General features: G+C 44.1%; 6 protein-coding genes and 1 non-coding gene across 9 annotated transcripts; 3 read left to right on the forward strand and 4 right to left on the reverse strand.

Annotated features, from left to right (window-relative positions):
* Nucleotides 1–9,968: 9,968 nt before the first annotated feature.
* APLF (aprataxin and PNKP like factor) lies at nt 9,969–379,956 on the reverse strand. Of its 2 annotated transcripts, XM_068232306.1 has the most exons (11): nt 379,772–379,956; nt 351,963–352,034; nt 286,428–286,597; nt 259,231–259,399; nt 216,331–216,457; nt 170,716–170,858; nt 132,638–132,951; nt 77,860–77,985; nt 32,478–32,524; nt 25,197–25,229; nt 9,970–10,346 (listed from the first exon to the last, which is right to left on the reverse strand). In XM_068232306.1, the coding sequence occupies exons 1-11, from the start codon at nt 379,862–379,864 to the stop codon at nt 10,144–10,146; spliced, it is 1,497 nt and encodes a 498-aa protein (XP_068088407.1). In that variant the 5' UTR covers nt 379,865–379,956; the 3' UTR covers nt 9,970–10,143. The 2 variants fall into 2 exon arrangements, with proteins under 2 accessions (XP_068088408.1, XP_068088407.1); XM_068232307.1 differs by lacking the exons at nt 351,963–352,034; nt 379,772–379,956 and adding an exon at nt 298,747–298,860 and having other exon boundaries at nt 9,969–10,346.
* On the forward strand, nt 93,444–93,515 carry TRNAP-AGG (transfer RNA proline (anticodon AGG)). The gene has a single exon. It is a non-coding gene; the product is annotated as a tRNA-Pro (tRNA).
* Nucleotides 353,186–356,480, forward strand: LOC137504205 (uncharacterized). Its single transcript, XM_068232304.1, has 3 exons — nt 353,186–353,421; nt 354,898–355,060; nt 355,239–356,480. Exons 1-3 carry the CDS (start codon nt 353,235–353,237, stop codon nt 356,137–356,139), a joined length of 1,251 nt encoding a protein of 416 aa, XP_068088405.1. The 5' UTR covers nt 353,186–353,234; the 3' UTR covers nt 356,140–356,480.
* LOC137504206 (putative nuclease HARBI1) lies at nt 353,938–359,404 on the reverse strand. Its single transcript, XM_068232305.1, has 3 exons — nt 358,741–359,404; nt 358,545–358,646; nt 353,938–354,850 (listed from the first exon to the last, which is right to left on the reverse strand). Exons 1-3 carry the CDS (start codon nt 358,953–358,955, stop codon nt 353,965–353,967), a joined length of 1,203 nt encoding a protein of 400 aa, XP_068088406.1. The 5' UTR covers nt 358,956–359,404; the 3' UTR covers nt 353,938–353,964.
* Nucleotides 379,957–382,779: 2,823 nt separating the features above from the next.
* Nucleotides 382,780–411,809, forward strand: FBXO48 (F-box protein 48). Of its 2 annotated transcripts, none has more exons than XM_068279596.1 (3): nt 382,780–382,939; nt 407,245–407,529; nt 411,064–411,809. In XM_068279596.1, the coding sequence occupies exons 2-3, from the start codon at nt 407,263–407,265 to the stop codon at nt 411,250–411,252; spliced, it is 456 nt and encodes a 151-aa protein (XP_068135697.1). In that variant the 5' UTR covers nt 382,780–382,939; nt 407,245–407,262; the 3' UTR covers nt 411,253–411,809. The 2 variants fall into 2 exon arrangements, with proteins under 2 accessions (XP_068135697.1, XP_068135696.1); XM_068279595.1 differs by lacking the exon at nt 382,780–382,939 and adding an exon at nt 399,470–399,534.
* A 17,821-nt stretch (nt 411,810–429,630) lies between these two features.
* Nucleotides 429,631–477,495, reverse strand: PLEK (pleckstrin). Its single transcript, XM_068279597.1, has 9 exons — nt 477,429–477,495; nt 453,773–453,925; nt 445,592–445,773; nt 444,522–444,613; nt 441,428–441,612; nt 441,133–441,237; nt 433,650–433,733; nt 431,806–431,872; nt 429,631–429,952 (listed from the first exon to the last, which is right to left on the reverse strand). The coding sequence occupies exons 1-9, from the start codon at nt 477,474–477,476 to the stop codon at nt 429,813–429,815; spliced, it is 1,056 nt and encodes a 351-aa protein (XP_068135698.1). The 5' UTR covers nt 477,477–477,495; the 3' UTR covers nt 429,631–429,812.
* Nucleotides 477,496–503,323: 25,828 nt separating this feature from the next.
* On the reverse strand, nt 503,324–554,296 carry CNRIP1 (cannabinoid receptor interacting protein 1). Its single transcript, XM_068279598.1, has 3 exons — nt 553,862–554,296; nt 541,942–542,086; nt 503,324–505,117 (listed from the first exon to the last, which is right to left on the reverse strand). Exons 1-3 carry the CDS (start codon nt 554,038–554,040, stop codon nt 504,953–504,955), a joined length of 489 nt encoding a protein of 162 aa, XP_068135699.1. The 5' UTR covers nt 554,041–554,296; the 3' UTR covers nt 503,324–504,952.
* Nucleotides 554,297–576,716: the final 22,420 nt, after the last annotated feature.

Here is a 576,716-nt window from a genome sequence, read left to right on the forward strand (position 1 = left end):
CTGAAGCCCCTGATGGTGGCAGATTGGAATGGCAGTGACAGCGCTGGAACAAGGGGAGCATGAGAGGAACAAAAAGGTTCTATAGGACCCAGAGCCTTCATTCTTCTCAGGCAAGTCTCTGTTTGTTGTTGTTTTTTTAGGCAATTTACCTGGGCCTAACAGGTGGTGGGGGGGGGGGGGGCTGACATTTTTTCCCTCTCATCTTGAATGTTTTTTACACTAGCTTGCATTTTGCTACAGTCAGTGTCACTACTGGTAGCGTTAGAACATAAATGGACCCTACAGAGGATGCACAAGTAGAGGTAGTCCACCTCCTTCAGGATGACATATGTATCAAGGGTTGCGGTGTCTCTCAACATAGTCTCAGGGCTCGTTTCCACTATCGCGAATCTGCATGCGTTTAACGCATGCAGATCCGCACATGTAATACAAGTGGATGGGCCTGTTTCCACTGTAGCGTTGTTGAGGTGCGTTTTTTTCAGCGTGAAAAAAACGCACAAAAGAGCCAACGATTTCGCCTGCGTCGGGAATCCGTGCGAATCGCCGCTAATGTATTTAATAGTAAAAACGCATGCGTTTGTTACATGCGTTTTTACCCGCGATTTCGCGTGCGATTTCGCACCTTTTTCAATTTTATTTAGCCCTGGCAGTGTCATGGTTAATTTCGCATGGCACCCTGCCATGCGAAATCGCATGCGAAATCGCGGGTAAAAACGCATGTGGAAACGCATCCGCATGCGTTTTTACAAGCGTCGGAATGCGGCCGAAATCGCGTCGCAACAGTGGAAACGAGCCCTCAAGGATTTTGAGGAGATTCAAGGAGATGGGCAGTTAAAGCCCTATACCAGTGACCACCATTTAATATCTGGCATGCTTTTTTGCTGTCAATTAGATCTGATGGGTTTTGATGATGCTACTTTGACCAGTTACTCAACCTTTTCACTCAGCGCCTTTTCTACAGCCTGGGTTCTCAACAGGGGGGGGGCACATACCCCTGAGGGTAGTTGCGTTACTTTCAGGGGGTACTTGAACTTGTTAAAGTCTGTCTATTATTATTATTTAGTATTTATATAGCGCCGACATCTTCCGCAGCGCTGTACAAAGTATACACATATAGTCTAATCACTAACTGTCCCTCAGAGGAGCTCACAATCTAATCCCTGCCATAGTCATAGGTCTATGTATGTATTGTGTAGTGTAGTCTAGGGCCAATTTTCAGGGGGAAGCCAATTAACTTATCTGTATGTTTTTGGGATGTGGGAGGAAACCAGAGTGCCCGGAGAAAACCCACACAGACACGGGGAGAACATACAAACTCCTTGCAGATGTTGACCTGATCTACCACATCGGCCCAAGATTTCCCAGCAGGCATAATCAAAATCGTTTGAATCATGCATAATCAAAATTCGACAATTACTTTTCATCAGATTCAATAAAATTATCGAACTGGATGGTCGATTGGGCCACAAAAATCGATAGATGTATGGCCATCTTTAGATTCACTAATAGTTACAGACTACCCAGCAAGCTCATGGTGAACGAAAACTCATTGGAGTGTGTAAGGGGCTACTCCATAGAGCCACATTAATCCATGCCATGCACTGATTAGGATCAACCAAACCAAAACAGTCTGTATGCATGTTGGATTATTGTGGCTCTGCACAATTAACAAGCTGACACATTGCATTCCAGCAGTTCTGGAGGTGTGTCTAGATTACAGGGATAATTTGCATATTCAGTAGTGATGCATCATGGGAGACATCATATGCTCGCTCCAACCTTAATTATTGCAAATTCCTACTGTTTTAAGAATGCAAACTTTTGTTTTTCTTTTAGATTCATCAATGTCCTACATTTTTAAAGATTTATAACAGCCATTCAAAGCTATTGATCCCATTCAGCTTGTTAGTTGTTCATACCCATCTACAAAGTAGCCATGTCATTAATATTGTTGCTCCTAGAGTCAAGATTTTGCGCGTGAGAAGCCATCACTGTGAGTCTGAAGATGGGATTCCCATAAACACTGTATGAAGAGTATCTATAAAATGATAAAGCTTCCAAAAGGCAAAGTAATCTCTGATCTGGGCAGCTGCTGCAAGTCATCCTGAGCAGCTACTGCAACATTGATATTGACCTGAGGAATAGGGTTGAAACACATTGTCCACATTGTTCCCAATAAAGTAATTTTCCTGTTTTTATTTGTGTTACTAGTGAGGTAAGTGCTCCTTAAAGGGATACTGTAGGGGGGGTCGGGGGAAAATGAGTTGAACTTACCCAGGGCTTCTAATGATCCCCTGCAGACATACCGTACCCGCGCAGCCACTCCCCAATGCTCCGGCCCCGCCTCCAGTTCACTTCTGGAATTTCTGACTTTAAAGTCAGAAAACCACTGCGCCTGCGTTGCCATGTCCTCGACCCCGCTGATGTCATCAAGAGCGCACAGCGCAGGCCCACTATGGTCTGTGTCTGCGCAGTACACTCCTGGTGACATCAGCGGGAGCAAGGACACGGCAACGCAGGCACAGTGGTTTTCTGACTTTAAAGTCAGAAATTCCAGAAGTGAACTGGAGGCGGGGCCAGAGCATCGGTGAGTGGCTGCGCCAACACAGGATGTCTGCGGGCGACCATTAGAAGCCCCGGGTAAGTTCAGCTCATTTTCCCCCGACCCCCCTACAGTATCCCTTTAACATTTTCAATTTTTCTTTATTGTTTTATCATTTTCGGATGCTTCCTCCCATCGTACTTTTAGGTAATTGTGGTCTTCTTCGTTTTCACTTCTGTAAAAGGATCGCTCGTATATTTATACAATACAGTGCAATAACATTTGTAAAGCGCTTTTTTTTTTTTACCTTCGGACTCAAAGCACATAGATATGTCTCAGATCAGTACAGGGTTGCAGGCTGGACTGTGCTACAGAGGAAATAGTCAGGTGTTCATAAATGAACAGGTGCTTTTTCAGTTTAGACTTACATGCTTCCAGGGATGGAGATGTCCTGATTGAGTGTGGCAGGGAGTACCAAACTGTAGGGGCAGCATGGCAGAAGGCTCTGTCTCCCTGAAGCTCCAGGGAGTGCCTTTTATTTAATTATATTATTCCAGTCATATTTATTATTAGTCGTCTGCAAACAACAAGTGAAGAAGACAGATTTTATTTCCCCAAGCTTGGAGCTCTCTCCAGAGGGCGACTGCAGCAATCATATCAAATAGGCTTGTTGCTTGTGAGGAAAGCTATGGTACGTCTTGAAACAATATTAAAAAGCAAAAGCTGTTTTCAGCAGAGATGACTATAGTAGTTACGTGTTTTTTTTTACATTAGTAGCATACTGTACAGCTGTGAGGGATGAACTATAAATAAGACTATGCTTCGAAAAATGGATGCTTTTAAATTGCCATGTTAGAGGAAATCACAGAGCATTCCCGGAGCTGCAAAACGGTAATCAGTCAGTATGATAAGAAATGCATCCAGAGAGATTACTAGAAGGGCTCATAGTAAGACTAAGACACAGATACTTTAACCAGAAAAAAAATTCCTGGAGAATAGCCTGATGCTGGGAAAAGACAAATGGAAAAGGGAGGAAGCAGAAGACGTTAATATGAATAGACAGCATTACATAAGCTTTGACCATTCCCATGGAAAAGTGTAAACAAACACTGGATGACAGATAATCCTTGGGCACTAAATGCATAACGTTACCAAGAGTCGTCAAATTAAATAAGAGGTATGAATGGAGTGATAACTAGACTGAAAAAAAAAAAAAAACAGGCCTACAAATGGAAACAGGACTTTGCAGAGGACTATATAAATATATCCTGAAGATCAAGAATTGAAATCTATAAGATCTGAAGTATAATAGTTTTTGAGAAAAATGCAAAATTATTGTCTTAGTGTTTATCGAAATACATAGATCAGGGCTTACCAACCATGTCCTCAAGTACCACCAACAGTGCATGTTTTGCAGAAAACTACAAACATTCACAGGTGAGGCAATTAGTGTCTCAGCAGAGCTGATTAGTAACCTCTGTGGATTTCCACAAAACATGCACTGTTGGTGGTACTTGAGGACAGGGTTGGGGAACCCTGTCATAGATAATCAAGTCCATAAAAGCATCATCAAAAAACGAATCTCACAATGTGAACCTGGTCAGTAGATGCAATACACTAGTTTGATTCCATAATGAAAATGATTAATGACAGTGTGTTTTGTGTGTTCACTTCTTGCGAGGTCCAGTTAAAGGTAAAGAATGTGTCAGAAATTTCAGATATGGGACCACGGCCATGCATACAGCAAAATTCATGTTATCCAGCACTGAGGGGTATTGGCTGATGCCGGATAAGTGTGCTTTCTGGTTGCTTGAGACTTGATGTTAAATATAGGCCTAGCTGATCATGTATTATACTCCACTCTCTATACCCCCACACTATCCACTTACCCCCACACTCTCTAGAACCTCACACTCTAAATTCCACATTCTGCTAGTTGCCTCACCTGTCTGTACTGCTGGTGGCCTCTGTCCTCTTTCTGCTGGTGGCCTGTGTCTTTAGATGGGCTCTGTCCTGCTTGGTTGCTTCTGCAAGCAATCCTGGTGCCTGGAAGAAGTCTGCAGGGCATAGGCAAGATGTCTGCAACAAGTTTCAGACATGGGGCCTAGCCGCGAGCTGAAGCCAGGGCCTCGACTTTTTACTGTAGCTGCGAATGGTGGCAGCCCGGATAGGAGTTTTGCCTAAAAGTTTCTCCAAGGCTTGTGAGAGGTGACAGAGGTGGTGGAGCTTTGGACTCCTGCCTTTTGCAGTGCTTTACTTGCAAATAGGCTAGGACACTTGCTGTGTTTGCTGTTGAGTCTCAAGCAGCTGCCAGTTTCTTGAGGCTTCAAGCTAGTTGGATTCTGGATAACGGGTGTCTTGCTGTACTTCCACAACTTTGACAGTCCATAATGCAGAGGATTATCCAATAGCCCCCAGAGCCGGGACAAGGTCCTCCAGCACCCAAGGCTGAGACACCAAAGTACGCCCCTCCATCCCTCCCACCCCAGCCGTCACACACTGATTGCTATTAGACTAGGCTGACCATGCGTCCTCTTTTGCCCGGACAGGTCCACTTTTTCAGACCTGCCCGGGCTGTCCTACCGGATTTCTGAAATGTCCGGTGAAGTAAAGAGAGCCAAAGACACTTGCAGAGATCCATTGGGCTGAGATGAGCCGAACACTGCGAGCCAGCGACAGAAGAACCGCTTGCAGAGATCCACTGAGGCTGAGATGAGCCGAATACTGCAAGCCCAAGCAGCAGAAGAACCGCTTGCAGAGAATCTCTGCAAACGGTTCTTCTGCCTTGGGCTCGCAGTATTCGACTCATCTCAGCCTCAGTGGATCTCTGCAAGCTGTTCTTCTGCAGCTTGGGCTCAGCTGCAGGAGAAGTGAGCTAGGAAGTGCCGACAGCTAGGGGAGGAGGCGGAAACAAGCCAGTGGCAATAACACACAGGCTGTGTGTGAAAGCAAGTCATCGGAATGCCGGGGATAAGATAAGGAAGCCTCAGATGGGAGGGGGAGAAGAAATGTGGACAGCCTGACACAGGACAGAGAGAGGAGGCTGAGATTGGAGGGGGGAGAGGTGAGCTGACAATAGAGGAAGAAGGGTGAACAGACAGAAGCAGAGTGCAGCCTCAGCCACTACTAGTGTCCTGCATGCTGTGCACTGTGTAGAAACCTCCAAGCCCTTGCCAGCCACAGTACTTCTACACAAGCTGGACACTTGTTAGACACCCTGTATACATGCTTGTTATATGCTATTCAACCTGTAATGTCTTAAAAAAAAAGTCCTCTTGTCTCCTGTTGCAGCCAAGTTTTATTCTCGCAAGTCGATGTCCCTGGCCATGCGCATCTACGTTCGCGTTCCCTTCGCCATGAGTGTCCTGCGCGGGTGCAGTGCAAGGTTTTCTCGTACTGTGCAGGATGCTCTTGGTGATGGGAGTTTGAATGAGGACATTTGTGTGGCCAGGGGCAGTGGACAATGACTTGCAAGTCCGCAAGAACAAAACTTAGCTGCGGCGGGGGACTGGTGGATCGTTCAGAGACGGCGTGTGCCCACGGAGGCTGCAGGGGGCTGGCAGAAGCTCCAGGTAAGTGAAACTTTTTTTAAAGACATTACAGGTTTCCTTTAAAGGAATTTTGAGATGTTTAATAGTTTTCTTTTCATACTTGGGGCTTCCACCAGCTCCATGAGGTGCGTGGACTCCCTTGCCTTCTTCTCCAGCCACTCTGTTATCTTATTATCCCCTCCACTAATCTGTCCAGTCGCACTCTTTGCGTTGGTGACTTGGTCAAAGGAGAACAAGGGAGGTATATTTAGGCAGCCGCACGCAGCATGGGGGAAAGAGCATTTTGTGGGGAAATGTGCTGCCAATCTCATTGCATTTGTGGGGAAATGTGCTGCCAATCTCATTGCATTTGTGGGGAAATGTGCTGCCAATCTCATTGCATTTGTGGGGAAATGTGCTGCCAATCTCATAGCATTTGTGGGGAAATGTGCTGCCAATCTCATTGCATTTGTGGGGAAATGTGCTGCCAATAAGATTGCATTTGTGGGGAAATGTGCTGCCAATAAGATTGCATTTGTGGGGAAATGTGCTGCCAATTAGATTGCATTAGTGGGGAAATCTGCTGCCAATAAGATTGCATTAGTGGGGAAATCTGCTGCCAATCTTATTGCATTTGTGGGGAAATATGCTGCCAATCTCATTGCATTTTGTGGGGAAATATTCTGCGAATCTGATTGCATTTTGTGGTCGGCCGGCCTCCGCCATGTGGTCTGGAAAAAAAAAAACTACCCTCCATGCCTGCGAAGTTGGACAGCACACTGCTAAGGTCTTGTATATTTGGCCCCACCGATGACCACGCTCACATGCTGTTGTGATCGTCCTCTTTTTTGGAAATCAAAATATGGTCACCCTATATTAGACTAATAGGTGCCACAGGGCCCACAACCTCCCCAACACCTTAATATCTAGTTATCTGGCTTGCAGTCACTGTCATGTATCCCCTTTTCTTATTTCTTTCTGCTTCAAACACAATTAGGAATAACAGCTGAATGAATTCTGCGCCCCCTCTTACACTGCGCCCTGAGGCTGGAGCCTCTCCAGCCTATGCTTCGGCCTGGCCCTGATAGCCCCTAATTACATTTAAGTGCCCACACTTCTAGTTTGAGAAGGGAGTTGAGTAATACAATCACCTGTAGCTATATTTCTAGTGACCAGCCACACACGAGTACAGTGGTGACTGCGATTTTTTTGAGGTTTTCATTAGATGACAGTGGATATTGAGATGTGGCCTTATTATATTGGTTATGCTTGTATGAGCTACCAATCAGGTACAAGAATACCTTACCCCGTCATTATTCAAACTAAGAAGTAAATGGTAAGCGTACAGTCCAAAAAATGCTTGGCTTAACCAGGGCTGCAGGACTGGGCTGGCCAGCCAATTCACACTCAAGATGGTCATTGTTAAGGTGCCCATTAACTATGCAGTTTTACTGAATGATCGATCTTCCAATCAACTGGATAGTGTTGATGGTGCCAGTCGACAGCAAACAACTGATTAATCAATTGTGTCATTGATCGGTTTTCCCGATCAATTCCATATGAAAATAAGGGATAGGGTATTGTTTTCCCATTTATGGAGCGATCAATTCCTTCCAATCGCAGTTATCGGATCGGAAGGTCGATCTCTTGCTATAATTGTACTGTTAATGGAAACCTTTAGGCAAATAATTCTGCCTTGCAAGCACATTTTTCCAGCCTTTAATTGGGCCAATCAAATGCAGTTTGTGTATTTTCACTGGTCCCACTCCAAGCTGCAAACACTTAGTTATCAGCATGCAAGTTACAATTATTTGCACTTCATTGAGCACCACTATTAAAGGCAAGTAAAAAGTTAAGGCGCCCAAAAATATTTAAAAACATTATTAAAACCAGTTTAAAAAGAAGAGGTAGTGGTTGGCTTACCTCTCCTGTAGATAATAGTGGCAGAATGACTAAAGAGGAATTTGAAAAAAAAATATTTCACAGAAATTGGTCAGACAATGCGGTTCACAGGCGTCCCCCAGCATCCTCAGGTTAATACTCTTGACCTGGCCCAATACTATTGACCTGAGGAAGTGGGGAACGCCCGCATAAAAGCAGGGCAGGTTTAAGCAACAATGGGGCCCCAGGGCAAAATAAACCTGGGGGGGGGGGGCCCCAACAGATTCCCCGGAACAAAAATCGGCATTAAGGGACCTTTTTTGCAGCTGGTATAGTCAGGGTGTGAAGCCCCAATCGGTCGGACCTCCACATTCTGGCTATCCCAGCCTGCATGGGGGACAAGGGGTTAAAAAGTTTCAGGAGGGGGGACCCCACATAATTTAAAAAAAAAAAATTCCCACACTAAACAAATTTTTTTTTGGGGAAAATAGGAAAAAATGCCAGGGATCTTCATACAGCCATATTGCGGCTGTATAGCGATCCCTGGCCAAAGGGCTGAGGCTGCGTATAGACCCCCTGGAAACCTCGTCAGGAAATTTATTGCGCTTTCGTTTGATGCATGTAAAATTACACTACTGTTAGGTTTGCTACTAAAAGTGACATTTACCGCATTTAAAAGTATACTTTTTTCCTTCTAAAGTTTTAAAATCGATTTTCTCAAAAACTATAAGGTCTTTTTGAAAAATAGTTTTTTTCCTCTTATTCCTAATGATCTCCTTAACATATCCTGCAAATTTAGGGTTTCTAGCATTTAAGGTGGAATTGCTATTAACCATTAAATTCGGCAGGTTTTTAAATGTGTATTTTTTTTCCTTTGAAACTTTAAAATCGATTTTCTCAAAAACTATAAGGCCGATTTGAAAAAAAAAATTTCCTCTTGTAGCCACTGGGGGCCCCTACAAGCTCTGGGGCCCTGGGGCAGCTGCCTCCTTTGCCTCTATGGTAGCGCCGGCCCTGCATAAAAGATGTTGTCTGAACCTATTTTTGTGAAATAAACTTTTGAATGTTTACAAAGTCGCTATGCCTCTATCTTTCAGCTGTTACTGTTTTACACCTCAGTTAGGAGGTTGTTGGAGTTTTTTTTTTTTTTGTTGTTTTATGTAATTTTCTTTTGGGGGCCTCCCTAATTATCAGGAGTGCGACTATCGAGGATCCTCACAAAGAAGCAGCGGCAGGAAATTCTCTGCAAACCTTATTGGTGGTTGCATGTCTATTGCAATGTAAAAAGTGAGTAATCCTCTTTATCCAAAAATCTTCTGGTACATTGACATAATGCACTATTGGATAATGTTTTTTTTATTGCCTGTGTGTTTTTTTCAGAATTGCTGTGTCTGTCCTCCTTCAAAACTACTGAAGGAACAAACTGTGTTACTGTATCACATCACAATCACAGCAAGAAGTGGAACTCATGTTTCTATCTGTAATATAATTTTCCATTATCAATGTCTATCCCCTAATATTCATCTGTCAGTGATATCTGGGTGCGGCATCCTCTTTCCCCATAAGATGAGCAGCACACAGCACAGCCCAGCCTTTCTGCTCACACTGCTCTCAATCCATACCAACTGCTGAAGATGGTCACTTTGTGCTGCAGGTTTTCAGCTTAAAGAAAATTGTGACATGATGAGACAGACATGTGTATGTGCAGTAGCAAGGGGAAAGCAGGGGATAGGTTAATAAAGAGGTCAATAGTTCATATATTTTAGCACTCTGAGACATGGGACAGATCTTTCATTGAGCTGAGACAAAACAATAGATCTACTTTTTTAGATTTTTAAACACAAAAACTGTGGGCTATCTGAAAGTCATTTTTAGGCGTAGGAGGGCAGATACAATTGTTTATCCCATGACTTTAATCCCATGACTTTATTTTCACATAAGTTTCACTTAAAGTACTGTAAGCAATCACATATAGAACACACATAAAATAATTAAACCTTTTCTAATCATTCTTTTTATTATGCTATTTCATTATCAAACTGTAAAGCAGAAATCTTGTACCTTCAGCAAAATTATTTATCTGTAAACTTAACAGTAAAAAGGAACATATTATAAAGCTCTATGATAAGATCTGCTATAAATTCTTTTGTACATTTACACACAATAAAAAGTGGCTAAAAAAATGAGTAGTTAGTGTTTTCCTTTAACAAATTTCTTTGCTTCGTGTAAAAGGTCTTTTATGTCTTCGCTGTCTTTCTCCTGGGAATCTGGCATCCAGTCAGAATCCTCATCTGTGTAATCTTCCTCCTCCTCGTCATCAATGAAGCTGTCCTCCAGGTCATAATCATTGGCTTCTCCATCATCATCACTGGTATTATCCAGAACACTCTTCCCTAAAGACAAAAAAAACAAACATATGTCAGTAAATGTGACATAGGGTCCAGTCAAATTTGGGCCTAATGACTTGGGGGAAAGAGGACTGTACACAGCAGTGGCAACATCTGAGTCAAGTGTGTCTGCACCAATACAGTGTACGGGTGTGTGGCCACATGGGACAAGGAAGCATTTATCTGAACAACTGACGGCAGACATGGTGGTCTAATGCAACAACTGGCACATCCCATGTAAATTCTTTAATGTTTCATATAAAATCTTATGCCAGTGTTTCGGAATCTCACAGGGTCCCTTTGTCAAGGCGACATTTGCTCAGTGCAACCATCTGTCCCCTACATACAGAGACTATGAATTAACCCCCTTGGCAGTATGAAAAATACCGCCAGGGGGCAGCGCAGCAGTTTTTTTTTTTTTTTTTTTAAATCATGTAGCGAGCCCAGGGCTCGCTACATGATAGCCGCTGCTCAGCGGCATCCCCCCAGCCCCGCCGATCGCCTCCGGCGATAGGCGATCAAGAAATTCCGTTCAAAGAACGGGATTTCCTGGAGGGCTTCCCCCGTCGCCATGGCGACGGGGCGGGATGACGTCACCGACGTCGGGATGTCATTGGGAGACCCGATCCACCCCTTGGCGCTGCCTGGCACTGATTGGCCAGGCAGCGCAGGGGTCTGGGGGGGGCACGCGCCGCACCGAATAGCGGCGATCGGGCGCGCGGCGGCGATCGGGGAGCTGGCGCAGCTAGCAAAGTGCTAGCTGCGTCTAGCAAAAAAAAAAATTATGTAAATCGGCCCAGTAGGGCCTGAGCGGCACCCTCCGGCGGCTTGCTATGGAGGTTAAGTCGTTGTCCGGGTGAATCAACTCTAAGCACTCACTTCTAGTGATATGCACAATACGAGTGGCTGCAACGGGACGTGGTGGTATGTCAGTAGTTAGTGGATCAGAAATGAAAAACTAACTATAACAAGTAACTTGTCTATATATCTTATCTAAAGTTTAGATAGTTTACACAGCAAATCTAGCTGCAAACAGTTTCAACAGTATATGATTATTTCTTCCTGTGATACAATGAGGGCAGCTATGTTATGTTTGTGATCATTACACACAGACAAGCTGTTCTGCATCTCCATCCTTCAGCCTGTGAAAACTCCACTCCCCTCTCCTCCTCTCTCCACCCCCTTGCCTCAGAAATCTCTGGCAGGTAATGCCCCTTCTCCTTAGGGAAAAACCTTATCCCTAGGCTGAGCTCCCATGAGCACTTTCTACATGGGACTCGGAATGCCTAGCCGCTGGAGGAGCTGTGGGCGAGGCTTGTTTAGTTTATAGGGAATTAGGGTATAAAAAAATTAATAAAGTATTTGGCTTGAGGAATGCCCTATAAACTATATGTAAGGTGCACAATTATGCAATGAGTAAAAGTTTATCTCAGATCTACTTTAACTTCTTCCTTCCTATCCTAGTAATCTACAAAATGGAGGGTGAGAAAAAAACTCTGACCTCTTCATGGTCAATGAGATTATGACCCCTATTCATTTAACTTTTTTTCCTGAGATTTCTCCCAGGAGATAATTTTTCCTCTTACCTTAAAGGATACATGTAGCATAAAAAAAGCGCCACAAATGAGTACTCACCTGAATAGAGTGAAGCCTCAAGATAATCCAGAGGCTTCCCATGTCCTCCTCCACTGGCCGTTCCAGCGATGTCTTCTCCACAAAACCATTGACAACCCTTTGTAGACAGCTTGCACCGATAGGGTCTTGCCTTTTTCCGCTGAAGCCCAAGTGGGTCTGTGCTGCTGTGCAGGCACAGTGCAGCAGCAAGCCGGAGAAGGCTAAGCAGAGGAGGATGGGGAAGTCTCTGGAGGATGGGGAAGTCTCTGGAGGATACAGAGGCTTCTCTCTCCAGAGCCAAGTATCTAAATTCTCCATTTGCAAACCTCACGTTTGCTTTAAAAAAAAAAAAAAAAAAACAACTCGGTGGCCAAACAAGAAGCTACATTGAATTAATTGCAATGGTTTTCCTCAGTGGTGAAATATCTTCCCCCATGGAAATGTTTATGAATATTAAGCAGCTCTACTCATGGATTTCTATACCAAACAACCAAAAAGAGAAAATACATTTCAGAGGAACAACTGTCTCCATAGGAATAAGCTGGTCTTGCAAGGAGAAAGGCTGCAGCCCTGCTCTGTGATTACTCCTCTCCCTCTGCACATAATGGCAGTTTGGGCTGCAATCCTCTTTTTCACTTCATATGTGAAAGGGCAGTACTTATCTTATTCAGCGAGAAGAGGGTGCTATGATGGATACAGGGAGACATAGGCAGCACCAATTTTAGCAGATTCTAGTAGACTAAAGAGCCCTTTCACAAAGGGTCCACTACGTTGTGATAAGATCACAATGCAACATAGTCAAAAAGTCCATTGCCTGGTAATGCAGACCAAGAAAGTATGCCTCACTGCCACTGTAAACACACACCTTACCCGATAAACAGACAGCATGCTGTGTGTTACTGCATTGGAACCCGCTGTACCGCACTCGATGTGAAAGCACCATAAGAATATCAATGCATCACACTGTGATGATATTGTCCGTTGTGACACAACAATGGACTCTGTGTGAAAAGGTCCTAAAGAAACCGAGGTCTTGCGTACGTTAAAAAGGGGCGCTGGGAAAAAAGGGCGCCGGGTTTTTAACGATAAGCAGGGATAACGTTTAAAATTGTATTGTACTGTATTTCGTTTAAAATTAATGTTTTTTAAAGTTATAAATCATTAAATAATGTGCATTAAATCGGCAATTGTAAAAACGTTAATCTTTCGTTTAAATTGTGAAACGTATAATAATGTTTAAAAAAAGAATTACTAAGTAACCCTCCCTGTACCTACCCCTAACCCCTAGACCCCCCTGTTAGTGCCTAAACCTAAGACCCCCCTGTTGGTGCCTAAACCTAAGACCCCCCTGTTAGTGCCTAAACCTAAGACCCCCCTGTTGGTGCCTAAACCTAAGACCCCCCTGTTGGTGCCTAAACCTAAGACCCCCCTGTTGGTGCCTAAACCTAAAACCCCCTGTTGGTGCCTAAACCTAAGACCCCCCTGTTGGTGCCTAAACCTAAGACCCCCCTGTTGGTTGTTTCGTTTAAAAATAATGTAAAAAAAAAAAAAAAAGGACTGTTTTTCGTTTAAAAATTATGTTTGGAAAAAAATATTGTACTGTTTTTCGTTTAAAAATAATATTTAAAAATGTATAAATCATTAAATAATGTGTAATCATGAGAAACAGTAATAAAACATTAAGTCTCCGGGCGCTGCTTTTAAAACGTTAGTTTTCTCCGGCGCCCTTTTTTCCTATCGGGCGCCCATTAAACGATATTTATTATAGGAGTGAATGGCGGCGCCCGATTTGTCCACTAGCCTCAGGCGCCCGAATTTCCTGTTTCCTGTTCAAAGATCCCTAGAGGTCTGACCATCCCATAGGGACTTTTAAAAAAATGCACAACATTAATCATGACACATAAAAAATTCCCATTAATGTTTGTCCCTTTCATCTGGTGGACCACATGTCACCTCTAAGAATGCTTGATCAGTTTTGGCAGCTTAGACATAAAAATGTGCCCATTTTCGCAGAAATTAATGTACTTTTGCCTTGTTCACTCTTGACGTCTACTTTCACCAGGATACCCGGATATCATTCAAACTTTTGCCTTTTTTGTTACCCAGCCGGGGGGCGGGGCATGGTGTGAATGTTTTTTGACAGGAGGATATCTGCTTTCACAATCACCATGCATCGAGAATTATTTTCTTCACCAGTTTAGCATGATTATTATTTGTGGAAATCAGTTGCCTTTTCTCATGGCCTGTTTTGCTCCTCTCGTCATCCTCTGCGATGCTTGTGGCGGTGGTGGTGCCAGGTCTCCCCTGTTGCTTTCTGTGAGGATATTCTAGCTAAGCTTAGAGACAGAAAGTGGTCTGATCCTCGATCCAGGATGCTATATTAGAGGTCACGAAGAACATGATTATGTTTGTTTTGACAAAGAAGTTGGATAATGATGAGTATCTTCACCAACATAATCTCCCAGAGAGAAAGAAACGCACTAGAGAGGTTAAAAAAGGAGCGATCCCTAAAGGGCTGATAAGGGGGGTTCCTTGGTGTTACAAGAAAATAATAAGTATGAGGCACTGAGACATACAGTATAAACCACTACCAGGTAATCCTTTACTGAGGATAAAGGATGAGATTTATGGTTTTGTGACTGCAATTTATGATGGGATTATCTCGAAATCATTACATGCAGCTTTGATCAAAGATAACTATCGAGTCCCAATTTTATACACTCTACCAAACATGCATAAAGGTGCTGCTCATCCTCCAGGGAGACCCATTGTCTAGGCAGTGAACTCCCTGATGGAACCATTAAGAATCTAGATAAACAGTGTATTGCAACCAATGGTTAACTCAAACTTTTTATGCCTATAGGATACCATGCATTTTTTTTTAATCATCTAGATGATGTGGACATCTTGGACGTTAGGTATCTAGTGAGTCTTGATGTGGTGAGTTTATACACCAACATACCATATCGAGAAGAATTGGATTGAAGAAGCACTTCATTCTCTGGAATAATTTGATGTTGCCTTTAAATGCCAACTACTTGAATTGTGTTTAAAATCAAACTATTTAATTGTACAGAAGGATTTCTATGTACAGATTAGAGATATCACAATGGAGGTCCCTATGCTCCAGCATTGGTTAACATCTTCATGGTGGGGGTTTGAGTCCAGGTATATTTTGAGTAATGATATTTTTAAACAATTCAGGAAAAGCTATTACCATTATAAAGATGATCTAATGTGTTGGTGGACAGGGCCGGAGGAAGCTTTGAATATGTTTTTACTGGACGCAACCTTTGCCATGAAACAATTAAATTTACACTGAAAACTCTACTTTTAAGACAATGACATTTGGTTGAAAGAGGGGGTACTGCAAACAGATTTGTTTTGGGAAAGAACAGAAATAATGCATTGTTGGCAAGCAGTTGCCTCCCCAGACCATTGATCTGCGGGTTACCAAAAAGTCAGTTCATAAGAGCAAGGAGAATTAACTCTGATGATGAGACTTATTGGTGCCAGGCAGATCGATTGATTAAAGATTTTGTGTCAAAAGGCTAAGAGAAAAGGGATGTGATAGCTACAGCAGCGATGGTTGCTTCACTAGACAGAAAAGATTTAAGGGAGTGAGTAGTTATGCTGGGGATACATGGTACGTTTCTGTACCGTGTATCCAACAGCTGATCCGGGGCCAACTGATAATATTCAGCTGGTCCGATCACGCTGCTCGACCCCCGCACGCTCGATCCCTGCTGGTGGACAATGGCAGGGAATCGAGCAGCTGTTAAGAAGCACCGACGGAGACGAGCGGTAATCGATCCGTGGGGACGCGGCGGGAGTCGATCCGGCAGTCGACCCGTGTATTCCCAGCACATGAGAGGATCAAACCAGGGAGGTGCAACTGATTTTCACAAACAATAATCATGCTAAATTGGTTAAGAAAGCATTCCCAATGCATGGGCAATTTGGAAGCAGATCCCTTCCTTTCAAAAATCTTTTATCCTTACCCCCTACAAAAAAAGTAAATGTTTGAAGGATATCCTGGTGAAAGCAGACATTAAGGGGTGGATTCACAAACCTTAACGTCTTTGACCAGCGTGAGTTAAATCCCCTTGCGCGGGCTAATAAATTATAGCGACTTAATGACATCGCTGTGCACGTTACGCGCACTAGTGGCATCTTAGCATGAGTAACTAAGCAACGGCCGATGCTTATATTAGTCGCATGGTAGTGATGTATCGCTACCAAGATACTTCACTAGCATGGCCGCTATTATGACATAGTAGCGGCCATGCTAGTAAAGTATCACAGTAGCAATACATCACTACTGCACGGCTATTGTAAGTATTGACAGTTGCTTAGTTAAGCATGCTATGCTGTCACTAGCACACGTACGCTACACGTGTATAGCGATGTTTATTAGCACGCAAGGGGATATAACTCGTGCTGTTCAAGTGTGTTAAGGTTAGTGAATCAAACCCTAAGAGTGAACATGTTTGAGCTGCCAAAACTGGAGAAAGCATCAGTGGATGAAGGCATGGACTGTGAAACTGCTGTCCTGATAAGGTAAAGGCGGTGGATAGATAAGTTAAATACTCTTACCCCTAATGAAGACTAGTTCCCATATTTAGCATTTCTCTCCTTTCTTGTCCTCCTAGACCTGGGGGTAGTTAGTTCCTCCGTCCCCAGGTGGCAGTGCTGGGGGTCCCCGAACGGTGGCCATGTAAATATTTGCCTTCCCTGGCTCCAGTGCAGGCACAGTAGCGGCATTTCGCCTGCGCAGTAGAGCGGACCCAATCAGGATTGCCTATTTCCGTCTGGCCCTGAGCGCAGAGCCGCTACTGTGCCTGCGCTGGAGCAGGTAAATATTGCAGGCACTACTGTGCCTTTAGGGGGCCCAGCGCTGCCACCAAGGGACGAAGGAGGACGGAGGAAGCCTCAATAGGATCCAGAGGCTTAGCCCTCCTGAAGTATGTTTTTAAAGTTACAGGTCCTCTTAAAAACTGTGCCTACCCCATCCCCTCCTGTGGGGGGGCGGGGGGGGGGGGGTGTTTGTTAATTTGTATGAGATATAATAATGTCATTTGATAGGCTAGTCAGCACTTGACAAAGGCCTGCGTGCCGAAAGGTTGTGCTTGGCTGTGGCTATGGTACCACTAATGAAACTGAAAAATGTAAAGGTGCGCATTAATGGTACAATCTCCAGGGTGACTGTCCATCTGATCAAATTGCTGCAATTGATCGGAAGCAATCGTTCGAATCCAGCAATGGAGGGAAAATGATAAGCAATTTGATCAGACTAATAGAATTGATCCAAACTTTGGATCCACAGAACGATCATTTATTGGCAATCGTCAAAATAAATGATACCCGATCCGAATGATCATAAAGTTTATTGTTGTGGAGACTGTACTGTTAATAGGCACGCCAAGGTATATATGTAGCTTAAAGAGGAACTTTAGTGAAAAGGGGAACAAAAATAAGTTAATACATTGCAAAGTGACGAGTCAAAAATTAGAAGAAAACGATATTCGCCATGTAATATGGTCATATTGTTTGATCCACAACCAGCCTGCACGTCATAATCTTTACTAATAGCAGACATGAAGAAAAAACAAACAGCACCAACTGTTATTGTCTATAACCACAACCCCTAACAATGCAATAGGTTAAAAGTTTTTTTTTATATATAGATACACATATGCATGATGGAGATACTGGTCGCTTGACAGTAGAAAAAAGCTGTTATTTCCCACAATGCAACAAGGCTCACAGACAGGCAACGGTCAGGAACTAGGTCCTGACATCACACTGTGGGTGGGGTTTTACCACAATATCAGCCATACAGACCCCCCCCCCCCCCCCCCCCCCCCCATGATCTATTTGAGAAAAGGTAAAGATTTCTCATGGGAAAGCGGGTATCAGCTTCCAATTGGGCTAATGTTCAATCCTTGGTTACGGTTCCTCTTTAAGTTATCACATCATAAATTTAGATCTGTATCTAGAGTTGACTTTTAACTAATAAGATGTAAAGACAATTCAACATTAAATGGTTAGTAGAGCAAACACTGAAAGACCTCACCCACGGCTATATCATGCTTGACATTTATTAAACGCCTACTCTCAGTGTGCCACACGAGCCATGATTACATCACATAAACTATAATCCCTTGTAAATTTCATTCATGAAGGACTGCAGCTGATAACATTGATGAACAAACAGGATATGCACATTCCTACGCTATTTATTTTCAAGATATTCCAAAGCAGAGCTAACGAACAGCGCCATTTCCTGATGAGAGGATGACGGGGAATGAAGCGTTAATTGTACATAAACAACGACGGGGTATAATTACGACAGATCGTTTCCACGTCAAACAAAGATAGGCATCACCCCAAGCTGAGCTCTGTTTTCTTTTCTATGACGCACATTCGCATTCAAGTGTATCTGGATGGCAAATCATTAAAAAAATGACAGAGGTTCCAAATACCGCCATTATACTATTTTGGTACGGGCGATGGAATCACCCCAAAAAATTATAAGAATAAGTTAAAAAATAATAATAATAACGTAAGAAATATCTTTAAATGGCGTAAGATATAAATTAGCTTAGTAAAAGAATCTTTATTAATGTTTGCTAATAGTAAAAGCTTATAGGAAGATTACAAAGCGCAAGCCAAGAAAATTACCTGTTCAACTCCATCATAAAAGGACCATTAAATCAGACCTAAACTGTGAATTTTAAATTAGAAAACAGAGTGTGACTTCGTAGTTGGCCGTATAAGTGTGCCCCCTGCTTACCAGCAACAAAGGACTGCAGTGTTCATTACCAAAGGAGCAGCATGGTAGATTTGTAAGGTCCGGTATTGTGGATGGCACTCTGCTGCCCTCATTACTACTTCCATGGAGAACCATGTGTTCGGTTTGGCCAGGTGATACATATGTAAGTCTCTGCAAATCTATCAGCTGACCAAAGAAATCAAATGATACTCTATGAGTTGTACTACACATGACTGCCAGTCCCCCCCCCCCCCCTTCCACAGTATAGGAAGCCAGAAAAAAAAACCCCACGAGGTATAGGTATCCAGAGTAAGAAAACAGATTGCACTCACCATTTCAGCCTCCCTGCATCTTAAGCTTCTTCTACTCAGTGCCACCTAGCAACGTTCATGGTTGCAGCCACCATCTCTCTTCATGGGACTCTCCAGCTCATATTGATGTAGATGAGTCCTATAATGAGAGACGCCGGCTGCAGCTATGGAGACTGTCTCGGATCAACGCTGGGGAGAAGAAGCTGAGCCTGCAAGGGAACCTGGAGAGGTAAAGTCCACTCGAAACTCTGCATTTACCACGGCTAGGGGAGGATTGGCACTCGTGGGGGCACCTCTGAGTTCCCTCACAGCTATGCACTCAGAGGCTGGTGCCTCTGGAGCCACTCCCTTGGCCTAGAGACTGGTGCCTATGGAGCCACTCCTTCGGCCTGGAGGCTGGTGCCTATGGAGCCACTCCCTCGGCCTGGATCTGCTAGTAGGGGCAGCTTATCAGCAAAATTCAATTTTCTTGAGCAAAAGTGGTTAGTACCACCCATGCTGGCAAAGTGAATTCCATTTCTATACTACAGGTGCAGGACAGGTAACATGTACTGGTACATTGTCATGCCTATAATTTATGTATGTGCCTAATGGGAATTACAACCTAGAAAACTTGTTGGAGGCGCCCAGAATATAATTATCTTAAATCATAAAGTATAGGAATAATCCGGTCTTACCTCCATAAACGGACAAACCATATAAGTAAACGTTTTTAATGATGCACAAAAAAGACAACGCATTTCACAGGTACTGACCCACTTACTCAGGTCAATAACAAAGTGCCTAAGTCTGCAGCAGTCACAGCTGTGGGCGCCCACAGCTGTGACTGCTACAGACTTAGGCACTTTGTTATTGACCTGAGGAAGTGGGCCAGTACCCGTGAAACGAGTTATCTTTTTTGTGTCCGTTTATGGAGGTAAGATTGAATTACTCCTATACTTCATGATTTACGATAATTATATTCTGAGCGCCTCCAACAAGAGTTCTTAGTTGTAGTCCAACCCTTCGGGGTAGTGTATGGTACACCACGTGTCCAAATACCTAAGGAGAGCGACCGACCAGAACCTGCCAAGCGGATCTGGGATACCGAACGGGAACGGTTAATTTCCCATAAGCTGCCGGTGGTTGCAGGAGTGCAACCCACCCTTGCGAGCATATCTTACTCATACCAATTTTACCTAACGATACTGCACCATCGGGGTCTTGGTCTCTCTCGTGGCAGAGCCTTGGTGGTTGGTGTCTCAACCACCAGGAATCATCCCATTTTCCTAACGGAAATTGTCATCTTGCTTCTGATTTCAGCACTATGAAAATCAGACAGCTGTGAAAACAGCCAGTTATCTGATGTAATCAAAAGAGACATGTCCTCTCTTAATAGTTTGCAGAAGAGAGACATAAGAAAACTGCCATTTTGAGGAAAATACTGTAAACTGAGTGGCAGCATTTCATGGATTCCTACACAGGGTTGTCTACAATATTCAGTTCGGGATTTCTGTGTGAAAGACAATGCTATTGTAATCAACAAGCGCATGCAGTCTGAGAACTGAAAAGGAACTTGTGCATTGGAAATGGGGCCTAAGGATCTCATCTGATTGACCCGCTCACCAAGTGCAACCAAAGGGAGCAAGCAGTAGCAGACGTTTGGGAAGCCTATCTGACCCTTGCAAAAGATATTGTCTGTCATGTGACTTCTCAGAACTGCTTATATTCACTTATCAACTTTGCTGCTATTACAATTTGACGTTTACCACTTCCCAACCACAGTTTTTTTTCTCCCTTAAAGGGACCCTGAGCAGAAATGGCAAATTTAACTCATCTGGGGCTTCCTCCATTCCCTCGTAGTCCATGAGGTTCCTCTGCGTCCTCTGGGCTCCTTACATTCTACCGCTGGTGGCTCCATTAGCCCGGTAACTTTGCGAGGAGTCCTGCTCAACTGCGTATGAGCAGCCCCTCTGTACCCCCATCTCACTCGTGTGCCTGTCATCATGTGCACGTGCGGTTCGTGAAAGAATACAATACTGTTACAGTCTAAGTAGTGTTACTGAAATTTGGCTGTCACCACACTTCAGAACCCAGAAATGTGGACAGGATAAGGTGGAGTTCACTTATTTGCACTTCACGAGACTCATTTATTCTGGTTGGACTCCATGGACGAATATCTTTTTTTTCAACCAAACTATGTAACGAATATGCTCCTGCCGGGCCCAGATCTATATACCGTTGCATCTCCAATGCAGTGGAGCTAAGCCGTGGAGGATGCACAATGGTAAAGTAGTGGGAATGTGTCGACATACATGTGACGGGGCCCAGTATAGGACACGCTGTGAATGCACCATAATGCATCTGGTGTAGAGGAAACCTAGCCTGAAAGTGTTTATCTGAACTCCTCAGCTACTGCAGGCTGTTCCTCTCCTCTGGCAGGCCCACCTCTAGTTTGCACTTGGCTCCTCCCCTCCAGACAGAAAATCCCAGTGCTTGCCACGCCCCTGCTCATAAAGTTGGATAGTGTTGCATTAGACTATTGGGTTTATTTGTAGGAGTGCACAGAAGTGTATCATTTCTATTTCGTAAATTTTCTCCACTGCCAGACGACGACTTCTTTTTTTTTTTTTTTACATGACTGCTAATATAAGCTATCACAGTTCTTATTCACTAGCTCTATGCTCGATCATAGATGTATTGGTTCTAATAGAATTAATGTAGCTGAACTATCCAGAACGGTACAGAAAGATTCCCTTATTTTTCACTTGACTGCTTCTGTGAAATGCAATTATTAAAGTGTACTTGAACTTGGGCTCCAATTTGTTAATTTGCTAACTTGTTGTTTTTAATTCACTTGTCTGACTTTGTTATAACACAGAATGAGCAGTCTACTGTTCAAAGCACCAAGTTACATCAACGGAGGTTTGCTGTTACCAGGCGCACAGGACCATTCTCTTGCCATTTCTCCCCCACACTGTGTCATGACAGAGATTTATCTGTACAGTATGTGATTTAGTTGTGCTCAGTTTCCTTGCTGAGCTTCCATGACCACTCTTACTAATGATATGTTAATGGGAAAAAAAATATCTGTGCACACCAATGATAACAAAACAAATGCACACAAGGCGTGATAGATGCTATAATTATATTAAAAATGCATAGAAATATGTACAAAATATGCATATATAATAAATAACATAGATATGCTGAGCAAAGCTACATAGACAAGGTGTTCCTACATCATGTATATCATGCAAAAAAAGCAACATACGTACACATGCACGCGTTAAAGGGAACCTGAGGTGAGAGGGATATGTAGACTGCCATATTTATTTCCTTGTAAACAATACCAATTACCTGGCATTCCTGTTCCTCTTCTGAAATAAGTAGTGTCTGAATCAAAACCCTGGAACAAGCATACGGCTAATCCAGTGAAACCTGAGTCAGCTGAGTCAGAGTATCTGATCTACTGCATGGCTAAAAGAATTAGAGACACAGAATCAGGACTGCCGGGCAACTGGTTTTGTTTAAAAGGAAATAAATATGGCAGCCTCCATATCCCTCTCACCTCGGGTTCCCTTTAAATACATCACTCTATTGGGCATAGGATATAGCAACAGAAATTAGGTCATAATATATGTACTTACAGAGAACTGTAGTGAAAAATATGTCATGAATACAATTATTTTTTTACAACATTATTTATTGTTGATTTATAAAGAGGGAACATATTAATTTATAAAGTATTTAGTCATTGTAAGATCTTTCCACGCCCTGATATTTATCACTGTTGGCGACATCTTCAGTCCTGTGAGGTGATCTCTTCGGAATGCTTGTTCTGAAGCAAGTACAAAATATATCTGGTCTCCCACAATGCTCTGGGAGGAGAGTTCCACATACCTTAACAGCCTAGGCTAAACGTCATCAAGAAGGCAGGGCTACATACCAATATACAAAAATGTAGCTATAGGAAGTGTTTCTGATGCTAAAATTACCATAATTGGGTATCCTGAATAATACACTACATTCTAATATTTGTAACTACAGTGCCTCTTAAAGATATTCTGTAACAACATTTTCAGCCTTATTTCTTCTAGCCTATAAGTTCCTATACCTGTTCTAATGTGGTCTGGATTACTGCAACCTTTTCTAGTTGCACTGTCTCTGTAATATTAGCAGTTTCAGCTGATAGCTGGTAAGGCCCTGGGCTCAATTGAAAGTTTCAGATAACAGATACACCTATAATGCACAATAAAAAAAAAAGTCACCACTACACACAGCACACCTTACAGAAACATCTGAATAGTTGCTGTATGTATTAAGATAGATTAAAAAACCAGTCCAGCAAAAAAATGCCTAAAATAGCTTTTCCATCTGTTTACTGCTTGTGTGTGCATTTGTACTCTGTTTTTTTCCACGACATACTGTTTGTTATTTACATCTGTACTACCCAGTACCACCTTGACTGTATAGCTTTGCTTAGCACAACATTGCTAAGAAGTGCTGATTATATATATATATAGCATTTATGTGTGCACAGATTTTCTTCACTAACTTGATGTTTGATCCTTGATGAGGTATTTTTTCTGTAATGCCCATGTTTGACATGTAAGCCATCTGTTTATTCTGGATTCATGGTGTGTGGTCCTTACCTAGTTTTTAATACCACTTAAAGGAATACTATTAAAGTATCTAAATTTCTGGAAGCAGCATTAATCAATATGGCAATATGAGTCAGAACGAACACAGCATATGTTTCTGCTGTGCAGTGTGTCTTTTTTTAGTATACCTTGCAGACAGCGTCCCCTGAACAAACTGACGGCGACGGGTTTTTGGGGCAGACCATTATGCTAGAGGTGATGCCTCTTGCAGAGTGCAGCTGTGGATTAGACTGTTTTATGCTCCCAAACTTCAGTGCAAGTTATGCAGCATGTTACTATGAGGAGGGAGAGGCAACAGCTCTGCCTCCCTCTCACTCCAAGTCTGCCCGGCCAATAACATCATGCTTACTTGTCCCCTTCTGTTTGCGTGTGAAGAGAATCGTCAGAAGTTTCCCTTCACACTAGTGAAGCCCGGTTCATGAGGGATTGGCTCATTTGAGCCGGTTCTTTCCTGTGAGTCGAGTGATCCGACTCATCACACTGAACCGAATCAGTTCAGTGGATGAGTAAGGATTCCTTTCTCATCCACTTGACTGATTCGGTTCAGTGTCTTTCTCATCCACTGAACTGATTCGGTTCAGTGTAATGAGTCGGATCACTCGACTCACAGGAAAGAACCGGCTCAAATGAGCCAATCCCTCATGAACCGGGCTTCACTAGTGTGAAGGGAAACTTCTGACGATTCTCTTCACACGCAAACAGAAGGGGACAAGTAAGCATGATGTTATTGGCCGGGCAGACTTGGAGTGAGAGGGAGGGAGAGCTGTTGTCTCTCCCTACACATAATAACATGCTGCATAACTTGCACTGAAGTTGGGGAGCATAAAACAGTATAATCCACAGCTGCACTCGGCAAGAGGCATCACCTCTAGCATAATGGTCTGCCCCAAAAACCCGTCGCCGTCAGTTTGTTCAGGGGACGCAGTCTGCAAGGTATACTAAAAAAAGACACACTGCACAGCAGAAACATATGCTGTGTTCGTTCTGACTCATATTGCCATATTGATTAATGCTGCTTCCAGAAATTGAGATACTTTAATAATATTCCTTTAATGATTTAACAGCTGTTGAAGGTAGTTCTGGACCAACAAGACATGCCCAGTGTTGGAGAGGCTCTTCAGCATATAATATCATGTTATACTGGGAAGAGGGTCCTGATTGTATTTTGTTAGACATGCTTTCATGTGCCTGGCAGTGTGAATTAAATTGGATAATAATGAACAATTAATATTGACGGAGATAGGTACACATATAGATAGAATGGCTGTTGCTGACGGACAATAAACCTGGGGCAAGCACTGATCATTAATTACTTTGGTTATCTGGTTTTAAGATCACCTAGTTAACATATTATCAGCCCTTCCAGCTTTAGAAACCACAGGTAAAATTAATAGGTTATACGAGAAGTCTAACCAGTTGGGCCACTGGAATGTATAGAAGTGCTTTTGCATATTAAGTAGCATGAATGCAGCAAGCCATTAGATTTATCACTGAATACAGACGCGAAGCTTACCTTTCTTTTTATTTCTTTTTCTTAGCCGTCTGCCTGGAAAAGTCAAAAACAAAAAGCAAATATAGCAGATGAAATCAGCTTACTCACATCTTGTACAGGAATAGACATAGCATTGGCCTCAATTCACTAAGCTTATCTCCTGTCTTTAATAACGGTTCTAGAGTTGTTACCATGGTGATAAGGCATGTAGTATTCAGGAAACATTTTGTCCTCAATTCACTAAGCTTATCTCCTGCCTTTAATAACGTTTCTATAGTTATCACCATGGTGATGAGGCATGTTGTATTCAGTAAACATTTTACCTCAGGCAAACCTAAAGTTAACTCTTCTGTCTTCAAGTTAACTCTTCAATCCTTAAAATAACTCCACAGTTAAAGACAGGCTGTTTATTAACTGCGTGTGAAAATAACTACAGAGGAGATAAATTAACTACAGAGGAGGTAAATTATCTACAGAAGAGGTAACTTAAGGAATGAAGAGATAAGATAACTCTCTTACTATGTGGAGGCAAGTTTTCTCTTGCCTTATTATCTCCAGCATGATCTTAGTGAATTGAGGCCTTTACCTCAGGCAAACCTAAAGTTAACTCTTCTGTCTTTAAGATAACTCTCCAATCCTTAAACTCCAGAGTTAAAGACAGGCTGTTAATTAACTGCGTGTGAAAAAAACTACAGAGGAGGTAAATTAACTACAGAGGAGGTAAATTAACTACAGAGGAGGTAAATTAACTACAGAGGAGGTAACTTAAGGAGAGATAAGATAACCCTCTCACTGTGTGGAGGTAAGTTTTCTCTTGCCTTATTATTTCCAGCATGACCTTAGTGAATTGAGGCCATTGTCTCCCAAAAAATGTAGGACAATGTGAAAATAGAGACAGAAAGAGAATGTGATGAGTTGCAAATCACATAAAACATACATTATATTGAAAACAGTACAAAGACAACATAGCAAAAAATAAATCTGAGAATTTCTGTTGTTTTGTGAAAAACAAGCGGATTATGGTTTTGATGCCAGCAACACATTTTAAAAAGTGGGGAGAAGGGCCAAAAAGAAAAATCTAGCTGAACATCTCACCTAATCAGTCTAATTGGCAACATGTCTGTGGCACAACTGGATATAAAAAAGCATCCCAGATAGGTGGGGTCTCTCAGTCTTTCAGAAGGAAAAATGGGCAATGGGCATGAGTAACCCACTCTGAGAAATCTTGTGCAAGCAAATGGTACAAAAATTTAAGAATAAAGTTCCTCTGTGAAACCGCAAATTTGGTAATTTCATCATCCACAGTTTATAATATTGTTATTGTTACGAAAATCCAAAGAAATGTATGCAAGGTCATGGCCAAAAGCCAATATTGGATGGCCGTGATCTTTGGGCACTTAGGTGGCTGCATTAAAACCGGACACATCTCTAAATTTGAAATGACTGCATTGGCTCAAGAACACTTCTGAAATCCATTATCTGTGAACACAGTTAATCACTGCATCAAAAAATGCAGGTCATGCGTACAGTTTATAAGGTCTCTTTAAGAAGAGCATTGCATCATTTGATTGTGCATATATACTGTACAACCAACTAGACATAGGTTTAATGGGTGGCTAACCCACATTATTACAACAGGATGGCTCCAAAGTAAAATAATCTGTGTGTTAAGATGGCCTGCGTCATTGCAGAATTGTTTTCTATTGAAATATTTAGTGCATTACTGTATGAAACAGAAAAGTATGACAAAGTAGACTCCAAACTTTTTAGCAGCTGAAAAGGAAAGCAAACTTTTTCCACTCAAGGGAAAGATGTCTGTTTCAAACACTATTTGTCACTTTGAACACAGTTGCTACTTTTACAAGTGCCAGTTGCATAGACATGCATGGTTTGGCTCTTTTTTTCAATGATGAATGGTTTGGTTATTTCCTGTGAGTGGCAGTTCCATTTATTCAAGAGAAAGGTGAATGACGATACAAATTGCAACCTCAAGAAAGATGACCAGGACAAGGCATGTCTAGGAATTGTGAGTAAAGCTGCATACAGTCTAATGTTGCCTGAAACTACCCGTATATTCCGGTGTATAAGACGACTGGGCATATAAGACGACCCCCCAACTTTTCCAGTCAAAATATAGAGTTTGGGATATACTCACCAACGCACGCCAAATAAAAATAAAAAAAAACATCATATATTGGTGCTATGTACGAACAGATACTGGTGCTGTACTGTATGTGGTATGTATATAACCGTATATAGGCGATTGACTGTTTGGATTGGTCAACTCTCCTTTTCTACCTGTCTATCAAAACGATATGGAAGAATAGATTGCGCTGTGCCTGTAAAATACACCTCTTTCACCCTTCTGGCCCAACCTTGTATACTATTTACCTCCTTCTCTGCCTCTCAGATCTCGCACATGTGCGCCTGCACCGCTTCACTACAGTCCTCAGCAGAGAGATCTGAGAGTCGGTAAAAGGATAGGGTGTATCACCCTGCATCAATGACACCCGGCGTAAAAGACAACCCCTGACTTTTCAGAAGATTTTCAAGGGTCAAAAAGTAGTCTTATATGCCAGAATATACTGTAAATGTTTCCAGTGAAAGCTTATAGTCAGTACAGACGGTCCCTTTCCTCAACCCTCCCCCTTCAGCAATTGGCTGTACAGGATTTAGGTGGAAAATGAATCTTGCTGAGCAAGCGTGTCTGCACAGACATTACTACAATGTGCACATGGCATTAGGAGAGAGGGCAGAAAAGGTATTTTGTGAGTTCATTAATAGTTTATGTTGCCTTTAATAGGAATACATTTTTTTTTAGTATAGGTTTTATTAATTGGGCTCATCAGTAAATGGCAAATTTTATTACAGGTAGTCCCCGACTTATGAACACCTGATTTACAAACGACCCGCTGATACAAATGGCCCAAAAATGTGAAATTTGATTCTGTGGAAACAAGTCCAACATTTTTCTTTATAAAATGCTAAGAATTTTTTTTAAACTGGTAAAATTACATTTTGCTGCAGTATATTGAGGGTACAGGGAGAAGGGGAGAGGGGGACACTGAAGGCATGGGGGAACAGAAGTGACATAGAGGGGGACAATGGAGGCACAGGGGGGCATAGAGGAGGTACAAGGGACAGAGATGGCACAGTGTTTCGACTTATGGACACATTCAGGTTAAGAACGAACCTACAGTCCCTATTTAGGTAGTTATCTAGGCACTACATGTACATTTTTTTAATCACTAGCATATAAAATAACACCAATAAATGTGTCTTTTTTGTGCTCCTTCTGTTAATCTGATTGGTTAAAGAAATTTTAAGTTGAAAATAAAACTGAAGGGATAATTATTTATTAAAACATAAAGCAGAGGTCTATTATTTCTTAAAAAAAATAACAAAATAAAGAGAACCTAACCAATCATTGAGTAGGCATGGAACTGTATATACTCAGTGTTTATCTCATCATGTCACATGTTAATTCAGGTACACTTTAATGCCTGTAAGTAGAAAGACTGGCTGCTTTACTATTGGAGTAAAAAGGTCTCTAACATTGCAAGGCAAAGGCTCTTGACCTGGTAGCAGATGACTGGACCCTATTATTCTCTGTGTATACTACTTTACTACAATGCAGTGACACAAGGCTCACAAAACTTCCCAATCAAACCAGCAGGTGGAGCTCTAGATAAACAGCAGGTGTACATTTGTGATAACTTACAGTATGATCCTTTTAGTTTGTGTATTAATGTATTTTTAAAGTACAGTAAAACTCCACTTTTGTTGAGACATAAGTAAACCCTTCAGTTCATTTGTACACTTCACTAGGATAAATGGAGAAAACGAATTCAGTTTGCTTTCATAGTATTGTGCACAGAAATACACACTCTCCATAAAAACCCCACTAGACAGTCAGACAAATTGTCAAAGCTGCTGTCAATCACAGAGAGAGAGAGAGAGAGAGAGAGAGAGAGAGAGAGAGAGAGAGAGAGAGAGAGAGACTTTATAGCAATTTTGATAAGCAAAAGTTTTATGTCCCTACTAATCCTAATAAAAATGAAGCCATCACTAGGTAGTATGGCAGCCTCGGCTCTTGGTTTTCGGACTTTTTCTCCTCCTAGTCTCACCATAACCCCCCCCCCCCCCCCTTCCAGAACCTGTGTGAGCCAAAATCAATTCCGGGTACAACTCCTTTGTACTTGGCAAAATAAATGATTCTGGTGTATTGCAAGACATTTCATTAGCCTTCCTCACACTCTTATATAAAATATTCTGAGCACATACAGCACTCTTGCACAAACAGCAACAAAAATGCAATACTGTATTTAATAAAAAAGAAAAAAAATCTGCCCTTAAAGGGGACCCGAAGAGAGAGGGATATGGAGGCTGACATGTTTTGTTTCCTTTTAAATAACGCACATTGCCTGGCTGTCCTACTGACCATCTGCTTCTAATACTGTAAGCCATAGACCCTGAACAAACATGCAGATCAGATCTCTATGACAAAATCTGACAAGATTAACTTCATGCTTGTTTCAGGTATGTGATTTACACCCTAGTGACTAGAAAGATCAGAAGCACTGCCAGGCAACTAGTGTTGTTTAAAAGGAAATACATATGGCAGCCTCCATAGATCTCACAGCTCAGTTTCCTTTTTAAAGCAGATCCAAATGCATCGCGTATACCTAGCATAAGGGGTCAGGTCTCTCACACCTATAGGCTATTAAAAAGTACATTCCTGTATGTGGATATTTATTTATTTTGCAGACAAAAAGAAACAAAGAATAGTACAATAAAATTCAAAAGAGAAGGTAGAGAATTATTTACATAAAATGAAAATAATATACAAGTGGTAATGTATTTATTCTTGGAAATGAGTAAAGAAACTACGCTTCAAGTTGGAAGCACTGCTGATAGAAAATGATTTATTCCTTTTAATTATACCTATAGAAGATATATTTTGGGAGTTAGATCTCTAAAACCTGCTTAAGAAAAATCGTCAGGTCTCAGTTTGTGTTCCTGACAATGAGATAATTATTTCTTCTAAGCAGCTGTGGATTAATACAGAAGGGAAGAGTGAACACGAGTCCCGGACACTCCATCATCTGAGGAAGCATGGAAATTGCCGATACACGGGGGAAAGGAGGCCGGGGAGTTCATTCTATGTCATTATAGATAGATTAGCCAGTCTGGTGGAACGAGATGACTGCTCCTCGGTCTAAAGGACGTAACGTCAACATCAGAACTGCCGTGTTAGCCCACATATCTCAGTCTCCAGGCTGGGGACAGAATAATGTTTCTGTCACTCTATGGAAATGGCAAACGGCAATATTTCCAGAATGGTTTGAAGATTAATCCCCAGAATTCTTGAAAAACACACCATATATTTAAAAGGCAAACAAAACAGATCCATGCTGCAGAAACCAAACATGGGGCATGAGGCTGCAACGCCCCGCCCTTTTGGTAATGGGCATTATGGGAAGATAAGGGGTGATGTTCTCATGATGTTATATATAAATTTATTCTACATACATATTCTGGGGGAGAGACGCAAAAAGAATTGTGCTAGAAAAACAGAATTACAGCTTAGATTGTTTTTTTTTTTTTTACTTAAAGGAACACTATCAATTAACATTTTTTTTTAACCTGGGTTGGAGAGAGTTCCTTAAGTGCTGGTAAATAATGATGTATACATTTCATTTGCTTATCCCTTTTGTTTACTGTAACAAACTCCTTTGACACTGAACTGACGGCAGTCTGCTCAATTCTGACGGAAAACTGAACCATGAGGGGAGGGGGAATTCAGTCACAGTGTATCTGTTAACTCTCTGTGTAACTCTGTGTGTGAGAGAAAGCTCTCAGAAGCTGCTTGTGTTTCTTACCTGTCTGCAGAAGAGCAGAGGAAATGTAACTTGTTATAAACATTTGTAATTGTCTGTGACTCCACAGCTTTTCATACTTTTTTTTGCTTTCAGAGAAAAATACTCTGTAGTCTGATATGCAAAAAAACAACAACACTGGCTGTGCATTGAAGCAGACACCCCTTTTGCAAATGATTTGTCTCAATAGAGCTAAATCCTACACACAATGAATTCAAGCTGTTGCCTCTGATATTTAAAGGGAACCTTAACTGGCGAGGAAAAATTAATTCACTTACCTGGGGGCTTTCCCAAGCCTCCTGCAGCCGTCCGATGCCCGCGCCGGTCCTTCGGTGCCCTCCGGTCTCCCTCCGCCGCTAAGTTTCGTTTTCGGACGACTGCCAGTCGTCCTCGGGCCTCTTCCGCATTCTTCGTCGTAAACTGCAGTAAAGCGCGTCCGCATGACGCCAAACGCGTCATGTGCATGGCGCTTTACTGCAGTTTACGACGAGGAATGCGGAAGTGGCCCGAGGACGACTGGCAGTCGTCCGAAAACGAAACTTAGCGGCGGAGGGAGACCGGAGGGCACCGAAGGACCGGCGCGGGCACCGGACGGCTGCAGGAGGCTTGGGAAAGCCCCCAGGTAAGTGAATTTATTTTTCCTCGCCAGTTAAGGTTCCCTTTAACATGAAAAGTTAGAAAATGTTTACACAGCTACTTAGACATTATTTGTACATTGTCATTTTAGAACACTTAGGTATTGATGGTGTTCCTTAAACCCTTAGGTCCCTTTCACACCCAGGCCCTTTCCGGCGGCATTCTGCTAATTGGCGATCAGCAAAGTGCTGTAGTACACTTAAATCTATGGGATTACACACACTGTGGCATGACTGCGATTCCCGCTGATCACAGATGTGCTGCATGCATAATTTTCCGGATGATTGTTTTGCAATTCTCATCCATTGGAGTGAAAATTGCAAAACATAATTGCGTCAAATTCCTGGAACATCTCAATGCAAAATCGCAATTGCAACCACTAGGGGACTGCAATCCCGTTTTGTAATTCCAAGTGCGAACAGGGCCTTACACGTCTGTGGACAATCTATAAGTGTTCAGTGTTTTCACAAACGCCACGGATGTCTAAAGGCATTTTAGTACAAAACGAATTCTGCCTACAGCGGAAGTCCATAGGTTTTGTTTTGTTCCCCAATACCCTTTTGCTACTGACGTCTAAAAGGTGTTTAGTTCAAAGTTTTGGTCCAGTGTCAACTTTCTACTTTGCTTGAAATATGGAAATAATTCTAAGGTGATGGTAATGAAGGTAGACGCCTCCCTAGCTCCCCTAGTGACAGATGCAGAGTGCTGTGTGTGTAATGTACAGTGCTGGACGCATACATCAGTAACATCAGGTCACTGGAGTAGACACATGTCAGAAATACATTACCTGGTGGTTGGGTGTGCTTGTATTCTAGCTTGTGCTGCGGATTCTTCCTGCAAGAAGAGCAATACATCTGCAATTACCATAGTTCATGCTGATTCACAGACTATTCATAGACTGAACTGCAGCACTAATCACTGCTATAAGAATTTGTTAGAATAAAATTGGGGCTATTACTATTAGCCCTTCTCAAAGGTATAGTAAAAATAAAATAGAACTTTTATTCAATGTAAGATAAAACTAGACTGATAAACATACTCTTCCACCATTCTAAATCAATTTACATTTTAAAGGGGAGTTACTTTCACCTCTAGCACTGGATCCATATAATAGGATGCACATGATATGAACGGACCAGAATGCATACAAGTCTGGTAGGGAGAGGAGAAGTCTCTCTCAACCCACCAGCAAGGTTACCTTATGCAAAGCAACAGCCAAAGTGTGGTACTAGAAACTCTTCGAAAGACAACAAGACACAGAGATTTCGGGAGCCTGATATCGTGTAGTACCGTCAGTATGGAGGAGAAATTGTATATAACATTCAAAGATGCTCACAAAGGTGGATTGCAGAAGGTGCAACCACTCGTACAAGCATGTGGAGAGGTACCGTCCCAACTCGGCCTTTGTGAGAAGATATGGTGGTCGCTGCTCCAGAAAAAATATGGTCTTTGCCTCTCAAACTGGGAGGTCAAGGACTAAGTATACTATTCATCAGGGGGTTACTTATATATATTAGGGGAATGTAGGAGGCACCCAAGGAATAACAACCTGTTGTAGAGGTAAGAGTATCCTACCTTAAAGTTGTCACATTCAAGAATGCACATTTTTGATACAAGTATAACGTTTTTATTGTGCACATCAGACAAAGCGTTTCGATGCAACAAACAGCTTCATCAGGTCAAGTTCAAGTGCCTGTGGGGTATGACGATATCATATGGCCATTTAAACCGGACCCCTGACAGCGACCAATTACAGGCACTCAGGGCTGATTATATCGTCATACCCCACAGACACTTGAACTTGACCTGATGAAGCGGTTTGTTGCCGCGAAACGCGCTGTCTGATGTGCACAATAAAAAAGTTATACTTGCATCAAAAACTTTAAGGTAGGATACTCTTACCTCTATAACAGATTGTTATTCCTTGGGCGCCTCCTACATTCACCTAAAGTGTGGTACTAGGTTGCCATTGAAAATACACAATCCAGTTAATCACACATAACAGATTCAAAATAAGGGGCCTTATGCAATTACCTTTTTCTCCTGAGTTTTCTCCAAAGTGATAGTTTCAAACTTGTCAATAAAATGCATTTTAAACCTCCAACAAGCAAAAATAAAACTCAAAATAATTTTGATATTTTTCTTCTTCTTTTTGGTACTTTTTTTATTACAACATGCTGACAACTTATTTTAAATGGAAGATAAAAAATTAACTCCTAGGAGAAACCTCAGAAGAAAAAGTCTTTTGCATATGATCCAAGGTGAGCTGCGTTCAGGAGCCAGAGGTTAGTAATTTCTCCCCTTGGTCCTAAATATAATCACCCAAGCTCACCCTTCTCCCAGATAATATTATAAACACCCCAATCACAAAATTTCAACATGTTTCGCCAAAATATAAATATAAGGAAAAATAATACAGTGCTGTGCTAATGCGGTACAGCATAGTAGCAAGCTAACTGCCCAAGTCTACTTAAACCAAATTCTCCTCATTATTTTATGTATTTTTTTAAATAAGAAATTGTTACAGATCACTGTTCTAAAAGATCCTTGAGTCTGTTTACTTGGTAAACCCATGCCAAAAGTAAAATCACATGTGCAGAGAGTATTGAACCATTATTTGACGGCGGCGCAATGTCTGATTGCCAAGAATTGGCGGGATAGACATCCCCCCAGTTTTTCAGAGCTGCTTAATAGATTCTCTTATATATGTTACGGCCAGAACCCGTAGTGTGGCCACTTCGCGTTCTGGCCAGCCACTTCGGGTTCTGGCCGGCCAATGTGCGAAGTGGCCGCAGCGGAGCGGCCAATGTCAAAAATGTAATTACTACACTAAGCTACAATGTATTTGACGGCCGTCTCGCTGCGGCCAAATGTATAACAACTTGCTCCTCCAAATTCCACCTTCACGAAAGCACACTGCCAGCCAGGGGACCTTGTGGTTGGAGGCCATCTTGTCTGAGCTGAAACAAAGGACACATGGCTAGCGGCCATCTTGATCGGCCATCTTGTCAGAACTGAACAAAGGACATTTTCCATGTTGCTTGGATTTTAAACTTTGCTGAAACTGAACAAAAGGAACTCTACAAGTTTTCCCAGAACGGACATATTTCCACAAACCCTAAGTATTTTCTCCTTTTTTATTTCATACTAGCTATTAATGTTTCCATAATTTTTGATTTTAATAATTGTCTGTATATATTAATTATTTATATTGCCGTGAATAAAAGACTTTATCAAAGTCATTCACTGTTCCACTACCCTGCTTATCAGCCGCACAACTGAACCAGACTTCTGAAGAGACGCTACTATTGTTGAGATCTAGACAGAATAGAGTGCGTTTAACCGTTTTTATTTGCAGGTCGAGAAATAACCAGTTAGTGAGTTCCTCTGTCTCAGAAAACAGAGGTGGTGGCAGTTATACCCTGAAATAGTGTGTAAAGTTGTAATTACCGTACCTCACAGGCTCCCTTCTGGTTTGTCTGCGGCCAATTCCCAACGGATTCTACGCATTGACTGCGACCAGGGTTCGAACGATCCGTGCGCTGGCACCGATTGGAAGGCATTTGACCACTATGGCTCCTGTGACATATACTATATAAGGTTTTAGCTGCCATCTCAGTAGGGAAAATATCCCTTCAATTTGTATACTGAAATATCACTTCTGGGTGATCTGACATTTTATTTTCTCAAAAAATGATTGTTAAAGTTTACAGTTTAAAATAGCAGCAAGATAATCAAGGGCTTTAAGATTTATACAATGAAAAAAATAATTGCAACTAAAATAATATACAAGGTATTAAAGTGTACCTAAAGTGACAGTGAGCATGATAAGATGAACCTGTACATAGACTGTAGTACTAATCTTGAAAAAGTAAATGTGGTCATGGGGTCAAGTATTATGCATATAATTTAGTTTTCAAATAGAACCATAGGTGACTCAAAGGCTAAATAGAAAAAAGACTATTATGTACACTGTAAAACACATTACATACTACACACATGGTGGCAGTAGCCTGAGTGGTCACATTATGGCCCTTACACAGAGGCAATAGATCCCCAGGCATACCATTTTTTTTTAATGCTTTGGGACTTTTTACAATTCTTTGTGCATGATTCCAGTGCAGCAGATACTATGATCTCCAGAGATGTATGACAAGTGATGAACCACGTCAAATGTTGAGTTCTGCTCTCCTAATAAAGTGAAGGTTTTTTTTTCCACGAAAATAGTCGAGTCCTCGATGTGTTCACCGCTTTTTTCAATGTCGTAAGATTTAAAAAAATGTACCCCCTGGAATCATGAGAAATCATTTAAAGGACATCTGAAGCAAAAATAAAATAATGAAATAAACAATTGTATCTATCTTCCTTCTCCTAAAAATGACTTTTTAAGATATTCCACAGTTTTATTTTATGTTTAAATCTACTTTTTAAGTTTTAACAGTTTTATTGTTTTTGCTGTATGACACATTCATTGAAGTATGCCAGAGCTAAAATCTATGAACTATTTACTATTTTTAAAATCTCTTTCCTGCTCTCAGAAGCCATTTTCTGCTAGGAAAGTGTTTTATAGTTGTAATTTCTTATCAGTAAGGGTCACACTGTAGTCACTTCCTGTCTGAGTCAGGACTGAGTCAGCCACTTACATACTTGATATTTAACTCTTTCAGGCAGAGAAAGAAAAAAAAGGAACACAGTATAGTTATTAGTTTGCTGGGCACTGTACATACAAATGTCTAATCTCATCATGTCACACATCACGTCAGGTATCCTTTTAGTTTTTCTCTCCAAAGTGGGGATTTACTTCAACCCAATAAGTAGTTGATACCCCATTATCCACGAGAAATCTTTACCTTTTCTTGAGTAGATCATCAAGTACAGTAGGTCTGTATGGCTGATATTGTGGTGAAACCCCTCCCACAGTGTGATGTCAACAATAGGGCTGCTCAAATCCGGATCCGGAAGATACCTGGATAGTTGCTATCCGGATATCTCCCAGTAAACCTGTGCAGGGTGGTCAATCTTACCTGTCTGACGTCTTCTTCATCCGCCCCTCGCCGCCTCCCACGATGCACTCCACGCGTGTCACGTGATTACAAACACTTCCTCCTTCAACCCGGAAGGAGGAAGTGTTTGTAATCACGTGGCCCTAGCTTGGACCGCATCGTGGGAGGCGCCGAGGGACAGACCGAAGAAGATGTCAGACAGGTAAGATTGACCCCCCCGCCCAGGTTTACTGGGAGATATCCGGACAGCAACTATCCGGATGTCTACCGGATCGGTTTTGAGCAGCCCTGGTCAACACACTACATAATACCCCACAACTACCTAAAAACGCACTTATACAAACGTTCTTCAAAAACACATTGCATGAAGCATAAAAACGACGCACTGAACCACATTTCATAAAATGCATAAATGTGCTTGTTAGGTTTTTTATGTGTTTTTCAATGGTAAAATCGGGAAGGAGTCTGACTCCACAACCTTTGCATATATCTGTAGGGTAAGGAATGCCTGAAATTCACTTGTGTATTGAGAAATCTCAAGAGCTCCTCAATTTAAAACTCTATCCATCTGTTTAATAGGATCTGAGTTCCTCATCATAATAATAGGAAACACAATCTCATACATATTACCCATAAATGAATGTGTAGGTAGCAGCTGACATTAAATTGCCCATGTTATGATATGGTAAATATGAACACGGCTTGCAATAACAACACACATAATAAGCACGCTGATTTTGCAGTCTCTTCCAGGAAGTACTGTGCTTTATACATATTGTACATTAAAAGGATGTATAGGTAAATAATGACCAATACCAATAATAATTTGTTCTACAACAACATGTGCATGCTCCAATGTTACAGCAGGATGTTATTCTTCAGCCAATTGTGAAACATTGAAGCGGACTGAAACCCAGAACTTCCTCTCTGCTATAAAACAGCAGCTTAATAACCTTTACAGAGAAACATTTATTAGTAGCAGCCCACAGAACTCCTACTGAGATTCTGCAGAGTGGTTACTTCCTGGTTTCATGGGAGCACAGAAACAGTTAACCTCCTGTGTTTACATATAGCCTGTCTGAATGGCACACCCACAGGCACAGATAAGACAGAGGTGACAGCTCAAATTACAGAGGCTTATTATTTCCAGGTAAGGGAGAATTAGAGAGGCTTTTATCTCTAGATACACACAGGGTGGGTTTCTCTGAGTTTCTCTTCTCTCCTGTGAAAGTCTGCTTACATAGGAGAGAAGCGCCATTGTGGCATAATGCGCACACACAGAGCACTCTTGGCTGCGTACGCCTGCGCACAACTGCCCGACTCTGGATGACCTGGACTCGGCTGCACGGAGGAATTACGGTATGAATGAGGGGGAAGGAGGAGAACATTTTTAGGTTAATGTTGGCCTCTGGTATCCTTTAAGTCAGGCATGTGTACGAGGCTGAAGAGCTTTGGTCTGCTTTAAGTAAATAGTAAGGTTTGAGTGTTTTAAGTTTGATTTAATGAAGCCGGCTGGCTTTAAACATCTGAAAGGAAGCAGCAGTTTGGTGGTCATAAAACAATAAATTCTATGTGATGCAGCCGTAAAGCCAACATAAATCCTCTATCTAATAAATCCAGCAATGACAAGAATGTGCTTGGTGTTGCCGAAAGTTCCAGGGAGCCTGGCTATTAAATAAGGCTGCATGAACAGTGCAGATATTTGGTTGCCTTCCATCACATCATCTAATTCTATAAGACTGATAACTCATGTAAGTAGCTATTAATAATTGATGTGGTTTCCAGTGTTATTCAATATGGTTTGTTACAGATAATCCTCCTTTTAGACTACCACCTGGTCTTCTAGCGCTGACTTCTGTATGACCAGGAAACCCAGATTCTTAAAGCAATATAACAGGGATACAGAGGCCCCAGAATAATAAAAATGTCTAAAAAGTTTAAAATTTGTGGAGGCAGTGGTAGACTTACCTCCTCCAAACAGACACAAGATATGCCAAATTTAGCAGTTTAGTCTTACAGAGGCGCTTGGCCCAGCTACAGACCTGGACTGTACCTACTCCTACCTATTGCCTGAAGAAGCGGAGTCATACCTGTGAAATGCATAGCATTTCCCCTTGGAGTATGTAAATAAATTTGTTCTGCTAAACTTTGTTGGCATATCTGCCTCCACAAATTTAAAACTTTTTAGACATTTTTATTCTTCTGGCGCCTCTGTATCCCTGTTACATTGTTTTAAGTCCACCCTTGGTGGAGGAGTGTCATCCCCTTTTCTCCTAATCTACAGAGAGCGACTGCTTAATCCTGAGTGGAGTCAGGTCTAATCTCCCCACCTGCTGTTACAGTGGTTGCCTTTGAGGTAACCCTGCTTTGTGAGTATATTTGTATTTCTCTATCAACTTCATCCCATATTACCAGTACATACTACACTATATTTGGCTCTAGGTGTCCCTATCTTTATTTAAATTCTTAAAGGAATTGCATACTTACACCCTTCATTTTGCGTTGCCGGTTACCAGGTTAGTGTGGGAGGTTCAAGCTTTGGATAGCAACTAATAACTCCCCTACCTAACCTTAACCCCTCCTTCCTCGCTTCACACCCGCTATTGGTAGCCGCAGGAACCGTAGCCGGCAGCCTTGGCGCCAGCTATTTAGCGCACGCCCATTTTTGGTCACACTTCTTTTAGCTGCTCCTCATTCAAAACCCCATAGCCATGCATGGCACGACTAGAGGTATTTGGATGTGTAATCGTGCTGCACAAGTGTTGGCGTCCATCTCAGAGACGGACACTGGGCTCCAGTGGAATCCCGGCCTTACACTGATGAAAACTATTAAGGTAGCCATACACTGGTCGATTTGCCATCAGATTCGACCAACAGACAGATCCCTATCTGATCGAATCTGATCAGAGAGGGATCGTATGGCTACCTTTACTGCAAACAGATTGTGAACCGATTTCAGCCTGAAACCGATCACAATCTGTTGTGGTGGTGCTGCCGCCGTTCCCCCCAGCCCGCATACATTACCTGCTCCGCCAGCGCGAGTCCTGGGTCTCCGCTCTTCTTCTCCGTCTCCGCTCTGGTCTGCTCTGGTCTCCGGCATGCTTCCCTTCTTACTGTCTGGGGGAAGTTTAAACAGTAGAGCGCCCTCTACTGTTTAAACTTCCTGCCGGGACAGGAAGAAGGGAAGCATGCCGGAGACCAGAGCAGACCAGAGCGGAGACAGAGAAGAGCGGAGACCCGGGAGTCGCGCCGGCGGAGCAGGTAATGTATGCGGCTCTATTGCGTCGGTCGTCGGGCACTCGAACGCCACTAGCGATGCGCTCTTTACCCGAGGGCGATCGACGGTTATTTTCCGCACGGCGCGACCGACGGGATCGGACGGAATGGATCAAAATTCGGCGTGTAGCGTGAACGATTGGCAGCAGATTCGATCCCAGTGATCGAATCTGCTGTCGAAATGGGCGCAAATCGAGCCAGTGTATGGCCACCTTTACTGTTTATGAGGGAGGTGAAGGAGGGTCAACACATTGATCATGAGTTCAACACTCTACTCATTCCACTATGGCTTCGTCAGGAAACTCAAACCAGAGTCAGAGCTCATTCACACAATTGTCAATTGTTCATCCAATTAATGATTGTTATTATGTTATTACATAATATTTCTAGTGGCAATATTTTGGAGTTCGGTGGAATCTCCAAAGCCACTTAGTGGCTCTTGCATTATCTCACCCAATGTTGTTAATGATGTGTGAATCAATCTTGATGAATTATAACAAGTTTATGGCATGTTTTTTTTAAAGAGTGTTACAGTATGTGCATTGATTTTTTTAAGATGTATTAATAAATATGTGGTTTTATACTAACATGACATATGACTCATTATATTTTTGATGACCCTAAAAACTGACCGCTATTAAGGTTGAGGCGATCTACTGGGAAACATCTTGTTAAAATATTCTCACATTTGCTGATTCAAAATGATCTATGAATTTTTTCTATACAAATGGCCCGGAGCAGTGGTTTCCCAGTGGGTCATCTAAACCATACTAGCTCGGCCTTCTTCACCCTGAATCTAACAATTAGAATGGTAAAGCCCTCAAACTTTGCAGTGCTCCATAGAAATGAATAGGCATGCCAATACCCAAGCTAAGCTGCCTTTTCATATGTTGGTCTAGTTTGATAATACTGTATTTTTCAGCATATAAGAAGCTCCATCTCCCCTAAAAATGGGGAGAAAAATCAGTACGTCTTATATGTCAAATACAGGGAGTACCCGGCTTACGAATGCCTGCTGATACGAACCCCCAAGCCGCTGCAATGTCAGGGACTCCCTGTATTGTCCCACTGTGTCCTCCTCTGCCTCTTGTGTGTCCTCCTCCGTTCCTCATACACAAATGCAAGCAGCGGCAGCACAGCTCACCTCATATAGGTTTCTGCGGTGGTCAAAGACAACTCCTTCACTGCTCCCCTAGTGCTGGCTTCTGCTGATGACGCTATCAGCAGAAGCTGGTACTAGAGGAGCAGTGAGAGGTCTCTGATCGCCGCCGGAGTCTATGGACGAGCTGAGCCATGCTGCCGCTGCTTGCATTTATGCATGGGGAGGAGAGGAGACATGGGGGGTGGAGGAAACATGGAGGAGCAGAGCACACATGGGGGACAAGAGGGGACACATGGGGACAGGAGGGGAAACACGGGGAACAGAAGGGAACAGGAGGGAACACAGAAGGACAAATAAGGGACAGAAGGGGACACAGGGGAAACATTTACAAGATGCTCCTGAACCATGGACGCACCAGGTTTAGCATATTTTTTCCTGTTTTTTTGGCCCTCTAAACCTAGGTGTGTCTTTTAGTACGGAGCAGCTTATATGTCGTAAAATACAGAATATCATTCTTTGCGCAGCTACCTAAGATCTAACCAGTCTTAACCTTTCAAGGGGATAGAACCCCAAGGCCAGGTGTTCACAGTTTCTATAGCATTTTTATTATTACACATTATATAGTGCTAACACATCTTACATAAAGCTTTGCAGAGTACATACAGCTATTCACATCATTGTTCCTAGGAAGATCTTATCATCTGTTTAAAAATACTTACACAGTAACAACTTCATTATGAATTCATAGCTGATTTTTTTCCCCCTGGCATTTGTCCTTACAATTGTGCTAGATCCACAGATGTGCTATTGAGCAGGTGATAAGTACAGCAAACCTTTCAGTACAGAGTGTCTCATCAGAGATGTACAATATTTACAGCAGTAACATTGGGGGACATTTATCAACAGTGTCTGAGACAAAATATTGGTAGATTTTTAGAAATCCGTGCAGAACGGTCTCAGACATCTTAAAAAAATCACTAGATCATGGCGGATTCCATCTTAAGCTGTTTTAAAATAGGAGTTAAAAGCAGAGAATCAGCAGCACCACGCCAGTGAAATTTAAAGAGGAACTCCAGTGAAAATAAAAAAGTGCTTAATCCTCTATAATAAAACCTAACTGTCGCTGCGTCCCATCCTTGCACTTCCTGTGTGTGTGTCCCGTGTTTTGCGCTACTGCGCATGTGCAGGGAGGGACGCAGAGACTGAGGAAAGCTGAGGGAGGACAGGCACGCGGCGCGCGCATGCAACGGGGACTGCGGCGGTCACGGGGAGAGTGAGAGGGAAGGAAGGGGAGGGGAGTGGAGGAGAGGGGAGGGGATTCAACACAGACCTAGAGCCTGTTTTGAAACGAGCTTAGGTCTTCTAGTTTTTACAATAATTATGTATAAATGATTTAGTTAGTGTTTGCTCATTGTAAAATCATTCCTCTCCCTGATTTACATTCTGACATTTATCACATGGTGACATTTTTACTGCTGGCAGGTGATGTCAGTGGATGAAGCTGCTGCTAGCTCTTTTTGGCAGTTGGAAACAGCTGTTATTCCTCACAATGCAACATGGCTCCCACAGTGTGATGTCAGGAACTCAAAGCTGTGAGGTGCTGACATCACACTGTGGGAGAGGTTTCACCACAAAATCAGCCATACAGAGCCCCCTCATGATCCGTTTGAGGAAAATAATAGATTTCTCATGGGAAAGGGGGTATTAGCTACTGACTGGGATGAACTTAAAATCTTGGTTACGGTTTATCTTTAAAGTGAATGTTTACCCATTTAAAAATAAAAAAGTCAGATACTCACCTAAGGAGAGGGAAGGCTCGGTCCTAATGAGCCTTCCCTCTCCTCTCCCGGTGCCCGGTCCCGCGCAGGATCCCCCGTAGCAGTATTCGACCAGTTTGGTCAAATACTGCCACTTCCGCTGCCGAAGGGATGTTTCGGAAGCCTTCGGGAGCATTCGGGCTCCCGAGGACGGGGCCGCTCCATAGTACGCATGCGCGAGCCCCCTCTATGACGCACTCGCGCGTACGTAGTATGGAGCGGCCCGTCTTCGGAAGCCCGAGTGCTCCTGAAGACCTCCGAAGTCCCTGCGGCGGCGGACGCGAACGGGGGAGCCAGCGCAGCACCGAGGGCACCGGGAGAGGAGAGGGAAGGCTCATTAGGACCGAGCGTTCCCTCTCCTTAGGTGAGTAACTGACTTTTTTATTTTTAGACTGGTACCCATTGGCTTTAAAGCTCTTTAATGCATGAAATGAGAGGTAGCCCACAGCGACAGATGCTGCTTCGGAAGTACAGTGGGTTGCAAAAGTATTCGGCCCCCTTGAAGTTTTCCACATTTAGTCATATTACTGCCACAAACATGAATCAATTTTATTGGAATTCCACGTGAAAGACCAATACAAAGTGGTGTACACGTGAGAAGTGGAACGAAAATCATACATGATTCCAAACATTTTTTTAAAATAAATAACTGCAAAGTGGGGTGTGCGTAATTATTCAGCCCCCTGAGTCAATACTTTGTAAAACCACCTTCTGCTGCAATTACAGCTGCCAGTCTTTTAGGGTATGTCTCTACCAGCTTTGTACATCAAACACGAAAATCAAACACCTTATCCCAGCTGAAGACCTACCTGCCCTGGTTCATGCATTTGTATCCTCCCGCCTAGACTACTGCAACGCCCTGTTCATCGGATCTACAGATAAGGCTCTGCGCCCCTTACAGCTAGTACAGAATGCTGCAGCCAGACTCCTAGCCAATGCCCCCCGCAGCTCACACATCACCCCAGTACTGCAAACTCTTCACTGGTTGCCAGTAAAATGGAGAATCAATTTTAAGATCTGCCTGCTGACATTCAAGGCTCTACACCACATGGGACCCAAATACATAGCGGATCTATTGGAACTTTATGCCCCTTCACGCACCCTCCGCTCTGCCAACAAGATGAAGCTGGTTATTCCCAGGATACACTTAACATTTGGTGCTCGGGGCTTTTCCTACGCAGCCCCTACTCTATGGAACTCACTTCCACAATCAGTACGAGAGGCTCCTTCTCTGGACAGCTTTAAAAAAAGGCTAAAAACTCACCTCTTTTCCCGAGCCTTTGAGACTGCATAATGCAGGGTCGCAGCGCTTTGAGTCCCCAGGGAGAAAAGCGCTATATAAATATTATTGTTATTGTTATCATTGTTATTGTTACATCTAGAGACTGAAATCCTTGCCCATTCTTCTTTGCAAAACAACTCCATCTCAGTCAGATTAGATAGTGTTTGTGAACAGCAGTTTTCAGATCTTGCCACAGATTCTCAATTGGATTTAGATCTGGACTTTGACTGGGCCATTCTAACACATGGATATGTTTTGTTTTAAACCATTCCATTGTTGCCCTGGCTTTATGTTTAGGGTCGTTGTCCTGCAGGAAGGTGAACCTCCGCCCCAGTCTCAAGTCTTTTGCAGACTCCAAGAGGTTTTCTTCCAAGATTGCCCTGTATTTGGCTCCATCCATCTTCCCATCAACTCTGACCAGCTTCCCTGCCCCTGCTGAAGAGAAGCACCACCAGAGCATAATGCTGCCACCACCATATTGGACAGTGGGGATGGTGTATTCAGAGTGATGTGCAGTGTTAGTTTTCCGCCACACATAGCGTTTTGCATTTTGGCCAAAAAGTTCCATTTTGGTCTCATCTGACCAGAGCACTTTATTCCATTTGTTTGCTGTGGGGACCCACATGGCTTGTGGCAAACTGCAAACGGGACTTCTTATGCTTTTCTGTTAACAATGGCTTTCTTCTTGCTACTCTTCCATAAAGGCCAACTTTGTGCAGTGCACAACTAATAGTTGTCCTATGGACAGATTCCCCCACCTGAGCTGTAGATCTCTGCAGCTCATCCAGAGTTACCATGGGCCTCTTGACTGCATTTCTGATCAGCACTCTCCTTGTTCGGCCTGTGAGTTTAGGTGGACGGCCTTGTCTTGGTAGGTTTACAGTTGTGCCATACTCCTTCCATTTCTGAATGATCACTTGAACAGTGCTCCGTGGGATGTTCAAGGCTTTGGAAATATTTTTGTAACCTAAGCTTGCTTTAAATTTCTCAATAACTTTATCCCTGACCCGTCTGGTGTGTTCTTTGGACTTCATGGTGTTTGTGCTCCCAATATTCTCTTAGACAACCTCTGAGGCCGTCACAGAGCAGCTGTATTTGTACTGACATTAGATTACACACAGGTGCACTCTATTTAGTCATTAGCACTCATCAGGCAATGTCTATGGGCAACTGACTGCACTCAGACCAAGGGGGCTGAATAATTACGCACACACCACTTTGCAGTTATTTATTTTTAAAAAATGTTTGGAATCATGAACGATTTTCGTTCCACTTCTCACGTGTACACCACTTTGTATTGGTCTTTCACGTGGAATTCCAATGAAATTGATTCATGTTTGTGGCAGTAATGTGACAAAATGTGGAATACTTTTGCAAGCCACTGTATGTTACTTCTTCAAGCTGTGTAGGCACTCTCTGAACAGTTACAAACATCACAGGCATTAAAATACCCCCTCCACCTGTGGTGACATGGACTAATCAGAACCAATAAAAACTTGGTACAAACTGTCAGCCCATCACAGCACAAGGAATAATGAGAGGTCCTGATGGGGAACTTAAAGAAAACCTGTAACTAAAAAAATTTCCCCTGGGGGGTACTCACCTTGGGTGGGGGAAGCCTCCGGATCCTATTGAGGATTCCCCCTGTCCTCCTGTGTCCCCCGGCGGTCTCGCTATGCCCCTCCGAACAGCAGGGATGTAAATATTTACCTTCCCGGCCCAGCGCAGGCGCAGTATCAGCTCTCCGCTCTGAAATAGGCGGAAATAGACTATCACTGTCGGTCCACTCCACTGAACAGGCGCAAGTCTCCTGCGCCTGAGTAGTAGAGCGGACCCGACAGAGATCGGCTATTTCGCAACAGCGCCCCCGCTGGAGCCAGGGAAGGTAAATATATCAAGCCTTGTCAGGCTTGTCGAGCCCGGATTGCAGGTTGGTTCGGGGGAGCCAGTGATGGATTGCCTGCAGCTACAGGGGAGGGGGAAGCCTCATTGGGACCCTGAGGCTTCCCCCTCTTGAGGTGAGTACCCCCCAGGGTAACTACTTTCTGTTACAGAGTCTCTTTAAATGGAAATCCGCAGCCATTATATACAAGAGTTCAAAAAACATTACAGTCCCTATAAACTATATGTAAGGGGCACAATTATGCAATGAATAAAAGTTTATCTCGGATCCACTTTAACTATAGTGCAGTTCTAGAAATTCACACTAAACTGCCACTATTAAGTAGGGTATAAGAATTTTCTTATTATCATGCAGCAGCAGTAGTGGGTTGGCACACGTAAATAAATACACGTGGAGAAAGCGACTTAGATTGCGGTGTGCAGACTCTCAGCGTGCTCTGAGTCATGGCAAAGTATTGCAGCAACAAGAAGACACAATGAAAGGCTCAGCACTGCTAACGTTGGTTTATTGCTGATGCACTCCAGACGGCACCCACTGCTCATTCCACATCCCCTTCACCATGTACACGATAAGTATCAACTTAAATGTTATTTGTATTACACGATGTGAACTTTATTGATAAGAATCAAATGTAAGTGCATCAGCAATAAACCAACGTTAGCAGTGCTGAGCCTTTCATTCTTGTTGCTGCATTTCTTATTATCATGCTGGTTACAACTGAAGAAAACACTGTCAGTAATGCTTTGATAAATCTGGCCCTCTGTCCCTTACCATAGAGAATACAGAGCTCTACAGTAAGGTGAATGCAGCTCAAAAAAGCTACAGATACATCTAACATTTTCCTTGTCAAGTGCTCGTATTTGAATTGGAAACAGGCCTTGGAATAGGAATTTGAATTGGAAACATAGAGCACAAGCTCTATGTTCACCATTTTTGGCAAAGTTTGTGGCCCAATAAAATAAAATTGTCCAATTTTATGCCAATTGGATAAAAGCAATCAGTTGTACAGAAAAATTTAAATATGTTCTCAATCATTCAAGAAATAAATTGTCAGGTTTTCTTTTTTTAATATACTGGTAAGTCTCAGTATCAGGAGTGGTGGATTTGTTTTATCAATTGTTATTAAAATTGAATGGTCTAGGGTAGATTGTCAATTTATTGATGTATAGACCTAAGCAATTTTATCACTTTTCAATGAAAAATGTAACGTGTGTGATACATTGGTCAGATTTGTCAAATGTTGCAATCAATCTGGAAAAAAATTATTGTAATTCTTGAACTGAAAAGAAATATAAAGGTGAGGTGTGTTGCCACCTTGAAATGCCACACTCACCATTTCTAGTTCAGCTCTATACAATACAAGGATCTAAGAAAATTGCTGATGCAGGCTCTAAACCCAGTAATTCTGTAGCCATGCAATACCAGCATAAGCTATTGTCATTAGCAGTAAGCAGGAGGATTAGCCATACTATGGCAGGGGGAAAAAAACACATATAAGTAGATACATACTTGATCTACTTACATAACACATGTATTGTACTGTCAACGTTTTGATTTCAGTGAATTTTATATAGTAAATTAAGAGAATTCTGTTCCTGGTGGGAACCATGTCTTTTGCCCACAGTTTGAGGGTAAATACTGATGTCATTTCTTTCTTTCCTCAACTTTTTTCTTTTCTCCTCCAATCCTGAGTCACCTCAGCCTTGCTTGTAAACACAAGTGAGCAGAGGATCATGTTTCAGCTAGGCAGGGAAATAAAGGGAAGAGGAAGAATATATCATAGATAAAAAGAACCCCCAAGCATGCAACTGAATGGCAATGGCTATTAAAGGGCCAGTGCTCCTAAGGTATGTGATAACTCCAAACCATAACAGCAGAAAAAGTTTTGAAAGTTTTGAGTGCAGGATTAGCATCTTTATCACTTAACACACTCAGACCAGTTGCTGTTGAAATGTTGAAATTTGATTTTTATGGTGAATATCCCGCTTTAAGAGGGAATGCTACATGGGAGTGACAGTCTGCTGTAGTCATTTGATGAGTGGCAACTGTGTAAAACAAAAAAACAAAAACAAAAAAACAAGGAATATCAGCGTTGGATCATTATTTTTTTGGTAAAGTGGATGCTGAATATATTTGGATTAAGTGGCAGAAGACTAGACTTTTCTGAGGCAGCTCCAATATGAGGACAAGGGGGTGAAACCAAGAACAGATTTATGGCAAGGTAATCATTGTCTATCCACTATGCAGTCTTATCTGAAACCTTTTATTTCAGTGAAAGGTGTGCTTTAAAGTAAAACATTACTTTGGTAGCACTGATCCACTAATATTTTAATATAAGTGGACAAGTTAACTAGTTCCTGCGTTTAGTACAGTATATGTACACCCCTTGAGACTTCATCTTAGCCTCCGGGCATGCGCTCCAATGTATGTTTTCGTCAGTATCCGTTACTACATTGATCTGTGAATGGGAACAGATATCCCCAAAGCCGATCAAAGTGCCTGTAATCAATTATCACCGGCATCAGTAAGATGCTGGTGTTCATTAACAAAGTGGAAGTAAAAACACACACATTACTTCCTGTGTACTGTGAACAGCAAAGTGTGTGTGTGTGTGTGTGGCATCTAGTGGCCAACTAGAAAAAAAACACACCTACATACATTAAATTAAAATAAATATATCCCCCATTAGTTAGCCCCACACGTAACACACTTAAAAAAAATACATAGTTACCTTAGGGACTCAACCTTTTTATATGTATTTCATGAGGGTATATTACTGTTATTTTTGCAAATAAGGGTTTGTAATTCGTGATAAAGTGTAAATGAACAACAAAACTGAAAAAATAGACCTTTATTTCCAAATAAAATATTGTCGCCATACATTGTACTAGGCACATAATTTAAACATTGTGATAGCTGGGACAAATGGGCAAATAAAATGTGTGGGTTTTATCCACAGCAGCACATTTTATTTTAAAACTATAATGGCTGGAAACTAAGAAATAATGGATAGTTTCCATTTTTTCTTATTATTCCTGTTAAAATGCATATAGAATAAAATATTTTTTAGAAAAAAGTACCACCCAAAAAAAGCCTAATTGGTGGTGAAAAAAACCAAGGTATAGATCATTTCGCTGTGATAAGCAGTGATAAAGTTAATGGCGAATGAATGTGAGGAGGAGTGCTTAAAGGTGAATACTGCTCTGGTCCACAAGGAGAACACAAACTTGTAGTGGTCAAGTGATTAACCACTTTACCCCCACGCGTACGAATTTCTCCGTCCATTTTTCAATCCTTTAACCCCCAGGGACGGAGAAATCCGTACTTTCCGCGTTCCCGCCGCTGTCCGCACTCCCACTCGTAAACACGCCGCCCGCCGCTAGTAAACACGCCGCCGCCCGTTTGCCCGGAGATCAATGAACGGGAAAATCCATTCCCGTTCGTTGATCTAAGCCCCGCAATGATCCGCTGCTCTCCGATGGGCAGCGCGATCATTGTGAAAAACACACACTTACCCAGCCTCCAAGTAGTTCCTCCAAGCTTCCGGAAGGACGCTTGGAGGTCGCATTAAAATAAAAAGTTACTGTGGCCATCTTGTGGCCAAATAGTAAAACTACACCCTAAACATTTTTCCCATACAAATAAATTACTTTTACACAAAAAAATTAACTCATTACCTCCCACACTCCCAATTCTTTTTCTTGTAATTAAAAAAAATTAAAAAATGTACAATTAAAAAAAAAAACACATAAATAGTTACCTTAGGGACTGAACTTTTTAAATATTTATGTCAGGAGGGTACAACACTGTTACTTTATAAACTATGGGCTTGTAATTAGGGATGGACGCAAAACTGAAAAAAATGCACCTTTATTTCCAAATAAAATATTGGCGCCAAACATTGTGATAGGGGCATAATTTAAACGGTTTTATAACCGGGACAAAAGGGCAAATACATTTCATAGGTTTTAATTACAGTAGCATGCATTATTTAAAAACTATAATGGCCGAAAACTGAAAAATAATTAATTTTTTTCCCACATTTTTCCTATTTTCCCATTAAAACACATTTAGAATAAAATAATTCTTGGCATAATGTCCCACCTAAAGAAAGCCTAATTGGTGGCGGAAAAAACAAGATATAGTTAATTTCATTGCGATAAATAATAATAAAATTATAGACGAATGAGTGGAAGGAGCGCTGAAAGGTGAAAATTGCTCTGGTGGTCAGGGGGTAAAACCCCTCAGTGGTGAAGTGGTTAAAGAAACTGTACTTGTAAAGTAGATTATAACAACATGTGGTAAAATCACAGCTCAATTACATTCAAAAACACATTTTACAAAGTACAAACCAGTAATGGCTCACACACAGGTACATGAAATGGCTTATTGGCAATTATATTTAATACATGTTTCTCTTTTAAGCTAAACACAGATATTGTTGAGAGCACTCTACTATTTGTTGATTTAACGGAAATCATTGGATGTACTAAGGGCTTCCAGACAATCTAGCTACCGTAAATGCTGCTGTTTTTTGTGTTATTTTCTGTCTCAGAAACCATCATTCTGATTTGCTGAAATTATACACTTGTCGTCATTGTTCAAATGGCAATAAAACAAGACTGGAAAAAATAATTTCATTCAGAATAAAAGAGAATGTGAATGGTCATTTTTTTCATAGTTCTTCAGGTACAAATGGATAACATTTGACTGGCATTTGATTCTGATGGATCAGTAAAGTAGTGAGGCCCTATTCACTTATCATTCCATTGCTTTCTTTATTGGCTGGGACTGGAAAATCAAGGTGCACACAAGTATGATTCCTCCTGCCCATGGCAAGTTGTGGCACTTCCTGTTACTTTATATTGATCAACTGATGCCAAATCTACATGGGGTGACATGCACAATTAGTCAATATTTACTACCATGTGCGTTTATTTAACAGCTGATAGAACAAACATCTGTCATTTATGATCAGTAGATGTCATCATGTAGATCATGTGAATTCCGGCTTGTTTGTACAAGGTGTAAATTAGTCCTAGTGAAGAATCATCTGTGCGGACGATGGGGGAGGGTGGTTCAGAGATTTCCAGCACTGACAAGATGCATGTATTTTCTAATGGGTGCACCGGCGTACCTACCGGGGATGCGACCCCCTCAGCTGCAGGGGGGCCCGGGGCTGCTCTGGGGCCCGCTCACTGTGCGTGGGGGGAGCGCTGCTCTGGACCCCCCAGCAAGGTGCTCAACTGGCCGCAGCGTCTAATAGACGCTGCGCCAGTTCATTCCCCGCTGCCCCGCTACAGCAGCCTGCATAGTCTCCGGCAGGCAGAGCAGGGCTACGGCAAGATGGCCGCCGAAGAAGCCCTGCACTGGAGACTATTTGTGTCTCTAGTACAGGGCTTCGGCAGCCATCTTGCTGTAGCCCTGCACTCTGCCTGTCAGCGCGGGAGATGTGCTGCAGGAGGACTCGGGGAGCTGCGAGCCAGATGCCGGGAGAGGAGAAGACTTCTGTCAGGTTACAGGTAAGTGAATTGTTTTTTTTTCACAGGTGCATTTTTTTTCTAGTGTCTGCTGCCTACATTGTGATTTTCAGGTGTCTGCTGCCCACATTGTGATTTTCAGGTGTCTGCTGCCCACATTGTGATTTTCTGGTGTCTGCTGCCCACATTGTGATTTTCAGGTGTCTGCTGCCCACATTGTGATTTTCTGGTGTCTGCTGCCCACATTGTGATTTTCAGGTGTCTGCTGCCCACATTGTGATTTTCTGGTGTCTGCTGCCCACATTGTGATTTTCAGGTGTCTGCTGCCCACATTACGATTTTCTGGTCACTGCTGCCCACATTGCGATTTTCAGGTGTCTGCTGCCCACATTGTGATTTTCTGGTCACTGCTGCCCACATTGCGATTTTCTGGTGACTGCTGCCCACATAAGGATTTTCTGGTGACTGCTGCCCACATTGCGATTTTCTGGTGTCTGCTGCCCACATTACGATATTCTGGTGACTGACTGCTGCCCACATTAGGATTTTCTGGTGACTGCTGCCCACATTACGATATTCTGGTGACTGCTGCCCACATTAGGATTTTCTGGCGACTGATGCCCACATTGCGATTTTCTGGTGACTGCTGCCCACATGGCGATTTTCTGGTGACTGCTGCCCACATTGCGATTTTCTGGTGAACTCTGCCCACATTACGATTTTCTGGCCCACATTATGATTTTCTGGTGAACACTGCCCACATTACGATTGTCTGGTGAATGCTGTCCACGTTACGATTTTCTGGTGAACGCTGCCCACATTACGATTTTCTGGCCCACATTACGATTTTCTGGTGAACACTGCCCACGTTACGATTGTCTGGTGAATGCTGTCCATGTTACAATTTTCTGGTGAACGCTGCCCACATTACGATTTTCTGGTGAACTCTGCCCACTTTACGATTTTCTGTCCCACATTACGATATTCTGGTGAACGCTGCCCACATTACGATTGTCTGGTGAATGCTGTCCACGTTACGATTTTCTGGTGAACGCTGCCCACATTACGATTTTCTGGCCCACATTACGATTTTCTGGTGAACACTGCCCACGTTACGATTGTCTGGTGAATGCTGTCCATGTTACAATTTTCTGGTGAACGCTGCCCACATTACGATTTTCTGGTGAACTCTGCCCACTTTACGATTTTCTGTCCCACATTACGATATTCTGGTGAACGCTGCCCACATTACGATTGTCTGGTGAATGCTGTCCACGTTACAATTTTCTGGTGACTGCTGCTCACGTTACGATTTTCTGGTGACTGGTGCCCACATTACGATTTTCTGGTGAACTCGGCCCACATTATGATTTTCTAAAGGCCCACATTACGATTTTCTGGTGAACTCTGCCCACATTACGATTTTCTGGCCCACATTACGATTGTCTGGTAAAATGCTGCCCACTTTACAATTAATTTACAGTGAAACGCTGCCCCATTACGATTATTTGGCACCTATGGGGGGGGCCCCATCCAAATATTCGCAGGGGGGCCCAGTGATTTCTAGTTACGCCCCTGAATGGGTGATATATGGGCAAGAACAGAAGTCTTTCCATCTTACAGTTCACTATGCCATGTACGAGGATTAACAAAGACCTAGAAACTGGTATTGTAATTAGCATTTTTTTCTGTGGGCCAAATACAGAATTTTTTCTAGCGCCAAATACAGAATACCGCAGGGGCCAAAAAGCAGGTTCACTATAACCGAAGTTTTATTAAATTCAGGTTTTCTATACCAGGCATTACTGCCTTATACTTAGAATGACATATAGCCCGGACCTGGACATGTAGTTTACTATACCCGAAGTTCTACTATATCAGTCAGATACTATCAGAGTCTTACTATAATGGCCATTCCCCAGTGAACTGGTGATTTATATTCCCGTTCAATCTCCAAGTCTACATTCAGGTACTATAAGAAAAACATAAATTACATTTAATTATTCCGTATTTAATAATACACTGGTGGTAGTCTCATCTGTGAAGTTTTACCATGTCAAAGATGCCATTAACCACCTACATCAGATTTTAATCATGCCGCATACATGTGCATATTAAAGTAAAGCCAATCATATTTTATAATAGTAATATTTTTCACCAACAAAATTGTATACTGCCTACTCTGTAGTGGTTACAACAACGACGAAATATTTATAAAGTGATTTTCTCCTGTGGGACCCAAAGCGCATAAGCTTGTCTCAGATCAGTACATAGTGTTGTGTACAGGGAAAAAGTTACGTGATCTTAAATGCCAGACTAAACAGGTGGCTTTACAATTTTGATTTAAACGTGTCCAGGGTTGGAGCTGTCTCGAATAAGTTTTGCAAGGCATTCCACAGGGTAGGGGCAGCATGACAGAAAGCTCTGGCTCCAAAAGGTTTTTAGTTGAACTCTGGGGTTAGTCATTTTTTTAACTTAATAAAAACAAATAAAACATACAATTTGACCAAAGATGTTCCACAAACAGAGCTGGGGACCACTCGTACCAAAATAAAAGACCACCTTAGTATTTCCCAACCCCCAGCATGGAAAACCCCAGCACTAGTGCCTAGTTTATCCACATAAGCAACATAAGCTTGTCACAAACATTTCATTTTACTGAGCTGAGATTAAAATAAATAAATAAATAAATCACTTTTAATCTAATCTGGTCAGTGGCTGCAATACAAGTCAATGGTGACTACTTTTTTGTCCAGTGCTGTGTGACCCGCCATTCAAGTGAATGGTGCTGCAGATCACCTCTTTAGGATAATAATGGAAGGCCATCAAAACAGGATTGTCCAGTAATTATTCAAATCATCCCTTTATACATATAGAAATCTTAAAGGGGTGATCTGATTTGTAAAGCAATAAAGTAGCAATCAGTCTTGCACCTTTTTTTAATCAATGGTCCCTAAAAGATAGGCACTTGAGAGGATGTGCAGCCACCCAACAAGGTTTCTTGGTAAGCACCATGGCCATACCTCTCAACTTTGTGAGATGAGAAAGCGGGACACTTAAGCCATGCCCCTGCCACACCCCTGATCACGCCCCATCACACCCCTAGTCACGCATACCATAAAGATTTCATAAGAAAAATATGTTGTTTTATAATTCAAACCATAGTGGTTCTCTCTATCCTGGTTCATTTTCCTTCATATTAACATTTTAAAATTAGTAATATATCGATTTAAAGGATGGGAATAAAGTTTAGAGTAAATCAAACATTTTTTGGCAGAGAAATACATATATTTACACATAGAAAGAAGGACAAAGTCCTGAAAGAGGGACAAATGAGGAGGAAAGAGGAGGAAAGAGGGACAGAGGGACAGGGCTTCCAAAGAGGGACTGTCCCTCCGAAAGAGGGACAGTAGGGAGCTATGCATGGCCCTTCTTCAATGCACTTTTTCTCTTAAAATTTCTCCTATGATATACTGTATTTTTACACCTTATCAATAAAATTAAGCTGCCAGCAAGCAAGAGAGTACTTTTTCACCTATCGGTACGTTAATTAATTAAAAAATTTAAACAGAACATACAATATCTCCTAGGAAAAAACTTGTGAATTGAATAAGGGCCCATGATTCATAAAAGGTTACTCTAGGCCAGTGTTTCACAGCATTATCATATAATGTACTGTACTCCTATTTAGGATGGTTTTTACCACATATGTAATTGTTGTTGAGTACTCCATAGTTGTGAAATAAGTATTTGCACACATTTACATAAAGTGAACCTGAACTCTTGCACAGGACACAAGGAAAACATAAGAGAAATGCACCCTCTTCATGACCAAAATTGAAGAGGAATACCTCAATGCATGTGGCATAAAACCCATGGCCTACTTCCGCTTCATTGATGATATTTTAATCATCTGGTCCGCAAGTGAGGATGATCTTCTCCAGTTCCACAGGAACCTCAATGCCTTCCATCCTACAATGAAATTGAAACTTACCTACTCTCACACAGAGATTAACTTTCTGGACACCACCATATTCATCAGGTGTAACAACATACAAACCTCTGTGTATCGCAAACCTACAGACAGTCCCACATACCTAAGATATGACAGTTTTCATCCCAAGCACATTAAGAACTCTATAATTTACAGCCAAGCTATAAGGTACAACCGGATTTGTTCTGACAGGATGGACAGAGACAAGCACCAGGATCGCCTTAAGAACTGTAACGATTGTGGAACTTTCTCCGTGATCAGCGCACAACGCGTGCGCTGATACGGCGGAAATCCTCCACAAGCATATAATTGCAGGAACCCAGCAAAAGGTGCTATGCACCCGTAGAGGGAAATTCCTGTCGGCAGATGGCGCTGGGGAGTGCAGAGGAACCAATCCTCTGTACCTCCACAAATGCCAGACAGGAATTGTACGAAGCGCAGAACGCAATCGCAAGAGAAGCGATTGCGAATGAGAACGAACAAAGGGACAGGTTGTATGTGTGTGCGCCAATCTAGTTGCCACCCCGCACACACAACAGCAGATACGAAACAGAAACGCAACCGCAAGAAAGGCGATTGCCAGAAGTAACACAAGGCTATAGCAAGGCAGAAACGAGAGTAGCAAAGGCACAGCAAATCATACAACGAGAAGGTAAAGAAAACAACAAACGTTAACTGAACGCGAACACCGCACTCCTTCGCAACAGTGCACGCGTTCGTGCGCGGTCCCCGCGTGATAAGCACAACAGGGACAAGCACGCCTAACTAACCACTGACAGACAAACATAAAACAGGGGACGCGAGCGCTTGCTTAACGGTACCTCACCGAGCCTCCAGCAAGTGTTCGTAGCAGACAAGACAGACACACGAAAACAGGGAAAAGCGAGAGATAGGATCCACAGCACTAGCGAAAGTGGCTAGCGCGATCCAGGAAGACAGAACAGAAGGATCCACAGCACTAGCGCAGGATGCCAGTGCGATCCAGGTAGACAGAACAGAAGGATCCACAGCACTAGCGCAAGGCGAGTGCGATCCAGGAAGGCAGAACAGAAGGATCCACAGCACTAGCGCAAGGCGAGTGCGATCCAGGAAGACAGAACAGAAGGATCCACAGCACTAGCGCAGGATGCTAGTGCGATCCAGGTACAGATCAGAAGGGGCTACCAATAACAACCGTGGTTCCGGTTAGCACCCAGACACACAGAACGATTTCCTGTCGACTACCGCTGGGACAGGACAATCGCAACAGACAAACAAAACAGATAAGCAAACCTAACTGCACTAGAGAAACCAGCCTAGCGCAGTTTCAGGAATTACTCTAAGCTGATCTTCAAACAATGAGCAAGGCTGACACTCTCCAGAGTGTTTCACAGGAAGGAATCCTTATGACCAGCCAAGCATTGTGGGAAACACATAGTACTTATAGTACACGCCTCCAATGAATGTGGCCAGGCAATTTGCATGACAACGTATGCAAATTCCTCAGCAAGCACAAGCTGCAAAACTGACAGAAGCTCTTATTTCCAGAGTCCTGCAGCATGCAAACCTAAACAATGGTCAAAAAGCTGCCTGCCTGCACAGGCAGCTGAGCAAATCATTACAAGAACACTTTCATTAAACAAGGTTACAGTCCTCCTATGGCTGAGGCCCAAATCAAAAGCCAGCATCATCCCCAGAACTGAACTCCTGAAATATAAGCAAAACCAGAAAGAGGAACATGTCCCTTTGGTTGTCACCTACAACCCACACCTGGAAATCTTAAGGAGGATTGCTAAGGAACTTCATCCCATTTTACACAAGGATCACAGACTGAGAACGATATTCCCTAAACCTCCACTCTTGTCATATCGGCAACCACACAATCTAAAACAGATGTTTGTCAGAAGTTCTTTGAATAGGCCTCAACAAAACGGAACATCACCCTGCCGACAAAAAATATGTGGGACCTGCAGACACATTTACTCCACTGACAGGTTAACGATACCAGGTTCACAACAGGAATACAGAGTACAAGGCACATTGTCCTGTGGTTCCACCAATCTGGTATATCTGATCATGTGTGCTCAATGCCCCAATGTTATGTACGTGGGAGAAACTGGACAAACTCTGCGCAAACGTATGAATGGACACAGGCACACTATTAATGATACCAAATCTGGACTCCCAGTTGCTACACACTTTCGGTCCAACGGACACAGCATGGATGATCTTCGTGTCACTGCCCTGAAGGGTGGCTTCAAAACGTCAAATGATCGATTAATAGCAGAAACAAAATGTATAAATTGGTTCAAAGCTGTGGAGAAGGGTTTAAAGACAACAACTTTTTATATTGGTATGAGGCTGATGATATTTGAACTTTCTCAGCCATCCTAGCTGAACTTGTGAACTAAGAATTTACGATACCTCTGGGTCAATCCTAATCCCAGGTCTGTGAGCATCGAGTAAACAAGGATCCTTATCTCAGCTAACAACCTCTAACCCCATTTGGATGGTCTGTTTGAATTAAGGCATCTTAATGACATGTATTTATGCTTGAAAAAAATATCTGTTTTCCCTTTTGATGTTGCATGTATAAAGCTGTCTGTACCACCAGCTTGCAAACTAACAGGATATAAGCCCGACGAAGGCTGCAAGGCCGAAAGCTTGCTTATGTTTATTCATTTTTAGTTAGCCAATAAATGGTATGATCCTGATTTATAACTTTGTATTTAAAGAGTTTAGCCTGTGTAATTCCCCCTCATTTGTGTCTATTCCCTAGTTTTTGATCCTCCCTTGTGTCACATTACTGCCTATGGCAGATAAGCCCATTTGAAAGTACAGGCTGTAAACAATATTCCATGAATCAGGAAGTAGAAACAGTGCAGATTTATTTTAGGATTCAGTATCAGCTGTACCAAAGAAATGTTTTTTGTTTTTAGGTTATTATGCTGCTGTGTATCTTTTAGAGCAGAGAGGACATTCTGTGCTCAGGTCCACTTAAGATTTATATTTTTTATTTTTTAAGTTTTAAATGTAACATATCTATATTACCATTACAATTTAATCTCTCCCTGAGTACATTGTCTAAACCAGTGTTTCTCATTATTACTGAATGTACAGTACCTCATTATTGACTAGCCGTCAAGCCCGTTACATTAGGCAGCGGCTGTGACCCGTGCTCGACCTCCACTTGCGCTCGCCCGCCCGAAGCCACAACCTCTACTCAGCTGCGGCCCTGCGTCTGCGCAGTATGGCCAGCGGCACACACTGATGCAGGTGAACGCAGACACCTGGTGTCTTATTAGGTTGGAGGGTGTTTGCCAAAAACACCATGTTGTCAATAACACCAAGTCAAGTACTCCTTGACACCTACATATTTGTAAGATTTACACATTTTTGAATCCCCAAACTGAACCTATAAACCCATCCTGAGTAACCCCAGGGGTACATGTATCATGTGTCCAGAACCTAGGGTCTAAACCTATACAGAAAATCTGTCAAACCCACAACCTATCTGTAAGAGTCACATTATAACAGCTGTAAAATCAGCATCCAAGGGATGACCTACATGTTCTTGATAATTGCAGGATGTTCTTTCCCTCTTTTATCAAAGAATCCACAATCTTCTCTTTAATAAGAACACACTGAACTAAGCTGCCAAAGTGATAATAAAAAAAAAGTTTTAAAGATGTGAAAGAAAAAGGACAATCCTTGTAACCTTGCTACTGTGAAAAGACAGTTATGTGGCAGCAAAGTCAAATAAGATAATTAAGCAGGGATATGCACATTCATTGATGTAGGTCAGGTCATGTTACAGATAATGAAGATAACTTTCACAAAAAATAATAAAAAATTTAAAAAATTCCCACGTTTAGACACAGCATTTTTCTATTAGGAAAAAAAAATGAAATGAAATGAAGTTAGATATTTACCCAAGTAGTGGAAAGCCTCCGGATGGTCCAGAGACTTTCCAAATCCTTCTCGAGCCCACCACTGCTGCCAGGACCATCTTCTCCTTGTGGCTATGTTCACGTCCAATTATGAGGTTCTCTGTACTGGGCATGCATAAAATGCTTTGAGCAATTTGTCTAGCCGTGACAATTTGGCCCTCCTCAGGCTGGTTTCAGACAACAGAGTGGCGGCAGCGGTGTAGCGCGCACCACACCGACAAAAACAGGCCTTCAGGGATTACCGTGTTAATATGCAGCAATTCCCTCCTGGCCAAAAGCCAAACTGGAAGTAACGCTCGCTTGTGTTCACTTCTCGTTTCAGAAATACCGAAGTGCACAGAAGCGGATTGTAAAAAATACGGCTCCGCACATGTGCGATGCACTGCCACCGCCATCATTTTTAACATCCCTGCGTTGCCATAGACTTACATGGCTCCCAGTCCATCGCAGATTGCTGCATAACCCAGCGGTAACGTAGATCTATCCGAGCCTCGGGATGTGGCGAAAATGTTACTTCCATCGGGTCATGCCGTACCGCAGCAGTATCAAAGTCCCCAAAGACTTTCATTGTCCTGCAGTGCGGTGCAGTAAAATTACCGCACCGACCTGCCCCAGTGTGAAAGGGCCCTCCAAGTAGCACTTTTTCTAGCTTCTTGCACCTCACCCTGGACCCTGGGGGGAGTTGGGAATGTCTATAAAGCTAAGTAAGATTTGAGGCGCATGGCACTGATGGATTTATCAATAAGTTTATACAGGTGCAGTGGAAAATTGGGGCATTTTGTGGGGAGATAAAGAGCAGACACTCGCCTATAGAAGAAAGGCTCTAGATCTCATAGAGCACAGGTGTTAAACACAAGGCCCATGTGCAAAATGCGGCCATCATTGCCATTTTATGCGGCCCTTGAGAGAAGTATTTCTGATTGAAACATTAGCTTGAGCCGGGGTGCAGGAATAACTCAATAACTCATGGGAACCACCCACCCCCCCCTGACAAAATTAGCATCGGGCTCACTCCATGGATCCAAACCCTGCCCAACACCCCTCCCCGCTGTAACTGGTAAGACGCACACACCTATACACTTCAACCACCACCACCTCCCCACACAGTAGGGTAGTGCTGCAAAGCAGTGTAATATTTACCTGCTCCAGTGCTGCATTGTGTCTCTTCTGTTCTTCCTGGCAGTCACTCACTCTGTGCTTCCATATCACTTCCTCCTCAAGAACAAGAGGTATGCAACATAGAGCGTGTGGCTGCAGGGAAGAAGAAGAGACCGGAAGCAGCACTGGAACAGGTATAGTTTGAAACTGTTCAATTACGTTAAATCGTAAAAAAAAAAAAATTGTCCTGCGACTTAAGACTATGTTTTAGATTTTGGTCCTTAATGTGATTTGAGTTTGACACCCCTGTCATATTGCCTTCCTGATCTTATCTCAGTCCACTCAGCGCTGTCCTCTGGTCAAATTTACCGCCTTCAGGAACCCTTGGAAACACTTGTGTCTCCGGAGTGCTTCCAAAGACAGGTTGCTCTATACTGCACATGGGAGATCCAGAGCCTTACCTCTATGAGACCCAGAGCCTTACCACTCAATAAGTGAGTATCTGCCTTATTTATCCACAGTTGCTTCATTATCACTTTAAAATGTCAAGTGTGGCACCAGATCCATTGGCCACGTCTACTTTCTGACTACAAAGCTAATATAATTTTACAGGGATAACACTTAATTAAAGTGACCCCTAACTATAACTGCAAGATAAACAGAGCATGTAAGAATAACAACTGCAGTCTTGAGTTTACCTGTTGGTTAGAGAAGCATCCACAGATATTATGTACTGTATTGAATGTACTGCAATAGCTAAGGAAAACACTAGATGGCACCATATATTATTAGCATTCTATAGTGCTACTGTTTGTCTATCTTATGTTTCCTGTTTATTCCATGGAGTGATGTATAGTGTGTGTGACTTATAAAGAACTGCAATGACTTTTATTTTATGTGACCCTTAAAGCGGAATGAAACCCAGCATTTCTTCTTTGCTCTAAAAAATATTTACAGCTTATTATATACTACCACCATTTCTTTTAAACTAGAACAGCATTCAATTAGTTTTAAGCCCAATCTACACGATACGATTCTTTATACGATCCGATTAAATCCGACATGTCCGATCAGGATTCGATTAGATTCAATTCGATTTGCCATTGCAAAACAATGGCAAATCGAATTGAATCGAATCGAATCCTGATCGGACATGTTGGATTTAATCGGATCGTAAATAGAATCGTAATCGAATCGTATAAAGAATCATATCGTGTAGATTGGGCTTAACACATGTCTTGAAAGTTCAGTGCTGAGAAATCTGGACGCATCCAAAGTTGAGATAATGTTATCTTGTGTTTACTTAATTGTATCAAGTGAGGAATGTGTCACATTCTCTGGCTGTGCAGAAGCACCTGGACACAGACAGAAACTCAAAGCATTTCTGCCTTCAATACAAGATGAATAAAACCAGTTATGAATAAAATGCAAAGACAGTGACCAGGCTAAATCCAAGCCGTAATTAATACAAACAAGATATTTATTGGTCTCCAAATATAGCACTATATTTGGAGACCAATAAATATCTTGTTTGTATTAATTACGGCTTGGATTTAGCCTGGTCATTGTTGTGAGGATAGTAGATCCACCCACCCCCTCCTTTTAAACGGATTTTAACTTATCTTATCCTGTTTTGGCGCCTCTATTTCACCAGTTTTATTCATATCTTGTCCACCCTAGGTGGAGGGGAGTATCCCCATTTTCTTTCTATAGAGAGCGACTTTTTATACCTGAGTGGGGTCATAATTCTCCCCACCTGCTATTTCAGTGGTCGCCTGCGTGGTGACCCACACTTGTGAGTATATTCTCAATTACATTTTTTCCCATATTGGTCAAACATACTACACCAGATTTGGCTCTCGGTCTTTGTTTCCTGTCTTTTAAAAATGCAAAGACAGCTCTCAAAGGAAAAAACTGTACTTTTGGAAACTTGTAATTTCTAAATGAATAATAATACTTATGCACAAATGCAAATATGATAACCATATGACATATAAAAAGTAGGAAAACATGTTTTTATTGAATAGTATGTCAGGGTTTTATACCGCTTTAAAGGGATACTGTAGGGGTGTCGGAAGAAAATGAGTTGAACTTACCCGGAGCTTCTAATGGTCCCCCGCAGACATCCTGTGCCCGCGCAGCCACTCACTGATGCTCCGACCCCGCCTCCGGTTCACTTCTGGAATTTCAGACTTTAAAGTCTGAAAACAACTGTGCCTGTGTTGCTGTGTCCTCACTCCCGCTGATGGCACCAGGAGCGTACTGTGCAGGCCCAGTATGGTCTGGGCCTGCGCAGTATGCTCCTGGTGACATCAGGGGAAGCGAGGACACAGCAACACAGGCACAGTGGTTTTCAGACTTTAAAGTCTGAAATTCCAGAAGTGAACTGGAGGCGGAGCTGGAGCATCAGTGAGTGGCTACACGGGCACAGGATGTCTGCGTGGGACCATTAGAAGCCCCAGGTAACTTCAACTCATTTTCCCCCGACCCCCCTACAGTATCCCTTTAAGTCTGGAAAATAACACCAGGTATATCAATTATTTTGATCAACCTAATGACTTTCATTGAATATAATTCTATTGTCCACAGCATGCCTGATCAATACACTTTTGACTGAGGTCAGGCAGTTTTTCATTGGAACGTGTGATTGGACATGTGAGTAAATCTGCATCCAGCAGGTGGGAGAAAAGTGGTGGGGATTGAGGGTCAGATAGCATTGTACTGAATGAAACTCTGCAACACGAGCAGTACAATTGCGTCTTGTTGCTGTTTTGATAAAGAGACGGGGATGAGCTGTCTGATAATGCCTTTAAAGCAAATCTGAAGCCACCATGAAAAAAAAAGATAAATACTTATTTACCGTAGATAGAAGGATGGGGTGGAGGCACCCAAAATATATGGGTGTTAAACCTTTAAAACATAATGTATAAATGAGAGGTAATTGCTTACCTCTCCAGAAGATACAGATGCCAGTTTAACTGGAAAAATACTTATTAAAAAAATAGACACCGCGTTTCACTGTCATGGCCCGCTTCCTCTGGTCAATACAAAAAGTCAAAAAATGCTTTAGCAGCATAAGGAGTAAAGTGTAGGTGCCTCTATTCTACTCACCTATGTAGAGGGAAGGCTCTGGATACCATAGATCCTTCCTGGTCCCTTCTCCGTGCCCTTGGTCCAGCACTGTCCTCCCGTGAAAGTCCATGCCTTCAGGACTCCTCGGAAGGTTTCTGAAGAACTTGCATCCCCGAGGGCTTCCAAAAAACGGGCACATGGTACTGTGCATGCACATGCAAAGACTCGCGTGTGTGCAGTATGGATCCACTCACCTTTGGAAGTACTCAGGCACCAAAGTACTTCTGAAGCTTTCATGTGGACCCCAGAAGGCATAGGCAAAATGGGCCCTTATTCAATTAAAGTTTTCTACTGAGGTTTCACCTGGGAGATCATTTTTGATCTTCTCTTTAAAGTGGACCTGACCTTTTGCACAGGACAGAAGGAGAACAGAGAAATGCATCCTGTATGTATTTAGAGAGTTTAGCCTGTCTAATCCCCCTCATCTGTGCCTAATCACAAGTAGTAATTTGATCACTGCCCTGTGTCAGCTGACTGCCACAGCAGATAAGCTAATTTGAAAGCACTGGATGCTTCCAAGAAAGCAGGAAGTAGAAAAACTGCAGACTTATTGAGCAATTTGTATCAGCTGTAACAAAGAGATGTTTTTCTGTAAAGGTTATTATGCGTTTTTTGTATCTTTTAGAGAACAGAGGAAGTTCTGAGTTCAGGTCCGCTTTAAAAGAACTTTTAAGGACTTAGCGATAGAACAAATACCAATAAGTAGGTGAAAAAGGACAAACAAAATTATTTGTATTGATTTCTTTCTAGCTGGTTGCTTAGAAGCCATTTTATTGAAGAGGTACAGTATGAAATATCACTTAGGAGAAAACATGTATTGTATGTGGGCCCATGTTTGTTCCATACAGAGATATACCTCTCTTTCTATCTTTCTTTCTGGGTGAGTCAACTAAATCTTAACACTAGTCAATTAACAGACAGCGTTATTAAATGACACTAGATCAGTGTATCATAGCAGTACAAGAGCATATGCATTTGTCACATACCTTGACATTTCTCCATTACATTTCTAATGAAATCTAATTAAGATTGATTGCCCAAGGTGGTCGGTAAATGATCACTACTAGACTGATTTCCTAGCAGGAAGGGGATTGATCGCCTGCCGTAGCAGGCTCTTACTGACCCATGTATGATTGTGATTGCTTAAAGAGACTCTGTAACATTAAAAAGATCCCCTGGGGGGTACTCACCTCGGGTGGGGGAAGCCTCCGGATCCTAATGAGGCTTCCCACGCCGTCCTCTGTCCCACGGGGGTCTCGCCGCAGCCCTCCGAACAGCCGGCGACTGTGCCGACTGTCAGTTCAATATTTACCTTTGCTGGCTCCAGCGGGGGCGCTGTGGCGACTTTCTGCACGGAAATAGACGGAAATACCCGATCTCCGTCGGGTCCGCTCTACTGCGCAGGCGCCGGAAACTTGCGCCTGCGCAGTAGAGCAGACCCGACGGTGATCGGGTATTTCCGCCTACTTCGGCGCCGAGAGGCATCAGAGCGCCTGCGCAGGAGCCAGGAAGGTAAATATTGCGTCACAGCTGTACGGAGGGCTACAGCGAGACCCCCGAGGGACGCAGGACGGCGTGGGAAGCCTCATTAGGATCCTGAGGCTTCCCCCACCCGAGGTGAGTACCCCCCAGGGGCCGTTTTGTCGTTACAGTTCCTCTTTAAAGGACCTCTATCGCAAAAATCTTAAAATTTTAAATGCATGTAAACATATACAAATAAAAAGTACGTTTCTTCCAGAGTAAAATGAGCCATAAATTACTTTTATCCTATGTTGCTGTCACTTACAGTAAGCAGTAGAAATCTGACATTACCGACAAATTTTGGACTAGCCCATCTTCTCAAGGGGGGGTTCTCAGGGTTTTCTTTATTTTTAAAAGCACTTAGTGAATGGCAGTTGCTCCGTCCAACTGGCAAAAAAGTGTGCAGCGAGCAGGGAGGCTAGCCAGTATCTTTGCATACATCTTTTTCAGGGAATGTCTTTGTAAATAATAAAGGCCATGCTGAGAATCCCCTACGGAGAGGTGGACTAGCCCAAAATCTGTCGGTATTGCCAGATTTCTAATACTTACTGTAAGTGACAGCAACATATGAGAGAAGTAATTTATGGCTAATTTTACTCTGGAAGAAATGAACTTCTTATTTGTATGCATTTTAAATTTTAAGATTTTCGTGACAGTTCCTCTTTAAAAAGGAACTGTAACCAAGGATTGAAGTTCATCCCAAGCAATAGCTGACCCCCCATCCCCCTACCTTTCCCACAAGAAATCCTATCTTTAACTTTCCTCAAATAGATCATCAAGGAAGTCCGTATGGCTGATATTGTGGTGAAACCCCTCCCACAGTGTGATGTCAGGACCTAGGTCCTCACACTTTCCTGTCTGTGAGCCTTGTTGCATTGTGGGAAATAACTGCTTCTTCCACCTGCCGAGCAAGCAATATCTCCCCCAGTGCATATGTATATCTATAAACCCCCCCCCCCCCCCCCCCTAAGTCTGCCAGTAGTAAAGCTGATTGTGGGCAGGCTGTCTGTGGATCAAATGGAATATGGAGGAATATCAATCATTTCTTGCTCTCTCTTCTTTCTTATAATTTCTCACTTTGCAATGTAGCGATTTATTTTTTTCTCCTTTTTGGTAAAACTCCTCTTAAAATGATAAATGGGAAGGATGAAATTTAAAAAGGAAGGGGTTCCTCCTGACACAGGTGCACTTCCTTTTTACACTCTTAGGGCCAGTTCACGCAGGCGACTGCTGGCAGAGCATTTAGACGATGCTAAAGCATTTGATATCAGTCATTCTGTAATTGCATTTCGTTATGAGCCCCTAGGGGGGCACAGAACCACAAATGCAACGTCTGCCAAACGCTACATGGAGCATCAGGAATTGACTGCAACATTTGCACAGTCCCCTGCAAACAGTAAGCACATTGAGATGAATGCTCCCATTCATCTAGATGTGGGATGTAGACCAGGGCCAGGCCAAGGTAGAGGCGAGAAAGGCTCCAGCCTCAGGGCGCAGTGTAAGAGGGGGGCGCACAACTCACTCAGCTATCATTCCCCTATTGTGTTTGAAGCAGAGAGAAATAAGAAAAGGGTATACAGGGCAGTGACTGCAAGCCAGATAACTAGAAATTAAGGTGTTGAGGAGGTTGGGGGCCCTGGGGTGCCACCTAGGGCCCATTCACACTGGCAATCGCAGAACGGTAGTGCTTAGTGCTGGCGTTTTGCATGGGTGATTGTACCGCGATTAACACGGTAAAATCACTGTACACTCTCGCGATTAATGCTTTTTAAGCACTGTATCACGATCACTCTAGAATCGCGGTAAAATGCTGCAAGCACCATGTTTGGCAATTGCTGCCTATCGCGAATCGCCCGCAATCTACGACAATCCTGGCATTGAGATCACTGCCATTAGTTAGTATTGCGCTAGCTATTTAAAAAGCACTATTGCATCGGCGATTAGTGGGAAACATCCCCTAATTGCCCCAGTGTGAATGGGCCCTTATGCTGGGAATACGGTTCGTTTCTGCCGTGCGTTTCTCCTCTCGATCGTTTTTGCAGCTCGATTCTGCAGTTGATTCTCTTATCTTCCGCTCGTTTTTCTTATCTTTTTCCATTCACTTCTATCAGAAATCGAGCGGCGAGAGAATCGAAAGGCAGATCAGACATTTTGGAAATTATCTATCGAACCATCTAATCACCTAAAAAAACACACCGTGTATTCCCAGCATTAGTCTAATAGCAATCAGTGTGTGACAGCTGGTGTGGGATGGATGGAGGGGTGCACTTTGGTGTCTCAGCCGTGGGTGCTGGAGGACCTTGTCGGAGCCCCGGCTCTGGCGTGGACTATCCCAGTGGTAAATGTCTCCCATGGCCACCAGCAATAATGTGAGCCAACCTATAGTAACAGTAGTACTTATTATAAAGATCCCTCCTGTCGGTAGCGGCAGAGCTGCAACCGAGCAGCTTTGATTTTCACTGCCTGCATTTGGTTGCTTGGTTTTGATTGCATTTGCAATGAGTCTCATTGCTATTTGCAATCACGCTGCAGTTCAGAGTAGCTTAGGATGTTTTCATGAATCCGCCTAAGGCTTGCTGCAGTTGAACTGCAGCCAGACAGCTGTGGATTTCTTACATGCATGTGATTGCATAATCTGGCATGTATATGTAATGAGAATCCTTTCTATTTATAGGCAGCTGGCAGCCTTCAATCAGTGTAACACAGGATAGCATGATTACTATTCTGCTGCGTGGGAACTTGCATGTCTGCTCTCATTGGCTGATATCCATAGAAAAACCTGCCTCTTATCTCAGACCTCGTCCGACATAGCGTACAGCTTGCCTTAGTTGTCCCTGGGTTCATGGTGTGAAAGTTGTATATTGTATTGCATTATCTTGCCTTGCCTGCCTGGACGTTCACTGCACCCATGAGGCCTTTATCTTCAAGTTAGTGGGAAACTGTCTTCACCACGTTGGTGACTGGTAGTATTCCTGCTTGCTCTGTTCCTGTGGACGTGGTTGTAGCAGCGGTTGCTATTAGTTAAGCTCCTACTTGTTTGTCTTGTCCGTGCCAGTGTGGATGTTTGCTATTGCTGGGCAAACAATCCTTCTGTCTATCTGTCCCTGCTAATCCTGTTCCTGTGGACGTAGCTATAGGCTGCGGTTGCTATTAGTTATGCTCCTACTTGTTTGTCTTATCCTTGTCAGTGTGAATGTTTGCTATCGCTGGGGCAGTGATTAGATTGGCATGCATTCAGTCTGTCTCTCTGTTGTCTGTCTTTATTACTCAGTGTGTTGGACATCTGAGATTCAGGGCTGCGGTTGCCCTGAGCAATCAATGTGTTTTGTTTGCTGACAAGCATTCCGTCTGTCTGTCTGCTGGCTTGTGTGTTGGTCAGAGGCTCAGGGCTGCGGTCGCCCTGAGCAACCATTGTGTCTTGTTTATTTGTGGCGGTTATCGGAAGCTCAGAGCTGCGGTTGCTCTGACCAATCTTTCTCCTTTGTTCATGGCTCCTGGTGTGATCTGTGTGACATCCTCCACAAGAGCATTCTGCTCTACTATCTAATATCACCCAGTTGCTTGTTTTTATCGTAATTTGGGCTCCGCCTTTTGATAGTGCTGCTACAGCTGTAATTCCCATTACAGCGTATGACGGCGCCTGGTGTGCCCAAATTTCCAGTGCTGTTTTTGCCTGACTCACTGAAGCCACCCGCATACCCATACATTTATATGCACCCCTGCCTGCCTTCCCATTAACCTTCTTATTTTTTTCTTTATGTTCCCTGCTTCTCCCCCTTCCCCAAAAAAAACAAAACAAACAAACAAAAACAAACAAAAAAACAACAATATCTTAATATGCAAATCTTTCAGTCCCCACCTCATTACATGTGTTCTCTGCTGCTCCTACAAATATGTCTTCTGCTACCCTCACTCTCTCCAATGAGTGCTCCACTTCATTATATATGCTCAGCTCCCCATCTACCGCATGTGTGTTTCATGCTGGCCTTTGTAAGTGTGCTCATCCTCCAATCCAATCAAGAGGGTATGGTACCACAGTGTGCTCCAACACTATTTTTATGTACACACAGGTCATCGGTAAATGTTGAGACACCTACAGACATTGGTAGCTATGACTTTTAAAGACATTATTATGACATTGCTGCAGAAAAGTTGTTATCCTAATTTTTGTTCCCTGCCTTTTTAAAAAAAACTGTTGACAGTTCACCACTTACTTTTGTAGCATTTCACGCCACTAACTGGACTTTTAACTGCTCAAATTTCAATAAAAAAGGTGGAAAAATTGGGGTGTCCTAAAACTTTTGACGGGCTACGTAACTGAAATAATGGAAGATATGATAAGTGAGGATTCCAATGCTCAATTGCAAACTATGCTCTAATTTTAACACTTTTAAAGTGAACTTGAAGCCGCTCAGTTCCTCACCGTATCCCTGGGCTGCTCCTGTCTCCCACTGGATGGCCGGTACTCAGCCTGAGTCACGCATGCTCCCATGGCCAGGAGCGTGACTGGGGTGTACGTGGCCTGCCCACACGTGCGCGACGAAGCACAACAGAATACGAGCTATCCAACAGGGGACAGGAGAGGCCAGGGGAGAAAGCAAGAGACCGAGCGGCCTCAAGGTGGATGTAGGAAACCCAGGGTGAGTATAAAAACTGAGACTTATTTTGACTCAGGTGCTCTTTGGGGCAAAAATATATTGCATCAAAACACATCTACACCACAGTAAAGTGCCCGGATTTATTATTATTGATTTAAAAAGTGCCAACATGTTCCATATATATAATATGCCAAGGAATCTACATTGAATGTAGAATGGCTCTTTTAGATAGAAGTCTCAAGAAAATGTATTCTGAAATGAAACATAACTTTGGTCATTTCTTCTGTAAACAGTGAAATGACCTACCCTGAACTTCACAAGAATTTTTTTTTATACGCGAACAAATGCCAGCTTGCGCACTAAGTATCCAGTCATTCTAAACAGGAGATATTTAAAGTCCAGAAGTGGTTTGATGTGAACAGAAACAGACCCGGATAAACACTGTCAGTTGAGCAACCACTGTCTTGTTTCCATAAAACAGCAGAAGTCACGAAGAACAAACACGTTCTCTTCTCATGGTTTATTTGCTTGCGCACGAATGTTTCTCAAAACAAAAATATGTACAAACTTTAAAGAAAAAGAAAAGGAAGAAAGAAAGGTCACTCTTTAGATCTAGTTTATATTGCATCCATTGCGATAGGCTTTGCAGAATTGCAATGACGTGGACTTTGTCACAGAAATTCAATACTGCTGTTCACATTAATGCAAACAAACTACATGTAATGCAATGTGATAGGCAAGCACACTACATGTGATGCAATGTTGTAGACAAACACACTGCATGTGATGCAATGTGATAAGCAAACACACGCATATGATCGCGCGCAAACCTCTGCTTATCACACGGAGTAACCTCTAGCACGTGCAAAAGGTTTGCGCGCGGCAGATCTTGTGATAACTGCTGTGAATCGACCTCTACATGTGATGCAACGTGATAAGCAAACAAACTACATGTGATGCAATGTGATAGGCAAACACACCACATGTGATGCAACGTGATAGGCAAACACTCTACATGTGATGCAAAGTCATGACCTACAGGTACAGTGTACAACAGTGTTAGCTCGCACTATCCGTCACCCTCTGAATGAAAGGAACGCAATTGCAGGAGACTCAGGAGGAAGCCACTGCTGACAGCAAGGCCCCCCTCCTGTGCTATAATACAGGGAGCTGACAGCATAGAGCCTCAGTGGGCATGTACATTTTAAAAGCGAGAAGCACAGCAGCGAGGGAGCTTGTGGTCTCCATGTGGCTTAGGCGTTTTGCTAGGCATACTGTATGTGGACATTTCCACATGGAATGCTGGCACTGTGAATACCTTGGGGAGAGTGGGAAAACTCTTTATGGCTGAGCAGAGAGGGTGCCGCGGGCGCTGCATTTAGAGCTAATGGCTCAGCCGAAAGCCTTTTTTCAGTTGGGGGGGGGGGGGGGGGAACTACACCTTTAAGCTAAATGGTACTGTCCAAACTTTTTTAATAAAACTAGATAAAAGGCCAGCCCTTTAAAACACGGGCGCTAGGCCTTGGATTCAACCCCCCACCGACATGTTTGCGACCCACACGCCTGCCTGTCCTCCTCTGCTCTCTGCAGTCCGTCCGTCTGCTGAGCATACGCGCCAGGCACAACGCATGCACACAGGAGGACAGAGTAAGAGGGATTTCATTATATAGGATATTGACTCACTGAATGCTCTACAGCAGGGGTCTCAAACTCAATTTACCTGGGGGCCGCAGGAGGCAAAGTCAGGATGAGGCTGGGCCGCATAAGGAATTTCACAATCGCGGTGCATCGCTGCCTCTGCCTGCCCCTCTCACTCTTCCTTCACAGAGAGGGGCAGGGAGAGGCGGCGATCCATGCGGCGATTGACGTCAGGAGGGGCAGAGCTGAAGCTGAAAGTTCTGCCCCTTCCAGGAAATGCCGGCGGATTGCCCCCCGGGCGATTTGGGGGCTCTGCAGCACTCGTTTAGCGGCGGCGATGCGTCGATTACTTGGGAGCACTGAAGCGAACTATAAGGAAGATTTTGCCGGCGAGGGCCACAAAATATTGTATCGCGGGCCGCGAGTTGGAGACCCCTGCTCTACAGGATCTTCTCCAAAAATTAGCATATTGTGATAAAGTTCATTATTTTCTGTAATGTACTGATAAACATTAGACTTTCATATATTTTAGATTCCAATACACACAACTGAAGTAGTTCAAGCCTTTTATTGTTTTAATATTGATGATTTTGGCATACAGCTCATGAAAACCCAAATTTCCCATCTCAAAAAATTAGCATATTTCATCCGACCAATAAAATAAGTGTTTTTAAAACAAAAAAAGTCAACCTTCAAATAATTATGTTCAGTTATGCACTCAATACTTGGTCGGGAATCCTTTTGCAGAAATGACTGCTTCAATGCGGCGTGGCATGGAGGCAACCAGCCTGTGGCACTGCTCAGGTGTTTTGGAGGCCCAGGATGCTTCGATAGCGGCCTTAAGCTCATCCAGAGTGTTGGGTCTTGCGTCTCAACTTTCTCTTCACAATATCCCACAGAATCTCTATGGGGTTCAGGTCAGGAGAGTTGGCAGGCCAATTGAGCACAGTAATACCAGTAATACTATGTTTAGTAAACCATTTACCAGTGGTTTTGCCACTGTGAGCAGGTGTCAGGTCATGCTGAAAAATGAAATCTTCATCTCCATAAAGCTTTTCAGCAGATGGAAGCATGAACCCACTTTTGAACCAGAAACAGAGGCAGAAGCGCCTGACCTGGGCTAAAGAGAAGTAGCACTGGACTGTTGCTCAGTGGTCCAAAGTACTTTTTTCGGATGAAAGCAACTTTTACATGTCATTCGGAAATCAAGGTGCCAGAGTCTGGAGGAAGACTGGGGAGAGGGAAATGCCAAAATGCCTGAAGTCCAGTGTCAAGTACCCACAGTCAGTGATGGTCTGGGGTGCCATGTCAGCTGCTGGTGTTGGTCCACTGTGTTTTATCAAGGGCAGGGTCAATGCAGCTAGCTATCATGAGATTTTGGAGCACTTCATGCTTCCATCTGCTGAAAAGCTTTATGGAGATGAAGATTTCATTTTTCAGCACAACCTGGCACCTGCTCACAGTGCCAAAACCACTGGTAATTGGTTTACTGACCATGGTATTACTGTGCTCAATTGGCCTGCCAACTCTCCTGACCTGAACCCCATAGAGAATCTGTGGGATATTGTGAAGAGAAAGTTGAGAGACGCAAGACCCAACACTCTGGATGAGCTTAAGGCCGCTATCGAAGCATCCTGGGCCTCCATAACACCTGAGCAGTGCCACAGGCTGATTGCCTCCATGCCACGCCGCATTGAAGCAGTAATTTCTGCAAAAGGATTCCCGACCAAGTATTGAGTGCATAACTAAACATAATTATTTGAAGGTTGACTTTTTTTGTTTTAAAAACATTTTCTTTTATTGGTCGGATGAAATATGCTAATTTTTTGAGATGGGAATTTTGGGTTTTCAAGAGCTGTATGCCAAAATCATCAATATTAAAACAATAAGAGGCTTGAGCTACTTCAGTTGTGTGTATTTGAATCTAAAATATATGAAAGTCTAATGTTTATCAGTACATTACAGAAAATAATGAACTTTATCACAATATGCTAATTTTTTGAGAAGATGCTGTATATGGCTGCTGTAACAACGTGTGTTTTAAAAAAAAAAAAAAAACCAATGTCTTTATACTGTAATCCTTTAATCTCCTGGGTGGTATGCCCAACACAGTGTAGGGCTGCAATTCACCTCACCGCTGGCAATCACAGCGATTCTGGCTGACTCCGTGTCCCCTTGTGGCGTAAGTGTGAAATTACCACCGGGAGACTTGGGCGCAGGATAAAGCCAATATACAGCTTACCTCCTGGTCCTGCACAAGTCCCGGCGGCAATAATTACTATTCCCCCTCCAGGTCCACATGGATGGTGGGGAATGATGTAATTTAGCTTCCAGCTATTGCTGGAGGCCGAATTACAGTGTTTTAAAATTAACTTCAGCTCCGTCTTCTGCCGCCACAGAAGTTACTCAGTGTGCGCCGCTATAGCCGTAATTCCTATTGTGGTCTATGGTGGCGCCAGCTGCGCCCAAATCTCCTGTGCTGTATAGGCCATGTTCACCCCTGTGTGTCTCCCGCTCCCCCATATATCTCACCTTTGGGGACAGAAGGGGACACACTGGGGACACAATAAGTGGGGAAGAACATCTACAAGAGGTTTCTGGAACATGGATGGACCAGGCTTAGCACATTTTTTTTCCCCTGGTTTTTGCCCTCTAAACTTAGGTGCGCCTTATATTCTGAAGCATCTTATATGCAAAAAAATACTCTATATCTTCATTCATATTTGAGCAAAATGTTTCTGTTTGTGATTATTAAACGTAATTATATTTTGACATGATTTTGTGTTTCAAGCTTTTATTATACTCAAAATGTATACTAGACACTTCGCTTGACACATTTTGGTACGTTACAGGAAAAAAAGGCTATGAAAATTAACCACTTCACAACTGAGGGGGTTTTGCCACTTGAGCATCCGAGCAATTTTTACCTTTCAGTGGTCCTTCCATTCATTCGCCAATAACTGTATCACTACTTATCACAATTAAATGAACTATATCTTGTTTTTTTGCCACCAATTAGGCTTTCTTTGGGTGGTACATTATGCCAAGAATTATTTTATTCAAAATGTTTAACGGGAAAATAAGAAAAAAAATTGGAAAAAAATAATGTTTCAGTTTTCGGCCATTATAGTTTTTAAATAATACATGCTACCGTAATTAAAATCCATGTACCGTATTTTCCGCCATATAAGATGCACTTTTTCTCAATGTCAGGGAATCCCCGACTTCCGAACCGCCGACCTGCCGCCACGTCGGGGATTCCCTGCCTCTATGTACCTGCTGCCCGTGTGCCTCGCTCTCTCCCCTGTGCTTTAGCAATGATCGGGCAGCCCGGCTTACTTCAAACATTGACATCAGTAGAGGCGAGAAATAGCTGGCACTGCCGCGATTTGCAAACATTTATTGAACAACTGAATGCATCAAAGGTGTAGCGGAACCATCACAAACAATGAGGCATCAAACAGTGAGGTATGAAACATACCATAAAGGTGGCTGGATAGTGTAATGGTTATGGGCTCTGCCTATGATGTAGGAGTTCTGGGTTCAAATCCTGGCTCTTCCTACTCAGTAAGCCAGCACCTATTCAGTAAGGAGTTCATTGGGCAAGATTCCTCAACACTGTTACTGCCTACTGAGTGCGCTCTAGTGGCTGCCTCGCAAGCGCTTTGAATCAGACAGGAGAAAGGCGCTATACAAAAAAAGGAATTATTATTATTATAAAGATGTACAGAGGCACGTGGTGGTACAGTGGGTGCAGGGTACAGAAGGAGCCTGACGGCAAAGGCTGTACCTGGTACAGCCTCCGTGGAAGCACAGCATTGTGCGAAACGGCCGTCAGGCACCTCCTGTACCCTGCACCCACCGTACCAACACGTGCCTCTGTACATCTTAATGGTATGTTTGATACCTCACTGTTTGCTGCCTCATTGTTTGTGATGGATCCACTACACCTTTTATGCATTCAGTTGTTCAATAAATGTTTGCAAATCGCAGCAGTGCCAGCTATTTCTCACCTCTACAGATGCCTAGGTTATGGACTATTTTTGCTAGAGCACGCTGTGGGCATCCATTAGACACGTGGCATACCACTACTTTGCACAGCTCAACATTAATGCCCTATGGCTGTAGTGCCAACCTACTGCTAACTTTTTTATTTACTTCAAACATTCCCCCGGGACAGCAGACATGGAGTCTCCTGCGTGCCCAGCTCCCTCCCTGTTTGTAACCGTTACCCCCTTCTCTGCTGACCCCCCCCCCCCCCCATGTGCTGAAGTGATCTGCAGCCCGGCTTACTTTAGTCCATGCGCCCGGGTATTGCCGACATCCGAGTCCCCGCATGGCTAGCTCTAGTGAAACTGATTGCATCATCAGTACAAGACTTTCACTAGAGCTAGCTGCGGGGGGACTCGGATGTCGGCAATGCCTGGGCGCATGGACTGAAGTAAGCCGGGCTGCCGATCACTTAAGCACTACGGGGGGTAGTGGTTACAAACAGGGAGAGAACTGGGCACGCAGGGGACTCCATGTTTGCTGTCCCAGGGGAATGTTTGAAGTAAGCTGCCCAGCACCAGAGACAAATGAGGGACTGAAGAGGGCACAGGAGGACACATAAGGGGAGAGTGGAAGACCCTTAAAGCGACACAGGAGGACACATAAGGAACACAGGGGGACTCCAGAGGACACATAAGGGACACAGGAGGACTCCAGAGGACACATTAGGGACACAGAAGGACACCATTTGGGGGGGAACATGTACTAGATGCTCCTGGAACATGCGCGCACAAGGTTTAGTATATACATTTTTTTTACCTGGATTTGACCTCTAAAACTGGGTGCGTCTTATATTCCGGAGCGTCTAATACGGCGGAAAATACGGTAATTTATTAATCCATTTGTACCGGTTATTACACGGTTTAAATTATGTCCCTATCACAATATCTTATATGGAAATAAAGGAGCATTTTTTCAGTTTTGCGTTCATCACTATTAACAAGCCCATAATTAAAAAAATAACAGTAATATACCCTCTTGACATACATATTAAAAAAGTTCAGTCCCTAAGGCAACTATTTATGCATTTTTTTTATTGTCAATTTTTTTTTTCATTACAAATAAAAATGTTTGGGTACCTTAGGGAGAGTGTGGCAGGGAAATGGTTATTTTTTAAAGTAAAAAAAAAATGCTTTTAATGAACAAAAAAGTTTTTTGATGTAATTTTACTATTTGGCCACAACATGGCCTCAGTGCTTTTTAATGTTTTTTTTTTTTTTTTTAAACTATGTACGCTTACAGGAAGTGTACTGAGGATTTTTTCACAATGATCATGCGGCTTCTCATAGAAGCTGCCGATCATTGCTACGGGGAGTTAGATCAATAAATGGGAACTGCGTTCTCATTCATTAATCTCTGGGCAAGGGGGCGGCAACATGAACGAGCAGGGGAGCGTGTGCATGAGCGAGCAGGAATGCGGACAGCGGCTGTGGGAGTACCTATATCTACACTCCAGGCACGGAAGTACCGTTTAAAGGGGCGTAGATATACTGTACAGGGGCGGGGAAGTGGTTAACTGGATCACTTTTTGCACAGAAATCCAGCAGAATCTGAACGCCAGGTAGGTTAAAGGAGTCATCAGGCAAAAAAAAAAAAAAAAAGAATGAGCTTCACTTACCTGGGGCTTCTACCAGCCCCATGCAGCCATCCTGTGCCCTCGTAGTCACTTACTTCTGCTCTGGTCCCCCTCCGTCAGCTAGTTTCGTTTTTGCCGACCTCGGGGTCGGCGGGCCGCATTGCGTACATTTTTACGCATTCCCACTGGTGCAGTAACATTAACACATACATTTTTACGCGTTAGCGGTTCAACGCGTAAAAATGTACGCATGGAACCACTCACACGTAAAAATGTATGTGTTAATGTTACTGCACCAGCGGGAATGCGTAAAAATGTACGCAATGTGTCCCGCCGACCCCGAGGTCAGCGAAAACTAAACTAGCTGCCGGAGGGAGACCAGAGCAGAAGTAAGTGACTACGAGGGCACAGGATGGCTGCATGGGGCTGGTAGAAGCCCCAGGTAAGTGAAACTCATTTTTTTTTTTGCCTGATGACTCCTCTAAACAACCATTTTGTGTTTCTGAGGAAAAAAGAAGATAAGTTAGCTCTCTATTAGGTACTGACTTTATAATGCTTTTGTTTCTATATACTGTACAAGCAGAGATCTAGAACTAGCATTAGTCTTCAAGCCCAATGTGAGATGATTACACAATACATTATACATCCTAGAAGAGAAGCTGAGTGATTGCTACTTGCAGTGTCACTGTTGAATAAAGTTGAATAAAGCTGTGTACATAATGAGGCATCCTTCTGTCAGAGTACATGAAGACAAGCAGTTTTGCTCTTACCTGTAACAGTCAATTCCATAGGGACACTCGGGACGATCATCAGCGTCATCCTGACTGCCACTCTCTGCCACATGATAATCGCTGTCTCCAGGATGACTAAACTCCTCAAAGTGAACAGGATTCTTCCTATAAAGATAACAAGGAATCAGTCTGAGCTTAACTATTTAAGCAGATGTGATTACTATTGCATTATTAGAATGCAGGGGCGTAACAATAGACCCTGCAAGGGATGTAGCTGCAGGGAAGGGGGTGGGGGGTCAGAAGCCTCAGGGGGCCCCATGGGGGGAGAAGTTTCTTTTCCCTGTCCTGAGAGACTGACAACTAAAGGCAAGAAGAGATATAAACGTTCTGCTCTCTGCAAAATTGTTCTAATGAATGCATCTGCTCAGCCACTGATGAGGAATCATACAAAGATTTGTAGACAGTCCCTATTCAGTAGGGTCTAGTGTACAGCACTTCTCTACCCCATCCTTTGTACAAGTGCTGTGTACTGTAGTGATGCTTGAGGAGTCTGGGCACTGAGGGAAAAAACGTTCTGCTCTCTGCACAATTCTTCTAATGACTGCATCTACTCAGCCACTGATTACAAATCATACAAAGTTTTGTAGACAGTCCCTATTTAGTGTGCAGCAGGCTCTTGTGTACAAAGCCCTGCCTCCAACCTCTCTACCACTCCCCAAGCACTGTGTACTGTAGTGATGCTGGAGAAGTCTGCAGAGCCAGTTCTGCTTCATCAGAGGTGGACAAAGTGAGTGTAATAAGCCGAGGTTGAGAGCACTCTCGTCTGTTGGTTTTCTGTATGCATTTTCTGCACACCATGTGTAAAAACATGCACGTTTTATCACCGAAGCTAATGTAATTGATAGAAAAAATGCGTGCAGTGTTTCACTGCTGTTTTTATCTGCATGGGGAAAACACTTTCAAGTGTGCACTAGCCAACTGAATAACATTGGTTCTCAGGTTACCTGTGCAGAATGTGGAGCGCATCCAAAGTTTTGCAGGGGGGCCCAGTGATTTCTAGTTAAGCCCGTTGGAATGTTTAATTCATATAGCATCAACACCTTCCATGGTATTATACAGAGTAACAGACAATAGTGGGCAGCATAAATACATATACAGAAAAACCCCTGCTATCTGGAACTCGGGAATCCAGCAGTCTCAACCAACCGGCATGCCGGAAGGAAGAACAGGGGGCGGAACTTTAGTGATTTCCAGGGCTTTGCACACCAGAAGCAGGCTCAACCAACCAACCAACATGCCTGAGAAGGAAACCGGGGATTAGAATTGTAGTGTTTACCATAGCTTTGCGCAGAAGAAGCAACTTAAAAAACCTCCACTCTTCTATACTTTCTGCAGCTCCCAGTCCATGTATGGCTCCCAGCGTGTAACCTGACCTGCATTGGGTCACATGCATGCTTCGGGAGTCGCACACACAGGATGCAGCAAAGCAGCTGCAAGAAGTGTAGAAGTGGCTGAATAGAGTACTGGTTAAGGGAACTGCCTTTGACATGGGAGACCAGGGTTTGAATCCTGGCTAGGGTCAGTACCTATTCAGTAAGGAGTTCAAGGCATGACTCCCTAACACTGCAGGGTGGCCTCTTGAGCGCGTCCCAGTGGCTGCAGCTTTTGAACGCTTTGAGTCAGACAGGAGAAAAGCGCTATACAAATGTTTGAATTATTATGTTCGGATTATTAAGATGGCACCCAGAGGATTTGTAAATTTCTTATGCTGCACACAGCTCTGCACGGGAAGGGGGGGGGGGGGGGGGGGGGGGGGCGAGGTTAGTGTTATTTTAGAGCCGGTGTACCAAAAAAATCAACATATATTGTAAAAGCAGCATACATAGAATCAGTGTCCCCTTGCTCGTTTCGCTCGCTGGGCTGCAGGCTTGGTCCTCGCTTCGCTCAGACAACTTTTTATTCTAACTCTATGTCCACTTGGCTAGTGGACATTGCACACCAGGACCCAGGCTGCTAACTCTGGTTGCAAGGTTAGTGCTGATGATCAGTATTATGGGGTTAAGATATGGCATGCATGACTTTGCACATGCTCAGTAGCATTTATATGCTATTTTGATGGGTATGCTGAAATGTTGGTACAACGGTTCTTGACTTCTCAAGCAAACAGCACAAACACATATTGGCTTCAGGCAATCCCTGTCTGTGCCGATAATGGGGGTCTTACTGTATAGCTTATGTACAATACATTCAAATATACAGGACCACAAGTACAAAATACAAAAATACTTCATGTGCAGTATAAAAACATCAAGCAATACAGACATACCGTATATTCCGGCGTATAAGTCGACTGGGCGCAAAAGACGAGACCCCAACTTTTCCAGTTAAAATATAGAGTTTGGGATATACTCGCCGTATAAGACTACCCTTCTTCCAACGCACACCAAATAAAAATTAAAAAAACATCATATACTGGTGCTATGTATGAACAGATACTGGTGCTGTACTGTATGTAGGGTTGCCGCGATATACCGGTATTACGGTATATCACGGTTTCAATGTGCATGGTAATCATACCATGCACATTTGCAAAATACCGGTTTTTCCCGTTGCCTTTCGCAGCTTCCGCATCGCCGCCACTTCCGCATCGCCGCCACTGCCGCTGTTCACATTTCCCTGTCTACCTCCATGAAAAGCAAGCTCCCGAAGCTATTTTCTGGTTGCGGGAGGCTTGCTGATGCACTGCGCAGGTGCCGGATGGGATGCGCGTCCTATGATGACGCACCTGGAACGCAGAGACTGCTTCCCCATCGGCTGGAGCGCACACGCAGCAGAAGAGCGAGAGCAGTGATTGGCTCAGTAACGGGGCTCCTGTCCCGCCCATCACGGCCAATCAAGAGACAGCCTTTGAATTAAAATCTGCCTCTTCAGTATTGCGCGCTGAAGCGCTGAATGTTCTCTGATATCCCTATGCCATTCTTCATTATCCTGCTGCCACTCAATGCCCGGTCCAAGCTCTACAAACAGTACTGGTAAGCTGGGCAAATTTTAGGCAGTATTACATCGCCGGCACTCTTTCTTTCCACTTGTGCCACCTATGACTGCCTACACCTATCCCTGGCTACCTATGCTACGGCCACCTATGACTGCCTACACCTATCCCTGGCTACCTATGCTACGGCCACCTATGACTGCCTACACCTATCCCTGGCTACCTATGCTACGGCCACCTATGACTGCCTACACCTATCCCTGGCTACCTATGCTACGGCCACCTACTACTGCCTGCACCCTATCTCTGGCTACCTATGCTGCGGCCACCTACTACCAGCTACACATATTCCTGGCTACCTATGCTACGGCCTCCTACTACTGCCTACACACTATCCCTGGCTACCTATGCTACAGCCACCTACTACTGCCTGCACCCTATCTCTGGCTACCTATGCTGCGGCCATCTACTACCAGCTACACATATTCCTGGCTACCTATGCTACGGCCTCCTACTACTGCCTACACACTATCCCTGGCTACCTATGCTACAACCACCTACTACTGCCTACACCCTATTCCTGGCTACCTATGCTACAGCCACCTACTACTGCCTGCACCCTATCCTTGGCTACCTATGCTGCGGCCACCTACTACTAGCTACATGTATTCCTGGCTACCTATGCTACGGCCTCGAGTCCTACTACTGCCTACACCCTATCCCTGGCTACCTATGCTTGGGCCACCTACTACTGGCTACACCTATCCCTGGCTACCTATGCTAACGCCACCTATCCTGCCTACACCTATCCCTGGCTACCTATGCTACCGCCACCTATCCTGCCTACACCTATCCCTGGCTACCTATGCTATGGCCACCTACTACTGCCTACACCCTATCCCTGGCTACCTATGCTGCCAGCACCTACTACCAGCTACACTTATTCCTGGCTACCTATGCTACGGCCACCTACTACACCCTATCCCTGGCTACCTATGCTACGGCCACCTACTACTGGCTACACCCTATCCCTGGCTACCTATGCTACGGCCACCTACTACTGCCTACACCCTATCCCTGGCTACCTATGCTATGGCCACCTACTACTGGCTACACTTATTCCTGGCTACCTATGCTACGGCCACCTACTACTGGCTACACCTATGTCTTACGCCACCAGGACTTTTGCAGGAGCAGGGTGAGCCATTTTACAGTTCCAGAGGGAGTGGGGAACCCCACACTGGGGTGGACCGGCACATTATTTAATGTAAGGGGGGGGGGGTCCCGGGTCCAAATAATTGTATAATACCGTATACCGTAATACCGTCATACCGTGGTATTTTTTTTTACGGTTATCATACCGTGGAATTTCATACCGTTGCAACCCTAACTGTATGTGGAACCTAGTATATAACAGTATATACGCGATTGACTGGTTGGATTGGTCAACTCTCCCTCTCCCTAAGTGGACTGGTCAGCTCTCCTTGTCTACCTGTTTATCAGAGCGGTATGGAAGAATAGATTGCATGGTGCTCATAAAACACGCCTCTTTCACCCGTCTGGCCCACCCTTGTATCCTATTTACCTCCTTCTCTGCCTCTCAGATATCGCACATGTGCGCCTGCGCCACTTCACTACTGTCCTCAGCAGCGAGATCTGAGATGCGGTAACAGGATAGGGTGCATCACCCGGCATCAATGACATCCGGCGTATAAGACGACCCCTGACTTTTCAGAAGATTTTCAAGGGTTAAAAAGTAGTCTTATACGCCAGAATATACAGTATATTTATTTGAGAGAATAAAGTCAGCAGAGTTGAGAAACACTATGGGGAAGACTCTGTCCCAGAGACCTTAGAGAGTAGCAGGTGGAAAGACTAGGCATGGTGGTATGGAATCTAGCGGATGAGACAGTGAGTTTTGACATTTTATGCAGATTTCTCTGAAAGAGATTCTAGGCTTAGAGCATAGTGGCCAAGGTGTGGTAGGGAGTTCAAAAGGAGAGGCAAAACTTGTGAGAAGTTCCAGATGTGAGTGTGAGGAGGGGACAAAACTAGAGGAACAGGAGGGTCTCATGCGAGGATCGAAGGTTGCTGGTGGGATGGTATCTGGAAATGAGTGAGGAAATGCATGGAGGAGACAATGTGCAGAGAGCTGTGTAAGGCGTCGTTCAGATCATTTAGCGCCTATGGCTGTGCGATCGGAATGCAACACGTACGATCCAAGCCATCTGCGCAACTATGCGCTGCTGATCCCATTCACTACGATGAATGGATCTGCGGTGCGATTCCCGAAAAAATGCTTTCAGCAGTGCGATAGCGCATTGCACTAGTACGCAGCACATATGATGGGAACGGAAGAAAGGCTTTCTAAGCCCTTCTACCGTTCTTGCGTGTCACACACTATACGCACTGCCAATAGTCTGAATGAGGCCTAAGAGTGTTAGGGTTTGATTTGCATCCCGTGGGTAACTAGCAACTAGAGGAGGAACTGGCAGAGAAAGGCAGAATCATGGCGGCAGGAAGAGAGGTGGATGAAATCAGCAGCAGAGTATTAGTAAACTGCACTTCCAGGTCCTCTGCTATATAAAAAAGAGTTTAGGGAAATCGCTAGCAATTGGAAGTGGTCCCAAATGCTCAAAAAAAACCAAAACGCTCTAGTGGGTTCCAGCCCTAAGGGCTGGTTCACACTGGGGGCTATTGAGCTGCACTTGCCGTTCATTAGCGATCGGCAAAGCAGTAGCGCAGTGTCACCCTATAAGGGATTTCTCACGATAACATTAAGATTTCTAGGAAATCAAAATATTGCTCCAATTACTATTTTTCAGAGCTATGCAGCTTAACCCCCAGAGACCCAAATTTAGAAAAAAACTTAAAAATTTTTTTACGAACGTTCACATGTTGTTATAGGAGGCTTGTGATCCTTAAATTAGTGGTTTTTTTTTATTTTGACATTTTAGTAACTTTTGGGGAGGATGTTGTAAAATTGCAACGCTGGGCCTGTAAGGTAGCAGAATTTCAATAGTGTCACTCTCTCTCTGAACACATGTAAGGAATAATTAAAAGTTTATTTGTACTTTACAGCTTATAAAGAAAGACCCACCTAAGTTTATGTATATACACAACAACAATAGTGTAATAAAGAAAAAAGTAATTTTTATTATCAATTTAATACAAAAAATGAGTATCATAAAAAAAATTGGACCCAGACTATGGGCTTGATTCACTAAACCATGAAAACACATAGCACAGCCTTTTTCACACCTTTTTTTTGCGTTTTTGCACTAACGTGAATTTGTTTGTGTGTAAACGTTATTTTTTTGCGCTTAGCGCTAAAACGCAAATTTTTCCCTGTGAAGCGCCCATTGACTTCTATCAGCGGTAATCAAGAAATTTCATGTTTTTGCACAAAAAAATTCATGTTAGCGCAAATACGGGCAAAAACGGCAACGCTATGAAATAGCACTAGTGCAAAAATAGCACTTGTGCTATCTTCATAGCACGGTTTTGTGAATCGAGCCCTATATGTGCATGTTTTATTTGTTCATTTATTCAGTTATGGTAGTTCCAAAAACAGTTATTTTGCTCTGAAAAGCAGAGGCGAACATTGCACTTCCTGCAAAGTGTGTTGGTATAGCCTTTTGCACAGTGTCGGCACCGTCCTCTATCGGCTTTGATGGGAAAATGTCCAATCATGTCCTTGCAAACTTCCTTTGGAGGGTGTGCATTTTACTTTTTGGCTGTCATGGCAGCTGAAGAACCTCCATCATCTGTAAACTGCCTCTTTTGGAAAGCCAAGGTGCCCCCTCTTGATGAAACTGGGCTTGCAGATGGTCGCCCTCGCTTTGACACTGACCCAGCCGTTCCGATCAGGATAAGAGAAGATGCCAACTGGGCCTGAAACATTCTCCTGTTTAGCATCTGTTTCTTTGGGATATCCAAAGCTTTGCAGTCCCTTTTGTACAGGAGCCAAGCATTGATCACAGCTAGGATAATGGTGTGCCAGAAGATGTAAAGGTACCAGCGGCAGGACTTCAGTGGAAACTTGTATTTTGCTGCAAATGAGTAACAAATCCACTCCGCCCATGAATTTGTTATAGGCAGCCACGATATAAGGCCTCTCAACTTCAACAAATCTTTTGGCAGTTTTGTCCCAGCGTTGAATCTTCTCCACTGGTTGTGGGCCAGCAAAGGAAGACACAAGTGTAACCTGTCTGTTGTCAAACCATTTCACAGCACAAAATGTTGTGATTTGACTCCACTCTGACATCAAAGCTTCCTCTTCCCTTTTTCTTCAAGCTTTTCTCATCCTCAAGATTACAGTTTGGAAGGCGCACTTGTCTAGCTGTTCCTGTGTAATGAATTCCACAATCCAGCAGCCTAACTATCAATGGGATGCTGGTGAAAAAGTTGTCTGCGTAGATCTTGTAGTTGCGACTATGTGGAAGTGTGGAAGCAAGTTTCATCACAACATCCCCTGATAGTCCAAGTTCAGATCTTGCCCGTATTCCATTCACACTGCCTTGGTACACATCAAAATCACAAAGTATACCAGAGATTCCAGTCCTTGCCCACAGCTTGAACCCCCATGGGTTTGGCTTGCCACGCATGTACTGTTTGATGCTGCTGAATCTCCCCCTGAAAGGGATCATCATTTCATCAACAGAGTTATGTTCTTCAGGGACCACTTTTAGGCATTTCTCTCTGAAAGCATCAAGCCATGGTCTGAGTTTCCAGAGTTTGTCACTTTTTTGTTCCATCTCAGACACGGTTAGATTGTTCACAAAATGTAATGATGTCAACAGAGACTGGAATCTGTTTCGTGACATTACATCAGCGACAGGACTGTATCTTGTGTCTGCTTCCTAGTACATACGGACTCCAGGCATTTGGACAAGACCCATCTTCAGATACATGCCAATCATCTGCTCTATTTCCTTTGTGTTTGTGTTTATAGATGATCCTTTCTTCTGAAAACTGTACTGATTTGTGTTATCTGCCAGAGCGTTGATCATATCTTCTGTCACAAACTTCTGAAAGTACTCCAGTGGTGTGCAGAGGGAATGGACATCATTACTGACATCCTGACCAGAAAAATCAGTACTGGGAGAGATGAAATTCTTTTTCAGCCATCGATATCTGTCACGGGGCCCAGTCTTGGCATCAGGATGTTCTGCCTCTGTTGGGATGATTTGAACATCAGAAGTTAGGTGGTCATCGGGTAATTTATTTTCCTTGTCCACTTCACCGATAACTCCATATTCCTCTTCGTCACTTGAATCTGTGCACACTATACATGATTTGGTTTTTCTTGGTTTCAGACATTCTGAAAGTTGAAAGAAAAGCTAAGTAACTACAAAGCAAATTAACTAATTATTCTAATGCAAAGATTCACATGTTCCTAAAACTTCACACTTTCCATTCCACAACTTCTATCAAGTAGACCTATTGTTCAATTAGACATGCAAACACTGTAATCCTCACCTCCTAGAGATGTATCACCTTCTCAAGTTTAAAGTGCAGACAAAACCTTGCTATCACTTTGACCCACTGTTGTAAAATTACAACATAGAAATAACCAGCTCTAAATCTCTTAAAATCAGTATATTCAATGATGTCATAAAATCTGCATGATCTACACATATGAATGATCACATAAAAAAATATTTCAAGCTTTTTACTTACTTTAAGTCCTGATGTATCCCGTCCAAAACAACAAGATGATGTACTCTAAAGCAGGCAACAGGGTTGTATGACTTCATGGCCAGATAAACAGACCTATTTACACATTCAACCATCCAATGGTGTTGCAGAACTGAACAATAGGTTCTATTAGTAATGTACATGAAGTTTTAAAAAGAAAAAAATGGGGGAGGGTTTATTTTTGTAGCCTTAAATGTGATGTTGTAATATTACAACACTGGGTCTCTGGGGGTTAAAGCTGCTTTCACACTTACAGTGTCACCATGTGTTGCGGTACTATCCCCCGCCGCAGTTCTTTGCAAGGTTTGTATACGATTGCAGCACAACGTAGTGCAACGGAATGAACACAATTGCTGCAAGCCTGCTGCAAACTCTGCAGTGCATTGCCACATAATACGTGCCTCCCACACGGATTATGAAGCAAAGCAAATCTATGGTGACGTGTTAGGTATAAACAAGTGATCGCAGTAGCATCTCAGGTTCCATACTTACCTGGAGCTTCCTTAAAGAAGAGGTCGGAAGAAAATAAAGATTTACTTACCTGGGGCTTCCTCTAACCCCTGGTAGGTGTCCTGTGCCCTCACCCCAGCTCAGCTCCCAGCCGGTGGCTCGGGGTCCCCTCCATTGCAGATGCTGACCTCACCAGATCGGCATCTACTGGGCCTGTGACCACAATGACGTGGTCTGGAATTGCACTGTGCAGGCGCAGTAGTTCTGAGCCTGCGCAGAACACTCCAGACCACGTGAGCGTGGCTGTGAGCGGTGCTCGCGCAGGCGAATTAGATGCCGGTTGGCATCTGTAACGGAGGGGACACCGGCTGGAAGCAGAGCTGTGGCGAGGAACATATCGGCTGCCAGGGGCTGGAGGAAGCCACGGGTAACTAGATTTTTTTTTTTTAACTCTTCACATCTGTCCTTTAAAGTGTACCTGAGATGAGTGATTATAAAGAAAATATACATACCTGGGGCTTGAATAAGAGTTAAACGTGTGAAAGATTACATATTTTCAAGTAAATCGTATGACCAATAGAATCACAGACGTACTCCACACTGCAACAACAATAAGGTACAGAAAAGCTCTGCCTTATTTCAGAAATGCAAAAACTCCATTCTGTAGACAGTTTAGTTTTTCAAAAGTATTATAACTTTTGAAAATCAGACTTAACAGCTAGAATAGATAAAAATGTCACAATGACCTACAAACATTGGGAATGATGGACATAAGCTCCTGTACTACTGGGGGACTTGCTATTACAGCTACAGAGGAATCGCCTGACTGCATTAACATTATAGCAGATTCGGTAGCGGCAGGAGCCCTGCTGTTGATTGCTGACATATTGGTGACATTGAAGGAGCAGCTTTATTTCTCAGTGAGAAAACTTAAAGAGACTCCGTAACAAAAATTGCATCCTGTTTTTTATCATCCTACAAGTTCCAAAAGCTATTCTAATGTGTTCTGGCTTACTGCAGCACTTTGTACTATCACAGTCTCTGTAATAAATCAACTTATCTCTCTCTTGTCAGACTTGTCAGGCCTGTGTCTGGAAGGCTGCCAAGTTCTTCAGTGTTGTGGTTCTGCTATAAACTCCCCCTTCCAGGCCCCTCTATGCACACTGCCTGTGTGTTATTTAGATTAGAGCAGCTTCTCTCTTCTCTCTTATCTTTTACAAGCTGGATAAATCATCCTCTGAGCTGGCTGGGCTTTCATATAGTGAGGAATTACAGACAAGGGCAAAGCTGTTTGCAGGAAGAAAAGAGCAGCCTGAAACTTCAGTGCATGAGAGATGCAGGGGGGAAAAAACACACAAATGATCTCTTGAGATTCAAAAGGAAGGCTGTATACAGCCTGCTTGTGTATGGATGTATTATCTATGTGTGGACATACTGTACATCAACCTGTACATCAGCAACCTACTTCCTGTTTTGGTGGCCATTTTGTTTGTTTATAAACAAACTTTTTAAAACTGTTTTTAACCACTTTTAATGCGGCGGGGAGCGGCAAAATTGTGACAGAGGGTAATAGGAGATGTCCCCTAACGCACTGGTATGTTTACTTTTGTGTGATTTTAACAATACAGATTCTCTTTAAGGCAACATAGCAATAGGAAGTGTATGGTCCAAGTAATGCACAAGAAAACCACAGTCAGGTCCATAAATATTGGGACATCGACACAATTCTAACATTTTTGGCTCTATACACAACCACAATAGATTCAAAATGAAACAAACACAATGTTCTTTAACTGTAGACTATCAGCTTAAATTTTAGGGAATTACAACAGTTTGCCTATGTGCCTCCCACTTGTTAAGGGACCAAAAGTAATGGGACAGAATAATAATTGTAAACCAAACTTTCACTTTTTAATACTTGGTTGCAAATCCTTTGTAGTCAATTACAGTCTGGAACAAATAGACACACCAGACGCTGGGTTTCATCCCTGGTGATGCTCTGCCTGGTCTCTAATGCAACGGTCTTCAGTTCCTTCTTGTTCTTGGTGCATTTTCAGGAGTCGAGTGCTGCGTGGATGCGGGTGAACGGCGTCCACCCACTTTTTCTTCAGCGTGGACGCCGTTCACCCTGGCTTGTGTGGAGGGTAGCAGCGCAGAGAAAGCGAGCTATGGGGACAGCGGGGAAGGGCGGACATCTCCCCCCCTTCCCTCACCTTCGTGCTCGCCTTCCTGCCTCTCCCCTCCGGTGTTTTGAAATGTCGGGCCCGGCGGCTAAAGTGGGCGGAGACTTTCCGCCTTCTTCCAGCCGCAAGGGACGCTCCGCTCTGTGTGCGGCTAGAAGACCAGACTAGCCGCACACAGAGCGGAGCGTCCCTTGCGACTGGAACGCGGTAAGTCTCCGCCCACTTTAGCCGCTGGGCCCGACATTTCAAAACACTGGAGGGGAGAGGCAGGAAGGGGAGCATGAAGGTGAGGGAAGGGGGGGGGGAGGGGGGGAGATGTCCGCCCTTCCCCGCTGTCCCCATAGCTCGCCTTCTCTGCGCTGCTCCCCTCCTGCTGGGGGCACACCTGGCTACCTGGGCACATTTACCCCTGCCTACATATACTGGGCACATATACCCCCTGGCTACATATACTGGGCACATATACCCCTGCCTACATATACTGGGGACATATACCCCTGCCTACATATACTGGGGACATATACCCCTGCCTACATATACTAGGCACATATACCCCTGCCTACATGTACTGGGCACATATACCCCTGGCTACATATACTGGGCACATATACCCGTGACTACATATACTGGGCACATATACCCCTGGCTACATATACTGGGCACATATACCCCTGGCTACATATACTGGGCACATATACCCCTGGCTACATATACTGGGCACATATACCCCTGGCTACATATACTGGGCACATATACCCCTGGCTACATATACTGGGCACATATACCCCCTGCCTACATATACTGGGCACATATACCCCTGCCTACATATACTGGGGACATATACCCCTGCCTACATATACTGGGCACAGATACCCCTGCCTACATATACTGGGGACATATACCCCTGCCTACATATACTGGGCACATATCCCACTGGCTACATATACTGGGCACATATACCTCTGCCTATATATACTGGGCACATATCCCACTGGCTATATATATACTGGGCACATATCCCACTGGCTATATATACTGGGCACATATACCCCTGCCTATATATACTGGGCACATATACCCCTGCCTATATATACTGGGCACATATACCGCTGGGCCCGACATTTCAAAACACTGGAGGGGAGAGGCAGGAAGGGGAGCATGAAGGTGAGGGAAGGGGGGGGGGAGGGGGGGAGATGTCCGCCCTTCCCCGCTGTCCCCATAGCTCGCCTTCTCTGCGCTGCTCCCCTCCTGCTGGGGGCACACCTGGCTACCTGGGCACATTTACCCCTGCCTACATATACTGGGCACATATACCCCCTGGCTATATATACTGGGCACATATACCTCTAGCTACATATACTGGGCACATATACCCCTGGCTATATATACTGGGCACATATACCCCTGGCTACATATACTGGGCAACTATACCTCTGGCTACATATACTGGGGACTACTATACTTATGGCTACTTATACTGGGGACACCTATAGACCTGGCTACCTGGGGGTACCTATTTTGGGGGAACTGCTGTCAGATTATTTGCATTTTTGTGGAACCGCTGTTATGTATTTTGGGGAACAGCTGCCAGATTATGTGTATGTTAGGAGAACGGCTGCTGCCAGATTACGTGTATTTTGGGGAACTGCTGCCAGATTGTGTATGTTTGGGGGACCACTACTGCCAGATTATATGTCCTTCGGGTGATCCGCTGCCAGGTTTCGAGTATTTTGGGGAACTGCTTCCAAATGATGTGTATGTTGGTGGAACTGCTGCTGCCACATTGTCTATTTTTGGGGGACCACTTCCATATTATCTGTATTTTGGAGGAACTTCTACCAGATTATGTGTCTTTTTGGTGAAATGCTGTCAGATTACATCTATTTTTGGGGGATACACTACGGCAGAGCTCAAACTTCCTTGGCAGACCTTTTACATCACTGCTAAGGTCATGTATATTTGGCCCCACCCATGACCACGCCCACGGTGTGCTTGGCCACACCCATTTTTGGAGCGCCGCAGGGGTTCTCCAAGTGAGTCCACTCACTTCTTTTCCCAGGACTAGACCCCTGGGCATTTTCCCTTCAGATTTGTCTATAGCAAGTGAAATGCATGCTCAATCGGATTCAGGTCAGGCGATTGACTTGGCCATTGCATAACATTCCACTTTTTTCCCTTCAAAAACTCTTTGGCTGTTTTTGCAGTATGCTTTGGGTCATTGTCCATCTGCCCTGTGAAGCGTTGTCCAATGAGTTCTGAAGCATTTGGCTGCGTTAGGCAGTCGCAAAATAGTTAAAGGGAAGCAGAGGTGAGAGGGATATGGAGGCTAACCAATATAAAAATGACTGCAGGCCTCAGGTTCTGGTCAATATCATACGGGGAGTCACAGATAAAGGCAGGCGGTTCATCAAGCCTCCCATAGCATAATGTCCATACACATACAATCCAAATCTGGACTCGTCCCTTTTAAGCGAATCTTCAATTTTTTTTATTGTCATTCCAACAAGCGGTGATACAGCAACAAACAAGCACCGTGCTTGTTTGTTGCTGTATCATCGCTTGTTGGAATGACAAGGAAAAATAAAAAATTGAAGATTCGCTTAAAAAGGGTTGAGTCCAGATTTTGATTGTATGTGTAGGGATATGGAGGCTGCCATATTTATTTACTTTTAAACAATTAGGCTGGGTTCACATTGGAGCGCATCCGCTCCTGCGCTGCATTCTGCTCCGTAAAAGCGGAAGGATCGTGCATGTCGGGAACGTCCGCACCAGTAAGCGGAACGCAGGGAGCGGAAGGAAGTGCAACACAGCAATGTGAACTTTCCCATCGGGAAAGCATTGCTTCCTCTGCTGCGTTCCCCTCATCGGAGCGGAACGTAAGCTATTTAGGCTCCAATGTGAACCGAGCCTAAGGGCCCATTCACACTTACAATCGCAGAACGCCGGCGATTACCGCCGGCGTTCTGCGGGAGTGATTTTCCCGCGATTAGCGCGGAAAAATCACTGGACACTGCGGCGGTTTTGGAGCGATCGCGATTAGCGTGCTATGCACGCTAATCACGATCGCAAATCGCGGAACGCTCGTCGCCGGCAAACCGCTGCATGCAACGCGGTTGCGGTTATCGCTAACCGCAACCGCGGCAGTGAGAACACGGCCACTGGCTACAATGTGTAGCGGTTCTTGCAGAACCGCTAGCGGTTTGCCGCGAGCGGGAATCGTGCGATTCCCGCTCAGGTGTGAATGGGCCCTAACAGTTACCTAGCTGTCCTGCTGATCCTGCGTCTCTAATACTTTTAGCCACAGCCCCTGAACAAGCATGCAGCAGATCAGGTACTCTGACTCAGGTTCTAATAGAATAGCTACATGCTTGTTCCAGGGTTTTGACTCTGACACTATTTATGCCAGAAGATTAACAAGGTTGCCAGGCATGTGGCATTGTTTAACAGGAAATAAATATGGCAGCCTCCATATCCTCTCACCTCGGCTTCCCTTTAAGCAGGCTATACACCTACACAGTTTTCCACCCAATTTTCCAAAAATGATTGATTCCTTTTCTAAAAAGAATCAATTCAGAAGGAATCGATTCTTGCCGTACACTACACATACATTTCCAATAGATTCCAGCAGGGAATCTATGCAAAATCAGACTGCAGAATTGCTCTGTTCGATGCAGTGCACCGCTATGGGCCATCGATCTACCAATGCTCTCGTCCCGACCCCGATCGATCTAAATTTTCCATCCTGTCTGATCAATACTTTTGATCAATTGTGTCTTAAAATTAATCAAAAATTGATTGCGCTGACATTTTGAGAAATTGATTACCAGCAGATGATTCGAATCTTCAGGGAATCAAAAGAGAAAAATCGATGAACATTTGGTAACCTTAACTTAAACACCTAAACCCTTATACCTATCCAAAGGGATAATTTGAAGGAAAAAAAACAAAAACAAGAAAGAGTCATCAATTTAACAAAAAATTATCTTGAAATCTTGAAAGTTTTGTAACATTTTCACATTTTGTACCTGTCAATCCACTATCCTGGCTGCACAGGTAAAACATATGTGAAAGTGGTCTGAAAAAAATCCGCTAAATACAAACTCTAGAAAACAGTTTTACAGTGAGTTTTGAATGCATATGTTCAGCAGATCCTGTCTTTTCTACAGTCTCACCATTTCTGACTTTCTCCTGTTCTCTAGTGGCTTCAAGCACTATTCGTTTGCTGTACACTGTAATTTAACACTACAGTACTGCTGATGTGGCGTTCACATTTACATCTGGATGAAATGCAAGAGGCTGGCTCGTTGGTCTAGGGGTATGATTCTCGCTTAGGGTGCGAGAGGTCCCGGGTTCAAATCCCGGACGAGCCCAATTTTATTTTATAGTAAACTTCAGACATTATACTTTACATGCGTAATCCTGTTGAATTGCAGTTTTATGAAGTGGCTTTATTACATTTCATCAGGATATTCCAGTTTGATTCTGCACTAATGCAAACTGAGCAGGTTCATAATTGTGACCATTACATACAGGTAGTCCCTGGTTAACGAACGAGATAGGGACTGTAGGTTCGTTCTTAACCTGAATCTGTTCTTAAGTCAGAACATTGTGCCATCTCTGTCCCCTGTACCTCCTCTGTGTTACCAGTGTCCCCCTCTGTGTCTCCTCTGTCCTTTGTACCTGTTTATACAAGTTGAAAAGCCAATTTTTCTTTGATTTTTTTAAAATCGATTTTCTCAAAAACAACAAGTCCAATTTGAATTTTTTTTGACTTGTTCCCATGGAAACAGGGAATCCATGCCGTTCGTATCGGAGGGTCGTTCATAAGTTGGTCGTTCGTAAATCGGGGACTACCTGTAATGTGTTTTGTCTTGAACTTAAGATGGCCATAGACTTGTTGATTTTCCCTGTCGATTGCTGGCTAATCTTATAAAGGATGCCATTAACAATGTGATTCCTTGGCCGAGCAATCAATCAGAAACAATCATTCAGCCCCAGCAACGGAAGGATAGCCGCTATCCAAATAAATCAGAGAAATCGAATCAATCTTAAAACCGGATTGATGTGATCGATATTACAGTTGAATCGGAGAATAGATTGTACAAAGGATTATATATTTAATGGTCACCTTATTTGGCAGATGGGATAAAATCTGCCAGAAATCTATATTCCAACATGTTGGATTGGTCGTAATTTTGATAGATTTTCAGCATAAATCCATCAAAATTATTGATCTGACCTGAAAGATCTCAATCAATCAGTGGCAGGGCAGGAGTGGAGGTAGATCTAACCAAAGCACAATTAAAGGAGAACCTACCTGAGAGGGATGGGGAGTCTGCCATATAGATTTCCTTTTAAACAATACTAGTTGCTTGGCTGATCTCTTATGCATAAGTAGTGTCTGACTCGCACATCTAAAACATGCATGCGGCGAATGCAGTCATACTTCGTGGGATGGTTTATATGTTGGTACTGAAGTGATTAAAGGGAACCTGAAGCAATAAGTGTATGGAGGGTGACATATATATTTCCTTTTAAACAATACCAGTTGCCTGGCGGCCCTGCTGATCTATCTGAAGACAAAAAGGATCAAATCGAGAGTCCCAATAGTGTTTTATTGTTGGTAGGTGAACAATGGGTAAGTATTTCTTGCTCCGCTACACTCTGCAATGCATTTCGCAGGTCTGTAGCCCGCTTCCTCAAGCAAAGTACAAGAGAGGAGAAGCTGGATGCGTGCCAGGATGTGTAATAGACAGACAGAGGCGCTTTTACACGTCTTTTTAATAATACAAGTTGTGTAATTTGTGGGGAGACAAGTCCACCAATACCGCCCAGTTTTAAGCTGATTTTAATATAATTTTATCCTTCGCTGGCACCTCTGTATACAACAATACAACAAACCGCTGATCTATTTGGCTGCAGTAGTGTCTGAATCACACCTGAAACAAACCAATCCTGTCACATCTGACAATCAGTCAGAAACATCTGATTTGAATGCTTGTTCAGGGTCTATAGCTAAAAGTATTAGAGGGAGAGGATCAGCAGGACTGCCAGGAAGCCAGTATTGCTTAAAAGGAAATCAATATGGCAGCCTCTATATACCTCTTGCTCCGGTCCCTCGCATTGACTTCGTTTCGATTTCAGTGAAAGAGTTAGTCGCCAGCCACTGCACCACGCAGCCCTGGCCACGTGCATCCTGGATCATGCTCCTGCGTGGGCACAGGGCAGCTTCAGAAGGGCTGGTAGAAGCCCCAGGTAAGCGAAACTCTTTTTTTTATGTTCACTTTAGGTTCTCTTTAAGTGAGTCTCTAAGTCAGCTGTGATAACTTGTCAGCTGTGTGTCTACTTCAAATTGTCTTTCAGACAAATATATTAGAATTCATGCGACATCACATGTTTTATTTCATACTCAAGGTTCTACACACACTTGCACCATGCTCAATAAGCGTCTCACATCGCTCTGCATTGCTGCTAATGCTGTGGGAGGAGAGGTCAGTATGGGTCCTAGGTGGAGGGAGAGGTCACTGGGGGTGCTGGGGGAGGGAGAGGTCAGTTTAGGTGCTGAGGAAGTTAGTATGGGTGCTGCTGGGGACAGGAAGGCTGCGGCTGGGGGTGGGAAAGGTCAATGTGGGTGCTGGGGAAGGGAGAGGTCAGTGTGGATGCACGGGGAGGCAGGATCATCGCAGCGCTAATGCTGGGGAGGGAGAGGTCAGTATGGGTCCTAGCTGGAGGGAGAGGTCACTGTGGGTGCAAGGTTGAGGGAGAGGTCACTGTGAATGCTGGGGGGAGGGAGAGGTCACTGCTGTCAGAGAGACACCATCTTACCTGCTCCCACACAGCTGCAGGGAGGGTTACACTAGGATTCCTGTATGGGACCTCTTTAAAGGGAATCTGAAGTGGAAATAAACTATATATAATGATTTGTATGTGTAGTACTGCTAAGAAATAAAACATTAGCACAGATATGAGTCTCATATTGTTTCCAGTACAGGAAGACCTAAGTAACTTAATGAGAACCCGAGGTGGGATTTTATTATGCTAGTGGGGCACAGAGGCTGGTTGTGCACACTATCACCAGCTTCTGTTGCTTCATGGTGTGCCTCCAGGACCCCCCTGCGCGCCGCTATACCCCCACAGTGCTGGCGACAATGTTTACCTAAGCGCTGTCTGTCAGCGCCGCTCCCCCGCCTCCTCCTTATCGGCGCTACCCGCCTGTGTCCCTTCCCTCCGGCTGATTGGAGGGAAGTGATGCGTCGGATAGCGCCGATGTGGAGGAGGCGGGGGAGCGGCGCTGATAGACAGCGCTTAGATAAACATTGCGCTGGCGACACGCTGCGTGTCGCCAGCACTGCGGGGGTATAGCGGCGCACAGGGGGGTCTTTGAGCCACACCATGGGGCAACAGAGGCTGGTGTTACTGTGCACAACCAGCCTCTGTGCCCCACTAGCATAATAAATTCCCACCTCTTCTCTTTAAGTTGTTCTCTATGTAAAAGGGCTCCTGTGAGCTCTGCGACTTTAGAACGTCGTGTACAGCACTGTTTTTGAAGCACTTATCTCAACTGTCTCTCTTTGTTTCTTCCTTGTTTATGGTTTTTCGGCAGAGAAAAGTTCAAAGGGTCATTAGCCTGCTCTGTGAAATCATTTAAAATGCTGAGTGTAGTGTGGAAACTGCAATTATTAGAGAATGATGCAATGTTATAAAAAATACAGCAAAGAGGTCGGCACCAGTCCAGGATTCCAAATCTTTATCTTTATTTAGGACGTATCCAGTATAAAAGTATACATGTGCATACTGATGAACATGTATACTTTTGTACTGGATACGTCCTAAATAAAGATAAAGATTTGGAATCCTGGACTGGTGCAGACCTCTTTGCTGTACATTGTGGGCTTTGCTGACCTGACCATGCACAGTCCGGAGATCGGTGGGTTGAGCGGTGTCAACACAAACTTCATTGTTATAAAAAAAATACCTGAAAATAAAAATATGACACTATTTTCTTTGCTACTAATGTTCTATTAATTATCCGTCCTACACAACCAATTCATTATATCATGAGGTTTTTTTCGCTTCACTGTCACTTTAACCCGAAGTGTCCCAGATGGGAGAGGAGCTTCCTGTGGGTTGTGGGCGAGGCTTCCTGCATGCGGTGGGTGGAGCTTATTGAGGCCAGGGCTTCCTTTTCACATCCAAAGGGGCCTTTTAAATGGATATTTAAAAAGAGGGGGAGGGGATGCCAGGCCCCCACATGTGCCTGCATCCCACAGCCCTGTTCCTTCTCAAAATCTTATTAGAATGACCTGGGAGGGGGAGATGTGAATTGTACAGTATATACAGTAGAGTCCCGGTCCCGCCATTCTCAATCAACCGGCTGATGGTGATGAGCCCGAATTTCGCATAATCATAATTTTGCATCATAATTTGCAATTAGGATGCAAAATCACAATGTGAAATTTCGGGAAAAGTCGTAATTCATTTTGCATGTAAACATAATCAGGGATCATCATTTCACTGAATTTTTTCTGAGTTTAAAAAACCTTTTTTCCTTTGCATTTTTTTTAAATCAATTTTTTCAAAAACTACATGGTCTTTTTGCAAAATTCTTTTCGACTTATTGCTACTATTACCCTTAACATACCTAGCAATTTTGGTGACAACATGTATGGGGGCTTTGCTACTGACAGCTAAAGTCGGCACAAAATTACATGAAATTTACGCAAAATTACGAAGGGATTACATGAAATCAATCGAATGTCCAAATCATAATTACGTATGGGTGTAATTGCGAATATTTACGTTTAATTTCACATCATTGTAATTAGCAGAATATGATCATCACTCTCGGCTGTTAGCGGGGGAGCCAAGGGGGGCGTGTCTCACTCATTATCAAAAATCATTTACCAGAGCGCTGGGCGCCAGTCCTCTTCCCTTACACAGCTGCTCTGCTGCATCCTCCGTATGCTTCTGATGTGTGTCACCTGACCTGCATCAGGTCATGTGACACATCAGAAACCGTGCTAAGAACGCAGTAAAACAGCTGCAGGAAGTGAGGAGGTTTCTGCTGCGTGCTATGCATGTTACAGGGCCAGAGTTAGGACACATACGACACTGGGCTACCTCTACGCGGTGTATCTGACTACGCAAGAGACTTTATTCTTGAAACGAAAATCCCAGCTTTTAATTTAGCTGTAGGGACAGCATTGATTGCTGCATGATTTTTGTAAGTGGATTCGCATGAGGATTTGCACGAGTGTGCGGAGGTTTATTTTGATGTTTTGCTGTTCTCTTACACAGCTGCTCTGCTGCATCCTCCATATGCTTCTGATGTGTGTCACCTGCCCCACATCAGGTCATGTGACACATCATTAGCTGTGCTGAGAATGCAGTAAAACAGCTGCAGGAAGTGAAGAGGACCAGTGCCCAGAGTGGTTTCCGCTGCGTGCTGCTCTGCGGGGGAAGTTAGTGTTGCATTTGGGCCCCTATTGCTTGAATTCTCAAGTAACTAGAAATTACACATATCCAGCATCAGGCAATCCCCGCCTGTGCTGGATAACTGACACTTTACTGTAACTTCTTAGCAAAACACACACAGTGTATTAATAGTTCCCTGGAGGTAAAAAAAAGAAAAAAAAGCCAGAAAACAACAAAATAGAAAAAAGGTGAGAAAAAAAAGATCACATAAAAAGGGGGATGGTTATACGGACAACCTGTAGGAAGCTGCAAAACTAAACATTATTTAAAAATAAACTCTGCATTGCATCTCAGAATATAAATGCACTGCTATATTCTGAAAGTGAGGACTTCACTAAAAGTACTGTGGATGTTTCCTTCCCTATAAAAGGTTTTCTTCTTCCTATTCCAGTCAGTTGAAAACGTTGATATTTGACCATAGTGTAGTCTTTCTGCACCTCTGCTCAGCCTCGCTTCTAACTATCACTTTAACCCCTTCCTTTTCATGAGTCATACTGTCTGCTGTTCTCAGGCTCCCTCTGTACAGCATGGAACATGTGGAAATTTCTCAGCAGATTTCTATTATAATTTCCTTACATGGCAGTAAAAGGATCTCTCCTACCTATCCTCCGCCTTCTCCTCTCCATTAGACACAATGGCCATATGCAATTCACTTTTTCTCCCGAGTTTTCTCCTAGGAGATGATTTTTCACCTTGTGTTTCACATAATTTTTCAGCCCTTTGCAAATGAAAAAGTATGAAAAAGTAGGTAAAAACATACTATCTAAATTATTTTGAGTATTTCTTTCCTGCTAGTGGGTTAAAAGCTATTTTAGTGACACGTTTGAAAATATCACCTAGGAGAAAACTCAGGAGAGAAAGTTAATTGCATATGGGCCCATGTTCAGTAGTGAGCCCAGCAGCATTCCTGTATAGCGATCACAATGACAGTCACAAAAGCAAGCGCTACAAATAATTTCTAATAACATTTATCTGCAAGGCCGGCTTTACTTCTCGGGAACCTATAGGCAAAGACTTTCTGGCACCCTAAACTCTGCTCTCTGCCGAATCCACACAACCAAAATCCCAATATAAACAAGAGTTTTCCATTCTAACCACACCCCAAGTGTGCTGACTGCATCTGTAGTCTGCCTGGACCCGCTGTCGCCTCTCTTCTTCTTCTTCCCCTGCTCAGCATTAGTGTTATCCGGATCATGAACGATTCGGATCTTTGATCCGAATCTCTTTTGTGAGTCGAATCATCCAAATCATCAAAATGAGTGATTCAGATCACAAAGGGGGCGGGGCCAGGAGCGAAACGCCCCCCTCAGCGGGCAGCGGGGTCCTGGAAGCAGAGCAGAGATGGATCGCTCTGTTGGAGGGAAGCCAGAGACAGGTGGTGGTGGTAGTGTGATGGTCTGGGGTTGTTTTGCTGCTTCAGGACCTGAAAGGCTTGCTGTGATAGATGGAACCATGAATTCTACTGTCTACCAAAAAATACTGAAGGAGAATGTCTGACCATCTGTTCGTCAACTCAAGCTGAAGCGATCTTGGGTGCTGCAGCAGGACAATGACCCAAAACACACCAGCAAATCCACCTCTGAATGGCTGAAGAAAAACAAAATGAAGACTTTGGAGTGGCCTAGTCAAAGTCCTGATCTGAATCCTATTGAGATGTTGTGGCATGACCTTAAAAAGGCGGTTCAAGTTAGAAAACCCTCAAATAAAGCTGAATTACAACAATTCTGCAAAGATGAGTGGGCCAAAATTCCTCCAGAGCGCTGTAAAACACTCGTTGCAAGTTATCGCAAACACTTGATTGCAGTTATTGCTGCTAAGGGTGGCCCAACCAGTTATTAGGTTCAGGGGGCAATTTCTTTTTCACACAGGGCCATGTAGATTTGGAGTTTTTTTTCTCACTAAATAATAAAAACCATCATTTAAAACTGCATTTTGTGTTCAATTATGTTATCTTTGACTAATAGTTAACGGTTTTTGATGAGCAGAAACATTTAAGTGTGACAAACATGCAAAAGAATAAGAAATCAGGAAGGGGGCAAATAGTTTTTCACACCACTGTATAGGTGAAATATATGTAAAGCATATGATTGCAGCATGTGGGTAATGTGTGCAAACAAACACTTCTGCTCTCTGCTCGCCCATCCTCCCTTCTCTGTCCACCTTCTCCCCTTCTCTGTGTGTCCACCCCCTCCCCTTCTCTGCCCACCGCATGGAAACTCCTGTCCTGCTAGTCATTTCACCCCCCCCCCCCCAATGCTTCCCTAGTAAAATGATCCGAGATTCGGATCAAAGATCCAGATCTTTTCAATGATCCGATTCGAACCATCCAAATCATTCAAAAGATCCGAACTTCCCATCTCTACTCAGCATACTACCAGCATTCACAATCCTGGAGCTGCGCTGACAGCACTGTCCCCTGGGCATATAGAGCTGGATGGCTGGACTGATGGGACTGCCCATCTATCCCACCTTCCAGCTCTCTATTCTCCCTCAGCAGAGACCAGCCTTCAGAGGAAACATAGAGTGCTGGAAAGGTGGGTTGGATGGGAATCCCTATCCAGTCCATGCATCCAATTCTGTATGCTATGAGAGCAGTGATGCCAGTTCAGGCTTCAGGGTGGTGAGTGCGGAGTCGCAACTCCAAGACAGCCGCCTCTTAGCACACTGGTACTCCTAGGCTCACGACTAGTGCTTGGGCCGGCCATTTACATCTATAAATATTTTAGATTGGTAACACATTGTGTAGAGAAGACAAGACACAGAACATTTATATTCTCCTGGCGGACTCAAAGTGCATCAGATCATGGCTGCAGGCACCTAGGGCGGCGTTCGCAACCGGAATCATTAGGCAGCCTTGCCTAAGACTCCATTACTGTTTTACATACTGGCTTGAGCTGGGATTCGAACCTTCGAACCCTTACCAGTATGCTATCCTGCTGACTTAGGATTAAAAGATACACGAGGCGAATCTTTATTAATAATTGGATGCTATATTAGTGTGTGGGGAGGTGTGCAGGCTCTTATCGCACCTCCGTTGTGGCCACGTCCACCTCCATTTATTGGTAAAAGTCTCTAGTATTCTCCTGTAGGTCGGTGCGGTCGGCGCTCTTCGACACAGACATGCATGGCTGCACATGCGCAGTATATTAGGTCGGCACCTTGTGACCGCATTCCTCACGCGCCTCCTATGTGCACCAGTGGGGGGTGGGGCCACATGATGCTGACCTTACATACTGCACATGCGCAGCCATGTATGCCCGGGTCAAAGGACGCCGACCACACCCACCTATGGGATAATACTGGAGACTTTTGCCAATAAACAGAGGGGGGCACAGCCACAAGGGAGGTGAGGTAAGAGTCTAAACACCTCCTTACACACTAATATAGCATCTGTTTTTAAATAACCATTTGTTCCAGGTATCCTTTAACAAAGCAGAAAGCACACCCTGCATGTATAATGGGTTGCCCCATGTAATTGTATATTTATTGTATGTTTATGCACTAGGTTTAGAGATACAAGGATTTTAAAACCATTACCCACTAATAATATTATTTTCTTAAACCTGTTCACTTTAAAACAAGCTTTATTATTACAACAGGATTCCCTTTAAATGTTGAAAAATGAAATGCGTTAGCAAGAGAGTTGCTCAATCATTTTTATTGTTCCTTTAAGCATCTGCAAAAATAAAAAAATAATGGTTCAACTAAATAAGACAGGCATTGATCTACATTTATATATGGCACTCTTCTTACACTGGCAAAAGAAAACCTGCTGACTACAACCACATTTTATGTTGTTGTCCTTGTTGTAAAAATCAATATAGTAATATTCCAGGTTGGAGAAAGGATTATGAATCCAGAAAGCCTATTCCTACTGAGCTGCCTATCTATAAGCACACATCTTCACGTGTCTAATAAAGATTCGGAAATTTTTGCTACATCAGCGCTGGTAGGCTTTTAAGAACATATAAAGAGTTAAACCGCCAAATGCTGCATGCGCGGAATGGAGCCGGAAAGAGATAGAAATGTCTGCTGCCATGTGCGTGGATTGGAACTACTTACATCATTAATATTATGAAAGGTATTCATGTTTCATGTTACTGTTTGGGTACCACTGACTTAGGTTAACATTGATGCTCTTCCCTATATTTTCAAGCATTTTGAAGATTAGCAAGGAAATAAACGTATATATCCTTTGTAAGGTCTAGACCAGCCTTTCTCAACGTTTTTACCCTGGAGGAACCCTGCAAATACTTTTTGGATCCCAAGGAACCCCTGCAAGCAATTTTTGGATCCCAAGGAACCCCTGATTTTATTCTGCCGGTGGCATGGTCTTTAAAAGTGGGCTGTTTATGCCACTACCCCCTATTACAGTGCCCTTCTTTATAAGGTCTCCTTATTCTAGTGCTTTTTATCAATGTGCTCATTATTATTCTGACAACCAATTTAGTGCTTCTTTTCACAGCACCCCTATTATTGTGTGCTATCTATGATACTTACCACAACCCCCATTAAAGGGAAAAATGCCAAGGAACCCCTGCAAAGTACTCAAGGAACCCTGGTTGAGAAAGCCTGCTCTAGACTAATGGTGATTAATGAATTGACACTGTATCTTTGGATTTTAGGTGCCTATGGAGTAGCCCTATTGTATCAAAATAGGCTATTTTGTACACTTGATATGTATCCCTGCATCATGTAAAAATGTATCTGATGATTCATGTCTCACCTTTCCCTTCCTTCCCTTGCACTATTGCTGATGATTGTTGTACTTTATATTTTGTGCACAAAATTCAATAAAAACTTACCTGTTAAAAAAATAAATAAATTTAATGTTACTGTACACAATACAGCTGTACATTGTATCACACGCAGCTTGCCACTGGGTTCTATAGTGCTGTAACAGCCGACATCTGCGATTTAATGCACCGAGATGCACATGCAGTGTGTAGGGAACGCATGCACGAAACTGTGTTTGTGCATACATTGTGCAAATTTCTCCCAAAACTGACTACAGCGGGGGACATCAGACTGAGAATTACTGACATGTTTTCATTATACCCTGTAAATTGCTGCAGGAAATATCACAGCATAATTTCATTGTGTGTAGCTGGCACCGAACATCAAAAGCTGCTGATCAGAGAGTGGCATCAGGGAAACACAGAGCTCCCTCTAGTGGCTCATCTACAAATATCTCTACTATAGTGGCAGAAACCCAAGGTCAAGTTAAAAAACAAAAACAGATAGATAGATAGATAGATAGATAGATAGATAGATAGATAGATAGATAGATAGATAGATAGATACACACATACACAGTTAGGTCCATAAATATTTGGACAGAGACATCTTATTTCTAATTATGATTTTGTACATTACTACAATGGATTTTAAATGAAACAACCCAGATGGAGTTGAACAAAGTAAACAAAACAATTAAATAAAACGTTAGGCAACTAAAGCATTTTTTAACACAACCCCTTTATTTCAGGGGCTCAAAAGTAATTGGACAAATCAAACAATGGGAAATAAAAATTTGAAATACTAATACTTGATTGAAAACTATTTACTGACAATGACAGCCTGAAGATGGACATCACCAGATGCTGGGTTTCCTCCTTTATAATTCTCTGCCACAAGAGCTGTTAAAACAGCACAGGAGATTTGAGCGCAGCCGGCGTCACCATAAGCCGTAATAGGAATTATGGCTATAGCCAAGTCTAAAGATGGAGTTCAAATTACTTTTAAAACACTGTCATTGGGCCGCCAGCAATAGCTGGAAGCCGATTTACATAATTCCCTACTATCCACAGCAACCAAGAGGGAATGGTAATTAGTGCCGCCTGGACTTGTGCAGGAGCAGGTTAAGCCGTATATCGGCTTTATCCTGCACCCAAATCTGGCGGCTGTTTTATAGGTATGCCTCTGCCAAGCCTTTACAGCAGCGGCTTTCAGTTGATGTTTATTGGTGGGCCTTTCTGCCTGAAGTTTGGTCTTTAAAAAGTGAAATGCATGCTCAATTGGGTAAAGATCAGGTTACTGACTTGGCCTTTCAAGAATTTTTCACTTCTTTGATTTAATGAACTCCTGAGATGCTTTGGCTGTATATTTTGGGTCATTGTCCATCTGTATCATGAAATGCCACCCAATCAATTTGACTGTATTTAGCTTGATTTGAGCAGACAGTACGTCTCTGAACTTCTCAGAATTAATGCAGTTGCTTCTGTCCTGTGTCACATCATCAATATATACTAGTGTCCCAGTGCCACTGGCAGTCATGCACACCCAAGCCATCACACTGCCTCCACCGTGTTTTACACATGATGTTGTATGCTTTGGATAATGAGCTGTTCCACGCTTTCTCCATACTTTTTTCTTGCCATCATTCTGGTAGAGGTTGATCTTCATTTCATATATCCAAAGAAAGTTTTTTTCCAGAACTGTGCTTGCTTTTTTAGATGTTCTTTAGCAAAGTCCAATCAAGTCTTTCTATTCTTGAGGCTTATGAGTGGCTTGCACCTTGCAGTGCATCCTCTGTATTTACTTTCATGCAGTCTTCTCTTTATGGTAGACTTAGATATTGATACGCCTACCCCCTGGAGAGTGTTGATCTTTTGGTTGGCTGCTGTGAAGGCAGTTTCTCTTCACCATGGAAATTAATCTGCAATCGTCCACCACTGTTGTCTTCCATGGATGTCCAAGTCTTTTTGCGTTGCCGAGTTCACCAGTGCTTGCTTTTTTTCCTTGGGATGTACCAAACTGTAAATTTTGCCACTCGTTATAAGGTAGCAATTTTTTTTTCTGTTTTTGCAGCTTATGGATGGCTTTTTTCACCTGCATGGAAAAGCTAATTTAACCGCATGTTGTCTGTTCACAGCAAAACTTTCCACATGCAAGCACCACATCTCAAATCAATCAGGCCTTTTATCTGCTTAATTAATAATGACATAACAACAGAATCACCCCCACCTGTCCCTGATATAGCCTTTGAGTCAATTGTCCAATTACTTTTGAGCCCCTGAAATGAAGGGATTCTGTAAAAAATGCTATAGTTGCCTCAAATTTTTATGCAAAATAGAGAAAGACTGGGTCTCGACCTGGATTTTCAGGCCAATTGACCGATTTTATTTTGCAAATACCACAGTGCAAAAGCACAACGTTGCGACCTGATGGTCTTTTTCAAATGCTTGAAAAAGACCATCAGGTTGAAACGTTGTGCTTTTGCACTGTGGTATTTGCAAAATAAAATCGGCCAATTGGCCTAAAAATCCAGGTCGAGACCCAGTCTTTCTCTATTTTGGACTGTTGCTACACACCCTGGTGGATACGGGTGTGGACTGGTTGACTCCCTGATGCTGTGTTGAGCTTGGGTTGCAGCATTAAGGTTTTATATATAAAATAGGGAGATCACCACTGCATCTTATATTCCAAATACAGCAAATGCCCAACATACGAACACCTGTTGTAACGAACTGCCGACCCGCCGCAATGTCTGGGACTCCCTGTAGTGTCCCCGTGTCCTCCTCTGCACACAGGGGGAGGGGAGAGACATGGGGGAAAGAAGGGGACATATGAGGGACAGAAAGGGACACAGGAGGACACATGGGGACGCAAGAGGTACAAGGGGGACACAATAATTGGGGGAGAACATCTACAAGACGTTCCTGGAACATGGACACACCAGGTTTAATATATTTTTCCCTGTTTCTTGCCCTCTAAACCTAGGAGCGTTTTACAGTCCGGAGCGTCTTATATTCCAAAAATACAGTATTTTTTCCATCTTACAACAGAAGGTATTTGAGAAGGAAGATTTTTATTTTATATTTCATTTTAGTAAGGAAACTGTGGTAACATTTTAGTAAGGAGGCTTTTTGATCCCTTTCAGCCTTGTACACATTCCTAGGAGTTCTGGTTCACCATGAGCTTGCTGGGTAATCTGTAACTCTGGGTATTTCATGTTCTACCCCAAAGAGCCATATTAATCCATGCCATGCACTGATGAGGATCAACCAATCTGAAACAGTCTGTATGCATGTTGGATCAGCTTGGCTGTATAATTTTAACAAGCTGACACATCATTGCATTCCAGCGATTCTGGGACAACTATCAGGGACAACCAATGGATGATTTGCACATCGGTCAGTGATGCATTGTGGGACACCTCAGAGCTCACTCCATCCTGAATGATCGCAAATAACTTCTGTTTTAAGAAGGCAAACTTCTATTATGCATAGCATTTTAGTAAGGAGGCTTTTTGATTCCTTTCAGCCCCTTACAGACTCCTGGGAGTTCAGGTTCACTATGAGCTTGCTGGGCAATCTGTAACTCTGTTTGTTCTCTGTAACAATTAATCACTCACCTGAAAAATATACAGAGCAAGTGTTCTGGCTTTTCTGATTTCCTTACTTGAAGTATGATATCCAGAGGGTCAACATTATAACAAGTCAACAAACATATTGTGAAAAGAAATCAGCAAAGCCAGCTTCCCCATTTCCCTTATGACATGTTTCCGTTAGTTTTCAATCTTCTCACTAAAGCAAATCTCCAATCAAATTAACGAAGAACCTGTCGTGAGAAGCATTATCAATCCAAAAGGTTATTCTGTAGAGTGCCTCAATCTTCTAGCATGTTAATGGGAATAGGCCTGTTGGGGAGATGCCTCAATCCTTATCTGAAAGTCCATAAACAATTTATGGAAGAGAGAGAAACATTTTGCCAAATAAAATCACTTTATAAAGTAACTGTAAGGCTCCCTGCAAACTGCAAATCTGTTTTGCGATTCGAATTCCGTTTCCGATTTGCAATTCCGATTTTCCCTGAATGCAATCAACAGAAAAACGGAGGAAAAAATGCAGCATGCAGTAACAATTAAAAATCGGAATCGGATGTAAAAAAACGATTAAAAATCGAAATTAGGAATCAGAATCACTTTATTCGCCAAGTGCGACAGGCGCCGCACCCGGAATTATTTGTGGACACAGGCATATTGGCAAGTGCAAACAGTGCAAGTAACACTACACATAGTACAATTTATAGAGAAACATTAACATAGCAAAAATTACACATAGAGCGGTTGTCCCCCTATTATGCAAGGATGAACATGAGAGACAGCCTATGGGCACGCATTCGTACACTAGTGCCCCGAGGTGCTGAAGGGGATTAGGAGATGACATTGAAGAGAAGGTCTAAGTTGAGGAGAGTGATTGCTTGAGGGAAGAATGTGTTCCTACGCCTGGTGGTTTTGGTGTATATGGACCTATAGCGACGTCCCGAGCGGAGGGGACTGAAGAAGTGATTGCCAGGGTGGGCGGGGTCGAGTAAAATTCTATTTGCCCTGGTCCTCATTCTGGATGTGTGTAGAAGGTCCAAGGGTGGCAGGGGCGACCCAATGATCTTCTCAGCCACGTTGATGACTCTCTGGAGTTTGAGCCTATCCTTTGCATTTGCCCCCGAGTACCAGACAATGATGGAGGAGCAAAGGACAGATTCGATGGTCGCCGTATAGAAACTGGTCAGTAGCTCCCTGGGCATTCCAAACTTCCTCAGTTGCCTCAGGAAGAACAATCTCTGCTGGGCCTTCTTTTGGGTTGTGGAGGTATTTACATCCCATCTCAAGTTCTCCGTGATGGTGGTGCCTAGGAACCGTGCGCTATGTACCCTGGTGACTTCGGTACCATCAATGATGACCGGGCTGGGTGGTGGAGCGTTCCTTCTGAAGTTCACTATCAGTTCCACCGTTTTTGCCATGTTTAGTACAAGTTTGTTGTCTGAGCACCATCTGAGAATCTGCTCAATCTCGCTGTGATATTCCAGCTCCGCTTTGTCGCCAATGAGTCCTACGATTGTGGTATCATCCGCAAACTTAATGACCTTGACGGTATCCGCAGAGGAGGTGCAGATGTTTGTATAAAGGAAGAAGAGCATCGGTGACAGTACACACCCTTGCGGGGCGCCTGTGTTTGTGGTTCTTACACTGGAGGAGCAGCCTCCTAGTCTCACTAGTTGTGTCCTGTTCGTAAGGAAGTCCTTGATCCAGGTGCAAAGGGTTTGGTCAACACCGAGCCGTTCCAGGTCATCGTGCAGAATGTTTGGGCAGATGATGTTGAACGCGGAACTGAAGTCCAGGAGGAGGATCCTTGCGTAGGTCTTCGGTTTATCCAGGTGTTCTGTGATATGTGCAAGGCAGATATTACTGGCGTCTTCCACAGACCGGTTTGCCCTGTACGCAAATTGCAGAGGATCCAATAGGGTGGCAGTGTAAAGTTTCAGGTAGGAGAGAACCAGTCTTTCGAAGGTCTTCATGATAATCGGGGTTAGGGCAACGGGTCTAAAGTTGTTTAGGTCCGTGACTCCTGGCTTCTTGGGGACCGGGATGATGTCAGCTTTTTTGAAGCAGGAGGGAACTTTGCCCAGCTCCAGGGATCTGTTAAAAATGGAAGTGAGGATCGGGGCTAACTGCCCCGCACATGTTTTTAGACAGGATGGGGATATGACATCTGGGCCTGAGGCCTTCTTAGTGTTTAGCTTCCGGAGGTGCCACAGCACATCGGTCTCCTGGACTGTTACCCGTGTTGGGGGAGCATGGCTCGCTTGTAGAGGAGAGGAGGGGGGAGGATGCTTGGGTGAGGTCGTTTGATCCGCAGGGTGGGTGGGCTGGGCCTCGAACCTGCAATAGAATTTGTTGAGATCCTCCACTAGTGCAGTGCTCGGAAGTATGTGTTGAGGAGGGGGCTTGAAGTTGGTGGCTGCCCTTAGGCCTTTCCAGACCTCTCGGACATTGTTGGACTGGAGGTTATGACTCAGCTTGTTGGAGTAGTCTCTCTTTGCCACCTTCAACTCTCTTTTCAAGGTGTTCCTGGCCTCCCTGAAGCTCTCAGGAGTTCCAGATTTGTGAGCTTCCTCTTTTATCCTCCGGAGCTTGCGTAGCCTTCCGTTAAACCAGGGCTTGTTATTCGGGAAGACCTTGACGGTTGTCGCTGGGATGCATGTCTCCTCGCAGAATCTAATGTAGGAGGTGACATTCTCTGACCATTCCTCCAGGCAGGGAGCTTCCAGGACTGACCAATCGGTGCTGTCGAAGCAGGCCTGGAGTTGCCCCTTCGCCTCCTCTGTCCACTTCTTCACAGACCTGACTAGCGGCTTTGTGGTTTCAAGGTGTCTTCTATAGGTGGGGATCATGTGGATTAGGTAGTGATCGCACGCAGTGTGCAGGGAGCCTTAAGGTGGCCATACATCATACAATCTTTTTTTCACGTTGAGAATTACATTACCTTTTATAGATTGATTTTAAATGACTCACAAGGTGAGTAAAAAATAACTATTTTTACTTACCTGGGGCTTGTTCCAGCCCCTACAAGTCCCGTGTGTCCTTCGCCGCAGCGCAAGTCTTTTCCTGTCTCCTGCCGGCATCCTCTGAAGATCACCGACCCCCGGGTAGGTCGGCATCTTCTGCACATACGTGTGTCGCGCGCAAAGGCATCACCGAGAGCATACCGGTCCTGTGCAGTAGTACTGTGCAAGGGCAATATGATCCTGGTGACATGCACAGAAAATGCCAACCCCCAAATGGATCATCAGAGGATGTGGGTGAGAGATAGGAGAAGGCCGGAGCTGCGGCGAGGGACACAAGTGACTTGTAGGGGCTGGAAAAAGCACTAGGTAAGTCAAAATAGTTATTTTTACTCACCTCGTGAGTCCTTTAAAGAGAACCCGAGGAGGGTTTAAAGAATATTATCTGCATACAGAGGCTGGATCTGCCTATACAGCCCAGCCTCTGTTGCTATCCCAAACCCCCCTAAGGTCCCCCTGCACTCTGCAATCCCTCATAAATCACAGCCACGCTGCTGACAAACAGCTTGTCAGAGCTGGCTGTGTTTATCTCTATAGTGTCAGTCTGCTGCTCTCCCCGCCTCCTGCAGAACTCAAGTCCCCGCCTGCATCCCTTCCCTCCCTGCTGATTGGAGGGAAGGGACGGGGGCAGGGACCGGAGCTATGCAGGAGGCGGGGGAGCAGCTGAGACTGACACTACAGATGTAAACACAGCCTCACAGCATGGCTGTGATTTATGAGGGATTGCAGAGTGCAGGGGGGCCTTAGTGGGGTTTGGGATAGCAACAGAGGCTGGGCTGTATAGGCAGATCCAGCCTCTGTATGCAGATAACATTCTTTAAACACACCTCGGGTTCTCTTTAACATTTGAGAATTTGACCATGTATAACACACCTGTGTTACATTTTCCCCCAATTATGATATAATGTAAACTCAAAAAAATGCTTGGGTCTTTAAATCAACAAACTAATCTATGGGCTGGTGCACACCAGATTCGCTTCTGAGCGCTTTTTAAAACGCCAGCGCTTGGCTAATGTATTTGTATGGGATGGATCACACCAGAGCGATGTGATTTTTTCCCAAACGTGGGTTCTGCATTTCTGAGGCGATTCACCCTCAATGTTAAGTATAGGAAAAGTGGAAAATTGCTCTAAAAATGCTATGCAGAGTGTTTTTCCAAGCTTTTTTTTTTTTTTTTTGCAAAAGCTGTTCACTTCCAGCTCAAACTGTACAAAAAATAAGAAATCTCTTTACCAAAAATGCTCAAAAAAAATCGCTAGGCAAAACTAAAACATCACTGGGCACATGCCTGGAATCCCTATAAAAAAGTTGCTTCTAAAAACGCTTAGCGTTTGTGATTATGATAGCGATTTTTGGTGTGCACTAGCCCCATCACAAACCATTCAATTTCCCAACGATTGTAACGGTAAAAAAAATGGAATTTCGATCAGATTTTCCGTTTCCCTGTACAACTGATCAGGTATCTCGATTTGCTGTAAAATCGAATCTTTTGAATGTATCATGTTTGGCCACCTTTACAGTAGGTTGCACTCAGTCTCTAAAACTAAAAACAGGCTTGATAAAAGCCACTGAATACAAACAAGTCCAGATGAACAACTGCAATCTGCAAATGACATATAGCAATTCATTATATACTGCAACACCACAGTTCTTCAAAACACTGTACAGACTGCAAAAAAAATGAGTGCGCCTGTAGCATTGGTAGTGGCAGGGACGCCCGTGTGCCCGCCCATAGAATATGGAGACGCTCAAGCAGCGTAGGTTAATACTAGCACGCGCCCGCCAAGCGTGGTTCTGTTAACGTAGCATGCGCTGTTCTCTAACGCACAATCCTTGTAAGTGCAGCGCCATGTGTTTGTAACACCATCGCGATACTTCACTAGTGCAGCTGCAACTATGTTAATTAATGTAGTAAGGGCCACGCTAGTGAAGTATCCTAGTTGCGCTACAAACACATCGCACGGCACATACAGGCATCGTGTGTTAGAGAAGAGCACACGCTATGCTAACAGGACCGCACTTAGCGTGCACACGCTAGTGTTAACCCCCACTGCTTAAAGGAAAACTGTAGTGAGAGGTATATGGAGGCTGCCATATTGATTTCCTTTTAAGCAATACCAGTTGCCTGGCAGCCCTGCTCAGCTTTCTGCCTGCAGTAGTGTGAATCACACCAGAAACAAGCATGCAGCTAATCTTGTCAGATCTGACAAAAATGTCAAAAACACCTGATCTGCTGCATGCTTGTTTGGGGTCTAGGGTTAAAAGTATTGGAGGCAGAGGATCAGCAGGACAGCCAGGCAACTGGTGTTGCTTAAAAGGAAATAATTATGGCACCCTCCATATACCTCTCACTACCATTCTCCTTTAAGCAAGGTTGCTTTAATAAATCAGGCCCTAAAATTTTTCGAATAACGTTGAAACCACAGAATGGTTTGCGTAAGACTGATATATGTTAAAACCAACCTTAGCAAAATCATAATTACACATGAATAGCAAGATTATTGGGCTAGAAAACATAAATAAAGCCATACAGAATTGTATGTAACAGTCTGTAAGTGCTGTGAACTAAGAAAGTCACCCATGGACTGATTGATGCTACTAGCGTCAGTGCACAGCGTGTGACACACCACTCCAGTGATGCCAGTTACGGTAATCACTCACTATTCTTCACAGTCAGATGACACCTTATCCACCCAGCACAGAGCATGCTTCTGACAGATCATCCTGTATGTCATCCCTCTGAGCTAGATTACGTGATGCTTATCAATTATTGCATATACTGTTTTCATGCTGCCCATCAGTCTCTGATGCTCTATTATCTACACTGAATATTATCACTAAGCACAAAGATGTCAGGAGAAAATAAACCGCCAATGTCTTCAGAATTATCTGAACTGAGAAGGGGTTTGATTGCTGTCAGTTCTGTGTTGTGAATGGTGCTGTAACATATGTAGCACCATCCTCTCATTCAAGTGCTCCCAGGGATCCCTGCTGTAATCAGACGAAATCTTCGACTGACTAGAACAGTGGTCCTCAAACTAAGGCCTGTGGGCCGAATGCGGTCCCCTGAGGTTTTTTACCAGCCCCACACACAGAAAATGTATTACTTATAGATGCGGTCAGCTACATCTTTAAATATTGGTGGTCCGCATATGGAATAGCAGTGCTGGCACCACCCATCCACATGTAAGCCAGAAAGCAGTTATTTTGCTTGTTTGCAATCAAATTCCACATCAGGTGATACTGCTGTCCACTGCAGGTTGTCACCTGGGTATGCTTCAGTCTCTGGCCCGCAAAAACTTCTACATCATTTTATGTACTGTATACTCCGGCCCCCCAGTATGTTGATGTTGACCCGGCCCTCGACCCAAAACGTTTGGGGACCCCTGGACTAGAACTTTGATTTTGGGTAGAGAAAAAGTGGCATTTATCTTCCCTAGCAATGCCCCCGACCATGACCCCTTGTACTGCTGTAATTTAGTAACCTGTTGGAAAAAAAGAAAAAGCCAACGCATAACTCACCTACTCCAGGTTCCCTTCCCTGTCTTTTCCGCCCTGTCAGCTCTCTTGTTCCGCTGCCGTGTCCTCTTGTATCTGCCGGCATCTTCACCACTATGACACTGACTCAGTAACCTGCAGTACTTCCGAGTTAGCACCATAGAGGTGAAGATGTCGGCAGATACGACATGACACGGAGGCAGAACAGGAGAGCTGACAGGGAGGAAAAGTCAGCAAAGGGAACCCGGAAGTAGGTGAGTTATGCTGTGGCTTTTTTTTTTTTCCTTTACAGATTCCTAAATATGCAGTTCAGGGGTACTTTAAAGAGGAACTTTAACCCAGGACTTAACGTCATCCCAATCAGTAGCCAATACCCCCCTTCACATGAGAAATCATTTCTCACATAGAGCAATAGGGGGGTCTGTATGGCTGATATTGTGGTGAAACCCCTCCCACAGCATGATGTCATGACCATGGTCCTGAAAATTTGATGTCTGTGAACCTCATTGCATTGTGGGAAATAACTGCTTTTTTCAACTGCCAAGCAAGTGAGAACTCTCAGTAAGGGCTCAGTCACACTATAAGCGCTTTTCTGAGCGCTAGCGATTGATTAGCGCTTTCTGAGTGCTTTTTAAAAATCACTCCCATTCACTTTCATTAAAATCGAGGCAAAAATCACTGCGATTGCATATGCGTAAAATCGCAGCGATTTTTACTGCGATTTTAATAAAAGTGAATTGGAGCAATTTTTAAAAAGCGCTATTCAATCACCAGCGCTCAGAAAAGCGCTTATAGTGTGGCTGAGCCCTAAACGAACATGGCAGAACTAAAGATCTTGCCACCAGCGATACATTTCAGAATGTAAATCAGGGAGAGGAAAGATCTTACAATGGGCAACCACTGACTAAATAATCTATAAATTAATATTGTAAACAATAAGCAAATATATTCTTTATGTTATTTTTACTACAGTTCCTCTTTAAACATCATCTTTCTTAAAGGGTACCTCAAGGAGAAAAAAGTGCTCAATTTGGGTACTTACCTCGATAGAGGGAATACTCTGGATCCTCCAGAGGCTTCCCCCTTGCTGTTCCAGCACTGGGAACCCCCGAACCTTGTCGTCGAGAACTTGTCATCGTTGCAAGTCCACACTGCACAGGTGGCTCGTGCTTGACACAGAACTGAATGGGCTCGGCTTTTTCCGCCAATCCCAAGCTGAGGCTACATGCTTCTGCGCAGGCATGACACGCCCTGTGCAGTGCCCCCGTTCTAATATGGTGGCGCAGCTGCAAGATTCAGGGGTGCCACCGCAGGAACGGCCAGGTGGGGGGTTGCAGTGGGAGCCTCTGGAGAATACAAAGGCTTCCCTCTACCAAGGTAACTATGAATTTTCTGATTTTCAATGTCACAGGTTTGCTTTAAAGCGCACCTGAACTGAGAGGGATTTGGAGACTGACATATTTATTTCCTTGTAACACAAATTGCCTGGATTTCCGGCTTTATGGGCCCATTCACACTAGAGCCCTTTGCCGGCGATTTCGGCAAAACGCTCAAGCGCTAGCGCTTTTGAAAGCGCTAGTGCTATAAGACCCTATGGGTCCGTTCTTACTTGGGCGATTTGCGTTAATTGCCGGCGATTAACGCAAATCAGCAAACGCAAACGTGTAGCTTGCACCATTTTTAGGAGATTTCCCGGCGATCGCGTTTCAGTGCTATAGAAGCACTAAACGCGATAGCGTAAAAATCGCTGCAGTGTCCAGTGATTTTTTTCCGCGTGAAATTGCAGAAAAATCATTCCCGCAAAACGCAGGCGGCAACCGCCGGCGTTTGCACTTTTAATTGTGAATGGGCACTAATACTTTTAGCCATAGACCCTGAACAAACATGCAGATCAGGTGCAATGACTTAAGTCTGACTGGATTAGATTCATGTTTGTTTCAGGTGTGTGATTCAGGCACTACTACAGCCAAGGAGATCAGCAGGACAGACAGGCAACTTGTATTGTTTATAAGGAAATATGGCAGCCTCCATATTTCTCTCAGGTCAGGTGTAATTTAAAGTGTACCTGAACTGCCGTTTGGCATGATGAGCTAAACACAGGCACATATAGTACTAGTCCTACTACATAATTGCCTGAAGTACCTATTTTCCAGCACTGCAAGTGTTAAAAAAAACTCGAGCTGTTATCTATGCAAATGAACTTGACAAACAGAATGCCAAATACAGTCCCATGTCCTGGAAAGTAAACAGAAGGCAACACACTTTTATATGGAAATGCAACAAAGTATTTTAGAGTTCAACGGGTCATTTGGACTTTTTGTTTTTCTGCTGAATGAAGCAAGATTTTACATCAGACTGTCATGGTTGCTGTTTAGAATGAAGTCTTAAAAGTGCAGCCCTTAAACTGAAAATAAAAATATGAAATTCTGTTCTAGGTTACTAATGTTCTATTTTTTTTTTTTAACAGTAAAGTTTTTTTTTTAACATTACAACACAGTGTGATAGAACAGTAAGATACAGTTGTGGTTATCATAACATGACAATCCATCAGAGAAATTCCTGATACAAAGCCTCTTAAATGTCAAGTATAGTACAGTTACATAGACACCGTTATAGTATCAAGTTAGTGTTACAAATTGGGTTGCCAGTATTTTACCATTAGTACTAAACATACAACAAATTATCTCACAAGTTTATTTTCAGTTCATGTCTGCTTTACCTGAAGTAGCATGTAATATGATGAGACAAGCATGTATGGGAAGTTCTAGTCCTACTTACCACCAGGCTGTGTTCCTTTTTTGTATATTTTTTACTCACTGTAATGGCTAGAATTCGGAACTTAAAACGTTTTGTTTCTCTGCAGTCAGACGGTGGTGAAATTCTGACTGGTAACTAATTGCAGTTCATAAATTACTTGTGTAGCTAGGAACACTTTTGAGTTTGGAGAACAGATAAGGATCAAGTAGTTCAAGAGCACAGAGCTGCAGTGCAAGAAAACATGACTGAAGAATAAAAGAGCATGAAGGACTTGTTTGGAGTGAATTGCCTGCTAAGATACTATAACCCCTTATCATGGGCTTGATAAAGAAACTAGCCTTCAATTCAAAAAGAATACCTGACAGCAAAGTAGCTCTCATATTAGGCAGGTATGAGTCCTGTAACTATGGTTATTATTTGTGACGCATAATAAAATCAACCAACACATATAATATAATAAATCAATGTTAAACAGCATTTTAAAAGTGCCCCTTGCATGGCCACCATGTCTAGGTATCACGAAGATCACTAAAGGCCCCTTCACAGACTGAAGTAACTGGGACTATGTCACCTTAAAGTGGTTCTCTGAAGACTGATAAGAGAGATAGAACAGGTACTGCAGCGACCCAGCGTAAATTGTAGATGCTGATGTTATAGGTGTATGGAGGCAAACAACCAGGTAGCTGTATATCAAGGGTTGTGTGCTCAAGCCTAGAAACAGTCAAGTAACAATAGTAGATAAGAGAGCAGGCTGGCACTTGCAACTTCCAAAGATAAAACAGCTTTATTATTCCAGTTGATACAATAAACTCATGCAGCTATACAATAGCATCGCTTGCCTACCCGGTTTCCAGTGGCTGTGGGGTGAGGTGGGGGCGGTAGGGCCGCCTAACGACCGTTCCGCTCGTATGAGCGTCTTCAGAGTGTTCTGCGCAGAACACTCTGAAGACGCTCATACAAGCAAAAGGGTCGTTAGGCGGCCCCACCGCCCCCACCTCACCCCACAGCCACTGGAAACCGGGTAGGCAAGCGATGCTATTGTATAGCTGCATGAGTTTATTGTATCAGCTGGAATAATAAAGCTGTTTTATCTTTGGAAGTTGCAAGTGCCAGCCTGCTCTCTTCTCATCTACTAAAGGGGTTCTCTTGAACTTTAAAAAAACAAAAACTGCAACTTACCTGGGGCTTCTATCGGCCCCCTGCAGCTGGAATGTCCCGTGCCGTCCTCCTCCGATGCGCCGCTCCCTGCCGCCGGCACCGGTGTAACTATTCATCTAACTAGACGAATAAAAGTGCGGCTGCGTGGCCATGGTACAGGAAAACTTCGTACTGCACCTGCGCAGTAAACTCCCGCTGGCACACGCGGCCACGGCCGCACATCTATTCATCTAGCTAGACAAATAATTACACCGGGACCAGCGGCGGGGAATGGTGCATCGTAGGAGGACGGCACGGGACATTCCAGCTGCAGGGGGCCGATAGAAGCCTCATGTAAGTGGCAGTTTTTGTTTTTTAAAACTTCAAGAGAACCCCTTTAAAGGACTCCTGAGATGAACAGGTTAATCTATCTTTACTTACCTGGGGCTTCTTCAAGCCCCTAGAAATCATTTTGGTCCCTCGCCGCAGCTCCGGCCCTTCTCGGTGTCCCGTTGGCAGCCCGTAAAGATCGCTGACCCATCGGCGGGTCTGCACTTCTGTGCATGTGCAGGCGAGCACCTAAACGCGAATGCGCTCACGTCATCTGGCGCGTACAGCCCATTGTGATGTGGATGCGTACACGGCCATGCATGTGCAGAAGCACCGATCCCCTGATTGAGCTGCGGCAAGGGTCCAAAATTACTTCTATGGGCTGGAAAAAGCCCCAGGTAAATAAAGATAGATTAACCTGTTTTCCTATCATTCTCACCTCGGGCTCCCTTTTAGAGCTATTTGACCTAGCAGGTCAGATAACTTCCACTAGAGATGGCATATGAATGGCAGGAGGGACCAAGGACTGGAAAGGATCTTTGATATCCAGAGCCCTTCCTATTAGTAGGTATGTATCTAACCTGAAGTGAGTTTCCTCATGTCAGGTTCCCTTTAAAGTAACTTCATATAAACATAATAATGCTTTCTTGAACCATTCAGAAAGCTGTCAAATGCAGCACTGGTTCTCCAGAAAAGTAAACAGAAGTCAATACACTTTAACCGGTTCAGCGCCGCAGTGCCGAAAATCTCATGCATCCGAGCAACGTTCACCTCCCATTCATTCGCCTATAACTTTATTGCTACTTATCACAATGAATTGATCTATATCTTGTTTTTTCCGCAACTAATTAGGCTTTCTTTGGGTAGTACATTTTGCTAAGAATTATTTTTTTCTAAATCCATTTTAACAGGAAAATTAAGAAAGAAATGAAAAAAATTCATTATTTCTCAGTTTTTGGCCATTATAGTTTGAAATTAATATACGCTACCGTAATTAAAACCCATGTATTTTATTTGTCCATCTGTCCCATTAATTACACAATTTAAACAATGTCCCTATCACAATTTATGGTGCCGATATTTCATTTAGAAATAAAGGTGCATTTTTTCAATTTGCGTCCATCACTATTTATAAGCTTATAATCTTAAATAATATAATAACATACTCTCTTGACATGTATATTTAAAAAAGTTTAGACCCTTGGGTAACTATTTATGTTTTTTTTTTTTTTTTAATTGTTTTTTTTTTATTTAATTTTTTAATAAAAAATGTATGTGGGTAATTTTTGGTGTGGGAGGGAAACTGCTTATTTTACATGTAAAACAAGCAAATTCTTTAAAGAGGAACTGAACTCAAAAAAAGTCACTAAATTGAGCCTCCTTGTCCCTTGAAATTACTAATTAGATGCAAAACACTTGTGAAGGGCAATATAAATATATATATATTTGTGGAATACAACTGTGAGTACAAGGGATTTTTTGAGAATGGCAGGCTCCATTTTGCAGCTCTCACTCCATGGGAGGTGCAGGATCTGATTCTGTGGGAGGTGTTACTGTAAGAGTGACAGTAGTAGGACATGCCCGTTCACGCCCACAAAATGAGATTTACAGCCCAGTGTCATGAGGTCATCATCAGTCGCCCTGTTACAGGAAACTGACAGCTGTGGCTTCTGCTGCTGCCCTGCACTGTACTGGCACACTCTCTGCTCCAGGAAGTGAAGAGTTAGTCACACAGCAGCAGGGTGTGCTAACCTATGAGACCTCTGAAGACACAGCATAGTGATGTATGACAGTCATACACACCCTGCTGCTGTGTGACTAGCTCTTCACTTCCTGGAGCAGAGAGTGTGCCAGCAGCTACAGAAGACAGCATCTAGGAGACCACCTAGCTGCCAGATATAATCCCCCTGAACTCAATCTGGGAGTGGGCAGGGTAACTGACATAGCAGGGGATTCCCTCTGAACACTGCATACTAGGAGGGGTTAGCTGACATAACAGGGGATTCCCCCTATCACTCTACCGGCAAGCTCACATAAGAGGGGATTCCCTTTGAACGCTGCATTCTGGGAGGGGGTAGCTGACATAACAGGGGATTCCCCCTATCATTCTACCGGCAGGCTCACATAAGAGGGGATTCCCTCTGAACACTGCATACTGGGAGATGGTATCTGACATAACAGGGGATTCCCCCTATCATTCTACCAGCAGGCTCACATAAGAGGGGATTCCCTCTGAACTCTGCATTCCGGGAGGTGGTAGCTGACATAACAGGGGATTCCCCCTATCATTCTACCGGCAAGCTCACATAAGAGGGGATTCCCTCTGAACACTGCATACTGGGAGATGGTATCTGACATAACAGGGGATTCCCCCTATCATTCTACCGGCAGGCTCACATAAGAGGGGATTCCCTTTGAACGCTGCTTTCTGGGAGGGGGTAGCTGACATAACAGGGGATTCCCCCTATCATTCTACCAGCAGGCTCACATAAGAGGGGATTCCCTCTGAACTCTGCATTCTGGGAGGGGGTGGCTGACATAACAGGGGATTCCCCCTATCATTCTACCAGCAGGCTCACATAAGAGGGGATTCCCTCTGAACTCTGCATTCTGGGAGGGGGTAGCTGACATAACAGGGGATTCCCCCTATCATTCTACCGGCAGGCTCACATAAGAGGGGATTCCCTCTGAACTCTGCATTCCGGGAGAGGGTAGCTGACATAACAGGGGATTCCCCCTATCATTCTACCCACTGGGGAGGACAAGGGCAGCAGGCTCACATAAGAGGGGATTCCCCCTGAACTCTGCATTCCGGGAGGTAGTAGCTGACATAACAGGGGATTCCCCCTATCATTCTACCGGCAGGCTCACATAAGAGAGGATTCCCTTTGAATGCTGCATTCTGGGAGGGGGTAGCTGACATAACAGGGGATTCCCCCTATCATTCTACCGGCAGGCTCACATAAGAGGGGATTCCCTCTGAACACTGCATACTGGGAGATGGTATCTGACATAACAGGGGATTCCCCCTATCATTCTACCAGCAGGCTCACATAAGAGGGGATTCCCTCTGAACTCTGCATTCCGGGAGGTGGTAGCTGACATAACAGGGGATTCCCCCTATCATTCTACCGGCAAGCTCACATAAGAGGGGATTCCCTCTGAACACTGCATACTGGGAGATGGTATCTGACATAACAGGGGATTCCCCCTATCATTCTACCGGCAGGCTCACATAAGAGGGGATTCCCTTTGAACGCTGCTTTCTGGGAGGGGGTAGCTGACATAACAGGGGATTCCCCCTATCATTCTACCAGCAGGCTCACATAAGAGGGGATTCCCTCTGAACTCTGCATTCTGGGAGGGGGTGGCTGACATAACAGGGGATTCCCCCTATCATTCTACCAGCAGGCTCACATAAGAGGGGATTCCCTCTGAACTCTGCATTCTGGGAGGGGGTAGCTGACATAACAGGGGATTCCCCCTATCATTCTACCGGCAGGCTCACATAAGAGGGGATTCCCTCTGAACTCTGCATTCTGGGAGGGGGTAGCTGACATAACAGGGGATTCCCCCTATCATTCTACCCACTGGGGAGGACAAGGGCAGCAGGCTCACATAAGAGGGGATTCCCCCTGAACTCTGCATTCCGGGAGGTAGTAGCTGACATAACAGGGGATTCCCCCTATCATTCTACCGGCAGGCTCACATAAGAGAGGATTCCCTTTGAATGCTGCATTCTGGGAGGGGGTAGCTGACATAACAGGGGATTCCCCCTATCATTCTACCGGCAGGCTCACATAAGAGGGGATTCCCTCTGAACACTGCATACTGGGAGATGGTATCTGACATAACAGGGGATTCCCCCTATCATTCTACCAGCAGGCTCACATAAGAGGGGATTCCCTCTAAACTCTGCATTCCGGGAGGTGGTAGCTGACATAACAGGGGATTCCCCCTATCATTCTACCGGCAAGCTCACATAAGAGGGGATTCCCTCTGAACACTGCATACTGGGAGATGGTATCTGACATAACAGGGGATTCCCCCTATCATTCTACCGGCAGGCTCACATAAGAGGGGATTCCCTTTGAACGCTGCATTCTGGGAGGGGGTAGCTGACATAACAGGGGATTCCCCCTATCATTCTACCAGCAGGCTCACATAAGAGGGGATTCCCTCTGAACTCTGCATTCTGGGAGGGGGTGGCTGACATAACAGGGGATTCCCCCTATCATTCTACCAGCAGGCTCACATAAGAGGGGATTCCCTCTGAACTCTGCATTCCGGGAGAGGGTAGCTGACATAACAGGGGATTCCCCCTATCATTCTACCGGCAGGCTCACATAAGAGGGGATTCCCTCTGAACTCTGCATTCCGGGAGAGGGTAGCTGACATAACAGGGGATTCCCCCTATCATTCTACCCACTGGGGAGGACAAGGGCAGCAGGCTCACATAAGAGGGGATTCCCCCTGAACTCTGCATTCCGGGAGGTAGTAGCTGACATAACAGGGGATTCCCCCTATCATTCTACCGGCAGGCTCACATAAGAGAGGATTCCCTTTGAATGCTGCATTCTGGGAGGGGGTAGCTGACATAACAGGGGATTCCCCCTATCATTCTACCGGTAAGCTCACATAAGAGGGGATTCCTTTTGAATGCTGCATTCTGGGAGGGGGTAGCTGACATAACAGGGGATTCCCCCTATCATAGTGGTTGGCTCTCTCGCCTTGCAGCGCTGGGTCCCTGGTTCAAATCCCAGCCAGGGCACTATCTGCAAAGAGTTTGTATGTTCTCTCCGTGTCTGCGTGGGTTTCCTCCAGGTACTCCGGTTTCCTCCCACATTCCAAAAAACATACGGATAAGTTAATTGGCTCCCCCTAAAAATTGACCCTAGACTACAGTACATACACTACATAATATAGACATATGGCAATGGTAGGGATTAGATTGTGAGCTCCTTTGAGGGACAGTTAGTGACAAGATATATATATACATTGTACAGCGCTGCGTAATATGTCGGCGCTATATAAATACTAAATAATAATAATCATTTTACCCACTGGGGAGGACAAGGGGCAGGCTCACATAAGAGGGGATTCCCTTTGAACTCTGCATTCTGGGAGAGGGCTGACACAGTACATTTATACATTGCAGCGGCGGGGGTTTCGTCGTCTTGTCGCTCGTTCACAATTTGGCTGCCGTACCGCCGCACACCCAACCAACCAACTTCGGCCCGACATCTTCCAGCATGTGCAATCGACAGTGCGGCCAATTTCTGTCACGAAATTGGTCGCTTTGTTGGTCGGGCATGCACTTGGCAGCAACAATTTTCATCCAATTAATTTATAATAATCAAATTGGATGGTTGATTGCTTGGTTGGTCGGCAAATGTATGGGCCCCTTTACAGCTGTTCAGTGCAGAATTGTAACAAATGGCCTGGTCACTGGAAGGAAGAGGGGGAGGGAGGGGTTAACACGGTGGTCCTGAAGTGGTTAATAAAAAAGTACCCAGTTGGAAATGTGTCCATGTTCATTTTTTATTTGTAATAAAAACAACTTTTTTTTATTCTTTCACTTTACACTGCTGAGATGTGTGTATCTAAACTTACAGGGGTTTGGGGAGGTCACACCCTCTGAGCTCTCCTACCCTCACCCCCTCTAACCTCTCGTACCGCCCCCCCCCCCCCCCCGACCTCTCCTACCCTCACCCCCTCTGACCTCTCCTATCATCATCCCTCTGACCTCTCCTACCCTCACCCCCTCTAACCTTTCATATCACCCCCCCCCCCCCTCTGAGCTCTCCTATCGCCCCCCCCTCTGAACTCTCCTATCGCCCCCCCCCCTCTGAGCTCTCCTACCCTCACACCCTCTGACCTCTCCTACCCTCACGTATCACCCCCCCCTCTGACCTCTCCTACCCTCACCCCCTCTAACCTCTCGTATCAGCCACCCTCTGAGCTCTCCTACCCTTACACCCTCTGACATCTCCTACCCTCACCCCCACTAACCTCTCGTATCAGCCACCCTCTGAGCTCTCCTACCCTCACACCCTCTGACCTCTCCTACCCTCACCCCCTCTAACCTCTCATATCGCCCCCCCTCTGAGCTCTCCTACCCTCACCCCCTCTGACCTCCTATCATCATCCCTCTGACCTTTCCTACCCTCACCCCCTCTGACCTCACCTATCATCATCCCTCTGACCTCTCCTTTCGCCTCCCCTCTGACCTCTCCTACAATCACCCCCTCTGACCTTTCCTATCATCCCTCTGACCTCTCCTCTTGCCCCCCCCCCCCCCGACCTCTCCGACCCTCACCCCCTCTGACCTCTTGTATTGGCCACATGGTGCACATACTGTACAGGATGCTGATGACACAAACATTTGCATACTTGACAGGGACAGCAAGTACCACTTGTAGATGCTGCTGATGTTAAATCAAGTCGCATACGCTTGACAATATCTGGCCACCTGTCTTTATCAGTCTCTGCAGATTGAACACCAGTAAAAATGCTTGGCATGGCATCTTCACTCAAATTCCAGCGTGTTCCAGTCCAGGTATAGCAATTGGAAGGAAAATTATTAGAGCACAGGCGATGAGTATTCCCCGGTTGGTCATCTGCATTTTTTTTGCTAACATGAGCCAAGTGTTGTTTTGGAACTCCTAGGGCTGTAAGCCACCGGTGGAGCCTTTACTTATTCCTTGTAAACGTATGCATGATGCTATATGAGAACTTCTCTTTCTTTCCACTCACGCTGGTACATCCTATTATGAAACACTTTGGCATGATTTCTGTAAAAAAAAAAAAAAAAAAAATTTGAAAACAGTACTTTTCTATAATGAACAGAATAAGTGCAGTGCATCCAAAAACAATTCACTTCAACCCCCCTTCCCTTCGGGAAAGACATGATCAGAGTTACAAAGTCTCATAAAGGTGGCCATACATTAGAAGATTATGGGCAGATGCGACCAAGAGACAAATTTATCTCGAATCGGATTAGAGATACACTTGTCTCTTGGTCGAATCTGCCCATATACTGCAGGCCGATTCCCGTCCGATTTCAGCATGAAATTATCAGGGAATCGGCTGAACCCACCGCGTCCACCCGGCCGTAGTTTGTGCATTTCTACATTACCTGTCCTGTAGCAGCTTCCGCACGGTGTCAGTCCATCTCGCCGGGTAACAGCCGCATACACCCTAGCGGCGCATAGCGTCTGCCCATACAACAAAGGCCGATTCCCGTCCAGATTTTAGTACAAAATCTCTTGAGAATCGGCGTTGTGAAGCTGAATTGCTTCTCTCCATTATTAAAAGTTGTCCCATGCAGTATACTTTATGGTTGTCTGCCGGTGGCTCTGAACTCCCTCCTAATACACACACCACCCCTGGTTGCCGGCATAATGTGGACCTGTGTGCAACCACACACTTGTGCCCAGGTGTATGACAGGAAACACTTGTGATGCGTGTATGTGGATGGTGTACCTTACTTGCAGCGGGCAGTGACAGGTCACGTATACCGCACTGAGCACATTTTACACTAGGGGAGGGGGGCATCACCAGGGGTTCCGTCGGGTTGGACGTCACGATATCCCACTATATAACTGCTGCTCACCAGATTGTGCTAGTTGGCCCTACATCTTCCAGCATGCCTGATCGATAGAAGCAACACAAAATTGGTCGCATCGCATGCTCTTGGTGCCACCAATCTTCATCCCATTCTAATAATGTAATCAGATGGTTGAATGATTGCCAACATTCCAGATGTATGGCCACCTCTACACAATGCACACATGTAAACCAGTTATGAAATGCTACAATTATCTCCCACACGACACGTCTGCAACTGACAATGCATTCGAAATTCACCAAATACTACCACATATTACACAATTAATAAATTCTACCCATGATTTGTAAGACAAATGACATAAGATAAATGCAGTTCAACTACCATACCACATACAAAGCAAAGCCATGCAATGTAGCCTACAACTATCCAATGCAATGCATGTCAGAGCACCACTCAAATAATTCTTTTCAACCAAAATAGAAGTACCATCAACTATTCATTAATATGACATGCAAAAAAAAATCAAATAAACATCAACTACAATTGCAATCCACCGATAAACGCAACAAAAGAAATGCTGCTATATCGACAGACATAAACCGACTTATGCAAAGTAGTGTACACACCACATATACAATGCAATTAGAACTGCTATACTCTTCCCAAAAAGAGAATTACTAATAGCCGAAGGTATTAGTAATTGTGTTTGTAGGCTGTGTAGAGCAGTTTTAATTGCGTTGTATATGAGGTGTGTACACTACTTTGCATAAATGAATTGATGCTTGTACTTTGTGTCAGTAGCTGCATTTCTTTTGATGAGATGAAAGTAATAGCTGAACAGAACAAAGGTGGGGGATAAGTCTTTCTCCTGATTATGCTCTATTATGGACACCCATGCTGTTCTAAAGAAATCCCAGAAATTGCAGAAAGCGGGAATTTGCTTCATGCAAAGCCTTTGGATGAGGCTCTAAGGCTGCACACACATACATGCTGAACTGCACACTACACCATGTGCTACTGTGTACCACAGACTCACCATTTGGGGGGGGGGGGGGGGGAGAATAAAGTTGATATGCAGCACAATGTTCAATAAACAAAGAGCAGTCAGGATGGCTCAATTTCTTTCTAATACTCATGGCTACAATCATACACTATCCAGCACAGGAAAAAACAAAGTACAATATAACAATAGCATGCCTTGCAGCGCTGGGTCCCCTGGTTTGATTTCCATCCAGGTCAACATCTGCAACATCTGACACACACAGAGCAGGCACAGAGACACAGGCAGAGAGCTGGCACAGAGACACAGGCAGAGAGCTGGCACAGAGACAGAGAGAGGGCACAGAGACAGAGCTGGCACACAGACAGAGCTGACACACACAGAGTGGGCACAGAGACAGAGCTGGTGCGCAGAGACAGGGAGATAAATAAATAAATCTAACATGTCCATTACCTCCTACTGGGCTCACTCCTGGCCTTTCTCCTTGAGTCTGATGTCTGTTAGGCTCCCTGTAATGCTGTCAGCATGGCTCTTTGCTGGTTTCTTGGATGCAGGCACCTATCTCCACTTTCTATCTCCTCTGGTCTCTGTGCTGTGCAGGGGGAGGAAAATCTTTCACTCCCAGACATGTGCAGATCTGTCACCAGCGTCTGCTGGGCTTTCTCTGTTCTCCATTGTCCCTCCACTAGTCTTCTCAAGCTCGTCTCTGCAAAATCTTCTATGCTCTCTCTCTCTCTCCAGCTTCCTCCAGTGTGTAATCTGATGACCCTCCTTGCGTCTCTCCCTCCTCTCCACTCCTCTGGTCATCGGCCTTATCTAGCCCATCTCCGGTGCTCTGCTTCCTTATCTGTCTTTCTTCACAGGCTTGAGACTTCACAGGAGGCGCCTACTGATGACGCACAGTGTGTCAACAGCACAGGCAGCAGGAACTCTCGCAGGGATTGACCTGCAGGGCGTATTTTGCATAAGCAGAAAGAAGCTTTCCCAGTGATCTTTGCAGCTTGCCCTGCAGTTAGCACGTGACTTGCCGAGGCAACTGACGTCACAGGGGGCGGGGCTAAGTAATTTATTACATATTATACAGTTATTTACATCTTTTTGTACATTTATTGTACATTTTTTGACTGCAATTTCTAACAGGGATTTCAATGCTCTTTTTTCAGTTTCTGAGTTCAGTTCCACTTTAATTAAAAATGTATGTGGGTGCAGTTTACTATTTGGCCACAAGATGGCCACAGTGAGAAAAGTCCTGGATGCGAACGATCTCGCATCCAGGAACCAAAATTCAGAGGAGTTGTTTCCTGGGGGCAGAAATACCACGCTCTCTGGAGAGAAAGCGTCTGTATTTCTGCGGGGAAGTTAGATCGGTGAATGGGAATTATATTCCCATTCACTGATCGGGGGGCTAGCGGCGGGCGCGCGCCCGATCGCGCGCACCACGCATTGAAAGCAGCAGTGCCTTTCTGGACGAGAAAGCTCGTCCAGAAAGGCCGAACTGGTTAATTTGCCTAAACATTCATGATAACACTAAAGTGGTAAAAAGCTGAGCTAATTTTCTGGTTTCCCTGAAAGTTAAAATAAGAATTGGAGACACCAGGCAAGTTCTGTTTACCATTGCTGCTACAGATATAATTAAACATCTATTGAGGGTTTTTTTTTTCAGTTCAGGTTTGCTTTAAAGCTGTAATCTGTTACAAAACTCTATAACTAGTCTGTGAGTTCTAACCAATTAGAAACTTGTATAATGCAAGTGAAACTTGAAAAAATAGAATGTCGTGCAAAAGTTCATTTATTTCAGTGCACCCGCAGCTGAACTCTGGTCCCCTACCTTTTGTGTCCCTACCTCTCCCTCTAGAATGTAAGCCTTCGGGCAGGGTCCTCCTCCTACCTGATGTGTCCTACCTGATCATGCACCTCTGTGCACCCATGCTATGCATTTGAGTGAACTCAACTTGCCTAATCTCCATGCTCCCATCCAGTGACTGACTAAGCATTACCTTGTACTCATACTGTGATCTGGTTTTTGTTGTATTCCTGTACAGGGAGTGCAGAATTATTAGGCAAGTTGTATTTTTGAGGAATAATTTAATTATTGAACAACAACCATGTTCTCAATGAACCCAAAAAACTCAATATCAAAGTTGAATATTTTTGAAAGTAGTTTTTAGTTTGTTTTTAGTTTTAGCTATTTTAGGGGGATGTCTGTGTGTGCAAGTGACTATTACTGTGCATAATTATTAGGCAACTTAACAAAAAGCAAATATATACCCATTTCAATTATTTATTTTTACCAGTGAAACCAATATAACATCTCAACATTCACAAATATACATTTCTGACATTCAAAAACAAAACAAAAACAAATCAGTGACCAATATAGCCACCTTTGTTTGCAAGGATACTCAAAAGCCTGCCATCCATGGATTCTGTCAGTGTTTTGATCTGTTCAACATTGCGTGCAGCAGCAACCACAGCCTCCCAGACACTGTTCAGAGAGGTGTACTGTTTTCCCTACTTGTAAATCTCACATTTTATGATGGACCACAGGTTCTCAATGGGGTTCAGATCAGGTGAACAAGGAGGCCATGTCATTAGTTTTTCTTCTTTTATACCCTTTCTTGCCAGCCACGCTGTGGAGTACTTGGACGCGTGTGATGGAGCATTGTCCTGCATGAAAATCAATCATGTTTTTCTTGAAGGATGCAGACTTCTTCCTGTACCACTGCTTGAAGAAGGTGTCTTCCAGAAACTGGCAGTAGGACTGGGAGTTGAGCTTGACTCCATCGTCAACCCGAAAATGCCCCACAAGTTCATCTTTGATGATACCAGCCCAAACCAGTACTCCACCTCCACCTTGCTGGCGTCTGAGTAGGACTGGAGCTCTCTGCCCTTTACCAATCCAGCCACGGGCCCATCCATCTGGCCCATCAAGACTCACTCTCATTTCATCAGTCCATAAAACCTTAGAAAAATCAGTCTTGAGATATTTCTTGGCCCAGTCTTGACGTTTCAGCTTGTGTGTCTTGTTCAGTGGTGGTCGTCTTTCAGCCTATCTTACCTTGGCCATGTCTCTGAGTATTGCACACCTTGTGCTTTTGGGCACTCCAGTGATGTTGAAGTTCTGAAATATGGCCAAACTGGTGGCAAGTGGCATCTTGGCAGCTGCACGCTTGACTTTTCTCAGTTCATGGGCAGTCATTTTGCGCCTTGGTTTTTCCACACGCATCTTGCGACCCTGTTGACTATTTTGAATGAAACGCTTGATTGTTCGATGATCATGCTTCAGAAGCTTTGCAATTTTAAGAGTGCTGCATCCCTCTGCAAGATATCTCACTATTTTTGACTTTTCTGAGCCTGTCAAGTCCTTCTTTTGACCCATTTTGCCAAAGGAAAGGAAGTTGCCTAATAATTATGCACACCTGATATAGGGTGTTGATGTCATTAGACCACACCCCTTCTCATTACAGAGATGCACATCACCTAATATGCTTAATTGGTAGTAGGCTTTCGAGCCTATAAAGCTTGGAGTAAGACAACATGCATAAAGAGGATGATGTGGTCAAAATACTCATTTGCCTAATAATTCTGCACTCCCTGTATTGTCGTATTGCTGTAGGTCACCCCTAAATATTGTCTGTAATCTAAACTAATGTCCAGCGCTGCGTAATATGTTGGCGCTTTATAAATACAATAAATAAATACATTCAACTTAAAAGGTTAAACGAATATATGAAATAGTTTCATTACATGCAAAGCGAGATATTTCAAGCCTTTATTTGTTATCATTTTGATGATTATGGCTTACAGCTTATGAAAAACCCCAAATCAAAATCTCAGACCATTAGAATATTGTGAAAATGTTCAGTATTATAGGCTCAGACTCTAAAGAGCTAATGAATCCAAAACAACTGCAAAGGGTTCCTATTTCATTTCTTAGTTTCACAATTTGAGTTGAATTCTGAAATAAATGGACTTCTGCACAATATTCTAATTTTTTGAGTTTCACCTCTAGAGTATTGCTTAGAACATCAGATGCAGCCACAAAGAAATGACAAATGCAAGCTGAAAAATCAAAAATGGTTCCATGGCTATGTAGGTCTCTTCTATGTTATTAGTCTTATCTTTCCTTGAAGTTTAATTTAGTTTACCACATATATAGTATAGCGCCTTATGGAGTTGTCATCGTCTGCTTGACATTTAAGGTACCCCTTTGCATCCTGACTGCTGCCTGGAGAAAGGTCAGGTGGTCATCCTTCATGCTTACTATGTATAACGGTATCTTTATCCTTCAGCAAACACTCAGTCATGCCTCTGAGTATTTTTTGCCCTAAAGCTTTATTACTAAGCCAATCCAGGAAAGTAGTAAAAAAATAAATCAGTAAAATGTAAAGTCTCAAAAGAAAAATATAACAAAACCAACAATAAGGTCTATATAATAATAAGGAAAGACAGACATTAGCTTTGTGCAATTAAATAGAAATAAGAACGATGTGAAGCGAACCATGTCGCCTGGGGGCAGAGATAAAACAGTACAGCCTCCAACAAAGACAAAAAATCAATACGTCAGATGTTTGGGCCTTAAAGTTCCATGGAGCCATTTAAGAGATGCACAAAAAATCAACATACAAACACAAATCTGAAGTCCACAGTCCATGGATTCTCTTTAAAAGGAACATTGAACATAGAAAAAGATTGTAGATGTTTAACAGGACATCAGACAATTTTTTTTCTGCCACATATAGTTGTGCTCCACCACCAAAGTGATGGCACTCAGCATGTGGCCTAAGGAATCTAACACACAAATGAATTTCTCCAGCTGTCAGAATATCCAGGTATGCGTTTATCGCAGACGAAAAAAATACACACCTGAGGTTCCCTTAAAGTGCACCCGAGGCGAAGCTCGGGTCAAAAGTCAAAAATGTACCTAAGAAGAGGAAAGCCTCTGGGTCCTGTAGAGGCTTCCTAAGCTATCCTACAGTATACCGTTACAGAGTGTGGATCCCCCACCGGAATCCAACAAGCTTTAGTCAGATTCTAAGCTCCTGACGGAGATCGTCTACATGAGTGTGGCCATACTGCACCTGTGCGAGCTCAACCGTGCCTACGCAGTGAGCTGGAGCTGCTTGTGCATAAGCGATTCTGTGGTAGTGTGCAGGCACTGCCATGCTTGCAATGGTACAGCGCACCTACGCTCGTGCAAGGAAAGAAAAGCGTGGCCACGATGTGCAGAGATGAGGGAACTGGTGAAGTTCCTGAGGAAGAGGTGGGAAGCCTCTGGAGCAGGCTTTCTCAAGCAGGGTTCCTTGACTACTCTGCAGGGGTTTCTCTGCATTTTCCTCCAACGTTGGGGAAGTATAATAGCGCACATTATAATAGGGGGTACCTTAAACAGAACCACTAAATTGGGGGTAAGGAGACAGTATAATGAGTCGCAGTGTAATAGGGGGTAGTGAAATAAACAGCCTAACCTACTTTTAAAGATCATGCCTCCTGAAAAATACATGCAGGGGTTCCTCGAGATCAAAACATTGTTTGCAGGGGTTCCTTGAGATCCAAAAGTTATTTGCAGGGTTCCTCCAGGGTAAAATGGTTGAGAAAGGCTGCTCTGGAGGATTCAGAGGTGTCCCTTTCCTTAGGTATTTGAATTTTGACCCGAGGTTTAGGCCAGTCTTCCACTTTTTGGATTGAGACCCCCTCATCTTCCTGAACAAAGACTTTTTAGGGCTGTCCACCCCACAGCTTCTGAATACCACCCTGATAATTAGGTAGTTTCCCTCTAAGGATGTTCCTATAAATATTCTATATTTTAGCACCTAGAGTGGGCAGGATATAGCGGGCTAGAGATCCCAGCCTGCAACGCTCTGATAGGGGTTTAATAAAGTTTGGAGAGAAGTAAGGTCTCAATTAGTTAGGAAGATGACAAGGGCCCTGAGGGACACTTACTGGAGAGGCACGTATAACATCTTCTCTCTCCAGAGAATAGGTTTGAACCATCGAATCCAGTTATGCTCCAGGTTAGGTTTGTGTTTCTTTAATGCATACAGTGCCATATATTCATTCGTTGCCAATCATTGCAAAATTCTTTTTTTTTTTTTTTTACCTGGCTGTCTGGGTTTACAATGCTGACTTTCTTAAATGTCTGATACTAGTTGGCTAGGCTGAACCACTTCTGCTTTCTGTCCAAATTCCTCCCCAGCCTTTTCAGGAGAGCAAAAGAGATTACATTACCACCCTCCTCCCTGTGCTCCACAGGTGGGAGAAGGGGGTGTGGCAGGTCAGGCAATAGATATATGCAGAGGAAGAAAGTCTCACCTAACACATTAAATCTCCCCCCCCAAAAAAGGAACCTTGAACAATATAGTTCACAATTAACTTACCGGTAGCAGTTTTCTGCATACATGCAAGGAACTCTGCGGTTTGGAGCTTGCTGTGCATTCTGTGGCTTTGGTGCTTGCTGTGTGATCTTTGGTAATTCTGGGTCCTCATTCTGAGCTGGCCTTGAGCTTGATGGTTTGCAGGGTCGAGTAGAGGCACTTCCAGAAGGCATGTCCTCATCCTCCAACTCAATGGTGGGTGACAGGTCAGGTGTGCATTCCTCAGCTTCCTCTTCCATTTCTATGTCATTGTCAGCTACATTTTCAGGTGGGCCTGCAGTAGCTGTGTCAATGTCCAAGGAACTTCCAGGCGAAACCTTCCAATAGAAAATAAAAATATAATATAGTAAAACCTCCGTTATCCAGAGCTCAGGTAACCAGAAGTCTTAAACAACCAGAAAAAAAGTTCAGGCCGTGCAGGATGTATAAATCTACTTTTACATTTCTTTATACATTAACCACTTCACCCCGAAGACGTTTTTACCCTAACGGACGAGAGCGATTTTCACCTTTCAGTGCTCATCCCTTTAATTTGCCAATAGCTTAATCACTACTAATCACAATGAAATGATCTATATCTTGTTTTTTTTACAACAAATTGGGCTTTTTGGGGTTGATATTTGTTTTCAGTAATTACTTTATTTTCTATGCATTTTAAAGGGAAAAACAAGGAAAAAACGGAAAAAAAACCACTATTTCTCCAATTTCATCTCCTATAGTTTTTATATAAACACTGCTACTGTGCATAAAACCCGCACACTTTATCTGCCTATTTGTCCTGGATATCACAAGATTTTAATTATGTCCCTAGTACAAAGTATGGTGACAGTATATTATTTGGAAATAAAGGTGTATTTTTTCTATGGTGATTTTTTCCCCCACTATTTTCACGTGCACGCGCACAGCGGCAGCAGCACTGCCTGACTTATAAAAACGTCCTGGAGCCGTTAGGAGGCTCTAGCCGGATGTTTTTATAAGTCAGCTTGTCATTAAGTGGTTAACCCTCCTGGCGGTTTGCAAAAAAATCGCCAGGGGGCAGCAAATCTTTTTTTTTAAATTTTTTTTTTTTTTTCATGTAGCGAGACAAAGTCTCGCTACATGATAGCCGCTGCTCAGCGGCATCCCCCCAGCCCCTCCGATCGCCGCCGGCGATCGGAGATCCGGAGATCCCGTTCAAAGAACGGGATCTCCCGGAGGGCTTCCCCCGTCGCCATGGCGACGGGGCGGGATGACGTCACCAACGTCATCGACGTCGTGACGTCAAAGGGGATTCCGATCCACCCCATAGAGCTGCCTGGCACTGATTGGCCAGGCAGCGCACGGGGTCTGGGGGGGGGGGGGCGGCTGCGGCGCGACGGATAGCGGCGGATCGGCAGGTAGCGGCGGCGATCGGGCACTGCACGCAGCTAGCAAAGTGCTAGCTGCGTGCAGCAAAAAAAAAATTATGCAAATCGGCCCAGCGGGGCCTGAGCGGTGCCTTCCGGCGGCATAGCCCGAACTCAGTTCGGGCTTACCGCCAGGAAGGTTAATAAACCTCTGTTACATTAAGTCAAGTCTGTCATTTGTCCTTATTTGTTTTTAATTACTGTATTTCAACATGAATACAATTTATAGTAAGTATACAGTGTGGGGTATAGTATGGTTTTTAGCTAGGCCTAATTTTAACATTGACTCTTAAAGGATACCCAAACTGACATGTGACATGATGAGGTAGACATGTGTATGTACAGTGCCTAGCACACAAATAACTATGCTGTGTTCCTTTTTTTCTTTCACTGCCTGAAAGAGTTAAATATCAGGTATGTAAGTGGCGGACTCTGTCCTGACTCAGACAGAAAGTGACTAAAGTGTGACCCTCACTGATAAGAAATTCCAACTATAAAACACTTTCCTAGCAGAAAATGGCTTCTGAGAGCAAGAAAGAGATAAAAAGGGAAATTTCTTATCAGTGTGGGTCACACTGTAGTCACTTCCTGTCTGAGTCAGGACAGAGTCAGCCACTTACATGCCTGATATTCAACTCTTTCGAGTAGAGAAAGAAAAAAAGGAACACAGCAGTTATTTGTGTTCTAGGCACTGTACATACACATGTCTACCTCATCATGTCACATGTCAGTTCGGGTATCCTTTAAGCAACTAGAAACTACACTTATCCGGCATCAGCCAATCCCAGTTCATGCTGGATACTGGGGGTTTTACCGTATAAGCATTGCAGTGTTTTCCCCAGGCTCTTTTAGCCGGGTGCTCCACCCGGCTAGTTTGGTGACCACCCTGCTGTCATCAGCTTACCTTCCCCTTTTTCTGTAAGCAGAATTGTACAGAGAAGCACTCTGTACAAGGCGCTGCATTCTCTAATTGAGCCACATCCAGCAACTTTTTCGGCTGGAAAAAAATTCTGGGGAGAACACTGCATTGTTTGAAAATTCAATTCTCTACAAAAATACCTCTTTACTGTGTCAAAACAGTTGTGAAAAAAAGAGCAGATTTATCAAACCCAGTGCAAGGAGTAGAGCAAAACTGATAAAAACGTGGAGCAGGTGCCCAGATCAAGCACTGTGGTTGACTGCTTCTTTTCTCTTATTTGAATAAAGCTGACACAATTGCAGTGACCATTAAAGGCAGATGTCAATCAGTCTGTTGGGGAAAAAAGAACTGGTGTGAATTAATGGATGTTTAAAGCAAAACCTATGTTAAAAATAACCCTAATAACATGAATTGATGTACAGATTAAGAATGGTTGAGATGCAAGCAATAAATTGATGCTGAATTCGGAAAATTTTAATGCAAATTGAAGCAGCTTGGAAAGGAAGAAAGCCATGTGAAATTCAAATCGGTCCATATTCCATTTTCAAGCTGCATAAATTTACATAAAATTTAGCATAATTTGGCACCAACTTTGAATTATTTGCATCTTATTGAAAATCCCTAACCTGTACATTCAGATTATGAGTTATTAAGATCACTTTTGACAAAAGCTGGCTTTCTACATCTATATATATAAATATATATATATATATATATACATAAATATATATATATATATATATATATATATATATATATATATATATATACACACACACACACACACACACACACACACACACACATATTATATATATTATATATATATATATATATATATATATATATATACATATATATATAGATATATATATAGATTTATTTGTGTGTGTGTGTGTGTGTGTGTGTAAATGCCTTGACCAATTTCAACAAAACTTGGTATACAGATCCTTTACTATCTGCTGCACACCTGGGTGGAGCTATTAACAACCAATCAGATTTCACCCATTCATGTCAATGGAAAAAAAAATGTAAAGGGCATCCATTCTCACAGTAATCAAGCCAGAGTCTTCAAACTTGGCACAGTTGGTCACTTGGTGAACGAGGTTACAAATCCAGGAAAAGTGGGTAGAGCATATAACAGCCAATCAAATTTCAGCCATTCATTTTCAATGGGAAAATGTAATCTGCAGCCATTCTTAGACTGTTAATCGCAGGGTTTTCAAACATGACACAGTTGGTCCCTGGGATTAATATTCAGGAAAGTGGGTGGAGCCTACAAGAGCCAATCAAAATTCACCTATTGATTTTCAAGAGGAATATTTAAACTGCTGCCATTCTTACACTGTTAATGGCAGCGGCTTCAAACTTGCTACAGTGGGTCATTGGGTGCCTGGGGTTCAAATTCACTAAAGGAGGCAGAGCCACAAACAGCCAATCAGATTTGTTTCATTTCAGTGGGAAAATGCAAATTATTGATGCCAAGGATCCCAAAGCTCATAAACTTGGTCATTGAGTGACTGTATGTCAAAGTTAGAAACAGTGGGCATAGCCAAAAACTACTAACTTTTTACATGGGAAAATAGAAACTGCAGCCATTCTTACACTGTTAACAGCAGGGTTCTCAAACTTGATAAATATTTATAAAAGTGGGTGGCGCCTACAACAGTAAATTAAAATTCACCTATTGATTTTGAAGGGCAGTGGCGTAGCTAAGGAGCTGTGGGCGCCAATGCAAGTTTTACAATGGGGCCCCCCTAGCACTCTATACATAACAATTGATACGACGCACCAAAACCTGCCAATGGCAACTACAGTGTCAGAGGTGCAAGAAGGGGATGGGGAACAGTTTGTTAATGATTACCACTAATCAAAGTGACTGTGGTTCAAATTCATTAAAGGAGGCGGACCCACAAACAGTCAATCAGATTTCTTAGCTGGATAAACTACTTCCATTCACACAATTTTGATGCCAGGAACCTGAAAACTTACAAACTTGGTCATTGAGTGACTGTGTGTCAAGGTTACAAAAAGTGAGCTGAGCCAAATACAAATTTCACTGGGAAAATGTAATCTGCAGAATTTCTTACACTGTTAATGGCAGGGTTCTTAACCACTTTGGTACCAGCAGCCTCTGCCCACTTAAGGACCAGAGGCTGCTGGTACTGTAAAACGGCGCTTCCCGATGAATCGCCGCAAACATCCGCCGCTCTGTGCCCACTGCAGGCTCCACTCTCTGCTGTTTCTATGACAGCAGAGCGCTGTGCACCGGTCAGGAGCTGCTTTCATTGGCTCCTGACCCTGTCAATCAATGTAAGCCAATGGGATTGGCTTACAGTGATGACAGGGCCAGGAGCCAATGAAAATGGCTCCTGCCCGGCTCGCACTGCTCTGCTGTCTGATCGGCGGTAAACGGCGGATACGTGGAGTCAATGCGACGTAGAGTTTAAGTCCAGTCAGGGGCGCAGCACCACCTGCTGGACGTAGATTCGTACTACGTTGGTCCGGATTTGGTTAAACTTTGCACAGTTGGTCGCTGGGTGACTGAGATAAATATTCAGAAAAGTGGGTGGAGACTACAAAAGCCAAGCAAAATTCACCTATTGATTTTCAAGGGGAATATTTAAATTGCTGCCATTCTTGCACTGTTAATGGTACAAGCCTCAAACCTGGTACAATTGGTCAATGGGTGACTGTGGTTCAAATTCAGAAAAGGGGGTGAAGCCACAAACAGCCAATCAGATTTGTTTCATTTCAATGGGAAAATACAAATTTCTTATGCCAAGGACCCCAAAGCTCACAAACTTGGTCATTGACTGTTTGTGTGTTAGGGTTAGAAAAAGTGGGCAGAGCCAACAGCAGCTAAATACATACCCGGGCAACACCGGGTTATCAGCTAGTTTGACATAAATAAATATGTTTTTCCCCAACAGGTAGAGGAACATCTTGGCTTTATTAGTTTAGTTCATTTTAACGCTGCATAAATTATGTAACCCGATTTATCCCTGTGTTCACCCCCAGCTGAGAGGAATCCACCAGACACTGACTCAAATGCGAATATCAAGAATGTATTTGTGACCTAACAATGGTCAACTGGTAACCTTACTCAACCAGTAACAACCCTCAACACAAATATATATATTCTTGTCACAATACAAGTCAGATAACTCTTCTCTTCACAGCTGGTGCACCAGCAAAAGCTGCGGAATGAAAATCACGTTACTTATACAAAATTGAGCTACAACATATCTATCACTTCTTACAATCATCAACCACTACTCAATACAACACTTGTTATCATGCTGATGTATAGGGCCTTGGGTAAGAACAGGTCTACTGAGCAATTTAAGTTCTATATAGTCCCTTGTTACCAAGTCCAAGCTATAATGCTCAGCAAAACCTTAGGGTGTTAATGTTTCTCTTTTGCTGTGGTACTGAAGCAACTTTTACCTTCCTTTGTTGGTCTATGACACTGAGATGATTTACACTGTTTTGGCTCAGAAAATTTCTCAGACTCTCTATGTATTGTGGACCCCAAATGAAATAATAATAAAACAAAATTAAAATAATAAAAGAAACAGATAAGGGATAAAAGAAACAAATGCACCCAGCTATAGCACCAATATCTCTCTGTAGCAAGATCACTCTCTCTTTTTGCTGTTTAAATTTCACACTCAACAAACTTCCAGCTTAAGCAATTGCAATACTTGAATCACCAACTCTGTTTGACTCCTTTTCTCTATCAGGTGCTATTTTCCTTTTTACTGCAGTTCTCTTTAGTGTCACTGGATGCAGCGTGACTCCATCACAAATCTTCTTCTTTTCTGCTGACAGGTTAACAGAACTTGTTATGTTAAACTGACGGGTTCTCTTTATCTCCAAAGCTCTTTCTCTCTCTCACTCTTTTGCAGGCCTTGCACTTAGGTAGAACAGATATCACTTAGGATTCACTTAAATATCAGGCTGTTGGTACATAGACTGAGAAACTGATACAGGCTATATGTCTCTGGATCACAATCACTACTAGCGGCTGAGCTATACATCAAATGAGGGGCTGGACAGAGGCCATTTACTCTCTGGTGATAAAGTTCACTCACACTGGCTGTAACTTGGGCACAGTCTTTGTTTCTTTAGGCAATACAGTGCTAGATTGCAGAAATGAACTGTTTTTCATCACAAAGTTACTGTCTTTTTAAGAATATATCAAGCAGGCAGATTCTAATCTCACCATGTTGATCAGAGGATAAATTCAGTATGCTGTGGTTAGCTGTCACTTTTTCCTTAGACAACCATCACTGAATTCTGGCCCTCTTTTCACCTTGTGCTGGCTACTACACTGATCACAGTCTGTGGCAAAGTCGCAATGCTTATACTCATCTGTCTCAACAGTGTCTCTCTCTCGCTCTCTCTCTCTCTGCACTGGCTTGGATCTGGCCTGATGTCTCTTTAACGCTTTCAGTTGCCACCTGGTCTCTGTCACTTCTGACTAGGCTCTCTCCTGTGTGTGTCCAGTTAGCTGCCGCCGGGCCCCCGTTCTGCCTCATGGGGTGGCTGCTACGGCTGCTCCTCTGCAGGCCTCCGCCCCCCTCGCTCACTGCTGCTTGACTGAACTGCGCTGTGAGGAGAACTGGTTATAACCAGTTCCCTCAGCCTGTGTCTCGCGCCACTCTGCCCACTGCGCCTGCGCTGTCCCCCCACTCTGTTTGCGCAGTGTTTCTGGAAGGTTCCCTGCTTTGTATATATGGTCGCCTAGCAACCCAGTACATGTGACCAAATGCGCGCTTAAGGCCTCTTTGCGCCGTTTTAGTTCCACAATGCAAATTTTCAAGGCGAAATTTAGCCTAACATGCTAATATTACATTACACATGTAAAATACATTTCCACATCACACTCTGATCTCTTAAAGAGTAACTGTTAGCCCCCAAAGTGAAATTTAAATCTGTACAGCAATGTTTTATTTAGTATTAAACTGATCAAAAAAGCCAATGCAGAACTTAAAAATCTATATAATTTTGCTACTATGTAGCCTTTTTCCCAAGCTAACGACGCAAAGCCGCATATCAGATACTATTGACAAGCATGCAGAGCATGCCTATGTCTGCCCTCTCCCCCTCTCCCCCCCAGGACCAGGTGCCGATCTATTTGCACCACAAACAGCTGACCGCTCTGACAGGGAGACAGAGCGGCAGCACTTCCAGCCGGAGCACCGCAGAGCAGCCAGCGCCGTGCATCTCTCACATGTGATTCTCTCACATGTGACTCGGCGCTGGCTGCTCTGCGGTGCTCCGGCTGGAAGTGCTGCCGCACTGTCTCCCTGTCAGACCGGTCAGCTGTTTGTGGTGCAAATAGATCGGCACCTGGTCCTGGGGGGGAGAGGGGGAGAGGGCAGACATAGGCATGCTCTGCATGCTTGTCAATAGTATCTGATATGCGGCTTTGCGTCGTTAGCTTGGGAAAAAGGCTACATAGTAGCAAAATTATATAGATTTTTAAGTTCTGCATTGGCTTTTTTGATCAGTTTAATACTAAATAAAACATTGCTGTACAGATTTAAATTTCACTTTGGGGGCTAACAGTTACTCTTTAAAGGGCTAAAAAACTTGCAAAAAATTGCATAAACTGCAAATTATTTGCAAGTCATTGGTCATGGCTAGTAGAGATATAATTTATGATAATAAGGATTTGACTAATCTCGGTTTCCTTAGTTGTGATGTGTACATTTTCTAATTCATGTTTTCAGTCTCTCCTGAGAGCAAAAGGAAATCCATGGTTCTGTGCTCTGCAATTGTCTTCCTCAGCGTATTTGATGATGACTGTTGGCTTTCCGTAAATGTTAGTACTGTGTCCCTCCCCATTGTGCGATTAGCAAATTAAATAATAAATATTGCTGGTTCTGTGCCCAACTTACTAAAAAGCTGCTCTAGGTTAACTAAAAGCCAGAATCCTCTAATCCTGTCACGAATATCACATGAATAGAAAAAACATGTGATGAATAGAAGCACTTTAGTAAGGAAGGTGGACAGAATCTCTATTTAGGACTGGGATTAGTCACAGATGAGGGGAAATTAGACAGGCTAAACTCTCTAAATACAAACAGGGTGAATTTCTCTACGTTTTTCTTCTGTCCTGTGCAAGAGATCAGGTACACTTTAATTAAGAGCCATAGGCTGTGATCTAGGATGGTGAAGATGGGACGGAAGACCTCTGTTGGGAATACAATACTTCTGGAGTCACTAAGATATAAATAGTTAATAATCCAGCCCAATGATGTCTATCAATGTCCCTAGCAACTTTAGATGGATCAACTCTATAATATTCTATAAATGATGCTCATTATACTAACAAAGGTCATTTTATGATGAAGCATTATGAGACCTGAAGACAAGTAGTCATTAAAATGTAAACCTTTAGAACTGCCTGTCATAATTAATTTCTTTTAGTCTCTAAGCCTTTTTGCACTAAACATATCCAACTCAAGGCAATACTGTTGTCTGAAGAACAAATGCCTCCTCCATCCCCCATCCACGGAATCTAAGGATAATCGAAAACAATGGATAAGTGGACACAGGATAAGCACATGAGATGAGAGTAGATGTGACTGCTTAACTACAGCAGAGGACTTGGCGGCGCAGAAGCCAGTTTGTATGGACAATTTAGAGCATAAAAGAGCTCTGTATTTGGGGTGAGGCCTCCACTATTATACAAAGGTCATGATATCTGGCTTTTTTATGAGATTTCTGGGTACATGGAAGCAACACTTGAAGTATGGGGCTCACGTAATAGTTTCTATACAACACAGCAAACTCCTATTCTATATAACATGTTTATTTCAGCACACATTAACTAGCTAACATCTGAGGGGGTTTTCCCCTTTAGGACCAGAGCAATGTTCACCTTTCAGCACTCCTCCTTTTCTTCGCCAATAACTTTATCACTACTAATCGCAACAAAATGATCTATGCCTTGTTTTTTCGCCACTAATAACAATTATTTTATTCTAAATGCATTTTAATGGGAAAAATAAGAAAAAAAATTGAAAAAAAATCATTTTTTTCTCAGGTTTCAGTCATAGTTTTAAAATACTACATGCTACCGTAATTAATAACCATGTATTTTATTTGCCCATTTGTCCCAGCTATTACAGCGTTTAAATTATGTCTCTAGCACAATGTATGGCGACAATATTTTATTTGGAAAAAATATAAACTCTTGACATATATATTAAAAAGTTCCTAAGTTATCTATTTATGGGGTTTTTTTTATGTCACTTTTTTCTTTATTAATGTTTTTATTTTGGCAACTATGGGAGGGGAGGCAAGGGCTTAATTACGGATCTATTTAGTGTATTTTTCTTTATAGGGAACTTTTAAGTTGTAATTTTACATTGTGGCAACTAGATTTAGTTTGAATGAACTTCTGACGGTGTATATGTTACAGCCAGAACCCGAAGTTTGGCCACTTTGAGTTCTAGCCGGCCACTTCGGGTTCTGGCCGGTCGATGTGCGAAGTGGCCGCGGTGCGGCCAATTTTAGAAATGAAATGATTCCAGTAAGATTAATGTATGTTCTGGCCGTCTCGCTGCGGCCAAATGTTTCAAAAGTGAGTTCATTTAATGAAATGAAGCCGGCAGGCAATGTAACAGATGAAGCCGTCGGCTTCAGCTCTCTCTCCTCCCCCTGCCTCTCTCTCTCTCCTATACAATACTGGGCAGCCAGCGGGAACATGCGTGTCCCCCCAGAGTCGTTCGGCGCAACAGGGAATCCTGCTGTTCGTTCCTGTAGAGCGGGTGCTGGCAGAAGCAATGTCTGCAGCCTCCCCGCTCTGCTGCCCTGGCGTGACGAACAACTCTCGGGGACACGCGTGTGTCCTGCCCGGTGTTCTATAGGAGAGAGAGAGGCAGTGGGAGGAGAGAAAGCTGAAGCCGGAGCTTATTTGTTACATTGCCACCGGCTTCATTTCATTAAATGAACTCACTTTTTAAACATTTGGCCGCAGCGAGACGGCCAGAACATACATGGAATCATTTCATTTCTAACATTGGCCGTGGACACTTCGCACATTGACCGGCCAGAACTGGACGTGGCCGACCAAAACGCAAAGTGGCCAAACTTCGGGTTCTGGCCGTAACATATACATGTTACAGGAAGTAACGTGTGTTCGCAATAGCTTCATTTTTGTCAATGAATGCCGATGTCTCATTGATGCCGGTATTAATTGATTTCGGGGACTTAGATCAGTGATTGGGAACTGTGTTCAATGATCTGTACACTGAAGGATCGTGATGAAAACAGCGTATGGGAGCCGACGAGAGCACGCACAGCGACAATAGACTAATATCTATGACCCCGGGACTTCAGATGAAGTCCTGCAGGGTGTAGATATACCGCTCACGGGGCGCTAACTAGTTAATTTCTCCTTATTGGTATCAGAGAAAGTTAAAAGAGTTACAGATTTCATGCAAATTGTATCCAACTGGAATTGGGCCAATGAGATTCATGTCCTGTTGAACCTGGTTGGCTCAATTCCAAGATGCATACACGTGGAATGCAAGCTGGAATTATTTTCTTCTCATTGACTATCTCTAATTAGCATAAAGAAGGAGGGATTGAAGTGTGGCATCTATTGAGGGGTGTAGCAAGCTCCAAAGATGTAAAACTGGCCCATCAAGTAGTGGGGAAAAAGAATAACAATTCAGTCATATCAACTTGCAGTTTCTCACCAGGTAGAGCAGATAAAATGCTGAGGTTTCCCCATCCAAAAGCTGCATTATGACTCCTGCAGCCATTTTAGTACAGTATTGTGTGGCCTCTCACACCATTGTCTAATGACAAAGCACAATGGAGCTGCTATGTCGAGGTGCTTGTGCACATACATGTAGCAGCTGAACTGTTTTCCCAATTTCTAATTGAGAATCACTTCCAATTCAGCCATGGCAGCTATCATACCTATTTAAGCGCTGGAGTTTGGTCACTCGTGGCCTAGGTCACTTGTGCCATTTCATTCCTAAGTGCCATTTATTACAAAGTGCTTTACAACTTACCAAGAATTTACCCAGAAATTCAAACAGGATTCAACAGCCACAGGACTCTGCTGGAAACTACTACTCTGCATCCACAACTGCCTCCAATGCAATTGCTAAAAATGCCACTGCTGGACATATGTTGCACAGCCAAGTAGACTCTGCTTCTTTATTTACACAGGTTTGCTTGCACTACCTGCATACTCATATAAACTGTTTAGTGGTTGGAAACTTCCTGGTTATAATCAGAGACTATTACCATGTTTACTGCACTTTTTCTTATGTTCTGCCTGTCTGCAAACATCTACAAGTTGCATTGCAATATGCATCCTCCCAATGTACCTCACTCCATATTCATTTCACCTGCTCTGCTTTCCTCACCTTACTCAGCTTCTCATGAACTGCTAGCTCTCCTGAAATCTCTCTCTCCCTCCAGCAGCTCAAAAACCTCACAAACATTTAAATCCCATTCACATTTGCTTACTCTCTCCCTCCTACTCTTACTTGCAGCTGGTGATATATCACCCAATCCTGGGCCACAGCCTGCTGCCAGACAAGCATCCTCTGCTGACCTGCTTCATACACTTGACAGCCCTCTGTCCACAAATAACCTCAACACCTATCCTCGCCCCAACCTTATTTCCATCCATCCCACCCACAAACACATACTCCCCCTACCCTGCGGTCTCTGGAATGCCAGATCCGTCCACAACAAACTTACAGCAGTCCACGACCTCTTCCTCTCCAAATCCCTCACCATCCTCGCACTCACTGAGACATGGCTCACCCCCTCTGACTCTGCCGCAGAGGCTGCCCTCTCCTACGGGGGGCTTCACCTCAGTCACACCCCCAGACCAGACAACAGGACCTGGGGAGGGGTGGGTTTGTTCCTCTCCCCATCCTGCACCTTCCGTGTCCTCACCTCACCTACCTCTCTACAATTCACATCATTTGAGGCCCACACCATCCGCCTCTACCACCCCCTTCCTGCCATTGTTGCGGTCTTATACCGCCCTCCAGGCTCCACCCTACAATTTCTTGATGACCTTGCCTCCTGGCTCCCTCACAACCTCTCCTCTGACCTCCCCACCATCATCCTTGGGGATTTCAATATTCCCATCGATGAAGCCCAGAGCTCCGCTGTGACCCGGCTACTCACCATTGCCAACTCACTTGGACTAGTACAACACGCCAACACCCCCACTCACACTGCAGGTCACACTCTCGACCCTATATTCACTAAATCCACCACCATTGCAGACCTTGACATCGCACCCTTTCCACCCTCAGACCATCACCTTCTCACCTTCAACCTCCTCACGGAAGGCACCTCCAAATTACCCACCCACCCACCTGGTCGATGGCAGTGAGACCTACGCAAGCTCAACCCTAGTGTCCTTGCTGACCCCCTCCATGCCCTCTCCTCCACTCTCCCCACCCTAACCTGTCCTAATCTTGCTGCAGCTCAGTATCGCCAAACTCTCTCATCAGCCCTAGAGAAAGCTGCTCCACCAATATTTCGCCGCAACCGACCCCTAACCCCCGGCCATGGAGCACTACCCATACTTACAAACTCCAGAGGAAAACGCGCCACTGAACGGAAATGGAGAAAAACTAAACTTAACCAGGATTTCCTACAGTACTAGACCAACCTACTGCAGTTCCACACTGCCCTTGCTCATGCGAAGCAGGAATACTTTACCAACCTCATCGGAGCACAAGCTTCCAACCCCCGGCGTCTTTTTGCCACTTTCAACTGCCTGCTCAACCCCCCCCACCCTCCGTTTCCTCCCTCTCTGCCACAGATTTAGCCACCCACTTCACCAACAAAATTGTCTCCATCCGCCAGGAAATATCCAATCTCAAATCTTCACCTCCCACCCCCTCCCAATCAGCTCCTCCTCCACCCTATCCTCCCCTCACATCCTTCACTCCTACTACCACCGAGGAAGTCAACCACCTACTGCAGACTTCCCATACCACTACTTCCCCCCTTGATCCCATCCCTTCTGATTTACTCCAGCCTCACTTCACGGAATTGGCCCCAGTCCTCACTACCCTGTTCAACCTCTCCCTATCCACAGGCACCTTCCCCTCAGACTTCAAGCAGGCCACTGTACTACCCCTGCTCAAGAAACCCTCCCTCGACCCCTCGTTACCCTCCAACTACCGTCCTATCTCCCTCCTCCCCTTTGCCTCAAAACTCCTGGAGCGTCTGGTTCACAAACGCCTGACCCAGTACCTCAATGCCAACTCACTGCTAGACCCACTGCAATCTGGATTTCGGCCTGCCCACTCAACCGAAACTGCTCTCACCAAAGTGGTTAACGACCTTGCCTTAGCTAAAGCTGAAGGTAAATACTCCATTCTCCTCCTCCTTGACCTTTCAGCAGCTTTTGACGCAGTAGATCATCCCCTACTCCTCCAGTCCCTCTGATCATTGAGCATTCACAATCTCGCCCTGTCCTGGCTTTCAACCTACCTCTCCAACCGCTCCTTCACGACCGCCTTCAATGAGTCCTCGTCCACCCCCAAACTACCTCTCGGTGGGAGTCCCCCAAGGTTCGGTCCTTGGCTCCCTACTGTTCACCCTATACACATCCTCCATTGGCAAGGTTATCTCCTCCATGGGTTTTAACTATCATCTGTATGCAGATGACACAGAGATCTACCTCCACACCCCTGACATATCCACCACTACCACGGACAAGGTCTCCTCCTGCCTATCAGCCATCTCCTCCTGGATGTCCGCTAGGTTCCTGAAACTAAATCTAGACAAAACGGAATTTATGATCTTCCCACCTTGGCCATCCACAAACCTCCCAGATGTGCATGTCACTGGTAACCACACTACCATTCGCCCTACCTCTCAAGCCCGCTGTCTGGGTGTGACCCTGGACTCCGCACTCTCCTTCACTTCCCACATCCAAAACCTCACAAAGTCCTGCAACTTCCACCTTCGTAACATCTGTAAGATTCGCCCTTTCCTGACCTCTGCCACCACCAAACTCCTCATCCATGTCCTCAAAGTTTCCCGCCTTGACTACTGCAATGCCCTGCTGTCTGGTCTCCCTATGACCCGAACAGCCCCACTGCAGTCCATCATGAATGCGGCAGCCAGAATTATCCACTGCTCCCATCGCTCCACCACGGCAGATCCCCTCCTAGAATCCCTCCACTGGCTTCCTATCCAGTCCAGAATCAGATTCAAAATACTGTGTCTGACCTACAAATCTGTCCACAAAACCTGTCCAACCTACATTTCCGATCTCACTCAGAAGTACACACCTAGCCGCTCACTCCGCTCTTCCAATGAACTTCGCCTAACCTCCTCCTCCCCCCCCCCCCCCCCGCATCACCCTGTCCCATGCACGCCTCCAGGACTTCTCAAGAGCTGCTCCAACACTATGGAACTCCCTACCTCCACCCATTAGGGCAGCCCCCTCCTTCAACATCTTCAAGAAAGCCCTCAAAACTCACCTTTTCACTCTGGCCTACTACCCCTCACAAGTGCTTTAAACCCACAGCTGAACTCTGGTCCCCTACCGTTCATGTCCTTACCTCTCCCTCTAGATTGAGGGGGGTGGGACAGGTTTGGGGGTGGAGTGTGGCCAGATGTTACTGCTGTTACTGCTGTCTGTCACCCCCCTTGCTAGCGTATCATAGGTAGACCAATCATATAATTGAACACCCTCAATTCAACACTTTCGGTGGGAAGTGATTTCTAGTCAGCGATTAAAGGGACACTGTAGGGGGGTCGGGGGGAAATGAGTTGAAGTTACCTTGGGCTTCTAATGGTCCCCTGCAGACGTCCTGTGTCCGCGCAGCCACTCCCCAATGCTTCGGCCCCGCCTCCAGTTCACTTCTGGAATTTCAGACTTTAAAGTCTGAAAACCACTGCACCTCCGTTGTTGTGTCCTCACTCCCGCTGATGGCACCAGGAGCATAGTGCGCAGGCCCAGCATGGTCCGTGCCTGCGCCGTGCGCTCCTGGTGACATCAGGGGAAGCGAGGACACGGCAACGCAGGCACAGTGGTTTTCAGACTTTAAAGTCTGAAATTCTATAAGTGAACCGGAGGCGGGGCTGGAGTATCGGTGAGTGGCTGCGCAGGGGACCATTAGAATCACCGGGTAACTTCAACTAATTTTCCCCCGACCCCCCCCTAAAGAATCCCTTTAAATTGCCTAGCTATTAAAACTATTAAAACAAACTTAAACCAAAACATGTTATTAGTACAATAATGGGCATAGTTTCATCTCTACAGAAATATTGCAAGATTATGTTGGGACCCGGTGGCACACATTCATTTTAGGTGTTGGCACCAGAGGTTGGCTTCATGGTTTTGAGTTTGAGATCGGCAAACATTATATGCCTGCTTAAGTTGCCCACATCCACCCGTCATATAATAATGATAGCAGAAATCACCACTGTGAGCTGCAAATCCATAATGGTTTGCCCAGTATATCTCCATTCTCCCTTTTATGAACTATCCAAATCCTCAACACCACCATTCCTATAAGGCACCAGCATGACATCAAAAAAATGCTTATAGCTTGACTTTACTTGACACATTGATAGCTATAACCCAGCCCCCAGCTCCCCCTCCCCGATCCAGGGCCCCAGCCTGCCTAGGCGCCTATCTATGCCTCACCAGCATTTACTTTTGTCTTGTTTCTCTGTTTTGTACTACTGCTGAGCTGTTTGTACAAAAAATAATTCACTGTACAAACCCCTGTACTTGGCGAATAAACCGGATTCTGATTCTGATCGAAAAAACAGAGAGAGGAAGTAGACAGAATAGCTATATATGATGTAATAATAGCGTTGGGTACCACGTTACAGTGAAAATAACTATCGATTGTGAAAACATGAACTCTGAAAACTGCAGCATCAGCAAGTTTAGCCAGCTTAATCTATCCACAAGAACAGATTTATTTGTAACCAACCAGCAATTTTATTGGTGGCTGCGAGCCTGCGATAATAGCTTTTTCTGCGCTTCTATATTGGAGCTTCTACTTTAAAGCAACAGTGGGAGGTCTGGATGAATAGAAGATATAGCAACATATACAGCGAAAGGCCACACTGGAAGGAGACCCAAATGGCAGTTAGTTGGAGAAGGCAGATGATGAAAGCCAGACAATTGTCTATAGAAAAGTTATAGCTCTGTGTGAGGCAAAGGGATGCTAGCCAAGAATCTCAAGGCAAAGGTGAAAATTAGGCAGGAATCTGTAAAAAGGTTCCAGGATATTTTTCCACAACATGTCACTACAGGGTACCTATTGCACATATCGATCGCGGGTGAAGCCAGCCCGGAACATGCTCGCTGTCTGGGCGGACTGCTGCAACACCCGCAAGTAACAAGGCACTTGGATTTCCTGTGTAGAGCCCGCGTTTGCCACAGAGTGTGGGGGACCCGCAGGCCAGCGGACTCTTAAGGTAACCTGTGCCGGTCTTCTTTCTGCTGCTATATAGCGCAAACACTGTTGGAACCTGCTGTATAGAGATGCGGATGCCGCTATAGCTGACATCCATGGTGCCTGCAAATGTGCCTATTGGACTTTGTCTGCTGCATCGGCTTAAATAGTGCTGGGGAACTGTGTGCTATGCTTGAAATCCATTGAAGGTAGATGTTGTGATAACATTGGCCCTAAGCCCATCTGGAACTCTAGGAATAAGCGTAACTTGCCTATACATCTGCAACAAGTTCAAGTGCACTCTAGCTGGTAGTGAGCTGTATAAATTGTCTAGGCTGTATAGAGCATCAAGGTAGTCAGCTTGAAAATGTACCAATTGGTTCAACTGTTGATGCTGTGGTGTAGGATGTGTTATTGCAGTGGTCTGTAAGTTCAGCATTTGCTCTGTGTGATTGGCAGTATGTTTATGAGGAGGTGTGGGGGCGCCACGGGGTCTTCAAGGTTTTTATTGCTTTTAATTTTGAGCACCGTGATATTTGTGACCAATAAAGCATTATATTTTTTCTAGGATCAGTGAGGCCTCTAAAAGCTTTTTTGTCCTTTGTAATTGTTTAACCACTTGCCGACTGCCCACAGTCGATGGGCGGCGGCAAGGGCTGGGCCCAAACGACCGCAATACGCCCATCGGCAGCAGCGGGCGTGGTTATGCGGCGATCGAGTCACGCAATCTGCCGCCGGCGACAGGCTACGCCCACCTGGCGCAGTAACCCGCCGGCCGTTTGGAAGCGCCGGCGGGTTATTAGCTGCTCGATCGCCGCATACAAAGTGTATAATACTCTTTGTAATATATACAAAGCGTATTATACAGGCTGCCTCCTGTCCTGGTGGTCCCAGTGATCGAGGGACCACCAGGGCAGGCTGCAGCCCCCCCAGGTAAGCACCCAAGCACACTGATCTCCCCCCTTCCCTCTGATCGCCCACAGCACACCTCAGACCTCCCCCCTGCCCACCCCCCAGACCCCTGTTTGCACCCAATCACCCCCCTAATCACCCATCAATCACTCCCTGTCACTATCTGTCAACGCTATTTTTTTGATTAGGTCCTAAACTGCCCCCTGGGGGCTCCTGATCACCCCCCCCCCCACACACACACACACACTCTCAGATCCTCCCCAGACCCTGCCCAGACACCCCCCTGTGTACTGTATACATCTATCCTCCCCTGTAATCACTTGTCAATCACCCGTCAATCCTCACCTGTCACTGCCACCCATCAGATCAGACCCTAACCTGCCTCTTACGGGCATCTGATCACCCACCCACACCATCAGATCGCCCGCAGACCCACCCTCAGATCACCTCCAAAGTGCATTGTTCACATCTGTTCTGCCATCTAATCACCCACTGATCACCTATCAATCACCCCCTGTCACTGCTACCCATCAGATCAGACCCCTATCTGCCCCTAGGGCACCCAATCACCCGCCCACACCCTCACAACGACCTCAGACCCCCCAGACCTCCCCCCCTGTGTTACAGTATTCTCTCCTGTAATCACCTGTCAATCATCACGTCACCCCCTGTCACTGCCACCCATCAGATCAGACCCTAACCTGCCTCTAATCACCCACCTGCCATCTAATCACCCACTGATCACCCATCAATCACCCCCTGTCACTGCTACCCATCAGATCAGACCCCTATCTGCCCCTAGGGCACCCAATCACACGCCCACACCCTCAGAACGCCCTCAGACCCCCCCCCACCCTGTGTACTGTATACATCTATTCTCCCCTGTAATCACCTGTCAATCACCCATCAATCACCCGTCACTACTGATCACCCAACCCAATCATCCCCTGTCACTGCTACCCATCAGATCAGACCCTAATCTGCCCCTTGGGCACCCAATCACCCGCCCACACCCTCAGAACGCCCTCAGACCCCAGCCCTGATCACCTCGCCAGTGCATTGCTTGCATCTATTCCCCCCTCTAATCACACCTTGAGACACCCATCAATCACCTCCTGTCACCCCCTAGCAGACCTACCCATCAGATCAGGCCCTAATTTGCCCCGTGTGGGCTCCTGATCACTCGGCCAAACCCTCAGATCCCCCTCAGACCCCCTTCCGATCACCTCCCCAGTGCATTGATTGCATCTATTTTCCCCTCTAATCACCCCCTGAGACACCCATCAATTACCGTATTTTTCAGACCATAAGACGCACTTTTTCTCCCCCAAAAATGGGGAGAAAAAGTGAGTGCGTCTTATGGTCTGAATGCTAACTTTGCTTCCCCCCCTCCGCCAATCACAAATAACTGCCGCCGCCCCTGCTAATGCTGGACACCAGCCAGCCTACCTCAACTCATGTCCCAGAGATCATCTCCAGCCTCGAGCCTAGGCTTTCACAAGCGGTCCCATTTTTCTTGCGCATCCAGCTCTTGTCCTCTGGCTGCTGCTAGCGGCGATCGGGTTAATCCACGTGCAGCTCCATGTTATGCCTGCATTGCCGTCCTCTGGCTGCTGCTGGCAGCGATCGGGTTAATCCTCGTGCAGCTCCATGTTATGCCTGCATTGCCGTCCTCTGGCTGTTGCTGGCGGCGATCGGGTTAATCCACGTGCTGGGTCAATGTTATTTTTGCATCGCCGTCCACTGGCTGCTGCTGCTGGCGGCAATCCGGTTATTCCACGTGCTGGCTCGCATCGGGCAGTACCGGCAGTGTCGGATGTGCAGTAGCCGCGTTCTCTCCTGGCCGCTATTGTAACAGCGTGTGGCTGTTACACGCCGCTCATATATCGGGACTACTTCCGGTATGTGAGCGGCATGTAACAGCCACACGCTGTTACAATAGCGTACACCCCCTCTATTGCCGGCCATGCTCGCAAAGTACTTCGGGCTCCCAGGAGAGAACGCGGCTACTGCACATCCGACACTGCTGGTATTGCCCGATGCGAGCCAGCACGTGGAATAACCGGATCGCCGCCACCAGCAGCCAGAGGACGGCGATGCAAAAATAACATTGACCCAGCACGTGGATTAACCCGATCGCCGCCAGCAACAGCCAGAGGACGGTGATGCAGAAATAACATGGAGCTGCACGAAGATTAACCCGATCGCCGCCAGCAGCAGCCAGAGGATGGCGATGCAGGCATAACCTGGAGCCTGGAGCTTGTGAGTGAGTACACCTATGCCTGGCTACCTACACTGCAGGCAACTATGCCTGGCTACCTACACTGCAGGCAACTATGCCTGGCTACCTACACTGCAGGCAACTATGCCTGGCTAACTACACTGCAGGCAACTATGCCTGGCTAACTACACTGCAGGCAACTATGCCTGGCTACCTACACTGCAGGCAACTATGCCTGGCTACCTACACTGCAGGCAACTATGCCTGGCTACCTACACTGCAGGCAACTATGCCTGGCTACCTACACTGCAGGCAACTATGCCTGGCTAACTACACTGCAGGCAACCATGCCTGGCTAACTACACTGCAGGCAACTATGCCTGGCTAACTACACTGCAGGCAACTATGCCTGGCTACACTGCAGGCAACTATGCCTGGCTACACTGCAGGCAACTATGCCTGGCTACACTGCAGGTAACTATGCCTGGCTACACTGCAGGCAACTATGCCTGGCTACCTATACTGGAGGGGAACCTATGCCTGACTACACATACTGTGGAGACCTATGCCTGGCTTCCTTGTTGCCTCAGGCAGCAAAAAGTTGAGAACCAGCCCTCCAACTCCTGCTCCAGAAGATGCCCCTGTATCAGACGCACCAGGGTTAGTATAATTTTTTTCCCCCTGGATTTTGTCCTCAAAACCCAGGTGCGTCTTATGGTCAGGTGCGTCTTATAGTCCGAAAAATACGGTACCTCCTGTCACCCCCCTAGCACTCCTATCCATCAGATCAGGCCCTAATCTGCCCCCTGCCGGCTTCTGATCACCCAGCCAAACCCACACCCGACCCACCACAGTGACAGAATTTTTTTTTCTGATCACTGCTGGTCTCTACGACTTAATTGTGGCTGAGACCAACCGTTATGCTACACAATACGCAACCGCCAATCCCAGAAGCTACCATGCCCAGCCTTTTCGGTGGAAACCACTCCAAGTTTCCGAACGTAACATTTTTTGGGGCCTTCTCCTTAACATGGGTCTAGTCAAAAGGAATGTATTGCGGTCTTATTGGTCTACGCACTCAATACATCACATGCCCATGTTCTCTGCTGCCATGTCCAGGTCACGATTTGAGAACATCCCGCGCTTCCTGCACTTCAGTGCCAATACAACCTGCCATCTAAGAGGCCACCCTGCTTATGACCGGTTCCACAAAATTCGCCCCCTCATAGTCCACCATCAAAATTTGCAGATGCTTATACCCCTGAACAGTCATTTTGAGGCATTTGGTTTCCAGACTACTCACAGTTTTGGGCCCCTAAAATGTCAGGGCAGTATAGGAACCTCACAAGTGACCCCATTTTAGAGAAAAGACACCCCAAGGTATTCCGTTAGGTGTATGACGAGTTCATAGAAGATTTTATTTTTTGTCAAAAGTTAAAAATTGATTTTTATAGTTTTTTTCACAAAGTGTCATTTTCCACTAACTTGTGACAAAAAATAAATTCTTCTATGAACTCACCATACACCTAACGGAATACCTTGGGGGTCACTTGTGGGGTTCCTATACTGCCCTGGCATTTTAGGGGCCCTAAAGCGTGAGGAGTAGTCTAGAAACCAAATGCCTCAAAATGACCTGTGAATAGGACGTTGGGCCCCTTAGCGCACCTAGGCTGCAAAAAAGTGTCACACATGTGGTATCGCCGTACTCAGAAGTAATATAATGTTTTTTGGGGTGTATTTTTACACATACCCATGCTGGGTGGGAGAAATCTCTCTGTAAATGGACAATTGTGTGTAAAAAAAATCAAAACATTGTCATTTACAGAGATATTTCTCCCACCCAGCATGTGTATATGTAAAAATACACCACAAAACACATTATACTACTTCTTCTGAGTACGGTGGTACAACGTGTGGCACTTTTTTGCAGCCTAACTGCGTTTAGGGGCCCAAAGTCCAATGAGTACCTTTAGGATTTCACAGGTCATTTTGAGACATTTGGTTTCAAGACTACTCCTCACGGTTTAGGGCCCCTAAAATGCCAGGGCAGTAAAGGAACCCCACAAGTGACCCCATTTTAGAAAGAAGACACCCCAAGGTATTCTGTTAGGTGTATGACAAGTTCATAGAAGATTTTATTTTTTGTCACAAGGTAGCGGAAATTGATTTTTAATTTTTTTTTTCACAAAGTGTCAATTTCCGCTAACTTGTGACAAAAAAAAAAATCTTCTATGAACTCACCATACTCCTAACAGAATTCCTTGTGGTGTTGTCTTTCTACAATGCAGTCACTTGTGGGGTTCCTAAACTGCCCTGGCATTTTAGGGGCCCTAAACCGTGAGGAGTAGTCTTGATACCAAATGTCTCAAAATGACCTGTGAAATCCTAAAGGTACTCATTGGACTTTGGGCCCCTCAGCGCAGTTAGGGTGCAAAAAAGTACCACACGTGGTATCGCTGTACTCAGGAGAAGTAGTATAATATGTTTTGGGGTGTATTTTACACATACCCATGCTGGGTGGGAGAAATCTCTCTGTAAATGGACAATTGTGTGTGTAAAAAAAAAATCTAAACATTGTCATTTACAGAGATATGTCTCCAACCCAGCATGGGTATGTGTAAAAATACACCCCAAAACACATTATACTACTTCTCCTGAGTACGGCAATACCACATGTGTGGCACTTTTTTGCAGCCTAACTGCGCTAAGAGGCCCAAAGTCCAATGAGCACCTTTAGGCTTTACAGGGGTGCTTACAATTTAGCACCCCCCAAAATGCCAGGACAGTAAACACACCCCACAAATGACCCCATTTTGAAAAGTAGACACTTCATTTTTTTTGTCACAAGTTAGCAGAAATGGAAACACTTTTTTTTGTCTCAAAGTGTCATTTTCCGCTAACTTGTGACAAAAAATAAAATCTTCTATGAACTCACCATGCCTCTCAGTGAATCCTTTGGGATGTCTTCTTTCCAAAATGGGGTCATTTGCGCAGTATTTATACTATTCTGGAATTTTAGCACCTCATGAAACCTGACAGGTGCTCAGAAAAGTCAGAGATGCTTCAAAATGGGAAAATTCACGTTTTGCACCATAGTTTGTAAACGCTATAACTTTTACCCAAACCAATAAATATACACTGAATGGATTTTTTTTTTATCAAAGACATTTAGCACAATAAATTTGGAAAAAAAATGTATACAGAAATTTTACTTTATTTGAAAAATGTCAGCACAGAAAGTAAAAAAAATCATTTTTTTGACAAAATTCATGTCTTTTTTGATGAGTATAATAAAAAGTAAAACTCGCAGCAGCAATCAAATAGCACCAAAAGAGAGCTGTATTAGTGACAAGAAAAGGAGGTAAAATTCATTTAGATAGTAGGTTGTATGACCGAGCAATAAACCGTGAAAGCTGCAGTGGTCTGAATGGAGAAAGAGGCTCTGGTCCTTAAGGGGCGAATGTAACTGAGCTATAATACTGTTGGTGGTGCCAACCTTTTTGGATTTGCTGGATACTTGGCCCCTGAAGGTACCAGAGGGCCGGTCTAGGCACACCTTTTATTTTACACTCATGAGGGCTCCTTCTACATACAAGGTCTGGACAATAAAACTTGGTATGCATATCCCTTACAGATATGTTATGTGGGTCTCAGCCCGCCACCCGCTCACCTGGGCGGAACCACAAACCGCAAATTAGATTTCATCGACGTCAAATGGGAACATTTCAAAGGGTTGCCATTCTCACAGTATAAAAAGCTGTCCCCAGTTTTGCACAGTTGGTCATTTGGTGGTTGAGGTTAAAAATTCAGGGAAAGTGGGTGGAGCATAAAACAGCCAATCAAATTTCAGCCATTAATTTTAAGTAGGAAAATGTAAACTGCAGCCATTCTTACCCTGTTATCAGAATAAGAATCGCTTTTATTTCGCCAAGCATGACTGGGTCGTGCCCGGAATTGGGCTTGGCACAACGGATACAAGGCGTACACATAGAAACGTAAGAGACATCAGGACATAGAACATAGTAGACATCACTTCATCGCATAAACATAACCATAAACCACAAACATAACCATAAACCACAATTTCCATCACTTCATCACAAACATAACCATAAACCACAGTTTTCCATAACCGGGTGGGTTACATGCCTAAAGTCAGCGTGGAGGAGCAGGGGCAGCCTAAGGGGGGAGAGCATGAGCAGATTTTATTGCGTTCAGCAAATTTACCGCTGAGGGGAAGAAGCTGTTTTTGTGTCTCGTGGTCTTTGTAGCGATGGACCGATACCTCCGCCCCACTGGGAGCTGACTGAAAAACTGGTGGCCAGGGTGGGAGGGATCGTTTGCAATCTTCAGTGCTCTGGAGCGTAATCTGGCATTATAGAGGGAGTCCAGGGCAGGAAGTTGGTTCCCGATGATCCTTTCCGCTGACCTGATGACCCTCTGTAGTTTGCGTCTGTCGCTATCAGTGGAGCCAGCATGCCAGACAAGGATGGAGGAGCAGAGGACAGATTCAATGGTTGCGGTATAGAAGCTCCTCAGGAGTTTTTGGGACATGCCGAACTTCCTCAGTTGGCGTAGGAAGTAGAGTGTCTGCTGGGCTTTCCTCTGGGTGGAGACAGTGTTTGCCTTCCACTTCAGGGTATTGGAGATGGTGGTGCCCAGGAAGCGTACACAGGGTACTCTTTCCACCACCATCCCTCCAGTATGCAGTGGAGGCGGGGTGGAGGCGTGCTTCCTAAAGTCAATGATAATCTCAACAGTTTTTTTATTGTTGAGGACCAGCTTGTTCTCCCTGCACCAGTGGCAAATCCTGTCAACCTGCTGGCGGTATTCCTGCTCATCATTGTTGGAGATCAGGTCGACTATGGTGGTATCATCTGCAAATTTTATTACCTTGACAGAATTTGCCGAGGATCTGCAATTGTTCGTGTACAGGGAGAACAGGTATGGTGACAAGATGCAGCCTTGTGGGGCCCCTGTGTTGGTGATCTTTGGTTGCGAGGAGGTGGAGCCCAGCTTGACAACCTGAGATCTGTTTGTAATGAAGTCTATGATCCACAGTTGAAGAGTGGGGAGGACCTCGAGCTCAGCCAGATTCTCTTGTATTATATGGGGGCTAATGGTGTTAAACGCCGAGCTGAAGTCGAGCAGGAGGACCCTGGCATATGAATTTGGTTTGTCAAGGTGATTGAAGGCAGTAAATTAAACATGCTCAGCCAAGCCAACCATGCATGCGCAAATGTACATTGTAAGTGATCTACCTAGCATCCAAACTCTGTACTTTCTTTGAGTAAGTTACTTTGGCTATTTGAGGCTTTGACTTTTTCAACTGAAGGCCTAACAATAGTTTTCCGAAGCAGAGAACATCATTAGTTTCCTATCTATCAGACAAGTCTACAAGATGTAACAGTCCCCCCATGTTTATTTCACATTTTCTAAGAAAAAGGCTAACATTTCCATTCTCCTGCTGCTGTCTCAGAACCCTCTGCCCTGCGGTCATTATTAACCTATTCAGTTTTATTGGAAGGCGTGTGAACTTCCCTTTCTATGCTTTTTATCTGTTATCCAATCTAATGCCTCCCTGATGGTATGTTTCTATCTAGCATTTCTATGTTGATCACGTATGTCAGCAGAAATCAGTTGAAGGGAATGGAAATAGTGTTTCTATCAAACGGAGTGTCGCGATTGCTAAGATGCAACGTGGTAATTTGTCTCGTTCTGTCTTGTGTGGTTTGTAAGGCTTTCAAGTCAGATCAGTCATATAATGGCAGCCATAGAGACAGACTATTTACTGCGTGACATTTCAGCTACCCACACACCACTGGATTACATCAGTTTACTCTTAGATTGGGCCAAAAAAAGGGAAATGGCTCCACCAATATAATAATTATGTTTTAAATCTTTAAAGCGTGCAGCTTACTAGTTAAAGTGTACCTGAGGGGACATGTGACTTGATGAGACAAACATGTGTATGTACAGTGCAAAACATGAATAACCAGGTTGTTTTACATGTTTTATTTTGCTGCAAAAAAAAAAGTTGATTTTTTTAGGCTTGAAAGTGACAGCTTCTGTCTTGTTCTTGTCAGGAATATAGCAAACTTCACTGTTAAGCAAATTAAAGCCATAAAAGTTTTCCTGGCAGAATTCAACTTCTGGGAGCAGATGGAGATAGGAAAAAGTCAATAGTTCATGTATTTTAACTCTGGGACTCTTAATAGGCTGCCACTGAGCAGAGACAACAAAACATTCAATCTACTTTGTAAATGTTTCAAATAAAACCGTGGGATACCATAAAAAGTCATTTTTAGGATTAGGAGGATTAATACAATTGTTAATCTCAAAAGTTTATTTTTCCCTCGGGTTCACTTTAAATCATTTAATAAGAAGAAGAAAAGAAAGGAGTGCTTCTGCACCACAATATATAAAGTTACAAAATCCTTTGATATAACTAATTACAAAAGCATACTAAAAGGAATTCAATTTAAGAAAGAAAAACGTGGACAGCACTGGTATAAATGATACAGGTTGCCGAACAAGATTATAACCAGCAGTAAAATAATGATCATCAAGGCACTAAACTATGGAAAAATAATGAAATGTGACTAATATCAGAGTGTCAAACCTTGTACAGAGATATGTAGAATATTAAATTACACCAGCTGCTACATGAGTGTAGTGTGTGAAGATTTACATCTGTTTCACACGGGCAATAAACCCAGCGTTCATCGTCCAAGCTGCTACTGGTGATATAGCAGTACACTGCAGCCACCTGCCTCTATACAGCTCCAGGTCCTCCGTTCCTCATGGCCTCTGTACTTCCTCATTACTGGTTGTTACTGCAACCCAAGCGGCACACACGCAGTAGTGAGGAAATACGGAGGCCACAAGGAACGGAAGAGCTGTATAGCAGCAGGCGGTCGCAGTGTCCTGCTATACTGACAAGCGGCTGCAGGAGGAGAAGAGCAGAGCGTCTGCATCAACAGGTCCAGAGCGAAGGGGAAAGGAGTATGGCAGCAGGATCAGGTGGGAGCTGAAGTGTTAGTGTAGTGTTAGTGCTTTACAGTGTAGTGTAGTGTAGTGTTAGTGCAGTGTACATTTGAGTGTAGTGTTAATGTAGTGCAGTTCTGTGTAGCTTAGCTGGTGAGTGCAGCAGGGGTTAGTGTAGTGTAGTGTAACCGGTGCGTGCAGCAGGGGTAAGTGTAGTGTAGCTCAGATAAAGTAGCTTAGAGACAGCCTAGGGGGTAGGGGAAAAGGTCCATAAGATGCCCCTGTACCATTGGCTCTCCAGGTTTTGTATTTTTTTTCCCTAATTTTTCCCCTCTAAACCTGGGTATGTCTTAATGTCCAAAAAATATGGTAAATTTGACAGCCTTATAGCCCTCTCACTTCAGATGTCCTTTAAAGGGACTCCGAGCAGTGCAGAAACTATGGAAAGATGCATATCATTTTAAAGCTGTCTTTCTCCTCTTTCCAATGATATATAAATCGCCGCCCTACGCATTTTAATTTTCGCTATTTTCGCGATTGAAATTGCCGTGGCCGTTATTTCGATCGCTAAAATAGAGAAAACTAAAAGGCGTAGGGCGACGATTTAGGGGTCGTCTGCTGAATGGAGCTGCTGACTTTGAGAAAAAGTCGTCCTGTGTAAAACAATGTAACTATGGAAAGATGGATATCATTTTAAAGCTCTCTTTCTCCTCTTTCTGACGACCCCTAAATCGTCACCCTACGCCTTTTAGTTTTCTCTATTTTCGTGATCGAAATCGCAGCCGCGGCAATTTCAATCACGAAAATAGCGAAAACTAAAATGCGTAGGGCGGCGATTTATATATCATTGGAAAGAGGAGAAAGACAGCTTTAAAATGATATGCATCTTTCCATAGTTTTTGCACTGCTCGGAGTCCCTTTAAGTATAATACTAATATAGAGGAGTGTTTGAAAACAATCACTAGAAAAGTACCGTATATACTCGGATACAAGTTGAGAAATTTAGGACTAACTCATAGTATAAAAGTGTGTGTGTGTGTGTGTGTGTGGGGGGGGTGGACTTATACATGAGTAGTCCTAAATTTAACAACTTACAACCAAAATGAGAGGGCACCTTTCTCTCTCTCCCTCCCTATACAGTGCACTAGTGGCCGGGTATTGAGATCCTCCGTAATCCCCGAAGCAGAAGTTAAGTGGTTGCCGGGGACTTTAATCCTCCCTCCCTCCATCACCCGAAGTGCAGCCGCCTCTCTCTAACCTCCCCGTGTGTAATTTAAAGCAGCGAAAAATCGCAGCAGAAGCAAAGTCATTTCCCTTCCAGCTGGAGGGGAAATGACTTCGCTTCTGCTGCGATGTTTCACTGCATTCAATTACACACAGGGAGGTTAGTGAGAGGCGGCTGCACTTCCAGCTGGAAGGGAAATGACTTCGCTTCTGCTGCGATGTTTCGCTGCATTCAATTACACACAGGGAGGTTAGAGAGAGGCGGCTGCACTTCGGGTGATGGAGGGAGGGAGGATTAAAGTCCCCGGCAACCACTTCACTTCTGCTGCGGGGATTACGGAGGATCTCAATACCCGGCCACTAGTTCACTGCAGGGAGGGAGGGAGAGAAAGGTGCCCTCTCATTTTGGTTATAAGTTGTTAAATTTAGGACTACTCATGTATAAGTCCAACCCCCACTTTTATACTATGAGTTATTCCTAAATTTCTCGACTTGTATCCGAGTATATACGGTACTTTTCTAGTGATTGTTTTCAAACACTCCTCTATATTAGTATTATACTTAAAGGACATCTGAAGTGAGAGGGCTATAAGGCTGTCAAATTTACCATATTTTTTGGACATTAAGACATACCCAGGTTTAGAGGGGAAAAATTAGGGGAAAAAAATACACAACCTGGAGAGCCAATGGTGCAGGGGCATCTTATGGACCTTTTCCCCTACCCCCTAGGCTGTCTCTAAGCTACTTTATCTGAGCTACACTACACTTACCCCTGCTGCACCCACCAGTTACACTACACTACACTAACCCCTGCTGCACCCACCAGTTACACTACACTACACTACACTAACCCCTGCTACACTCACCAGCTAAGCTACACAGAACTGCACTACATTAACACTACACTAAAATGTACACTGCACTAACACTACACTACACTACACTGTAAAGCACTAACACTACACTAACACTTCAGCTCCCACCTGATCCTGCTGCCATACTCCTTTCCCCTTCGCTCTGGACCTGTTGATGCAGACGCTCTGCTTTTCTCCTCCTGCAGCCGCTTGTCAGTATAGCAGGACACTGCGACCGCCTGCTGCTATACAGCTCTTCTGTTCCTTGTGGCCTCCGTATTTCCTCACTACTGGTTATTATTTCAACTCCAGAAGCACATGTATGCCACAAATCATGCCTGACCCTGGTGCATGTGTGCCGCTTGGGTTGCAGTAACAACCAGTAATGAGAAAGTACAGAGGCCATGAGGAACGGAGGACCCGGAGCTGTATAGAGGCAGGTGGCCGCAGTGTACTGCTATCACCAGTAGCAGCTTGGACGATGAACGCTGGGTTTATTGCCCATGTGAAACAGATGTAACTCTTCACACACTACACTCATATGTAGCAGCTGGTGTAATTTAATATTCTACATATCTCTGTACAAGGTTTGACACTCTGATATTAGTCACATTTCATTATTTTTCCATAGTTTAGTGCCTTAATGATCATTATTTTACTGCTGGTTATACTCTTGTTCGGCAACCTGTATCATTTACACCAGTGCTGTCCAACTTCGTGGCCATGGAGGGCCGTTTTTTTCCAGGCCACATGGTGGAGGGCCGGCAGACCCCCCCAACCCCTACCCCCACCGGGGGAGGGGAGAAAAAAAATCTAGCAGCAGTTTCCCCACAAAATGCAATTAGATTGGGAGCAGATTTACCCACAAAATGCAATCACGATTGGCTGCAGATTTATCCACGAAATGCAGTCAGATCGGCTGCTATAATGTAAACTTACAGCCCCCCTCCGCTCTCCTCCCCTTGTTCCCCCCGTGCTGCCGCCGCTTCACCTCAGATAAGGGGCAAACTGGAGATAGCAACCAGCCAGACCAGCGCACGGCAGCCGTGCAGTGAATTTAAAGGGAACCAGAGAGGAACGTAAGAAAAAAAAAATAAGAAGCTTTTATACATACCTGGGGCTTCTTCCAGCCCCAGAAGCCTGGATCGCTCCCACGCCGCCATCCTCCGCTTCCTGGATCGTCGGTACCGGGTCCCGTCACTTCCGGCGGACGCGGCCAATTGTCCGCATCACAGGGGCTCCCTCCATACCCGTACACATGCGGCTGCGCAGTAAGCAGCCTCACGCGTACGTATATGGAGGGAGCCCCGTGTGATGCGGACAATTGGCTGCGTCTGCCGGCCGACTGGCGGCCATGACGGGACTCGGTACCGGTGGATCCAGGCAGCAAAGGACGGCGGCGTGGGAGCGATCCAGGCGTATGGGGCTGGAGGAAGCCCCATGTATGTATAGAATATTTTCGTGGGGCTTCTGGTTCCCTTTAAATGCAGGAAGTGACATCATCGGTCACGTCCAGCATTTAAAGTCCTTCGTGCGGTTGCCGTGCGCTGGTCTGGCTGGTTCCCATCTCCTGCTTGCCGCCAATCTGAGGTGAGGGGGGAACGAGGGGAGCGAAGCGGAAGGGGGCTGTAAATTTACATTATAGCAGCCGAGGCATGGGGGAAAATGTTTAAAAAAAAAAGTCCCGCCAGTTGAACAGCACTGATTTACACCATGCTGTCAAAGTTTTTTTTTTTTCTCAATTGAATTCCTTTTAGTATGCTTTTGTATTCAGCTATATCAAAGGATTTTGTAACATTATATATTTTGGTGCAGAAGAACTCCTTTTCTTCTTCTTATTAAATAATTTAAAGTGAACCCGAGGTGAAAATAAACTTTTGAGCAGAGGCGGCCTTAGGGTATGCGGGGCCTGGGGCGAGTGTCATATGCGGGGCCTAGAGACACAGATATGCTGTGTGTATGAATGTATATATGTAATGGTTAACACTCTCGCATAGCAGCGCTGGGTCCACAGTTCGAATCCCAGCCAGGCCAACATCAGCAAGGAGTTTGTATGTTCCCCCCGCCTTCGTATGTTTCTGCTAGGTACTCTGGTTATGAATGATAGGATTACATTGTGAGCCCCTCTGAGGACAGTCAGTGACATGACTATGTACTCTGTAAAGTGCTGCAGAAGATGTCAGTGCTATATAAATACATAATAATAATATGGTAGGACATTATACTATGACTATGGTAGGATTAGATTGTGAGCTCCTCTGAGGACAGTAGGTGACATGGCAATGTACTCTGTAATGTGCTGCAGAAGATGTCAGTGCTATATAAATACATAATAATAATATGGTAGGACATTAGACTATGACTATGGTAGGATTAGATTGTGAGCTCCTCTGAGGACAGTCAGTTACATGACTATGTACTCTGTAATGCGCTGCAGAAGATGTCAGTGCTATATACATACTTTGGATCACCCTGAGCTGCGTGGTTACTCTATATAAATACATAATAATAATATGATAGGACATTACACTGTGAATATGGTAGGATTAGATTGTGAGCTCCTCTGAGGACAGTCAGTCACATGACTATGTACTCTGTAATGTGCTGCAGAAGAGGTCAGTGCTATATAAATACATAATAATATGGTAGGATATTAGACTATGACTATGGTAGGATTAGAGTGTGAGCTCCTCTGAGGACAGTCGGTGACATGACTATGTATTCTGTAATGTGCTGCAGAAGAGGTCAGAGCTATATAAATATATAAAACCAATATAGTAGGACATTAGGCTGAATACATAATGTGGAAACATACGGTGGGAGACGCATTGGGGTGGGAACACGGAGATGCACAGAATGCAAGAAAAACATATGTGTTCATGTCAGTTTTCTTTAAAAAAAATTAAGAGCATTTTTACAATAACAGATTTGAATCAGACTATAGAGAATACTCAATAAAAGTGACATGATTGTCAGAAAATAAACCAGAATATTTGGGAGAAAAAGATCATTACTGCAGTTACTCACACAAGCTTCCTTTTCTCTCTGTGGAACCACTGATCCCAGCAACTCCAGTCTGCACCACAGACACCTGCAGCACATCTTCTCCACTTTCATCCCCTCAGACTTCAATTCAGCAGCAGCACTCGCTTTCCTCCTTCCCTGTCACCAGCATGGGTGAGCCTGTTCCTCTCGCTGCTGTCTCTGAGGCTGGCTCCCCCCTGTCCTAGTCACGGCTGGCTGATCAGCTTCCTCCTCTGCCCCGCGCTTCAAGCTGCACACTTGGAATGTGTGTCAGCTCCTCGTCATGATCTCCTGCCTCTCGCATCTCTCCCCTCGCTCTTCCCGCCATGCCACACTCAAAAGAGACGTCAGGTCAGCGTAAGCACGCTTGACGCTGACATCTGTGTAGAAGATTACACTGTAAGCCTGGGGAGGGAGGAGGAGGAGTTGCCGAACAGCACTCGTAGCTGTTCTAATTAAATGATGCACTTTGGCAGCCGCAGGAGTCAGGACATCATATAATTCAGAAATCCGAGGCTCCTGCAGAGGCTGCGGGGCCTCTTCAGGTGCGGGGCCTGGGGCGGTTGCCCCACTTGCCCCCCCCCCCCCTAAAGGCCGGCTCTGCTTTTGAGATTAACAATTGTATTAATTCTCCTAATCCTAAAAATGACCTTTTAAAGGGAAGGTTCAGGGAGGGATAAAAAAAAAATAAAAATCCATATCCACTTACCTGGGGCTTCCTCCAGCCTGTGGAACCTATAGCCCGTGGAAGGCAGGAGGTGCCCTCGCGGCAGCTCCGCAGGCTCCCGGTGGTCTCCGGTGGCCGACCCAACCTGGCCAGGTCGGGCTCTTCTGCGCTTCAACGACGGGCTCTTCTGCGTTCCACGCGGGCGCGCTGACGTCATTGGACGTCCTCTGGGCTGTACTGCGCAGGCGCAGAACTACTGCGCCTGCGCAATACAGCCCGGAGGACGTCCGATGACGTCAGCGCGCCCCGTGAGGCGCAGATTGGAGCGCAGAAGAGCCCGACCTGGCAGCCGGGCATGGCCAAGTCGGGTCGGCCACCGGAGACGACCGGGAGCCTCCGGAGCGGCGGCGAGGGCACCTCCTGCCTTCCACGGGCTGGAGGAAGCCCCAGGTAAGTGGATATGGATTTTTTTTATCCCTCCCTGAACCTTCCCTTTAAGGTATCCCACGGTTTTATTTTATATTTAGACATTCACAAAGTAGATTGAATGCTTTGTTGTCTCTGCTCAGTGGCAGCCAATTAAGAGTCCCAGAGTTAAAATACATGAACTATTGACTTTTTCCTATCTCCATCTGCTCCCAGAAGCTGAATTCTGCCAGGAAAACATTTATGGCTGTAATTTGCTTAACAGTGATGTTTGCTATATTCCTGACAAGAACAAGACAGAAGCTGTCACTTTCAAGCCTAAAAATAAACTCTGTTAGGCAGCAAAATAAACATGTAAAACAACCTGGTTATTAATGTTTTGCTATTTACATACACATGTTTGTCTCATGTCACATGTCCCCTGCACGCTTTAAAGATTTAGAACATAATTATTATATTGGTGGTGCCGTTTCCCTTCTAACCAATCTAACAGTAAACTGATGTAATCCAGTGGTGTGTGGGTAGCAGTGGCTGCCATTATATGACTGATCTGACTTGAAAGCCTTACAAACCACACAAGACAGAACGAGACAAATTACCACGTTGCATCTTAGCAATTGCGACACTCCGTTTGATAGAAACACTATTTCCATTCCCTTCAACTGATTTCTGCTGACATACGTGATCAACATAGAAATGCTAGATAGAAACATACCATCAGGGAGGCATTAGATTGGATAACAGATAAAAAGCATAGAAAAGGGAAGTTCACGCGCCTTCCAATAAAACTGAATAGGTTAATAATGACCGCAGGGCAGAGGGTTCTAAGACAGCAGCAGGAGAATGGAAATGTTAGCCTTTTTCCTAGAACATGTTAAATTAACATGGGGGGACTGGTACATCTTGTAGACTTGTCTGACTCAGGAGACATCAGAAACTAATGATGTTCTCTGCTATGGAAAACTAATGTTAGGCTTTGAGTTGAACAAGACAAAGCCTCAAAAAGCCAAAGTAACTTACTCAAAGAAAGTACAGAGTTTAGATGCTAGGTAGATCACTTTCAATGTACATTTGTGCATGCATGGTTGGCTTGGCTGAGCAGGTTTAATTTCCTGCCAATAACAGGGTAAGAATGGCTGGTTTACATTTTCCTACTTAAAGAAAACCTGAACTGAAAATTAAAAGTCAAAATAAACATACTTAAGTCATACTTACCTCCTGTGTAGTCTACTCCTCAATCTATTTTTCCTCTCCTGCGTCCTGTTTGTCCACTGTGATCAATGGAATTCTCCGTCCTCCATTTTGAAAATGGCTATTACCCCATAACCGCTTCCTGGTCAGCACACTGTTAAACTGTAACATAGCCCACTTGAGCCATAGGGAAACATGGACACATCAGTTCTCCTCTCAGCTGTAACTGACAGCAACTGATATATAACTGACAGCAACTGATATATTTCAGTTCTGACAAAATGTTGTCAGAACTGGAAGGGATCACTGTAAGAAGAAAATGGTGAGTTTCTGAGAGGAACTGATAGCAAGGTAACTATGTAATGTTCATTCGAAGTTAGCTCATGTGTTTATTTTAAATAATTTTACTCAGTACAGGTTCTCTTTAAAATGAATGGCTGAAATTTGATTGGCTGTTTTATGCTCCACCCACTTTCCCTGAATTTTTAACCTCGGCCAACAAATGACCAACTGTGCTAAGTTGGGGACAGCTTTTTATACTGTGAGAATGGCAACCCTTTGAAATTTTCCCATTGACGTCGATGAAATCTAATTTGCTGTTTGTGGTTCCTCCAAGGTGAGCGGGCCGAGACCCACAACATATCTGTAAGGGTTCTGCATACCAAGTTTTATTGTCCAGACCTGTATGTAGAAGGAGCACTCATGAGTGTAATGTAAGAGGTGTGCCTAGACCTGCACTCTGGTACCTTCAGGGGCCAAGTATCCAGCAAATCCAAAAAGGTTGGCACCACCAACAGTATTATAGCTCAGTTACATTTATTAAGTGCAAAAAGAAAAACACCAGACTTTAACAGTGACAGGCCGCTGTTTCGGACTTTCATCTTTTCTCAAGCAGCTCCACTGTACGCAGCTTGAGAAAGGATGAAAATCCAAAACAGCAGTCTGTCACTGCTAAAGTCTTGTGTTTTTCTTATTGCACTTAATAAATGTAACTGCGCTATAATACTGTTGGTGGTGCCGACCTTTTTGGACTTTGCTAGCTGCGTGTACAAACCGATCGCCGCCGCTCTGCGCCGATTCGCCGCTACCCGCCACGCTGCCCCCCCCCCCCCCTGTGCAGCCTGGCCAATCACCACCAGGCAGCGCTAAGGGGTGGATCGGGACTCCCTCCGACGCCATGACGTGGATGACGTCATCCCGATCGTCGCCATGGCGACGGGGGAAGCCAAACAGGAAATCCCGTTCTGAACGGGATTTCCTGTTTGCTCTAATCGTTTAATAAACCGCCAGGGAGGTTAATACCAAGTTTTATTGAAGCTGGTCAAGGCATTTTTGAGTGATGGCTGCGAACGCACGCACGCACGCACACACACACGTGTCCAATTTTATATATATATATATATATATATATATATATATATATATATATATATATATATATATATATATATATATATATATATATATATATATATATATATACACAGGATCTTCTCAAAAAATTAGCATACTGTGATAAAGTTCATTATTTTCTGTAATGTACTGATAAACATAAGACTGTCATATATTTTAGATTCAAATACACACAACTGAAGTAGTTCAAGCCTTTTATTGTTTTAATATTGATGATTTTGGCATACAGCTCATGAAAACCCAAAATTCCTATCTCAAAAAATTAGCATATTTCATCCGACTAATAAAAGAAAAGTGTTTTTAAAACAAAAAAAGTCAACCTTCAAATAATTATGTTCAGTTATGCACTCAATACTTGGTCGGGAATCCTTTTGCAGAAATGACTGCTTCAATGTGGCGTGGCATGGAAGCAATCAGCCTGTGGCACTGCTCAGGTGTTATGGAGGCCCAGGATGCTTCAATAGCGGCCTTAAGCTCATCCAGAGTGTTGGGTCTTGCGTCTCTCAACTTTCTCTTCACAATACCCCACAGATTCTCTATGGGGTTCAGATCAGGAGAGTTGGCAGGCCAATTGAGCACAGTAATACCATGGTCAGTAAACTATTTACCAGTGGTTTTGGCACTGTGAGCAGGTGCCAAGTCGTGCTGAAAAATTAAATCTTCATCTCCATAAAGCTTTTCAGCAGATGGAAGCATAAAGTGCTCCAAAATCTCCTGATAGCTAGCTGCATTGACCCTGCCCTTGATAAAACACAGTGGACCAACACCACCAGCTGACATAGCACGCCAGACCATCACTGACTGTGGGTACTGGACACTTGACCTTAGGCATTTTGGCATTTCCCTCTCCCCAGTCTTCCTCCAGACTCTGGCACCTTGATTTCCAAATGACATGTAAAAGTTGCTTTCATCTGAAAAAAGTACTTTGGACCACTGAGCAACAGTCCAGTGCTGCTTCTCTGTAGCCCAGGTCAGGCGCCTCTGCCGCTGTTTCTGATTCAAAAGGGGGTTCATGCTTCCATCTGCTGAAAAGCTTTATGGAGATGAAGATTTCATTTTTCAGCACAACCTGGCACCTGCTCACAGTGCCAAAACCACTGGTAAATGGTTTACTGACCATGGTATTACTGTGCTCAATTGGCCTGCCAACTCTCCTGATCTGAACCCCATAGAGAATCTGTGGGGTATTGTGAAGAGAAAGTTGAGAGACGCAAGACCCAACACTCTGGATGAGCTTAAAGGGGAACTGAAGAGAGAGGTATATGGAGGCTGTCATGTTTATTTCCTTTTAGACAATACCAGTTGCCTGGCAGCCCTGCTGATCCTCTGCCTCTAATACTATTAGCCTTAGCCCCTGAACAAGCATGCAGCAGATCAGGTGTTTCAGTGGTTCAGACTTATAAGTCTGATCTGACAAGACTAGCTGCATGCTTGTTTCTGGTTTTAATCAGATACTACTGCAGAGAAAGAGACCAGCAGGGCTGCCAGGCAACTGGTATTGATTAAAAGGAAATAAACATGACAGCCTCCATATACCTCTTACTTCAGTTCCCCTTTAAGGCCGCTATTGAAGCATCCTGGGCCTCCATAACACCTGAGCAGTGCCACAGGCTGATTGCCTCCATGCCACGCCGCATTGAAGCAGTCATTTCTGCCAAACGATTCCCGACCAAGTATTGAGTGCATAACTGAACATAATTATTTGAAGGTTGACTTTTTTTGTTTTAAAAACACTTTTTTTTTATTGGTCGGATGAAATATGCTAAATTTTTGAGATAGGAAATTTGGGTTTTCATGAGCTGTATGCCAAAATCATCAATATTAAAACAATAAAAGGCTTAAACTACTTCAGTTGTGTGTAATGAATCTAAAATATATGAAAGCCTAATGTTTATCAGTACATTACAGAAAATAATCAACTTTATCACAATATGCTAATTTTTGAGAAGATCCTGTATATATATATATATATATATATATATATATATATATATATATATATATATATATATATATATATATGGATTCCTTTATCCAGGATGGAAGCCAGAAGAATGTATATGCAATGTACTAAAGTGTGTGTATTTGATTCTACTGAGGCATCTAATAAATGACATTCAAAACAGTCTGCTTTAAGAGATGTCCGACACTGTATAATACTCTATTGCAACTATTGGAATGTCATTTTCGATACCTATCCCGCATTCCGTCCCTGACAAGACACTCACTGACGCCAGGAGACTGATTGCTTGTTTGAGTTCTCTTAGAAGTCTTGTAACACAAAGCACATAAAAAGCAAAGAAGTCATTGCTTTACGGATGGACCTATTCAGGAAAAACCTGCAACAAGCAGTTATGACATACGGTGCAAATGATAAAAGTATCAACAGAGCCTGTGATAAAAGTTCAGCAACAATAGGTTACCTCTGATCGCAGAGCAGCCTTACTTTTCTTCTTAGAGCCTTCCTCATCTTCTTTTGATTTCCTTGTGGGGGTCGGCTTTTTTTCTGTCACACTTTCCACCGGCTTCTGGAACCTATTCGCTGTTACATTCCTTCTCTTTTTTCCTAAAAAAAAAAAATGCATTCAATGTTAGTGAAAAACGGATTGCAGCCGTTTTGCCGATCGCATCAGCATCGCGATTTACATGTTAATTGGCCACATCAGGTCCCGTTTGTCGAGGTTTGTTCACAGAAATTTGTTGCACTGGATTTGCATGTCTGGAATAAACAAATTAAGTAGGTTTGCTTTATGTTGTGAAGACTGCAACTACAAATATTACTATTCCAGCTCTAGAGATGTTCAGCTATACATCATGGATGCAGAGTCATAAATACAGTCTGCTGTCGGGTCAAGAGTTGGCCATACAGGGTGAATATCTATATCCAGATCTGGGCCCAGATGCAATTCCCATTTTCTCCTTAGTTTTCTCCAGGTAGATATTTTTACACCTTGTCAATTTAACTACCTTTTAAACTTCCAGCAAGCAAGAAAATGCAAAATATTTATTTGATAGTACTTTTTTTTATTTGTGAATTTGCTGTAAAGTCATTTGAAAGACCAGATTAAAAAGTATCACCTAGAAGAAAACTCAGGAGAAAAAAAGAATTGCATATGGACCGGATATCTGCAGTTTAGCTGTTCACATCTTAGATAGCTACATAGTTTGGTTGAAAAAAAAGACATCTGTCTATTAAAAACACTGTACTGCACCCTCACTTACTCCAGCTGATACAGGGAAAAAAAAAACATTACAAGGCTCGGGACAATTAGCCTTAGGCCCCAGTCACACATGAGCGTTTTGCCGGCGATTTCGGAAAAACGCTCAAACGCTAGCGCTTTTGAAAGCGCTAGTGTAATTAAACCCTATGGGCCCATTCTTATTTGGGCGATTTGCGCTAATCACCGCAAATCGCCCAAAATCGCAAAACGCAAAAGCTTCGCCTGCACCATTTTCAGGTGATTTCCCGGTGATAGCGTTTCAGTGCTACAAAAGCGCTAAACGCGATCGCGGAAAAAACGCTGCAGTGTTCAGTGATTTTTCCGCTGAAAAATCACTCATGCAAGGCGTTTTGTGCTTTCAAGTGTGAATGGGCCCTCAAAGGTTAACCAAGGCTGATTTTTATGTAAACATCCGATACATACCTACGAAGAGGGAAGCCTCTGGATCCTCCAGAAACTTCCCGTGTCTTCCTCGCCTTCACCGTTGCCGAGATCGGACCCCCGAAACACATCTGACAAGAGCTTGTCATGGCCGTGGTCTCCGCCATGTAAAAGCCCTGCCATACTGCACCTGCATGCGTATGGCTGCGCCTGCACAGTGAGCTGGAGCCCCTCATCCACGAGCAGCACCATGCTACTGTGCAGGTGCAGCCATACTCATGCGTGTTCAGCACAGCCCCGCTTGTGCACAGCAGAGACCGCATACGCAAACTTCAAGAGGATCCCGGGCAGAGGTCTGGAGGAGGACACAGGAAGCCTCTCGAGGATCCAACCTCTTGCTAGGTAAGTGTCTGTTTTTCCTAATCCACCTCGGGTTTTGTTTAAAAGGGGAAAAGATTCCTTCCAGGTGCCAATACAACAATTATCTAGTAATTATAGCGGTAGATGTCCTTCAATGCAAGGAAAGCATCCAAGTCCCCTTTAAATATTTTGAATCTTACAGAAAACAAAAAACACAGGGAGACCGGGAGCCTGATCTGGTGTAATAACGTCAAGCCACTGGGTGGCGTATGTGGATAAGGAGAGATATATATACTCACAAACACGGGTTTGCTCAACAGGCAACCACTATTCAAACAGGTGGGGAAGCACCGTTCCCACTCGGCCTTGCTTCCGACAAGGGATTGGTCGCATCTCCAGTGGAAAAAATAGTGCCCTGGGAGATTATCCAAGGGTACTAACGGGGGGGGGGGGGGGGGGGGGTGGATTTCAAGTAGGAGCATACTTGATGTTTTTATTCATAGGCATTAGAGTAGAAAGAAAATAACTTTCCTACCTTGAACAATGATATTCGAGTCAAAATAGGGGTATAACTTCTCAATTTTTTATGGAGATATGTACAATAACGATAAAAAGTTGAGACGTTTTACCCCTTTTTCGACTCAAGTATCATTGTTCAAGGTAGGAAAGTTATTCCCTTTAACCACTTTACCCCCACAGGTACGGATATCTCCGTCTCTTTTTCCACCCTGTCATTACCAGGGATGGAGATATCCGCACCTCCCGCTGCTGTCCGCGCTCCCGCTCGCTCGTGCACGCCGCCGCCCACTCGCCCGGAGATAAATGAACGGGAAAAACGTTCCCGTTTGTTGATCTAAGCCCCCGCAATGATCAGCTGCTTCTATGAGAAGCAGCGAGATCATTGGGAAAAAAAAAAACAATTTCCCAGCCTCATAACACTTCCTGCAAGCGTACTTCCTGTATGCTTGCAGGTGGCATAAACTAAAAGTTGGTACATGAAAGAATCGCTGTGCACCTTCCTCTTGTAATGCTTTTTATTCAAGCCTTCGCCAACAGCCAGCAATATGACATGAGAAACAAGAGTTGTCAAACCTGGATCCACAGAAGTGCAGAGGTGAGTAGGGAAGAGGTGACCGGGGGATGTGTGGACGGCACTACAGCCGTTTCATGCTGTCTGGCGCTTGCTCACGTGCGTATGTCCAGGACTAGAAGGTTTAGGTGCCTAAAACTCTAGTGTATAGAGGAGCTCATGTATCCTACTAACTTGCATACTCCAGATGTGGCATAAAGGTAACCTTTTACTACTCCATCTCTCAACACTAACCCTCTCTAATCAATGCCTAACCCTAGCCAATAACACAAACCTCTGACCTTAACCAACACTCACCTTCTGTAGCCTTCAACCCCCATCTCTGAATCCACACCAGTGGGGAAAATCTTAACAGCTGGCATTTCACCTATACTATAGTTTACTCAACTGCATGCAGCCAAATGGAAGGCACAGAGATTAGGGTGTTTGATTCTTAGTACAATTCAATATTTCATCGGACTTGTGTTGACACAGCTGATGTATTAAAGTGGCCACTAACGATCCAATTTCTAGCAAAAAAATCGTTCGAGCAATCCGATAATTCTGATCAGAAGAAAAATCATTCACTACACCATCAACAGACCAATCTTTGCTTCCTATCTATCACAACCAACAAGAAAATACAAATTTTGGTTTGACGAAAAGCCAATCAGACGACTAATTTTATAATCGTTTGTGTCCATCAACGGAGATTGTTTATAACCAATCTGTTCAGAATTTCTGATCACTTGAAAGATTTTTTTGCTAGAAATTGGACCATTAGTGGCCCCCTTTACATGCAGGGCTGTGAAGTCTGTACATAAATCATTCGACTCCAACTCAGACTCCTCAGTTTATGAAACTATCAACTCCAACCGACTCCAGGTACCCAAAATAACTCTTACTCCAACTCCTTAATCTAATGCTTACCAGGGCTGTGGATTTGGTACAAAAATCATCTGACTCCGACTCCTTAGTTCATGAAACCACCGACTCTAATTCCGACTCCCTATACCCAAAATTGCTCTGACTCTAACTCCTCAACTTCAACTCCACAGCCCTGTTTACACATCGTAGAAATTGCATAGTGGGTATGGTGCTTTAAAGGAGATCCAATTAACATGTAGAATTACTGCCCACTGATGTATTTATACAGTATGAATGTGTCATATTGACAACAAGGAGCTTGCAGATGAAGCTGTTGGGCAAAGAAACTAATAGGCTCATCCTCAGTTTACAGTCTTGCAACTGAACCCAATGAACAGACAGTGCAAATCGAGGAATTTCAATTCACCAACTCATCGTATCAGGAAACCTTTTTATTCCTATCTTTTCAGTCTTATTATTTGACATGAAAACGAACCGAGGGAACATATCCCTTCATGATGAATTAGGGTTAAAAGGTCAAAGAAAAAACATATTTTGCAATGCATTCGTAGGTGCACAAAACAGGAAACTTAGGAAAAGTATTTAATTCACTTGAAAAATGTATGATAAAAGGTCTTGTAGAGTTTAAAGCACAGAATAAACAGCAGCAGAAGAATACAGCATCACCTTATTTATCGGGAAAACGATCAATGTAATGAAATGTGTTTACTGTCGGCTATGTACATTGTTGGTAATGGTCAACTCTTCCTAGCAATGTATGAAAGAAGCTCTATTACTAGAACGATAAAAGTGAAATGGAATAAATTGGCACAGAAATGCTGAGAAAAACAAACCCGGGTCCTCGGAAAATACAGCAGCAACAGAATTCACAACACAAATACTTTATACAGAGAGACAAAGCATGAAAACTTCCGTCAAGAACAGAATCTCTCCACGAGAGAGAAACTAATTTTTAGGCTAGTTTTCACAGCTCAACTTTTATAGCATGGACTTTGACTGATATCAAACCTAAAATAAACTGGAAATAAACAGATGGTAAAGTTCATGCACACTAGCGGGGAAAGTCAATGAGATGCAAGCTGCATACATTTTCACCATCCTTTCTCAGTATGAAATTATTTTTATCTCACTGACCATCCCTCTATAGACTAGCTGGTAGAATTATTTAGACTCACAGGAGAAATAGATCTGCTTAAAGTGGATCAGAGATAAACTTTTAATCATTGCATAATTGTGTTCTTTTCATATAGTTTATAGGGCATTCCTCAAGCCAAATACTTTTTTGTTTTGTTTTAATACTCTAATTCCCTATAAACTAAACAAGCCTCGCCCACAGCTTTTTAGAGTGCCTTGGCACTGTAGTAAGGGCCTGTGGGAGCTCAGTCTGGGCAGGAGGAGGAGGAGGCGGTTACTAGCCTGAGATTTCAGAGGCAGAGGGGAGGAGAGAGAAGGAGAGGGGACTGAATGTCACATTACACACAGGCAAGCTGATAGCATCTCCAGCCCTCGGCCTGTGACAAACAGAACATGGCTGTCCTCATTGTATCACAGGAATAAATAATCATAAACTATTGAAGCTGTTTGCATCTAAACTTTAGATAAGATATATAGACAAGTTACTTGTTATAGTTAGTTTTTCATCTCAGATCCGCTTTAAACAGGAACCGTGACCAAGAATTGAACTTCATCCCAATCAGTAGCTGATACCCCCTTTCCCATGACAAATCTTTACCTTTTCTCAAACGGATCATCATGGCTTTTGTGATGAAACCCCTCCCACAGTGTGATGTCAGGACCATAGTGCTCACATCACACTGTGGGAGCAATGTTGCATTGTGGGAAATAACAGTTGTTTCCAACTGCCAAAAAAGCAAGCAGCAGTTACTTCCAGGGACATCACCTACCAGCAGTAAAAATGCCACCATGTGATAAATGTCAGAATGTAAATCAGGGAGAGGAAAGATTTTACAATGGGCAAACACTGACTAATTCAAGTATACATATTTATTGTAAAAATTAAGCACTTTTGTTCATTATGTTATTTTCACTGGAGTTCCTCTCTAAACCTATCAGTATGTAATACGGCTAGTGAATACGGATGGGGATTTGACATCAGTTTGCTTCCTGTTTACATTCAGTTTTACATAGGTTGCTGTTTAAAGTGAACCAGAGACGAAGCACCCTCATTGATTTTACCATATATATCAGTGGGAACATTAGAGAAAACACCTACCCTGCTCTCTGTTTCATCCTTCACTACTCAGACTGCTTGTTATCAGCCCTGATAAAATCTCCGACTGAGCATTCAGTCTGGCTTTGCTCAGGAATCATTATAGCTGAGTCTGTCTACTCTGATGTCTTTTCAAGCCCAAGCCTGCCCCCTTCTGGCTCTGCTTTCCTGTTCTGTATATTTGCAGCATCACAGAGAGCTGTAATGAGATGGGAGGAGCTGCTAATGGAAGGGTATATTGAAAAATGTTTTTAGAAATGGTGATTTCATTTTGCACACAGCCCACTAAATAATATGCTTTTCAGAGGTTTGCGCGCGATCACGTGCGCTTTTCACATGAAAAGCACTTGTGAAACCTCTGCTTATCACGCGAAGTCACACTGTTCACGTGAAAACATCGGCACGCGCCAGATCACGTGATAACTGCTGTTTTCACGCTTTTGTGGATCGAGCCCATTGTGTGTAGATTTTAGCTACGTTTGGAATGTCTCATTTGCAGAGGTGAATCTCTGCAGTCTGACATGCTAAGAACAGTGTAATACTGAAGCAGAGTTATAAGCAATGGCTCTGATATCAGGTTTTACACGCTACAAATGTTTATGTTGCACATAAGATACATTTTATCTGCTTTCTGCAGAGAGCTCTCAGAGACAGGTAGTGAGAGCTTTCTCTCAGACACAGGGTTAACCACTTCACCCCAAAGGGGTTTTTACCCTAACGGACAAGAGCGATTTTCACCTTTCAGTGCTCATCCCTTTCATTTGCCAATAGCTTAATCACTACTAATCACAATGAAATGATCTACCGTATATCTTGTTTTTTTCACCACCAATTAGGCTTTTTGGGGTTGACATTTGTTTTCAGTAATTACTTTATTTTCTATGCATTTTAAAGGGAAAAACAAGGAAAAGATACACTAGTTTTCCAATTTCATCCCCTACAGTTTTAATATAAACACTGCTACCGTACATGAAACCCACACATTTTATCTGCCTATTTGTCCTGGTTATCACAAGATTTTAATTATGTCCCTAGTACAAAGTATGGTGACAGTATATTATTTGAAAATAAAGGTGTATTTTTTCTATGGTGTTTTCTTTTCACTAATCTCACATGCATGCGCGGAAGCGGGAACACACGTGCAGAGTGCAGCAGCGCTGTTTGACTTATAAAAACGTCCTGGAGCCGGCTACTAGGCTACTAAACCAAAAAGTTCAGGCAACTGCAATTGTTTAAAATGGAATGAAGATGGGAGCTTCCGTATTCCTCTCACTTAAGGTTCCGTTATTTTTTAAATAGTAAATTTTATTTAAAGTGTTCCCGATGCAACATGTGACATAATAAGTTAAACGTGTGTGTACAGTACAAAACAATAACCAGGCTGTTTTACTGGTTTTGTTTTGCTGCCTGAGGGCTTGATTCACAAAAAAGTGCTAACTGTTAGCACAGCCGTTTTTGCGCGAATTTTCGCTTTTGCCCCCGATAGCCCTACAATTTTCCGCGTCCCCTTGTGCTTCCGCTTAGCGAGAAGCACAAGGAGAAAAAAAAAACAAAGGTGGCCATCTTGTGGCCAAATAGTAAAACTACATCTACATATTTTTTACATTACAATTTACACATATAATAATATTAAAAATTAACTGTTTATTTCCCACACCAAAATATTATCCAAATAAATTTTTTAACGGAAAAAAAAAATTACGCATCTACAATGCGTGCAGGAGCCGTTCTCCTGCACGCGTTTTACTAGCCTGCAGCTGTCGTCGGGAACCTGCGGTGCGACGCTGAGTAGCAGCGGTAGTATCAATTAACCTGACGGGGAAACGCAGATTCCCAACAATAAAATGCGCCGGGATGCGTCGTACCGCAACGCATCGAAACGCAGCGTCGGGTGTGAAAGGTAAAATGAAAGTCTATGGACTTTCCTTTTACCTTCGTTAACGCAAAGTATAGACTTTGCGTTAAAACGCTGAAAAGGGGCTCTGGTGTGAAAGAGCCCTAAGGGTCTGAACTTTTTAAATATGCATTTGAAGGGGGTATACTACGAACATTTTTTAAAGGGATACTGTAGGGGGGTCTGGGGAAAATGAGCTGAACTTACCCGGGGCTTCTAATGGTCCCCCGCAGACATCCTGTGTTGGCGCAGCCACTCCCCAATGCTCCGGCCCCGCCTCCGGTTCACTTCTAAAATTTCTGACTTTAAAGTCAGAAAACCACTGCGCCTGCGTTGCCGTGTCCTCGCTCCCGCTGATGTCACCAGGAGTGTACTGCGCAGACACAAACCATACTGGGCCTGTGCTGTGCGCTCTTGATGACATCAGCGGGATCGAGGACACGGCAACACAGGCGCAGTGGTTTTCTGACTTTAAAGTCAGAAATTCCAGAAGTGAACTGGAGGCGGGGCCGGAGCATCGGTGAGCGGCTGCGCGGGCACAGGATGTCTGCGGGGGACCTTTAGAAGCCCCGGGTAAGTTCAGCTCATTTTACCCCGACCCCCCTACAGTATCCCTTTAAATTATAAGCTTGTAAATAGTGATGGACGCAAAATGGAAAAAATGCACCTTTATTTCCAAATAAAATATTGGCGCCATACATTGTGATAGGGACAAAATGTAAATGGTGTCATAACCGAGACAAACGGGCAAATAAAATACATAGTTTTTAATTATGGTAGCGTGGATTATTGTAAAGCTATAATGGCCGAAAACTGAGAAATAATAAATTCTTTCCATTTTTTTCTTATTAATCCTGTTAAAATGCATTTATAAAAAAATAATTCTTAGCAAAATGCACCACAGAAAGAAAGCCTAATTAGTGGCGGAAAAAACAAGATATAGCTCAATAAAGTGTGATAAGTAGTGATAAAGTTATTAGCGAATGAATGGGAGGTGAAAATTGCTCTGATGCTCAAGGTGAAAAATCCCTACAGGCTGAAATGGTTAAACAAACACTGAGCACAGAGCAGTTAATTTATTTAGCAGCTATTTGTGGAATAAAGGCTTTTCACTGTGTGCTGTGCAAGAGTTAGAGTCTTTTTTTATTTATTTATTTATTTTTAAGTAGGTGCCACAACTCTCTCCAGCTCTTATCCTCTTTAAAATACCACTATCAGAAAAAATTGTAAATGCTAAAACACATTTACACACACATATAAGATGTACATTTCTCTGAAAGTAAAATGTACTATAAGCTAGGTTTCCCTTGCGCTGCTGTTACTTACAGTAGGTAGTACAAATCTGACAGATTTTGGTCTATCTCCTCATGGGGGATTCCCAGTATTACCTTTATTCTTTACAAAAGCACCCCCTGTAAAAGGAGATGTACAATGCTGCCAGTCGGCCTGAGCAGTTCCGCTGCTGGAGTAACAGGCTACAACTGTCCACAGTAGAGCCTGCAAGGCTGCAGGGGGCCTCACAGAACCTCACAGTTTGCAAAAAAAAAACGTCGCGAGCGGCACATTTATACTGTAAGACCTCTGACATATATTATTTTGATGACTAAATACTCTAGCCATTAACTCACTATAGTGCCACTTTAAATGCTGTAACCTGATTTGATTGAGATAATGGTTGCAAACTTTTGTCGCCTGTGGACAGAATTTTTTTCATAAACAATCCAAGAATGCTGGACAAGAATGCAGGACAACTCCTGATTGCTTAATGACGCAATCAGGTGAAGCCCCCTAGTGGAGTCTCCTCCTGACCTTGTCATTACGTGACGCATGAGAAGCCGCCGGGCAAACAGTGAACGGAGAGAGAGGACGGGCCGCACAGCTTCCGGGCAGCATGATGGGACGTTACACCACAATGGAATAGGTGAGACGTCCCTGATGTGGCCTCCGCTGCGCGTACTCTGCTTAAGGAACGGGCAGCAGAAGAGGTAGTACTAGCTTTGTGACATCATCATGGCGGATGTTCATATCGGCGGGTCGTTCGTAAGTCGGGCGTTCGCAAGTTGGGGAATACGTGTGTGTGTGTGTATATATACAGTATATATATATATATATATATATATATATATATATATATATATATACACACACACACACACACACACACACACACACACGAATATATATATATATGGGCAACCTTGTTAATCCTCATGATTTTCCTATATAAATCGTTGGTTGTTACGATAAAAAATGTCAGTTAAATATATCATATAGAAGACACACACACACAGTGATATTTGAGAAGTGAGATGAAGTTTATTGAATTTACAGAAAGTGTGCAATAATTGTTTAAACAAGATTAAGCAGGTGCATACATTTGAGCACCACAAAAAAGAAATGAAATCAATATTTAGTAAATCCTCCTTTTGCAGAAATGTCAGCCTCTAAACGCTTCCTGTAGGTTCCAATGAGAGTCTGGATTCTAGTTGAAGGTACTTTGGACCATTCCTCTTTACAAAACATCTCTAGGTCATTCAGATTTGATGGCTTCCGAGCATGGAGAGCTCTCTTTAACTCACACCACAAATGTATTAATTATATTCAGGTCTGGGGACTGAGATGGCCATTCCAGAACGTTGTACTTTGCTCATCTGCATGAATGCCTTAGTGGATTTTGAGCAGTATTTAGGGTCATTGTCTTTTTGAAAGATCCAGCCCCGGCGCAGCTTCAGCTTTGTCACCGATTCCTGGACATTGGTCTCCAGAATCTGTTGATACTGAGTGGAATCCATGCATCCCTCAACTTTTACAAGATTCCCAGTCCCTGCACTGGCCACACAGCCCCATAGCATGATGGAACCACCACATTTTAATGTAGGTAGCAGGTGTTTTTCTTGGAATGCTCGGTTCTTTTTCCTAGATGCATAACGCCCCTTGTTATGCCCAAATAACTAAATTTTAGTTTCATCAGTCCACAGCATCTTATTCCAAAATGAAGCTGGCTTGTCCAAATGTGCTTTAGCATACCTCAAGCGGCTCTGTTTGTGCTGTGGGTGAAGAAAAGGCTTCCTTTGCATCACTCTCGCATACAGCATCTCCTTGTGTACCGAATGGTTGAACAATGCACCATGACTCCATCTGCAGCAAGATGATGTTGTAGGTCTTTGGTGCTGGTCTATGGGTTGACTGACTGTTCTCGCCATTTGTGGCTTCTGTTTATCTGAGATTTGTCTTTGTCTGCCACTTCGAGCCTTAACTTGAACTGAGCCTGTGGTCTTCCATTTCCTCAATATGTTGCTAACTGTGGAAACAGACAGCTGAAATCTCTGAGACAGCTTTCTGTAAACTGGGTTGCAGATCGGGGATCTGCTAAATCATCTTGTAGCTACCTCCAATAAAATCGAGCTATCACATACTTTAGGAGCACTGGCCCTTTAAGTGCCATTGCCAGTTGCATGCTGGGGGTCTTTTTATCTATAATACATTCCACCTCTTCCCTTTAGTTCCCCCTCCTTCTAATGACATAAGACAGTGAACTTCTTCCTAGTATACACCTCAGTGGGAGTGTCTGAACACTCTGGGAGGAGGGCGGGTAACGAGTAGACAATTAGCAAGAGAAGAAAAGTGAGGGAGGAAATTATGTCAGGAGGTCAAAGGTAACAAAGGTGGAAACTGCCTAGAATTGGATTCTATGCTTTTCCTTTAGACTATTCACAGGAATCATAACATGGACAGTGCAATACATCTGTTATGCAAGTAGAACTAGTATTTATCTACGTATATATGTTTTTTATTTCTGGGTTAGCATGGGTGACTTGTGTCAATTTAAAGTGAACCTCCAGACTAAAAATCTACTCAGCAGCTCTGAAAAGGCTTGGTGTTTCTTTAACAGTTTCACAGCATCAGAACTTTGTTTTTCTTACATAAGCCTTATTTTTTGCTGCACAAAAGCTTAAGCTCCGCCCCATCACAGAAAACTGCTCGGGCTTTTTTTCCCTGATGCTGTGCAAAGCATGATGGGATTTCCTATGTTGTTATTCACGTTACCTAGCAACTGTGAGGGGTGATCAGCACACAGGACCGTTATAACTGTGTCTCATGCTTCCTGTCACCTCCTTTCAACCAAAAATATGGCTGCCCTCATGAAATCAAACATTTGCCTGTTCTTTTAAAACAAGGTGGGTAAGAGATTATATTACCTATCTATTTTAATTAACATAACTAATGTAACTTAATGACAGTATGTTTAGGCTGAAGTTCCTCTTTAAAGACTACCACGTAAAAATGGAGGAAAAGAAAACAGTAAAAAAAAGTGAAATTGCAACCATGCTGTCTATATAATGTTTTACAACTGTGTAAAGAGTCTACAATTTAGGGCTTAGAAGTATAAGCATATCCTCTCCACATCTCGCCTGGTACAGATATGAGAGCTTATCAGCTCAACTGTGTAATCAACACAAATATCTGCTAGAAACATTTGTCACAAGAGATCTGCTGGACCACGCTTGCGCAATAAGTCCCAACTGTCAGAATTACCAAGTCGTCTAGCGGAAGATCCAGGCGGCGTGGGAAGGGGGCTGGAGGAAGCCCCAGGTATATGTATATGTGTGTATATATGTATGTGTGTGTGTGTGTGTGTGTGTGTGTGTATATGTGTGTGTGTGTGTGTGTGTGTGTGTGTGTGTATATGTGTGTGTGTGTATATGTGTGTGTGTGTATATGTGTGTGTGTGTATGTGTGTGTGTGTGTGTGTGTGTGTGTGTGTGTGTGTGTGTGTGTGTGTGTGTGTGTGTGTGTGTGTGTGTGTGTGTGTGTGTGTGTGTGTGTGTGTGTGTGTGTGTGTGTGTGTGTGTGTGTGTGTGTGTGTGTGTGCCGCATTCGATTCCCCGCTCGTCCCCGCCGGCGCCGCTTACCTTCCGCTCGATCCCCTGCCATTGTCCCCTCGCGGGGAGCGAGCAGGGAATCGGCGGTGCGGAGATCCGTCCTGTCGGATCTTATCAATCGAGCCGCATCAGCGGCTCGATTGATAAGGAGCATCGCGGCCGCATCTACTCGTGTAGATGCGGCTTTAGACTTTCATATATTTTAGATTCAAATACACACAACTGAAGTAGTTTGAGCCTTTTATTGTTTTAATATTGATGATTTTGGCATACAGCTTATGAAAACCCAAATTTCCTATCTCAAAAAATTAGCATATTTCATCCGACCAATAAAAGAAAAGTGTTTTTAAAACAAAAAAAGTCAACCTTCAAATAATTATGTTCAGTTATGCACTCAATACTTGGTTGGGAATCATTTTGCAGAAATGACTGCTTCAATGCGGCGTGGCATGGAGGCAATCAGCCTGTGGCACTGCTCAGGTGTTATGGAGGCCCAAGATGCTTCGATAGCGGCCTTAAGCTCATCCAGAGTGTTGGGTCTTGCGTCTCTTAAGCTACGCCTACACGTAGCGATCCGGCGGCATTTTGGCTTATCAATAATATCCGACCGGACGGATCTCCCCACCGCCGATTCCCTGTTCGTTCCCCACGAGGGGACAATGGCAGGGAATCGAGCGGAAGATAAGCGGCGCAGAGGGCGGATCGAATCCGACACACCCGCGGGCAAGCGGGGACGCGGCGGGTACACGCGGGGATGCGGAAGAGGCGATCCGGCTGCTAATCGAGCCGCCGGATCGCTCCGTGTAGATGAAGTTTTAACTTTCTCTTAACTTTCTCTTCACAATATCCCACAAATTCTCTATGGGGTACAGGTCAGAAGAGTTGGCAGGCCAATTGAGCACAGTAATACCATGGTCAGTAAACTATTTACCAGTGGTTTTGGCACTGTGAGCAGGTGCCAGGTCATGCTGAAAAATGAAATCTTCATCTCCATAAAGCTTTTCAGCAGATAGAAGCATGAACCCACTTATGAACCAAAAACAGCGGCAGAAGTGCCTGACCTGGGCTACAGAGAAGCAGCACTGGATTGTTGCTCAGTGGTCCAAAGTACTTTTTTCAGATGAAAGCAACTTTTACGTGTCATTCGGAAATCAAGGTGCCAGAGTCTGGAGGAAGACTGGGGAGAGGGAAATGCCAAAATGCCTGAAGTTCAGTGTCAAGTACCCAGTCAGTGATGGTCTGGAGCGCCATGTTAGCTGCTGCTGTTGGTCCACTGTGTCTTATCAAGGGCAGGGTCAATGCAGCTAGCTATCAGGAGATTTTGGAGCACTTCATGCTTCCATCTGCTAAAAAGCTTTATGGAGATGAAGATTTCATTTTTCAGCACGACCTGGCACCTGCTCACAGTGCAAAAATCACTGGTAAATGGTTTACTGACCATGTATTACTGTGCTCAATTGGCCTGCCAACTCTTCTGACCTGAACCCCATAGAGAATCTGTGGGATATTGTGAAGAGAAAGTTGAGAGACGCAAGAATAAATCTCGCTTCAGACCTCAGAGTTAGCAGGGGCATGTGTGCCCCTGCTAAAACGCCGCTATACCATGGCTTAACGGGGGTCCCTTCACCCCCAAATCCCCCTCCGTAATGCGGGGGGGGCGCTTCCTGGTTGGGGCAGGGCTAACCGCCGCAGCCCTGCCTCACGCGCGTCTGTCAGCGCGTATCTCCGCCTCTCCCCCACCCCTCTCAGTCTTTCTTCACTGAGAGGGGCGGGGGAGAGGCGGCGATGCGCCGCTGACAGACGCGACTGGAGGCAGGGCTGCAGCCGTTAGCCCTGCCTCCAGGAGCGACCAAATGCACGACCAAGTCGTGCTGGGGTGGGTTTGGGGGTGAAGGGACCCCCTTTGTGCGGCGCGATAGCGGCGGTTTAGCAGGGGCACACGTGCCCCTGCTAACTTTGAGCTCTGAAGCGAGATTTATTCTCGCTTCAGAGTCTCTTTAAAACAATAAAAGGCTTGAACTACATCAGTTGTGTGTATTTGAATTTAAAATATATGAAAGTCTAATGTTTATCAATACATTACAGAAAATAATGAACTTTATCACAGTATGCTAATTTTTTGAGAAGATCCTTTTTTATTTTTTTTAATCATCTCAGGTTTACTTTAAACAATTGCAATAATCCTTCTACTCCTAAAAAACAATTATTTTCAATATCCCATGGTTTTATTTTAAATTTAAACATTTACAAAGTAGATAGAATGTTTTATTGTGTCTGCTCAATGGCAGTCTATTAAGCATCCCAGAGTTAAAATACTTTAAAAAAAAGTAACATTCAGAGTCAAAATAAGGTTTAAAAAGCTTCTTAAATTTCATTGTACTGTGCACACTTGACAACGCGTTTCACGGCCAGCTCCGCTTCTTCAGGTCAATAAAAGTGGCTAAAGTCTAGCGTGTGAGGTCATGAGCGCCATATTGATTAACCCTCCTGGCGGTCTATTAGAGACCGCCAGGGGGCAGCACAGCACTATTTTTTAATTTTTTTTAAAATCATGTAGCGAGCCGGAGGCGATCGAAGCGGGCAGGGGGATGCCGCTGTACAGCAGTGTACAGCGGCATCCCCCCGCCCGCTTCGATCGCCTCCGGCGATCTTTGATCAGGAGATCCCGTTCAAAGAACGGGATTTCCTGAAGGGCTTTCCATGGCGACGGGGCGGGATGACATCAAGTCCCGATCCACCCCTCAGCGCTGCCTGGCACTGATTGGCCAGGCAGCGCACGGGGTCTGGGGGGGGGGGGGGGGGGGAGGGCGGCACGGCGATCAGCGGCGATCGAGTGCAGGGCGACGGTGATCGGAATGCACACGCAGCTAGCAAAGTGCTAGCTGGGCGTTGCAAAAAAAAAGTGAGTAAATCAGCCCAGCAGGGCCTGAAAAATCCTCCTGCGCGGCATAGCCCGAGCTCAGCTCGGGCTTACCGCCAGGAAGGTTAAGAAGCTTTTTAAACCTTACTTTGACTCTGAATGTTAATTCTTTAAAGGACTACTGTAAAGGGTGGGGGGAAAAAAAGAGTTGAACTTACCTGGGGCTTCTAAATGGTCCCCCGCAGACGTCCTGTGCCCACCTGCAGCCACTCACCGATGCTCCGGTCCCCGCCTCCGATTCACTTCCGAAATGTCAGACTTTAAAGTCGGAAAACCACTGTGCGTGCGCGGCTGTGTCCTCGCTCCCGCTGACGTCACCAGGAGTGTATTGCACAGGCCCCGCTGACATCACCAGGAGCATACTGTGCAGGCACAGTCTGTACTGGGCCTGCGCAATACACCCCAGGTGACGTCAGCAGGAGCGAGGGCACGGGCGTGCAGGCGCAGTGGTTTTCTGACTTTAAAGTCGAAAATTCCAGAAGTGAATCGGAGGCGGGGACCGGAGAATCGGTGAGTGGCTGCGTGGGCACTGGAAGTCTGTGGGGGACCATTAGAAGCCACAGGTAAGTTCAACTCTTTTTTCCCCCTAAGCCCCTACAGTACTCCTTTAACCAGTTCACCCCCAAGTGGTTTTTACCCTAACGGACCAGAGCAAATTTCACCTGTCAGTGCTCCTCCCTTTTATTCCCTAATAACTTTATTACTACTTATCACAACAAAATTATCTATACCTCGTTTTTTTTCGCCACCAATTAGGCTTTCTGTAGGTAGTACATTTTGCTAAGAATTTTTTTTATTCTAAATGTGTTTTAACGGGAAAAATAAGAAAATAATGGAAAAAAATTCATTATTTCTCAGTTTTTGGCCACAGTTTTAAAATGAAATGTTCTCCTGTGGTTAAAACCGACACATTTTGTTTGCCCAGTTGTCCGATTATTAAACCGTTTAATTTATGTCCCTATCACAATGTATGGCGACAATATATAATATGGAAATATAGGCGCTATTTTTCTGTTTTGTCCGGTCCATAATTACAAGCCCCTATGTAGTAAAGTTATAGTAATATTCCCTAATAAAATATAAAAGCTGAGTCCCTAAATTACTATTTATGTATTTTTTTTTTACTTTTTTTACAAGTTTTTTTTTCTTGGGGGGGGGGGGGGGGCTTTGGAAGCATAAGTTATTTATTTTATTAATATTGTGTATAAATGTATGTGTATGTGCCTGTATGTGTAATTTTATTTTGGCCACAAGATGGCGCTAGGGAACACATTCCCATTTAATAGGAAGGGTTCACTTTTTTTTTTTTTACATTTGGTTACACTGTGACGGCTTCCTGTTTTATGAATGGACATGCCGCTGTTCGCGGTCACGTCCTATCATTCCAGGAATTGCGATTGGGTAGAGGACCGCTCAGTCCTCTTCCCCAATCACGGAACGCGGTGATCCGACGGTAAACTGCAGCAGGAGCGGCGCGCACACGTGCGGATCGGCAGCAGTAGTGAGCGACTTATTAAAACGTCCTGTTGCCGTTAACAGGGTAAAACAGGACGTTTTAATAAGTCAGATTGCCGTTAATAGGTTAAAGGTAGGAGTACTGGCACTTTTTTAACCTTAGTCCATTTACTATTAATACACAGTCTGGCTTGTTTGAGACTACGGGCGCCCAACAAAGTAAACATGGAGATATACGTGATACACATGTGACATGTATGGATTGTGTGTAAGGATTATATAGTGAAATTACTATTCACATCCCATCTCACCTATAAAGTTACACTTGAGCCCTGGAGTTACCCTCCGGCCTCTGAAATGACTCCGGAGTTAAATGTAGGTCAGCATAACACGTTTGTTCCATTGCAGTTCCACCTTTATCTTGTTCTAACCGGTTTTATCTGGTCTTTGCAGAGTACATTGTCATACTACATGAAGTCTGAAAACACACTGTCCATTGCTTGTGCACGAGGTGTCCACGCTTGGCTGTGTTGTATCGTGCAGAAGCAGATATCATAGGTTTGTACAGTACTGTGATCACGGGCCTATGACAGCAACCGTATATGTGCTTGCGTGTGTTATGGTTTAGGGGGTATAATTGGGTTGAGAAAACACATGGACTCCGGGACTTTTCTGCTGAGACCAACAGACGTGTTGGATTTTGTCTCCAGGTGTTTCCCCTATGGAAGATTGATGGAGTCCCCTCTTCCTTGGGTGATGTTGCTACACTTGGTAAGAATGTTGATGCATGCTTACTCGTAATTATTAACCTTTAAACTATGCTTCTGCAAATACCTTCTTAAAGATACATTTATAACAGAATTATAGAACAATAAATACTATTATTGTTTGAATTATTCAGGTTTGCCTATATTTCTTTTTAACCTACTATAAGTAGTGTTCGCTTTGTAGCAGGGTTTAAAAACCCTATGTTTTGGGGCAAAACCGTTTTGTAAAATGGATACTATGTTCTAAAATCAAGTTGGCAGGGAAAGTAAAAATGTCTTTTTGGGGGGGGGGGGGGGGGGCAGGAGCCTGCCACAGGATCACCGCTCCACACAAATCTGCACTTCATGCCCCTACGGCAGAGTGCACCGGGTCATATGCATAGGCCCCACCCCCTCCTACTCTCTGCTGAACAGGAAGATGGATGCAAGGTGCAAGGTGGATGGTCAGCTCAGTTTTTTCTTTTTACAAAGAAGAGAACATATTGCATCTCTGAAAGAGGACTTTTATATCTGCTGAGTGACTTGTAAGGGGATTGATGGGGATGCAGAGAAGATCACGAGAGGATTGGATTTGCTTTACATCAGTTACTGCAGAACAGAAGCAGGACTAAACCACCAAATAAATGCCACGCTATTTCTTAGACCTGTGTAGGAACTCAGTGGCAGAGCTTTTTATTTGTATTGAGGATTTTTTATGAGCTGATGGTAAATAAATAACTTTTAAAGCATCTGGTCAGCATACATTTGAAAACGCTGCGCGCTAAATTAGGTGCGGCATTAAACAAAAAAAAAACACCACATGATAATTTAGAATTTAATTTCGGTAGCAGAATATCGGTAACATTACTGATATTCTGCAACCTGTTTCATATAACGAAATATTGTCATATATACCAATATTTCACTATGGGTCTAACCTCTCCCTACTCTCACACAGAACCCTCCCCTCCTCCCCCGGCTTTGCGCCTGCTGTTTTTAGTCGCAGTTCTCACAGCTAGCATCCCCGGCACCTGCTGTTTAGCGGGTGCTAATTGTTGGCCATGCTATCATTAACTGCTCTGTTTGGTCAGGAACCCACATACTGGCCACTACCTGCACCGCTTACTGTCTGTGCTATAGGCTGCCATCTCATTGGAAGGTTTAGTCTGTGCTTATATCCTTGCAGTCTGAATGGCAGGATGTTGCACTCCAAGCAGCTAAAAATAGCTACTAACTCCTCAGCTCAGCTGCTACTGGTTAAGTGATGAAATAATTACCATCATAGCACCAATGAAGAACAAATACAGCAATTGAAGGAGGGCTCTAGATAGCGTACTGGTTAAGAGAGGCATTTTTGATGTAGGGTTTGAGCCCTTGACCAGGGTTCGAATTCTGGCTCAGGCACAACGGTAAGTAGCTGCAGCTCTAATGCTGGGCATACACGGAAAGGAGGGAGGCTTATCAATTAAGCCTGATGGCTCGATTGATAAGATCCAACCTGTCCGATACCCCACCGGATCGATAGTGCGCTCAATACCAGCGGGGAGAACAATGGGAGAAACGAGCGGCTGATTAGCAGGCGCCCGCGGGGACAAGTGGGGATCGATCCGCGCGGAGGCATCGAGCCAGCGGCTCGATCCGGCGCATAATCTATGCCGTGTATGCCCAGCATAAAAGTGCTTTGAGACTGCGAGGACAACAGCGCGATATGAATGTTATGAGTCTTGTGTTGTCTTGACTAGAAGGGGAATTTTTTCCACAACACAAATAGAGTTTTACCTCACCTGCCACAAATTATCAGGAGCCAGAATATCTACAAAAAGAAAACAGTGCTTTCCAACAACTGCAACAGGTCCAACTATTCTTTAGGGAACTCAGTGGAAATTATATCTCGACATCATACAGAGGATGAAAGCCAAGTGTGGTCAGAAGCAATGACACGGACAGGATCGGAGCAATAAGATTCATCCTGAAGGCACGGTGTCCTAGATATGCCACTGCAGAGAATGCAGAAAATACGCCCTGGGGAACCCGTGACATATGGATAAGATGGACTGTAAAGAGACAGGAATATGCAGTGTACAGGCAGGAAGGAACAGAAAGGTTTTGGAGGTCTCACGTGGATCTCCTCCTCAGCATGTCTCCACACACCTGATTACCTTAATGGACAGCCTCTATGGACCTCAATGTATATGACCTACAATGTCATTTCAGGAAAAAACAACAATATTACTGGCTTTAGTGAACCATAATTTAAAGGCAACCACAGGTACAAAATATCATGAAAGGAATAAGAAATCTTATGAGGTTATTCAGCAAATTCTAACAATCTAAACTAAAAAAAAGAAAGCTAAAGTAAAATCACACCAAGGTATGCAGAATAACATTATGTACATTTGTTTTTACAGCATTTTTTTTGTATTGCTTCTGCCTGAATACTCAGGAAGATGGATACAGGGACGCCCCCGGCAACAAGCGTTCCCTGATTCCTCTTCCTGTCAAGGTATGTTGCGTGGAGTTGTCAAGGGTCTTAAAGAGAAACTCCGACCAAGAATTGAACTTTATCCCAATCAGTATCTGATACCCCCTTTTACATGAGAAACCTATTCCTTTTCACAAACAAACCGTCAGGGGGCGCTGTATGGCTGATATTGTGGTGAAGCCCCTCCCACAAGAAACAAGAAAAGTATGTACTCTTGGCAGTTTCCGGTCTGTGGACCTTGCTGCATTGTGGGAAATAGCTATTTACAGCTGTTTCCAACTGCCAAAAAAGCATGCAGCAGCTATATCATCTGCCAACAGTAAATATGTCACCATGTAATAAATGTCAGAATGTAAATCAGGGATTTAAAAGATTTAACAATGGGCAAACATTGACTAAATCATTTATACATAATTATTGTAAAAATGAAGCACTTTTTTTTTATTACATTACTTTTCACTGGAGTTTATCAGGGGCACTATGGTGAAAAAATTTAAACTTTTAAATATGTGCAAACATAAACAAATAAGAAGTATGTTTTTTCTAGAGTAAAATGAGCCATAAATTACTTTTCTCCTATGTTGCTGCCACTTACAGTAGGTAGTAGAAATCTGACAGAAGTGACAGGTATTGGGCTAGTCCATCTCTTCATAGGGGATTCTCAGGGATTTATTTATTTACAAAAGCACTTGGTGAATGGCAGTTGCTCTGTCCAACTGCCAAAAAACTGTGTAGCGAGCAGGGAAGCTGGCCAGCATCATTGTTTAAGGGCCCATTCACACTTGAGCGGGAATCGCGCGATTCCCGCTCAAGGCAAACCGCTAGCAGTTTTTTTAAAAACCGCAGCGTGTAACACATGGCAGTGTTCTCACTGCCACATTTGAGGTTAGCGATACGTCTCCCGTGATTTTTCTGCGTTAATCGCGGGAAAATCACTCCCGCAGTTTTGCGATTTTAGATGTGAAAGGGGCCTAAATCCTTTTTAGGAAATATATGTATCCTATATAATACAACCCCTGTGTCTATGCGTCCTGTCCCTATGTGTGCGTGTCCCTGCTTCCAGACTTGACAGTTTGCTGTCTGTGAACCTCATTGCATTGTGGGAAATAACAGCCTTTACCAACTGCCAAGTAAGCAACATTTCCCTGTGTGCATATACTGCAGACAGCGGTGGACGTAGCCTAGCACCCATTTTTGAATGGGCGGGGGTTTTTTTTACTAGTAAAGAATAAAAGCCTTGCTGAGAATCCCCTATAAAGAGATGGACTAGTCCAAAACCTGTCACTTCTGTCAGATTTCTACTACCTACTGTAAGTGACAGCAACATAGGAGAAAAGGAATTTCTGGCTCATTTTATTCTGGAAAAAAAGTACTTATTTGTCTATGTTTGCACATATTTTACATTTTACAATTTTTCGCCCTAGTGCCGCTTTAAAGATCTGATCCGCCGTGACGGTTGTTCTTGCCACGTGTTGCTAAACGTCATTCATGTGATTGCACGCCTGTATCCACGTCGCGAGATTGCGGAAATGATCGTTCAAGAAAATTGCCAGCAACATGGGCCTTTACAGACATAAAAAGACCATCAGGCGATCAGACCAAAACTGTGAGTAAAGTGGATATCTATAACCACTAGCATACAGCCCAATCTAATCTTTATCCTTTATCATCTCGGGATTCCACCCACCCCCGGTGCAGGTAACCAGAGAGTGCTCCTACCCCCAGAATAGGTAGTTAGGGTGCCCTGCTATAGGTCGCCAGAGGGCCCTCCATCCCCTATGCAGAGTGCGCTCCATTTCTATGCTGAGATCGCACTCTGTCATCATGTGACAGACATGGATCTTGGCATAGTGATGGGGCCCCAGGAGGACACAGAGAAGACTGACTGCTGCGGTCAAGGTTAGTGATCTTACAGCTCCACTGCGCTCTCTGCAATTGGCATTCCTGGTCTCCACGGGTGTAGCTCGGGGTAACCGCTAATTGCAGGGAAAAGTAGCCCCGAGTTACACTCAGGAATACCGCCAGGGGGGTTAAAAGTACTGTACACTAAAAATGTTACCAGTCACCATATCTGAACTTTTTAGTGCTTTAGCAGCATCATACTCCCCTATGCACAAACTGCTTTGTAAAACTACAACCAACCAACCCCCCTCCCCTTTCCCCCTCCTTGGAAAAAAAATGCCATTCTAATATAGATCTGCAGTGAGCATATTTGTTTTATTTTTATTATCAAGTTTGTGCTATCATGCCGCACAGAACCAGCAGGAAGGCAGGACCGGAATTGGGGGACCTCAAACTGCTGGTATTCAGCTTCACAGGTATATCACCATGAATCTCAGACAGGTTTACACAACACTAAGTTCAAACAGCAGCTTCTGTCTTACTTCCCCCCAGCATCATTATCAGTTACAAAGAGCTGGAGTTATTGAATATTAATAGGACGGGAGTCATGGTTTTCTATATACAGTACAATGAGATGTAAATGCAGAAACCTTCCTGTCCATTATACATTTCCCAGCGCTTGAAATCTCTTCCACTTATAACGTGAACATGTGACATATCTGTCTAATGCTGCTGGATGGTCTCAAGTGCCCGGATTAATAAGGTATTTATACTGTATGTAGGTGTAAAAGCCACAAAAAACTAAGCCTCATTGAACAGCCGTCATAATTTCCCCCCTTTACTCAGATGACTCAGCCTACTTGGTTACATTATGCAGACAAGCATTATTCTGGGCGGCATAATTTTAAAGACTTCCAAGAACTCCGTAGCTACTTTCTGCAAGACTTTGTGTTGCTCAGCAAAATAAATTAGGAGAATCGATCATGATGACAAGTAAGCTCTCCTAACATCTCAGTGCAAGTAGGCGAGCTGCTAGAGAAGGCTGGTAATTACATGCTATGAAGAAGCCTTCTCTGCTACGCTACGAGCATGTCTGAGAACAACCGTGGTCACGACTCCACATAGGTATGGAACCAATAAGCTATTCTGCTTCTTCCCAGGATGTGCTATTTATATCGAGAAGCTGAGAACACAACTTCAGGTAAAATACAGAAACTGGCTAATATACTTGCTTTGCCAACAGCCATTTACCTATTTCGTACTTTTGTGTCACGTTTCAGTACACGGCACAGAAAATAAAGCATTCTCCAGCAGAATATTGCTTCCTTAGGACATTAGATGGTCATTACAAACACCAAGAGGTAAAAAGATTAAAAATCTGTCTATACAAAGACAGACGTGAGCTGATGGTACAATACAGGCCAATCTGATTGTAATGTTTATATGCTTGCATTGAAATCCCCCCCCCCCTAATCTTCCTTAGTTCTTGAGGCCCCTACAGAGATTTGGCAGCAAAGCGACTCTCCTGTCCCAGACGGATCTTCTCAGTGACCTGGTGCATATTATTATGTAATAACATCAGCACCAGGTCATGGAGGAGAGGTGCCCTTATGAGGATAAAGTTGGGAATGCAAAGACCAATGGAGACACGCACTGGCGAGGACAGGTGAGTCACTACACTGACGAGAACTGAGCAGGAGTCTTGGAACCAAAATAAAGTTGAGAGAGAGTCCTGGGGAGTACAGAAGCCAGATAGAGGTGGCCCTGGAGGTAAAATTAGTCAAAAATAAAGTGCACCTATTTCTGCTTATGGTGGTGGTGGGGAACGGGACTTCCACGTTAAATGTGCTCAGGGTGATCACTGTAATTAGAATCATCCCTGCATGCAGTGGATGAATGTTCAGCCATGCAGGACTTTAGCCAAGCAGGCAGGATACATCTTGCAGTGAAGTGATAGGGAGACAGAAGTGAGAGACCATCCAAAGAAACAAAATGGAAGTCAATTGTGAAAATCCAGTGTGGTTGGTTGGTTTATCCAAGGAGGATTATGCAGTAGAGATTAGCAAAAGGAGATGTAGTATGGAGCAAGGCTGGCCTGCTTATTAACCCCTTTTCCATTCATCCTTATGAGAGGACAGTAGGGCCCAACATTAGGATAGGCATAAAGTAGCCTAACACAAGAATCATCGCTTCCTACCATGAAGCCTTGAAGCCTTGGTGAGACCAGTAGTTCTTTTTAAGAGGGAATGCAAGTTTTTGCACCAACCACTGCTGCAAAACCTGAGCCAGCTCTAGCCAGGCAGGAACAGAGAACATTTCCTCGTAGATGAGTAACACAGAGGAAGCCTAACTGTAATCCATCTTCAATCCCAGCCACAAGAACTTGCTTCAACATAAAACTACATTTGAAACTTTTGATTTCTATTCAACACGTAATGCATAGAGATTCCTTTTACCACTCGTGGGTATGCCCCATGACATTGGCAGTGGAAACTAAACTACTGCACAACAACTAATTGTAACACTGCCTGGCGTATAGTCTCATATACTGGTACGCTACAACACAAAGCTGGTGCCAGGGCCAACAATCAAAATTCATGCAGACGATGTCTTTATCTCATGCTACTCACAGCGGTGGCACTACAATGGAGCACTGCCCCCACCCCCAGAATGCCCCACTTCCCTGCTTAGTAACATTCAGTTAACTGTTTCCAAGCTCCAGCAGCGTACACTGAACAGGATGGGGTCTGTAAAAAACTCTCCATGTCAGTCTATGTAAGTAAACTGAGGGTCTTATCCATTTGCCATAAATACTTCACAATCCTTGCAAGATCCCTTGTAAATAATGCATCTGGATGACACTTATATTTGCAAAAAAAAAAAAAAAAAGTCTTCACCTCCTCCAGGAAGTCTGAAAAATGCTTAGTAGCAGAAAGCTTACGGTTTTCTTTTAAATTAGCCAATCAATGGTATTATCCTGATTCAAAACTTCCTGTCTTTGAAACTCAAGCTCTAGTCTGCAGTGATGCTTACTATATATATATCTTATACTAAGATAAGGAATTAAACACACAGTGTTTCTCTCCCTCCTGCCTCTTCTCCCTCCCCGTGCTTGTAGAGTTGAGACACAAGCTGGGGGCTGGAATGATTGGTCTGTGATCTGTCCACGCAGGATCAGCTTGCTAGCAAAGAAGGATTAAAGCATGGCAGCAAACTATCCAACTCCATCTTCAGGTAACTTGTCTGAGTTCTATTTGTAATGTTTATATTCAGTTCTTATAATTGCTGGACTAGTTAGCCTTCATTTTATCACCAGAGTTAGGCAATAAATATTTAAAACTCGCCATACAAACATAAATTTTAATCCCTTAATTTTAAACCCCTACCAGCCAACCATCATGCTCCCTTTGTATCCCTACCCCCTTACCCCCCCCCTCCCCCCCAAAAAAAAGAAAGAAGAAAAGCACTGCAGCTGGACCAACCAGTGGCTACTCGCAGGGCTAAGGTTATGGTGGCTGACACAGGTCTGCACATTAATCCAATACTTGGATAGATCATACTGGAACCAGCCATGGGTCCTTGGTAAGGAACCTGCTGGATACTTTGGAAAAAACCACTTGTACTAACTTTTTTGATTTGTGATGTGCTGTTGGTCATCAGACCCTTAGTCAAAGAATTACAAGGATGTGGATCACCTAACCAATCAAATACTCAGTAGTTGAAGGTACTACAGGTAGAGGGTTAATAAACACCAAACTGAGTCCTTTACAGAATATATAAGATTTAGAAACATGCAGTCTCGTTCTTTTGGGATTGAACATTCTCCAGCAATCATCTCTAGCCTTTACATGGCCTTTCTGTGCAGATTAAGGGATTTACAGGAAGACGCTCTTTGTCACATGAATATGCTGATCACAGGTTTGATGCACATATTATAATCCTCTGTTGCCTGAAATATGACTTCCTGGAAACCTGCAGGGAAGGGCATAAACTTAGTTTGAATTTTGAGGAGTGCAAATACAGTGGTTTGAAGTTTTCCGCATTTTGACATATTACTGCCACAAACATGAATCAATTTTATTAAAATTCCACGTGAAAGACCAATACAAAGTGGTGTACACGTGAGAAGTGGGACAAAAATCATACATGATTCCAAACATTTTTTTTACAAATAAATAACTGCAAAGTGGGGTGTGTGTAATTATTCAGCCCCTTTGGTCCGAGTGCAGTCAGTTGCCCATAGACATTGCCTGATGAGTGCTAATGACTAAATAGAGTGCATCTGTGTGTAATCTAATGTCAGTACTAATACAGCTGCTCGGTGATGGCCTCAGAGGTTGTCTAAGAGAATATTGGGAGCAACAACAACATGAAGTCCAAAGAACACACCAGACAGGTCAGAGATGAAGTTATTGAGAAATTTAAAGCCGGCTTAGGCTACAAAAAGATTTCCAAAGCCTTAAACATCCCACGAGCACTGTTCAAGTGATCATTCAGAAATTGAAGGAGTATGGCACAACTGTAAACCTACCAAGATAAGGCCGTCCACCTAAACTCACAGGCCGAATAAGGAGAGCGCTGATCAGAAATGCAGTCAAGAGGCCTATGGTGACTCTGGACGAGCTGCAGAGATCTACAGCTCAGGTGGGGGAATCTGTCCATAGGACAATTATTTGTCGTGCACTGCACAAAGTTGGCATTTATGGAAGAGTGGCAAGAAGAAAGCCATTGTTAACAGAAAAGCATAAGAAGTCCCATTTGCAGCTTGCCACAAGCTATGTGGGGGACACAGCAAACATGTGGAAGAAGGTACTTTGGTCAGATGAGACCAAAATGGAACTTTTTGGCCAAAATGCAAAACGCTATGTGTGGCGGAAAACTAACACTGCACATCACTCTGAACCCACCATACCTCTTGGAGTCTGCAAAAGACTTGAGACTGGGGCGGTGGTTCACCTTCCAGCAGGACAAGGACCCTAAACATAAAGCCAGGGCAACAATGGAATGGTTTAAAACAAAACATATCCATGTGTTAGAATGGCCCAGTCAAAGTCCAGATCTAAATCCAATCAAGAATCTGTGGCAAGATCTGAAAACTGCTGTTCACAAACGCTGTCCATCTAATCTGACTGAGCTGGAGCCATTTTACAAAGAAGAATGGGCAAAGATTTCAGTCTCTAGATGTGCAAAACTGGTAGAGACATACTCTAAAAGACTGGCAGCTGTAATTGCAGCAAAAGGTGGTTCTACAAAGTATTGACTCAGGGGGCTAAATAATTACACACACCCCACTTTGCAGTTATTTTTTTTTTTAAATATTTGGAACCATGTATGATTTTCGTTCCACTTCGCACATGTACACCACTTTGTATTGGTCTTTCACGTGGAATTCCAATAAAAATGATTCATGTTAGTGGCAGTAATATGACAAAATGTGGAAAACTTCAAGGAGGCCGAATACTTTTGCAAACACTGTAAAACTAATTCTGCGGTCATCTCCAATATTTGTCAGAGTATAGGAAAACATTCTGTGAAATCCGTCTGCAACCCTTCAGTAAGAAGCGATTATGGTGGCACCATGTGTACATTTCAAGTGTCAATGAAGGCAAATCTGTACTCAGCAGCATAAAGTCCTCTGCTAAATTCCAGCACTCCCTCCTAGACTCAGATCTTCTTACCAAAGTTTTCTTAAAATAAATAAATAAATGTTCATCTAATAAAAATGTTCCACTTCTTTGTTTAAAGTGAGTCCTAAGGAAAGGGAGGGCTATGAGTCCTATAGAGCCTTCCAATTCCTACTACGGTCCCTTCATTCTAGCACTGTGCCCCCCGTTAGCAGTCTCTGACCGATAGCTCTCTGCCGCTGTGGGAGACTTTGGAAGTCTTCAGAGACGTGCATGCATTCTCATGCAACCGTGCACGTGCAGTACGGAGCCGCCCATCTTTGGGAGTACTCAGGCTCCTGAACACTTCCAAAGCCTTCCGCTGTGGGGGATTTGAACGGGAGAGCCAGCGTTGGAACTAGTGGACTGCAAGAGGAACGGGGAGGCTCTATAGGACCCAGAGCCTTCTCTCTCCATAGGTATGTGTTTTTTGTTTTTGTTTTGTTCAGACTCCCTTTAAAGTACAAGTGACATGAGAGAGATATGGAGGCTGCCATATTTGTTTCTTTTTAAACAATGCACATTTCCTGGCTGTCCTGCTGATCCTCTGCCTTCAACTTTTGGTCTTGACTGTCTTTTGGTCGTAGACCCTGAACAAGCATGCCGATTAGTTGTTTGACTTAAGTTGACTGTATTTGCCACATGCTTGTTTCAGGTGTGTGATGCAGACACTACTGACCAGAGAGATCAGCAGGACTGCCAGGCAACTGGTACTGCTTAAAAGGAAATAAATATGGCAGCCTCCATATCCCTCTTGGGTCAGTTGTCCTTTACAATTTTTAAGCCTCGAATAGCACTATCATAACATCACATTTAAAAAAAAAAATTGGCACAGATGTTGCTCACTATCGGACAATAAAATTTGCTGGACTGCACTACCATAAATCCTCTCAAGTAGAGTTCAAAAGCCCCATTACCTACAAAATGCTAATAACGGCAGGGACGTAACTTGACTTGATAGGGCCCCCTGCAAAAATGATAGCATGGGGCCCCCTTGGACCCCAAACCCCACATGATCGGGAGTCGGGGAATGGCAGCAGAGAGTGTTCTACTGTGAAGCAGTATCTGGAAGATGGAAAAAATTACACATGCTCCTGCACAAGGTTTTTGTGAGCAAATGGGGAGGTTTCTTTGCCAATTGGCTGCACTTGCGGTTGGGGAGAGGAAGGAGGAGGGGCACCCAAAGCCTTCGGGCCTCCCTACGATGGCAGGGGTCCCATGGATAACAGCGAAAGTGGTGGCCAGGTGTTGATGGAACGCTGTTCTCAACTATTTCCTATGTGGCGTGCCACTATTAAAGTGGTGATCTTCACTGGGCTTCATAAAGTGGTAATCAAGTCTGATGACTTCATAAATGTGGCAATCAGCATAAAACTGCTGATAAATAATAGCCCTTATTAAATAGTCCTATTAAATATCCCTATTAAAAGTGGCAGTCACAATGAAAAGATGATACTCTCCAGCCGATTGTGAACTTTATAAATGTCACAATCTGAAACTATATTAGATAAAATAAAAGCATTTTTTGGTGGATTAACCCTTATTTCTGCATACGTATGTACACGCCCCGCGCAGCATATCATTGCCGCTATGGGGTGAATAGTTTTGGTGCTCGTCGCTGAGCTCCAAAACAACCTGCTTCGCTATTTCTGTACAAACAAGGCGGTATTTTCAATAATAAGAAATAGATGTGCTTACTATCTAAGGCATAGATGTCAAACTTGGCTGCAGGCCAAATCTGGCCTTCAGTGTCATCAAATTTGGCCTGCAAGTGGTTTCCCCACTTTGAATTATATTTGGCCTGTGAGCACCTGAGCACTAAGCGTATATGGAACAGTGAAGGGCGGGGGGAGGTATAAGACACCAGAAAACTGTGTAGGAAAGGGAGAGGGGCCATTAGAAACCAGGGAACTGTTTAAGGGAGGGAGGTGGCCACTAGACATCGAGATTGGCCGGTGACTTGGTCCCAGTTTTACATTTTATCCAATTGTGAATTTGAGTTTGACACCCCTGATCTAAGGTCATTTAAGATCAATTACTGCACTGGCTGAGTAGACAGGGGAGTAATGAATAACCTGCGAGGGTTGGACAGCATTTGGCTTTGCAAAGAATTGGAATGCAAGATGTGGTGGGGTTCACTTCAATTCTGCCTGTAAGACTCTCTAATTCTGATGGTGCTGGTTGGTGAACAAAAGCCATCTAAAACCAAAGTAAACCTTCAACATTTTTGTCGGGTTTAGATAGAGTGAGCAATGGTTAGAACTCCTTTTAGTGTTTTGGTGTGTTATTGTCAAATGGGTAGATTTTCCCTTATTTTCTGTGTGTTGTAAAAGCCACGAGTGAGACAGGAATAGAGGTATATTTCCACAATTGTACTCACATATCATAATAAACACCTTTCAGACCAATCTCACTCAAAAGTAATATGACATAAGGAACAGCAGGGGACACATGGCATTAAGCGATACAGCACTAGCAGTTCAATCAATGCACAACAGATTTTTATTTTCTAAAGCTTTACATTGATTGACTGGGTGATGTAGCAGATAATTGTTCACCACCCACCATATTTCAAATTGGCAATGGATGATTGATTGCTACCCATGTGGGACAATTAACTCAAATTAAAGCCAGATCAAGTAATGTCTTACCGAATATTTTTTTTACTGGAGTGATACATATTTCACATTATTATATTCTATTTTTCATGGTAGTTATGATTGAACACATATCAAGCAATGCAGCCATTGTACAATAATATGAGATTCTTTTTCTAAAGACATCATTGTCAAGGCAAAAAGAAAAATCTGGATAGGGTATATGCATGGGATGCAGACAGGGCCACTATTCAGTTAACTTTTCTCTTGAGTTTTTTCCCAGGAGATATTGTCCCACCTTATCAATAAAATACATTTTAGGACCACAGCAAGTTATAAAATACTCCGAATAAACAGGATCAAGCTGTTGTTGTCAAGGAGTCCCACCAAGAGAGTTAATGTACACCTGAACTGACCCCAAAATTGCTTAACTACATGACAGTGCAAGTATTAAAGAGACACTGAAGCGAAAAAAATATATGATATAATGAATTGGTTGTGTACTATAAATAATTACTAGAAGATTAGCAGCAAAGAAAATATTCTCATATTTTTATTTTCAGGTATATAGTGTTTTTTTGTACCACTGCATCATTCTATAATATGTGCAGATTACACAACACTCAGCATTCAAAATGATTATTTCAGAGCAGTCTGTGAACTAATGACCTCTCCTCTGGAAGAGAAAAAGAAAATTGTTCACGAACAGTTGAGATAATAAAAGTCAGAAGACAGCCCACTCCAGGACTTTGAAAGTCATAGAGCTTAATGGCTTTTTTGCATAGAGATAACAACTGGAGTTTCTTAACTCCTTCTGTATTGGAAACAACTAGACTGATGTACCTGATCTTAATGTTTTATTTCTTAGCTGTACTACACATACAAATCATAATATCATCATTTTTTTTTCGCTTCAGTGTCTCTTTAACCTGCTGGGCGGTATGGACGAGCACAGCTCGTCCATTACTGCCGGAGGCTGGCGCTCAGGCCCTGCTGGGCCGATTTTAATGAAATAAAAAGGAGCACACGCAGCCGGCACTTTGCCAGCCGTGTGCGCTACCTGATCGCCGCCGCAGGGCGGCAATCCGCCGCGTGGAGCGGCGAAAGAGGGTCCCCCCAGCCGCCCGAGCCCAGCGCAGCCGGACCAAACAGTTCCAGCCAGCGCTAAGGGCTGGATCGGAGGCGGCTGACGTCAGGACGTCGGCTGACGTCCATGACGTCACTCCGCTCGTCGCCGTGGCGACGAGGAAAGCATAGCAAGAAGGGCCGCTCATCGCGGCCTTTCTTGGTACTTCTGATTGCCGGAGGCGATCAGAAGTACGCATTCGGAGCGCCCTCTAGTGGGCTTTCATGCAGCCAACTTTCAGTTGGCTGCATGCAATAGTTTTTTTTTTTATTAAAAAAAAAAACGTCCGGTCGCCAGCCTGGCGATCTTAATAGAATGCCAGGCTGGTTAAGGGGTTCTGATACTTACAGGACCCCCTGTTTGGAGTTTGTTAAGGTGTCCTAATGATGTGAATTTCTCTGTGAAGGTTCTCATTTATCCAGGTCACAGTATATTCTAAAGCAGACATTTAATTATTCCTGCAGAGGAATGTCCTCCTTTAGAAGAGTCCTAGGCATTATGTAAGTATGGGTCATCTGATTACTGCAGCTTATAGTTTAACTGACATCATTATGCAAATTTTCATTTCTTAAATGGACTCTGGAAAGAGTCCTGAACTGGGCTGCATCAAAGGGCTTCATATTAAAAGATCATATGGCCCTTCTTGGTGTAGAAATCAGCTAACATTTAACCATTAATCCTGATCTCCTTTACATTTGCTACTTGGCGACTAAAAGAATAATTAATGAGAAATGGGGAACAAAAGCAGTCCCGGATGATGAGGAGTGGAGAAACAGATGTTGAGAACTTCTAGAAACTAAAATTAATTACTCAGTCCCTTTCAGCACTACATGGGAAAGTATTAAACATATTTGGGATAGAATAAGAATAAAAAATAATTAAAACTGAATTGAAATTAACTATAATAAAAGCTAGCTATGCTTGATTTGAAGCAAGCTATCTTTTCCGCTCTCTACTTCCATTTCTCCCTTTTCCCTCCTTTTCTTTTCTGGAAGAAATTGAATGCCCAGCTCTAAGAGCCTGCTAATGAACCTATTACCCAAGCTGGGCCAATATAGGTCTTCAATTCAATTGAGAGTTTGAACAGAAAAAAAAATTACTTACATTGCTAAAGGTGTGTACAGTTGTGTCTCTAAAATGTCTAGACAAACCATCATTGTTCAGTGTTCCCCACAGAAATTTTTCCAGGCGGATGGCATGAAAAAGCAGCTGGGTGGGGCGTGACAGGAGACTGTAGGGCCAGCACTTCTCTAGGTGAGCCAATGACAGCTGGTGCTCTCAAAAATTAGCCGAGTGGAGCACCGGGCTAAGAAAGCCTGGGGAGAACACTGTTGTTCATTACTGACAAATGATGCCGAAAGCCTCCTTCTCTGTTTAGGAATGGATATATCATTTTCCCATAGTTCTTCCACGAGTTTTCTTCTCTGTTCTAAATGTGCACCGCACCATTCTAAGAATAATGTCCTATTTCTATCTGGTGTAGACAGACTGCAGAGTTATCCCTCCTATTTTGTGTTTTAGTTCATGTTGATGAACTTTACACTACATCACAAAACATGTTGAGTGTACAGTTGTTTGTAGCTTGTATACATTATACAGTAGCTGATGCACAATTAAGCATCTTTTGTAGGTAGGTACTAATACACCAAAGGAAAAATATGAGTTTTTACTGATACCTGATACTCTTGTATTGTTTATTATTTGATAGACTTCATATAAGGTTGAAGTACTTTGTTTATGAATTTGTAAATTGAGTGTTATGTTGTGCTTCTTTTTGCTAGTACATGATTAAAGTTTTGCCTTATCGTGCACATTCATTTGATTGGCTGTTTACGTGTGCCAGTGGCTGGAAGGTGTACTGGTTAAGGACTCTGCCTCTTACACAGATAGACCTGGATTTGAATCTTGACTCCCTAACACTGCTACTGCCTACTGAGCATGCCCCTAGTGGCTGCAGCTCAAGTGCTTTGAGTCCGCCAAGAGAAAAGCTAAATATAATTGTTAAAATTATAAGCAAAATATGGAAGTGGATTTGTCAAGGGCTGGCATATGTGCTGTAAACAGAAGATATACCATAAGACAGCTGATTCCAAAAGTACAAAATATAGTTTATTAGGATCAATAAATCATACTAACACTAATACAAAAATAAAAAAAATATATATAAAAACGCATTGGATGGCCACCGGCCACGCATCCAGCACACACCACACACTCAGGTGCACCTCACCACCACACCTAGGGACCACAGCTGTGTAAATCGCCAAAGTATAATGATCAGGTCATTAATATAGAAAACTCAGCAAACACCATCCAACAATTGCATATGAGGCTTGAGGTATACATTCCAACACCAGTAGGAATAAGAGCAGTCAATGCAGTGATTAGTAGCAATAGCAGCCACAAAACAGTGGGTTAAGTCTGTAAAAAAGCTTAAAGCATCTCACAGTAGCTCAGCCATGCATGGATTGGCATATCAAACTGCAGTTTCCACATACAGAACAATAGAGCATAGATCAGTCTCACCAGAGTCCAACAATGTTGTGGATTGCCCACAGTGGCCCAGATGCTTCAATAGACAAACATCATGCGGCCATGAAAGCACGTACAAAGATCCAGGCTTGGGAGGCAGTAGGGTGTGCTGGAATAACCTCAGTGTGAGGAGCAGGAGACACGGGGAAATGCAGTGGCTGCCTGGGTAATGACCACTGGCATTATGCCAGGTACGTTGGAGCGGACCTTTTTACATCCCCGTGCCATGCCGATTGAAACAGATTGATGTGGCGTCCCATGGAGGGGAGCAGCACGCGACAGTTTTGCCGGCTACCAGCTTCTTCAGGGTGGGCGTGGAATGCAATATTAATGTTATTTGTTTTGTTTTGTAAATTTTTTTTTTACTACCTCTAAATCTAAAGCCCCCTTTCCTTTTTTGGGTATTCTCCCATATGTGTCATATAAATGCATAAATATAAGAAACATAATAACCTGTAACTGTATCACTAGATCTGCTGGATAAAATTTTAGAGGAAAGAAATTCACTTTTGCGACCATGACGGCTAACAAAAGTGTTTGCCTGCAAAAGAGGAAGAATTGTCAACAACACCCCCCATCCCCCCCTAAGGAAATGCACGGACATTCGCAGAAGGATGTGCATGGTGACAGGGAAACTTCAAGGACATGAGCCTCACATCCTTGAGGCACTATAGGACAAAAAACAGTGTGCGAGTCTTACGCCCTGGCAGAATAACTGTTTAAAGGGATGGGACTAAAACAACAAAATACACATACCTGGGGCTTCCTCAATCCCGCTCTAGGCTGATCACTCCCACGCCGTCCTCATCCGTTCATCAGCGATTGGCCCCGGAAAGTCCTCCGTTCAGGGGCCAACTGAGCATGCCAGGCCTGGCCGCGCACACGCTCCTGCCGCATTCTGCTGCAGAACGCTTCCAGCGTCGGGAGCAAGTCGGGGAAGTGCGCCTGCCTGCACTGCACCTGCGCCAACTGCCCCCGACTGGAGGACATGGAGTTGGACAGTGTGGAAGCGATCAGCCTGGAGGGGGCTGGAAGGAGCCCCAGGTACCGTGTCTCCCCAAAAATAAGACACGGTCTTATATTAATTTTTGTTCCAAAAGATGTGCTAGGGCTTATTTTCAGAGGATGTCTTATTTTTGGTGGAAACACTGGTAGTTTTCCTATACAAAATGTATATACTACATGCCTTGCTGAAACACAAGCAGCATACACAGAGCTTCTGGTTTGCAGATATTGGCTCTCACGTACAAGAAACTGATAATGGGTTAAGCTGTGTGTCTTGGGAAGAGGTGAAGTGCTGCTGATGCTTATCACCATAGATGAGGAGGGATGGCTCCAACAAATTGCCTGACACATATACAGGACTGTAGAGCTCACATTATACTGCTGCTCTCCTGTATCCAGACTTTGTATTGAGCGTGACTTGCTGCTGTCATGCGGGCTGCTACTACGGCTTACATTCGGGGGATGTCTTATATTTAAAGCATGCTAGGAATTCCTGCTAGGGCTTATTCTCAGGGGATGTCTTACTTTAGGGGAAACACGGTATGTATAATTTTTTATGTGGCCCCTGCTCAGGTACACTTTAAGGGACCAGTGCATAACAATCCAAAAGAGGTTACATCTTATACACACACTAGATAAATGTCACTGATGACCAGCAACAGTTCACAAGCACAATGAACGATCTCGGTAGATACATTCATTGGATTATGAATGGGAGGCTCTAAATAGGTAATTATGTTTTTTTTAAGTCACTCGCCTCAGATGTCCTTTAAGTTATTTCTTGCACTAAAGTACCGCTTCCCGCAGGTGTAACTGAAGTCTTGTTGGCTGTGTGAAGATAACGAATGGCTGGTGCCATGTGAGTGCCTCATCACAAGCATACACAGGGCTGGGCACATGCTCTGTGCTATAATAACACCATTATTCTATATTATGCACACGCAACATGCTTTGCTAAACAAATATTGAACTAATGAGGGAAAGACACAGTAGTGAAGCAATACGCACAGCAAGAATATTAATGATGCTTAAAGAATGTCAGCGTCGGCATCTCCTGATCAGGACCATTAGCTTTATTTCTCTGAAATCAGGGCGACCAATGTTCTAAATAAAGAAAAAGGTGACAGAATAATATAGACTGATGCTCAACATAGATTTATTTCTCTGCCCTCGCAACTCTGTGGGTATAAATAAAACACACTGCCAAGCTAGCTAACACTGGCCAATCTGTATTAGAGGCTAATTAGAATTCTGTTTTAATGGGCAATTAGGCAGCTGAAATTAACAGTCAGAGCACACAGCTCTTCAGGCTCTTCAGTAACAAGTTATGTTTGCCTCCAGGGAACCTTGGTCACCCACGTGTTGAAAGACTGTCGTTCCGGACCCTGGTGCTCAACCTGTAGCCCCAGGAATGCATACAATCCCCCCCCCTCCACCTTAAGTACTTGTTCCACCACCCCAAATATTGAATTTACAACTCATGAGAACAATAATGACAGATCCATCACGCACTAACAGATTCATCAGGCCTAAAATGTTAAAGATATATTTTTTATCACTAAAAAATGCCAGATATGGATGAAATGAAAGTCTGGTCTACACCAAGACATATATGAGAGGTGTACTCATCCAACATCAGTGTCCGCCCCAAAATATGGTTTCCGGCTGTGTGGCATGAAAAAGTAGCTGGGTGGGCTGTGAGGGGGAATGCAGGGCTGGTACAACTCTGCTTACAGTATAGGAGGATGACAAGGAGGTGAGCCGACGACAGCCGGGTGCCTACCAAAATTAGTAAAGTCTACTACATAAGTGATCTACAGTACACACAGGAACTACATATAGTTACTCAGTCCCAATCAGTAGTCCATATATCTTCTCAAATCCAAGCGATATAAACATCAGCAATCCTCATAAAAAGAAAGAGAACAAAAAATGCACATAAAAGTCCCATCAGCACATTTGCATTTATATACAGTAGGTCCTATAAACTCCCGCGTTGGTGTAAATCAGTGCATAACACACAACTCCTCCACCGAATTGAACAAACAAATACGACAGTCCACTACTGTCAAACTGACAAAGCTGTCTTCCATCCAACTGACAGAGAGCTGTCTACTGCTATCCAACTGACAGAGAGCTGTCTACTACTATCCAACTGACAAAGAGCTGTCTACTACTATCCAACTGACGGAGAGCTGTCTACTGCCATCCAACTGACAGAAAGCTGTATACTGCTATCCAACTGACAGAACTGTCTACTGCCATCCAACTGACAGAGAGCTGTCTACTACTATCAAACTGACAGAGAACAGCGTTCTCCCCAGAAATTTTTCCCAGCTGGGTGGCATGAAAAAGTAGCCGCTTACAGCATAGGAGGAGGATAAGGAGGCGAACCGATGACAGCCGGATGCTTAATAAGATTAGCCGAGTGGAGCGCCCAGCTAAAAGAACCTGGGGAGAGCATGAAGAGCTCACATCTCTGCTGTGGTGATATTATCCTATTTTCACCTGAAGAACATCGCAAAAATCAAGCACCTCATCCCCCAAGAAGATCCACCAAACTTAGTTCATGCCTTCATTACATCCCGACTGGACTGTTGCAATGCTCTCTACACCAGCCTTCCAAAAAAAGGACTTGTACCGCCTACAGCTGACACAGAATACTGCTGCCAGACTGTTAACCAACCAACCCCGTCACTGCCACATAACGCTAGTCCTGCACTCCCTTCACTGGCTACCTATAAAATGGAGGGTCCTATTCAAGATCGGCCTTCTGACATTTAAATTACTAAATAATCTGGGCCCTGGATACATGAAAGAAATGTTACAGCTGCATAGCAATCCCTGCAATCTCAGATCCACAGGTTCTAATAATCTAGTTATACCCAGAGTCCACTTGGAAACTTTTGGTCCCAGAGCCTCCTGTCATGCTGCTCCTATGTTTTGGAACTCCTTACCTCAGCAGATCAGGACAGCTCCATCCCTGGACGTGTTTAAATCCAGACTGAAAACGCACCTGTTCAGTTTGGCATTTGCAGAATTATAACTTTTGTTGTGTAAATACGTCATCCTACTACCAACTACTGAATCTGAGAGAGTATAAGCGCTTTAAGTCTTAGGCCCCGTTCACATTACAAACGCGGACGGGCACGCACGCGAAACGCAACGCGTACGAACGCACGCCATCCGCGTTTGTATGCGTTGCGTGGCTGATCCCACCACTGAACGCATGCAGTGCGAACATCAGACATTGCACTCTATGCAATGTCTGATGTCGTGCGTGTCGGCCACCTGCACGCGTTTCCAAAACGCGGCTGGAAACGCGTGCAGTGTGAACGGGGCCTTATGGGAGAAAAGCACTATAGAAATGTTATTGTATTGTAAGAGGGACCATCAGAAAGCTTATACTGACAAAGATCCAAAAACTAGAAAAACTACATAAACAATTCCAAGACTCCTAAATATTTAAATAACTATTCTCAGCATGCCAAGACCTACGTAGCCTTCTGCTGTCGGTATGAAAATAACATCAAAAAAACTAACTCTTTAAAATATTCCCAGAGTAATAAAGCAGAGAAGTTTTTACCCAACATGATCAACCATAGACATGCCATTGCATTACCCATCCAATTACTAAAGTCAAAATCTTAAACCGCAAATCCATAGCTAATGCCTTTAGTGTTTACTATACTCCATAATATAATCTACAAAAGGATACATTGACACCCACCCCCACTATAATTAACAATTACCTTTCAGCCATAGACCTCCCTCTCCAAACTGAACAATTAGACAGTATAAAGTGAACCTCCAGACTAAAAATCTACTCAGCAGCAATGAAAAGGCTTTGTGTTTCTTTAACAGTTTCACAGCATCAGAACTTTGTTTTTCTTACCAAAGCCTCATTTTTAGCTGCTCAAAAGCGAAGCTCCACCCCATCAAAGAAAACTTCCCGGGCATTTTTCCCCTGATGCTGTGCAATGCATGATGAGATTTCTGATGTTGTTGTTCCTTTTGCCTGGCAACTGGGAGGGGTGATCATGACACAGGACAGTTGGAACGGTGTCTCATGCTCCGTCACCTCCTTTCAACCAAAAAGATGGTTGCCCTCATGAAATCACAAACATTTTCCTGTTCTTTTAAAACAGTGTGGGTAAGAGATTATATTACTATTTTAATTAGCATAACTAATGTAACTTAATGACAGTATGTTTGTTTAGGCTGAAATTCCTCTTTAAAGAGAATCTGTATTGTTAAAATCGCACAAAAGTAAACATACCAGTGCGTTAGGGGGCATCTCCTATTCCCCTCTGTCACAATTTCGCCGCTCCCCGCCGCATTAAAAGTGGTTAAAAACAGTTTTAAAAAGTTTGTTTATAAACAAACAAAATGGCCACCAAAACAGGAAGTAGGTTGATGTACAGTATGTCCACACATAGAAAATACATCCATACACAAGCAGGCTGTATACAGCATTCCTTTTGAATCTCAAGAGATCATTTGTGTGTTTCTTTCCCCCCTGAGGGGGGAGTGCATAGCAGAACCACAACACTGAAGAACTTGGCAGCCTTCCAGACACAGGCCGACAAGTCTGACAAGGGAAAGATACATTGATTTATTACAGAGACTGTGATAGTACAAAGTGCTGCAGTAAGCCAGAACACATTAGAATAGCTTTTGGAACTTGTAGGATGATAAAAAACAGGATGCAATTTTTGTTACGGAGTCTCTTTAAGTGAGAACAATAATAACCATTTCAGACATGATCCTTTTACGTTTTCAATTTGTTACAGGTAATGTTCTCAGAGTTGTTGTTTTTTTAAATTTAGATGGCAAACTCCAATGAGACAACACATTCTGCAGATCTGGTATGCAAATTCAGCCTCAGAAGAAGCTATGCCTTTGCAAAACTGCCATCTGACTGTGCACCCTTGGCGCCCGCCGCCACATTTCCGAACCTAGTGAGCTCAAAACCCAGTATCCATATGGTCTTAATGAGGATTATAATTATGGGTGTTTTTTGAATTGAAATGATGTCTAATACATTTGTTCTGTTTGTCTTTCATTATTGGATTTTTAGATTTTGACAACATATTATCTCAATAGTGTGTTCCAATTGTCCATTGGGATTGGGTAAGTATAGGGGGATCATAACGCTTATATGTGTAAACTCTCTTTCTCCCTTTTTGTGGAGTCTTGACATTCTGTAAGTAAGTAGCAGGGTTTAACCCTTTATATATTCTCTTCCTTCCATCACATTTGCATGACACGGTTTTGGTGGTTTCACTTTTTAAGTTTTTGAGTGGTTGATCTTTGCCATCTAACCGACTCCCAACACAGATTTGACCCTATTTGACCAGCTCTCTTCCTATATTTATTTTAGTGATACTTGTAATTGTGTTTTTTGATTAGGGGTCCGTGAGTAAGTAGACAAGACAAGACAAATAACATTTATATTGCGCTTTTCTCCTTGCGGACTCAAAGCGCCAGAGCAGAGCAGCAGCCACTAGGGCGCGCTCTATTGGCAGTAGCAGTGTAAGGGAGACTTGCCAAAGGTCTCCTACTGAATTAGTGCTGGCTTACTGAACAGGCAGAGACGAGATTCGAACCCTGGTCTCCTGTGTCAGAGGCAGAGCCCTTAACCATTACACCTTCAGCCAACAGCAGATGCTTGAAATTGGTCTAATCCTTTTTAGCGTAGTTTTGTGCTGTGAGGTGAAGGTTGCATAACAAATACAAATTCTCTTGTCCTATAGTATCAAATACTCTTCCTTGTTGTAAAACAAGTTCGTTGCAGGATGCTTTGGACTTTAATTCTGGTGGCGTTTCCTCTATTTGACCACAAGATGTCCTCAGCAGAATCAAACATCATTTACCCAAAGACTTTCACTTTTATGTATTTTGCATACAAAATGATGTGCATATATAATGGAAACACCTAACATTTTGGCATCATAATCTTTGAACATGTTTTAGCAATCAAAACTTGACATGTTCAATGTTTTTTTGTTTATTATTTTTGTTATTTGATATGTTTAATTAAAATAATTGTTTTTTTGCAGATATTTAAACCAAAGTTGGTTATAATTTATAAAAAAGGCAGATCTCTCAGACTTTCAAAGAGGCCAAATTGTTGGTGCTCGTATGGTAGGCGCTACTGTAACAGAAACTGCCCGAATGCTTGGCATTTCAAGAGGTACTGTCTCAAAAGTAATGACTGCCTTTGAAAGAGAAGGAAAAACGCCCTCAGCAAAGCACAGTTGTGGCCGAAACTCAAAGTTGTCTGAGAGAGAGCGTTGGACTCTAAATCGAATTGTTAGAAAAGCTTGCAAGACCACAGCTCCTAAAATCACTACAGAGCTGAATGAACTACAGAACCCAGTTTCCACAAAAACTGTACATTGGGAACTGCACAAATCTGGATTCCACGGAAGAACTGCAATTAGAAAACCTCTGCTCTCAAAGACAAATGTTTCAAAGCGTTTAGAGTGGTGTAGAAAGCACCAGAATTGGTCCCTGGAGCAGTGGAAAAATGTGATTTTCTCTGACGAATCATCGTTTACCTTATTTCCGACCTCCGGCCGAGTGGAGACAGCCGAAATCCGGCAGGCCAATGATCTCCCTTCATGGAAGAATTAACAGCCGAGACTATTTAAGAATTTTGGGCGACCAAATTCATCCTATGGTTCAAGAACTGTTTCCGGAGGGGAATGCCATCTTTCAAGATGATAATGCCCCAATCCATGCAGCTAGAATTGTTAAAGAATGGCATGAGGAACATTCTACTGAAGTTGAGCATCTCATCTGGCCACCACAATCCCCAGACCTCAACATTATTGAGCATTTATAGTCGTTTTTAGAGATTCAAGTAAGAAGTCGATTTCCACCGCCATCGTCTCTAAAAGAACTGGAGGGTGTTTTAACTGAAGAATGGGCTAAAATTCCTTTGGAAACAATTCACAATTTGTATGAATCAATACCTCGGAGAATTGAGGCTGTGATTGCCGCAAAAGGTGGACCTACACTATATTAAAATATATTTTGTTGATTTTCAAGCTGTTTCCATTATTTTGTCCAACCCCTGTATTTCTGGGCATTTGCTTTACTGCAGTACTGTGCCACTGTAAAATATCAAGCAGCACATTTTTATTTGATGTGTAACTTGTCTGGCACACTCTTCATTTATTTACTCGGGAATGCGACCTTTTGGTCGCATACCCTGAGCATTAGGACCCAGTAGCCAGGCGCTGACGTCAGCGCCTTGCCGCTGTTGGTCTAGTACGTGGCCACGTACTACTTCATTGCGCAGCGGATCACTGCCCATCCACCTTCTTTTTAAACAGTATCTTGATACTCGCCCAGTAGCCTCCATTGAAGCAGAAGCTGTCTGTGAGCGCGTAAGGCGGACATTCTCCGCTTCCCAGTCCACCCACCCCAGGGTAAGCCTGATCCACACTTGAATTTGGCACAGATACGGCACATATTACTAGCAGTGTCTTTCTTTTCACTTAGTGATTTCTGTTTACCAATGTGATTTATACAGTGCGGTAGCCATTTTCACTATTGTATTTTGGCTTTGTGATTTTGCACATATTGTTATTTGCACAATTTTAACATTCCCGGTTTTACAGTGTGACACTATTGTATACGCTGTGTCTTATACACAGTGTTTACACTTGATGGTTTTTCTTGTTATATCCAATATTTTTTTTTGAGCAGCTTCACTTGACTGCACAGCACTTTTTTGCTATAGAGTGATACCACACATAGCATCCTTTTTGGCTTTCTGAGGGTGATTTTTAGACATTATCTTTATAATTATTGATCATTATTAGGGCCCATTCTCACTTAAAATCGCAAAACGGCAGCGCTTAGCGCTACCGTTTTGCGCAGTTATTTTACCGTGATTAGTGCGGTAAACCCCCCATTCACACTTCCGCAATCGCAGTCAGCACTTTAATAGCACTGTACTGCGATCGCTCCCGAATCGCGAAAAAATGCTGCATGCTACGCGTTTGCGATTGGCGTTAATCGCAGAACACTGCCATAGAGTAATTAAGCACTAGCGCTTTAAAAAGTGCTAGCGCTTTAGCGATTAGCGGGAATCGCCCGCTAATCGCCTAAGTGTGAAAGGGCCCTAAGTGGAATATAGGGATTATAGAGTACACTCAGATTATGAAGATCTTTTAATATTGTTTTTAATTACTTGTATCTTTGGTAAAAATGACAATTTTGGTATACTTGGATCCGCAGTTTGAAGTCATCTTTTCACTAGGGCTATTTTTTTATTATTTCTTGTAACACACACTGCAGATCTGGTGTGCACATTCAGCCTGAGAAGAAGCTATGCTTTTGCAAAACGGTCATCAGGCCAAGCACCCTTGGCACCCGCCACCACACTTCCGAATCTAGTATCACCTACCACAGTAAGTGTAATTTGCCACTTTGCAAGTTGTGTATTAAATTTATGCTGCTATTGCACAAGCACTTTATTGGTGAAATAAAGAAACTCAATAGTACCAGGCATCTCTCTGCCTTCATCTTGCATTCAAGAACTGTTGCTTTGTCTAGAGCACATTGAGTATAAATGGGATTGTTACTACACATTTGATCCAAGGCTTATGCAAGGAGAAGACTGGTAGTCTGCTAATAGAGTCACATGACCTCATAGGTGAGTATGAGAGGAGTTTTAGTAGAATAAGAGGTACATCTTCAGGTTAGGTATGAGAGGTTTGTGGGATTTAAAAAAATTATCTGCCCAAGTATATACATATATGCTAAGGACATTAACCTGAGAGCTCCTGAGTGGTTTGGCACATTAACTAAACTGCTGCTGTAAGGAATGGATAGGCACTGGACATAAAGTGTGTGGCGCGGGGGGCTGACAGTGGTGCAGAGGGCTGTGCTTCAGATGGAAACATGTCCTTGTGTCCCTTCTTTTATATGAAAAACCGCCTCCGGTAAACTTTAAGGTAGACATTAAATAGTAAATAATGTTATTTTTGATAAGATTATTGAAAGAAAAAAAAATCATATTTAATCAATCCTCGTTTACCGCACAGAGGTGCTCATTCAATACTTGGATTGGATACAGCTTTTTTGAACTCCTGTATAGCCTGAGGAAGCGGTGCTGTGGCCCGCGAAACGCGTTGCATCTTTAGGAGTTACACTGTTTAATAAATGCATTCTACTCTACCTCAGAGTTTTGTTTTCCACTGCTAGAGGGAGGTAAGTCCACCTTACCTTCCCTCTTTTTACTGTTTTTAAATAATAGTGTTTTTACTCTTTTTGGCGCCTCTGTTCTATCTGCGTTTGATACATATTACTGACTCATGGAGTTGGCTCTTCTCTATCCAGCTGTATGCTTACATCAGTACTACAGGTAGCCCCTGGCTAGCGAACGAGATGGGACTGTAGGTTCGTTCTTAACCTGAATCCGTCTGACATAAAATTCAATAAAAAAGTATTTTCCTAGTTTTTATTACCCATATAGGTTTATCACATTTGCTTTTGTGCACAAGTAACATTGTCTTTTTACAAGTACCCAAAAGTACAGTTTATGTGCTCTGAAAGCTGCCACTGCATTTTATTGCAGCTAGTGATCACTTCTCAGCTTTTTCTGGTTCTCAGCACAGCTGTTTCGGCAGTTTGCTAATGTTTACTAAATGTATCTGCATAAGGAATGTAAACAAAAGATAATTTTATCACTTCTTCGGGTGTGGACAGAAGCTTTCCATTGAAGCAAGAAGCTTTCCACTGAAGCAAGAAGCTTTAAACTGAAGAACAGTTGTTAACTGTTTGAATGCTGTTCTGCTACAATGTTTTTCTCTTCCCCAGCCCAGTCTATAAGGAGGTAGGAAAAGCTACAAACAGCCCCCCACCCCCCATTATTATTTTTTATTTAGTGTCAATATATTTCGTAGTGCTGTACATCTTCTGTAGCACTGTCCCAGGATGTGCCCCCTCATGTGCTTCCCCAGCCCAATCAATAATGAATAGTACAGGTGCAGCAGCAGTGTTTGTCTCACCTTCCCACCAACACTGTGCATCTTCCTCTCCGCTTCCCACTCGCTCTAGTGCCTGCCATCCCCTCCTGCGTTGGATGTAATCAGGTGCATGCAGGAGATGCCGGAACTAGAGCGAGCAATCCATAGTGTTGGTGAGAGAAGCACTGCTTCTGCTGCGTCTATATTCCCATTATAGATTGGGTTGGAGAGCACACAAAGGGGGGCAGGGTATTGAAGCAACGGGATCAGCGGGTCGTTCCTATGTCGGGCGTTTGTAAGATGAGGGAAGTCCCTGTATACTGACAAATGGCCTCTTGTATAGTCACAGATCACCCCAATAGAAGTGTTACTGTAAACAATTCAAAACCATGATCAACACAGAAATGTACATTTCCTGTTTTGCTAATGCACCGATTTCAAATTCACCTGCTCAAACACAGCAAAAATAGGTACTATAAGAGCACTTTAAAAACAATAATCTGCCATACAAAAATCATTTTCTAAGAAAGCATTTTAAAACACAGCAGTACTACTTTTCCTTGAAATAAAAAAAAAAGTTATAAATGGCTACGTGTTGACTAAGATTGAAGACCTATATAACTCCCAAGAAACATAACAAATCCGATTACCAAGAAGCCCATACACCAGATAATTACTGCAGACCTGCAGCATTCACAAGATCTGAACACAAATCAGGTTTCTCTATAATCTCGCAGCTTCCTGTAATAACCACTCACCTGATTTAATGACAGATGATGGGAGACCCTGTATGGGGAGGTCTCCCTGCAGCATCCAGCTGGGAAGATTACGTTTCCTCTGAGCTGGTTGTGATTGTCGTTCGTCAGTTTTATCGCGTAGACTGGACTGAAATAAAAAGAATACAGCCATGTATTAATTCACCACAGTTATGTACCATAAGTCACAATAAGCACAACAATTCTACTATTGTTCAAATCTTCACAGACCAGAGGTATAGGAATCTAACCAAAGTCCCTAGCTCTTCGTTAATTAACCATCTGCCAACTAACTGATAAGCAGTTTCTGGTTTTCATAAATTAAAGTGAGAGGAATACGGAGGCTGCCATCTTTATTCTTTAATAAACATTGCCAGTTGCCTGACTTCCATGCTAATGCTCTGCCTTTAATACCTTAAAGGGGTTCTTTTGACCTCTAAAAAAAAAAAAAAAATTGCCACTTATCTGGGGCTTCTATCGGCCCATACAGCTGAAAAGTCCCGCGCTGTCCTCTTCCGGTGCACCATTCCCCACTGCCGGCATCGGTGTAATTATTCGTCTAACTAGACGAATAGAAGTGTGGCTGCGCGGCCGTGGCAGTACAAAGGCGCAGTACAAAGTTTTCCTGTGCAGTAAGCTCCCGCTGACTAGCATGCTAGCTCCTGCTGACTAGCGTGCTAGCTCCTGCTGACTAGCGTGCTAGCTCCCGCTGACTAGCGTTCTAGCTCCCGCTGACTAGCGTGCTAGCTCCCGCGTTCCCACGGCCCCGCTGCTGCACTTCTATTCATATAGTTAGACGTAATTACACCGATGCTGGTGGCGGGGAACAGTACATCGGAAAAGGACAGCGCAGGACTTTCCAGCTGCTGGAGGCCGATAGAAGCCCCAGGTAAGTGGCAGTTTTTGTTTTTTAAAACGTCAACAGAAACCCTTTAAAGAGAACCCGAGGTGAGAGGGATAAGGAGGCTGACCTGTTTATTTCCTTTGCACATTGCCTGCTGATCCTCTGCCTCTACTACTGTCAGCCATAGACCCTGAACAAGCATGCAGATATCTATGACAAATCTGACAAGATTAGCTGCATGCTTGTTTCAGGTGTGTGATTTTGGCCCTACTGACCAGAAATATCAGCAGGACAGTCAGGCAACTGGTATTGTTTAAAAGGAAATAAATATGGCAGCTTCCATAGGTCTCACACCTTGGGTTCCTTTTAAGTCACTGACCCAGAATAAGCACGCAGATCAGATGATTTGACTCTGGTCTGACTCCGCTTGCTGCATTTTTTTTTTTGCTAACTTGGGTCAGTGCAAATTTGAGCATTAGGAGAATCTTTAGTACAATGCCACAATTGCTGTAGCACAATGGCGATGAAAAGGATCCCTTAGCGCCCTTTTACACCGGCGCGGCAGATTTCCACACTGCTACCTCAGCTTAATGTAACTCTGTGGGGTAGTTCATACTTCCCATGCTGCGGTACCCTGCGCCGGAGGTGCCCCATCTAATGCTAGTGCAGAACTATGTTACTGTGCGGCTCCTGTGGCGATCTGCGTCGGCTCGGAAATCCTGTTACTCTATGGCGACGCAGGGTCTTTAAAAAACTTGAAGTCGCAATGTGCCTATTTTTACAATACGCTTCTGTGCACTTCCGCATAGCTGAAGCAGGAAGTGACCGCAAGCGCGCGTCCCATCCTGCTTAGACGATTGCCAGACAAGGAACACCGTGTACTAACGCAGTGTTCCCTGAAAGCCTGTTTTTTGCGGTGTGATACGATACGACAGGTGCAATGCACCGCATCGCTGACGCCAATATACAGACTGAAACCAGCCGCATACATCACGCCAAGCATACTACCTGCTGGAATCTATTGTAAATTGCTGTGCAGTGTACGGTTGTAATCGATTCCTTTTGAATTCATTCTTTTCAGAAAGGAATCGATTATTTTGGAATTCCTCTCAACTCTCCTCATGTCCCTCACCGTTTCGCTTCCCTCCGCTCACAATGGCATCCAGTGTTGTACTGCCGTTCGTATCGGGTTCCAGTTTGACGACGTCATGAAGCCGGGAACTGGTACTTGCAGCAGTGCAATGCTGGATGCTGTGCTGAAGAGAAGGAAGAAGCTCCTCGCTGGAACTAAGGGAAGTGAGTCATACTTATGGTACCACTTATTTTGGCGTATAGGGCTGGAGATGAGACCACCAGACATCAGGGAAGCTTATGGTGATTGCTAGACACCAGGAAAAATATACAGGGGACCACCAGACACCAGGCAAACATATAGAAAACCACTAGATAGAAGGTAAACATATAGTGGAAAAATCTATAGAGGATCTCTAGACGCTAGGGAAATATATATAGGGGACGACTAGACATCAGGTAAAATATAAATGACCACTAGACCCCATGGGAAAATATAGGGGACCACTAGACCAGAGGGAAACATACAGAGGACAACTAGACATAATGAGCCCACTAGACAACAGGCAAACATATAGAGAACAACTAGATATAAGGTAAACATATAATAGAAAAATATATAGGTGACCTCTAGACATCAAGGAAAATCTATAGGGGATCTCTAGACACTAGGGAAAAATATATAGGGGACGACTAGACATCAGTTAAAAATATAGAGGACCACTAGACCCCATGGAAAAATACAAGAGAACCAGTAGACCAGAGGGAAACATATAGAGGACAAGTAGACATAAGGAGACCACTTGACACCAGAGAAACATATAGGGTACATCTAGACACCAGAAATACTTTTAGGGTACCACTAGACACTAGGAGGGAAATGTATGGGGGTTCTCAAGACACCAGCTAAATATATGGGGAGCCACTTCCCAGGAAAGCATATGAGGACCTCTAAACCACCAAGGAAATATATGGGGGACACCTCAACAACCAAGGAAACATACGGACAATCACTAGAACACCAAGGAAGCTTATGGGGAACCCCTAGACCACCAGTGAAACATATGGGGGGCCCCTAGACTACCAGGGAAATGAATAGGGGCCTCTAGACTACCGGGGAGATCTGTATAACGGATGCATGTGTGAGTACAGTCTGTGCAGGCCCAATATTATTATTATTATTATAATTATTGTAGTGATAAAGTACCAACATATTACAGTGATGGACAATAAACAGGGGCCCAGCAATTCAAGTCCGAGTTAGTCCATGGAACGGGTGTCATTGGTGGGGTTGAAAGATCAAAAAGGGCACACTTAACCACTTGAGGACCGTGGGCTTTACCCCCCTTAAGGACCGGCCACTTTTTTTCCATTCAGACCACTGCAGCTTTCACGGTTTATTGCTCGCTCATACAACCTACCACCTAAATGAATTTTGGCTCCTTTTCTTCTCACTAATAAAGCTTTCTTTTGGTGCTATTTGATGGCTGCTGCGATTTTTACTTTTTATTATATTCATCAAAAAAGACATGAATTTTGGCAAAAAAATGATTTTTTTTACTTTCTGTGCTGACATTTTTCAAATAAAGTAAAATTTCTGTATACATGTAGCGCGAAAAATGTGGACAAACATGTTTTTGATAAAAAAAAAACCATTCAGTGTATATTTATTGGTTTGGGTAAAAGTTATAGCGTTTACAAACTATGGTGCAAAAAATGAATTTTCCCATTTTCAAGCATCTATGACTTTTCTGACCCCCTGTCATGTTTCATGAGGGGCTAGAATTCCAGGATAGTATAAATACCCCCCAAATGACCCCATTTTGGAAAGAAGACATCCCAAAGTATTCACTGAGAGGCATAGTGAGTTCATAGAAGATATTATTTTTTGTCACAAGTAAGCGGAAAATGACACTTTGTGACCAAAAAAAAAAAAAAAGTTTCCATTTCTTCTAACTTGCGACAAAAAAAAATAAAATCTGCCACGGACTCACCATGCCCCTCTCTAAATACCTTGAAGTGTCTACTTTCCAAAATGGGGTCATTTGTGGGGTGTGTTTACTGTCCTGGCATTTTGGGGGGTGCCTAATTGTAAGCACCCCTGTAAAGCCTAAAGGTGCTCATTGGACTTTGGACCCCTTAGCGCAGTTAGGCTGCAAAAAAGTGCCACACATGTGGTATTGCCGTACTCAGGAGAAGTAGTACAATGTGTTTTTAGGTGTATTTTTACACATACCCATGCTGGGTGGGAGAAATATCTCTGTAAATGACAATCTTTTGATTTTTTTTTTACACACAATTGTCCATTTACAGAGATATTTCTCCCACCCAGCATGGGTATGTGTAAAAATACACCCCAAAACACATTGTACTACTTCTCCCGAGTACGGCGATACCACATGTGTGGCACTTTTTTGCACCCTAACTGCGCTAAGGGGCCCAAAGTCCAATGAGTACCTTTAGGATTTCACAGGTCATTTTTGTTTCAAGACTACTCCTCACGGTTTAGGGCCCCTAAAATGCCAGGGCAGTATAGGAACCCCACTAATGACCCCATTTTAGAAAGAAGACACCCCAAGGTATTCCGTTAGGAGTATGTTGAGTTCATAGAAGATTTTATTTTTGTCACAAGTTAGCGGAAATTGATTTTAATTGTTTTTTTTTTCACAAAGTGTCATTTTCCGCTTACTTGTGACAAAAAATAAAATTTTCTATGAAATCACCATAGTCCTAACAGAATACCTTTGGGTATCTTCTTTCTAGAATGGGGTCATTTGTGGGGTTCCTATACTGCCCTGGCATTTTAGGGGCCCTAAACCGTGAGGAGTAGTCTTGAAACCAACAATGTCGCAAAATGACCTGTGAAATCCTAAAGGTACTCATTGGACTTTGGGCCCCTTAGCGCACTTAGGGTGTAAAAAAAGTGCCACACATGTGGTACCGCCGTACTCAGGAGAAGTAGTATAATGTGTTTTGTGGTGTATTTTTACACATACCCATGCTGGGTGGGAGAAATATCTCTGTAAATGACAATCTTTTGATTTTTTTTTACACACAATTGTCCATTTACAGAGATATTTCTCCCACCCAGCATGGGTATGTGTAAAAATACACCCCAAAACACATTGTACTACTTGTCCTGAGTACGGCGATACCACATGTGACACTTTTTTGCAGCCTAGGTGCGCTAAGGGGCCCAACGTCCTATTCACAGGTCATTTTGAGGCATTTGTTTTGTAGACTACTCCTCACGGTTTAGGGCCCCTAAAATGCCAGGGCAGTATAGGAACCCCACAAGTGACCCCATTTTAGAAAGAAGACACCCCAAGGTATTCCGTTAGGAGTATGGTGAGTTCATAGAAGATTTTATTTTTTGTCACAAGTTAGTGAAAAATGACACTTTGTGAAAAAAAATAAATCAATTTCCGCTAACTTTTAACAAAAAATAAAATCTTCTATGAACTCGTTATACACCTAACAGAATACCTTGGGGTGTCTTTTTTTCTAAAATGGGGTCACTTGTGGGGTTCCTATACCGCCCTGGCATTTTACGGGCCCAAAACCGTGAGTAGTCTGGAAACCAAATGTCTCAAAATGACTGTTCAGGGGTATAAGCATCTGAAAATTTTGATGACAGGTGGTCTATGAGGGGGCGAATTTTGTGGAACCGGTCATAAGCAGGGTGGCCTTTTAGATGACAGGTTGTATTGGGCCTGATCTGATGGATAGGAGTGCTAGGGGGTGACAGGAGGTGATTGATGGGTGTCTCAGGGGGTGGTATGAGGGGAAAATAGATGCAATCAATACACTGGGGAGGTGATCGGAAGGGGGTCTGAGGGGGATCTGAGGGTTTGGCCGAGTGATCAGGAGCCCACATGGGGCAAATTAGGGCCTGATCTGATGGGTAGGTGTGCTAGGGGGTGACAGGAGGTGATTGATGGGTATCTCAAGGTGTGATTAGAGGGGGGAATAGATGCAAGCAATGCACTGGCGAGGTGATCAGGGCTGGGGTCTGAGGGCATTCTGAGGGTATGGGCGGGTGATTGAGTGCCCTATGGGGCAGATAGGGGTCTAATCTGATGGGTAGCAGTGACAGGGGGTGATTGATGGGTAATTAGTGGGTGTTTGGAGGAGAGAACAGATGTAAACACTGCACTTGGGAGGTGATCTGATGTCGGATCTGCGGGCGATCTATTGGTGTGGGTGGGTGATCAGATTGCCTGCAAGGGGCAGGTTAGGGGCTGATTGATGGGTGGCAGTGACAGGGGGTGATTGATGGGTGATTGACAGGTGATCAGGGGGGATAGATGCATACAGTACATGGGGGGGGGGGGGGTCTGGGGAGAATCTGAGGGGTGGGGGGGGGGTGATCAGGAGGGAGCAGGGGGCAGGGGGGGATAAAAAAAAATAGCGTTGACAGATAGTGACAGGGAGTGATTGATGGGTGATTAGGGGGGTGATAGGGTGTAAACATGGGTCTGGGGGTGGGCAGGGGGGGGGTCTGAGGGGTGCTGTGGGCGATCAGGGGGCGGGGGGGGGAAATCAGTGTGCTTGGTGCAGACTAGGGTGGCTGCAGCCTGCCCTGGTGGTCCCTCGGACACTGGGACCACCAGGGCAGGAGGCAGCCTGTATAATACACTTTGTAAACATTACAAAGTGTATTATACACTTTGTATGCGGCGATCGTCGGTTTAACATCCCGCCGGCGCTTCCGTATAGCCGCGGGATGTTGCGGTGGGTGAGCGGCGTCAGGAGCCGGCGGAGGATCGCGTCACGGATGACGCGATCGCTCCGCCCATGCCCTTACAAGGACCGCCGCCTCTGTGGGTGAGCCGGTCCTTAAGGGCTCCACTTCCCGGCCGCCCCTGTGCGTTAGGAGGTCGGGAAGTGGTTAAAGAGAACCCGAGGTGGGTTTGAAGAATATTATCTGCATACAGAGGCTTGATCTGCCTATACAGCCCAGCCTCTGTTGCTATCCCAAACCCCCCCCAAGGTCCCCCTGCACTCAGCAATCCCTCATAAATCACAGCCACGCTGCTGACAAACAGCTTGTCAGAGCTGGCTGTGTTAATCTCTATAGTGTCAGTCTGCTGCTCTCCCCGCCTCCTGCAGAACTCCAGTCCCCGCATGCATCCCTTCCCTCCCTGCTGATTGGAGGGAAGGGACAGGGGCAGGGACCGGAGCTATGCAGGAGGCGGGGGAGCAGCTGAGACTGACACTACAGATGTAAAGACAGCCTCACAGCACGGCTGTGATTTATGAGGGATTGCAGAGTGCATGGGGACCTTAGTGGGGTTTGGGATAGCAACAGAGGCTGTGCTGTATAGGCAGATCCAGCCTCTGTATGCAGATAACATTCTTTAAACACACTTTGGGTTCTCTTTAAGGGGGGGAGGGGACCCGGCCAAAGCCTTACAATCTAAAGGGAGGGGGAGTACAGTTGAATAAAGCCCTCATGCATTAGGGTTTACATGAAGGATGAAGGCAATGTATGTCAATGGGCATGGGGCTGTTCTTTTGAGCATTAATACGCACAGAAAAAATATTACAGACTGAAACAGCTCATCAATTTTCAATGGGCTGTCAGTTGTAAAGCGATTTGTGTACATTTGCGTGCAGTAATCCAGACACGAATGGACCTCATGGAAATTGACCTTACTTTAGAGCTTGCTAAAAACTAGGAAGCTTTAGGAAATGTCCCATTTTAATTTTGAATATGGTACTTCATATTTTTTCTACTTTCAAAATAAATAAAGATATTTTTACTTTTTTTTATTATTATTATTATTATTACTACACCTAATGCATAACACAAATCTGAAATCCTCAAGAGCCCTTGCATACTTCCTCTTAGATGCTAATGACCAGGTTTTGGTAATCATCGAATTATAATGCCTTCCGAGGCACTGAGCCAGAAAAAGTATGCAGATTAGATGCTCTGACTCTCTTAGCTGCAAATATATTCCACATCTCAGGCTCGAAAACTGCTAGTGCCAAAAGCTTTCCACTATTGCCAGGCAACCATTTTTTTTCCTTTCTTTTTTTTTTTTGAAAATAAACTTGGCAGCCCTCAAATTCTCATCAGTTCATGTTATCCTTTCATTGCAAAATATTTAATTTAATTAGTAATGGGACGAATCAAAAATTCCTTGAATCCAAAAACATCCTCTATTTTCTTGAGGCCCCTTTCACACTGGCACGCTGCGTTAACCCTGTTTTGCCGTAGGGTAACGCTTCACCAATAAAAGTCTATGGGACATTTCATACCTGTGTGTTGCGATGCACTAGAAGTCTCCTATTTAAAGTGTAACTGTAACCAAGAATTGAACTTCATCCCAATCAGTAACTGATTCCCCTTTTCTCAAACAGATCATCAAGGTGCTCTGTGTGACTTATAATGTGGTGAAACCCTCCCACAGTGTGATGTAAGCATTTAGCTACTGACATCCCACTGTGGAAGTCTAGTTGCATGAAAATAACAGCCGTTTTCAACTGCCAAAAATGCAGCATCTCCTTCAAGAGATCACCTGCCAGCAGTAAAGATGTCGCCATGTGAAACATTTTATGATGTAAATCAGGGAGAGGAAAGATTTTACAATGGGCAATCACTGACTAAATCCTTTAGAAATACTTATTGAAAAAATAAAGTACCGGTACTTTTTTTCATTACATTATTTTCACTGCAGTTCTTTAACCTCTTGCCGACCGCGTCACGCCGATGGGCGTGGCCGCGGCGGCAGCCCCGGACCGCCTAACGCAGATTGGCGTAAAGTCCTGGGGCTCTGTTTTGTAAGAGATCGTGTGCAGGCTGCGCGCGCATCTCCTGCTTGGGGGGCAGAGCTCCGTCCCACCTTCAGTCTCCGAGTGGCTATTGCTGCTCGGGAGACTGTTAGACGGCGTGATCGACGTCTATTTACATGGTGCAGCGCTGCAATTAGCAGAAGCGCTGCACTGGGGACAGCCGTGTGACACGAGGGTATTTAAAGAAACAGGGTTTAAAAAAAAAAAAGGCAACACTAATATATATTTAAAAAAAAATTAACATGGGGGAGCGATCAGACCCCACCAACAGAGGGCTCTGTTGGTGGGGTGAAAAGGGGGGGGGATCACTTGTGTGCTGTGTTGTGCGGCCCTGCAGCTTGGCCTTAAAGCTGCAGTGGCCAATTTTACTAAAAATGGCCTGGTCACTAGGGGGGGTTTAGCCCTGCAGTCCTCAAGAGGTTAACGCATGGGCAATGCAGGAGCAGTAGAACGTTAGTGGCCAATATGCACAAAAGTCAAGCAAGTATGTGGCGATTCACATTTTAAAAAAAAGTGTGGTGTTAGTGGTGCGGCACGCAAGCCCGGAAGCGTATTTTTTCAATACACGTCCGCGCAATTCTTATTTTGGCCAAAGGGAGTGAGCGCTAGAGAGTCTCACTTCTTACCTGCAGCCAGAATGTAGATTATCATACACTGCTGCAGTAATCTCCAAAGACTTTCTTTTGATGTTTTGCGGTGCGATCAGCCGTTCACACAGCATTAAAACTGCAGGTCAGCGGTGTGAAACTGGCCTGAATCTTTCAAATCTCACATCTAATGAACTCCTGTACATAAGAATTGTGTGATCCCTGTAAGAATAGTAGTTAGATTAAAAGTATACTATACTAAGTCTAGCTACTATTCTTAAACGCATAACACAATTCTTATGTACAGGATTCGTTAAGATTTAGGCTGCTTTCACAGTGGGACGTTACAGGCGCACGTTAGAGCAGCCTGTAACGCAGCCCAACTCACAGTAATGAAAAATCAATGGGCTGTTCACAGTGCCCATGTTGCGTTACAGTGTAACACTGGTCGTTGAAAGAAAGTGCAGCATGCTGTGCATTATGCGTGGTTTTAGTCGCGTTAGACTGTTTGCACATGCTCAGTAATGTATGTTTTTTTAATTTTTTCGTGCAGGAGAGGAGGAGGGGAGAGTCCGCTATTATGGCTAGCCCCATGGCTAATTAATATTCACTGCACTGCAGTGTTTACTTCCTGGAGCGTCCGCTTATTGGCTTGCGGGACCACGTGATGCGGAGTGTTCCATTCACGTGGTCTCCGCAGTCTATAGAACAAAAACAGCGCACCAAGAGCCGCATAACGCGGCTCAATCTGGCGTCCACATTTACCACCACCATGCGTTGCATTAGGGGACGTTATGCGACCTTAACGTCCCCTGCAACGCAACGTCCAAGTGTGAAAGAGCCCTTAAGGTTCAAAAGATTCAAGAAAATCGAAAATCATTTTGGATTCGGATTAAAGGACATTTGGGATCCCCACCCCATCTCTAAATTTTATCTGCTCAACAATTATTAGGTTTTATTTATATAGCACCAGCATCTTCCATAGTGCTGTACATAGTACGAAAACATACAATAAGGAGGATACATGAGCAGTTCAACACACTGTACAATCAGGGCATCCAGCAACACAAGTACAAATACATTTAATTGATGTGTAGTTTGAAAACATCACCAATGCACGTTCATTTGGTAAAATGTAGGAGGAAAAAACAAAATCAGGAAACACTGAGGGGGAGAGTTTCCCTTTATTTGTGAGCTTTCAATCTAGAGGAGAGGATAGTGGGGTGGAGACACTAAAGATAAAGAGGTTAGAAGATGAGCCAGTGAGCCTCAAATATAGCTATAGTAACAGACTAACCAGCAAGCACATGGTGACCCAGAACTCACTGGAGTGTGTAAGGGACTACAATGGTCCTAAAAGCCTCCTAACATTTTAGTTAGTGAGTTCTGGGTCACCATGAGCTTGCTGGTTAGTCTGTACCTCTCGGATTTACAAGCCCTACTCCATAGAGCCAAATTAATCCATGCCATGCACTGATGAGGATCAAACAATCCGAAACAGTCTGTATGCATGTTGGATTATTATGGCTCTGTACATATTAACAAGCTGACACATCATTGCATTCCAGCGGTTCTGGAGGTGTGTTTAGCTTCTAAGGGCAACAATGGTTAATTTGCATATATTCAGCAGTGATGCACTGGGAGACATCTCAAGCTCACTCCAACCTGAATTATTGCAAATTCTTTCTGTTTTAGGAAAGCAAACTTTTGTTTTTCATAGCTATAGTAAATTATAAGCTTGTCTGAAGGGAGGAGTGAAGGTTCTAGGAGGGATGATATTTGAATAAATGTATGGAGGGGATAGCTTCTGTAGAGTGTAGAGTTTTGTATGATAGTGTTAGGATTTTCAACTGGATCCTTTTGATGATTTGGCAGCCAATGGAGGGATTGGTAGATAGGGGTAGCATGAGAGGAGTGGGGGGAGAGGCAGTCTGTTTTTTGGTAGGCTGTAGAGTTGAGTGTTACAGTACAAGACGAGAAATGATTACAGGACGTACAAGCATTTTAGTAGCCTCTTGTGTAAGGAAGGGATACATTCTGAAATCCTTGAACTCTCACAATATGGAAAATAGCTGTTCCAGCCCATAAGAAACCCAAAACAGCGCTGAACAAATTAGCACTAGAGCGCCAACACTGACTTTCCCTTTTTTTGGGTGTTTTTAGCCTTTAGCTGATTTGTTGCACAGTACTAATGCAATTTATCTGTTACATAAGTGACAGGTATCCTTTAAATATAGGGATTCACAGAAAAGACTTTCAAGGAAGATATTTATTCAGCTGTAACCACTCTGCTTGCTTCATTAGTAATGGCTAAAATCCAATACTGACCACACAGTAGGAATCATATTCACACTGTGAATATTGGCTGATGAAAAAAATGGAGGGCAGAGAGGCGAAGCAGAGTCCTCATCAACCAACGAGGCATTTGCAGGGAAGTTCAAAGTCAACTGTACAGGACTGTGGATTTACACTGAAATTCCACTTCTGTTAAAGGGTACCCAAGCCGACATGTGACATGATGAGATAAACAAGTGTATGTACAGTACAAAGCATTAATAACCAAGTTACATAGTTATGCGTGTTAAAAAATACATACGTCCATCGAATTCAACCAGAAGCTGTTTTTTTTTTTTTTTTTTTTTTTTTTTTTACAGCCTGGAAAACACACAAAGCTGATTTGAGGATTTTTTTATAAAAAGAACAGAACGTACAGGAAAAACAACACCATTCTACAGTTGTGAGAGAAAAAGGAAGGATCGCTGCAACCACCGCTGTATGTACCAAAGGAGCAGGAATCTCAGGTTTCAGGTCATGCAGGCAAAAGGAAGTATTCCGCTACACCAAGGCTGGGTTAAAAGCCATATTTTCAACTTTATTATCATATCAGTAGGCTCATACAAGGCTGACGTGTATCGGAGCTCTAGAAGGCTCCTTAATCATATTGGCTATGATTAAGGCGCCTTCTAGAGCTCCGATACGCGTCAGCCTTGTATGTGCCTACTGATGTGATAATAAAGTTGAAAATATGGCTTTTAACCCAGCCTTGGTGTAGCGGAATATTTCCTTTTGCCTGCATTCTACAGTTGTATTTCTTGATCACATTCTTTGCGTTTTATTTTACCGTAACTGAATATGACAAGGATGCAATCACATAAAAAAATGTGGCAGACACTGAATTAGTGATTCGTCCGGAAACTACAGTAATCATGTCAGTGGAATCGGCGACCAGTGATTTACACCTCTCTGGCAGCTGCAGTGCAATCAGCAAACTGCATCTGACCTGAAAAACAGGTCTATGCATGCATTGAATAAAGGCCCGAAGGAACTATCTAGAGCCTGTTTTAATTTTCAGTATTTTTGTCTGTAGACTTATAACAGTAAGCCGTAATCTAACACTCTCATTGATGTAAATGGGTACAGGAAGCTGGCCTGCCAGATAGGTGTTTCTCAGAGAATGTGTGAAAGACTGGGGTTACCTTGAAGTATTTGTTGTGCTTCTAACCATCATACACAGTATACATGTGTTGTCGCTATGCATAATAACACAAGCCTTGTCTGCAGATTTGCTTCTCAACAAGAGTAGCTCTAGGATAAATGTATGACCGGAGACCAATAATTTGTCACAGTTGGTCAATGGACAGTTTACAGATTGAGGAAAAGGCAGCTGTGATTTACATATCAGGCTGTGATTTACATATCAGGCTCAAGTCTTGCTCCATTATCATATACATATGAATAAGGTAGTTTTATAGCAAAGAAATATTACACTGAAGACCGATATGGAGAAATAAGAAGTTAACAAGCTTAAAGGGGAACTTCAGCCTAAACAAACATACGGTCATCAAGTTACATTAGTTATGTTAATTAGAATAGATAGGTAATATAATCTCTTACCCGCCCTGTTTTAAAAGAACAGGCAAATGTTTGTGATTCATAGGGGCTGCCATCTTTGTCATGGGGGCAGCCATCTTTTTGGTTGAAAGGAGGTGACAAGGAGCAGGAGACACAGTTCCAACTATCCTGTGTCCTGATTACCCCTCCCAGCTGCACACGCTAGGCTACAAATGTCAAATTCAAAATGTAAAAAAAAAAAAAAAATTGCACCAAAACAGCAGAATGAGAACAACAAAATCAGAAATCCCATCATGCTTTGCACAGCATCAGGGGAAAAATGCCGGGGCAGTTTTCTTCTGTGCAGCTAAAAATGAGGCTTGTATAAGAGAAACAAAGTTCTGATGCTGTGAAACTGTTAAAGAAACACAAAGCCTTTTCAGTGCTGCAGAGTCGATTTTTAGTCCGGAGGTTCACTTTAATCTATTCACAGATTTACATTGCTTCATAGAAATTAGATGCAGCTTTACTTAAACAGTGTCCCCTGCTACCCTCCAACTAAAAGAGAAGCCTCAACCTTTCAAGTTCCCCATGTGCTCACCTACTGTAAGGCCTAGCAGATCTCTCATCTTTCTTCAGCCACTATACCCCAATGTAATACCGCGCTCTTCACCTATATGACAAGCCCCAGCATGAACGAGAGACCAGTATGCCTACACGACTACAGTTGCCCCACAGGACTTCAGCTATAGAGGCTGAGGCCGAGAAGAGTAGAGTACTACCAGAACCAACTACACAACATAAACATTACTGGATGATATCAGGAACTAGTGCAGGACGCACTTGTGGAGGAGACAACAGCAGGAGTAGTAGAATAGATACAGGGAGGAAGGTTGCTCAGAGTGACCACAGCTCTAAGCTTCCAATAACAACCACAATAAACAAGAACAGAATAGTTGCAAAGACCAACCGCTTCTGTTGCCTGCCACACTGAACAAGACAAGGACAGACAGAAACGATGTGATGGCAAACATCCATGCAGACACAAGCAACCGCTGCTATAGTCATGTCCATAGGAAAAGGACTAGCAGGAGCGCTAGCCAATCACTACCGCAATGATGGCTGCCTCCAGACTAGATGGACTTTGCTGCTTGCCCACACAGGAACAGCAACCGTCCACAAGGAATAAAGACAAGGTAAATAAAAATCGAGACAAGGGCCCAGCCAATAGCTATGGCAAAGCTGAAAGCTATGACAGGCTAAGTGTCAATACAGGAAGAGGCTTTTATATAGACATCACCCAATGAGAGCAGGCATGCAAATTCCAACGTAGCTGAACGGTAATCATTCAAGCCTGTGTGAGGGCTAGTGCACACCAAAATCGTGATTGCAGTTGCTAGCGCTTAGCGATTTGCAAAAGCGATATTGTGAAGCGATTTTCAGAGCGATTTTTGAACGAATTAGCATTTTTGCTAATTCATTCAAGTTGAATCGCTCCAAAAAATGCTATATGCAGCGAGGAAACACCCTCATAGGGTAACATTTGCCAAGCGTTTTTCAAAGCGCTAGCGACCTGAAAAGTGCTTAGAAGTGCTCTTGGTGTACACTAGCCCTTACTCTGATTGAAGACTGCAGGCTGATTACAGATGGCTAGGACACTCATTACAAATGCATGCAACATATTGCAGCAACATGCGTGCAAGGAATTCAGCACTATCTGGCTGCAGCTCAGGTGCAACAAGCCATATGTGGATTCATGACAACATCCTGAGCTGCTCTGAACTGCAGAGTGATTGCAGATGGCAATGACATTGTGAATGCAAGCAAAACTAAGCAACTGAATGCATGCAGAGAAATCAGAACTGCCTGGTTGTCATTCAGCTGCAACCAGCATAACCTGCTACAGGAAAGGTCTTGACACTTACATACAGTGGTTTGCAAAAGTATTCGGCCCCTTGAAGTTTTCCGCATTTTGTCACAGACATTACTGCCACAAACATGAATCGATTTTATTAAAATTCCACGTGAAAGACTAATACAAAGTGGTGTACACGTGAGAAGTGGAACAAAAATCATACAGGATTCCAAACATTTTTTACGAAAAAAAAAAAATAACTGCAAAGTGGGGTGTGGGTAATTATTCAGTCCCCTTTGGTCCGAGTGCAGTCAGTTGCCCATAGACATTGCCTGATGTGTGCTAATGACTAAATAGAGTGCATCTGTGTTTAATCGAAAGTCAGTACAAATACAGCTGCTCTGTGACCGCCTCAGAGGTTGTCTAAGAGAATATTGGGAGCAACAACACCATGAATTCCAAAGAACACACCAGACAGGTCAGGGATAAAGTTATTGAGAAATTTAAAGCAGGCTTAGGCTACAAAAAGATTTCCAAAGCCTTGAACATCCCACGGAGCACTGTTCAAGCGATCATTCAGAAATGGAAGGAGTATGGCACAACTGTAAATCTACCAAGACAAGGCTATCCACCTAAACTCACAGGCCGAACAAGGAGAGCGCTGATCAGAAATGCAGTCAAGAGACCCATGGTGACTCTGGACGAGCTGCAGAGATCTACAGCTCAGGTGGGGGAATCTGTCCATAGGACAACTATTTGTCGTGCACTGCACAAAGTTGGCCTTTATGGAAGAGTGGCAAGAAGAAAGCCATTGTTAACAGAAAACCATAAGAAGTCCCATTTGCAGTTTGCCAAAAGCCATGTGGGGGACACAGCAAACATGTGGAAGAATGTACTCTGGTCAGATGAGACCAATATGGAACTTTTTGGCAAAAATGCAAAACGCTATGTGTGGTGGAAAACTAACACTGCACATCACTCTGAACACACCATCCCCACTGTCAAATATGGTGGTGGCAGCATCATGCTCTGGGGGTGCTTCTCTTCAGCAGGGACAGGGAAGCTGGTCAGAGTTGATGGGAAGATGGATGGAGCCAAATACAGGGCAATCTTGGAAGAAAACCTCTTGGAGTCTGCAAAAGACTTGAGACTGGGGCGGAGGTTCACCTTCCAGCAGGACAACGACCCTAAACATAAAGCCAGGGCAACAATGGAATGGTTTAAAACAAAACATATCCATGTGTTAGAATGGCCCAGTCAAAGTCCAGATCTAAATCCAATCGAGAATCTGTGACAAGATCTGAAAATTGCTGTTCACAAACGCTGTCCATCTAATCTGACTGAGCTGGAGCTGTTTTACAAAGAAGAATGGGCAAGGATTTCAGTCTCTAGATGTACAAAGCTGGTAGAGACATACCCTAAAAGACAGGCAGCTGTAATTACAGCAAAAGGTGGTTCTACAAAGTATTGACTCAGGGGGCTGAATAATTACACACACCCCACTTTGCAGTTATTTATTTATTTTAATGTTTGGAATCCTGTATGATGTTCGTTCCACTTCTCAATTGTACACCACTTTGTATTGGTCTTTCACGTGGAATTTCAATAAAATGGATTCATGTTAGTGGCAGTAATATGACAAAATGTGGAAAACTTCAAGGGAGCCGAATAATTTTGCAAACCACTGTAGGTCTTCTATTTTCAGGGTCAAGTAATTTCCCCTCCAAGTACACCAACATGTTTCTCTTCGCACTTTTCGTCCTTCTATAGAGGGTTGTAGTAGTAGGTCTGGAGTGGCACACCTTACCATTTGTAAAGGTGGGTGCATAACCTGGGTGTCAAGCCACACCCGTAAAGTAATGGCAAAGTCCAAGATCGGTTTGCAAACTGTTTAATAATTCTGAAGTGTTTCATTCTTCAAGGCATACGTCAACACAATAATTGACAATTGTTTCGGGCCCACGGGGAGTCCTTTTCACCAGATCGTGCAGACCTGACCTGATCTTCCGTGCTGCATCCCACTGAAAATACACCTCCATGTCCTCTACCCTCCACCCACTGAAACTACACCTCCATGTCCTCTACCCTCCACCCACTGAAACTACACTTCCATGTCCTCTACCCTCCACCCACTGAAACTACATCTTCAGGTCCTCTACCCTCCACCCAGTGAAACTACACCTCCAAGTCTTCTGCCCTCCACCAAGTGAAACTACACCTCCATGTCCTCTACCCTCCACTCACTAAAACTACACCTCCGTGTCCTCTACCCTCCACCCACTAAAACTACACCTCCATGTCCTCTACCCTCCACCCACTGAAACTACACCTCTATGTCCTCTACCCTTTACTCACTGAAACTACACCTCCATGTCCTCTACCCTCCACTCACTGAAACTACACCTCCATGTCCTCTACCCTTCACCCACTAAAACTACACCTCCATGTCCTCTACCTTCCACCCACTGAAACTACACCTCCATGTCCTCTACCCTCCACCCACTGAAACAACACCTCCATGTCCTGTACCATCCGTCAGAATTCTAGTGGTTTATTTATGCAGGAAAAGCTGTCATAAGTGTATGGTTTAAGTTTTAATGTTCTATGCAAAATTTCAATGTGAACTGTAAAGTTATAGTACTTCTTTAATATATTGCTATGTGACATCTGAGCATATTCCAGGCTGTAAAGCTTAGAAGATTATTTTAACTTGCAAGCTGGAAGATTGTTGACGTACTGGTTACAAGAAGCCAAAACATTCTTTGTTAATGTCAAGGTTAGACTGCGCAGTATGTGTAAGACAGAATGCTGGTCTAAAATTAACATTACTGCAATAATTATAAATGCACATTTTCTTAATTATTACACACAGATATTATTAATCTAAATATTAATGATCAATACAGTCCTTCTAAAGAAAAAAATAGTTGCTGTTAAACCCTATATAATATAATTTATTACTTTTAAAAGCTGTATTCTACTCGTGAAAGATGAGACAGTAAGACATTCTCGTGAGATTGCTATGATTCTGGAAGGTTGTTGACGTGTTCTAGTCTCAGCTAGCTGATAACACATGATGTTTAAGAAACAAGCTTTATAAAATATAAAAAATATAAAGTGTTTTCCCAATTAGTTAAAGATGATTCAATGATGCCACCCGGCGGTTTCATAGTCTTATATATTTAATACTGTTTGTTATTTGTTATGAAATGCTGACCTCTGCCGGTTGAAATTAGATATTTCTTCATCAGAAAGACAAATATGTAGAAAATGATTTTATATTATTAAGATTTAATGTGCAATTATTTCTTATATGTTTAATTGTTTTAAGAAGAATTATATAATAAGCTTTATATTTAAATAAGTATATTAAGAAGCCCTGTATGTTTTAATAAGCCTTAAATTGCTGAAGACTCTCACAGCTCTGGTTACAGTGTCAACCTGACCAATCTCATGTCTGGGGAAGCACCAAGACATTCCAACCTAATTAGCAGTGAACACTTTATCAGAAATGCGTCATGAATGACATTGTTTAGTCTCAATGTCTGGGGCAAACCAGCAGACAAGATGGCTGGTGGTGTCCATTTTTAATTAACTGCGACAAATATGATGTTTTATCAGATGTCAAAATGTCAGATGACGTTAATTCCCACAAGATAATGTAATTAAGAATTTATAAACAATAATATTATGATTAAGGTATTCAAAACAAAAAAGTGTTATGGGTATTTTAAATGTCAAAGATAGCGTTTGATGCACGAAGCTTTAGCCAATCAGAACCTGGGATACAGGGAATTTCCAGATTAGGCAGCCACATTGCCTTCTATAAAAGTAGGGGCTGAAGCTCAGTTTGCAGAAGCCCAACAATCTCCTGAGAAGACACGCGAGGCAGAAGCTACCTTCCCACAAGTGGTTCTAGATCAGGCATGGGCAAACAGGGCCCTCCAGCTGTTACGGAACTACAAGTCACACAATGCATTTGCCTTTATGAGTCATGACTGTGGCTGTCAGACTCCTGCAATGCATTGTGGGACTTGTAGTTCTGTAACAGCTGGAGGGCCGAGTTTGCCCATGCCTGTTCTAGATGCTGAAGAGATGACAGAGAAGGGCTAATATGCTTAACCACTTCACCACTGAGGGGTTTTACCCCCTGACCACCAGAGCAATTTTCACCTTTCAGCGCTCCTTCCATTCATTCGTCTATAACTTTATTATTACTTATCCCAATGAAATGAACTATATCTTGTTTTTTTCACCACCAATTAGGCTTTCTTTAGGTGGGACATTATGCCAAGAATTATTTTATTCTAAATGTGTTTTAATGGGGAAATAGGAAAAAATGTGGGAAAAAATTATTATTTTTCAGTTTTCGGCCATTATAGTTTTTAAATAAAGCATGCTACTGTAATTAAAACCCATGAAATGTATTAACCCATTTGTCCCGGTTATAAAACCATTTAAATTATGTCCCTATCACAATGTTTGGCGACAATATTTTATTTGGAAATAAGGGTGCATTTTTTTCAGTTTTGCATCCATCCCTAATTACAAGCCCATAGTTTATAAAGTAACAGTGTTGTACCCTCCTGATATAAATATTCAAAAAGTTCAGTCCCTAAGGTAACTATTTATGTTTTTTTTTTATTGTATTTTTTTTTTTTTTATAATTACAAAAAAAAAAAAAAATTGGGGAGTGTGGGAGGTAATGAGTTAATTTATTGTGTAAATGTAATGTTTGTATATGTAAAATGCTTTTAGGGTGTAGTTTACTATTTGGCCACAAGATGGCCACAGAGTGTTTGTTTACATGCGACCTGTAAGCGACCGGAAGGACGCTTACAGGAAGCAGTAGGAGGCTGGGAGACGCACAATGATCTCGCTGTTTCTGAAAGAAGCAGCAGATCATTGCGGGGGCTAGATCAACGAACGGGAATGGATTTTCCCATTCATTGATCTCCGGGCGAGCGGGCGGCGGCGTGCACGAGCGGCGGGTGCGCGCGCACGAGCGGCGGGAGCGCGGAAGGTACGGATTTCTCCGTCCCTGGTTTTTTAGGAGGGAAAAAAGGGGCGGAGAAATTCGTACCGCTGGGGGTAAAGTGGTTAATATTCTGGTGATTTACTTTATTAATTTTTCAGCATTAGGTTTTGTTAAGATGTTAGCAAGAAGTTTTTTTAGAAGCTATTTTTTATGCTATTTCTTTAAGAAGATTACTACAAGTTTTACACAGCTATTATATACACAGCTATTGATACAGATGAGACTATTTTTGATCTTATTCTACATAACATGAATGCAGCAGCCAGAATTATCCACTGCTCCCATCGCTCCACCATGGCGGATCCCCTCCTTGAATCCCTCCACTGGCTTCCTATCCAGTCCAGAATCAGATTCAAGATACTGTGTCTGACCCACAAATCTGTCCACAAAACCTGTCCAACCTACATTTCCGATCTTACTCAGAGGTACACACCTAGCCGCTCACTCCACTCTTCCAATGAACTTCGCCTAACCGCCCCCCGCAGCACCCAGTCCCATGCACGCCTCCAGGACTTCTCAAGAGCTGCTCCAACACTATGAAACTCCCTACCTCCACCCATTAGGGCAGCCCCCTCCTTCAACATCTTCAAGAAAGCCCTCAAAACTCACCTTTTCACTCTGGCTTACTACCCCTCACAAGTGCTCTAAACCCACAGCTGAACTCTGGTCTCCTACCTCTCCCTTTAGATTGTAAGCCTTTGGGCAGGGTCCTCCTCCTTTTGTGTCCAACCTGATCATGCACCTCCATTACTGTGCACCCATGCTAGGCATCTGAGTGAACCTAACTTGTCTAATCTCCATGCTCCATCCAGTGACTGACTAAGCATTACCTTGTACTCATACTGTGCTGCATGATCTGATCTTTCTTGTATTCAGGTATTGTCATTTTGCTGTATGTCACCCCTAAATATTGTATATATCCCTATTTATTGTCCAGCGCTGCGTAATATGTTGGCGCTTTATAAATACAACAAATAAATAAATAATAAATAAATAACACAACTGTTATATTCTTTTTTGAATGTACTTAGAAGATTGATGATCGCTAGGCTATAAATCCTTGATGAGATGGAATACTGTTAGAAGGAAAAACTACTTGGAACTGTTCATATTTTGTATATATGCTGTATGATAAGCACATCTTCAGGTCCTCTACCCTCCACCCACTGAAACTACACCTCCATGCCCTCTACCATCCACTTACTGAAACTACACCTCCATGTCCTCTACCCTCCACTCACTGAAACTACACCTCCATGTCCTCTACCCTCTAACCACTGAAATTACACCTCCATGTCCTGTACCATCCATCCACTGAAACTACACCTTCATGTCCTCTACCCTCCACCCACTAAAACTACACCTTCAGGTCCTCTACCCTCCACCCACTGAAACTACACCTTCATGTCCTCTACCCTCCACCCACTAAAACTACACCTTCAGGTCCTCTGCCCTCCACTCACTGAAACTACACCTCCATGTCCTCTACCATCCACCCACTGAAACTACACCTCCATGTCCTCTACCCTCCACTCACTGAAACTACATCTCCATGTCCTCTAACCTCCAATCACTGAAACTACACCTCCATGTCCTCTACCCTCTAACCACTGAAATTACATCTCCATGTCCTGTACCATCCATCCGCTGAAATTACTTCTCCATGTCCTCTACCCTCCACCCACTGAAACTACATCTTCAGGTCCTCTACCCTCCACCCACTGAAACTACACCTCCATGTCCTCTACCCTCCACCCACTGAAACTACACCTCCATGTCCTCTACCATCCACCCACCGAAACTACACCTCCATGTCCTCTACCCTCCACTCACTGAAACTATACCTCCATGTCCTCTACCCTCCACTCACTGAAAGTACACCTCCATGTCCTCTGCCCTCCACTCACTGAAACTACACCTCCAGGTCCTCTACCATCCACCCACTGAAACTACACCTCCATGTCCTCTACCCTCCACTCACTGAAACTATACCTCCATGTCCTCTACCCTCCACTCACTGAAACTACACCTCCATGTCCTCTACCCTCCACTCACTGAAAGTACACCACCATGTCCTCTACCCTCCACTCAATGAAACTACACCTCCATGTCCTCTACCCTCCACTCACTAAAACTACACCTCAAAAAGGAAAGAGTTAGGAGCTGCAGTGGCTGTAAGTACTACAATTTCCCCTTATATAGGAAAAAGGATATTTACTATACTTGCACTATTAGGCAGATGACAGCGTTTTGGCTGCTATCTGTAATTCAACTACTTATCGAGCTTTTATATCAGAGTTTAGCTATAATAATTGCAAACTTATAAACTAAATGTCACAGACAGAATAAGATTTCATTTAAGATCCATCTGTACTCTAAATGAAAATGCATGCTGTGATAAACATTTCTAGAAGCAGTGAAATGTGTCATTGCTGGAAGAGAGCTGGAGAGCTCTGTTCAGAGAAAACAGAGTGACACCTGAACAATGTGATGCTGTCATAGGAATAACACATTCTCTGAATCCCAATGTCCGTCTGCTAGACTGTCTGCCTCTTCCTGCTCGGTTCTTACGCCTGCATCTTCTATAGCATCACTTTCACTGGAAGATAGTCTCATAACAATTTACACTGTGACAAGCCGACAAAGCGCAAGGAAATTAAACAGACAAAATGTTCAGGGGAAAGAACAGTTTCATGCATTATGGGCTCCAAAACATGATTGAAAGATGCTGTTACCGGTTGGGATAATACACTTTATGGCCTATTTTCACCGAGTGCAAATTTATATTGCGAAAACTTGCATTAATATTGAAAGCAATACAATTCCAAAGGAATGGTTTCCATTTAAATTTTTTTTTTTTTTTGTAGTCCGATCCTAAAATATACATATAAAATAGCTCGCTGCGGATTTTCACATCACGCATCCCTTTCCCATGCAATGATTGGTAATTACACTAAACACGTGAAAATTTGCATAAAACAACGGGAAACCTTGCATATGGAAAAAGCATGCAAAATGTAATATCTTTTGTGGAAAGATAGTGGGGCCCACTGGAGTACTTTTGGCAGTGGTTTTGGATCGCAGACAGTCACCTGCAATTGCAAAAACCACTTTGCCAATGAAAGTTAATTGAGGGGAACCCACTAAAGAAGTGATGTCAAACTCAATTACGTAAGAGGTCAAAATCTACTACATAATCTCAAGTCAAATTGTTTATTGAAAATGAACATTTATTGAACAAGGGGTGTCAAGGAGGGGAAGGAGTGCAGATGGGTGTATTTGATTTTCCAGTTACCAGGGGGAGAGTGGCTTGGATCCAAGTAGATGGCCACATGCTAATTTTGCTGGGGGGTCACGTGGATTATTGCTGCACCCCGTGTTAAACTGAATCAGAAGCACTGTCACCAGTGTGCTCCTTTGGACTGGAAGGCGGTGTGTGGTCTTTCTTTTGCTGGTTACAATGATGAACATTGGAGGCTTTTGAGGGTCACCTAAAATGGTAAGGAGGGCTGCATTCGGCCCACGGGTCTTAGGTTTGACACCTGTGCACTAAAGGAATTGCGACTATGGCTAATCGCAATAGCGGGTCCTTCAGCATTCTCAGAGCAATTCCGTCTTACGAATGAAAGTCAATGGAGGTGAACCTACTAGATCAATTGTGATTATATCTAATTGCAATTGCAGGTCCTGCAACATTTTCAGCACGATTACGCTCCAATATAAAGCAAATTGTGGGTAATTTTGAAGAGTTTGTACTGTGCAGAATAAACTGCTTTCCCAGAATCCTTTGCAAACGTGAACAGAATCACAATCGCTCTCAAATTGCTAGCACTAAAATAAAGCCGTTTCCAAAGTTGCCAGAATTTGCTCCTAAAATTGCTTACAAAACTGTAGCAAAAATGCTGAGCAATAGCAATAAAGATTTGCAAATGCAAGTACAATATAATATAAACAATGAATCCTGTGACCGCTCAGGGAATATTCAAATAATAATAACCTTTATTAGTATCAAAATTATGTAAAACTGCACAATAGATGACCCCACTTTACCTTAAAAACACATTAAAAACAAACTGTGGAGGGTTCCCAAGCATATCCAAGCACAACTCACTCATGCCTCACCCAAACTGGTACCGGTAACACATACTCCGGATTTTCCATCAGAGTGGGGGGGAGGAGAGAGAGACAAGTGTTGCCAGGACACGCAGAAAATAAACGCTGATGCCAGCGATATGGAAAACTATATGTTGCAGGGTTACTGATGACTGTGCAAGCGGTTATTCCGGAATGCCAACAATAATGCCGCTGCTACTCTCACCACTCCAGCGTCCTACAGTCAGACCTCCTCCAAGTCCTGCTTCCAGTAGTCACCATGCACTGCCTCCTGCCTGCGGCTTCACCGCTCAACCCGATCAAGGAGTAACAACGGGGAGTGGTAGCCATGCAGGAATCAAAAAGTCCAAACATCTGGTCCCTCAACGTCCTTCTATGCCACCTGGATTATCCGCAATTTGCTCCGGAAAATCCTCCAGTGTGCACAGGCATAGTCAAGCCCACGCGCTCTCGTAGCTGGAGGACTCAGGTTTAGAATCCAGGCGTCGTCGGAGGACGGCGAGGGAACAATCAGCCTGGAAGGGGCTGGAGGAAGCCACAGGTTTGTATATTCTTTTTTTCTTTTCCACCATCTCAAGTTTACGTTAATGTGAGACAGAAGGGAATGTTTGATTTTTTTCAGTGTGTGAAGAGAGCCCAGGAATATAAAAGCAAATTGACAAAAAGAAAAAAAAAAAAAAAAAAAAAAAAAGAAGAGTGACTTCATCATGTCAAGGACTTTGTGCTCTTGTTTCATTTAATCTGATGGCAGCGGGATGAGACGCAGCACGTGGCTTCTGTGTAACCAGAAGGGCTTTTAGCTGCTGAGAATTCAGCATTAACCGCACTCTGGCTGAAGATTGGAAGAAAAAATAACAGAGCAGCGATGAGGGCTTGGAGGCAATCACACCGGGAGAGACAGGAATCAGCCTGCGCTGGGATTGAAAGGAGCAGAAATATCAGAGCAGCGGTGAGGGCTCGGAGGCAATCACACTGGGAGAGGCGGGAATCAGCCTGCGCTGGGAGCAGAAATATCAGAGCTGCGGTGAGGGCTCGAAGGCAATGACACTGGGAGAGACAGGAATCAGCCTGCGCTGGGATTGAGATCAGCAGAAATATCAGAGCAGTGGTGAAGGCTCGGAGGCAATCACACTGGTAGAGACAGGAATCAGCCTGCGCTGGGACTGAGATGAGCAGAAATATCAGAGCAGCGGTGAGGGCTCGGAGGCAATCACACTGGGAGAGGCAGGAATCAGCCTGAGCTGGGATTGAGATGAGCAGAAATATAAGAGCAGCGGTAAGGGCTCGGAGGCAATCACACTGGTAGAGACAGGAATTAGCCTGCGCTGGGATTGGGATGAGCAGAAATATCAGAGCAGCACTGAGGGCTTGGAGGCAATGACACCGGGAGAGACAGGAATCAGCCTGCGCTGGGATTGAGATGAGCAGAAATATCAGAGCAGCGATGAGGGCTCGGAGGCAATCACACTGGGAAGAGACAGGAATCAGCCTGTGCTGGGATTGAGATGAGCAGAAATATCAGAGCAGTGGTGAGGGCTCGGAGGCAATCACACTGGGAGAGGCGGGAATTAGCCTGTGCTGGGATTGAGATGAGCAGAAATATCAGAGCAGCGGTGAGGGCTTGGAGGCAATGACACTGGGTGAGACAGGAATCAGCCTGTGCTGGGATTGAGATGAGCAGAAATATCAGAGCAGTGGTGAAGGCTTGGAGGCAATTACACTGGAAAGAGACAGGAATCAGCCTGTGCTGGGATTGAGATGAGCAGAAATACCAGAGCAGCGGTGAGGGCTCGGAGGCAATCACACCGGGAGAGGCAGGAATCATCCTGCGCTGGGATTGAGATGAGCAGAAATACCAGAGCAGCCGTGAGGGCTCGGGGGATATCACACTGGGAGAGACAGGAATCAGCCTGTGCTGGGATTGAGATGAGCAGAAATATCAGAGCAGCGGTGAAGGCTCGGAGGCAATCACACCGGGAGAGGCGGGAATTAGCCTGTGCTGGGATTGAGATGAGCAGAAATATCAGAGCAGCGGTGAAGGCTCGGAGGCAATCACACCAGGAGGGGCAGTAATCAGCCCGTGCTGGGATTGAGATGAGCAGAAATATCAGAGCAGCGGTGAGGGCTCGGAGGCAATCGCACTGGGAGAGGCGGGAATCAGCCTGCGCTGGGATTGAGATGAGCAGAAATATCAGAGCAGCGGTGAGGGCTTGGAGGCAATGACACTGGGTGAGACAGGAATCAGCCTGTGCTGGGATTGAAATGAGCAGAAATATCAGAGCAGCGATGAGGGCTCGAAGGCAATCACACTGGGAGAGACAGGAATCAGCCTGTGCTGGGATTGAGATGAGCAGAAATATCAGAGCAGTGGTGAGGGCTCGGAGGCAATCACACTGGGAAGAGACAGGAATTAGCCTGTGCTGAGATTGAGATGAGCAGAAATATCAGAGCAGCGGTGAGGGCTCGGAGGCAATCACACCGGGAGAGGCAGGAATTAGCCTGTGCTGGGATTGAGATAAGCAGAAATATAAGAGCAGCAATGAGGGCTCGGAGGCAATCACACTGGGAGAGACAGGAATCAGCCTGCGCCTAGATTGAGATGAGCAGAAACATCAGGGCAGCGGTGAGGGCTCGGAAGCAATCACACTGGGAGAGACAGGAATCAGCCTGTGCTGGGATTGAGATGAGCAGAAATATCAGAGCAGCGATGAGGGCTCGGAAGCAATCACACTGGGAGAGACAGGAATCAGCCTGTGCTGGGATTGAGATGAGCAGAGATATCAGAGCAGCGGTGAAGGCTCGGAGGCAATCACACTGGGAGAGACAGGAATCAGCCTGTGCTGGGATTGAGATGAGCAGAAATATCAGAGCAGCGATGAGGGCTCGGAAGCAATCACACTGGGAGAGACAGGAATCAGCCTGTGCTGGGATTGAGATGAGCAGAAATATCAGAGCAGCGGTGAAGGCTCGGAGGCAATCACACTGGGAGAGACAGGAATCAGCCTGTGCTGGGATTGAGATGAGCAGAAATATCAGAGCAGCGGCGGTGAGGGCTCAGTGGCAATCACACTGGGAGAGGCGGGAATCAGCCTGCGCAGAGATTGAGATGAGCAATAATATCAGAGAAACGGTGAGGGCTCAGAGGCAATCACACTGGGAGAGACAGGAATCAGCCTGCGCTGGGATTGAGATGAGCAGAAATATCAGCACAGCGGTGAGGGCTCGGAGGCAATGACACCGGGAGAGGTGGGAATTAGCCTGTGCTGGGATTGAGATGAGCAGAAATATCATAGCAGCGGTGAAGGCTTGGAGGCAATGACACTGGGAGAGACAGGAATAAGCCTGCGCTGGGATTGAGATAAGCAGAAATATCAGAGCAGCGGTGAAGGCTTGGAGGCAATGACACTGGGAGAGAAAGGAATCAGCCTGCGCTGGGATTGAGATAAGCAGAAATATCAGAGCAGCGGTGAAGGCTTGGAGGCAATGACACTGGGAGAGAAAGGAATCAGCCTGAGCTGGGATTGAGATAAGCAGAAATATCAGAGCAGCGGTGAAGGCTTGGAGGCAATGACACAGGGAGAGGCGGGAATTAGCCTGTGCTGGGATTGAGATGAGCAGAAATATCTGAGCAGCAGTGAGGGCTCGGAGGCAATCACACTGGGAGAGGCAGGAATCAGCCTGCGCTACTATTGAGATGAGCAGAAATATCAGAGCAGCAGTGAGGGCTCGGAGGCAATCACACCGGGAGAGGCAAGAATCAGCCTGTGCTGGGATTGAGATGAGCAGAAATATCAGAGCAGTGGTGAAGGCTCGGAGGCAACCACACCAGGAGAGACAGGAATCAGCCTGCGCTGGGATTGAGATGAGCAGAAATATCAGAGCAGCGATGAGGGCTCTGAGGCAATCACATTGGGAAGAGACAGGAATCCGCCTGTGCTGAGATTGAGATGAGCAGAAATATCAGAGCAGCGGCGGTGAGGGCTCGGAGGCAATCACACTGGGAGAGGCGGGAATCAGCCTGTGCTGGGACTGAGATGAGCAGAAATATCAGCGCAGCGGTGAAGGCTCGGAGGCAATCACACCAGGAGAGGCAGGAATCAGCCTGTGCTGGGATTGAGATCAGCAGAAATATCAGAGCAGCAGTGAGGTCTCAAAGGCAATGACACTGGGAGAGGCAGGAATCAGCCTGTGCTGGGATTGAGATGAGCAGAAATATCAGCGCAGCGGTGAAGGCTCGGAGGCAATCACACCAGGAGAGGCAGGAATAAGCCTGCGCTGGGATTGAGATCAGCAGAAATATCAGAGCAGCGGTGAAGGCTTGGAGGCAATGACACTGGGAGAGACAGGAATCAGCCTGTGCTGGGATTGAGATGAGCAGAAATATCAGAGCAGCGGTGAGGGCTCGGAGGCAATGACACTGGGAGAGAAAGGAATCAGCCTGCGCTGGGATTGAGATAAGCAGAAATATCAGAGCAGCGGTGAAGGCTCTGAGGCAATCACACTGGGAGAGGCAGGAATCAGCCTGCGCTGGGATTGAGATGAGCAGAAATATCAGAGCAGTGATGAGGGCTCGGAGGCAATCACACCGGGAGAGGCAAGAATCAGCCTGTGCTGGGATTGAGATGAGCAGAAATATCAGAGCAGTGGTGAAGGCTCGGAGGCAACCACACCAGGAGAGACAGGAATCAGCCTGCACTGGGATTGAGATGAGCAGAAATATCAGAGCAGCGGTGAAGGCTCTGAGGCAATCACACTGAGAAGAGACAGGAATCCGCCTGCGCTGAGATTGAGATGAGCAGAAATATCAGAGCAGCGGTGAGGGCTCGGAGGCAATGACACTGGGTGAGCCAGGAATCACCCTGCGCTGGGATTGAGATGAGCAGAAATATCAGAGCAGCGGTGAGGGTTCCAAGGCAATCACACTAGGAGAGGCAGGAATCAGCCTGTGCTGGGATTGAGATGAGCAAAAATATCAGAGCAGCGGTGAGGGCTTGGAGGCAATCACACTGGGAAGAGACAGGAATCAGCCTGTGCTGGGATTGAGATGAGCAGAAATATCAGAGCAGCGATGAGGGCTCAGAGGCTATCACACTGGGAGAGACAGGAATCAGCCTGTGCTGGGATTGAGATGAGCAGAAATATCAGAGCAGCGGTGAGGGCTCTGAGGCAATCACACTGGGAAGAGACAGGAATCAGCCTGTGCTGGGATTGAGATGAGCAGAAATATCAGAGCAGCGATGAGGGCTCAGAGGCTATCACACTGGGGAGAGGCAGGAATCAACCTGTGCTGGGATTGAGATGAGCAGAAATATCAGAGCAGCGGTGAGGGCTCGGAGGCAATCACACTGGGAGAGGCAGGAATCAGCCTGTGCTGGGATTGAGATGAGCAGAAATATCAGAGCAGCGGTGAGGGCTCGGAGGCAATCACACTGGGAGAGACAGGAATCAGCCTGTGCTGGGATTGAGATGAGCAGAAATATCAGAGCAGCGGTGAGGGCTCGGAGGCAATGACACTGGGTGAGCCAGGAATCACCCTGTGCTGGGATTGAGATGAGCAGAAATATCAGAGCAGCGATGAGGGCTCAGAGGCTATCACACTGGGAGAGACAGGAATCAGCCTGTGCTGGGATTGAGATGAGCAGAAATATCAGAGCAGCGGTGAGGGCTCTGAGGCAATCACACTGGGAAGAGACAGGAATCAGCCTGTGCTGGGATTGAGATGAGCAGAAATATCAGAGCAGCGATGAGGGCTCAGAGGCTATCACACTGGGGAGAGGCAGGAATCAACCTGTGCTGGGATTGAGATGAGCAGAAATATCAGAGCAGCGATGAGGGCTCGGAGGCAATCACACTGGGAGAGGCAGGAATCAGCCTGTGCTGGGATTGAGATGAGCAGAAATATCAGAGCAGCGGTGAGGGCTCGGAGGCAATCACACTGGGAGAGACAGGAATCAGCCTGTGCTGGGATTGAGATGAGCAGAAATATCAGAGCAGCGGTGAGGGCTCGGAGGCAATGACACTGGGAGAGGCGTGAATCAGCCTGTGCTGGGATTGAGATGAGCAGAAATATCAGAGCAGCGGTGAGGGCTCGGAGGCAATCACACTGGGAGAGGCAGGAATCAGCCTGTGCTGGGATTGAAATGAGCAGAAATATCAGAGCAGCGGTGAGGGCTCTGAGGCAATCACACTGGGAAGAGACAGGAATCAGCCTGTGCTGGGATTGAGATGAGCAGAAATATCAGAGCAGCGATGAGGGCTCAGAGGCTATCACACTGGGGAGAGGCAGGAATCAACCTGTGCTGGGATTGAGATGAGCAGAAATATCAGAGCAGCGATGAGGGCTCGGAGGCAATCACACTGGGAGAGGCAGGAATCAGCCTGTGCTGGGATTGAGATGAGCAGAAATATCAGAGCAGCGGTGAGGGCTCGGAGGCAATGACACTGGGAGAGGCGTGAATCAGCCTGTGCTGGGATTGAGATGAGCAGAAATATCAGAGCAGCGGTGAGGGCTCGGAGGCAATGACACTGGGTGAGCCAGGAATCACCCTGTGCTGGGATTGAGATGAGCAAAAATATCAGAGCAGCGGTGAGGGCTTGGAGGCAATCACACTGGGAAGAGACAGGAATCAGCCTGTGCTGGGATTGAGATGAGCAGAAATATCAGAGCAGCGGTGAGGGCTTGGAGGCAATCACACTGGGAAGAGACAGGAATCAGCCTGTGCTGGGATTGAGATGAGCAGAAATATCAGAGCAGCGGTGAGGGCTTGGAGGCAATCACACTGGGAAGAGACAGGAATCAGCCTGTGTAGGGAATGAGAAGAGCAGCTCAACTGCTATAATTGTGAAATGTAATTACAAATGGCAGCCTATAAATCACCTGCCTTACGATATCCTGCAAGCCAAATGCAAGATATGGAGCACAATGTGCCACACTCAGCAGTTTATATTTAATATGCAGTAATATGATTTACATTCCCAGGTTCAGTACCGGCTGGCAGATTTCCTGTTTAGCTTCCATAGCTAACGCATTTGTCATTTTACAAGGAATCTACAAGCTGTGTTGCTGGTTTTAAGTGGATTAAGTTCTGTGAATTGTGAAAGCTGTACAGACACAGCGGCAGAGAAGGCTTATGGACTCTCTGCAGAGCCCGTGATAATAAGCAAGCAACATCAATAATGAACTCAACAGAGCGGTTAACTTTCTACACTGCTTTTAACCCTTTATTGCCAACACTCAAAAAAAAACCAAAAAAACAAGAACAAGGTTTCATTACAAGGTGTACAATTAGCCCTTAGCCTAGAAACCACTAAAACCCTTTTTCTGAGTGTTTTTGGAGCTCCGACAAACGCCGGCACTTTCAAAAATGGGCTAATTGCAACCACAGGACATGCAGCATTTTGTGAGGGTTTGGGCTCAATACAAAACTTCAAGTCGATCTGCAAGGCTGTTTTTTTAAAAAAAGTTCCACTTACCTGGGGCTTCTACCTGTCCCCTGCAGATGTCCTGTGCCCGCCCCGTCCTCAAGGATCATCCGGTCCCCCACCGAGGCTCACTTTGACCTCTGCCGTCTTACAAGTTTACGGCAACTGTGCAGCCACAGTTGCTGTGGACATGTAAGGCTGCAGAAATCAAAGTAAGCCACGGCAGGGGACCAGAGGAACCTTGAGGACCGGTGCAGGCACATGACATCTGCAGGGGGCAGGTAACAGCCCCCCCCCCCCAGGTAAGTGAAACTTAAACAAAAAAAAAACCTTCAAAATCTACTTTAAATCCCAGAAAATGCACCTCAAATAGCTTACAAAATGCTTACAGAAAGTGGAAGTGATTGTGATAATTCTTTGCGATTTTAAGTGGATCGGCAGAACGCTTTGTGCTGTAAATGTTTGGAATGATTTGATCTTTCTCTACTAGCAGAAAATATTGAAACTGAAAGCAGAAGTCCTCTGTTATTGTCTCATACTGCCCCCTAGTGACAAGTGGCAATAAATACACATTACAGCAGTACTGTAACAAATGTGGAATCGTCTCCGTGGTCAGCGCACCAGACGTGCGCTGACGCGGCGGATTTCCTCCACAAGCGTATAATTGAGGACACCCAGGCTAGGTGCTATGCACCCGCAGAGGGCAATTCCCACCGGCAGATGGCGCTGTGGAGTGCAGGCGAACACAGCCGCTGCACAGCCACAGATGCCAAATGGGAATTGTACAGATCCAGGACAAGGTACAATTAGGCAGGGCTGGATAGCCCTCAGGGAACAGAGCAAAGGGACAGAACCAATGTGTGCCCACCAAACTAGTCGCCAGCCAGCAACGGCGAACACACAATGGCGGAAACGAAGTAGGAAACGCTATCGCAAGAATGGCAATTGCCAATAGCGACACAAGACTGAGCAGGACAGAGCACCAGGGTAGCAAAGGCACAGCAAATCATACAAAGTGAAAGATAAGGAAAATAACAAACGCTAGCTGAACGCGAACACCGCACTCATTCGCAACAGTGCACGCGTTCGTGCGCGGTCTCCGTGTGTTACGCACAACAGAGACAAGCACGTCTAACTAACCAAAGACAGACAAACACGAAACAGAGAACGCGAGCGCTTGCTTAACGGTTACCTCACTGAGCCTACAGCAAGCGTTCGTATCAGACAAGACAGACAAACGTGAAACAGGAACTAGGCAGAAAGGATCCACCGCTCTTCCATCAGAGCAAGTGTGATCCAAGCAGAAACACAGATCAGAAAGATCCACAGCCGCTACCGCTAGCGGTTAGTACGATCCAGGAAGACAGATCAGAAGGATCCACAGCACCAGCTCCAGAGACTAGTGCGATCCAGGAAGACAGATCAGAAGGATCCACAGCACTAGCGCAAGGCGAGTGCGATCCAGGTAGACAGAACAGAAGGATCCACAGCACTAGCTCAAGGCGAGTGCGATCCAGCTAGACAGAACAGAAGGATCCACAGCACTAACTCAAAGCGAGTGCGATCCAGCTAGACAGAACAGAAGGATCCACCGCACTAGCTCAAGGCGAGTGCGATCCAGGTAGACAGAACAGAAGGATCCACAGCACTAGCGCAAGGCGAGTGCGATCCAGGGAAGACAGATCAGAAGGGGCTACCAGTAACAACCGCTGTTCCGGTTAGCACCCAGACACACAGAACGACTTCCTATCGACCACCGCTGGGACAGGACAGTCGCAACAGACAAACAAACAGATAAGCAATCCTAACGGTACTAAAGAAACTGCCTAGTGCAGTCCCCAGAATTACTCTAAGATAACTTCAATAAGAAGTAGCATGGCTGACACTCTCTAGGAGTGTTTACTACAAACCCTGAAGGAATGACCAGCAAAGGACTGTGGGTAATCCCAACCTTTATACTGCCAGTCATCACAGGAGGCAGGTAGGGGATTTGCATAACGAATGTATGCAAATTCCTCAGCAGCAAGCTGCAATACTGACAAAAAGTCTCTCTTAAAGTGAACCTCCAGACTAAAAATCGACTCAGCAGCACTGAAAAGGCCTGGTGTTTCTTTAACAGTTTCACAGCTACAGAACTTAGTTTCTTTTATACAAGCCTCATTTTTAGCTGCACAGAAGAAAACTGCCCTGGCAGTTTTCCCCTTGTGCTGTGCAAAGCATGATGGGATTTCTGATGTTCTGCTGTTTTGGTGCAATTTTTTTTTTTACATTTTGAATTTGACATTTGAAGCCTAGCACATGTAGCTGGGAGGGGTTATCAGGACACAGGACAGTTGGAACGGGGTCTCCTGCTCCCTGTCACCTCCTTTCAACCAAAAAGATGGCTGCCCCCATGACAAAGATGGCAGCCCCCATGAATCACAAACATTTGCCTGTTCTTTTAAAACAGGGTGGGTAAAAGATTATATTACCTATCTATTCTAATTAACATAACTAATGTAACTTAATGACAGTATGTTTGTTTAGGCTGAAGTTCCCCTTTAAAGAGACCTGCAGAATGCAGACCTGAACAGTGGTCAAAAAGCTGCCTGTCTGCACAGGCAGCTGAGCAGATTCTCACAAGTACTAATTCAAAGCAAATAATTAGAAAAAAATAAAATTAATCAGAAGAAATTAAAAAAAAAAATGAGCTAGAATAAATTGGCCTGGGCATGTGCAAGCCTCTAAATAAACTGGCTGCTAAAGGGTTACACTAACCCTCACACTAACCTATATCTCTAACCACTGAACTACCCTTCCCTCAATATTATGTATCACCCAACCCAAACAGATTAGCACACACTGATCCTAACTAATTCTTCACGTCATTCTAAAGCTTTAAGAATGTCTTTTGATCATGCACCTCCATTACTGTGCACCCATCCTATGCATTAGAGTGAACTCTACTTGCTTAATCTCCATGCTCTCATCCAGTGACTGACTAAGCATTACCTTGTACTCATACTGTGCTGCATGATCTGGTTTTTCTCGTATTCCTGTATTGTCGTATTGCTGTATGTCAGTCACCCCTAAATATTGTCTGTAACCTAAACTAATGTCCAGCGCTGTGTAATATGTTGGCGCTTTATAAAAACAAATAAATAAAACCCTCAAATCTACAGCTTCTTCTCAATCAGAATGCAGAGTCCTAATACTAACTTTAGCTGCTGTTCACATTCAGTCCACCAGGTGGCAGTTACATGCACATCCACATTTCAACCTGATCATTACCGGTAGTTATCTAAGCACTGTCTAAAGCCTCATCTACACGATACGATTCTTTGTGCGATTCGATTACGATTCTATTTACGATCCGATTAAATCCGACATGTCCGATCGGGGTTCGATTCAATTCGATTTGCCATTGTTTTGCAATGACAAATCTAATTGAATCAAATCCCGATTGGACATGTCGGATTTAATCGGATCATAAATAGAATCGTAATCGAATCGCACAAAGAATCGTACCGTGTAGATTGGGCTTAAGGACCTTATCAGTAAAATATATTAAACAAACCTTCCCCTAATGCTGGGGTACACACGATGCGATTTCCTGCTCGATCAGCGGCATCGATCGATTATTTCTGACATGTTTCGATCGATACATCTGTCGATTGTGCATACTTAACATGCAAAATCGATGGCTGTATCGATCGAAACCCGAATTAACATGTTGGAAATAATCAATTGATCCTGCTGATTGGGCGGGAAATCGCGTTGTGTGTACCCAGCATAAGTGATGTTTATAAATGTGGGCTGTTGGGGAGGCAACAAACATTTAATAATGTTCAGCTGGATGCTTCCAAATCCCCCCGTGTGTATACACGGCCATCATCTTGTCAGTCCCTGCCGCAGCCACCGCAAATCACAGAAACCACAGTGATATTGCGTAGCCCTGTCTGCCACGATGCATGTACATCAATGTGCAACTAGTTTTGCCTTTAGCAGGAGTTGTGTAATACTGACAGGCACCTTTCAGCCATTATGTCGCTTTGAGCAGTTGCTAGTGATTTTAGGTGCTGGCAGACTTTTTTCACAAATTCCTATGGAAGTCAAATTACAAGTCAGTGCTTTTAAAATGTCTTCAGCAACATTCTTAAGATGGGTACTCACCCAGGAAGATAGTTCTGGGTATATGCGGCAACGAAAGATGGGACGAACAATCGTTCTCCATCTTCTGCATTCGCGGCCCGTGGGAACAAATAACAGGTGCGAACGCGACGTTGAACAATCTCGGTAATTAGCGTGGGGGGTCAATGGAGGTCGGAACGACTGTCCACGATTGGATCGGTCATGACCGTCCTAAGCAAACGTTTACCTTGTGTAATCGGCCGCCGTTGAACATCGTTTAATGAACTTTCGTTAAACGATGTTACTTGATATTGCATAAATGGTCGTTCGTTGTTAACATTTAGACACCACTTCTGGTGGGTATGAGGCTTTAGAGAGGCCAGCCAGTGTCAAGCTTGTAGTATAATACTTATTGGGAACAATTAAATTATATCAGTCTAAGATACGTCTGTATTACCCTTTCCCAAGTAGCAAGTAGCCCTATGAAATGAGACTCAAAGTGTCTGAACTCCGCCGCCTGCCAATCACCTTAAACAGAAAAATGATATAAGATATGAAGGTGGAAAAGAAATCGAAGGAAATTATATGGAGGATACAGGATATCAACACGAGACAGAGATGATTGCAGACTAAACACTCAATTCAATCGGACAAAAGAGGAAGAGTCAATAACAGTGCAGAACCACTTCTCATCGGAAATCAAATATGAGAAGGGCACGTATGAAAGTGATAAAGCTGAAAATTCTAGAGACGGTTACAAATAATAGGAGGTGAGGTGTGAAGGAAAGAAGCAAAAGAAATGAACGTTGGTAGGTCAGCAAATAAAGTTAACTTTACTTTTAAAATAGTGGTATTCTCACCATACACAAATCCATCTTACAGAAAGTGGAGGAATATGAATAATGTGCAAAATACTAGTGAATACAGCTAAATGGAATAAAGAGCATTGACTTACGGTAGATGCAATTTGAGGACTCATATTAAATAATCATTTCTTTTTTTTCTCTAGTGGATTGTTTTCTATATTTCTCAAAAAAAATCATTTTTCCCCAACATAAGAATTAGGTTATGTTAACATAATGATGTCACCACTAAAGAACATTGTAAAAGACACTATGCAGCTGCAGTTATCTACAAAATATAGCTAGAGACTGCTGAATGTGATGGATCCGCCTGGTATTTGGACAGAGAATCTGTTGCTGGTCTTGGGCTCTCCATTCATTTGAAAGAGTCTGAACAAGGGAAAAGGAACAAAAGGGCACCGCCATAGATGCCTATTATAAAAGTCGCAATTTGTGGCAAAGAAGGGAAACTTGGGTGCACGGCATCAGCATGCCTCAGAACCTGCTATTAGGCTTCAAAATTTACGTTCTTTGCTGCAAATTGCAACTTTTTTATTTGGCGTGATTTGCGGCAAAGAAGGTAAATTTTGGCACCCAATAATCGCAGGCGCCGAGGCATGCCGATATGCAAATTGTGGAATTGCCGTAAAATGTGGCTTTGTGGTGGGGAAAGCTAAGGTTGGGGAGGTTGAGTAAGCGTTAGGTGCAGGGTGGTTAAGTGTTAAGCATAGGTAGCGGGAGGTCTTAGGGTTAGGCATCGGTATATGGAGGTCTTAGGGTTAGGCATGGGTAGAGGGAGGTCTATGGGTTAGGCATCGGTAGAGGGGGGTCTTAGGGTTAGGCATTGGTAGAGGTTAGTGAGGTTTTTGGGGCTTTGGGGAGGTTAAGGAGAGTTTGTTAGAGAAGGGCTGTAGTACATGGAGAGAAGAATATTTTTTCATTACGTGGTGGGGTTGGAGGGATTAAGAGGAGTTTGTTATAGGGGGAGTGAACTACAGTACATGGTGGGGGGTATAGTTTTTATTTATTGGGGGAGGGCATGTTGGGAGGTCCAGGGGAATTAGTGAGAGGTAGACTGCAGTACATGGAGGGGGAATAGATTTTCTATATATTAGGAGGGCATTTTTATATTATTGGGGAGAGATAGGCGGTTCAGGGATGTTTGTTTGATTGGGACTGTAGGATCTGGAGGGGAAATAGCTTTTCTATATTGCTGAGGTGGCAAGTTGGGAGGTTCATGGAAGTTTATTAGAGGGGGACTGTAGTAGGAATAGTTTCTGTTTACTTCAGAAACGAGTTAATTGAGGGGATACACTGAAGGGGTTTACTAGGACATAGACAGGGAACAGTAATATACGTAAGGGATTATGTTGGGGTACTGTACTGGGTTCAAATCTCGGCTCTGCCTGTTCAGTAAGCCAGCACCTTTTTCAGTAAGGAGTTTCTAGGGCAAGTCTCCTTAACACTGCTACTGCCTACTGAGTGCGCTCTAGTGGCTGCCTCGCAAGCGCTTTGAGTCCGACAGGAGAAAGGCGCTATACAAATACTGCTATTATTATTATTATTATTACTGAGAAATTGTGATGGAGAAATATGGCTATGAAGGGGGCAGGTAGAGGGGTTGGGAAAACAAATTGTTGGCAAGGCATTGCACTGCAGTTCTCTGACAGCTCCAGTGCTCAGACTAATAGCTTTTCTCTGTCACTGAGCAACTCACATGTATCAGCATTTGCTGTTGCTATTCTAATTCAGCTTTTAGGAGCGGCATAGGATATCTCTGCAGTGATTGCTCATGGAGATGTGTAGTTGCTCCAGATGTGTTACCTGTTGGCTATACAAGTAGCAAAAGTGTTGTCTGTGAACCATAAAAATACCATCGCCAAAGAAGGCAGTACGAGTAACGGGTACACTTTTTTCCACAATAATCTCCTTAACCTCCCGGGCGATAATCCCGAGCTGTGCTCGGGGTAAGCTGCCGCGGAGGATTTCTCAGGCACTGGTGGGCCGATTTGCATAATTTTTTTTTGTTACACGCAGCTAGCACTTTTCTAGCTGCGTGTATATACCGATCGCCGCCGCTCCGCGCTGATTCGCCACTACCCGCCGTGCTGCCCCCTTCCCCCAGACCCCGTGCACAGCCTGGCCAATCAGTGCCAGGCAGCGCTGCAGGGTGGATTGGGAATCCCTCTGACGTCACAATGTTGTTGACGTCAATGAAATCATCCCGATCGTTGCCATGGCGTTCTGAACGGGATTTCCTGTTTGCTCTGATCGCCGAAGGCGATTGGAAGGGGTGGGGGGATGCCGCTGCACAGCGACTATCATGTAGCTAGCGCTAGGCTAGCTACATGATTAAAAAAAAAAAATGCTGCACCGCCCCCTGGGGATATTATTGTTACATAGTTACACAGTTATTTTGGTTGAAAAAAGACATACGTCCATCGAGTTCAACCAGTACAAAGTACAACTCCAGCCTGCTCCCTCACATATCCCTGTTGATCCAGAGGAAGGCAAAAAAAACCCCACAAGGCATGGTCCAATTAGCCCCAAAAGGGAAAAATTCCTTCCCGACTCCAGATGGCAATCAGATAAAATCCCTGGATCAACATCATTAGGCATAACCTAGTAATTGTAGCCATGGATGTCTTTCAACGCAAGGAAAGCATCGCAGGTATAGAGTTTGCCATAACGACTTCCTGTGGCAATGCATTCCACATCTTAATTACTCTTACTGTAAAGAACCCTTTCCTAAATAAATGGCTAAAACGTTTTTCCTCCATACGCAGATCATGTCCTCTAGTCCTTTGAGAAGGCCTAGGGACAAAAAGCTCATCCGCCAAGCTATTATATTGCCCTCTGATGTATTTATACATGTTATTTAGATCTCCTCTAAGGCAGATTTTCTCTAGACTAAATAAACCCAGTTTATCTAACCTTTCTTGGTAAGCGAGACCTTCCATCTCACGTATCAATTTTGTAGCTCGTCTCTGCACCTGCTCTAAAACTGCAATATCTTTTTTGTAATGTGGTGCCCAGAACTGAATTCCATATTCCAGATGTGGCCTTACTAGGAGGTTAAAATAGGTATCACATAGCTCTCTCCTCTTGTCAGAAATTGACCAGTGGTAGACTGACACACAGGCTGACTGGCCCCCAGTGCTGCTACTCCATCTGTGGGAATTACAGGAAGCTGATATCAAGAAATAGTTCCTGTGTGCGGTGCTGTCAGCTTTCATTCCAAACATAGTGTGCATTCTGCATGGATATATCAAAGTCCATAGACCTTCATGTGCAGTGTGTTATTGCACAACCCCATAGATGCTGCACACGTTCTCCTTTCTGTTGTATTGTACCAGAATGACAAATGTGTGCAATTTATAGCATACTAACCTTCACGGAGTGTGCTGGAAATGCATTTGTAAAAAGGCATTTGCATATGTGTTATAACCATGAATAAGGCCTAAAGTGGCCATACCCAATTTCATTTTTGGGGGTGTTTCAACCTGAGAAATCTGGTAAATGTTTCTTCATCATGGAATAATTTTACAAATCAAACCAATATGTCATATAATTATGATTTTTTTTCCAAAAATGTAAAAAAAAAAAAACATCAGATTTTTCTGGAAAAAAAAAAAAGGAAGAAATCGATCGTATTTTTTCTCAATGAAAAAAAATCTTTTTGATTCCTAATACAATTGATTGTTTTTTATAGGGAAAAAAATGGAGAGATGATTGATTTGATTGTATGGTATATGGCCACATTGGGACACCTTCAAAAACGTATTCTATAGGTGTTATGCGTAATTATATTTAATATACACCTGGGTTAAATGATGGGGTTTTTTTTAACAACTGTCTAGAATTTAATTTTAACTTATTAGATAAAGGCAGTACATTTGTCTCTCCAAATGTACTGCTAAATGTCAGACATCTGTAGAAAACAGATTGTGGTAACTATTTTTTGAGTAAAAACAATATTATGATGTATAATAATGCAGTTAATGGGAAGTTAAGAAAGTAAATGTGAAAATATTATACTGTACATAGCAATGTGTCATGAAAGCTCCATGTCTGGCTTCAGAACTAATTCTTAGAGCGCACCTGAACTGACTTTGTGGTCCTCTTTGTATAGGCTCTCCCCGTTGCGTGGCTCTGCCTCCTGTTCAATAAAGGAGTGACACATTCCCAGAACACTCCTGACCTTGGCTGCTGTGCACAGCTGGGCAGGATCACTACATCATAGGGAGCTTGGAGTGGACAGAGCATGGGTCGCACTTTCATTGTCCATGTAATTTGCCCCAGTCAGGGCCACAAAGAGGGATAGAGTGACGCAACGGAGGGGACATCATTAAAATCGGAAGACAGGCGAGTAGAAGGACATTATAGTTCACACATTGTCATGTGCATTTTAATAAGTATGGGGTCAGTTCAGGTACCTTTTATTATACTAGGGTGGCTCACTAGCATTATTGTGCACTTTAGGAATAGTGTAGAACACCAGAATTGTACATGTTTCTACAAAACATAGTTTGCATTCTTTTTCTGTTAAATTGCACGTGAAGCAAACCTTGAGAGTACCAAAACACCTGCTTACCTAAGAGGCAGAAGCCTCTGAATCCTACAGAGGCTTCCTACCCCGTCCTCTGGTCTCCCATCTTCAAATGCGGACCCTCCAAAAAATTACTGACGAGGGCTTGTCAGTAATAAAATTGGGGCACTACTTTTCAGGAATGACTTTTTAACTTTATATATGTCGTTCTATCACATAATTATCAGTAAAATTCGATATCTACTTCATGAAAGTCACATGTGTGTGGCTTTAGACTTAACGGATGTCACAATAGGACAGGATTTAAAGGGAACCTGAAGTGAAAGGTAAATGGAGGCTGCCATATTTTTTTTTCCTTTTAGGCAATACCAGTTGCCTTGCTATCCTGCTGATCATATGCCTCGAATACTTTTAGCCATAGACCCTGAACAAGCATGCAGCAGATCAGGTGTTTACGACATCTTTGCCAAATCTGATGAGATTAGCTGCATGCTTGTTTTATGGTGTGATTCAGCCACTTCTGCAGCCAAATAGACGAGCAGGGCTACCAGGCAACTGGTATTTCTTAAAAGGAAATAAATATGGCAGCCTCCATATACTTCTCGCATCAGGTTCCCTTTAAGGCCTTGAATATGATAGAAATTTAGGTGGTAAAGTGACATGGTAAATATGCAAGGGCTTCCAACGATCCCCAAAGATGTATTCAACTAGTTGGTTGAATACGTGCAACAGGAGTGACAGCAAGGGCCGAATTTGCCATAAGGCACTGTAGGCACGTGCCTACAGGCGCCTTATGTAGGACAGACAGCCCATACTCCTCAGATCACTGACCTCAGGAGCTTATGCCCTATAGGCTAGTTCTTAACAAATCCAATTCCAGGCATGGCCCCAACTGTGCTTGGCGAAATAAACGAATTCTGATTCCTTGTCTCATGTCACTAAGGATTATATGAAACAGTGATTAGAGTGTAAGATTCTAAAGTCAGTTAGTGAAATAAGGCAAAGAATTAGAGTTCAGCATATTTTTCCTTGGGGGTATGGCCTGTGTTCAGGGGCGAAGTTTTGGGCACCAGAATGCCTGTGCCTACAGGCCTCTGAGTTGTAAACCCGGCCCTGGTGAACCAGGTTACACTTAGCAAGGCAATTGGCTCCTACCAACGCTCTCCCTAGAATAAACAAAACAAATCATCAACGACATGCTCATAAACGAACGTCTCATAGCCATTGTTAACGATACATTCACATCTTTCACCAATATCTGGCAACCCTGGTTATACCTAACTGAAACACAGGACATTAAAGCTACAGCCCTCTCTGTATGACCCTAATTAATTACCTTCCAATTCTAACTGACGGTGCCCTACATGTGTCTACTATTGCTGCCCTAATTCCAAAACTTGCTGAACTGTTGATTTATACCCATGTTTCCACATATGTATAACTTGTCTGTTTTTTCCCTGTTCTACATTGTTATTACTCTCTGCCTTGTCCCATTGGGATGAAATCAATGCTTTTTACATACTTGTTACTGTCAAAATTTTCAATTAAAAACTTTCAAACTAAATTCGGCCCTGGTGACATCGCTGGAATGAGGGGACCATGGGAGGAGCGGAAAGGCTCTATAAAATCCAGAGCCTCCCTCTCCATAGGTAAAAAAAAAACTTAAAAAAAAATTGCTTCAGTATCGATGTAAGCCCAAATTTAGATATAACAATGCACCTTCTCAATCCAGCACCACTTGAATTCAGAGTTCACCAATTATAGCTGACTGATGATGATTTTATATGCTCAGTAAATTACATTTAGGGGAAAAAGTGACAATGTTCTGCAATAGGCATACCGGCTCTTCCTTCTTACTGCATTGTGCCAATCTCGATAATGAAGCTGCGTTGGAGTTATTTGTTCCTGAGCAGGAAGGTCCGTCCTCTTCATCTTTTGTTCCAGAGTGAGTTGGAGAACATGGGGAATCATTTCTCAGTGCACAGTCCTCATCAAGTGGCTGACTATTCCTACAACATAAACAACATTTATTCCAATATGAGCTTCATTTCTATATGAAATAGTCTCCATTACAGTTTGTTTTGAGAAATCAATTGAGATTAAACATTATTATGGTCCTCAATTATTTGCGCTGCCTAATCAAAGGGTTGTGAATATCATACTATCCGTAAGTTCCAGGCGAAGTAGGTGGTTCCCTTGGAAACAGTATGAATAAATTGTATAATGAGGCCAAGAGCAGCATTTGCTATTAGCAATGTCACAACATATAAATACAAGCATTGTTTGGTTCTCCTGGGTGACAAGGTCTTATTACAGTTCGGTTTGTGGTTCGCAAATGTATATGTACTAGTGGCCCTAAGCCCGTTTAAAATCGGGGTAGCTCTGTCACTCAAATGGGACACACGCAGGGACATGGGACGCAGAGACATTAGGGTTTTATTATAGAGGATTGCTAACTAATGTCTAAGTGACCTCTTCACTCAAAAACTGAAGACACTGCCATATTTAAAGAGGACCTATAAGAGAACAACAACCCTAGGGGGATACTTACCTTGGGAAGGGGAAGCCTCTGGATCCTAACAAAGCTTCCCCCGATGCCCCGGCAATCCAGCGCTGTGACCCCTCAAACAGCGGCGAGGTAAATATTTACCTACCGCGATCCTGCGCAGGCGCACTAGCGGATCTTCATTCAGGCTAAGGTGCAAATAGCCAAGCCCAATCGTATCCGCTCTACTGCGCTGGCGTGAGCCCTTTGCACCTGCGCAGTAGAGCGGATCCATGGGGTTCGGCAATATCCGCCTTAGCCCGAAGGAAGAGTGGCTACTGCGCCTGCGCAAGATTGCGGTAAGTAAATATTGTCCACGCAGCATCTCCGAGGGGATAACGCAAGAGAAAAAATGAATTGCATGCCTTGATGATATAAACATAGGCATGCATAGCACTAGTCTTAAGACAAATTGTCTGAAGTCTCTTTTTTCAGTACAGCAAGCATTAAAGAGGAGCTGTCAGCTATACTATCTCAGAAAAAAAAACACAAGCGATATTGGCCCGATGCACACCAAAAACCGCTAGCAGATCCGCAATGCTAGCGGTTTTTGAAACGCTTTTTCTTATTTTTAAGAAGCGTTTCACCTAGCATTTTGCGTTTTTGGGTAGCGTTTTTGGTGTAGTAGATTTCATATATTGCTACAGTAAAGCTGTTACTGAACAGCTTCTGTAACAAAAACGCCTGCAAAACCGCTCTGATCTAGCGTTTTTCAGAGCGGTTTGCGTTTTTCCTATACTCCACATTGGAGGCAGAAACACCTTGCGCAATCCAAAAAACGCCTCAGCCCGGGAGTTTGCGTTTCAGCAAAACGCCTCCCGCTCTGGTGTGAACCACCCCATTGAAATACATTACCCTAGCGTATCCACAGCCGCAAGCAGCTGTAAAAACGCGAGAAAACCCGCTCGGTGTGCACCAGCCCATAAGTAGATAAATACCTGCTATACTTACATAACATATGTATTGCACTGTCCACATTTTGATTTAAATAATTTTTCTACAGTAAAAAAAAAGAAAAAATCCCTTTTAGGATTTTCCATTTTGACTGTGTCTATCTTGAAGCCAATCCTGACATTTCCTCCCTTACTCTGTCTGTGTTTGCATTGGCCGCCTCCCTCCCAGTATTCAGTAGAAAGTGCGACTCTGCAGCTCTTCAGCATGAGAAATATTGGTAAATCAGAGAGGTACAGAAGTGTGGGAGAGGAAAGCGGGAGGGAAAGAGGCGTCAGCCAATCAGGCTGCATTAGTTATGCCTGAGGGGAAAGTAAAGAAGAAAAAAAGAAAACCCAGCATGCTCTGCAACTTTCTTTGTGTGTGGCAGATGTACCAAATAAGAGCCATGGAAACTGGGGAATGATGTTTTATGGAGAAGAAAAGTAAGAGTGATTTTTAACTTTTGGATTGCCTGGTTAGCATCCTGATTGTTTAACAGATAAAAATAAAGAATTGATTTTTTATTTTATGCCCGACAGTTACACTTTAAAAGTTGTTATCTATGCAAATGAGCTGGTCTACCAGCTTGTCAAATTTAGTCCAGTTTTCTGAAAAGTAAATACTGTAGAAGCCAAATCAGCTTTGTGAGAAAAAAGGGCTGATAAGGTTTTTAGTGCTAAAAAGTTCAAAGGGTCATTGCTTCTGTTTGATTTACTGCACAACAAAGTAGATACCGTATTACATCAGAATGTCACTGCTGGTGTCTTGAAAGTCTTAAAAATGAAGCAATTAAACTGAAAATAAAAATATGAGTTACTAATGTTATTTTTACAATTAGTAAAATACAAAAAAAAATATGGCATCCTCCATATCCCTCATAAGTTTAATTTCACATCAAGTTTGCTTAAAAGGGCCCTTTTCCACTGAACATCACAACCACAAATATATACAATATGCATTGCGATCAAGTTTTCCTTTTTGCAATCTACACTGAGCGGTTTCCTGTGCATTTTGGTTGTTCATTTTTGCATTGCAATGGTGTTTGCGTTTTTTGGGACCAATCTGTTTAAAAGAATATCAACAAATTGCGGAAAAATGAAATTATAAGCTTGTAAATAGAGATGGATGCAAAACGGAAAAAATGCACCTTTATTTCCAAATAAAATACTATCCCATCAAAAAAAAACCACATATGTAAGTAGATAACTACTTGTTCTACTTACATAACATATGTATTGCACTTTAATTTCTGTGAACGTTATATAGTAAATAAAGAGAATTCCCTTTCAGGCATTTGCCATCTTTATTCCCTCTGACCGAAGCCAATACTGATGTCATTTCCTCCCTTATTTTTTTTCCTAGATTCTGTCATAGCTACCTTGCTTTGTAAACACGTGAGCACAGTATAGATCAGATTTCAGCCGCTCACTGAACTGTCCTCAGCCAATCAGTGAGGAACAACAATGTGGGAGGGGTGATGCCAAGCTTCCTTCTCATCGGCAATGGAACAAATAGAGCCAGGCTGACTGAGATAAGATTTATTACAATAGAAACATTTCAGAATAAATTGGAGTGATTGCAATGCAGGGTAAGGCTGCAGGCTGCATAACAAACACAGAGCAGTGGGTAAATTGAATGTGATTTTTGTCACTGACAATATCTCTTTCAAAGGAAATAAACATGGCAGCCTCCATATCCCTCTTACGTCTAGTGTACTTTAACTGCATAATTTGAACTGATTGGAAATGCACTTCACACATGTAATATCTACTCCACAGGTTGCCAGAAATACAAATGAACAGCCTCCCCGTACATGACGTACATGACATGATTATAAAAGCAAGCAAAGTCTAATTTACTCAGAATTATAATAAACTAATGTTAATATGAGGACAATGTCGTTTCAAAATGAGATGTACTAACAACATAATTTAAAAAAAAATCTTGATTTTGTACAAGCAAGCCATTTGTCACCATTCAGCACTGAACTGTGGAGGGTAATTGGCTTTATTAAATACAATTTGAATACTGTGCTTCAGTGGATAATTGAGTGCAGATTAAATGTTTCTCTCTAATTACATTTATTCATCCATTGCTAATCATACTGAGGCATTTATTCTGCTAAAGCCATTTCTTACTGCTTCTCCTAGGATACATAAATATTAAGAAACCATATACCATCCAACGTGTGTTGCCATGTGCTTGGGATAAGACACACCTCTATTATGTTTAGTAGAATACTGAAAGGCTTGTTCAGCGTTTAATTCACATGGCTTTCAAAATAGAAATCAGATAGTATAACTTATGTATACGGGAACACTGCCAAGTAACCAGCTTAAAGGGAATCCGAGGTGAGAGACCTATGGAGGCTGACCTATTTATTTCCTTTTAAACAATACAGATTGCCTGGGCTGTCCTGCTGATCCTGTGCCTCAAATGCTGGGCATACACGGGTGGATACTTGCGATCAAGCGAGTCGCTGATGACTCAATTGATAATTTCCGACAGGTCCGATTGCCCGCCGGATCGATTCCGCGCTCGATACCGGCGGGCAGGACAAAAGAAAAAGCGCTGATTAGGAAGTGCCCGCGGGGACGAGTGGGAATCGATCCGAGCGGCCGCAGGGACGCGCCGGTATCGAGCCGCTGGCTCAATTCCGGCGCATAATCTACCCGTGTATTCCCAGCATAACACGTTTAGCAATAGACCCTAAACAAGCATGCAGGTCAGATGTTTCTGACGAGATTAGCTGCATGCTAGTTACGGGTGTGTTATTTAGATACTACTGCAGCCAAAGAGATCAGCAGGACCGCCAGGCAACTGGTATAATTTAAAAGAAAATAATTATGCAAGAATAATAGGTGAAGTGTGGAAGTAGCTCACCGCATCCCTGGCAACCAAAAGAGCGGAAGTAAAAACATACAGTTGCCGCATCCCTGGAAAGGAAAAATGGCAGCTTCCATATGTATCGCACCTCAGCTTACTTTTAAACCATTTTAAATATGTATGTCATGAGGGTGGCTGGATAGTGAAATGGTTTAGGGCTCTGCCTCTGATGCTGGAGACCAGGGTTCGAATCATGACTCCTCCTGTTCAGTAAGCCAGCACCTATTCAGTAGGAGACCTTGGGCAAGACTCCCTAATACTGCTACCGCCTATAGAGTGCGTCCTAGTGGCTGCAGCTCTGACGCTTTGAGTCCACAAGGAGAAAAGCGCGGTATAAATGTTCTGTGTTTGTTTTATTGTTTGTATATAATAACTGTGTCCAAATAGGTGGGATCACCTGGAGAATAAAACAATTTATCAGTTGCCGTACTATATTTGTGGTGTACTGTGTGTCGCACCCATGTGGCCGCTACTATGTTGGCAAGACTGCTCAGCCCTTAAAGGAGAGGTTTTTACAGCATGAGAGGTCTATTATAAATGGGGTGGGTGCCACTCGTTTAATTTAACACGTTAGACAGGGTCAATTCTGGTTGTCTCTCTTTTGCAAGTTTGAAAGTGGTTGAGAAAGACAGTAGGGGTGGCTTCGAGAGATGACAAGCTCTTGAAAAGAGAGGCCATTATGTTAGTATGTACAGATGCCTCGTGGAATCTGGGTTTTAATAAGAGGTATGAAAAAAAAATGCTTAAAGAGTAACTGTCAGGCTGCAAAAGCTAATTTAAACCTCTTCTATTCTCCTGTGTTAAACAGTTTAGAAGGAAGCCAAAAAGGCAATACTGCAGTTAAAAATCTCTCTTACTTTAGATGTTTGCTGACAGCAAGGCTCCGTATTCCCAGGCTCCTAAGGAAGACGCAAGCCGAATAACAGATACTGCAAAGCATTCTGGGGCCCTCCCCTGGCTGCTAGTGAGGCTCAAGTTTCAACAGCATGTAACAGTCTAGCTCACAACACTAATAAATCTCGGGCAGAGTACACTGCAGGAGTCCGCTATTGTTCCTAGCCACATGGCTAATTAATATTCACTGCACAGTAGTGTTATTCATTACCAGCATTTGTGAGAGTGGAATCATCAGGAAGCAGGCAGGACATGACGACACATTTAGCTTCATAGGAGACAGACAAACATGGAACCTGCCATGAGCTGTCAGGAGCATCATTCTCTGCAAATACTATATAAAAATTATGTGAAGTACAAACATGGACAGTGAAATGCATATGTAATGTAAGTACAGCCAATCTTTAGCTACTGATATATGTGTTTATTTTCTCTGAGACCTTATACCTAACAGCTCCTCTTTAAAGGGATACTGTAGGAGGGTCGGGAGAAAATGAGTTGAACTTACCCGGGGCTTCTAATGGTCCCCAGTAGAAGTTTTGTGCCCGCGCAGCCAGTCACCGATGCTCCGGTCCCGTCTCTGGTTCACCTCTGGAATTTCAGACTTTAAAGTCTGAAAACCACTGCACCTGCGTTGTCGTGTCCTCACTCCCGCTGTTGTCACTAGGAGCATACTGTGCAGGCCCAGTATGGTCTGTGCCTGCGCAGTACGCTCCTGGTGACATCAGCAGGAGCGAGGACACAGCAATGCAGGCGCAGTGATTTTCAGACTTTAAAGTCTGAAATTCCAGAGGTGGACTAGAGGTGGGACCGGAGCATCGGTGAGCGGCTGCGCGGGCACAGGATGTCTGCGGGGTACCATTAGAAGCCCCGGGTAAGTTCAACTCATTTTCCCCCAACCCCCCTACAGTATCCCTTTAAGTAATGATCCATTTCCAGGACTTACCTCCCTCTTACAAAAAAAGAAAACTCACTTGAGTCTCGATAAAAGAGGCGCTCAAACCTATTGCTTGACCCACTGAGTTATGCTCCCATTTTTGCCTGAGGAAGCGGGGTCACGCCCACGAAACGCATTGCATTTGTGGAGTTGAATAAATTATTTGTCAATTCTGTTTTATCGAGACTCAAGTGAGTTTTCTTTTTTTGTAAGAAGGAGGTAAGTCCACCCTAACATCCCCCTCTGCTTTTAAGCGGTTTTTACAACGTTTTACTCTACTCTGGCGCCTCTGTATACGGAGTTTTTGCTTACATTAGAGAGTGTGCCGGAGTCCGTTTTTTCTAAGATGAGAGTATATTACTTTATTTGTAAATAAAGGTTTGTAATTATTTATATAGTATAAAAATCACTAAACGGAAAAATACACCTTTATTTCGAAATAAAATACAATCGCCATACATTGTCCTAAGAACACAATTTAAACATTGTAATAACTGGGACAAATAAAATGTGTGGGTTTTATCTATTTTAGAACATTATGAAAACGGAAAAATGATTTTTTTCATTTGTTTCTTAACATTCATTTTAAAATGCCTATAAAATAACTCTTAGCAGAAAGTATCACCCAAAGAAATGCTAATTTGTGGCAAATAAAACAATATATAGATCATTTAGATGTGATAAGTAATGATTAAGCTATTGGTGAATGAATGGGAGGTGCATGATGTGAAAATTGCACTGGTTTTTAAGGGGAAAAAAGCTGTGGTTGGGAAGTGGTTGAACCACACCTCTGGTATAAAGTAAAAAATTAATGCATACAGTTGGGAAGAGAGTTCACTGTTGTCCCTTTAAATTGGGGAAAGAAAAATCAAGCAGAAGTTTTCACAGTAAGAACATGACAAGAAAACTCTCCAGTTTCAGAGAATGTACAGAAAAAACTCTTAAAAACAATACTGTGCTGTTATCCCGTTCTCAGGAGAAAACATCAATTTTATGATAAGTTGTTAATTCTGTCGACTACAACAGAGAGGGATTATGGAACCAGGAATGAGGTTTTCAGACTGATACACCACTAAGAATAAATTCTTGTCATCCAGCACACAGAGGATATTACCTGTGTAATCCCTGAGCACTGCAAAACAATCAAGAGCACTGGCACTGTAAGACCTAGATAGACAGCAGGGCCTGCTTATTTTCAATTACACCAGTGACCCTAATGCATCCAGGCCAAGATAACAGCGTTGGCTTACTCAAATCTTTATTGCATCTGGGTTGCCTGGAGCTGCTTATGGAATCAAGTCACTAGCCATGGCATCATTAAATATTTTCTAATAAAACAGATGGGAATCTCCTTCTTCATGTCTTGCTACAAAGAGGGATTGTAAACTTGCACACCTTCTTTGTAAGCAGCTGCCATTCTCGGAAAATTGAAGATGGACTTATTTCTACAGTAAAAAACGACTTAAAGCAAACCTGAATTGAAAAATAAAAGTTAAAATAGACATACACTCTTCAACGTTCCGTTCGTCCACCTTGATAATCAGTGGCGTAGCTAAGGAGCTGTGGGCCCCGATGCAAGTTTTACAATGGGGCCCCCCCAAGCACTTCATACATAGCAATTGATACGGTGCACCAAAACCTGCCAATGGCAACTACAGAGTCAGAGGTGCAAGAAAGGGATGGGAAACAGTTTGTTAATGATTACCACTATTCAAAGTATCTATAGAAGTGATTATTATGAGCACAGGACCAATAGAGAGCTAATACTGTAGTTGAGGGAGGGCCCTTCGGGCCCCTCTGGCCCAAGGGCCCCGATGCGGTCGCTACCGCTGCACCCCCTATTGCTACGCCCCTGTTGATAATGAAATGCTCTGTCCTCCATTCTAAAAATGGTGCAGACCCTCTAACAGCTATCTGGTCAGTACTCTGTGAACCTGTTATTTTGCCATCAGCATGGACGCACCCAAGCCCAAGGTGGATGAGCCCAAAGAGGAAGGAGAGGGGGCATGCGCAGAAGGCCTGTAAGGCCTTCAGCTTCCAGAGAGACAAGTACGACTAGTTCTAGTCGGAACTGGAAGGGGTCATTATCATAAGAAAATGTTGAGTTTCTGAAAGGAACTGACGGCGAGGTAAGTATGTGATGTTAATTTACAGGTGGATCATGTGCTTAATGTAAATCATTTTACTTGGCTCAGGTACCCTTTAAAGTGGAATAGAATATGCATTTCTTACATAGCATGTCCAGAACTGAATGCCAGTGCTTGAAGAGGGGCTATGTGTACCGGTACATTATAAAATGTAGAATTAGCACTATGTCACATGATGGCTGAGTCGCTAGCAGTTAGGTACAAGAATTAAAGGAGGTGCAATTACTACTTGCCTAGCAGCTCCTCCTCTGCCTGAAGTACTTTCTGAATCCCTTTCTGAAGTCTTGTACACACAATAGTCAATACTCAGGAGAGGCTGCCATTTGGGGTCACCTCTGCCAAGAATATAGTGTGTGTACGGTGGCCCTGATGCGTTGCTGAAAGACCCGGGGACGCTGATTATCGTGGACAAGCACATTGTTTCCCTCCTTACCTGGCTCCACTGTGTGGCATGCTGTTGTGCCTTCTCCTAACTCCATAGCAACTAAAGGCATCACTAGGCTGTAGCCTACCTACCTCTGTTCCCCTGGTGCCAAGTGCCAACACCCCCTCCAATTTTTTTTTTTTGCGAAAATACGCTTAAATATTCACGTTTTCACTTTCGAGATTTACATGCAAATTTGCTAAAATTTACACATTTTTGCCTAATTGCTGCTGACTTTCGCAATTAATAGCAAAGTCCCCTTAACAGCTAGAATCACCAGATTTGCAGGTTATGTTAAGGTGAACAGTGGGTATAAAAGGAAAAAAAGAAATTATGAAAGGAAAAAAGTATACATTTAAATGCGGTAAATGACAGATTGTGCATTAACGTAACGGTAGTGTGAATTTACATATATCAAAAGAAAGAGCAACGAATTCTGTGATGGGGTTTCCAGGGGGTCCGTACTAGTGATTCACAAACTTGAGATTTTCGGTTCATGAACGCAAATTTGCCGCAAACGTTCGCGAACCGCTATAGACTATAATGGGCAAGCGAATTCTAAAACCTAGAGGGACATTTCCTGGCCGCAAAAGTGATGGAAAAGTTGTTTAATGGGGCCTAACACCTGACCCGTTGCATGCCGGAGGGGGAACCATGGCAAAAGACCCACAAAAAATTACATAGTTGACCCAGTCATGTTTTAATCTCTAAAGGGCAGATATCACATTACATTTCTAAATTTGTGGAATAAAGTGCTTTAAAACGTCCAGCGTTGCCAGGGATCAGGGATTTATACAACCATATTGCGGCTGTACAGCAATCCCTGGCCAAAGCTTTCACTTCCATTGAGTTTCCAGGAGGTCCATATACAGTTATCACTAAAGCTCTTTGCGGTTGTTTGTGGTGCGGTAAATGTGGCTTTTCATCTGTCAGTGTGAACCGGGCCTAAGGGCCTGTTCAGACTATCTGCGTATGAAGAATGCGTTTAAAATCAAAGAAACGCAAGTTGAAAAACGCATGTGTTTTTCTTGCGTTCTAATGCGTATTCTATTGCGTTTTGCACACACACATGAACCAGGGGAAAAAAAGAATTATGGGAACTGCAGAGGGAAACGGACGCTAAAAACGCAATAGTACGCGTTTTTGATACGCGTCCATAGACTTTCATTGCGTCCGTTTCTATGCGTGACGCACAGAACTGCGTGCAGCAATGCGGATGAGAAACGTATGCGTCTCATACGCATACATGTGAACTAGCCCATTCAAAAGCATTAGGAGCCGTTTCTATGCGTTTTTGGTACCCAGACACGTTCCCTGAAAACGTCTAGGAACGCACATAGTCTGAACAGGCCCTAAGGCTTACATTACCTGATCAACGTGTACACATACTGGACATTTTAAAGAACTTTATTCCACAAATTTAGGAATGCAATGTGATTTCTGCCCATTAGAGATTAAAACATGACTCTTGGTCAACTACATTATTTTTGGTGGGACTTTTGCCATGGACCCCCCTCCGGCATGCAATGGTCCAGGTGTTCGGCCCCTTGAAACAACATTTCCATCACTTTTGTGGCCAGAAACAGTCCCGTCAGGTTTTAGAATTTGCTTGCCCGTTAAAATCTATGACGGTTCGCGAACCAAAAAAAGTTCACAACTTCACTGGTGCGGACCCCCTGGAAACCCCAACATGAAATTCACTGCTATTTCTTTTGATATAAGTAAATGTACACTACTGTTACAGTATGTTGCTACATTATCTGTCATTTACCACATTTAAAGATACACTTTTTTCCTATCGTAGCTTTTCTCCAAAACTATAAAGTATTTTTGCAAACACTTTTTTTTTTCTTGTACCCACTGTTCTCCCTAACATATCCTGCAAATTTGGCGATTCCAGCTGGTAAGGGGGCTGTGCTATTAACCGTGAAAGTCAGCAGCTATTAGGCGGAAAAAAAAGCTAAAATATTCGGACTAATTTTTGCTTGTCGAAGCGAAAATTTTACTTATTTTCGCGAAAATAAGGCGAAAAGAATATTAGCATTTTCGCTCATCAGTGATTAAAAGCCAAAGTTTTATACATACCTAAGGTCTCCTCCAGTCCCATCCACACGGATCGCTCCCACACCGCTGTCCTCAGTCTTCTCCCTCTTCAGTACCGGGTTTCGTAACTTCAGCCAGTCGACGCAAGTGCAGTGCGCTCCCTCCGTCTCTCTCCGGCGGAGAATAGTACTGCACAGGTGCAGTAGCTCCCAGCCGCCGGAGAGAGTGCACTGCGCATGTTCAGACTGGCTGCAGCTGGCCGAAGTTACGGGACCTGGTGCGGGAGCTGGAGAAGGATGAAGACGGTGCCGTGGGAGCGGTATGTGTGCGTATGGGGCTGGAGGAAGCCCCAGGTACGTATAAATCTTTTACTTTTAATCCTCGCTGGTTAAAGATGCAGCCTGGTTTTGGATGCGCTGCCATTTCTACCTACTGTGTACAAAAATACAACTAACTATAATAACTTTTGTATTATATGAATATGAACAGCTCTAGCCTCCCTTCCTAGCCCGAGTTATGAAGTGCTTTGTGCTGTGCCTGTTTCCCACCCAAGCACAGAGCACTGCAGGATGTCCGCAAGCCAAGTCTGACACATGTCACCAGTCATTCAGAAAACAGTGGGACAACCAAGTGCTGCTGAGCTCTATAATTTAAAACACTGACACTTGCTTCGCCCACTCACTATGGAATAGGGCTAGATCTGTGAGTGCCACAGCACAAAGGATGTAAAAGGTCTCCACATCACCTCATCTATACTGCTCGCCCAGGGATTCATACATATTGCATTGTGATAGGACAATAATAGACTCTTCATGTCATTTCACATAGGAAGCTCACCTGCGCTTATTTTCTTCAGACTTGCAGTTCTAATAGGACTTTGATGTTGTTTTAGTCATGATGAAAATGGATGCCCAGGAATTCACCACAGCACAGAAAAACCAATAGCTAAACTTTCTACAAATATCAACCCACAATCACTATTCACCAGCACACACCGCAATCATGGTTCGACTTTCAGAAGACATGTCATTTACTTCTGCTGTGGGCTTTAAAGCGGTATTGTCACCATAAAATTCAAATTTCAACAGCAACTGGTCTGAGTGTATTAAGTGATAAAGATGCTAATCCTGCATTCAAAACTTGCTAAACTTTTTCTGCTATTATGGTTTGGAGGTATCACATACTTTATGAGCACTGGCCCAAGTGCCAAAGAGTTGAATGCTGGGAGTTCTTTTTATCTATAATATATTCCGCCTCTTCCATTTATTTCCCTGCCTAGCTTTCTTATCTGAAACACCTCTGCTCACTTGTGTTTACAAGCAAGGCTGAGGTGACTCAGTGATTGGATGATAAGACAGTGTAGTCCCTAGTATACACCTCAGTGGGAGTGTCTGAAGACTCTGGGAGGAGGGCAGCTAATGAATACACAATGAGCAAGAGAAGGGAGGGGGGAAAACAAGAGTTAGGGAGGATATGATGTCAGCATTAGCTTGGCAAGATAGCCACTGCCTAGAATAGGATTTTCTGCTTTTCCTTTATAAAATTCACAGGAATCATTACGTGGATAGCACAATACATCTGTTATGTAAGTAGAAGTAGTATTTATTTACTTATATATGTGTTTTTTATTTCTAGGTTAGCATGGGTGTCGCTTGTTCTTTAAAATTGATAGCCACATTAACCTATATAGATGTGTCTTCTTTCACAAGCCAACGAATGTAAGACTCACAAGCCAATGAATGTAAGACCCACAATCCATATCTCCGTTTGCTTTTGCAAATGGTTAGGACATCATACAACCTAATAACCCACAATTCCAAATTAAACCTACTGTTCTCAAGTCTGAATCTTCTTTTCCATAATCCTCAATTCAAGGCATGACATCTACATGGCTTAGCTCTGTAACATTAGAATACCAATGCTAGAATACCAAGTATAAGTGCCAGTTGATACACTGGATAGAGTTTGTTCAAGTTTCTTTGGGGCACTCTAGCTGATTGCAAGTTTCCTTTAGACATTATGATTAACTCTTACATCCCCAAACATGCTAATTAGACTGTGTTAGGGACATGAGATGAGGAGCCTCACTCAGGGACAGTTGGTGACATGAAATGCTCAATATAGTTTCTTAAAGAGAATCGGTAATTTAAAAAAAATTGAATAAAAATAAATACTTGCCTCGGGAGAAGAAAGCCTCTGGATTCTAATGAGGCTTCGCCAGTCCTCCTCAGCCAGCTCGATCCAGCAAGGAAACCCCAAAACAGTCCACAACATTGGCCTGCCTGCGCAGGTGCACTAGCAGCATTCCGATCGGGCTCTAGAGAAAAAGACACAGACGGAATGCATGTGCGCAATCGAGCTAACCTGATTGGATGTGACCATTTCCCCCAGAGCCCAAGCGAAAAGCTGCTAGTGCGCATGCAAGCAATACTCCGACTCCAACTTCTTAGTCTAATTCTTACCAGGGCTATGGAGTTAGTACAAAAATCATCTGACTCAGACTCCAGGTACCCAAAATTGCTCCGACTCTGACTCCACAGCCCTGGTAAAGGCATCCACTAATTGTACAATTGAAGAAATAAAACATCATAATACATTGATTATTTCACCAACAATGAGCTAATCTGAACTTTCAATCCATCAAAACGGATTATAGTACAGCACGCGTACATGGGGTGTCAGCTGACTTGCTGACACACCACAAGACTATTGGGCACTTTGGATTCCTATTTCTTTGACTGGTTAGTTCTAGTATAAAAGTAAGGTGAGTGCCCTCAGTCATTGCCCGCGATAGCCTCTGCTGGGCTTATTGGTGAGACTGCGCTCACAGCTGCTGATCTTGTGCCGACTTTGTCTGTATCTTGACTAAGCTTATTTCCAAATTGATCTTCTGTTGCCAACCCTGCTTTGTTCCTGACCATTACCCGTTGCTGACTCTGCCTGTTCTTGGATATCCCTGATTGCTGCCTGAATCGACCCCTGCTTGTTAAAGGTTACTCTCATGAACTCTGCCTGGCCTGACTCTGGATTGAATTGACAACGCATCTGCTATGTGCTGAACTGCTTACTACCAATCCTTTCCTTCCTGCTGTCACCTGCTATCATCTGGACTGCCTCTACCACAGGCCTCAGGTGACTATATATTGCATACTGTGCTTTAATCCTTACTGCTTGTTTGGTGGATACTATCTGTCCGTCTGTATGCTACATCTGCCAGGGTATTGTAGAATTGTATTAGGTAGGAGTTTGCACAGGTGTTAGGGCTGAGCTAGAGGTCAGTTATATGGGCACACAGCCTGACTTATAGTCATTGACCAGACTAGCCTGACATCTACGCTAACTGGAAAACATTTTTGAAGGACACCTGAAGTGAGAGGGATAAGGAGGCCGCCATATTTCCTTTTAAAGTGAATTTGAAGTAAAATTATTTAAAATAAACACATGATGTACCTGCAACCGAATATTACATACTTACCTCGCCGTCAGTTCCTCTCAGAAGCTCACAATATTGTTCTTACAATGATTCCTTCCATTTCTGACAAGATTTTGTTAGAACTGAAATATATCAGTTGCTGTGAGTTATATATCAGTTGCTGTCAGTTATACCTGAAACGACAACTGATAGTAATGTCCATGTTTCCCTATGGCTCAAGTGGGCGATATATAGAAGTTTAACGGTGTGCTGACCAGGAAGCTGTTTTGGGGTCATGGCCATTTTCAAAATGGAGGACAGAGAATTCCATTGATCACAGTGGAAATGTACTATTGCCGTACACACGTCCATTTAACTGTATAATTCTCAGAAAAGTATAATGTGTATACAAGGCGTTCAAAAGAAAAAGCTGTATATTACAATATAATGAATTTTAGTATTCAAATGAAAAAATGTGACTCAGATATGTAGCTTATAGAACTAGAGAAAAAAAAACATAACCAACCATTATCTTGGCTCTCATGGCTGGTTGGACATAGAACCAGTGCTGGTCGTAATGGAAAAATCTACGCTTACGGATCATTACGCGTAATTTTACGCTATTACGCATTACGCAATTACGGTTACGGCGTAGGAAATTACCTACGGTTCATCACTGTAATTACGCGTTAACTTACGCAGTTACGCGTAAGGATACCGTAATGTAGGCGCTTACACTACGATGTTACGCGTAGTGCCGTAATACCTAATAATGCGTATTTTTTGACGCATATGGACGATGTGTACGCAATAGCCGTCAATGTGACAGCTATTGCGTACACATCATTTGTATGCGTCAAAACGTACGCTTATATACTGAAGGGCGGGAGAAGATACTATTGGTTGCTTAGGGTGTTGACTGATTGGCTACTCTTAGAAAAGGGGAGTTTTAACGTTAGTAATTACGCGTAAAATTACGCGCAAGTCTTCGTAAAATTACGCATACCTAGCAATTACGGTAGACAGTGTAATTACGATACCACTTAACTGCTTATGCGTAAATAATTACGCGTAAGACCGTAAGTTACGCGTAGCGCTTACGTGTAAATTTACATTGAATTACGATGCGTAATTACGCTCATGCATAATTTCGGCCCAGCACTGCATAGAACCACTCTAGTAGACTTATTAGAGGCTTTTATCAGGGTCTCCGAGACTTACTAGTGCGTTTTTAATAATCTATGTTAATTGTTATAGCTACACCTTGATAAACAGGAACAATTGAACACTAAACCTTGAAGAATCGTTTCCAGTTGTCTAGATATTGGAAATCATTTGAAACGTGTAAGGCCTTGTTTCGCAGTTTCTGTTAAAGGTGGCACTAGAAGTTTTCATCAGCAGGTTGAGTTACTGGTAAAGGCAGGTTTTCTTTTATGGTGGTGCCACTTTGTGTTACTGCCTAAAAGTCATAAGTTAAGAAAAGCTCTAGTTTACATATGTATACATCAGATTTTCAATTACTGTACATATCCTATTCATCAATCCATGTTACTTGTTTGTCTTTTTTTAATAAAGCTTGACTTCAGGCAGACGGAAAGCACAATTGTACTGCCTGAGTGGCTCATTGTGAAGTCTATTGAGTGTTTCCCTGACCCATGTTCTATGGACAACAGGGAAATGAATTTCCAACAGCAGATTTTTTCTTTTCGGTCAATATTTTTAATTGAAAACTCAAGAAAACAACACGACTTACAAACGAAACAGTTTCTAATTTAAAGGTGGTTTATTTTTCTTTCTAAACAACATCAAAAGATTACAGACTACGCAGACATCGATTTTTGTAGGCTAAAGCAAACGAGACTTGAAATAAAAAGGAGAAAATGAAGAATATTTATATACTGTATCATGTATGCAGCTGTTTCAATAAAACTATTGACCAGTAGAGATGGTCAATGCTAAACATTTCCCATAGATTCAAATTTTATGTTTATAGGGAAAAGACCATCAAAACCATCAGCTATTTCAACAAACTTCAGCATCTGCTGCTCATCAACAACAGGTTTTCGTCTCAACACTCTTTAGCTGCTCCTGTTCAGCCTCAGCAGACTTCAGCTGCTCCTGCTCAGCCTCAATGGATTTCAGCTTGCTAGTGCACCAGTATCAACAGTTTTCAGCCTCTGATGCTCCTCACCAACAGATTTTTACCTCAATACCACTCAGCTGCTCCTGCTCAGCCTCCATGGACTTCAGTTGCTTCTGCTCAGTCTCAATAGACTTAATTTGCTCCCACACAGTGTGAACAGTCTTTAGCCTCTCCTGCTTAGCCTCAATAGATTTCAGCTGCCCCTTCACAGGGTCAACAGTCTTCATCCCCTCCTGCTCATTGCCAACAGGTTTCTGCCTCAATAGAACTCCGCTGCTCCTGCACAGCCTCAACAGACAATCACTGCTCCTACTCAGCCTCAACAGACTTCAGCTGCTCATGCTCAGCCTCAATAGATTTTAGCTGCTTCTGCTCAGCCTCAATAGATTTTAGCTGCTTCTGCTCAGCCTCAATAGATTTCAGCTGCTCCTTCAAAGGGTCAACAGTCTTCATCCTCTCCTGCTCATCAACAACAGGTTTCCTCCTTAACAGACTTCAGCCGCTCCTGCTCAGCCTCAATGAATTTCAGCTTGTTAGTGCACCAGCGACAACAGTCTCAGCCTCTCCTGATCCTCACCAACAGGTCTCTGCCTTAATAGACTTCAGCTGCTCCTGCTCAGCCTCAACAGACTTAAAGAGAGGGGACATTAGGGAAGCCTCCCTGTGGCACTCCTGGATAGTGCTAATGTAGCATGAACTAATTCCGCAGGGCAACCGTTTTGCGGTATTGATTTTTGACCCTGCATAATTTGGCATGTGAAAGCAAATGTATATTTGCATGAGCAATGCCTTATGATAAGCCAATTAGGCCAAATTTGCAAAGACAGATTTAGCAGGTTCTACTTGGTTGATGCACACATTTCCTCTTTGTTGAAATCAGTATTGCATTTCTATACTTTGGAGGTGGGTGGTGGGTGGCTTGTTCTAGGAGGTGAGAGCCCTGGAGCAGGCTGTTTGCGACTGTCCTCCCCTTCCCCCTCTCTGGAGTGTTGCGTGAGAGCTACCCCCGAGTACTACAAGCTTGGGGGACCCATGCTTCACTCCTTTCCAATGTGTCGCACCCAGGTCATGCACATGCAGCAGAACGCAATGGACGTTAAGGTAAGTGCCCGTTTTTAATTTTGTGAGGTGGGTGCGGGCAGCTCTTCCCGGCGCTGGCCACGCTGGGGGGGGTCGCCTGCACCTCACAGCCTCCCCCTCCGGAGTGCCGCTGTGTGGGTTCCAGGAAGTGAGAGGGCTTGGGGCCCCCGCGGTCTGCCAGTTGTACGGGGGCATTGGGAAGCCTCCCCGTGGCGCTCCTGGATAGTGCTAGTGTAGCATGAACTAATTCCCGCAGGGCAACTGCTTTGCGGTATTGGTTTTTGACCCTGCATAATTTGGCATGCGAAAGAAAATGCATTTTTGCATGAGCAAAGCCTCATGATAAGCCAATTAGGCCAAATTTGCAAAGCCAGATTTGTTAGGGTTAAACTTGGTTGATGCACACATTTCCTCTTTGTTGAAATCAGACTTAAAGAGAGTCTGAAGCGAGAATAAATCTCGCTTCAGACCTCATAGATAGCAGTGGCACGTGTGCCCCTGCTTAACCGCCGCTATCCCGCGGCTTAACGGGGGTCCCTGATCCCCCAAATCCCCTCCGTAATGCAGGGGGGCGCTTCCTGGTTGGGGCAGGGCTAACCGCCGCAGCCCTGCCCCACGCGCGTCTGTCAGCGCGCATCTTCGCCTCTCCCCCGCCCCTCTCAGTCTTCCTTCACTGAGAGGGGCGGGGGAGAGGCGGCGATGCGCCGCTGACAGACGCGACTGGAGGCAGGGCTGCAGCCGTTAGCCCTGCCTCCAGGAGCGACCAAGTCTGTGACCAAGTGTCGCGGTGGGGGGTTTGGGGGTCAAGGGACCCCCGTTTAGCGGCGCTATTGCGTCGTTTTAGCAGGGGCACACATGCCCCTGCTAACTATGAGCTCTGAAGCGAGATTTATTCTCGGTTCAGAGTCTCTTTAAAGAGAACCCGAGGTGGGTTATAAGAATCCAATTAGCATATAGAGGCTGGGTCTGCATATAATACCCAGCCTCTGTTGCTATATTATTTGCCCCATTCTCCCCCCTGCGCTCTGCTGTACCCCCATAAATCAATCGCCGTGCTGGTGACATGCAGCGTGTCACCAGCCGGCTGTTTACATCTGAAGTGTCAGTCTCTGCCGCTCCCCCACCTCTTTCATATCGCCGCTCCCCGCCTGCGTCCCTTCCCTCCCAGCTGATTGGAGGGAAGGGACGCAGGCGGGGAGCGGCGATATCGGAGGCGGGAGAGCGGCAGAGACTGACATTTCAGATGTAAACACCTGGCTGGTGAAACGCTGCATGTCGCCAGCACAGCGATTGATTTATAGGGGTACAGCAGAGCGTAGGGGGGAGACTGGGGCAAACAGTATAGCAACAGAGGCTGGGTATTATATGCAGCCTCTGTATGCTAATTGGATTCTTAGAACCCACCTCGGGTTATCTTTAATTTTCTCCTGCACAGCATGAACAGTCTTAAGCCTCTCCTGCTTATCGCCAACAGTCTTCAGCCTCTCCTGCTAAATACCATCAGTCTTCAGCCTCAACAGACATCAGCCTTCCCTGTACAGCCTCAACAAAAGCTTCACACACACTTTCATTTCAGGCATTTGTCACAGTTTACATTCCTTTTCCAATATACCGGGGTATACGAGGGGGAAAAAACCTTGTGGGAACTTTCATGTAGAAAATGCCAAACGGGGATGTGGAAGCATAGATTTCAGTCTACCAGATTTAGCAACATTAATTCACACTCTATATATAATAAGGGCACACGACGCTGAGGCAGAACTTCTTGTAAAAGAAAGGTAAGCAATAATATCAAAGAAATGAAGAAACGAGAGACGAGGATGGGGAGGAAGCTCATCGCTGGCCGTGCCTGGAGACACATCCACCAAGTTTAGAAGACAGGAGTGGTGGAATCAAAGGAACATATTGACATAAATCTATCCATAATCACACAGTGCCTCTGAGCATCAGGCTGTTCCTTCACAATCCAGATTTGGAAAATCTATCACAGTGTACAGCCTAAAGTGACACAAAAATGAGGAAAAAGTGAATGGCGCTGTGTGGGTTTTCACAAACACTTCTGCTGTCCTCCAGCATTTTGCAAAAATAATACATTTGCAGCTTAATTTACCTCACTATGTGGTAATACACAGTCAAGCACTGCTCTTATTTAAATGCACATCTCGCTTTCTGCTGCTAGAATTGTTTTCATCTAATGATGTATTGGCCTCTTTTATTAAAGTGAAATTCTATTTTCACAAAGAAATTGCTTTACAAGTGTCATTGTTGCACTGAGTTCTATTGCAGTTTAAAAGTATTACAAATTAGCTTTCTAATTCCATTTTCATTCAGCTATAAATTTTCAAACACACTGACAGTATCAAGTCTTTTCCATGCCTTTAATCAGTAGCAGACACCTTTCCCACGAGAAATCTTTTCCTTTTCTCGAATAGATCATTGGGGGGGGGGGGGGGGGGGGGGTCTGTGTGGCTGATACTGTGGTGAAACCCCTCCCACAGTGTGATGTCAGGACCTAGGTCCTAACAGTTTCCTGTCTGTGAACCTTGTTGCATTGTGGGAAATAACGGCTGTGTCCAACTGCCAAGCAACCAGTACCTCCCTCTGTGCAGGTGATATTGCTGTCGCTATGCTGCGTCGGTCGTCGTCGAATCGAACACCGCTAGCAATGTGCTCCCAACCCGCCCGCGATCAAGCAACATTTTCCATCGGGACCGATCGATGTCGAATGACAATCGGTCGATCAGTCAACATTTGCGTTTTCAATTTCACAGCACATTCGATCATAGTGATCGAGTCTGCTGAATATCGGCGGGGCTTCCAGTTTGTGTATGGGTAACTTTACAGGGGAATAGCTACGTATTTGTTTTACCACGGGTACTAGTAATTTAATGAGGCGAATTGAAGGGATTGTTTTCTCTTAACGGGAGTGAATAAGGCAGGGGAGTGGTGTGAATGGGAGGGAACAAGGCAGCAAGCCTGCCTTTTCCTGTCTAAAAATGTGACTTATGCCAAAAGTCACATTTTTCAAGGAGTGATTATGGGGACCAGGAGGGAATACGGAGAGGAATAGACAATCCACAGAGATATGTGGATGCAGCATGATCATACCGCTGTGCTTACCTTATGTAGCTTTGCCTCTAGACAGGTAGAAAAAAACACCTCTAGATAGGTGTGCTTTAACCACTTGCCGACCACCTACTGCATATTGGCGGAGGCAAAGTCGCAGCCCCAGGACCACGTAAACAGAATGGCGTCGGGTCCTGGGACACTGTTTTGCCGGGGACAACGCACTGGGATGCGCGCGCATCCGCCGGCAATAGGCTCCGCCCACCCGCGACTTCAACCCGCCGGCCAATCGGAAGCTCCGGCGGGTTGTTAACCCGATGATCGCATAGGAAGCGTATAATACGCTTTGTAATGTTTACAAAGTGTATTATACAGGCTGCCTCCTGCCCTGGCGGTCCCAGTGTCCGAGGGACCACCAGGGCAGGCTGCAGCAACCCTAGTCTGCACCCAAACACACTGATCTGCCCCCCCCTGCCCCCTGATCGCCCACAGCACCCCTCAGACCCCCCCCTGCCCACCCCCCAGACCACTGTTTGCACCCAATCACCCCCCTAATCACCCATCAATCACTCCCTGTCACTATCTGTCAACGCTATTTTTTTTTTAGTCCCTAAACTGCCCCCTGGGGACTCCTGATCACCCCCCACCCCTCAGATTCTCCCCAGACCCTCCCCCAGCCCCCCCCCCACCCCCCTGTGTACTGTATGCATCTATCCCCCCTGATCACCTGTCAATCACCCCGTCATGCCACCCATCAATCAGCCCCTAACCTGCCCCTTGCGGGCAATCTGATCACCCACCCACACCATTAGATCGCCTGCAGACCCGACGTCAGATCACCTCCCAAGTGCACTGTTTACACCTGTTCTCTCCTCTAAACACCCACTAGTTACCAATCAATCACCCCCTATCACCACCTGTCACTGTTACACATCAGATTAGACCCTAATCTGCCCCTTGCGGGCACCCAATCACCTGCCCACATGCATATATATATATATATATATATATATATATATATATATATATATATATATATATATATATATATATATATATATATAGGTAGATAGATAGATAGATAGATATATGCAGTATTTTGTGATAATCATTAAAGATTATTTAAATTGAATCAGCGTTTTTTTGTCTAATGGCCTTATGTGGGGAGTAAAATAATTCCATTGCTGCAGGGAGGAATACCACAAGTAAAACACTTGCATAGGTGAGGGATCGATTTTGAAACTGTATTTCACTGTGAAGGCAGTGAAGTTCAATATTAAAGGTTCTGTAGTGCAATCCCACGTGAGAAATGGAGAAGATGAAATCAGAATGCAAAATCTTCCAAGTTTTTGCAGAACTAAAAATATTCTCTTTTGTAGGTCTCACAACATCACATCTAATCGGATGAAAGACAGGATTACTGTGCTGAAATGTGGCTGAAAAGAATACAGGATGCGCCAATACATTTTGTGAATTTTCTATATTAGAGATACAGTTGAGGCCAAAATTATTCCACTCCCCCAGGGAATTATGGAACATTTTCCTTAACTTCTTTCCAATGTTTGCAGCATTGATGAAGCTTGATATAATCAAACATTTACCAGTGCTGTTTAGTAGCTTTTAGTACATTTTGTAATATAAATTACATATTTAGGCTTGCTTTGTATCACATATAGTAAAAATGGGGACGTTAAAAATATTAGCCCCATGTGTTTGCTTTCAAACCACACCTACAGTAATTAACCAATCAGCTTTGAAACCACGCCTGTGCTGTGAATTGCCTTCCAAACAACACATGCAGTCAACTGGCCTAACAACATTCAATCAGCATAAAAAGACTCTAAGGAAAATGACACCTGAACACGAGTGGGACTACTGTTACTCACCATGCCAAAGGAAATTGGTCTGGAGCTCAGAAAGAAGATAGTAGAGGCTCATAATAAGGAGGAAGGCTACCCTGTCATTTCCAAGCAATTCACAGTGTCTAGAACAGCTGTACGTTGCATCATTGCCAAGACAAATTCTGTAAGAAACCAACCTGGCCGTGGCCGTAAGCAAAAGATTTGTAGAACTCTGGAGAGGAAAATAGTCAGAGATGTTAGCAAGGAGTCCCGGACATCTGCCAAAATGATTGTTGCTGACCTGGCCTCTTCTGGAGATGACGTTTCAAGGAACACAGTTAAAAGGGCTCTTCATCATGGTGGGATTCAGGGCCTTCATCACAGAAGAACCCCTTTACTCAAAGAATGGCACATCACTGCCCGACTGAGGTTTTCTTGCGAACATTTGAAAGGTAAAGATAAGTTTTGGAAGTCTGTGCTTTGGTCTGATGAGACTAAACTGAAACTGTTTGGGCACATGGTTGTTACTTATGTTTGGCGAAGATAGGGAGAGGCCTTCAACCTTAGGAACACAGTTCTCTCAGTTACATATGGTGGTGGGAGCATCATGCTTTGGTGCTGTTTTGCAGCCTCAGGCACAGGGAGCCTTTTTAAGTGTGCATGGCATCATAAAAAAATAAAATGATGTTGATATTTTAAAGGGATAATATGCAAGAAGCCTAGGCTGGGTCCTCCAACAAGAATCACCCAAAGCATACATCAATCCAGCTAGAACAGTTTTCAATGAAAGAATGCACCCAAATCCCTCAGGAGACCGGTGCCAACCTATAAAACAGGAAGTCGCGTCAGAGACTAGAGTGAGGAACGCACGCTGGAGCGCACGGAAGACGGAAGGTATGTATCAGCCGTTGCCTGCCGCTGCCCGGACACTCATTAAGCTGGAGGGGTGCGCAGAGGGGAGAGCCCCGAGATGAGGGAGGGGGGACCCTCCCCCGCCGACTGTGGGCATGGCTTTCCCCTCATGCTGCGATCCCTCCAGCCCCCCAAAACAGCCCCGAGCGGGGCCCGGGCCCCCCTGCGGGGGCAGGTGTTGCATCCCCTATTGTTACGCCAGTGCTTTCCAATGAAAATTACAGCCAACTATTAAGTCTAAAATTGTTGGCAAACTGAAACAGTGTTTTCTTTCCCTCAAACCTTAAAAATCATTACTTATTTGGTTCACCCTTTAAAGGGAACCTAAACTGAGAAGAATATGGATTTTTCCTTTTAAAATAATACCAGTTGCCAGACTCTCCTGCTGATCCTGTGTCTCTAATACTTTTAGCCACAGCCCCTCAACAAGCATACAGATGAGGTGCTCTGACTGAAGTCAGACTGGATTATATGCATGTTTGTTTCAGGTCTGTGATTCAGCCACTACTGCCCCAAAGAGATCAGCAGGACTGTCAGGCAACTGGTATTGTTTATAAGGAAACATCCATATCCCTCTCAGTTAAAGTTCCCTTTAAAGCAGTGTTCCCTAACCCTGTCCTCAAGGCCCACTAACAGTCCATTTTTGGGGGAAATCCACAGAGGTAGTTAATCAGCTCTGCTGAGACACTAATTACCTCACCTGTAATTGTGTGTAGTTTCCTGCAAAACATGTACTGTTGGTGGGCCTTGAGGGCAGGGTTGGGGAAGTCTGCTTTAAAGCACAGAAGTCCAATAATGCCCAGTAACACTCCTCTTCCTGCATCAGTAATAGTCTGCACAGACCAGGAAGCACTTAAGACTTGTGTATGTTAGATTCATACACCCGGTAATATGGAAGCAAGTTGATTACGTTAGCTAAAATATTGGTAATTGCGGTACATTCTGCTATCATATTCTCAACAGTACTCGTCTCTGCTTCCCCCACTGCAAAACCCATCCTGATGCCCAACCCTAACACACAGTGTTTCTTAAATGTCTAAAACCAAATCTCCCCTTTTCAGTCCCCTAACACTAAACCTCCTAAAAAAGGTAACCTAACTGATACTCACTTTCCTTCATTTTCTATGATGCTTGGTTCCGAGCCAGTGCTTAATCCTTGTTAAGGCTGTTTTGGTGACAAAATTGCCGATTGAATAGCTGAATGCAACAAAATGCTAACCAACCACCCAGTGCCTCCATGGTGCAATTTTGCACTGGCTCTATGGAAGTGCGCCATTTAGAAACCTGCACACTCAAATTACTTGCTGCTCCTGCACACCTGGAGTAACCAGTAAAGAAATCTGTCAGACATTTTGCTGTTAAAGTGTACCCAAGCCAAAGCCCGGGTACAAAAATCACATACTTGCCTAAGATGAGGGAAACCTCTGGATCCTAACGAGACTTCCCACGGCGTCCTCCGATCCCCCATTGCCGCCCGCGGACCTTTTAAAAAATTACCAACAAAGACTTGGCTGTAATCTGATTGGGACCACGATCCTCTTCAAGCACGAGCACAGCCGTACTGCACCTGCGGGACTGCTGATGCGTCTGCGCAATAAGCTGGAGGTGCTCACGCATGAGCGGCTCCTAGCTAACGTGGGAGGTTCAGACGTGCTGCTGCATGGATGTATTTGGTGAGTTTGTACAGTCAACATACACTGGTATTCATAAATCTGCCTTGCTGGCAAAACAATTCCTGAAACCTAAAATCCTTGCAGTGTAGACATCTGGGCTCTCTCATTGTGGATCTGGTCTCTTCAATTTGTGAGTAGGGAAGACAGGCACTGCCAGGAACAGCCATCTGTTATCAGTGATTATACCAGTACCTGTAAGCCACTGCAAAAAGGAAACATTTTATAATTTTGCAGTCCAAATTTATAGCAAACCCGAACTGAAACAGATAATCACATGTGTGGAAACAATGATATATATAGAACGTCGCTGGTGTCTCAAATCCTTATTTTATTTTAGGGGTTACAATTTAACTCTGAATTGTAAACCACAGCCAAGTCAGTATCATATGTGGTTCATTCGCTCGCAACAAAAACAAATAATTATTTTGTATGCTTTTCAGCACTCTCGTCATTAGAATTGACTACACAACTAAATAGAATGGTTTTGTTTCTGTATACTCTGCCCCTGCATTCTACTGCAGTCTCACACTCTAGTTTGCATATGTGAAGTACTGAGGGTTTTTTTTAACCCTTGTAATAAAAAAATAAACACATGCAAGTTCTAATGAACCTTGATGCTGTATGTACCCATTATAGCATCAAATTACATATCAGTTTACATATGTTTTAAGTACCTAATTTTTTTAAATTTAAATACAGGTCGATGAAAAGGGCCATTAAAGGGAAAAAAAAGGGTCAAAGTTAGCCACTTACCTCAGTAGAGAAAAGCCAGTGAATAATTCAGAGGCTTCCACCATTCCCCTTGAGTGCACCAATCCAGTGCTGCCAGATTAGGCAAGAGCCTGTCGAATATTTTCTCACGGCCGCATTGTGCAGGCGCATTTAGTACGGCCGCACCTGCACAGTAGCACGAAGCAAATCGTACACTACTTTTTCCTCAAGCACGAGCGCCTTTGTGTTACTGCATAGGCCATACTAGCACCTGCGCAGTGCTGTCGTGCTCAGACAGGAGCATGGCTGTGAAGAAGTAGAGGATCCTAGCAAGCATCAGTGGGGTGCATGTCAATCCGAGAAACCTCTGGAGCATCCAGAGGCTTTCCTCTATTGAGGTAAGTTTAGGTAAGTATCTAAAATTACTTCTTTCCCTAAAATTACATCTTTCATACTATCCCAAGGAAAAAAAACATATATAAGTAGATAAATACTTGTTCTACATAACATTTGTATTGTACGGTCGACATTTTGATTTCAGTGAATCTTATATAGTAAATAAAGAGAAAAATGTTCCGGGCATTTTCCATCTTTACTGCCTCTGACTGAAACCAATCCTGATGTCATTTCCTCCCTCACTCCTCTGCCTGAAATGTTGTATGCAGAACTGCACTGTTATATCTAGTTTGCTTTGTAAACATGTGAGCAGAACATAGATCAGATTTCAGCAGCTTCTGCAGAGGGGTGAAGTAATTTATCTTCTATTTCCCTTCTGAGCCTCGTATTGCACTCAACTGCCCTCAGCCAATCAGAAAACAGCAGGAATGCGGGAGGCGAAGAAGGGAAGATAACAAGGCTTCTGACTGAGATAAGATTCATTACAGCAGACACATTTATGTTTATGATTGCCGTGCATGGCCAGGTTGCAGGCTGCATAATAAACAGAGCAGTGGGGTAACAGGAACTTGATTTTTGGCTGACATTCCCACTTGAAATATTCAGGTAAGGTCACTTAGTAGGCAGTTTTACCATTAGATTATACCTGGTGAAACCCACTTGTTAAGATCAAGCTAAAATCTATGAACTATTGACTCTAATTACCTCTTTCCTGCTCTCAGAAGCCATTTTTTGCCAGGAAAGTGTTTTTATGGCTCATAAGTGAGGGTTACGCTATAGTCCGACCCGGACAGAAACGGTCACTTGCATACCTGATGTTTAACTCTTTCAGGCAGAGAAAGTAAAAAAAAGGAACACAGTACAGTCATTTGTGTGCTTGGCACTGTACATACATATGTCTATCTCGTCATGTCACATGTCACCTCGTGTATTCTATAACCAGAAAACACACAAAAAAATGCAGAATAAGGACTATATAGAGTTACTTCATTACCTTTGTGTTGCTACTTCCTGTAAAGAATCCTCTGCAATGACCCGGAATGCATATTTGTCTGGCAGGAGAGAGAGGCAGTCACCCGAGTGCAGCCAACACCATTCATTCATTTCCAAAGGTACAAATTTGCTCTTGTGATTTGCTCGATAAAAGCATGGATTGACGTGGACCTGAAAGAAAACACCAGGAGATAAAAATCCATTACTTGAGAATTCAATGGTGTGTATCTTCAGCACTAGGAATAACAAGCAATCATTGGACGCACATGTCATTGTATTCACTCCAATGACTCAAAAATCCACATGGCTGGAGGAACAAACAATGAAATGGAAAGGAGAGGAGGGAACTGAGGATTATGGAACTTCAAGGTTCCCTTCCAACAAAAGCAATGCTTCCTCTGCTGTTATTTATGTAATAGCATTAGAAACTAATGCTCAATATATTTTGAGTAAACATGGTGATTAGAAATGCCAGTTTCAGTTTTTGACATATTTTCATCTGTCAGAGACAGTCAATGAGATGATAACAATGTTGAATTGATTCAAATGTACATAGCTTTGAGCCATCAAATGCAGTAGCTGATTTCGACTGAGACTATTACAAGGAGGGTGATCCATACAGTGTGGGAGGGGCAGAATGGGCTGGACAGGAAGGACTGACCACTGGACTGGAAGAGAAGACTGCTAGGACAGGCTAGACAGGAGGACTGACAGAACAGGTTGGACGGAAGGACCGGCAAGGACTGGCAGGGAGGGAAGATTGGCAGGATTGGCAAGACAGGCTGGACGAGAAGAACAGCAGGATGGACTGGAAGGGATGACCGACTGAAAGGAGGGGATGGCTGGCAAGACTGAAAGAATTAACTGATTGGCTGGTGAGACTGACAGGACTGACTGATAATATTGACAACACAGCACTGGACGCTGTGTGGCCAGAGTTTAAATAACCCTGGCCTTCATGCCAGTGCTGTGACTCAACCCCCGCCCCACACAGAAGAGATGTGCCAGGGAGTGCCTCCACCCCGGCAAGCAGATGGGATCACATCATTCCTGGCCAAATTTCAGGAATCGCATCAGACAACACAGAAGCAGAGAAACCGCCACTAGATCGCATGGGAGGCGAGTTTAAAAGCCCTCCCAAGTACCGAATGTATATTCAATTTGCATGATGGGAAGCACTAAAACCTTTTCAATAATAGCTGCACAGCAAGAGGTGTAACCAGGGGGTAAGTTATTGATTACAACCGTACAAAGTACATAGAGAGAGGCAATCAATACCGCTTAGCTCCAATGAAAGGGTATGTGTGAAAAAGGCACAGTAAATTTGGGCGTAGGGTGAAGCCAAATGATGGCCACTGTTCTTCGACCAAATATAAAGTATATTGCGCTACCGAAACTCTATGCCCAAAATTCCCCACCGCCTTTCTTTATGTAATTCAGGCTCCAGCTACTCTAAGCGCCCAAATTACACAGTGAGCGCTGCTATAGCTGTAATTCACATGACAACCTATGGCAACGCCCACATCCCCTGCGCTGCCCAAATTGACGGTTTCCCTAATGAAAAGCGTATGCAGATACTGAAAGAGGGCCCCGTGTAGGACAAGAAGGTGCAGTCACAGCCTATTTCTATTGTGATTAACCCCTCAATGTGCATTTATTCTTCCACATTAAAGAAGAGGGGTCAGATATACAGTAGTTCATGTTTGCCCCGCTAGGATATATAATTTTTTCCATTAAGTTTATTTTTTTCCCCATTAAATTAATTCTGTTGACATGGGTTTGAGGCAAGACTCATTATTTTAAATTTATAATAAAAAATACCGTATATTTCAGCATATAAGGCGATACGGACTAGAAGATGCACATGGGTTAAGACGACAAAAACCAGGGCAAAAATATACTAAACCTGGTGCGTCCATAGTCCAGGAGCGTCTTAGACATGTTCTCCTCCAATTATTGTGTCCCCCTTGTACCTTGCGTCCTTCTGTGTCCCCTTTTGCACCCCATGTGTCCTCCTCTGCTACCGTGTATAAGTAACGGCAGGCACAGCTCACCTCATCCAAGGCTCCAAAGGAGATCAGAGACCTCTTCTATCTCTCACTGTTCCCCTAGTGCCGCCTTCTGCTGATTGCATCATCAGCAGAGGTTGGCACCAGAGGTGCAGTGAGAGACAGGAGAGGTCTCTGATCGCTGCTGGAGCCGTGGATGAGGTGAACTGTGCCTGCCGTTGCTTATACTGTGGGAGCGGAGGAGGACACACGAGGGGGCAGAGGAGGAGAACATGGTAAGAATACAGACCCCCCTGTGCTGTGGAGTCGGAGCAATTTTGGGTACCTAGAGTCAGAGTCAATGGTTTCAATAAACTGAGGAGTCGGAGTCGGGTGATTTTTGTACCGACTCCACAGCCCTGCGCATCAGCCTAGGTTTGAACCTACCTCTTCTAAGAAATCCACCTGAATGTATGGTATAAATTGTATCTGTATGCTCAGAGCCTGCCGGCTAAATGCGAGCGGAAACTACAGCTCTAATGCCAGATAATGCATCAGATGAGAGCTCTCCATAGAAATCTACTGTAAATGCCTGTTTTAAATCAGCGTCTCTCACAAAGCCCCTAACCTCCCTGGCATTCTATTAAGATCGCCAGGGCGGCTGCGGGAGGGTTTTTTTGTAATTTAAAAAAAAACTATTACATGCAGCCAACTGAAAGTTGGCTGCATGAAAGCCCACTAGAGGGCGCTCTGGATGCGTTCTTCTGATCGCCTCCGGCGATCAGAAGTAACAAGGAAGGCCGCAATAAGCAGCCTTCCTTGTTTCGCTTACCTCGTCGCCATGGCGACGAGTGGAGTAACGTCATGGACGTCAGCCGACGTCCTGACGTCAGCCGCCTCCGATCCAGCCCTTAGTGCTGGCCGGAACTATTTGTTCCGGCTACGCTGGGTTCGGGCGGCTGGGGGGACCCTCTTTCGCCGCTGCACGCGGCGGATTGCCGCGCTGCGGCGGCGATCAGGTAGCACACGCGGCTGGCAAAGTGCCGGCTGTGTGTGCTCCTTTTTATTTCATCAAAATTGGCCCAGCAGGGCCTGAGCTACACCCTCCGGCGGTAATGGACGAGCTGAGCTCGTCCAGACCGCTAAGGAGGTTAAGAGATGTGGTAGAGTGATTGTCACAGGAGGTTGCCAGATTCATACCTGCAATTGCCATGAGTGTAGGCTGCAACTCTGATATCAAAGGAACCGTGATGTGACAAGTAGCATGATTAGATAAACATGAAAAAATCTACTGTCAGTCACACAAAAAGGAAGTTGTAGGGCATGCTGGGTTGTCCTTTTTTGCTTCTCTCTACTTCCCCTTAGACTTGACTGATGCAGCCTGATTGGCTGAACTTCTTTCCTTCCTGTTTTCCCCTCCCACACCTCTGTTCCTCTCTGATTGGCCAATATTTCTCATGCTGAGAAATGCACTTTCTATAGTGAAGGGAGGGCAAACCAGGCAGAGGAGAGTAAGGGAGGAAATGACATCAGGATGGGCTTCAAAATAGCCACAGTTAAAATGGGAAATGCCAAGAAGGTTTTTCTCATTTTTTTACTGTAGAAAAATCACTAATATCAAAAGGTGGACAGTGCAATACATGTTATGTAAGTAGGTGCGTCCATAGCCCAGGAGCGTCTTGTACATGTTCTCCTCCAACTATTGTGTCTCATGTGTCCTCCAGTGCCTGTTTTAAATCAGCATCTCTCACAAAGCCCCTTAAGAGAGAGTCTGAAGCGAGAATAGATCTCGCTTCAGACCTCATAGCTAGCAGGGGCATGCGTGCCCCTGCTAAAACGCCGCTATAGCGCGGCTTAACGGGGGTCCCTGTCCCCCCAAACCCCCTCCGTGCAGCGGGGGAGCGCTTCCTGGTTGGGGCAGGGCTAACCGCCGCAGCCCTGCCCCATGCGCGTCTGTCAGACGCGTATCTCCGCCTCTCCCCCGCCCCTCTCAGTCTTCCTTCACTGAGAGGGGCGGGGGAGAGGCGGCGATGTGCGTCTGATAGACGCGCTGGGAGGCAGGGCTGCAGCCGTTAGCCCTGCCTCCAGGAAGAGTTTTCCCTACGACCATTTTACGACCAACTTTTGCGGGGGGTGGGTTGGGGGTTAAGGGACCCCCGTTAAGCCGCGGGATAGCGGCGTTTTAGCAGGGGCACACGTGCCCCTGCTATATATAAGACCTGAAGCGAGATTTAGTCTCGCTTCAGTGTCTCTTTGATGTGGTAGAGTGATTGTCACAGGAGGTTACCAAATTCATACCTGCAAATGCCATAAGTGTAGGCTGCAACTCTGATATCAAATGAACCGTGATGTGACAAGTAGCATGATGAGATAAACATGTAAAAATCTACTGTCAGTCTTCGTAGGACTAGGCTCAGCTTTATTACATTTAATTTCTTGCTGTAAGAGTCAAGAATCCAGGGATCTAAATGACATTTTCTCTGTAGTAAGCACCATGAAAATACTCCAACACAATTTGCCCTAAACAATCAGTCAATTGTTAGGGTTATATTTCAGGAAACAAGCGCGGTACAGACACCCTGCTAGGCTACAGCCAGGCACTGCTCAAAGAGGAAATGAGGGACAATGGGCAGTGCACAAAAGAATGGAGTTCTGTGGAGCAAAATCAATACAAGATAATGAGCTGATTTGTTGCTAGTTATTTTTAGCGATCCACTATGACAACATATCTATAGTGTTGATTCTTCTGTGACTGCATGGTCCAGCATCTCAAAAGAAGACAATTCCTTCCTGATAGCTAGTGTAACTCCAGGATCATTTAAGAAACTAAGAGAGACCAGGAGCCCAATGGTGTGCTATAGCTGAGCAATTGCATAATTGTAATCATGTAACTTACCGGTAATTTTAATCTATAATTATACTCACAAAGGTAGGTTGCTAACACTTGCAACCACTGTCAGAGCCTACAGGAAGATAACCATTCTTGCTCAGTTTTCCAGGTCTGCTGTACAGGATCTGGTTGGCCACACAACTTAGACTGTCTTTAGGGTAAACACTAAAAAACTATAAGCTCCCAACAGAGGTATATAAACTCACAAAATGAGAATGTAGGAGGCTTCCAATATTATTCTTATTATTATTTTGTATTTATATAATGCCATCATCTTAAAGAGAACCTGTACTGAGTAAAAATATTTAAAATAAACACATGAGGTAACTTCAAATGAACATTACATAGTTACCTTGCCATCAGTTCCTCTCAGAAGCTCACCATTTTCTTCTGACAATAATCCCTTCCAGTTCTGACAATATTTTGTCAGATCTGAAATATATCAGTTGCTGTCAGTAAAATATCAGTTGCTGTCAGTTATAGCTGAGAGGAAAACTGATGTACCAGGTAATGTCCATGTTTCCCTATGGCTCAAGTGGGCGATGTTACAGTTTAACTGTGTGCTGACCAGAAAGCGGTTATGGGTAATGGCAATTTTCAAGATGGAGGACGGAAAATTCTACTGATCACAGTGAACAAACATCACGCGGGACAGGAGAAAGACACTGAGGAGTAGACTACATGGGAGGTATGACTTTTGTATGCTTATTTTGACTTTTAATTTTCAGTTAAGGTTTTCTTTAAGCAGTGCTGTACAGAGAATATAGTGACTTTAGTGACTTGTCACTAAATGTCCCTTAGAGGAGCTCACAATCTAATCCCTACCATAGTCATGTCTATATCATATAGTGTATTTAATGTAGTCTAGGGCCAATTTAGGGGGAAGCCAATTAATTAACTTAGCTGTATGTTTTTGGGATGTGGGAGGAAATCTGAGTGCCCGGAGGAAACCCACGCAGACACGTGAGAACATGCAAACTCCTTGCAAATGTTGACCTGGCTGGTATTCGAACCGGGGACCCAGCCCTGCAAGGCGAGAGCGCTAACCACTATGCCAGCGTGATGCAATATATAACTCTTAAAATTGTTTAAGAAGGAAAGGTCTTACCTCTCCTGAAGGTCCGTACTACTGGGGAAAAAAAAGTTTTTATACAAGCACTAAAAAAGACAACACGTTTCACAGGCAGTTGCCCGCTTCTTCAGGTCAATTCTGACCATAGTGCCTTAACAGTCTGGCTGAGTGGGAGACCAACACTACCTCTTCTTCTTAAAAACAATGTGTGCAATCTAACCTTGGATTAGTTACTGAGGATGAAGGAGGGGCCTGGCAGACGGGAATTTTCTGGACACAGGAAGCTGACATTAGTACAAAGTGGAGCAGTGCAGCCCACTGCACTCATATGGGGGGGGGGGGGAAGTCATCCCTGAACTTCAGGACCCTTATTAGGAGCATTTGGAAAGGTTTTGGATGGTGCAAGGTTTTATTTGGGTAAGGTGAGATGAGGAAAAAAGAGAGAAAGCAATCCCACAAACAGGCTTTAAAGTATACAAGGAAAACAGAGCGAAATGAACCCTGTATGTTTTTAGAGAGAAGAGCCTGTCTAATTTACCCTCATCTGTAAGTAATCACAAGTGTAAGTTGATCTCTCAGCTGTGTCAGCACCCAAATTCAGCAGTCCTCCACAGACACAGTTAATATGTACACACACGATGTTAACCCTTTGTCTGCTTGCATGAAACCATCAAGTGACATTCCAGCCCCGCGTTCCCGTCTAATCTGCTCCCGTTAGCGTTAGCAGGAAGTATATGTAATGTGACAATCACTCACCAATCCCGTATTACCAGGCCACTGTTGTCATGCACTAGAGACTCCTGGAGGCAAATTCACTGTGCGCGTAGTAAACGGTTAAGATTGGTTGTAGGTGCCCATACATGTACAATCACTATTGCATGTACAATCGGTAAAATAAAAAATATCGATTTCACACTGGAAATCGGGTAATTTCACTGCCACCGCTCTCCGATTTGCTAGGGCAAAGAGACCCCAATGCTATCATAATACGGTAGCCAGCCCAATCCCGTTCGACATGCTCCAGTCATTGATCGGGGAATAGTCACTTCCAAAGGCTTAAAGACTGTGAGCAGTGTGACGTTTAAAGAAAGCGCTGTCGGCAGCCTGGAGTCTCACAGTAACCTGTACCTGCATCTGCTGGCAAAGACTCTCTAGGATCCATGTTCCCCTCTCCACAGATCACAATTATGGACTGCTGGGAAGCTTAGAACGCCACGCAGCCGTCACCCATGAACAGTGAGATGAACGTATCCATGCATCTATGATGTTATGGCGAGATGATTTGCCTCTCATATTTCCATGCTATGGTGTCCATGTGATCATTCCTGGACACACTCTGGTAAGGCATTACCTGGTGGCTGCAAATTGTGATATCTGTGTTTGCTATGCTACGCTTTGAGGGATGAACGGCTTGCTGCTTGCTGCATGATCTCTGCAACACTTATACCCAGGCTTATGCTGACTCTGCTGGACTGCCTCTACATTTAGCCCATGCTTTATCTCTCTACAGTGTTTTAGATGTGGATATGGCATGCTGTCTGCATGCAGTTTAACACGTCTTGTATGCAATCTTACTGAGATTAGGGCTAGATGCCGGCGTATGTCTGTTTGTGTGGTTGGTGATCTGAGTGGTATGGTGTGACGGGGTGGCCATCCCATGTAATTTTAATATACATTTTTATAATAATATTTTGGAATAATAAACTTTAATATTTGTTTTGGAAATTGTTTCCTTTTGATCATTGGGGGTGCATGCCCTGCCATTTATTCTTGTCACTGCCACAATTTTGATTAGTACATTTAAAGAAAGGTTACTAGGTCCATATATGATTCAATCTTGATTGTATGTCCAATCGATAAACTAAAGTTATCGATTTCACACAGGAAATCGGGTACTAGCTCATCCTAGAAGGAAGAAACAGTTATTTACAACCTAGCTAGCAAATCAACAATTTATAAGAAAATAATAAAACAATGCGGTAGTATGACTGACTCTTCAGAGGGCAGATTCGTTTTAGCAACAATCAGATGACCAGAACAGGCACAAGACTGAACGATAAAATATTTTTATATTTTTATTCGAAAAACTACATACACACAGCCTACTTTAGCCCATAGATAAATATACCTGTCCGGCAGAACAGATTGGTTTGATAGAAAGAGTAGAGATGAAAAGAAACAGAATGTCTGAATGTACCGTTCAAATACCGTTATTGGTAGTCCGCAAGTCTTTGGCGGAAAGTCCAAGATGGCGATTGTAATGCCTTTGTGAGAAATAATCCAAGAGATCTGCGCCAGTGTCCAGCTGGCTGCCGGGATGTTATTCGACAAGATTTTAGAGGAAGGACCTTGGACCCTTGTGTCATTGGAGTTTTAATCCTCACTGTAGATGGGCGGGGTCATGACACGTAAAAGCCCAGCCTTGTGCAATTTGAATAAGGCAGTTAGACAGGGAGAGGTTTTGGCCCAATTCATGTTTTGCCCACTTTCTCTGTGCCCATAGGTCACATCAAGAAATAGAATGCATATTCGCACCCAGCATAATTGTACAATTCATTTGATACCACACATGAGGACCATGGGAGACAAATAACACCGTTCGTTACTTCCACCCTTTGTAGCATTGGTTCTGGAAGATCCAGATGCTTGAAAACCTTTAGAACCAGTGTCACGTGAAGTCCAACACACTTTGCGAATTTGATGGACCTGGTATTTTTGTAACACCAGAAATATTACAAATACAGAAGTCTATGGATTATTATTGACATTTCTGGGTCACAGTAGGTCAGCTACATCCAGAGAGACCCTGATAAGATCTGGGCGTTTGCTGCTCTGGGTGGAGGTGTGAAAGCTGGAGCCCGCTGGTCTCTCTAAAGGGGCCCATACACCTAACTATTTTCCCGCCGATATACAGCAAATTCGATCACTGTTATCGAATGTGCTGTGAAATCGTTGCGCAAACGCTGACAGAACGATTGATTTCCGTCCGAAAACGATCATTCCCGTCGATCCGTCCGTGCAGAATTTTTTCTCAATCGCCGGTGGGTCGGGAGTGCATCGATAGCAGCAATCGAATGCCCGACGACCGACGCAATATAGCGGAGATACATTACCTGTTCCGGCCGGCGCGACTCCCCCGGTCTCTGCTGTCTTCTTTTCCGCTCCGGGCTCCAGCTTCACTGAACTTCCTGTCCCGGCAGGAAATATAACCAGAGCGCCCTCTACTGTTTAAACTTCCCCTGGACAGGAAGTTCAGTGAAGCAAGCCAGCCGGACCGGAGACCAGCGCGGAGAAAAAGACAGCGGAGACCGGGGGAGTCACGCCGGCCAGATCAGGTAATGTAAAGCTGGCGGGCAGGCGGCGGCGGCAGCTCCACAGATTGTGATCGGTTTCATGCTGAAATCGATTCACAATCTGTTTGCAGTAAATTTAGCCATACGATCCCTCTCTGATCAGATTCGATCAGAGAGGGATCTATCTGTTGGTCGAATCTGATGGCAAATCGACCAGTGTATGGCTACCTTTAGAGTCAGTTTATGAGCTTCTGTCAAGCAGAAACTAGATTGATGGCATTGTCACACAGCAGGGGGACTATGTTCTTCCAGGGACAAGGGCTGAATTAGCTGCTTCTGGCCTCTTTGATGTACCCAAAGCTACAATAAACATTTGCTAGCATTTGACCAGGAAGAAGGAAGAGAGGAACAGTGTTAACCCCCAGCTACCCTGCTATTTTTTTAAACAAAGCCTTTTTCTTATCTGCTGTCACTTTTTAATAGTGGCTACAGGGAATATTTTATAAGGCTCTAACTACTTTATTTGGATGAATAAACATTTATTCGTCACACACACACTGCAGATTTATTGCAGGAGTTCTGTAAGCTGTAACAAAGAAATGTTTTTCTTTAAAGGTTATTATGCTGGTGCTTATAATTTAGAGCAGAGAGGGAGTTCTGAGTTCAGGTCCTCTTTAAAGGCACTGAAAAGGCCTGGTGTTTATTTAACAGTTTAACAGCATCAGAACTTTGTTTCTCTTATACAAGCCTCATTTTTAGCTGCACAGAAGAAAACTGCCCGGGCATTTTTCCCTTGATGCTGTGCAAAGCATGATGGGATTTCTGATGTTGTTGTTCTCGTTCTGCTGTTTTGGTGCATTTTTTTTTTTTTTACATTTTGAATTTGACATTTGAAGCCTAGCGCATGCAGCTGGGAGGGGTTATCAGGACACAGGACAGTTGGAACTGTGTCTTATGCTCTCTGTCACCTCCTTTCAACTAAAAAGATGGCTGCCCCCATGACAAAGATGGCAGCCCCCATGAATCACAAACATTTGCCTGTTCTTTTAGAAACGGGGTGGGTAAAAAATTATATTATCTATCTATTCTAATTAATATAACTAATGTAACTTAATGACAGTATGTTTGTTTAGGCTGAAGTTCCCCTTTAAGTGCCTTGTTGTTTTGGATTTGTGATGGAAGTGAGACTTGTAAATGCCTTCTGTTTTAATAGTGCACTTTTGTACTTGTACTAAAAAAGGCATGACTGATGTAAAAGGAATACTCTCAACAATACCAGTAACCACCAATCAAAATCCTTGCCAAGGTATTCTGGGCATTGTTACCAGCCGGACAAAGAAAGAACAGATGATGCATAAACACAACTTGAGTGCAGGAGATGCAGGTCAGCCTTCTGCAGAGCAATCAGTCTAATGGGGGATAAATACGTATATGTCTATATATGGCATACAGAGCAAAGAAAACTGCCCAGAAGAAAAATTGGGAATTAACCATGCACAGTGCGAGATCAGGTCATTAAATGTAACTTCTTGCAGGACAAGAAACTTGGTTAACTATGAAAACATTTGGTTTACGGATTTCCTAATCGGTATTGCCATCTCATAAGTAAAGGATGTTATACAAGCCCACTAATACTGGGGCAGCTGTAACAGAGCAATATCTACTGTCACAATAAAGGATTACAAAGATTTATGTCTGGAATACACCACTTTACCATGTGCTAAGGATGTCATTTATCTTCTAGCTGAAAGGCAAACCACACAATATATATATAGTGCATGGAAATTATGAGAGAAGATGGGAGCCATTACGGGGATTGCTACATCCACTCATGGCGTTCATTTTCCAAAGACCCTTTCCCAGTACTTCACTAGAAATGTGCTTCCTGCTAGCACACAGCATTACAGACCCCCGATGTACTGCTTTATATGTACCATTTCCACTACCCACACTTTAATCATCTTAAATGGTCCTTTTAGGCACCACTGTATATAAGGATATCTAAAAAAATAACAGCAAAACAAAAAACTTGTGACAAAAAAATAAAATCTTCTACGAACTCATCATACACCTAACGGAATACCTTATGGTGTCTTCTTTCTAAAATGGGGTCACTTGTGGGGTTCCTATAATGCCCTGGCATTTTAGGGGCCCTAAACCATGAGTAGTCTAGAAACCAAATGCCTCAAAATGACCTGTGAATAGGACTTTGGGCCCCTTAGTGCACCTAGGCTGCAAAAAAGTGTCACACATGTGGTATCGCCGTACTCAGGAGAAGTATTATAATGTGTTTTGGGGTGTATTTTTACACATACCCATGCTGGGTGGGAGAAATATCTCTGTAAATGGATAGGTGTGGGTGGGTGATCAGCTGATGGGTGGCAGTGACAGGGGGTGATTAATGAGTGATTGACAGGTGATCAGAGGGTGATTACAGGGGAGAATAGATGTATACAGTACACAGGGGGGGGGGGGGGGGTCTGGGGAGGATCTGAGGGTGTGTGTGTGTGTGTGGGGGGGGGGGGGTGATCAGGAGCCCCCAGGGGGCAGTTTAGGACCTAATCTAAAATATAGCGTTGACAGATAGTGACAGGGGGTGATTGATGGGTGATTAGGGGGGTGATGGGTGCAAACAATGGTCTGAGGGGGTGATCAGGGGGGGGGGGCAGGATCAGTGTGTGTGTGGCATTACTGGGAGCCTGTATATTACGCTTTGTATACATTACAAAGCGTATTATACTGTAACTATGTGGCAGATCGGGGGGTTACCAACCTGCCGGCGCTGCTAAATGGCCGGCGGGTTGACGTTGCGGGTGGGCGGAGCCTAATGTCGGCGGATGCGCGCGCATCCCCAGCTATTCTGTCCCCCAGGAGCTGCCGCCGATCGGCATTAGGCGGTCCTGGGGGTGCCACTTTGCAGACGCCCATAGGTGGTGGGCGGTCGGCAAATGCTTAAAGGGGCACAATGGCGAAAAATTGTGAAATTTAAAATATGTGCAAACATAAACAAATAATACATTTTTTCCAGAGTAAAATGAGCCATAAATTACTTTTTCTCCCATGTTGCTGTCACTTACAGTAGGTAGTAGAATTCTGACAGAAGGGCCAGGTTTTGGACTAGTCCATCTCTTCATAGGGGATTCTCAGCAAGGCTTTTATTCTTTATAAAGATATTGCCTAAAAACGATTTAAATAATGATGCTGGCCAGCTTCCCTGCTCGCTACAACACAGTTTTTTGGCAGTTGGACAGAGCAACTGCCATACACTGATTTTGCCATTCACTGCTTTTGCCATTCAGTGCTTTTGAAAAGAAATAAATCCCTGAGAATCCCCTATGAAGAGATGAACTAGTCCAAAACCTGTCGCTTCTGTCAGATTTCTACTACCTACTGTAAGTGACAGCAACATAGGAGAAAAGTAATTTATGGCTCATTTTACTCTGGAAAAAAAACATACTTCTTATTTATATATGTTATGTTAAAATTTTTCGCCATAGTGCACCTTGATTGGATACTTTAACATGATTTCCATTTTGATTTCGATTTAAGCGGAAAAAAAATTATGATATAATGAATTGGGTGTGTAGTACGGATAATTACTAGAACATTAGTAGCAAAGATAATATTTTCATATTTTTATTTTCAGTTCAGTTCTTTTTCTAGAACATTGCATCATTATCTAATATTTTCAGTTTACACACTACTCAGCATTCTAAATTATTTTAAAGAGCAGGCTAGTGAACTTTTGAACTGTCCTCTGCAGAAAAACAATAAAGTAGAGTGACAGACACTTGAGATAATAAGCTTCAGAAGACAGAGCTCTATGCGACTTTGAAAGTCGTGGAGCTCAATTGCTCTTTTGCATAGAGAACAACTGGAGTTTTCTTGACTCTTCCTGTACTGGAAACAATATTAGACTTATGTCTCTGCTCCTAATGTTTTCTTTCTTAGTTGTTCTACACATACCAATCATTATATCATATATTTTTTTTTCACTTCAGTGTCTCTTTAAAAAATGTTTTTATACCAATACAAGGATGTGTATATCAAAAATGTTGAAGAAACTTGAAGAATTTATATGCAGAAATACAAAAAGTCTTTACTGAAGACAATACTTGTGCAAAAATGTTCATAAAAGGCATCCTTTAGGAAACATTTTCCATAGCAAAGAATGGCGAACATACAGCAGTAATTAACATCAAGATTAGTGCAGTTGTAAATATTGAGGTGATAACGTCGACTTGTTTCAGGATAACATATAAAAGACAAATTTAAAAACAATGGTCCCAGTGTCCGAGAGACCACCAGGGCAGGCTGCAGCCACCCTAGTCTGCACCCAAGCACACTGATCTCCCCCCCCCCTTCCCTCTGATCGCCCACAGCACCCCTCAGACCCCCCCCCCCCCCTGCCCACCCCCAGACCACTGTTTGCACCCAATCACCCCCCTAATCACCCATCAATCACTCCCTGTCACTATCTGTCAACGCTAATTTTTTTTATGCCCTAAACTGCCCCCTGCTCCCACCTGATCACCCCCACCCCTCAGATTCTCCCCAGACACCCCCCCCCCCCGTGTACTGTATGCCTCTATCCCCCCTGTAATAACCCACTGATCACCTGACAATCACCTGTCAATCACCCATCAATCACCCCCTGTCACTGCCACCCATCAATCAGCCCCTAACCTGCCCCTTGCGGACAATCTGATCACCCACCCACACCATCAGATCGCCCGCAGATCCGACGTCAGATCACCTCCCAAGTGCATTGTTTACATCTGTTCTCTCCTCTAAACACCCACTAATTACTCATCAATCACCCATCAATCACCCCCTGTCACCACCTGACACTGCTACCCATCAGATCAGACCCCTATCTGCCCCTAGGGCACCCATTCACCCACCACACCCTCAGAACGACCTCAGACCTCCCCTCCCCCCTGTGTACTGTATACATCTATTCTTCCCTCTAATCACCTGTCAATCACCCGTCATTCACCCGTCATCACCACCTGTCACTGCCACTTATCAGATCAGACCCTAACCTGCCTCTTACGGGCATCTGATCACCCTCACACCATCAGATTGCCCCAGACCTACCCTCAGATGACCTCCTAAGTGCATTGTTTACATCCGTTCTGCATTTAATCACCCACTGATCACCATCAATCACCACCTGTCACTGCTACCCATCAGATTAGATCCCCCATCTGCCCCTAGGGCACCCAATCACCAGCCACACCCTCAGAACGTCCTCAGACCCCAGCCCTGATCACCTCGCCAGTGCATTGCTTGCATCTATTCCCCCCTCTAATCACACCTTGAGACACCCATCAATCACCTCCTGTCACCCCCTAGCAGACCTACCCATCAGATCAGGCCCTAATTTGCCCCGTGTGGGCTCCTGATCACTCGGCCAAACCTTCAGATCCCCTCAGACCCCCTTCCGATCACCTTCCTAGTGCATTGATTGCATCTATTTTCCCCTCTAACCACCCCCTGAGACACTCATCAATCACCTCCTGTCACCCCCTGGCACTCCTATCCAACAGATCAGGCACAATACAACCTGTCATCTAAGAGGTCACCCTGCTTATGACGGGTTCCACAAAATTCGCCCCCTCATAGGCCACCTGTCATCAAAATTTGCAGATGCTTATACCCCTGAACAGTCATTTTGAGACATTTGGTTTCCAGACTACTCACGGTTTTGGGCCCGTAAAAATGCCAGGGCAGTATAGGAACCCCACAAGGGACCTCATTTTAGAAAAAAGACACCCCAAGGTATTCTGTTAGGTGTATGACGAGTTCATAGAAGATTTTATTTTTTGTCAAAAGTTAGCGGAAATTGATTTTTATTGTTTTTATCACAAAGTGTAATTTTTCACTTACTTGTGACAAAAAATAAAATCTTCTATGAACTCACCATACACATAACGGAATACCTTGGGGTGTCTTCTTTCTAAAAGGGGGTCACTTGTGGGGTTCCTATACTGCCCTGGCATTTTAGGGGCCCTAACCCGTGAGGAGTAGTCTAGAAAACAAATGCCTCAAAATGACCTGTGAATAGGATGTGTGGGCCCCTTAGCGCACCTAGGCTGCAAAAAAGTGTCACACATGTGGTATCGCCGTACTCAGGGGAAGTAGTATAATTTGTTTTGGGGTGTATTTTTACACATACCCATGCTGGTGGTGGAGACATCTCTCTGTAAATGGACAATTGTGGTGTAAAAAAAAAACAAAAATTTGTCATTTACAGAGATATTTCTCCACCCAGCATGGATATATGTAAAAATATACAACAAAACACATTATACTTCTTCTGAGCACGGCAGTACAACATGTGTGGCACTTTTTTGCAGCCTAACTGCGCTAAGGGGCCCAAAGTCCAATGAGTACCTTTAGGCCCCCGTTCACACTGCACGCGTTTCCAGCCGCGTTTTGGAAACGCGTGCAGGTGGCCGACACGCGCGACATCAGACATTGCATAGAGTGCAATGTCTGATGTTCACACTGCATGCGTTCCGGACCTGTGCGGTCCGGGAACGCATGCTTGCACGCATTTTTTGTTAAAAACGCGTGGCTGTCCCATTCACTTTTCAGTGATGGGATCAGCCACGCAACGCATACAAACGCGGATGGCGTGCGTTCGTACGCGTTGCGGTCCGCATGCGTTGCGGTCCGCGTTCTGCACTCTGAACGGGGCCTTAGGATTTCACAGGCCATTTTGCGACATTTGGTTCAAGACTACTCCTCACGGTTTAGGGCCCCTAAAATGCCAGGGCAGTATGGGAACCCCACAAATGACCCCATTTTAGAAAGAAGACACCCCAAGGTATTCGTCGTAGGAGTATGGTGAGTTCATAGAAGATTTTATTTTTTGTCCGTGGCAGATATCTTTTTTTTTTTTTTTGTCGCAAGTTAGAAGAAATGGAAACTTTTTTTTTTTTGTCACAAAGTGTCATTTTCCGCTAACTTGTGACAAAAAATTAAATCTTCTATGAACTCACCATGCCTCTCAGTGAATACTTTGGATGTCTTCTTTCCAAAATGGGGTCATTTGGGGGGTATTTATACTATCCTGGATTTTAGTACCTTATGAAACATGACAGGTGGTCAGAAAAGTCAGAGATGCTTCAAAATGGGAAAATTCACTTTTGGCACCATAGTTTGTAAACGCTATAACTTTTACCCAAACCAATAAATATACACTGAATGGATTTTTTTTTATCAAAGACATGTAACACAATAAATTTGGACAAAAATGTATACAGAAATTTTACTTTATTTGAAAAGCACAGAAAGTAAAAAAAAAATAATTTTTTGACAAAATTCATGTCTTTTTTGATGAATATAATAAAAATGAAAACTTGCAGCAGCAATCAAATAGCACCAAAAGAAAGCTGTATTAGTGACAAGAAAAGGAGGTCAAATTCATTTAGGTGGTAGGTTGTATGACCGAGCAATAAACCGTGAAAGCTGCAGTGGTCTGAATGGAGAAAAATGCTCTGGTCCTTAAAGTGAACCTCCGGACTAAAAATTGACTCAGCAGCACTGAAAAGGCTTGGTGTTTCTCTAACAGTTTCACAGCATCAGAACCTTGTTTCTCTTATACAAACCTCATTTTTAGCTGCACAGAAGAAAACTGCCCGGGCTTTTTTCCCCTGATGCTGTGCAAAGCATGATGGGATTTCTGATTTTGTTGTTCTCGTTCTGCTGTTTTGGTGCAATTTTTTTTTTTTTACATTTTGAATTTGACATTTGAAGCCTAGGGTGCGCAGCTGGGAGGGGTGATCAGGACACAGGAGAGTTGGAACTGTTTCTCCTGCTCCTTGTCACCTCCTTTCAACCAAAAAGATGGCTGCCCCCATGACAAAGATGGCAGCCCCCATGAATCACAAACATTTGCCTGTTCTTTTAAAACAGGGTGGGTAAGAGATTATATTACCTATCTAATTAACATAACTAATGTAACTTGATGACAGTATGTTTGTTTAGGCTGAAGTTCCCCTCTAAGGGGTAGAAAGACTGTGGTCCTCAAGTGGTTAAATAAAAGCATAAAAGGTATGTTTGAAAATAATTTCTACTGAAATATGTAGTACTCCTTACAGATATACAGATGAAGATTGAAAATTAGAATATCGTGCAAAAGTTCATTTATTTCAGTAATTCAACTTAAAAGGTGAAACTATGTATGAAATAGACTACATGCAAAGCGAGATCTTTCAAGCCTTTATGTATTATAATTTTGATGATTATGACTTATAGCTTATGAATCCCCAAAATCAAAATCTCAGACTAGGACTGAATGATTTCCGGTTTTTAAACCGAAATCGATCAGCGGCAAGACGATCTGGAGATCATCAGAGTGGGCGGTTTTCCACACCGCCGCTGATGCCTTCTCTGCTCCGGCTCTCAGCCCCCTTCTCCACAAAGTCCCGATCCGCATCGCCACGCTCAAGCAGCAAGGAGAAGAGAGCGGCGCTGCTAACCACGTGGAGAGGAGAGCGGTGCCGCTGGTCACGTGACGTGCAAAGACGTGTAGAGTGCCGTCCGACCCCTCAATCCCGAGGGGTGGGGAGCCGTGTTGGGGAACAAGTGTGTCATGTGCTGGGGACAGGTGTGTCATGTTCTGGGGTACAGGTGTGTTGTGCTGGGGGGGGGGAACTTGTGCTGGGGACAGGTGTGTCATGTACTGGTGGGGACCGCGCTGGGGGGCAGGTGTGTCATGTGCTGGGGGGGAACTTGTGCTGGGGACAGGTGTGTCATGTACTGGTGGGGACAGCGCTGGGGGGCAGGTGTGTCATGTGCTGGGGGGGAACTTGTGCTGGGGACAGGTGTGTCATGTGCTAGGGGAAGAGTTAGTTGTGCAGGGGGACAGCATGGCAATGCGGCGAGGTGAATTGGGACTTTCTGGAGGAGGGGGCCGGGAGTCGAAGAAGGTACCAGCGGCGGTGAGGGGGAGACTGACTATCTGGCTAACCTGTACTGCAGCACCTATACTGGCTTACCTTTACTGGGGCACCTATAGCTAGCTAACCTTTACTGGGGCACCTAAAGCTGGTTAAACTATACAGGAGGCACCTATACTGGGCTATCTATATTGGGGCTACTTATACTCACCATCCATGTGCTAATCCATCGTTTTTAAAAAATCGTGAATCAAATCGAAATCGACATTTTTGACAGAAATCGTGCAATTCAATATTTTCCTAAAATTGTTCAGGCCTATCTCAGACGATTAGAATATTGTGAAGAGGTTCAAGATTCTAGGCTCAAAGTGTCAGCCTCTAAATCAGCGAAGTAATCCAAAACACCTGCAAAGGGTTCCTGAGCCTTTAAATGGTCTCTCAGTCTGGTTCAGAAGAAATCACAATCATGGGAAAGACTGCTGACTTGACAGTTGTGCAGAAGACCATAATTAACACCCTCCATACGGAAGCAAAGCCTCAAAAGATAATTACAAAAGAAGTGGCATGCTTCCAAAGTGCTGTATCAAAGCACATTCATAGAAAGTTATGTGGAAGGGAAGTGTGGGGAAAAAGGTGCACAAATAGCAGGGATGACCGCAGCCTGGAGAGGATTGTCGGGAAAGGGCCATTCAAAAGTGATGTGGAGTTTCACAAGGAGTGGACTGAGGCTGGAATTAGTGCATCAAGAGCCAGCACACACTGATTGATCCTGGACATGGGCTTCAAATGTCATTTTCCTTTTGTCAAGCCACTCCTGAACAACAAACAACGTTGGAAGTGTCTTACCTGGGCTAAAGAAAAAAAGGACCTAGAGTCTGGAGGAAGAATGGAGAAGCACACAATCCAAGATCCAAGTCCAGTGTGAAGTTTCCACAGTGTCTGTCAATTTAGAGAGCCATTTCATCTGCTGGTGTTGGCCCACTGTGCTTCATTAAGTTCAGAGTCAACACAGCAGTCTACCAGGAGATGTTGGAGCACTTCATGCTTCCTTCCACAGATGAGTTTTAATGACCGTGGTATTACTGTGTTTGATTGGCCTGACCTGAACCCCATAGAGAATATATGGGGTACTGCCAAGAGATAGAAATATGGACTTTTGCACAATATTCTATTTTTTCCAACTTCACCTGTATACGTTTCAAGGGGTACTTGAGGTGATATTATTCAGAATGGGGGAACTGGGCAAACATCACCTTTCAAAAAGGGGTACCTGCCGTAGTTATGTTGAGAAACACTGATCTACATTTTGTTATCCACCATTGAACTCTAAGCTTATTTCAATTTGCTCCATTTTTCAAATTGAGATCCTTTATTCAAAAATACTTATGATTAATTTCATATGGAATTGGTTTACTCAGTTTGCAACAACATATGTAGAATGCATGGCCAGACATAACGGCCATTTAGCATTCACAAAGAGGGTCCATTCTGTGCCTCTAAAGGAGCAAGTGACAAAGTATTACTAAGGCCTGGAAATGCAATTCTACATAGGTCCATTATTGCAAACTGAGCTGTACCAAATGTGTATAAAATGGAGTTGTAAGTATATCCCTTCCTCCTGCCAAGCTCGTATGCTTATTGCTATGTGATATCTCTACACCAGGAAATCGGCTCAAGATAGATCAGAAGTGAAGGAGCTGTGTGATTGTGCAGAATGTTACAGCTGAATTGCTCCATTATCCTTTGAGTGTCGGGCCCTGTACTTATTAACCTTTACACAGCACTGGAGAGGCTAAATAGTGCTAAGGTTTCCAGATAAAAGAAAGCAAAGCAATAAGCTAATAGAACAGAAGAGAGAAGTCAAGAGGATTGGTAGGAACCTCATCATTGACTGCATCCAGGAACACATCCGCCAAGTCAGAAGTGGTGGCATCACAAGGACATATTTATCCACGACCACAACATGCCTCTGAGCATCAGGCTGCTTCTAACAATTGCAGGTTTAAAAATATCCATCATTGCATGCATTGTACGCAACATAAAAAGACAATAAATAGGAAAACATGAACTGAATTATGTGTGTTTAACCTTCCTGGCGGTAGCCGCCGTTCTGATATCTCTGGCCCTGCTGGGCCAATTTCCTTCAAATAAACTGCGCCACACGCAGCTAGCACTTTGCCAGCTGCGTGTGGCCTTCGATCGCCTCCGCTCAACGGCGATCGACCGCACGCAGTGGCGGAAGAGGCCCCCCCCCCCCCCGCCAGAGCGCAAAGGGCTGGATCTGAGGCGGCTGACGTCCATGACGTCAGCCCGATCGTCGCCATGGCGACGGGGTAAGCCTAACAAGAAATCCCGCTCTCCACAGGATTTCTTGTTACTTGTGATCGCCCTCTAGTGGCCCTTCATGCTGCCAACTTTCAGTTGGCAGCATGGAGAAAAAAAAATGATGAGAAAAAAACCCTGCCGCCGCCACCCTGGCAATTTAAATAGAACACCAGGGTGGTTAAGGAAGAATTTTACCAAGGATCGATCTTCATTCCAATCAGTAGCGGATACCCCCCCTTTCGCAAGAGAAATCTTTATCTTTTCTCAAATAGGTTATCAGCGGGGTCTGTGTAGCTGATATTGTGGTGAGACCCCTCCCACGGTGTGATGTCATGACCATGGTCCTGACAGTTTTCCGTCTATGAACCTCACTGCATTGCGGGCAGGGGAGGACTGGGACCTTTTGGCCTGGAGGGAAAACACAATCTAGAGGCCCGTTTTCATGGCAGCCCCAGCCCAAATGACGTCGCACACATACGCCACGTGTTATATGCCGGTAGCCACTTGGGAAATACAGCAAGGACACTTGAGGGACAGAGACAGGTAAAGTATAAATGCACTGGCACTGGGGGTTACATAAAACATTTTGAATTACAATGGCTGGGGTTTCCATCGCTTTCATGATTATCGCACTTGATCGACCACATCAGCCGTAGAATTCCCAGCATCTCCGATTGATACATTTAACCAATTTCCACCCAAAATCAGTCAAATCTTCGATTGGGCGTGTTTGTGGCGGCACAGATTTTTATCAAATTCAATAATAATTAGTGAAATGGTTAGTCAAAAACTTTTCAACCGAGATAATAGCCTATGTAGCTGTGCACATGCAGTCATTTTAACAATGGTGAGAGCCCAGACACATTTTTTTCCCACAGACCCTGCAGGCAAGCCTCTACTCTGCATCATGCTGTGTATATTTACCACCTTGCCCGCCCTCTAATTCCTCTGTAAGGCCTGGAACCCACTGAAAACCGCAAACGCAAAACGCAACCGCTAGTGTTTTGTCTGAGCGGTTTGCAAGCGGATTCATGCGCGTTTTTGGTCGTGTTTTGCAACATTGTATTTTTTTCCCCAGCGGGTGCCTAGCGTTTTGCGTTTTGCGTTTTTATCCTGATTGGTCCTGTGAATTATTTTTCATTTTGTTACAGTGTGCTTAACCGCAAAACGCTAGCAAAACCGCTCAGTTTAGGTTTTGCTGAGCGTTTCTGCTAGCGTTTCAATACTTTACATTGAAGCGCTAACGCTCCCAAAATGCTGCAGGTCCTGCGTTTGCGTTTCTGGGAAACACAAACGCTCCTGTGGAAGTTGCCCCATCCATTAACATTAGCCCAGCGTTTTGGCAAACTGCTAGCGTATCGCAGTGCTGCCAAAACGCTGCCAAAAGCGCTCCTGTGGGTTCCAGCCCTAATTGGGTGTTTACTTCCCTCAGCCAGCCTAATGGTTCACATTGCCTTATACAAAAAAATGATTGTACCAGGCACTGTACCAGCCCTAAATCATTAAATAAGAGGCAGCCTGGGGGGAAATATCCTCCCTTCCCCCCTGGCCAATCCTCCCCTGATTGCGGGAAATAACGGCTTTTTCCAACTGCCAAGAAACCAGTATCACCCTTTGTGCATAGAACTTTCAGTAACAAACGGATCGCCTCGCAAACCTAAAGCTGTTACCACCTGTGATAAATTTCAGAACGTAAATTAGAGAGAGGAAAGATTTTACAATTGGCAAACACTGACTAAATCATCTATAAATGAATACTGTAAAAAAAATAAGCAATTTTATTAATTACGTTATTTTCACTACAGTTCCGCAGATTTTTGCTGCTGTCCAACATTTTAGTAAATCAATAAAGTCTCCTTCACACTTTGTGCATTGTTTTGCTTTTTTCTTTCCCCCACACTGCAGAACTGAGAGCCCATGAAAATCAATGTACCTCAATGGGCTCTTTATATTTCTGTTTCTCGATTGGCGTAAAGTCCTGGGGCGGTGATTTGCAGGAGATCACGCCGATGCGCATGCATCTGGGCTTGGATGACGGAGCGGAGCTATTGCTGCTAGGAGACTGTTAGACGGCCAAACCGCCGTCTATTTACTTAGTACAGCGCTGCGATCTAAGGCAGCACTGTACTAGGGACAGCTGTGTGACACGACTGTCCCCCTGGGATGCAGGAGGGCAATCAGCTCTCATTGGCTAAAGCCTATGACACCTGATCGCTGTCATAGGCTGGCTAGGGGAAGGAGGGGAGAGAAAAAAAATATAAATACATGGGTTTATTTATTATTAACCTCTTTACCACCCACGGTGCGTGTATCTACGCTCCTTTTATCACCCTTTCCCCACAAGGAGCGTAGATACACGCACCTCCCGCTGCTACCGCCGCTGTCCATGCTCCCGATCGCTCATACGCGCGCTCCCGCGATCGTGCATGCCGCTGCCTGCTCGCTCTGAGATCAATGAACGGGAAAAAACGTTCCCGTTCGTTGATCTAAGCCCCCCAGCAATGATCGGCTGCTTCTATGAAAAAAGTTTCCCAGCCTCATTACACTTCCTGTAAGCATACTTCCTACGCTTACAGGTCGCATGAACAAAAAAATTACTGTGGCCATCTTGTGGCCAAAAAGTAAAACTACAGTCAAAAACATTTTTCATATATAAATACATTATTTTACATTATAAATTAACTCATTAACTCCCACACTCCAATTTTTTTTTGTAATAAATAAAAAAAATAATACATAAATAGTTACCTTAGGGACTGAACGCTTTAAATATTTATGTCAAGAGGGTATAACACTGTTACTTTATAAACTATGAGCTTGTAATTAGGGATGGAAGCAAAACTAAAAAAAAAAATCCAAATAAAGTATTGGCGCCAAACATTGTGATAGGGACATAATTTAAACGGTGTAATAACCGGGACAAATGGGCAAATATATTTCATGGATTTTAATTACAGTAGTATGCATTATTTAAAAACTATAATGGCAGAAAACTGAAAAATAATGATTTTTTTCCCCACATTTTTTCCTATTTTCCCATTAAAACACATTTAAAATAAAATAATTCTTGGCATAATGTCCCACCTAAAGAAAGCCTAATTGGTGGCGAAAAAAACAAGGTATAGTTCATTTAATTGCAATAAGTAATGATAAAGTTATAGACGAATGAATGGAAGGATAGCTGAAAGGTGAAAATTGCTCTAGTGCTCAAGGGGTAAAACCCCTCAGTGGTGAATGGGTTAAAAAAGCAAAGAAATATTTGTCAAAAAAACAAAACAAAAAAAAAAAACACTGGGGGAGCGATCACAGCCCATCAACAGAAAGCTCTATTGGTGGGCAGAAAAGGAGGGGGGGTGGGGGGGGAAATCACTTGTGTGCAGAGTTATACGGCCCTGCAGTGAGCCCTTAAAGCTGCAGTGGCCTAATTAGTGAAAAATGGCCTGGTCACTAGGGGGGTTTAAGCCCAGGGTCCTTAAGTGGTTAAAGGGAACCCAAGGCAAGAGGGATATGGAGACTGCCATATTTATTTCCTTGTAAACAATGCCAGTTGCCTGGCAGCCTAGTTGATCTCATGGCATAAGTTGTGTCTAAATCAAAACCCTGGAACAAGCATATGGCTAATCCAGTAAAACCTGAGTTAGTTGAGTCAGAGTACCTGATCTGCCACATGCTTGTTCTGGGTCTATGGCTAAAAGTCTTAGAGACACAGGAACAGCAGGACTGCCAGGCAACTGTTTAAAAGGAAATAAATATGGCAGCCTTCATATCGCTCTCGGCTCAGGTTCACTTTATTTGGGCAGGGTCGCCTTATGCAGAGCATGCATTAGAGGTCTGTACTTGCTGCACAGTCATAGGAAGTGTGGCTGTAAACAGTTACCTCTGGGCTCCAGCAGCAGTCCCTGCATCTTCCCTGCAGCTTCAAGCTTCCTGCCAGAGCTCCAGGGCATTGAGCTGGAGGAGAAGCAACGACTGCTGCAGGTACAAGGAGATGCATTCATATTTAAATGCACCATTCCAAAATATACTGTGCAGCAGAAACTTTCAAAGCAAGTAAAGCATAAGGTGCAATAAAGGCCAGGACGGCTGACAGGGTAAAAATATTGTCACCATACATTGTACTAGAAACATAATTTAAACATTGTAATAAACGGGACAAATGGGCAAATAAAATGTGTGGGTTTTCTTTTAAAACTATAATGGTTGAAAACTGAGAAATAATGAAATGTTTTAATGTATTCTTATTCCCATGAAAATGCATATAGAATAAAATAATTCTTAGCAAAAAGTACTACCCAAAGAAAAACTAATTGGTGTTGAAAAAAAAAAAAAAAATGATACAGATAATTTCAGTGATAAGTAGTGATATTGGCGAATGAATGGGAGGAGCTCTGAAAGGTGAAAATTGCTCTGGTCCGGAAGGGGAACACCACCTGTAGTGGTCACGTGGTTAACTGCTTGCCGACCGCGTCCTGCCGATGTGCGTGGCCGATCGGCATAAAGTCCTGGGGCTTCGTTTTGCAGGAGATTGCGTGCACGCTGCGCACGCATCTCCTGCTTGGTAGGCAATCGCCGCTCGGAGACTGTTAAAAGGCGAAACCGCCGTCTAATTACCATGTACAGAGCTGCGATCTAAGGCAGCGCTGTACTGGGGACAGCCGTGTGACACGGCTGTTCCCTCTGTTGCTGCGGAAGTGATCCGCTGTCATAGGCTGAAGCCTATGACAGCCGATCATGCTGATTGGCTGGCGGGGGGAGAGAAGTGTAAAATTAAATAAAAAAATAGTAAAAAATATTAACAAAATAAACTAATAAAATATTTATTAAAAAAAACAAAAAAAAAACACCCGGGGTGCGATCTGACCCCACCAACAGAAAACTCTGTTGATGGGGAGAAAAGGGGGGATCACTTGTGTGCTGAGTTGTGCGGCCCTGCAGTGGCCATTTTTGTGAAAAATGGCCTGGTCTTTAGGGGGGTAAAGCCTGTGGTCTTGAAGTGGTAAAGGAATACCAAGGTGACATGTGACGTGATGAGATAGATATGTGTATGTACAATGCTAAGCACACAAGTGACTATGCTGTGTTCCTTTATTTCTTCCTCCACCTGAAAAAGAGTTAAACATCAGGTATGTGACAGTTTATGTTTGGGTCAGACTATAGCTGAACCCTCACTGAAAGAATTACAGCCATAAAACACTGTCCTGGCAGTAAATGGCTTCTGAGGGCAGGAAAGATATAAACGGGTCAATAGTTCATAGGTTCTAGCTCTGGCATAGTTTAATGAATGTGTCGTTGAGCAGAGACAGTGAAACAGCAAAAACAACTTAAAAACGACCGTCTTTCCCCGAAAATAAGACACTGTCTTATATTCTTTTTTCCTTCAAAATTTGTCCTACGTCTTATTCTCGGGGAGGTCTTAAATATATTTCCCTCTTGTGCTTCCTGATTCCCCCACCTCCACTTTACCTTCTGCCGACCCCCTCCTCCACAAAGTCGCATTGTCCACCGACATACCTCTACTGCAGATCAGCGTAGGTAAACGGCTGATTCCCGCACTGCCGCTCGTGGCCCCGTTCTGCCCTTTCTGCCGGCATAACTTTCAAACCGCAGATCAGCGGTCAAGTGTGGTGAAGAAAGCTAGTTACACTGTAACAGGCACTTCCGTGTACAGAAAGTAAACAGAGATGTCACTTCCTGTACACAGAAGCGCTGTTACAGTGTAACTAGCTTTCATCACCACACTTTACCGCTGATCTGCGGTTTGAAAGTTATGCCGGCAGAAAAGGCAGAACGGGGCCACGAACGGCGGTGCGGGAATCAGCCGTTTACCCACGCTGATCTGCAGTAGAGATAGCGGTATGTCAGCAGGCAGTGTGACTCTCTGGAGAAGGCGGGAGGGGTCGGCAGGAGGTACAGTGGGAGCGGGGTAAGGGGGGGGGGGGGTGCAGACGGATGGGACGTCCTCAGCCACTAGGGCTTATTTTAAGGGTAGGCCTTATATTTCGAGCAAGCTCGAAATATTTACTAGGCCTTACTTTAGGAGGATGTCCTACTTTCGGGGAAACACGGTAGATTTAAACATAAAATAAACCCGTGGGATATGTGCTAAAATTATTTTTTTTTCTTAAAGAGAATCTGTACTCTAATATTCTTACAATATAAAGCATACCATTGTATTCCTTATTTTCTCCTGTGCCCCTCTGTGCTGTTTCTGCCACTCCCTGCTGCAATCCTGGCTTGTAATGAACAGTTTTAGGCAGTGTTTACAAACAAAAGACTGGCTTCTAACCACAGTATCATAGGCTGAGAACTAGCTTACTGTGTGACTCATGCAGAGCTTGGAGAGGGTATGTAAAGCTTCTGCCAATGACAAGCAGTGCTGCACATTCCACACATTCCAGCCTCAGCCCGAAAGACACGACAGAGGAAAGGAGATAAGATTTATTACAGTGACAGTGCAAGTAGGAAAGGCTGCAGTAAGACAGAGCACATTAGAACAGGTATAGGAACTTACACGATAGAAGAAATAAGGCTTAACATTTTGTTACAGAGTCTCTTTAGGCTAATTTCACACCAGGACGTTGCGTTAGAGGGGGCGTTAAGGTCGCATAATGTCCCCCTAACTCAACGCCTGGTGGTGCTGGATCTGGACGTCAGAGTGAGCCGCGTTGTGCAGCTCACTCTGGCGTCAGTGATGCCGTGATGCGCACTCTTGTGCGCATGCGGCATCACGTGGTCCCGCCGGCCAATCGCCGCACAGAGCGGCTGCTCCAGGAAGTAAACACTGCACGTCATAACGTGCAGTGCATATTAATTAGCCATGTGCCTGGCCGCTCTCCGCTCCTCCCCAACATTAGTGAGCATGTGCAAGCAGTCTAACGCGGCTCAGCCGCGTCTAAAGTACTGCATGCAGTACGTTGCCTTGTGACGCAGCGTTACAATGTAACGCAACGTCCGCACTGTGAACAGCCCCATTGATTTTTCATTACTGTGCGGTGGGCTGCGTTACAGGCTGCTCTAACGTGCGCCTGTAACGTCCCACTGTGAAACCAGCCTTAAAGGACGATAGATACAATTGTATATCTCATCATTTTACTTTTACCTTGGTATTCCTTTAACCTCCTGAGCGTTCTGGACGAGCTGAGCTCGTCCAGAGACGCCGGAGGGTGCCGCTCAGGCCCTGCTGGGCCGATTTTAATCAAATAAAAAGGAGCACACGCAGCCGGCAAGCCGCGTGTGCTACCTGATCGCTGCTGCAGCGCGGCGATGCGCCGCTTGCAGCGGCGAAAGAGGGTCACCCCAGCCGCCCGAGCTCAGCGCAGCCGGACCAAACAGTTCCGGCCAGCGCTAAGGGCTGGATCGGAGGCGGCTGACGTCAGGACGTCGGCTGACGTCCATGACGTCACTCCGCGACGAGGAAAGCAAAACAAGAAGGGCTGCTCATCGCGGCCCTTCTTGTTACTTCTGATCGCCGGAGGCTATCAGAAGTACGGATTAGGATCGCCCTGTAGTGGACTTTCAGTTGGCTGCATGAAATAGGTTTTTTTTTATTAAAAAAAAACCGTCCGGTCGCCAGCCTGGCGATCTTAATAGAACGCCAGGCAGGTTAAGTCAAATATCAGATTTGCATGCTTGTTCAGGTCTACTAGAGTAAGAGAATCAGCAGGACATCCAGGAAATCTGCATTGTTTGAAAGGAAACAAATATGGCAGCTTCCATATCCCTCTCAGGTCAGTTGACCTTGAAGTTAGCTCTTTTTTAACCTTATGGGTCACTGCCTACACATACGTGGTATTTCAGGATGTCTTTGATAAAACCATACCTCAGCTATCCCCTGGTGCACAATGAAGTCATTGCAGATACGCAGTCTTGCTAGATAAATACACTTACATGGTTGTCAGCCCCCCATCAAATACATTTAAGCATAAAAAAAATCCATTTAAGCCGAACGTGAAGCTGGAGCCAGAACACCCCCTCTGGCACTTGTTTTAGCCGTGACTGAGAAACATTAGAGAGGATTTTTTTGAAACCATTCAGAATGAAAACAGCATCTCAGGAAATCAATAGTATTAGTTCTAATAAACATCATTACTTTCTAAATAGGCTGTGTAGAAGAGCCATAATGGTTTTACAGAAATGCATACTCTAAATGCATCCCTAAAAAACCTTCACTAAGTCTGGAAGTTTAAAAGAAAAAAGATGTTACAGAAAGCATGAAAGAAGCTGAAAGCAGTGGAGGGGGCAAACAAGGAAAATGGTCACAAATTCATGGGTGTTGCTCATATAAGGGGGGCAAAGACAATAGATAGAATAGAGAGTACACATAACAGGGTGTACAAGAGCTGGTAACTTGCTCTATTTAAAAGGGTTCTGTGGGAGAACCTGGGGATAAAAAACGCCACTTACCCGGGGCTTCTATCTGCCCCATGTAGCAGTTAATGTCCCACGCCGTCCTCCTCCGATCCGCCGTTCCCCGCCGTCGGCCCCGGTCTAGCGCGTCACGCCGTCCAAATGCGGCTGCGCGGCCATGGCTGTGGCCTGCTCGCTCCCGCGTCATCGGAAGCTTACTGCGCAGGCGCAGTACAAGAAAACTTCGTACGGTGTCTGCGCAGTAAGCTTCCGAGGACGCGAACGGCTATGCCAGACGAATAATTCCCGATGGCGGCGGCGGGGAACAGCGGATGGGGACATTATTGCTACATGGGGCAGATAGAAGCCCCAGGTAAGTGGCGGTTTTTATCCCCAGGTTTCCCCACAGAACCTCTTTAAAGCAAACCTAAAGCGAAAAAAAATGTATGATATAATGAATAGTATGTGTAGTGCAGATAATGAATAGAACAGTAGTAGCAAAGAAAAGAGTCTCATATTTGTATTTTCAGCTATATAGCTTTTTTTTTATAACACTGTATCAGTCTATCACAGTTGCCATTTTAAAACCACACTCTGTGTTTTAAGCTATAAAACAAAGCAGGAATAATGAACCTTTAAACCTTCCTGCAGTAAAACCTTATCTCAAGCTGTCTCTTACTGTTTCCTGGCCCTTTGAAGGACTTCCGAGGCGACTATTTTAATCTATTTTTACTCACCTGGGGCTTCTTCAAAGCCCTAGAAGCCATTTCAGTCTCTCGTCACAGCTCCGCTCCTCCTCTGTGTCCCGCTGGCCGCCCATAAAGATCGCTGACCGTTCTCCTGCTGGAAGCTCTAGTAGTGCGCACCAAAAGGGTGCTTTACACTATCTTGGAAGTTACCAGGAAGTGTTGAATCTTTTTTCTACACTACTTTTGTGCACCCACCACTAATTAACAGGACATACCGGAACAACCGAATTGTGTTTAAAAGGAACCTGACATACTTGTTAAAAAAAAAAAATTCACTTACCTGGGGCTTCTGCCAGCCTCCAGCAACCACATTGTGCCCACGCCGTCCTGGAACGATCCTCCAATCCCCCGCCACGGCTCACTTTCTCTTTCACCGGCCTCCTCAGCCCTGGCTGCGCGTGTCCATGCTCTCGCTTCTGTTACCAGGAGCGTACTGCGCAGGCGCAGTAGAGATTTTCTCGTATTACGCCTGCGCAAGATGCTCCTAGCGGCAGGAGCGTAAGGACACATGCAGCCATGGCCGTGCAAGTGCAGTGGACGTAAACTTGCAAGTCGGCAAAAGAGAAAGCAAGCCGTGGCGGGGGAACGCAGGATCGTTCCAGGACGGTGTGGACACAGGGAGGCTGCAGGGGGCTGGCAGAGGCCCGAAGTAAGTGAAACTTCTTTGTTACCGGTACTTCAGATTCCTTTTAAGTGATTCAAACTGGATGAACGCATACATAGGTCCAGTTTGAGTTAAATGGTTAAAGTGGAAGTAAACTGAGAACTTCTTCTCTGCTCTTAATAATTTGCCACAACATAATAACCTTTAGGGAAAAGAAAAATTCCTCAAAAATCCTGAAGTTTCACATGGCTTCATTTTTGCAGGGAGCACTGAAAAGGTTAAGCCTCAGTGTTAGGAGAGCTACCTCAATAGAGCTCTCCTGCAGCAAATTCACAGTTGCTGATAAGAACTCAAAGTATACCAGAGCTGAGTAAAAGAAACAGTTTTATACCTGTGGCTTCCTCCAGCCCCATCTGCTGGGATGTTTCCCACGTCGCCGTGGACAGACAGAGGAGGACAGCGGCGTGGGAGCGATGCAAGCGGATGGGGCTGGAGGAAGCCCCATGTATGTATAAAACTTATTTTTTATTCAGCTCTGGTTCTCTTTAAAGAGACACTGAAGCGGAAAAAATTATGATATTATGATTTGTATGTGTAGTACAGATAAGAAATAAAACATTAAGATCAGATACATCAATCTAATTGTTTCCAGTACAGGAAGAGTTAAGAAACTCCAGTTGTTATCTCTATGCAAAAAAGCCATTAAGCTCTACAACTTTCAAAGTCCTGGAGTGGGCTGCCTTCTGACTTTTATTATCTCAAGTGTTAGTGAACAATTTTCTTTTTCTCTGCCAGAGGAAAGGTCATTAGTCCACAGACTGCTCTAAAAGAATAATTTTGAATGCTGAATGTTGTGTAATCTGCACATATTATAGAATGATGCAATGTTAGAAAAAACACTATATACCTGAAAATAAAAATATGAGAATATTTTCTTTGCTGCTAATCTTCTAGTAATTATTGATAGTACACAACCAATTCATTATATCATATATATTTTTTCGCTTCAGTGTCACTTTAACCCCCTTGCCGGTTATCCCGAGCTCAGCTCGGGGTAACCTGCGCAGGAGGATTTCTCAGGCCCCGCTGGGCTGATTTCTATCAAATAAAAAGCAGCACACGCAGCCGGCACTTTGCCAGCCGCGTGTGCTACCTGATCTCCGCTACAGCGCGGCGATCCGCCGCGTGCAGCGGCGAAAGAGGGTCCCCCCAGCCACCCGAGCCCAGCGCAGCCAGAACAAACAGTTCCAGCCAGCACTAAGGGCTGGATCGGAGGCGGCTGACGTCAGGACGTTGGCTGACGTCCATGACGTCACTCCGCTCGTCGCCATGGCGACAAGGAAAGCGAAACAAGGAAGGCTCCTCATTGCGGAGGGCTGGATCGGAGGCGGCTGACGTCAGGACGTTGGCTGACGTCCATGACGTCACTCCGCTCGTCGCCATGGCGACAAGGAAAGCGAAACAAGTAAGGCTGCTCATTGCGGAGCGCCCTCTAGTGGGCTTTCATGCAGCCAACTTTCAGTTGGCTGCATGAAATAGTTTTTTTTTTATTTAAAAAAAACCCTCCCGCAGCCGCCCTGGCGATCTTAATAGAACGCCAGGGAGGTTAAAGGAGTTGTCAGGGCAAATCTAGTAAAATGAGTGGCACTTACCGGGGGCTTCCTCCAGCCCCAAGCTCCCAGGAGCTCCCTCGCCGCAGCTCTGCCCACAGTCGTTCGCCGGAGCTCCGACCCGATCCCCGGCGATGACGTCAGAGCGCCTGCGCAGATGCAGTACAGAGCGACCTCCGGGTCGCTCTGACGTCATCGCCGGGGGACCGGATCGGAGATTTTTTTTACTAGATTTGCCCTGACAACTCCTTTAACCCTCCTGGCGGTCTATTAAAAACCGCCAGGGGGCAGCGCAGCAGTTTTTTTTTTTTTAATTTATTTATTTTTTTAAAATCATGTAGGGTTCACTACATGATAGCTGCTGTCCAGCGGCATCCCCCCACCCAATTCGATCGCCTCTGGCGATCTCCAATCAGGAAATCCCGTTCAAAGAACGGGATTTCCTGGAGGGCTTCCCCCGTCACCATGGCGTCATGACGTCATCGGGAGTCCTGATCCACCCCTCAGCGCTGCCTGGCGCTGATAGGCCAGACTGCGCAAGGGGTCTGGGGGGGGGGGGGGGCGGCGCGGCGGGTAGCGGCGAATCTGCGCGGAGCAGCGGCGATTGGTATGCACACGCAGCTAGCAAAGTGCTAGCTGCGTTTAGCAAAAAACAAAATTATGCAAATCGGCCCAGCAGGGGCCAACGTTCGGGGTTACCGCCAGGAAGGTTAAACACTTTGATCTGCCTTAACAAGTACAGAATACAGAGAAGTTAATTTCTACACCAATATGCGGAATAAAGGCTTTTCATTGTGTGATGTGCAAGAGTTCAAGTCCACTATAACATCTGTAACGTTTGGTAAATACCTGCCATATTTGTCACCTGAAATGATCTTGACAGATTTATTCGGGCAACAGTTTTTAAACAAGTGGTGTAATGCACCATGGAGAGGAAGAAGAGGGCACAGAACAAAGAAACATCGGGCAAATACTTTAAAGGGGCACTATGGCTAATTTCTTGATTTTTTTACACATTAACATAAATATTTGTATGTGGAGGAATGTAAATAACATGTATTATGGAAGAGCAAAAGGATTTTCAACACTGACACTATGCCTTTATAGCTTTAGAGTCACGTCGGCAGATTTACCTTTCTGACGCGACTCAGGCTAATCCATTTTGCAGTAGGAGGCATCTGTATTTGTAGTTTGTGCTGCCGTTAGATTTCCCCTCTCTGCTCAGCTCAGGTAGGTTTGTTCCAACTTGTAACTGTTACTTAGCTAGATGCGGTTGCAGCCTAACGTAGAGCCCAGGACGGCCCTGTACGACTCTGTAGTTTTACTCTCCCCACTAAGGACCCCTTATCTAAAGCGGGCAGTGACGGACACCTATTGTCCATTGCTGTGGTAACCAGCATTCGGCTTTCTAATTGCGCAAGAAATCGGCAGCATCAGCGAGCAGACACAAGCACTAGAGCTGTGTCCTGCTTTGTATCTTGTAGGGCGATACATGTACAAATTGATAACTACCTCCTTCCTCCTTTTTCCTATAAATGAAAATATATACGATATAAATAAAAAACTTTGTCCCTACAAGCATCAGCGAGCAGACACAAGCTATAGCGCTTGTGTCTGCTCGCTGATGCTGCCGCTTTCTTGCGCAATTAGAAAGCCGAATGCTGGTTACCACAGCAACGGACAACAGGTGTCCATCACTGTGCCAGCTTTAGATAAGGGGTCCTTAGCGGGGAGAGTAAAACTACAGAGCCGCACAGAGCCATACAAGGCTATAAAGGCATATTGGCAGTGTAGAAAATCCTTTTGATCTTACATAATACAGGTTATTAACATTCCTCCACATACAAATATTTATGTTAAAGTGTCAAAAAAAACAACAAATTAGCCATAGTGCCCTTTTAAGAAGGGGCCAGTGACACTGGACAGCACCTACACATACTTTGGATTTATGACCAGTACCAGAGAAAACTTTTTTTTAGCGGAGGAAAAATCTATTGTATGTAATACTACCCTGAAAGTTTCCCTACAGCATAAGCTGATGTAAATAGTTCTATGATGTCTAGAAGGCCCAAAGCAGTGTGGTTTTGATATACAGCAAAGAACAATAATACAGTTTCTTTGCTTTGTGTGTTATGCACAGAGGATTATAGATGTAAATGAATGCAGTGATATCTTATCTTACTATAAGCAGAATACACCGTATTATCCTACCAATGGGACACACTACAGTATTTCATTAACTATAACATTTACAATAGTGATAGAAGCTCAGCGTTGGCTGCTTATCATAATTATTCATACAGACAAAAGAAAAAGGGAGGGGGGTGTTTCGATAAGGATGAGACTATACTACGTGGAAAGGTCAAAGCATACATAATTACATACTGCTGTGTAATAATGGTGCTATGATCCCCTGATAAAGGAGAGGATTTCAAGTGTACAAATAAAGATTTCTCAAAAGTCCGACAAATACATGCAGGTGATGTGATTATCTGCCTTTAATGTTGTAATACTTCTGACTGTTATAGAATGGCATTGCAGCACATGCAGAGAGTTATCATACCAAGTCTTTGGGTTGCGTTCTCCAGAACGGCATTGCAGCAAGTACAGTGGTTTATCTGGAGCATAACAAGTGTTTGGTTTGTGTGATCCAGGATGGCATTGCAGCAAATGCAGTGGTTTATCTGGAGCATACCCAGTGTTTGGGTTGTGTGCTCCAGAATGGCATTGCAGCAAATGCAGTGGTTTATCTGGAGCATACCCAGTGTTTGGGTTGTGTGCTCCAGAATGGCATTGCAGCAAATGCAGTGGTTTATCTGGAGCATAACAAGTGTTTGGTTTGTGTGATCCAGGATGGCATTGCAGCAAATGCAGTGGTTTATCTGGAGCATACCAAGTGTTTGGGTTGTGTGCTCTAAAATGGCATTGCAGCAAGTGCAGTGGTTTATCTGGAGCATACCAAGTGTTTTGGTTGTGTGCTCCAGGATGGCATTGCAGCAAGTGCAGTGGTTTATCTGGAGCATACCAAGTGTTTGGGTTGTGTGCTCTAAAATGGCATTGCAGCAAGTGCAGTGGTTTATCTGGAGCATACCCAGTGTTTGGGTTGTGTGCTCCAGAATGACATTGCAGCAAGTGCAGTGGTTAAATCTGGAGCATACCAAGTGTTTGGGTTGTGTGCTCTAAAATGGCATTGCAGCAAGTACAGTGGTTTATCTGGAGCATACCCAGTGTTTGGGTTGTGTACTCCAGAATGGCATTGCAGCAAGTGCAGTGGTTTATCTGGAGCATACCCAGTGTTTGGGTTGTGTGCTCCAGAATGGCATTGCAGCAAGTGCAGTGGTTTATCTGGAGCATACCCAGTGTTTGGGTTGTGTGCTCCAGAATGGCATTGCAGCAAGTGCAGTGGTTTATCTGGAGCATACCCAGTGTTTGGGTTGTGTACTCCAGAATGGCATTGCAGCAAGTGCAGTTGCTTATGTGGAGTGTTCCTAAGGGTCTAAGTTTCATTCACCTACTGACTCCTACTAGAGATCCATTTATAAACATGGTGATCTCCCATTAATAAAGTGCTGCGATTTCTGCAAAAACAAGTACACTTTCAGATTACTGCCCAGGCCCTTTTACCCGGGTGCTCCATCCGGCTAATTTTGGTGAGCACCCGGCTGTCATTGGTTCACCTCCACATCCTTCTATGCTGTAAGCAGAGCTGCGCCGGTCCTGCATTTCCCCCTTGCACCCCACCTGTCTACTTTTTCATGTCACAAAGTTGGAAAAAAATTGTGGGGAGAACACTCTGCATTATAAAAGCGGGGCTCAATTTAAAAGAGAAACTGAAGTGAACATAATGTAACAAAAAAAAAAAAATATTTATAAATGATTTAGTCAGTGTTTGCCCATTATAAAATCTTTCCTCTCCCAGATTGACAATCGGAAATTTATCACATGGTGACATTTTTGCTGCTGGCTGATGATCTCCGTGGAAGGAAATGCTGTTTTTTGGCAGTTGGAAGCAGCTTATTTCCCACAATGCCTCAAGGCTCACAGACAGCAAACTGTCAGGACCTAGTTGCTGACATCACACTGTGGGAGGGGTTCCACCCCAATATCAGCCACACAGACTTACCTGATGATCTATTTGAGAAAAGGTAAAGATTTCCCCTGGAAAAAGGGGTATCAGCTACTGAGTGGGATGAAGTTCAATCCTTGGTTACAGTTCCTCTTTAAATAATAATCACTTTTTCATGATTACCACTTACTGGCAGTAAGTGACGATCAGCATATTTTAGATTGCTAAATAGCGTCTACCACTTTCTTTGTGGTATATGCCACAGGTTCCTATGTAGAAGGATGGTGCTTTTCAGAAAAGCCTCCAGGCTGATAACTCCCTTGCTGCCCTCCTGTGCCTTCTGGATCCTTCACAATTCAGCCCCAAAAGACCTTCAGTCAGGATCAGTGGCACAGTGCAGGATCCAGACTGTTCCCCGGCAAGGGGACCCCGATGGGGCTGCACATGCGCAGTACGCCCCAGACCGAAGAACTTTCGGGTCCGAATTGCAGAGGATCTAGATAGCACAGGAGGACAGCAAGGGAGTGATCAGCCTGGAGGAAGCCCCAGGTATGTATAATCTTTTGTATACCCCCCCCCCCCCCCCCCCCTCAGGCTCCCTTTAACTCAATAGGTGAGCAGTTTGTCACAGACTCACAGCCAGCCAGTGTGCAATTGTGTTGAGCTGCAAGGCTGTCATGTGAGAACACTAAATGAAGCAGAGTAAATTGTCAGGTACTGTGCCACCATTCCAAATCAGGGGGTGGAGGCGCATCCTCATAAGTTTGCCTCAGGCAGCAAAACGTGTAGAACCAGCCCTAAACATACAAATTAAAAAAAGTTTAGTCCCTAAGGTAACTAATTATGTATTTTTTAAGCAACTGTTATTTTTTTTTCCCTGCTCATGTGCCCCAGTGTTTTGTGATATTGATCAGCATAAGTTTCATCAACATCAGTGCCCAGGTGGCCCGGCCGTCATTACAGCTCCCATCAATCCTATCACTGTGTGCTCTGCTGTGTTGACAGATGGACCCATAAGTGTTCATCCACTTGCACTCTCCTGTCCACAGTGGATGACTAGCTTGCATGTGGAGAGTGCTCAATGGGATTATAAGAAATTCCTTTAGGTGAGATCTGTCTAATAAAGATAATCCTGGTCTTTGCAACACACACTGTGAGCTGTCTTGGTTTTTTTTTTCCACATAGCTTTGGTTCACAATTACCGGTATGCATTATTTCTAAAATAAAACAATAAGCATAAAGGAAAAGTTTTACAAAAGAAAAAAAAACGAGGCATATAACAACGCTTGAAAGATAGATCATCTTCTCCACTGTGCAAACAGCGCCACCTGCTGTTAGCACAATTTAAAAAGTACAGTTCTTATGGTACTTTGCACAATATTATTTATATTTTAAAGTGAACCTAAAGCCAGTTAAAAAAAATAAGATTAACTCACCTGGGGCTTCCCTCAGCCCCCTGCAGCCGATCGGTGCCCTCGCAGCTCCGGTCCGATGCCTCTGGACCCGCCGGCGAACACTTCCGGTTTCGCCGTCACCGGCCGACAGGCATGGGAACGCAAGTGATTGTTCGCGTTCCCAGCCTGTATATCGCCCCCTATGCTGCTATTGCGACCTCCTGGCCGCAATAGCAGCATAAGGGGCGATATACAGGCTGGGAACGCGACCAATCACTTGCGTTCCCATGCCTGTCGGCCGGTGACGGCGAAACAGAAAGTCGTCGCCGGCGGGTCCAGAGGCATCGGAGCGGAGCTGCGAGGGCACCGATCGGTTGCAGGGGGCTGAGGGAAGCCCCAGGTGAGTTAATCTCATTTTTTTTAACTGGCTTTAGGTTCACTTTAAAGAGAGTTTTAGGGGCATTAGCAGGGTCGGACTGAGCCACAGTAGTACAGTTTTTCCCCTCGGTGGGCCCTGCCTCCAGGTCTCTGTCTGACAGAGCTCCAATTGCTGCCTGCAGCACAAAAATTCTCTTCTCAGTGCTGTAATCACTCATGCTGGGAGCAGTGGCGTAGCTAAGGAGCTGTGGGCCCCGATGCAAGTTTTACAATGGGGCTCCCCAAGCACTCTATACATAACAATTGATACGACGCACCAAAACCTGCCAATGGCAACTACAGTGTCAGAGGTGCAAGAAGGGGATGGGAAATAGCTTGTTAATGATTAATACTGTTCAAAGTATCTATAGAAGTGATTATTATGAGCAAAGGACCAATAGAGAGGTAATACTGTAGTTGAGGGAGGGCCCTTCGGGGCCCCTTTGGCCCAAGGGCCCCGATGCGGTCGCAACCTCTGCGGTCACAAACTCTGCAAAGTAAGACATTGCAGGGCAGCAGTGTCAGCAGTTTTTCAGGGCAGCAGTGTCTCTGAATTACAATGCTGCTAAGATCATGTACATTTGGCCCTGTCCATAATACATCATCAGTGTTCTCCCCAGAATTTTTTTCCAGCCGGGTGGCATGGAATAGTAGCCGGGTGGCATGAAAAAGTAGCCGGGTGGGTCGAGATGGAAATGCAGGGCAACTCTGCTTACAGCATAGGAGGAGGTGAGAAGGTGAGCTGATGACAGCCGGGTGGTCACCAAATCTAGCCGGGTGGAGCACCCGGTTAAAAGAGCCTGGGGAGAACACTGATCATGACCACGCCCACCTTCTGGTGCATGGTCACGCTCTTTTTTCACCGCAATCATGGCTGGAGTCCATGCCCAAAGAGGCGGCTGGGCGGCTGGAGTCCATGCCCAAAGAGGCGGATGGAGTCCATGCCCAAAGAGGCGGATGGAGTCCATGCCCAAAGAGGCGGATGGAGTCCATGCCCAAAGAGGCGGATGGAGTCCATGCCCAAAGAGACGGATGGAGTCCATGCCCAAAGAGGCGGATGGAGTCCATGCCCAAAGAGGCGGCTGGAGTCCATGCCCAAAGAGGCGGCTGGAGTCCATGCCCAAAGAGGCGGCTGGAGTCCATGCCCAAAGAGGCGGCTGGAGTCCATGCCCAAAGAGGCGGCTGGAGTCCATGCCCAAAGAGGCGGCTGGAGTCCATGCCCAAAGAGGCGGCTGGAGTCCATGCCCAAAGAGGCGGCTGGAGTCCATGCCCAAAGAGGCGGCTGGAGTCCATGCCCAAAGAGGCGGCTGGAGTCCATGCCCAAAGAGGCGGCTGGAGTCCATGCCCAAAGAGGCGGCTGGAGTCCATGCCCAAAGAGGCGGATGGAGTCCATGCCCAAAGAGGCGGATGGAGTCCATGCCCAAAGAGGCGGATGGAGTCCATGCCCAAAGAGGCGGATGGAGTCCATGCCCAAAGAGGCGGATGGAGTCCATGCCCAAAGAGGCGGATGGAGTCCATGCTCAAAGAGGCGGATGGAGTCCATGCCCAAAGAGGCGGATGGAGTCCACGCCCAAAGAGGCGGCTGGAGTCCATGCCTAGCACCTTACCTTGTGCACAGATCTCTTGGTCATCTACACCTTTCTGAGTGGGTGTGTGATGCACACCTTCGTTCACACATTCATTCACACATCCATGATCACAGGCACTTATAGACAGAGTTTATCTGCCCAGGCAACCGAATAATAAAATGTGCTTTAAAGAGAGCCTGAGATGGGCTCAAAAAATGTAAAAAAAATAAAAAAAAATTTAGGCCACCTGGTTAGGGGTCTGGAGGGGTGGGGGTCACGGTTGGGGTCGGGGGGATTTGGGTTAGAGCGGATCAGGTAGCTGTAAAAACCGTCGCACCCTGCTGCTCCTGTAGGCCGCAATGGCCCACTTTCATTGACGCTGCAGCTGCGGCTAGGGAGAGAGCTGCCCAATGGCAGCTCTGGAGACCCTGGAGGAACGCTCCTGGTAGGCGTCTTGAACAGGGAATTCCTCTCCCTGTGTTTACCTCCGAGATAGCAACAAATATTGTCGCTAATCTCAGGGGGAGAGATCGGTGGTGCAGGAACACAGAGGCATGTCATGAGGCAGAGAACATGCCTCTGTGTCCCATCTGCCCCCATGGGTTCTCTTTAAGGGAGAGGCAGCTAACAGCAGAAAGTACTTTCAAACACAAGAACACCACAGTTAAGCTAAAGATTATTTTTGGTCCATGTTCCTTTTTAAATGCAAATAGCATGTGGGAAAAAAAGTTTTTGTTTTTATTAACGCACACGGGCATTAGATATCAGCTTCAGTCCTGAAGAAAACATACAAACCGAATGTGAACCCTGCCTAAATGTGCCCATACATCAGCCGATATATGGGCAGATCGACTAAGAGACAGATCTCTCTGTGATCAAATCTGATTGGTAGGAGATCTGTTGTATTCCCATACACCACAGGTCGATTTCCGATCAATGTCACGCTGATCCGTAATCGGCCTTGCGATGCTGCATCCGCCTCCACTCTGGCCCGATGCCGTCTCCCCCTAATATTCCATGTCTCTGCACCCCCCCCCCCTTCCCCCTGGTGCCCAGTGCACTATACATTACCTCTCCCTATCCACCACTGCATCTGGGCTCCTCTGTCCATACAGGCACCTCACGTGGTTGCCACAGTAGCAGGCGCATGTGATATCACACGCGAAACGAAGTGTATGCTGGCAACCACGTGGGGCGCATGTATGGACGGAGTACAACGCCCGGAGGGAGTGGCGGACAAACGGCAGATGCGAAGAGGCAATGTATACTGCACTGGGTACCGGTGGGGGGGACAGAGTCCGGGGGGGTTGTGGTTTGCCCCGATATCGCTTACCGTTACCGCCGTGCACCTGACCGATCACGACAGCTCGACATCTTGCATGTCCGACTAATGCCACCAATTTCGACCCAAAATTAGTTGGATTGTCAATTGGGCATGCACTTGGTGGCACCAATTTACATCCAATTCAATTATAATAATCGAATCGGAGGGTCGATCGCTAGCCAAATAAACTTATGATATAATGATTTGTACGTGTAGTACAGCTGAGAAATGAAACATTAGCAGCAGAGATATGAGTCTAATATTGTTTCCAGTACAGGGAGAGTTAAGAAACTCCAGTTGTTATCTATGCAAAACAGCTTCACTGATCTCTCCGACTTTCAAAGTCGCAGAGAACTCTGTCTTCTGAAGCTTATTATCAAGTGTCTGTCACTGTATTGTTTGTTTTTCTGCAGAGGACAGTTCAAAAGTTCACTAGCCTGCTCTGTGAAATAATTTAGAATGCTGAGTGTAGTGTGTAAACTGCAAATATTAGAAAATGAGGCAATGTTATAAGAAACTATATAACTGAAAATAAAAATATGAGACTATTTTTTTGCTACTAATGCTCTATTAATTATCCGTACTACACAACCAATTCATTGTATCATCATTTTTCTTTTCGCTTCAGTGTCACTTTAAGAGCTTCCATAAAGTCCAGTCCTTTATTGAACAGGCAAAACTGACTTTACGCTTCATCATAAATTTGAATGATTTTGTGAAATTTTATACAAAAATGCAATTAGCATGCCAACCTGAAGGAGGAGACGGAGAAACTCCTACAGGCTTCAGGGACACAAACAATGTTCTACTGAACATACTTCTTTTCTAAGAGATGATGGACAAGACAGAGACAGATAAACATTCCTCCCCAAGTCAGATTTACTATTCAGTCTGCAGAAAATGCACAGATAACTATGGGGGTGTCAGAGGACCATTATCATTACATAAGCTTGAGTGGCGAGTGTACCTGTTACACAAAGGCAACACAGTCCGTAATTTTACATTTGGCTGTCTAGAGGTGCTTTTATCTCTGTACATCTAATTGACGGGCTTCTACATCTGTGTTAACCCAAGGGTAAAGGAGGCGATAAATGACATGTGAATATATAATGGTGCATTAAGAATGGCTTTATTTATGCCGGTAATCACAGAAATGCTTTGACGGGAGGCACGTTATTTTCCACCTAGAACGTAAAGAGCACTCATCAGCCTAAAAGGAAAGCCAGCTTCAATAGGCACAGAACAGATCGGCTATTAACAGGGAGAATAGTGATTTGTAGTTTTACATTTATTTAGTTGATGGTTTTAGCACTAAAAGAGCGTTTATGCCCTTATATAATGCTTACATGTAATGTGTCAAGGTGAGAAAAAGCAGACTGAGCGAACAACCAATGTATGGCTAGACCGACCATTAAAGAGAACCCGAGGTGGGTTTGAAGAATATTATCTGCATACAGAGGCTGGATCTGCCTATACAGCCCAGCCTCTGTTGCTATCCCAAACCCCCCTAAGGTCCCCCTGCACTCTGCAATCCCTCATAAATCACAGCCAGCGCTGCTGACAAACAGCTTGTCAGAGCTGGCTGTGTTTATCTCTATAGTGTCAGTCTGCTGCTCTCCCCGCCTCCTGCAGAACTCCAGTCCCCGCCTGCATCCCTTCCCTCCCTGCTGATTGGAGGGAAGGGACGGGGGCAAGGACTGGAGCTATGCAGGAGGCGGGGGAGCAGCTGAGACTGACACTCCAGATGTAAACATAGCCTCACAGCACGGCTGTGATTTATGAGGGATTGCAGAGTGCAGGGGGACATTAGGGGGGTTTGGGATAGCAACAGAGGCTGGGCTGTAAAGGCAGATCCAGACTCTGTATGCAGATAACATTCTTTAAAGGGACTCCGAGCAGTGCAGAAACTATGGAAAGATGCATATCATTTTAAAGCTCTCTTTCTCCTCTTTCCAATGATATATAAACCGCTGCCCTACGCCTTTTAGTTTTCGCTATTTTCGCCATTGAAATTGCCGCGGCTGCGATTTCAATCGCGAAAATAAAGAAAACTAAAAGGCGTAGGGCAACGATTTAGGTGTCGCCAGAAAGAGGAGAAAGAGAGCTTTAAAATGATATCCATCTTTCCATAGTTACATTGTATTACACAGGCCGACTTTTTCTGCTGAATGGAGCTGCTGACACTGGGGAAAGTGTCGTCCTGTGTAATACAAGTAACTATGGAAAGATGGATATCATTTTAAAGCTCTCTTTCTCCTCTTTCTGGCGACACCTAAATCGTCTCTCTACGCCTTTTAGTTTTCTTTATTTTCGCGATTGAAATCGCAGCCGGGGCAATTTCAATGGCGAAAATAGCGAAAACTAAAAGGCGTAGGGCAGCGGTTTATATATCATTGGAAAGAGGAGAAAGAGAGCTTTAAAATGATATGCATCTTTCCATAGTTTCTGCACTGCTCGGAGTCCCTTTAAAGAATGTTATCTGCATACAGAGGCTGGATCTGCCTTTACAGCCCAGCCTCTGTTGCTATCCCAAACCCCCCTAATGTCCCCCTGCACTCTGCAATCCCTCATAAATCACAGCCGTGCTGTGAGGCTATGTTTACATCTGGAGTGTCAGTCTCAGCTGCTCCCCCGCCTCCTGCATAGCTCCAGTCCTTGCCCCCGTCCCTTCCCTCCAATCAGCAGGGAGGGAAGGGATGCAGGCGGGGACTGGAGTTCTGCAGGAGGCGGGGAGAGCAGCAGACTGACACTATAGAGATAAACACAGCCAGCTCTGACAAGCTGTTTGTCAGCAGCGCTGGCTGTGATTTATGAGGGATTGCAGAGTGCAGGGGGACCTTAGGGGGGTTTGGGATAGCAACAGAGGCTGGGCTGTATAGGCAGATCCAGCCTCTGTATGCAGATAATATTCTTCAAAAAGATGGATATCATTTTAAAGCTCTCTTTCTCCTCTTTCTGGCGACACCTAAATCGTCTCTCTACGCCTTTTAGTTTTCTTTATTTTCGCGATTGAAATCGCGGTCGCTGCAATTTCAATCGCGAAAATAGCGAAAACTAAAAGGCGTAGGGCGGCGGTTTATATATCATTGGAAAGAGGAGAAAGAGAGCTTGAAAATGATATGCATCTTTCCATAGTTTCTGCACTGCTCGGAGTCCCTTTAAACACACCTCGGGTTCTCTTTAAGGTGCCCATTAACAGTACAATTTTTTCATCAAATACAATCTTTCAATTTGATTTGAACGATCGTAACTGCTCGGATGGCAATTATCGAATGTTCACATTTACTGAACGATTCTTTCTTCAAATTCGATCATAAAATCCAACTTTCCGATCAGTTTTATCATACTTAGAAATCGACTAAAGAATTATATATTGCCTTCAAAAACAGTGAATTTTCTATACAATTCAATCATTAAAATCACATCGAAAGGTCGCATTTAGTGAAAAAAAATGTACCGTTAATGGGCACCTTCATGGTTCAAATGTGATCAGAGAGGGATCTGTTGCCCACCCACTGCACAAAGACTTCCAATAGATTTAACCCTCTGGGGGATAATCCCGAGCTGAGCTCGGGGTAAGCCGCCACAAAGGATTTCTCAGGCCCTGGTGGGCCGATTTGCATAATTTTTTTTTTGTTGCACGCAGCTAGCACTTTGCTAGCTGCATGTATATACCGATCGCCGCCGCTCCGCGCTGATTCGCCGCTATCCGCCGTGCCGCGCCGCTCCCCCCCCCAAGACCCCGTGCGCAGCCTGGCCAATCAGTGCCAGGCAGCGCTGAGGGGTGGATCGGGACTCCCTCTGACGTCACAACGTCGTTGACGTCGATGACGTCATCCCGATCGTCGCCATGGCGACGGGGGAAGCCAAACAGGAAATCCCGTTCTGAACGGGATTTCCTGTTTGCTTTGATTGCCGGAGGCGATCGGAGGGGGTGGGGGGATGCCGCTGCACAGCGGCTATCATGTAGCGAGCCCTTGGCTCGCTACATGATTTAAAAAATAAAAAAAATTAAAAAATAGTGCTGCGCCACCTCCTGGCCGATATAATTGTATCAAGATTAAAATATACAGAAAGCTGCGCTAATGGAAAAGGGGTAACACAAAAATCGGCACGTGGAGCGCGCTGGATAAACAATACTGTAAATTGTTCAAACACACGTTAAAGAAAAGTCTAGTGCGCTCTATAGCTTGTAACAATGAGAGTTCAGTTCACATAAGTCACCATCCAGCAGCTTGAATCCATCCAGCTGAATATCCCAAGGATTTCAATCACTTAATCTCCTCATTGGTCAGCCAACACGTCATAGAGAAATAGAAAGAGAAAACATATAGCGTAATCCAGTTGCTACAAAAATCTGCCCTTCACCATTCCAGAGTGAACACACACCACCTTGTGCTGGGACACACTCCCCCCAATGTGCCCGCACTCACCCTATTAGCCTCCAATCAATCCGGAGGTATGGATATAGCGTGTATGGGGGAAGGCAGGGATCACTCCAGTATGCAGGCAATCTAAAAACTCAAAGATGCGCCATATAGTGTAAAATCATTTAATAAAAAAGGTTTTAAAAAACCAGTTACACTCACAAGCGTAGATGGTCACAAGCGCATTGTATCATGTGTACACAGCAGTCCCGGGAAGCCGCTCACACACACGCTCCGCTTCAGACCCTCGCGTCCTGTGATTTCCTGGATCTTACGGTCATGTGACATAGCTCCGCCCTATGCATTTCGTCATGTAAAATGACTCATCAGGGGCATATGTCACAAAGGTAAAACGTAGGTTATATTCACTTCTAAATTACCCTCCCCTTTTAATTGAAACCCGCCTATTATTAAAATTAGATCCTCTGCAGCCATCTGTGTTAGCGCTTACCCGTGGGGGACATGGAAAAACGACAGTAGGACTGCTACAATAACAATATAATACAACATTAAAATATACACTTCTGATTCCATAAAAACCACAGCAATAAACGTCATATTACAAAACTCCGCATGGATCTCATCCGTCAGAAATCACCAATGAAAAATTGTGCAGCACCCGACCATATAGGCTGGACACCACGCATGAGACGATAAAAACCGCAGTTAGAAACATATAAGCATATAACCCCCTTTTCCCTTTACGGAAAAACCGCAAGAAACCGCGGAAAGGCCGCCAGCAAAACGCCAAGGCAGTCACGCCAATCAGAAAAAAGTATTGATTTAGTTTCACATGATTCGGTCGGATGGGAATCCATGGTAAATTCAACTATTATCAACAAAACATAATCAAATCAGCTATTAGAAATAAAACAATTAATATCCAAATCAACATTAAGTCCGATTGGACTAAACGTATCCAAATTAAATATCCACCTAGTCTCTTTCTTTGACAGCTCTCTAACTCTATTGCACCCCCTCCAGTTAGGTATTAGTTTTTCTACCGCACAAAAATGCACTGCCTTTGGATTGCACTGATGTTTAAGTTTAAAATGGAGAGACACACTATGTTGCTCAAACCCCTTTTTTATATTTTTAATGTGCTCACTAATTCTTTCTTTTAGTGACCTGGTGGTGCGGCCCACGTATTGTAGGCCGCAATCACACCAGATCACATATACCACAAACGCTGTGGCGCAGCTAATAAACTGCCTGATCTTAAACACACCACCACTTGCTGTTGAAATAATTTCATTGGTTTTATGAGCAAGAGCTTCTCTACAACATTTGCAACCCCTACATGGAAAAAATCCAGATGTTTGCCATCCTGTTATTTGTTTCCGCTCTGGGGGGTCTACACAACTTGGAGCAATCCTATTTTTTAAAGTGGGAGCTCGACGGTAAATGAAATTGGGTCTATCAGGTAAAATACTTTTCAATACATAGTCACTCTGCAATATATTCCAGTGTATTTGGAAGATTCTTTCGACTGATTTATAGTCAGCCGAAAAATCACTAAGAAAGGAGAGGGCCTTATTATCATTTCTAAACTCCTCCCCTTTTGGTTGGAGTAGACTAGTTCTATCCTTCTCTCCAACATCTTTTTGGATTTCTTCCAACCAAGATTCATTATAGCCCTTCTCTACAAACTTGGTTTTCAGACCATCTGACTGCTCATAATAATCTTGCAAGCTTGAACAATTCCTACGGATTCTTGTAAATTGTCCTTTAGGAACACCCCCAAGCCATTGTGGATGATGGCAGCTTGTTACATCAATATAAGCATTGCGATCTGTAGATTTAAAGAAGCATTTGGTGGAGAAACCTTCTCCCTCTCTCATGATCACAAGATCTAGGAAATGTATGGACTCTGTACTACATTCTGCTGTAAGTTGGATGTTCTCCTTCATGCTATTAACCTCATCAATAAAGGCTCTAAAACTCACCTCATCTCCTCTCCAAAAAATCAGCAGGTCATCAATGTACCTTTTCCAAAGCACCAGCCTAGACCCCCCTCTCCTAATCGCTTCCTCTTCCCATAGAGCCATATAGATATTTGCTAGGCTAGGTGCATAAGATGCCCCCATCGCACAGCCGTATATCTGTCTGAAGAACTGATGCTTGTGCCAAAAATAATTCCGCTTTAGAGAAAAATCCAAGAAAGACAAAACAAACTCCATCTGAACTCCGCGCATATCGCCAAGATGCTGTAAAAACACTCTTACCGCTTCAATACCATCATCGTGAGGTATATTAGTATACAACGACCCTACGTCTGCGGTCGCCAACAAAATATTACCCTCAATCCTCAGTTCTTCCAACAGTTGCACGGTATGCTTGGTATCCAATAGCACATGAGGCAATTGGGGCACTAAAGGCTGGAGGTGGCTGTCTATAAATTGGCCTACCCTATGGGTAATAGAGCCTACCCCACTCAGGATAGGTCTTCCAGGGGGGTTATTAGGGTTCTTATGGACCTTTGGGAGTTGGTACATGATAGGTATTCTTGGAGCTGATGGCACCAAAAAGTCACAGTGTAATGATCGCTGCTGCAGCAGCTATTACTGGAAGTAGTAGTGCTGCAGCTCAGGCAGTTCTGATCTATTTCCATGCAAGTTGCATAGCTTTGTCTGTCTTTCCCTGCTGTCAGCTTGTGACTGACTATCATTCACCTGTGTGGGAATCTGCATGTCTGCTCCCATTGGATGACCTCAGTATAAAGATCTGCTTCCTGCAGGGTTTCCTTGGGTTTTCATAGCTTCAGCTTAAGCCTGCCTTGCTGTCGCTTTAGCCCCCGATCATGTTTCTTGTTATAAAGATACTTTGCTGGTCTTTGCATCATATATTGGTTCATTGCCAATATATATGCATACCAGCACGTTTATTATTTTCCTTGTATTTGTGTTACGTTAATACATCAGTGTCGCTGATGTATACGTACACGAACTGTTTATATCCTGTGTGCAGTTAGTCAGCTTTCCAGCACGTTTTGGTAGGTTGCGCGTACCGTGACCACCCGTGCTGAGGTAGTTACCCTGCTCCTGGTTCTGCTTGTGGATTGCGTTCATCTCTGCGAAGAGATAACGAATCCTTCTGAATCCTGTTCTGTTACTGTTTGTGGATTGTGTTCATCTCTGCGAAGAGATAACGAATCCTTCTGAATCCTGTTCTGTTACCGTTTGTGGATTGCGTTCATCTCTGCGAAGAGATAGCGAATCCTTCTGAGTCCTGTTCCCTGTATTGCTCCAGTCTAAGTCAGTGTTCCAGCTTATGTCATATATCGGTTCATTGCCGATATATACATATGTTAGTCAGACGTTACAAATAGTTTCATTGATAGCTGTAATTGTAATGCGCTAGGAAAACATACTTATTGTATATTTATCTGTGTTACGTTCATCTATCTTAATCCTGCTATTTTCTGACTATCCTGTCCTGTCTTTGTGAGGCACGCCATCGCCGCATCGCATTGGCTGCCTCATTCCAGTCTGTCTGGTTTTGGACGCTTGCTGTCGCTAAGTAGCCGCTAGCTAGCAAGCGTTCATTCTGTCTACCTGTCCTGATCTCCTCAGTTCTGGTTTATGCGCTCAGCGCTACTTTGCGCTGAGACGTTATAACGAAAGCATTGTTTGTGGCTGTCAGATCTGCACCGGCTCTGTGCGCCACAATCTCCTATTGGAGTCAGTCCTCCCCTCCACTATACTAGGGATAGCCTGTTTCCTGGTGCTAGTGTGTGTACCTCCTCCACGCCAGCTCATGCGTTGCATGCTGACTGTGGAGAATACACCACCAAGCCTTACATTATGAAAACCCCATTACCAATCCCCATTGTGGGGGGGATTCCCAGAAAGTATGACACTGTTAATTATGGTTCCTGTTCCTTTAAGAAATTTGAAGAACTTAGCTCTGAAACAGAAAATGAGTTTTTCTCTGAATGTGCCAGGTTCCTGACCAATCCTGATCTCCAAGCGACTCCTGTTTCAACCTGGGCACTCCAACTAAGTTATATTTTGTTTAAAGGGGAATTATTCCAGTGGGCATTTGATGTTCTCAATCATTCCGATTTGAAAGAGAGACCACTGGAATTTCTAGCGTTTGTGATCCATAACTGGTTGCGCATAGATCCATTGCCTTTTCCTCTAAATGAACTCCTGGCAGCAGGCCAATCAGCTGTTCCTTCAATTGCTTGCAAGAATGAGCAGCAAGCAGAAAGTGTTACTGATAATTTTCCTGCAGCTTTGAATAAATTACCAAAAACCGCAAGGTCAAAGGCAAAACGCAAACGTTCTAAGAAACGTGTCCAATCTGCAGAATCGTTATCCTTAGCGACTGAGACCTATAATGAGATTCTGCCATTAACAGATAATGAAATGCAATTGTCTTTCAGGGGAGTTAAATGGACTTATGAAACTACTAATGAACTTTCCTCCCTGGCTAGGGAAAATAAAGATTTTTGTTTAAAAGAATTATCTGAGTATGATTATGATGAGATATTACAGAGTATTGAACAAATCAACTTATTTGTGAACCAAGGGAAGTTTGCATACACTACAGTTCAACACTTGCTACAGGTATTGGAGATTCTTAAGAATAAGGAATCTGCCAATCACCTGCTAATTAACCCTATACATGTGCCTGCCACAATCATATCTGCAAACCATGATCTGCCTGTTAAGTATGCTTGGAATCCTCCATTTGAGAAAGGAGAGATGGTAGCTCTGGTCAATGAATGGAAGAATGATTCAAGTTCATTTTGTCAATTTTACAGTGCAAAAAGTGAATTGGTATTGAATGCATGCATTAAGTCTGCCTATAACCTAATAAAAACTGGTGTGTGTGAGTATGACTTTGTGGCTCCATTGATTGATGTGTGGGAACTGAATTTGGATGATTTTTTTGTGACTCCGAATTCGCAAATTTGGCGTTCTGACCCGCCTGCTTCAGCACCTTCGGCTGATTCAGCAGGTGATTCGGAGCTCTTTTTGTGTGAAATTGAAGTTCCTGCAATTCCACCCTGTACCATGGATAACTCAGTGTTACTTCCCAGTAAAACAGAAGCCACTGATACATTCTTAACCTTGCCCTGCGCAAATTTCTCAGCAGAGAATCCAGAGGTCCTGCTGACTTCCGAGTCCAGCCTAGCCAGTACTCATGACTCTTTGTTTAGTGAAACAGACACCAGAAAAATCTTGCCTGTCTCTGCAAACACTTCTGCAGAAATTACCTGTGTTAATAAAGTTCAACTCCTGTCTGATCCAGCAGATGCGCAAACATTGTGTCTTGATCTTCCTGTTTCTACACCTCGCTCTAGTTTCGTGAATAGCTCAGAGCATCTGCTATGTGAACCTGAAATCGCAGAATTATTACCTTGTTCAGAAAATTTTCCAATAAATTTGCCCTGTACCATGAATTGTGCAGTAGATCTCTCCAATGAAACTCAGGTCACAGAATCATTATGCTGTCCAGCAGGTGCTTCCATGGTTTTGCCCTGCAATATGGACTGTTCAGTGATCCTGTCCAGTGAAGCTGTGGTCGCAGAGTCTTATGCTTCACCCAGTATTTTGGATACTTTAAACCCTCTAGCAGAGGAGGCTGAAGCACTGCTTACCTCAGTTGGTGTTGCAGTAATATTCACTTGTCTAGCAGCTGTTTTGAAATTACAGTCTGCTCTAATAAAACTTGATGAATTTCTGCCCAGCAAAGCAGAAGCCATTGAAATATTGTCCTCGTCAGCAAGTGTGTCAGATACCTTGCCCTGTACACAGTCTGATTTAACCAATGTTGTTGAGTCCCTCTCCAGTGTTGTAACAGCCGAGGAACTCCAGCCCTGTCCTCTGAATGTTTCAGAAGTCTTGCCCTGTAACATGGATAATTCTGATTCTCTGGTCAAAATAATAGAAATCTCAGAATTTCAGTCCGGTCCGATGAGTGTTCCTGAAACCCAGCCCTGTATCCTGAAAGATTCTAGTTCTCTGGCCGCTGTGGCAGAGGTTCCAGAGTCCCCTTCCTGTCCAGGGAATTCCTCAGTTTTGCCTAGTCCAGTGGGGGCTGCTGCAATACTGACTTGTTCTGCAGCGCCTCATGAGCTCCAATCCAGTGTATTAAATGAGTCTCTGTCCAGTCCAGAGGTAGTTGTGGAGTCCCTATCTGGTTCAGAGCATACATCAGAAGATTTGTCCTGTTTTGTTGGTGCCCCTGAATCTGATTTGTTACTGACTTTGCTGGAATCAGCGACATCTAAGTCTGATCCAGCATTCTCGTGTAAAAGTCCAGTGGTTGCGAAGTTTAGTCATGATGATTTTTTTTTGGCCAGTCCTGGTTTTGGTCCTGTCTTGGCTGACCCTGAGGCTCACAGTTCCTTGACATGCCCAGAGGTTTCTCTTGTGCCGGTGTGCCCAGATGTTCTTTGTGTGCCAGAATGCCCAAGTGTGTCTAAGGTGTTCTGGGAGGTCTCTGAGAAAACCTGTCCTGGTGCCTTGGACTGGTTCAACAGTGGGTTTTGTGTTGGTAAAGACAGTACCGGTGGGCATTGCAAAGGCTTTGGCGTTTCTGAGCGGTTCCTGGAAGGCAGTGGGTATCGCTCAGGGAATTTCGGAGGGCTTTCTTCTGGAAATCATGGTTCTGATGGGTGTCACACTGGGGCTTGTGGTACTGATGGGCGTGGTTCTGTAGGTTCTGGTTCTGATGGGTCCAGTCTTGTGGGGACTGATTCTGGAATTCGGTCTTGCCGGGCTGTCCCGGTCATCATGAATTATCAGTCAGACTGTTTTGTTGGGAATTTCGGTTTTGAAAAGCGTCTGGAATCCGCTTTTAAAGGCGGGGGTACTGTAATGATCGCTGCTGCAGCAGCTATTACTGGAAGTAGTAGTGCTGCAGCTCAGGCAGTTCTGATCTATTTCCATGCAAGTTGCATAGCTTTGTCTGTCTTTCCCTGCTGTCAGCTTGTGACTGACTATCATTCACCTGTGTGGGAATCTGCGTGTCTGCTCCCATTGGATGACCTCAGTATAAAGATCTGCTTCCTGCAGGGTTTCCTTGGGTTTTCATAGCTTCAGCTTAAGCCTGCCTTGCTGTCGCTTTAGCCCCCGATCGTGTTTCTTGTTATAAAGATACTTTGCTGGTCTTTGCATCATATATTGGTTCATTGCCAATATATATGCATACCAGCACGTTTATTATTTTCCTTGTATTTGTGTTACGTTAATACATCAGTGTCGCTGATGTATACGTACACGAACTGTTTATATCCTGTGTGCAGTTAGTCAGCTTTCCAGCACGTTTTGGTAGGTTGCGCGTACCGTGACCACCCGTGCTGAGGTAGTTACCCTGCTCCTGGTTCTGCTTGTGAATTGCGTTCATCTCTGCGAAGAGATAACGAATCCTTCTGAATCCTGTTCTGTTACTGTTTGTGGATTGCGTTCATCTCTGCGAAGAGATAACGAATCCTTCTGAATCCTGTTCTGTTACCGTTTGTGGATTGCGTTCATCTCTGCGAAGAGATAGCGAATCCTTCTGAGTCCTGTTCCCTGTATTGCTCCAGTCTAAGTCAGTGTTCCAGCTTATGTCATATATCGGTTCATTGCCGATATATACATATGTTAGTCAGACGTTACAAATAGTTTCATTGATAGCTGTAATTGTAATGCGCTAGGAAAACATACTTATTGTATATTTATCTGTGTTACGTTCATCTATCTTAATCCTGCTATTTTCTGACTATCCTGTCCTGTCTTTGTGAGGCACGCCATCGCCGCATCGCATTGGCTGCCTCATTCCAGTCTGTCTGGTTTTGGACGCTTGCTGTCGCTAAGTAGCCGCTAGCTAGCAAGCGTTCATTCTGTCTACCTGTCCTGATCTCCTCAGTTCTGGTTTATGCGCTCAGCGCTACTTTGCGCTGAGACGTTATAACGAAAGCATTGTTTGTGGCTGTCAGATCTGCACCGGCTCTGTGCGCCACAATCTCCTATTGGAGTCAGTCCTCCCCTCCACTATACTAGGGATAGCCTGTTTCCTGGTGCTAGTGTGTGTACCTCCTCCACGCCAGCTCATGCGTTGCATGCTGACTGTGGAGAATACACCACCAAGCCTTACACACAGGTCTTCTTATCAAGTAGACCCATCATCAATCCCTCATCCAACATAAGGGCCAATTCTCTTTTATATTTTAAAGTGGGGTCCCCCGACAGTCTCTCATATGTTCCTTCATCAAAAATAAGCTTATCCAACTCCTCAAAATATTGATCTTTACGTAGTACTACTACTCCCCCCCCTTTGTCTGCAGACCGCACAACTAAACTTTTTTCTTTAAGTATACTATTAATGGCTTGTTCATCCGACTTTTTTGATTTAATATTCAGTTTTTTTAGATCATTGATTACCCGATCCTTAAAGTTTTCCACTGCGTTCAAAGCTGATGTATCTTGTGGGTTAAAAGTGGATGCATTCCTAAACGTTACACTAGGGGTAATTCCAATATTATTGGCTCTATTCGTGGGACCCTCATTCTGCACAAAAATATAAAAAAGGGGTTTGAGCAACATAGTGTGTCTCTCCATTTTAAACTTAAACATCAGTGCAATCCAAAGGCAATGCATTTTTGTGCGGTAGAAAAACTAATACCTAACTGGAGGGGGTGCAATAGAGTTAGAGAGCTGTCAAAGAAAGAGACTAGGTGGATATTTAATTTGGATACGTTTAGTCCAATCGGACTTAATGTTGATTTGGATATTAATTGTTTTATTTCTAATAGCTGATTTGATTATGTTTTGTTGATAATAGTTGAATTTACCATGGATTCCCATCCGACCGAATCATGTGAAACTAAATCAATACTTTTTTCTGATTGGCGTGACTGCCTTGGCGTTTTGCTGGCGGCCTTTCCGCGGTTTCTTGCGGTTTTTCCGTAAAGGGAAAAGGGGGTTATATGCTTATATGTTTCTAACTGCGGTTTTTATCGTCTCATGCGTGGTGTCCAGCCTATATGGTCGGGTGCTGCACAATTTTTCATTGGTGATTTCTGACGGATGAGATCCATGCGGAGTTTTGTAATATGACGTTTATTGCTGTGGTTTTTATGGAATCAGAAGTGTATATTTTAATGTTGTATTATATTGTTATTGTAGCAGTCCTACTGTCGTTTTTCCATGTCCCCCACGGGTAAGCGCTAACACAGATGGCTGCAGAGGATCTAATTTTAATAATAGGCGGGTTTCAATTAAAAGGGGAGGGTAATTTAGAAGTGAATATAACCTACGTTTTACCTTTGTGACATATGCCCCTGATGAGTCATTTTACATGACGAAATGCATAGGGCGGAGCTATGTCACATGACCGTAAGATCCAGGAAATCACAGGACGCGAGGGTCTGAAGTGGAGCGTGTGTGTGAGCGGCTGCCCGGGACTGCTGTGTACACATGATACAATGCGCTTGTGACCATCTACGCTTGTGAGTGTAACTGGTTTTTTAAAACCTTTTTTATTAAATGATTTTACACTATATGGCGCATCTTTGAGTTTTTAGATTGCCTGCATACTGGAGTGATCCCTGCCTTCCCCCATACACGCTATATCCATACCTCCGGATTGATTGGAGGCTAATAGGGTGAGTGCGGGCACATTGGGGGGAGTGTGTCCCAGCACAAGGTGGTGTGTGTTCACTCTGGAATGGTGAAGGGCAGATTTTTGTAGCAACTGGATTACGCTATATGTTTTCTCTTTCTATTTCTCTATGACGTGTTGGCTGACCAATGAGGAGATTAAGTGATTGAAATCCTTGGGATATTCAGCTGGATGGATTCAAGCTGCTGGATGGTGACTTATGTGAACTGAACTCTCATTGTTACAAGCGATATAATTGTATCCCCCAGGAGGTTAAGCATGAGTTCTTTTACCCACCCTGGCCACTCCTTGTCACTCCGTCTGTGCCAATCCTTCGGCCTTATTCTACGTAGCAACATGTACAACATGTACTTGTCCCTGAGCGGTCACCTGAAGGATCGAGTCCTGACCCCGGCCAGCAGACCTCATACATGTGTACAAGGCTTAACATTTGATGGAGAAAAAATCTCTCAAATTATATCAGTGAAGACAGTTCAAACCTTTGCACACACATACGAGTCACCCGTAGGTATTGGAACTTCATCACCCAGGCGACAGACACATGCTAGATTCTCAGCCTGAACAGTCCTTAAAGAGGAACGGTTAGGTATAGGGTCTCAGAGGAAAAAAACACATATCAGTAGCTAAATATTGGCTGTACTTACATTACATATGCATTTCACTGTCCACGTTTGGATTTCACAGAATTTTTATATAGTATTTGCAGAGAATGATGCTCCTGACAGCTCATGGCAGGTTCCATGTTGGTCTGTCTTGTATGAAGCCAATTGTGATGCAATATCCTCCATTACATTGCAACCTAATGATTCGACTCACAAAAAAGATCAGGATCAAAGATCCTAATGGTTCATGATCAGGACAACACTACTGTGCAGTGAATATTAATTAGCCATGTGGCTAGGAACAATAGCGGACTCATGCAGCATACTCTAACGGAACATGTGCCCCGTGATTTTTCAGTGTTGTGAGTTAGGCTGCTGTTACAAGCTGCTGTAACATGAGCCTGTAACTTCCCACTGTGAAAGCAGCCTTAGGGCGGGATAGGGAAATGAAGGGGGAGGACCCAAGGTAGTGCAGTGGGGAGAAGAAGCAGCCCCAGAATGCTTTGCAGTATCTGTTATGCATCCTGCCGGCCTCCTTAGGAGCTTGGGAATAACGAGCCTTGCTGTTCAGCAAAAATCAAAGTAAGAGAGATTTTTAACTTCAGTATTGCCTTTTTGGCTTCCTTCTAAACTGTTTAACACAGGAGAATAGAGGTTTAAATTAGCTTTTGCAGCCTGACAGCTACTCTTTAAAGTAAACCTCTGATCTTCTATCAGCCCCCCCGTTGATCCATCGATTTCAGCCGGTAAAGCTATTCAACCTCCTCTGTCGATCAGCTCTTTGGAGCTAGTCGAGGACAAGTGCATGGCTACTGTGCGTGTGTGAGCCTGGACCTGTACATGCACAGTAGCAAATCACTCATCCTGGGCACTACTTGGGCACATGATGAGTAGTTCAATCCCAATAGCTATTCGGGAGACTGAGTTTACCAGCGGACTGGGCTGGAACAACGGGCCAGAATAAGGAATTGTAAGATTCTATGCTATCCAGAACCTTTCCCCTACTCATAAGTATCAAACCTGGAAAGGGAATTTCTCTCTTCAGGTTTGCTTATGTGTGTGCATAGCTTAAAGTAAACACAAGGCAAACCTAATGTAAAAAAAAAAAACAGATACTTACCTAAGAGGGAAGCCTCTGGATTCTTCAGAGACTTCTCGTGTCACCCTGGAGACCACTGTGGCTCCCCGGTACCATCTTGAAGATTGGGACAATGCTACACTTTATGCACAGGTGTGGCCATGCTGCACCTGCGCAGTGTACGACCAGCTCTGGTTTACTGCACAAGCACGACTGTACTCATGCAAGAGCGGCACAGCCACTCCCATGCATGAAGAGGAGTGCGGTCGCAATCTTACCGCTGTTCTTTTTGGAGTCCAAGCGAGAAAATGGTGGGGGCCAGCAGGATGTGGGAAACTTTGGTGGGATTCCTGCTTTGTAGGCAAGTATTTGTTTGGCTTTGGGGTTTTTTTTACACATTACATTCTCTTCTTGTAATGCTAGGTACACACCATACAATTTTGTGTTAGATAGATGGTTCAATAGATAATTTCTGACATGTCAGATCTTATTTTTGATCGTTATTCTGATCAATTTCTCATTGAAGTAAATGGAAATAGATAAGAAAAGATAACAGAATCGAAAAAAAAAATCAAATCATAAATCGATCGGATGGAAAATCGGCAGAAAAAACGCATCGTGTATACCCAGCATCAGGCTTTGAATTCACAAGTTTTATCCTTGATCACTGAATAATCCAATTTAAAATGATTAGATAGTCTGAAGTGTATTTTCCTGCAAAGTGAGTGGAACGTTCTGATCATGTGTGTGAGCAAACAGCCAATCAATGAAACAGGAACCTGTGGGAACTTGCTTTTAACAGAGGACCAGCCAAAAGAACCACTGCACTTACACGGGTGAAATAGAATATTTCCGAGAGGTCCGATCTGATTTCTAATCGATTTTGTATGTAGGAAAAATTAATCGAAAATCGATCGGACCTGCACGAAATTACCAATTTGACCCATCTATCTGACGAGAAATTGCATGGTGTACCAGGCATAAGACGTATGGGTCTGTGACGGGTTATTTGCAGATTGCTTTAAAGAGAACCTGAGGCGGTTCCTTGGAGGGATAGATGGGACACAGAGGCATGTTCTTTGCTTCATGACATGCCTCTGTGGCCCCACATTGCCGCTCTTTGCCCCCCTCCCCCCCCCCCCCCCGAAATGTCGCGCTATAACCCACCGAAATTAGCGACATATTTGATATTTGTCGCCATCTCGGAGGGTAAATAGAGGAGAGGGATTCCCTATTCAAAACGCCCGCTAGCTGTGTTCCTGCAGGCTTTCCAGAGTTTCTCCCTGGCCACGCCCCCTGCCACTCCCCCACCTCTCTCTCCTTCCAGCGTCACAACTCAGAGGTCACAAAAGTGAAAGTGGACCAATGCGGCCCACAGGAGCGGCAGAGAGCGGCGGTTTTGGCGGCTACCTGATCCGCTCAGCATCCCGGATCAGGTAGCATCATTTTCTTATTACATTTTATGAGCCCACCTCAGGCTCTCTTTAAATCAATATGGAAAAACTGCAACATGTAATAAAGCAAGATGTAAGCACAAATATTCAGGAAACATTTCTGAAGCCTCTCAGCGTCAGTATATCCATGAAGAGAGATTCTCGCAAGAAAAGACATTTTGCATTCAGTAGAAGTCCATTACTGTGAGTGGCGGACGACGGGAATAGTTTAATGTTTTCATTTTATGTCTGCCACAGATGGCCAAATACCGGTATGTCACTGGGAACAATAGATGCCAAAAACTCTACTTATGACCTCGACTGACTTGACAAGACAATCTCCCCATCAGATCAGAAAAAAAAAAACATGCAGTGATCGAAGCATTCACCATAAAGATAATCTGATCTGAAACTGAACAGGCACATTTATTTAAAACATTTAAGTATTAAAGCCTTAAAGAGACACTGAAGCGAAAAAAAAAATATGATATAGTGAATTGGTTGTGTACTATGAATAATTACTAGAAGATTAGCAGCAAAGAGTATATTCTCATACTTTTATTTTCAGGCATATAGTGTTTTTTCTAACATTGCATCATTCTATATTATGTGCAGATTACACAACACTCAGCATTCAAAATGAGTCTTTCAGAGCAGTCTGTGAAGTAATGACCTCTCCTCTGGCAGAGGAAAAGTAAATAGTCCAGGAACAGTTGAGATAATAAAAGTCAGATAACAGCCCTCTCCACGACTAACTTAGTCGGAGAGCTTAATGGCTTGTTTGCATAGAGATAACAACTGGAGTTTCTCAACTCTTCGTGTACTGGAAACAATTACACTGATGTATCTGATCTTAATGTTTTATTTCTTAGCTGTACTACACATACAAATCATAATATCATCATTTTTTTTTCACGTCAGTGTCTCTTTAAGCTGACCACATGGACATCAATGTTTTCACTTTGATCGAATCTGTCCATAATCTATTGCTCCACATTTGATTCATTCATGTTTGTCCAATCAGATAGATTGCAAAATATCTGTGCCAGGGTGTGAGGAAAGAGAGGTGGGTGATGGATGGCCCATAGCACTGGCAAGACAAGGCACAGAACATTTATATTGCGCTTTTCTCCCGGTGGACTCAAAGCGCCAGAGCTGCAGCCACTAGGGTGCGCTCTATAAGCTGTAGCATTGTTAAAGAGAACCAGAGCTAATGGAAGGAAAAGCTGTTATACATACCTGGGGCTTCCTCCAGCCCCATACGCACGGATCTCTCCCACACCGCCATCCACCGCTGCCCGCATCAAGGAGAACCGGGACCCCGCTCTGCCGGCAGTCGGAGCCAGTCTAGCGTAGCAGAGGTGCGCTATTTGCATATCTCTGCGGCAGTGTATGGAGAGATACGTAGAGGGCGCAATTCTCCTGCGTAGCTCGTCTCCGATGACGTCACTGACGGGAGCCGGTTCTCCTAGATGCGGGCAGCGGTGGATGGCGGCGTGGGATCGATAAGCGCGTATGGGGCTGGAGGAAGCCCCAGGTAAGTATAACAGCTTTTTCTTCCATAGCTCTGGTTCCCTTTAAGAAGTCTAGCCCCAGGGATTCCTTACTAAATAGGTGCTGGCTTACTGAACAGAAAGAGCAGATTTGCCTTGCAAAGTAGAGACAGACAGCAAGGCACTGCTCCCTAAAAACCCTTTATTCTGGTTGGGTGCCAGGTGCCCCATTGTTTGTACCACTGTGCCATGCCCAACCAGAATAAAGGGTTTTCAGGGATCAGTGCCTTGCTGTCTGTTTCTGCATGATGATACATTGTGGAAGAGCACACTCCCCTCATCTCACTTCAGTTGTTTCAACCTGCTGCATTCTGGTGCCAGGTAACCCACTCTCTTTGATTTACTGATTGGTCTGTGTCAGAGGCAGAGCCCTTAAAGTGGAATATAACCCTGCATTTCAACTTTGCTCTAAAACATTATTTACAGTATATTATATGCAACCAGCATTTTTTTTTACTAGACCAGCATTGGAAGGGTTACACAGAGCTTTAAAGTTCCTGGAGAGAACTGCAGACGCATCTGAAGCTTACATAGATACATTTTGTTTACATAATTGTATCTAAGTGTTGAATGTGACTCACTCTCTCTGACTGAGAAGGAGCTGGAGGACAGCCAAAGAGTGTGTAACATTTATCACTTGTTACATTCTATTTAGTTAAATGTATTTATCTGAACTTCTGCATATCTCTCCACGGAACTTTAAACCTCTGTGTTTAACCCTTCCAATGCTGGTCTAGTAAAAAAAAAAAATGCTGGTTGCATATAATATGCTGTAAATAACGTTTTAGGCTTCTTGCACACTGCAAGCGATTCCGATTCAGATTCCGCTTTTTAATCAGTTTTTACCTCCGATTCAGATTCAGATTTGCAGTGTGCAGGGAGCAAACTGCAAATCTGAATCTGAATCGGAAGTAAAAACAGATTAAAAAGCGGAATCTGAATCTGAATTGCTTGCAGTGTGCAAGAGGCCTTAGAGCAAAGTTGAAATGCAGGGTTATATTCTGCTTTAAAGTGGATCCGAGATAAACTTTTACTCATTGCCTAATTGCGTTCCTTTCATATAGTTTATAGGGCATTCCTTAAGCCAAATACTTTGTTTTTGTTTTAATACTCGAATTCCCTATAAACTAAACGAGCCTCGCCCACAGCTTTTTAGAGTGCCTTGGCATTTTCAGACAGTAGCAAGAGCTAAAAGGAGCTCAGTCTGGGCAGGAGGAGGGGGAGGTGTTACTAGCCATTGATTTCAGAGGCAGAGGGGAGGAGAGGGGGGATATCAAACTGATCCTTTAAGGGGCGAGGTCCTCAGACATTTTTGACACAGCTCAAATGAATTGATGGGTCTGAATCAGGAAATGTGTGGTCCATCAGGTAGAACACATTCCACTCTTTTTCATTCCATCCTAAACACTGGCATGGATCTGGCCCTCCAGGCCTGGAGTTCAACACCAGTGCTTTACATGCAGATATAGAATTTGTCATAATTACCTACTTTGGTAAAATATTCACATTTTAACAACTCTTACTGTAAAGAACCTTTTCCTAAATAGATAGCAAAACCTTGTTTCCTCCATGCGCAGACAATGTCCCCTGCTTAGGGCATAGTCAGGCTGGGCAAATCACTAGTACAGTATCCAGGGCTCCATAAAAATTGCAGCTGACACTGAACGTTATTCACAATGTTAATGAATTGACAATAATAATTACTCACATTATTCCTCATTTTCGCCAGGCTGCTTATTTGTACAGTATGGTATATCCAATGCCGAAGCCATTCTTGTCTTACAAATGTTGTCAGGCACCAACGAAAGAGATTAGCCGACCAGGGGGTTTCACATTGACATATGTTTACTATACCCAGAGTCAGCATCACGTCGGGGCCAAAAAAACATGTTTACTATAGCAGAAGTTTTATATCAGGGTTTACTATACCAGGCGTTGCTCCCATAGACATATAATGGAGCTTGGCCAGGACCTGGAGAGGTAGTTTACTATACCCAAATGTTCACTATATCAGAGTTTACTACAACGAGGTTATACTGTAAACAACGTTTGTCCAACCATTCTTGGTAAGCGAGACTTTCCACCCTCAGATAAATTTAGCAAAAAACAGTGTCCAATACTCCAGATGTGGCCTTACAAGTAGTTTATATAGAGGACGTAGTATACTAGAATCTCGTTATTTTATTTCCCACATGCATCCCAGAATTTTATTTGCTTTAACCAGGGCCGGGCCGAGGCATAGGCTGGAGAGGCTCCAGCCTCAGGGCGCAGTGTAGGAGGGGGCGCACAATTCATTCAGCTGTCATTCCTAATTGTGTTTAAAGCAGAAATAAATAAGAAAAGGGGATACATAGCAGTGACTGCAAGCCAGATAACTAGATATTAAGGTGTTGGGGAGGTTGTGGGCCCTGTGGCGCCTCTTAGTCTAATAGCAATCAGTGTGTGACGGCTGGGGTGGCAGGGATGGAGGGGCGCACTTTGGTGTCTCAGCCTTGGGTGCTGGAGGACCTTGTCCCAGCTCTGGCTTTAACCGTTGCTGCTTGGCATTGAATACCGGTGTTTAACTAGTTATCAACCAGCATTACCAAATACTTCCCAGCTGTAAGCCATTTATCTTATATATTGCTCTACCATTGGCACATGCAAGGTGCATGACCTTACATTTATATACATTAAATTTTATCTGCCATCTGTCTGCCCATATAGCCGTTGAGTTGAGATCCTGTTGTAAAATGTCACTATCCTGCTTAGTGTTTATAATTCGGCATAATTTTCGATCTTCTGCAAAGATGGCAAGATTACTCTGTATTCCATCTGCTAGATCATTAATAAATAGATTGAAATGGATTGGATTTTGTACTGACCCTTGCAGCACTTCACTGCTAACAGCTTCCCATTTTAAATAAGATGAGCGATCAGCTTGGCATATATGGCCTTAACCACTTGTGTACCAGCAGTCTCTGGTACCAAAAACAGGGCTCACCGACGTTTCGCCTCACGGAATCACTGCTGTCGCCATTCATCCATCGCTAAAGCCCACTCGCTCTGCCTTCGCTACGACAGAGCTCTGTGAGACGGTCAAGAGCCAATTTCATTGGCTCCTGACCCTGTGATTGATGTGAGCCAATGAGATAGGCTCATGGTGATCACGGGATCAGGAGCCAAATAAATAGGCTTCTGACCAGCTCACAGAGCTTTGCTGTCATACTGTCATGCTGTCAAACTTGTCATTAAATAAATGTAATCATAGTCTAGACTTGTGCTTTAAAGTAACCATGCAGTGAGAGGGATATGGACGAAGCAGGCATTTTGGGTGCGACAACGGCAGACACGCTTTGGCAGTACCATAGACCGGGGGGTTTAATTTGGGTGCAGGCATTTGGCTATCATCACCAACGGTTATGAGTGTGGCTACATACATGTAGCGGTATGGGTGGCGCATCAAACTAATTACAGTAGGGATAGTGGTGAAATTGGTTCTGAGTTTAGCTACACTGTAGCCAAACTCTATATAGAGGTAGTGGTGGCTCATGAAACGGCAATTAGTTTGGGTACACTGTGACCAAACTGATATAAAAGTAGGGGTGGCTCATGGAATGGCAATTAGATTGACTACACTGTAACCTGACTCATATAGCAGTAGGGACGGAACTTGGACCGTTTGTGACTTTGGCTCCACTGTAGCCGAGCTCAAATAGCGGCACGGTTGGTAGGAGGGAATATTGATATGTCTGGCTACAATGTAGCCGAACCCCAAGGGATAGGTTAATGTTAGGCAGGGAGAGGGAGGCTAGTGTTACAGATGGAAAGGTGAGGTTAGCGTGAGGAATGGAGAAATAGGTAGATTGCAGTGGACAGTGGGTAGAAAAAGGTAGATTGCAGTTGCCAGTGGGTAGAAAAATGTAGATTGCAGTGGCCAGTGAGTAGAAATAGGTAGATTGTAGCAGCCAGTAGGTAGAAATAGGTACAGTAGATTGCATCAGCTAATGGGTAATAACAGGTAGATTGTAGGGGCCATATGGTAGAAATAGGTAGATTGCAGGGGCCTGCAGGTAGTTATAGGCAGATTCTATGAGGTCCCTGGACTCTGGCTCTGCTATAAATAACTTAGACATACTCAATTCACTAGCTGCTGACATGCCGTGTTGCTCTCCTCCCCTCCTGTTGTTCCGTGCTTTTCCTCCTCCCATCACACCACAGGTGTCGAGCTCCAGTCCTGAAGGGCCATATCCATGGCAGTGTTTAAGATGGACTGATTAAGAAATGTGTTGTATTTCGTGAACTCCACACCTCTCCTGATTCAGTGCCATCAATTCAATTGAGCTGTGTCAAAAATGTGTGAGGACCTTGGCCCTTGAGGACTGGAGTTTGACATCCCTGTGTTACATGGAAACGCAAGAGAGGCAGGACGGAGGAGGACAGATAGTGTCACTCAAAGCAATGACATAGAGACAGAGAGAAATGCACGGACCCAATGCCCCCCATGCTAGCCAAGGCTTACAGACTCACCAGACAGTCTGTACATTAGGGCACAAAGACAGACTGCAGCTGGGGCCCGTGTGTGGCACTGTCTACTGGGCCCCAGACTAACTCGGACCCCTTACTCCACTATCCCCATGCGATGTTCTGTCTGCGACTATGCACTTACCCGACACCTACTCTCACATGAACCATCTCCTTGTGCCTAAAACAACCCCCCCCCCCTCCACCTAATGCCCAACACTATCCTTCCCTTCAAGTGCCTAAAACTTACCTTCCCCTCCTAATTCCTAACTCTAACCCCAGCCCAGCGCCCAAATGACCGCTAGTTGTAGCCAATCGTCTATGATCTCCCTCAACCATTATTTCCTATGATTGGCTACTATCTGCATCAGGTGTCCAACTCACCGCCTAGGGGCCCGATTACTGATAATTAACATGGGTGATAACATAGATAATTAACATCTATTAGACTCCTGCTGTTCCTCTTCAACAATGATAGGATCAATTAACTAAGTCTATGGTAGGATTAGATTGTGAGCTTCTCTATGGGACAATCAGTGACCTGACCACGTACTCTATAAAGCCCTTTGTAAGATGTCTGTTACGATTTGCATGGAGTTTGTGCACTGCACCTGGAGCAAACAGAAACCAACGCACAAACCCACAACCAGGCAGAGATGTCACTGTTTAGGAAAAGACTGACAAGCCAGGAATAAATGAATAATAAGGATTTATTATTAAATGAAAATAAAGTAATACTGTACATTAACCTCATGCACGGAAACAATCAGTATCAACTTGCAGGCAACGTATTCCACACACATACAATACACTGCATCAAATAATACAGGCAGATATATTTAATAAGCCTACAAAGGTATGAAAATCAGGGTTTATACAAGGACCTCTATGCATAAAGCGAGATATGCAGAGTAGATCCAGTGTATAGAATGGTGTTCACACAGACCCTGGATCCAGAATAGTAACACAACATAAACCTAGAAATATATATATACAAAATACAGATTCACAATCGAGGAGGAGACACACGGATAGTCAGCAAGCATAGGTCATACACAGGAGATCAAACAGTACAGTAATCGCTAGGCAAAGAATAGTCGGTATACAAAAGCCCAAGGTCAACACGGGAGATCAATACAGCAGGGAATCAAGGAACTAGGAAATATACCAGGAACAGGGAACTCAGGGCAGGATGGCTAGAACCAGGAACAAAGAGCTAGCAACTAGTTAGTTTACAGGTGTGGCTTAAATGGCATGCTGAGAGACCATGTGACAGTCCAGGCCTCCTCCCTGTCTGTGGAGAGATCTCTAGACAGTCCGCCCTCTGCTGGTGGGCAGAGGAAAGTTCAGGTTGTAAATTCATGGAGGAGGCTGGTGACATCTGCTGGTGAAGCAAAGTTAGTTCATGCAGGAATTTACCAGCAGATGCAGATCGTAACAATGTCAGTGCGATATCAATAAACAGCAATAATAATAACCGGAATCTGCAAATGTAGCTTTATGTAGAACAGAAAGGGATCACTCCATCTGTAATATATACCTGCACTGTAAACCTACAGAAGAACTCCGCCCTCAGTCTGTGCACTGCCAGAGCAGAGATGATTTAGCATTTTACAACGTAGGGATAAACACATCATCCAGGAGTAGGCAGAATATGTAAAGTATAAATTAAGCTACCGATACACTTTGTAACATTTCAACGACATAATCTCAGAACATAACAACCATGATACTTCCATAGCCCTAGATTACATCAGTAATTACCGGTTTTATGCGGAGCTTGTCATCCACCACCTCCAGCATTGCATGATTCCTGGACACTCTCTTATCCGCAATCTAAAGGAAAAAAAGGAGAGAGCAACATGAATCATCTCCATCAGCACGCTACACAGATGACAAACATAAAAACCTCTTCACACTTATTACATATAAAGACCCTACACAAAGCCGAGGACCGTGCAGGATAAGCCTCCTCCAGCACTATGATGAACACCTCCCCCACCTAGCAAGCCAGCATATTGCTTCCTTTACAGAACATTCAAAGCTAACCTGAGGCGGAAACAAACTTGTTAGATAATAAATTATAAGTGTGGTGCAGCTAAAAGATAGAACACAAGTAGCAAAGAAAAGAAAGTTACCTATGCAAAAGAGTTTCTCTGAACTATTTGACCCAACTTGGGTTAAATACAGTCCTGTTTTCTGAGGTACTTAAAGGGATTCTTAAGCCTCGAAAAAGAATCAGTTTTACTCACCTGGAGCTTCTACCAACCCACTTCAGCTGTCCCCCCCTTCAGCTGTCCTACTAGCCTCCTCCTGTCCCCCGCCGCCAGCTATTTTCATTATCAGCCAACAGGCTTACTGTGCCTGCACAGGCCTGGCCACGCATCTTCCTCTGCGCGTTCCCATCTGCAATAGCGTTCTGCGCAGGCACATGCCGCTATTGCAGACAGGAACGCATAGAAGGCTACACGTGGTCAGGCCTGTTGGCAAAGTGAAAGTAGCTGGCGGCGGGGGACAGGATAATCTGATTGTGACTGTGAGGGCACCGGACAGCTTCAGAGGGCTGGTAGAAGCCCCAGGTGAGTAAAACGAATCTTTTTTTTGGTAGGCTTAAGTGTCTCTTTAAACAGCCAAGAAACAGTGAGAGACAGCTTGAGATAAGGTTTTAGGGCTCGTTCACACTTGCTCTGAAAACGTATCCGTAGCTACGTTTTTTGTCCCGGATGAAAAACGGAGCCACGGATACCAATGTTAAAAATAGCAGCTGTACACACTCCAAGAAAAAACGGGTCCGTGGGTGATCCGTGTAAAACGTATAAAGAAACTGAACGGACAGTCCGGACCTGCTGCATTTTTCCTGGACCCGGATACACGGAGGATAATGAAAGCCTATGACAAAACGGACCTCCCTCTTCACAAACAAAATTGAACATAAAACGTATGCCAACACGGATTGCCAGAACTTCCTTCTCCTCCCCTCAACGTCATCTCTGACAGCTTCCTGTTGACAAGCTGGGAGAGACGAGAGCAGCCATCATGGCCACCAGGAGGTTTATCAACGTGGAGGACCTCATAATGGCTGTCCAAGAGTACCCAGAGCTCTACGACAAGAGCCATGAGAAGCACAGCGACCTTCCACACTGCAAGCTGTTATGGGAGCGCATCACCAAGCAGTTTGTGGACGAGTATGACCGGCTTGCAGCCAGGAAGCAGAGCAAAGAAGGTGAGTGCCCTGGAATGTGTATGATACATGTTGCCTAGTGTGATGTGCTCTTTATATATATGTTTAGTGCCACATCCCCAACACCAACTGTTTTCTCCACACTGCAACTCTCACCTGCCGCCACCCACCCCCTTTTCACTCCACCACCCCCTCTCTCCCCTGATTGCCACTTGTCTCATACATCCCCCCCCCCCCCCATTCCCCAGTGACACTCATCCTTTCTTTCCACATCCCACTCCAAAATGCCACTTAACTACAACCCCCCCATCTCACCATCTCTTGTATGTCCACCCTCTCCCCCTCCAAAGGTACCCACCCCTGTATTCGACAATGCCCCTCCTATCCACCCAACACCCCAAGCCACCCACTCCAAACCCCCCCCCATCCCCATCAGTGAACAAGCATTGAAAACAATTTTTAAAATTTTATTTTGAAAACAATATATTAAAATAAAACGTAACAAAAAGCCAACCTCCTCCCCCCTCCCCCCAACAAAAAAACATCCCCCCCCCAACAAAAAAACATTCAAAATGTCCAAAATAACTAGAGAGGAACAATAATGTCCTGGGCTTGTATGTGTCCCTCTCTAGACATGAAGTACCGTACCATGTAGTCCCGATTCTGCTGGGCCTGTAGCCTACCCCTTGTTGCAAACCGTCGGATTCCGGGCAAATAATCCTGGTCGAGGTGCATAATGTTGTATCCTTCTTCCTGACGAACAAAGTTGTGGAGGATGCATGCCGCCTTCACGACAGCTGTAGCGTTGGTAGGGCTCAGCTGTAGTGGCGTGTGGAACATCCTCCACTTGTTCGACATGATTCCAAACGTACACTCGACCATGCGACGAGCCCGGGTCAGCCGGTAGTTAAACACGCGTTTTTCGCGCCTGAGGCCTCTCTGCCCAAACGGCCTCATCACATGTTGTGATAAGGCAAAGGCCTCGTCGCCGACGAAAACATAGGGGTAGCTTGGTGATGTTGTTCCAGGCCAAGGCTTGTCCCCGGGGATGTCCAGCTTATCGTCATTGAGAAGGCGGTGCAGTCTGGACCTCTGGAATATCCCCGAGTCACTTGAACCGCCATAGGAGCCAACGTCCACGTAGATGAAATTATAGTCTGCGTCGGCCACAGCCAGGAGGACCAGACTAAAGTACTTCTTGTAGTTGAAGTACAGACTGCCGCTCCTCGCTGGTTTCTGTAGCCGAACGTGTTTTCCATCGATGGCTCCTAGGCAGTTTGGGAAGTTGCACCTGTTCCAGTACAGGTCGGCAATCTCCGCCCACTTGCGAGAATCGGGAACTGGCATGTACTTCGCAACCAGACTGCACCATATCGCCCTGCTGGTGCGGTTCACTATAGCACTGATTGTGCTCTTTCCAACTCTGAAAGTGAGATGTAGACTTCCATAGCTTTGTCCGGTCGCAAGGAAACTATAGAAAAAAAGTGACAAGATTGTTATTTGGTTTTGTTTCCACAGTTGAAAAGATAAAGACAAAATGGCGAAGTATACGTGACAGCTTCATTAAAGAACTAAAGGCGGAAAAAGCAGACCAAAGAAGTGGGAGTGGTGCATCGCGAAGGACCCCATATTGCCACACACCTCTACTGCGATTCCTTAGACCTCTCGTTCAAGATAGAGGGTGAGTTATTTTTGTTATAATTTTTTATTTTACCTTTGGTATGTATCCACTCTCTTGCCTTTATTTAATTTGTAAATTTATTTATTTCATTTTTTGGGGGGGGGGGGGGTGGTTGGGGTGGTGTGGATGTTTGAAACACTTTCACTTTCTCATACAAAATGTTGTTTTTTATCTACAGCACTGAAGATAACTTTGAGGCCATTTTAGATGATTCAAATGATGGACCAGCACTGTCAATTTTGGATGAGTCACCTGACACATCGATGGACACCCTGACCACTGTCAATCTGGATGACATTGCCGACGATGAACTGCCAAGTGTTTCAGCTGCCTCATCTGCACAACCTGAATCACCTGGTGAGGGACCACCCACCCAGCGTCCAAACACGGCTGAGTCATTGCGTAAGCAAGCAAGTGCTCGGGTTTCAGCTGCTCGCGGTCAGGCCAGATCGGCCAATGTGCAGATGGCTGGAGCAGTGTCAAGCCTTGTTGGGATGATGAAAAACCAGGAATCCATAGTGTCCCGAAGTTTGCAGGACAAATCAGGTAGCACTATTTCCCATCAATACCAGCAACACATAGACACTCTGAGAACTCAGTTGGCCGAATCCAATGAGATGCTGCGCAAAGAAAGGCAGCTTTTTCAGGAGCAGCTACACAATTTGGGTCAACAACATCGCCAACAGATAGACCTTTTGATGCATCACCAAAGCAGCAGCCTTTATCACTCGGTGATGTCACTATTGCCTTTAATGGAACAAGTGCCACGGCACAGGTTAATACATTGTCAATGCAGTTTGCTTGATGCGGTGAAAAACCACTTAGATTACTCTGCACCACCCACTAGGCCACCCTCTGCATGGCAACCATCTCCCACTCAGCCATACCACGGTCCATCTCCAAATCAGTCATACCAGGGTTACCAGCCACCACATTCTTTTCCTATCACCTCTGCAGAGGAAACTACCACGTATACCCAGCTATCACAAGGTAGTACCGCAAGCACTCGTACTTCTGCTTCCTCCCAGCCCAGTAGTGGCAAATACCCTTTTTTCCCCGAGAATGATAATAAATTTTAAGAAATAGTGTCACTGCTCACTAGTTTAAATATCTGTCTATCAAAATCAGATGTTCAACACTTTACCATCAAAGCCTGTCCAATGACAGTTGAGTGTGTTTTTGGTCACCTTCTGATTTTGATGGACAGGTAACTAAAACTAGCGAGTCAAACACAGTCTGGGATACAATAGTACTCAGTTTACTAGTTGTACTCAGTTTATTGCTACTTTCCAGTACTAAAGTTTGCTGCTGCACAGGTAGTATGCAAGAAAAATTACCTCTTTCCCCAGGCACCCTGGTTGCCTACTTTTGCCACCTACCATTCAAGACCTTTGGAACAGCACTTTCCTACCAGAGATGGTCCCTGGACTGTTGTGTGGGTGAGTGCTGTTCAGAGGGTCTTGAATGGTAGGTAGCCAAAGGTAGCCAGCCAGGCATTGCTTTGGAGTGAACACTTGTTTGTTATTTTGTAAAGTTTGCACTACTAAAGTTTGCTGCTGCACAGGTAGTATGCAAGAAAAATTACCTCTTTCCCCAGGCACCCTGGTTGCCTACTTTTGCCACCTACCATTCAAGACCTTTGGAACAGCACTTTCCTACCAGAGATGGTCCCTGGACTGTTGTGTGGGTGAGTGCTGTTCAGAGGGTCTTGAATGGTAGGTAGCCAAAGGTAGCCAGCCAGGCATTGCTTTGGAGTGAACACTTGTTTGTTATTTTGTAAAGTTTGCACTACTAAAGTTTGCTGCTGCACAGGTAGTATGCAAGAAAAATTACCTCTTTCCCCAGGCACCCTGGTTGCCTACTTTTGCCACCTACCATTCAAGACCTTTGGAACAGCACTTTCCTACCAGAGATGGTCCCTGGACTGTTGTGTGGGTGAGTGCTGTTCAGAGGGTCTTGAATGGTAGGTAGCCAAAGGTAGCCAGCCAGGCATTGCTTTGGAGTGAACACTTGTTTGTTATTTTGTAAAGTTTGCACTACTAAAGTTTGCTGCTGCACAGGTAGTATGCAAGAAAAATTACCTCTTTCCCCAGGCACCCTGGTTGCCTACTTTTGCCACCTACCATTCAAGACCTTTGGAACAGCACTTTCCTACCAGAGATGGTCCCTGGACTGTTGTGTGGGTGAGTGCTGTTCAGAGGGTCTTGAATGGTAGGTAGCCAAAGGTAGCCAGCCAGGCATTGCTTTGGAGTGAACACTTGTTTGTTATTTTGTAAAGTTTGCACTACTAAAGTTTGCTGCTGCACAGGTAGTATGCAAGAAAAATTACCTCTTTCCCCAGGCACCCTGGTTGCCTACTTTTGCCACCTACCATTCAAGACCTTTGGAACAGCACTTTCCTACCAGAGATGGTCCCTGGACTGTTGTGTGGGTGAGTGCTGTTCAGAGGGTCTTGAATGGTAGGTAGCCAAAGGTAGCCAGCCAGGCATTGCTTTGGAGTGAACACTTGTTTGTTATTTTGTAACGTTTGCACTACTAAAGTTTGCTGCTGCACAGGTAGTATGCAAGAAAAATTACCTCTTTCCCCAGGCACCCTGGTTGCCTACTTTTGCCACCTACCATTCAAGACCTTTGGAACAGCACTTTCCTACCAGAGATGGTCCCTGGACTGTTGTGTGGGTGAGTGCTGTTCAGAGGGTCTTGAATGGTAGGTAGCCAAAGGTAGCCAGCCAGGCATTGCTTTGGAGTGAACACTTGTTTGTTATTTTGTAACGTTTGCACTACTAAAGTTTGCTGCTGCACAGGTAGTATGCAAGAAAAATTACCTCTTTCCCCAGGCACCCTGGTTGCCTACTTTTGCCACCTACCATTCAAGACCTTTGGAACAGCACTTTCCTACCAGAGATGGTCCCTGGACTGTTGTGTGGGTGAGTGCTGTTCAGAGGGTCTTGAATGGTAGGTAGCCAGCCAGGCATTGCTTTGGAGTGAACACTTGTTTTGTGTTTTGTTAAAGTTTGCTGCTGCACAGGTATGCAAAAACAATAGCTCTTCAACACTCCACCCCCCCCCCCCCCCCCACCACCACCACCACCACCAAAATTGGCTAGCTTCATATTGGTCAAACACAGTACAACAAATAAAGGCACAGCTAAAATAGATAGCATTTCAGACAGATAACAAGAGCCAATGTCTGCCACATTGTTCAAGCAAACATCTCCACTCCCAAGCCATGAGCACTGGGACAATGGAACAATGGGACAATGGGGGTTGTGGGGGATGGTTCAAACAAACAAGAAGTATTGTACCTTGAAGCAGAAATGTTCTTTCAATTTTGAAAGTTATGTTTGGCCACCATGTTGGTGAATGCCATTTTGTTGTTTTTTTTGATAACCAAAAAATAAATTTTTATTTTTTGTTGAAAATAAATAGATTGTCTCATCATTACAAAAAAGATAAAAGATGATAGATAAAAGACATAACATACCGCAGGGTGATCATAAGTTGCTCCTCTGGAGTGATGGCTTTTCGCATCCTGGTGTCCTTTTTCAGAAGGTGGGGCCTCAAGATGGTGAGAAGGTGATCAAACCTCGAAGACAAAAATGGCAACAACATTAGCCTGACACAGGTACAGAGTGTGTGGACAGGTAAAATGTTATTTCAGGTAAGAAGAAGGTACTTACAGGTCCACAGACATCCGGCTATATTTAAAGAACTTGACCGGGTGTTTTCTCAGGTCTTGATAGAGGACAGAAAATTGCCCCTTTTGCTGTCTCTCTTGCAGGAGAGGATGTACCCACCATCTCCGCACTCTTGACCGCATGAGGGTCCCACTGTAGTACAGGAAGACCCCCATCCAAGCCAGGTTCATCCAGAACAGAAAGACAATGGGGTCCATGGTGCTGCCTGATGTAGTACTTTCTTGCCTGCTGTATTCTCAAGAGTGCATCAAACACATGGTACAGACAATAGACTATAACCAAACCACTCCCTGTACAGCAAAACCACTCCCACTCATTTGACATTGGTACAGGCACTCAAAAAACCTCCCCAGGACATTCCATATGCCTTAAAATGGTCAAAACACAGTTTTTTTCTAAAGATAGCCCCTCCCACTGGCTTCCTAGTGGTCAAGAGGTGGGAAATGGGTAAATATTAGCAGCATAGGCCCTACCACTTCCTTCCTATTGGTCAATAACAATTGCATTGGGCCAGGTACGTTTTCTAAACGTTTTTTGGTTGAAAAACGGAACGGAAACGGATTGCAATTTTTCTACAAACGGATCCGTTTGCGTTCCGTTTTTTGTTTACACGGAGCCCGGACCGCGGACTGCGATCTGCAAACGTGTATAGTGTGGCCCAGGCCTTACTGCAGGAAAGTTCAAAGGGTCATTATTTCTGCTTTGTTTTACAGCTTAAAAGATAGTGTGATTTTAAAACTGCAACTTTAATAGTATGATGCAACATTATTATTATTAAAAAAAAAAAAGAAGCTATCTAACTTTGCTGCAAATGTTCTACAGTAGAATCTCGATATAGTAAACTATGATGTAGTAAACCTCTGACTATAGTAAACTTATTCCTCAGGTCCCAGCAAACGTGTCTGTATAAGTATACACTGTATGGCCAATTCTGATATAGTAAACTACTTTTCCTGCTCCCTTGGAGTTTACTATAAAGGGATTCTTTTACTTACAATTCATTATATCATAAGTTTTTTTCGCATCAGGTTTGATTTAAAGACTCCACCCACATCACTATTATTGTACATTTTCTCTCTTTATTTTTTACCTTCTATCAGCCCTGCCTGAGGTATCTCAGTTCCAATAACTCTGGGCAGGGCTGCCTTGGCCGGCTGACCATGGGATGCCTAATGCAACCTATGCAGAGGGGGTGCGGGGAACCCTGCACCACCTCATATTTACCTGATCCAGATTTCAGGTTTCTCTCTACCCTTGCCGGGTCAGCTCCCCTCTTCTATCACCAAGTGGCACTGTAATGCCAACATCCTCCCTTTGGATCCTGAATACGTCGCATCGGGACCCAGAGGATGATGTCGGCATTACAACAGCACTTTCACCTGCATGGAAAGTGACTAACCTATTGCTACAAAGGGGGAAATTGTGATTGCAGTTAAATGAAAATTGAAAAAAAATATATATTACTTAATATTTATGTATAGAGTCGACATCTTCTGTAGGGCTGTACAGAGTATATTATCACTTAACTGTACCTCAATGGGGCTCACAAGCTTATTCCTACCATAGGCCTGGAACCCTCTAGAGCGTTTTTTTGAGCATTTAGGGAACACTTTCAATTGCTAGCTATTTCCCTAAATGCTCTGCCAATGTAAATGGATGGGACAGATTCCACTAGAGCAATTGTGATTAAGGCAATCGCAATCGCAGGACATGCAGCATTTTGGGAGTGTTTCCATTCTAATGAATTGTATAGGAGCAGGGAAATTGCTCCCAAAATCGCCTGCAAAACGCTATCACAAATCGCTAGCGATTGCGTTTTGCACTTTCTAGTGGGTTCCAGACCTGAGTCATATGTCTATGTATGTATCATAGTCTAGGGAAAATTTAGAGGAAAGCCAATTAACCTATCTGTAGGTTTTGGGGGTTTGGGTGGAAACTGGGGTGCCTGGAGGAAACCCACACAGACTCGGGGACTACATACAAACTCTGAGCAGATAGTGCCCAGGCTGGTATTCAAACCGGGGAAACAGGGCTGCAAGGCAAGAGAGCTATCCACTACTGCTGTTAAAATAACATTTTGTTGTTAATGACAAGATTGAGTATTCATTCTATCTCAGCATTTCCTCACAGGTGCTCACTGAAATGATTCCACACTACAGTGCTGTGTAGTGGCAGATCTCCTATACTGAATACGTGGTTTTGAAGCAGCAGCCCCTACCATTTGTCGATGATCACGAATTGCCTGTATCAATGTCCAATTTAGGATGTCAAGGAGTGGGAGCTGGCAACATGAGTTTTTTTCCTTTTAGGTATGTAATAAATTAGGGTTTTGTAGTTTCCACCCGATAGAGAGAGCTAGTGGTTGCCAGAAACTACTTTGGATGTACTAGGATTCATTTTTGAATCAAATAGTGCTGTTCTTTAATAATGGAAAGCTTTATCAATTATACATATGGTTTTCCTTAGCTCTTTGAATTACAAAGAAATTGACTAATGGATCTACAGAGCAAATTCTATGTATTGTGATATTGATTTTTATTGTTCTTCATTAAAGAAAAAAAAATTAAAGTCCTTTCAAAACTAGACTTTGTAGTTCACTTGGTCTTCATAAGAATTCTATTCCTTGTGAAGAAATACAAAGAAATCTGGTCTATAACACTCCCATTAAAAAAATAATGCATTCATTTCGACAGATAATTAGAAAAACGAGTTTTACTGACAAAATATAACATTGGTGCCACCTAGTGGATTCATTCTGAAAAACACATTCAGCAATACAGTATAAATATAACATTACAGTTTAATTATTATTATTATTATTATTATTTAGTATTTATATAGCGCCGACATATTACGCAGCGCTGTACAGTGTATATATATATATATATATATATATATATATATATATATATATATATATATATATATATATATATATATATATATATATATATATATATATATATATATATATATATATATATATATATATATCTTGTCACTAACTGTCCCTCAAAGGAGCTCACAATCTAATCCCTACCATTGCCATATGTCTATATTATGTAGTGTAAGTACTGTAGTCTAGGGCCAATTTTTAGGGGCAGCCAATTAACTTATCCGTATGTTTTTGGAATGTGGGAGGAAACCCACGCAGACACGGAGAGAACATACAAACTCTTTGCAGATAGTGCCCTGGCTGGGATTCGAACCAGGGACCCAGCGCTGCAAGGCGAGAGAGCTAACCACTACTCCACCGTTAATGATAATAAAATGTGTGTGTGTACCTGTGTGTATATGTGTGTGTACATGTGTATACAGTGGCTTGCAGAAGTATTCGGCCCCGTTGAAGTTTTCCACATATTGTCATATTCCTGCCACAAACATGAATCAATTTCATTTGAATTCCACGTGAAAGACCAAGAAAAAGTGGTGTACACGTGGGAAGTGGAATGAAAATATTACATGATTCCAAACATATTTTACAAATAAATAACTGCAAAGTGGGGTGTGCGTAATTATTCTGCCCCCTTTGGTCTGAGTGCAGTCAGTTGCCTATAGACATTGCCTGATGAGTGCTAATGACTAAATAGAGTGCACCTGTGTGTAATCTAGTGTCAGTACAAATACAGCTGCTCTGTGATGGCCTCAGAGGTTGTCTAAGAGAATATTGGGAGCAACAGCACCATGAAGTCCAAAGAACGCACCAGACAGGTCAGGGATAAAGTTATTAAGAAATTTAAAGCAGGCTTAGGCTACAAAAAGATTTCCAAAGCCTTGACCATCCCACGGAGCACTGTTCAAGTGATCATTCGGAAATGGAAGGAGTATGGCACAACTGTAAACCTACCAAGACAAAGCCGTCCACCTAAACTCACAGGTCGAACAAGGAGAACACTGATCAGAAATGCAGTCAAGAGGCCCATGGTGACTCTGGACGAGCTGCAGAGATCTACAGCTCAGGTGGGGGAATCTGTCCATAGGAGAACTATTAGTCGTGCACTGCACAAAGTTGGCCTTTATGGAAGAGTGGCAAGAAGAAAGCCATTGTTAACAGAAAAGCATAAGAAGTCCCGTTTACAGGATGCCATAAGCCATGTGGGGGACACAGCAAACATGTGGCAGAAGGTGCTCTGGTCAGATGAGACCAAAATGGAACTTTTTGGCCAAAATGCATAACGCTATGTGTGGCGGAAAACTAAAACTGCACATCACTCTGAACACACCATCCCCACTGTCAAATATGGTGGTGGCAGCATCATGCTTTGTGGGTGCTTCTCTTCAGCAAGGACAGGGAAGCTGGTCAGAGTTGATAGGAAGATGGATGGAGCCAAATACAGGGCAGTCTTGGAAGAAAACCTCGTCTTGGAGTCTGCAAAAGACTTGAGACTGGGGCGGAGGTTCACCTTCCAGCAGGACAACGACCCTAAACAAAGCCAGGGCAACAATGGAATGGTTTAAAACAATACATATCCATGTGTTAGAATGGCCCAGTCAAAATCCAGATCTAAATCCAATCGAGAATCTGTGGCAAGATCTGAAAACTGCTGTTCACAAACGCTGTCCATCTAATCTGACTGAGCTAGAGTTGTTTTGCAAAGAAGAATGGGTAAGGATTTCAGTCTCTAGATGTGCAAAGCTGGTAGAGACATACCCTAAAAGTACTGACTCAGGGGGCTGAATAATTACGCACACCCCACTTTGCAGTTATTTACTTTGTAAAAAATGTTTGGAATCATGATATGATTTTCATTCCTTTTCTCACGTGTACACCACTTTGTATTGTATTGTACGTGTGTGTGTGTGTGTGTACGTGTGTGTGTGTGTGTGTACGTGTGTGTGTGCGTGCGTGTGTACGTGCGTGCGTACGTGTGTACGTGTGTGTGTGTACGTGTGTGTGTGTGTGTGTGTGTGTGCACGTGTGCGGGACAGTAAAAAAGGGCGCACATGGCTAATTGACAAAAAAGGGCGCTGCCATAGACTGCAATGCAAAATATCGGCTATTGGGCGCCCGACAGGAAAAAAAGGCGCCCGAGAAATAGCGGTTGCAGGGATCGTGTTAAACGTTTTCGTTTAAAGAATAAGGTTTATAACAAATATCGTTTACAAGTTCGTTTTGACTTTATGTTATACATATTTTTCGTTTTTAAATTTCGCTTACAGGACTGTAACAAGTAAATTTACGTTTACATAATAGCGGTTACAGGGATCGTGTTAACAAAAGTTTTCGTTTACAGAATAAGGTTTATAACAAATATTGTTTACAAGTTCGTTTTGACTTTTTGCTATACTTATTTTCCAGTTTTTAATTTCGCTTATAGGCGTTTTTACTTATTTTCCCGTTTTTAAAAATTTGCTTACAGGACTGTAACAAGTAAATTTTCGTTTACTTATTTTGTCATTTAAAATTCGTTTTCATACGATATAATGCTTAAATATCTTTTTCAACCTTATTCTATTAGAAGTACATCGCTTTTGGCATTAACTTTGTTTTTCACACTTATATTGTATCAATTATAGTTTTATTAACTTACTAATATATCTCCTTTTTCTATTTATAATATTATTAATGTGTACGTGATTTTACGGCTATTTATTCTATTACAAATATATAAACTATTCTATTCATGTTATTTATAGTGAAGTATTTTAAGTATTAAATATATTATTCTTTATATGTGTGTAAGGGTGTTTGTGCAGTGGGAATGGTTAGGTTTTGGCACCACCAGGGGGTGGTTAAGGTTAGGCACCACCAGGAAGGTCTTAGGGTTAGGCACCACCAGGGGGGTGGTTAGGGTTAGGCACCACTAGGGGGGTCTTAGGGATAGGCACCACCAGGGGGGGGGGTCTTAGGGTTAGGCACCACCAGGGGGGGTCTTAGGGTTAGGCACCACCAGGGTGGGTCTTAAGGTTAGGCACCACCAGGGGGGTCTTAAGGTTAGGCACCACCAGGGGGGTGGTTAGGGTTAGGCACCACCAGGGGGGGGGTCTTAGGGTCAGGGATAGGTACAGGGAGAGTTCTGTGTGAGAGTAGGGTTAGGTATAGTTACAGCACAATATACACCACCAAGGGGGGTGGTTAGGTTTAGGCACCACCAGGGGGGGTCTAGGGGATTGGGATAGGTACAGGGAGAGTTCTGTGTGAGAGTAAGGTTAGGTATAGGTACAGCACAATATATGTAATATATACAATTTATTAAATTATGTATATTTGAACAAAGATGCGGGGTCTAGGGGTTAGGGATAGGGAGAGATCTGTGTGAGCCTACAGTTAGGTATAATTGCAGTAAAATATCTGTAAAATCTACCATTGTATTACTATGCTTAATACAAGTGTAAATATCTTTTTTTGTTATAGAAGCTATTTGATGTATCATTTCAGAATTCGTTTGTTGTTATAGACGGTATTTTGCCATTTAATTTCCGTTTATTTAACCTATTTAGCTCTACATTTTCATTTACAAGCTATAAATAAAAATTATTGTTTTACATTACAACCTATAATTTCGGCTATATCCCGCGCCCTTTATTCCAGGCGCCCTTTTTTGATACACGCCAGCGTGTGTGTGTATGTGTATGTGTACGTGTGTGTACAAGTGTGTCACTATTCAGTTGAGTCTCATTCCTTGCCCCTATCAACCACAGCACGCCAGGATCTTTATCATCTACTGCCTTCCGAAGCTTACCCAAGCTCATGTTTGTTGCTTCCAGTATAGCCATCTCAATTTCTTCAGCCCCATCCTCCTTTTGACCTCAATCTTTCCCAGCATTGGTCTTCTCCAATGACAAGACACTTTTCTCTTTTATCACACTTTTCTCCTGGCAGACTCAAAGCGCCAGAGCTGCAGCCACTAGGCAGTAGCAGTGTTAGCGAGTCTTGCCCAAGGTCTCCTCGCTGAATAGGTGCAGCTTTCTGAACAGGAAGAGCTGAGACTCAAACCCAGGTCTTCTGCATCAGAGGCAGAGCCCTTAACCAGTACACTACCCAGCCCCTGCAGGCTATTCAGCCACTCATCTGGAGTTTTCTCATTTTGTGTCCAAAGTATTTCAGTTTCAAATTTCAGCACTGCTCTTTCCAATTAACAGTCAGGGTTATTTTCTTTAAGGATTGAATGATTGGATCTTCTTACAGACCAAGGGAATTTCAGAAGTCTTCTAAAGCATCACCATTCAAAGGCATTAATTATTTTGAGCTCAACCTTCCTTATGGTCCAATTCTCACAACCATATGTAGTACTGGATTAAAACAGGATTAGGAATCTTTATTATAAATTACAAGTGGCATCTAGAGCATTGGAGGGAGGCTTTCTTGAATTGTCTTCTGGTTGCCCAATCCCCTGTCCATTCTGAACCGGGACGCCACACCTTCATAACGTTTAGGACAAAAGCACACATATAACAGTACAATTACCGCTGGTAGTAACCATTATGTCCTGTTAAAGGGAACCTAAACTGAGAAGGATATAGATTTTTCCTTTTAAAATAATACCAGTTGCCTGACTCTCCTGCTGATCCTGTGTCTCTTATACTTTTAGCCACAGCCCCTCAACAAGCATGCAGATCAGGTGCTCTGACTGAAGTCAGACTGGATTAGCTGCATGCTTGTTTCAGGTGTGTGATTCAACCACTACAGCCAAAGAGCTCAGCGGGAGTGCCAGGCAACTGGTATTGTTTAAAAGGAAACATCCATATTCCTCCCAGTTAAGGTTCCCTTTAAGGGGAAGTTGGTGGAGTAATCTCATGATCATCATCAGTGCAGCTGTTACTCAGAAGCTTCCGCCTTTATTTAGAATATCAAGAGAATAACGTTTTCACCTCTTGTTGGCACATTTCAAGCCAATAAGGGAAAAGTGATCATTCTAACCATTAAATGTACCTTTCTTTCTAAACCATACAAATAAATGGTAGTCCACTCAATCAAGTGGCTAGGTAGATGAATACAGAACAAGATTTTATCAATACAGGAACATTTATCGGACGACGCGCACAGTTTACCATTGGGTTGTATAAAGTTGCATCCACCAACATCTAAGCATTGTGACGCACGTGCCGTGTGTTGGGAAAGCATGCACGAAATTGCATTTGTGCATGCATTGGGTAATGTGAATGAGCCATTATCAAAACAACCCTCAAAAGGCTTGCATCCAAAAAATGGGTGAAGGTTATATAAAATGGAGCCCTCAATGTCTATCGGGTCAAAGAAGTTCTCAATAATGATAGAAAGCATGTAAGTGGAGCGAAACTGGAGAAGAAGTGGTCTATAAAAGGTAGGTCCAGGAGAACGATAGATGACTTCAATCTGTAAGTGGTAAGGAGCAACCAATAAAAGTTCTGCACATGCATATATTCCTGGTGTGCAAAGCCCAAGGACACAAAACATACATGCAATCAGAGAAGCGGTCCACAGGAATGGGCTTCACCACACTAATGTATAATGAATTCTTTATTAGACAATGACTGGTACAGTCATATAATCAAAGATAAATAAAAAGATCTTCAACACCTACTAGGGTGGAGGAATTAGGGCAGCCAGTGGGTGCCCCCAGTATACGTAGCCAGGGCATCCAGTGGGTGCCCCCATTATAGGTAGCCAGGCATAGGTGCCCCTAACATAGTTGCCTCCAGTATAAGTAGCCAGTATAGGTTAGCTAGGTAGGTGCCTCCAGTATAATTGCCGCCAGTATAGGTTAGCTAGGTAGGTGCCTCCAGTATAGTTGCCCCCAGTATAGGTTTAGGCGTAGCGGCGGGGGAGAGAGAGCATAGCACAGTAACTCACCTTCCGGGATCCCCCGCAACCTCTTTCTACTTGCTCTCCCAGGCGTCCCTCACATTAGTACCAGTGCCCCGTGTGATGACATGCGGTTTCGTCATCACATGGGGAGCGATTACCAACGCGACGGACTCCTAGGAGAGGAAGTAGAAAGAGCCTGCGGGGGATGCTGAAAGGTGAGTTATTGCGCAATGCCCCCACCCCATGCCGCTTCGCCCGGCCCTCCGGGCGGTCATCTGGTCCGTCCGCAGAAACGGGCCTGAGGTAATTCCAGTGTGTTGGGGGGGGGGGGGGAGGTGCCCCTCACTCCAGTTTTAGTTGTCCGCCCGCTTGCGGTCTTGGTAGGAACACTATACCAGCTCCCTGATGGAAATGACAAATTAGCTCTTCTAGCAATACTGTAGCCCGTTTTGGGAATCTTCCCCTATACAGGCTAGGACCCAAGCCCTGACTGGGTCAATACAACACTCTGAGTGAGAATGAGATAATATATTATAATGCCCTGTGAAGAAGTGAAAGCAGGTGTAATGTAAACCCAATGTGTAAACCTAAGACTGGATAATCACCAATAGGGGATGAAAAGGGATAAGATTAGGAAGGGATTCTCAGAAAACACACAAGGAAAGGAGACATGGACAGTATGAACCTCAAAAGATGAATGAGACAGAGAAGGCACAGATGTAAGTGTTCAGAAAGGAGAATACCTGTAAGTTTGCCACTAGATTTGGGAGTGTGGGTAAAGTTAAATCCACCATATAAGAGGGCTACTGGAGACACAGTACAGATGGAGTTAGCCAACATGTCTCAGTGAGCCCAAGGTAGGTAAAGGAGTTAGAAATAAACAGGTCATAGATGTGGGCCAGTTTGCTACCTACTGACTGGGCATTCTAGAAGACATCAGATACGGGAGGGGAAAACTCAAGAAAGAGAATGTTAATCAGGTTATTCAGACTAGAACTGGAGGCGAGGAGGCACCCGAAAAGTACTGATGATAGTATATAGGCCAATAACAAATAGTATAAAAAAAACAACTTACCTCTAAAGAGGATGAAGCCTGAGTTAAGGTAATAGTATTTATTTGCAATCTATGGGATAACGCTACCCCAAACTGTGACCCATGACCCTGAGTGAGGATAGGACATCCTCGCATGCTTTTATACTGTGGTTGCTGGTTTTGCAACCCATGTTTCTATTAACTAATTGCTACATCATCAAAGAAGCATCATCCCTAACATACTACACCATAAGGGCAAATTTCCACTGGCAAAATGATAACTTCAGGTTAACAGCACGTCTGTACAGCCTTTGCCCAGCGATGTTGTCCGAGAGATGAGGTCCCGATCTCCGCCTGGCAACATCCACATAGCATGTGTATGGGCCTTTAATAAAAAAGCAAATCTCAGAGGTGGGAATAACACGCCCACTTCACAGGAGGAAGTGTCTGCAGTAACAAGATACAATGAAATGAACACAGGGGAAGCTGAGGGTGAAATCTATTCATTTGTGTCAATGTTATCTGAAATGGCTGAAAATTTATGAGGAGAGCAACATGTCTGGACTTGCCTTCATCACTATAGATGATTACACAGCCTGATCGCTGTGCTGCTGGTGTAAAGTGCATGAGTCTTCAGAGCACAAGCTTGTCTCCCAAATATAACACTAGGTACAGACTGTCAATCATTTCTTCCCTGTAAATCACAGCCAGCAGCTAGACAGTGAGATAGAGCAAACATTACCGTACTTTATGAAAGAAGCAGTACCTGGATTGATTGACCTCATTCAGTCTATCCTACCCTAAAGGCTGCCATTCACTGGTCGATTGCCACCAGATCGACCAGCAGATAGAGCCCTCTGTGATCGAATCTGATCAAAGAGGGATCTATTGGCTGCCTACACTGCAAACAGATTTTGAATCGATTTCACTATGAAACCGATTCACAATCTGTGGAGCTGCCACGCCCCCCCCTCCCGCATACATTACCTAATCCAGCCGGCGAGAGTCCCCTGGTCTCCACTGCCTCTTCTCTGCTCTCTCTTCTCTGCACTGGGCTCCAGCTTCACTTTACTTCCTGTCAGGGGAAGTTTTAACAATACAGGGCGCTCTACTGTTTAATTAAACTTCCCCCGACAGGAAGTAAGTGAAGCCAACCGGAGCTCTGGAGACCAGTGCGGAGAAGAGACAGCGGGGACATGCGCCGGCGGAACAGGTAATGTATTACCGCTAGCGTCGGTCGTCGTACATTCGAACGCCACTATCGATGCACTCCCGACCTGCCGGCGATCGCGTGAAATTTTCAGCGCGGACAGATCGACGGGAACGATCGATTTTGGGGTGGAAATCGATCGTTCGGTCAGCGTTTGCGCAACGATTTCACTAGTCTAGACCATTGAGCATGTGTAGTCCTGGCCGCTTGCACCCCTCAATTGGGCTCCCATGGCCAGTCCGTTAAGACTGACTGTATAACAAGCAAGAGGGACTATATCACCCAGCAGTAAGTCGAACACAGTTCAATTCCTCCACTAGGGTAACTCCACCACAATGAAGACAATCCTCTTCTCTTGTCATCTATGACCATCACAGGATATGCAATAAAACAGGAGACAATAAAACCATAGCGTATCAAATTCTCCCTTCACCGCCACCTTAGTGTAATTTTCCACCGTGAAGTGCAAGGTGACAAGCAACAAATGCAGTGCTGGGTCACTCCCCCTATGAGCCCGCACTCACCTCGCTGGCCTCCTGGGTCCGGAGGTAGGATTATAAAGCGCTGGGGGAAGACTCTCAGTGTTGTCCAATTACAGTAGTACTCAAACATTCCATAGCGTAAAACCGTAGGTATTTTAATATAAAAGTTTATAACCGCACTTACAAACTCTTCAAGAAAACAAGCGTGCACATAGGTCTGCGGGTGCTAGCTCCCAAGTAGCCGTTCACCCCCATCCAGCCTCAGATCCATACATGCACTCTGTCCTCTCACTACCGGTCACGGGGGTTGTAGCTCCTCCCTATGTATGTCGTCATAACGTATGACTCATCAAATTTCATTTAAAAGGTACAAAATTCTCAAAACAATTTAAAACATGTATCAATATATTAATTACAAACCCCACAATTTATTCCATTTAGCTGCCCATGTATAATTCTCACATTTATATATCGCTGCATAGTGGATAAGATCGCACTATCCCACGCACCGGCAACTGCCACAAATCACGTTATAACTGATGCTACAGAGCAACTAAATGGTGCCTACTAATTCCCATCAGATCCTCATCTAGATTGTGTGTAAACGACTCCCATCACACAAAATCATTATACATGCATAAATCCTGCACTATGCTTATACATTGCATAATTGTCTATCTTACCCATTACTAATAAAGCAGTTAATGTCCAGCTCAATGTTCAATCCACTAGAACGTGAAGTTTCTAGATCAAAAATCCATTTTGTCTCCCTTCTAGATATATCCCGCACTCTTATTTTCTCTCCAAAAGGGTAACATTAACATTTTAAGAAATGTTATTCAGTTGGCTGGTGCACACAGACAGCATTGAAGCACTGCATACATTTTCTCTATCAATTACATTAGCTTCTGTGATAAAAACGTGCATGTTTTACCACATACAGGATCTTCTAAAAAAATTAGCATATTGTGATAAAGTTCATTATTTTCTGTAATGTACTGATAAACATTAGACTTTCATATATTTTAGATTCATTACACAAAACTGAAGCAGTTCAAGCCTTTTATTGTTTTAATATTGATGATTTTGGCATACAGCTCATGAAAACCCAAAATTCCTATCTCAAAAAATTAGCATATTTCATCCGACCAATAAAAGAAAAAAGTGTTTTTAAAACAAAAATAGTCAACCTTCAAATAATTATGTTCAGTTATGCACTCAATACTTGGTCGGGAATCCTTTTGCAGAAATTACTGCTTCAATGCGGCGTGGCATGGAGGCAATCAGCCTGTGGCACTGCTCAGGTGTTATGGAGGCCCAGGATGCTTCGATAGTGGCCTTAAGCTCATCCAGAGTGTTGGGTCTTGCGTCTCTCAACTTTCTCTTCACAATATCCCACAGATTCTCTATGGGGTTCAGGTCAGGAGAGTTGGCAGGCCAATTGAGCACAGTAATACCATTGTCAGTAAACCATTTACCAGTGGTCTTGGCACTGTGAGCAGGTGTCAGGACGTGCTGAAAAATGAAATCTTCATCTCCATAAAGCTTGAACTACTTCAGTTGTGTGTATTTGAATCTAAAATATATGAAAGTCTAATGTTATCAGTACATTACAGAAAATAATGAACTTTATCACAATATGCTAATTTTTTGAGAAGATCCTGTATGTGGCGGAAAACTAACACTGCACATCACTCAGAACACACCATCCCCACTGTCAAATATGGTGGTGGCAGCATCATACTCTGGGGGTGCTTCTCTACAGCAGGGACAGGGAATCTGGTCAGAGTTGATGGGAAGATGGATGGAGCCAAATACAGGGCAATCTTGGAAGAAAACCTCTTGGAGTCTGCAAAAGACTTGAGACTGGGGCGGAGGTTCACCTTCCAGCAGGACAACGACCCTAAACATAAAGGCAGGGCAATAATGGAATGGTTTAAAACAATACATATCCATGTGTTAGAATGGCCCAGTCAAAGTCCAGATCTAAATCCAATCGAGAATCTGTGGCAAGATCTGAAAACTGCTGTTCACAAATGCTGTCCATCTAATCTGACTGAGCTGGAGCTGTTTTGCAAAGAAGAATGGGCAAGGATTTCAGTCTCTAGATGTGCAAAGCTGGTAGAGACATACCCTAAAAGACTGGCAGCTGTAATTGCAGCAAAAGGTGGTTCTACAAAGTATTGACTCAGGGGGCTGAATAATTACACACACCCCACTTTGCAGTTATTTATTTTTTTAAAAATGTTTGGAATTATATATGATTTTCTTGCATAAACATGGCGGCATACTCATGGGTTTGGCCACGCCCCCTGACCCCTATAGGACAGACTTCTCTATAAGTATAATGAATCGCCCCCCCCTCCGCTATTCTTTTTTTCTGTCCTCAATGGACGGGTTCTCTGTGAGTTTTTTTTTTTTTCCTTATGTTACTTTAGACCTACCTCCTTTTTTCTTTTAAGAGGTAATTGCATTTTTCTGCGGGTTTCTAAAGCCTCTTCCCGCACTACAGTGGCCGTGTATATTTCCTCTTAAAGAGAGGAAAAGGCCAGGATACTGCTGCTGCTCCATTCGTGGTTCCTCCGAGATCTCGCGAGAGTGGGAACGAGACTTGGGGATGCGGCCAATCAGGCATAGTTTCTCATGCCAGAAGCTAAGATGGCGATGGAGGTATCGCAGGAAGTCTCGCGATACACGGGATTTGCCCCCTCCTGCACGGATTGGCCAACAGAAGGACTTAACCAGGAAGCTGGGAGTCAGGAAAGCGTCCAGTGTGGTGTTGCAGTAGCAGCGTGGGTGGCAGCATTCAGCAGCTGGTACCACGCTCCTGTGACAGGATTCCAGGAGCAGATGCCCGGAGGTACACTTGTATCCTATTCGTCTTCTGAGACAGGTATGAGGAAATCTCCTTTTTCTTACATGGATAAGCTGCAATACTGTGAAGCTGGGACTGACCAGTAAAACTGTTTTACTCAGGTGATATGGAGGATTCATTGCCAGGAACTTCTGCTGGGGCCTCCAGGTAATAGGATACTAAATGTATCCATGACACTAGTGTGAGCACAGGGGGTGGGCTATTGTATGTTTTTCTAGTTCACCCGGTGCTGGGCAGTATCCTAAAAAGAGTGCTTTTCTCTCTCTCTTTATGTATTTTATTCGGATTTTTTTAGTGAAAACACCATATTTTGTTCCTTTTGTGTTTTCACAGTCCGGATGAGAGAGAAGAAGGGCTTATGGTCGCTAAAGGCATCCAGCCCTTGCCAAATAGACCTGAACCTCGCTCTCAAAACAGTTATCAGCTTTATCTGCAATCAAGCTTACCTAGAAGAAGTTCTCCCAATATGGACTATGACTATAGGAGAAACTCTGCTAGAAATATTGATTACAGAAGGCAAACACCAGAACAACGTTCAGGGAGAAGCCGTTATAGCGAGTTCAGAGACAGGTCTCCTAGAAGATATAATGAGTATCAATATGATTTTAGACGATCATACAGACGTCCGCCTTCATATGGCGAATATGGTTCTGATCATTTTTCCCCAAGGAGATATCGATATGCAAATCATTCCCCGCAAAGGCAGCAGCCTAGATCCCAGTCCTCTGACTTGGAAGACTTGGTTCAACATAAAAAACCAGACCGTAATCTATGCTGGTCTTGTGCACAACCGGCTATTCCTGGTAAAAAAGTATGTGAATCCTGTTTTACAGAACTGGCGAGGGAAAAAGATAAGGATAACGAACAGGTACTATCTTTCATACAGCAAGCAGTTCAGGACACTTTTCAAAAAATGTCTGCTACTCAATCTAATACAGCACCAGCACCACCAGTACAAACAGATGATACAGTGTCTCAAAATGATATGCCTCCTATAGGTTTTGATTTTGCATTGATACCTGCTTTTGTGACAGCGATAAAAACAGCAATTGATTGGCAGGAAGGGGATGATGGTAATCAGGAACCGGATAAGTATTATCCACACCTCCAGACTCAGCCTAAATCCTTTCCCTTTATGAAAATAATTAAGGATGTTATACTAAAAGAGTGGTCTAGGCAAGACAAAAAGCCTGCTTTATCCAACAGGTTCTCAAAACTGTATCCATTAAAAGATGAGGAAGCAAAACTGATTGAGTCAGCCCCCATGGTAGATGCTTCTATAATGAGACTAGCCAAACATGTAACCTTGCCCATGGATGATGCCACACTTTTCAAAGACCCATTGGACAGGAAAATTGACATGGATATGAAGAAAGCCTTTTTAGCTTCAGGGGCTGCCTGTAAGCCAGCAATAGCTTTGACTTCATTGGCAAAGGCCATAAAAATATGGGTAGAAAACGTAGAGATCATGTTAAACTCAGACACAGACAAACAAACCATCATTAAAGCACTAGAGGAATTAAAACTTTCAGGAGACTTTGTAGGAGAGGCAGCAATAGACGTGATAAGGTCATCAGCAAGATCAATGTTGCATAACGTCACCGCAAAACGAGCCCTCTGGTTGAAACCCTGGTCTGCAGACCAGGCATCAAGGAATAATTGGTGCAAAAGTCCGTATGATGGTGTCCACCTTTTCGGCCCTGTCATGGACAAGGCTATCTCCTTGGTTTCAGGGGGGAAAACAGGACTTATCCCACAGGATAAAAAGCAACAAAACTATAGACAGCAGGGTCCTAAAAGATCAACTAGATTTCAGCAAGCTAAATCATACAGACCAGGAAAGCAGTTCAACAAGAACTGGAGGGGTACTCAATCTTCTTTCATCAGGAATAACAAAAATAAGGCAACAACTTCCTCTCAACAAAATAAAAAACCTTTTTGAGGGTGCGCCCACTCGGGAGACTCCGGTAGGGGCAAGGCTTCGTCACTACTGGAAATCTTGGGTGGAAATCTTAGATAGATCTAGCCGATGCATATCTCCATGTCCCTATAAACCAAAAGTTTCAAAAATTTCTTCGTTTTGCAGTACAGGAAAAGCATTACCAGTTTCAATCACTACCGTTCGGGATATCTACAGCACCGAGGACGTTCACAAAAATTTTATTACCAGTCATAGCATTCCTCAGGGCTCAGGGCTTAAGAACGTTTCACTATTTAGACGATATACTTCTTTTACACCAAGACAAAACCATTCTGCTCAATCACCAGAGGACATTGTTAGACACATTGAAAAGTTTAGGATGGCTAATAAATCTGAAAAAAAGTCAGCTTGTCCCGTCACAAGATATGGTGTTTTTAGGGGCCAGATTCAAGACAACGAAAAACAAAGTTATGTTACCGAGTCAAAAAGTAGACGCAATTGTACAGAAAGTGGATCAAGTTCTTCATTCCTGTCAGTTATCTGCGAGAAACTGCATGAGTCTTCTGGGGACATTGTCGTCGACGATTCCAATGGTGAGATGGGCCCATTGGCACATGAGAGTTCTTCAAAACTTCTTTCTGAGGAGGTGGAACAGGAAAAGTTTGAATCAACCTTTGTCTCTGATGAGAGAAGTAAAGTCGTCCCTAGTATGGTGGAAATGCAGGACTCACCTACTGAGCTGTCATCAGATCCAGCCTCCAGATCCAGTTTTGATCACGTCGGATGCAAGTATAGTAGGCTGGGGGGCTCATTGCAACAACATCTTCATCCAGGACAGAAGCATCTATTCAATCTTACAGCCACCTACCTGCCAGGGGAGAAAAATATCGTAGCAGATCGCTTGAGCAGGAGTTTTGCGGACCCAAACGAATGGCAGCTGAACGATCAGGTATTCACTTTAATAGTCGAAAAATGGGGAATACCAAAGATAGATCTTTGGGCGACGTCAAGGAACTCGAAATTACCGAAGTTTTTCAAGAGATATCCCCATCCCCAGTCGATGGGATCAGATTGTCTGACGCAGAAGTGGAGATTCAAAATGGGGTATACTTTCCCACCATTCCCAATGATCCCGAGATTTCTCCAAAAAGTATTAAAAGAGTCCTCCACGATCATAACTATAATGCCGTTTTGGCCTCGTAGGCCCTGGTTTGCGCTAGCCAAGGAACTAAGCATAGTGGAACCGATACCTCTACCACTCAGACACGACCTTCTGTACCAGGAAAACCTTCTATACCCAGAGGTGGAGTCACTACATTTGACAGCCTGGATACTGAAAGGCAAGCGTATTTAGGGCAAGGTTGTTCAAATAAAGTTGTAGAAACACTCCTCAAGGCTAGGAAACCTTCAACAAATCGGACATACTATAAAATCTGGGAAAAATTTCATGACCACGCAACAAAATATAATTTTAATAAGCTGGCTTCATCTGTAGGGAACATATTGGACTTTCTTCAAACAGGAGTGGAAAAATCATTAAGCCTCTCAGCACTAAGAGTACAAGTTTCAGCACTGTCTGCTTTAACGGGTTTAAAATGGGCACATCATCCATTAATAATACAATTCTTGAAAGCAGTGATGAAAATTCGTCCACCAAGAACACCGTTTTTTCCCAAATGGGACTTATGTATAGTATTAGAAGCGTTGTCTTCATCTCCGTTCCACCCGGTGGAAACAGCCTCTTTACAGGACACAACTTTAAAAACATTGTTCCTAACAGCAATTTCATCTGCTAAAAGGGTGTCCGATATTCAAGCTCTCGGCTGTTCAGGAGGATTGCTAGAATTTTTTCCAGACAGAGTAGTGCTGAGACCAGTTCTTTCATACGTTCCGAAAGTGGCTTCAAGCTTTCACATCAATCAGGAATTAACACTTCCAACATTTACAGTTGAGGGAGACAGTCACCCACTAGATGTAGGTAGGGCATTAAAGGCATACTTAGCAATCACAGCACCATTCAGATCTTCTGATCACTTGTTTGTAAATTACCAGGGGGTTAACAAGGGTAAGAAAGTCACAGCAAGGACTCTCTCTGCCTGGTTGGTGAAAGTGATTCAAAGGAGCTACCAATACCCCAAGAGATTAAAGCTCATTCAACACGAGGAATGGCAGCCTCATATGCTTGTTTCTCTAAAGTCTCTATGGACACAATTTGTAAGGCGGCCAGCTGGTCCTCCGTGAATACATTTATGTCACATTATTGTATTGATCCTGCTTCATTATCATCTTTATCATTTGGGAAAGCTGTATTGTCGGCAAATTGTAAATAAATTAGTGTGTTTATTGCAATCATTATTACCCTCCCTTGTGTTTAATTTGGTACATCCCATGAGTATGCCGCCATGTTTATGCAAGAAACTAGAAAATTGAATACTTACCTTCCGTAATTTTCTTTTCTTGTATAAACAATGGCGGCATACGAATCCCACCCTTCTGTCCATTCGAGGACTGATTTATACAAAGAATGGCGGAGGTGGGGCGATTCATTATACTTATAGAGAAGTCTGTCCTATAGAGGTCAGGGGGCGTGGCCAAACCCATGAGTATGCCGCCATTGTTTATACAAGAAAAGAAAATTACGGAAGGTAAGTATTCAATTTTCTAGCTTCGTTCCACTTCTCACGTGTACACCACTTTGTATTGATCTTTCACGTGGATTTCCAATAAAATTGATTCATGTTTGTGGCAGTAATATGACAAAATGTGGAAAATTTCAAGGGGGCTGAATACTTTTGCAAGCCACTGTACACCGGACTTCCTATACTGGGGACACCTATGCTTGGTTACCTATACTGAGGGCACATATGGCTGATTCCTATCCTGGGGGCACTTATCGCTGGGTACCTATACTGAGGGCACCTACCCCTGGCAACCTATACTGAAGGCACCTATAGCTGGATACATATACTGGGGGCACCTACACCTGACTTCCTATACTGGGGACATCTATGCTTGGCTACCTATACTGAGGGCACCTTCACCTAACTTTCTATACTGAAAGCACCTATGCCTGGCTACCTATGCTGAGGGCACCTATAGCTGTATACCTACCTAGCTATACTAAGTCTGAGGGCATTTTTTTGTGGGGGTGCACCGCGGCTATAATGCACAGTGCAAATTGTCAGTGCTGTGCAATCATTCCAAAGTGGGGGGGGGGCTAACTGTCCCACCGATTGTATTTTTTAATATTCCTGAAAGGTTCTAGGCTTCATTTTTAAGTGTATTCAGGGTAACACACTCTTTCCATCCATTTTGTGGTTGTTATTAATAGTTTTCTATTATACATATATGATGTGTCACGGAGATCTGAGCGTTTGGCGTAATGTGTCACAATTGCAAAAAGGTTGGGAACTCCTGGGATAGTGTCTAAAGAACTTACTGGGTGATAATATCACACAAGCGAGTGCTTTAAGATCCTGCCTAGGGTTAAATGTAAAATTGCGCAAAAGGTGGATCAGCGCAACACCAGGACGCCTCCGATTGGCCTCCAATCAGAGATGCGCTGAGCCCCCCCAGGAACTACAAACGCACCTTGAACCCGAACAGAAGCTAGTGTTAAGCCCCTCCCATGGAGGATTGACTTCTTCGCAGTGGGAGGGACGAGTACTTAATCGGTTGCATGCAAGCTGTTACAGTAAACCAACATCCTCCAGTGGTAGATAGGTCATGTGTATGCTCGGTGTGTATTCGATCCCACAAGCGGGGCTTGCACTCTTTTACAGGTAGGCACTAGTCTGTTTTCAAGTAGCGCTGCTCATTTCCTTGCTAGGGTTAAATGTAATCAGATCAGGCAGATGTTATCATGGCCTGATTATGGGACTCACCAGCATTTAAAGAGAATCTGTATTGTTAAAATCGCACAAAAGTAAACATACCAGTGCGTTAGGGGACATCTCCTATTACCCTCTGTCACAATTTCGCCGCTCCTCGCCGCATTAAAAGTGGTTAAAAACAGTTTTAAAAAGTTTGTTTATAAACAAACAAAATGGCCACCAAAACAGGAAGTAGATTGATGTACAGTATGTCCACACATAGAAAATACATCCATACACAAGCAGGCTGTATACACCCTTCCTTTTAAATCTCAAGAGAGTGCAGACAGCTCTGCCTGTATGTAATTCCTCAGTATGTGAAAGCCCAGCCAGCTCAGAGGAGGATTTATCCAGCTTGTAAAAGAGAAGAGAGAAGCTGCCCTAATCTAAATAGAGAGGGTCCTGGAGGGGGAGATGCATCACAGAACCACAACACTGAAGAACTTGGCAGCCTTCCAGACACAGGCTGACAAGTCTGACAAGAGAGAGATAAGTTGATTTATTACAGAGATGGTGATAGTAGAACGTGCTGCAGTAAGCCAGAACACATTAGAATAGCTTTTGGAACTTGTAGGATGATAAAAAACAGGATGCAATTTTTGTTACGGAGTCTCTTTAAAGCTTGCAAGTCTGCCAACTCCATATGGCCCACTGTGCAATAAAAATCAGCAATGTACAGCCTTTTTTTCCACACTGCGAAAAAAACACAATTGCTCCTTGCGCACAGCAATTGCACATTGTGAAACATTATGTGCATTTTCATACGCATTTTCACATTGCAGAAAGCGTTTGCGATTTTTGACAAGTGTGATCCTAGCTCAGGACTTTATGTATAACATGCACTTTCCTCTCACAGGCTGAGATTATTCTGATGCTCAGACTTGTTACTTACCCCCAGGAAGGGTCCTCTTCCTATCATGGTCTCGCCCTGTGGGATGGTGTAGATACCACTGCCGTCAGTGGCCTCAAACTGGTACCCGGACATGGCATGCACTCCTCCTGACAGCAAGATACTGGGATCTCCCTCCACATCCACCGCACTCTCTGCGCAGCCAGCGCTTCCTGGTGCGTCACGTGACTCCACCCCTGCCAATCATTTGCCGGGAGAGCGCCTGAAAAGTAAACAAGTATCACGTGACCGGGCAGAGCTGTATGTGAAGTGCGCTGCCGCTGCGTGGGGTCTGGATGTCGAAAAGTGACCCGGGCTTATAATGAGAGGAACTGCGAGTCATACAGCTATGAATAAGCCGCTCACGTGATGCAGCTGGCTCGGGTCTCCCTTGCTATGTGACCTCGTCGGTAGCCGTGGCTCATCCTCTTCTTCCTGCGGGAGGACCAAGAAGAAGTAGAGGATGTGCTGCGGCTAGGGAGGTCATATCGCAACTTCGCAAGGGAGTCCTGGGCTAGACAGTCTTCTTGCTTCCGCCTCCACCCAACTCTGCGTGGTGGAAGGGAGGGCATGGGACGACCACCAGGCAGACAGGCAGTATGAGGGAGGGCATGGAAGGTCCACCTGACAGGCAGTATGAGAGAGGGTATGGAAGGACCACTAGGCATGCAGTATGAGGGAGGGCATGGAAGGACCACCAGGCAGGCAGTATGAGGGAGGGCATATAGGACCACCAGACAGGCAGTATAAGAGATGCTATGGAAGGTCCACCTGACAGGCAGTATGAAGGAGGGCATGGAAGGACCACCAGACAGGCAGTATGAGGGAGGTTATGACCACCAGGCAGACAGGCAGTATGAGGGAGGGCATGGAAGGTCCACCTGACAGGCAGTATGAGGGAGAGCATGGAGGACCACCAGACAGGCAGTATGTGGGAGGGCATGGAAGGACCACCTGACAGGCAGTATGAGGGAGGGCATGGAAGGACCACCAGACAGGCAGTATGAGGGAGGACATGGAAGGACCACCAGACAGGCAGTGTGTGAGAGGGCATGGAAGGACCACCAGACAGGCAATATGAGGGAGGGCATGGAAGGACCACCAGACAGGCAGTATTATTATTTAGTATTTATATAGCGCCGACATATTACGCAGCGCTGTACAGTGTATATATATATATCTTGTCACTAACTGTCCCTCAAAGGAGCTCACAATCTAATCCCTACCATTGCCATATGTCTATATTATGTAGTGTAAGTACTGTAGTCTAGGGCCAATTTTTAGAGGGAGCCAATTAACTTATCTGTATGTTTTTGGAATGTGGGAGGAAACCGGAGTGCCCGGAGGAAACCCACGCCGACACAGAGAGAACATACAAACTCTTTGCAGATAGTGCCCTGGCTGGGATTCGAACCGGGGACCCAGTGCTGCAAGGCGAGAGAGCTAACCACTACGCCACCGTGCTGCCCAGTATGAGGGAAGGCACGGAAGGACCACCAGACAGGCAGTATGAGGGAGAGCATGGAAGGACCACCAGACAGGCAGTATGAGGGAGGACATGGAAGGACCACCAGACAGGCAATATGGGGAAGAATATGGTGAAAGTTTTTGCAATTCATTAGTTTTTAGAACTTGCCTTACAGCGCATGCATTTAATTTTTAATGTTATTTTTTTTTACATAGCAAATATCACTGACTGTTCTGAGAAGAGCTCACAATCTTATACCTATCATAGTCTAATGACCTACCATATTATTATAATGTATTTATTAGGGCTGTGGAGTCGGGGCAGTTTTTGGGTACCTCGAGCTAGGAAAAAATGCAGAGTCCTAATAAATTGAAAGGAAACCTAAGACAGATAAAAGAAAAGTTTTATACATACCTGGGGCTTCCTCCAGCCTCATTTCAGGCTGATCAGTCTCTTACTGTTTTCCCATGCTGCCTGATTCCTCCACTGGGCGGCCTGGTAAAGTCGGGATGTATTGCGCATGCACGGTCAGGTTGTGTGCTTCCCGTTGCGCTCCCTTCGCTGGTAGAGTTCTGAACCTGTGCAGTAGTATGGATGATTTGCATACTCAGCAGTGATGCACTGTGGTAAACGTCATATGCTCACTCAAACCTGAATAATCACAAATACCTTCATTTTCACGAAGGCAGAATTCTGTTTTGCATAGCATTTTAGTAAGAGGGCTTTTTAGTCCCTGACACACTCCTATGAGTTCTGGTTCACCATGAGCTTGCTGGGCAATCTGTGACTTTGGGTGTTTCAGGCTCTACCCCATGGAGCCATATTAATCCATGCCATGCACTGATGAGGACCAACCAGACCAAAACAGTCTGTATGCATGTCCGATTATTCTGGCTCTGTACAATTAACGTGCTGACGCATTATTGCATTCCAGCGGTTCTGGAGGTGTGGTTAGCTTACTGGGACAACAAAGGAATGATTTGCATATTCAGTAGGGGTGCAGTATGGGACACATCCTATGTTCACTCCAACCTGAAAAATCGCAAATACATTCTGCTATAAGAAACCAAAATTTTGTTTAAAATAAAAACCTTTGTTACTAATTTTCAACATCTCCACCAAATTGTGAGTCTAGTATCTCTTGGTTTCTGTAAGAAACACTTAAATGACTGTGGCAGGGATATGAAAAAAGTAACCAAGCTAAAAATGTTTGCCATTTAACCTTGTAACAAATGAGTCACACTGAAAGCAGGAAAGTGAAACTTCCAGTCAAGTTGCAGAGAATATTTCCAGAGAGTTCGGTATTAGTTAAACTTTAACATACCTTTCTGTGGGAGGAGAGATGTGTATGATGTCATTGTGGAATTCCCCATGAAGCAATATATGTCCAATCATAGGGTGTTTATAACCAGGAATATTCTAGAAAACGAATCTGCATCCAATCAAAAACGTCTGTGTTTACAACACAGAAAAAGGGGAGGGGGGAGGTATAAGAGGACGGACACCATTTTTTTTGCATTTGTTTTCCAGTCTTTGTGAGGGAGGAAAGGTGTGCCCTGATGTATATCATCTTCGCAAGGAAAACTCTACTGCTGTAACCACAGCCATTGACAGAGCTATTGTACACCTTTACAACTGGACACAGACCGAATACACATTCTCTGCATTCTCTGATTGCTTCTCCAGAGCCACTGAAATCTGTTGTGAGTACTGAGTGACAGCTGTCACTTTAAGAAGGAAACTGGGGACATGTTAACCTTGCTTCCCTGATACTGTTTGCCTCTTTGTACAGTCTGTATTCTGTTTCATAAAGCAATCTAACATGGGAAAAGGAGGTTGAAATGACTTTACTAACTTATCACTTGCTGTTTACTTTTCATTTTCATCTCAGACAGTATCCAAGACTGCGTGCACTGATGTCATCACGTAAACATCACATGCCACAGGCAAGGAATACTTTTCATGGATTAGTATTTGATATGACCCCTAAAGCCTGCCATCCACCGGCAGACTCAACGTGCCCAAAAGATAGATCTCTCTCTGATGTGATCTTATGAGAGAGTGATCTAGCACTGCCAAACACAACACATCTGCATGAAATGTATTAAAAATGATCTTTTATATTGTTCTTTACTATGTCATTGCTTATTTATTTATTTGTTTATTGTTACTGGCAGAAGTTAAAAACAATATCCTCACTGTGACAAAATGCAGCACAAATGGTCAGCACACAGTGAGAGACCTCTGCAAAAACAGTGCTAGCAGTGGTAGGACTCTATCAAACCCTAATTCTGACCACTGCACTTAATAAACTGCGCAGCATGACATTAGGTTTTAACTGGGGATGTAATGTCATAAGGAACTGCAGCCCCTCCCACATTGGAAGAACATTGAAGCTGATAAAGAGGGATTACATGACCACCACTTTCAAATTCAAGTGGCTGAATGTCTCATTTTAAAAGAACATTTGTTTTACAGCAAACTAGCCATGAGGTTGTGCCTTTACTTTTTTGTTCTTTAGAACCAAATTATTTTCTTTAACCACTTCACAACGGAGGGGTTTTACTCCTGAAGCACCAGCGCGATTTGTAACTTGCAGCGCTGCTTCGATTCATTTTTTTCTGTGATATGATTGGTTATTGGGGACTGGGGTCCCCATAACCAATCATTGCAGTGCAGAGCGGGGGTGTGCGCGCGCACGCGCGGGGGCGCGCGATCGCGCGCTGCACGTTTGTTTACATTTCATTGTTATCAATGGAGATTGCTTCTGTTTGAAGCAGTCTTCATTGTGTCCGCAATCGGCGCGTCTAATTGGATTTAGGAACGCTTGTTCCTAACATCCAATTAGTCACCTGCTGTGCTGGCTGGCTGGAGTGTGCGCACGAGGTCCCCGCCCACTCCCAGCCAGTAAACAAACAAGTGCGCCTTTCTCCGTCCCTGGGGGTGAAGCAGTGCGCAGACGGACGGAGAAATTTAGCACTGGGGGGGGGGTAAAGTGGTTAAAGTATAACTTCAGCCCAAACATTTGTGTTAGTCATAGAGGGGTTAATGAAGGAGTGCTTCGGTGCCAGACATCTCCTTACAGTAAGCTGTGCGTTCCTCATTTAATGCTGTACCATAGTGAGAGCAAGTTTTAACCACTTAACGACTAGCCAACGCCGGCTGGTCGCATGTGGGTTTCTTTTTGTTCGAGGGGCCGTTTCCTGTCAGTTCACGGCGGGGGGCTCCGTGAACAGCCTGCGGGCCTCCGATCGCGGCTCGCAGGCTAAATGTAAACACCCGGGGAAGTAATCCCCGGTGTTTACACAACAGCGCCGTAAAGGAGATCGGCGATCCCCGGCCTCTGATTGGCCAGGGATCGCCGGCGTCTGATAGGCTGAAGCCTATCTGAGGCGGTACAGGACAGATTGATGTCCTGTACCGCCTATAGTAAGAAGGAGGGAAGGAGAGGGAGGGGGGAATAGCGCTGCGGAGGTGGTCTTTGAGGAGCCCCTCCCCCGCTAGGCACACGTGAGCAGGGGCGATCAGACCCCCCCCAGCAGGACACCCCCCTAGTGGGAAAAAAAGGGGGGAAGTCTGGTCGCCCTGCCTGCAGCTATATCTGTGCTGGGGGCTGAAAAGCCCACCCAGCACAGATCACACAAAACTCAGCTGGTCCTTAAAGAGGAGCTGTTAGGTATAGGGTCTCAGAGAAAAAAAACACATATATCAGTAGCTAAATATTGGCTGTATTTACATTACATATGCATTTCACTGTCCACGTTTGGATTTCACAGAATTTTTATATAGTATTTTCAGAGAATGATGCTCCTGACAGCTCATGGCAGGTTCCATGTTTGTCTGTCTTGTATGAAGCCAATTGTGATGTAATATCCTCCCTTACCCTGCTTCTTGATGATTCGTCTCACAAAAAGATCAGGATCAAAGATCCTAATGGTTCATGATCCGGACAACACTACTGTGCAGTGAATATTAATTAGCCATGTGGCTAGGAACAATAGCAGACTCCTGCAGTATACTCTAACAGAACATGTGCCCTGTGAACAGCACATTGATTTTTCAGTGTTGTGAGCTTGGCTGCAAGATACAAGCTGCTGTAACATGAACCTGTAACTTCTCACTGTGAAAGCAGCCTTAGGGCGGGATAGGGAAATGAAGGGGAGGACCAAGGGAGTGCAGTGGGGAGAAGAAGCAACCCCAGAATGCTTTGCAGTATCTGTTATGCGTCCTGCCGGCCTCCTTAGGAGCTTGGGAATAACAAGCCTTGCTGTTCAGCAAACATCAAAGTAAGAGAGATTTTTAACTTCAGTATTGCCTTTTTGGCTTCCTTCTAAACTGTTTAACACAGGAGAATAGAGGTTTAAATTAGCTTTTGCAGCCTGACCGTTACTCTTTAAGTGGTTTTTAATGGAGCCAGGAACTAAACTTTCTGTGTCAAGATGTCCAATTTGGCTGCAGTCAGGATCAATGCAGCAGCAGGAAATGTTTAGATCAGCTATTCACTTGTTATTTATAGTTAGGAGAACTTTTTGTTAGAAACTTACCTCCCCCACCAAATCCACAACCTCCTGGAGCCGACCCGAGCAGTCAAGCATGTCTCTCTGCGTGCATGGCTTAGAGTGGCTTTAGGTGCGTGCGCGGCTCTCCCCACTGCTTATGGTGCCAGACAGTGCTGTTAGTGGCCATATTTGGATGTTTAAGCATATTGGTTGCAATACTTCAACAGCCAATGAGATGCTGAGATTTGTGGTTCCATGATGCTCACTGCTTATTTAAGTTTGTCCTCGTCTGTGATAGCTGCCTTGTGCTATTTTGCTGGGTGCGATTTATATTTCTGAACTACCGTGTTCAACCTTGCTTTGCCTTTTGACCTTGTTACTGGATTCCTGCCATGACCTCTTGTGCCATTTTATTCTGATCTTCTATGTATGACCCCTGGATTGTTACTGGATTGGCTTACGTTTTGTTATTCTGTGCCGTGCTATTCTGCTTACCTATTGCCGACCGGACTGCCTGATTTTCTCACCTGTACCTGTCTAGTGTGCTTCTGTTGGCACCTCTGTCTTGCCCACTTCAGTTCCTATACCTTGCGCATATCAAGGCCTGGGTGTAACGTGTGCTGGGACGATGCACTTTGTCATTGCTCGGCTGACAGGGGACACGCCACTCAGGATGAAGACTGCAGAGGAGATTGGGGCAGAGGAACTAACGTAAGATGATGGATCCAGCATGCCCCCTATTATCACGGGCCAAACTATAAGTCAGTAGGGAAGACTTGCGACGCCAAGTCTTATTGTTGATAGGTGCTGCACATCAGGCTCAAAAACCTCAATTACACAGTTAGCCTGTTGCTCCAGCCCATGTCACTGCATCAGCGCCTGTTCAAGTTTTGGGGGCAGTGGCGGAACCCAAATTGCCACTACCCAAAAAATGTTCTGGGACTAGAAGTCATTTTGACAACCTCATGAACAGTTGCTTAATATACTTCTGGGTAAGGCTTAATACTTCAGGCACCGAGGCCCAGAATATTGCTCTGGTCATTTCCTTACTCCACGGGGATCCTCAGTCCAGGGCTTTCAGCCTACCTCATGAACACCCGGCACTATCCGCCGTAGATTAGTTTTATAAAGCCATGGGCGTGTTGTATTCTGACCGTTATCTCACTACAACAGCTGTACAGAAATTGAGGGACCTGAGACAAGGGCGGAGACTGGCTGAGGAATATGCTTTAGAATTCCATAGGTGGGCAGTTTCCACTTAATGGAATGATCCCACCCAGTTTTGTTTTGGGCTGTCTGAACCTGTCCTAGTCAGCCATTCAGTACCAGGCAATTTGGACAAACTTATTACAGTAGCCATTCAGGTAGACCGGCGACTCCGCTGAAGACGTCAAGGAAGGACTTCTTTCACACCACCTATTGTTGTTCCTCATTCTCCGGCCAGTTCTGCAACCAGGTCAGCTGAAGAGCCCATGCAAATAGGTTCTTCCAAGTTATCAGCTGTTAAAAAGTCTAGAAGGGTCTCTTGAAAACTCCAGCCCCTAGATGAGCTTGAGGAAACTCATCTAGGTGGGCAGGTATTTCCTCTTAAAAGTAAATGCATTATGTTACCTGTAACTGTTATGTGTGATAAAACCTTTGAATGTCAGGTGTTTCTGGATTGTGCTTCTGCTGACAATGTTATGGATTTATCTTTGGCACAAAGCTTGGGAATTCCTGTTCTTGCTCTGTCTGAAGCAGTATTGGTCACAGCCATTGATGATTCTCCCTTACAACAGAGGAAGCCAATTGCTGTCACTCCTGGTATCATGTTAAAAATAGGAGTCTTGCATAAAGAGATTTTGAAGTTTATCTTGTTAAACATGCCATTTTGTCCAATGATCCTAGGTCTCCCATGGTTAAAAAACATAACCATTTGGTTGAGTGGCAGTCTGGATAACTGATTGGTTGGTCAACTTTCTGTCTAAAAAAATTATTTTGAAGCCACTTCCTCTCCATGGTGTTAAATTGGTTACAGATCTGTTGCCAGGGGTCTATGAGGAGTTTACAGATGTGTTTTTCCCTCAGGAGGCAGATAACTTCCTCCCCTCAGGCCATATGATTGGCCAGTAGATCTCCTCCCAGGTACCATGCCATCGCGGGGACGTCTGTTTAACCTTACAGGTCCAGAAAAGCAGGCCAGCAGTATATTAGAGACAATTTAGAAAAGGGATTTATTCTCCCTTCTACTTTCCCTACCGGGGCAGGGTTTTCTTTATGGAAAAATAAAGATGGTTGCCTGCGACCTTGTATTAATTATATAAATTTCAACAAAATCACTATAAAGAACAGATATCTGCTACCCCTTATTGATGATTTGTTATCTCAGTTAATGGGGGCAGAGATATTCACTAAGCTGGACTTGAGAGGGGCCTACAATCTTATTCGCATCAGGCAAGAAGATGAATGGAAAACTGATTTTCCCCATGTATGCACACTGCGAATATCTTGGCATGCCCTTTGGTTTATGTAATGCTCCAGATGTTTTTCTAGACTTTGTTAATGGTGTCTTCTGTGATTTTCTGCGTCGTTTTGTAGTGGTGTACCTCAATGACATACTGATTTATTCTGTATCCTTATCTGAGCATAGAATACATGTGAAAGCTGCGCTGCAAAAATTACGAGAGAATCATCTATACGCCAAACTCAAAAAGTGTGTGTTTGAAATTCATCATGTCTCATTTTTAGGTTATGTTATCTATGATTCTGGTTTGGCCATGAATCCTGCCAAGCTTTCTACAGTACTAGATTGGCCTCAGCCGAAGGATCTGAAATCCTTACAACGCTTCTAAGGATTTGCAAATTTTTATAGAAAGTTTATTAGGAACTTCTCCTTGGTGGCTCCATTAACAGATCTTACCAAAAAAGATTTGGATCCTACTAATTGCCCTTCCAAAGCCTGTTTGGCTTTTGCTGAATTAAAGCAAGCCTTTTCTCTGCCCCAGTCCAGGTACACTCAGATATTAAGCGTTCTTTCATCATTGAGATAGACGCTTCTGAGCTTGAGGGTTCTCTCTCAATGTTCTGGAAGCCCAGAAAGACTCCTATCCATGCGTTTTCATTTCCAGGAAGTCCTCACCTACTAAGAGAACCTATGATATAGGTAATCGAGAACTTCTTGCAGTAAAGCTGGCCTTGAGGATTGGGGACACTGGTTGGAGGGTGCTGAGTATCCTGTAATGGTCTATACTGACCATAAAACTTTAGAGTATATCGAGGGGGCCAAGAGACTTAATCTATGTGAGGCTCGATGAGCCCTGTATTTCTCTAGATTTAACTTTACTATCACGTACAATCTTGGTACAAAGTATGTCAAGTCAGATGTTCTTCCATATAAATTTGAGGTGCCAAAGTCTATTTTGCCTAGCTAATGTGTAGTCACAGCCCTTAATAGATCCGCTATGTCACCAGATGTAACTGTACTTCTAGAATCCAGTCAGATCGTTACACCTCCAGGAAAACCTGTTGATCGTCTTTTTATACTCCTGATTTTCCAGCTGAAGGTTTTACAACCATTTCACAAAACCAAAACTACCGGTCACCCGGGAAAAAGACCATCAGGTTATTGAGATGCTATTTTTGGTGGCCTTCTTTGGTAGAGGATGCTAAAGCCCTTATGTGTGTGCTTGAAGTAAGAGTCTGCGGGCTTCACCTGTGGGTACCCTTTGACCTTTACCTGTGCCACTTAAACCATGGACTCACTTGTCCATGGATTTCATTGAAGATTTACCTAGCTCCAAAGGTTTTACAGTTTGTTTGCTTGTGAATATAACTTAATTTGCTGAAATCATCTTAGCATGATACATTAACATACTACACTATATTGGGCTCTTGGCTATCATTTTGTGTTTTCAACATTTTCAAAATACTTTCAAATAGCATTTAAAAGAGAAATGAGAACTCACACGATTGCAAAGTATGCTTAACCTTTTAACTGCCCTGCCAGAGTTATCTCGCATTAGAGAACTTCGAGGGAGCTGTCTCAGTTGGCAAAACTCAGGCTGCCGTATTCAGAGTGGTAGGGAGTGCTTCATATTTACCTGAGCCAGACGCAGGCTTCACTTTCCCCTTGCAGGATTGCTTCTCTTCTTCTACCACCGATTGGTGCTTTAATGCTGATATCTCCTCCAGGTTCCGATCACATGATATGACGTGATTGGGTGCCGAAGGAGGGTGTCAACATCAAGACCCACCTCACTTCGTGTCCTGGAGTGTTTGTGATCCCCTCTGAGTGATGGTTGAATTATGCTCCATGCAAGTAAAATACCTTTGGCTTGTACAGATAGATAATTTCAGTTTTGACAATTATACCTGCAGGGAACTAGCTAAGCTTCAGAATTTCAAGAGTAACAAAATCACCACCTACTCCTCACTTTTTTGAAAACCTCACCACTTTAACTACCAAGGACTGACAGAAAACCTCAGCCCCTCTCCTAGATTTACATTCATATCTGTCATGATCTTTAACCTCCCTGGCCGTAATCCCGAGCTACGCTCAGGCTAGCTGCCGGGAGCTCTATGCAGAGTATAGTGTGCAGCGGGAGCTTTTACTCATTTCCCGTGGATCCAGACATCAGTAGCCATTCTCCTTCCTGTCCTCGGAGGCTCTGAATCACTCTGGTAAGATCGCCGTTATTGATCTTACCAAAAAGTGCCACCCAGAGGACAGGGATAAAATTTCAATGCAAGAGCCCAGGAAGGTAAATGAGAGCAGGGGCTGCTGGAGACCCTAAAATCTGGAAATAATCATACCACCAGGGGGGTTAAATGGTCGGCATATCCCTCACCTCTCCAGGATAAAAGACATAGATAACAGCCTACAAACACAAAGACGGTTGACCATTTACAGCTCTGACAGACCGAGAGATAAGGTCCTCTGTTAACGGAACCAAAAGATGTCTCTTATAATGAAAGTAACCATAGATCCAACTCCATTGCAGATGACCTCCAGCCTCGCGTCTCTAACTTGTCTCTGACAACCAAACTGTTTCATCAACTGACTGACCCATATTACACAACCCTTAGTACTGGCCTCCAGCTGGATTGATGAATACTATGCGTACTATTTCCTGATAAATAGCACTCCAAATTACTGATCGAAGGCCATTTCATGCTTCATTCCCCAGACAACTGGCAACTAGAGCTTGCTCTCTAGTCCTAGACTCATGACCACTGTGTTCCCGGATGACCACATTGTTCCCCAGAACGCTGACTTATTGCTGTCCCTGGACTGGCATATGACTGCCGAAAATATAGACCATTCTTGATTCACAGACTGACTGCCTTTGACCTACTGAAACCGAAGTTTGAATCCTACTCCTTGCAAATAGCCACTGGCCTGGACTGATAGATAATTCAGTTTTGAAAATTACACCTCCAGGGATCTGACATCTAGGTATTTTTCGTCTTTCAAGAATGACAAGATGACCACCTCACTCCTCACTTTCTAAAAAATGCACTGATGTGACTACTAAAAACTGACCACAAGCCTTGGCCCCTCTCCTAGACTGACAGCTAAAACTGATATCATCCTAAATGATGGCCATATTCTAATATTTTCCAAGAGGGACAAATCCTCAGAAGAACTGGCATAGATAACACTACTCTATACCCAGTTGTTTCCTCGACTGACTGGCCCATCTTGCACAACCCTTAGAACAGACTTCAAGCTGGATTTATGAATATATACTACTTTCCCGTGGTTGGTTACATAACGATCAACATTCTCGACTGGTGGCCACACTACCCTAAAACTGACATCTAACCATGACCTGGACTGATGCATACATCCCAAACACAACACTTAAGGCTGGACTAATGAGCACATACTATTTCCTGAAATGTCTGAAGGACGGTCCACAATACTGACTTGTGGTCATACTGTATACTGTGCTTCATACTGCAGATTGAAAGCCACAGACCTCACCCAACTCATTAGATTGGTGACTGCATATGCTCCCCCTTATTTATCCTTTGAAAGTTGACCACTTACATCCCCTTGACTGGCACCTAACTGCAAAAAGTACAGCCCATTCATGATGTGTGTTATTTAGCACACAAAAACGCTTATTCAGTTAACCTTTCTCCTGAGTTTTTTTTTCAGAATATACATTTTCATCTTGTTTACAAAAACCTTTTTAGCACTTATCAATGTTAAAAAGTACTGAAAAGCAGGTAAAAGCAAAGTACTGTAATATCAAACTTGTTTTCAGTATTTTTGGATTGTTGGGGGCTGAAATGGTATTTCATAGATGAGATGTGAAAATATCTACTGTAAGAAACCTCAGGAGAAAAGGTCAAGGTCAAATCAAATAAGGACCAAGGTGCCAGTTTTTAATGCCTACTTCTGTGTGTTTGTTGAGAAGGAAAAATAAGTAAAATAAAAAAGTGTAAACCTGTGTTCCTTATTGTACAGACTTTTGGTAATCCTTTATAAATGACTCAATGCAACTATATACTCAAATGTTGCAAAGTATGTATATTATGATTTTCAGTTTTATGCACTGTAATGTGTTTTTATTCACTGTGTCTATTTCAATAAACATATTTACGTGTACATTCTCTTCTTGTTCTTATATTTGTGTATTTTGTCCACTCTAAATTTACATGTATATTTGTGTACATCTTCTTACAATCACTTTCATTGCACCTTAACTTGACATACTGTACTACCCATACACCTAATACAGGAATTTGTAGATATTATACATTTTATCTTACCCCCATCAGCAATCTGAAACACATGGGGCTTAACTCATATCACGGCCGTGCTAGCGTTTTCATGCAAAATTTTGCATTTTGCGCGTTTTCATGCGCAATCATGAAGTTTTGCACGCAATCTCCCAAAAACACGCACAGAACACAGAATTTGCGCGTGAAAATGCTAGTGCGGCCGTGATATGAGTTACGGTTTAGTGGATCAAGTCACGGTTTAGTGGATCAAGCCAATTATAAGCAAGCAGGACTAGATTTCCAGAAAGGCCACAAAGGGCAAGGTCATGGGCGGCTGCAGGCCAAGTGGGCAGCTTGCCATGCCAGAGGAGGATGAAAATTGAAAATGGAGGCTGCTAATTTGGAGCAGTGCTTGGTGAGCTGTACATACAGCTGTACATACACACATGGAATGGGAAGACTACACAAGGAATGGGAAGTGCTGCTGCTGCATATTGAAAGGAGAGCAACAAGAAAGCTTGTCTGAGCAGAGCAGTGCTTTTTGGCGCTGCTAGATTTGGGCACAGCCGGCGCCACCATAGACTACAAAGGGAATCACAACTGAGCAGCGCTCAGTGAGTAACGTCGACACCGTCAGAAGACGGAGCCGAGGTTGCTTAAAAAACACAATAATTCGGCCTCCAGCCATCGCTGGAAGCCGAATTATATCATTCCCCCACTATCCATGGTGGCCTGGAGGGGGAATAGTAATTAATATGGCCCGGACTTGTGCAGAAGCAGGATCAGCCATATACCTGACAGTGGTCCAGTTTGCTGTCTGTGAACCTCATTGCATTGTGGGAAATAACTTATTTTTTCAATTGCCAAGCAAGCAATACCTCTCCCTGTACATAGAACTCTCAGTAATGAACATTCCGTACAGATCACCTTGCAGAACTAAAGATGCTGCCACCAGTGATACATTTCATATTCTGCATCAGGGAGAGGAAAGATTTTACAATGGGCAAACACTGATTAAATAATATATAAATGAGAATTGTAAACAATAAGCAATTGTATTAATTATGTTATTTTCACTACTTCCTCTTTAAACGGCTGTTTTGAATCACACGGCAATAGTACAGGGTGGGCCATTTATATGGATACACCTTAATAAAATGGGAATAGTTGGTGATATTAACGTCCTGTTTGTGGCACATTAGTATATTCCTAAGGGAATTAAGTTCAATTATAGATAAACCCCTTTATCTTATCTTTTGTGACTCTCTTGCAACTGGCAGAGTCCCAGTGGATTGGCGTACAGCCCACGTTTTCCCATTATTTAAGAAGGGCAAAAAATCTGATCCAGGAAATTATAGACCTGTAAGCTTAACATCAGTTGTATGCAAACGATTTGAAGGGTTACTAAGAGATACTATACATGACTTCATAGTAGAAAATAATCTTATTGCTCAGCATCAACATGGGTTTACTAAAGACAGGTCCTGTTTGACTAACATGCTCAGCTTTTATGATCTAGTGAATGCTAATGTGGATATTGGGAACGCTGTAGATGTGATATACTTGGACTTTGCAAAGGCCTTCGACACTGTTCCACACAAAAGTCTGGTGCAAAAGTTGAGGATGCAAGGACTGGGGAAGAGTCTGTGTGCATGGATAGGGAACTGGCTAATGGACAGAAAACAAAGAGTTGTAGTCAATGGATCATACTCACAATGGGTGACTGTAAGCAGTGGGGTCCCACTGGGGTCTGTAATGGGTCCAGTGCCCTTCCATTTATTTATTAATGACCTAGTAGATGCATAGATGCAGTAGTTAGCAATGTTGCTATTTTTGCAGATGACACAAAATTGTGCAGAATCATCAACTCACAGGAAGATAGGGACATACTGCAACAGGATCTGGATAGGATGGCTATATGGGTATATAAATGGTAAAAGAAATTCAATGTTTAAAAATGTAAAGTCATGCATTTTGGTTGTACCAATGGTCTAGCACCATACAAAATACATAGGATACAGTTGGGGACATCAAACTTGGAGAAGGACTTAGGAGTACTCATCGACAACAAGTTAAATAATCGTACTCAATGCCAAGCCGTTGCAGCTAAAGCTAACAAAATTTTAAGATGCATTAAAAGGGAAATAAAAACTCGAGATGCTAGCATAATATTGCCCCTGTTTAACTCTCTAGTAAGACCACATCTGGAATATGGAATTTAGTTCTGGGCACCACATTACAGGAAAGATATTGCAATTTTAGAGCAGGTGCAGAGACGAGCAACAAAATTGATAGGAGGGATGGAAGGTCTCACTTACCAAGAAAGGTTAGATAAACTGGGTTTATTTAGTCTAGAGAAAATACGCCTTAGAGGGGATCTAATTAACATGTATAAATACATCAGAGGGCAATATAAAAGCTTGGCGGATAAGCTTTTTGTTAGGCCTTCTCAAAGGACTAGAGGACATGATCTGCGCATGGAGGAAAAACATTTTAGCCATTTATTTAGGAAAGGGTTCTTTAAAGTAAGAATGATTAAGATGTGGAATGCATTGCCACAGGAAGTAGTTATGGCAAATTCTATACCTGCATTTAAAGGGGGCTTAGATGGTTTCCTTGCGTTGAAAGACATCCATGGCTACAATTACTAGGTATGCCCAATGATGTTGATCCAGGGATTTTATCCGATTGCCATCTGGAGTCGGGAAGGAATTTTTTCCCTTTTGGGGCTAATTGGACCATGCCTTGTAGGGGTTTTTCGCCTTCCTCTGGATCAACAGGGATATATGAGGGAGCAGGCTGGTGTTGTACTTTGTTCTCTGGTTGAACTAGATGGACGTATGTCTTTTTTCAACCCAAGTAACTATGTAACTATTTGAGGGGGGGAAACTTTTCAAGATGGGTGGTGACCATGGCGGCTATTTTGAAGTCGGCCATTTTGAATCTAACTTTTGTTTTTTCAATAGGAAGAGGGTCATGTGACACATCAAACTTATTGGGAATTTCACAAGAAAAATAATGGTGTGCTTGGTTTTAACGTAGCTTTATTCTTTCATGAGTTATTTACAAGTTTCTGACCACTTATAAAATCTGTTCATTGTGCTGCCCATTGTGTCGAATTGTCACTGCAACCCTCTTCTCCCACTCTTCACACACTGATAGCAACACCGCAGGAGAAATGTTAGCACAGGCTTCCAGTATCCGTAGTTTCAGGTGCTGCACAGCTCGTATCTTCACAGCATAGACAACTGCCTTCAGATGACCCCAAAGATAAAAGTCTAAGGGGGTCAGATCAGGAGACCTTGGGGCCATTCAACTGGCCCACGACGACCAATCCACTTTCCAGGAAACTGTTCATCTAGGAATGCTCGGACCTGACACCCATAATGTGTGGTGTAGATAACTCTTATCACAGTCACGCTAGCGTTTTGCATGCACTGTAACGGGCGTAACGGTTTTCATGCGCAATCGCTGTCATTTGTGCATGAAAATTCACGTTTACGCGCAATAATTCACGATTGCCCGCGAAAACCGTTATGCGCATTATAGCGCATGCAAAATGCTAGCGCGACCGTGATAAGAGTTATCATGGCTTTGTGAATCAAGCCCATGGTGTGCAGAAAAACGACAGATGAATCCTCCCACCCTCAGCTTATTACACTCACTCTGTCCATCTCTGATGTAGCAGAACTGGCTCTGCAGACTCCTCCAGCATCACTACAGTACACAGCACTTGGGTAGGGGGTGGAGAGGCTGGGGCAGGGCGCTATACACAAGACCCTACTACTCACTGAATAGGGACTGTTTACAAATCTTTGTCTGCAAAACTTTGAATGATTCCTTATCAGTGGCTGCGCAGATAACAATAACAATATTTTTATAGCGCTTTTCTCCCTGGTGACTCAAAGCACTGTGACCTGCATTATACAGTCTCAAAGGCTTGGGAAAAGAGGTGGGTTTTTAGCCTTTTCTTAAAGCTGTCCAGAGAAGGAGCCTCTCGCACTGTGGAAGTGAGTTCCATAGAGTAGGGGCTGTATAGGAAAAGGCCCGAGCACCAAATGTTAAGTGTATCCTGGGAATAACCAGATTCATCTTACTGGCAGAGCGGAGGGTGTGTGGAAGGGCGTAAAGTTCCAATAGATCCAGATGCAGTCATTAGAACAATTGTGCAGAGAGCAGAAAGTTTTTTCTCTCCATACCCTTAAAGGACAACTGAAGAGAGTGGTATATGGAGACTGCTATATTTATTTCCTTTTAAACAATACCAGTTGCCTGGCAGCCCTGCTGGTCTATTTGGCGGCAGTAGTGTTTGAATAACACCAGAAACAGGCATGCAGCTAATTTTGTCAGACCTGACAATAATGTCAGAAACACTTGATCTGCTCCATGCTTGTTCAGGGTCTAGGGCTGAAAGTATTAGAGGAAGAGGATCAGCAGGACTGCCAGGCAACAGGTATTTCTTAAAAGGATTAATTAAAAATGGCAGCCTCCATAAACCAGTTGCCCTTTAAAAACTGTTCTCTATTAGTTTGTGGAAAGGATGTATAAAAACATATAAGCTATCAGTTTATTTTCCCTCTGTAATGCCTGTTCTGGACCATGCTAGCTTTCCAGAGGAGTGCCTAAAGGTCCGTACACACGCCGGACTTTAGGCAACGACGGGTCCGTCGTTGCCTCCCGCTGGGTGGGCGTGCCAGCGACAGTCCGGCGTGTGTACGCTCTGTCGTCAGACTGATACGGCTGTTTCTGAGCGATCCGCCGGGCGGATCGCTCAGAAACAGCCGTATCAGTCTGACGACAGAGCGTACACACGCCGGACTGTCGCTGGCACGCCCACCCAGCGGGAGGCAACGACGGACCCGTCGTTGCCTAAAGTCCGGCGTGTGTACGGACCTTAAGACAGTGTTTCCTAATGGGCATAATTACAGAGGAGCAGGCCCTGCGACTGCAGGGGGCCCAGAGCTGTAAGGAGCCCCAACTGCTACTTCACTCCCTCCAATAAAGGGGTCCATCCTTCAGATCAGGGATTTTTGTGGCTACACTTGTTATGGGTGTGAAGATTAATATGTCCACACCTGTTTAATGACCCTTGTGAGATGGGGCTCCAGGCTGTGAGGGTCACAAGGGGAGGCAAGGGAAAGGGTGTGAACATTGGAGGGCCTCAATAAAGGTTGGCTGGGGGCACTGGCGTAACAATAGGGCCTGCAGCCCCTGCTCCCGTGTGGGGGCCTACCCCCTGGGGCCCGCTCAGGGCCGTTTTGTGGGGGTTGGAGGGGAGGCAGCATGAGGGGAAAGCCATGGCCCAACTCGGCGGGGAGGGGGGACGTTCCCCCCCTCACCTCAGGGCTCTCCCCTCTGCGCTCCCCTCCACTTTAAATTAGAGTCCAGGCAGCGGCGGGCAGCAGACAGATACATACCTTCCGTGCGCTCCAGCGTGCATTCCTCTCTCTAGTCTCTGACGCGAACTTCCTGTATAAACAGGAACTTCCTGTATAAACAGGAAGTCGCATCAGAGACTAGAGAGAGGAACGCACGCTGGAGCGCACGGAAGGTATGTATCTGTCTGCTGCCCGGACTCTAATTTAAAGTGGAGGGGAGTGCAGAGGGGAAAGCCTCAAGGTGAGGGAGGGAGGGGGGAAACGTCCCCCCTCCCCACCGATGTGCCACCAAGCTCTCCTCATGCTGCGACCCCTCCAGCCCCCCAAAACGGCCCCGAGTGGGCCCGGGGGGCGGGTGCTCAGAAATTCTGCAGGGGGACCCGGTGGGGCCTAGTTACGCCCCTGGCTGGGGGGGGGGCACGATTTTTAGTTACACCCCTGTTCCCTAAATTACAGAATGAACCTTTTATGGAAGTTGATTTCTACAAAGTACCTCATGTTGCAGAAGCATCATCTCCAGTACCCCTTAAAGGGACTCCGAGCACCTCTCATGGGTATGTCTTTAAAACTCCGACCAGTACTGCAAAGTACTTAGATGCATACCTTTCTGTAGCTTGGGCTCTCCTCTTTCATTTGATGCCTGAATCAAAAATATAACATTTAGATGCTTAACTACTTGAGGACCCACCCTTTACCCCCCCTTAAGGACCAGCGCTGTTTTAGGTGATCTGTGCTGGGTGGGCTCTGCAGCCCCCAGCACAGATCAAAGGGCACTCAGAGTGATCAGATCGCCCCCCTTTTTTCCCCACTAGGGGGATGATGTGCAGGGGGGGTCTGATCGCTCCTCCTGGCTGGCATTTTGCGGGGGGGGGGGCACCTCAAAGCCCCCCTCCGCGGCGAAATCCTCCCCCTCCCTCTCCTACCTGCCACCCCCGGGAGATCTGGGCTGCACAGGACGCTATCCGTCCTGTGCAGCCAGTGACAGGACGTCCCCTGTCACATGGAGGCGATCCCCGGCCGCTGATTGGCCGGGGATCGCCGATCTGCCTTACGGCGCTGCTGCGCAGCAGCGCCGTACAAATGTAAACAAAGCGGATTATTTCCGCTTGTGTTTACATTTAGCCTGCGAGCCGCCATCGGCGGCCCGCAGGCTATTCACGGAGCCCCCCGCCGTGAATCGACAGGAAGCAGCCGCTCGTACGAGCGGCTGCTTCCTGATTAATTAGGCTGCAGCTGGCGACGCAATACTGCGTCGCTGGTCCTGCAGCTGCCACTTTGCCGACGCACGGTATAAGCGTGCGGTCGGCAAGTGGTTAAAGAGGACCTGTCACGAAAATGTTAAAATTTAGAACACATAAAAGTACATACATTCTCCCCGAGTAAAATGAGCCATAAATTACTTTCCTCCTATGTTGCTGTCACTTACAGTAAGTAGTAGAAATCTGACATTACCGACAGGTTTTGGACTAGCCCATCTTCTCATAGGGGGTTCGCAGGGTTTTCTTTATTTTTAAAAGCATTTAGTGAATGGCAGTTGCTCCGACCAACTGCCAAAATAGTGTGCAGCGAGCCGAGAGGCTGGCCAGCATCCTTGTATTAATCATTTTCAGGGAATGTCTTTATAAAGAATAAAGGCCACGCTGAGAATCCCCCATGAAGAGATGGACTAGCCCAAAATCTGTCGGTAATGTCAGATTTCTACTACTTACTGTAAGTGACAGCAACATAGGAGAAAAGTAATTTATGGCTTATTTTACTCTGGGAGAAATGTACTTCTTATTTGTATGTGTTTTAAATTTTTAGATTTTCGCGACAGATCCTCTTTAAAGAGAACCTGGGATGAAACAAACAAAAAAAAATTCATACATACCTGGGGCTCCCTCCAGCTCCCTTTGGCCTGATCATCCTCTGCCTCCTGGGTCCTACGTAAGGGCTCCCAGTAACATCAGGAGTTTGGCCTTACTGCACATGCTCTACTTGCGTTAATGCAGTAGAGAGATAAGCGAGGCACTATCCACAATGCTTACGAGTATTTCTTGCCCACCATCACCAGCAAAGACAGATTTACAATCAGCAAAAGTGTGACGGCCTGACAGCCGTTTCGTGGTACTCCGCTTCTTCAGAGACCAAACGTTTATGTGCTGGTGATGGTGGGCAATAAATCCTCGTGAAGCATTGTGGATAGTGCCTCGCTTATCTCTCTACTGCATTACTGAAATATATGTATAGGAGTGCACACTGCAGGAGTTGCCCAATACCATCTTTACATCCCGCAGTGCATTTGGTGCTGACTCTGTAACTCTACCTTTTTGACATGCTCTACTTGCTGCAGGAGCAAGACGGGGGAGCGTGCACAGTCGCACTGTGCCTGCCCCAGCTGGCCTTTGACAGACCGAAGTTTCCCTTATGGAGGATCCATGAGGCAGAAGAGGACAGTGAGGGAGCAGTCAGGCCGAAGGGGGCTGGAGGAAATTTTTCATATCAGGTACACTTTAACTCAGTTGGGGGAAGCTTCTGGATGATCCTGGTGACACATCTGGCTACCTATACTGAGGGTGGCACGTCTGGCTACCTATACTTGAGGGGGGCACCCAGTATTGGGGTACATGTACTTAGGTGCATCTGGCTTCCTATACAGAGAGGGGGAAATGAAATCTGCTATTTATACTAAAGTGGATACCTAATACTTGGGTATTGGTGGCACACATGGCTACCAATACTGGGTGCTACATAATTAAGCATGTACATCTGGCTACCTATACTGGGAGGGACTATCTACTATCTACTACTGGGAACACATCTGACTACCTAATACTATTTGTTTATCAAACAATAATATTTAGGGGCATACCTGGCTAGTGGCTACCTAACACCTGCCTCTACCAAATTACAGCATTGTGATCTTTGTTGGTATGAAGGGAAGGGGGCATCAAAGTCTAATTTGTGAAATCTAACGTCGACCCTGTCTGTCTCAGCAAGAAATAAAGAAATAAATAAAAAATTATCTTGGATGGAGATAAGCATAGTGCAAACAAAACAAAACAAATTAAAAAAAATAAATGTCTAACTAACCTCTTGCCACACAAAAACTAAAACTTTTGCTGGAGCTTCAGCAGTAGCTCTTAAAAGACTGGTTAGAAAATGTTATGTTTAAATATAAATAAAAGTGTTCCTGATGTTAATGTAAAGCAGGGAGATGGACAGTTTAGCAGGTTCTTCCAGTAGTGCAGGCTTTTCTGTGTTTTGTTATTAGGGCTTTCTGTAGTAAGGTGTGCTTCTACTCTGTTTGTAATGTATGTTACCATGGAGATAAGAATGACAAGAATAACTACAGGGTGTTTGTGCATGAAGGACCGGCCTGGCTGCCTGTCATGTGTATGCCACAAGTTTGCAGGTGGACGCCGGCCAGCCGATCTCTGTGCACCACTTACTTTATCCCTGCTGTGAGTGTGTGGTCTCCAGCTTAATGAACCCTGTTTTGTCTGGTTTTACTACCGTTTGGGTAATGTTCTCATGTGGCAGCAAATGCAGGTGAAACAGACTTCATCAAGCCAGAGAGCAAACACACACAGCAAAGATGAACGATGCACGAAGACCACTGCATGGCATCTGCCAGTAAACATGTGCAGGTCTTATTATTCTGAAAAAAAAAGATACTGGATTGAGAAAGCTGGAGAATGAAAGCAGTTCGAGAGTTATCACTTATATATAAAACAGAAGTTTGCCTTCTTAAAACAGAAGGTATTTGTGATTATTCAGGTTAGAGTGAGCATATGAGGTGTCCCACAATGCAACACTGCTCAATATGCAAGTTTTCCTTTTGTTGTCTCTATAAGACAAACACACCTCCAGGGCCGCTGAAATGCAATGATGTGTCAGCTTAGTGTGATGAATAGCGGAAAAGCATCAGCATGCGTCTGGGTTGTCCGGAACTGGTGGTGCACATGGGAGGAATGGCGTGGGGGCCGGCGCGTGGTTCTGATGGTAAGGCGGCGGATTCCGCGTCCAGTGCGGCGGTTTCCCCGCAGCAACATGTGTCTGGACCTAGTAGTGCACACAGATGGAGAGCTACACGCGCGCGCTGCAAGACAAGCTCTTTATACCAATAGGAGGAAGATCAGCTGATCAGGGCGGTCAGCTGATCCCTGATCAGTCAGTGATTGGTTGATGGGAGCTATATCTCCTGCTGTTCAGTTGCTGGTTGTCTGGCGTTGCGAATGCCTATGTGTTAGCACTCAGACCTTAGTCAGATCCTTCAGTGTGGTGGAACCAGGAGGACCTGGGAATCCACACTTAGCCAGTTACTGTATATCATCTGTGTTATTCTCTAGCATAGTTCCAGGGTGTTGAGATCACGGCCCTTACACCCCAGACTAGGAATACTGTATATCATCTGTGTTATTCTCTAGCATAGTTCCAGGGTGTTGAGATCACGGCCCTCACACCCCAGACTAGGAATACTGTATATCATCTGTGTTATTCTCTAGCATAGTCCCAGGGTGTTGAGATCACAGACCTCACACCTCAGACTAGGCCTTGTTCTGATATCTGTTATGACCTGTAGCTTTCCTGACTATTCTTCTGATCTCTGATTTGGTACTTTGCATATCTGATACTCTGTTGCCGACCCGGCCTGTCTGACCTTCTGGCTGTCACCCCCCGCAGGGTGTCCAGCCTTTCCGCAGGGGTCCCCTGCTCTTCAGAGGGGACACTGCTCATTATCAGTCAGGGACTCCCTCTCCAGGTGTCCTTGACCGCAGTAGAGTCTTCTCTACTTACTGGACCACCTGCTGCCCCGGTGGTCCAAAGGTTACTGTTGCGCCAAAACACTTACACACTCAGGTGTCTAGAGGTTAGACATATTTGATTATTGGCGATTCTACAGATCCCCAATAATCAGGTATATCTGTATTCTTGGGGATACTGCAGATCGCCAAGGATCAGATTCTTTCTCTGGTTGCTGACACCTATCGTTACACTTAGTATTGGAGGGTTTCTGAGCATGAACCACCTATTTAAGGTGATGCCACAGCATCTTAATTGGATTGAAGTCTGGTCTTTGACTAGGCCACTCCAAGACCTTCATATTTATTGTAGTTTTAAACCATGAATAGCTGTACCTGCTGATGTATTTTTGTCATGAACCGATGGCCAGACAAGGCCTTTTAGGATTATCTGTTAGAGAGCAGAATTCATGGTTTCTTCAATCACAGCAAAGTGTCCAGGTCCTGAAGCAACAAACCAACCCCAGACCATCACACTACTTTTACACCAGGTCTATAGGATGCTAAAAGTCCAAATTTTGTTTCATCAACCCATAGAATAATTTCCCAAAAGTATTGGGGATCATCAAGCTGTTTTTTTCTGAGAGACTTTATATTTTTTGGTCAAGGACGGTTTTTACCCTGGAACTCTGCATACATGGAATTTTTGCCCAGTCTCTTTCTTATGTTTTAGTCATAATCCCTGATCTTAGCTGAGGCAAATAAGACCTGCAGTTATTTTGATGCTGTTCTTGGGGTTTTGTGACCTCTTATGTGAGTCATCACTGTGCACTTGTGGCAATTTTGTCGTAATTTTTGTAGTCCGAGCACTCCTGGACAGGTTCCATACTGATCCATATTTTCTCCATTTTTGCATAATGGCTCTCAGTCCTACTGCTGTGACTTTCTGAAGTCACAAAACTTTAGAGATGGCTTTGTAACCTTTTCCAGAAAGAAAAAAGTTGCATACTCATCCATGTAGAGGGAAGCCTCTGCATGGCCCAGAGGCTTCCCGTGTCCTCCTCGACCCCACCGCCAATGACCAGGACCCTCCTCTAAAAAATTCTCAAGAACTCGGCGAGCACCACCTCCTAACATAATCCTAGAAACTACTGTGAGGAAATGAGAGTGTGAACCAGAGGAAATGAGAGTGTGATCGTTTGGATCTTTATGCTTTTATAGCTGTCTGTGGGTCTGGGCAGCCTGAGAAGAAGGTGAGGGCAATTAGCCACGGGTGATGGTTTTGCACGACGAGTGGTGATATACAATAGAACTGTGCACGGGCCATAGTTGGTGAAGGATTGATATCTGCCGTGGCAGCCTATGCGATGAAGTTTTCTGTTTTTTCTTTTCCCCTCTCTTTTGCATGAGGCTCTCCGGCTCCAAGGACAGAAGAAATTTCTGAACTTTCTGGATCTGTGGGACTTGACAGTCTTCTGTTAAGTATAGTGGACTGTGAGGCAGCGCATAATTTTTTAAGTTTTGTGAGGACCCTCCTCTAGTTCGTGGTCATGCTCCACTGCATGTAGAAGTGTGGCCATACCTGAGCATGTGAGGGTACAGCTGTGCCTGTTCAGTAACCCAAAGCCGCTCGTGAATGAGCGGCTTTGCTTTACTTTGCAGACGCGGCTGTAGTCATGCATGTGCAGTATGGCCAGACTCATACATGGCAGGGAACATGGCCATGAAAACAAATCCGTCAAGCCCTTGTTGTAAATGTTCAGAGGAATACTGTACAGCAGCAGTGAACTCCAAGATAGGTCAGGAAGCCTCTGAACCATTCAAAAACTACATTCTACATGGGTAAGTATCGAAGTGACCCATGATGATGGCAGTGAGCCAAAACTAGAACTAGAGAGTGGTCATCTCAAGGTTTACCTATGGATGGTTTTAGCACTATATGATTTACACTGGGTCCCTGTTGCACAGGACCCATGATGTGAGTTTTGCTATACATAATATTGATGTTTTATGTAATTAACAGCTTTTCCTTGTACTACTAAGCAATAACAGTGCTTCATTCATATTTGGTGACAGTCACCTCATTGATTTGTCTGCGCACAATGCCTGCAGGAGATTACTACTTACTGACACATCACTCCTGTAATGGAAGGAGCGGAGTTCTTGCTAGCGCTGAGGCTGGTTTTGGAGAAGTACTGTATCTAACTTTTTTTTCCCCAGGTCATGGGTTTCCTTTAACTATACATACAATTTTGTATATGTGTTGCTGTATGTTCCGATTGTACTATGCATGAAGTATGTATGTACAGTACAAACCAAAAGTTTGGACACACCTTCTCATTCAAAGAGTTTTCTTTATTTTCATGACTATGAACATTGTAGATTCACACTGAAGGCATCCAAACTATGAATTAACACATGTGGAAGTATAGTACAAAACCAAAAAGTGTAAAACAACTGAAAATATGTCATATTCTAGGTAGCCACCTTTTGCTTTGATTACTGCTTTGCACACTCTTGGCATTCTCTTGATGAGCTTCAAGAGGTAGTCACCTGAAATGGTCTTCCAACAGTCTTGAATGAGTTCTTGTTGGCCCTTTTGCCTTCACTCTGCGGTCCAGCTTACCCCAAACCATCTCGATTGGGTTCAGGTCTGGTGACTGTGGAGGCCAGGTCATCTGGCCCAGCACCCCATCACTTTCCTTCCTGGTCAAATAGCCCTTACACAGCCTGGAGGTGTGTTTGGGGTGATTGTCCTGTTGAAAAATAAATGATGGTCCAACTAAACGGAAACCGAATGCGATAGCATGCCGCTGCAAGATGCTGTGGTAGTCCTTAGCAGTGGTTTCCTAGCAGATATTCTACCATGAAGGCCTAATTCACACAGTCTCCTTCTAACAGTTGTTCTAGAGATGTGTCTGCTGCTAGAACTCTGTGTGGCATTGACCTGGTCTCTAATCTGAGCTGCTGTTACCCTGCGATTTCTGAGGCTGGTGACTCGGATGAACTTATCCTCTGCAGCAGAGGTGACTATTGGTCTTCCTTTCCTGGGGCAGTCTGCATGTGAGCCGGTTTCTTTAGAGCGTTTGATGGTTTTTGAGACTGCACTTGGGGACACTTTCAAAGTTTTCCCAATTTTTCGGACTGACTGACCTTCATTTCTTAAAGTAATGATGGCCACTCGTTTTTCTTTACTTAGCTGCTTTTTTCTTGCCATAATACAAATTCTAACAGTCTATTCAGTAGGACTATCAGCTGTGTATCCACCTGACTTCTCCACAACGCAACTGATGGTCCCAACCTCATTTATAAGGCAAGAAATCCCACTTATTAAACCTGACAGGGCACACCTGTGAAGTGAAAAACATTTCAGGCGACTACCTCTTGAAGCTCATCAAGAGAATGCCAAGAGTGTGCAAAGCAGTAATCAAAGCAAAAGGTGGCTACTTTGAAGAACCTAGAATATGACATATTTTCAGTTGTTTCACACTTTCTGGTTATGTACTATACTTCCACATGTGTCAATTCATAGTTTGGATGCCTTCAGTGTGAATCTACAATGTTCATAGTCATGAAAATAAAGAAAACTCTTTGACTGAGGTGTGTCCAAACTTTTGGTCTGTACTGTATATATTTACAGTGTGATCCCCAGTATTGTCTGTATAGTGCATTGTGCAGTGGAATGGGTGATGACACTATCTAAATAAAAAATAACAATAATAACGATTGCACTTCAAAAATTAAGACTATTTTGTTAAGTCCAGTACATAAAACCCAAATAAAAAATCCATTTTAATTCCAGGTTGTAATAGCATATGTTCAGCATAGTTTCAGAACTCTTTTACACTAGGCCACCTTCTTTTCAATGTGAAACCATTTCTGTACGCAGGGTAACGCAAAAGCAAAAAAAATGTCTGATTCACCGCTGTTACCATGTGACTTTTGCGCTGACGCAGTGGCGGCACAATGTATGGAAGTCCATAGATGCAGAAACTTGGCATCTCTTGGTGGCAGCGATGCGGTATGACACAAATACGAAGGGGAAGCCGGGAATACGAGTGATGTACTTCCTGTCCAGCAGGGAGTACATCACTAGGCACGAGCCAGCAAAGGGCGAGCGGGGGAAGTGGCGCTATGCATATGACCATGTTGGTCACAACGCAACTGTCATTCACACCACAACGCTTTCCTCAGGTGTAAAACTGTTTTCAGAGAAAATGGAAAAATAATTACTTTCAGAAAAAATCCTTACATAATAAGTCATACAAATCTGCACATCAGACCTAAAAGGAGAACATCTGAGAAAAAAGAAGAGATCGAAGGATGTTGTTCATTAATACGGACTGTTCCTCTAGCACAAGGACTGCTGGGAGCTACACCTCTAATCACGCTTTTTAAGCACATTTCAAGATTTTAGAACTTTTCCACACTTTAAACCACAGTGGCTAGGTGACTAGCACTCTGACCTTTCTGCGCTAAAGTCCTAGGTTTCCCAGGGGGGCCCCTAACCGCAATAAACATAGTTCATCCTATGCTTGCATCAAATTCCTCAACAAATCTATGAAAAAATATTTGTGTCCAGAGTTGGGATTGAAATGGTTAGTACAGGTAAAGTTTGTGCACGTGGTCATGTCTGTAGTCATCAACATTGAATGTACACCTCTATTTTCAGTAGTTTATTTGTCTTTATCTGTAGACTGCTGCCTTGTCCACAATGGAAAGTACTATGAGGAGAAGTGAAGGAATCCCGGATGCCCAGGATTGTGGTAGAAGCTACTTCTTTATGTTGCCTAAAGAAGTGATGTTGGAAATGCTCAGTCATCTAGACATGAAGAGCTTGATTAAGATGAAGAATACATGTAAATATATCACTGAACTACTGGACAGTTATGACATACTATGGAAGAGGCACTGCATGGCCCTGAGATGTGTCATTCGCACTGAGATTGATGAAGGCCAGAAAAATGGATGTAAATGGCAGGTCAGTATCAGCCAAATGCAACAGAACCATTCCCATGGCTGGATTTATGCTTTTTGTACCCCTAGGCCAAGTATATTGAGGCTCCACTTTCATATACAGCAGCGCCCCTACATTCCATGTGCAGCTCCCTCTCCCATGCGTTTCCTCTTTTATATGTTGCAACCCTTCTTTCATGTTCCCCCTTGGGCTGCAGCGCCCAAGGCCCGGGCCTTTGTGGCCTTTCCAGAAATCCAGCCATGACCATTCCAAGTACTGTAATTACAGAATAATTATCTGGAATACAGAATATTTCAAGATAATTACTCAGCCACCTGGAAAATAATTATCAGACATCTGCAGCGTTATAGTTAAAAGCTACCTTACACATTAAAGATTCAAGATCATTGATGAAATGTTAGATTCAATAAGAACATGGAAGTTATGAAAAATGCTTAGAAAACAAGGGTCTTGCCTTTTTTTTTATCATTTAATTGATTACAGTGTACCTGAGGCATTTTTTTGTAATATGAATGGTACACAGAGGCATGTTCTTTGCTTAAGGACATGCCTCTGTGTCCTCTGTGCACCACTTTCCACCCCCCTTTCTCTCCGCTGCAGACCCCTGAAAATACCAACAATGGGATTATCGCTAGATAAGTAGGGGAAGGGGTGTCCCTAGCAGGAGAGGAACCTGCACCGGCACCTCTCCCCCACCTCTATCCCACCTCTCCAAGCCTCACCCCACCTTTATTCCACCTCTCCACGGCTCTCCCCGCCTTTATCCTGCCCCTCCAAGCCTTGCCCCGCCTCTACCCCACCTCTACCCCACCTCTCCAAGCCTCGCCCCGAGTCTATCCCACCTCTCCAAGCCTCGCCCCGCCTCTATCCCACCTTTTCACGGCTCTCCCCGCCTTTATCCTGACCCTCCAAGCCTTGCCCTGCCTCTATCCCACCTCTCCAAGCCTCGCCCCGCCTTTATCCTGCCCCCTCCACATCCTTTAACTGCTATATGAGGTAAGCTGCAGCGTCGTGACCCTGGGGTCACTAAAAACTAAATTGATGGGTTGCTGCCCACAGGAGCAGTGGAAGAGGCTCTACCTGATCCGGCTAACCCCCTGGATCAGGTAGTTTTTTTTGTACCTTTATTTTTGGGCTCAGGATTGCTTTAAGCCTTGATTGGGAAAGACCACTCATAAGAGCTCTCTAGCAGATGCTGGAGCAAAGTGGGGCTGCAGGTGGGAGCATTGCATAGCACTGTAATGCATTGAGTGGCAGAGGTGTGATCAATATATGCAGTCACATTCCTGCTTGAATCTAATTAATATCAAGTGGTGCACAGTGGTAAAATGATCATTCTATTAACAAAGAAATGAGAAAAAATTTATTTATAGATTATCACCAAGGAGGACCATACATACATAGAAGGGGTGGCAGAAGCTAAGATGGATAGACTGCAGTGATTAAAGTCAAAAAGGTCAAAAAGAGTTGGACCGTACAAAATTATTATAGACAAAAAGAAATACAGGCCTTCACCAGTATTCCTGACATGAAGTTACCCATTCTTCACCCTGTGGTTACTTGTGGTGAAACTCTTCAAGAATCCTGGCTGCCAGATGATCTGTTGACCAGTTAGCCATTAAAAATGTCTATAGGAGATGACAGTAGCTTAACATCAGACTAGTCTGCATTCAAAAGTACTTTGAGGATACTCTGGGAGCAACCACAAATACCCAGTTTCGATCAAAGAGAAGAAGAAGATGGGCACAGCTGCTAAAATACACTGATGTCTCTGATGAAGCAGGGCTAGTCCCTGCGAAACAGCTGTCAGACTTGTTATTCCCCCCCCCCCCTGCTGTAAGCTTTTTTGTGTCTACCCAGCCACAATAAAAGGTATTTTAGCAGCTGTGCCCATCTTCTTCTTCTCTTTGATCGAAACCATGGACTACTATCGGAGCACGCTGCAGGTAAGCCCAGTGTGGCAGAACCTGATGAAGGATGGTTTACATCCGTAACATGTAGTGTTCTTGTTCGCCTAATACAAAGCAAGTGATTTTGCAGCCAATAGTGTGCCGTCTCTTCCTTTCTGTTTGGATACTACCGAAGCCGTTAGAGCAATCCGGCCGAGACTGGGCACCGGCAGAGACACAGGTACTTAGTGACCTGTACAGCTGTTCACCACACACTTTTGTTGTTGATGGCAGTATCCATCCCTGCTGCATGTTGTGCCAGTGCTTTCCTCGCTTCATAATTGCAACCACAAATACCACAAGAGTATTTGTGACTTCAGGCCTGGAAAGCTTGTGAAAGTCTGCTGTGGTGTAAGCATTCCTTGCCAATTTGGCCATCAGAAACTGCCCAGCACTGGTTTTAAGCCCCATCTACACAAAGTGATCCGGCGGATTGATTAACCGCCGGATCGCCTCTTCCGCATCCCCGCGCGTACCCGCCACGTCCCCGCTCGCCCACGCGTGCGTCGGATTCGATCCCCCGCTCGTCCCCGGCGGCGCCGCTTATCTTCTGCTTGATTCCCTGCCATTGTCCCCTCGTGGGGAACGAGCAGGGAATCGGCGGTGGCAAAATCCGACCTGACGGATCTTATCAACCGAGCCGCATCAGCGGCTCGATTGATAAGTCACATCGCCTTGTGTAGATGAGGCTTAACACTCAGGACATCCAATCAGATTCATGTTAAAGTGAAGCTTTTAATTAGGGTTCAGGTTAAAGGCCAGGCAGTTCGTTATTTATTACAGTTTGACTGAATAGTTAGGCTAGATAATGGTTCAAAGGTTAATGGTAGAATTAGAGGAAAGTGCAAGATCTTTATTAATGTTAGATAAGGTTAAAGTGTAATTCCACTTTCATGGAAAGCATAAAAACAGTTCCCAACAGGACAGCTATTTGCAATGCAAGGATTTAAGGAAATAGTAACCACGCCTTTTCTTCAGGCCTCATTCACATAATTTTGCACAGATGGAGGTGCGATTGCACACCATTTGCGCCGCTATGCGCTGTGCTGCTGCTCCCATTCATTACAGTGAATGGGTCAGCGCTGAGCTTCTAGACAAATTGCATGCAGCAGTGCGATAGCACATTTCACTGCTGCACAGCGCATATGATGGAGACGGCAGAAGGGCTGTTTTCGTGTCACACACTATAAGCGCTGCTGAAATGCGCACAGCAGTGAGTATAGTGGGAATGAGGCCTTACTTTGCGTGTTTCAGCTAACTGCTTATGTCTGCTTTCAGGGAGCAGAACTGGATGTTGCCGCACTTGAGCTGTAAGCAGACATTTGGGGTTCTGATATATATATATATATATAACTATGAACAGGGAAGTAAAATGGGAATGTAGAAATAAAAACTGGGATCAATGGACCAATCCCATGGCTGCAGAAAGGTATAATATGTCATGCCTATAACATTATAGTTGGCTATAGACTGGACTGGAACCAAACCTTCTAAAGTGTATGAAAGGCCTTATTTAACTGTGTAAGCTTTGATTTTACCATTAAAAAAATGATGTTTCATTTATATCAACTGTATTTTGTCCCCGTAGGAAATTCTGAAACAAAACTACAGTAAAGCTGCAACCAAGAAGGAGTGGTCGGATGGCAGACTCAGCAACATCTCCTCCACGTCACAGCTGCCACAGAAAGCCATGTGTCCACTGAGTGCCACCGATTGGGGAGACATAATGGATGCTGAATTCAAGAGAGATACACACAGAAATAAAGATGAAAGATGATCCATTATGTAGAACTTTATTTATAGTACATGTATCAAAGGGAAGCGGGAAATGTGGGTGCATATGAGAAGTGGACACTATGGGCCGCCATTTACCCTAATGTTAAATATCATCTGTTGGGCTCAAAACTGGATGATTTGGGTGCCTGTTAAATAGCCGGCGCCGAGCCCGTCCAACTGAAATTTTTAGTTTTGAGAATTAGAGGTTTGTCAAATGTTGTTTTCAAATTCGTTTTGAGAATTATCATTTTATGTCAATTATCATTTTAACTGTTTTAACATTTTGAAGTTCGTTTTGAGAATTATAATTTTCGTTTTGAAATGTATTATCTTAGAAATGTATCGCTTTTCATATTTACGTTATTTGTAGCAGAGAAGGGGGGTTTAGGGTTATTGCCTGGGTATGTATTTGGCTGGTGTTGGCTCCGGCCATTTTTTCTAACTCTAACTAGTGTTGGGCGAACACCTGGATGTTCGGGTTCGGGAACGTTCGCCGAACATGGCCGCGATGTTCGTCATGTTCGGGCCGAACCCCGAACTCCCCGAACATACCGCTTTTGGGGGCCCTATGGGGTCGCAGGCATAAGGGGGGAGCATGCCCCGATCGCGGGGGGGGGGGGGGGGTCAGAAATTCCCCCCACCCCCTCCGCTAGCGCTCCCCCCTCTGCCCGCTTCCCCATACAAAAGTTTGACGAAAGTAAAATAGTACCGGTGGTGGTGGCTGGCTGCTGCAGTGGCTGGCTGGCACTATGAAGTGACTGAGGAGGAGGAGGAGGAGTAGGACGCGTTGAGGGAGGCCGGGCAGCGGGTGGTTCAGTGGTAGTACCCTTGTGGTACTTCCGCCCTTTCTCTGACCTCACGTCCTCTGCATACGAGGGTACGCGTCACGCGTACCCTCGTATGCGTCATCACGCAGAGGACGTGAGGTCAGAGAAAGGGCGGAAGTACCACAAGGGTACTACCGCTGAACCGCCCGCTGCCCGGCCTCCCTCAACGCGTCCTACTCCGACTCCTCAGTCACTTCATAGTGCCAGCCAGCCACTGCAGCAGCCAGCCACCACCACCGGTACTATTTTACTTTCGTCAAACTTTTGTATGGGGAAGCGGGCAGAGGGGGGAGCATTAGCGGAGGGGGTGGGGGGAATTTCCGACCCCCCCCCCGCGATCGGGGCATGCTCCCCCCTTATGCCTGCGACCCCATAGGGGGGCAGTATTCGGCCGAACAGGGCACTGTTCGGCCAAACAGGGGCCCTGTTCGGCCGGGCATTCAGCAGTTCGGGCGAACCCGAACAGTTTGGCCGAACACCACCAGGTGTTCGGCCGAACTCGAACATCACCCGAACAGGGTGATGTTCTGCAGAACCCGAACAGTGGCAAACACTGTTCGCCCAACACTAACTCTAACACACAATTACTCAATTACTCAAAGACCTAGTTTGTGAGCTTTGCGGTCTTTGGCATCAATAATTTGCATTGAAATGAAACAAATCTGATTGGCTGTGGCTCCAACCCCTATTCTGAATTTAAACCTCAGTCACCCACTGACCAACTGTACTAAGTTTGAGGCTTGTGCCATTAACAGTGCAAGAAGGGCAGCAATTAAATATTCCCGAATAGGTGAATTTTGATTGGCTTTTGTAGACTCCACCTATTTTTCTGAATATTAATCCCAGTGACCAACTGTGCAAAGTTTGAGAACCCTATCAGTAACAGTGTACGAATGCGGTTTACATTTTCCCAGTGAAATTTGTATTTGTCTCCGCCCACTTTTTGGTTACGGTGATAAAGAGTATCCTATATGTTATTCCAGGTAATGTACTATGGGCTTGATTCACAAACCCGTGCTAACCGTGCACGGGCATGCTAAACAGTTAGCACGCGAAGTGACGCACACTGACTTTTTCACGTGCAAAGTCCCGCGATCGGGAGCACAGGGGTGTAAAGCAAAGCCCTATGTGTGTGCCAAATTTCATTCAAATCCGTTATTAAGCCATTGTTGCGTGACTGAGTAATAAACATCCGAACATCCAAACGTTTGCATTTATAATATTAGTGACATTAGTGAGATTTTATTTCAGATAAAGATGAAGAAACAATAAAAATAACCTAAAATATTTGGCTTTACAATACTTAAAATCATTATAAATGACTTTAGAAACAATTGCTAATTTTAACCTAAATGCACTTGTAAAACAATATTTTTTCGTTATCCTTGGCGAAAAGCAATGATTTGGGCTTTATCCTGTACAATTTTTACATCGCGCCTCTATTTCATGCACGCTATCAAAGCACTTTAAAGATTTTATTTATTGCTAGAAATGAAAATAAATAAATAAACTATAACATTTGTATTGTGATGACAGTGTTTAGTATTCATTTTAATCAAAGTCTGTTACAATCTTGTTATAATAAACTCAGGTATAGTAAACATTGGGGTATAGTAAAATACATCTCCATTATAAGTCTATGGGAGCAACGCCTAGTATAGTAAACCGGATATAATAAAAGTTCTGTTATAGTAAACATATTTTTGGCCCTTACGTGACGCTGACTCTGGATATAGTAAAAAGTGGGCGGTGCATGCGTCATTTATCAGTGTGAAGCCGATGGTCTGCTGCTCTCTTTAGGCTGGTGTTGCAAGTCCCGCCCGCTGAGATATTGGAGCCACTCACAGGAAGCTAGTGGCTGCCTCTATTCAGTGGCGGCTGCAATTTTTAAGAAGTCCTGGATACTGTAGCAGCAATATGTCCAGCCTAGCTATGCAGCCCTAAGGTATACTTAGGCCCCGTTCACACTGCACGCGTTTCCAGCCGCGTTTTGGAAACGCGCGCAGGTGGCCGACACGCATGACATCAGACATTGCATAGAGTGCAATGTCTGATGTTCACACTGCATGCGTTCCGGACCTGTGCGGTCCGGGAACGCATGCTGCACAAATTTTTTGTAAAAACGCGTGGCTGTCCCATTCACTTTTCAGTAATGGCATCAGCCACGCAACGCACACAAACGTGGATTGGCGTGTGTTCGCATGCGTTGCGTTCCGCATGCGTGGCCATCCGCGTTTGTGATGTGAACGGGGCCTTAACCTTGTTGTTCGCCAAATATGCAAGTGCTTGTACTGTACATCTAATGGGAGAACAGAGCTGCTCCTTTGCAGCAGAAAATGTACCAGGGCATGCTGGGCTATTTCTAGGACAACGTCTGATATAGTAAACCACTTTTCCAGGTCCCTTGGAGTATACTAGAATAAGACGATACTGTATAAGCTCCTCTTTATGCGGGAGCAACTTCTATGGGTGTAGTTTACAGACAGCTTGTCATCAGTTTTGTGGCATGGTTCCTGGACAGTTACCAGCTAAACAGCAACCTATCCATCAAATGTATCTCCATTACAGCATGTAAGCAACAAGTGTTGGATCATCAGCAACAAAAACATAAAACTACATATTAAAGAGACACAATGGGCTTGATTTACTAAGAGGTGCTAACCTACTTAGCACGTCTAAAGTCTTAAGGCGCGCTAACCAGGGTGCTAAGTAGGTTAGCACCGGATTTCTCAATCAGATCGCGCGCAAAGTTTTGCACGCAAAGTTTTACGCGCGCAAAGTTCTATGCGCGCGCTAAGTCCCATAGGCTTTAATGGGCACTTCGCACGGAGCGCCCTGCGCTCTGTGCAGTGCGCGCGCAAAACTTTGCGCACGGTACTTTGCGCACGTTCACTACTTCTCACATTTCAACTGAGTTTAGACGTGCTAAGGGCCAGTGCTAAAGTTAGCACCGTTTTGTAAATCAAGCCCAATGATTTGTATGTGTAGCACAGATAAGAAAAAAAACATAAGGAGCAGAGACATAAGTCTAATATTGTTTCCAGCACAGGAAGAGTTAAGAAACTCCAGTTGTTATTTCTGCAACAGAGCCATTGAGCTCCATGACTTTCAAAGTCGCAGAGAGCTCTGTCTTCTGAAGCTTATTATCTCAAGTGTCAGTCACTGCGTTGTTTTTTCTTCTGCAGAGGACAGCTCAAAAGTTCATTAGCCTGCTCTGTAAAATCATTTAGAATGCTGAGTAGTGTGTAAACTGCAAATATTAGAGAATGATGCAATGTTATAAAAAAAAAAACTATACAACTGAAAATAAAAATATGAGAATATTTGCTTTGCTACTAATGTTCTTAATTATCCGTATTACACAACCAATTCATTATATCATAATGTTTTTTCCGCTTCAGTGTCTCTTTAAAGCCTCTCTACAGTTTTTTTTTTCTTGCCACCACTCTGAAGTGAACCCATTAAAATCCCCCCAAGTTTCACCAATGACGTCATATTGGAGCTTCCATCTGGGTCCTCCTAGGCTTATAGTGGCAGCCCACAGTGTCATCACTGCATCCCGGGCTCCTACATTGAATCTGAGACCTGAAACAAGCATGCAGCTAAAGCCAGACTTGAGTCAGAGACCTCTGATCTGCATGCTTGTTCAGGGTCTATGGTTAAAAGTATTAGACAGTGGATCAGCAGGACTGCCAGACAATATGCATTATACATTGAAAAGGAAATAAATATGTCAGCTTCCACATGTCTCTCACTTGGGCTTCCTTTAAAGGTCCCATCATTTTTGTTGTGTTATTATTTGAAATGTTTTGTTGGATGAAAACTCTAAAGCAAAGTCTATTATAAGATAAGGGATAATTGTTGACTCAAACAATCTTTTTTAAAAGTTTTGGGTGACAGTCCATCCACAATCATTGTACAGATGAATGGCGTGTTTGTGTGTGTAGGGGTGCATTGTGTGTGTGTAGGGGGACATAGTTTGTGTGTGTGTGTATATGGTGTGTGTGTGTGTGTGTGTGTGTGTGTGTGTGTGTGTGTGTGTGTGTGTGTGTGTGTGTGTGTGTGTGTGTGTGTGTGTGTGTGCGTGCATTGATGTATGTGTGTGTGTGTAGGGGGTGCATAGTGTGTGTTTGTGTAGGGGTACATAGTTTGTGTGTGTGTGTGTTTGTGTGTGTGTGTGTGCGTGCATAGATGTATGTGTGTGTGTGTAGAGGGTGCATAGTGTGTGTGTGTGTGTGCTTGTGTATGGGGTACATAGGGGCCTGATTCACAAAGCGGTGCAAAGTGCTTGCACGCGAGTGAAAACCCCTTTATCACGCCTAAATGAATGCTACGTGAATGCAAGCGCGCAGGCACGCGCGCAGCACCCGGCGCTTTGCGTGAAGCTCCCATTAAGCCCTATGGGACTTTGCTTCGCGCGAGTTAGAGCACAAAGCGGTGATAACTTTGCTAGTGCAAAGTTTATCACGCCTAAAGTCTTTTAGGCGTGATAACTGAGTTATCACCGCTTTGTGAATCAGGCCCCTAGTGTGTGTGTGCAGGGGGTACATAGTATGTGTGTGTAGGGGGTGCATAGTGTATATGTGTGTGTGTGTGTGTGTGTGTGTATATGTGTAGGGGGTGCATTGTGTGTGTGTGTGTGTGTGTGTGTGTGTGTGTGTGTGTGTGTGTGTGTGTGTGTGTGTGTGTGTACGGGCTGCATAGTGTGTGTTTGTGTAAGGGTACATAGTGCATAGAGGAATGGTTCTCTTACGGAATGCCCACTTAGGCCAACAATGTGAAGCCTTATTAAAACAGAGACAGGCTAACCCTGTCCTCCCATTCCTTCTTCAAAGCATTGTTTTATTTCTTGTCCATAAATATGAAGTGTGCTTAAAGTGAACCTCCAGACTAAAAATCTACTCAGCAGCACTAAAAAGGCCTGGTGTTTCTTTAACAGTTTCACAGCATCAGAACTTTGTTTTTCTTAACAAAGCCTAATTTTTAGCTGCACAAAAGCTAAGTTTCACCCCATCAAAGAAAACTGCCCGGGCATTTTTCCCATGATGCTGTGCAAAGCATGATGTGATTTCTATGTTATTGTTGCTTAGCAACTGGGAAGAGTGATCAGGACACAGGACAGTTGGAACTGTGTCTCATGCTCTCTGTCACCTCCTTTAAACCAAAAAAAAAAGATGACTGCCCTCAAGAAATCTCAAACATTTGCCTGTTCTTTTAAAACAAGGTGGGTAAGAATTTATATTACCTGTCTATTTTAATTAACATAACTAATATATCTTAGTGACAGTATGTTTGTTTAGGCTGAAGTTCCTCTTTAACCAACTTTTAACTTAGGCCCCTTTCACATCAGGGATGATTTTGGCCGTTTTGACGCAACGGCATTGTGTGTGTTTTCTAAGGTAAAATTACCTTCATTTTAGCTTTCACATCTAACGCTGAATTTTTGTGCATTGCGGTTTGACGTTCCCGGGAGCTTTTAATTGTGTGATGCTTGTGTTATGCGTTGCGATGGAAGTCAATGTAAAATGCAAGCTCCGAGAAGATTATGCGTTTTAAAACGTTTCAACGCACAGTTACAGTTGAAAATCAAAAAAAATAATAAAATCACCTGCATTTTCCTATGTGCTGTGACGGATTTAAAATGCATTAAAAACGCATACCCATCACGGTAAATCGCAACGCACCACAACCCATATAAAACACATAAAAAAGCATACATAAAAAAACGTATGCGTTGATCTATCACTGACCCCATTTCAGATGTGAAAAAGCCCCTATAACATTGGTGATAGGAGATCATCAGAAGGACTAAGAAGTCAGGCTAATTACACAGACACACTACTTTTTTACACAATACATTTTGAAAACTAAGGAATGAAAAATAATAAAATCTGGAGCAATATTGCCATCTGCTGGTGGAATGACTTATTACCCTGGTATAGATTTTTTTATTCCAGGTCCAGTTATTAAAATAGTGTCTCTACATTTTAGCCTCTTTTTTTCTCAGATTTTCTGGACTGCTCTATACGCCAATGTATTTTGCACATTTTATATTCAAAGCAAGTTTTTAATGTTTTTCTCAAACTGTGAAAAGAGTAAAAAACTATAATGAGGGACACTAAAATGGGAGGAAACTACCATAAAGGGGGCATCATAATGCCAGGAACATCTGATCCAATTTATTAAAAGTACAGGGACACCTGGGGGAAAACAGGCCAAGGGTTCTGATTGGTTATGCTCACTGTCCTATTTTTACTTTACATTGCTTCCAACAGTCCCAGCACTAGTTTCATAAATCTACTCCATTGTCATATAGTGGTAGAAACTAATTCCTTCTGGTACAGAACTCCTGAACTCCTACATAAATTCTACCCTTCTGTACCTGACAGTAGTTGGATATGTCAGAGTGAGATTGGGGATATCTTACATATTGCATGGAAATACCCATTGATTCAACTTTTCTGGACTGGGGTCCATAGAATGACTAAAGCTACGCACACACATTAGATAAAAACAATTGAAACCTAGTTAAAATGACCAATAAATGATGTTTCAACCGAGAATCACTTTCCGTACGTTGACGTCCGACCATGAACGACGGTAATATGTGACTGGTATCGGGAGTCGGTTAAAATCCGACGTGTTGAATGCTTTTGACCGATGATCGGTAAGCAGAGACAGTGTGTTAATAATTAAGCGATGGATAAAGATCATTTTGTATATTGCGCAGGTGCAATTGTGGCGCTTGCGTGTTGCATCATTCATTTCAAAGGATCTTCTTTCATACAACAGTGCGTGCGCTCTACATACATTATGTGTTTTCCAATGATTAAAATGTGGTTTCAGAGATAAAATAAGACCAGGGATCTTGAAGAGATAATACTTATTGCTTATGACCAGGTTGACTGGATGGCTAAAACGTTGTCATGTTGATATGAATATCAGAGTTCAGAGTTTCATCATACCTCCCAACTTTGTGAGATGAGAAAGAGGTACATATTTTAGGGTTGGCTTACATGGACATTGAAACGGTGATAAATGACGGTTGCAGTGCTCATCGATCAAATGAACGGACAGTGCTTTTTAACCCTATAGCAATTTTTCCTGCTGCTGGGGAAGTGTGCCTTCCGCAGCGTGGCAGGATAGTGGCAGGGTAGAGTGGCGGCAGGGAGCTCTCACACATACCTGTCCAGATAGCTGGATCGTCATCTTCTTCCTCCACAAGACATGCTCCCGACATGTCTTCTCCATTCCAAACACATGATGTGACATGTGATCGGGATCCAGGAGACCATGTCAGCGTTACAGTGCCAGCCGGTGGTGGAAGAGAGGTGATGGAAGAGTCACTTCCATCTCTTCTATCTCTTCTATCACCTCTCTTCCACCATCGGTTGGTGCTGTAAAGCTGACATGGTCTCCTGGATCCCGATTACATGTCATATCATGTGATCGAGACCCAGAAGACCTGCTCAGAATTAGAACGTAGATTGTAGTGACAAGCAGGTAGTTATTGGTAGATTGTAGTAGCAGGCAGGTGGCGATAGGTAGGTTGTAGTGGCTGGCAGGTGGTGATAGGTTGTAGTGGGTGGCAGGTGGTGATAGGTAGATTGTAATGGCTGGAAGGTGGTGATAGGTAGATTGTAGTTGCAAGCAGGTGGTGATAGGTAGGTTGTAGTGGCTTGTAGGTGGTGATAGGTAGATTGTAATGGCAAGCAGGTGGTGATAGGTAGGTTGTAGTGGCTGGCAGGTGGTGATAGGTAGATTGTAATGGCAAGCAGGTAGTGATATGTACTGTAGATTGTAGTAGCAGGCAGGTAGTGGCAGATAGGTCATGTGGTCTGCATGCAATGATAGGTAGATTGTAGTAGCAGGCCAATAATGTTTGTTAGATTCTAGTGGACAGCAAGTAGTGATAGGTAGATGTAGTAGCAAGCAGTTAATGACACGTAGATTATGGTGGCCAGCAGGTAATGACAGGTAGAATGTAGTGGCAAGAAGGAGTGACAGGTAGATTGTAGTGGCAAGCAGGCTGTATAGGTAGAATGTAGTGGCCAGCAGGTATTAATGGATACATTGTTGTGGCCAGCAGGTAGTGATAGGAAGATTGTAGTGGCAAGCAGGCTGTTATGGATATAATGTACTGTATTGACTAGAAGGTACTGATAGGTATATTGTAGTGGCAGGTAGGTCATGTGGTCTGCATGTATTGATAGGTAGATTGTAGTAGCAGGCCAATAATGTTTGTTAGATTCTAGTGGACAGCAAGTAGTGATAGGTGGATGTAGTAGCAAGCAGGTAATGACAGGTAGATTATGGTGGGCAGCAGGTAATGACAGGTAGAATGTAGTGGCAAGAAGGAGTCACAGGTAGATTGTAGTGGCAAGCAGATAGTGACAGGTAGGTTGTAGTTGTCTGACAGGTGGTTGACTCACCACCTCCTGTACATAGTACATGCGACTGTAGTGCTGGAAGTGAGGGCTGCTGTGTGACTGTGGTAATGGAAGCAGAGGCTGCTATGCGCACATACTGTATCTGCCATGATACAGTCCTTGCCATCTATAGATACGGCTCTGCTTCACCGCCAGCTGGCGCCCCGGCTTGGCTTTTCCAGGCCTCTGTGTCTCCTTGGCTCAGGCACTGGTAGCTCAAAGCTATGCGCAGATCCACATGGCTGCAGTATTCCAGGCTGGCTGCCACCATTGTAGTGATTGTAGTGGCAAGAAGGTAGTGACAGGTAGATTGTAGTGGCAAGCAGCAGTGGCGTAGCTATAGGGGTGAAATAGGTCGTGACCGCACCGGGGCTCTTGGGCCACAGGGGTCCCATAGGGCCCTCCCTTAACCACAGTATTAGCTCTCTATTGGGCCTGTGCTGGTGATAATCACTTCTATAGATACTTTGAATGGTAGTTATCATTAACTAGCTCACACTGGTGAGAAGTCCTATTCATGTTCTGACTGTGGGAAATGGTTTTTTTCCAGAAATGAGACCTTGTAAAACATAAGAGATCACACCAAGTGCTGAGTGTGGGAAATGTTTTGTTTGGAAATCACGTCTTGTCAAACATGAGAAATCTCATACTGACGAAAAACTCCTTTCATGTGCTGAGTGTGGGAAATGTTTTGTGCAGAAAACAGAGCCTGTTTTACATAAGGAGATCCCACACTGGTGAGAAGCCATTTTCATGTGCTGAGTGCGGGAAATGTTTTTTTCTGAAATCAGACATTGTCACACATGCGTGATCTCACACTGGCGAGCTACTCTATTTATGTGCTGAGTGTGGGAAATGTTTTGCACAAAAAACCGAGCTTGTTTCACAATAGGAGATCCCACACTGGAGAAAAAGCCCCATTCATGTGCTGAGTGTGGGAAATTTTTCCGATGTAAGTCAGTACTTATCAGACACTTGTGTTTAATGTGGGAAATGTATTGGCTATAAGTGATGCACCCATACATTGTATTTTATTTTTGGCACAAGGAAGCATAATTACATTCTGAGATGACATGATGAGATAAGCATGGGTACTTTATCCCAATCAGTAGCTGATACCCCCTTTTACATGACAAATCTATTGCATTTCACAAACAGACCATCAGGGGGCGCTGTATGACTGATTTTGTGCTGAAACCCCTCCCACAAGAAGCTCTGAGTACCGCGGTACTCTGGGCAAACTGCCACAATGTAACAATGTTCACAGACAGGAATTAATTGTTTACAGCTGTCTCTAACAGCCAAAACAGCTAGGAGCAGCTACATAACCTGCCCACAGTAACAATGTCACCATGTAATACATGTCAGAATGTGAATCTGGGAGAGGAAAGATTTTACAATGAGCAAACACTGACTAAATCATTTATACATAATTATGGTAAAAAATGAAGCACTTTTTTTACTACATTATTTTCACTGGCGTTCCTCTTTAAAGGGCACTCCCAGATACCATCATGACCCCTCCTCCCGGCTTTCAACTCTTCCACCTCCTCCTAAACACTGAAGGTGGGAAAGAGACCCTTGTTCACGTATTGGACAGGGGAAAAGGGGGAATTGGTTGCCCCTCTCTTCTAGATTTTCCCCATACCATGGGCCATATGGGCTGGTATAGCTCAGGCTGTGGAAACCCACGCAGCTCGGGCCCCACAATCTGTCCAGCCTAGCATGGGTGCCAAGGAGTTAAAGAGGCTTGGGAGGGGGGACCTAAAATCATTGATCAATGGAGTACACCATACGCGTCGATCCCTGTCCCTATGACCACAGAACAGCACCCCACACGTGGCTACCATTCCCAGCTCTGCACTTGCTATACTAAGTATAGCAAGCCCCAGAGCAATGGCACTCTCCACATGAATAAAGCCGTGTGAGACCTCTCATGTATAACAAGCAGTGATTTATGCCCAACACATTTCCCACACACAGAACATGATTAAGGCTTATTTCCAGTGTAGAAGCTGCAATCTGAAATAAGCTCTGATCTCTGTGCAAAACATTTCCCACACTCAGCACATGAAAATGGATTCTCACCAGTGAGAGATTTCTCAGGCCTGACGAGAAGTTGTTTATGAACAAAACATTTACCACGCTCAGCACATGAATAGAGTTTTTAGCCAATGTGAGATCTCTCATGTTTAACAAGCTGTGATTTCTGTACATAACACTCAGCCCAATTTTGGGGGAGAAAAAGTGCATTTTATATGGCGGCAAATATGGTAAGCATTTTTACCTCAATACAGTTGCCAATGTTTCAGGATCAAGGTCAAGAGGTTTTTGTTGTATTTGATTAGTATTAAGGCCAAGTAAAGGTCCAAGTGAGGTTTTTATATTTCATTTATCAGTATTACTTTCATTTATGCAAAATTAATCCAATGAAGCCTACGGTGCCGGAAGTAATCAGCAATGAGCATCCCTGCCACATAGGGATGGGTTACCTCACCTTGCATCCCACCTTCTTTCTCGGAGGTGTCCCATCACATTGGTAACAGCGCCGCCTGTGACCAGTTGATGCTTACATGATCACCGACTGGCACCATAGAAACTGGAGGCCTAGGAGGAAGTAGATGGGCTGCAGAGGTGAGATAGATCACCCCTCTGCAGCGGACTTGGCATTGGGGGATGCCCTCTCTCATATACTAGGAGGGGGTCTCTCTATCTACCTACACTGGGGAGGGCTCTCTGACTACCTATACTGGAAGTTTCTTTGGCTATGTATACTGGGGGGCTCACTGGCTACCTACACTGGGGGGCACTCTGACTACCTATACTGGGGGGCCCACTGGCTACTTCTACTGGGGGGGGGGACTCGCTGGCTACCTGTACTGGGGGGCTCTCTGGCTACCTATACTGGGGGGGGGGGCTCTCTGGCTACCTATACTGGAAGGTTCTTTGGCTACCTATACTGAGGGGTCTCTCTGTCTACCTACACTGGGGAGGGCTCCCTGACTACCTATACTTGAAGTTTCTTGGGCTACGTATACTGGGGGGCTCACTGGCTACCTATACTGGGGGAGGGGCTCTCTGGCTACCCATACTGGGGGGGCTCTCTGGCTACCTATACTGGGGGGGGCCTCTCTGGCTACCCATAACTGGGGGAGTGCTCTCTGGCTACCTATACTGGAAAGTTCTTTTGCTACCTATACTGGGGGGCTCTCTGGCTACCTATACTGGGGGGGGGGGGCCTCTCTGGCTACCCATAACTGGGGGAGGGCTCTCTGGCTACCTATACTGGAAGCTTCTTTGGCTACCTATACTGGGGGGCTCTCTGGCTACCCATACTGGGGGGCCTCTCTGGCTACCCATACTGGAGGGGCTGTCTGGCTACCTATACTGGGGGGCTCTCTGGCTATCTGGAAGCACCCAATTGTTTGCCCAATGCATCCCTGTCATTCCGTGCATGCGTGCCGCACTGCCGGCGCCAACATATTTAAAATCTCTGTGTCGCTCATTGACTTACATGACTTGCAAAGGTAACATGCTGTTGACTTTGCGTTGGGTCGTCGGCTGATCGGACACTGCCAGCACCGCGAGACGTGGTAAGTGTGCTAGGCCCCATTGCCTTGCATTGTCATTGCAATACCCTGTGGCAAAACAACGTAACGCAATCCACACTTGCAAGGCAAGTGTAAAAGTGGCCTTAGACAAAAGCGTGATGAAAGAGCTGATAGAAAAAATATTTCTGGTAGCACCAGCAGCATTTTACTAGTGTTTTATAGGCCTCTTCTGATGCTTCAAATCGAAGAGGAATAGGTGAGGAAAGATTTTACAATGGCCAAACACTGACTAAGTAATTTATAAAGTCATATTGTAAAAAATAAGCAACTTTATTGATTACACTATTTTCAGTAGAGTTCCACTGTACACATTTAATTTCATGTTTAGTCACAACTGGCTGCTAGTTTCTGCCCCATGTAATGTTTTGTGGCAGTGTTCATAGCTGAGCAGAGGCCATGTGAGAAAACAGGAAACGTGTGCTGTTAGCTGATTACACACTGTGAGGAGAGAGAAGTGCAATGATCAGTGTTATCTGTGTCTCTCCTGTGATGTTTCCCTAAAGACACGATGTTATTTTGCTAAATGTAATACAAAGAGGAAAGTATTCATTGTCTATTTGTAGAATTCATGCACAGGCTGCTTAGAACACATGAAAACGTGTGTGTGTATTACTGATCAATAACAAAGATGACATCTAATCTATATCAAGCTTATATGGGACAGGGCAGCTGTAAGATATTAAAGCACACCGGAAGTGCGGCAAAACTTTAAATGTAAAATCATGGTGGGCTACATTCTCCACTACTGACCATGCACTTGGTCTTCCGTTACCCTTTCCAGGACCTGTTCCCTGCACAGCCTTCTGAATGTTCATGGTGAAGTGAAGAAAGCGATTCAGTAGTGAACATGCGCAAGTTCCGAACCATGCATGCCCATTAGATTTCTGGAGAGGCCACAAAGGACCGGGCCTTGGGCTGCTGCAGCTGAAGGGGGCACCTGGATGTGACTTAAGGGCTGCTACATATAAAAGAGAAGGCTGCAAATGGGGAGCAACACATGAAAGGGGAAGCTGCTGCCCAACAGAGCTGTACATGAAAGAAAAGGGGTTGCAGCTCTAGGAATGTTACACATAAAATGGGGGCTACTCGTGGAATGGTGCACATGGATGTGTAGCCCCAACGTACTTGGCCTAGGGGCGGAAAAACTATAAATTCAGCCTTGCATTAGAAGAAAGAAACCGTGCACAGTGTCTCACACTAGTGCTTGTGCCTTTCCCAGTGAACATCCTGGCGATTATTTGTCTGAGGGAGTCATTTGAATATTAAAAAGCATGGGAACGGGTAACGGGAGAGTCACCGGGAGGGACACCGAAGACCAAGGAGTGTAAACAGCAGGTAATCCAGCCCACCATGGTCTTTATTCCCAATGTATTTCTTCTTTTCATGGCTACTGCAAGGAGCCCAAGGTGAGACTATGGCGTCAATTCACCAGAGAGGATTTACTAAGAGAAAAAAGGTAGGTAGTTTATCTCATGAGGTATTTTAACACTTTGGAGTCAATTCACCAGTGTGAGAGGACAGAGAGAAAAGTGTTCGATAGCAGGGGATAATGGAGAGATATGCATGAGGAAAGTGTGAGAAAGCAGAGAGTTAGGTAATCAGTATTAATGATTTACATGGGATACTTTTCCTCTCTGTAAGCTTAAAAGTGAAGCATTGTGGGTAGGAGGCAGAGTTTTACCACTACCTGACCAGAGTATTCCCGCCTTTTACTGCCGGATCATATCATAAATCATATCACGAGTGAGTCTGAACTTCTTCACCACCTCTGTCTCAGTAAAATTATCAAGAACTGTTCTCTCACGAAAAATACGAGGGGCGATTAAACAGACCCTCCTCCTGCGCCTTCGTCTCCTCATAATAGAAGCAAGCTCTAAGGCCTAGTGCACACCAGATCGGTTCGGCTGCGTTTTGCGATCCGCTTGCGGCTGCAGATACGCTTGGGTAATGTATTTCAATGGGCTGGTGCACACCAGAGCGGGAGGCGTTTTGCAGATACGCATACTCCCGGGCTGCTGCAGATTTTGGATTGCGGAGGCGTTTCTGCCTCAATGTTAAGTATAGGAAAAATGCAAACCGCTCAGAAAAACGGCACTTAAGAGCGTTTTGCCAGGCGTTTTTTGTTACAGTAGCTGTTCAGTAACAGCTTTACTGTAACAATACATGATATCTACTACACCAAAAACGCTTCACAAAACCGCAAAATGCTAGCTGAAACGCTACAGAAAAATAAGAAAAAGCGTTTCAAAATCTGCTAGCATTTTGCGGATCTGCTAGCGGTTTTTGGTGTGCACCAGGCCTAACAGAGTAAGCTCAAAAGGCTCCATCTTCCACAGCAGCAGCTGCTGTGTGAAAACCACAATATCTCCAGGTTCATTCAGGGGATAAAGAGATGAAAAAATAATGAATGGCCACACCCCCTTTCTTCCCTGGTGAATTATGATTTGGAGAAAAACTAACTAATAACTATCACTTATTTATCTCATACTTATCTCACATTTATCTCTTGCATTTCTCTCTGTCGATATTTCCCCTACACTTTTGGAGAATTGCTATTTGGAGATATGGAGATTTGGAGATATCAATTACCTCCCAAGAGATAAATATGTTGGTAACCTCTGGTGAATTGACGCCATTGTGAGTGGTTCATCCATGATGCACGAAAGTGGGTAAGGTCAATGAGAAAAAATATATGGGAATAACAGAAATCATGCAGTATACTTAGTGTGCTGCATCAAACCAAATGTATGTTCATAGCAGATTGAGTCACATGCTGTAGCTATTGTTGATGTATCCCCTTAGGGCCTCCTCATAGTCTCCCACACCTGCCTCACTGATAGCCCTTCACCATAGTACCTCCCTTGAATGCCACCTCATGATAGTGCCCCTTCCTAGCGTGATCACCTCACCATAATTCGACCCTTTATTGCTGTGCCAATACTGTTTACCAAAATTTAAGTGTTCCCTAATGTCTCTTTCATTGTAATGTCTCATTAGGAGCGTCCCCCTCATAGTTTTACCTCTCACCATAGTCTTCTCTAATTGTTTTCCCTCACTTTTCTCTTTACCGGTACCTTCATATTGCCCCTTCAGTGTTCCCAAAAAAACACATACCCCCATTATATCCCCCACAGGTACAGCAGGGAAGTGGGATTGGTATACAGCTACTTATCCTAGCTGTTTTCCTATCCATGGGCTCTTTCGGCTTTCTTGTAGGCCTTTATCTATCACTTGGCTGTTGACTATGTGACATCAGAAGACACATGACTGTCAGGTGATAGGTATGGACAGCGTACAACAGCAGAAGCCCAAGGATAGTAGTAGCCAGGACAGATAACTATAAATCAGCTGTGCTACATTGCGGTGCCACCTTGCATCAGAAGGAGAGCTACAGCAGCAGTAGCACCATAGGGACAGAAAGAGCCCCCATAATAGTGGACATGGCCCATTGAGCAACAGCAACAAACGGACATAAATGACAGACACCATAGGATACATTTCTAACGTTTTATTAGTGGACAACTTTATACACACAATAGTTGACTGTTAAAAATGCAAATTACAGATGTAAAACTGTATTCTGATAGACATGTTTTTAATAGTACATTCAAATACACCCAAATATGTTTGATTGTGAAGTTCATTGAGGAAAACCAATGAGCTGCAGAAAGGCTTGTTTATGCTCCGCATGATTGGCAGCCACAATCCACTGACTATACATATGTAAATCAAGTGCAATTTGTGAGCTACATCCTACAGTTACTCTGTGGCAACCTGTGGACCCCCGGCTCAGAGTATTACTTACTGGTTGATAGACTAGTGTTTAAAGTTCAAAACCTAACACCTCAACTTCAGAAAACAATTAAGTTGATTAGTATAAAGGACAGGTATTACCTTTAGAACTGAACATGTTAATTAAAAAAAATAATAATTTATGTAGCTGTTCTTGTTGCAGCTAGGCTCCTATTCATACAGGCTCAAGATCTTTTCCTGGTATCTACTAAATAACTTAAAGAATGGCCAGACTGTATGGTTGCTCACACCTACTTCTCACCTCCTAAGCTAGACACAAGGTTTCTATTCTAATGCAATGATGCTGCAAAATATTGTTTGGCATCTGTTGTGCTCTCCTCTGGATTTCACACGGGGCCACCTGCCGGACCCGCGAGGTAGCTGAATCCATAGGGAACACGAGGAAAGCTTCACTGCAGTTGGAAGCTCATTTGGTCGATGTAACAGGTATTCTGTCCTCCATGTTGCTTTTATCATCCTTACTGCTATTAGAATTTGCCTTGTTTAGTTTTAGGGCCTGTTTCCACTAGAACGAATCTGCATGCAGATTCGAATAGCCAATAATAGTCAATGAGCCTGTTTCCACTAGCCCAAAAATTTGCGCGGTGTGTTGCGCATAAAAATTTGCACAGCAGGGCCATCAGAATTCACACACCGCAAAGCTAGTGTTCGATTTGCCTGTAATGTAATTAATAGGAAAAACGCATGCATTTTCGCCATGCTAATTCCTGTACGTTTTCACGTAAAATTAATGTAGAAGCACACTGGCGCTGACATGGTTAAATCCGCATACTTACAAAAATAAAAGTATATAAGTTATAATTGCATGCAAATTCGTTTACGCGTTTTCCACAGCATAATCGCACCGCACTAGTGGAAACGTAGCTTTAGGGTTTTATAGGCCCTTTGACCAAATAAATAAAGAAGTTCTTGGATACTGTTGTATTTGGGGTTTAGCTGCACTTCCAGATTTTACCACTGGGTAGTCATGCTGGAGAAATATGGGGAGATCATTGCTCTATGAATGGTATACAAGGACAGACATCCTCTTATTGCCTCATACTTTTGGCCAAAAAATTAATGTAACGGGCAGGCAGATAACACTTAAAAAGAGCCTGACCCAACCCCAAAAAAGTGAGCTACTTTCTTAGGTAGAGGGAAGCCTTTGTTTTGTTCAGAGGCTTCCCATGTCCTCCTTGACCTCACCATTGCTGCGCACGGACACTGTAAACATAGCTAAAAAGAACTTGTTAGATGTTTGCGTGGCTGCGCACCATGCTGTGTAAAAACCTGGCTGAACTGTACCTGCATGAGTACAGCAGCGCCTACACAGAAAGCCGAAGGCGTTTCTCCACAAGTAGCTCCGTGCTACTACACAGGCGCGTACATACTTGCATGGGTGCAGTACAGTCATGCTCATGCACCACGGGAAGCTCTACCTACTAGAAAGAGGTGGAGAGGTCAAGGAGGACATGGGAAGGCTTCCATATTCTTAGGTAAGCAACTTTTTTTTTTATTTTACTGCCAGCTCAGGTTTGCTTTAAAAGTAAATTAAGGTATAAATCTACCCAGAAATGAGGAACAATTTGAAACAGTGTAGCTTTTTTTTATTTGCTATCTGTGTCCTCTTTTTCCCCTCAATTTCTGCCAAGTTCAACCGAGACTTCTGGACAAGAAGGACACAAACAGCAACACCCACCTGTTAGTGATTTTAGCTGGAATAACATTTTAATGTTTTTACGTTACTTCACTTCCCAGTAGTTTTTGCATAGTTTGAAGCGGTGTTCATATTATTCTAGTTGAAGAAATGTTCCTCTCTGGACCAGTGGTAAAGAAACTATGAGATCCATCACATAAACTGGAGAGATCATTCACACATGAGTTTTTCAGTCTACAGATGTCTTATTTTCCAATTTTTGATACGGTTTGGATGGCTTTAATCCATTCCCTGCGCTCCTCGGCTGAGGCGGCCTGCAGGTAGTAATGGATCTCAGATGCAGTGATGATCTCAAAGAGGTTTCCATCAACTTCTTGCTTTTTTCCTAAGGGAAGAATGCCATGTTACTTTCCTGAGTAAAGAAACAGTATTCCTATAAAGTAATAAGGTAATGAAATATTTAAATAACTTAGGGTGGCCACTAACGATCCAATCTTTTTCATCCAATCTTACCAAATCTATGTAGTAGAAGAGTAAACTGAGGGAATATATTGAATAGATACTATAGGTAGTCCCTTATATTACACATAAATGGTAAGGTTTGATGAAAAAGATTGGATCGTTAGTGATCACCCTAACAGTGCTCTTACTCAAGGCCGGATTTATACTTCTTGTGCTCCTAGGCCAAATACAGTATGTTGTGGTTCCCCTTTCTTGTGCAGCAGCGCCCCTCCAATTCCATATGCAGCCCCCTATTCCATGTGTATCATCCATGCACAGCAGCTCTTTCTTTAATGAAAACCTCCCTTGAGCATCAGTTTCTTTTTTTCAAGTGTTCCCCATTTCAGCCTCCTCTGTCATATGTAGCAACTCCTCTTTTCCATATTCAGGTGCCCTCTTGGGCTGCAGCCTCCCAAGGCCCTGGCCTTTGTGGCCTCTCCAGAAATCCAGCCCTGCTCTTATTGATTTTTGGGCAACAAGAGCGGGAGAGGTAGAGTTCATCAGGCTTCTACTTAGATTAGACCATGTAAAGGTTCCCGGTGTGCACATGAAACGATCTGGAGAACTCTGACTGGTTCATTTTAATGTGGCAGGAGGCTAAATGAATTTGTGCTGGTAAAGTCTCAGTATATAATTAGTGATCTCCATTATATATATCCTCATTTTTGTGATCGCTTTACAGTGCTCCCTCCTTCAAAATAGTTCATTTCTTGCTACCCACTATCTGTCACTACTCATCAGTCACTGCTACCTGCTTACTGGTCACCACCTACTACTAACTGTCACTTCTTACTACCCACTATCTGTCACTACTCATCAGTCACTGCTACCTGCTTACTGGTCACCACCTACTACTAACTGTCACTTCTTACTACCCACTATCTGTCACTACTCATCAGTCACTGCTACCTGCTTACTGGTCACCACCTACTACTAACTGTCACTTCTTACTACCCACTATCTGTCACTACTCATCAGTCACTGCTACCTGCTTACTGGTCACCACCTACTACTAACTGTCATTTCTTGCTACCCACTATCTGTCACTACTCATCAGTCACTTCTACCTGCTCACTGATTGTCAGTCACTGCTGGTTTTCAGTCACTGTCACTACTCATAACCCAGTGCTTGCCGCTACTCATCCAGTATCTGCCATTACCTGTGACCTGGGATCTATCACTACTTTTCAGCGACTACCTATCACTATATATCAACCACTATCTGCCACTACTTATCCACCACTACCCGTCAGTAATGACAACCTAATATCTGTCACTTCTTGTCACTGACTAATGGCTGTTACTACATGTCACTCACGATCTGTCACTACTCGTCATCCACTACCTGTCACTTCTCATTACCCATTATCTGCCACTGGCAGGAATGTTGCACGGGGCCAGTAACATGGGAGATGTAGTAATTGAGGTTGTAAATTTCACATGGAACTTATGGAACATTTCAGCATTCTCTAGAGATATCCTAGATATTGTGGAGTAGTAATGTTGGGCTTAGGAGGGAGGACCAGGCTGTAGTGCTTAGAACCACCCCTCTGCAATCAATGTCCACCACTGCCCAGGATCTTGCCTTTCACTTTATCATGCAAAAACAATTATAACCTGACAACCTCTTATCATCATGGAAAGAACTGACAATATACTGTATATTGCAATCTTTTTTTCAGCATCCATTTATTTGTATTGCTAAAGGAAACAGCTGACATTTTTTGAGCAACTTACCATCATCCTCTACTGCGGTCACTACACAGCCCCGCAAATGGATGGAGCCCAAAGCATCATCATCATCCTGTCCATCAAAGATAAGACAGTGCATTATTATTTGTTTTGCTACTGTATATACTCGAATACAAGTCAATCTCGTGTATAAATCAACTCCAATATTCAACCCTCTTAAGCTGGAATTTTTTTATTGACTCAAGTATAAGTCTACCCAGCAAAGTTAATGGCTGCACTTGGGGACCAGGAGGGGTTAATTACTGCACTGCATACAGTATTGCAGCTATTAACCCCTCCTGTCCCTTAAATGCAGCCAATACCCCCTCCAGGCCCCCAAGTGCTGCAATTATTCACTCCATTTTATGCAGCCCAGTATTCCCCCTCCCCTCTTTTCATTGTTAAGTGTAGTGGCCAGGACTTTCACACCTGTCTTTTCTTGGCATTTCTTTTCCTTAAAGTGTCACTTACCACTGGGTAAATTTCTACAAATTGGAATGTCACTTTTAGTACACATATTACTCAGTATTGCCCATGACTCGTGTGTAAGTCAACCCCTTTACTTTTATGAAGTGAATCAGACCTACATTTCTAGACTGATACACCGAGTTTATACAGTATATTAGGACTATCAGGAACGCCTCTAGCCATTTTGTCACTCCAGGCGAGAAAACCTGTGGCGCCCCCCATTACTCCAACACCCCCCCTCCCCCACCCCCCGTGGTGCCCTACATGAGAATAATCGTAATGTAGCAGCGTTTTATCAGAAAACAATCGTAATGCAGCAGGGTTTCATCAGAAAATAATCGTAGTGTGGGCAGCGTTTCACCAGAAAATGCACATATTGCAGAAGTGTTTCACCAGAAACTAATCATAGTGGCAGCGTTTCACCAGAAAATAATCGCAATGCAGCAATGTTTCACCAGAAAATAATCATAATGCAGCAATGTTTTTACCAGAAAATAATCGTAATGCGGCAGCATTTCACCAGAAATTACAATTATTGGGGCATCGTTTCACAATAGAATACATGTAATCTGGGCAGCGTTTCACCACAAAAAACAGATAGGCAGGGCTCCTCTTTCTCCCATTTTCTCCCCTTCCCATTAGTTCCCCCTAGTAGCCCTGATGCTGCACCTGTAAAAAAACCAAAACATTTACTCACCTGCAGAAGACTCCTCTCCCGGGACGCAGCTCCACCAATGATCTTCTGTGCAGCACTCTGGCTGCAAAACTACCGCGCTGCCAGGAAGAGCAGGGCTACAGGCAAATGGTGCCCGAAGCCCTGCAGTGGGGACACAAATATTCTCCAGTGCAGGGCTTAGGATGCCATTTTCCTGTCACCCTGCTCTGCCTGTCAGCTACCACAATCCCACAGGCTGGAGGTGAGCTGCTGGCCGCGGCCAGTGAACTGGTGGGGCATCTATTATCCAGTTCATCACCTGGGGGGGGACAACATCTGGCGGGAGTGGGCGCAGTGTCCCCCCTCCTCCCACGGCTGCCCTCTAGGCGACCGTGTGGGGGCGCCTCTAAAGACTATACTGCACCAGGCACCTCTGAAGACTATACTGTAAAGTAATCCCGAGCCGAAGCTCAGGTTTAAAATCAGATCCTGACCTGAAGAGAGGGAAGCCACAGTCAGTATCCTATTGAGGCTTCCCTTAGGAGGTCTGAAGCTCCCCATTGCTGAGCACGGCCCCCTTCCACATGTGCTATTGAGATGCACTAGGGGCTAAAAATGCTGCTCGGTTCACTTTAAGGTGTGTACACACGTATAATTACTGTGGCCCGCATCTTTATAAGTAAACATTGCCATGTTTAATAAACTGGTGTGGAAGAATTTCCCTTACCGATGCCGGATCATAGTAATGCAAATAAGCCGGATCCTCTCTGAGGACAAACTTCCTCACTTTCCAGTTTTTCCTTCTGTGTCCCTGTGAATGTGAACAGGTGTTACTCAATCAGTCATTGCTGAAACTATGAACATACAATAAAGATTTCGGTTATAGGTCACATACTGTCAGGGGAACTTGCACTGCTAATATAGGAAGATATAGCAAGAGGAATAAAACTAGCAAACATTCCAACACTACACGTGTTCCTCAATCCCAACAAGACCAGGAACATCTCCAGCATTTATGTTCATATTGATACAGTAATTCAATCACCGAACCTACTATGGACACAATTATCAGATAGTGCTGCACTGTATTTGCAGAGTAAACAATGCAGAGGGGTTTCCTCTGTATCCACTGGGGGAAACAGAGAACTTTCTCTGCTTTGCTTACTTTTTAAATACTTAAAGGGGCACTATGGCGAAAAATTGTAAAATTTAAAATATGTGCAAACATAGACAAATAAGAAGTACGGTACGTTTTTTCCAGAGTTAACCTCCCTGGCGTTCTATTAAGATCGCCAGGGCGGCTGCGGGAGGGTTTTTTTTAAATAAAAAAAAAACTATTTCATGCAGCCAACTTTCAGTTGGCTGCATGAAAGCCCACTAGAGGGCGCTCCGTATGGGCCTCTTTCGCCGCTGTACGTGGCGGATCGCCGCGCTGCGGCAGCGATCAGGTAGCACACGCGGCTGGCAAAGTGCCGGCTGCGTGTGCTCCTTTTTATTTGATAGAAATCGGCCCAGCGGGGCTGAGAAATCCTCCTGCGCAGGTTACCCCAGGCTGAGCTCGGGATAACCGGCAAGGAGGTTAAAGAGGATCTGAGATGAAAAACGAACTATAAAAAGTAACTTGTCTATATATCTTTATAGATAAAGTTTATGATTATTTATTTCTGTGATACAATGAGGGCAGCCATGTTCTGTTTGTCCCATTGTCACAGGCTGAGGGCTGGAGATGCTATCAGCTTGCCTGTGTGTAAATTCACCCCCCTCTCCTCCTCCCTCCTCCTCCTCTCTGCCTCTGAAATCAATGGCTAGTAACCTCCTCCTGCCCAGACTGAGCTCCCATAAACCCTTGCTACAGTGCCAAGGCACAAAAGGAGCTGTGGGCGAGGCTTGTTTAGTTTATAGAGAATTTGAGTATTAAAACAAAACAAAAAAAGTATTTGGCTTGAGGAATGCCCTATAAACTATATGAAAGGACCACAATTATGCAATGAGTAAAAGATTATCTCGGATCTACTTTAAGCTATTGATTCCTTGTCTCCCATGTTGCTGTCACTTACAGTAGGTAGTAGAAATCTGACAGAAGCGACAGGTTTTGGACTAGTCCATCTCATCATAGGGGATTCTCAGCAAGGCTTTTATTCTTTATAAAGATATTCCCTAAAAATGATTTACACAATGATGCTGGCCAGCTTTCCTGCTCGCTGCACAGTTTTTTGGCAGTTGGACAGAGCAACTGCCATTCACTAAGTGCTTTTGAAAATAAATAAATCCCTGAAATTCCCCTGTGAAGAGATGAACTAGTCCAAAACCTGTCACTTCTGTGACAGGAACATAGGAGAAAAGTAATTTATGGCTCATTTTACTCTGGGGAAAAATGTACTTCTTATTTGTATATGTTTGCACATATTTTAAATGTTACAATTTTTTCGCCATAGTGCCCCTTTAAAGCGGATCTGAACTCAGAACTTTCTCTCTGCTCTAAAAGATAAGCAACAGCATAATAACCTTTACAGAAAAAAATTTCCTTGTTACAGCTGATACAAATTCTGCAATAAATCTGCAGTGTGTCTACTTCCTGCTTTAATGGAAGCAGACATAGGGTTAACATCCTGTATTTACAAATTAGCTGTTCTGCCGAGACTGCCGAGATTCCTGTGCTGACACAGCTGAGAGATCACATTACAGTTGTGATTAGTCACAGATGAGGAGGAATTAGACAGACCAAACTCTCTAAATACTTCAAGGGTGGATTTCTCTATGTTTTTTTTCTGTATTGTGCAAGAGTTCAGGTCCACTTTAAAGGAAACTAAAGAGTAAAAAAGCACAAGCATTTATATGTGCCTGTGGCTTCCTCCAGGCCCCTGTAGGCCGTAAGCTCCATCGCCATCCTCCCAGGCTGCCCTGTTGTTCCGCAGTGGAGTCAGCCATCTAGCCCAGTCATGCTTTACTGTGCATGCGCAGTTGCAGTCTTAGCAAATTGCGCATGTGCAGTGGAACGCGACTGAGTGCGAGTGGGGAGTTTACTGGGCCACACTGTGGGAGAATGGAATGGCCAGGGAGAATGGAAAGGGAGCCCAAGGCCCACCCCTACAGGGGGCTGGAGCTAGCACCAGGTAACTATAAATGCTTGTGGTTTTTTTTATCTCAGGTACACTTCAGGGTCGATTTTCCCCAGCAGATTTGATCATTATGATTAGCCAAATATTCAGTGTTATTCAGACAGTACTGCAGCAAAAGAGGTCAACAGGACTGCCAGGTAACTGGTTGTTTAAAAGGAAATAAATATGGCAATCTCCATATCCCTCTGAGTTCAGTTGTCCTTTAAAGAAAATATGTAACAAAAAAAACTCCCCTGGGGGGTACTCACCTCGGGTGGGGGAAGCCTCCGGATCCTACTGAGGTTTCCCCCGTCCTCCTCGGTCCCACGGTGGCGGCGAAAATCCTCCCGGAGCGGCGGCTATGTAAATATTTACCTTTTGGCTCCAGTGCAGGCGCAGTATAGCTCCTTCTGACGGAGATAGGCGGAAATAGCCGATCTCCATCGGGCCGCTCTACTGCCCAGGCGCAAGTCTCCTGCGCCTGCGCAGTAGAGCAGACCCGACAGAGATTGGTAATTTCCGCCTATCTCCGTCAGAAGAGCCACAACAGCGCCCCCGCTGGAGCCTGGAAAGGTAAATATTGAACAGGCTTTCGGGTCTGACGGGCCGCTGTTCGGAGGGCTGCAGCGAGACCCCCGTGGGACAGAGGAGGACGGGGGAAGCCTCATTAGGATCTGGAGGTTTCCCCCTCCCGGGGTGGGTACTCCCCAGGGGATGTTTTTATTGTTACAGAGTCTCTTTAAAGAGGAACTTTAATCAAGGTTTGAATTTCATTTCAGTCAGTCACTGACACCTCCTTTCCCATGAGAAATCTTTACCTTTTCATCGAATAGATCATCGGGGGGGGGTCTGTATGGCTGATGTTGTGCTGAAACCCCTCCCACAGCGTGATGTCATGACCATGGTCTTGACAGTTTGCTGTCGGTGAGCCTCATTGCACTGCGGGAAATAATGGCTTTGTCCAACTGCCAAGCAAGCAATAGCTCCCTCTGTGCATAGAACTCTCAGTTAGGGTCTGAGCCCACTAACGTAGTTGTGCGTAGTTGTGTCTGCTTTTCAGCAACACATCAATGTTATGTTATGCAATAACCGCTTACATGTGCTCTTTACATGAACTATGTAAATGTCTAAAGTAGCTGTTTTCTGAGGCAGTCCAGAGGATGAGAACAACACGTTTCTGCATCAGTTGTGGTATATCAGATGAAACGCCTTCAGTTTAATAGAACACACAATATAAATAACTGCTTCAAATGTCAACGAAAGAGGAAGTGGCTTGTGTTAGACCGCAGTGGTCAGAAACTCCTGCATGTTTATCGCGCTATGTGAAACTTTCAGTCTATGTGTAAACACAGTTCTTTATTTAATTTCCATATGAATAATCACTCTAGTTGTTGCATATTTGATGAGTACAAATCCACATAATGACTGGTTTTAGCCTTTAAAGAGAGTCTGAAACGATTTTAAAAACAAAAATCAGATACTCACCTAAGGAGAGGGAAGGCTCTCTGTCCTATAGAGCCTTCTCGTTCTCCTCACAGTCCCCGCATTCCCCCGCAGGCTCCCCCGTTAGCAGTCTAAGACCGATCGGTCGTGGACTGCTCTCTTCTACTTTGGCTGGGCTTCGGAAGTCTTCGGAAGCACTCGGGCTCCCAAAGACAGCTGCCCCGCACTGCGCGTGCATGAGCACCCTCTCTCACAGTACATCGCCGCCTGTCTTTGGGAGGACTCGGGTTCCCGAAGACTTCTGAAGTCTTCCGAGGTGGGAAATTAGAATGGAGAAGCATGCAAGGGAACAAGGGACCGTGAGGAGAATGGGAAGGCTCTATAGGACCCAGAGCCTTCCCTCTCCTTAGGTAAGTATCTGATCTTTGTTTTTCAAATCGCTTCAGATTTACTTTAAAACCGAAGTTAATCTTCTTGATCTGGAGGTTATGCTGCCTCCCTATAATATTTCGAACTTGTGTATGCATAATACTGATCAGCTAAAGAATTTCAGCCTCATGCATACTATTGGTAGGTCCCCATTGTGCAACCAAAACAACTCTGATCTATTGAGGCATGGCCTCCAGATGACCTCTGAAGACATCCTGTGGTACCTGACACCAAAATGGGACCAGAAGATGCTTTGAGTAATGGCGCTGCCATTAAGGTAAAGGCTACCAGGACCCCCTGCACCGCCAGAACTCCAGGTGGTCACCCCCCCGACACACCCCTGGAGTGCCCTCTGGGCCCCTGAAATATAAGGACTTGCTGCACGGCATTGCAAAGCTGTGTAGGGTATGTGTAGCACACATGCGTCCTCACTACAGCCACCACAAATCCTTGCATCTCCTTATGTGTTCGTACCAAGCTCATTGGCTAGGAGCTGTCACCTGGTAAGAGCAGTAGGCGTTGCAAAGAATTGTGGGGGCTGTAGTGAAGATGCATGTGGCCTCCACATCCCCTACACAGCTCTGCAAGTGGACCACAACTGCCTTGATCGGTATGGACGAGTGGTGTCAAGATTAGGGGCCCTGGGGGTAACTTTGGTGGTAGTGATCCCAGGTTACCTTTGCCCTGGGGCCCCCGTGTGGCTTAAACCGGCCCTGTTTGGAGGCCAAAGAAAACATGATTCATCGGTCCCGGACACTTTTTCCACTGCTCCATCATCCAGTTCTGTGCCTATTGTAGGTGAACAGGAATCACCCTAGGCACTTATCAGCCTTGGCTCTTTCCCACTCAGTTCAAGAACATGTCCACCATGAATTACATTTCTTTAAATCATTTCTTTTGGGCTCGGTACTGGTGTTCAATGGACCCAGTCTAGCAGAAGGGTAGCTTCAAAACAATGGTCATATAGCAAATATTTGATGGGGCTTGCAGCAATGCATTATAATTCAGATGTGCCATCATGGGCAAGTTGACATGGACACCTGAGTGGTAAATCAACTGCCAACTGAACTTGGATACCGAGTGATCTTATAAGACTGGTCAGACTGTGAAGAGGCTAGGAGATATGTACAGGATGCCACCAAAAGCTCTTATATCCACTTGTTACTGATCACAAATCTTTCTCATAAGTAAAGAATACAACTTATCAAAGCACACTATCTTTTAAAGGACTATGCAGTCCATGTTCTGTTTTTTCAGACAGGAGTATACTATCAACTAATCTTGGAAACGAGACATGATTGGCTGGAGCCAGGCTTTGGGATTCACATAGGGCTTGACACAGCATGCATGTGTGGTTAGAAGAATTAACTTCCTATCAATTCCTTCCATTTCCGTCCCAAGACAGTATTATATTTAATGTGTTAAAATGTATTTTGTAACTAATTCTGTACATAAACCAATCCTTTATTCAAATACAGAGTCAATAAACACACAACCCAAGATAGAGTGCATTCTGCAAGGCCCTGGTTATAGGTATACTACAGCAATAATGCTCACTCCGTCCTCATCCCCATGGATTTGAGTGGACATGGCAACGTGCAAGCACATATAACATACAGTGCATGGGCAGAGACATTTACAAATAAAGAAACAAATTAACTTGGGGAAATCCTGTTGTTTTGTGACACACTATAAATAGCTAAATACAATAACAGCGTATAAAAATTCCATATGGCTGTAAATAACTGTCATCTCACAGCTGTGTGCATACTCTTGCCTTTAAAGAGGAACTGTTGCGAAAATCTTAAAATTTAAAACACATACAAATGAGAAGTTCATTTCTCCCTTAGTAAAATGAGCCATAAATTACTTCTCTCCTATGCTGCTGGCATTTACAGTAAGTAGTAGAAATCTGACATTACTGACAGATGTTGGGCTAGTCCATCTCTCCAAGGGGATTCTCAGCATGGCCTTTATTCTTTAGAAAGACACTCCCTGAAAAAGATTTATACAAAGATGCAGGTCAGCCTCCCTGCTCACCATACACTTTTTTTGCAGTTGGATGGAGCAACTGCCATTCACTAAGTGCATTTTGAAAATAAAGACATCCCTGTAAACACCCCCCCCTCCCCATGAGGAGATGGGCTAGTCCAAAACCTGTTGGTTCTGTCAGATTTCTACTACCTACTGTAAGTGACAGCAAGATAGGAGAAAAATAATTTATGGCTCATTTTACTCTGGATGAAACGTACTTCTTAATTGTATATGTTTACATATATTTTACATTTTAAGATTTTTGCGACAGAGGTCCTTAAAGCAATCACAGAAAGTGATTGGTTATATTTACTTGTTTCATGGTGACAAGCAAGTGAAGCTTGCAGTAACCAGTAAAACATATAACAGTGGGGTTTTCTTATTCAAACTTACAGAAACACAGTGCCCAGAGCTGTTGAGTAGAGGTGATCAATGCATTGCAAATGTTTCTGACTTCTATTGCAATTTGTATGCAGGGCCGGATTTGTGGAAAGGCCTCAAAGGCCCGGGCCTTGCACAGCTACAGCCCAAGGGGGCACCTGAACATGAAAGAGGGGCTGAAAATGGGGAGCAACACATGAAAAAGGAAAACTGATACCCAAGGAAGCTGTTTGTGAATGAGGGGCCCTTGTACATGGATGATAGACTTGGAAGAGGAGGCTGCACATGGAATGGGAGGGGTGCTGCTGCACATGAAAGGCAAAGCATACCAAACTTGGCTCTCCAGCTGTCAAGGAACGACAAGTCCCACAATGCATTTGCCTTTATGAATCATGACTGTGGCTGTCAGATTCCTGTAATGCATTGTGGGACTTGTAGTTCCTTAACAGCTGGAGAGCCAAGTTTGCAGATCACTGGCCTAGGGGCACAAAAAGTATAAATCTTGGCCTTGTATGTATAGAGACTGAAACTGAAACAATCAAATTCAATTTTGGATACATTTTATCCTGGTTTGGTGCAGTTTCAATAGATATATACAGGTTATCACCGAATTAGCATCAAGTTGAAAAAAATGAACATCCCTACAGCTGAGCTACTTTTTAAGCAAGTGGGTTTCATTCTCTCACCCTGTGGACCCCATCTGGCCATGTAGAAATTGAAGCATGTCCACCTTTCAAAATGCCCAAGCCCAGACCACTCTTCCATTGTTTCACTAACATCAAAGGGTGGTTATCTCACATGCTATGCCTTATAAAATGTACCAACCTGTTTCAGTAAACATCCTTGCTTGACAATTATACCTCGAAATTCTTCTTTAGTAATTGCATCATCGTCACTAGAATTGTCTTCACAGAAAAATCCACTGTCTGGCTGCAGGATAAGAAAACACACACAGTATACTCAGTCAAGAGTGATGTCCATAAGGCCCCATTAAACGTACAGGACACCCCATTTTAGTAATAGATTGGACTCTCCTCTCCCTTCTATTCCATGGTTTCTAGAACATACATTTAATTATTTCCTTCTTGAAGATTATAACAGTTGTATTAAGTGTACTTACAAAGTAATATAATGCTTCTGTAGTATCCAGTAAAGTTGTTTCTGCTAATCCTTCAGCAGCTTTTTTCGACACATCTCCCGCAGGTTGAAGGTGACCTTCATTAAGTAAGGCAGATGCCAAGACCAGCCCTTCCTGACGGTTCCTGACGGACTTGTTTGCTTCTAACCAGTCAACTACACAAGTACCTGCAATGATTTGGAGAATGGAAAGAAGTTGTAAAAGCTATTGTGATATAGAGAAGGATGGGCTGAAGGCACCGCTGAGATCTTGGAGACATCTGGGACAACATTGGGTTCCATAAAGAGGGAAGATGTAGATACTGGCAAGCTCATGGTCAAATAATAGTCATGGTTTAGGATAGTGGTCCTCAAACTAAGGCCCGCGGGCCGAATGCGGCCCGCCGAGGCTTTTTCATTGGCCCTCCAAACACATAGGACTTGATTCGCAAAAGAGTGCTAACTGATAGCACGGCCGTTTTCGTGCAAAACGGTAAAGTTTTCGGGCGCAACCATGAATTTTCGCACGCAAACTATATCGGTTTCGCGCGAAAACCGTTATTGTTTCGGGCGAAAATTCACGATCGCGCACAACACGAAAATTTGCACGAAAACGGCCGTGCTATCAGTTAGCACTCTTTTGTGAATCAAGCCCAAAATGTGTAACTTATAGATGTAGCCCACTGTACCTTTAAATATCAGCTTCTCACATATAGAATAGCAGTGCTGGCACCACCCATCCACATACTATAGAAGCCAGCTAGCAGTCATTCGCTAGCTACCAATCCAATTCTGTATCAGGTGACACTGCTGTCCAACTGGACGGCAGGATGTCACCTGGTTATGCTTCACTGTCTGGTGCACAAAGACGTTCTTCGAGTGACGCACGACTAATTGGCTGCTGCTGGGAGTTCTCCTCCAGGCATGTTATGTATGTTCCGGCCCCCCAGCAGTCTGAAGCATGTTGACCCGGCCCTTGACCGAAAAAGTTTGGGGACCTCTGGTTTAGGAGAACATGTTATGGTTTTGCAAACCACGACAACAGCACAGATAGTTTAGAATAATAGCTTAACAAACCCTTTAAAATAAATTAATGTTTAACACACAGAACAATTCACAGTACAATTTTCAAAACAATTGGTTTAATGATATCTGTCATCAAAAAGAATGATGAAAAAAAATCATTTATACAGGGGCGTAACTACAAATCATGGGGCCTCCCACAAAATGTCGATGCCCCACCCCCCTCCAGTGTTCACACCCTTTACCTTGCCTGCCCTTGGTGAACCTCATAACCTGGAAGTCCATCTTACAAGGGTCACAAAACAAGTGTGGCCATCATGATCTTCACACCCATAATACTAGTAGCCACAAAAACACCTGACCTGAAGGATGGACCGCTTTATTGGAGGGAGTGAAGTAGTAGTTGGGGTCCCCTTACAGCTCTGGATCCCCCTGCGGTAGCAGGGGCTCTTGCCAGTAATTAAACCCCTGCATATATATCACCAAATGCCATACAAACTCCTCCCCCACTGTAACTATCACAATGCCAGTATCCAAAATTGGAGTTCAATGGAGAAGCCTAAAGTTGCAAACTCTTCGTAAAAGCATCACCTTTATATGCATCAATTTAAAAGTCCCCCCAAAAAAGTTTTCTCCTATGTGATATTTTTAATCATATCAATAAAATCCATTTTAAACCACTAGCAAGCAAGAAAATACTGAAAATAGTTTTGATAATACCTTTCCACCCACTTTTTGGTACCTTTTCAATTGCAGGGTGTTGAAAAGTTATTCTAAATTAAACATGAAAAATGATCTCCCCTCTAGTTATACCTGGGCACATACAGGTAGATATTTCTGAATTTATTTTTGGCTCAGCCAGCAACTCATATATGTGAGCCAGTCTTGTCCTGAAGCATCACTGTTTCTAATCTAAAGTTAGAAGATAATGCTGGACTGGTCAAATTCTGGGTGCTTGATGTGGTGACAAGGCAGTGTCACTGTTATTTGGAAGTAGTGGAGTACATCAGCACACCAGTCAAAATTAGGATGCAACACACATTTTATTGTGCATTATTGCACATAAAAAAATCAATTGTTCCGGGGGCCACGCAGGGTCCCCCTTTCTCAAGGCATGTGGTTAATTGCATATGGCCTGCGCGGCCCCCGAAACAATTGTCGGATTCTTTATGTGGAATAATGCACAATAAAATGTGCATTGCATCTTAATCTTGACTGGTGTGCTTATGTACTCCACTAATCTAAGATGTCTTTTTTGAGTTCAGGAGGTCATTCTAGCACAACAGCAGCAACAGTAAGACACGAGTGCAAGAAGTGATATTTCTAAATAGCAAGGAAAGTGCTTCCTCATTTTGTTGTAGTTAGATTTATTTAGTAATAAGTAACTGCATCAGTTGAGCAACTGACTTTGGGCCTGATGCAATTTTCAGAGATAAAAGCCTCCCTGCATTAACTCCTGCATTGTACTCAACAGCAGATTACATTTTCAGTTCAATGCTGCTGTGCTGATGCCTGTGTGATCTTATCCTCACACGTTACAAGAGGACTTTAGACAAGATGCTGGACAATTTCTGAGTAAAATGTGCAATTTTTATTGGGTTTTTTTTTTAGATGTCTTCAACATCAGCATCAGCACCATCCATCACATATCCCTTCCTAGTAGGAAGGAATCCCATTAGTTAGCATACAGACCAACTGGAATCCGTGGCAGCAAATAAAAAAGATGCTTTTTGCCGGGGATACTTGTAGTGTCCACATAGGAAGGGTTATAATTGGTCCACTAAGTTGACCAATGGGAAGCACTGGCGGAAGATTTACAGCTGGTTTTGCTGGGGCTCCCATGTTTCTAGAGTGGTGGTGTCAGGTGGGGATGTGATGGAGAGCAGCGATGTCATATGGAGGTGCAGTGGAGAACAGTGGTGCTGGGAGGATGACAGCAGTATCAGCAGTGTGCAATGCAAGAAGAAGCATGATGGGAAAGGGACTGATTTTCTAGCTCCTTAACCCTGGAGACTATGAGGTTTCTTGCTGTATTTTTTAAGCAACAACATTTATATTGCATTTATTTGAATTACCTGTAAAGCACTGATTGAAGACTTTCTTGTCTTTCTCCAACGTTATAACTCGAATTCCTCGGTCAGGATCTTTCATGGACAGGTATAACTCACTATAAATATACACCATTAAATATAGTTAATTCATTATTTTTTTAAGATATATATATATATATATATATATATATATATATATATATATATATATATATATAACTGTAGTATTGGTTGAAGGACGACTGCTTTCTAGCAGTTGAAACTGATTTGGTTTTGATATTTACCCCCTAATGAAAACCATGTGATTGCTAAGTACTCCCTGATACTAGTAAGATAATATATCTCAAGTACCACTTGGCACGTACATTTCAAGCAATTCCTAGTTGTGTATTAATTATTTCCAGGCCCTCCGTACAGCTTTTTATAAAACAATAGTATTAAAGTTGTGTTTGTATTTGAGTTATGCTAAAATTTCCTGAAACTCTGACTTTCTGCACTCAACTATATTGGACCCAAGTGCCCCTTCAGAAATACCCCCTGGGTTACAGGTACCACATTCTGAAAGCCTTAGGACTACATCATCTTTTAAAATTAGAAAATTATGGCCCTTATTCATTTAAGGTAACTTTTTCTCCTGAGTTTTCTCCTTGGAGATAATTTTTTACCTTCTCTTCAAATATTTTTCTGCACTTTGCAATTCAAAAAGTGCCAAAAAGTAGGTAAAACTATTCTGCTTGCTGAATTATGGATAAATTGTAAAAATAGCCTTGGAGAAAACTTTAGAGAAAAAAGTGAATTGAATAAGGTCCATTTTGTTATTCTGGCATAATGAAAATAATGGGGAAACTCCCAGCCAAACCACAAAAACCACCCTGTTTTTCATGTGGTAAGGCCAAACTTCCTTGGTTTGGCCCAAAGCCCTTATAGTGGTCATACATTGTGTCACATAAAGTTCCTGTCTTTGGGCCTAATGGTGATGAATTACACTGACAGATAACAGACGAGGGAAGCAGGCACACTGCAATAGTCAAGTTCAATCAGTGATCAGGGATCATAAAGAAACATCAATAAATAAATAAAAAGTAACAACTAACTGTAAGTTGATCGTGTTGGGTAATCTGATGGACCGCCTTGTGGATTTTCTAGCAAACCTCTGTCCTTCTGCAATACATTTTGCCGCCTTCTTCAGGTCTTTCACCCAAGCATCACGTTCCTCGGGGTGGGAGGCTTGGAAATAGTGATCCTGCTGTTTAGAGGTGGTCAGCTTGAAGACCAGCTAGGGAAAGAACTGTTGGTCAGCATCTCTTCAAAACACCACAATGCTATAGTATTCTGAACATGTAAGATTACAAATTAAACACTTTATCCACCACTACAGTATATACAATACAATACAATAACATAGTAGTGTCTCAGATTAATACAGGGTTGCAGGCTGGGTTGTGTTACAGAGGAGATAGTCAGACGTTCATGAATGCCAGACTGAAGAGGTAGGTTTTCAGTTTAGACTTTAATGCTTCCAGGGATGGAGCTGTCCTGATTGGGTGTGGCAGGGAGTTCCAAAGTGTAGGGGCAGCATGACAAAAGGCTCGGTCTCCAAAGGTTTTGAGGTGGACTCTGGGGGTGACCAAGGTGGTACGTCCTTTTGATCTAAGATTGTGGGGTGTGTGATGCAGTTGCAACAAGTGCTTCAGGTATCCAGGGCCCAGATTGTGCAAGGATTTGAATGTCAGTAAGCCAATCTTGAACAGAATTCTCCATTTTATGTAGCCAGTGGAGTGAGCACAGGGTTGGTGTTATGTGGCAATGGCACGGTTGGCTCGTTAACAGCCTTGCGGCGGCATTCTGTACTAATTGCAGGCGGCGTAAGTCTTTCTTATGCAGGCCTGTGTAGAGGACGTTGCAGTAGTCTAACCTTAATGTGACGAAGGCATGAACTAGGGTTGGAAGATCCTCTAAAGGAATTAGGTGTTTAATCCTTGCAATATTCCTTAGATGAAAGAAGGAATGTTTCACAACAGCTGAGATTTGATTCTTGAAGCTTAATTTCCCATCAACCAGTACTCCCAGGCTGCGCACACAGTCTGAGTTGTTCAGGTCTGAGCTCCCTATCCTTAGCGGTGTAGGTTGAGACTGGGGCTGCTTTGCTGTTCGATAACAAGAACCTCAGTTTTGTCAGCATTAAGTTTTAGCCAATTATTATTCATCCACTCCTGAAGCTCAGCTAAGCATGCGTTTATTTGTGGAGTAGGGTCTGTGACGCCAGGTTTGAATGACAAATATAGCTGGGTGTCATCAGCATAGCAATGATATGTCAGGCCATGTTTTTTTATGATTTCTCCAAGTGGCAGCATGTATATGGTGAAAAGTAAAGGAGATAATATTGCGCCCTGAGGTACACCGTATTTTAGTGGTACAGGGTTGGAGAGGAAGTGCCCTAAGGCTACCCTTTATGTTCTGCCAGCCAGGAAGGAGTTGAACCACCGGAGAACAATGCCATCTATGCCACAGTACTCTTGTAGCCTGTTGAGTAAGATTTCATGATCGACTGTGTCAAAAGCCGCTGAGAGGTCGAGCAAAATCAGGATGGAACATTGACCCTTGTCTCTTGCAATGAGCAGATCATTGCAAATCTGGGTAAGGGCTGTTTCACAGCTGTGATATTTTCTGAAGCCAGATTGAAGAGGGTCAAGGATGTTGTTTCTGGAGAGCCTGGCTTCAAGTTGGAGGTAGACAGCCTTTTCAATAACTTTTCCCAGAAAGGGGTGGTTTGAGACAGGTCTGTAGCTGTCTCTACGTCTATATCTACGTCCTCTGTGACTTTATCTAAGCCACGAGGACGTAGATATAAGTCTTGTAGCTGAAGCAGGTCTGTGCAGGATTGGGCTTGTTCCTGTGCACACCTCTGGCACTATTTGATGCTGCACTAATTGGTGAAAGGGAATATATATTCCCTGAATCAATAAGATTGATTTTTACCATTACATAGTTACATAGTTACATAGTTATTTTGGTTGAAAAAAGACATACGTCCATCGAGTTCAACCAGTATAAAGTACAACACCAGCCTGCTCCCTCACATATCCCTGTTGATCCAGAGGAAGGCGAAAAAACTCTTACAAGGCATGGTCCAATTAGCCCCTAAAGGGAAAAATTCCTTCCCGACTCCAGATGGCAATCAGATAAAATCCCTGGATCAACATCATAAGGCATTACCTAGTAATTGTAGCCATGGATGTCTTTCAACGCAAGGAAAGCATCTAAGCCCCCTTTAAATGCAGGTATAGAGTTTGCCATAACGACTTCCTGTGGCAATGCATTCCACATCTTAATCACTCTTACTGTAAAGAACCCTTTCCTAAATAAATGGCTAAAACGTTTTTCCTCCATGCGCAGATCATGTCCTCTAGTCCTTTGAGAAGGCCTAGGGACAAAAAGCTCATCCGCCAAGCTATTATATTGCCCTCTGATGTATTTATACATGTTAATTAGATCCCCTCTAAGGCGTCTTTTCTCTAGACTAAATAAACCCAGTTTATCTAACCTTTCTTGATAAGTGAGACCTTTCATCCCACGTATCAATTTTGTTGCTCGTCTCTGCACCTGCTCTAAAACTGCAATATCTTTTTTGTACTGTGGTGCCCAGAACTGAATTCCATATTCCAGATGTGTCCTTACTAGAGAGTTAAACAGGGGCAATATTATGCTCGCATCTCGAGTTTTTATTTCCCTTTTAATGCATCCCAAAATTTTGTTAGCTTTAGCTGCAGCAGTTTGGCATTGAGTACAATTAAAAATACTTGTATTTTCTCAGTTCATAGTGAGAAACACACACTGTAGCATTATTTCAGAATCAAATATCTTTACCATAAATTGTGTCAGGAACATAATTTAAGTTTTGTGACAGTACAAATAGCCAAACAAAATTTGTGTTTTTTATCTGCAGTATTGCTTTTTATTTTTAAACTGGAATTGGTAACACTGAGAAATAATTGTTTTTCATTTTTTCCCTCCTTTTAACCATTAAAATGCACAGAAAACAGATTTGTTTGAGGGAAAAAGTGCCATACAATGAAAGCCTAATTTGTTGGGGAAAAAAAACAATATATATTTCATTTAGGTGTCATAAGTATGGATAAAGTTATTGCTGATTAAATAGGGACATAGCTAAAATGTAAAAATTGCTCTGGTCCATAAGGAGGAAACAAGGTCTGGATGTAAAGTGGTTAACATTAAAATTAGCTGTACATGATTTTCAATCAGTGTTAGTCCATGTTAAAGCTGGGTACACATCTGTTTTGTAAGTCAGATGCAAAGACGCCATCCTACAACCCTCAGGGTAATACAGAACCTAGCAGAGCTCTGAATGTGCACGGTCAATATGCACAACAATGTCACAATGCTCTAATTTTCAGCACACAGGGCGACACACACGGTGCATGCGTGAGTCTCAGAGACTTGATAGGTGCGCCTGTACAGATGGGATTCTAAAGGTCCCCTCCACAGGTTTTCTGTATAACAGCGGTAACATCAGCTGTCAACATAAAAGGCGTTCATGCTGTGTTGACGCATATGCAGGGAAAGATTCAGAGTAGAAAGTAAGTTTTTATATAATATGTGGAACTAAAGGTATCTATTCGAAAAAAAAAACACCATTCGTGACATTGGTTCTTTAAAAGGAAAACCATATAGTTTATTTCTCCACATAAAATACAGAATGTTCTGTTAAAATCACATTGTGGGTCCCTGCAACAAGGACCCATATGCATCAAAGCACTTTAGTAAATAAGATTTTATAAAATGTTACTGCAGGGTGCAGTATGTTTGCCCACTCTCCAATCTGACCTAGTCTCTCCAATCTGACCAAGTTTTCACCGTTGTGACATCCTCAGGGGTAATCAGCCCTGGTGCATAAAAGACCACCTGTGTCTTTCAGATTTATAACCCAGGTAAAAGCAACCATTTGTGAAAAAAATGTTCATATGGCCTTGGGGTACAAGAAACCATGTGGCAAATTATTAATATGGCATTCCCATTTGGTCTTACATTGGCTTCCAAAATACTCCCAGTAGAAAAAAATTCCTTAAACCGTACACAATAAAATACTTAACCGCTTTCAGATAGTGGTAGTTGAAATCTATGCCGTTTGTGTCCACATAAGCCTGCCAGGGAGTACATTTCAACTTCAGATCCGTGCGACGTGTCGTCGGTAAGCCAGTTTTTGTAATTACAGTCTCTGGTCCATAAGGGGCCAGAGACTGCTGGTACTGAAGTGGTTAATAACACAACACAAATGATAACAACAATTAACCAGTCCTAGTTAATAACAAAAGATATGATAATGAAAATTATAATGATAATAGTAATTACAATAATAATCAAAATGACAATAAAATAAAACTAACAGTATTCAAAATAGTAATAAAAAAAAAATGTGAAGATTGATAATGTTTGATGAACGATGGAGGCTGTCATATTTATTTCCTTTTATGGAATACCAGTATTCGCCGGCGAACCCCTCACCCTGTACTACTTCCGGGGTGCTATGACCCGGAGTAGTACGGCTGCGCTGGGCCGGCGGTGCGCGTCCTTGATCGCGCGCCTGTTGCCAGGCACTTTCTGCGCATGTGCGTGACGTCATGAGTGACGTCACGCTCATGCGCAGAGAGTGTCCGGCAACAGGCGCGCGATCAAAGACGCGCACCGCCGGCCCAGCGCAGCCGTACTACTCCGGGTCATAGCGACCCGGAAGTAGTATTTGCCCATAGAGATTCGCTAGTGAAAGGTTCGCTGGTATCTCTAAATGCCAGTTGCCTGGCTGTCCTGCTGATCCTCTGCCTATAATACTTTTAGCCATAGACCCTGAACAAGCATGGAGCAGATCAGGTGTTTCTGACCATAATCAAACACAAAAGGAATGCTCACTCCCAGACAGCACTCTGCCACCGATATATAGTCCGCAAACTGCCAGTCAGGTAATATTGTCAGATCCGACAAGATCATCTGCACGATTGTTTCTGGTGTTACTCAGGCACTACTGCAGCCTAATACATCAACAAGGCTGCCATGGAACTGGTATTGTTTAAAAGGAAATAAATAGGGCAGCCTCCATATACCTCTTGTTACAGGTTCCCTTTAAAGAGAACCCGAGGTGGGTTTGAAGAATATTATCTGCATACAGAGGCTGGATCTGCCTATACAGCCCAGCCTCTGTTGCTATCCCAAACCCCCCTAAGGTCCCCCTGCACTCTGCAATCCCTCATAAATCACAGCCATGCTGCTGACAAACAGCTTGTCAGAGCTGGCTGTGTTTATCTCTATAGTGTCAGTCTGCTGCTCTCCCTGCCTCCTGCAGAACTTCAGTCCCCGCCTGCATCCCTTCCCTCCCTGCTGATTGGAGGGAAGGGACGGGGGCAGGGACCGGAGCTATGCAGGAGGCGGGGGAGCAGCTGAGACTGACACTACAGATGTAAACACAGCCTCACAGCACGGCTGTGATTTATGAGAGATTGCAGAGTGCAGGGGGACCTTAGTGGGGTTTGGGATAGCAACAGAGGCTGGGCTGTATAGGCAGATCCAGCCTCTGTATGCAGATAACATTCTTTAAACACACCTCGGGTTCTCTTTAAGGCAATACCAACAACTGGGAAAAAAGACCACCTCAAAAAACTGCACCAAATTATTTAAGGCCAAAAATATGTCACATCTTTATTTGAAACTACCATAAAAACATTTAAAATCACATATCATAGAGGTGCGGCAAAAATACCGTAACTAAATATCATCCAATAATAATATTATATACACAGGGCTCACTAAGAGGGAACAAGGTGACAATAATATAATAAAGTGCACAGTGCGAACCAGGATATCTGTTCCCATAGAACTGTAAACATAAATAAACACAGTACAGAAATACAAAGAGTCATAAATAGTAAGTGTGGGGTAAAGACCACCACAAGGATCGTGTGAATAGAAAATTAAAGTGCAGTGCAGAACAATAAATCCATGAGTCTTTGAATGCCCTTACCTGCCGCTATTGCGATTCGCCGTAAACAGCTTCCTCAATCGCGATAGCGGCAGGTAAAGGCATTCACAGACTCACCTTGAGGGTCTTATCACACCTTTGTTTCTACCTATTCACTCCTATGGTTTCCCTTTGTGGAGCATTCTTATACTTTACTGCATTGTACGGCTCTTGTTCGCTCCTTATCTATTGCACATGGACAGGGGAGGACTGGGACCTTTTGGCCTGGAGGGAAAACACAAACTAGAGGCCCATTTTCACGGCAGCCCGGGCCTAAATTACAACACACACGTGCCCCATGTGCTATACGCCAAAAGTCACATGGGAAATTCAGTAAGGACACATGAGGGACAGCGTGACAGGTACAGTATAATGCACTGGCAATGGGGGGGGGGGGGGTGCACATAAAACATTTCGAGTTCCGTCGCATTCATTGTTCGTGATTATCGCACTGGATCGACCACATCAGCCCGAGATTTCCCTGCATCTCAGATCGATACTTTCAACCAATTTCCACCCAAAATCAGACAGATATTTTTCCATGGACCTGCAGGCATGCCTCTGCTCTGCATCATGCTGTTTATATTTACCAACTTGACCTCCCTCTAATTACTCCGTAATTAGGCATTGATTTCCCTCGGCCAGCCCAGTGGTTCACATTGCCTTATACAAAAACATGTACCAGGCACTGTACCAGCCCTAAATCATTAAATGAGAGTCAGCCTGGGGGAAAATTGCCCCCCTTCCCCCCTGGCCAGTCCTCCCCTGCACATGGATTTATTGTTCTGCACTGCACTTTCATTTTCTATTCACACGGTCCTTGTGGTGGTCTTTACCCCACTCTTACTATTTATGACTTTGTATTTTTGTACTGTATTTATTTATGTTTACAGTTCTATTGGAACAGATATCCTGGTTCGCACTGTGAACTTTATATTATTGTCACCTTAGTGAGCCCTGTGTATATAATATTGCTATTGGATGATATTTAGTTATTTTTGCCCTACCTCTATGATATGTGATTTTAAATGTTTTTATGGTAGTTTGAAATAAAGATGTGACATATATTTTTCCCTTAAACAGTTTGGTGTGGTTTTTTGAGGTAGTCTTTTTCCCAATTGTTGAAATCTGTTTCCCACTATTCTGCACATTCTGAGTGATTTAATAGGATTTAATTTGTTAATTATTTCTGTGGTTAACCCCACAATCTTGTTGAATTCTTTATAAGATGGTGCTTACCCATTTAACTGTGTGTTTAAGGGCCCGTTTCCACTTGTGCGGTGCGAATCGTCGCAGTAAAAATTCGCATGCGGATGCGAATTTCACATGCGGTTGAATTTGCATGAATGACGCTGTATGCGAATTTAACTATGGCAGTGCCTGTGTGCTTGTCCATTGATTCCATGCGAATTTGCGTGCGAATTCGCATGAAAATTCGCATACACCCGCATAGCGGTGTGCGAATTCTGATGGCTCTGCCATGCGGATTTTTCACGTGGACGAAAACGCTCAGAAATTCTGACAAGTGGAAACAGTCCCATCCACTTGTATTGGCTATGCGAATTCGCATGCGGCAAACGCATGCGAATTCGCGATAGTGGAAACGGGCCCTAAGGGGAAGGATCTCACAGATCATAAGCACCTTCCCTGTACTTCCTGGGTAGTAGATTACCTATAGTTTGCTACCTCTATGGTCACTACTACAGTCCCTTTAAAGAAACACTGAAGCCAGTTTAAAAAATGGCTTTTTCCCTTTTATTTATGTGAGGCATGTTTGCCCCTGTTAAAACACCGCTATCCCGCGGCAGAATGAGGAGTCTTTACCCCCCCAAATCCCCCCTGCAAAATCCACGACTTTCTTGGTCGTGAATTTTGCTGCTCATGGCGGCAGAGCTTTCGGCTGCAGCTCTGCCTCCATGCACATCTATCAGCAGGAGGCTCTCCACCTCTCCCCACACCTCTCAGTGAAGGAAGACTGAGAGGGGCGGGGGAGAGGCGGAGATACGCGCTGATAGACGCGTGGAGAGGCAGAGCTGCTGCTGAAAGCTCTGCCTCTACAGGAAGCGCTCCCTGAGTGTGCCCCAGGGGATTTGTGGGGTAAATACCCCTCGTTCTGCGACGGGATAGCGGCGTTTTTACAGGGGCAAACATGCCTTGCATAAATAAAAGGGAAAAAGCCATTTTTAAACTTGCTTCAGAGTCTCTTTAATGTTATTATTGTTTTACCAAACAAATCCAAATGGCTTACCAATCTCCTGTTGAACTCCTGGCAGTGATTAGTGATGGTGCATTCTTTCAGTGGAATCATTCCCTTTGGACTGCTATCCGTTTTTTTCTTGTAATATTCCAGCCCATCGTCCAGTAATTTCACCCAGAAGGGCTTCCATTTGTTAAACATCACCTGGGATTTGGGCAACAGAAGAATCAGGAATCAATAACACTTAAACGTAAAGTTCTGTATATCTCTAGGCAAAAACTAAAATAATTCAGCAGACAGTGTTGATCTTTACAGTGTTGAATATGCTAATCTTAGCAATCCAGCAACAAATAAGTTACAGTCAGCTCAACGCCAAGGTAGCTGCTTACCAAATCTGCTTTGATAGAGTGACTTGTAGCTGTCAGATCCCAGAGCATAGACTTTAAGGTGGCCAATGGTCATACATCAGGCGACTTGGCGGCTGATAGACCGTCCAATTCGATGATTATAATCGAATCGGATGAAAATCAGTTCTGCCAATCCATGCCTGATCAACGATGCATGTATCGATCAGACAGGCTGCAAGATCTTGGGCTAACGTGCTCGATCGGGTGTGGGTGGTAACGACGTGAGATATTGGGACGAGCAATGAATGCAACCGAACCCGTGGCTCTGTTACCTGGAGGCTGCCATATTCATTTCCTTTTAGGCCTCTTTCACAGTGCAACGTTAAAGTCGCACGTTATAAAATATAATAACGCAGACTAACGCACAGCAATGCAAAGTCTGTGCGACATTCACAGTGCACACTTTGCGTTTGTGTGTAACGTGTAGCATTATTAGAAAGTGCTACATGCTGTGCGTTATACACGTTATTAGCTGTGTTAGACTGTTTGCACATGCTCAGTAATGACTTGGAAGCATACTTTTCATTGCCTGTATTTTCTCCTGTATATGCTGTATGCGTTGGTAACGCTGCGTTGTGACTTTTTGAACGCGTTGCGTTGTTAATTTGCGGCGCGACTTTAACGTTGCATCATACCGCAACGTCCCGCTGTGAAAGTAGCCTTAAACAATAACACTTTCCTGGCAGACCTGCTGATCTATTTGGCTGCAGTAGTATAAATCAACATGGGCAAACACGAGTAAAAGTATATGTAAGCTTATTAGATCACTATGTCAAAATATATGTGTGCAGAAAAGGATCCCATAAACACTATGCACATACCAACAAAGAAGGATCCCATAAGAGCCTCACCCCTCCTCTGGAATGCCCTTCCACAACACATCCGCCACTCTCCCACCTTTGAAATCTTTAAACGCTCCCTTAAAACCCACCTCTTCCGACAAGCATATTCTCTAGCTTAGGCCATGCAACCACTAAATAACCTAATTATGCACTGCCTGTACATATACTGTATACTTCCCCACCTCTTGTTTCCACCCCATTCCTTTAGATTGTAAGCTCGCAAGGGCAGGGCGCTCACCCTTTTGTGTCATGGAATGTTATTAATTTAATTGCTTGCACACTGTTAGACATTTATACATTTTAGTCATCATGTTAAATCAAATTGTAATCAGCAGTGCTGTATTTTGTATTAGTGTTCATATTTGATGTATATCATTGTCTGGATCATTATGTATCCCTTGTTTGTTTTCTTACATTGTACAGCGCCACGTAATATGTTGGCGCTTTATAAATAAATAATAATAATAATAAAATGTACCGCACCACATAAAGTATGGAAATATAGAAGACTATATTTGTATATAGAATATAGAAAATATATTTGGCTGCAGTAGTGTCTGAATAATAGCAGAAACAAGCATGCAGCTAATCTTGTGAGATCTGACACTAATGTCAGAATCACCTAATCTGCTGCATGCTTGTTCAGGGTCTATGGGCTCGTTTCCACTAGTGCGGCGTGCGTCTCGCAGACGCACGCCGGCACTGAGCGGGTGGGCGGGAATGCAGGCGAATCCTATGGGATTCGCAGCCTCCGCCGCGAATTCTGCGGGGGGTTCCGGCCAAATCGCTCCCGCAAGTGATTCGGCCACGGCGCCGCTATCCCCTATGGCAGAGTTTCCCCGTGCGATTCATGTGCGGGGAAACTCTGCGGAATCGCAGCGGAAACCGTGATAGTGGAAACGGGCCCTATGGCTAAAAGTATTAGAGGCAGATGATCAGCAGGGCTGCCAGGCAACTGGTATTGCTTGAAAGGAAATAGATGTGGCAGCTTCCATATCCCTCTCGCTTTAGTGGTCTTTTAATAATTTAAATCAGAGTGAGGATAGATTTTACAATCAGTAAACACTGAGTAAATAATTTATAAATTAACTAATGACCTAAGCTCATTTAAAAAACACACTGTAGGTCTGTCACCGCCGCTGCGCGCACACCCGCCCATCACATGCGCGCGCGCGGCGCTCGCCACGTGTGTGTGCACGCTCGCCTGCCCGCTCGGCTAGCCAGCCTGTCCTGCGTCCTGTCCCAACGGCTGTCAGTGCAGGACATGCGCAGTAGCACAAAAGCACTGACACAGGGACAGGATGCAGGGACACCTCTACAGGTAGTCCCCAGTTAATGAACGAGATAGGGACTGTAGATTCGTACTTAACCTGAATCTGTTCTTAAGTCAGAACACTGTACTATCTCTGTCCCCTGTACCTCCTGTGTGCTTCCCCTGTGCCTCCAGTGTCCCCCTCTGTGTCACCTCTGCCCTCTGTACCTGCTTATACAAGTTTAAAAGCCATTTTTTCTTTGATTTTTTTAAAATCGATCTTCTCAAAAACTACAAGTCCAATTTGAAATTTTTTTTGACTTGTTCCCATGGAAACACAGAATTCATGCCGTTCGTATCGGCGTGTCGTTTGTAAGTCGGGTGTTCGTGTATATTATACCCCTATATTATTAGGTAGAATATTATAAAATATAAGAAATTTTAACCAGTAAGTTATACCCTGTAAAGTTCCCCTTTCAAAGTGGAATAATAAGATGCTTGAGCCAGAGACTTAAGAGGGGCAAGGACTGACACTGATATAGCCAATACAGCAAACTACAATGAAGGCAGGTGGGCACTGGGCAGTACTATCATTATAAACTTGTCTGCATACAGAACAGGCAGTATAAAGCATGTCATAATGTTGCTCCTAACTGTGGTTCCTGTAAAGTGTGTAACTGTAACATACTTCTATACCTGTTCCTCGTTTCCCTTAAAAGAAACTGTAAGCACATCAGACGTGGCATCAGTGTGATTGCCCACTTTCACAAGACTTCAAATAGTTAAACTTACCAGGGGCTTCTACTAGCTCCCTGCAGATAGGACAGAATGATCCTCCAGTTCCCCGCAGTGGCTCAGTTTCGGTTTCGCTGTCTTGCAAGTCGATGGCCACTGCACCTGCATGCCATGGGGCCGTGTGCGCTCATGTTCCCGTTGCCGAGAGCGTCCTGTGCATGTGCAGTACAGGGTTTTCTTACAGGACAGGACACACAGGCTCACAGGATGCTCCTGGCGACAGGAGCATGAAAAAGGCTGTGTGCGACCAGGGCCACGCAGGCGCAGTGGCCAGCCAACTGCAAAAGCCCTGGTGTGGGACAGGAAGATCGTTTTGTCCCGGGCGGGCACAGGACATCTGCAGGGGGCTGGTAGAAGCCTCAGGTAAGTACAACTCTTTTTTTTTTTAGTCTTTACAGGTTTCCTTTAAGTGATCCCGAGATGAGAGTGGAATGGAGGCTGTCATATTTAATACCTTTTAAACAATACCGGTTGCCTGGCAGCCCTGATTATCTATTTGGCTGCAGTAGTGGCTTCCACTGGCTGAATTATATACCTCATACAAGGAAGGAAGTTAAGGGCACGGAGTGGTCACCTATTCACTGCATGGAGTGTTGAACTAACACCTTGGAGGAATGTTCTTATTGCTGACTGTGATTGATTGAATCGAGACAGTATCACACTATGTGAGATTTGTTTACAGGTACTACTGATTGAGGAGGAGCGCGCGGCAACAAGCTCTGTTGAGCTGAGTGTTGTATTTGAAAGTATTAGAGGCAGAGGATACAATACAATACAATACAATAACATTTGTAAAGCGCTTTTCTCCCATAGGACTCAAAGCGCATAGCTGTGTCTCAGATTAATACAGGGTTTCAGGCTGGGTTGTGTTACAGAGGAGATAGTCAGATGTTCATGAATGCCAGACTGAAAAGGTAGGTTTTCAGTTTAGACTTAAATGTTTCCAGGGATGGGGCTGTCCTGATTAGGTGTGGCAGGGAGTTCCAAAGTGTAGGGGCAGCATGACAAAAGGCTCTGTCTCCAAAGGTTTTGAGGTGGACTCTGGGGGTGACCAAGGTGTTACGTCCTTTTGATCTAAGATTGTGGGGGGTGTGATGTAGTTGCAACAAGTCCTTCAGGTATCCAGGGCCCAGATTGTGCAAGGATTTGAATGTCAGTAAGCCAATCTTAAACAGAATTCTCCATTTTATCGGTAGCCAGTGGAGGATCAGCAGGGCTGCCAGGCAACTGGTATTGCTTAAAAGGAAATTAACATGGCAGTGTAATAGATTGCGGAAAAGCATGCGTCTGATGTGGCTGGGCCTTCTAGTGCACACAGATTGAGGAATACGCGCGCGGAGAGGCGGAACTTTTATGACAAACGGAGAGGGATCAGCTGACCAGGTCGGTCAGCTGATCTCAGAGCGGGCGGCTATTGGTTGATCAGCGCTGGGTGGCGCCAGGGAGCGCCGCTCTATATATAGTTATTGCTGGTCAGTCTCAAGTTGTCTGCCGTTGCGAACACTTACGTGAAGCACTCAGACCATAGTCAGATCCCACAGTGTGTTAGAACCAGGAGGACCTGGGAATTCACACTGAGCCAGATTACCACTGTGTTACTATTGTGTTATACTTCAGACTAGTTCCAGGGTGTTGAGACCACGGACCTCACACCCAAGACTAGAGACACTGTGTTACTACTGTGTTATACTTCAGACTAGTTCCAGGGTGTTGAGACCACGGACCTCACACCCAAGACTAGGGACACTGTGTTACTACTGTGTTATACTCCAGACTAGTTCCAGAGTGTTGAGACCACGGACCTCACACTCAAGGCTAGGGACACTGTGCTACTATTGTGTTATACTTCAGACTAGTTCCAGGGTGTCGAGACCACGGACCTCACACCCAAGACTAGGCCTTATTTGTTACCTGTTATGACCATTTGCTCTGTTGACCTCGCTCTTGCTTTCTGATTCGGTACCTCAGCATATCTGCCTTCCTGTTGCCAAACTCTGCCTGTCCCCGGTTACTGAATCAGTCTACTGTCTCTGTACTTTATCTACCCGTGTGTTGCCAACCTAGCCTGCCCGACCTTGCGAGCCATCACTCTCTCTAGAGAGATAGGCCTTCCTGCTATTCAGCCTGGGGCTCCATCTCCTTGGAAGTCTCAGGCTGCTGGAAGGTCTTCATACTTCCCAGAGGGAGGTATTCCTCATACTGCCAAGGGCCGCCTGCTCCTCGGGTGGTCCTACTCAAAGTCATTACTGTTGCACCAAACACTCACACTATATAGGTGTCCAGAGGTTAGTTATACTTGTATTATTGGTGATTCTGCAGATCATCATTAATCAGGTATACATCTGTATTCTTGGTGATACTGCAGATCACCAATAATCAGATTCTCTCTGTGTGCTGACACCGATCGTTACAGGCAGCCTCCATATCCCCCTGGACTCCTATCTATCTATTTAGTGAGTAGAAAAAAAATGAATTTACTCATAAAAATTGTGACCAGCACCATGCAAATATTCATAAATCATTAATAATAATACCAAAAATTAGAATGTGCTAACGAGGGAACAAGTACTTCAATAGTATACAAACAAGGAGAAAAGAGTACCCCCATATAAGCAGCACCAAACTAATAATATTCAAACAGTATAAATCTTTGTTTTTTCAAAAAAACCATCAAAAATTATTAAAATCAATTAAAAAATGTCACAACATTTTTTAACATCTTAACCACATAATATACCAAATAATCACATATTATAATAATACGGCTGCTATACTTTACATTTTTGCGGCATGTAGCTGGAGGGGGTAGCGGGGACAGGGGACCCAGGAGAGGGAGGGGGGAGACGTCCCCCCTCCCCGCTGACCGCTGCCACCCCCATCCTGCCTGCTACCCCCTCAGCCCCCCCCCCCCAAAAAACGCAAACATATCGAAAACGTATGCTGCAAAAAAGGCAGCATTGATCCGTTTGCGTTTCCTTGGCTAAGATCACGGACTGCAGGCTCCGTCCTGCAACCGTAGTGTGGCCCTAGCCTAAGAAATAAGATAATGAGAATTTGGACATACAGAAATCTACAGAAATACAGAAATTTACCGGTAATTCATATTCCCCCAAAAAAGACTGGAGAACAACCGAGAAGGAAGTAAAAAGAGGAAACGTTACAGATTTTTCTTTTTTTCAAATGACTGAACCTTTATTACATACACACTATAATGCAGCTTCTTTTCCTATAATTTTTAGATTTTTTTTAATTAAAGGACACCTGATATTTTACTCCCAACACTTTACAACTCTGACACTCATATGCCAAGATATCCCCATTTCCCAGCTCTATACAGCTGATAAATCTATATTGTCCCATTTTCAAATATTGAATAAACTTTAAAGGGGCGCTATGGCGAAAAATTGTAAAATGTAAAATATGTGCAAACATAGTCAAATAAGAAGTGCTTTTTTTTCCAGAGTAAAATGAGCCATACATTTCTCCTCTCCTATGTTGCTGTCACTTATAGTAGGCAGTAGAAATCTGACAGAAGTGACAGGTTTTGAACTAGCCCATCTCCTCATAGGGAATTCTCAGCATGGCTTTTATTCTTTATAAAGAGATTCCCTTAAAAGGATTTACACAATGATGCCGGCCAGCTTCCCTGCTCGCTGCACAGTTTTTTTGGCAGTTGGACAGAGCAACTGCCATTCACTAAGTGCTTTTGAAAATAAATAAATCCCTGAGAATCCCGCCATGAAGAGATGGACTAGTTCAAAACCTGTCACTTCTGTCAGATTTCTACTACCTACTGTAAGTGACAGCAACATAGGAGAAAAGTAATTTATGGCTCTTTTTACTCTGGAAAAAAATGTACATGTTATTTGTGTATGTTCGCACACATTTTAAATTTTAAAATTTTTCGCCATAGTGCCCCTTTAAAGGGGAACTGAAGAGAGAGGTATATGGAGGCTGTCATGTTTATTTCCTTTTAATCAATACCAGTTGCCTGGCAGCCCTGCTGGTCTATTTCTCTGCAGTAGTATCTGATTAAAACCAGAAACAAGCATGCAGCTAGTCTTGTCAGATCAGACTTATAAGTCTGAACCACTGAAACACCTGATCTGCTGCATGCTTGTTCAGGGGCTATGGCTAATAGTATTAGAGGCAGAGGATCAGCAGGGCTGCCAGGCAACTGGTATTGTCTAAAAGGAAATAAACATGACAGCCTCCATATACCTCTCTCTTCAGTTCCCCTTTAAGTCAAACAGAATGTGATCATTTGCTAATCATATAAACCCTACAAAAAGACAATAAAACAGTTGCTGAAGCTGGGAAATATTCCTATATAAGCTCAATTTGAACATGATGTTAGCAACATGTTTCAAAAAAGGTTGGAACATAAATGTTTACCACTGTTTTGCATTGCCTCTTCTTTTAACAACACTGTGAAGTTCTGTTTTTCTCCCCCTCCCGGCGCTTTTTATAAAAAATGCTTTTGCATAGCGGTTTTGTCATTTACTCCCTGACGCAAGTCAGGAAGTGAACTCTTTGACCAGGAAAAGAATAAATACAATGTAGTTATTCTTAAAAATGTGAACGCAATCGCTGCACAATGCGATTTTGTTAGCGTTTAACGCTCTTCCTATACCTTCCATTATACGAAAAAAGGCCCAAAAATGGTACAGGCATTACACAGCGAACTCACAGCTGATATGAACTTTCTCATAGAGATTCATTGCACTAGCGTTTTGTGGGCGATTTTAGAAATCGCCTGCGCTTGAAAAAAAGGCGGAAAACGCCTCTTTCACAGTGAGACGTTAAAGTCGCACGTTATAAAAAATGCAGACTAACGCACAGCAATACAAAGTCTTGTGCGACATTCACAGTGGACACGTTGAGTTGTGTGTAACGTGTAGCAATATTTACAAAGTGCTGCATGCTGTGCGTTTAGCAATACATTTGCTGCGTTATGTGTGTTGCACATGCTCAGTGATGTTTTTTTTTTTTATTAAATGTAACGCATGCGCCGTTTTCGTTCCATCAGTATGTGACGAAAAGAGCACCAAGAGACACATAACGCAGTGCAAAAAAATGGCCAATTTCATAACGTACATGCGCTACGGGCACGTTGTGCGACTTTAAAGTTGCATCAAACGCAACGTCCCACTGTGAAAGAGGCCAAAATGTTTGACAACTGAGGAGAGCAGCTACTCCAGGCTTCAAAATTAAATGTTCCATTCTGTTTCATTGTCTCTGCTCAATGACACCTTCATTGAAGTATGTCAGAGCTCAAAACTATGAATTATTGACCATTTTTATATCTTTCCTGCTCTCAGAAGCCATTTACTGACAGGAAAGTGTTTTATGGCTGTAACTACTTATCACTGAGGTTTATGCTATAGTCTGACCCAGTCCGACCCGATCCCGACCCAGACAGAAACTGTCACTTGCATACCTGATGTTTTACTTTTTCAGAGAAAGAAAAAAAGGAGCACAGCCTAGTTATTTGTGCGCTAGGCACTGTACATACACTTGTCTATCTCATCATGTCACCTCGGTTGTCCTTTAAAATTATTTTCAACTTTAAGTTTTTGCACTGTTTTAAAGAATGATGTAACCCTCTCAGTCTTTACTTCAGCCACTCTTGGATGTTCTTTTTGTACAAGTTTGTGTTAAGCTACATACTTACCAGAAGATGGATCAAGGAACCCACAGTGATGCGACCTAATGAAAGAGCATTTCCTGATCCATCTTCCTACAGCAGGAACACACAACAGCACGCGATGGGTGCGAATGAGAGTTGAAATGATTGCGGCACTTTGGGCAGGAGTCGTCAGGGATCTTAAAGATCTGATCCGCCATGACGGTCATAGTCTCCATGCATCCCAAAACATAGTTTGTTTAATCGTGCACATGTACCCTTGTTGCAAAATCCTGGAAACAATCGCTCACCACACACACACAAAAAAAAAAAGTCTATGGCGACAAAAATTACAGTATTTTATTCAATTTTTCCTATAGCGGTGGACTGGCGCCGGTGGGGGGTTGGGGAGTGTTTAAGATTAGCCCAGGGCAGTGGTTAAGGTTAGTGCTGGGGGAGAGGTTAAGGTTAGCCGTGGGGGGGGTTGTGGGTGGTTAAGGTTAGCCCTGGGGGGTGATTAAGGTTAGCCGTTGGGAGGTAGGTGGTTAAGTTTAGCTTTGGAGGGATGGGTGGTTAAGGTGGTTGAGGTTTGGCATTGGTAGAGGGATTTATGGTTATGTTTAGCTATTAATGACAAAAAAGCTTGTTTCAGCTTCACTGGGTGCCCTTTTTTCCTCAGCGCCCTTTTTGCATAGATGCCTGTAGGGATGTTCTGCTCCCTCTTTATAACTGTCTATTGCAGTTGCCATAAATAAGAATCCTGTTAAGCAGTTGGTGTTATCTTTCCATATGTTAGTTCTCAAAATGAACCCAAGGTTTGAGAGCTAGGGAAGCTGCCATATTTAATTTTTTTTAAAAACAATATCAGTTGCCTGGCAGTCCTGCTGATCTTTCTGGTGAGTGGGGTCTAAATCACACACCTGAAACAAGCATGCCGCTAATCTTGTCAGATTTGTTATAGACATCTGATCTGCATGCTTGTTCAGGGTCTATGGTATTAGGCTTCTTTCCCACTAAGACGTTGCGTTAGATGCCACGTTAAGGTCGCATAACGTGCCCCTAACGCAACGCATAGTGGGGTTGAAGTTGGACGTCAGATTGAGCCGCGTTATGCGGCTCTTCATGCGTCCGTGATGCCGTGATGCGTACTTTTGGACACATGCGGCATCACGTGGTCCCGCCAGCCAATCGCCGCACAAAGCGGCCGCTCCAGGAAGTAATCACTGCACGTCACACAGTGCAGTGAATATTAATTAGCCATGTGGCTGGCAGCGGAGGAGGAGGGGAGACCTCCTCCTCCAACATCACTGAGCATGTGCAAACAGTCTAACGCAGCTTAGCCGCGGATAACGTACAGCATGGAGCACTTTGTTTAAACGTGCTGCGTTACAATGTAACGCAACGTGGGCACTGTGAACAGCCCATTTCGTTTTCATTGCTGTGAGTTAGGCTGCGTTACAGGCTGCACTAACGGGTGCCTGTAACGTCTTACTGTGAAAGCAGCCTTGGTATTAGAGTCAACAGAATCAACAGGACAGCCAGGCAAAGTGCATAACAAATAAACATGTCAGCCTCCATATCCCTCTCACCTCGGGTTCCCTATAAGGCCGCAGAGTTTGTTCAAACCACTGTTTGTAATCAGGCGGATGCGGGACTGTTTGAAGGGAGTCCGCAGCCTCCTTATCTATGCTGTCATGTGTGTGACGCATCCAAGCTTTCCTCTGAATTTTGTGCTGTTCATCATGACAGACCCTGTAATAACCAGATTGTGCTGCATCTGTCACAGTCACTGCATCTATCAGTTACACAGCAGTCACCTAAAGATACGTTGGCCGTGGTAGTTCCTGTTTTGAAGCTTTTTTTAAGCGGACTTTGCCACAAAGGAAAATAACTGTGTGACAAGGCTCTCATGGAAGCATCAAAACAACCTGTATGTACTTCTGTGCAAGAAAAAAAAATCACAGTTCTCACAGCTCCCTTATGGTGTGTACACACTTGAAAGATTAATGAAAGATCTTAGACCAATTTTACCCCCTTCCATGAGAGCCATACTCTACACAGTCTATTCTATTGAGCTGAACTCCCCATCAGATAAAAATCTTTGCAAGATGCTGCACACAAAGATGCTGTGCACATGCAAAAGATCAGTATCTGCAAAAGATCCGTTCCTGCAAAAGATCCGTTTCTGCAAAATGTATTCATAGTCTATGATATCTGCAGATCTCATACACAGCTTGTTTAACAGACATTCATCTGCAGATCAGACAATCATCTGCAGATCCAAAGATCCATCCTGGTGGATCTGATCTGCATATGATTGTCCGTTAAACAAGGTGTGTATAAGATCTGCAGATATCATAGACTAAGGCCTGGAACCCACTGAAAACCGCAAACGCAAAACGCAACCGCTAGCGTTTTGTCTGAGCGGTTTGCAAGCGGATTCATGCGCGTTTTTGGTCGTGTTTTGCAACATTGTATTTTTTTCCCCAGCGGGTGCCTAGCGTTTTGCGTTTTGCGTTTTTATCCTGATTGGTCCTGTGAATTATTTTTCATTTTGTTTACAGTGTGCTGAACCGCAAAACGCTAGCAAAACCGCTCAGTTTAGGTTTTGCTGAGCGTTTCTGCTAGCGTTTCAATACTTTACATTGAAGCGCTAACGCTCCCAAAATGCTGCAGGTCCTGCGTTTGCGTTTCTGGGAAACGCAAACGCTCCTGTGGAAGTTGCCCCATCCATTAACATTAGCCCAGCATTTTGGCAAACTGCTAGCGTATCGCAGTGCTGCCAAAACGCTGCCAAAAGCGCTCCTGGGGGTTTCAGCCCTAATAGAGTAGACTGTGTAGAGTATGGCTCTCATACTACATGGAAGGGGATAAAATTGGTCTGTGATCTTTCATTTTCTAAAGACTTTTATCTGATGTGTGTACCCACCTTTATTCACTGCTAGCCTGCAAGCAGGAAATAGACAATTAGATGCAAAGAATTCAAAGTTGACGCAAATGTTTTGCTACTTTTTGTGTAAATGTACAGTGGGATGTGAAAGTTTGGGCAACCTTGTTAATCGTCATGATTTTCCTGTATAAATCGTTAGTTGTTACAATAAAAAATGTCAGTTAAATATATCATATAGGAGACACACACAGTGATATGTGAGAAGTGAAATGAAGTGTATTGGATATACAGAAAGTGTGCAATAATTGTTTAAACAAAATTAGGCAAGTGCATACATTTGGGCACCACTAAAAAGAAATGAAATCAATATTTAGTAGATTCTCCTTTTGCAGAAATTATAGCCTCTGAGGGCTCGTTTCCACTGTAGCGGTGTGGAATCGCCTGGATTCCACCGCGGACGAAATCGCCTGCGTTTCCACATGCTGTTTTCCCCGCGATTTCGCATGCAATTTCGCATGGCTAAGAAGCAAGCGAATTTAACCATGTCACTGCCTGTGTAAATTTCCATAACATTACATGCGAAATCGCACGCGAAATCGCGGGGAAAACCGCATGACAAAGCCGCATGCGATTCGTCGCTTCTGTCTATCCAAGATTTTTCTTGGTCTGCCACTTCGAGCCTTAACTTGAACTGAGGCTGTGGTCTTCCATTTTCTCAATATGCTCCTAACTGTGGAAACAGACAGCTGAAATCTCTGTGATAGCTTTCTGTATCCTTCCCCTAAACCATGATGGTGAACAATCTTTGTCTTCAGGTGATTTGAGAGTTGTTTTGAGACCCCCATGTTGATGTTGCTACTCTTCAGAGAGCATTAAAAGAGGAGGGAAACTTACAATTGACCCCCTTAAATACTCTTTCTCATAATTGGATTCACCTGTGTATGTAGGTCAGGGGTCACTGAGCCTACCAAGCTAATTTATGATCCAATAATTAGTTCTAAAGGTTTTGGAATCAATAAAATGACAAATTTATGCACCTGCCTAATTTTATTTAAACAATTATTGCGCACTTTCTGTAAATCCAATAAACATAATTTCACTTCTCACATATCACTGTGTGTGTCTCCTATATGATATATTTAACTGACATTTTTATCATAACAACCAACGATTTATACAGGAAAATCATGACGATTAACAAGGTTGCCCAAACTTTTGCATCCCACTGTATGCAGCTTGAAAGCGGAAGGATCAAATGTAACTGCTGCTGCCTTTAAAACCACCCTGGCGTTCTGATTAAATCGCCAGGGTGGCTGCGGGAGGGTTTTTTTTAAATTAAAAAAAAACTATTTCATGCAGCCAACTGAAAGTTGGCTGCATGAAAGCCCACTAGAGGGCGCTCCGGAGGCGTTCTTTCGATCGCCTCCGGCGGCCAGAAGTAACACGGAAGGCCGCAATAAGCGGCCTTCCGTGTTTCGCTTACCTCGTCGCCATGGCGACGAGCGGAGTGACGTCATGGACGTCAGCCGACGTCCTGACGTCAGCCGCCTCCGATCCAGCCCTTAGCGCTGGCCGGAACTGTTTGTTCCGGCTACGCTGGGCTCAGGCGGCTGGGGGACCCTCTTTCGCCGCTGCACGCGGCGGTTTGCCACGCTGCAGCGGCGATCAGGCAGCACACGCGGCTGGCAAAGTGCCGGCTGCGTGTGCTGCTTTTTATTTCATTAAAATCGGCCCAGCAAGGCCTGAGCGGCAGCCTCTGGCGGTGTTGGACGAGCTGAGCTCGTCCAGACCGCTCAGCAGGTTAATTGGTCCTCTTTCAGGCTAGGGACACACTAGGCAGTGCGGTAAAGGTAGCGTTTTGCTGCATATGTGATTGTGTGTTTTCCATGCATTTTATGTGCGTTTGCGGTTTTTCCCGCACATGCGTTTTGCATGCGTTTTCATGCGTTTGCGGTTTGCAGATATAAATCGCATATGTGTTTTGCATGCTTTTTTATGCGTTTTATGCAAGTTACTACAAGGTCAACAGGAAGCGGAAATACATTATCAAACTTGTTTTTTTTTTCTTTTAAAAACACATCTAAAAACGCATGCAAAACGCATACAAAATGCACCAAACCACAATACGTCTGCATCACCATTGACTTTTCATTATGTGCGTTTTTGAAAAATATGCAACAAAACCAGCTTTTTAAAAAATGCACATTTTTCAGGCGGCCCATTGACTTGCATTATGTGCGTTTTTGCTGCGTTTTCTGCAACGCTAGTGTTTCTGTCTAGTGTGTTCCCAGCCTTAAGCTGTATTTATTTGCATTACATTTGCATCAACTTGGTATTATTAACAGCTCATTGACCATCTCTACCTGCAGGTGAACCATTTTTACCTTTATTTTATGGCCCTTTTCCTCTGAAAATGATAATCCCAATCAGAAACACTGTGATGCGTTCCTGATTTTTTTTTTTTTTTTTTTAACACAAAGCAGTTTTCAGTGTGTTTTTCTGTGTTGGTTCGGTTTCACCAACCATTGTGATTGGGTTTGCGTTTTTTTCTGACAATTCGTTAAGGAAAAAAATAGAATATTAAAACAGGGAAATCGCAAGAAAACCGTGTAGCATCCCATTTGCTATGTGATTTTTTTGCAATCCTAACAACTTACAGGCAGCATCCACTGTGTTTGGGGGAAAGCTGATTTGCATTAGGGGAAAAGAGGCACCATGATTTACATGAAATTGCTGGTGTGCGCATGGACATCATAGCGGTTAGTGGAAATGGGGAGGGTCAAAGTTGCGTATAAAAGAAGCAGTGGCATACCTAGGGCGTTTGACACCCGGTGTTGGGTATTAAATTACCCCCCCCCCCCTGAAAAAAAAGAAAAGGTGTGATCACGTCATGGTGGGTAGTAATGCAGTATAGGTAGCCTGGTGTAGTTGCCTGTAGTATGGGTAGCCTGGAATAGTTGCCCCCAGTATAGGTAGCCTGGAATAGTTGCCCCCAGTATAGGTAGCCTGGAATAATTGCCCCAGTATAGGTAGCCTGGAATAGTTGCCCCCAGTATAGGTATCCTGGAATAGTTGCCTCCAGCTTAGGTATCCTGGAATAGTTGTCTGCAGTATAGGTATCCTGGAATAATTGCCCCAGTATAGGTAGCCTGGAATAGTTGCCCCCAGTATAGGTATCCTGGAATAGTTGCCTCCAGCTTAGGTATCCTGAAATAGTTGCCCCCAGTATAGGTAGCCTGGAATAGTTGCCCGCAGTATAGGTATCCTGGAATAGTTGCCCCCAGTATAGGTAGCCTGGAATAGTTGCCCCCAGTATAGGTAGCCTGGAATACTTGTCCCCACTATAAGTAGCCTGAAATAGTTGCCCCCAATATACAGTAGGTAGCCTGGAATAGCTGCCTCCAGTATAAGTTGCCTGGAATAGTTGCCCCCAGTATAGGTATCCTGGAATAGTTGCCCCCAGTATAGGTAGCCTGGAATAGTTGCCCCCAGTATAGGTAGCCTGGAATAGTTGTCCCCACTATAAGTAGCCTGGAATAGTTGCCCCCAGTATACAGTAGGTGGCCTGGAATAGCTGCCTCCAGTATAAGTAGCCTGGCTGGATAGTGGTTGGATAATAGTAGTGGCTGGATAGTGTAATGGTTAAGGGATCTGCCTCTAACACAGGAGACCAGGGTTTCGAATCTCGGCTGTTCCTGTTCAGTAAGCCAGAGCCTATTCAGTAGGAGACCTTGGGCAAGACTCCCTAACACTGCTACTGCCTATAGAGCGCGTCCTTGTGGCTGCAGCTCTTGCGCTTTTGAGTCCGCCAGGATGTTCTGTGTTTGTTGTTGTTTGTTTGTTTGGAATAATTGCCCCCAGTATAGGTAGCCTAAGAAATAGTGGCTCTAATTGGTGGGAGTAAAGATGCCATGAAGCATACCTGATTCAAAATGTTTAAACAAATTAGATACTTACTTTAGCAGGAAGCTTCTGCATAGTCCATAGGCTTCCCCAATCCTCTTGCAGCCCATTGTCCCAGAGCAGGGTCCTTCTGAACATATTCAACAAGAGCTTGTCGAATTTTTCTCCTGTCCTTGTATAATCTGTACTGGGCATGCCCGAGTACAACCTTTTCCTTCATCCACGAGGGGCTTCATTCTACATGTGCAGACCATACTCGCATATTTCCAGTATGGAGAAGCTCTTAAGGTGGCCACTAACTATACAATTTGCCGAACAATCTTTTGCGAAAGATTCTTCATATGAACAATCGTAACTGATCATTTGGGACCAATAATGACCAAAAATCTCATAACCAATCCAACCGGATTGACGGGATCAGATAGATTTAATTAATCTGATTGAATTGGGTAGTACATTTTTTCTATTAGTAGACACATGAATGATTGTTTACCATTCTTCATGAAGGATCGTTCAGCAAATTGTTTCGTTAGTGGTCACTTTTACTCGGATGAGAGCGCATTCATAAGAGTCCCGGACAGCCGCACCTGTGGGAGGATCTTGGAAGCGTCTGGACAGGGACAGTTCTAGACTTTTTGCTGCCCGAGACAAACTTGTGAGGATGCGCCCCCTAGGCCCCCCCCCCCCCCCCCCCCACACACACACACACAATTGGAATGATTGCACAGCACCTGACAATATGCACCACACATTATAGCTGCGGTGAGCCCCCCAAAAAAACAACCTCAGTATAGGTAGGTAGCCAGGTATAGGTGCCCCCAGTATTGGTAGCTAAGTACAGTTGCCCCCAGTATAGGTAGGCCAGGCACTCTTCGCTTCCTGTTTCTGCCTGGTGCTGCCCCCAGACTTCTGCCGTCTGAGGAAGTCGCCTCACTTGGCATCATGGGCGGACCAGGCCTGCGTCTGGACCATCCCACAGTGCTACTGATATAAGTATTAAAATACCAACCAAATGCCAAATATCAAAATAGTTACGACAGTACTTTTTCATCTACTTTTAGTACTTTGTCAACTGAAGGGTGCTGAAACGTTATTTTAAAAAGAAGATGAAAAATTATCTCCTAGGAGAAAATGTGAATTGAATAAGGGCCAACATTTTTTGAATGCTCTTTCAACATCACTAGTTTAGCTTCATAGCAATAAGACTATGGAGAGGGCTGCCTATAGCACTAACCGTCTGTTGAATCCAGGGACTACATTTCCTTTGATCCCTAGCTGTGACTGTTAGCTGATAATACTCACACAAGAAATCTGTAGTTTCAGTTGGCATTCTGATGACAGCAAAAAGGCTAGAATCTCAGTAACTATCTACTGTGGTCATTCCAAAACAGGAAGATTGGCCATATTAAGATTTAGAAACTTCTGCAGAAAATCTCAAAAGATAACAAACAGGCAATCTCTTCATTTAAATGTATCCATATACAGGTACAGCTAATATTTTCTTATATTTTGCCTCTAAAGGAAGGTGGGCATCTTAATGTAACTTACCTGGGGCATCTTCCAGTCCTTAGAAGCCTCTGTGTCCCTTGCCACAGTTCCGAAGTCATGCAGTCTTCTGCTGTCCCCTTCTTAGCAGCTGGTGACCTGGCCAGGTCGGTGACTTCTGCACATGCGCAAGTGCACATACAGAACGCTCACAGTCGCGCTCTCATGGCAGGGAGTGTTCTGCGCAGGTCCTGTACTACTGCAGAATGTTCCCACATATGCTTTATCAGTCAGACAATTTAATTTAAAGAGGCTGACGCTGTGCTGGATTTTATCCGGCAACAGCGCCCCTTGTGAAAGTCATGTTTTCCTATGTCAGACTATGTCCAACATTGGACCCATACTGGAAAATGCCAATGGTCCAGCATAGGATTGGAAAGTGTTAGTAGTATTAGAGCGAAAAGTTGTTACAGAAGTAAGAGGTTATAACTTGAGTGGACTCAGACTTTAAGGCACCCAACTAGGAAGTTTCAACACACTCCAGATTGCATAGTTGTGTCATCAGCATGAAAAAAATCACGTACTATTGACTTTGGTAAATGGAAATTTTTAGCTTGGTCATGAACGAGTGTAAACCTGTATGGTGCTTCATATAAATTTAGAAGACAAGTAGTATAGCTACAGGATCATGGGTTCCAGAGCAAATATTATGCTGAGACGCACTCTATGCCTACTAATGACCAAAATCATCTTTCCAAGGGCAGCATGTTTGCGCTTACCATCCTGAAGCTGTCCTGGATGCAGGATAGCACTGCCCATCAAGCCCACCCATCCATCTCTTTATACAACATGCTCAGAGCTGGGCTGGTCAGTGCTGAGGGAGCACAGAGAGCTGGATGGGTGAGCAATCCCAATCAGCCTGCCCACACAGCTTTCTGTGCTCTGACAATGGTCACATCAGGATGGTGAGCTGCCTCGAGTCTCACCACACTGGTACCTCAAGCCTAGTGCTGAATCCAGCCCTAGAGGTGATCATCAGCTGTGCTGTGCACAAATACAGAGCTAACTGCAACTGGAGAAAAGGGCCTTAGGTGGGTCACTCTTGTCCTGGGGCCCTGGGGTGGTTGTAACTTCTGTATCCCTTATTGCTATGCCACTGTAGAACACCCTTGTTCTGACTGAGTACTATTAATGCTTAGATAATATTTCTGCGGTAGGAGTTGCCACACTTCCTGAAGGAGAGCAGGAAGAGGGATCAACTGAAGCAGTAAGCATCCTGTATGAAATGACTAACAAGGCTCATGGCTTCGTGGTGTGCTGTCATCACACCATTTACCTTTTATGGACTTGTACCACTTCCTTATCACTTCCACTTGCCTAGGAACTTCCTAATCTTGGTTAAATTCTACCTCTGGTTATGTGATCTCATGAATAAATCTCTGTCATGTAGGAACATGGAATTTCCAGTGTGTAAACCTATATACACATGCTAGATAACACTCAGCTGAGGCAGCCATTAAGGAGCATCTAGACTGAGTGTTATGATCGCTTCTGCAGCGTTTACTGCTGACTGCAGTGGTATTGCAAACCAAACAGTTCTAATGTCATTACATGCATTTGCTTGCATAGTTTGGTTTGCACTTAAACTAGTTGCTGATTCCATCTGCAGTCGCTCTGAAGTTAATGACAGTTTAATATGCTTTTGTGTAAACAAACATTGTCTGCTGCAGTGGAGGGGCGGTCCCTTTCCTGCAGGCTGCATATCATTGTCTGCCTTTTCCTGCTATCAGCCTGTGATTAATTACCATTCACTTGTGTGGGAATCTGCAGGTCTGCTCCCATTGGATGACCTCAGTATAAAGAACTGCTTCCTGCAATGCCTCATGGGCTACCATAGTTTCAGACTCTATCTGTTACTCTGCTCGTGCCCCACCTCGTTCCTGGTCCGTGTGGACTGCGCTGACTCCTGCGAAGGGGTCAGCGAGTCCTCCTAGTTCTGCTCTTGTTCTAGAAGTTGTTACTTGCTTGTCTTGTGTCATATATTGGTTCATCGCCAATATATACGCATACTTGCGCATTTTGTTATTTTCCTTGTATCCGTGTTACGTTGATATATCAGTGTTGCTGATATATACGTACACGAACTGTTTATTTCCTGTGTTCAGTTAGTCAGTTTTCCAGCACGTTTTGGTAGTTTGCGCGTATCGTGAACACCCGTGCTGAGCTAGTTATCCTGTTCCTGGTCCTGTTTGTGGATTGCGTTCATCTCTGCGAAGAGATAGCGAATCCTTCTGAGTCCTGTTCCCTGTATTACTCCAGTTCTAGTCAGCGTTCCTGCTTATGTCATATATCGGTTCATTGCCGATATATACATATGTTAGTCAGACCTTACAAATAGTTTCATTGATAGCTGTAATTGTAATACGCTAGGAAAACATACTTATTGTATATTTATCTGTGTTACGTTCATCTATCTCGATCCTGCTATTTCCTGTCTCTCCTGTCCTGTCTTTGTGAGGCACGCCATCGCCGCAACGCATTGGCTGCCTCATTCCAGTCTGTCTGGTTTTGGACGCTTGCTGTCGCTAAGTAATCGCTAGCTAGCAAGCGTTCATTCTGTCTACCTGTCCTGATCTCCTCAGTCCTGGTTTATGCGCTCAGCGCTACTTTGCGCTGAGACGTTATTACGAAAGTGTTTGTGGCTGTTCAGATCTGCACCGGCTCTGTGCGCCACAATCTCCTATTGGAGTCAGTCCTCTCCTCCACTAAACTGGGGATATCCTGATCCCTTGTGCTGGTGTGTGTACCTCCTTCACGTCAGCTTATGTGTTGTATGCTGACTGTGGAGATTACACCCCCAAGCTTAACACTGAGAATCTAGCTCATGTACAGCAGAACCCTAATGTTGCCTAAATATAAGATCTGGGATGCTGGATCTGTAGCGATAACGAAGTCCAAGTGCATTTTTCTCCTCACCCCATTCACCAGAAGCCAGTCCTTCATACCCTCTCCATAGCAACAGAAACAGATGTGTCTATACAGCAAAAAGCTTCATATTGTCGTTCCGATTCATGTGGACAACAGTAATCATATGTGTGTGTACCTAGCTTAAAGTGAACCTTAAGTAAACAAGTAGCCTTTATTTAAGTAAATAAACAGTTGTATCTATCCTCCTACTTCTAAAACTGACCTTTCAATATCCCAAAGTTTTATGTTATGTTTAAAACATAAAAAGTAGATTTATTCTTTTATCTCAGCTCAATGAAACAGTCTGTCCTGTGTCTGAGATAGCTAAAATATATGTACTATTACTAACCGTAACTTCCTTTGATACAGGGAAGTATCCTTCAGTTCAGGTGTTTTTGTGGCTACACTTGTTATGGGTGTGAAGATAATGAAGGCCACACTTGTTTTATGACCCTTGTTAGATGGGTCCCCAGGCCACGAAGGCACCAAGGGGAGGCAAGGGAACGGGTGTAAACATTGGGGGGGCCCCATCAAAGTTTCGCTCGGAGGCCCCATGAATTGTAGTTACGCCACTGTTCCATTTGCATTGACTATATGTTTGAATAGCACTTGATTTGCTTTTTGATAGTTGAACAGTTTGAATAATTTTGATCTCAGCCACCCAGATACCCATTGAGTTTAAAATAATAATGTAAAGGACAACAATTGCATAAAACAGTCTCAAAGCCTACAGAATGCAAATTCAGGTCAGCGCTTTGCCAAAATCTTATTCACAATTTAAATTGGAGCTGATTTATCAGGACAGGTGCACAAACTGACGTAAAAGAGGAGGGGTTCCTCATAGCAGCCAATCAGGTTTCAGCTGTTGAATAGAGATGTCCCAAACGGTTCGCCTGCGAACGGTACCAGGCGAACTTTGTGTGGTTCGCGTTCCCCTGCGAAGGCGAACTTTTGCGGAAGTTCGATTCACCCCATAAAGCTCCATTAGGGTCAACTTTCACCCTCTACATCACAGTCAGCAGGCACATTGTAGCCAATCAGGCTACACTCAGTCCTGGAGCCACTGCACCCCCTTATATTAGGCAGGCTCCGCCGGCCATTACACTCACTCATGTGCCAGCAGTAATTAGTGAAGGGACAGCTGCATCAGACTCTCTCATAGGGAAAGATTAGTTAGGCTCTTGGCTTGTTAGCTTGCTCCTGGCTGATTGGTATTGCTAAAATAGCACCCCTCAACAGCTCTTTTGAGAGCTAATGTTTTCCTGATGTGTTTTTTTTTGTGTTGCTCACTAACACTGACATTATACAGCCCTATCTGTTGCAGCTGGACCTTGACAATTGTTATTACTGTGCCAGCCAGGCCCTGCCTAACTATCTATACTGGGACACCTACCTATGCCTACCTAACTACTGGGGCACCTACTTACCTATACGGGGACACCTACCTACCTACCTACCTATACTAGGGGACCTACCTATGCCTACCTACCTATACTGGGACTCCTACCTATGCCTAGCTAACTACTGAGGCACCTACCTATGCCTATCTACCTATACTGGGACACCTACCTATGCCTACCTACCTATACTGGGACACCTACCTATGCCTACCTACCTATACTGGGTCTCCTACCTATGACTACCTACCTATACTGGGTCTCCTACCTATGCCTAGCTAACTACTGAGGCACCTACCTATGCCTATCTACTTATACTGGGACACCTACCTATGCCTACCTACCTATACTGGAACACCTATCTATGCCTAACTACCTATACTGGGACTCCTACCTATGCCTACCTACATACAAGAAGATAATAAGGTCATTGCTTTATTGTGGACAGAGCAAATTTGATCAGCTGGACAGTCAGTGTTGTTCTATCATTGAGCTTCCACAGCCCGGGGACCATATGGGCTGGAAAACCGCCACGGCCTGCACTCTGGCCATGTTGCGCACCAGTCCAGCACTGCCGTCACTACGCAAACAGCTGTTTGTGGTGTGTTACACAGTGAGTTTGGTGTGTCAGTGTGAAGCAGTACTCTAATTACACTCCCTGATTGATGTATACACATGCAAGATGTTTGAAAGCACTTTAGGCCTGCAATTTAGCATTCAATGTGATTTCTGCCCTTAAAACGCTGCTTTACGTCAAATCCAGATTTTTCCCCAGGACTTTTGGTGTCTATCCCACTCCGCCACCTGGGGGTCCAGGTGTTAGACCCCTTGAAACATGTTTTCCATCACTTTTCTGGCCAGTATAAGTGTTTCTAGTTTTCAAAGTTCGCCTCCCCACTGAAGTCTATTGTGGTTCGCGAACTTTTACGCGAATCGAACCTTCCGCGGAAGTTTGCGAACCGAAAATCGGAGGTTCGCGACATCTCTACTGTTGAATGAAACAAGGATTCTGATTGGTGGTTTTCGTGTGTTTAAAGCTATGTACGCAATATAGGTTTCTGGTCTGAAACAATTATTTTCAATTAGCTGAGATGAAAATCTACAGTGTCTTCAGTAGTGATTATTAGTAGCAGATTATTGATTACTCAAAATTTTGCATTCAGAATCGAAGTCGGACAGGAACCAGCAAATTAATTATAGCTTCTTTATTGGTCATATTCAGTATGATTAAAAAGCAGTCGGAAAATTTTGCATACATTTTCGCAATTACGCCCATGCGTAATTACAATTTGTACATTTAATTGATTTCGTGTAATCCAAGCGAAATCCATTGGGTACAAGTCAAAACATTTTTTCAAAAAGACCTTGTAGTTTTTTTAAAAATTCGATTTTTAAAATGCAAAGGAAAAATGTTTTTTAAACAGTTTAAAAACCATTAATCCTTTGCATTTTTAAAATCGCTTTTCTCAAAAACTACAAGGTCTTTTTGAAAAGTTATTTTTTGTGACATGTACCCACTATTATCCTTAACTTTGCTGACAATGTATGAGGGCTTTGCTATTTAACGCTAAAGTCGGCATGAAGTTATGTGAAAATTACGCGAAAAATGCGAAGTTATGGTTTCTGACTACAATACAGATAAAATAGGATTACGATTTTGCCCTAAATTTCGCTTTACAGTTTTGCACCGCAATTGTGAATTTCAATGCGAGATACGACTTTTTGAAATGTGTGCTTGTTACTAGTCTTCAGGTGTCCTCAGAATTATTGCTAAGGTTGTTACTGATCCGTTGTGTTGGCTCAGTTGTAACCCACCCCTATTTTCCTACAGAAAGGTAATAGTTCTTGCAGGTGGCATCCCTTCTGCCCCTCCCCCCTCCACACAATAGAATAAGATGTTTGGCAATACAGCAGTTGTTGCCAAATTGTCACCAAAAACAATCATTTTTGATCAGAAAATGTAATGTTTCACAAATGTGAAGTATGTACATAGTCTAATCTTACACAGACAGATAAATACACATGTATGTAGACAAGGTGAAGATGATTGCTCACTGAGTGATGGGGTGTTATGGCATAATTATCTGCCTCAGTCTTTTCTGTACCTGTTTATTTAATCCAATAGAAGTATGGCCCGTCTTACCTTTTTAACCAGATAACCCTCTCGTATTTTCTCCGGCTGCCTCTCCATCTTCCTCCTTCCTTGAAGAGAGTTCTTTACTTGTGACAGATAAAGTGTTGGTCATTAAATGTTTCCGTGCAGCTTGCACAAGGGAAGCAAGTGGCCAATCAGAGTCACTGCTGGGAGCTTCCTCATTTTGAGGTTGCATAGAGGAAACACTGTAACTGTTATAGGTCAGCCCTTAAAAAGTAGAGTTAGTAGCATTTTCTAAATGATATAGAAGGTACACAACAAAGCTAAATAGCGTCACACCAGGAACAAATAGCTGAGTGACAAAGCTTGTTGTATTCTGTGTGTAAGATGTTCAAATAAATAACCCATAAAGTGCAGAATTTGTATCTGCAGTAGCCCCACTTCATACAAGAAAGCTTTTTGGGGGGCACTTAAAGAGACACTGAAGCGGAAAAAAAATTATGATATGATTTGTATGTGTAGTACAGCTAAGAAATAAAACATTAAGATCAGATACATCAGTCTAATTGTTTCCAGTACAGGAAGAGTTAAGAAACTCCAGTTGTTATCTCTATGCAAAAAAGCCATTAAGCTCTGCACTTTCAAAGTCGTGGAGAGGGCTGTTATCTGACTTTTATTATCTCAGCTGTTTTCTTTTTCTCTGCCAGAGGAGAGGTCATTAGTTCACAGACTGCTCTGAAAGAATCATTTTGAATGCTGAGTGTTGTGTAATCTGCACATATTAGAGAATGATGCAATGTTAGAAAAAACACTATATACCTGAAAATAAAAGTATGATAATATTTTCTTTGCTGCTAATCTTCTAGTAATTATTCATAGTACACAACCAATTCATTATATCATATATTTTTTTTCGCTTCAGTGTCTCTTTAAGTTACTAAGCTGCAAGGGCATTGCTAGCCCCAAAGATCAGTGGCACGTGCCCCGGATCTATTCTGGGGTGCCCCGGATGCCCCTTAGGCAGAGTCAGCTGTGGTGCCTCAATGGCGGGCATGCTGGGAGCTGTGGTGCATCAATCGGGGGTATGCTAGATGCTGTGATGCCTCTATGTGGGCATACTGGGTGCTGTGGTGCCATGCTGGGTAATGTGATGCCTTCATGTGAGCATGCAGGGAGCTGTGGTTGTTCTATGGGGCATGCTGGGAGTTGTGGTGCCTCAATGGGAGGCCAGTGGGAGCATGGGAGGGAATACACTAGAAGGTCAGAGAATGCTATGGGGGGACTTGCCAGACAACCTGGCAGCAGGCCAGCCTGCACAGAAAAAAGCCAGACTAGCCAGCACAAAATCCAGGTAATTCTGCCTAGTTATGTTTAAGTGACACTGCCTATTTATGAGATATGCTGCATTTTTTTTTTTTTTTATTAATGCCGAGGGGGCTTCATCCAACATTTTGCTGGTCAGGCCTACTTAGACCGCTTAGAAGTGCATGTAAATGTGGCCCCACCCATGACCACACCCAAATTTTGGAGCATGGCCACACCCATTTTCCGTCTGGAGTGACAAAAAAGTGCCCCTGATCTCCTAAGATCCTAGCAATGCCCCTGCTAAGCTGTTAGAGGGTGCAGAGGTTGCGACCGCATCAGGGTCCTTGGGCTAGAGGGGCCCTGAGTGGCCCTCCCTCAGCTGCAGTATTAGCATTCTACTGGTCCTGTGCTCATAATAATCACATCTATAGATATTTTGAATCGTGGTTATCACTAACAAACTGTTCCCCATCCCCTTCTTGCCACTGTATACATATAAACAGGAAGATAAGTAGGAGCTTACTTTCCCAATGTTTTATGGAGTATGATTTCAGACGTTTTCTTTAAAAAAATTGCACTTTAATAACAATGCGTTTCATGGCCTATAGCCGATTCCTCAGGTGCCTTTAAAAATAAAGTGTAAGGCTCAGATCTCATGGTCACCATTGTATATATGCATATATGTATATATGTATATATATATATATATATATATATATATATATATGTATATATGTGTGCGCGTGTGTATATATATATATATATATATATATATATATATATATATATATATATATATATACATATTTATATATACATATTTATATGTATATATATATATATATATATATACATATTTATATATACATATTTATATGTATATATATATATATATATATATATATATATATATATATATATATATATATATATATATATATATATATATATATATATATATATATGTATAATATATATGTATAATATATATGTATAATATATAAGGTCTATATTTGTTCAATATTCCAATACGTTATATACATTCATGTCTTTACAGATACACCACTTATAGTTTAATAAAATCCTACTAGAATCCTAAAAAGAGTCCAGTAAAATAAATAGTAATATAATATAGGAGTAAATAATCATAGTAATAAATAACCTAACATACTGTACATGCTAAAACTATTTCATATATATATTGCACTTTATTTTTAAAGGCACTTGTCTTGACCTGAGGAAGAGGCTATAAGCCGTGAAACGCGTTGTCGTTATGTGCAATTGTTTGAATACAAAGGGACATATCCTATTGCTGATTAGCACTGGCGAGTTCTTAATTTAGGCGATGGGGGCATCACCTAATCCTATTCAATTTAAGACCCCCCCAGGCAGAAAAGAACTCACTTGGGCGATGTAATCGCCCAAACGAGTTCTTTACATGCTATCCTATTGCCCTTTTCATGCCTCCGGGAAGCACCGCTTCCCGGCAGACATGAGCGTTAGCTTAGACCTGCAAAAGAGCAGGTCTAAACCAGCTAGCGCACATCGTCGCCGCAGCATCTGGGGGTCTTCTTTAATAAGGAGACCCCCAGAGCTCCCCATCGGGTCGCCGCACATCTTTAAAGCCCCCCTTTAAAGCAAAACAGCTCCAGCTCAGTCAGATTAGATGGACAGCGTTTGTAAACAGCAGTTTTCAGATCTTGCCACAGATTTTCGATTGGCTTTAGATCTGGACTTTGACTGGGCCATTCTAACACATGGATATGTTTTGTTTTAAACCTTTCCATTGTTGCCCTGGCTTTATGTTTAGGGTCGTTGTCCTGCTGTAAGGTGAACCTCCGCCCCAGTCTCAAGTCTTTTGCAGACTCCAAGAGGTGTTCTTCCAAGATTGCCCTGTATTTGGCTCCATCCATCTTCCCATCAACTCTGACCAGCTTCCCTGTCCATGCTGAAGCGAAGCACCCCCAGAGCATGATGCTGCCACCACCACATTTGACAGTGGGGATGGTGTGTTCAGAGTGATGTGTAGTGTTAGTTTTCCGCCACACTTAGCGTTTTGCATTTTGGCCAAAAAGTTCAGTTTTGGTCTCATCTGACCAGAGTACCTTCTTCCACATGTTTGCTGTGTCCCCCACATGGCTTTTGGCAAACAGTAAACGGGACTTCTTATGCTTTTCTGTTAACAGTGGCTTTCTTCTTGCCACTCTTCCATAAAGGCCAACTTTTTGCAGTGGCCGACTAATAGTTGTCCTTAGGACAGATTCCCCCACCTGAGCTGTAGATCTCTGCAGTTCATTCAGAGTCACCATGGGCCTTTTGACTGCATTTCTGATCAGTGCTCTTCTTGTTCGGCCTGTGAGTTTAGGTGGATGGCCTTGTCTTGGTAGGTTTACTGTTATGCCATACTCCTTCTATTTCTGAATGATCGCTTGAACAGTGCTCTGTGGGATGTCTTTAGGGAAATCTTTTTGTAGCGTAAACCTGCTTTAAATTTCTCAATAACGTTATCCCTGACCTGTCTGGTGTGTTCTTTGGACTTCATGGTGTTATTGCTCCCAATGTTCTCTTAGACAACCTCTGAGGCTCTTACAGAGCAGCTGTATTTGTACTGACATTAGATTACACACAGGTGCACTGTATTTAGTCATTAGCACTCATCAGGCAATGTCTATGGGCAACTGACTGCACTCAGACCAAATGGGGCTGAATAATTACGCACACTCCACTTTGCAGTTATTTATTTGTAAAAAAATGTTTGGAATCATGTATGATTTTCGTTTCACTTCTCACATGTACACCACTTTGTATAGGTCTTTCGCATGGAATTCCAATAAAATTGATTCATGTTTGTGGCAGTTATGTGACAAAATGTGGAAAACTTCAAGGTGGCCGATTACTTTTGCAAGCCACTGTATATTTTGTAAGTACACACTTCCTAATTATTTTTTGAGGGGGTTATGTTAACTAATTGTTGTTCTCTGGGTTTGTCTTCTAAATTACATCGTGTGTACCCAACAATTTGTGTAAAATTTGCGCAGCTTTTCAGACCCTAAATCTGAAAATAATAATGCCAGGGAGGATCCTGGTGTCCCCGGTGCCTGTAGGTCAACTTAAACATTACTGAGTAACTCTAGTTCAAGAGGAACTAAAAATGATCATGTTTCTTTTTCTTTTCTTGGCAACAGGAAGTAATAAAAAATAAAAATAAAAATTTACTGTAACATCTTTTTACATTTTAGATTGACCAACCTTCTGGAATTGGATTCAACTTGACTCATTATGTTGGTGTCAACAGATCACTGGCAGATTCAAGCAAAGTTATCAAATCTGATGGAAAGGTTAACCTGCTTATGACCACCATTAGAAGAAACAACCATGCCTGGTCAGAGATAAAATAAGCCTTTACTATTGCATTATTAAAGGTCTGGTTCTCTTTTCTTCATTGTTAGGAAGGGTAAATATAAGACTAGACCATTACTCACACATTTTTCAGTTCTGATGCAGTAGTTCCAAAGAAATTCCCTTTAAAAAAAAAGACAGTCATGTGACCCAGAATCCATTCAGGAAAGCTGCCAGGAAAGTAGGCGTTCATCAGTCAGTGAGCAGCTCGTTCTGATGGCATGTGCAAACAAAGTTTTTACTTTGCAATGACAGAAAACTTTATCGATTCTATTTGTTCACTAATCACTTTCCTAGTAATACATCTGATAATTTGTCCTGCAAACGACAATGATATCAGTCAGCTTCAGTGAGGTGCAAATACTACTAGACCCACTGCAATCTGGATTTCGGCCTGCCCGCTCAACCGAAACGGCTCTCACCAAAGTGGTCAATGACCTTGCCTTAGCTAAAGCTGAAGGTAAATACACCATTCTCCTCCTCCTTGACCTTTCAGCAGCTTTTGATACAGTAGATCATCCCCTACTCCTCCAGTCCCTCCAATCCATGGGCATTCACGATCTCGCCCTGACCTGGCTTTCATCCTACCTCTCCAACCGCTCCTTCACGACCTCCTTCAAGGAGTCCTCGTCCACCCCCAACCACCTCTCAGTGGGAGTCCCCCAAGGCTCGGTCCTTGGCCCCCTACTGTTCTCCCTATACACATCCTCCATTGGCAAGGTTATCTCCTCCATGGGTTTTAACTATCATCTGTATGCAGATGACACCCAAATCTATCTCCACACCCCTGACACCCCTGACATATCCACCACTACCATGGACAAGGTCTCCTCCTGCCTATCTGCCATCTCCTCCTGGATGTCCGCTAGGTTCCTAAAACTAAATCTAGACAAAACGGAATTTATGATCTTCCCACCCCGGTCATCCCTGGACCTCCCAGATGTGCAGGTCACTGTTAACCACACTACTATTCACCCTACCTCTCAAGCCCGCTGTCTGGGTGTCACCCTGGACTCCGCACTCTTCTTCACTCCCCACATCCAAAACCTCACAAAGTCCTGCAACTTCCACCTTCGTAACATCTGTAAGATTCGCCCTTTCCTGACCCCTGCCACCACCAAACTCCTCATCCATGCCCTCATAATTTCCCGCCTCGACTACTGCAATGCCCTTCTGTCTGGACTCCCTAAGACCCGAATAGCCCCACTGCAGTCCATCATGAATGCGGCTGCCAGAATTATCCACTCCTCCCATCGCTCCACCAGGGCGGCTCCCCTCCGTGAATCCCTCCACTGGCTTCCTATCCAGTCCAGAATCAGATTCAAGATATTGTGTCTGACCTACAAATCCATCCACAAAACCTGTCCAACCTACATTTCTGATCTTACTCAGAGATACACACCAAGCCGCTCACTCCGCTCCTCCAATGAACTTCGCCTGACCGTCCCCCGCATCACCCAGTCCCATGCACGCCTCCAAGACTTCTCAAGAGCCGCTCCGACACTATGGAACTCCCTACCTCCACCCATTAGGGCAGCCCCCTCCTTCAACACCTTCAAGAAGGCCCTCAAAACTCACCTTTTCACTCTTGCCTACCACCCCTCACAATTGCTCTAAACCCACAGCCGAACTCTGGTCCCCTACCTCTCGTGTCCCTACCTCTCCCTCTAGATTGTAAGCCTTTGGGCAGGGTCCTCACTCCTTTTGTGTCCTACCTGATCATGCACCTCTATTACTGTGCACCCATGCTATGCATTTGAGTGAACCTAACTTGCCTAACTCCATGCTCCCATCCAGTGACTAAGCATTACCTTGTACTCATACTGTGCTGTGTGATCTGGTTTTCTTGTATTCCTGTATTGTCATATTGCTGTTTGTCACCCCTAAATATTGTCTGTAACCTAAATTAATGTCCAGCGCTGCGTAATATGTTGGCGCTTTATAAATACAACAAATAATAATAATAATAAAAGACATCAAAAGTAGTCTCATAGTGTTTCATACCCAAGATTTTTTTTTTCTTAGTATTTTCTTGCTTCCTGGTGGCTTAAATGGCATTTCCATTACATTTATAATGTAATGCCACCGAGAAGAAAATTTCCATGTAACTTCTAAACTAGAAATAGAAATCCATGAAACCCAATTTAAAGTGTACCCAAGACAACATGTAACATGCGATAAACGTGTAAGTAAAGGCAGGCGCGGAGCTAGGGGGGGTCGGGGTAGGACAAGTGCCCCGGGGCGCCGGGTCCCCAAGGGCGCCCTCCGCCTAGCTGAGCTGCGGGTTTTTTTTTTTTTTTTTTTCGTTTTGGGGGGGGGGGGGGGGAGCAGCGCAGAAAAGAGGGAGAGCTGTGCGGACGGCGGGGAAGGGGGGCAATCACCCCCCTCCTTCCCTCACCTTAGGTGCTCTCCCTCCCTCGCTCTCCCCTCCATTACTGCCCAGGTGGCTCGTGGCTGGTAGTGGCGGGCGGAACTCACCTCCGTCCAGGTTCGGCCGGAAGTTCGGGTCCCGCAGCCGCTGCTCTGGTCTGGACCAGACCAGAGTAGCGGCAGATCCATCCGGCGCTGCGACGAGACAGAGGTAAGTTCCGCCCGCCGCTGCCAGCCACCCAGACAGTAATGGAGGGGAGAGCGAGGGAGGGAGAGCACCTAAGGTGAGGGAAGGAGGGGGGAGATTGCCCCCCTTCCCTACCGCTGCTCACAGCTCTCCCTCTTCTCTGCGCTGCTCCCCTCCTGCTGGGGAGGGGGACACCTGGCTACCTACTCTGGGCACCCATACCCCTGCCTACATATAGTGGGCACATATACCCCTAACTACATATACTGGGCACATATACCCCTGGCTACCTACTCTGGGCACATATACCCCTGCCTACATATATTGGGCACATATACCCCTAACTACATATACTGGGCACATATACCCCTGGCTACCTACTCTGGGCACATATACCCCTGCCTACATATACTGGGCACATATACCCCTAAATACATATACTGGGCACATATACCCCTGGCTACCTACTCTGGGCACATATACCCCTGCCTACATATATTGGGCACATATACCCCTAACTACATATACTGGGCACATATACCCCTGGCTACCTACTCTGGGCACATTTACCCCTGCCTACATATACTGGGCACATATACCCCTAACTACATATACTGGGCACATATACCCCTAACTACATATACTGGGTGCATATACCCCTGGCTACATATACTGGGCGCATATACCCCTGACTATATATACTGGGCACATATACCGCTGACTATATATACTGGGCACATATTATACCCCTGGCTACATATACTGGGCACATATACCCCTGGCTACATATACTGGGCATATATACCCCTGACTATATATACTGGGCACATATACCCCTGACTATATATACTGGGCACATATTATACCTCTGGCTACATATACTGGGCACATATACCCTTGGCTACATATACTGGGCACATATATCCCTGGCTACATATACTGGGCACATATACCCCTGACTATATATACTGGGCACATCTACCCCTGACTATATATACTGGGCACATATACCCCTGACTATTTATACTGGGCACATATTATACCCCTGGCTACATATACTGGGCACATATACCCCTGGCTACATATACTGGGCATATATACCCCTGGCTACATATACTGGGCACATATACCCCTGGCTACATATACTGGGCATATATACCCCTGGCTACATATACTGGGCACATATACCCCTGACTATATATACTGGGCATATATACCCCTGGCTACATATACTGGGCACATATACCCCTGACTATATATATTGGGCACATATTATACCCTGGCTACATATACTGGGCACATATAACCCTGACTACATATACTTGGCACATATACCCCTGGCTACATATACTGGGCACATATACCCCTGACTATATATATTGGGCATATATACCCCTGGCTACATATACTGGGCACATATACCCCTGACTATATATACTGGGCACATATTATACCCCTGGCTACATATACTGGGCACATATAACCCTGACTACATATACTGGGCACATATACCCCTGGCTACATATACTGGGCACATATACCCCTGACTATATATACTGGGCACATATTATACCCCTGGATACATATACTGGGCACATATACCTCTGGCTACATATACTGGGGACACATACCCCTGCCTACATATACTGGGCACATATACCCCTGGCTACCTGTTCTGTGGACATCTCTACCCCTGGCTACCTGTTTTGGGGACATCTATACTGCTGGCCACCTATTCTTGGGACACCTATAGACCTGGGGCTACCTATTTTTGGGGAACCACTGCTGTCAGATTGAGTGTATTTTGGGGAACTGCTGCCAGGTGAGAGGTGTCTACCATATTAAGGGGGCATTCTGCCTATTTATGTGAAATGCTGTCTATTTATGTGCCTCATGACTGCTGAATTTGTCTTGTTGGGGGCCTCATGGTTACTGAATTTGTCTTGTTGGGGGCCTCATGATTTGTTGGGGGCATCAAGATCGCTGAATTTGTCTTGTTAGGGGCCTCATGATTGCTGACTTTGTCTTGTTGGGGGCCTCATGATTGCTAAATTTGTCTTGTTGGGGGCCTCATGATTGCTGAGTAGGTCATGTTGGGGGCCTCATGTTTGCTCATGATTGCGGAATTTGTCTTGATGGGGGGGGGGGGGGGCTCATGATTGCTGAATTTGTCTTGGAACACGCTGGAAGGTACATACTGAGGGAGGGTGGGTGAGCGTGAGCCTGCTAACCTCCATGTACATTTGGCTCCACCCATAACCACGCCCACATTTGGCCACGCCCCTTCACCTTAGGGGGCGCATTAATAGTCTTTGTCCCCGGGCCCTGAAAACCCTAGCTACGCCTCTGAGTTAGGGCTCGTTTCCACTATAGCGAATCCGCATGCGGGCACTGCACGCGGATTCGCATAGGTAATGTAAGTGGATGGGGCTGTTTCCACTTGTGCGGCTGCGGCAGCATTTTTTGGTGCGGCAGAAATCTGCACGGCAGGGCCGTCAGATTTCGCGTGCAGAAGGAATGTGCGCGAATCGCCGCTAATGTAACTAATAGGGAAATCGCATGCGGGGTGACCATGCGGTTTTTGACGCGAAATCGCATGCGATTTCGCATAGGTATTAATGTTATTTCACTCAGGCAGTGACATGGTTAAAATCGCATACAGCCTTACCTATGCGGAATCGCATGCGAAATCGCGGCAAAAACGCATGCGGAATCGCACCCGCATGCGATTTTGTCCGCGGTGGAATGCAGGCGATTCCGCACCGCACTAGTGGAAACGAGCCCTAAAGGGCAAAACATTAATATCCAGGCTGTTTTACTTGTTGCATGTTGCTCCTGAAAGAGTTAACTTTTAGGCATTGGAAGTGACAGCTTCTATCTGTTCAGTACCTTGTCAGGAATATAGTAAACCTCACTGAAAAGTGGATTACAGCCATAAAAGTTTTGCTGGCAGAATACAACTTCTAAGAGCAGAAAGAAATAAAAAAGGGTCAATAGTTCATGTATTTTTTCTCTGGGACAGGGGCGGAACTAGAAATCACCAGGCCCCCCCCCCTGCAAAAATGTTGATGGGCCCCCCACCCCCCCGGGCCCGCTCAGGGCCATTTTGGGGGGCAGGAGGGGTTAAAGCATGAGGGGAGAGCATTGGACATCGGCGGGGAGGGGGGACAGTCCCCCCACTCACCTCGAGCTCTCCCCTCAGCATTGATCAGTGGCAGCAGGCGGCGGGCAGAAACACATACCTTCATGCACTGCAAAGGTCCGATCTCTAAGTGCCTCATGCTACTTCCTGTTTAAACAGGAAGTAGCAGCAAATACTTAGAGAGCGGAACCTCCGGCGGTGGAAATCATGGAGGTATGTGTTCCTGCCCATCACCTGCTGCCACTGATTGATGCTGAAGGGGAACGCTGAGAGGAGAGCCCGAGGTGAGGGGTTGCTGGTGTGTGGCCATGCTTTTCCCTCATGCTGCGACCCCTCCTTCCCCCAAAATAGCCCTGAGCAGGCCCCAGCCCCCCCACGCCCCTATTGTTGCGTCACTGCACTGGGACAATTAATACGTTGCCACTTAGCAGAGGCAACAAAACATTCAATCTACTTTGTAAATGTTTAAATGTAAAATAAAACGATGGGGTAGGACGATAAATACAGCTGTACCCGAGGTGTAAAACCTATGGAAGCTGCCATATTTATTTCCTTTTAAACAATACCAGTTGCCTGGCAGTCCTCCTGATCTTTCTGGTCAGTGGTGTCTAAATCACACACCAGAAACAAGCATGCAGCTAATCTTGTCAGATTTGTCATAGACATCTAATATCCATGCTTGTTCAGGGTCTAACTTCTTGAGGACCATAGGCTTACACCCCCATAGTGACCAGGCCATTTTTTACAATTCAACACTCTTCAGCAGGGATGCTCTCAAATCCGAATTCGGATGAAATTCGAATAGGATTATTCAAATTTCATCCTGCTAATTACTGCAGCTGTGCGGGTGGCCAAGGGGGGTTAATCTTACCCATCAGGCATCTTCTTGCTCCATCCCTCGGCGGCTCCCACGCTGTGTTCCAATCCGGCGGCCACCCGCACAGCTGCAGTGATTAGCAGGATGAAATTTGAATAAACCTATTAGAATTTCATCCGAATTCGAATTTGAGAGCATCCCTGCTCTTCAGATTTAACAGTTCTCTGCACAGCCATATAACTTAGCACACAAATAAATCTTGCCTCCTTTTCTTGCCACCAACAGAGCTTTCTGTTGGTGGCATCTGATTGATGCTGTGATTTTTTTAATTAATTTTATTGTAATTTTTCTTTTAATAAAAACTGCAATTTTTGTTTAATTTAACCCTTCATCTTCCCTCCCTCCCCACCGAGACTCAACCACTAAGATCGCCTCTCACAGGCATCAGCCTATGAGAGGGATCAGATTGTGAGCCGCTCCTGGGGACAGCAATGCACTAGATCGCAGCACTGTACAAAAAGATTTGTGCCTTTTTTATATTTACAGCCTGCCAGCTCCGATCATGGCTGGTAGGCTGTTTGCAGCCATCTCCCCGTTCCGCCTGCAGTGAACGTATGCTGGCGAAAGCGCTCATTCCCTGCTAATCTCGCGATGAGCGAGATGACACACCGGTGTGTCCAGGAAGAACAAGAGAGCCACTCTGCGGCCGCCATCCTGCATTAGGTGGTTGCAGAGTGGTTAAAGATCAATCAGTTTGTGCTATGTGATCATAACTAAATTAATGTCCATCTGTTGTGACATGTGAAGTAACCCTGTCAGTGAGGGATACAATGGTAAAATAGTGGATAATGCAGATCTGCAATGTTTTCTCTACTTTGTCAGTGACTCACTTGAAAGAAGAAGATCACAGCGGAAATGACAAGCATTATTCACAGTCAAATGGTTTCCTAATTTAGCAACATTTGTAAATTATTTCTGGAAACTAGAAATTACAGCTGGCGTGTCTTCACACTTTAGGAGGAGCACACTGTGGTATAAAACAGCTTTTAAAAGCCTTGAGGAAGTGCAAAGAATGAGGCATTCTCTATATTATTGCTTAAGTTAAACTATGACTGATAATGACAGCAGGGTGGAGATGCAGGATGTCTCCTTTCCCTCCCTTAGGGCACCCTCACCCATTTGTGCTCCCCCACTAGTAGCCACTTTTACATAGTTACATAGTTATTTGGGTTGAAAAAAGACATACGTCCATCGAGTTCAACCAGAGAACAAGCACAACACCAGCCTGCTCCCTCACATACCCCTGTTGATCCAGAGGAAGGGAAAAACCCTTACAAGGCATGGTCCACTTAGCCCCAAAAGGGAAAAAAATTCCTTCCCGACTCCAGATGGCAGTCAGATAAAATGACCGGATCAACATCATTAGGCATTACCTAGTAACTGTAGCCATGGATGTCTTTCAGCACAAGGAAGGCATCTAAGCCCCCTTTAAATGCAGGTATAGAGTTTGCCATAACGACTTCCTGTGGCAATGCATTCCACATCTTAATCACTCTTACTGTAAAGAACCCTTTCCTAAATAAATGGCTAAAACGTTTTTCCTCCATGCGCAGATCATGTCCTCTAGTCCTTTGAGAAGGCCTAGGGACAAAAAGCTCATCCGCCAAGCTATTATTTTGCCCTCTGATGTATTTATACATGTTAACTAGATCCCCTCTAAGGCGTCTTTTCTCTAGACTAAATAAACCCAGTTTATCTAACCTTTCTTGGTAAGTGAGACCTTCCATCCCATGTATGAATTTTGTTGCTCTTCTCTGCACCTGCTCTAAAACTGCAATATCTTTCATGTAATGTGGTGCCCAGAACTGAATTCCATATTCCAGATGTGTCCTTACTAGAGAGTTAAACAGGGGCAATATTATGCTAGCATCTCGAGTTTTTATTTCCCTTTTAATGCATCCCAAAATGTTGTTAGCTTTAGCTGCAGCGGCTTGGCATTGAGTACGCTTATTTAACTTGTTGTCGATGAGTACTCCTAAGTCCTTCTCCAAGTTTGATGTCCCCAACTGTATCCCATTTATTTTGTATGGTGCTAGACCAGTGATGCTCAACCTTTTTTGGCCCGAGGGCCGAACTTCAAATCAAGAAAAATGTAAAACTTTTAACGTTTTTCTAGTAACAGTTAACATGTTGTTGGAAATGGAAAGAAAACAACAATATAAGAATTGTTGTACTCACCATTTGATGCACATTTTCTTAATGAGAAGTTTGCGGCTGTTTTTCAGAAACCAATTTCTGGATATTTGGCTCCAAATTTGTAACATTTATTTTTAATACAGTACGGTACCTTGGTGTATGCACAGGGCAGATTAATGCAGCAATGGTATCAGAGTCCAGTACGGTATCTGGGTGTATGCAGTAATGAGCATGTGGCCTGTAGTGTGCTGGCTGAGGAGGCTGTCAGCTCTGCTGAGGAGGAACAGAGGCCTAATTACCCACACGTGGCCTGTAGTGTGCTGGCTGAGGAGGCTGTCAGCTCTACTGAGGAGGCACGGAGGCCTAATTACCCGCGGCCTGTAGTGTACTGGCTGAGGCGGCTGTCAGCTCTGTGTGGGGGTGAGGGGGCTGTCACAGCATGTGCCCCGGTGTCTGCCGCGGTGTCTTGCGGAGGAGAGGATCGGGTGGTATTGCGTACTATCGGCACTCGGCAGGTATTGCATCCCGTGCATACACCAGCGTGTGCACCGTATTCAGCCCCGGGTAGTGCTGGGATAGTTAGAAAGCCTCGCTCATTGGTTACTGCAGGAACCTTCCTCCAATAGGAATTAGGCTGATTCCTATTGGAGGAAGGTTTCTGCAGTAACCAATGAGCAAGGCTTTCTAACTATCCCAGCGCTACCCGGGGCTGAATACGAGCACACGCTGGTGAATGCACGGGACGCAATACCTGCTGAGTGCCGATACTACGCAATACCACCCGATCCTCTCCCCCTCCGCAGGACACCGCGGGCAGACACCGCCCGGGCCACAGAAACTGGCTTCGCGGGCCACAAATGGCCCGCGGGCCGTAGGTTGGGCACGGCTGTGCTAGACCATTGGTACAACCAAAATGCATGACTTTACATTTTTCAACATTGAATTTCATCTGCCATGTATGTGCCTATGTAGCCATCCTATCCAGATCCGGTTGCAATATGACACTATCTTCCTGAGAGTTGATCATTCTGCACAATTTTGTATCATCTGCAAAAATTGCAACATTGCTCACTACTGCATCTACTAGGTCATTAATAAACAAATTGAAGAGCACTGGACCCAGTACAGACCCCTGTGGGACCCCACTGCTAACAGTCTCCCATATTGAGTACGATCCATTGACCACAACTCTTTGTTTTCTGTCCATTAGCCAGTTCCCTATCCATGCACACAGACTCTTCCCCAGTCCTTGCATCCTCAACTTTTGTACCAGACTTTTGTAGGGAACAGTGTGGAAGGACTTTGCAAAGTCCAGGTATATCACATCTGCAGCATTCCCAATATCCATATTAGCGTTCACTACCTCATACAAGCTGAGCATGTTAGTCAAACAGGACCTGTCTTTAGTAAACCCATGTTGATGCTGAGAAATAAGATTATTTTCTACTATGAAGTCATGTATAGTATCTCTTAGTAACCCCTCAAATAGTTTGCATACAACTGATGTTAAGCTTACAGGTCTATAATTTCCTGGATCTGATTTTTTGCCCTTCTTAAATAATGGGGAAACGTGGGCTGTACGCCAATCCACTGGGACTCTGCCAGTTGAAAGAGAGTCACAAAAGATAAGATAAAGGGGTTTATCTATAACTGAACTTAATTCCCTTAGGACCCGAGGATGCATGCCATCCGGGCCAGGTGCCTTGTCTATTTTTAATTTATTTAGTCTTTCTTTCACTTCTTCCTGCGTTAAGTATTTAATATTACAGTTGGAAGATTGAGACTCTTCTGCCTCTGTAATTTGCAACAGTGCTGTTTCTTTTGTGAAGACAGAAGCAAAGAAAGCATTTAAAGGGACCAGAGCCGGGACAAGGTCCTCCAGCACCCAAAGCTAAGACAGCAAAGTGCGCCCCTCCATCCCTGCCTCCCCAGCCGTCACACTCTAATTGCTATTAGACTAAGAGGCGCCACAGGGCCCACAACCTCCCCAACACCTTAATATCTAGTTATTTGGCTTGCAGTCACTGCCATGTATGCCCTTTTATTATTTCTTTCTGCTTCAAACACAATTAGGAATGACAGCTGAATGAATTCTGCGCCCCCTCCTACACTGCACCCTGAGGCTGGAGCCTCTCCAGCCTATGCCTCGGCCCGGCCCTGAAAGGGACTCCGAGCAGTGCAGAAACTATGAAAAGATGCATATCATTTTAAAGCTCTCTTTCTCCTCTTTCCAATGATATATAAATCGCCGCCCGACGCCTTTTAGTTTTCGCTATTTTCGAGATTGAAATTGCCGCGGCCGCTATTTCGATCACGAAAATAGAGAAAACTAAAAGGCATAGGGCGACGATTTAGGGGTCGTCAGAAAGAGCAGAATGGAGCTGCTGACTTTAGGAAAAAGTCGTCTTGTGTAATACAATATAACTATGGAAAGATGAATATCATTTTAAAGCTCTCTTTCTCCTCTTTCTGACGACCCCTAAATCGTCACCCTACGCCTTTTAGTTTTCTCTATTTTCGCGATTGAAATCGCGGCCGAGGCAATTTCAATCGCGAAAATAGCGAAAACTAAAAGGCGTAGGGTGGCGGTTTATATATCATTGGAAAGAGGAGAAAGAGCGCTTTAAAATGATATGCATCTTTCCATAGTTTTTGCACTGCTCGGAGTCCCTTTAATAACTCTGCCTTACCTTGCTCATCCACCCTTGAGTTCCCACCCTCATCCTTTAGGAGTCCTATACAGTCAACCGTTCTTTTTTTTTTAGAGTTGATGTACTAGTAAAAAATGTTTGGGTTAGATTTGATATCCCTAGCGATTTGATTTTCAGCTTCGATCTTTGCCAGCCTAATTTCTTTTTTACAATTTTTATTGCACTCCTTATAATTGCTTAGTGCAGCCTCGGTCCCCTCCTCTTTTAGGACCTTATAGGCATTCTTTTTCCTCTTCATTTTATCTCTAACCTTTCTATTCATCCATAGAGGCCTTTTTTTATTTCTAGACATTGTTTCCATATGGGATATACATACTACAATATTGATTGAGAATAAGTTTAAAAGCTTGCCATTTCCCTTCAGTGTCCTCCTCTTGTAGTACATTATCCCAGTTCACCAAACTTAGTGCCTGCCTAAGTCGATTGAACTTTGCTTTTCTAAAATTAATAGTTTTAGTGGTCCCGCAGTCACCAGATCAAACGTTATCATGTTGGGATCACTATTTCCCAAATGTTCTTGAACCTGCACATTTGATACATTATCTGGTCTATTAGAAATTATCAGATCCAGTAACGCATTCCCCCTAGTTGGTTCCGTTACCATTTGAGTCAAGTAATTGTCCTGTAGTGCTGCCAGAAATCGTCTGCTTTTACTTGAATGGGTAGCCTCAATACTCCAGTCAATGTCTGGAAAGTTGAAGTCGCCCATAACTATGACCTCATTTTTCCTTGAAGCTTTTTCAATCTGCTGTAGTAATCGCAGTTCTGCAGCTTCAGAGGTGGCCTGTAGCATACCCCAATAAGCAACTGGCAACTTTTATTTCCACCATAAATATTTACCCAAATGGACTCCACATCTTCGCAATCTTCCTTTATCTCATCGTTGAGGACAGCTGTAAAAGAATTCTTAACAAAGAGACAAACCCCTCCACCTTTTTTCCCTGTTCTATCCTTCCGAAACACATTGTATCCCTCTAAATGAGCTATCCAGTCATAGCTTTCATCCATCAATGTCTCGGTTATTCCCACAATGTCATAGCCTTTGTCATTCAGAATGAACTCTAGTTCGTCTGTTTTATTTGCAAGGCTCCGAGCATTGGTTACCATGCACTTTATATTTTTACCACCATATTTACCAATTTTGTTTACATGAAATGGGCTACTTGAAGTTTTACCAACCTCCTCAATCTTTACACTGTTCCCACCCCTCTCTCCACCCCCCATAATGTTAGGCTCCCACTGTCTTTTTACCTATCTTGTCTACGTATTGAGACTTTATCCTCCCGCCTCCCCCCAGATCCTAGTTTAAAATCTCCTCCAACCATTTAGCCATCTTCTCCCCCAATGCAGCTGCACTTTCTCACACTCCACCCAGTTGAGAAGCAGTGCTGGTATCTTACCACCTCCAGTGGCCACTGTTGGGTGTGACCTGCTCTACCCTTTTGCAATTAACCACTCACTGCATTCATTTTGGTATTCTGCATTTTGTGTAATTTAGGGTGGACAGGAGAAGACCCAGGACCAGGATGTAGGTGAGTGAGAGTGGGTGGCTGCAGAAGAAGAGGACATATCAGAGCTGGAGGCCGAGGAGGTAAAATACCAGTATACTAGCAACACCACTTCACTACTATACATCTGGGAGGGGCGTGTGGATGGCTGCACACGTTATTGGAGAAAAGGTGGTCACAAATGTCAGAGTGTAGGGGGAATGGGTGGCTGCACTGGTAAATGGGGGAACGGTGGTCAGTGGTCACACATTTTATTGAGGGGAGAGATGGCAGCATATGTTGTTTGAGGGAATGGGTTGTTGCACATGGTATGGGGGTAGAATGGTCCCTGGAGGATGGCCTTTGTGTTATTTGGTTTAAGGCCAGTTCACATGGATGCTGCATGTTGTTTACCACCGGCTACTGCGTTTACCTTAGTTTGCACAAATGGCTCAGTTTTATTCCTATTTATCCTGTCGTATCAGCCGACCCTAGAAGCAACATGTTGCTTTCAGGTTCACTTACAGAGTGTTTCCCTGCAAGGGTGAAAAATGCCAATCCCGCCGAAAGCTGTTAAATGCTTTTCTAAACGCTTGCAGAAAAGCATTTGACCAAATCGGCGAGGAACGCAGTGTGAACTGGGCCTAAGGGCTGGTTCTCACAGACACTTGGCGGGCGGTAAACGATGCCAGTGGTGCTTGTCTTTTAAGCACTATTCATTAAAATAAATAGACAGCTGTAAGAACCATCATTTACCTTGTCTGCTCTAACGTTATGTTTTGGTCCCGATTTTCTACAGTAAATACTTGTGAACTTTCACATCTGAATAGCTATATAGAAGTTCATATCTGACCATTCTACATTTCACTTTAATGCTTTTTTTTAATTAACCTTATCTTTTGCTATTAGAATTTTGTATTTACTGTATATAGCACTGACATTTTCTGCAGTACTTTGCAAAATCCATAGTCATGTCACTAACGATCTCTAAGAGGACCTCAAATGCAGACATCAAACCAAGAAACACAGGGTCCCGTGATACCTTTAATGACTAACCATACATTTGTTGGTTTGAGGTCTGAATTTCTGCTCCTCGGCTAACACCAGACCACACTTCACTTGGTTCAGAGGACCTCAGAATTCAAATTCAAATCCCTACCATATTCATAGTGTAGTGTTCTTATCATAGTCTAAGGCCAGTTTTTGGGGAAAACTAATGAACTTACCAGAATGTTTTGAGGATGTGGGAGGAGACAAACGCAAACACGGTAAGAACATACACATTCCATGCACATAGTGTCCTGGCCCAGGTCTGAACTGGGGACCCCAGCAATGCAAGGACAGAGTGCTATCCACCACAGCACCCCTGAAAGAAACACACTTACACATTTTGTAAAACAGGTCATTGTTACGTTACGAAAACAAAAATTCACATATTTACAGGGAAACCATGATTAACAGTTTTATATTAAGTTACCTTCAGACACTAATTACAACATTGTGTTTAGGTTTATTAAAGTGGACCTGTCAAACACACAACAGCAGCAAATAAACCTAGTTCTTTACAAGGCACACAGCTAACCACAATAAACTTACTGTGCGCCACAACTCTAGAAAGATCCAGTTTGGATAGAGATATGTGATCTTCCACCTTCTGACCTGTTTTAATAATTAAAAATGCATCCTTCAATACACAGAATCACCTGGGTGGACTCTCTGGCTGCTTTTGGCTCAGTGAGTCACCGGTCAGTTAAACAATGACACAGGCAGGACTGAAATGTGAACAAGAAGTACAAGCTAGCAATGACTAACCCTATTCACTACTTTTTTAAAAATAATCTTCTGTTTTTTTAAACTGAGCAAAATTAGGCATAATTTGGAGTATTCACGATTGTTCTTATCTGTCTGAAAAGGAGCACAAAAGCTAATGTACCTACTAGATGTATATGCAGACAGATTGGTCGTTTAGGGTAGATGTCTATTAAAGTAGACCAGAATTAAGAACAGTAGGTTCTTAGGAGGCTCCACACAGTAGATTCCACCCAATCAACTGTGGCTGGATAGTGTACTGGTTAAGGGCTCTGCCTCTGATACACAAGACCAGGTGTAATGATCCGCTCAGCTGGATGCACTGGCAGACAGCTGTTTAACTATTCCTCTAGTCTGTGGGCTGCAGGTCTCTGGAAGAGAGACCTGTCTTTCCATTACAAGTTTCTGGTCTGTTCCGCTGCTGAAGAATTTGCATACACTCGTTATGCAAATCCCCTACCTGCCTCCTTTGATGACTGGCAGTATAAAGAGCTATGTTTCCCAGAGTCCTTTGCTGGTCATAAGGCTCGCCTGGAGTGTCAGCCTTGCTCTTTGTTTGAAGATTAGCCTAGAGTAATTCCTGGAACTGCACTAGGCAGATTCCCTAGTGCAGTTAGGAATGCATATCTGTTTTGTTTGTCTGTTGCGATTGTCCTGTCCCAGCGGTGGTCGACAGGAAGTCGTTCTGATCCTTGTTCTTGGCCGCAATAGCAGTATAGGGGGCGATATACAAGCTGGGAACGCGAACAATCACTCGCGTTCCCATGCCTGTCGGCCGGTGACGGCGAAACCGGAAGTCGTCGCCGGTGGATCCAGAGGCATCGGAGCGGAGCTGCGAGGGCACCGATCGGCTGCAGGGGGCTGAGGGAAGCCCCAGGTGAGTTCATCTCATTTTTTTTTTATGCCTTTAGGTTCACTTTAACACTGCTACTGCCTATAGAGTGTGTCCTAGTGGCTGCAGCTCTAGCGCTTTGAGTCCGCCAGGAGGAAAGCACAATATAAATGTTCTGTGTCTGTGTGTGTGTCTTAGTCTACAGCTTGATTATACTGCAGTATGACAGGACTCAGGAATAGCATTAAATATAATATTTTTATAGAATATTAAAGAATCTGTTCAAGTAAAAGATGGGCATTCTGCTATTCAGTCTTCAGACAGAGCCACACACCCTTTTTTAAAAGCAAGAAGTTTTAAATCAGGATGATACCATTTATTGGCTAACTACAAATGAATAAGAATAAATAAGCTTTCGGCCTTGCAGCCTTTGTCAGGTTTACATCCTGTTAGTTTGCAAAATATTTTTTAAAATATAGTTGTGCATTCCAGCACCCCTGTAATTCACAATGGCAATTAGTACTTTTAAGACTGAAGAAAGGAGTTTAAATATTAGTGATCTCTTTTTGTATTATTTCTCTGTTCCCAGGGAGAAAAACAAAACACTGAATAGTGCATGAACATTTTCTGAGGGTTTGACTTCAATATCAGATAACATTCATTTTGTGTCATAAGTGGAAATGGCCACAGTGGCCAACATAAATGCTAAAGGATGTTGATAGCAGGATCCACTATATGTGGTGTGAACAGTAGCGTTGGTGTTCGAATTTGGAACATTGTTCCAAATTTACCCAAACACCACACTTCATTACCATTCAGCTTGGAACCTGTGGACGGGGTCAGGGGGAGTTCACTTACTTGCACTTCACGACGCGTTTCACTGACTCCGACACTTCCTGCTTTCAGCTTTGGAAGGAGGAAGTATGGAGTCACGTGAAATGTGCCAGGAAGTGCAAGAAAGTGAACTCCCCCTGACCCCGTCCACAGGTTCGTCCTGAATGGTTCTTAAGTACGATATTCGGGTAAATTTGGAACAATGTTCTGAGTTCAAACACAAACACTGGGAAACACCATCACAGAAATTAATTGTAATTGTGTGTATCTGGCATTCTCCAGAAAATATGAAGGATGGCCTTTGACATTAGTGTGGACCTCCCTTTTAAGGTGAAACCAGTTTATCTACCAGTATGTTGGAGGAAACTGGATTTCCTGGAGGAAACACCAGGGGAGAATATACAGACTCTGCGCCGGTAGCATCCAGGCAGCATTCTAGCAAGACAAGAATATCAGCCAATCTGTCACTGTGTGTTTTGTACGAGCTCAGGAGCCTGCAGGAGGTGCCATCATATGCAGACATAATGTCTGGGACAGCACTCTTCCTTTGTTTCTATTACATTTACAGGTGGAGCATTGACCACAGACTTCCTATTGGCTGTACTTAGTCACATGCCATTTCATGTAATTTATTTTTTGCTCATACATAGGAATAATGGGAGAATTTTACTACACCCCAACAATTCTATGGGGGGGCAATAACTGTATAATAAAATGTAGATTTTAGTCAATTCTGCTGCAGTATATATTGAATACAATAATTAGTGCAAAAAAAAGCAATACAGGCTTACACACTCAAACAACAAATCAAAAATAATTTAATAAAATAATAATAATAATAAAGGACAACTGCAGCAAGAGGGTTATGGAGGGTGCCATATTTATTTCCTCTTAAGCAATACCAGTTGCTTGGCTGTCCTGCTCATCCTCTGCCTCTAATACTTTCAGCTATAGACCCTGAACAAGCATGCATCATATCAAGTGTTTCTGACATTATTGTCAGATCTGACATGATTAGCTGCATGCTTGTTTCTGGTTTTATTCAGACACGACTGATGCCAAGTAGATCAGCAGGGCTGCCAGGCAAATGGTATTGTTTAAAAGAAAATAAATAGGGCATATTCTTCTCACTTCAGTTGTCCTTTAAGTGACCAGACTACAATAAAGTTAAATGTTATAAATTACTTTTGTTACCCATAATGGATGAATAGGCTAAAATGCATGATGGCCATGAAATGGCTTTCTGATATCATTTTATATTAATTCTTATGATTAGCACCAATGATATCTTAAGTATCAAAGTAGACAGCTACAACATTGACCACACATTCAGATGCAAAATACTCTCCTCCTCTTTATCACTCGGAATAAGATCTGCTCAAAGTAAAACAAAAAGTATATAGAAATAAAGCCCTAGTTACAATACTTCACCTAAGAGTAACACACATTTTTACAGAAGTTGATAAATCTGACAAAGGCCCAGTGCACACCAAAAACCTCTAGCAGATCCGCAAAACGATAGGGGTTTTTGAAGCAGATTGTCAGAGTGATACTAGGCATGTAGAGAGGTTTTCTAAACATGCCTAGCGTTTTTTGCAGCGTTTTTGTGTAGCAGAGTTCAATTATTGTTACAGTAATGCTGTTACTGAACAGCTTTTGTAACAAAAACGCCTGGAAAACCACTCTGATGTAGCATTTTTCAGAGCTGTTTTCCACTTTCCTATACTTTAACTTAGAAGCAGAAACGCCTCAGAAATCTAAAAAATGCTGCAGCCCCCGAGTTTGCGTTTGTGGAAAAAACGAGCCGCTCTGGTGTGCACCATCCCATTCACTTTCATTAGCCAAGCGGTTTTCCCCCTGAAAGAGTTTTATAAAAAGCTCCAGAACCGCTCTGGTGTGCACCAGCCCAAAGTGTCTGGCCTCTCTTTACTGGCATGTTATTAAGAGACCCTGTGCAGGCTATTTTTTGGCTGAAGCAATAAGGATTTGTTAGCAGGACCGGTTCTAGAGTTTTTGCTGCCTGAGGCAAACGTGAGAGGAATGAACGCACAGCACCTGACAATTTGCACCACACATTATAGCTGTGGTGAGCCCCCCCAAAAACACCCTCGGTATAGATAGGTAGCCAGGTATAGGTGCCCCCAGTATTGGTACTTAGGTACGGTTGCCCCCAGTATAGGTTGGCCAGGCACTCTCTTCGCTTCCTGTTTCTGACTGGAGCTGGCCCCAGACTTCTGCTGCCTGAGGAAGTCACCTCACTTGGCATAATGGGCGAACCATGCCTGTTAGTGAAAAAAGGAGGTGTAGGTTTCCTCTAGTTTATGAATATGGGTGTAGTCACCCACCTAGATTGGCCTTGTGCACTTTGATGGAGCCCCCACGCATGTTCTCTTGCCTCCCCTTGGTGCGTCTTATGCACCATCTCACAAGGGCCATAAAACAAGTGTGGCCATATGATCTTCATACCCATAACAATTGGATTCACACAAACACCTGATCTGAAGTATAGTCCCCCGTATTGGAGGAAGGGAAGGTTAGTAGTTGGGCCCTCTACAGCTCTCACTGGGACCCCCTGAGATCTCTCCTGTAGTTATGCCACTGCCATTAGGAGCACAGGATATCATGGCTTTGTACAGCAGAGAAGAGAAGCAGCATATCCTGTTGGAGCGTCTGCCTATAGAACATACAGGCTTATTTCTTATGAAAGAAGGACACATGTAAAGCTACCAGCTACACTAACAAACATGTTTGTGTTTAATACTACCATAAATTATAAAGGCACAAAGTAAAAAAAAATAAAACATATTAATGATAAGTTTCCCCTTGAGCATATTACTAAATAAAAGCAGACAACGTAAAAGGTGTCACTCTCACAGTTTTCTTTAACACTTGGCTTCATGAATCAAAGTGTCTCAAATAACTGATTGTGTAGCTCATGGTAACCAATCAAATTCTCTTTCCTGTGATCCTAGCAGTTTTATACATCACACACCCACACGGATATGATATGCAATGAGATCCTCTAATGTTTGCCTTAATTCACCAGGTCCCTAGATTATCTCCAGGTCCTAGGAAACTGCCTCAGTTTCCCTTGTGGATGATACGGCTCTGCAAATGAGTACTTACTAGGGATGATCAATGAGATGCAAATTGTTCTGAAACTATGCAAATTTTTATGCAAATGTATGCAGTTTGAAAATAGACCAATCAATTTAAACCCAGGTTTAAATTGATTTGTCCATTTTCAAACGGCATTCATTTGCATAAAAATTTGCATACATTTGCATCAACTCTGAACAATTTGCATATCAGTGATCATCCCTAGTACTTACCTCAGTAGAGGGTAGCATCTGGATAATCTAGAGTTTTCCCCTGTCCTCCTATCCTCCACCAATCCAGTGCTGGACCCCCAAAACTCTTCGACAAGAGCTTGTGAAAGAGTGAGTGTGGCCACACGCCTGTCCATGAATGAGCCCAGCTGGATTGCATAGGACGCCTTGTAGTGAGGAGCATGAATTTTGCATTGTAATTCGCAATAACGATGGGAAATCATAATGCGAAATTTCAGGAAAAATTGTAATTAATTTAATTTGTAAACATAATCAGGAACCATAGTAACACAATTTCACATCATTCTTTGCGTGTAATTTAGTTCCAGAATTAGCAGTTAATAGCAAAGCCCCCATACATGCTATCCTAACCAAAATTGTTAGGTTTGTTAAAGAGAACCCGAGGTGGGTTTGAAGAATGTTATCTGCATACAGAGGCTGGATCTGCCAATACAGCCCAGCCTCTGTTGCTATCCCAAACCCCCCTAAGGTCCCCCTGCACTCTGCAATCCCTCATAAATCACAGCCACGCTGCTGACAAACAGCTTGTCAGAGCTGGCTGTGTTTATCTCTATAGTGTCAGTCTGCTGCTCTCCCCGCCTCTTGTAGAACTCCAGTCCCCGCCTGCATCCCTTCCCTCCCTGCTGATTGGAGGGAAGGGACGAGGGCAGGGACCGGAGCTATGCAGGAGGCAGGGGAGCAGCTGAGACTGACACTACAGATGTAAACACAGCCTCACAGCACGGCTGTGATTTATGAGGGATTGCAGAGTGCAGGAGAACCTTAGTGGGGTTTGGGATAGCAACAGAGGCTGGGCTGTATAGGCAGATCCAGCCTCTGTAGGCAGATAACATTCTTTAAACACACCTCGGGTTCTCTTTAAGGGAAATAGTGGGAATAAGGCAGAATGTTCCAAAAAGACTTTGTTGTTTTTGAGAAAATCAATTTTGAAAATGCAAAGAATTTTTTTTTTAAATTAAGAAAAATTACAGTTTCAAATCTTTTTGCCTTCTTCCCACTATTCCTCTTAACATACGTAGCAATTTTGGTGGTGATAGCATGGATAGGGGCTTTGCTATTAACAGCTAAAGTTGGCACAAAATTAAGTGAATTTACAAATGGAATAAGCAAAATCAATTGAATATTCAAAGTTTGGGCATAATTGCGAAAAAATAAAAAGTGTACCAGAGCTGATAAATGAAAAAGATTGTATACATACCTGGGGCTTCCTCCAGCCCCATCCTCTCCGATCGCTCCCATGCCGCCGTCCTCCGATGTCTGCAGCTCCGGTACCGGGTTCCCGCACTTCCGTCAGTCGGAGCCAGTCTAGAGAAGTGCGCTGTTTGGGTATCTCTCCAGCAGCCGCTGGAGAGATACGTAGAGAGAGCACTTCTCCTGCATAGCTGGCAACGATTGACGGAAGTGCGGGGACCAGGTTTCCGAAGCTGCGGGCAGCGGAGGATGGCGGCGTGGGAGTGATCCAGGCGGATGGGGCTGGAGGAAGCCCCAGGTATGTATACAATCTTTTTAATCTATCAGCTCTGAGTCCCTTTAAATGAAATGTTGCCTAAATGCAATTAGCATTGCCTTCCACCTGCGCAGTAGCATGGAGCCAATCGGACCAGACGTTTTCCACCGAGCTCAGGCAACTCCATGCTACTGGGTCAGTGGCGCAGTGTCCTGTGCAGTGCAGTGATGCTTTTTCAAGGATGAGAGTGCGGCCAGAGGGTCCCACTGTTAGATCGGGGGTCTCAAGGAGGATGTGGGATCCTCTACCGAGGTAAGAATCTAACTTTTGCTTTCTTTTTTTTGGAAGGGACATTAAAAGTCTAAGGCCAATTTGTTTGGGAGAAACCAATTCACCACTACTAAGGTTTTTCTTAACATACTTGGTATTTTGGTAAGCAGGGTGTATACTGTAAATATTATCTTTGTATCAATGAGATGGTCAATGGTGCAGACCAGGTGGTCTGGAGCACTCAGAGATCAGCTTGAAAGACTGGAGATGAATACAAAGGACCCTCCCACCAAGATAAATGCAAAGGAGTTTAGTAAACAGGCACAAAGGTCACATAACTTTTTTTTCTGAAAATGATATTTAACTTTTGTGGGTGGTGGGATGCAAAAGTAGATGAAACCTTGGGAACTGTCCATGTATGTTTTAGACAACAAATTAAAAGGAATAAGCCGATTGGTTTCTTTGGGCAACCCAAATCTTTCAGGCACTTTTAATTTCGATGCCCTTGGTTTGATAAGCAAGGCTAAATTTCTACTAAAACATCTTATCTAGCTAAGAAATCTAACTTCAGACATCCAATCAAGTTACAACAAATGTCCTCTAAATCTAATTGGCTTTTGAGGAGCCATCAAACCATGTCAAACAGATAAAAAAAAAAAGCTGATGTCTTAAGCTATGTTTTACAAACCGAACTCATTGTTGTTATGAATGGAGCCACCATTCTTATCTAGCTACATTTCTCCAAAAGATACTGGGCATCCAAAGTGAAGGTCAACCTCTTAGGTCCACCAGAATCCTAACCTAGGCTATGAGGATGAGATTTCATTGCTCATAGAGAGCTGATGAGAGACAGGACTACTCATGTAACAATGGTGGTGATCAACTGATCAACTACATCTATCTGACATGCTTATATGCCTATCGGCAAAAGCCCAACAGCAAAGGGGTTTTCTGGCTTGCCAAACCATCATCACCTTTTAGTATTCTAAAGATACAATTACATTAAAACACAATATTTACAAAAATAAACCATATTCAACTACACAGCTGTAAACATAAATATATAAACATATTTTCATATAGAATATTAAATTATTTAAAGTGCACAGATCACCAGTACATAGTGGAGTCAGCCATTATAAATGAAAAACCTAATACTGAAAAATGATGAGAACCCCCACTGTACCATTGATGGTACTGCTGGATAGTTTAACTGAAGGGGCATTGATACTGGCGGCTATACATAACATGGCTTCCTCCACGTTGTACAGGTGACAGATCCACTTTAAGTAAACATTGGGTAATCACTTTCCCTCTTAACCCGCGATATGCTATATACATGATTATGTGACTCTTAGGCTCATTGTGCTGGTTGGGTTGAGTAGCTTATTAGGTAAATGTCCAGCTTTGGTGGCTTCAATGGAACATTTCTTTGTTGATCCACAGCAGGCTTCGAGTCTCATTGGGCTTGCACTCATATTCAATGCTGCTGAAGCTGTTGCCCCATTGGCAATGATCTCTTTTATGGTAGTTGTAGAACTTTACTTGCCATACTGTTTCAAAGCTCCCAATGTCTTCAAACTGCAAAAGAGGCAAATAAATTATTAGCTCCATTTGTTTATTTTAGATAGGTTTCTTATCAGGTGGTAGATAGACAGGCACTAAGAGAACCAAAGTCCTGTTTGTATTTGGCAGGACAGAGGCTAACTAGGGACCCTTTTAGGCCGGCTTCGCACTGCAGTGGTGGCAGCGGTGTGGACCTCGCACTTACACTGCCAAAAACAGACCTTCGGGGATTATCGCGTTCGTACACAATATTCCTCATCTGGCCAAAATCCAAACAGGAAGTGACACACATTTGTGGTCACTTCCTGGGTAGTGTACACGGAAGTGCGCAGATGCAACAAATACACTTCCGTGCATGTGCCACACCGCCACCAGTGTTTTCTTTCTAAAACACTGCGTCACCATAGACATGACTTCCAGTCTGACGCAGATTGCTGCAGGTCACCACAGGAGCCGCACGGTAACATAGGTATGTGCTCGCGTTAGATAGGGAACTTCCAGCGCAGTGTACCACAATGTAGGGAGTGTGAACTCCCCCATAAACTTTCATTGCCCAGGGGCGTGGTGCGGCAAATTTACCGCACTGTAACGCTGCAGTGTAAAAGGGCCCTCAGGGTTCATGGATACTTATAAAGTAGCAATAATACAATTGCAATCAGGGGACACTATGGAGTTGATAGTTGTGCATTAATCTTTTAAAAAGGTCATTTGTAAAGTATGTGTGGGAAAAAAATACTATTCGTTTTAAGGACTGTACATCTAAAGGAAAACTAAACAGCCCAGTTTGTGTACTTACCTCGAGAGAGAGAAGTTTTTGGATCCTCCAGTGGCTTCCACCGTCACCCTCCTCCTCAGCGTTCCAGCAGTAAAAAAGGGCTTGTCGACGGAGCTTGCCCACACTGCGCAGGTGTAGATTGCTCTGGCTAGCAGCTTTTCCACCAAGCCTGAGCGGCTGCTCAATGCTACCGCTTAGGTTCGAGTCGCCTACGCAGTGCAGTCGAGCTCCATGTAATTTGGGGTTCTCATCGCTGGAGAGTGAGGAGGGTCCCAGAGGCCTTCCTCTGCCAAGGTAAGTATCTACATTTTTAAGCTAAGGCTCTCCCAAATTTACTTTAACATGTCATGTATTTCTATTCCAGGTTGTGAAGTACTCTGTGTTATTGCCTGAAACTGCTGTCCTAGAAAGGAAGTCTCCATCAAGCTAAGCACTAGGCGACAGAGATGATACAGCTAGACAATGCTGGACGCTCAGCCAGACCTTTCCACAAAATTCTGGCCAGTTTCTCCTGCAAGCCAACTTCTGCCCAGAAGTCAAGAATGTTTCGTTAAAACTAGACAACTGACACCAGAAATACATATAAAATGTGTACTGTGTCAACAAATACAGGTCTTCAGGTATTCACCCTGTAGGGTGAAACATTTTGTTGCTGGTGTCAGAAAGAATGTCAAAGAATTTTGCAGCAGTGCTATGCTGTACAAATAAAACCCTGCTAACAAACAAACACTCTAGTTCTTCTTGTACACACAAAGTTGTCAAAATTGTACAAAATGCACTGTATATGGATTTTTGTTAATACTGTATATTCTGGTGTATAAGACTTATACTTTTTAACCCTTGAAAATCTTCTGAAAAGTTGGGGGTCATCTTATACGTTGGGTGTCATTGATGCCGGGTTATACACCCTATTCTGTTACCGCCTCTCAGATCTCGCTGCTGAGGACTGTAGTGAAGTGGCGCAGGTGCACATGTGTGAGATCTGAGAGACAGAGAAGGAGGTAAATAGGATACAAGGGTGGGCCAGAAGGGTGAAAGAGGCGTGTTTTATGGGCACAGCACAATCTATTCTTCCATACCTCTCTGATAAACAAGAAGACAAGGAGAGCTGACCAATCGACTTAGGGAGAGGAAGAATTGACCAATCCAACCAGTCAAATCGCCTATATACGGTTATATACTGGGTACCACATACAGTACAGCACCAGTATCTGTTCATACATAGCACCAGTATATGATTTTTTTTAATTTGGAGTGCGTTGAAAGAGGGGTAGTCTTGTACGGCGAGAATATCCCAAACTATATTTTAAGTGGAAAAGTTGGGTGGTAGTCTTATACGCCCAGTTGTCTTATACGCCGGAATATACGGTACATATTTTTGTTACTACGTGGTACAGTATTTTATAAACTGTTGTAACAACAACACTGAAAACAACCGAAAATCATTCTTCATACTGTATGTCCAAATCCAGTGTTGTCTGAAAGTAAAACATTTATTCACACATACCAGTCTGTAGAAAATATGCTGGACTTACAAACAGCCTCTGGGAATGGAACCTGTTTGCAGTAGTAACAATGTTTAAAGCCCTATCTTTTAAATCGGTCGTTTTTGAACATACAGTGGCTTGCAAAAGTATTTAAACTTTTCCACATTTTGTCACATTACTGCCACAAACATGCAAACAATTTTATTGGCATTCCACGTGAAAGACCAATACAAAGTGGTGTACACGTGAGAAGTGGAACGAAAATCATACATGATTCCAAACATTTTTTAAAAATAAATAACTGCAAAGTGGGGTGTGCATAATTATTCGGCCCCCAGAGTCAATACTTTGTAGAACCACCTTTTGCTGCAATTACAGCTGCCAGCCTTTTAGGGTATATTTCTACCAGCTTTGCACATCTAGAGACTAAAACCCTTGCCCATTCTTTGCAAAACAGCTCCAGCTCAGTCAGATTAGATGGACAGCGTTTGTGAACAGCAGTTTTCAGATCTTGTCACAGATTCCCGATTGGATTTAGATCTGGACTTTGACTGGGCCATTCTAACACATGGATATGTTTGTTTTGTTTTAAACCATTCCATTGTTGCCCTGGCTTTATGTTTAGGGTCATTGTCCTGCTGGAAGGTGAACCTCCTCCCCAGTCTCAAGTCTTTTGCAGACTCCAAGAGGTTTTCTTCCAAGATTTCCCTGTATTTGGCTCCATCCATCTTCCCATCAACTCTGACCAGCCTCCCTGTCCCTGCTGAAGAGAAGCACCACCAGAGCATAATGCTGCCACCACCATATTTGACAGTGGGGATGGTGTGTTCAGAGTGATGTGCAGTGTTACTTTTCCACCACACATAGCGTTTTGCATTTTGGCCAAAAAGATCCATTTTGGTCTCATCTGACCAGAGCACCTTCTTCCACATGTTTGGTGTGTCCCTCACATGGCTTGTGGCAAACTGCAAACGGGACTTCTTATGCTTTTCTTTTAACAATGGCTTTCTTCTAGCCACTCTTCCATAAAGGCCAACTTTGTGCAGTGCATGACTAATAGTTGTCCGATGGATATATTCCCCCACCTGAGTTGTAGATCTCTGCAGCTCGTCCAGAGTCACCATGGGCCTCTTGACTGCATTTCTAATCAGTGCTCTCCTTGTTCGGCCTGTGAGTTTAGGTGGACAGCCTTGTCTTGATAGGTTTACAGTTGTGCCATACTTCTTCCATTTCTGAATGATCGCTTGAACAGTGCTCCGTGGGATGTTCAAAGCTGTGGAAATCTTTTTGTAGCATAAGTCTGCTTTAAATTTCTCAACAACTTTATCCCTGACCTGTCTGGTGTGTTCTTTGGACTTTATGGTGTTGTTGCTCCCAATATTCTCTTAGACAACCTCTGAGGCCGTCACAGAGCAGCTGTATTTGTACTGACATTAGATTACACACAGGTGCACTCTATTTAGTGATTAGCACTCATCAGGCAATGTCTATGGGCAACTGACTGCACTCAGACCAAAGGGGGCTGAATAATTACGCACACCCCACTTTGCAGTTATTTATTTTTAAAAAAATGTTTGGAATCATGAATTATTTTCGTTCCACTTCTCACGTGTACACCACTTTGTATTGGTCTTTCACGTGGAATTCCAATAAAATGGATTCATGTTTGTGGTAGTAATGTGACAAAATGTGGAAAACTTCAAGGGGGCCGAATACTTTTGCAAGCCACTGTATAGCATATATTTCTAAGGTCCTCTGAAGCAAGGAACATTGAAGGTTCTCAACACATGGTACACATACAACTGGGGGGTACTTTAGTAGGCCTCAGAGGGTAAAGTAAATGTAAAAATTTTTGAGACTAAAAACTAAATGCAGCACAGTGTGTGTGTGTGTGTGTGTGTGTGTGTGTGTAGGGGGGGGGGCTTAGTGTAGCTGGGCAGCGTAGCTTGAATAGAGTAGCTTAGAGACAGCTTAGGGGGAAAAGGTCTACCAGATGCCTTCTACACCTAGGTGTGTCGTATAGCCCAAAAAATAGGGTAATAAACAAATTCATCTGAACAAGTATTAATAATTACACAGCATCAAGGAATGATGGAAAAACATTATTTCACAATTATGAAATCATTATTTCATTATTACAATTTTGTACTATCAAATACCGTATATACTTGCATATAACCTGACCAGTGTATAAGCCGAGGTACCCATTTTTCCCTCAAAAAACAGGAAAAAGTGATTGACTCGCGTATAAGCTCCCTCCCCAATATAGCCCCCGCCACAGTTGCCAGATGTTCCCCCAGTACAAGTCAGCCCCCCCCCATAGCCAGATGTGCCCCAGCATCATACAGCTCCTCTCACGGTCCCTTTGTTCCAGCGATGTCACCCCCAGTAGTGTTATCAAACCAATTAATCAAATACTGCTCTGTGCCACCGCGAGAAGCTTTGGAAGTCTTCGGGAGACGAGTGTCACCAAAGACGGCCGGCTCTGTACTGCATCTGCGCTAGAGTTCTCTTTCTTGCGCTCACACATGCGCAGTATGGAGCCGCCCATCTTTTGGAGCACTCGGGCTCCCAAAGATTTCCGAAGCCTCAAGCCGTGGGGGATTCAAACAGGGATGACATCTTCTAGTACAAGGGGACCGTGAGAGGAAAGGGAATGTTCTATTGGACCCAGAACCATCCCTCTCATTGAGTAAGTATCTGTTTGGTTTTGAGTTACATTAGCTTTAGGATTCTTTTAGGCCTACTATACAAAAAAAAAATCTTAATGACTCTCTGAAACTACCTACATCAGTGAATAAATACCATTGTTTCCTAATACAGTTGTCTAATAAAAGCTAGGTCTTAAGTGTAGGAAAATAACATCGTAATTATACACCAAGCTTTATTCAGGGGTTTGTTTAAAGGGACTCCGAGCAGTGCAGAAACTATGGAAAGATGCACATCATTTGAAAGCTCTCTTTCTCCTCTTTCCAATGATATATAAACCGCCGCCCTACGCCTTTTAGTTTTCGCTATTTTCGCGATTGAAATTGCCGCGGCTGCGATTTCGATCGCGAAAATAGAGAAAACTAAAAGGCATAGGGCAACGATTTAGGTGTCGTCAGAAAGAGGAGAAAGAGAGCTTTAAAATGATATCCATCAAGCCATAGTTATATTGTATTACACAGGACGACACTTTCCCCAGTGTCAGCAGCTCCATTCTGCTGAATGCAGCTGCTGACTTTGGCAAAAAGTTGCCCTGTGTAATACAATATAACTATGGCTTGATGGATATCATTTTAAAGCTCTCTTTCTCCTCTTTCCGACGACACCTAAATCGTTGCCCTACGCCTTTTAGTTTTCTCTATTTTCGCGATCGAAATCGCGGCCGCGGCAATTTCAATCGCGAAAATAGCGAAAACTAAAAGGCGTAGGGTGGCGGTTTATATATCATTGGAAAGAGGAAAAAGAGAGCTTTAAAATGATGTGCATCTTTCCATAGTTTCTGCACTGCTCGGAGTCCCTTTAATGTCTACTAATTTAAGTTTCCTGTAATTAGAGACTGCTCATCTTGTGTCCTAAGCTTGAACTACATTGCCTGTTCTATATTCTGTATTGGATTCCAACTTTAAATCTACATCAAGGTAGCTATCAGACACACAGATAGTACAATGGCTACATGTCACATGCATATGTCATCTGTAATTGTACATCGTATTCGCTAGCTTTTCTGTCTCTCTCTCTCCTGCAATTACCCGTGCCTGCCGATACACTAATCATAAATCATGTGGCTGCATGCAGTTTGTAATTATTGAGTTTACTTTCAGTGGGGGACAATAAGCAATGAAAGTTGCCACGGAATTTGACCCAGCAAATCCAGCTGCATCTTCTTCATCAAGTGGTTCGTTTCTTTGGCAGTAGAACGAGGCATATTTGTAACTTAACTTGTTTATTGTGGCATACTGCTTTTTCTGAGTAACAGAGGGATGAGTTTATGAGTCGCGTGGTGTTGTTGCAGTAAAGCTGATGTACAATGCTAATGTCTTTTACCCCTTTATGTGCAAAACAGCTGCTAAATTGGAGTTTTTTTTTTTAATTCAATATATTTTTATTGAGTTTTTGACAAAAATCATACATAATATGATAGACCATTCGTTACAGTCCATTTGTAGTAATCATTACATTTACATGTACAATCCGTTTATTATTAACATACCACTATGGTTTGTGCTTAGTCTTTATATCCTGTAATATAATGGCTTTTATGTCATATCCTTAAGCTTGGCCTATATTTTAACAGTTTCTATTCTATAAACCAATTAACCAAAAACATATTATAGTAGGCCTATCCGGTACCTACTTGAAACTTAAGAACCTCGGGAGTATCTATTACTCCCCTAGATCGCTTTGTTGACATATATTTGCCTCATGGGGTTAAGACTGGAGGGGACCTAGGAACTTATTTTACCCTAGGGCTCCAGTCACTCGAGAGGGGCACAACTAGCAGAGGGTGGGTGGGGGAGGAGGGGGTGGGGTGTAGCGGAAATTGGGGATGAGAGTGATCCAGTTATTTGCCGGTGTATTGAAGCAATCAAGTCTATCTACCTATTTCTTCTCTTACTTCTTGAAGGGGGGTATTACCTGAACTTTGGGTCAAGTTATTCCAGTCATAATTCCATTCGTGTATGTGGACATTTTGGTTATTTCGACTTCTGAGGAGTTTTTCCATTTGAAAGTTGTGTTGTAGTATTTGAATTAGTTGTGCAATATAGGGTCTCTCTATTTGTTTCCAGTTTGATAAGATCAGTGACCTGGCAATACAACAGATCTGTGTAATTATTAATCTGAATTGAGGGGGAAAGTTATCTAAACCTATAGATAGTAGGGCTAGTTTAGGGGAGAAGTCTGTTCTAGCACCTGTTATTTTAGAGATTAATTTATTTACTTCTTCCCAGAAGGGGAATATTATTTTACAATCCCACAAGAGATGGAGCAGAGACCCGGTTTGTGAACATTCTCTCCAGCAATCTTTAGATGTGTTGTGGGAAAATCTGGAGAGTTTGAGTGGGGTAAAGTACCATTTAGACAGGATTTTCTGCGCCGTCTCTATGTGGTTGGCACATTTAGAGTATTTATGGATATTTGAGAAAGCTCTTTCTATGTCTGAGTCTGAAATACTAGTGTTTAGGTCATATTCCCACACTTTTATATATTTACGCATGGAGGACCCATCTGATTCCGATAGTAATTTATACCAGAATGAAATGCCCCCTTTTCTTAGTTTTGGTCTAGCTAGAAAGTTCCAGATGGAATTAGGAATTTGGGGCATGGATAGTGGGTATTTCTTAATCAGGTGAGCCAACTGAAGGTAGCCATATTTGTCTGCATCCTTGAGCTAAATTGGAGTTTTTTAGGCTGGTTCACATTTCTGGGCAATCACACATGGAAGTTGATTAAAAAAGGCAGACAATAACGATTGTCCCTTAGGGGCGGGGAAGAGGAGGAAATAGGAGAATGAGAGGAGGGAACATCGCTATAAGCCTGACTCTTCCTGTCTAAAAATGTGACTTTAGCCAAAAGTCACATTTTTCAAGGAGCAATTTTGGAGACTGAGGCTAAAAGGAGGAGAGGAACAGACAATGCACATAGGTACAGTATGTGGATAAAGCATGTGCTTACATTAGGTAGCTGTGTCTCGGGTCAGGTGTTCTTTAACTACACAAAGATCTCATTATATAAAAAAAGTTATGCGCCAAACCACTGGAAAACCTTTGCCTAATATTTGCTACGCAAATGGCTCTGACCTCTTGAAGAATAGACTCCAAAAGATATCAGCTTTAGCAGTTTATGATTATTCCTGTGATACAATGAGAGCGGCCATGTTCTGTTTGTCACATTACACACAGGCAAGCTGATCTGCATCTCTAGCCCTCAGCCTGGGAAAACTTCACTCCCCTCTCCTCCTCCACTCTTCCTTTGAAATCTCTGGCTAGTAACCTCCTCCTCCTCCTGCCCAGACTGAGCTCCCATAAGCCCTTGCTACTAAGGCAGAGTGCCAAGAGAAGCTGTGAGTTAGGCTTGTTTAGTTTATAGGGAATTAGAGTATTAAAACAAAAAAAAAGTATTTGGCTTGAGGAATGCCCTATAAACTATATGAAAGGAACTCAATTATGCAATGAGTAAAAGTTTATTTTGGATCCACTTTAAGATCCCACCATAAGGGAATAGTGTTGCTAAAAAGGGGTTTATGTGATCAATCTTTAGGCAGGTGGCACATTACATAGTTACTATTATGGTTAAAAAAATCCATCCATAAAGTTCAGCTAGAAAGAATTAAAAAAAAAAAAAATAGAATAAAATTGGTACAACACAATCCTGCACCCTTACGTAGCATTCACATGATCTAAAGCATAAGTCATCAGACAAGGCTTCTATTACTCCATGGTATAATTTAAATATGTACTGTACCCATTGTATGCCCTTTCAGACCAACAAAACAGGCAGCACTGTCTAATGATTTTTGATTTGCTTAGGAGGCTGCAGGAATAAAATCAATTATTTGTAAGACAAAAGGGAGACAATTGAAAGCCCTGATAGCGTAGCAAGTTGGGTCCGACAATCCCAAATGTTACATGTATTGAAATAATACTTACAAGGATTGATTACCACCAAGGTAACCACTATATGGGCAGGTGGGGAGACTAGACCAGACCCCCCCTTGGGTTAAAGAGAAACCGTAACCAAGAATTGAACTTCATCCCAATCAGTAGCTGATACCCCCTTTCCCATGAGATATCTTTTCCTTTTCTCAAACGGATCATCAGGGTGGTCTGTATGGCTAATATTGTGGTGAAACCCCTCCCTGTTTCCTGTCTGTGAACCTCATTGCTTTGTGGGAAATAAAAGCGGTTTCCAACTGCCAAAAAAAAAAAAGCAAGCAGCATCTCCTTCCACAGACATCACCTGCCAGCAGTAAAAATGTCACATGTGATCAATGTCTGAATGTAAATCAGGGAGAGGAAAGATTTAACAATGGGCAAACACTGACTAAATCATTTATAAATAATTATTGTAAAAATGAAGCACTTTTTTTATTACATTACTTTCACTGGAGTTCCTCTTTAAGATGTTGCTCTCTGTAGAAGTAGGAAAACAAAAAAGTGCTATTTCTTGCTGTCAGCACAGTTGCTCCTTTTATTGCCTGAAGAAGTGGGTGAAACCCTGCGAATTGCGTTGCCTGTTTGGAGCTTTTTGATTAAAGTCTGATTTATGTTGAATCCCGACTTTTTGAGTCTTTGCTGAGGGAGATACGTCCACCACTACCACCTTTTTAAATGGTTTTAGTATATTTTATTCTATTGTGGTGCCTCTGTTCCCAGCAGTTCAAAAACGCTTATTTGTTCTGTGCACATTATTTAGCAAAAGAAGTTAGAGAAAAAAAAGCCTGCATGGGCTACAAAACAGAATTTCTTCACATCGTTGCTATAGGTCTGACCTTCACACTGCAGCCTGGCTACGTGCAGGTGCGCTATGCATATGCTGTTTCTAAAACCCACAAGTCATTTATTTTTCACAAGTTCAGTCACTTGAAGGTCCAAAAGTTCCTTTTATGTCTTCACATGAGAGTGAGAAATAGTAACACATCTATCTGGCTTTCATTGCAGCTCCCACTTACTTCCTGTGGTGGCAAGAGATGTAAGGACTGAACAAAGAAAAGGTTCTTAACCCTTCCCACTTTAGAGGAAAAGAAAAAAAAAACTTCAGACATTTAAATTAAAATTTGGGGAGAAAGGGAGATACCTCTCTAGCAGGCTACCTCCATTCCAAACTATCCTTCTCTTCAAGGTGAATTGTCCCTCTTAGTGTTCCGATCCCTGGTGGTAAAACCTCCAAAGCAGCTACCAGTCCTTTGCCTTCCAGGAACTCCGCTCTATGGGGATTGATTGAAGGTGCCACTATACAATTTGGGAGGCGGGGGTATCCTGAAATAGAAGGAACATCCACGATAGACTGCACAAACCTGGCAGAGGCGAAAGAAGTGAACTAAACAGTGCAGGGGCGCCTCTAGCCATTTTGTCACTCCGGACAAGAAAACCTGTGCCTCCCCCCCCCCCCCCCCCATGAAAATAATCATAATGCGGCAATGTTTCACCATTAAATAATCCTATTGTGGGAAGCATGTCACCAGAAAATAATCCTATTGTGGAAAGCATGTCACCAGAAAATAATCCTATTGTGGGAAGCATGTCACCAGAAAATAATGGGCACCTGTAAAAAAAAAAAAAAAAAAGCCTTTACTCACGTGCTGGAGACTCCTCTCCCGGGGCACAGCTCCCCAATAACTGTCCTGCAGCCAGCTGCTACGAAACTTCCGCCGCGCTGGCAGGCAGAGAGCAGGGCTACGGGAAGGTGGCGCCCCAAAGACCTGTACTGGAGACACAAATAGTCTCCAGTACAGGGCTTCGGGCGTCATCTTCCCGTAGCCCTGCTTTGCCTACCGGAAGGGTCCGCAGGCTGAAGTGACCTGCGGGTAGTGAACTGGCGCGGTGTCTATTAGACACGACAAGTCAGTTCACCACGGGGGTCCCACAATCTGGCGGGGGGTTTGTCACGGTTCCCCCCACGGCGCCCCAGTCAACCGATTGGTCAGCCTGGTGGACCAGGCGCCCCTAAAACAGTGGAGGGAACACTGCAGGGAAATAACCATTACATTTGCTCTCTACAAAATAGTCTCTGGTCAAGTCTGAGCAACAAGTTCTGAATCGGTATGATACCATTTATTGGCTAACTTAAAAGAATAAGAGTAAGCTTTTAGCTTTGCAGCCTTCGTCAGACTTCAATCCTGTTTGTGTTACGGAACAAACAGCTACATTGTGCTCCGTTATAGTCTGGTCTTTCCCTTGTGTCAGTGTACTGTGGTAAATTTTCACTACATGATTGCTTGCCCTGCCTCCGCAGCGGTTTTAATTGTTTTTAAAGGGATACGTCCCTAATAAATTTGTGATTACTGTACTTTTGAACTTGCGGTTTATGCAATTAATTCATGGTACTATGGATGTCTTTTTATTTTGATTCATGTTGTTAGCTGATTTATGACTAATAGATAAGACTCCTTGTTTACTCAATACTCACACAATTGGGACTGTCACAGAGGCATCATAAATTGTGATTTCACATGTTTTAGCTACAAGCAGAGTGGATGCAATATAGGCTGAGAAAGATTTATGGCATTACATATCATCAACCTAATACCGATATAAAAAGTTTTTGTCCTTATTCAAGCCTTTATCCACAGCCTTGAACAGATTTATAAATGTTGACTCTGCTACTAATCTTTCTTTCGACGATTTGAAGCCACCCTTCAGGGCAGTGACATGAAGATCAATCAAGCTGTGTCCATTGGAACTAAAGTGTGTAGCAACTGGGAGATCAGATTTGGAATTGATCAGATAGATCCCTCTCTGATCAGATAATTTTCCGTTATGCTGGGCATACACGGCTCGATTTTGCCGCTCGATTCTTTCGCTTGATCGATTCCCCGCTCGATTCTGCAGGCGATTCTCTTATCTTCTGCTCGTTTTTCTTATCTTTTTCCATTGTCCTCAATGCAGAATTGAGCGGCGAAACGATCAGGCGGGCGATCGGACGCGTCGGAAATTATCTACCGAGCCATCTTAATGACTCAGAATCGAGCCGTGTATTGCCAGCATTAGGGGTCTACAGTATCCGATGGCCACACTGACCAGTATATGGCCACCTTAACTCTCAACGGTGGCTTACTGGGCATGCCCTTAGTGGGTGCAGCTCTGAAAAGGTTTGAATCGACAGTAGAAAAGCACCATACAAGTGTTCACTTTTTTTTTTTTTGACAAGTACTAAGAACAAGCACTTTTTCAATAGTTTCATTCTATCTTTAGAGTCTTATCAGAATGCCACTGTGACAAAGCACTGAACTCTCCATACTGCTGAGTTGTTTAATTCCTGATTGCGAAAGATGCATAGCAGTGATCTTCTGTGTGCTTCTAATTCAACTTGGTGTTTAATTTTTTGTTTCTTTGATGGGGGGAAGGTACATTTTTTTTTACAAAGATGCCATTACATTTAGGCCAAGGGCGTGCAACAAATGTATATAGGCAATGATGAGCTGGAAGACCAGCTTCTAACTGTGTGCCTGCTGCACAATGTGCAGAAAAATCACAATGTGGACAGCGCAATACATATGTTATGTAAGTAGAGCAAGTATTTATCTACTTATATATATGTGGGGGGGGGGGGGGGGGGGGGGGGGGGGGTTTGGAGACAGTATAGCTGGCAGCTCCTCTTTAAAGTGAACCTGAGATGAGGATACATAAAAGTTGTATACATACCTGGGACTTTCCGCTGGCACCCTCCGCGCAGATCGCTCCCTCACCGCGGTCTTAAGCCTCCTAGATTCTCCTGTTGCAACCCCGTTCTTTGTGGGCGTGGCTATCTGGGTGTACTGTGCAGGCGTGGCCCGGCCATTCTCCTGGCCCGCAGGCTGACTGACCTTGACTGGCCGCAGAGGACAGAGCTACTATGGGAAGATCTAGGAGGCTTTAGACCACAGCGAGATAGCAATCTGTGTGGAGAGGGCTGGAGGAAGCCCCAGGTATGTATATAACTTTTATGCCCTTTTATCTCAGGTATACTTTAGCCTCCTGAGCTTTACGTGGCTCAGGAGGTTTTGTAGCCTCAGAGTCCCCCAGGTGAAATGTATTAGATTTAATTCCTGCTGAATATTTTAGCTAGCACAAGGCTAGCTAGTATAGGGGGCCAGTACCTCCCCCCCCCCCCCCAATCCCCCCATCCCTGATGCAATGCAGCCGCTTATACATTACCCAGCCTGGTTCCAGCGATCAGCGCAGCCTCCCTGCACAGCTCCGGTCTTCTCTCCTTAATGATCTGGCAAGAGTACCTTTAAGATGATCACTAACGGTACAATTTTTAGCAAAGCATCATTCAAGCGATCAGATAAATGCAGAAATAAAATGTTGGAATACATTGATTATTTCACCATCAACTAACCAATATGTACTACCTATCCAACACAACCAATTATAAAAAGCATTTTTCAGATAGCTGAAATACAGACCATGATTTATCAAGGTTGGACGTTTCAGGACAACACAAATCCTGCATAAAAGGCCTGTATATTTTAGAGTTACTTGCTATTTGGTGACTAAAATGTACAACCCTAATCTAAGTCATATCATCTTGAGGGGGTCCATAACTTTCTGCTGGTTGCTCTTCCTCTGCTTATAGGTTTTGCTGGGGATTTAGGTGGGCTGGCGCGACTTGTGACATCAGCCAGTATGGGAAATGTAAAGGTTATTTGAATTAACCACCATGGCTGCCATGCCCAGCTGCCTCAGCAATGGCGTAGCAAGAGGGGATGCAGAGGTTGTGACCGCACCGGGGCCCTTGAGCCAGGGCCCTTCCTCATCCACAGTATTAGCTTTCTACTAGCCCTGTGCGTAGCGCAGGCAGCCCCCAGCCATGCAAAGCGCCCAGAAAAGCCCCCCCCCCCCCGGCCATGCAGAGCGCCGAGCAAAGCCCCCCCCCAGCCATGCAAAGTACCCAGCAATCCCCCCCCCCCAGCCATGCAAACTGCCCAGCAAAGTACCCCCAGCCATGCAAAGTACCCAGTAAAGCCCCCCAGCCATGAAAACTGCCCACCAAAGTCCCCCAGCCATGCAAAGCGCCCAGCAAAGCCCCCCAGCCATGCAAAGTGCTCAGCAAAGCACCCCCAGCCATGCATCACCCTCATCTGTGACTAATCCCCACTGTAATTTGATCTCTCCCCTGTGTCACCTGACTGCCACGGGCGGCGGAGCAGCTAACTTGAAAGCACAGAATGTTAACAATATGTCTGCTTCCATGAAATCAGGAAGTAGACACACTGCTGATTTGTATAAGCTGTAACAAAGAAATGTTTTTCTGTAAAGGTGATTATGCTGTTGTGTATCTTTCAGAGCAGAGAGGAAGTTCGAGTGCCATTCATGGTGCTGGACAGGGCCCGGGATGTTCTGGGATTTGTGCATTTTGGACTTTGGCCGTCTAGTTTGCAAAATAGTCAATGTCAGAAATCCCCAGCATTTTAGACTTTGGCCGACGTCAAATCGGCCAGTTCTAGAAATGGTCGACCAATTCCCACTTTGGCCAATTTCTGTTTTTGGCCATAACATATACAACTATTGCCATACACTGCAACATACTGTAAGTGAAAAATAAAATATGTATTTTTCTACTGAATATATGATCCCCTGTTGCAGTGCAAGTTTGTCAGAAAGCTTTCCTTTTACTTTAAATGAATAAATCATTGTAGCACAGATTTCATCACTCTGAAGTAATTTCACACATGCCATATGGAGAATAACAAACACCCAATTAGTAATTAAATGCAGAAAAAGATCACAGATGGAGACAGACTGCCGAATATTGGGAGAAATTCATATTGGTTTCCCTGCTGTATTATTACACCTACAAAAATCTGATACATTTCTTATGTGTGCGAGGAAGGTTTAACATAAAGGTTTTTTATTTCTTGGTGACATTTACAACAAAAGATTGAGTACTGTGTCATTGCATCTAAAAAGGGTCGACTATTACAATGTTTCTGCACATTATCACCAGTGGCGGCTCCAGCTTCACATTTTTTTTTTTTGGGGGGGGGGTGGGGGGGCACGATGGCCGGCTGATGGGGCCCACTTGGGTGTTCAAAATCAATGTTTGTATGGAGAGCTTTAGATATTTTTTGCCTAGCTCAGGTGATAAAATTAAGGCTTACTAGTTCGGCAATGATAGGAACCAAATGTAAACATCGCAAACAGAACTCAGAGGCTTTTGACCAGAGCACACTATCCAAATGATGGTGCTATTGTTGAAGATAAATTACCTACAGACATGGGCGTTCACAGGAAATTTTCCAGGGGGGGGGGGGCAAAAAGGAAGGAAAGAAGCGGTGCGGCGCGCTAAATTTTTGAGAAGATGTGTGCGCCGAAAAACCTGAGGGTTATGTTGTGCGGCCATGGACCAGAGTGTGGGTGTGGCCACGGGTGGTGACAAATTTTCATTAACTTAGCAATGTGGGACATTAGATTAGGACAGTGGTGGTGAAACTTTTGGAGGCCGAGTGCCCAAACTGCAACCCAAAAGTCACTTTATCTATTGCAAAGTGGCAACCGCAATTTAAACTTCATACAAACGTTTTAACTCATACATGAACACTATGGAAAATAGAAATGTGGAAAATAAACTGTGAAGATAAACAATTTCCTACATCCTACTCCTAAAAAATGTATTTTTTTTGGAACCTCCCAGTTTTATTTTCCGTTTTAAAAAGCTAAAAAGTAGATTTAATGCTATTGTCTCATAGGATGATGATTCAGCTTTTCCCAGAGGCCCCCAACAAGACAAATTTAGCAATCATGAGGCCCCCAACAAATCATCAGGCTCCCAACAAGACACATTCAGCAATCTTGAGGCCCCCAACAAGACAAATTCAGCAATCATGAGGCCCCCAACAAATCATAAGGTCCCCAACAAGACATTCAGCAATCTTGAGGCCCCCAAAAAATCATGAGGCCTTCAACAAGACGAATTCAGCAATCATGAGGCCCCCGACAAATTCAGCAGTCATGAGGCACATAGACAGCATTTCACATAAATAGGCAGAATGCCCCCTTAATATGGTAGACACCTCTCACCTGGCTTCTCAATTCTCCTCTACTGGCTGCTGTGTCTGGCAATACTGTTTTTGGCTGGATTGGGGATGACGTGCGGGCTGAAAGGCCTTGCGTGATGCTGTGGCCAGGCTGGCTGGCGGTGATGCTGTGACCTGGCTGGCGGTGATGCTGGGCTGTGCTTGGCTGGTTGAAGTAAATGCTGCCCCCTAGTTTAGGTAGCGCCAGGAACCCCCAGGTTAGGAAGTGACAAGGACCCCCCCCCAGTAAAGTAGTGACAGGGACCCCCAGTAAGGTAGTGACAGGGGACCCCCAGGTTAGGAAGTGACAGGGGACCCCCAGGTTAGGCAGTGAGTAACAGGCACCCCTTTAGGCAGCGAGTGACAGGGACCCCTTTAGGCAGATAGTGACAGGGACCCCTTTAGGCAGTGAGTGACAGGGACCCCCCAGGTTAGGTAGTGACAGGGACCCCTTTAGGCAGCGGGTGACAGGAGCCCCTTTAGGCAGCGAGTGATAGGGAGCCCCTTTAGGCAGCGAGTGACAGGGACCCCTTTAGGCAGCGAGTGACAGGGACCCCCCAGGTTAGGTAGTGAGTGACAGGGACCCTTTTAGGCAGCGAGTGACAGGGAGCCCCTTTAGGCAGCGAGTGACGGACCCCCATTTAGGCAGCGAGTGACAGGAACCCCTTTAGGCAGCGAGTGACGGACCCCCATTTAGGCAGTGAGTGACAGGTGCCCCCTCTCTCTAGCCGCCGCTCTTCCCCCCCTCACCTTGCAGCAACTTCAGACCTCGATCAGCGGCGACCCAACCAGTAAGTGCGGGCGCCGGACGCACCCGCTCTATATGCGGAAGTGATGTCACTTCTGCATTCAGTGTGGTGTGCTAGGTCCTAGCGCCCGCACTATTGGTTGCCACCTGATCGAGGTCTGATGCGGCGGCCAGGAGGGGGTGAGCGGCGGCTACAGGGGGGTGAGCGGCGGCCAGGGGGGGGGGCAGCAGGCGGCCAGGGGGAGGCAGCGGCACCCCCCTGGCTCTATGTGCGGACGCCCATGCCTACAGATGTACTTGGGTAGCTTTCTGGCATGCTTTAGTCCTTACTTGCTAACAAGCTACCCCTGTGTGGACAGATCACAAACAAATCATTCCAGTCCTCAGCCTGTATCTCAAGACTCTACACGCAAAGAAGGGGGAAGTGGCAGGAGGGTGAGAAGCACTGTGTGTGTAATTCCTTATCTTAGTAGCTAAGCATTGCATAAAAACAAGCTCTAGTTTATTGGCCAATTTAAAAGAAAAACAGTAAGCTTTCAGCTTGTAAGCCTTCTTCAGACTCTATTCCTGTTGACGGGCAATGCTAGAATATACAATCAGAAGGAGGTAGAGCAATTTTTTCACAAATATAAGTTTCACCCAAACACACTAATTACAAGGGATCTTGCTAAGATTATGAGGTATTTATGGCAAATAAATACGACTCTTGGATTACTTAACACCTACATAGACTTGGGCTGACATGGAGTTTTTTGCAGACCCTACCCTGTTCACTGTATGCTGTTGGATGCCTGGAAGCACTTAATTTTAATGTTACTGAGCAGGGGGGGGGGGGGGGGCACAGTGTTTCCCAGGGGAGGCCAGTGCCCCAGCATACCTCAGTGTAGCGCTGCCCATGATTATCACAGCATGTACCCCCTTACAAGAGGTGGTGTTTGCCAAGAATAGAGATGGCCCGAACGGTTCGCATGTGAACATAGGTGGTTCGCGATCGAACGAAAACTATATGCAAGTTCGACCTGCCCCCTATACTACATCATTAAGGTCAACTTTGACCCTCTACATCACAGTCAGCAGACACTTGGTAGCCAGGCTACACTCCCTCCTGGAGCCCCCCACCCCCCTTATAAAAGGCAGGCAGCGTCGGCTATTTCCCTCACTCGTGTGGCTGCAGTAATTAGAGAACGGAGAGCTTGCTGCAGAGACATTAGGAAAAGCTTAGTTAGGCTCTTGTTAGCTTGCTCCTTGCTGATACTTATTGCTAAAAAAGCACCCCTCAACAGCTCTTTTGTGTGTGTGTGTGTGTGTGTGTGTGTGTGTGTGTGTGTGTGTGTGTGTGTGTGTGTGTGTGTGTGTGTGTGTCCCACAGACACTTGCATACACAGCCCTGTCAGTCAGTCGCAGCTGGCCCTTGGCCCCTTGGTAATTCCTACTGTGCCACTGCCAGACCCAGCACATTCAGTGACTACCTGTTCACGGTACCTGTGTGTGTTACAGCTGCACATTTGTAATACCAATCACTGCATACCTGTTTAGTGCACCTACCTGCGTGACCGCAGTGTTATATTATATACCAGTCACTGCACCTGTTCACAGTACCTGTGTGTGTGACAGCTGCACATTTGTAATACCAATCACTGCATACCTGTTCAGTGCACCTACCTACGTGACCGCAGTGTTATATTATATACCAGTCACTGCACCTGTTCACGGTACCTGTGTGTGTGACAGCTGCACATTTGTAATACCAATCACTGCATACCTGTTCATGTTTACTGCACCTGCGTGACAGAAGCACGCAGTGTTATATACCAGTCACTGCACCTGTTCACGGTACCTGTGTGTGTGACAGCTGCACATTGTATTGATACCAGTCACTGCAAACCTGTTCAGTGCACCTGCGTGGCAGCACGCAGTGTTATATTATATACCAGTCGCTGCATAACTGTTCACTGCACCTGTGTAACCGCACATTGTTGTACCAGAAGTCACCTTTTCACTGCACCTGTGTAACCGCACATCGTATTAGTCAAGTCAGTGCATACCTTTCACTTCACACACCCCCCTCCCCCCCAATATGGACAAAACAAGAGGCAGGCCATCCGGAAGATCTGTTCGAGGTTGCGCTGTTGTGATTTTGTGCGGCCCTCATCAACCAAAGTACAGTGTTCAGAAGAAGGCATGTGCCATCAACCCCCAATATTGTCAGGACATAGTTGACTATTTAACACAGAACACCTCATCTTCCTCAGCTTCCGCACGAAAGCGTGACATATCTTCCTCCTCCTGCTCTGATTATGACACCCCACTTAACACTCCGTCGGCAGCCATCACCAAAGTGCCATCATCCCAGGGCTCAGCGGTGTGGACATTTGTGTGTGTGTCTGCCTCAGATAAGAGCAATGCCATCTGTAGTCTCTGCCACCGAAAATTGAGCCAGGGAAAGACCTAGACCCGCGTAGGGTCAATTCCCCTTCGTGATCGTTACCTTGCCGCAGTGAAGGGGCTTGCGTATCACAATGAAGCAATGACCGCCGGCTATATGAGTGTCTCGGGGGGGGGGGGGGGCACACCCGAGATAATAAGGTCGTTGCTTTATTGTGGACAGACCAAATTCGATCAGCTGGACAGTCACTGTTGTTCTTTCATTGAGCTACCTCAGCCCGGTGACCATATGGGCTTGAAAACCGCTATCGCCTGCACTCTGGTCATGGTGCGCACCAGTCCAACATGGCCATCACTACACAAACAGCTGTTTGCGGTGCGTTACACTGAGTTTGGTCTGTCAGTGTGAAGCAATACACTAATTACACTACCTGATTGATGTATACACATGCAAGATGTTTTAAAGCACTTTAGGCCTCCAATTTAGCATGCAATGTGATTTCTGCCCTTAAACGCTGCTGTGTGTCAAATCCTGATTTTTCCCTGGGACTTTTTGTATCCCACTCCACCATGCCCCCCTCCAGGTGTTAGACCCCTTGAAACATCTTTTCCATCACTTTTCTGGCCAGCATAAATGTTTGTAGTTTTCAAAGTTCGCCTCTCCATTGAAGTCTTTTGCGGTTCGCGAAAGTTCGCGCGAACCGAACCAGAGGTTCGAGCCATCTTTAGCCAAGAACCCCCAATCATGAATAACATCACCTCAAGAAAAGAGAAATTGTGCACAAAATTTGCCAGTTAGGCTGTTAGTACTGGTGCTTTTAATACCCGTCCCTGATTGTCTTACCATAACCAACCTGCTAAGCTTGAGCTCTGCCTGCCCTTATAACATCAAATATCCCTAGGAAAGCCTCCGATTATGCCCACTTATACCACCAGTAAATAAAGTACCTGTAAGAAAAACGCCACAGCATAACTACCGTTATGAAAATAAGACATCCCCTGAGAATAAGACCTAGCAGGAATTTCAAGAATGCTTGAAATATAAGACATCCCCCGAATTGAAGCCCTAACTAGCAGCAGCCCACATGACACCAGCAAGTCACGCTCAATACAAAGCCTGAATACAGGAGAGCAGTAGTATAATGTGAGTTCTACAGTCCTGTATACTGTATATGTGTCAGGCAATTTGTGTTTTTGTTGGAGCCAGCTCTCTTGACCTGTCGTGATAAGCAGCAACAGCAGCACTTCACTTCTTTACCTTTTCCCAAGACACACAGCTTATCCTATCATAGGTCTGGGGAGCCTGACAGAGTTATCTGCCTGCAAGAAATAGACTCTGACCTACATGATCAGCAGAATCAATTTCTTGTAAGTGATAACCAAGAAAGCTCTGTGTATGTTGCATGTGTTTCATTATGGCATGCAACATGTACATTTTATATAGGAAAAATACCAGTGTTTGCCCAAAAATAAGACATCCTCTGAAAATAAGCTCTAGTACATCTTTGAGAGCAAACATTAATATAAGACAGTGTCTTATGTTTGGGGAAACACGGTATCCTACTCCAGGTTCCCCTCGCTGCCTTTTCCCACTCTGTCAGCTCTCCTGTTCTGCTTCTGTGTCCTCTTGTATATGCTGGTATCTTCACTGCTATGGTGCTGACCCAGAAGTACATCCAAGTTACTTGCTTCTCATCGTCATAGCATTGAAAATGCCGGTGCGGTTTCCAATTGTGCTTCCCTGAATTTTACGCTGCCCCACAGGCGCAGTACAATCCTGTGCTGCCAGATTTCTTATTGGTTTATGCGCCGGGCAATATCTCAGCAGGCATGCCTCCAACTCTCTACAAATTTTAAGGGTATGAAGAAGGGGGGAGGTTGCGCATGCCTAAAAACATGCTGCAATTGACTGGTTAATCGCTCAGGCAAGCACCACCTCTATTAGGCTGAAAATGCATGCCCTGCGTCCAAAACAAATGCTACATTTATTATACTATGGAGGAACTTTGGCTTCCACTATAGTTTGCATGCAAAGTATAATATACTGGACACTTGCACCACAGTGAGGCAGACCTCCAGGCAAGTGGCCTAACCTAAATTAAAATCATCATATGTATAACTTTGGAAGCAGCTAAGCAAAAATGTGTAACTTACATTTTAATGGACAGCAGGGAGAGGGCCAGCGCATACCACAAAGGCTGCATCTGAAATGACCAACGGCTCACATGCGCAGCACCTATAATAAGCTATCTGCACACTTCACATTCAATTCAGATGCAAATCATATGCATAACTACTATTACTTATCATGCGAACGGGAAACTCAGGAATACAGGCTGGGAGCAGCTAACATGGTAGTTACATACTAGCAAAATTATGAAGAAGGGGGTAGGTTGAGCATCCCTAAAATTTTAAGGGTATGAAGGGGACCTCCCCCCCCCCTCCAAAAAAAAAACTACCTTTGCGTCAAATTGCAGCTCCCAACACCCGCTAGTTCCTGAGATCGATTTGTTTGATCTATCTCAGAAACCAGTGGCATTTAAGGGCTGCAATTTGGCACAGAGGTAGTTCAGGGGTCCCCTCCATACAACTCAAATTTGGGGCTTGTAGGAGGCATGGCTGCGGAGAGATTTGATGTAATACCTATAAATTTGCCACTGAGCATGCGCATTACTCAGACTGGAAGGCAGCTTTAGGGCAGCACAATCAAACATTGCACCGGTATATACAAGAGGACACGGCGGTGAAACGGGAAAGCTAACGAGGCAGAAAAGGCAACTAATGGAACCTAGAGTATGTACGTTTTTTTTTTTTTACAGGTCATTTATTTATAGTACAGGAGTATTTTAAGGCTCTAGGAGATCCAAAGCCTTTCATCTCCATAGGTGAGTATCTGCCTTTTTATTCTAAGGAGCTTCAATTTTACTTTAACGCAGAAGAAATATTATTTTTGCATTGAAACATAATTCAGCTTTAAGTGAGCCAGTGTGGTTTCCCATGATGCATTACACCCAAATATGAAAATTATCTATTTATGCCCTTGAAAGCCAGGTACACATCCAGGACCGCTGGTGTATAGTTAGCCTATAGCTTTTACATTTTACTGAGTCACATCAATCCAATCCAATCAATCCATGGTGTGCGGACCATCCTTTTCTACTTTGTTCTGCTGGGCCTGGCTGCCTGTGTTGCAGCACTATCTCACGGGGTACAATAAAGCGGTAACTCCTGCCTTAATCCAATATGTATACAGCCTGTTTCCGACTTTCTATTACTCATCAGTGAATGGCATGGATTGATATGGCTCTGTTGTAGTTCTGGGTCACCATGAGCTATCTGGGTATCTTTATTGTGAGCTCCACTGAGTGGAAGTTAGTGATGAGACCATATACTGTGTAAAGTGTTGGGTGAATATGTCAGATTGGCAACAAAGAGGCATCTACATCTCACACTTCACTTGGTAGAACCACTGCAGTGTATCAATTAGCACAACTTCATAGGTAAATGACCCCTAAATGATCCAAAGTGATGATCGTAATCTGCTAATGATTATGTAAAATTTCACCAACAGTTTCACAGTTACGGCCATTTTGATTTTGTGTAACCCATTCGTAATTTTGCATAATTTTTGCGTCATTTGGCACCAAATTTAGCAGTTAAAGGAAAACTGAAGCAAGAGGGGTATGGAGGCTGCCGTATTTATTTCCTTTTCAGCAGTACCAGTTACCTGGCTATTCTGCTGATTTTCTGCCTCTAACAGTTTTAGGAAGCTTTGGAAGTCCTGGGGAGCCCAAGTGCTCCCAAAGACGGGGGGGTGGGGGGGGGGCTCCGTACTGCACATGCGCAGTACGGAGCGGCCCATCTTCGTGAGACTTCCAAAGCCTACCACAATGGCGGAGAGCAGCCTCCGACCCATCAGTTGGAGACTGCTAATAGGGGAGCCTGTGGTGGAAAGGGGGAAGCAGGAGAGGAATGGGAAGGTTCTATAGGACCTAGAGCCTTCCCTCTCCTTAGGTAAGTACCTGTTCGTTTGTTTGTTTGTTTGTTTTTTAAATGGCTTCAGACTCCATTTAAGGGGAATAGTAGGAACAAGTCAAATAATTATTTGTCAAAAAAACCTTTTGGTGACGATAGCACATATGGGGGCTTTGCTATTACCCGCTAAATTCAGCACAAAATGATGTGAAAATTAGGTGAAATTTTCAATTCCTGATTAAGTTTCCCCAAAAAAATTTGATTTTCCCTAAATTTTGCATTACGATTTTGCATTGTAATTGTGAATTACGATTACGCAAAACTATAAGGATTCCTAAATTGCCATTATGTGCATGCGAGAAAAATGACATCCGAAGTCAGTTTAAAAATTGCTTCCCGTATTAATTTAGACAATGTAGATGTTTTTAGTTTAACAACCTCCCATAATACACAGTACAAATAGAGGTATTGTTCTGGCTACTAAGAAGGTGCCTTTTTGTTTTTACATAAATAGGATCTGTTGAAAGTTATGAAAGTTGTCAGATGTTAATGAGGCAGGGAGAACATTATCTAATGTTATCAGCAGCACATGACCCACTGCCTGGTGCAACCACAACTTTTTGGGATCTTTCCAAGGAAACAATGATGTTTCTTGCCAAGTGCTGTTTACACTAATGAACATTCCATATTGCTGAACATGATTACTGCCACTACTACTTAATTAAGTAACTGCTAGTGAAATTTACTACAGTTGGGGTTTTCATCCAACCTGAGGGGGAAAGCAGGCTCATTTACCATGGTGGTTTGGCTGTCAGTGGTGACAGCACTTGTTCTGAGTGTATTCAGTGATAGAGATGCTAATCTTGCATTCAAAACTTTTTCTGCTGTTATGGTTTGGAGTAATCACATACCTTTAGGAGCACAGCCCCTAAATGCCATTGCCAAACAGTTGCATGCTGGGGGGTCTTTTTATATATAATATATTCCTCTTCTTCCCTTTATCCCCCCCCCCCCCACACACACACACACACACACACCTTCTAATGACATAAGACAGTGCACTTCCTAGCATAGACCTCAGTAAGAGTGTCTGAAGATTCTAGAGAGCATTCTAGAGCAGGAGGGCAAAAAAAGAGTGAGGGAGGAAATTATGTCAGGAGGTCAAAGGTAACTAAGATGGAAACTGTCTAGAATAGGATTCTCTGCTTTTCCTTTGTAAAATTCACAGGAATCATAACGTGGACAGTGCAATACATCTGTTATGTAAGTAGAACTAGTATTTATCTGCTTGTATATCTGTTTTTTATTTCTAGGTTAGCATGGGTGTCATGGTGAGGTTAGTTTTTCTTGATAGTTTTAGGTATTGTTAAGGGGGAATAAGTTAGGGTTAAATATCATACTAGAGGGAAAGGTCTAAAGTTATGCATCAGGTCATCAGGTAAGACTTACAGCTTAGAGTTGGGCAACAATTCAATGGGGGGGGGGGGGGGGGGGAGGTTGGGGTTAGTAACCTGGATTAGTTATAATGGAGAGCTTGACATGGCAGGTTCATTAAAAAACAGGTTTACCTCCAGTCAACTCTTCTACTACATTGATTTTGTGAGATTGTACAATTCAATTGAGATGGTGTAATTCATGGGCACCTTAACCAAGAACAACAATTTTAGAGTTTTAGAAAATTATCATGTACTAGAATTAAATATATATTTGTCAAGGGGTACATGTGATAATGTTTACTATGCTAGGGAGTACTTGGTAAATACAGGGTTTTACAAGGGGTACATGCCAATAAAATGTTGGGAAACACTGGCATATTCCAGCTTTTGCAGTGCCCCTGTGATGTCTTGCATGTTTCCAATGACCCCTGTACTGTAATTCTTGTCTAATGCTACCCCACTCATTCTTACCCCTTCCTCTCTCCATACATTTTATGTGTATATGTCTTTGTAGGGAAGGGGGTTGTCACAGGTTGTTGTGCCTAACACCACCTGGGTAAGAACAACAATAAGTTTTCTCCCTCCCCGAGTTAGGTGCCACAAATTCATAACCTTTTAGCAATTCTTGCTACACTTTGATATGATAAGAAGGCAGAAGCTGCAAACCTCCATCCCTAATAGCAGACAACCGGTTTATAAATCTACACAAGGGGTGCTGGTCCATTTAGGTCCTCCAGTCTAGGAGATCCTTAGTAAATTAGCTTTGCGGTTTCTACGCCCTAAGACCATACATCTGACAACTACTGACTCATTCTGTGGGTGGCATACGTTTCAGCACCTTCTTTTCATACGAGAAAATAGGTTAGCCACTTGCCCTCAGTTCTGATTCTCAGAAAAACTTCTACTTCTTACATTTCACAGAAGAAAAAAAAAACACAGAGGAACCCAACACACCAACACTTAGAAGTAACACTTCAGCTTTCACACATCAGGACTTCAGCTAATATAAAGTGATAAAATAAATGAATAATGCAGGTTAACCAGCCAGCTATTTCATAGTAAGATTAAAAAACTCTGTAATTTTCCTGCTGGGAGATCTAAAACCTTCCATGAAAAGTACTGTATATGTTGATAATTATTTTCTTAAAGCACACCTGAACTGAGAGTGATATGGAGGCTGGCATATTTATCTTCATTTAAACAATGCATTTTGTCTGGCTTTCCTGCCTCTAAAAAGGTGGCCATACACTGGTCGATTCGCCATCAGATTGGACCAACAGATAGATTCCTCTCTGATCGAATCTGATCAGAAAGGGATCGTATGGCCACCTTTAGTGCAAACAGATTGTGAATCGATTTCAGCCTGAAACCGATCACATTCTGTGGAGCTGCCGCTGCTGCCGGCCCCCCCCCCCCCCCCCCCCCCGCATACATTACTTGTTCCGGCCGGCGCAAGTCCCCTGGTCCCCGCTGTCTTCTTCTCCGCACCGGGCTCCAGACCGTTCCTGCAGCTACTGAACTTCCTGTCCAGGGGAAGTTTAAACAGTAGAGGGCACTCTACTGTTTAAACTTCCTGCCGGGACAGGAAGTTCTGTGTAGCTGCAGCCAGTCCGGATCCCAGCGCGGAAAGAAGACAGCGGGGACCAGGGGACTCGCACCGGCCGGAACAGGTAATGTATACCCGCTGTATGGCGTCGGTCGTCGGGCATTCGAACGCTGCTATCGACGCACTCCCAACCCGCCGGTGATCGAGGAAAATCCTCCGCACGGACGGATCGACGGGAACGATCGTTCTGACAGCGGTGTGTGCGGCGATTTCACAGCCTATTCGATCACTGTGATCGAATTGGCCGTATGTCGGCGGGAAAATCGTTAGGTGTAAGGGCCCCTTTATACTTTTAGCCATATAACCTGAACAAGCAGGTAGATCAGACACCTCGACTGATGTCTGACTAGACTAGCTGCATGTTTGTTTCTGGTGGTTGATTCAGACACTATTGATGCTAGAATGATCAGCAGGACTGCCAGGCAACTGGTATTGTTAAAAAGGAAATAAATAAATAAATATCACTCTCAGTTCAGATGTACTTTAAGGTGGACATACAGGGGCTTACCCCTGTATGTACTCTATATACACCTCTCTAATGGAAAAAAAAATGGTTCTGCTTTAAACCAGACTAGTTTCAGTATTTGTAGGCAGGTTATGGTATTACATAGCCTAAATGAATCGTGATTTACACTGTTTCTGCCCATTTCCTCTCTTACATAGTTACAGTATCTAGGTTAAAAAAATATGATACGAGTCTATCAAATTCAGCCACAAATCTGGACAATGTACTTGTAGCAGAAGCAGAATGACACATCTAGAGCAGCGTTCTTTAACCGGGGTTCCTTGAGAATCCCTCAGGGGTTCCGCTGCATTTTGCCTCTTCCGTGGGACAAAATAGTCCCACTAGTTCTCCGATGCGACCAGCGGATTGATTCAGTGGCGCATCACTGCTGAGCATTGAAGAAGGGCGCACAAACCGCCCAATGAGAGAGCAAAGTCTGCTCTCTCATCGGGCGGTTTTTGCGCCCTTCAATGTTGCGTAAGTGCGCAAGCGTCGGGTTGACATGAGGATGTAGCTAGCACAAGGACTGGAGGCAGCGGCGAAAAAGACGGCTGAGTTTGAGGGTGAAGAGATGACAGGCAGCTGGTGGTATGTTTTGTGTGTTCTTGCCGGCGGGGGAGCGTGTCAGGATGTAGATGGGGTGATAGCTTGCCGCACAGAGACTGGGGGCAACTTTACTGGATTTACCTATGCCGGGCTATACCTATACTGGAGTCCCCTATTCCTGCATAGAGATGGCCCGAACGGTTCGCCGGCGAACGGTTCCCGGCGAACTTCCAGGGTTCGCGATCGCGGAGAACTGCAAACTTTTCCGGAAGTTCGATTCGCCCCCATAGTACATCATTAGGGTCAACTTTGACCCTCTACATCACAGTCAGCAGGCACATTGTAGCCAATCAGGCTACACTCCCTCCTGGAGGCCCTCCCCCTCCTTATAAAATGCAGGCAGCGTCAGGCATTGGACTCACCCGTGTGCCTGCAGTAATTAGAGAAGGGAGAGCTGCTGCAGACTCTCATAGCGAAAGCATAGTTAGGCTCTTATAGGCTTGTTAGCTTGCTCTTGTGATCTATCTTGTTCTTGTGATCTATTTTTTTTTTTTTTGTGTGTGTGGCTCACTTGCACTATATTTATATACAGCCCTGTCAGTCAGTCGCAGCTGGCCTCTGGCCCCTTAATTCCTACTGTGCCACTACCAGGCCCAGCACATTCAGTGACTACCTGTGTGTGTAACAGGCAGCTGCACATTTGTAATCCCAATCACTGCACCTGTTCACTGTTTAGTCCACCTACCTACGTGAGCGCACGCATTGTTAATGCCACAGTCACTGTACCTGTTCACGGTACGTGTGTGTGACAGGTGCACATTTGTAATACCCAGCAGCACTGCATGTGAGCGCACGCAGTGTGCTATTTAATACCACCAGTCACTGCATACCTGTTCACTGCACCTGTGTGACCGTACATTGTATTAGCCAAGTCAGTGCATACCTTTCACTTTATCCCCCCAATATGGACAAAAAAAGAGGCAGGTCACCTGGCAGGTCTGTTCGAGGTCGCGCTGTCGTGACTTCGTGCGGCCTTCGACCAAAGTACAGTGTTCAGAAGAAGGCATGTGCCATCAACCCCCAATATTGTCAGGACATAGTTGACTATTTAACACAGAACACCTCATCTCCCTCAGCTTCCGCACGGAAGTGTGACATATCTTCCTCCTCCTGCTCTAATTCTGGCACTCCACTTTACACTCCATCGGCAGCCATCACCAAAGTGCCATCATCCCAGGGCTCAGCAGTGTGGACATTTTTTTTGTGTGTCTGCCTCAGATGAGAGCAATGCCATCTGTACTCTCTGCCACCGAAGATTGAGCCGTGGAAAGACCAAGACCCATGTAGGGACAACTACCTTACGAAGGCACATGATTACAAAGCACAAACTGCAATGGGATGACCCCCTGAGGCAAAGCAGCACACAAAAGCAAAGCCACACACCGCAGTGGAAGATACCAGGCCGCAATTATTTCTCAAAAAAGGAGATACCTAAACTGTACTGTAATGTTGAAAGGCAAGTGGTGACATCTCTGGCACACAGCGTTGGGTCAAGGGTCCATCTGACCATGGATGCCTGCTCTGCAAAGCACGCTCAGGCCTGCCCGAAGACGAAGTCAGTCCCAACACACAGTATCTCTGCCTGCACACCGTGTGACTGCCTGCCCCAAGACTAAGTCGGTCCCCACACAGCATCTCTGTCTGCAGGCCGCTTGACTGCCTTCTCCGCCAACACCAACAGGGTCCAGGACTCCAGGCGGAATTTTGCTATAATAATTTTTCTGGTGCGTGTTCATGCCTGCCTTATTTTTCTGGCTGCACTGCAGCAACAAAACAAAAGGCATGTACATGTGCCAATTCCCCTTCGTGATCGTTACCTTGCCGCGGTGAAAGGGCTTGCGATCACAATGAAGCAATAACCGCCGACTATATGGAGTGTCTCGGGGCTTGAAACCCGCCATATGGGCTTGAAAACCGCCACGGCCTGCACTCTTGCCATGGTGTGCACCAGTCCAGCATGGCCGTCACTATACAAACAGCTGTTTGCGGTGCGTTACACAGTGAGTTTGGTGTGTCAGTGTGAAGCAGTACTCTAATTACACTCCCTGATTGATGTATACACATGCAAGATGTTTTAAAGCACTTTAGGCCTCCCAACTTAGCATGCAATGTGATTTCTGCCCTTAAAATGCTGCTTTGCGTCAAATCCAGATTTTTCCCCGGGACTTTTGGCGTCTAACCCACTCATCCATGCAAAAACTCAGATGTTGGACCCCTTGAAACATCTTTTCCATCACTTTTGTGGCCAGCATAAATGTTTCTAGTTTTCAAAGTTTGCCTCCCCATTGAAGTCTATTGCGGTTCACAAATGTTTGCGGAGGTTCACAAACCTAAAATCGGAGGTTCGGGCCATCTCTAATCCTGCATAGCTATACTGGGAACACCTATGCCTAATTATCTATACTGGAGACTCCTATTCCTGCCTACCTATACTGGGAACACCTATGTCTAGTTACCTATACTGGGGGCCCCCTATTCCTGCCTACCTATACTGGGAACACCTATGCCTATTTACCTATACTGGAGGCCACATATTCCTGCCTAGCTATATTGGGAACACCTATCCCTAGTTACCTATATCGGAGGCCACCTATTCCTGCCTACCTATACTGGGAACACCTATGCCTAGTTACCAATACTGGAGGCCACCTACACCATGTTGTGGCTTCACAAATGCTTTGTTGCATACCTCGATTGTAACTAGTGGTTATTTCAGTCAACGTTGCTTTTCTATCAGCTTGAGTCAGTCGGCTCATTCTCCTCTGACCTCTAGCATCAACAAGGCATAGGACTGCAGCATACTGGATGTTTTTACCTTTTCACTCCATTCTTTGTAAACCCTAGAAATGGTTGTGCGTGGAAATGCCAGTAACTGAGCAGATTGTGAAATACTCAGACCAGCCCATCTGGCACCAACAATCATGCCATGCTCAAAATTGCTTAAATCACCTTTCCCATTCTGACATTCAGTTTGGAGTTCAGGAAATTGTCTTGACCAGAACCACACCCCTAAATGCATTGAATCAACTGCCATGTGATTGGTTGATTAGATAACTGCATTAATGAGAAATTGAACATGTGTTCCTAATAATCTTTTAGGCAAGTGTATTCTTGCCTAGCTATACTGGGAACACCTATGCCTAGTTACCTATACTGGAGGCCCCTATTCCTGCCTACTTACAGTATACTGGGTAGTATCAATGACACCATTGACTTCTTATGTGTGATGAATGCACTGCATATATGCCTACTACTGCATTTTATATGGGGTAATTGCTGAATGGTCGTGTGTGCTATGGTAGTCAATTGGTGCAATTTGTATGTGAGGTGACTGCCACATTGTATACAGGGGGTGATTATTGCATTTATTATTTGAGATGATTACTGCATTTGCTATGGTAGTAAATTGGTGCAATTTGTATGTGGGGTGACTGCCGCATTGTATACAGGGGGTGATTAATGCATTTAATTATTTGAGATGATTACTGCATTTGCTATGGTAGTAGATTGGTGCAATGTGTATGTGGGGTGATTGCCACATTGTATATGTTGGTGATTCATGTATTTATTATGTGACATGATTACTGCATTTGCTAGGGTAGTAGATTGGTGCCATTTATTTGTGCAACATTGTTTGTACATAATACATGACATTAGTGCTGATAAAATGCCAATTAGTAAACTTTTTAAGTTTGCAATCAAAATGGCGACGTTTCTCTGCATCATTTTCATACAGGGGTTCCCTTGAGATTTCAAAACAAACTTTTAAGGGTTCCTCGGCCCAAAAAAGGTTGAGAAAGGCTGATCTAGAGGTTTTTAAGTGGACTTGAACGTTTGCACAGGATAGAAAGAAAACAGAGACATGCACCCTGTATGTATTTAGAGAGTTTAGCGGCCCCTGTATAATTCCTCCTCATCTGTGACTAATCACAACTGTAATTTGATCTCTCAGCTGTGTCAGCTGGCTGCCTCGGCAAAGCAGCCAATTTGTAAACACAGGATGTTAACACTATGTCATAGTTACATAGTTAGTTTGGTTGAAAAAAGACATACGTCCATCGAGTTCAACCATGTCTGCTTCCATGAAAGCAGGAAGGAGCCACACTGCAGATGTATTGCAGAATTTGTACCAGCTGTAACAATGTTATGTTTTTCTTTAAAGGTTATCATGCTGTTTCTTATCTTTTAGAGCAGATAGGAAGTTATGAGTTCAGGTCCACTTTACAAGGAAAAATGGAGCACTGCATGGAACAGTGCAACAGCAGCTTTATTTATTTTTTATGTATTCCCTGATGGAATCTATAAAAATTCTATTTGCAGTGTGCGGTAGGTATTAGTTCCTTCTGAATCGATTCATTTCAGAAAGGAATCAACCCTTTTAGACTATTGGGGGGGGGGGGGGGGATAACCTTTATGTGTTTGGCCGGCTAAAAGGGAACCTAAACTGAGAAGGATATGGATTTTTCCTTTTAAAATAATACCAGTTGCCTGACTTCCCTGCTGATCCTGTGTCTCTAGTACTTTCAGCCACAGCCCCTGAACAAGCATGCAGATCAGGTGCTCTGACTGAAGTCAGACTGGATTAGCTGCATGCTTGTTTCAGGTGTGATTCCGCCACTACTGCAGCCAATAGACAAGCAGGGCTGCCAGGTAACTGGTATTGTTTAAAAGGAGGAAACATCCATATCCCTCTCAGTTAAGATTCCCTTTAAAATGTACCTTAGTTGGTGATTGAAAGATCATACATACCTGGGGCTTCATCCAGTCCCCTCCGGCCTGATCGCTCCCACGTCGTCCTCACTCACCACCTGGTTTGTCTGCAACCGGTCCCAGTAAGTCATCCTGTAGGAACCAGTCAGCGCAGGTGCCGTCCTGCCACACACAATCACTTATCATGCTCCCATCCTCGGGAATGTTCTGTTCTCCAGTACTGACGTAGTACTGGGGAACACTCCTGGCGACGGGAGTGTGCACGTGGGTTAGACACACATGTACAGTTGTCCCCGGACCGGAGGACTTCCCAGAGTCAATTGCAGGAGAATCGGGAGGTGACTGAGGATTACGAGGGAGTGATCAGGCTGGAGGAAACCCCAGATACGTATGTATATTTTTCTTTCAATCATCATCTCAGGTTTTCTTTAAACCTCAAGCAAAATGTAAAGATCTGCGAAGAGCAATAGTCATAAATCAAAATGAAACATTTTAGTGCTATGTTGAATCCACACAAGCCTAGCACTGCCATTAGCACCTCACACAGTGGTATGACTGAGGGCCCGTTTCCACTATCGCGAATCCGCATGCGTTGCCCGCATGCGGATTCGCACAGTCAGTACAAGTGGATGGGACTGTTTCCACTTGTGCGTTTCCCCGCACGTTTTTCTGTGCAGAAAAAATCTGCAGGGTAGGGCCCTCAGAATTCGCCTGCGTGTGGAATGCAGGCGAATCGCACGCAATGTATTTAATAGGGAAATCGCATGCGTTTTCCCCATGCGTTTTTTGCCGCGATTTCGCATAGGTATTAATGTTAATTTACATAGGCAGTGACATGGTTAAATTCGCATACAGCCTTACCTATTGCGAAATCGCATGCAAAATCGCGGCAAAAAATGCACGCGGAATCGCACCCGCATGCGATTTGCCTGCGGTGATTCGCCGGTGATTCCGCAACGCTATAGTGGAAACGGGCCCTAAGGGTCAACACACACCATACAATCTTGGTTGTTCAATCTTACCACTTTCATGTAGTATAAGAGCTTATCCAATCAATAATTCAAGGTATTTTCAATCTGTTGGCCCTTATACTACATAGATTTGGTAAATCTGTACAACCAAGATTGTATGGTGTGTGTTGACCTTAAGCCACACAAGAAAGTACAATGGTCCTGAACAAAGGTATAAATAGCTGCAGGCAGCTCTGTTAAGTATTTCTCAGACCTTCTGGGCTTGTTCACATCATAAATCACCAGCGCCATCACAAGCGCTGAGCGACTTATTAAGAGTTTTTTCCTCCGCTTTTTCCTGCGCTTTGTGCTTAGAAAAACGCATTTCTAAGCGTTTTTGCAAAGCAAATCGTTTTTTTCACTTCCTGACCTCAGTCAGGAAGTGAACTCTTTCACCTGGAAATGAATACAATGTATTTATTCATGAAAGCGCTGGGGAAAATCGCTATACAAAGAGCCTTTTCAAGCGCTTAAGATTTACCTATATCTTCTATTGAGCAAAAACACTCAGAAAATGGTACAGGCAGCGCTTTGCTGAGCGGATCAGAAACGAACTGCTCAGATGTGAATCATTGCACAAGCGCTCAAAAAAACAACAACAACAACAAAAAAACGCCCTAGTTAACAAGCCCTCTGTGTTAGGGATCACAGCAAGTATGATAAACATATATATGAGCCATTTGCACTCACAAAGTTGTTGGCCTGCTAGAAGTTAAGCAGCTACAACATAGCATACTGCACATCTTAGTCCAATACTACAAACTGACCATCCAATGTGCATTTGCCATCAGGAGCATAGCTCCATCCAATCGTTTGTGGAGGCTCCATTCAAATCAAATCACCAGCATCGTGCTTCAATCACCTGATACAATTTTATACAGGTGAAAATCTAGAATGTGTACAGGTGTGCCCAATGTTGCTGAGGTGATAATTAGCGATTCATAATGCTGGAGCATTAAATGACAGACCTTTGTACTTTAATGTGGTACTAAACTCAAAACTTCCTCTCTGCTCAGCCACATCATGATAATATCTATGGAAAAAAATCTTCAGTATAATGTATGGAAATTTAAAAAACACTGAAGTTTTAATTGCAGAAGGCACTGAAAGGGTTAAGCCTCTGTGTTTACTACTATATGGAGAGCTGCCTGGTCAGTGCTCTCCTTCAGTCTATTCACCATTGCCGATATTAGACAGGTTTATCTGCCAAACAGTAAACACAGAGCTATTTTTTCAACTATATGTGGAATAAAGAGTTGTGTGCTGTGCAAGAGTTCAGGCCTGATTTAACCACTTTGGGACTGGACAGCTATGGCCCCTTTAACCCCTTAAGATGGCAGCCTCAAGGGAAGGTGGCAGCCCCAGGACCACGTAACGCCAAAAGGTGTCAAGAACGGTGGGCAGAGATTAGCAGGGATCGCGCGCGCTTCCCCACTTGAGTGACGGAGCGGAGCTCTGTCAACAGTCTGCCAGCAGCGATCGCCGCGATTAGACTGAAAATTGTGTTTGCACAGGGCTGCGATCCACTGCAGCGCTGTATTGTGGACAGCCCTGTCACTCGGCTGTCCCCTGCTGAGGCTCTTATCACGATCCCCTCTCATAGGCTGATCGCTCTGATTGGGGGAAATAAAATAAAAAATAGTCATTTATAATAAAAAAATTACAAATAAATTAATAATAATAAAAAATAAAAACTAAGCCCTGCAGAAGCGACCAGAGCCCACCAAAAGAAAGCTCTGTTGGTGGGCAGAAAAGGGTGGGGGTCCATTAGTGTGCAACATTGTATGGCTCTGCAACACACAGTTAAAGCTGCAGAGCGCTGAATTGTAAAAAATAGCCTGGCCACGGGGGTGGTCCTCCAGTGGTTAAGACGAGAGCATCCATGCCTTTGATTGATGTGATAGGCTCACAGCAATCACGGGGTCAGAAGCCAATTAAATTGCTACCCGATATACTGAAGCTCTGTTGTCAGGGTGACAGCAGAACGAGCAGGTGCAGCGTTGTAAACAGCGGGCAGTAACGGTGAGAGCTAGCAGATGGCAGCGGGGAGTGAAATCTACGTCCTGGAAGGAATATAAAGCCACACACAGGGCGTAGATTTAAATCACCAACGTTCAGAGGAGTTTAAAGAGACACTGAAGCGAAAAAAAAATGATATAATGAATTGGTTGTGTAATACGGATAATTAGTAGAACTTTAGTAGCAAAGAAAATATTCTCATATTTTTATTTTCAGTTATATAGTTTTTTTTTTTTTTAATAAAATAGCATCATTCGCTAATATTTGCAGTTTACATACTACTCAGCATTGTAAATGATTTTACAGAGCAAGCTAGTGAACCTTTGAACCCTTCTGTGCAGAGAAAAAGAAATTACAGTGACTGAGAGTTGAGATTACAAGCTTTAGAAGACAGAGCTCTCTGTGACTTTGAAAGTCGTGGAGCTCAATGGCTCTTTTGCATAGATAACAACTGGAGTTTAACTCTTCCTTTACTGGAAACAATATTAGACTTATGCCTCTGCTCCTAATGTTTTATTTCTTAGCTGTACTACACATAAAAATCATATCATAATTTTTTTTTTCGCTTCAGTGTCTCTTAAAGTAGTGTCTGAGCAACACCAATGACAAGCTTATTGGTTGCCATGGCGAGGTGCCTCCTGCTCCCTCTTTTTGTTCCCCTCTCCATAGAGCTGAACAGGCTGCTCAGCAGAGGGTTGGGCAGCGTGTCTGTGAAGCAAGCGTTCTAAAACTGTTACTTGTAACAGTCTTAAATAGTGTTAGTATTTGATGTAGTGAATTCAAACACCTGAATACTCATGACCCCACTGTTCAGCACTCCACCGAGAGGACTGGGTCAGGATGAGTTCACTGCCCTGCATGTCATGGTGCGTCTCACATGACTGATCCTTCCTCTTCCAAACCAGAGAGAACAAGTATCGGAGTCATGGGAAGCATAACGTGACACACGGGGCAGTGAAATCCTGCTGACCCTGTCCACCAGTTCCGGTGCTGAACATCAGCAGTCAGGAGTATTTGGGGGTTCGAATTCACTATACCGAAAACTAATCCTATTCCTAAACCATTGTTTCAGGCAGCAGAAAGTGTGTGTATATAGGTTACGAGACTTACAAAATGGTCTATTGTTGTATTTTATCGGTATAAACTGTATTTCCATGTGTGCCTTAATGGAAAAGTATGTCTGGACATTTATGTTGCTATGAGAGATTTACAGTGAATCTAGTTGATCAGCTGGGGCCTTGCGCAAAGCCTGTGTTTCATAAATGACTGTTTACAACTACACACATCTGCATGTGAGTAAATAACACAGCAAAGACAATGGCCTCTGACACTGACCCCAGCCCCCACAAATGGCCATTGAGGAGAAAGCTGAGAGGAAGCTGGTTTGTCTGGTTTGGTCAACAATGGTCCATGGGACTAGCTACAACAAGTTCCTTCCCCCCCCCAGCTGCTAAGGGCAGGAACTATTGATGATGTATAACACAGAGGAGGAGTCTTTATGCCTGTGGTATCCAGATATAAGACAATGCTTAAGAAGTTCTCTCTCTCTTGGAATGCTGCTGCAATGGACTGTGAGATGGAAAGGGGCTCAGCTAATGCAAGTGTGTGACTGTGCATAGGGTATATAGAGCCATTATGTGAGACACATACTTTGTATGATCTAACTTGTACATATGTATAATTGTAAATAAACCCCTTTTATTTAACCCCTTTGAAACGACCTCAAGTGTCTGGTCATTAACCTAGAAATAAGTTAACATAAGCTAGAGTACATTCTACATCTATGTTCTCACATTTTGGTTGCACTAAAAGAACGTTATTTAACAATACTGCTATTTTAGATTAATAAACAAATAAAAACCGTGAAAGTACCTGGATGATGACCTGCAGCGGCTGTCTTTCCCCACTCTTGGTGTGTGTCACCCCCTCTGTGTCATAGAAAGCTGTGTAACAGACAACCTGAGGGTCTCTGGACTTCTCTTCAAGGGGGATGATGATTCCACCTAGGTTTATAGTCCTGAAATAGAGATCATGACACAAATCAATACACAGCTAGATGGATGGAATTCCTCAAATCCTGAGTCACAGAGACACTTAATCAATACTGATGGAGAGACTGTGCTGGTGTCCTTGCTCTCTGACCTTCTCGGGCCAAAAACCAAATACATTTGCATTATATTTCCTGAATGGGGGAGGAATTTACAGTTAGCCTAGATGACATATTTAAAGGGGGCCTGCAGAGAAAACGGTTTACTCAGCACTGAGTGGACTCTCCTACAAGTGACTTTTATAGGCCTCACATTTATTTGCGATTCTTTAACCACTTAAGTACCAGCTGTCTCTGCCCCCTTAAGGACCAGAGACTGCTGGTACAATAATGACGGAATACCGATGAATCGATGCAACCGCCGTCCACAACGCACGCCGGGATCCTCAGGACACCCACTCCGACGTCTCTATGACGACAGAGTCATGTGAGCTGTTCAGGAGCCGATTTCATTGACTTCTGACCGTGTCTATCAATGTAAGCCTATGGGAGTTGCTAATATTGATAGACACAGCCAGGAGCTAATGAAATGGGCTCCTGACCGGCTCACAGGACTCTGCGGTCGTTGAGACAGGCAGAGAAAGTGAGATGCGACGGGACGACAGCGGCGAGATCAACAGATGCGCGGCGGTGAATTGAAATCTACGCACTGGCAGCCAGGTAACCTTCAAAACAGGGAGTAGATTTCAAATACCTAGTTGATGAATTTTGATTCAGCAAAACAGCCACATCTACACAATATTTAAACTGATAAGCTAAAAAGGAACTGTAATGAAAACAACAATAAATTGCTTGTTTTTTACAATATACATTTTGTACATTATACACTGATTATTTAGTCAGTGTTTGCCCATTGTAAAATTTTTCCTCTCCCTAATCTACATTCTGAAATGTATCACTGGTGGTGACATCTTTAGTTATGCCAGATGATCTGTGCAGAACTGAGGGTTCTATGCACAGAGTGAGATATTGCTTGCCTGGCAGGTGGAAAAAGCAATTATTTACCACAATTCACAGACTGCAAACTGTCAGGGCCATGACATCACACTGTGGGATACAGACCCCCTGATGATCTGATCGAGAAACGTTAAAGATTTCTTGTGGGAAAGGGGGTATTAGATACTGGTTGGAATGAAGTTCAAACTTCTTCCTCTTTAAGAACGGACTATTGATTGAGTTCAAATGTGATTATATCATTGATTACAACCACTGGACATTTTTAAGACCATTGAATGTAATTTATCAATTTAAAATATTAAATTTTTGCTTTTAGATTCTTTTTGTGATCGTTTTTAAAGCAATAGATTCAGAAGAAAGACTGGATTAAAATCTATATGTGGTTATCTTATCTTACTAATATTATAAATGTAAAAGTTTGGATGTTTGGATGCTTGTTACTCAATCACGCAACAATGGCTGAACGTAATTTGAATGAAATTTGGCACACATATAGTACATTACCTGGAATAACATATAGAATACTTTTTATCCCCATAACCAAAAAGTGGGTGGAGACAAATTTCACAGGGAAAATGTAGACTGCAGCCATTCTTAGGCTTTGTTCACATCTAAAATCGAAATCGCTGACGGCAGCAATTTTCGATTTTCTGAGCGCTTTTTTCCCCCTCCTGGCGCTTCACCGATTTTGTGCAAGCGCTTTTGTAAGCGCTTTTGCCGAGCGATTCCGTTTTTTCACTTCCTCATGTCAGTCAGGAAATGAACTCTTTGACCCGGAAAAGAATAAATCCAATGCGTTTATTCTTAAAAATGCAAACGCAATTAAAAAAAAAAAACGATTTGTGAGTGTTTTTCCTTTACCTTCCATTGTAGCAAAATCGTCTCGAAAATGGCACATGCAGCGCTTTTGTGATTGGAAAGCTGACAAAATGCGCTGATATGAACTATCCCATAAGGAGTCATTGCACAAGTATTTTAAGGCGTTTTTCAAAGTTGCCAGCGCTCAAAAAAGCGCAAAACCCCCTATGTGTGAACAAGCCCTCACACTGGTAATGGTAGGGTTCTCAAACTTTGCACAATTGGTCACTGGGTGACTGGGATTAATATTCAGAAAAGTGGGTGGAGCCTACAAAAGCCAATTAAAATTCACCTATTGATTTTTAAGGAGAATATTTAATATCTGCCATTCCTGGGCTGAAATTCGGCTTCGGGTGTTCCGGATAGTCACTATCCGGATTTCACCCAGTAATGCTGTGCGGGCTAGGCGGGGGGTGTCAAGCTTACCTATCTGACGTCTTCTTCGCTCGTCCCTCGGCGTCTCCCACGATGCGTTCCACGTGGCGTCACGTGACTACAAACACTTCCTCCTTCAACCCGGAAGGAGGAAGTGTTTGTAATCAAGTGATGGCGGATTGGAACGCATCGTGGGAGGCACCAAGGGACGAGCGTAGAAGACGTCAGACAGGTAAGCTTAACCCCCCCCCCCCCCCCCGCCTAGCCCGCACAGCATTACTGGGTGAAATCCAGATAGTAACTATCCGGATCACCCGAAGCCGAATTTCAGCCCATGCCTGTTAATGGCACAAGCCTCAAACCTGGTACAGTTGGTCATTGGGTAACTGTGGTTTAAATTCAGAAAAGGGGTGGAGCCACAAACAGCCAATCCGATTAGTTTCATTTCAATGCAAATTATTGATGCCAAAGACCACAAAGCTCACAAACTTGGTCATTGAGCAATTGAGTACTTGTGTGTTAGGGATAGAAAAAAATGGGCTGAGCCAACACCAGCCAAATACATACCCGGGCAACGCCGGGCCATCAGCTAGTATATATATTTATATTATATGTGGTTAGTATAAAGTTTTAACTGTGAATTAAACCCTGATCCACCATTAGCAGCTTGTACAATGGTGGACTGATGCCTCTTAGAACAGATTGACACAGATGTAAACAGATCCCATGGAAAGCAACAGGATCCGTTCACATCAGTCCTCTTAGAATCAACCTGTTCGGTCAGTTCTGCTGAGCTAGATGCAAGTATTTTGCGGATCAGCTGGTCACAGCAGATACCGCCAGAATCAATAAAAGCCCATGAGAATGGACCGTGTTCGTTCTCACTAGGATAGTCACCACACATTTCGCAAATGACTTCCACCATCCATTCGGGTCCTCCGCTAGTGCTGGCACCCCCATTAGAGACATATGGGTCTCCCATTGGTTTGCAACAGACCAATGAAATTCCTCTTTACCCAAGGAGGATTCTCATTGGTTGACTGAGTGGTGGACCAATGAGAATCTTCTCTAGTGCTCAGGAAGGATTCCTATTGGTCTTTTGCAACTTAACGGGAGCCCCATATACTTCTATGACCTATATACCAGCCCTACAGGCTGATTCGCCGCTGCTCCCTTAGTGTGAATGTGCCCCCCCTGTGCATGCAGTTATACTTTACCTGTTTGCTCTCGGCCTCCGCTGTGACCATGCATCTTCCGATTCCTCCATTTCCCCGTTTTTTTTTTCCGTCTTACACACTGCCGGTGTATAGCAAGCGGCACGTGAGTTAACATCACACATGCACCACGTGCTAAACACCAGCAGTGTGTGATGCGCAAATGAAGGAAGCAGAAGATGTATGGAAACCACGCCAGGGGACAACGGACAGGTAAAGTATAATTGCATGCACAGGGGGGCACATATAAATTAGGTAGGATAGCCCTGGGCGATTTATGCATTCATCGATCATCCCAATATCGCATGCCGTTACCGATGCGCACCTGAGCACGACAGCCAGAGGCGTCTGAGCTATTAGGCAGCTATAAATTCTTGCCTAGGGCGACAGGAGGAGGGAAGGGCACTGCTGAACTGAGTAGTGAGAAGAGAAATGCCTCTCAACTCACTCAGGTATCAGGTTTGTCTGATTTACTGACCGATTCATTCATTTCCTTCAGCTCAATTATTCAAAGAACCACAGTAATAAATGAGTCAGTGAGAGAAGGCACTCATCCTAGTCGGATCAGAGTACAGCATCAGCTCCTGAGATTCATTCAGTCCCTCTCTCTGCTACTGGTAACTGCGTGGAAGTAGAGACTGTAGCAGCCAGGCATTGACTGTCCCCCAGGCCGCCTTTCATTCAGTGATTTAGGGTTGGTCCTGTGTCTGCTGTATTCAGGTTTGTTGTTGTAAGGCATTGTGAAACACTTGGCTAGCTGCTAAAAGTGCAATTAGAGGGCAGGCAAGCTGGTAAATATACACAGCATGATGCAGAGGAGGGTCCTTGGGAAAAAAAATCTGTCTGGTCTCTCCCCATTGTTAAAATGACTGCATGTGCAGATAAGGTGTTAAACAGGTTGAAAAGTTTTGACAGTCCCTAGACTCCAGGAGGGCTGCTTTCTGACTTGTGTGGGAGACTGGCAGGGACAGCAGTCCTATTACCAGCAACTAGCCTGTGTAATGTGGGACTGCAATACAGATAAGCTCTCTGCTCCATCTCAGGCTATTCTCAGTCTCACTCCACTCCTATCTCTGGGCTAGTGCACGACAAAATCGCAATCGCTAGCAATTCGCGAATGCGACTTTGAAGCGATTTTTGAAAGAATCGCTCCAATAAATTCTACCTGCAGCATGTTTGCGATCACAACACTGCTGTGGGAACACCCTCATAGGGTAACATTAGCCCAGCGCTTTTCAAATTGGTGTGAATTTGAAAAGCGCTCTGAAGCACTCTTGGTGTGCACGAGCCTTCATTCACCTTTGTTTCCCTCTTTCCCTAGTGCTGGCTGGCTGTGTCTTCTTGTCATACAGGAAAGCTAAATAAAAGTGCAATCCTGGTGAGGCAAAAATCTTTTTCCCTCTCTTTCAGCTTTTCTCTCCTCATTATTTCTCTGCATTAGGGATCAGACACACTATAAGGTAGTGAAAACAGGGATTAGTATAATAGTATAGTGTATGTCTACTGTGTGCTGTGTATAGTGTGCTCTGTGTGTGCGTGTGTATAGTGTAGTGTGTGCGTGTGTATGTTGTGTGCAGTGTATGCGTGTGTACTGTGTGCGTGTGTATAGTGTGTGTGTGTGTGTGTGTGTGTGTGTACGTGTGCGTGTGTGTATAGCAGGAGTTGGAGTCGGAGTCGAGGAGTCGGAGCCTGGGCAATTTTGGGCACCCGGAGTCGAAGTTGGAGTCGTGGTTTCAGAAACTGAGGAGTCGGAGTAAGGAGTCGGAGTCGCATGATTTTTGTACAAAATCCACAGCCCTGTTAAGTATTAGACTAAGGAGTCGGACTCGAGGAGTCGGAGTCTGAGCAATTTTGGGCACCCGGAGTGGGAGTTGGAATCGGAGTCGTGGTTTCAGAAACTGAGGAGTCGGAGTCGGAAGATTTTTGTACCGACTCCTCAGCCCTGGTGTATAGTGTGTGTGTACGTGTGCGTGTGTGTGTGTGCGCATGCCGCAATAAGTATATTTTATGGTGAAACGCTCTGCTGCGCTACAACTATTTTCTGGTGAACCCATGCCGCAATAAGTATTTTCTGGTGAAACGCTGCTGCATTATGATTTTTGGGGGTGGGGTTCACCACAGGAGTGGGGGGGGGGGGGGGTGGGTATGGGGCTGGGGGCAATCACGGGGGGGGGGGGGGCGCCACAGGATTTCTCGCCTGGAGTGACAAAATGGCTAGAGACGCCCCTGACGACAGCCCAAGATTTACAAACATGTCCAATTTATGCATGCAACCAATTTTGGCACGAAATTGGTTGTCATTGATCGGGCTATTTGTGGCACCGATTTTCATGATTTGAATGGTCGATCGGCGCCAAGTCCAGTAATGTACAGTATAGGCATCTCTACGTTATTGTCAGATTTGACAAGATTAGCTGCATGCTTGTTTCTGGTGTTATTCAGACACTACTGCAGCTACTTCTTGCCGATTGCGTCACGTCGATGGGTGTGGACGCGGCAGCAGCCCCAGGACCGCCTAACGTCGATCGGCATAAGGTCCTTGAGGTGTGGTTTGCGGGCGATGGCGCGTATCCCCGCTCTGATGGCGGAGCTCTGCTCCGCCTTCAATCTCCCATCGGCGATCGTCGCTGGGAGACTGTTAGACGGCGCCGTCTTTTATTGCTGTACAGTGCAGCGCTGTACTGGGGACAGCTGTGTGACACGGCTGTTCCCTCTGTGGGCTCGGAGGTGATCGGCTGTCATAGAGTGAAGCCTATGACAGCTGATCACGCTGATTGGCTGGCAGGGGGGAGGGAGGGGTTTGTATAAAAAGAAAAAAAAATAGCCATATTTATTTAAAAAAATAATACAATAAATATTTATAAAGAAAATAAATAAGCATCTGGGGGGCGATCAGACCCCACCAACAGAAAGCTCTGTTGGTGGGGAGAAGGGGGGGGGGGGGAAATCACTTGTGTGCCGAGTTGGACGGCCCTGCAGCGAGGCCATAAAGCTGCAGTGGCCAATTAAGTGAGAAATGCCCTGGTCTTTAGGCGAGTTTAACACTGTGGTCCTCAAGTGGTTAAGAAGAAATAAATATGTCAGCCTCCATATTCTTCTCACTTCAGTTGTCCTTTAAACATTCTCGTACCCTCTGTTTATAACTGTCATGTGTACCTCTCATCACTCAGCCCTGCCTGCAATACGAGACCATCTCACTCTCACTACTATTTTATTTAAATGTTTTATAAACACAGAGGGGAGATTGTATGGGAAGAGCAAATGCTTTAATCACGCGGAGCAGGGAGGAACTAGACAAGAATTGATGATGAGACTCTGCAAAGCTTTAGCTGCAGTTTTGGCCACACAAGAAAAAAAAAATGTTAATCTGTCAGCAGCAGCATAGAGGGGATGAGCAGTGTCACCTCAGGTGCCCCTCCTAGCTCCTCCCTGACTACTTGATGTGGATGAGTGGTGGCGGTGTGGCTGATCTGCCACTCACCTTCTTTCCCATTCAGGGTACGTTAGAGGGGCGTGGCCAACCTCTCCTGCTGGAGATAAATGATAGTTGTGGCTTGCATGACTTCCCAGATCCTGTGAGGAAAGCTTGCCTATCATCGCCTCACAACCTGGAGCAGCCATGGTCATATGACTACGGAACCTACAAATAAATTTGCCTGTAGAGGGTTCTAATAATGAATCGCCTATTAGGTGGGTAGTGAGGGTTGCTTGAGAGCTCTTTTCCATTGGGCACATTTCAATCCTAAAATCATTTTGGATGCAATCTCCTAGTGTTTTACTAATCGCAGGGTGCTTTGATAATCGATGTAATCGTGATGCTTCATTCCAATTGCTGCGTTTTGATACATTGGCCTCAATTCACTAAGATCATGCTGGAGATAAGGCAAGAGAAAACTTGCCACCACATAGTGAGAGAGTTATCTTATCTCTTCATTCCTTAAGTTACCTCCTCTGTAGTTATTTTCACATGCAGTTAATTAACAGCCGTCTTTAACTTTAGAATTATGGAGTTATTTTAAGGATTGAAGAGTTAACTTTAGGTTTGCCTGAGGTAAAAGGTTTCCTGAATAAGAGGACAACTGATGTGCCAGGTAATGTCCATGTTTCCCTATGGCTCAAGTGGGCAATGTTACAGTTTAACAGTGTTCTGACCAGAAAGCTGTTAAGTGGTAACAGCCATTTTCAAAATGGAGGACAGAGAATTCGATTCATTGATCATAGTGGACAAACAGGACTTCGGGAGAGGAGAAAGAGATTTAGGAGTAGACTACACGGGAGGCAAGTATGACTTGTGTATGTTTATTTTGACTTTTAATTTTCAGTTCCGGTTTTCTTTAAGGCTTTGTTCACATCTAAAATAGAAATCGCTGACGCCAGCAATTTTCGTTTTTTTTTCACGATCCCAATACCCCCCCCCCCCGGCGCTTACTTGCACATTGCTATTTTGTGTAAGGTGCTTTTCAAAGCACTTTTGTAGAGCAATTTGTTTTTTCACTTCCTGATGCAAGTCAGAAAGTGAATGCTTTGACCCAGAAAAGAATAAATACAATGTATTTATTCTTAAAAACGCAATCGCCACTCAAAGCTGTTTTGTGAGAGTTTTACGTTTTTTTCCTATACAGGTAGTCCTTGGTTAACGAACAAGATGGGGACTGTAGGTTTTCTCTTAACCCGAATCCGTTCTTAAGTCGGAAAGCTGTGCTATCTCTGTCCGCTTTGCCTCCTATGTGCCCCCCTTTGCCTACAGTGTCCCCCACTGTGCCTCTCTGTCTTCCTCTATGCCTGTTTGTCCCCATTAGGGCCTCTGTACTCTCTGCGCACGTTGGCCCCCCTCTGTGCCTCTCTATGTCCCCACCTCTGTTTGTACCTCTTCTGTGCCTCTGTTTGTACCCCTGTGCCTCCATTTCTACACGCTGTGTAGTTGTACCCCCGTGCCTTTGTCACCCCCCTATCTCCGATTTTACCCCCTGTGCCTCTGTACTCAGTTTGCCCCATGCCTAAATGTGTACCCCTGTGCCGCTCTCTTTTACCCCCCCCCCCCCAGGAACCTGTATGTCACATGACATACAGGAAGCAAAGAGATGCTGCATCGAGTGGTGGCTGTACGCGGCTATATGGAGCAGGAGGCGGAGAGCAGAGGACAGACAGCGTTGGACTAAGTTCGGAGGTGAGTCCAACACTGCTGTCGGGACACACGTTAGCACTCGGGAAAAGTTTGAAGCCGCTTCTTCAAACTTCCCAGACGCGGAAATTATGTAATTGCGACGGGATCGGGCTGTCTGTATCGGCCGGTCATTCGCATGTCGGGCGTTCATAAACCGGGGACTACCTGTACCTTCCATTGTAGCAAAATCACCCTAAAAATAATGCAGGCAGCGCTTTGCTGAGCAGATTGGAAACGAACCACTCAGATGTGAACACTCTCATAGGGTATCATTGCACAAGCGGTTTTAGGACAAGTTTTAAAATCGCTGGCGCTTAAAATGCCCTAGGTGTGAACAAGCCCTAAGAGTGAATACGGAATGGCAAGTGGTTGCCAGGGATCAGTCTGATGACCCTTTGATAATTCTGGCCTCGTATGTGGCGATTAGATTGGAGATCTTTCATTAGATCATCACTAGTCGTGGAATTTGCAGAGGCATGGGCTTTCAATGAACTCCTATACTATAATGCCCAACATAACCCCTGACATAAGGTCTGCTAGCCTTTCAAAGTTGGCGTTTGCCACAGAGTGAACACATTCACGTTGGGACAAGATGGTTTGTAAATGCTAATGCTGGGCATTATGGGATGGAGGTTTGCTGCTGGCGAACACATAGCATGGGACATTCCATCCCTACTCACCACTTCTTCACGAATAGGTTGCTAGCCACTTAATTGCACTTATTTTAATCCCTTATGATATCCGGACAGCTGGAAGTGTGGACGTGCCCAAAAAATTCAGGTTAAGAACGAACCTACAGTCCCTATCTTGTTCGTATATATATATATATATATATATATAATTTACCATATTCTATTACCGCTATTTCGCACCCCTTTGGAGCAGCAAGGGACGAATAGGCCTGCTGCCATTGGTTTATATTCTTTTGCAGGCACTACTGAACACTAAAATTTGGGGAGCAACTACATAATGTGCCACTGAGTCTAATATTTGAGGGTGACTCTTCCTAATATTTTGGTCCACTCCGCATATTATCTGGGATGCCATTTACATTCTGCTGTTTTGGAGCCCTCTGTCTAATTGGGACATTCTGTCTAATTCCATTGTTTGAGGGCACACCTTCTGTAATATGAATATTTGGGAATGGAGACACTCTACCTAATAAATGCGGTCTATCACTAGAATATGCCTGGCAATTGATAGTTGCCTGTTGGTATTATGTATATATCAATGGAATTTGCCTGTCATTCATTGATATCTACATATTATTGACATCTGCCTGTTACAATTTGTAATCTTTCCCAATACAGAACTTATTTTTTTGTTGTACTAAATTTATGCTATGCCCGTTATTTGGTTATTTTGCCCCAATTGCAATCTGTAGTGACCACACCTCCCATTTGACAGCACACATGTAAGGAACATGATGACTTCACATATATGGCACATGGTTTATTTCACAGGGTATGTTTTATTTCATTGAATAGTACAGCCTTGCGCACCTGGGGAAATTGGTAAAAGTTGTGTTTAATTTTGCTAATTCACCCCCAACAGTTTCGAGGATAGTAAATTGGCCCTTGGTCTAAAGCGTTTGAGGACCGCTAGCAGAGCAATAAAAGTAGATATAATCACAAAGACAGGTAATAAATAGGTATGATAAATGAGATGCAAATATTTCCCAGTTTATGCAGGATTATGTAAAATTTGTATGCAAATATCTGCAACTTGAAAATGGACCAATCAAGTCCCCACTCAGATTTAAATTGATTGGTCCATTTTCAAGTTGGAAATATTTGCATCTCATTGATCATCCCTAGTAACAAGGACACCACCATAGGCCATAATGTGTATTACAGCTACAGCTGCACTCAGTATGTAATTATGAAAAAAACACTCATTTGTCAACCAGCAATTGCTGGAAGCCAAGTTGCGTCTCACCCCACTGAACTACAGTCTCAAATGGGGAATATTATTTAACAGCTCTAAGCTTAACTCGGGGAGGCAGAGGCATGATGGGATTTGTAGTTTTGTCATAGCTGGAGTGCCAAGGTTAGCCATCACTGGTCTAGTACTAAAAGTATTAGAGGCAGAGGATCAGCAGGGTAGCCAAGCAACTGGTATTGCTTAAAAGGAAATAAATATGGAAGCCTCCATATCACTCTCACTTCAATTGTCCTTTGAGCAGTTCTATTTTGTCCTTGGACTAAATGGCTAAAACAGACGAGTTTTGAAACCCATTGAAAAATTGACATAGTGCAGCACACCTCTGGGCTGCATTATGTCGTGTCACTTATTACTTGCAGTATTCTCAGCTCTATCCATTCCGGTCACATGATCTGATGGAGCGTCCACTGACCGCACTGTGTCCATCCTCTGTCATGTGACTCCCTCCCCATCTTCTGCCTGCAAATCTGAAAATCCAGCAACATCTGTGCACGAAACACACTGCTTATTCATGCTGCTGTCAGCTGACCTATAAACCATTCCCCTTTTCCTTCTCCCCCCCCCCCCCATTAGATTCCTAATTATCAGTCTCTATTCTGTGCAACTGAAATGTTCCATTCTTAAATTAACACTGCAGCTACACGGTAACCTTTATAAAAGACACTGTATGGTGTCTTAATGAATCAGATGCATTTAAATCCCTGGCAATAGCATGATCAGAACCTGAGTGATAATCCCTGCAGGGCTTCATGTTGAAGGAAGATGCCAAAAATTCACTTTTTGGTGCCACAGGCCTGGAGTGATATAAGGATGTGATTAAAGCACTGTAAATATACTAAGTGGTGGAATAATCCCTTGCAGCCGGTGTGAACGGAATGTGCTGTTTGTGTATTATTATTGCTGTATTGTTTTGCTGATGACAGCTGAGCACAGAAGGAAGCAGAACCTTCACACACAGCAGCAAGGCAGAAGCGAAGGGGGGGAAAACCAGCAATGTCAGTTAACCCTACACACACCTAATACTGAAGAAACGTGCAAAGGGCAATACCGCTGCGAAGCAGCATGAATTGGTGTACCGTGAATTTAGCTGACTGCAGCTGAAACAGTAGCTAATGATTAGTGTCAGGCTGCTGTAGTACACTGTGAGACAACGGTTAACAGAGATGCAGCGTTCAACCCACAAGAGGAAGAATGACAATGGAATCAATGCAGTGGAGATCTCCCCATACTCACGTCGCCTTTAAAGCTCCAGGCTTGAGGACAACCTCGATCTTGTATTTCGCACCTGTCAGTAATTTGATGGTCCTGTTCTGGCCAAACCTCTGTCCATCCACCTTGAAATACACAGGGCCATCGTTTGGCTGGATTTTAAGGGAGACAGCGATTTTCACCAGGTTAGGGATCTCCCCCATGTCTTGCAGCTGATAGAGACAGTGACAGCTGGGAGGAGGGATCACAACAAGCTGCTCTCCTGTGGGACCTGCTAGGAAGGAGGATGGAAGAGGAAGCAGCCCTGAGCCATTCAATGAAGCCAGGCACAATCCAGCGACTTTCTGTGCACTTTAATCCTTTGGCGATTGCAGCATTATAATCCAATCTCAGGAAAGGGGGAGGGAGGGAGAGATCTATCTCCTCCCTGCAAAATACAAGACAAGGAATGCTACACGGGTCAGCTGATCCCAGCATGAATAAGCAGCATATTTTCTGCACAGATGTTACCGGATTTGCTGACAGAAAATAGAAGAGGATCAAATCAGAGGGAACAGACACTGCACATTCCACACAACCCCACACCGGGTCATGTGATATTGTGGACCGACTAGAGGAATTGCTAAACAATAAATAAGGGCTTAAGTGACACGATAATGCTGCTACTGGTGTCAGGATTTTTCTGTGCTTTAAGTTATTTTTATCTGTTTGGTGATGCAAAGCAAGGATAATGAGATACAAATGCATAAACCACAAATGGGTTAATTTACCTAAATTGCACTTTTTTTTGCATTAAAATTAACAGGTGAAGAAGGCTCAGTGTTCTCCCTAGGCTCTTTTAGCCGGGTGCTCTACCCGGCTAGATTTGGTGACCACCCGGCTGTCATCGGCTCACCTCCTCCTATGCTGTAAGCAGAGTTGCCCTGCATTTTCATCTCGACCCACCCGGCTACTATTTCATGCCACCCGGCTGGAAAAAAAATTCTGGGGAGAACACTGAGGCTTACAAATTTAATTGGCTGTGTTTGTGCAGTAATTGAAGGTTGAGTCTTCAGCCTGTTCCACAAGCAGTGCTGCATGCAGGAACCAAACCTCCGCATCAGTGCTGAAGGTTGACCAGCAGCATTGCAGACTGATTTTTCTAGTCCTGTGTAGGGTCACAGTTTTTTTTTATCTCCTTAATGCACAATCCATGTTCACATTTTTTTATTTACCTGACTGGCCAGGGTTGCAAATGTGACTTCCTGTACAAATGTCACATGCAGCATGCTTAGACCAAATAGCGGTCTGTGTACTGTCCACACTCCTCCTCCATCCTATTAACACCTAAATGATGCATTTAGGGAGGAGCTAGGAGTAAGCAACAGTCAGTCTTTTGTATTGTCCAAACTCCTCCCCATCCCATCAACAACTAAATGACGTAGTTAAGGAGGAGCTGGAAGGGAGCACCAGCCAGTCTTTTATTCTAAGCACAAAACTGATGTAGCGCAAGTTGCAGAGTGACAATTTGGGAGGGGTCAGATGAAATGCTCTGTGCAGAAGTCAAACGCTCAGATGTGTGGGTCATGTGACAGACCTTTTCACAGTAGATTTCACTGGAAAAGCAGCATCAAATAAGAACAATGAATTTGTGACATGATTGCCTAATCACCTTTCCTTTCACACTATGGGCTTGATTAACAAAGCTGTGATAACTCTTATGGTCGCACTAGCGTTTTGTGCGCGTTATAATGCGCGTAATGTTTGTGCGCAATTGGGAATTTTCATGCACAAACGCAGCCATTTTCGTGCAAAAAAGTTACGTGCGCAAAACGGTAGCGCGACCGTGATAAGAGTTATCATGGCTTTGTGAATCAAGCGCTATGTCCGATGCGTCGCAACAGACAATATTATCGCATCACAATGCAAAGATATTCCTATGGGGCTATAACAGTAATTGGGATGCAATGGGTTCTGTCGGGATAATGCACTGCATGCAATAAGTTTACAGGGCAATGTGCGTGTTTACAGTGGTACTGTAGTGAAGGCCTGAGCCCATAATGCAGTTGTGTCTGCTTTTCAGCAACACATCAATGTACAGAAGCTGAAAAGCGGACAGAAGTGGACATAACTGCATTAGTGGGCTCAGCCCTGCAGGCATACTTTCATTGTGCTGTATGCTTCACTGTATGGTTGCATCATTAACCTCTTGAGGACCACAGTGTTAAACCCCCCTGAAGACCAGGCCATTTTTTGTAAAATAGGCCACTGCAGCTTTAAGGCCAAGCTGCAGGGCCGCTCAACACAGCACACAAGTGATGCGTGTGCGCGAACTCCTGCAAAACAAACCCTCAGCACTTTATGCTGCTTGACGTTAGGCGGTCCTGGGGCTGCCGCCGTGGCCACGCCTATCACCGTGACACGGTCAGCAAGCAGTTAATGCACAATGCGACTTCTTGGATAGTTTGAGATGTGACTGAAGAACGATCGCATCGCAACATAATCTCCATAGTGTGAAAGGAGCCTTACTAACCATGAAAAACATGGGAGAGTGACCTAGAGCTTTAAATTGCAGATATGAAATAAACTACCTGGGCAGGAGCACCTTACTAACCATTTCCTGCAATAAAAACCTTCATACCTGGACCTGGCAATAATCTCCGAAAACTGTCCGATCGGCTACCTGAACTGGGAGCCATACTAAGCAGTGTTCTTCCCAGAATTTTTTTCAAGCCGGATGGTATGAAAAAGTAGCCGGGTGGTGATCGATGGGGGAATGCAGGGCCATACCTACAGTATAGGAGGAGGATGAGGAGTGGAGCCAATCACAGCCGGGTGCTTACCAAAATTAGACGGGTGCGCACCCGGCTAAAAGAGCCTGGGGAGAATGCAACGTGTACGAACGCACACCATCTGCGTTTCTATGCGTTGCGTGGCTGATTCCATTCACAGTGAATGGGTCAGCCACGCGTTCTGTTGAAAAATGTGTGCAGCATGCGTTCTCAGACCGCACTGGTACGGAATGCATGCAGTGTGTGTGTGAACATCAGATGTCTGATGTCGTGCGTGTCTGCCTCCTGCACATGTTGCCGAAATCCCCGTGTGAACGGGGCCTAAAGGTTACCTCTGTAGAATTTGCTTTATTTAATGACAGGTTGATTCATCAAAGGATTCATCAAAGTAAAAGCAACCTCCTGTTGGTCGCGCTAATAAATCAGCGCAACTTTGTTTCTCTGCTTGCTATGCACTCTAGTGTTAGCGTAGTGTGCATAACTAAACAACGGCCGGTGCTTACAAAAACTGCACAGTAGTGATAGTTGACATAGTAGTGGCCGAGCTAGTGCAGTATCGTGGTAGCAATATATCACTACCGCATGGCTTTGGTGAGCTGCGGCCGTTGCTTAGTTACGCACGCACACTACACTACACGTGTAGTGTGCGGGGAAACAAAAAAGTTGCGTCGATTTATTAGCGCGAGCAACGGGAGGTTTCACGCGCTATATCCTTTAGTGAATCAACCTTGTCCTTTATTTCATGCGTTGTACTTTGTTTCACATATTTACATCTATCATTTCCAGTATCTTTTAGTAGTTTTTTTATTTTTTAAATCGGTTACCCCCCCCCCCTTTTCCATTGCCTTAATGTTATTTGATATGCATGATATTTCGTGTAAGGGCTGGGGGGGGGGGGGGGGGGGTAGGGTCAGTGGGTATTGCAGATAGTGTGCACGTAATGTAATGTAATGTTCATATATAGCCCCTGCACACTGTCTTCAATACCACCGACTGACACCCCCCGCCCCCACCGGTAATATCGTGCAGCATATTAAATAACATTAAGTTTTTACAGTCAGCCGCAACCATGTGCAGTCAGCCGCCCCAGCGCTTACTTACAGCTCAGTGTCCTGACAGCCTGTAATGCGCGTCTGTGGGATATCGGCTTAGCCTCGCACTGTCTCCCCGCCTCTACTGCCGTTGCACCAATCAGTGCACAAGCTCGCCGGGAAGTGCGAGATCTCGTGCATAGAGGAGCAGCTTCAGGACAGCCTCTAATGCTGCTCAGCCAATCGTTGCACAAGCTCACCGGCAAGCACGAGAGCTCGTGCATAGAGCGGAGTAGATTCAGGACAGCGCTGCTGGATTATTTTTGCGAGAGAGCCCGGCGCGTCCTGACATCTGGGCACGGGTGATGACAGCTGGGAACCAGGCGGGTGGAAATTGATTTGACCCGGGCGGCCCACCCACCTGTTTGATCCTGGGGAGAACACTTCTAAAACTATGGGCTTAATTCACAAAGCCGTGCTAACTGCTTAGCACGATTGTGCTAAACAGTTGTCCGCGAACGGCACTTCACGTGCTAACTGTTTAGCACACCCGTGCTAAGCAGTTAGCACGGCTTTGTGAATCAAGCCCTATGAGTTCATCTGGTTGGCTTCCAGTACCGTGGTGGTTTGTAAATGCAGATCAGCTACCTATACCGGTCAAATTTAAGAACTCTTTGTGGCCCACAAGTCAAAAAGTGTGCCCACCCCTGCAATAACCCTTCTTACCTGTCCTTGGGCAGCAGCCACCAAAGGCCCAAGCCCTTGTGGCCATTCCAGAAATCCAGTCAAGAATTCTAAATTAATGCTGTTTACCTTATTTACGTCACATGACAGGCAGCCCATTGAGCCATTCAAAGTGTGGGGATCACGTTCTTCAAAGTTACTGGACTCGAAGTGGCTTGGGGGGGGGGGGGGATGAGTGGAGCCCCCGTTATTGGTTAATAGCAGACATAAGCTACTAGCGCTTGCTATGCTCTCTGACCAAAGTTAATAATGCAATCGCAGAAGATGCCGACCTGGTGAGGTTGGCATCTGCAATAAAGGGAACCCCGGGCCACCGTCTGGGAGCAGAGCTGCGGCGAGGGACAGATCGACTGGAGGAAGCCCCAGGTAAGTAGATCTGTTTTTTGTTTTTTTAAGTTCGGACCTTCCCTTTAAGGCCCAGTGTACACAAACCTTTGATTTAGGTTTTAATGCAGGCGAAGCGCACCTTAGAATCAGTTATGCAGTTTATTCAGGTTATAAAAATGTTTTTTTTGTGTTAGGTCTCTGGCTGGGAGCACACTAGGCGTTTTTGCATTTTATATTAATTTTTTTAAGGCCTCTTTCACAGTGCGACGTTAAAGTTGCATGTTAGAAAATGTTTCAACACAGACTAACGCACAGCAATACTAAGTCTGTGCGACATTCACAGTGCACATGTTGCATTTGTGTGTAACGTGTAGTGTTATTAGAAGGTGATGCATGCTGTGCATTATACACGTTATTAGCTGCGTTAGACTGTTTGCACATGCTCAGTAATAACTTGGAAGCATACTTCTCATTTTTTAGTTCTACTTTTTTCTGTATGTTTATCGCAAGTTTAATGCATGTTTACACCTGTTACCGCACTTTTGTTCTGCAATATACCCGCATGCTGAAAACATGCGGAAAATTTTTTGTGAATCTGGAAAAAATGCGTACATTACTGCTGCCAGTAATTTAGCGGTAAAATATCCTTTACCGCGTGCCTGATTGTGAATAGAGCCCATTATGTGCGTTATACATGCATTTTTGAAAATTATTCAGCAAGTTGTGCATTTTTGAAAGTGCATAATGTAAAATGCACATGTGCGTTTTTACATGCGGCCCATAGACAGCAAAAACGCATGTGTTTTCTTCAACGCAAGCGTTTCTGCCTAGTATGTTCCTAGCCTCAAGTTGACGTCAATGAGCTAACCAAACTCAAACATTCAAATACTCTATTAGGCCTGGAACCCACTGAAATCAGCAAACGGGAAACGCTACCGCTAGCGTTTTGTCTGAGCGGTTTGCAAACGGATTCATGCGTGTTTTCGGTTGCGTTTTGCAACATTGTATTTTTTTGCTCAGCCGTTGCGTAGCGTTTTGCGTTTCGCGTTTTTATCCTGATTGGTCCTATGAATTATTTTTCATTTTGTTACAGTGTGCTGAACCGCAAAATGCTAGTAAAACCGCTCAGTTTAGGTTTTGCTGAGCATTTCCGCTAGCGTTTCAATACTTTACATTGAAGCGCTAACGCTCCCAAAATGCTGCACGTCCTGCGTTTGCGTTTCCAGGAAACGCAAACGCTCCTGTGGAAGTTGCCCCATCCATTAACATTAGCCCAGCGTTTTGGCAAAGTGCTAGCGTATTGCAGCGCTGCCAAAACGCTGCCAAAAGCGCTCCTGTGGGTTCCAGCCCTTATGCAGGAGAACAGAGAGCCAAAAGGATAAAAGGAAGCTGAATGAGCTTAAAAGCCAAATTCTTGGTAAATAGAGGAGGTAGTAGTGGACTTGCCTCCTCCAAGTAGACACACAACGGCTGTAGTAAAGACAGTCAATATATTTTATTTATGAACTCCAAATATGCAATGCGTTTCGCAGGTTTGATCCCGCTTCATCAGGCAATAACGGAGCAATAGCAAATGTGGTCAGTAGAAGAGTCAGGCAACTCCATATATGAAACGCGTTGCATATTTGGAGTTCATAAATAAAATATATTGACTGTCTTTACTACAGCCGTTGTGTGTCTACTTGGGGGAGGTAAGTCCACCACTACCTCCTCTATTTACCAAGAATTTGTTTTTTTTAAGCTCAATTAGCTTCCTTTTATCCTCTTGGCGCCTCTGTTCTGCATAATATTGAGTCCACCCTGGGTGGAGGGTTGAATACCCTTTTTCTCATCTACAGAGAGCGACTTCTTATTCCTGAGTGGGGTCAGGAAAATCTCCCCACCTGCTTTTACAGTGGTTGCCTAATGGTAACCCTGGTTTGTGAGTATTAATATTTACTCTATCTAGTAACCATTTACCAGTACATATTACACTATTGGGGCTCTTGGTGTTCCTTGTTTTTATATTCAAATACTCTAGATGTCGCGGACAGCAAAGCGTTGGCAAAAAACTTGCTAGTGGGTTTGAGCCCTGATACCGCACCACAGTGCACCACTGTAAACATAGCAAAGTGGTTCATAAGTAACACCAAATAGTCACAGTGGGCGTTGCGTTGCATTCCCTATAACAGCAGGAACACAACACAACAGGAGAGCAGCACCGCACATTATCCGCATGTAGCATTGCATACGGTGAAGCATACAGGTAATGAAAAGTATGCTTCACTGTCACTGTTAATGCAAGCTTTTTGCTGCGCAAAGTGTGTTACGATGACCCACGTCACCCTACCGCAACGTACCTGCCACGCTGTGAACGCTACATAGGTGTAGCATTGGAGTGCAGCAAGCCACATTACAAAGCGTCTTATGTCACACCACAATGCACCACTGTAACATAGCCAAATGGCCCTTTAACACTGGGGCGGTGCGCTATTTTTACCGCACAACACCCCGGGGCAATGGAAGTCTATGGGGTAGTTCATACTACCCGCAGTGTGGTACACTGCACTTAAAGTGCCCTATCTAACGCAAGCGCATGCCGTGTGGCTCCTGCAGCAGACCGGAAGTCATGTTATACGCGGAAGCGTATTTTTACAATACACTTCTGCGCACTTCCGGATTTTCAACACAGGAAGTGACCAAAAGCGAGAATCACTTCGTGTTTGGATGTCAGCCAGAAGGGAACTACCACATATTAACGCGGTAATCCCAGAAGGGCCTCATTGCACCGCTGCCGCCAATCCGCAGTCTGAAACCGGCCTCAAGCTTTTTCAGTCACTCTGGAGGCGACAAAGCTGTTCCTGCAAAGTTAATAATTTGCACTCAGAGCTGCATTGGATACTGAAAATGTTCCAGGTTTGTACTCAGTGCATTTATAAATACGTTAGACCCCTCAATTTCCAAGCAGACATTATTTTCACCAGACAGGCCTATACTATAATTAGAGATCTCCATGATCATACTGCTGTCTGATTTGTATAGGCCATCTGCGTGTGTGTGAGGTTGCTACGGAAACACTTCCACCTGCCAAGACATCTTCCATAGATTGGGCAGGTGTCTTGCCGTGCTGTCCCCAATCTATCCGCAGTCTCCGCGCCCGTTCTGTGCATGCTGGGAGAATTTATGAAGCACTGATAACTGAAATAGATCAAGGTAGCAAGCCATAGCCGTTATTCTATAGATCATCGGTGATGGTTAGTCCTTTTATTTTTTTTTCCCTAAACACACCGTAGCCCTTTTTTTCTTTCTCTTCAGTCTCTATAGAAAGTAATAGCTGCAAAAGCTATAATGGTATATTATTATATCCTGTATATACTGAGCTATTGTAAGCTCCAGCCATTCAATTTAATGGCAGCGGGTTTTTTTTATTTATTAAAGGAAATCTCTTACAGTAACTGCTGCTAGTATGCAGAAAATCTCAGTTTGGTTGGATGAATTTTTTTTGTGGCCATACATGATTCAACCAAAACATTAGATTTCCCAATTTTTATTTTTATTTTACTTGATTGTATTAAAATGTAAATGTTATCAGAAAAAAAATATTTCATTTTTAGAATTTTGATATTCTGGTTGTTGTGGAAAATTCTGATCCTTTTTTTAATATTATTTAATTACTAATATTGCACATAATGTCGCACTACAATAGTAATGCAACAGTCACAGTGCATGCGGTGCAGGTTCGCTCCGAGGGTCCTTAAGTGGAGGGTGCTCAAAAAGGGACCTCGCTCACCCCTCCCCCCCCCACTGAAATGCACAGTAGTACCTACAAGTGGTGTGGGATGGTTGTCATATCATGTGGGTGCTGAATGCAGATGCTGGGTGCCATGTGGGTACTGGATGACATGTGGTTTCTGGCTATGGGTGGGTATTGTCATGCGGGTGTTGATTGCAGGTACTTAGTGCCATGTGAGATCTGGGTGCGTTTACTGGATGTCATGTGGGAGGTGGGTGCAAGTACTGGGTGTGACATGGGTGCAAATACTTGGTGCCATGCCTGTACTGGGTGCTGGCTATGGGTGGGCATTGGGTGTCACGTGGGTTTTAAATGCAGGTACTTTGTGTACAGGTACTGGTTAAGTGGGTGCTTGGTGCAGATAATGGGTGCCATGTAGAAGCTGCATGCTGGTGTGAGTACTGTGTGCAATGTCAGGCCTGGGTGCAGGCACTTGGTGTCGTGGGAGTACTGGGTGCCAGCTATGGGTGGAAGGGGTGTGGCTGGATGTTGGAAGAGGTAGAGGTCAGTGTGGGTGCTGCAGGAAGGGGAAGTCATTGGGGGTGCTGGGGGAGAGAGAGGTTACTGAGGTGTGCTGGGGGGAGGGAGAGGTCATTTTAAGTGCTGAGGGAGGTCACTATGGGTGATGCTGGGGACAGGAAGGGTGCCATTGGGGGAGGGAAAGTTCAATGTGGGTGCTGGGGGAGGGAGAGGTCAGTGTGGATACTGAGGGAGGCAGGATTACTGCAGTGCTAATGATGGGGAGGGAGAGGTCAGTATGGGTCCTCTGTGGAAGGAGAGGTCACTGTGTGTGCAAGGTTGAGGGAGAGGTCACTGTGAATGCTGGGGAGACAGTTGTGGAGAGGTCACCGCTGTCAGGGAGACACCGTCTTACCTGCTCTCACACAGTTGTGGGGAGGGTTACACTAGGATTCCTCTATGGGACCTCTTTACTTCAGTGTCCCAGATGGGAGGGGAGCTTCCAGTGGGTGGTGGTCGGGGCTTCACATGTGCAGTGGGCAGAGTTTATCATGGCCTGGGGTGAGTCTTCCTTTTTGCAGCCAAAGAGGCCTTTTTACGAATATTTATAAAGGGGGGGGGGGGGTGCTTGGGCACCCAGAACCAACTCTGCACGTGCCTGATGCGGTACGTTGGGATCTAACGTACTACAGTATTGCAATGCACACAGTTACAATAGTAAAAAAAAAAAAGGCAGTGAAGCGTGCTTTTCATTGACTGTATGCTTCACTGTATGCCACCCAAAGGTCACATAACGTGCGTTGCAACTTTTCATTGCGTTGTGTTCCTGTTACAGGGAACAGACTGACCGCTCAGAAACAGCCGTATCAGTCCGCCGACAGACTGTACACACGCCGGACTGACGCTGGAACGCCCACCCAGCGGGAGGTGACGACGGACCCGTCGTTGCCTCCAGTCCGGCGTGTGTACGGACCTGTAAGCTTAACATCAGTTGTATGCAAACTATTTGAGGGGTTACTAAGAGATACTATACATGACTTCATAGTAGAAAATAATCTTATTTCTCAGCATCAACATGGGTTTACTAAAGACAGGTCCTGTTTGACTAACATGCTCAGCTTTTATGAGGTAGTGAATGCTAATATGGATATTGGGAATGCTGTAGATGTGATATACTTGGACTTTGCAAAGGCCTTCGACACTGTTCCCCACAAAAGTGTGGTGCAAAATATGAGGATGCAAGGACTGGGGAAGATTCTGTGTGCATGGATAGGGAACTGGCTAATGGACAGAAAACAAAGAGTTGTGGTCAATGGATCGTACTCAAAATGGGTGACTGTTAGCAGTGGGGTCCCACAGGGGTCTGTACTGGGTCCAGTGCTCTTCAATTTATTTATTAGTGACCTAGTAGATGCAGTAGTGAGCAATGTTGCTATTTTTGCAGATAATACAAAATTGTGCAGAATCATCAACTCTCAGGAAGATAGTGTCATATTGCAACAGGATCTGGATAGGATGGCTATACGGGCACATAAATGGCAGATGAAATACAATGTTGAAAAATGTAAAGTCATGCATTTTGGTCGTACCAATGGTCTAGCACCATACAAAATAAATGGGATACAGTTGGGGACATCAAACTTGGAGAAGGACTTAGGAGTACTCATCGACAACAAGTTAAATAATCGTACTCAATGCCAAGCTGCTGCAGCTAAAGCTAAAAAATTTGGGATGCATTAAAAGGGAAATAAAAACTCGAGATGATAGCATAATATTTCCCCTGTTTAACTCTCTAGTAAGGCCACATCTGGAATATGGAATTCAGTTCTGGGCACCACATTACAAAAAAGATATTGCAGTTTTAGAGCAGGTGCAGAGACGAGCAACAAAATTGATACGTCGGATGGAAGGTCTCGCTTACCAAGAAAGGTTAGATAAACTGGGTTTATTTAGTCTAGAGAAAAGACGCCTTAGAGGAGATCTTATTAACATGTATAAATACATCAGAGGGCAATATAATAGCTTGGCGGATGAGCTTTTTGTCCCTAGGCCTTCTCAAAGGACTAGAGGACATGATCTGCGCATGGAGGAAAAACGTTTTAGCCATTTATTTAGGAAAGGGTTCTTTACAGTAAGAGTGATTAAGATGTGGAATGCATTGCCACAGGAATTCATTATGGCAAACTCTATACCTGCATTTAAAGGGGGCTTGGATGCTTTCCTTGCGTTGAAAGACATCCATGGCTACAATTACTAGGTAATGCCTAATGATGTTGATCCAGGGATTTTTATCTGATTGCCATCTGGAGTCGGGAAGGAATTTTTCCCTTTTGGGGCTAATTGGACCATGCCTTGTAAGGTTTTTTTTTGCCTTCCTCTGGATCAACAGGGATATGTGAGGGAGCAGGCTGGAGTTGTACTTTGTACTGGTTGAACTCTATGGACGTATGTCTTTTTTCAACCATAATAACTATGTAACTATGTAACTATGTAGCCATTTGAAGTGGTTATGTGTCAGCTGAGTGTGATTCAAAGGCGCAGAAGGGCAAGAATAAGGTCTAGAACCATATCAATTTGCAAGAGAATGGATTTATTTGCTATACCAGGACATCTGCATTTCTCTTGAATCATCTTGTAAGAGAACACAGGCAGTGCCAGGGTTAACTAAGTTGCTAGCTGCACTATATTTTTTCAGAAAAGGCTCCTATCAAGCCGTAGCTGGCGAAATTGTGGGACTGTCCCAAGCCACTTCCAGAATCCTGGTCCAGTTGTCAAGCCCTATTCGGAATGTTGCTACATAGTGTTCAAAAGACTGCCTTTTACCCACAATTCCATGGGAATCTTATGGCCTTGTGTTAAATTACCGCTGTAAAATGGAAATATCGACACATTACCGAATGGTTACCGAATTGATATCAAATTCACACCGAATGCAGAAAAACCTTGATGAATACAACTAGAAATCGATAAACTTCGAATTCGGTAATTTAACAAACTGGAAAAAGTTATCTCAAAGACAATGATGAATCGAGGCCAATGTCAGTGTTTGCCCATTGTAAGATCTTTCCTTTTCCTGATTTACATTCTGACATTTATCACATGGTGATATTTTTACTGCTGGCAGGTGACGTCAGTGGAAGTAGCTGCTGCCTGCTTTTTTGGCAGTTGGAAACAGCTGTGAATAGCTATTTCCCACAATGTAACCAGGTTCACAGACAGAAAACTTCCAGCACCATGGTCCTCACCGTTTCCAGTGGAAGGGGTTTCAGCACAATATCAGCCATACAGAGTCCCCTGATGATCCGTTTGTGAAAAGGAATAGATTTCTCATGTAAAAGGGGCATCAGCTGCTCATTGGGATGAAGTTCAATTCTTGGTCATGGTTTCTCTTTAAAGGGGCACTATGGTGAAACATTTTAAAATGTAAAATATGTGCAAGCATAAACAAATAAGTACATTTTTTTTTCCAGAGTAAAATGAGCCATAAATTACTTTTCTCCTATGTTGCTGTCACTTACTGTAGGTAGTTTTATTTATTTTTAAAAGCACTTAGTGAATGGCAGTTGCTCTGTCCAACTGCCAAAAAAACAGTGTAGCAAGCAGAGAAGCTGGCCAGCATCATTGTTTAAAGGGACTCCGAGCAGTGCAGAAACAATAGAAAGATGCATACCATTTTGAAGCTCTCTTTCTCCTCTTTCCAGCAATATATAAACCGCCGCCCTACGCCTTTCATTTTTTGCTATTTTCGTGATTAAAATTGCAGCCGCCGCGATTTTGATCGCGAAAATATTGAAAACTAAAATGCGTAGGGCGGCGGTTTATGTGTCGTTGGAAAGAGGAGAAAGAGAGCTTCAAAATGGTGTGCATCTTTCCATAGTTGCTTGCACAGGGCGACTTTTCCCCAAAGTCAGCAGCTGAATGGTGCACTTAGTGAATGGCAGTTGCTCTGTCCAACTGCCAAAAAACGGTGTAGCAAGCAGAGAAGCTGGCCAGCAACATTGTTTAAAGGGACTCCGAGCAGTGCAGAAACAATGAAAAGATGCATACCATTTTGAAGCTCTCTTTCTCCTCTTTCCAACGACACATAATCCGCCGCCCTACGCCTTTTAGTTTTCGCTATTTTTGTGATCGAAATTGCGGCCACTGCGATTTTGATAGCGAAAATAGCAAAAACTAAAAGGCGTAGTGCGGCGGATTATATATCGTTGAAAAGAGGAGAAAGAGAGCTTGAAAATGGTATGCATCTTTCCATAGTTTCTGCACTGCTCGGAGTCCCTTTAAATACTTTTTAGGGAATATCTGTAGAGAATCCCCTATGAACAACAACAACAAATAACATTTGTAAAGCGCTTTTCTCCCGTGGGACTCAAAGCGCATAAGCATGGCTCCGACCATTGTGGTACAGAGGAAGAATTTTATAAATCTGGAAATGCCAGGCTAAACAGGTGGCTTTTTAGTCTGGATTTGAATAACTCCAGGGATGGTGCTGTCTTAACTGGGTGTGGTAGGGAGTTCCAAAGAGTAGGGGCAGCATGACAGAAGGCTCTATCTCCAGATTTTTTGAGGTGCACTCTGGGAGTGACCACGTTTATAGAATTTGCTGATCTGAGGTTGTGTGAGGTGTTGTGCAGCTTCAGCAAGTCCTTCATGTATCCAGGGCCCAGATTGTGCAGGGAATTGAATGTCAGCAGTCCAGAGATGGACTAGTCCAAAACCTGTCGCTTCTGTCAGATTTCTACTACCTACTGTAAGTGACAGCAACATAGGTGAAAAGGAATTTATGGCTCATTTTACTCTGGAAAAAACGTACTTCTTATTTGTCTATGTTTACACATATATTAAATTTCACAATTTTTCGCCATAGTGCCCCTTTAAGTGTGAACTGTGCTATAGGAAAACATGGGCATTACTTTGAAAATCAGTTTTCTTTCAGTTATAACTGAGAGCAACTGATTAAGTGTAAAAGGGGCCTAAGCATCACTGGGAGGGGGGGTTACATATCAATATACAGCAATACATTGATATAGGACGTGTTTCTGATACTGAAACAAAAGAAAATTACAGTGAAAGTGGGTATCCTGTATAATTTACTGCCTTCTGCTTTATGTCACTACAGTGCCTCTTTAATGAAAACTAGTTAGCTGGACTAGTGCTGGTCAGTGTAGCGCTGCTTTGTAACTGCCACCTCTCACAGTAGCTCCAAAAATCATCTGGCCAGAGAAATGTCTTTTCTATGTCACTCCGACAATTAACACTCACCCAACAACCCCACACATGAATACAGGGCTGTGGAATCGGAGTCGAGGAGTGGGAGTCGGGGCAATTTTGGGCACCCGGAGTTGGAGTCATTGATTTCCTAAACTGACGAGTTGGAGTTGTATGATTTTGTACAGAATCCACAGCCCTGTTAAGTATTAGACTAAGGAGTCGGAGTCGAGGAGTCTGAGCCATTTTGGGTACCCGGAGTTGGAGTCGGAGTAGTGGTTTCATAAACCAAGGAGTCGGAGTTGGAGTTGGAAGATTTTTGCACCGACTCCACAGCCCCGTATGTATACCAGGTAGACAAACCAGAAAACCCTGACCTGAGGTTTGCAGACCAAGCTAACATTCAAAGATTTGTATGATCTGGATTCAAGTGCCCTTGAGAAAGGTTGACTGAAACGCAGGGCCGTTTATACGGCCGTGCGGGCGCACTGAGTGCTGCTGGGAGGGGGGCGCTGTGATGGAGGGGGGAGCCGCAGCCGCGGGAAGGGCTGCCCCACCTCTCCCTCCCTTCCACTCCCTGGGCCGCCCTCCGTGCAATCTCCCCTCGGACTGCAGGGAAGCGCTATAGAACACTACTCACCTCCCTGGTTCCAATCGCTGCTCTCTCGCCGCCAGTCTCATCTCTCCAAAGACGCTGATATACACACACGCTGCTTCCGGCTAAACAGGAAGCAGCGTGTGTGTATCAGCTTCTATGCAGAGAGAGGAGACTGGCGGCGAGAGAGCAGCGATTGGAACCAGGGAGGTGAGTAGTAGGCTCCCCCCACCTACCTAACCTATATTGGGGCAGCTACCTATCTAACCTATCCTGGGGGGCAGCTACCTATCTAACCTATACTGGGGGGCACCTACCTAACCTATATTGGGGCAGCTACCTATCTAACCTATCCTGGGGGGCACCTACCTATCTAACCTATACTGGGGGGCAGCTACCTATCTAACCTATACTGGGGGGCACCTACCTAACCTATATTGGGGCAGCTACCTATCTAACCTATCCTCAGGGCCGGCGCTACCATAGAGGCAAAGGGGGCAATTGCCCTGGGCCCCAGAGCTTGTAGGAGCCCCCAGTGGCTACAAGACCTTATAGTTTTTGAGAAAATCGATTTTAAAGTTTCAAAGGAAAAAGTATACTTTTAAATGTCACTTTTAGTAGCAAACCTAACGGTAGTGTAATTTTACACGTATCAAAAGAAAGAGCAATGAATTTCCAGACGGGGTTTCCAGGGGGTCCATACGCAGCCGTAGCGCTTTGGCCAGGGATCGCTATACAGCCGCAATATGGCTGTATGAAGATCCCTGGCATTTTTTCCTATTTTCCCAATTTTTTTTTTAATGTTTAGAGTGTGGGAATTTTTTTTAAAAAAATTATGTGGGGTCCCCCCTCCTGAAACTTTTTAACCCCTTGTCCCCCATGCAGGCTGGGATAGCCAGAATGTGGAGCTCCGACCGATTGGGGCTTCACACCCTGATTATACCAGCTGCACAAACGGTCCCTTAACCTGCTGGGCGGTATGGACGAGCTCAGCTCGTCCATTACCGCCGGAGGCTGCCGCTCAGGCCCTGCTGGGCCGATTTTGGTCAAATAAAAAGGAGCACACGCAGCCGGCACTTTGCCAGCCACGTGTGCTACCTGATCCCCGCCGCAGCGCGGTGATCCGCCGCGTGCAGCGGCGAAAGAGGGTCCCCCCAGCCGCCCGAGCCCAGCGTAGCCGGAACAAACAGTTCCAGCCAGCGCTAAGGGCTGGATCGGATGCGGCTGACGTCAGGGCATCGGCTGACGTCCATGACGTCACTCCGCTCGTCGCCATGGTGACGAGGTAAGCGAAACAAGGAAGGCTGCTCATTGCGGCCTTCCTTGTTACTTCTGATTGCCGGAAGCGATCAGAAGAACGCATCTGGAGCGCCCTCTAGTGGGCTTTCATGCAGCTTTCACTTGGCTGCATGTAATAGTTTTTGTTTAATAAAAAAAAAAAACCCTCCCGCAGCCGCCCTGGCGATCTTAATAGAACGCCAGGGTGGTTTTTGTTCCGGGGTATCTGTTGGGCCCCCCCCCCCAGGTTTATTTTGCCCTGGGGCCCCATTGTTGCTTAAACCGGCCCTGCCTATCCTGGGGGGCCACCTACCTATCTAACCTATACTGGGAGGCAGCTACCTATCTAACCTATCCTGGGGGGCACCTACCTAATCTAACCTATACTGAGGGGGCAGCTACCAAATCTAACCTATACTGAGGGGGCAGCTACCAAATCTAACCTATACTGAGGGGGCAGCTACCTAATCTAACCTATACTGGGGCAGCTACCTGTCTAACCTATCCTGGGGGGCACCTACCTATCTAACCTATCCTGGGGGGCACCTACCTATCTAACCTATCCTGGGGGGCACATACCTATCTAACCTATCCTGGGGGGCACCTACCTAATCTAACCTATACTGGGGGGCAGCTATCTAACCTATAGTGGGGGCAGCTACCTATCTAACCTATACTGGGGGGCACCTACCTATCTAACCTATACTGGGGGGCAGCTACCTATCTAACCTGGGAGGCAGCTACCTAATCTATACTGGGGCAGCTACCTATCTAACCTATACTGGGGGGCAGCTACCTATCTAACCTGGGAGGCAGCTACCTAATCTAACCTATACTGAGGGGGCAGCTACATAATCTAACCTATACAGGGGGGCACCTTCCTATCTAACCTATACTGGGGGGCAGCTACCTATCTAACCTATAGTGGGAGCATAAACTTATCTAACCTGTATTGGGGGCACCTACCTACCTAGCTAGCCTATGCAGGTGACAACTATACTGGCTACCTATATTGGAGGCACCTACCTAACTAACCTATACTGGGGGCATCTACCTATCTAACCTATGCTGGGGCAACTATTCTGGCTACCTATATTAGAGGCACCCACCTAGCTAACCTGTACTGGGGGCACCTACTACCTATCTAATTTATACCGGGGACGCCTGCCTATCTAACCTATACTGGGGGCAACTATACTGGCTACCTATACTGGAGGCACCTACCTGGCTAACCTATACCGGAGGCAACTATACTGGCTCACCTATGCCTGGCTACCTATACTGGGGGGACCTATAGCTGGCTACCTATACTGGGGTACCTATTCTGGGGGAATCTATACTGAGTGCAACTCGTACCTTGCTGCGGAGGGGGGGCGCAATTTTTACACACTCGCCCTGGGTGCATTTTAGCCTAGAAACTGCACTGCTGAAACGTTCTTTATGTTGTGATATTCGCATAATAAACTAGCAGTTTGCTTCATCCAATCCATGTGGGGTCCCAGGCCTTTGAATGTGTGCTTGAAATGTCCCTTCTTTGCCGCACCTTACTGCAGTTTTCTGCATGGGTGGGATCACAGCCAAAAGCAGTTGGCGATCAGCTGCCGCTTAGTTCTGTACTGCATGAATTAGTGAGAAGCTATACAAACTAGTGATGGGATTGAGGCTGGGAACACACTAGGCAGTGCGGTAAAGGTTGCGTTTTTCTTCATATGCGTTTGTGCGTTTGCTGTGCATTTGCGTTTTGCATCTTTTCCCGCACATGCATTTTTCTTGCGTTTTGTGTGCATTTTAATGGGTTTGCTCTCTGCGTATACATAACGCATATGCGTTTTGCAAGCTTAATGTTAATGCATTTATGCAAATGGCTAGGAAGTTAACAGGAAGCGTGAATACATCATCAAACTTGTTGTTTTTTTTTTTTTTTTTAACGCATACAAAACACACTAAAACGCAATACCTCTGTGTCACCATTGACTTTCATTATGTGCGTTTTGATGCGTTTTGGAAAAATAAGCAACAAAACCAGTGTTTTTAAAAACGCACATTGATGAATGCAAACATATGTGTTTTCTCTTTCAATCTGATAGAAATTGAGTTGTGCTAGTACGCCTGATCTGGCAAATGAACGACCCCCTCCATAAAGGAGATATTGATTGCCAGATCAAGTGTATGGGACATAGCCTAGCTATGCCACCGTGCTGCCCTAATCAATTAGACATAAGGTATACTTTAAGGCTATTTCACGCCAAAAATCATTTAGCGTAATCGCAAATGCTTAGCATGATTTGCAGTAACGATTCCCAGCATGTGCCCAGCGATTTTGGAAAGTTTGTGTTTAGCAATTTTGTAGTACTTTTGGCAAAACAGGAAGTACACTTTGACCTGGAAGTGAACATCTTTTGGGGAAAAAGGCTTTCAAAATCGCTGTTAGCGTTTGTTGTGTTTTTCCTGCATTTTTGGTGCGCTTGCAGCAGCTTTGTTTACTGCAGATGCGTTTTTCAAGCATTTTGCGTGCGTTTTAATGCATTTATGGTTCTCATATGCAAAACGCATATGCGTTTTGTATGCATTTTTCTTGCGTTTTTTGCAAATTAATAGGAAGACAACAGGAAGCGGAAATACATCACAAAACAATAAAAAAAAAACATAGAAAAACGCATACCATTGCGTTTCCATTGACTTTCATTATTTGCGTTTTTGATGCTTTTTCTTCATTATATGCAACAAAACCAGCATTTTTGAAAATGCATGCATAGAAAATGCATATGCGTTTTTGATATGCGTTTTCTCCTGTGGCCCATGGACTTCCATAAGCGGCAAAAACGCAGTGTTTTCCGCAACGCTAGTGTTTCTGCTAAGTGTGCACCTAGCCTGGCGCTTTTGAAAACACTCAAACGCTCTTGGTGTGGACCAGCCCTCAAAGTGAACCTAAAGCGATCTGAGAAAAATATTAAAGGGAAGACTCTGAATGCCATAGAGCCTCCCTGCATCCCCTCATTCCACAAATGTCTCCCTCCCGCTGAAATTATTCAACCTTCAGGTCGAATGCCTCTTCTCTGAGTACTTCCGAAGACGGGCAAATTCATAGTGTGCGCGCGCTCGTGCATGCGCGCGTCAAGGTGTATCGAAGTCAACGGGGGAAGGAAGTGACCAAGAGAGGACCGGGAAGACTCTATGGTATCCTGAGCCTTCCCTCTAGGTGACATTGGCTTAGCAATCACCCCTGCCATCGCAAGGGGGACAAGAGGCTTAGGGGGCCCCTCCTCCTCGCTCACCGCAACCACAAGTGCTGCTAATTAGCAGAAAAACCCTCCTTGTTCGATCACAAAAACCACGTGCAGGAGGGTGTGTCATTTTTCCTAGCTTCCAGATGCTGCTTCACAGCAGAACACTCTCTGCTGCCATTCGCCAGTTCCCGATCAAGTGACCCTCGTGCGGTTTGGGAAGCAAGGGGGCCCCATGCTATCATTTTTACAGGGGGGCCCTATTAAGTTTAGTTACGCCCCTGATAGGTGAGTATATAACCTGAAGCAAGTATTCTCACTTCAGTCAGATTGTGCAAAAAGCTTTTTAGAATATAAATATTCACTAAGGGCCCTTTTCCACTAGAGCGTTTGCGATTGCTAAATCGCTAGCTATTTTAAAATCGCTATGGTTTGCTAAATAACATAGGAATCGCGGTAGGTAATTTCCACTACCACGATTCGTTTCTTACTAAATCGCGATCACGCCCAGTGTTGCCAACCGTCCGTCAAAGTACGGGCAGTCCGTCTATATAACATTAAATTTCCCCTGTCCGTACTGCCCGTACTTTTAGGACATGCGTCCGTTAAAACGAGTACTTATTGCCGCCAGCAGCTATAGGAATCCAGGTCCCTAGCTGCAAGAAGCTTCAGGCATCTTTTTCCCTCTTCCCTCCCGTGGCCGCCCTCTAATCAGGAGCTTCTTTGCCCCCCGCCCTCCAATCAGGAGCTTCTTTGCCCCCCGCCCTCCAATCAGCAGCTTCTTTGCCCCCCGCCCTCCAATCAGCAGCTTTTTCTCCCTTCCCTCCCGCCCTCCAATCAAGAGCTTCTGTACCTACGAAGATGCAAGATCCCGGCCGGGAGCAGGGGCTGAGAGTACTGTGCACGGGGGTCAGGCTCAGGATGCGAGGCAGCTCATCAGCAACTACTGCTGGTAAGCTATTAACAAGATTGATTAGGTCATGGGCAGCCGTGGATCAGTGTCTGGGAAGTTATGGGGACAGAGGTTTTGCACTTTAGATGGCCTGGCTGGGACAAGCAAATAAACAAACAGATGCTATATACTGTCAGTAGCTGACTTGGCAGCTGCAGCTGAATGCTTTGTCTCAGCCTGGCTGATTTACTCTATCTGCATAAGAGTCTCCCTTTTTCCTCCACTGTTCTTCTCTCCCTCTCTTTTGTATCCTGTCTTGTTCTCTCTCTCTATCTTTTTCCTTCCTTCCAATCTCTCATTTCCTTCTGTTTTGCTTCTCTTCCTTCCTATCTCACCTTTCCTCTGAATTTTGAGTTTGGGGAGCAGGAAACACACAGCAACAGCTAAGAAACTGATTTGCCATAATTGTCACCTCTTGTACTTTTTGTATTCCTCCCTTCTTGTGATCTCTCTGCCCTGTACTCCCCTATATTGCCCTTTACCTCCTTTTCTCCACTATTTGTTCTCTCCCTATCTCTCACAAATTCTATCTTCCCCTCTTTCTCTTTCTAAACCATTTAGCACAAAGGTATGAGGCTTGCAAGGGGCACATGTGGATACTTACATCAGGAGGAGGAAGCCCCTGGATAGCTTTCCTTGTCCTCCAGGACCAGGCCAATATAGCGTTGAGACCCTCAAAGTGCGTCTGCAAAGTAGCAAAACCAGTAGCAGCGGCAGAAAAAGCTGAGCCCGACCGGTTTCCTGCTACCGCGCAGGTGCAGATGTCTCACTCTGACACGTAATATAGTGTTGACATCTTATCTAGTAGCCTATTGAAAATTCATGCCATTGATTCTTCTTAAGAGGACCTCACAATCTAATCCTACCATAGTTTAATGGTCACTATATCAATATAATGTATTTATATAGCACTGACATCTCTTGCAGCACTGTACAGAGTACATAGTCATGTCACTGACTGTCCTCAGAGGAGCTCACAATCTAATCCTGCCATAGTCATAGTGTAATGTCTTACCATATTATTATTATGTATTTATATAGCACTGACATCTCCTGTAGCACTTTACAGAGTACATAGTCATTCAGTGACTGTCCTCAGAGGATCTCGCACTCTCCTACCATAGTCATAGTCTAATATCCTACCATATTATTATGTGTTTATATAGCACTGACATCTTCTGCAGCACATTACAGAGTACACAACGATGTCACTGACTGTCCTCAGAGGAGCTCACACTCTAATCCTACCATAGTTATAGTGTAATGTCCTACCATATTATTATTATGTATTTATATAGCACTGACATCTCCTGCAGCACTTTACAGAGTACATAGTCATGTCACTGACTGTCCCCAGAGGAGCTCACAATCTAATCCTTACTCTAGTCTAACGGCTGGTGCACAGGATGCAACTTCCCGTCAGATCAATTAGTTGAATCAATTATTTCTGACACATCCGATCTGCTCCCTATTGATAACGGGATCCATTTTGTGCAGTAATGATCTTAAAATGTATCCTGATATCAATCTGTAGCAGATCAGACGTGTTGTAAATTATTGGTTCGACCCATTGATCTTACTGGAAGCTGCATTGTGTGTACCAGCCATAATGTCCTACCTACCACATTAGCAGATTTACTTGCCTGGCGTGCAATACTGAAATGGGCTTGCCAGCAGGCAGCAGCTATCCAGTTTGTAGCTTAACCCGCTGTTACTCACAAAGGCTGACTCTTTCCCCCCATGCTTCATCTATGCTCATTCTGAGTGGGAGGACCTGTCTGAATGAAGGCCAGGAGAGCTCCAAAGAATCCTGATTGCCATCATAGGCAATGGGGGGGAGTTATATCGAATTTTGCGTGCATATACATATATATTGTGTGTGTGTGTGTAGGGAGCAACTATTGACACTTGGCCTAGGGCACTAAAAGATACAAATCCGGCCCTGCCCACAGTGTATTTACTGGTGAAACGTGCCCACATAGGTTCAACTATGTTTCTCTCCTTCTGAAATTCATAAGACATTTCCTAAGAGACCCGCTACTGACTCCGCCCCCTGACTCCGCCCCCTGTCCGTCCAAACCTTGGGGTGTCCAGATTTTTTGACCATTTTGTCCAGGAAAAATAAGAAATTGGGTTGGCAACCCTGATCACGCCACAGAACGATTTTTGCCTTGATTTTGCTATGCAGTGCATAGCATAGCAAAATCGTGATCGCAAACGTCGGGAAATTGTCGGGAAATGTTTAACTTTTGATGAAACGTAATCGTTTAGCGCGAATGGTAGCGATTGCTAGTGGAAAAGGGCCCTAACAGAACAGCCAAGGAAACTTAAACCAGACAGGCCTTAGCAACAAAGTCATGGCAGATCCAGCACATGCGCTCAGTACTAAATCTAAACCAAAAAATACCATACGTTCATATGAGCAGATTTATCAACACAAGTACATTAGAAATTACAGCAAAAGGTGGAAACCTAGTCTAAAACTACTGTAGAGTAGTGCTCTATTGCTTCAATTTAGCAT

The sequence above is a fragment of the Hyperolius riggenbachi genome, chromosome 4 (genome assembly GCF_040937935.1).
Source record: "Hyperolius riggenbachi isolate aHypRig1 chromosome 4, aHypRig1.pri, whole genome shotgun sequence".
Taxonomy (NCBI): domain Eukaryota; kingdom Metazoa; phylum Chordata; class Amphibia; order Anura; family Hyperoliidae; genus Hyperolius; species Hyperolius riggenbachi.

Coding starts and splice junctions, on each gene's coding strand:
- LOC137504206 (XM_068232305.1), bottom strand. CDS start 358,955: ATGGACCCCATTGTCTTTCTGTTCTGGATGAACCTGGCTTGGATGGGG. Junction 358,647..358,740: donor AGCCGGATGTCTGTGGACCT/GTAAGTACCTTC, acceptor TTTGTCTTCGAG/GTTTGATCACCTTCTCACCA. Junction 354,851..358,544: donor CAACTTATGATCACCCTGCG/GTATGTTATGTC, acceptor TTTTTTCTATAG/TTTCCTTGCGACCGGACAAA.
- PLEK (XM_068279597.1), bottom strand. CDS start 477,476: ATGGAGAGGCAGCCGGAGAAAATACGAGAGGGTTATCTGGTTAAAAAG. Junction 453,926..477,428: donor AGGGTTATCTGGTTAAAAAG/GTAAGACGGGCC, acceptor CCCAAATCCCAG/GTGATGTTTAACAAATGGAA. Junction 429,953..431,805: donor GACCGCAGTAGAGGATGATG/GTAAGTTGCTCA, acceptor TTCTTCCCTTAG/GAAAAAAGCAAGAAGTTGAT.
- APLF (XM_068232306.1), bottom strand. CDS start 379,864: ATGTCCGGGTACCAGTTTGAGGCCACTGACGGCAGTGGTATCTACACC. Junction 352,035..379,771: donor GAAGAGGACCCTTCCTGGGG/GTAAGTAACAAG, acceptor TTTTTCCTTTAG/ATTGCGGATAAGAGAGTGTC. Junction 170,859..216,330: donor ATCATCTGTCATTAAATCAG/GTGAGTGGTTAT, acceptor TTTTTTTTTTAG/GAAAAAAGAGAAGGAATGTA.
- LOC137504205 (XM_068232304.1), top strand. CDS start 353,235: ATGGCCACCAGGAGGTTTATCAACGTGGAGGACCTCATAATGGCTGTC. Junction 353,422..354,897: donor CAGGAAGCAGAGCAAAGAAG/GTGAGTGCCCTG, acceptor TTGTTTCCACAG/TTGAAAAGATAAAGACAAAA. Junction 355,061..355,238: donor CCTCTCGTTCAAGATAGAGG/GTGAGTTATTTT, acceptor TTTTATCTACAG/CACTGAAGATAACTTTGAGG.
- CNRIP1 (XM_068279598.1), bottom strand. CDS start 554,040: ATGGGGGAGATCCCTAACCTGGTGAAAATCGCTGTCTCCCTTAAAATC. Junction 542,087..553,861: donor CCTGGAGCTTTAAAGGCGAC/GTGAGTATGGGG, acceptor TCTCTATTTCAG/GACTATAAACCTAGGTGGAA. Junction 505,118..541,941: donor CGCTGCAGGTCATCATCCAG/GTACTTTCACGG, acceptor CCTCTTTTGCAG/TTTGAAGACATTGGGAGCTT.
- FBXO48 (XM_068279595.1), top strand. CDS start 399,478: ATGAAGAGATGGACTAGCCCAAAATCTGTCGGTAATGTCAGATTTCTA. Junction 399,535..407,244: donor TCAGATTTCTACTACTTACT/GTAAGTGACAGC, acceptor CTTTATCTGTAG/ACTGCTGCCTTGTCCACAAT. Junction 407,530..411,063: donor AAAATGGATGTAAATGGCAG/GTCAGTATCAGC, acceptor TTGTCCCCGTAG/GAAATTCTGAAACAAAACTA.